Source organism: Neovison vison, chromosome 12, assembly GCF_020171115.1.
Source record: "Neovison vison isolate M4711 chromosome 12, ASM_NN_V1, whole genome shotgun sequence".
Lineage (NCBI taxonomy): Eukaryota > Metazoa > Chordata > Mammalia > Carnivora > Mustelidae > Neogale > Neogale vison.
Genome location: NC_058102.1, coordinates 76,658,156 through 77,233,004, shown reverse-complemented (window position 1 = coordinate 77,233,004; position 574,849 = coordinate 76,658,156). Strand labels below are relative to the sequence as shown.

General features: G+C 37.6%; 4 protein-coding genes and 1 pseudogene across 4 annotated transcripts; 2 read left to right on the top strand and 3 right to left on the bottom strand.

Annotated features, from left to right (window-relative positions):
- Window positions 1-32,774: 32,774 nt before the first annotated feature.
- Window positions 32,775-33,958, bottom strand: LOC122890937 (glucose-6-phosphate isomerase-like). Its single transcript, XM_044226369.1, has one exon. The coding sequence runs from the start codon at window positions 33,956-33,958 to the stop codon at window positions 33,056-33,058; it is 903 nt and encodes a 300-aa protein (XP_044082304.1). The 3' UTR covers window positions 32,775-33,055.
- A 74,971-nt stretch (window positions 33,959-108,929) lies between these two features.
- Window positions 108,930-485,743, top strand: SLC2A13 (solute carrier family 2 member 13). The gene is made up of 10 exons (XM_044229028.1): window positions 108,930-109,690; window positions 168,854-169,013; window positions 199,743-199,951; window positions 280,447-280,555; window positions 368,332-368,495; window positions 373,918-374,038; window positions 409,898-410,023; window positions 477,387-477,508; window positions 477,625-477,777; window positions 483,055-485,743. Exons 1-10 carry the CDS (start codon window positions 109,135-109,137, stop codon window positions 483,279-483,281), a joined length of 1,947 nt encoding a protein of 648 aa, XP_044084963.1. The 5' UTR covers window positions 108,930-109,134; the 3' UTR covers window positions 483,282-485,743.
- Window positions 369,491-369,695, bottom strand: LOC122892471 (acyl-CoA-binding protein-like). The gene has a single exon (XM_044229030.1). It carries the CDS (start codon window positions 369,688-369,690, stop codon window positions 369,499-369,501), a length of 192 nt encoding a protein of 63 aa, XP_044084965.1. The 5' UTR covers window positions 369,691-369,695; the 3' UTR covers window positions 369,491-369,498.
- Window positions 485,744-518,024: 32,281 nt separating the features above from the next.
- Window positions 518,025-518,119, top strand: LOC122892825 (annotated as a pseudogene).
- Window positions 518,120-518,569: 450 nt separating this feature from the next.
- Window positions 518,570-569,239, bottom strand: C12H12orf40 (chromosome 12 C12orf40 homolog). The gene is given in 11 exon segments (XM_044227307.1): window positions 518,570-519,034; window positions 523,893-523,975; window positions 533,216-533,279; window positions 547,876-547,936; window positions 549,206-549,275; window positions 549,498-550,027; window positions 561,233-561,348; window positions 564,157-564,345; window positions 565,677-565,710; window positions 566,170-566,302; window positions 569,119-569,239. Coding segments are annotated over 11 exon segments (1,851 nt in total). The 5' UTR covers window positions 569,225-569,239.
- Between the last annotated feature and the right edge of the window lie 5,610 nt (window positions 569,240-574,849).

Here is a 574,849-nt window from a genome sequence, read left to right as displayed (position 1 = left end):
CTGCATGGCAAAATTTGAGGATTGAAGAAACCACTGTGCATGCCAGGAGAAGAGAGGGAACCCTGGAACGTGAAGAGTGAAAGAGAAAAGAAGTGCCCCAGGAGGTACAGTGAGGGTGTGAGAGGGAAAACAGGGGGAAGAGTGGAGGAAAGTATGTAGAAGGGGAAGTGTTTACAAGTAAGGATAAGAGCTAGAAAGACTTCAAGGTACCCTTTGGATTGGGTAACACCGGAGAGCAATTCTGCACAGTGGTGAGTGCTAAAGCCCATGGCAGTATGTACAGCGAGCTGGGCATAGGAATGCTAAGTGTTTTATGAATGGCTTAGACTTCAGTTATTGTTTCAATATTAATGAGGCATTAATTTTCACATTACAGTGTCTGTAACACAACTCAGAATCTTAACTCTTAGCTCTGATTATTTCTACATTCCAGTGTTACCTTTTCCCCTAAATGAGTGTTTCTTTCCATTTACAAGTAAAAATCTGCCTAAGAAAACATAATAAATTGCTACCAACAGTTGGAAAATAGATTTGTTTTATTGAAAACCAGAAAAAGAACCAAGACAGAAAAATGTTGATACAGTCCCTTCCACCACAAAGATATGTTGTTACTGGCAGCCGGAACATGGGAAATACAAAGGGGAGCTCCCAACTCCCACAAGAACTTGGGAAAAAACCGAAGCATGAAATCAACAAAAGCAGATGAGACCTAACATTGAAATCATTCCAAAGAGACACAAATGCACTCAGATTAGCAACACTATCCTTACCTAATTAAATATATTAACATACCTCAAGAACAAATATATTTCTCTGAAAGGGATTGGTGGTCAACCAGGAAAACTCAGATAAAGAACATAATAAGCAAACTTAAAAAAAAAAACCTTCAAGAAAAAATAGGCAAATTTGAGTGCTCATCCAGGAGAAGTCATTATTAGATAAATTTTGATAGAAAGTGAAGCAAAAGCAGACTGCACTGCTGGAGAGCATGTCTTGACCATTGGATTTTGGATCCTACAAATGAATGAATGAATGAATGAATGAATAATTGATTGAATGAATGAATTCAACAGTTGTTTAATGAGTATCCATTATATAGGCACTAGGATATAAAAGCATAGAGTTTACGATCTAGGGGTGTCATTAGTGTTGGGTAGTAAGTACTATAATGAGGGATATATAGGTTACTATAAGAATACATTAAAAAGAGAAACTTTTTAGAATAGAAAAGTAAGGTGAGAGAAGGCCATACCTGTCAAGAGTTCTGAAGTTGAAATAATCCTCAGGATGGTTCTGAGTTGAGATGATGGGAGCAGGTCTTTATTACTCCATGTGGACCAGTCATTGGATAGAAGCAATTTGGGAATGGAGAGTGCTGAACTTGTGTGAGAGAATTCTCTTCAGCTAAGATAATTCTGAGGAGGGAAGACAGCCAAGGGCTGTCTACTAACAATAGTCCCAGTAGCTGGCAAAATAAGCCTTCCAGTCCTCAAGGCAAATCTAATAGCTGAATTATAGAATAATCGCAAAAGAGGTAGAAGATAAATCTGGGAAGGTGAGCCAAGGCTGCATCATGAAGGACCTTGTAAGTCAGGGACTTTGGATTTTACCCAAGAACAACAGAGTAGGTACCACAGAGTTTTGCTTAAAATGGTGATGTACAAAGACTTGTGCTTTCAAGTGATTACTATGCCAGGGATACTCTTAGGGTGCAAAAGAGACCTAAAGATCAAACCTGGAGGAAAAAATTTTGGAGAGGTATGAAGGAATCAAGGAAAGAGATGATGATAGCCTAAGTGAGGCCATGCAGTAAGAATGAATTTGATGGAAGAATGGATTTGATGGATTTGAAAAAAAATTTTGGTCACAGAATAGACGGAATTCAGCAATTAATTTCATGTGAAGGTACAAAGGAGGAAATATGAAACTCACCAATTAAGTGAGGGTATTGCCATTTATCATGCCAACAACCACCAGCAATGGAGCAAGGCCCAATGGAAAGAAGAAAAGAGGCAAAGACAAGTTCAATTTTAGAATAGCAGATGTTACATGTCTGCAAAAACATATGAATAGAGCTAAGGAAAGAGCTAAGAGGAAAACGTGAGCTACAGATAGGTTTCCTTCCAATTTAAAAATAATAAATGACCCAGAGCAAAAAATGAAATCTTTCAGGAAAAAAAAAAAAAAAAAGCTTTAGGGAAGCAAAAGAACACTTGGAATAAGAAAGAAGGTATCCAAAAAAGAGGATAAAGAGTAGCCAAAGAGTTAGGAGGAACACCCATGGACAACATTCCAAAGAGACACAAATGCACAAATGAACAACGAGTGAGAAACCAGGGAGACAATGGACAAGTGTGCCACCATGTGTCTGGATTCATGGCAGGGTCTTTGGTGGTTCTCATGCCAAGAGCTATTTCAGGAAAATGGCGTGGGCTGAAGCCAGACCACAGGGTCGGGAGACAGTGAGTTCAATTCAAAATTCAAATCTGGCCAAGAGATGATGTAGGGGTGGCATGAAGAGTACTGTACTTTGTATTGCCTTTTAATATAGAAAGAGCAAAAGGCTGAGGAGATAATCTATTGAATGAACTCCAAGTAGAGGCCCCATCAACGTGTGATCATAACCTAAAGGAAGGAAGAAGGGGCACCGATGGAGACAGATAAGTTTGTAGGTGGAGTAACAGGAAATCAGAGTTCCTACTGTAAAAGTAGGAGGTCAGTGAGATCATTTGTGACTGTGAAGGATCAGGGAAATATTGGAACTGGTCATTGGAACTGGCAATTGGAAGAAAGAAAGTTTAGAATTTGTGTTGAAGGGGAAAACACCTTAACTAGGTAGTCTATTATTTCTAAACATTTAAATCCCCTAGTCACTTCTCTGATTTCATGCTCATGGAGCAGCTAGTATTGACTTCCTTCTAGTTCTGTCAAAACATTGAGTTATTATTATGGCGTTTATTATTATTACAGGAGAGAAAAGCACTATGCAGGATGATATGTGTATTCTGGTCCATACAACAGTTATATTTCTTATTCTAAATTGATACATTAACATTTTTGTTTTAAACTACCTGGAGGGGTGGTGAGTTTGATTTATGTGAATGTCCTTGAACCAGTTCAGTGGGAATGTGTTACTATAGGGGGCGAGTATCTGGGCCGCCAAGTCCACAGTCACACAGGACTGTGCCAGGTTTGCTCTGCGCTCTGGGAGAAGGCCTCTTGGAAGACAGCCAACTAGACTATCCCTGTCTTCATTGTTCTTCTGTCTCGAATTTCATGTATTATTTTAAGCTTTCATTATCAATTATGGGACAAACCCAAACTAGAACCAAACTAGGGTAAACAGACCTGGAAGTATCACAAGAAGATATAGAAAACAGTTTAGGTCAATTCCAGAAGGAAAGAATCAGAAATGGAAAATTTTGATAGAAAATAGAGTAAAACTTCTGATGTAATCACAGTCAAGGCAACCATCTTCTTTAAAAGGCACATCAGTTCTCATTCAGTAAATACTATTGAACACTTACTGGCAAGATGGTATAAGCAGCTAAGATTAGCTCCATTTCTTGCAGTATCTGTTACAAATACTGTCCAGATGAAAAGTCTGCAGAGTGAATAAGATTTGAACAGAATAGAGAGGATATTCAACTGTGTCAGTCTCTTACTGGCAAATTTCTGTGACTCAATCCAATTACTGAACAATTGATAGAGACTAGCCAAAAAAATCTTGTGCTATATTCACCATAGAAAACAATATTTAAGGTACTAAAGAATCATTTAAAAAGGAGATTGCATTGCTTAAAAGAAAGTTGGATAAGGCATCAAGGAATTATGGCCTTTACTTTTCTTATTCGAAGAATAAACAGAAGAGAATGATAGAGGACATTTATACACAGTGTTGCAACTGAAAGAGAAATCTCAATAAAAATAAAAACTATATAATAATAAATTAATATAAACATCTGGAGTGTGATTTTATCATCAAAATGTATTGCATCTTTTGAGGATATCATAACAAGTTCTCTAGATACCAGGCTAAAAAAAAGGAATACTAAAAAAGCAAGTAACAAGGGATATAATAGGGGCACCTGGGTGGCTCAGTGGGTTAAGCTGCTGCCTTCGGCTTGGGTCATGATCTCAGGGTCCTGGGATCGAGCCCCACATCAGGCTCTCTGCTCAGCAGGGAGCCTGCTTCCCTCTCTCTCTCTCTGCCTGCCTCTCAGTCTACTTGTGATTTCTCTCTGTCAAATAAATAAATAAAATCTTTAAAAAAAAAAAAAACAAGGGATATAATACAAAAGTACACATTTCACCATATTCCAAGGAGATGTCTGGCAAGAATAAGAAGTAGAGATGAAAGAGAAGAAGCATTTCTGTTGGTTACAAAAGCTAAGTCAGGGGTTTTTTTATTCCTAGGTGCTCTGCACACACACACACACACACACACACACACACACACACTTTCTGTCTATAAGTGACCCTAAAGAGGAGTAAAAAATTTTTAAAAGGCTAACATCTTAGTGCCCAAAGCACTCGCTGTAGCAGAAACAAGAAAGAGAAGAGAAACCATACTTTGCAAATGTGGAATTATGTGAGAGAGTGACCCTGATTTTCTAGTATGTGATATTTCTTCATACTTCTGGCTCAAGAACATTGTGGAAACAACAAGGGTAAAACTTAAAGCCATTTTCTTCAGTTCTCAGCAATGATTGTGTAGGGCTAGAAGGATTTCTTTCTATAGTTTAAACAGTTACATAGGAAATAAAAGTGGGGATGGGCAGTTGGAAATGAGGGGAAACAAAATTTACTGAGCACCTATGAATCCTGCTTTAGTCAAGATATTTTACACATATGACCTGTTTAAGTTCAACACCAGTAACAGGTAAATATTACTCCTATTTTTTAAGAAATCATGTTAGAGAAGTTATACATCGTCTAAGGAAGAGGGGAAGTTGGTATTCAAACACATAACTGTGTAACTTGGAGATAGTTCTCACCTAAAAGGACTCTGTAGGGACAGAAAAGAGGTACCCAACAATATGGAAGGCTTGGGGTCCAGATCGTAATTGCAGTTGTTAAAATTTGCTTTGGCTAAGAATATGTCAAAACCTCAAATAAGAGTCTCTTTGACTTTAACTCATGACTTAAGACAACAAAATGAGACCTGTTCTAAAAATTGAGATCAGGGACGCCTGGGTGGCGCAGTTGGTTGGACGACTGCCTCCGGCTCAGGGCGTGATCCTGGAGTCCCGGGATCGAGTCCCACATCAGGCTCCCAGCTCCATGGGGAGTCTGCTTCGCTCTCTGACCTTCTCCTCGCTCATTCTCTCTCTCACTGTCTCTCTCTCTCAAATAAATAAAAAATAAAATCTTTAAAAAAAAATAAAAATAAAAAAAATAAAAATAAAAATTGAGATCAAAATTTGGATTCCTACATGGTTAATTTACACATTGTAAGCTATAACCCACTTCTGTTGGTTGGCCATAACAGACTAGGAATCCACAGAGACTCACAGCAGGCAAATAGCAGGATTTGGGAACTCTTACTTATATTTTTCCAAATATGCCTGAGGTCCCTAAGTTATTTATCTCCTGTGTCCATCAGTGTATTACTTGGCCTACCAAGAAGGATTTAACTGTATTTTTTTCTGCTTTTCATTGATTGGACTATAAACTCCATGACGCTCCTTAAGTTTTTCCTCACTCCTGAATCCCCAGAGTTTAGCCAAGTTCCTAAATTCATGAAGACAGTCAATAAATATTAAGTCAAAGGGGAATTGCCCCTGCTTCTGATACAGCAAAAGCAAGATGACTAATGCTGACCACATAACTGAGAATACTGTGGGCCACTCTGCCTGAGCCAAGGAAACCATTTCCCGTCCCTCCGAAACAGCAAGCATGTCCTTCTGTTGTGGCCAAATTCTCTTGATACCAAACCTGCCGATGCCCTTGGGATACAGTGAATACTGCACAAAAGACATTAATGATATAGTGACTTTAGTTTTTATTTACCCGATTTCTGTAATCCTCTTGTCTTATGCTTCAGTCTAAAGACCAATCCACATGACAGATTCTTCACTGTTCTCTAAAATATCTCACCCCTCAAAATTTTGTCCCACTACCTTTGGAATAACCCTTTTTCCATAGTTCCTTTTTCCTCCTAGAATAACTATTCTTAAGCTTATTATAAAGGTACTTGTTTACTATATGTAAGCTTTTAAATACATGCATATATATGTATATATTCATATAGCTATACAATATGTAATAACATAGTACATGTTGCATGTTTATTATATGGCCTATAATTATATTTTGATATGTGGTATGTGTTATATATCACATAATACACATGATATAAATAATTTATAATTATATGTAATTTATTATATATGCCTATGTATGATACATATATATATACATATATATATATACATGCGTATCATATATATAAGAAAGGGAAAGGAGAGGAAAAAACTTTAAATACAGCACAGTGTGTTTGGGGTTTTAATTTCCAGACATTCCTTTCCAGAAATTGGTGCCCAGCTTAGCTAGTACCTGTGGGAAATAGTTCTGACCTTCTTTGCCCCTTTGCATTATTTATGAATCTTGTATCTAAACAGGATTATTGACATCTTGGGTCACCTAGCCCAAATCATCACTTAGGTGAGTCAAGACGTAACAAGATGTTGTAATTGTCATCATTATTGGAAATTATGTTGGATTTTTGCTCTCAGTGTTTTTTCTTGTATTAGATATGAAATAGGAATGGGAAGCATTTCTTACTCGTAATTTATGCTGTTTTGTGTTTCTTGCCCAAGATTTATGGGGTCAGAGAGAAGATTCCTTCCCAGCTTTTGTTATTCTACGGACTGTCCTTTTTAAGAGATTAGGTTAAATGCCAATGAAAGTGAGGTGTTATTTGTTGGGGGGTGGGGGCAAGAGAGTGGGCTAGGTAAGATTTCCCTAAGATTAAAAAAAATTTTTTAGAAGTCAAAAGTGAGATGTGGGAGAGCCAGAGCCGGGGTTGCCGGGTAAGAAAGCAGTGATCAGGCTCCAAAACAAATTCCTTCCAGGAGTGACTAGGAAAGCTGGGCTGTAGTCAGGAGCTCAGATTCCCAAACCCTTTGGAGTCCAAGGACAGGAATCAGTAGGATTTTTTGCAGTCTTGGACTGGGAGCAGCACCATAAGGACCCCAGAGGTCTTTCTGCCAATTCCTGGATCACAAAGAAACCTCTCTGAGTCTGTGCAACCACAAGGAAGGATCCAGCCCCTAAATCACAGAGATGGAATTGTCTACCGTCTGGCAGAACTACAGTTTAAAGTCTGACTTTAATTGATTGAAAGAAAATAAAGACAGCCATAATGTTTGCACACTTGAGTGTGCTAACCAAGATTGCATCCTGCTATTATTTTTAAAATTTTAATTGCAAAAATTCCTTAATGCATCTGCAATGAACTCATTCATTCAATAAATATTTACTGAAGGACTTCTAAGTGCCAGGCGTTTGGGATAGAATGGGGAACAGGACACATAGGCCAGAGCCTGTAGCCTAGCAGCAGGGTAAAGTAGTAAATGGAATTAAATACAGAGTGCTAAGAATAATGATAGAGTAAGATAAGTTAGAGGAGAGATAAGAGACTAAGTCAGACTTAGGGAGCAGACATGGTGTTAAGAGAGTACACTGAGCCCAAGGTGGTGCTCAGAAAGCCAGACGGCGGAGTTCCAGGTGGGGAGTGGTGAGAAAGGAGTCCAGCAGGTTTCTAAGGAGGTTTTCTTTCTTCCATTGCATTTTGCACACTTAAGTGGTTAAGGCTACTGATACAGCCAGAAGAGCCTCTCTGATTTGCAAATTTGCTGGTTTCTATCTCCATTTCTTTCTAAGCTATGCTGTGCAGTAAACAGCAAAGGACTTTTATGAGTCACAGACAGTTTTCACCAGAAAAGGGCAGTTTGTAATTCTGTTATTATGAAAATGGCCCCTCCTTGCACAGGATTCCTTCATCTCTGTTTTGCTTCCTTTGTTGCAATATTGAACATCCCCAAGATTGCGGCAGCTCAGGTCTGCTTCTGTGTAATATAAGGAAGGGAGAAACTGCTTCTACTTTCAATTTAGGTTTAAGTCATCACCTTTTAATATTTCGGTTCTTAAAATAGGCTTCCATTAAAAAACTAACCAGATTAACTGACGTACTAACCAGGCCTTACCACCCACCCAGAACTACATAGACCCAGGCAACATGGGACTCACCGCTGGTGAGTGCTTTGTTGTAGAGCAACAAAACGTAAGCCCTCCTACAGTAAAAATCCGACATGGTCCTATTTGTTTAAATCTTTCTTCAGCTGTGTCACCAGCACTTGAAAAGTTGAAGACAGCTTAAACATTAACTTTCAAGTCACTGGTTAAAATGCAAGGAGTGTCACCTTTCCCATCACTAAAAATTTCCATTTTCCAAGGGCTGGAAAGCTTCCAATGAATGCTCTACCTGTTCAAGGCAGTTGGATGAACAAGTCTTCATTATGCAGCTGAGTTTATATTCAGTGTGCAACAGAGTTGTCGCTTGAAATTTAAAGGAAGTCTCAAACATTTGAGAGCAGACAATGGATGCAAAAAGAGATCTCAAGCCTTTTTTTGTACTCCTGAGTGGCAAGAGGCAAACTGGAGAGGAAAGAAAAAAAGGTCAACCTACACAATAGTATCCTAGCCAGCTAGAGAGTAAAATTAACTTATAAGGTGATGTGTTTTTGCGTTCATTTAGCTTGATAATTTATCTAATATTTTGTTACATTTGAACTTTACCAGCTTGGATGAATCCTATCTGGGATCCATGATGTGAACTGCTAAAAACTTTGTGTAAATACCATATTTTCTCTGCTCTGTAATGTCCAGCAATGCCATACATCAGGTCTTCACGACATAAGCTTATACTATGCAATTGTGCCTAATATCTACTAACACATGGTCTAATATTCTAGGAGGAGACAAGGCAGCCTGTATAAGCAGCCTGGGTGGCCAAAGATGTTTTATATGTTTCAATCTTTGAAAGCAGTAAGTTTACAGTTTTTAAGGGGTTACTGACGTAACATAGCTACTCTTTGGTTTCAGCTGTATCACTGAGGGAGAGCCATCACACACTCTGGCCATCTTCCAGGGTAGGAGACAAAATTGAATGTTAAATGACGGAGCATTGCTGTGTGATCCAAAAGTGCAGCTTCCAGCCACAATTACTTGAGACTTCACTGTGACTCTCTAAATGTGAGACCTATTTAAAGCCAGAGTTTGAGGGAAGTGGTGGTCACTGTGATCTCTTACATTAATACACACTGGGAAAAAAGAAGGTAGGAATCTTTCATTCCAACAAGTTATAAGCTTTAGAGCCCCTGGGCAAAACCTGGAAGCCAGGGGTTTATAGAAAAGTAAGTAAAGAAATTGCTAAGATAGACTTACATTAAAAGATGAATGCTGCGTAGAAATAAATAATTATATTAGAATATCATTAATATCCGAGTTTTATTAAAAAAGAGCATTCTATGAAGCTGAATTAAAATACAGAGCTCTTGATAAAACCAAAACCAAGAAATTTCTTGAGACTGAGGATGTGAAGAAAGATCACAAAATAATATACTAGTCATAATGCTTATCTCTACTGTGTCTGTCTAAAATACATAGGTTTGGAGATTATCATTTACCTGGAAGTTTTGAAGACAATTTTATGAAAATGGATCTACTGGTGACATTTAAAAAATACTTAAAAACTTCAAAATGTATTTGTCCACAGTCCTTTGGTGAAATTAACAGTAACAAAAAATGCCATGGGTAAAACTTCCAGATTAATATCTAAAATATGTTTAAAATGGTTGTGGTCATTGTTTATTTATATAAGCCTGGCATAGTTCTAAGAAAAACTAAAGTTTATATTCCTATGTCATTTGGCAAAGACATACAATTCTTTACATCCGTATTAATTTGGTAACATTATTAAAGACTGAAAACATCATAAAGAAAACACACTTACTGGGTGTGGTGAAAAAATAATGAATACTGTTTTTCTGAAAATAAATAAATTGAAAAAAAAAAGAAAACACACTTACATAAATAGGCACTTAGTAGATTTCTTTTTATTGGCATAACTCCTGCAGTAAAGTGTTCTGGGGCTTTTTAAAGATTTATTTACTTTGATCTAAAGAGAGGGGGAGCACGGTGGGTGGGTGCAGAGGGAGAAGGCAAGAATCTCGGACAGACATGGAGCCCATCGCGGGGCTCAATCTTGTGACCTAAGTTGAAATCTGGAGTTGGACGCTTAACTGCCTGAGCCACCCAGGTGCCACAACTATAAAGTTTATGCTAATAAAGAACATGCACATTATCTATATTTTAGTAAATAATCCTCTAGAAACATATAACTAAGAATATTGGCAATTCCTACTCTTATAATTAGAAAGCACTTTACTAAACATCACTTAAAAAAACAAACTCATACATTTGGGTATAGAAAGATGGATCCTCAATGTGGATCATAATGAATAGGGAGACTTTAGAGACATTCCTATTTACTTATTTATTTTAAGTTTATATTTAAATTCCAGTTAGTTAACATACAGTGTAATATCATTTCGGTGAATAACTTAATATTGTGATCAACACTTCCATACAACACCCAGTGCTCCTGACGGCAGGTGCCCTCCTTACTCCCCATCGCCTGTTTCCCCCATTCCCCACCCACCTCCCCTCTAGTAACCATCAGTTTGTTCTCTATAGTTAAGGGCCTGTCTCTTGGTTGGCCCCTCTCTCTCTCTTTTTTTTTTTTTCCTTTTGCTTGTTTGTTTTGTTTTAAATTCCACATAGGTGTGAAATCATGTGGTATTTGTCTTTCTTTGACTTATTTTGCTGAGCATTATACTCTCTAGATCCATCCATTGTCATTGCAAAGGACAAAGATTTCTTTGTTTTTTGGGGGGCTGAGTAATATTCCATTGTGTGTATATACCAACTCTTCTTTATCCATTCATCAGTTGATGGACACTTGGGCTGTTTCACCAAAATAAAAAGCTTCTGCCAAGCAAAGGAAACAGTCAACAAAACTAAAAAGCAACCTATGGGATAAGAGAAGATATCTGCAAATGACATACCTATTAAAAGGTCATTATTTAAAATATATAAAGTACTGACACGACTCAACACCCAAATAACAACTAATCCAATTAAAAATGGGCAGAACACATGAATAGACATTTTTCCAAAGAAACATTCAGATGGCCAACAGACACATGAAAAGATACTCATGATCACCGATCATCAGGGAAATGCAAATCAAAACTGCAATGATACATCAACTCACACTTGTCAAAATGGCTGAAATTGACAACACATAAAACAACAGCTGTTGGCAAAGATGTGGAGAAAGAGGAACCCTCTTACACTGTTGTTGGGAATGCAAACTGGTGAAGTCACTTTGAAAAAACAATATAGAGGTTCCTCAAAAAGTTGAAAGCAGAACTACCTTATGATCTAGCAATTTCACTGCCAGGTATTTACACAAAGGCATTTCCATTTATTTAAACAAATTTGTTGATGAAACTTTTTTATAGTGCACCTCCCTTATTCTAGGTAATGTAATGGGTGCTCAAGATTCAAAAAGGGAAAAAGGAGAGCAGACCCCAAAGAACTCAAAATCCCTTATTATTTGCTATCAGAAGCATATTTTAATATCTAATGATGAACACAGCTAGATTATTTAACATTCTTTTGTAAATTTGGGATAGATTGTAAGATAAACAGAAGCAACAAAAGAGTAACTCCTTGAGTTTCACTATTTGCAAGTAATACGAGTCTAGGAACCAAAGTGAGTGATCACCAATTTCTTAGAATTAGTAAGAGTTTATTAAAAAGATGAAATTAAAGGTTTATGTTAAAAATTAGCTTATAGTATAATAACAGTAAAGACTTTATAAACATAATGGGAAAAATGTTCATATAAATAACAATGAAACTATAAATAGAAAAAATTTTAAAAATTAAAAAAAAAAACCAGATTGTTCTAACAAGAAATGTGTACAGGGTCTTTTAAATACACAAATACATACACACACACACACACACACACACACAGAAAAGACACTTAAATTACTAAAATATATGATGAGATTGGAGTAAATGTTTTTGTTTCTGGATAAATTAAGTAATAAAGATCTGGGAAGATATTAATTAATCCTAAATGAATTTACAAATATAACATAATCTCAATCAAAATGTCATTGGTTTTGGGGCACCTGGGTGGCTCAGTGGGTTAAGCCGCTGCCTTCGGCTCAGGTCATGATCTCAGGGTCCTGGGATCAAGTCCCGCATCGGGCTCTCTGCTCAGCAAGGAGCCTGCTTCCCTCTCTTTATCTCTCTCTCTGCCTGCCTCTCCATCTACTGTCAAATAAATAAATAAAATCTTTAAAAAAAAATGTCATTGGTTTTATTCCATCAGTGGAATTAAACATGATGTGTCTAAAAGCACCAGAAAAACAAGTTTGTGGGAAAAACTAAGAAAAATTTTAAAAAGGAAATTATGAGAGATTTGTTCTATTAGACATTAAAGTATATTATAGGCAAAAATATTATAGAGTAGAAAATCATTGGAAATATTGTTAGGCAATGAAACAATTGATCCAAGAGAGCTTAGTGGGGCACCTGGGTGACAGTCTATTAAACGACCCATTCTTAATTTCAGCTGAGGTTATGATCTCAGGGTCATGTAATCGAGCCCCACAACAGGTTCTTTGCTGGGCAATGTAGCGTGCTTAAGATTCTCTCTCTCCCTCTTGCTCTGTCCCTCTCCACTCATGCTCTCTCTCGACCTCAAATAAATAATAAAAATAAAGGAGAGCTTGGTGTATATGAGAGTTTAGAAGTAATCAGGGAGACATTGTGAATCAATAGGGAAGAAATGAATTATTAAATAGTTCTGAAGAAATACAAATTATTGAAGGAGGGTATCAGGTTTATTTCTTACAATGTATATCACAGTAAGTTCCAAATGTATTATGGGGCTATAATGTAAAAACTAAAAATGCAGAAGTACTTTCTGTATGTGTATGTGTATACACACACACACATAATATACACACACACACATATATATTTTAATCTACCATAAAAAGGAATATTACATTTAAATGAATTTTTAATTTTTTAAAATCTTATACACAAAAATACACTAGAATTTTATTAGGAAAAGGACAGAGATAATATATTTATAAAATACATGGTGGTTTAGAGGTTAATGTCCTTTCTTCTTTTCTTTCCTCCTTTCTCTCCTCCAACAATGTATTTGAGCCAACAATGTGTAGAAATTGTAAATGCAATGACAATGGAGATTAGTCTCTCCATGGCTGCTGCTGCCACCAGGTACCTCAGTGGAAACTGGAGGGAAAAGGTGCCCCCTGTTGGAAAATTATGGAATTAAGAAGGGCTGGATTTCAGGGTCCTCTGGTTCTCCTCAGCTGCTGCCCCTGGGCGAAATATAGGTACAGCCCCACGTGGGGACTCTCCAGTCACCCTGTTAAACAAGCAAAAAGGTAAACTGAACAATTCTTATATGAAGATGCAAGGCAGAACTGAGTAGGGAGTCCTTAACTTGAACTGAGATGTCTAGGGAGGCTAGATGAGAGAAGTGGCAATTATACTGAGAACAGAAGAATGATCAGAACAGCATATTTGCAGGAGCGCCTGGCATCTCAGTGATTAAGCGACTGCCTTCGGCTGGGGTCCTGGAATTGAGATCCGTGCAGGGCTTCCTGCTGAGCAGGGAAACTACTTCTCCCTTTGTGCCTGTCCCTGCCCTGCATGTGTTCTCTCTCTCTCTCTCATAAAGGAAGAAAGAAAGAAAGAAACAAACAAACAAAGAAACAAATTCTTTTAAAAAAGAGCAACATACATGAGAGGGCAAGATCCTCCTTTTGTAAAGAATTCTTGCAAGCAATTTAAAATAAGGCATCACAAGATAAAATGGGGCAAAATACACTAAAATTCATAGAATTTTAATCAGAGAACATGAACACTTGCTTGTCCTCCTAAATAATCAAAGAAATGCAAATTGAACCATCAGTTGTGATATCAACTTTTTTTTTAAGATTTTATTTATTTGAAAGACAGAGATCAGAAGTAGGCAGAGAGGCAGGCAGAGAGAGAGGAAGAAGCGGGCTCCCCGCTGAGCAGAGAGCCCGATATGGGGCTCCATCTCAGGACCCTGAGATCATGACCTGAGCCAAAGGCAGCGGCTTAACCCACTGACCCACCCAGGCACCCCATGTGATATCAACTTTTAAATACTCTACAGTTTGTATTAAAAAACCCTGAAAGAGGTACGCCTGGGTGGCTCAGTGGTTAAGCTGCTGCCTTCACCTAAGGTCATGATCCTAGAGTGCGGGGATCGAGTCCCACATTGGGCTCCTTGCTTGGCAGGGAGCCTGCTTCTCTCTCCACCTCTGCTTGTGCGCTTGCATGTGCACTCTCTCTCTCTCTCTGACAAACAAACAAATAAATAAAATCTTTTTAAAAATTTTTTAAATAAATCAATAAAAAATAAAAACCCTGAAAGAACTCATACCCTTTATTCAACCAATTTTACTTTTAAAATTCTAATATCTAATAATACGAATAATGCAAAGATTTAAGTGTAAGATTATTCATTTTCAAACATTATGTATACCATCAACTGACAAATGAGTAAACAAAAAGTGGTATATCCAATGGAGTCAAGTTCTAATACATGCTACACCAAGGATGATCCTTGAAATTATTACAGTAAGTGAAAGAAGCCAGTCACAAAAGACCAGGTAGAGTAATGGTTATTGCTTAGGATTGGGGGGGGCAGAGAGGCAATGAGATGGGTGAAGTTTCTCTTTTGATGAAAATGTTCTAAAAATTACTGTGTTGATGGTTGCACATACTTTTAAATATTCTAAAAACCACTGTATTACACACTTTAATTGGATGAACTATACAGTATGTGAGATATATCTCAATAAATTAAAAACCATAATATGTCTGATAGCAAATAAGAGAGAAAAAAAACACACCAATATCCAGGAAGTTTTTAAATAGTTAGACAATATCATGGTACAAGTATAAGTTGGAATAGTATATGTGAAACACTGCACAATATGATGTTAGGGTATAAAAAAAATATTAAAATCCACTTATATCTGGGGTGCCTGGGTGGCTCAATCAGTTAAGCGTCAGACTCTTGGCTTCATCTCAGGTCATGATTTCAGGGTGGTGGCATCGAGGCCCATATCAAGCTCCACACTCAGCGCAGAGGGTGCTTGAGCTTCTCTCTCCCTCTCCCTCTGCCCTTCCTCCTGCTCACGTGTGCATCAGCTCTCTTTCACTCTCTTGCTCTCTAAATTAAATAAATAAATCTTTAAAAAAATGTCTACTTACATCTCTTATATAGCACCAACATCTAGCTACTTTTTAATATTGGCATTCTTGGGTGATTTTATTTCTTCTGTTTATTGTTGTTCATTACAACTATTCTGTAGCATAGGCATCTCATTATTTTAACGATGAAAGGAAATGAAACATTTAGGAAAAAACATTAAAACAGATTTGTAAAATTCAAGAAAATGCCCAGAACTGAACTTCTAGAAGAAAAATATAGGACCTGGAAGTTAGAATATTTAAAGTTAGAAGCTCATTGTGTTTCTTTTCTGTTGTTCCTTTTTTTTTGAAAATGTGTGTAATATTTTACACAATTAACTTTATGCCCTACACTTCCTGTGGTGAACCAGGAGCTATTTAAAACTTCCTTTCTCTCATATTAGTCATTTAGAAGAAAAGGAAGCTGTTTACAAGTGGTATGCAGCTCTCAAAATCCTATGTTCTTCTTACAATTTCAACATAAAAAAAGGATGGGGGTGTTTGATGAGTACACAAAAATAAGATTTCTAAGCCATTGATTCACTTAGAAATGAGGAAGAAATGTAAAAAAACTACGAAAAATTTCTTAAAACCATGATACAACTTTTAGAAATATTTAAGCTGAACTTCCTCCCAAAGTGTGGAGTTTAAGCAGCTCAGAAGCAATCTTTTCTAAAATCAGGTTCACCTTTTCAAAATGCAAAGAACATACTGTGGTTATGTACAGCAATATTTATAATTTGATATGTAGGACTAAAATAATAAAATGTCCATTATTTGCTTTGAAATACTTAAGCAACAGGAAAGAAAAGGAAAAAAATGGATGGATAAAGCATAGGTGGCAAAACTTTGAAAATTATGATGTTATTGATATATTTAGGCTTCCTTTACATTTTGAAAATATTTTTCCTTTTTTTAAAAATTTCTTTTTAGCGTTTCAGAATTCATTGTTTATGCACTACACCCAGTGCTCCATGCAATACATGTTTATAATGAAATATTTTTTGAGTAGAACATTTTAAATTTCTTAAAAATTTCTTAAAAAAGATCAATAGATTACACAAAGTAAAGAGGAAGCTTACAAATCTTGGTTAATATAAATGTGCCAAAGACTCTTAAATTCATCTTGTGACTTCAGACATCTGTAAAGGCATCCGAAGGGGAAAAAAAAAACAAAACACCTCAACTCCATATTCAGTCGTAGATTAAAAGTAGAAGACTTTCTTTATATTATCCTAGTAGATAAAGCCCTGACTAATGGGTATAAACTCAAGGAAGACAAATATTCCAGAGATGGAATTGGTTGCTTTGGGAAATTGTAATTTACTCACCCCTGGAAACATCAGTTAGAGGCAGATAAGTTGTGAGGCTGGACTAAATAAAAGTCCATTAGGCTAACTTTGGTATTTAACCAAAGACTGAGGCATAATAAGGACCCCATTGCTCTGGAGCCAGTCATGCTCAACCTCTAGGTGCCTATGAAACCATAGTTATCTCTCAGGGTTGTCGTGAGGTTTCAGTGATAAAATATACATAAAGCACTAGAACAGTGCCTGGCATACAGTAGGCACTCAGTTTAAAGTTCATTGTTATGATGATAAACATCATAAGCTTTGGAGTCAAACAACTGCTCTGTAGCCTCAGCTCCACCATTTACTATACTTTTTTTTTTTTAATATCTGACAGTTTTTGTTTCCTTAAGTCCTTTTACACTAAACACTGAGTAGCAAGTGCTAAAATTCACTGAGTAATGTGCACATGATACGAGATCCATTTACTTAAATTACATTTATCTTATTAATGACATTAATTAATGTAGTAATGACATTATTTCCTCCATATCAAGATTTATATGATTCCAAGAAAAAAAATACTGAATGGTAATTAATTATTTTAAAATTTCATTTCCGGGCGCCTGGGTGGCTCAGTGGGTTAAGCGGCTGCCTTCAGCTCAGGTCATGATCTCAGGGTCCTGGGATCGAGTCCCACATCAGGCTCTCTGCTCAGCAGGGACCCTGCTTCCTCCTCTCTCTCTCTGCCTGCCTCTCTGCCTACTTGTGATCTCTCTCTGTCAAATAAATAAATAAAATATTTAAAAAATAAAATAAAATAAAATTTCCAACAATGTTTCTTTTGAACTTACTATATATTGTGTGTGGAATTTACTTTGAGAATATAAAACTTACTAAGGACAGCATTTGCTGAGAGTCCCATTGGCCATTAGCAGAGCTGAAGAACCCCTTGATTTTTGCTGGCTGAAACGTCTGCCAGGGCCTGTCCCCTGACCAGCCACCAAGGTCATAACAGATGCTTATTTTTTCCAGAGCATCACATCCAGAGCATGTCTTGGTGACAACTTGTCACCAAGAGGTTCTTTCAAAAGTAAAATCTTTGTGGTGTTTATGACTTATTTTAAGGTTTTTGGAAGAAAAATTGTAAAATATGAGTATTGCAGCACTTTTAAATAGGCTGTTACAAACTCTTCAGCATCTAAGGGAAAAAAAAACTATATTTATCATTCTGTCTCCTGATTACTGTTCAACACAGTTTAAGTTTCTGCTTTGTTGTCAAAGAAATATTTTCAAATGTCTGTGTATTTCTCTCATATCTCTGTAACTAAAGCAAGGAATTCAAAACTGAGGGCACTTTGAATCAGTTTTAAATATGAAACATGAAATTTGGCATCAGCCTTTAGCATGACGTTCTTCTTAAAGTAAGTGCTCAAAAAACATATGTAGATAATATCCGGAAAAGATTATCCAAAATAAATGATCTTTGCAATTTAGCAGTGTTAAAGATGTATTAGGAAAACATAAGATATAAGAAGAAGGTGTAAGCCCCTTATTAAGTAGCTATTTCTAAGTCTGGCAAAAAAAAATTAAAATGTATATAGATCTTAAATGTCTTAACCATTATTATGTCTGTGCATTTTAACTCAGTACTTAAACTGTAATAGCCACCATGGTGGCCTACTTTATTGGATTTTTTCCTTAGGACAAACCATTTTAATTTGAGATGAGTATTTTCTCTAACAGGTTTTCTGAATATAAATATTCTGGATAAAATTAGAGATCAAAATTTCTGGGAAATTTTCTTAAAATAGAAAGCCCATGTTGAGAGATTAAAATTAGTTTTTTGATGGGCACAACTCAACTTGAACATTATGATTTTACAATATTATTTAAAATATATTTGTTTATTTCAGAGAGAGAGATAGGGGAAAAGGGCAGAGGGAGAGCATCATAAGCAGGCTCCCCACTGAGCATGGAACCTTAGGCAGGGCTCTATCTCACAACCCTGAGATCATGACCTGAGCTGAAATCAAGAGACCAGTGCTCAACCAAATGAACCACCCAGGCACACCAATTTTTTAATATTTATATTGTTTTGTTTTATTTATTTATTTTAAGATTTATCTATCTATTTTAGGGAGAGAACATGCATGCAAGTGGTTGAATGTGAGGTGCAGGGAGGGGCAGACGGAGAGGGAGAGAGAAACTTCAGCAGACTCTGCATTGAGCACAGAGCCTGATGTAGGGCTCAATCTCAGGACCCAAGAGTCAGGTGCTTAACCACAGCATCACCCAGGTGCCCCATAGCACCTGATTTTACTTTGCTCTGTTGCATGCTGCTCACTTGTCCTCTCCTGCCGTGTCTTGACTGACAGTGGGCACACAGGAATGAACAGCCAGGGGCTTGGATGTCAGCTTTTTCACGACACTCTCCCAACATGGGTGAATGCTGCTGGGCCCCGTATTTCCCATCATGGTTTGAACTTAACTTTCTTGGCACAGGAAAAAAAAACTGGGACAATTATAGGCTTTTCATGTAGGGTATGATAAGGGGCACTTACACTTCATAACAGCAAATGTATAAACACTTGTAGCCTTGCAAGGGTGTGTGTGTTTGTGTCTGTGTCTGTGCTTGCAGGTGCATATGCACAAAAGCCGAGGGCAGAGAGTGAAAGAAAGAATTATTTCCAAGCAATAAGTTATGAACACTGACCTTTAAAATACATTAACATGGCCAGTAAAGAAACTTGGACCAGTGAGTTTCTGAGAAGTCTGCAATTCTCCCAGTTTTCATCCTCTGCCAAGAAAGTTAAGATCAAACCTTGATGGGAGGTAGGAACCTAGCAGCATTCACCCATGGCAAGAGAGTACCATGAAAAAGCTGACCTTCAATCCCTCGGCTCTTCATTCCTACGTGCCCACTGTATCCATCAAGACACTGCAGGAGAGGACAGGTGAGCTGCACTCAGCAGAGCAAAAAGAAAATGTTACATTGTGTTTCTTTCATTAAGAGAATGCAACTTCCTTCTTAGGAGTTCTTTAGGTAACGGAAGACCATAGAACACTAAAACTCTGAGCTTTACATCACTATTGAGCAGAATTCACATTTGGCCATAAGAGCTACATAATGCAGGGTTTTTCAGATATGGCCCACAACTCACTAGTGTGTCAAGAAATCAATTTAACAGATTATCACCAGGAGTTTTAAAAAGAAAAATAAAATAGAATGGAAAATTGCAGAGTGCCTTGGGGTTTGGGGGAGGGAAAGTGATAAAAAAAAAAAATCTCAGTGTGGTTAATAGCCTTAGCCTTACACAATTTACAAGTAGGAGAGTAAGGACTTCAGTTCAGATCATCTGAATCCATACCATACATGCTTTTGGCAGTATGATGCATTGCAATTTTGCTGATTTCTGATAACTTACCTCCCAAATTCCTCAGCCAACTTTTTTCTTAAATGTGACCAAGGTGATTAAATGCATAGATCTTAGAGTTCAAATCTTAAGCAAGTTACTTTACTTCTTGGAGTCTGTGGAAATAGTCACTGGACCTACGTCACAGGATTTATTATAGGCTGAATAGTTTTCTGCTGCCAAATTCATATGTTAAGGTCCTAACCATCAGTATCAGAGAATGTAACTACATTTGGAGATAGGATCTTTAAAGAGGTAATCATATTAAAATGAGAAAATTAAATATCTGTTGTTGAAACCACGGAGGCTGTGGCATTTTGCTATGACAACCCTAACAAAATAATGTGGGATTGTTATGAAGATTAAAACTTAATATACACATGGGCATCTGGGTGGCTCAGTCAGCTATGTGACCAACTCTTGATTTTGGCCCAGGTCATGGTCTCAGGGTTGTGAGATCTAGTCCCAGACAGGCACTACCCTGGGTATGAAGACTGCTTAAGATTCTCTCTCTTTCTCTCTCTCTTGATCCCTCTCTTAAAAAAAAAATCAATATATATAAAATTATTGGTAATATGAGTTTTCTACTGTTGTTGTTTGCCTCAATTTCTCTAGATCTTCAATTCTTTTTTTAAAATAGTACTCTTATTTTTTAAAAGATTTTATTTATTTATTTCACACAGAGAGATATCACAAGTAGGCAGAGAGGCAGGCAGAGAGAGGGGAAAGCAGGCTCTCCACTGAGCAGAGAACCCAATGCAGGGCTTGATCCCAGGACCCAGAGACCATGACCTGAGCCAAAGGCAGAGGCTTAACCCATGAGCCACTCAGGTGCCCCTATATCTTCAATTCTTAAAATTTGCTTCCTTTTTATATATAATTATATTTACTTATTTAACATTTGCCCTTTGGGCTGATTTGTAAGCCTCCAAAAGAGGAGTTACTATGTTGGCTTTTGCAAATAGGTAATTGTTTAGAATCTATTATGGACTCACTAAATATTTACTAAACTGATGAAGGCCTCATCAGCAATATAGGTGATCTGCTGAGTTATTTTGCTAAAAATGGGCCAATTGATTTGAGAGTTTCTTCTACCTACCTCTGGATTCTTGTCCTATACTTTTTAAAAAACACAATAAGGATATAAGGTAGATTGCAAGTCTAAATCTTATCTTTCTACTAACCTTACAAAAAGATGTTGAAAGAAGAATAGAGGAAACAGTGACAAAGAGTATGATGACAATGATTCAGTAACCATAGGAACCCCATCAGGGTGGTATTAAGACTGACCTCACAGAGGGGAAATCACATCTGCTATAGATATCCTTCCCCCTCTGGTGTAGATAAGTTTTACCTCTGTGACAGGAGAGCATTTAGGATAGGGAGAGGAGTCATCTATGATTCATGCATTTGACATAGCAGTGCCAAAGCCATCAATATAAAATCCCCCGTCCAGTTCCAGAAATGCAGACACCATTCAGTAATCTTGCATACATCAATGCTTAAGCCCTAGAGCTTACACTAGGCGATATAATCTTATTAATGGCTGAGGCTCTCTAGAGACTGCTGAAATTTATGCTCCTGAACATGAAGTAGGAAGAAAAATGAAAAAGTACCAGTTAGTTTGAGGAAGGAGTTCTGTTCCTCTTGTTTCCTACTTGAGAATATGGCAGTGCCTAAGAGATTATAAGGACAGTATCTATGGATTGTGCATTACAGCCAGGCATTAAAGTATCAGATAAGATTCAGTAGGGACAAAAGCAACATAACCTATTGAGGTAAAAATAAACCAGCCATATTCTATTAATAGGACAATGACTATGACTCATCTCTCTTAGTAAAGACAGGAACATCATTGGGCCTTGAAAATATCAGTCTAAGGTGCTATTTGGTCGAAAGAATCAACATAATGCCAGTCATTTTTAGGAAGGAAACAAATTGTGAAACAAGAAGTTTGCTTTTAGTTTCTTTGCTATGCATCTTATCTCTAAGGCTGTGAAAGGAAGTTTTGGGTCAAGAAATTTTAAAGACGACTTAAATTTTGAGACGGTGAGAGAACTACATAACTAGCATACTATGAGAGGTAAAGTAGCTTCTATATGTGAAAATACCTATGACTGGTTAGTCTGAAAAGATGAAAAAAGACAAAATCAAAGTTCATAATATAACAGGTTTATACAGGACACATGCAAACTGCTTTACCAGATCACTAAGTGTTAGAATGGGAGAGGATGGAACAGCAGGACTATGCAGAAACTTAGAAGTCATCCTAATCCAATATCCTTATTAAAAATCAGGGAGCTGGTGAGGCACCTGGGTAGCTCAGTCAGTGAACTGTCTGGCCTTGGTTTTGGCTCAGGTCATGACCTCAGCGTCATGAAATCAATCTCCGTGTCAGGTTTCATGCTTGAGTCAGCTTGAGATTCCCTCACCCTCTGCCCCTCCTCCTGCTTGTTCTTACTCTCTCTCTAAAATAAAATAAATAAATAAAATCTTAAAAGAAAATAAGGAATTGATACCCAGAGGAGTAAGGTGACTTTCCCAAGGACACCTTGCTGATAATAGCTAAGCTGAGGCCTAGTCTACTGGTCCACTAGTCTGCTACTCTCCTGACTCCATTCTAAGGCCTCAGAGAACTCTGGCTGGGAAATGCTGCTTTACCATGGATTCTTTTGGGGGCCTATTCAATTCATTCTCCTTTTTGCAGTTCTGAATCAGACAACAGCTGAAATAATTTATTCTAAGGTAAAAAGAACAGTAACTATGTCCTGTCTCCTCCATGGAATTCTACTGAGCACCCTCAAAGAGAAAGTCCTAAACCAAAGAGTCAAATGACTACCCCACCAGTCTGTGATATCGGAGATAATGAGAGCCAGGGCCATTCTCTTGGACTTTCTAATATTGTAGAACCTAGGGTACCTGGGTGGCTCAGTCTGTTAAGCATCTGCCTTTGGCTCAGGTCATGATCTTTGGTCCTGGAATTGAACCCCATGTTGGGCTCCCTGCTCCATGGAAAGCCTGCTTCTCCCTCTGATTCTACCCCTCCCCCTACTGACGCACTCCTTCTCTCTCTCTCAAATATATAAATAAAATCTTTTTTAAAAAATAACATTCTACAACCTAGATACCCACTAGGTCTTGTTAAAAATAAGAAAATATCCTCAAAATGGAGTCATTTATGCTAGAGCCTGTGCCATCAACTGAGACTTAATTACAGTTTTGATTCTCCCAGAAATAGAATTTTAAACTAATTGATCAGGAATCACCTAATCAGTATTAGTTAGGAAACTGGCCTAACAGATCCTTGCCATCCACTACCAGGAAAATAACCTTTCAAAAACTAATTTGCTTTTTTACCTCTAGTACTACATCCTTGTTCCTCCTTCCTTCTGCTATAAACTCTTGCCTTGTATAGCTCTTCAGACCTCCCTTCTATCTGCTAGACTGCTGCTGCCTGATTCATGAGTTACTTAATAAAGTCGATAAGGTCTTTAAAATTACCACTGAATTTTATTTTTTTTAACTATTTTGATGCTAGAAGCGGGATTCAAAGTTTCAGAGATAATGAGGAACAGAGAGATCAATACTCACTGAACCCTCTGCATTCTCTCTTTCTCACCATATCGGAGAGTCATAGGTAAGTTCCTCTTGGATCTGAGCCCCTTATTTTTCTTTTGCATGTGAACTCTCTATTTTTATTGGATTTCCAGCCCAAGGTTAACAGGTCAATCTATACCACTGGGAGGCTTAATAGACCACCAGTCCTTAGCACTGCAGGGCTTAGCAAGTCAGCTTAAACTGGCAGACAGTTCCACTTGGAACTCCAGTCCCTAGCACTTGGCAAGTACCATTTCTTTGGTTACTGCTGGTGTCCACAATACCATTTCCTTGTTTACTGCTGCATTATGTTATGTGCACATTAGGTAAAGGAATGATTGATTTATCATTAATAAGAATCCCAGTAACCAAATGGCAAAATTTGTAAGCATGGTTCAAGAACTTTGAAACTGTTAGAACATCATCACATAAATCTACGATCCCCGTCATAGGATAAGTTGGTCATACAACATGTTAGATTAACATTAAGTCACAGGCAAAGCTTGAGAAAATTTCCATGCAATAAGTTTATGCTATAAAACACCACAAAAATCTCCAACCCACAGCCCTCCTAAATATTAATTTAATAGGAGAGAAACAAGATTTAACTAAAGAAATAGGATCCTCAAGTTCCAAAGGATTTAGTCAATGCCCTAAAGAAGTGCACTTGAAAGCAAGGGCTCTCTAACAAAGAGAACAGGATGCCTATTTCAACTGGCACACAGAAGCATCCAAAAGGCTTCAAGATTCTAAAATATCTTATTGAAAGATTCATTGAAAAAAGCTAATGAAAAATTAAAGATGCAAGGGGTACCCAAAACTAAAGACTGTAAGACTGTTGTGAATCCTACTGTTCCCCTTTATCCTTCTTTATCTGAGTACTACTAGTGCTCTGTTTGAATTACCTTTCCACTCTGAAGAGACTATCAAATCATTCTCTTTTAAAATAAGATCACCCAAGGCTGCAGGTGATCGCTTCAGGTATTTCACTTTCTTGGTCAAAAACTAAACTAAGGGCCATAATTACCTCAACCCAAGGAGGATTCCTAAAAGTTTTCTGAACAACTTAGAGTCTTCACTGTGGCCTATGACCCTGGGCTGGCAGATCTTAAAGCCCAAAAATAGATGTAGAAGGCAGCATGGCATCATTCCAACAGTAATATTTGAGATCTTCAATCTCTAACTTGGTTCCTCTCAGGAAACAGAAAAAGGTCACAAAAAAGGAACTGATCTTAAAAAGCTATTCCCAGAGTCTTTCTGGTGAATAACATTAATAGTTCCACACCAGATCATGTCATCGAGGGGGACAAGATGGCAGGGAAATAGGAAGAGGCACCGTTTCAACTTGTACCCTAAAGTGAGCTGATTACCTACCAAAGGACTCTGATCACCTATGAAACCAGCCTGAGATTAGAATTATAGTCTTCTGGATCTTCACCGGGGTGCCAGTGGGCAGGTAAAGCGGAGTGGGAACAACGGACTGATATCAGAAGATAAACAAAAGGGAGAGGGAACCACCAGAAGTGACCGATTGGAAAGTAATACCCCAATATGAGAGTGCCCTGTGACTGGGGACCAGCATTAACTTGGAGTCTGGTTGAAAGCACTCAAAAGAGCAAAGGATCACAGGGGGAAATTATGAGAATCGGGGCAGTTAGGGACAGGGTCTTAAGTCCCCAGAGCCAGGACAGCCACCCCTGGTGCTGAGCCAGAGAGTGCGGCAAAGAAGCCAGGTCTGGGTCCCTGAGCCTCCAGTGGGCCTGAGAGCGTCTGAGTGGCAGCTCTCAGGAGGGGCTGGGAGCCTCGCCAGCCAGCAGTACCGCAGCCTTTTGCACTCTCCACGCGTGCGCCACGCCGTGCTACCAGAGTCTGAGTCGTACCCTGCCCACTCCCCAGAGGTGCGTGCAGGCACCAGCCGGGGCTCTCTCGGACCAGGAGAGTCTGAGCACTCCCAGCCCGGGCCAGTGGGAAAATCTCAGTGCACTATTGCTGCTTGGGACCTCTCTGGCAGTCTGGAGCTGCCCAGACAGCTGTGGCTATCATGGTTTTGGATACAAACGGGAGTTCCTGTGATCCCAGGGACCACGACTGGGAACATGCTCTGCCAGCGGCCGAGGGGGAATTTATGTGCTCTGGAGCACCCAGAGGGGAACAGACAGAGGCTGCTTTCTGAGAAGGAGGTCTGGGGGCAGTTTGCTTTCCTCTAAACCTCCAAAACCATCAAAAGCGGCCGAGGCAAGAGAAAATAAATGAACAAACAAATTAAAAAACCTCCAGAGTACAAAAGCCTGAAAAACCGGTTTCCTCAGAGCCCACCCCCTTGATGGGGGCAGGAGGACTTAACTCAAGGAACAATTCCTGAAAACCCACGCAGCAGTCCCCTCCCCCAGAAAACCAACCAACCAAAAAAAAAAAAAAAAAAAGACCAGAGAACCACCACCACTACTTCATAGATACAACTTTTTAATTTGTTCCCACTATTCTGGTCCTTTTTTTATAGATAATTTTTTAACCTATTTACCATCACAGTGAGATGTCCAGTACATCAAATTTCATAATAACATTTTAACCTGAACTTTTTGATACATATACCTGTGTTTTTCTTTTGCTTTTCTATTTTTAAATTTTTTAAATTTTATTTTAGTTTAGTTTAGTTTATTCTTTTTTTTAATATTCATATAGAATCAAACTTCAAGATAATCTCCTTTCCCCAATAAATGTTACCCCTATAGGTAAACCAGTTTTTAATCCCCCTTTATCTTAGGAAAGTTGAGTTCTTTAACAAAGATACCAAGATACATCCAGGAAGAATCAAAATAACCTTCCTCACTCACACTGAGAATTTATAACCACTCTCCCATCTTTTTCTTCTGCCAGTGTTTCTGTGTATTTGTTTTTCTCCTGGTAGTATATAAATCTTATATGTGGGGTTCATTTTGATGAGGTTCTTTTTTCGTTTTGTTTTGTTCCTATATATTTATTTTTTTCTCTTGTCATCTACTTTTTTTTTTTTTTTAAGATTTATTTATTTATTTATTTGGCAGACAGAGATCACAAGCAGGCAGAAAGGCAGAGAGAGAGAGAGGAGAAAGCAGGCTCCCTGCGGAGCAGAGAGCCCGGTGCAGGGCTCAATCCCAGAACCCTGGGATCATGACCCAAGCCAAAGGCAGAGGCCCTAACCCACTGAGCCACCCAGATGCCCTCTTGTCATCTACTTTTATCAGTCTTTTTGTTTGACTGCTTTTGTTTGTATACTTCATAAATCTTACCTTGTGGTCCATTTGGGCTGGGTCTTCTCTTTTATCTTTTCTTTTTATTTCCTGTCTCTCTATCTCTCTCCCCTTTTCTTTATTTTTTCTTTCCTTTAGGTGGGGACTCTTGATTGCTCAGAAGAGTTCCAGGGTGCACCTTGCCTGCACTACAGTAGATACATTCAGCTACATCCATTCAGCCATCTCTCACCAAAATGACTAGGAGGAGGAATGCCCAACAGAAGAAAAATTCAGAGGCTGGGCCTTCTGCAACAGAGCTAATGGCTATGGACATAGACAATATGTCAGAAAGGGAATTCAGGCTAACAATTGTCCAGGCAATAGCTAGGTTGGATAAAGCCATGGATGACAAAATGGAATTGATTAGGGCAGAAGTGAAAGCCACCAGGGATGAAGTTCTCAATGTACTCAATGAATTCCAATCTAATCTAAATTCTCTAAAAGCTAGGGTAACTGAGACTGAAGATAGGATTAGTGATTCTGAGGACAAACAGATAGAGGAAAAGGATCAGGAAGAAGCCTGGAACAAACGGCTTAGAGTCATGAAAACAGACTTAGGGAAATAAATGAAGCCATGAAACGTTCCAATGTCTGAATTTTTGGAATCCCTGAGGGGGAGGAGAAGGAAAGAAGGCTAGAAGATATAGTTGAATAAATTCTCCATGAAAATTTTCCCAATCTTGCAAATGGAACCAGCGTTCATGTACTAGAGGCCGAATGGTCTCCCCCCAAGATTATAGAATCTAGATAGACCTCAAGACACCTGATAGTGAGAATGACGAATCATAATTGTAGACAGGAGCTCTTGAAAGCAACTAAGACAAAAAAAATTCCCTATGTACAGAGGAAAGCCCATCAGGATAATGTCAGACCTGTCTGCAGAAACCTGGCAAGCTAGAAAGGGCTGGCAAGACATATTCAGAGCACTAAATGAGAAGAACATGTAGCCAAGAATACTTTATCCAGCAAGACTGACATTAAAAATTGATGGAGAGATAAAGAGCTTCCAACACCAGCAAGGCTTAAAAGAATATGTGATCACCAAGCCGATATCACAGGAAATATTAAGGGGGGTTCTATAAAAGAGGAATAATCCTAAGAATATCTTTGAACAGAAATATATGGAGACAATCTATAGAAACAAAGACTTCACAGATAACACAATCTCAATAAAAACGTATCTCTCAATAATCATTCTCAGTGTGAAAGGCTGGAATGTGCCCACAAAATGACACAGGGTTGCAGATTGGATAAAACAACAGGACCCATCCATACGTTGTCTAAAAGAGACCCATTTTGAACCTAAAGATACACCCAGACTGAAAGTGAAGGGATGGAGAAGCATCTTTCATGTCAATGGGCCTCAAAAGAAGGCGGGGGTAGCGATTCTCATATCAGATAAATTAGATTTTAAACTAAAGACTGTGGTCAGAGATAAAGATGGACACTACATAATTCTTAAAGGGACTATCCACCAAGAAGATCTAACAATTTTAAATATTTATGGCTCCAATATGGGGGCAGCCAATTACATAAGAAAACTGTTAATCAAGATAAAGAGTCATATTGATACAAATACATTAGTAGTAGGAGATCTTAACATGCCTCTCTCAGTAATAGATCATCCAAGCAGAAAAACCAATAAAGAAATAAGAGCATTGGATGACACATTGGGCCAGATGGCCCTCATAGATATATACAGACCATTCCACCCTAAAACAACAGAATACTCATTCTTCTCAGGTGCACATGGAACCTTCTCCAGAATAGACCACATACTGGGTCACAAATCAGGGCTCAACTGATACCAAAAGACTGAGATTTTCCCCTGCATATGCTCAGATCACAGTGCTTTGAAACTGGAGCTCAATCACAAGGAAAAGTTTGGAAGGAACTCAAACACCTGCAAACTAAAGACTGCCTTGCTTAAGAATGCTTGGATCAACCAGGAGATCAAAGAAGAACTTAAACAATTCATGGAAACCAATGAGAATGAAGACACTTCAGTCCAAAACCTATGGGATACAGCAAAGGCGGTCCTAAGGGGGAAATACATAGCCAACCAAGCCTCCCTCAAAAAAACTGAAAAATCCAAATACACCAGGTGTCTCTACACCTTAAAGAACTGGAGAATCAACAACAAATTAAGCCAACTCCACACACAAGAAGGGAAATAATCAAGATTAGAACAGAGATCAATGAGATAGAAACTAGAGATACAGTAGAACACATCAATGAAATTAGAAACTGGTTTTTTGAAAGAATCAACAAGATCAATAAACCATTGACCAAACTAATCCAAAAGAAAAGAGAGAAGGCCCAATTTAATAAAATTATGAATGAAAAGGGAGAGATCACAACTAACACCAAGGAAATAGAAACAATCATCAGAGGTTATTATCAACAGTTATATGCCAATAAGTTAAGCAACCTAGATGAAATGGATGCATTTCTGGAAATGCATTACTTCCAAAATTGAGCCAGGAAGAAATTGACAACCTGAATAGACCAATATCTAGTAATGAGATTGAAGCAGTGGTCAAAACCTCCCAAAAAACAAGAGCCCAAGACCTGACGGATTCCCAGGGAATTCTACCAAATTTCAAAGAAGAAATAACACCTATTTTCCTGAAGCTGTTTCAAAAAATTGAAGCAGAAAGAAAACTTCCAGACTCTTTTTACGAAGCCAGCATTACCCTGATCCCCACAACAGGCGAAGACCCCACCAAAAAGGAGAATTACAGATCAATATCCTTGATGAATATGGACGCTAAGATTCTCAACAAGATCCTAGCAAACAGGATCCAACAGCACATTAAAAAGGTTATCCACCATGAACAGGGGGGATTCATCCTTGGGTGGCAAGGATGGTTCAACATTCACAAATCAATCAATGTGATAGAGCAAATCAATAAGAGAAGAGAGAAGAGCCACATGGTCCTCTCAATTGATGAAGAAAAAGCATTTGACAAAATCCAGCATCCGTTCCAATATTCTTGGTTCCAGGGTTTTTTCTTCCAGCACTTTGAATATATCATGCCACTCCTTTTTGGCCTATAATTCTGCTGAAAAATCAGTTGATAGCCTTCTGGATTTTTCCCTTGTATGCAACTGTTTTCTTTTCTCTTGTTACTTTAAAAATTCTGTCTTTATCACTACTTTTTGCCATTTTAATGATTATGTATCTTGCTGTGGACCTCCTTGATTTTTTGTTGGGAGTGATCTGTGTATCCTGCATCTGGATTTCTGTTTCCTTTCTCAGCTTTGGGAAGATTTCAGCTATTATTTATTCAAATAAATTTTCTGCCCCTTTTTCATCTCTTCTTCGGAGATTCTTCTTTTTTTTCTTTTTTTTTTTTAATGATTTTGTTTATTTGAGAGACAGAAAGAGAAAAAAACACGGGTAGGAGGAGGGACAGAGGGAGAGGCAAGACCCTGGGATCATGACTTGAGCAAAAGGCAGACATTTAATTGACAGAGCCACCCAAGCACTCCTTCTTCTGAGATTCTTATAATGCTAATGTTATTATGCTTGATGATGTTACTGAGTTCCCTTAACCCAATTTCCTTTTTTATTATTATTTTGTTCTTTTTGCTATTAAGCTGGGTTGATTTCTGTTAATTCTGTCTTGGTCCCTGATCCATTCTTCTGTTTCCTCTAATCTGCTATTGATTTCCTCTAGTGTATTTTTACTTTCAGTTATTGAGTTCTTCATCTCTGATTGGTACTTTTTTTTAATGTTTTCCATCTCTTTGTTGAAGATGTCACTGAAATCTTCCACTCTTCTCAAGTCCAGTAAGTATCTTTATGATCATTACTTTGAATCCTTTATTAGGTATATTTCTTATCTCCATTTCATTTAGCTCTTTTGCTATGGTCTTGTCCTGTTCTTTCATTTAGGTATATTCCTCATTTTATCTAACACTCTGTGTTTGTTTCTATGTATTAAGAAAGTCAGCTATCTCTCTTGATCTTGAAAGTAGTGGCTGATGAGGAAGAGGTCCTGTGGTCCCCTGTAGTAGAATATCCTCTGTTCTCCAGACACTACAGGGGTGTCTGCTATGTGCACTGCATATACTGAATGAGCTTGTGAATGAGCTGTGTATGTCTTCAGTCTAGTCAGCTTCAAAGGCCCATTTTGCCTGTTGTTGGTGCCCTGGGCAGGGCACCTATGGTGACACATTTGGTCTCTATGCTGTTAATTGGTCAGTATGTAGGTGCCTTGGATTTGTAGTTGGTTGTGAGCCAATTAATTTTATGAAACTGCAGACAGAGGCTCTGAAATCTGAGTAGAAGTTACATTCTTATCAGAGACACTTATATTTATAAAGGAAATCTCCATTTGTAGAGGTTGTACCAGGAAGAGGGGAATGACACAATCTCAAATTTGTCAATGACGAAGGAACAACTTAAATTTGTATATCAATCTTACTCTTGTTCACTGTGTTTTCCTGGTAACTTCCCATAACTGGCTTCCCAACCCCAACATCTTCCTTGTCTTTAGCTGAAGATGGTATTTAAGGTAGTGTCTTTGTCCATTTTAAGGAATTATTCAGTTTTCCTGGGTATCTCCCTATATACAGAATATATACATGTTATTAAAATTCTGTTTGTTTTTCTCCATTAATCTGCCTTAAATCAATTCATTTATAGACTATCTAGAAGAACCTAAAAGGGAAGAAAGGAAAACTTTCCCATCTCTACAGAGGGAAGAAAGGAGGATGATTCATTACTTCTACAGCAGAATTTTTCAATTCAAGCCCTAAAGGGGAAAACTACATAAAGATATGCAAACATAAATTGAAGTATATTTAGTTATTGAGTCTGTATGTCTAAAGAGATAAAAATCTACAGGGAAATGAGCTCACCAATCCCTGGGGCTATTGTTAAAGAGAATCTTGGCAGCGTTTCATTTCATTAAGTAGAATGTGGGGAAATTATTCATTATAGACAAGCTTCTTTACTTTAAAAATAGTCTTGTACCCAGGCTTTATTACAAGATTTCAAGCAAATACCCTTTTTCTCTAAGAACCTAAAAAGTAAGCAATGATCTCTATACTCACCATTAGTCACCGAAGCACACATGTTGGAGGTGATTTCAAGGACTCATCTCATCTGTCCTCTCACATTGAAATCTTCCCAAAGACAACAAGATCCCTTATTTTGAAATATTCTGGGGGCTCTATCAAGAACTTTTAGTGTGAATTTTTTTGAATTGTGCACATAAACATTCCTATTTGTTTAGTTTATAGTTTATAATTAGACTGTTATATTAAAAGTTGTCCACTAAATAAGTGTCCTTTAAGAGTTTTGCTAATGCCAGAAAAATTCAAGATAATGAGAAAAAAAATGTGAAATGTTACTATTTTTAACAGAAGCAAAATGTAGTTAAGATTACAATAGGATTGTCAGTAAAATGCATACCTGGTATGCTAAGAACTTATGAAGTGCTTAAAAAATATTTGTTGAGTGAATGGCTGATGTTTGGCCTTATGGGAAGAAGTGTCACTTAATGTTAAGAATATAATGTTTCAAAGTAGAAAATTTCAGGAACTTGAAAATGCCAATAAGTTATGAAATAATATTATCAAACATGCAATTGGTAGGTTGACTTTGCTTATGATAAGCCAATTAAATAAAGCAATGAACCTGCACTAAGTTTTTAGAGAAGCATTTGTATTTTGATAGCTTTGTTTGCATAACTTTGAGATACAGATAAAAGCAGCAGAATTACTTTATTCTGCTTTTTTTTTGCAGGAGTATCCGTTTTGATAGGTTTTAATTGACATTTTTTTTTTCCTTTCTGGCATCTTTATTTTTCTATCTGGTACATGAACAAAGTGAACGTGGTCAGAAAAGTCTGCTGCACTGAAACACTTGAGCCGATGGTAAAACGGAGGGCGCGTGGACATGGAAGGGCGGGGTGGCAATTCCAGACCAGCTTCCCCCAGAGGGCTTGTGCGCCAAGCCCGCGACCAGAGGCTGCTCCGGGCAGGACCGTGCAGTGCATCTCTGGTGAGGAGGGACAAGAAGGACCAGTCACAACAGGGACTGCAGCCGGGCATGAGTTTATTGGCTTCTGGCCTCACGCTCCTGCTTGATGAAGTTGATTAGCCCATTGGTGGAAGAGTCATGAGAGGTCACTGGGCTACTGCCGTCAAGCTCGGGCTCGATTTTCTTGGCCAGCTGCTTTCCTAGCTCCACCCCCCACTGGTCAAAGCTGTTGATGTCCCAGATGATACCCTGAACGAAGATCTTATGCTCATACATGGCAATCAAGGCTTCCAGAATGAATGGCGTGAGCTTGGTGAATACAATGGAGTTGGTTGGGCCATTTCCTTCAAAGACCTTGTGTGGCAACAGCTTCTCCAAGGCCTCTGGACTCTTCCCTGCAGCCTGCAGCTCCTTCCGGGCCTCCTCTGTCGACTTCCCCTTCATCAGGGCCTCCGTCTGGGCCAAAAAGTTGGCCAGGAGGATCTTGTGGTGCAAACCCTTCCTTATCGGGTGCTGGGTCTGGACCGGGATGAGGAAGTCACAAGGTATCATCTTGGTGCCTTGGTGGATGAGTTGGTAGAAGGCATGCTGGCCATTGGTCCCTGGCTCCCCCCACAAAATGGGGCCCGTTTGGTGGTCCACACGAGTGCCAGACTTGGTGATGTACTTCCCGTTGGACTCCATGTCGCCCTGCTGGAAATAGGCCGCAAAGCGGTGCAGATACTGGTCGTAGGGCAGCATGGTCTGCGTCTCGCACCCAAAGCAGTTGATGTACCAGATACCCAGCATGGCCAGGATGACAGGCGCGTTCTTCTCCAGGGGCGTCGTACAGAAGTGCTGGTCCATCCAGTGAGCCCCTGAGAGCAGCTGCTCGAAGTTGTCAAATCCCACACGCAGTGCGATGGAGAGTCCAATGGCTGACCACAGCGAGTAGCTGAGAAGAAGAGGTGAAACTGAAAAAGAAACAAAGGCCTTCATTGGGAGGGGTTCTCAGAACTGCAATTTGGGGAGCACAGATTCTGGCAATAATCAGAAATGTTTCCTGCCTGTGAGGAAAAGCAAGGGGTTTTATAAGAGAGAGAGGAAGGAGGGGAGCAAGCACTTGACTTAGAAAAGGAGGAAAAGGAAATAAAAAACTGTCAACTGGTACCAACACGATGAGCCACTTTTGTTTTTACACTTTGATCAACGACTTTATTGGTGTTATAAAACAAAACTATCCCTGGTATGTTTTCATTAACCACTCTGTCTTCAGAAAGTCCCCACTGACAGTTTTATGGTCTGGATCCCAGTGGTCCTGTGGATTTTACAAGCAAGTGCTTGCAAAACAGTTAGTATCTCTGAACCAATTCAAGAGGTCTTTTCACCCAGTGCAAGAATTCTTTAGTTAGAAAGGAAAATGAAACTTCAAAATGGAGTCTCTCTTGTCCAGAAATTTTATATCATTCTCATAGCATAAAGGGGTCTCCTCCAAAGGAGGCTGTGGCTCACCCCATCTAAACTGAATCTCTTTGCATGAGAAACAAGCGATATGAATTAAAAAAATTAATAAAGTACAGAGTTTGGATTCTGATGCACTAGCACAAATCAAAGCTCCAACATTTACAGTTGCATGGGCAAAAAACTTAATGTGTTTGTTCCTCTCTTCTCTTATTTGAGAAATGGAAACAATAGCATTTACCTTCCAAAATTGCTGTGAACATTAATGATAATAAATGATAATAAAAATTCTTAACATATAAATGTTAACTTTAAAATGATTATCAAAATTATAAAGAATATGCCAAAATGAGAAAATGTTAAAAAAATAAGACAAATTATAGAAAAATTATTCACTTAAAAATAATAACATTCAAGACTATGATTCTGGTTGGATAGCATAAGCCAGAATCTGAACTATTTTCTTTAAAAAAATTTTTTTTTATTTGAATATAGTTGACACACAATGTTACATTAGTTTCAGGTGTACAGCATAATGATTCAATGGAGCCAAAAGTATTTTCTACTCAATATGCTGGGTTTTTTTTAATAGATTTTATTAATTTGTCAGAGAAGGAGAGAGAGAGCACACAAGTAGGCAGAGGCGGAGAGAGAAGCAGACTCCCCGCCGAGCAAGAGCCCGATGCGGGGCTCGATCCCAGAACCCTGGGATCATGACCTGAGCCGAAGGCAGCGGCTTAATGGACTGAGCCCCCCAGGTGCCCCAATATGCTGTTTTTTTATTTTTCTATCTGTATAAAAACATTAAAACTTACATTAAAGTTGAAGACTTTGAGTACAATGAGTGTCTATATGCCCTTCACCTAGAGCCAATAATCGGACATTCAACATTTTGCCACATTTTCTCTTAGTCTATTCACACACATGCATACACTCTGGGTGAAGAGTGCTGGGTTAAGATTGTCACATAATAGTCATCCACGCCAGAGAGCTCTTTCAGAAAGGGATTTTCATGATATTATTTTTTCTTCCTCATCTTTTCCCCTCAGCTCTATTCAATCTTTTTTATCTTTTGAGAATAAGTGAATGACAGTTCATTCCTAGATATCTCTGCATGCTTTTCCTGAGAAAACGGACATTCAACAAGCTAATTTATTTTAATGCATCCATCCGAAAAGTAGGTGTAAACAAACTGAATTAAGACCAGAGACTTTTTCTTGAGTTGGAAATCTCTGCACTTTTCTAGGTCCCAATTTACATTGGTAGCTTTTTTATTACGAAATTAGAATTCTATCAACAGTAACAGTATTCATGAAAATGTGCTCTTTTTCTGAATGGCTACAAAAACTTCACCAAATTATTTAAAAGCTTGGCATTTACGTACTTGCCTGTAGACATAAAATAGTTACAGAAGACCTTCAAGTCACTCGGGCGCAAATATTGTACACACACGAGCCTCACAGAACATGTGTTTTAATATAGCAATATAGCTGAGGAAACATAAATGACTGTTTATAAACATCATAAATGACTATGTAGACACATCCAAAGATCTGAAGAGCAGTTTTCCAAATTTTACTATGCCTTACTGAGTTTTCTTTGCTCTACAACTTCTCTGGACAATAACTCAGTTGTCCCAGGTTAAGATTGTCACACAGTATCCATCCACCCCAGAGAGCTCTTACATAAAGAGACTTTCACAATAATATTCCTTCCGCTCAGCTTTTCCCTTCAGCCCTATTCAGTCTTTTCCTCTGTCTTTATTTATGCACAGTTCAGACAGTTCTACCTGAGGCAACTTTTCAATAAGCAAATTCACCCTCATTAGCAAATTCCTCTTTCTTGTATTTCCTCTTTCAGAGGTATTTCTCAATTAGCACATCTCACTCCCTCTCTAGATCTTAGCCTTTCTCTTTTCCTTCTCTTTTTAAATTATGGACTAGCAAAATAATCCAATTACTATCAAGTAGCTAGTTAACCTAGGGCAAATTACCAGAGCCTTCCAGGACCTCAGTTTTTCCTCCTGGCAGCAAAGGTTGAGTGAGCTGTATTTGCAAGGCAGAATTGAAGGTCTGGTCTGCTGGAGTGAGATTAAGAGGTGAATTCTGACTTGAACCTGCCTGAGTTGAAATCTCTGCCTCTCAACTACTAGTTTGATGGCTGTGAGTGTGTTACTTAACTTATCATACCTCGGTTTCCTATTTGTGAGGCAGGCATGTTAATAAGACTAGCTGCTGCCTCTTAATCAGGGAACAGACAGAATGATGAAGCTGGTGTCAAAGAGAGAAGGAGAGACCAGTATATACAGTAAGTGGAAAAAAGAATGGTGAAAAAATGTTGCTAAGTTAGATTTTATAATACTGATTGCTATGATCTGAATGTTTGTGTCCCTCCAAAATTTGTATGTTGAAATCCGAACCTTTGGGAGGTGCTTAAGTCATGAGGAGGATTCCTCGTGTATAGCATTAGTGTTTGGGGGTTTTTTTGTTTGTCTGGTTTTTTTATTCATTTGAGAGAGACAAGCAAGAGCAGGAGCAGGGAGGACCAAAGGGAGAGAGAGAGAGAGCGCGAGCGAAGCAGACTCCCCGCTGAGCAGCAAGCCTGACGTGGGACCTGATCTGAGGGCCCTGGGATCATGACCTGAGTCAAAGGCATTTATGTAACCTATTGAGCCACTCCAGCACCCCAGGAGTAGTGTTTGATGAAAAAGGCTCCAGAAAATTCCTTAATCTCTTCTGCCATGTAACCTGGAGAGGAGCCCTCACCCCCCTATGCTTTCACCCTGAGTTCTCTCTGTCAGCTATTAAACTGTGAGAAATAAATTGTCATTTATAAACTATCAAGTCTATGATATTCTGTTATAGTAGCCCAAACAGACCAAGACACTGATTAATTTCCTTCAGGGCAAAAAACCATAACCTTTGGGGTTATCTTTCTTACTAGAAAAACATTGTTTGCTTCTCTACCAGAGATAAATAATTCGCAATTTAATAATCTTTATCAAAGTAACATCTACCTTTGCATAGCCTGGACCCAATTAACACTAAGTTATTGACTGAATCCAACAAAAATTGCAATCTCTAAATGACTTTAGGCAGGCTGATTGATTAGACAGTGCTTTGGTATGACAGTGAAAGCACCCTCAGTGACATTTTTGCATTATCTTTATGTGTTGGATAAGTTTCTTAATGGTTTCATTTTACAAGGAAACAGTTCCAACACTATAAATTGTAAGCCAGTTGTAAGCCATCTATAAATTGAGTGTTTTCTATACAAAAGAAGTAGGCAAGTATGGCCCATGACTTTGGGTTTCATATTTGATGGGGAAACTTACTTAATTAGGGAAGACAGTCTATACATGCAGAAATGACTCAAGGATACTTACAAAGATGTTTTAAAAGTTTAACTCAGGGCACCTGGGTGGCTCAGTCGGTTGAGCGTCTGACTCTTGGTTTCTGCTCAGGTCCTGACCTCAGGGTTCTGGGATCTAATCTCTGCCTCAATGCCTCAATGCACTCAGTGCAGAGCCTGCTTCAGACCCTTTCTTTCCCTTGCTCTACCCCTGCTCCTCCCCACTCACTTACTCTCTCTCTCTCTAATAAATAAAATCTCTAAAAAAATTTTGAGGCCCCTGGGTTTCTCAGTTGGCTAAGCATCTGCCTTTAGTTCATGTCATGATCTCAGGGTCCTGGGATCAAGCCTCATGTCAGGCTCTCTGCTCAGTGGGGAGCCTGATTCTCCTTCTCCCTCTGCCCCTCCCCCCTTTTGTGCTTGCACTCTCTCTCTCTCTCTCTCAAATAAATAAAATATTTTTCAAGAAAAAGCTCAACTCAACAAATGAATAAGGACTTGGAATCAGTTATACCTTAATACAGGTACACAGAAAACTATAAACCTAATCTTTACACTTAAAACAGTGTATCAGCTGTTTAAAGAAAGTACATAGCTTCAACATCTACACCATGTACTGTGCACTTAAAAATGTGTAGTTTAGGGCGCCCGGGTGGCTCAGTTGTTTAAGTGACTGCCTTCGGCTAAGGTCATGATCCCGGAGTCCCAAGATCGAGTTCTGCATCAGGCTCCCAGCTCCGCAAGGAGTCTGATTCTCCCTCTGACCTTCTCCCCTCTCATGCTCTCTCTCACTCTCTCTCTCAAATAAATAAATAAAATCTTTTTTTTTAAGTGTAGTTTATTAACTTCATAATTTATTCAAAAAATCCTATTAGTTTAAATTCAGTCCTTATGCAAGCCCATAATTTTGAAGCCCCTCTTCTCCTCTGACTCCTCTGTATATACATAGAATGGAAACACCAGAAAAGCTTGGCTTTTTTTATGAAAAATCAGATTTGTCTGCAAAAACACTGTGTGGAAAGAATACATATTCCACAGTAATACCTTTTGTTCGTTGGTTTTTGTTTTCTTCCACTGAAAGCAATGCCTTTGCAATCACACATTCAATATTGTAATAACATGCAGGTAAAATAAGTAATTCTGGTTTTGGAGAAATTTGCTTTAAAATTCCTTTTCAAAATACCCATGTCTTTTCTTTTGAAACTCCATGCTTAAAATATAGAACAGAATGTCTGAAAGTTTGCAAGAGACTATATCTATTGTACTTTACTACATTGTAGAAAATGTAACCTTGAGATAAAACAGTTCTTATTAAAAAAAAAAAAAAAAACACTCACAGGGGCGCCTGGGTGGCTCAGTGGGTTAAAGCCTCTGCCTTCGGCTCAGGTCATGATCCCAGTGTCCTGGGATCGAGCCCCACATCGGGCTGTCTGCTCTACAGAGAGCCTGCTTCCTCCTCTCTCTCTCTCTGCCTGCCTCTCTGCCTACTTGTGATCTCTGTCTGTCAAATAGATAAATAAAATCTTAAAAAAAAAAAAACTCACAAATCAATAAGAAAATGCAAAGACACCAATCGATAAGAAGGCTAAATGTATGAAAAGAAAACCAAAAGGAGGAACAGCACTCTGCAGACTTATGGGAATATGTTCTAAGCACTCAAAGAAAGTGAATTAAAGCAAAATACCAATATTCACCTTAACTACTGTATTAGTTTCCTAAGACTGCCTTCACAAATTACGACAAACTGGGTGGCTTAAAATGAGCAAAATGTATTCTCTCTCAGTTCTGGAGGCTAGAAATATGAAATGAAGGTGTTGTCAGGGACACGCATTCTCTGAAGGCTCTTGGGAAGAATGTTTCCTTGCCTCTCCCTAACTTTGGGTGGTAGCCAGCAATCCTTGCTGTTTCTTTACTTACAGTCACATCTCTCCAACCCTAGCCTCCATCTCCACCTGGCATTCTTGCCCCTGCTTGTGCATCTCTGTGTACAGACTCCCTCTTCTGTAAAGGCACCGGTCATAGTACTTGGGCTCATCCTAATCCAGCATAACCTCATCGTATTTTGATTACATTTACAAAGACCCTATTTCCAAAGAAGGTCACATTCTGAGGCTCCCCATAGACATGAAGGCGAGGGGGCAAGGTGGAGGGGGAACACTATTCAATCCAGCATAATGAGCTGAGATTTCTACTCAATGGTATGTCCAGTATTTGGAGTCAACCAAGACTGTCTGTCTGTTAACCACATCTGATCATCAGCAAGATTGTGGTTTCTCTCTGTTTAAAACATCCTCTGAGGGGCACCTGGTGACTCAGTGAGTTAAGCGGCTGCCTTTGACTCGGGTCATGATGTCAAGATCCTGGGATAGAGCCCTGCACTGGGTTCCCTACTCAGCAGAGAACCTGGTTCTCTTTCTCTCTCTCTGCTTACCACTCCCCCTACTCGTGCACTCTCTTTCTGCCAAATAAATAAAATAAAATAAAATTTAATTTCAAAAAAACCCTCTGAATCTGACTTCTCACCATCATCTCTCTCCATCTGGACTAGTGCAGTCACCACCTACTTGGTTTCCCACTCTGCCCTTACCCATCCCCAGGTATACCTGGTATATCCATACCCAGGGTGAGTCTTCAAAACCCCAATCACAGAATGTCACCTCGTTGTTCGAAATCTGCCAGGAACTTCCCACCACGTTTAGAATGGAGTAAGGACCCCGTCAGGTTTTAAGAGGCCTTATGTGCTCCAGACCCTGGGCCCCTCTCTGCTCTCATCTTTTTTTTTTTAATATTTCATTCATTTATTTGACAGACAGAGATCACAAGTAAGCAGAGAGGCAGGCAGAGAGAGAGAGAGGGAGGCAGGCTCCCTGCTGAGCAAAGAACCTGATGTGGGGCTCGATCCCAGGACCCTGGGATCATGACCTGAGCCGAAGGCAGAGGCTTTAACCCACTGAGCCACCCAGGTGCCCCTCTGGTCTCATTTTTAACACTCTTCTCCTTGTTCATAACCTCAGATCACTCAGACCTTCATATAGGGCATCTATGTTCCCACCTGCAAACATTTGCACTTGTAATTCTCTCTGTCTGCAATGGTCTTCCTCAAGATCTTACCATGGCTGGCTAATTCACTATATTCGGTTCTCTATTCAAAAGTCACTTTCTCCACCAGTCCTTCCTTGATCACTTTTTCTGAATAGTACTTCTTAAGCACTTTGTGCTTAAGAACCTTTCTCTGCTTTATTGTTCTTCATAACATTTATCACTACCTGATATTACCTAGTCATGTATATATAACTATATATATGTACATAACATACATACATGTATATGTATATGTGTACATAAAATGTACATGCAATGTGCATATTAAATATATTAGACCTACATAATATACATTATATCTAATTAATTATATATGTGCATGTGTTTGATATTGTTTTCCTTACTCAATTGAGCTCTCTGCTCACCCAGGATACAAGCTTAACTTTTTTCTATCCACTTTAGAAATTTTAAATCCATGTAGGTAGGGCTGAGCAAATATACCATGAAATAGACTTTTGGGTGGTCATCCTGTTATTTTAAAGTTTTGAGGGAAGAGATACTACAGAAATAAGATAGAAACCAGTGAGAAATCAGTGAGTTACACATACCGAGTTCTGGAACATACACAGAATCACAACCTACATGGGGAATGAAGCACAATGTGTTTAAACTAGACAAGCATGCTTTTATCTCTAAAATGGGTGCTTTGGGTAAACTGTATTAGAGAGTGTCATTCAGATTTGAAGGTAAGGGAAAGTTTCCTAGTCTTTTCCCTCCGTGTTAAAGGCAGCTGATTCTATGGCATATGCCCAGCTTGAATTGTTCACCCAGCTGTAGGAAAAGTCGTCAGAGAACAGAGAACAGTGATCCTCTCTCACTGTGGTAGGGAGACCTAGTGGGTATAAATACCCCTCAGCCAAAAGAAGCGCAGTAAAGCCACTTGTGCCTGGATGAAGAAGGTAGATGCGCATGGTATATCTTCAAGTCCTAATCTTAGGACAAAAAGAACCTGCCCAATATTAAATGTGCACAAACGAATGCCAAGTTCTAAGTAATCAGAATTACCATCTCCTAATTTAGGCAGGGATGTGGTTGAAATGCATCTCCTCAAGACACCTCCAAGGCCTAGCCCCCAGTTCCCTTGAATGTGATCTTATTTAGCAAAAAGGTCCTTGCAGATGTAATGCATTTAAGATGCATTTAAGATGTGTTGAATTAGGCTGGGCCTTAATGCAATGACTAGGATCCTTATAAGATGAGGGAAACCAATTGCAGAGATGATCACCAAAGGGCAGAATGTCATGTAAGATGGAGGCAGAGATGGGAGCTGTGCAGACACAAACCAAGAAGGAAGGCCAAGGTGTGCTGGTGGCCACCAGAAGCTGGAAGGAGGCAAGGAAGGATTCTTCCCTGAAGCCTTCAGAGGAGAGCATGGTCCTACCATCACCTTGATTCAGAATCCTAGTCTCCAGAACTGTGGGAAAACAACTTTCTGTTGTTTTAAGCTGCTCAGTTTAGATACTTTGTTACAGCAGCCCTAAAAAACAAATACAGGCAGGAAAAAGAAATAAATTGGAGAGAAAGTCTGGAAGTGTTTTTTCCCTTCCAACTCTCCTTCAGATGGAAGAAAGAGGCTTTTCCCTGTTGGAATAAGAGAGGATAAATATTGGAAAGTGAGAACTTTTCTGTTTCTCTCATGCATTTCTGCTTCTACTATTTGATAAAAATCTACAAAAGACTTTGTTCTGTTTTTCACTCCACCGATGAACTGGACATTCAGCAATGAGAGCCAGTGATCTCTGAAACTGGTCAGAAGGAGGTATTAATTACTCAACTCTGCAGACATGGTATGTCCTAGGCCAAAAATGTATTTTCTTTTCTATTTCCTACTTCAAAATATGCTCAACCACTACTCTTCACGTAGTCACCAGAGACTGGTTATAAACTGGAATAGTATCTTCAGCTTTGGTTTTGAAAATAAAGCTCCTACTCCCATTATTAATTTCTCAGAAGGAAATTAAAGTGCTTCATTTCACAAACTTAAGTTAAAAAATTAAAGTTCAATGTTTTTTCTTTTCGAATTCCATTTTGTCCTCAGTCTCAACATGGGGTCTCTCTGGTGCTCTTGCCTGGGTGAACTTTCTTTGCAATATTTAGCTCCTTCAATCCTCAAGAGTTGATTTAATCCAACTATAAATCTTTCATGTGTCCTACTGTGAGAAGACAATTCTCAATAGGTTTTAGATCTGGGTATTTTCCTTCAGAGTAGTCATTCTACTTTGTTACCTGAGATCTTGGCTCCTATCTTATTATTAGTAGTATTAATAGTAATAATAATAATATAATAATAGTTCATAGGTACTATGTTGAGTGAGAGAGATAGATAAATAGATATCTCAATTAACTGTCTCAAAAATCCTAGGAGATCACATTCTTGTTATTCTTGTTTTCTAGATCAGGAAACTAAAGTGCAGAGACTTAAAAAATAACAGCTGAGGTTCAAACCCTAGCAATGTGGCTAGCGAGGCCACGGTCCGCACCATTACATAATATTGCCTTTACAAACCTTGTTTGGTTTTTGTGGGGACCCAGTCATACTTCCCCATCTAGGCACAAGTAAATTTGGCCTCTTTCTCGAAGTACCATCCTTTAAAACAATTGCACATGAATATATCTCATTATTTTTTTCCTTTCGTCTAGTCTGATGTCTAAACTCTCAACATTTCTCCTAAGAAATGCTTGTGCTTCTTTAAGTTCTATTAACAAAGTTTGCTTCACTTTTGCTTCAGGTTGCTGTTTTAAAATGACTACTAGTCTTTCATACCTGGCTTGTCTAATACTGTAATATTTTTTCCACAAGATAGTCATATATTTATGTATATATATGTATATATATGCATCACACCATTATTTAACTAAAGAAGTAATAACTGAATTAAAACATTGCAACTGCTTCATTTTTTAAAATATAGGTATTTCAACTAGTTAATCTTTATATTTTACACTCTTCTTTTTTAAAAAGTGTTTATTTCTTTGTTTTAAAGAAAGAGAGAGCATGGTGGAGAAGGGCAGAAGGAGAGGGAAAGACATAAATCTCAAGCATAAATCCTGCTGAGCACAGAGCCTCCTCATTGGGCAGCTCATGACCCTGAGATCATGACCCGAGCCCAAATCAAGAGTAGAATGCTTTACAAACTGAGCCCACAAGCTGTGCCTATTTCATACTCTTCTTAAAATGACTTTAAAAATGTCCCAGGTAAAAATCTTTAAAAAATATTTAAAAAAAAAAAAATGTCCCAGGTGACGCCTGGATGGCTCAGTCAGTTTAAGCATCTGCCTTGGGCTCAGGTCATGATTCTGGGGTCCTGGGATTGAGCCCCTCATTGGGCTTCCTGTTTAGTGGGGAGCTTGCTTCTCTCTCCCCTGCTACCCCTGCTTGTGTTCTCTATCTCTCTCTCTGTGTCAAAGAAAGAAAAAAAATACTTCATAAATAAATAAATAAATAAATATAAGATGTGCACAAAACCTCTTTAAAGGAATCATCTATATTTTGGGGGGATAAGAGAGTATATTTGCCCCATAAGTCTATTAAAAATACAACAAATAACAACTTATGTAGGTACGTACCATATCTAAGATCAAAGAAATTCTTTAAAACACTCTCCTATAAAATGTCCCTTTAGGGGGCACCTGGATGGCTTAGAGGGTTAAAGCCTCTGCCTTAGGCTCAGGTCATTACCCCAGGGTCCTGGGATCAAGCCCTGCATCAGGCTCTCGGCTCAGCGGGGAGCCTGCTTCCTCCTCTCTCTCTGCCTGCCTCTCTGCCTACTTGTGATCTCTGTCTGTCAAATAAATAAATAAAATCTTAAAAAAAAAAAAAAAGGTCCCTTTAGAAAGAACAAGCCATGTGCTTTATTTCAAAACTAAATGTGGTCATTGCCCAAGTCCTTTAGAAAATCACCAAATTTTGGCAATTGTCCATATTCAGATATTCCTTTATGCATCCAACTACATATGCTAGACAGTTTTCTTAGTTTAGAACAGGTGGTTAAGAGGATCCTAACTCTGAAGTCAAATTTCTACCAAAACCTCTACTGTTATTTGTAAGAAAACATATATAAATCCAAAGCATGAAAACAATTATATTTCATAGTAGGTATATTGTGCAAGTGGCAAGCAATTCTATTCATTTCACAATAAGTCAAAAATCTTATGGCAGTTGTCTTCTGAAATACTTTTTAGTTAACATTTCAATAATCCCATAAAAGGATAGCATAAACTAAGAAAACATTTGTGGAAAGATGCTCAGAAAAGATCATACAATCTAGTTTTATCTAGAACCTATAATAAAGTTGTGCTATCCTTTTTAATATTTTTAAAGATTTTATTTATTCATTTGTGAGAGAGAGAGCTCATAGGTGGGGGAAGGGAAGAGGAGCACCCCAAAAGGTCACTCCCAGGACCCCAAGATTATGACCTGAGCTGAAGGCAGGCACTTAACAGAGTGAGCCACCCAAGCACCCCTGTACCTTCCTGTTTAAATGAAAATTATATTTCTCTCTCATTAACAGTTGAGTTGGGTTTTTCCATATCCAATTTTTGCCCAGAAAAAAATGAGGAAGCAATTATATTATGATATAAAAATAAAAATAACTAGTATCATAAACTTTTAGAATTTGCTGTCTGGATTCTAGAATTTGATTTTTTTTCTCTTCTTCAATTCCTGATTTAATAAACCTCAATTTGTATAGAACTATTTATTGCAACATAACAAATCAACCCAAAACATAGTCACTGAACACAATAAATGTTTATTATCTTCACAGTGTCTGTGGCTCAAGAACTGTAGGAACAGACTAGCTGAGTTTGGGCTTGAGGTCTCTAATGAGGTTGCAGTCTGAGCTGACAGGGGAACTGACATCTGAAGGCTTGACTAGGCTGGAGGTTCAATTTCCAAGGTGGCTCAGTCACATGGCTGCCAACTGCCAGCTTCTGGCAAGAGGCTTTAAGTTCCTTCCCATGTGACTCCATCCACAGCCTTCTTGAGTGTCCTCATGACAGAACCAGTGGCTGGCTTCCCCAGAGTAAATAACTGAAGAAGAAGAAAAGTCATATCCACAATGTCTTTTTTGACCTGGACTCAGAAGTCTTAACTGTCCCTTCCACCACATACTAGTTATAAGAAAACAGTCGCTAAGTCTGATGCACTCCAGGGGAGGGAAATTCGGCTGCACCTTTTAAAGGGAACGATGTCAAAAATGTGAGGACATTGGGGAGGGTATGTGCTTTTGGGTAAATTGGAAGGGGAGGTGAACCATGAGAGACTATGGACTCTGAAAAACAATCTGAGGGGTTTGAAGTGGCGGGGGGGTGGGAGGTTGGGGTACCAGGTGGTGGGTATTATAGAGGGCATGGCTTGCATGGAGCACTGGGTGTGGTGAAAAAAATAATGAACACTGTTTTTCTGAAAATAAATAAATTGGAAAAAAAATGTGAGGACATGTTTTTAATCCACTACGGTGTTATTTACTTTATCTCTTTTTTGTTTTGTTTTGTTTTGTTTTTTACTTTATCTTTTGTTTTGTTTTGTTTTGTTATTTACTTTATCTCTTTTTTGTTTTGTTTTGTTTTTTAATTTTTATTTTTTATAAACATATATTTTTATCCCCAGGGGTACAGGTTTTGTGAATTGCCAGGTTTACACACTTCACAGCACTCACCTTAGCACATACCCTTCCCAATGTCTGTAACGCCCCCCCTTCTCCCAACCCCTTCCCCCCCAGCAACCCTCAGTGTTTTGTGAGATTACGAGTCTCTTATGGTTTGTCTCCTTCCCAATCCCATCTTGTTCCATTTATTCTTCTCCTACCCCCTAAACCCCCCATGCTGCATCTCTACTTCCTCATATCAGGGAGATCATATAATAGTTGTCTTTCTCCGATTGACTTATTTATTATAAAGAAAATTTAACATAAGCTTAATATTCTAGTAATAATTTACCTATTCTCAATATTCTCAAATATTTCCCCAAGTTTACTTAACAACCCTATACATCCTTAAAAAATCTCTCTCAAAGTTTTATCCCTATCCTTTCTACTGGTTTTAGATTTTGTTTGTTCTTCTTTTTCTAGCTCCTTTAAGCATACATGTAGGTTGTTTATTTGAAATTTCTCTTGCTTCTTGAAGTAGGCCCATATTGCTATAAACTTCCTTCTTAGAACCACTCTGGCCACATCTAAAGGGTTTTGAACTGTTGTGTTTTCATTTTCATTTGTCTCCATGTAGCTTTTCATTTCCTCTTTGACTTCTTGGTTGACCATTTCATTGTTTAGTAGCATGGTATTTAACCTTTACCTATTTGTGTTCTTTCCAGATTTTTTTCTTTTCATTGATCTCATAACATTTCATAGCATTGTGTCTGAAAAAAACCATTGTGTGACTTCAATCATTTTTAGTTTGTTGAGACTTATTTTTTAGCCTAACATGTTACCTAATCTGGGGAATGTCCCATGTCCATCTGAAAAGAATGTATATTCTGCTGTTTTGGGGAGGAATTTTGTGAATATATCTGTTTGATCCATCTCATCTAATGTGTCATTCAAAGCCATTGTTTCCTTTTGATTTTCTGTCTGGATGCTCTACCCTTTGATGTAAGTGGAATGTTATATCCCCTATTGTTACTATCAATTTCTTGATATTACTATCAATTTCTTCCTTTATGTTTATTAATAGCTATTTTACATATTTAGATACTCCCATATTGGGCACATCAATTTATACAATTGTTTTATTGGCTTATTTGATCATTCCCTTTATCACTATGTAATGCCTTCTTTGTCCTTTGTTACACTCTTTGTTTTAAAGTCTGTATGTCTAATTAAAAATTTGAAACAATAAAGTCAATATTGTCTGATATAAGTATTGCTACCCTGTTTTCTTTTCACTTCCATTTGCATGATTACTATTGTTCCATCCCTTCACTTTCAACCTGCATGTGTCTTTATGTCTAAAGCAAGACTCTCATGGCAGCATATGGAGGTGTCTTGTTGTCCATTCAGTCACCCCATGTCTCTTCATTAGAGTAATTCCTCCATTTATGGTCAAAGTAATTATTGATAGGTTGTACTTATTGCCATTTTGTGATTGTTTCATGGTTGTTTTGGTAGTTCTTCTCTGTCCTTTCTTTTCTTGGTCTCTTCCCTTGTGCTTTGATGACCTTTTTTTAGTGGTATGACTAGATTCCTTTCTCTTTATTGTTTGCATATCTATTACAGCTTTTTAAATTTGTGGCTGCCATTAGGCTTATATATAACATCCTATGCATATAGGAGTCTATATTAAGTCACCTAATTGTCATCTAACTTTGAATCCTTTCTAAAAGCACTAAATTTTTACTCCCCCATGTTTAATGTATATGATGTCATATTCTACATTCTTTTATTTGGGATTCCCTTGACTGCTTTTTTTTTCCCCCCAAAGATTTTATTTATTTATTCATTTATTTGACAGAGAGAGAGAGCTCACAAGCAGGGGGAGTGGCAGGCAGAGAGAGAAGGAGAAGCAGGCTCCCCACAGAGCAGAGGGAGCCCAATGTGGGACTCGAACCCAGAACCCCGGGATCATGACCCAAGCTAAAGGCAGTTGCCTAACCAACTGAACCACCCAGGCACTCACCTGGACTGCTTTTTATACATATAATTGATTTCAGCTGCTTTTGTGCCTTAACCTCCATACTGGTTTTATCAGTGATTAATCTACTAATCTCATTATGTTTCCATAAAATTTTGTCCTTTCCTATGGTCTTCCTCTTACTTATGGCCTTTTCTTCCCACTCAAAGAATCCCCTTTAGTGTTCCTTTTAAGTATTGTTTAGTGATGATGAACTTCTTTAACTTTTGTTTACCTGGGAAACTCTCCCTCCCTCCTTCTATTCTGAAGGAGAATAACCTTTGCTGGATTGATTATTCTTCATTAAAGACCTTTTTCTTTCAGCACTTTAAATGTATCATGTCATTCCTTTCTGGCCTTCAAAGATTGTGCTGAAAAATCAGCTGACAGCCTTCTGGGGTTTCCTTCATATACACCTCTTTTATCTTGCTGCTTTAAAAATTCTGTCTTTAAGACTGGGTGGCTCAGTGGGTTAAGCCTCTGCCTTCAGCTCAGGTCCTGCTCTCAGGATCCTGGGATCAAGCCCCACACTGGGCTCCCTGCTTAGCAGGGAGTCTGCTTCTCTCTCTGCCCCTCCCTGCCATTCAGGCTTGCTCACTTACTCTCTCTCTCAAATAAATAAATAAAATCTTTTATAAATAAATACATAAATAGAAATTCTATCTTTACCACTACTTTTTACTTTTTTTTTAAAGATTTTATTTATTTATTTGACAGAGAGAGCTCACAAGTAGGCAGAGTCAGGCAGAGAGAAAGGGGGAATGGCTCCCTGCTGAGTAGACAGCCTGATGCAGGGCTCCATCCCAGGACCCTGAGATCATGACCTGAGCCGAAGGTAGAGGCTTTAATCCACTGAGCCACCCAGGCACCTCATTTTTTACCATTTAAATGATCATGTGTCTTGGTGTGAACCTCCTTGGGTTGATTTTGCTGGAGGTACTCTGTGTATTCTTCATCTGGATTTCTGTTTCCTTCCCCAGATCTGGGAAGTTTTCAGCTATTATTTCTCGAAATAATATTTCTGCCCCTTCTCTCTTTCTTCTCATTCTGGAATCCCTATAATGTGCATGTTATTATACTTAATGATGTTTACTGAGTTCCTTTAACTTATTTTCATTGTTTAATGTTCTTTTTTTCTTTTTGCTGCTCAGCTTAGTTTCTTTATATTACTCTGTATTCCAGCTTACTGATCTGTTTTTCTGTCTCCTCTAATCTTTTATGATTCACTTAATGTATTTGTACTTTCAGAGATTGAGTTCTTCATCTCTGATCGATTTATTTTTATATTTTCTTCATCTTGGTTGAAGATCTCACTGAGGTCTTTCAATCTTTTCTCTAGTCCTTTGAGTATCTTTATGATGATTACTTTGGATTCTTTATCAGGCATATTGCTCATCCCCAATTCATTTAGATCTTCTGCTGTGTTTTTTCCTGCTCTTTCATTTCAGCCATATTCTTCTGTGTCTTCATTTTCTCTAATTCTCTGTCTTTTTTTTTATGTATTAGGAAAGTAAGTTACATCTCCTAATCTTGAAAGTAGTGGCCTCATGAAGAAGAGGTTCTATAGTGCCCTATAGTGCCATGTCACCTGTTCACTAGAAACTGTTACTTCAGGGGTATCTGCTAGGTATGCTGTGTTCACTCTACTCTTTTGATTGTGCCACATTTGTATAGTCCAGTCATCTACAATGTCCCCTTTTGCCTTGTGGCCAGGGTTTGCTCCCCCTGCTGTTAAGGGGCTAGTTGAGATGTCTTGGGCTTGAGTTGGGTCAGTTGTCTGAACTGTGGTAGCTCCATACTGCAAGGCACTCTGCCTGTGTTGTCACCTGAGGGGCTTTTTTAAGTGGGCAGGACCTGCGGTCAGGCGAAATGTCTGCCCCCAGTCAATTTGTCTGAGTTGTAATAACCCCAAACTACCGGGTTCCTTCTTTGTGCTGCCCCTTGTGATGTTTTTGTTGGTGAGTGAGGTCAACAGTGAGGTCAGATGTATGCTTCCAGCCTACTGCTAGGGCTGCAATGGGAACCAGTATGTGTGGTTATCTTCTCCTGTTCCCAAGAATCACTTTGGAGTGGTACTGGGCACTTGGAACTGCTTTTGGATGGACTCCTGCCAAGTTGGGCAGGTTGAAGGGGGTTTCTGCAGGAGAACAGGGGGTGGGGGGCAAGGCACATGGTGTTAGCAAAGAATGCACTTGTCTGTTTGCAGGATAGAACTGGTGCCACCTTGGAGGGACTTTTCCTAGTGTGATAAATTGGATGGGACAATCCATAGAAGAGCACAGGGGCTGGACACACAGTGTTAGCAAGCTCAGTTGAAAGTGTTCTTACTGGTTTCTGTAGGTGTTCCTGTATCCATGCTGGAAGGGGGGGCAGGCACAGGAGAAATATGGTGTCCACCAGCTCTTTTGTTTTAGAAGAAGTCTCCTAAAGATTCCTGACCTTTCAGCACACATTATGAACTTAATAAATAAATCTCCTTCTTATATACCCTTTTCAAAATGGTATTTCTATGATGTAACTCGGGCTGCTTGTTGTTCTATCTCTTCAAGGGCAGGAGTTGTTTCCTATTGTCCTTCGGCTTTCCCAGAGTTGAACTTACTGATCTTTTAAAATTTCTGGTGTTATGTCCTACTAATTGCAAAAACTTGCAAAGTTAAGTACCTCTGGTTTCCAAATCCAAATGTTATGGAGACTTATATTCCCAGTGCTTGTTCCCTGTGTCCCCTGGCATGGGGTCCATTCCTCTCTCTACTCTACAATTGTGATGCCCCTCCCTTTTGTGGTTAGTCTCGCAGGTTAGTTTGGGTTTTGACTGCATCCCTGCCCTTCCTACCATTTTCAATATGGCCTCTTCTCTATGATTAACTGTGGAGAGTCTGTCTTGTGAAGTTTCCACATCATTTTCTGTGGAAGTTATTCTGATGTGGGTGTTACCTACATGTGCCCATGGGGTGAAGTAAGCTTACAATCTTCCTACTCTGCCATCTTCCTTAAGAAGTTGACTTTCTCATGAAAATCCTAATTTCTCTGTCTCTCATGACCAGCATTTTTCAGTTTTTTAAAGAAAGGCTTGACTATACCCTGGATGAACACAAAGTAAAGTAAAACCACTTGAATTACTGGTTAGAAATATGAATTAAGCAATAACTCGAAGGAAGCCTCAGTTTCTCTTAACTTTCCAATGACAGCACAGAAAAACAGATGAAATTCACAATATTACTCTCAAATTATGTAGACTACCATGCACTGGAATTGTAAGCAAAGTTTGCTAATGATAAGGCTAGTACAAAAGGATTGGTAGAAAATGATTTAAGTTTTGCCTCACAGATAGGCATTATTTTATTTAAGACTGAGAAAGAGAATTTGGGGAAGACTAGAGGAGACTAGGAACTGCTTTGTACCTGCACCTCAGTGTGTAAGATCAGTGGCCAAACTCTATTTCAATGCTGTTCTATAACCCCACAGAGAAGAGGCAACCCATCACCTTCCCTATTTGTTTCTTATAAGTAAACAAAGGCAGAAACTCCCAGCATATAGGGGCAGCAGGGGGTAACTCTTTGATTTAAAGACATGAGGGAAATATTCTGGTGATAATGATCCTTCAAATATCCCCATTAGTTAAAAGTATGTTCATAGCAGCAATGGTCATAGTCACCAAACTGTGGAAAGAATCAAGATGCCCTTCAACGGATGAATGGATAAGGAAGATGTGGTCCATATACACTATGGAGTATTATGCCTCCATCAGAAATGATGAATACCCAACTTTTTGTAGCAACATGGACGGGACTGGGAGAGATTATGCTGAGTGAAATAACTCAAGCAGAGAGAGTCGATTATCATATGGTTTCACTTATTTGTGGAGCATAAGGAATAATCCGGAGGACACAGGGAGCTGGAGAGGAGAAGGGAGTTGGGGGAAATTGGAGGGGGAGACGAACCATGGGAGACTGTGGACTCTGTAAAACAATCTGAGGGTTTTGGAGGGGAGTGGTGTGGGAGGTTGGGGGAGCCTGGTGGTGGGTATCATGGAGGGTACGTATTGCATGGAGCACTGGGTATGGTGCATAAAAAATGAATTCTGGAACACTGAAAAGAAATTCAAAAAAATAAATAAATAGTTTTTTTTAAACTATCAACTAACCAGTAGGTTTAGCTTTGAAAACTGCTTCAGAAATCAACAAAAACTTTTAGTGAAAGCCAGCAAGAACCTGGAAATGAGATAAATCTAAGTATACCATTCTGCATTTCAGCTAGAGCTTTGGAAAGTTTGCCAAGAGTGGAACCTTAGCCATTTATCCTCTGGTCTATGGACAAACACTGACTTAGGACTGAATCTTTTTGGGTGGGAATTAGTAAAACACACACAAAAAAATATTGAACCTCTGGAAGAAAAGGGAATGAATTTTGCGGTGGAAATAAAAGTGATAAAGAAATCCTGTCATTTGCGACAACATGAATAAACCTTGAGGGTATTATGTTAAGTGGAATAAGTCAAACAGAGAAAGACAAATACCATAGCTCCCTCTTATATGTGGAATCTTAAAACAATAACAACAACAACAGCCAAAAAAAGAAAGAAAAAAAAAACTCTCATAGATACAGAAAACATACTGGTTGTTACCAGAGGCAAGGGTGAGGGGTAGAAAAATGGTTAAAAGTGTACACCCGTGGTGAGTGCTGTGGGGTGTGTGGACCTGGCGATTCATGGACCTGTACCCTGGGGATAAAAATATATGTTTATAAAAAATAAAAAATTTTTTAAAAAGTGTACACCCGAAGTATATAATGTTGCGTGTCAATTACACTCAATAAAAAAGTAAAATGTGACAACTAAAATATTTAAAGGAAACAAATTCTAAAAATATAAGATTCTAGAGAAAATTTCAATAAGCTGTTATTATCAACAAAGGAGCCACAGCTTCTATTAAAAGAGAATCAGAAAAAAATAATAGAGAAACCAAAAAACAACACTATGAAGTGAAAAAGAATAGAATGAGAAGAAAGAGGAAGATGAACACAATGAGATAAAAAAGGAAAATGCCGAGTTGTGGACTACATATTTGTAACCTCCCCAAAATCATATGTTGGAGCCATAACCTCCAGTGTGGCTTTTTGTGGCAATAGGGTCTCTAAGGAAATCATTAAGATTAATGGAGGTCATTAGCATGGGACCCTGGTTGATAGAATCGATGTCCTCATAAGAAGAAACCTCAGAGAACTTGTTCCCACTGTGTGTGTGTGTGTGTGTGTGTGTGTGTGTGTGTGTGTACAAAAGAAAAGCCATGTGGGGACAGTGAGAAGGAGGCTACCAGCCAAAAGAGAGAGGCTTCCTCATCAGAAACCGACTTTATTGGGACATGACCTTGGACTTCTAGCCTCCGGAACTGGAGAAAATAAATTTCTGTTGTTTATTCTACCCAGTCTGTGGTATTTGTTATGGAAGCTCAAGCAGACGAACATGCGGAGATTAGAATGTTTTTGCAAGGAAGCCCAAAATACAATGATGAAATTAAAACCGGCACTGACAGTTGGAAACAGCACAATGTATACTGAAGAAAATATACTCAATGTAGACTGTGTTTCTCACATTTCAGGGAACATGGGTTCTGACCCAGTGGGTCTGGGGTCTAAGATTGTGCGTCTCTAACAAGCTCTACGGTGGCAGTTCTGGTGCGACGTGGCTAGGGAACACTTGACAAGCACAGAACATGCTAGACATGGCTGACAGTGAACACACAGAAGCTCTTGTTTCTAAAAGAAAGATCAGTACAAATGAAACAGCAGAATAATTAAATGTGCAATTGAAGGAAATTTTACTGAGGTTCAAAGGGAACTGAGATTTCAGGGAGAAGACATTACGATTTTATGTGCAAAATTCAGTGAAACACTCTGGTAACTCTTCCCCAAACTGAAGAAAAACAAAACAGAACAAAACAAAACAAGAACCACCCCCCCCAAAAAAAATTACAACTAATATAACCAAAAGAAGAAGGAAAAGAAGAAGAAGAAGAAGATTATATATATTTGTCAAATTTGTTCACAATAGGGGAAAATGCAAATAATCTAAATATCCAATAATAAATTGTTTTAAAATTGTGGTCTAAATACAATTGTGGTATATTCATAGAGTAGAAACTAAGCCACAGTTGAAGTTATGTAGCAGAAAAACATAAAATGGTATTAAAAATATTCACGATATATCGTAAAGTGAAAAAAGAAAGCTGCAAAATGGCATATGATTCCACTCTTATAAACATGTATATCAGTGAATATGTGAATATAGTCATTGAAAAAACCAAAAGGATATACACCTGCTCCCTAATGTGGGATTCCAGGTGGTACTTATTTTCTTCTTTCTTGCTGGTATTTTCCAAATTCTCCATGGATGATAAAATGGGTCCATGAAAAAGGTCTAGTAAATAGAAATCACCAGGGATGCTATCACTGGGCATTTTATGTCCAATGTCATATTTCATATTTAACTATAAAGACTTAAATGGTTTTAAAAGTTAAATAGACATTAATGGTGTTCAGGGAACATTAATTACTACTTATCTTCAGGAAAATTAGCAAGGCAATTAGGGACAGCATGGCTATAACTTGACTTCTCTTGTTTGAGAAAATACTTTTCTTGTCCTATTTCCAATTTTTTATCTTACAAAAATTTCAAGCATTCAAAAGAGAGTAAGCAAGGTATATTGGAGGTGGTTTTATTTTATGTCTTCTTAAAATTATTTTCAAATAAAAATTCACTTCAGTAAAACTAAGAGTAGATAATATCCTCTATGCTACCATAAATGTCAAGACTATTATAATATCCACTTTCTTGAGCAACAGATTTTTAAAGCAAAAATGAGGAAAAATGGGCACTGTAACAGATGTATTTTTATACACAAGTGACGACAGGAAACTTTGTTTTTTAGTTAAGAGGAAAAAAAGAGGGCCACATAGTATTTTGGAAATAGATATTTTTTAAATGTTTTTCCCTAAATGTACTTCAGTTTTACTTTCTACGGGCATTTCCTAAATTTAACGAGATATTCTGAATCACGAATTACAAAGATTTTCTCACATATATCTAATCTGCAAGTTCAACTCTCTATTAAACAAGTTAATAAGCTGAACGTAATATAATTTATATTAATTTCTACATCCAATTCTCAGCTCATCTTTTAAAAATAACAATAGCAGGGGTGCCTGGGTGGCTCAGTGGGTTAAGCCGCTGCCTTCAGCTCAGGTCATGATCTCGGGGTCCTGGGATCGAGTCCCACATCAGGCTCTCTGCTCAGCAGGGAGCCTGCTTCCCTCTCTCTCTCTCTCTCTGCCTGCCTCTCCGTCTACTTGTGATCTCTCTCTGTCAAGTAAATAAATTAAAAAAAAAATAACAATAGCAAAGGAAAAGATAAAAAAGGAAAAGAAAACCACGTCTTTTCCTATTATTTTGCATATTAAAAATAAACATATTGCATTCAAGTTACTTTTTAAGTTCAAAAAAATCACTTCAGGCATTTTCTAAAATTGCAACAGGACATTCAAATTCACTTATGTCATTTCAGATAACATACAGATAATTACTTCTGGCAATGAAAAACCTCAAGTTCTTCAGGTGGTAACTGACTTAACTATAATTCTCAGTTTTTCTCACAATGTGGTAGATTTTTCAAAATGACGGAAATGTGGTCCTCTCATTGCTTTCAACTACTTTATGAGTTCGTCTTATATCCATGTCTTTCTGTGCTCTGATGCTGGACTTGGCCCATGACTGGCTTTGGGCAATGGGAGATTAGATGAGGTGACACAAGGAGATCTTCTTTTTAATCATTTTAAAACTTTTTACTTATTTATTTACTTATTTATTTGTTATTCTTTGAGTATAGTTGACTCACTATATTAGTTTCACACGAACGGCACAGTGATTTGACAAGTTTATCATTACGCTATGTTTACCATGAGTGTAACTACCTTTTATCCCGATACATCCCTATTACAACATCATTGACTGTTTTCCTTATGCTGATCTTGGAAAGCACCAGCACTCGCCTGCTCTTCCCCTCTTTCACCGCCACGAGATCATGTGCCAGCTAGCCTGCGAGAAGACAAGAGACCTGTAAAGCACAGGCGAGCTTCCCCAGTTGTCACAGCAGGGTTCTACCAGACACAAGGAGTTAGAAAAATACTAGATTTGAGCCACGAGTTGTGTGCTCATATCCCAGATTGACTCCCAACTACACTGTAATCTTGAGCAGGTTTTGCACACCTCTGGAGTATCCATTTTCTCACTTATACAATGATGTCAGTACCACCTACATTACAAAATTGCGGTAAAGCTTAAATTTGGCAAGGCTTATTAAATAAGAGTAAAGCATATCATACGCTTAGTTTCCTTTTTTATTTTTTCATCTTCCCTGAAATTCAGTTAAAGCAATCTTGTTTCAAAGGCCCAATGTTGGGGCGCCTGGGTGGCTCAGTCAGTTAAGCATCTGATTTTGGCTCAGGTCATGATCTCGGGGTCTTGGGATAGAGCCCCATGTCAGGCTCCCTGCCCAGCAGGGAGTGTGCTTATCTCCCTCTCCTGATTCTCTCCCCCTGTTCCTTCCCCTGCTCATGCCCACGTGCGTGCTCTCTCTCTCATATAAATAAATAAAATCTTAAGAAAAAAAAAAAAAACACCACCACCAAAGGCCCAATGTGTGTGTCTCCCTTCCTTGAAGCCAAGACCATTTCTGGTAAGAGCACGCCCACCCACTGTGTAATATAAGTCTCATATTCTTGCTATCAATGGAGACCTAATTTATGTCATTTCTTTCTCTTTCTTTTTTTTTTTTTTAAGATTTTATATGTTTGTCATAGAGCGAGCACAAGCAGGCAGAGTGGCAGGCAGAGGCAGAGAGAGAAGCAGGCTCCCTCCCGGACAAGGAGCCCAATGCGGGACTCAATCCCAGGACCCTGGGATCATGACCTGAGCCGAAGGCAGCGGCCCAACCGACTGAGCCACCCAGGCATCCGTATGTCATTTCTTTCTTACCCATATATTCCTCAACCTCAGATCTCAGACTGTGGCTCTGTCACATGGCAGATTTCTTCCCTGTGCTCACCGCACGAGCGCTCTTTATTACTCCCTTCATGTCACCTCCTAAGGTAGGAACCTATAGAATGGTAAGGTGTGCCTGGTGACCACATCTCAAGTATCTTCTTCATTCCACTTTGATCTTAAAGCTCCTAACAACTAGTGGAACATTTTTCAGTTAACAAACAGTCTTCAACCAGAAAGAGAGGAAATAAACTTCCAGGTTGCTGATTCTGTTAGTTTCTAAATTATTTACCTCTATTTTTATATTCTCCAGGCTTGTGTGTGGAATGAGAACCGAAGTGCTCATGGATGAGGCAGCGATTAGCATCAAAACAGACCACATGCCAAGCGAGCGTTGTTGTTGCAGCTCCCCAAAGGTATCTAGGTTATCGCTGACAAATCGCTTCCCCCAGTACATGCGAAATCCACAGCCACCTGCTCTTTCTTGGCTGGTGGAGTGAAACAGACTTCATGGTCTACTGGCTCCGCTAAACTGTGAATTATAGGTGAGCCAAAGCCCCTCTGCCAGCCACTGAAAGAAAAATGACCTCGGTCAGCAGGAGGACACTCCCTTGCCAACAGAAAAGAAAAAGACTTGAGAAATCATTTAATCCAAGACCTCCATTGCACAGGTCAGAATTCAGGTCAAGTGCTTTGCCAAAGTCGGAAAACAGTTATTTAATTGCAAAAATAGTAGAAGCGAAAACCTTCCTGCTTAAATTAAAGATTCTTAGAACCAGGGAGGCAGCATGACGTGTGCTATGTTATCGAGTGAGACTGCCTCGGCTTGTGTTTTCATTCTCCAATTCTATATAAGCTGCTGAGTTAACCTTTAGCAACTTCAGGTTCTTCAGTGCTATCTCACAGGGTCATTTTGAAGAGCGCATGAGATAAGCCACATAATATTTGTGTAATTGCCCCTTACAGAAATTAAGTACATGCTAGCAATTAATATTATTCAGTGGTCCAGAAAATGTAAACTGTCAGATCCCAAAATAACTTACTGAGATCTTCAAAAGAAGGGAACACACGTTCAATGAAACTGTAAAGTCAAATAAACTCCCCAAACTTAAAGCTATATCTAGATTTCCCATTATTCAGTCCTTTTAAAATTCTCTCTTTGCTATCTTTGGAACAACTGTCCTAAGCTTTCAGCAAATGCAACTGGCCCAGAACAGTAATCACGTATAATATAGAGCTTAACAAATAAAGGTTTTTAATTTCCATCAAAACTCTCATTTGAGCCTTTAAACCAGATTCTAGCTCTTTTGTAGAAGAGGAAAAGAAACAAAACAAAACTTTATGAAGTATGAGGAGCCCTGTCTGATTTGAGCCTTGAGCCATGGTTTAAACATTCTCTTAAAGAAAAGCCTCAGTGATTAATTATCACTAATTATATTTTTTTCTCTTGGAGATCAACGATGAACTAGATAACATTTGGGAGAGTTTATTTTTGGTTAGCCTATTAATCTTAGCCAGAATAATCCAGGTTGGGGATATGAAAAAGATTTCAGAAACTATTCTATCAAAGATCCAGATTTTCAAAAGGAACAAGACATGTTTTCTCCTCTCCTCAAAAATAACAAACAAGCAAAACAAACAGAAAATGGAAGAGTGAGGTGGGGGGCTGCCTATACAGCTCCCTCCTTTAAGTAGATTCTTTGGGGGAAAAAATAATTTTGAATATTACTCTTAGTTCTCTCCATGCCTATTGATATGATTATGAATTTTGAACACCTTCTTCTTCTACAGTTGTCTTTTCTTTGAGGAGACCCATTCCTTCTCTAACTTCAAAGATCAGTTAAAATGAGCATACAATTTCAAGAGATCACAAACTCCTTCAGCTTGCCTCTCTGGAACCAGGGATGTTTCCTCAAACAATTCCCAAGTGTCATTTTATCACATACATAAAAGCAGAAGCCATTGGGATTAGCTTGTTGCTTTGCAACCATGGAAGTTCCCCAGAGAAAATCTGAAACTGGCCCTCACACACAGAGGACAGAAAGACCGATGAAAGAGGCAGGCCACTCCAGATTGGTAGGTGGCCGTTTTAATAAGCAAGGAAACTTACACATGAGGATGGTCTTCTTGGCTTCAGAACAAGCAGATTTCCGCACCCGCCCACCAAACCCATGAAAGTTTATATAGGCCTTAAGGGCTCAGTCTGGAGGGTCTCAGCAACACTTTCTCACAGCTGTGTTCTTCACGTGGCTCCTATCTCGAGAACAGTGGGCAGAGCATACACCTCAAGGACAAGGGAAGGGGTAAGTAGCCTCTGATTGCTGGAGTTCAGCTCAGAGGTCAATCAGCCATCATGTCCTCTGATGATCTCCTCTAGCAGGGCAGGATCAAGCAACTGGGGCATCTACTGAGAGCTTTCAGATCTTTCATATTTCTAGAGTAATTTCTCTGACTCCTATAAGGAGACTGCCATGGTATTTTCATGCTAGCTTCATTACAATATTATAATCTGCTCTTCCAAAAATACTTCTTTCATTTTCTTTCTTTTTGCCATTCTATATAACTGTTTTATTTATTTATTTATTTATAAATTTTTAATAATTTTTTATTTTTTATAAACATATATTTTTATCCCCAGGGGTACAGGTCTTTGAATCGCCAGGTTTACACACTTCACAGCACTCACCAAAGCACATACCCTCCCCAATGTCCATAACCCCACCCCCCTTCTCCTAATCCTCCTCCCCCCAGCAACCCTCAGTTTGTTTTGTGAGATTAAAAGTCACTTATGGTTTGTCTCCCTCCCAATCCCATCTTGTTTCATTTATTCTTCTCCTACCCCCTTAAGCCCCCATGTTGCATCACCACTTCCTCATATCAGGGAGATCATATGGTAGTTGTCTTTCTCCGCTTGACTTACTTCACTAAGCATGATACACTCTAGTTCCATCCACATTGTCGCAAATGGCAAGATTTCATTTCTTTTGATGGCTGCATAGTATTCCATTGTGTATATATACCACATCTTCTTTATCCATTCATCTGTTGATGGACATCTAGATTCTTTCCATAGTTTGGCTATTTTGGACATTGCTGCTATAAACATTCGGGTGCACGTGCCTCTTTGGATCACTACGTTTGTATCTTTAGGGTAAATACCCAGTAGTGCAATTGCTGGGTCATAGGGCAGTTCTATTTTCAACATTTTAAGGAAGCTCCATGTTGTTTTCCGGAGAGGTTGCACCAGCTTGCATTCCCACCAACAGTGTAGGAGGGTTCCCCTTTCTCTGCATCCTCATCAGCATCTGTCATTTCCTGACTTGTTAATTTTAGCCATTCTGACTAGTGTGAGGTGATATCTCATTGTGGTTTTGATTTGTATTTCCCTGATGCCGAGTGATATGGAGCACTTTTTCATGTGTCTGTGTTGGATGAAGGACCTCAATGTGAGAAAGGAATCCATCAAAATCCTTGAGGAGAACACAGGCAGCAACCTCTTTGACCTCAGCTGCAGCAACATCTTCCTAGGAACATCGCCAAAGGCAAGGGAAGCAAGGGCAAAAATGAACTATTGGGATTTTATCAAGATCAAAAGCTTTTGCACAGCAAAGGAAACAGTTAACAAAACCAAAAGACAACTGACAGAATGGGAGAAGATATTTGCAAATGACCTATCAGATAAAGGGCTAGTGTCCAAAATTTATAAAGAATTTAGCAAACTCAACACCCAAAGAACAAATAATCCAATCAAGAATTGGGCAGAGGACATGAACAGACATTTCTGCAAAGAAGACATCGAGATGGCCAACAGACACATGAAAAAGTGCTCTTTCGTTTTCTTAATGGTACATTGGACCCCAAAAGACATCGTGGGTCTTTCTGTTTGATTATTTATGTGTACGGTTTTTTTGGAAACATCAATGCAGAAGGGGAAAATGACAATAATGAAGATCATCTCATCTCAGAGTTCATTAAGCCTGTTAAAATTTTCCCAGTTGACACTTTCTTCTCTTGCCTGTGTGACAAAACTGACATTTTGGGGGTACCTGTGTGGCAGTTGGTTAAGCCACAGCCTTCGACTCAGGTCATGATCTTGATGTCCTGGGATCCAGCCCCATGTTGAACCCCAGGTCGGGCCCTGCACTCAGTGGGAAGTCTCCTCCTTCTCCCTCTGCCCCCACCCACTCATGCTCTCGCTCTCTCAAATAAATTAACAAAATCTTAAAAAAAAAAAAAAAAGAAGAAGATATTGACATTTTTATTGTTACTGTTTAAAAGGATATATAGTATCAGGTGAGATAAGTCTCAAAGTAAATATAATTGGGACAGTGCCACCACCCTTTTCCCCCACCTGTCTTCATAGTACTGGATCAGGAAGCATTTTATAGGCAGTTGTGTTTGCCTTTTGGTGCCGTCACTTTTGTTTTGTTTTGTTTGTTTTTGGGGGGGAGGGGTAGAGGGTGAGGGAAAGAGAAAATCTTAAGCAGGCTCCATGCTAGGCATGGAGCCCTATGCAGGACTCAATCTCATGACCCTGAGATCATGACCTGAGCAGAAATCAAAACCAGACACTTAACCAACTAAGCCACCCACGTGCCTCTATTGCTCACTTTGTGTAAAAGTTGCCATTATGTTCAACTGCAAATGTGGAATGATAAATCCTTTAAATGAGAATTGAACCTCACAGTAAGGCATCATTTTCTGTGGTGAACTTGGTAAACATAATGGTTGTGAATTTGACTCACCAAATAATGGTGAGTTAGGAAGTTGAGGGATGTGGACAGATGGAGAAAAAAATGGATAACAGATCAACACAGTTCTAGCACAAATATAGACGTGCCAATAATTTGAGCCTCATTTAACTTAATTTTTTTCTAAAGTTTTGGGTACTTAGTGGAGTTAGAGAAAAATCATCTTAGGAATCATCTAGAACAACATGAGTGAACTCTGAAGAATTATGCCAAATGAAATAAATGAGTCACAAAGAGACAAATACTGTATTATTCTACTTGAATGAGGTACCTGAGTAATCAAATTCATAGAGGCAAAAGGCCTGGTGGTTGCCAGAGACTGTTGCAAAGGGGATATGGAGTTGTTTAATGGGTACAGAGCTTCAGTTGGGAAAGATGAAAAAGTTTTGGAGTTGGATGATGATGGTGGTTGTAAAATAATGTGAATAGACTTAATGCTGCAGAACTGTACACTTCATTTTTTGGAGAACTGTATACTTTAAAATGACAAATCTTATGTCTACTTTACCACAGTAAAAAAAAAGTCACCTGCAGAAAGATGGCAGAGGAAGAGATTGATTAGGATAATAAAATTGAAATAAATGTGAAAAATGAAGTGTGTGTGTGTGTGTGTGTGTGTGGGTGTTACCAAATTTCCTTATCATAAAATCTTTAGTCTTAAAATGTGTAGAAAAATCTCAGCAAAAGAGTGCCCCCATGTGGACCTCTGTGAGGTGGCAAAATGTATAATGAATAAGCCTGATGTCCCTCCTAAACTCTTTTGAATTATACATTCTATTTTTTTTTTAAGATTTTATTTATTTATTTGACAGATAGAGATCACAAGTAGGCAGAGAGAGAGGAGGAAACAGGTTCCCCACTGAGCAGAGAACCCGACTCAGGGCTTGATCCCAGGACCCTGGGATCATGACCTGAGCCAAAGGCAGAGGCTTTAACCCACTGAGCCACCCAGGTGCCCCTGAATTGGTTCTTGTGTGTAACCCCACACTTAAATTCCTTGAGAACAGAAGAACTCAAACACCTCCTCAGAGTTTCTTCAAAAATCAAAGACCAAAATAAGGATGTTAATATATTTTGGAGAGATTCTTTCACTCAATGTCTTTCTTGATAGGCAATTGACAATTAAATTTCTTGAAAGTTTTAACGGTTGAAGCTCAATGGTTCTTATGCTAATTGCAACTTAAGGTATTTAAATTCATACTGGGTTTCTGGAAGAAGTTCTTTAAAAGAAAAAAATATTTTGAATGTCTTTTGGGGGGGTATGCTTTTGAAGATTAACTTTATTTCATTCATTACAGCATTGGGGTCTGTTTTTCAGCAGGAATGACTTTGTTGTTGTTACTGACATTTAATTTTGTTTATAATAGTAGGAAACTGGAGGAAATAAATATCCCTTTCATTATCACAAAATGGTAAAATGTCCTTCCTCGGTAGATAATTTTATTTAACACTTTAAGTTTTGTTTTGTTTTTTATGATGGCATTTTTTTTAACCTAGAAAATTTTATCAATCTCATTTGGTGGCCAAAGAACATGTTAAATAAGTTTCTCAAGGTCATTGAAAGAATGAGCAGGAAAGCAAGATTAAAATTCTGAGTACCGATGTCCTACACTAATCTTAGCTGATTACCAATGCTGTTGCTCTAAAAATGTATATTCTGAAGTAGAGGCAATTTTTTTCATTGAGATTTTTCAAGATGATTCTATGATTTTGTGTGCGGGGGAATAACTTACAGGATTTGATTTTAAAAAATTGTAAACAGAGGTTCCTAACAACAAATACCTTAATTTGAAGAAGACAATAGAATGATTAATTGCACCTACTGGCCCCTTTCACTTGACCTATTAAAGGTTAGAGTTTTTCAGAAATCTCACTGGAAACACTTTCTATACTTAGACTTCTGTTTCCTTAGAATCTAGAGCCTAAACCGGTCTAGTACTCATGAAGTAACTATAAGCAACTTAAGCAATTTGTAGTTATCCATCCGAAGATTTGGAGACCATTTGTTATAAATTCATGTTGTCATTATAAATCTCTTTAATAGTCTAGTATCATTTTCAATTTTAACTATGTGGGGATTTTTAAAACTTCTTCTTTTGCAATGATTTTTAGATTTACAGAAAATCCCAAAGGTAATATAGAGATTCTCCATATACCTTTCACCCAGTTTCCCCTTATGTTGCCATCTTACACTAACATGTTACATGTGTCAATATTTAGAAACTAATATTGATACATTTATTAACTAAACTCCAAAATGTATTCCATCTTCTAACTAATGTTTTTCCTACCCCAGATTCCCTTCCAGGAAATCACATTCCATTTAGTCACCATGTCTCTTTAGTCTCCTCTGATCTGTGACACTTTCCCAGACTTCCCCATTTCTCATGACCCTAACAGTTTCGAGGAATATGAATTTTGTAAGTTGTGCCCATATGTGGTTTTGTCTGATATTTTTCTGATGACTAGAGTGGAGGTTTTGTATAGATAACTATCCTTTTCATCACATCATATCAGAGGTGTATAATATGACTACTAATGTGACCTCAGTCACTAGGTTAAAATAGTGCTTGCCATGTTTTCCACATGAAGTTGCTGTTTTTTCTATTTTTTGTTTTCACTCTTCCTTGGAAGGGGATCACTAAGTCCAGCCCATACTGAAGGTGGAAGAGGATTAGAAAATTAAGCCCCACCTTCTGGAGGGGGAGAGGAAGTATCTGCACATGTTATTTGGAATTTTACATAATGAAGATATATCTCTTCTCCCCCCATCTGTTTGTTTATTCAGTGATTTCTTTGTATCAGTATGGACCTGTGTATATTTTATACTTTGTATTATAATCCAATACTACTTTATTTTGCAGCCCAAGCCATTCCAGATTTGGCCACTGACATCTCTTTTTTGTTCCTGTGACCTTTTCACGTGCCCCCATTCTTTTGTTTTCTTAAGCACTTCCTTACTTTTTGGTATTGTAAGATGCTCCAGGTTCCTCTAATATTTACCCTGACCCAGCCCTAAAATCAACCATTTTCCCAAAAAGCTCCTAATGCTGTTATTAGCAAATGGTATTTAGAGACCACGATCTCCACCCTTGGTGTGCTATAGCTACTGTTTTTAAGTCCTCTTAACATGTATGTATATTGACCTATGTATACACATATATCTATAATTATTTCTGTATCTCTCTAGCTATAGATAGATGCTTCATGGATGGATGGATGGATGGATAAGTAGGTAGGTAGACAGTTAGATAGGAATTCATACTGAAGTCTCTGACACCAATCCAGTACAAAAGGATTTATTCTAGCCCTCTGTGTGATTTTTTTAAATCTTGAACTTTACCTCCTCTTATTAGCTGATTATTTTTGTAACTTATAGTAATTTATATTACTAAATAAAGTTCCCTACTAAGCCACTGCCAGTGTCCTTTGGTGGCATAATCATGTTGCTATATCATTCTCTATAAGTCAAGTAAAAGCTTTTGACCTATGTAGCAGACACTGCTTATTGTCTACCTAATATTTATTCATCTTGTCTTTGTTCCTTAAATTGTAGAGGCAGCACCAATTAAAAAATTCTCCTTCCCAGATGGTCATTAAGCTAGAGTTGCTCCCATGTAATTTAGAATTATGATACACAAAAGCAGCTCCTAGGTAGAACATGCAAGAAAGCTATTGTTTTCCCAATAAAATACATTTTTGTTCTTCATTCTATTCTCTTCCTCCCGAGACATGCACATGACATCTGGAGGTGGAACAGCCACCTTGTGGTCAATAGGATAAAAGCCATACAGTAAAGATTGAAGAGCTGGGAGATAGGAGATGGTCTGATGAGTTATTTTGCAACTGTACCAACTCTAGAGTGACTACCTCCAGAATTCTTGTTACATGGGGGAAGTGAGCTCATACTAGGTAAGCTACTGCAATCTGCTATGTAAAGTTGAACATAGTCTTTTTTTTTTTTAATTTATTTGATAGACAGAGATCAGAAGTTGGCGAGAGGCAGGCAGAGAGAGAGAGGAGGAAGCAGGCTTCCCACAGAGCAGAGAGCCCGATGCGGGGCTCGATTCCAGGACCCTGGGATCATGACCCGAGCTGAAGGCAGCGGCTTAATCCACTGAGCCACCCAGGCGCCCCGAACATAGTCTTAATTGATACAACCCATTTGGAAAAATAGAACAGTAATTTCTTTTCTTCATAAGTGGAATGGTCTGATATTGTGATTATATGTGCTATGAAATACCAGCCAGTGCTGGTTTGTTATATCATATTTGGGTGTTGAAATGCATATTCCAGTTTCAAGGGTTAGTATACAAAGACTTTAAAGGCATTCATATTATCAGTTCACAGTCATCAAGTTTCAGGATTAAACAAAGCCCCATCTATACATAACATGTAAAGGAATAAGTTTTAGAAAAACAATTTTCAGATCATCATATCATAAAAGATTGATTTTTCAGGATGTGATTTAAGACAGAGCCCAAAGATTTTGTGGTGGGAGGAAGAGATACAGAGTAAGGATTAGGGGAACTCCAGGAGTGTCAAATGGAAAAATAGGCAGTTTGCAAAAATCATATCTGAACTGTGATGACTTTTTTTTTTAAAAGATTTTATTTATTTATTTATTTTATTTATTTTTTCCAATTTATTTATTTTCAGAAAAACATTATTCATTATTTTTTTCACCACACCCAGTGCTCCATGCAAGCCGTGCCCTCTATAATACCCACCACCTGGTACCCCAACCTCCCACCCCCCCCCCCCACCACTTCAAACCCCTCAGATTGTTTTTCAGAGTCCATAGTCTTTCATGGTTTGATCAATATATTCAATTTTCTTTAAAAGTTAATACTGATGATGGTAATAATGGATATTTTCCATATTCCAGGCAAAATGCTAATCACTATAAAAGTATTATAACATTTATTTACCACAATAATACTTTGCAGTAGCTACTCAGTATCTGCATTTTAAAAATGAGGAAACTCAAATATGCAAGTACAAGCTCACAAATCTAATTGGTGCTTAGTGTTCAAAAACAAGTGTGTCTGATTCCAGGTTCTATATCCCTACCCACCTCATTGAACTGTTTCCTTGCTAAATAACATTAAAGGAAATTATAGTGTCCCTATTTTATCAAATAACACTTTACAAAAGGTGTTTTTTAAAAGTTAAGTACTACTTGTGATCTCTCTCTGTCTGTCAAATAAATAAATAAAAAAAAAGTTAAGTACTACTGTTATACTCTTAGTGAAAAATGGAAAGATGTTTTTCTACCTACTGATCGGCATATAACAAATTGCTAAATCACATAAATTTCTAGATAAATATAACAACTGAAACTTTTTAAAATTTGATTTGATTTGATTTGCATGAGTTTATGACCTTAGGTCATTGCAGTATCACTAAAAAATCTTTTCTCAAGCAAAACATTAAAAATGAAGTATACATGAAACAAGATGGGATTGGGAGGGAGACAAACCATAAGTGACTCTTAATCTCACAAAACAAACTGAGGGTTGCTGGGGGGAGAGGGGTGGGGAGAAAGGGGGTGGGGTTATGGACATTGGGGAGGGTATGTGCTTTGGTGAGTGCTGTGAAGTGTGTAAACCTGGCGATTCACAGACTTGTACCCCTGGGGATTAAAATATATGTGTATAAAAAATAAAAAATTTTTAAAAAATGAAGTATATTTGTTTCACATAAATTATTTGCAAGAGGAGCATGTATAGCTGTCCTGCACTACTCATATCTGAGCTATTTTGAATCATGCTAAAAATGACAGGCAGCGTCACTGTCACTTTGATTTAGGAAATGTCAGATATCTGGGAGCTTCATTGACATGCATGAAGTGTAACTTAAGAAAGGTTTTAGAAAGACTTTTGTCGGTTTCTTTCCTATACATGATAAGTGCATATGAGTGTAATCTTAGAAATGATTGTTTGTTTAATAAATTAGAAAGTAGAAATACCTACCAGAACAAGAAGAAATAACTTCTAACTTTTACAGTATTATCTTTTTAGTAGACATAGTGCTTTTTTTGCTCTATTTAAAATAGTCACACTACCTATAAAAAATTAGCATGGACATCTCCGACTACTCCCTTTATGAAATTAAAGATTCTTGTGAACAGTTTATGGCATCCCTAATACAGCTGCCCAGAACTGAATAAATGGTCTCAAATGGCAGTTCCCAAATATCAACAGTCATAGCAACAAAACTTCATATCTGGAAGAAGCATCTGTAATTCAATTCTAACATCAATAAATAGTCTCAGAAACCCTTATTGATTAAAGAAGTAAGTGTATCTTTTTTTAATAAAAGACTTCTGTATTTATTTACTTACTTATTTATTTAAAGTGACTTCTAAAAATCAGTATCATTGCAGTAGTAGCCCCTGTTGATGACCATTGCTGGACAATATAGGTGTTTTATATATAGCCCAGGTGACCTGTGGGATCTCCAGTCCCCCTAATGTCTAAATCAAATTTCCTCCATCATTCCATTCCATGCCTGGGTCAGTATAAAACTTTTCTCCAATTTTCTGGAAATTACCTAGGTCTAACATTTTCTTGGTCCTTCTGACTTTTAACGTTTTGCTCTTTGAGTTAGCTTAGCTGATGAATAACCTTTCCACCTGATAATACCATTTCTGTTATAGGTCATGTTAACCCAGATATGAAATACAGTCATTTATTATAGTGCCACAAAATAAGAAAAAATAATAATATATATATATATGTGATATAGCTTACTAAATATGGGAAAGTGAGAGGGGTAGGAGGGACTTTAAAGGAAGATCATCTTATATCTAATAATAAACATCCTAGTTATTAAAGATATATCAGGCATCCTATCCACTGCTGGGGATTTTTCACTGCTACTTCATTGCAAAAAAAAAAAAAAAATTTTAAAAACCTGGCTTCATGTGATCCATTTGGCTCCTTTCTCATCTTCTCACTTCTGTCTCATCTCTTCCCTGCCCTCCCCTTCCTGAATTGCTACTGGATCTTCCAAATTCAGCAAGAAATAATTAATTTTATCTTTCCCTGAGTACCCTGAAAGAACAGAGCATGTATAAAGCTGTGTTGTTTTTTTTGTTTTTTTTTTTTTTTTAAGCTGTGTTGTTTTTATCAAGAAGTCAAAATCCAGGGAAGCAAGAAGGAGGTAACAAGAAAAATGAAGCAGGGAGGGAAGAAAGGAAAACATAAAGGGGTTCATTACTGACCTGGTTGTAGTCTTAGTAGGATACACAACTGAAGTATCACAGGACATGTAGATTTCCTATGTCTCCAAATAGCCAGGGGATGGCAGGGGCAAATATATCCGCAGAATCCTTTCCATTGCCTGTCTCTCATTGATCAGTTTCCTTCTGATGGGGCATTATGTTCTGGGCACTTGTGGTGTTAAACCTCAATATTCTTCATCAGATACATGTGTAACAATATTACTCATCTCATGAGATGACTTTACCACCTTCCTCGGAAGGAAATGGAAGCTTTTACAAATTCCTTCACCCAATTTTCAAGTCTATCTGCATCTCTTGTAATCAACAACAGGGTCTGGAAGAAGTAGGTAAACAATAAATATTTTTAAAATAAATACACACCACTTTTACCTCACCCGTCATGTAAAATGAAGAAATGGAAGGGGCCACCTCTCTCTTTATATCACCAATCTTCCCCTCCTTAATGACGGGCATTCAAATCTGATCTAGTGTCTAGTGTCTCTCTGCTTTGTTTTTTTTTTAAACTCCCTTCAGCTTTACACCCACCCTCCCCCAGCTGTATAGTAGTATAAATATCCTATAATTTATTTATACATTCTACTATTGGTCATTTGAACTGTTTCCAGTTCTTTGCTATTAGTGATTCTACAAATATACTTGTGCATGTTTTTTAATGTGTGTGTGTGTGTATATATGCACATATGATTTTTTTTCAGAAGAGGAATTATTGTCAACTCTACTACATAATGCTAAATTGTGGTCCAAATTGGTTCTACCCTTTACGCATCTGCCAGCCATGTGTAAGGGTTACCATAGCTCCACATCATCATGAGTTGATATTCCCAGATTTTTTAGTTTTTGCAAATCAAATGGATGTGCAATCCAAATTGACTGCATCATACTTTGGCTATAATTATCCTTATCTTGATTATTAATGAAGTTGACCATTTTTCATGTTTATAGGGCATTCTTTGTTCTGTGAGGAACTTGCTCAAATATTTTGTTCATTTTTCTCTTGAGTTCTTTATCTTTTTAGTATTGGTTTGCAGTTCTTTATATATTCTAAATATTAACATGTTTTAATTGAATTTGCTGCAATATCTTCTAATTGTGATTGGTTTTCACTTTCTGTATACTGTCCTTTGATACATAGAAGCCTTATTTCTAACGTAATTGAATTAATCAATCTTGTCCTTTATAATTGGAGCATTTTGCTTCTTGTTTAAGAAACCTGTGCCTTGAGATCATAAGGATATTTTCATAGATTGTTTATAAAAGTATTACAGAATTCTCTAACCCATCTATAATTTATTTTGTGCATGTGGTAAGCAGTTTCCGGGACCATTTCCCCAAATCTCTGCCTGTTTTCATACCCTTGTGTGTTATCTCCCAACATTGAATAAGGCTAACCTGGATAATAAATAGGATGCACAGAAATGATGGTATTTGCAGGCACCTGGGTGGCTCAATCCATTAAGCATCTCCCTTCGGCTCAGGTCATGATCCCGGGGTCCTGGGATTGAGCCCCACGTCCTGCTCCCTGCTCAGCAGGGAGTCTGCTAATCCCTCCTCCTCTGCTCCTACCCCCTGCTCTCTCTCTCTATCAAATGAATAGTATTTTTTAAAAGAAATGATCGTATTTTATTTCTGTGCCTAGATAATAAAAGTAATTGCTGTATCCATTTTTCTCTCTCCCTCTTGTATCACTAACTATGGGAGTAACCAGGTGCCATCTCGTGAGAACACTCGAACAGCCCTATAAATAAAATAGTCCATGTAGTTAGAAACTGACCTCCCTGTCCAAGAGCCAGTGAGAAACTCATTGATAATAGCCATGCAGACAATCGACCTAGAAGCAGATTCTCCTGTCTCAGCCATGTTTTCACAAAACTTTAACATAAGACTAACATTTGGACTGGAACCTCATGAGAGACTCTGCGGCAGAATTACCAAATAAGCTGCTCCTGAATTTCTGACCTATACAAACTGTGTGAAATCAATACTTATTATGGTTTGGAGCCCTACATTGGGGGTTTCTTTGTAACACAGTAATAGACAATTAGTACATTATTTATGTAAGGTAGCATTTCGTTTTCAATATTTTTCATTTGCATAATCAGTTATTCCAACAATTCCCTTTGAAAGGTCTTTCTATCTATAGTTATCTGCAAGAGTAACTCTGTCATAAATAAAGTTTCAATTTACATGGATCTGACTCCCTATTCTATTTCATTGGTCAATTTGTTTATCCTTGAGTTAATTTTTCATTAATTACCAGAAATAAATGGATGAACATCCACTATTTATTTTTGAAGGAACAACTATGCCTGCCTATAACATATATTTCAGATATCATTCTACTTAGCTATTCAATGCACCCTTAGGGATTTTTCCTCCACAATAAGAAACACTGATATTTCTGATTATTACCTCAGTAGGCCGGTGATGGAGGAATATAAGATCTAAAGGAAGAGCTTCAAAGTGGTGGAACACACTATCTTATATCAACATGTCTTTTCTTTTTCTTCTTTATAACATTTGCCCTGTGTAAGTGAGCTGTCTTGCTACGTATATTCAGCTCAACTTACTGTACATCATTGAGGCCTTCACAAAACTTTTCATGCATAAGGATAATACAGTTATATCTTTTTCTAAAGTTGTTTTATTGATGTTTTTGTTGTTGTTTTCTCTTGTTTGCTATAAAGATTAACCTCTTGTTCAATGGAAAATAGAGCAAAGAAAGAATCTCTCCAAAATATATTAACATCCTTATTTTGGTCTCTGATTTCGAATTAACTCTGGGAAGGTGTGTGAGTTCTTTCTCCTTGTGCATGGAATTTATAAATATCTTCAAATGCTCAACCCTAGACCTCTCTTTGCATTGATGTTTTAAGTCTCTTAAGTACCACATCAATTTAATAACTTTTTTTGTTCTTTTTTCAAAATCTTAGGAAGAAACTACATGTTGGAACTAAACTGACAATATGTTTCTCTCTGAGGATCAGCACAATTTCATAAAAACTAAAATGATTCAAGCAGATGTTCATCATGGAACTGCCAGCAAAAGGCTGAGAATCACAAAGATAAATTCTAGTCCAGTGTTTGGAAATCTCCCTATCATACTCAAGCATCTTTTGAAGTAGGTATCAGATTGTTTTTAAGTAGTTTAGAGCTTTTAAAATTTCATTTAAAAAACACTTTTGAAATCTGCACCACTATTCCTGGAAATATATCTTAGATGGACTTGAATGGAGCCAGAGAGTAGATACGAATCTTTATTCTGTCTTTTAGTGGCTCACTTATAGGGAAACATATAGGGCTTCCCCTGTTCTTGCCATAGCTTATGTATTTTTTTAAGATTTTCTTTATTTATTTGAGAGACAGAGAGAGAACACAAGCAGAGGGAGTGGCAGACAGAGGGAGCAGCACACTCCCCATTGAGCAGGGAGCCCAACATAGGGCTTGATCCCAAGACCCCGAGATCATGAGCTGAGCCAAAGTCGGAGCCTTAACCAACTAGCCCACCAAAGCCCCCAACCATAGCTTTTACCTTACCACCTATCTTTAAATCCTCTTCCCATCATGTGCAACTTAACAGCATACCCTAAAATATGTCTTGCTATTTCATACCTTTGTGACTTTGCTTAAATTGTCTTCTCTCCCTAGAATGCTCTCCTCAACCCCCACTGCCAAAATCTACCAGGCAAATACATACGTTTTCAGATTGAGCCCATCACCTCCTAGATAACCTCCTCTGACTGCCATTCATCTCCCACAGGCAGAATAACTTACTATCCTTGGTACTCCGTCTTTCTACTCTACACTTTACTACATGCTTCCAAACCACTCCATTGGCTCATTTGAATTTGTGATTCTCACTCAGCAATCATAAATTGTTTGGAGGCAATTTGTATTGCTTATCTTTGAATTATGAGTACCTAGCTGTACCTAACTCAAAGTATGGTCTCGGTGAATTTATTATAAAGAAATGAATCCATGAATGGATGAATGAGTGAATGAATGGATGGATGATTGCCTGTATCTGCCTCAGGGATTTAATATTTGATTAGTAAAGGTTTTAAATTTTATCCTCCTATATTTTGAGATTTAGAATTGTGTTAAATGAATTCAGTTACACATATTAGATATTACTTTGTCCTTTTCATTTGTCCCTAGTAAATATCAGGTAAATAATCTCTATAAAGTTTAAGGAAACATATTGTAATATCTTGTACATAGAAAACATATCTAAATCATCATAGTACAGACACTTTGTTTCCAATGTTTGACTTAATGCTGGAGAAAAACTTAAAGAATCTTGAAAAGAAGGAATATTTAAATAATGACACTATTATAATGTACCATTTATATACTTATAATTATACTGTGTTCTTTAAATATTTTACCACCTCTTATTTAATATTCACAATAAGCCTATAAGATTTGTTGATATTTTCTTCATGTGCAGATAAGGAAATTGAATCCCAAAGAGATTAAATTAATTTCCCGAAGTCACAAGTGACTTTGACTCTGGTCTTTTGTTTTTTTCTTTTCCTTTTCTTTTTTCTTTTTTTACTATGGTAAGTATACTTAACACAAGATCTTTTAAAAAATTTAAAAAAAAATTTTTTTTTAATTTTAAGTGTACAGTATAATATGGTTAACTATAGGCACAAAGTTATAGAGTAGATTTATAGAACTTAATCACCTTTCACACATGGAACTTTATAGCATTTGAGTAGCAACTACCCATTTCCCCCTGTTCCTAGACTCTATGAATGAATGAAATAAATTTTCTATATTTAGAATACCATTCTGTTCTTCACATTGATTATTTCAGATACTTCATGTAAGTGGAATCATGCAGTATTTGTCCTACTGAAAGCCTATGCTATAATTTACTACTCTTTGAAAAATAACAATGATAAATAAGTAACATTTATAACAATAACTATATTTCCAAAAAAAATCAGTTAAAAAGAGTGGCATAGTTTTACTTATCACCACAATCTCATTAAAATGTTTGAACTATTGGGAACCATCAAGTTCTTGCTGCTAGACAGCCATTTTCCTAAATTTAGTGCTTCCTTCAAAATCAAAGCTAACCATTGCCAGCGAATATTTTAGCTGTTTTCTCTGAAGTAGCAAACTTACTTTGTTCATTTTCAAGAAAATATTTGCCAAGTCTGAATATAGTTTGCCTATCAGTGTTCTTTGAATGATGTTCTGTTCAGTAAAAAAAGGTGGCAAGTTTAACTAGCAACTTGCACAAATGTTTTTCTTCTAGACAACCATCATACTTTCATAAACAGCAAAAGAGCTTTAAGTGCACTTCCCATTTCATAATAAAGAATTATTAACAAAAGTGTTCTCTAGAGGGATGCCTAGTTGGCTCAGTTGGTTAAGCATCTGCCTTCAGCTAAGGTCATGATCCCAGGGTCCTAGGATCAAACCCCATGTTGGGCTCCCTGCTCAGTAGAGAGCTTGTTTCTCCCTTTCCTCCCCACTCATGTTCTCTCTCTCTCTCACTATTTCTCTCTCTCTCTCAAATAAATAAATAAAATTTTTTTAAAATGTACTCTAGGTTTGATATTTAATAAGAGTAATGTCTACTACTTCATCAAGGATATACTTAAGTGAAGGAGCCTATTTATTTGTTTTATATTAATATTTATTTATTTATTTATTTGACAGAGAGAGACAGTGAGAGAGAGAGAGAGCACAAGCAGGGCAAGCCAGAGAGGGAGAGGGAGAAGCAGGCTCTCCATTGAGCAGGAGGCCTGATGCGGGCTCGATCTCAGGACCCTGGTATCATGACCTGAGTTGAAGGCAGATGCTTAATGACTGAGCCACCTGGGTGCCCCTTTACTTTTTTTTTTTTTTTTTTAAATGTGAGTCTGTGGTTGTGGAGCATACAGTGGCTACTCGTAGAGTCCGGTGCCACTGTTCTGATTCATGCAAAGGGGCCAGTATGTTCCTTCTTACTGCCTTTGCACCATCAGTACAGAAGTCAATACAGTAAAAAACACAAACAATATCTTATTTTCCATTAAAATAATTTTGACTTCAGGGACCCCTGAAAGGTTCTTAGACCTTTAACCTTAACGGGGTTCCTTAGAACACGTACTGAGATCTACACTAGACCACTGTCACAGTCTTCTACCCGCCGTTCTTTTATCTGTTCTCCACCTAACCCTCTAAATCACATCACGTTACCCTTCTGTACACACCTTGCATGGATCTCATCCCACGCAGCGTCATGTGGAATGTCCTCACCTCTCTATCTCATTTGCTATCATTTTCTTAGTGGCTCACCCTCCTCAAATCCACTGACCTTGTTCTTGAAAGCTTTAAGTGTCCTCTTCCTCCATAGATCTTTGCACTCTCTAATCTTTCTGCACCAGACATTTTTTCTCAGCATTTTCATGACTCATTTTCTTTCTTCCTTTAGGTTTCTGCGTAAATATCCCCTTACAGAAAGGCCTTCCCTGACCGCAGTCTGTAACTGCCCCTGGCATCCTTTAAACCCTTAGCCTGCTTTACATTCCTTCTTGCCATTTACTTGTTCATTGTCTGACTCCCCGCCCCCCACACACTCAAATATCAGCTACCTTAAACCAGGGAATTTAATTTGGCTCACTATTTTGTTTGTTTTTTTGTTTTTGTTTTTGTTTTTTCGTTGCAAACAGTGAGAAATGTTTGGATGAATCAATAAACTGCTTTTCTAATAGATGCACCTAGGTGATTTATTAAAGCAAGAATATATTTGCCTCACAGAATCCTAACTTAACATAGTGTTTCCTAAATAAAAACTCACAGATAGACTGCATCAAATTAACTCAGTGTATTTTTAAAGCACAGAATCCAGTCTCCATTCCCAAAGATTCTGATTCAGTCAGTCTAGAATGAAAAGAGAGATAACGGATATTTTTAAATTCCCCAGGTATTTCTGAAGAGCTGTCAGTTTTGGGGAGGCCCTTTCCTAAACCAACATGCCAGTGTCTGATATAAGGCATTAGTAGGTGCAAGATTTATATGAAAGGCAGCTAAGTAACCTGCTAAATCATCATTCAGATCATTCAGATTTCTAAGAATCATGATTATGAAGGTGGTCATAAAAACACACAACTGTATAAAAAGCCACATAAAAGAGAATGAAATAATTTTTCTATATTTACTTAAGTACAATGTCAGCATACAAAACTCAACTGTATTTCTATGCATTAGCAATGTTCTATCTGAAAATGGAATTAAGAAAGCAATTCCATTTTACAATAGCATCAAAAAGAATAAAATCCTTAAGAATAAATTTAGTAAGAGGAATGTAGGACTTGTATATACTGAAAACTACAAAATATAAATAAATGGAATGACATCCTGTGCTCATAGTTGGGAAGACTTAATATTGTTATGATGGCAGGGGGTACTCACACTGGCATATAGGTTCAATCCAATTCTTCTTCAAAACATCATCTGGCTTTTCTGCAGAAATTGATAAGCTAATCCTAAAATTCATGTAGAAATTTAAGAGACTCAGAAGAGCCAAAATAATTTTGTAAAAGAAGAGCAATGTTTTGAAAGAATAGCCTTTTCACAAATGATACTAGGATAGCAGGATATCCACACACAAAAGAATGAAGTTGATGTTTCCCTCACCATACACACACAAGACAATCCAAAATGGATTGTAGCCTACATTTATGTGTTAAAAGTATAAAACTCTTAGAAGAAAATAGAGGAGTCAATCTTCATGGCCTTGGGTTAGTCAAAGTCTTCTTAGGTACGACACCACAGCACAAATGACAAAAGAGAAAACTGACACATCAAATGGAATTCATCAAAATTAAATGGTTTTTTGCCTTAAAGAATAACAACAAAAAGGTGAAAAAACAACCCACAGAATGGGGGGGGATATTTGCAAATCATATACGGACAAAGAACTAGTCTATTTATGAACAACTATTAAAATTCAATAACATAAATAATCCAATTTAAAACTCAACAAATGATAGCATTTCTCCAAAGAAAATAGGCAAATGCCCCGTAAACATATTAAAAGATGCTCAAAATCATTAGCCATCAAATGTATATGAATCAAAATCATGTGGAGATGAATGATGATAATGACTAAAATAAAAAGACAGTAACAAGTGTCAGCAAAAATGCAGAGGAATTAGAATACCCTCATATTTTTGGTAGGAATTTAAAATGGTGCAGCCACTGGGGTGCCTGGGTGGCTCAGTTGGTTAAAGCCTTGGCCTTCAGCTCAGGTCATGATCCCAGAGTCCTGGGATCAAGCCCTGCATCGGGCTCTCTGCTCAGCAGGGAGCCTGCTTCCTCCTCTCTCTGCCTGCCTCTCTGCCTACTTGTGATCTCTGTCTGCGAAATAAATAGATAAAATATTTTTTAAAATAAATAAATAAAATGGTGCAGCCACTTTAGAAAACAATCTGGCATTCCACAAAAGGTTAAACATAAAATTATCAGCAATTCCACTTCTAGGAAAAATGCCTCCCCCAACGAAAACATATATCCATGCAAAAACATGTACATTAATACTCACAGCAGCATTATTCACAATACCCAAAGAGTAGAAACAACCCAAATGTCCATTATCAGATTAATGGATAAATAAAATGTGATGTATCCACAAATGGGACATTATTTGGCAACAAAAAGAAACAATGTACTGATACATGCTATAATGTAGATGAAACTTGAAAACATTATGCTATGTGAAAGAAGCCAATCAGGCCATGTGTTATATGATCTCATTTGTATGAAATACCCATGATAAAGCTATAAAAATTGAAAGTAAATCAAGGATTGCCTATGGTAAGTGGGGGACTAGGGGAATGGAAAGTAATTGCTGATGAGTCTGTCCTTACCCAAATTTCTTTTGGGTCTGTTATGGCAACCTAAATGGACTAAAACAAATATTTGGTTTCTAAATCCTAAATGTGTCAAATGTGTACTCTTGCCAACCATGTTACCTTCCAAGATAACAAGGAGAGGAAGCTTCCAAGGAGAGGGATCAGCTTTTTGGTGAATGCCTGTGTTTCCTTTCATATTTTCCTTGATTAATTTATGAAAAATTACATTCTTCTTAAGTCATAGTCCTCATTAGCTATGGGGCTTTGTGGGCAGAATTTTAAAAATATATTTTCTTAAAGCACACCAACAGAGGGTAATAGAGGTGGGTAGGGACATTCATTCTTATCTGACCTTTCTCTGATGTGCTTGCCTACTATTTAACACTCAACTGCCCTTTCATTGCAACATCCAAGTTTCTAATATACTATCCATATTTTATTTTTACAATAAAGAAATTGTCCAACTTACATAATATTAAATTATATAGCAAATGACGTTTTTATTGTGGTAAAATATACATAACATAAATTGATCATTTTAACCATTTTTAAATGTACAGTTCAATGCCATTAAATGCATTCACATCATGAGGCAATCATCATAGCAGATGACTTTTATATAAATAATTCAATGGAAAATTCAAACATATAATCAAATCTACAAAGTACCTTTTATTATTAAAGTAAAAATTCAAACATATAATCAAATCTACAAAATACCTTCTATTATTAAAGTAAAATCATACCTCCAATAAAGGACGCTATCATAAGGCTTCAGATGAACTAGTAACTGTTAATAAATTCATGGCACTTATTTGTGGAACTATATTTAAAATATATTTATACTTGTAATTTCCTTTTACAACCCAAAGATTTTCATCCAGATTTCCTATTGAAAATAAATTCATTGATGCATCATGAGACAGACTGCATATTAAGTATATTAAATGTCAGGCTTGTTATTCTAGTTTCATTTGGAAAACAAACTCTTCCATAAGGCGTGGACAGATGTTGATAAGCTGTAGCAGAGATGTTCTCAGCTGTAGCAGAGAATACATTTTCATTAAGTAAGAATGACAGTGTTTTTTTTTAATGGGTAAGATTATTAATAGCTCTTTGGAAGTATTAGACAGAAGTTGTTACAAGATATTTTAAGATAATCAATAACCCATCCACTATGTTTTCTTATTAATCAATAACCCATCCACTATGTTTTCTTATTGTGGTGCCAGCTGCTGCTGTTTCTTCTTTCTTGACAAGACATCAAACTCCAACATCATGTCTACCTGACCATAGCAGACAGGCCAAACATAGCCATGCACTTGACTAAGAGAATTACCCAGTTAAGCTCAAATTTCTTCAGTTTGTCCTCTCCCTTCATGTCCTTCCTTCTTTAAGCCTGGTCTTTTGTCCATCCTTTGGGACTTGCTATCAATCATTTTCTCTTCAGCGGCTTTATCTTCAAATTTTGTAGGTTCTCTCCCCCCGATATTTTCACGCTGTGAAAATATAAAAATCAAAACTCAAAACTCCTAGGTCCACCCTGCTGATATTTAAGATCTCTACTACACTTCACAGCCTGACTTCTTTACAGGGGACTGACATCCCATCTTCACTTTCTTTCATCTAGTAGAATGTGGTTTCTACTGAAATTGCCCATGCTGAGGCAATGAAAGCCAATGGATTCATCTTGTTTTCTTACTTGACGTCTCTCTGCTTGTGAGGATTTTATGGATTTTTACTCTTGAATCTTTCCTGCAGGGGCCTATGTGACACTCTGCTCTCTCAGTTCTCCGTGTTTCTCAGTCCCCTTCACTTTCTCTCATGGACTTTTCTTTCCCTGTCCTCTTCTCAATTGTTGATGTTTCCTGTTCCAACTCCTTACTAAACATCTATAAGTGGATAGCACATCTCAAACTCAGTTCAAAATTCAGTTCTGTATTTTCTCTCCAATCCTCCACTCCTTAGATGTTTTCTTATCTCAGTGAAAGTCACCACCATTCACCCAGTTGTTCAAGTCTGAGCACCACCCTTGACTTCTCTTCCTTCCCCTCCAACACAGCATCAGCTACCGGTTCCATCAAGTTCTCTCCCTACACTGTTTATGACGAGCCTCCCTCATCATGCTGTGCCTTATGTTCAGAGCTGGTTTACTGCAATAGCTTCCAACCAGTTGCCCAGTCACTCACTTGGAATCTCCATACTGCTCCAGAGTCATCTCTTTAGTTTTAAAATCTGATCATGTCACATCTTCACTCAAAAAATCCATCAGTTCCTCTCAGGGAACCTGGGTGGTTTACATGTTGGATATCTGCCTTCAGAGCAGTTCAGTGATCTCAAGGTCCTGGGATTGAGCCCTATGTCAGACCCCCAGCTCAGCAAGGAGTCTGCTTCTCTCTCTCCCTCTGCCTTTCCACCTGCTTGTGCTCCCTCTTTTTCTCTCGAATAAACAAAATATTTAAAAAATAATTTCATCAGGGGCGCCTGGGTGGCTCAGTGGGTTAAAGCCTCTGCCTTCAGCTCAGGTCATGATCCCAGCGTCCTGGGATCGAGCCCCACGTCGGCCTCTCTGCTCAGCAGGGAACCTGCTTCCTCCTCTCTCTGCCTGCCTCTCTGCCTACTTGTAATCTCTGTCTGTCAAATAAATAAATAAAATCTTAAAAAAAAATAATAATTTCATCATAATAAAAATTTTTAAAAATCCATCAATGCCTCTCAAAATAGAGTTTAAACTTGCCTCAAGATTCTCATACTGTTTCCCACTTTCCACTATATCCTCCACTCCAGTCATTCCAAATAATCACCTTTCACTCCAGCCAAATGGAATTAATTAGATTTCCTTCAATATATAATGCAGTTTTCCTTTTCTTAGAATACTCACTTTTCCTTTATCCATTAAAAATAAGCTAGGGTACCACTATCCACAAGAAGGGTTCTTTGTTCTTACCCCCACTTCCCCAGGCATAACCTCAGGCCAACTTTTATACTCCTATTTGCTCACATAAACCTGCCTTTACATACCTCTTTCTAACTCAGTTTATATCAGAGTAAATTGTAATCCCAGATTTATTTCTATTTCCTATATTAAACTGTCAAATATTGAGGGAAAGGAATATGCTTCACTTTCCTCTGTGATTCTAGAACTAAGCATAGTATTTGGATATAGTAGTGAGCAAGAAAAATTTGTTGAATTAATGAATAAAGAAGTGAACTGAATCAACTAAACTTGTTTTGCCTTAAATATATGTCCATTATTATAACATAATAATAATTATTAATAATATTAATAATTATTCACTACTGTATGCCAGGACTTATAACCATGTCCTGCCCATAGAAGGAGTCAAAAACTGGTTGTTGACCAACTACTTAACTATTTATGCCCAATCACATAGTCTCTATATGTGACTGGCTGAGGATATAATATGAACATAAATTTTATTATATATGCATTCTTGGTTTAGTTTTTCTGGGACTATGAAGACATCGAGAGTAGACAGCATGTAAGAATACATTCAGTGGGCTTCAAAGGTTTAGGTTCAATTATTATTTAGGTTTATTATTCAATTCAATTATTATTAGGTTTAATTATTATTAATAATAATAGTTTTTATTATAACATAAAAACTCAGAGTTACTGTCCTCCTACTTGAAATGCTCCTTCATAAATCAAACATACTAAATACTGGGCTTTGACTTTGGTTAATTCTTAGGCAGGAAGGCTTGGTGTACTACAAAAGTCATTTCATTATATTTTAGACAGTTTCATTTTCTCCATTTTTGCAATCTTTCATGTATGTATTCTCTGAGGAAAAAAAATATTTGAGCTTGACTTAACATTCAGTTGGTTAAATATTTGTATGGACTTGAGTATAAAAACCACTGGCCACCATAATACCCTGATTGAAGTAATGGAACAAAGGGACAAGAGACTTTCAGAAAAGTTGATTACACTATCATGACATGGGGTTCCTGTCAGCAGCTCTCAGGCAAAAACCAAATGCTATGGTTGGTTTATTTGTTTGCTCCTTTTTTCCTTGCCTCCAGTGCCTGACAATGCTAAGAGTAAGAGCTGATTATTTTATTTTATATTTATGTAGCAATTTACATTTTAAAGGACTCATTTGTTGATATGTCAATTTTATTTAAACTTCCTGAAACTTCAATGGTTCTAATAAACAAAAGTGTAGATTCGTTTTGCTCTAAAAATTAAAATTCTATTTTGTCTAAATTTTTTTGTCTGAATATTTTTAAAGAAAATTTCATGGTGTTTCAGGTTTTTTTCTTTAAATTTTAGAAAATGGCCTATCTCTTGTTTTATAATGCCTTTAAATGAGCTTTAAATTATTTACTTTCTATTTAAAGTTGAGTCTTCATTCAGGCAAATATACAGTTCCAGTCTTAAGTATTCCCATGTCTCCTATGACCTTCAGCTGCAAATTACTTCTATGACCATAATCTGAAGACTGTTGTTCTTTGTTTATCACAGAATGTGTTTTTCCCAGTTACTAAAGTAAAATGTCAAGTCACCATTTCATTTTGAAGTTGCTCTTTATTCTTGCAGTGTTATTATAAATATAATATATAGCAATATATTTATATGTGTAAATCTAATTTTTTCTTTAATGGAAGGAAAACAGTAATTGTTATTTCCAGGATTTAGAAATAGCTTTCTCCCTGTCCTTCACTTGAACCTAAACCTTTGAAACCCACTGAACATAATTTTACATGCTGTCTACTCTCGATGTCTTCATATTCCCAGAAAGACTAAACCAAGAATGCGTATGTAATAAAATTTATGTTCATATTATATCCTCAGCCAGTCACATATAGAGACTATGTGATTGGGCATAAATAGTTAAGTAGTTGGTCAACAACAAGTTTTTGACTCCTTCTATGGGCAGGATATGGTTATAAGTCCGGGCATACAGTAGTGAAAAAACAAGGGTACCATTGATATGTTATGATCATAGAGAATGACCAATAGTGTTTTACATGAAGCATCTTGGTGCCCATCATTCTGTTTAGTGACACCTTGAGTTTTATACTTATTTTTCCTACCTTAGTGTTCCTTTTGCCTTTAATTCTGTATATGTTATTTTAAATTTCTTGATTTGTATTTATGTTTGTATGACACCTCAAATAATTATGCAATGAGGTGTGATATAAATAACTAAATACAACTCGGTGCAGAAGTACATCTTCAGCACAGATACAAGAAGTCACTTTTTCCTCCAAGTGAGCAGGAAATCAGCTTTCCTTTGCCTCAGCTCATTAGAGAATGCAAAGCACTCCTAAGTCGGAAATCAGAAATTCAGCACCAAGGAAGCAGAGATGGAAACTATTCCCAGAGTAATCAGTAACACACATTTTGCAGAGCAAACTTTCTAGGAATGATACTTACATTTTTAAAAAAGGATTTGTGTTTAAAGTGAACTTTGAAGAAACAATCATTCAAACCTAGAATGTGGAAAATTCTACAGTGCAAATGATCTGATTTCTTTGATTAGTAAATGGAAAGAAAGAAAAAGAGAGAAAGAGAAGGAAGAAAGGAAAGAAGGAAAGAAGGAATTGTTAAAGATTAAGAGAGACCGAATATAATGTGTAATATTGTTACAATTCTGACTCCAGTAAACTAAGTGTAAAAACACACTTATGAGACAATTAGGGAAAACTAAACATATATTAGGCATTAGATAATATTAAGAAAATATTATTAACTGTAAGAATGTGGTAATGAGATTATTATTTCAGTTTTCCCCAAGCCTTATATATTAGAGATATATATTAATATGTTTATAGATGAAATGAGATGTCAGATATCTGCTTTAAAATATTCCAGATTTATTTAATTCATTTGTGAAATAAGTAAGTTTATCTGTTTAAAAACAAGTGAGAAAAATAAAGCATACCTTGAATCACAGTTAATTTCTAACAGAGTTTCAATGAACACATATTATATTCTTATCTCACTCCAGCTTTTTCCAAAAGTAGCAACTGAGAAAAAACTGTATTTGAGAGCAATTTATTTGGGAATGTGATCCCAGGCAATAGCAATCAAGAGTCAGAGAGAGTAAAAATGGGGAAGAAGAGAAAACTAGTAGAGGAATGCTCACTGACTTGGCTAACCACTTTCGGATGATGGGAACCTCAGTCCTTCAAAGAACATCTGAAAGCCTCATGAAATGCATCTCAGAATCATCCACTAGGGAAAGAAAAGAGAAAGCATTTATCAGTCATCTCCCTTCTCCATTGGTCAAGGGCTAGGCCACAGGGCATTAACACCTTTGAACTTCTTAGTTACAGGAGCATGAATGCTGGGAGAGTTCTTTCATATCTAATGACTAGGCATAATAGAAGCCCTCCAGCAGGAAGAAGGAGGTGCTCAGTGTCAGCCCGAGGCAATGTACTCACAGATTGCACCTGATTGCATCTGGTTGAGGACTTCATGGGAGCTAGTCTCCACAACTAAAATGAGAATAAGAGAATTAGAAGAGGCACCCAGGAGCCCATTCTCTGTGTCTGCCGCTCATGTCTCCTTTTCCCTTCCATTAAGTCCAATCAGTTACAGAATTCCCTTTAATATGGTGGCGAGCTGGAATTGTAAAGATCAAACGTAAGAAAGTTAGTGAAATAAATGGAAGTCCCCCCAATGCTGCATCTGATTCCAAGGCCATAGTAGATATGATTTATCCCCTTTCTCCACTGCCAATTTGTGAATTCTCTTACCCTGGCCCTTGATTTCCTTGTGCTTGTCAGGCTGTGGTCGCTGCAATTTTTCATCCACAATTGTCACCAGGCATGATGGCACCAAGAGACACCTAGTGAGCCTCCCCTAGACACTGCATGTCTCCCTGTCTTCATTTTGTAGCAGGAAACCTAGTTTCTCATCATAAAAATAGGTAGTAATTACCACCACCAGCACAAAGTGACTTTCTTTGCCTCTTGTTAGATTTCACGACTCTTAAGTGCTGGAACATAACAATGTACAGATTGCCAATGAGATACTTTAGAATATAACATTAAATATAGTAACAGAGTACTGATCGAAGTCACAAATAGTCTAATTACCATTACCACATGACATGTTTTACTGTTATAAACTTGACCCCAAATCATCAATCAACTTAAAACACAAAAAACAAAACAGAAACAGGGGGTTGAACATATCTGAAAATACAAGACTAGGTTATATGAAATTTTCTTCCCAGGAACCAATTCAGAAAACTCTAATTCCTGTCTTCCTTTCTCTCCTTTCTCTTTAAAATATTATACTTTCTCTCATTCAATAATAACTTGAAGGGGATGCATTGGATTATCATTTTTAGCAAGTGTGGACCGAAGTCTGAGAGATTTTATTTAATAGAAAAGTAGTTTTTTGTGGGTTTTTTTTTTTAAGATTTTATTTATTTATTTGACAGAGAGCACAAATAGGCAGAGGGGCAGGCAAAGAGAGAAGGGGAAGCAGGCTCCCTGCTGAGCAGAGAGCCTGATTCGGGGCTCAATCCCAGGACCCTGATCATGACCCAGGCCAAAGGCAAAGGCTTAACCCACCGAGCCACCCAGGCGCTCCAATAGAAAAGTAGTTTTATCTGCTTCATTGGCTATGCCTATTCTAGATGCATTCGCTTCTTCAGTAATAATACAAATGCCTTCATGTATCTTGTGCATCTGTGGTGATAGGTTCTTGTATGAATGTGCTGCAATCCCCACAGTATGCAGGAAAGTGAGGGGTTATAGGAAGTAATTTATCCAAAATCAAACATCTAGGCCACAATTCTAATCCCAAACCTGTTGCTTGAGACCATTGACTAATCTGGAATCGTAAAAAGAATCATTCAGTTTCCAGGTGTGAATATAGTGGAAAAAACATTTAGATTTGGAGTCCTTGGATTGTCGTTTTGTGATTCCAAATGAAGAACAGAGGTGCAATGAGGAACAGAGAGGTCATTCGCAGCCTGCTGCTTTCTAACAGCTGGTATTGTGTTACTCCATCAGAGGCGAAAGCACGAGTCCGAGTATAGTTCTTGAGTTGTAAATCAAGGTGCCCTTGTCTCCCACAGTCAAGGAGTTGTCACTTCACTTAAATCCAGTCACATTTTCTCTCCTGACATTTTGATATGTGAGTGAAGTGACACAACATGGAAAAACACAGAAGGAGTATACTTATTCCTGGGCAACAACACAAACAAGGCGCTCAAGCGTCTCCGCCTTTGAATTATGTCATTTCCCGGGGCAGCTCTTCAGTCTTCCTCTAGATTTTGTAAGGATACCATGATCTCCTTCCAAAAAACTTTTCTTTTTCTTCCTTTATAGTCAGTTCCTGTTCACTAGCAACCAAAGAACTCCAAATTATATACAATTACAAGCAAGAGTGACCATTTATTTCTCCAAATACCTGTTGTATTGTCAGTCCACACCACACAATTCAGCATCAGTATTCTCTAATTCCACTTCAGTATGAACTACTTGGGCATTTCTATCAGTATTTTGGTGTTCCTTTATATGACATAGCATAGGGCTATGTACTAAATCGATGGATAGATTTAAAAAACAATAGCAATGGATACAATGGCCACAGTGGTAAAGTGTGAGGTACTGGGAAAGTCAGGGATAGGAAATGGACATAAAGCTCAGGGGGTGCCAAAGCAGTTCTTAAATCCTGCTTCAACCTACTCGTGACGATTGCAAAAGCATCATTCTCCACGGGACAGCAATTCGGGCAATAAGTACACAAAAAAACAATCATGTTGTGCAGGTCAGCTTGTGTTTACTCAAACCTAGTCTCTCCCACGAGGGGAAGAGTTAGAATGATTGGGTGCCCATAGAACAATGAGTCATGAACACATATATAAAAAGTTACATAGAATGGAATCCTCATCTTTCACCAGCAGTAATGATTGTTGAAAATATTAAGGAAATTGCCAGAATGAAAATATAATCTTATTAGATACTGTAAATGTAGTATTTTGAAGAGTATTAAAATGTAGTAGAATGGCTTATTTTCCTTAGCTTGCAGAATATAAACAATTTATTTCAGAAAAACCTCAATAAGAAAGGGTGATTTACTTTTAGTGTATTGAATTGTTGAAGGAGTGTTTATTCTATGGCTAAAGTCATTCTGAGATATGAATTTGGAGCAGTTTTTGATTGTTCATAAGGCATGGCTGTTCTTAACCTGAATACTGAGAATACAAAAAAGGAAGAAAAACCCTTTAGGAAAAATGTTTAGATTTTTAGAAAATTGTAACTCTTTTGGTTGAATAGTGTAATGTCTACTCTTTCCTCTTTGCTTTTACCCATATAAATGCATGCCTTTTAGCAATTACAAAGGGTGACTCCATTTCAGAATGGTCTTATTTACTTTAAGATGAATTAAACATTACCTCACTATGCCTACCACGCTTCCCTTCATTCCTATAATTTACTTTGAAACTTATCTTAAAGACATGCTATTATGCTAAAATCCATAAAGGACAACTAAATTAAACATGTCTTTGAAATTTTTGCATAAAGAACACTTTCTGAAACTAGCAATTGTCTGTGAAGTCATTCAATTTTGAAGGGCATTCATAAACTCTACCTCTTACAAAATGGCATAAAAAATTACTTGAAGGGTTAATCCAGGGAAGTATAAAAGAAATACAAAAAAAGGAAAGCAAAGATTCAAGAAATAGGGCCAGTAAACTCTTACCCAGGAAAAGTTTTAAAAAGGAATTCTAGAGAGGGGTGCCTGGGTGGCTCAGTGGGTTAAGCCTCTGCCTTTGGCCCAGGTCATGATCTCAGGGTCCTGGGATCGAGCCCCAAATCAGGCTCTCTGCTCAGCAGGGAGTCTGCTTCCCCCTCTCTCCCTGCCTGCCTCTCTGCCTACTTGTGATATCTCACTGTCAAATAAATAAATAAAATCTTTTTTAAAAAATTCTAGAGAGAAATTAAGAATATCGTAAGTATAAGATGCTTGGAAGATTTCCCTTAAAGTAGGAAAATTTAATGATACAAGATTACATATACTTCTTTAGCCATTCAACCACATTATTTGATTCAATAGAAAATATAATTTATATAGTAATATTGCCTTTGCCATTTATGAGGCTTTGGAAAGAATCTACAAAGAATAAAAAACATAATTTGGGAGACTGTCATAAACCTTGATTATCGATGTGATAACATGACAGCACGACTAACACTAGAAGGTAAATGGGAAAAAGAGACATTTGTTTGTAGGTAGAGTAGGCATGCTTCTGAGTCGCAATCAATAGACACTGTCTAATGTTGTTGGTAAATGTATAAATGGCAACCCAGAGTGAACTGACCCTAAAACAAGTAAAGTTTAAGCTTTGGGAATCTTGATTTGCAAAGACTCCTTCCAGGGAGGAGCACTAGCAATTTTCTAACTGTGTGTTTCTTTTTCTTAAAGGTGTATCCTACCTAATGTATAAATTTGAGGCCCCTTATAACTTGGATCCACGATGGCACCACTCCCAGGGGTTTGGCAGAGACCTATGCACCTGAAGGACCCTATTGCTGATGTTCCTCCAGCCACAAGGTAACAAGCTTGAAGATAACCACCCAAATAACTAAAAGAAATATCATGGGTCCTTCTTACTCCTTGCGGATGGTGCCGGTAGAACTGGGATGGGTGGGGAAGAAGGGAAGAGGGCTGTTTCTATTTTTCATTTTAGAGCCACTAGTGTGGTTTTCTCTATTTTTAAACCTATAGATGTATTGTTTTTATTTTTTTTAAGATTTAATTTATTTATTTGACAGACAGAGATCACAAGTAGGCAGAGAGGCAGGCAGAGAGAGAGAGGAGGAAGCAGATGCGGGGCTCGATCCCAGGACCCTGAGATCATGACCTGAGCTGAAGGCAGAGGCTTAACCCACTGAGCCACCCAGACACCCCTAGATGTATTGTTTTTAAATAGCAACAATCAATTTACAATTTATTAGTCAATATGCACTTTCCTCTTGCTGTATCCTAATGCTCAAGATTGAAGGTGAAAGATAGGGTTGCAATGTACATGTGTATATTTAATACATTTTCCCACGTCTGTGGTAACTCTCCTTATTTTCTCTTTACATACCTATTTATTCTGGGTTCAGTGCCACCTTTCAAGTTAATAGAAATTCCACATGTGAAAGCAGCAGTGTGTGAGATAAGAGGAAATGAAAACATCTGGCATTATATTCTTGTCCTTAGGAAGGGCAGATGCAGAGAGGATCAGTAATGGCCTTTTCTTATCGGATAGACAGTATTGTTACTGATAGAACACTTAAAAATATAGGAACATTTTCTTCTTATGAAGAGTTTCTCACGAATGGAATCTTGTTCTTTGCCAAGAGACTTAAAAAAAAAAATTGTGGTTTTCATCATAAAATCTCTGCAGCTTTTTAATAACAGGATTCTGCTCTTGTAAATAGTAATATTGTTTAAGGCAGATATATTTAGAGCCTGCAGTAGACTAAGAAAACAACTGATTTATGGAGATATTTCAAAGTCTAATGAACTACCTTGCCAAGATGAAGTGCTGCGTTTTGCAGATAATTAGACTGTTCTTTACCTGCCATTGAAGGAATGTAACTGTAAACAGACACAAACGCCATGGCAACGTGCAGATCAGCATTTTTCTGTCAATACCTGAAAACATCATTTCTCTGAAATTCTGCTAAGGCATTTCTTCTCAGGAACAGATTAGACAACTAGAGACCAAGGAAACGTTTAAACATGTTTAAACTGCAAAGTGTTATTGGGTCAGCCAACTAGTTAAGCAAGAAAGGACAGCCTTGGCAAATGAAGGAGAATGAGAGAGAAAGACATGTGCAGACCTCCTCCCAGCCTTGAGAGGACAGCAGATTGGCTGGAGGACTCCAGCTGGGAACTGGGGAAGCCTGACTGCTCTCCTTACTCCTCTCCTGGACAGCTCTACAAAGAAGGGCTGAGTATCACAATAGGACCTAATTTAATTACCTGTCTTTTGACTTATTTGTCCCATTGCTTACTTCCAATCAAACGGTTAATATCAGCAATAACATTTTTATTACTTTATGGATATGAATGTAAATTTGGTATAAAAGACGGGCAACAGATAAATCTGTTTACCTGGGAGTTTAGGGATGAGTAATCCTCAGTGTGTGTGTGCATATGTGTTTTAAACATTCTATTTTCAAATTTTGCTAAGAGAGCCTACATTGACGTTTCTAATATCAGTCGTAAAGAATCGTGAAAAATTAGGCCATGTTGAATGAAAAGAAATTCAAATATGAGATTGTTAAACACTGCATAATGAATAATAAAGGGAGCTTATTGGTAAAATGAAGTTGGAAGACTGAAGAACCTCCAAGGTCCACTCAAGTCTATGTTTCTTTGAGCAACAAAACAAGAAAAGATTAATGAGGAAATTCATCCACAAAAACAAAATAAAGACAACTTAAAGAAAATTCTAAAGTACTCTTGAAAAATATTTCACTATAATGACATAGAAGGCTATAGTTTTGCTTGAGAGGTAAATGGCGAAGATGGTGATCTGTTCGTAAGGAAACAAAAGATACATGCCTTAAGGAAGTTGTGGAACCAAAGAGAAAATGTAAGACTACCTAGGCAAAAATACATATGGTGGAACATCGTTACAGGGATTATGTTAGAAGCAGGCATTTAAAAGCCCCAGAGGGGCGCCTGGGTGGCTCAGTGCATTAAAGCCTCTGCCTTCAGCTCAGGTCATGATCCCAGGGTCCTGGGATCGAGCTCCACATTGGGCTCTCTGCTTAACAGGGAGCCTGCTTTTTCCTCTCTCTCTGCCTGCCTCTCTGCCTACTTGTGATCTCTGTCTGCCAAATAAATAAAGAAAATCCTTAAAAAAATAAAAAATAAAAAAATAAAAGCCCCAGAGACACTGATGATAGGAGAATTAACAGTAAAAATAAAAATCAGGGGTTCCGGGTGGCTCAGTGGGTTCGTTAAGTGTCTGCCTTCAGCTCAGGTCATGATCCCAGAGTCCTGGGATCAAACCCTGTGTTGGGCACCCTTCTCAGTGAGGAGTCTGCTTCTCCCTCTCCATTTACCCCTCCCCCTGTTCCTGCTCTCTCTCTCACTCTCTCTCTCTTTCATGAATAAGATGTTAAAATTTTAAATCTTAAAAAAAAAATTTAAAAAATTATTTTGAACTACAAAAAAAATGAATAAATTTTAATTGCTATACAATCACAAAGTGCTAACGAGCAGAACACCTTGCAAGAATATTAAAAAGTAAATGAATGATTTGGCATCTTATTCTAGAGTTCCAAAGATCAAGGGAAGAGAAGAAAACATCGAGGAGGATCAAAAAAATTTACTAAAAGTTGATCAGTGGAAGACATTACTTCTAGAAGATTTCATAGATCCCTCCCTTCTATTTCTCTAAAATCATCTCATTCTCTGTTAATCACCCCCTCCCCCGCCACTGCCACCGCACTGCCCGTGTTCTGGTCACATGATCTGCTTTTACTTTGAACATGACAAACTCCGCCCAACCTCATGTGCCTTGATAACACTGTTTCCTTTGCCACCAACAATCTTCCATCTCCTCTGCTTGCCTAGCTTTTTCCATTTTTAGTTTTAGTTTAAAATATTATCCTGGCCATTTATGTTTCCCATTAAAGGAAACGTGAAGCATCCCATTGCTACCCCATGGTTACTGACTGACATTCTTTTTTAACTCAGCTATCCTTATATTGGCTCTTTGCAGAACACATACCAAAATTTGCAATTATTTTATTTTTAAGACTAGAAATTAATTTCAAAGCTAGAAGTTAAGCTCCATAAGGGAAGGGACGGTATCTCTCCTTGTCACTGTTGTGAATCTATGACCCCGTAGGGGAATTGGCATATGGTAGGCACAAGATAAACAATGGTTGATTAATGATTCTGTCCTAAGGTTACCTTTTACAAACATAGCATGTTTCCCCAACTCTACGTGAAATTCTGGCTTAATTTTCACCATAAACCCACTGGGTAGCTGCCAGAGATTATGGAGAACAAATATCCAGCTTTTTTGTTTACTGTAGAGACCTTTACCAAGACTGGCAGACTAGCAAATATTCCAAACATCAGAGGGGGAGTCAGATACTAAGCTGCCGGGACGCCTGGGTGGCTCAGTTGGTTGGACGACTGCCTTCGGCTCAGGGCGTGATCCTGGAGTCCCGGGATCGAGTCCCACATCAGGCTCCCAGCTCCATGGGGAGTCTGCTTCGCTCTCTGACCTTCTCCTCGCTCATGCTCTCTCTCACTGTCTCTCTCTCTCAAATAAATAAATAAAATCTTTAAAAAAAAAAAAAAAAAAGATACTAAGCTGCCAAAGGCCTCCAGAGGTATGTTTACAAGAGCCAAGGGTCTTCATACCAGGATTAATTGCATACAAGATCTAGGGAAGAGCTCTAGTTAGGAAAAATAAGCGAATTTGTTTATCAGTGATTCCTGAGCTCCTGCTGAGCACCTATCAAGAAACTACTTTGTGCCAACCTTGCTGCCAAGTGCATAAAAGACAAGAATAAAAAGCAATCTCCACTTTCATGAAACTCAGAGTCTAATAGAAGAAACACATACGTATACATATATAGTTCTCTGCAACCTTGAGAATTACATACTTTGAAAATGCTCTGAAAGGATAACTTGTAGGCTAAAAAATGTAAGAATTTAAGAGACAATAGGAATGTTGGACAAATTTCATAATGAAAACAGGAAAGTCTCATTAAATGTGAGAATTTTATGCCCTTAAGAACAGTGTGTCTGGGGTGCCTGGATGGCTCGGTTGCGTAAGTGTTCACCTCCGGCCATGATCCCAGGGCAGAAATTGAGCCCTGATTCGGGCTCCCTGCTCACTGGAAAGTCTGCTTCTCCCTCTCCCTCTGCCCCTACCACCGCTATGCTCCCACTCTTTCTCTCAAATAAATAATCTTTTTAAAAAAAAAGAACACTCAGTGTAAAAGAGGATTTCCTTTGACTTTAAAATCTGAAATAATTTATCAAGACTCTTCTTTAAAGTCTCAAGTTGAACATACGTAACTATTCTATTTGAAGTTCAGTAAATCTTGGGGGCACAGGGGTGGTTCAGTTGGTTGAGCGTCAGACTCTAAGTTTTAGCTCAGGTTGTGATTGCAGAGTCATGAGATCAAGTTTAGTGTAGGGCTCCAAGCTCAGTGCAGTCTGCTTGAGACTCTATCTCCTTCTCCCTCTGCCCCTCCTTCCCCACCATTCTTTCTAAAATAAAGAAATAAATCTTTTAAGAAAAATAAATTTCAGGCACCTGGGTGGCTCAGTGGGTTAAAGCCTCTGACTTCAGCTCTGGTCATGATCCCAGGGTCCTGGGATGGAGCCCTGCATCGGGCTTTCTGCTCAGCAAGGAGCCTGCTTTCCCCTCTCTCTCTCTCTCTCTCTCTCTGCCTGCTTCTCTGCCTACTTGTGATCTCCATCTGTCAAATAAATAAATAAATAAATCTTTAAAAACATTAAATTTCAGTAAATTTTAGTAGTTTCTGAAATATGTTTGATAGTCCCATTTAATATGTTTAAATATTTTGAAAATATATTTGTAAATATAAAATATTCAATTTCCTTCTTAAGACCTCTGATTATAGGACTTAAAATTTTTTCAAGTATAAAATGAGTTCTTATAAAGATAGTAATCTTCTAAATAATGTGATCTTTAAGTTATCTCAACTACTTCAATATATATACTTAAAAAGGGCTTAATTTAAAACCAAATTTCAAATCAATCACTGAATGATTTAATTAGAACTAGAACTAAAAAAGAAAATACAAGGACATTTCAAATATGCTCAGATTTTGTAATATGCGAATGTTAATATGATGAATTCTGATTCTCTTCAGTGTTGCTGTACACTTGACTCTTGAACGGTGCAGGGCTCAGGAGCACCAAACGGACATGCAGGTGAAAACCCAAGTATGACATTGACTCCCCAAAACCACTCTAATAGCAAGAACAGGGAAAGGAGATCTTTTATTGTGATAGAGACACTTACTGATCACTTGGAGATGATTAACATCACAGGGCATTTTAAGCAATTGCTCACAAAGCTTGAGCTCCCTGCATGAGCAACAGGAGGTGTTTACAAAATTACTACAGCAACACAAAAATAAACTCAAAATGGATAAAAGACCTCAATGTGAGACAGGAATCCATCAGAATCCTAGAGGAGAACATAGACAGTAGCCTCTTTGATATCAGCCACTTCAAAGGCAAAGGAAACAAAAGCAAAAATGAACTTTTGGGACTTCATCAAAATCAAAAGCTTCTGCACAGCAAAGGAAACAGTCAACAAACCCACGGAATGGGAGAAGATATTTGCAAATGACACTATAGACAAAAGGTTGATATCCAGGATCTATAAAGAACTCCTCAAACTCAACACACACAAAACAGACAATCATATCAAAAAATGGGCAGAAGATATGAACAGACACTTCTCCAATGAAGACATACAAATGGCTATCAGACACATGGAAAAATGTTCACCATCACTAGCCATCAGGGAGATTCAAATTAAAACTACATTGAGATATCACCTTACACCAGTTAGAATGGCCAAAATTAGCAAGACAGGAAACAACATATGTTGGAGGGGATGTGGAGAAAGGGAAACCCTCTTCCACTGTTGGTGGGAATGCAAGTTGGTGCAGCCTCTTTGGAGAACAGTGTGGAGATTCCTCAAGAAATTAAAAATAGAGCTTCCCTATGACCCTGCAATTGCACTACTGGGTATTTACCCCAAAGATACAGATGTGAAAAGAAGGATCATCTGCACCCCAATGTTTATAGCAGCAATGGCCACGGTCGCCAAACTGTGGAAAGAACCAAGATGCCCTTGAACGGACGAATGGATAAGGAAGATATGGTCCATATACACTATGGAGTATTATGCCTCCATCAGAAAGGATGAATACCCACCTTTTGTAGCAACATGGACAGGACTGGAAGAGATCATGCTGAGTGAAATAAGTCAAGCAGAGAGAGTCAATTATCATGTGGTTTCACTTATTTGTGGAGCATAACAAATAGCATGGAGGACAAGGGGAGTAAGAGAGGAGAAGGGAGTTGAGGGAAATTGGAAGGAGAGGTGAACCATGAGAGACTATGGACTCTGAAAAACAACCTGAGGGTTTTGAAGGGGTGAGGGGTGGGAGGTTGGGGGATCCAGGTGGTGGGTATTGGAGAGGGCACGGATTGCATGGAGCACTGGGTGTGGTGCAAAAACAATGAGTACTGTTACGCTGAAAATAAATTTAAAAAATTAAAAATAAAATTACTACGGCAGTCCAGCATGTCCTGCAATTGATTTTATGCGGTCATAATTTTAGTACTGCATCTTTATCTTCGTTTCTATTCCTCTGGGCTGCCAATGGCATCATGCAACATCTGTGTGTGCATAAGTTTTTCCATGTATATTGTATGGTAAGTAAATAATAAAATAGACTGATATCTACATATAGCTTATATATATATATATATATTTTAAATATTTTTATTTAGTTATTTGTCAGAGAGAGAGCATGCACACAAGCAGGCAGAGGCAGAGAGAGAAGCAGGTTCCCTGTTGAGCAAGGAGCCCGAAGTGGGACTTGATCCCAGGACCCTGGGATCACAACCTGAGCCAAAAGCAGTGGCTTAACCAATTGAGCCAGGGAGCCAGGCCTCCCTAGCTTATATATTCTTGACATACCTAATTTTTCTCAAATATTTTTAGGGTTTTTTTTTTTAAGATTTATTTTATTTATTTATTTATTTTGAGGGAGCAAGTGAACAAGAAAGTACAAGCCAGGGGGAGAGGCAGAGGGAGAAGCAGGCTCTCTGGTGAGCAGGGAGCCCAGTGCAGGGCTTGATTCCAGGACTCTGGGTAAATGATCGACTGAGCCACCCAGAAGCCCCTCAAATTTTTTTGGTATTTCTAGTCTACGTAGTTCATCTGAGAGTTTTTTCAAAACTCCAAAAAGTTTTCCAATATATTTATTGAAAAAGAATGAAAAGGGGCACCTGGTGGCTCAGTCGTTGAGCTGTTGCCTTCAGCTCAGGTCATGATCCCAGGGTCCTGGGATCAAGCCCCTCATCTGGCTCCCTGCTCTGCCAGATGTCTGCTTCTCCCTCTCTCCCTGCTTGTGTTCCCTCTTTCATTGTGTCTCTCTCTGTCAAATAAACAAATAAAATCTTATAAAAAATCTTAAAAAAAAAGAAAAAAATGCATAAAAGTAGACCCATGAGATTCAAACCTGTATTGTCCAAGGGTCAACTGTACTTAGTTCTAATAGTTTAATATTTGAAAGATGCTTACTTGGTGAGGAAATCATTGTCATCCCAATTAAATTTCAGCATAACTGTCATTGATTGGTTTCACAACCAGAACTTCTGGTTTTGACGGTGACTGGCTTCTTGTTAGCCACTGATGGAATAGGTTTAGCACTGCTTGTATTCACACATGAGTGCGATTTACAGCTTATGTAAATCAAATCACCGGGTTCAATTTATGAATATCTGATTCTTCTGCCTACTCATGGAAGTCTCATAAGCCCACTCGTAAGCAGGATATGCTTATATCACATGATTCATAGTTTGTGAAACTATATATATATGTGTGTATGTCACATATATATGTGTGAATTTTTATATATATGTCACACACACACACACGTATGTATATATGTCTTTTATGGCTACTTTTGATCTAGAAGAAATTCTACATTAAAATATGTACTTCTTATTTCTTAGGGCACCTAACTTTTATGGGAATTATAATAATAAACAATTCCATTTTTAACGTTTTAATGTCTTAGTATTACTATTCAGATATCACTTCTGAATCTGTCAAGATTTTGGTTGAACTGCTTGAAACCAAAAAAAATTTTTTTTCAAATTCAAAGATCAGTGGTTTTTACAAAATTGGTGCTTTCCATTTTTCTAATGTCTGAGGAATGCAGGACTGGGCAGAAAATAGCTGATACGGCAGCTTCATGATGCTCTGCAGAAACCTGCTCTTTCTCTCTGGCCCGCAGCCTTCCCATCCTAGTGGACAAGATATAAAATTTGCAAATATTTTCCACCACTCCCTAATTGTTTTTTATTCCAACCTTGCTCAGAATATTTTTCTTTATTCAGAAATGGATGTTGTATTTTTCCAAATTTTTTTCTGCAGCTGTTGAGATGACCATATGGCTTTTTAAAGTAAGTTTTTAATATAGTGAATTATATTGATTGATTTTTGAGTGGAACTTTGCATTGCTAGGACTACCCACTTGTGCTGATGTATTATTCTTTCAATATATTGTTGGATTTAATTAACTAAGCTTTATGTAGGAATTTTGCATCTGTGTACGTGAAGGTTTTGTAGTTTTCTTGTAATGACTGTGGTTTTAGAATTAGGATAATGCTAATGTATTCCCTCTTCTTCAATTTTCTAAAAGAGTTAGTGTGAAATCGTATTATCTTCCCTTTAAATGTTTTGTAACCTTCACCAGTGAAGCCAATTGTACTGGGAATTTTCCTCATGGAAAAGTTTTAAATTACACGTGAGTGGTTTCTTAGCGACCTAACCCTATTCAGATTATCTTTTTCTTTTTGTGTAGTTCATCTCTTTTAAGGAATATGTCCATTTCACAAAATTTTTGGCATGAGATTTTTATAATATTCCCTTATTACTCTATTAGTATTTGTGGAATGTGCAATGATGTCACCTCTCTCATTCTTTACACTGGTAATGTGTGTCTTCTATTTTTTTTTCATTGATCAGTCCAGTAAGAAAATTATCACTTCTGTGAATCTTCTTAAAGAACCAGCTTTAGTTTCATTGATTATTACTGTTTTTCATTTAACAGATTTTCACTCTGATTTTTATTATATCCTTCCTTCTACTTCATTGATTTCCACTCTGACCCTTATTTCCTTTCTCCTACTTAGTTTCCTTTGCTTTTTCTTTTCGTTTCTGACGTTTGAAGCTGAGATCATTGATTGCAGATCTATTTCTGTTTCAGTTATGAGTGTTTAGTGGTCTGAATTTCCCCTGAGTTGTTTCAGTGGGATCTCAAAAAAATTTAATTGGTTGTGTTAACATTTTCATTCAGTTCAAAATACTCTCTAATCTCCCTCGTTATTCCATTTTTGAACTCTGGTTTATTTAGAAGTGTGCTATTTATTCAAAAATATTTAGGGACTCTCTAGTATTGATTCCAATGTAATTCCGTGTGGTCAGAGAATATACTTTGGATGTCGTGAGTCATTGTGAATGGATTAACACTAATTTTGAAGCCCCAGATTTGATTTAACTTGGTTGATTGGATTATTATATACTTGAAAGGAATGTATATTCTGCTATTTGTTGAAAATGTTCTTCAAGTATCAATTAGGTTAATGTTGTTGATAGTGTTATTCACATCTTTAATATGCTTATGATATACTATTTTCTGTATATGAGAGCTATCCATTATCGACAGAGGGATATTAAATCTCTGACTGTAGTTGTGGATTTGGCTGTTTCTCTTGCATGTCTATCATGCATTTTCAAGCTCTGCTTTTAGATGCCGAAAATTTTAGGATTATGTAATCTTCATAGACTCTTATCATTATGAAATGAACTGTTATATTCTTTGCCCTAAAATTTTGTCTGTATTAATATAGCCACTATAGCTTTCTTTTTTTTTTTTCTAAGATTTTATTTATTTATTTATTTGACAGATCACAAGTAGGCAGAGAGGCAGGCAGAGAGAGAGGAGGAAGCAGGCTCCCCGCTGAGCAGAGAGCTCGATGTGGGGGCTCAATCCCAGGACCCTGGAATCACATCCTGAGCCTAAGGCAGAGGCTTTAACCCACTGAGCCACCCACACACCCCTCCAGCTTTCTTTTGACTGTGTTAGCATGCTCTATCTTTGTCCATCCTTTTATATTTAATATACAAAAAATAATTATAACCTTTCACATATCATTTACATTTAACATTGGCTTCTTATAGGCAGAAAATAGTTCTTTGTTCTATACTCAAACTGATCATTTTTGTCTTTTAATGGGTGCCCTTAGACTATTTACCTCCATTATGATTATTGACATGACTGGGTTTTTGGATTGAGTTTTTATTCCACTTTATCCACTTTTTTGGCTTAATTCCTATAATGAATTTTTGTATTATTGTATTTTTTGTATTATTTTGGTGATTGAAGTTTTATGTTGTATATCTAGAATATATAATATTATGTCATTTCACATCTAGAATGAGAACATTACAAGTACATACTTAAATTTTTTATTCAAATATAGTTGACACACAATGTTACATTGATTTCAAATGTACAACATAGTGATTCAATACCTATATACCATATGCTATGCTCACCACAAGTATAGACACCATCCGTACACATACTATGCTATTACAACATCATTGACTATATTCCCCATGCTGTATCTTTTATCCCCATGATTATTCATTTCAAAACTGGAAATCTGCATCTCCCATTCTCTTTCACTCATTTTGCCCAATGCTCCAGATCTACAAGTGTATACTTTCATTTCTCTTCTCCTAGCATTTGTGTATGGCCATCATATATTATATATGTATGTGATCACAGAATTTTGCAAGAACCATAGACGCGTACACAGAGGCTATGCTTCCAACTATATCCAGACTACTACAGACCCTCCTGCTGCTGCTGCTGCTGAGTGAAAATACCACAGCTCCTGCTGCCAAGTTTGGACATGGCACACCCCCACCATGCCCGCTGCTGTATGTACGCCCTCTCCCCACCTCACCCATTGCTATATGTATGCCCTCTACCAGTCTCTGCCATCCTTGCTAGGCTAGACATCCCTGTTCGTATTACTCTCTTCCAATTCAAGTCTTGTGCAGTCGTGTTTGATTGGCTGAACCTGAGTCACGTACCTGCTCCTAACTCCAAGCATTGCCAGGGAAAGTGAGCTTCTTCTGAGACTCATAATACAAGCAGTTTTCCAAACAGAGTGTGCCCCAGTGTGTGAAGAGATCACAAAGTATGATAAATGTCTGCTATAAGTTGAGAGTTTTCTAAAAAATGCAGGTGTTGTTAGAACATAAATTTAAAAAAAGAAAAAATTCTAATACAGCACAGGTTTTAAAAATAAAAGACACAAAGCAATTTTGCTACATACCTACAGTATAGTGGAAACTTGAAGCATTATTTTTTAATGTCAGTAGGGGCTTTAAAATTATGAGTATATGTAGTTGACTGCTTTTCTCCCTATCATTCACACTGTGAGTCTCTCATCCATCAGTATGATAATTGAAAGCCGAGTCTACACTTAGCCTGTAGGTCTGTGAGAAATAGCTGTGATTACTCCAGGGCTCCTGCATGGAAATTTCATGGCAATTTTACAAAACAAAGATCATACAGAGGAAATCAACTTTGCTTTTCTAGTCAGTGCACTGTTACATTCTTATTTTCTTACCAAATCACTCCCTGATGAATATCTGTCATCATTAGCCAGTGGCAATAACCTGTTTACTGAATTTTTCAGTATTCCTTCAAATAACTCTTATAACAATTCAATGACTCAGAGAAAATAATGAAATTATCTTAGCTCTTCATCTCAGAAACACATTTGTTTCTGTACCGTGATTTAAAGAATGCTTTTTCACACTTGGAAGTTTTCTTTTCTCTTTCTTTCTTTCTTTTGGATTAGGAAGAGCTGCCAAGTATTCAATGCCTTTCTTGTTCTCACAGAGTTCAAAGCAATTTTTCAAGATGACAGACCATTGATTGATAAGTAGATTGACTTAGCACTGAGCTTTAAAATTGTCAAGTTTTTCTTTTCAAAGATTTTCAAATTATGTATCCTATTCCATGTTTGGGGATTTATGCAATTTTTCCTTTATTAGACTTTTTTTTTAGAATAATATGCAAAACTAGAGAATGACAAGCGTGGTGATCCTGTGTCTGGTTAATAGCTGGTTAAGATGTTTAATACAGTGGAGGTAGCTCACAGAAGCTGTTCTTTTCTATTTGTAGCCTAGGGTTTCCCCAAATTAATGAGGAAATGGTGATCACTAATTGGCCAGATGAATGTAAAAAGTAAGTAGATTATAAAATCCAAGCAAACAAAAATTATTTACTCTAATTTGATCAGTTGACATTTCATCAACAGTTTTGGTAGGGATTAGGAATAAGAATAATTCTATTGTAATAATTTTGTTTTTTATATTATTGCTTTGAGCTGGAGAAAATACATACCATTTCATTTTATTTTTAAAATATTATGTTTCAGTCCATTGATCTCTCTTCTCCTCTCCACTGAAGTTAATCATGATTTTGTCTCTTTTAATAGTTTCATACATAATGGTTCATATGATCAGCTTTTTTATATATGGGCAGTAGGAAAATACTAGGATTAAGGACAATGGGGGACAGTGCAAAAAAAAGTATTTTTCATAAAGTAAATATGTACCCCTGGGGCAAATAATACATTATATGTTAATAAAAATAATTAACTAAATAAGAAATGGCATACTTATTTCTATTAAAAGCTATAGTCTCTGCTACAGATTTTTTAAGAAAAAACACGTTTTGTTAAAATCTGACACTGCTTGAGTTACAGATAGAGTTGGGGTCAGGTGATATGTTACACAAATGCTTTGTATTATCTCAAATTTTTATTTATTCTATTATGTATAGATGTAGAAAAGCGATGACTTATGGACCCAAGCCAAAGTGATCCCACACAGGCTGGTACCACTCATGCATACACTCATTCATTCATGGACTCATTCAATAAATATTTATTGATCCCTTATATGTGCCAGCAATGTGCTAGACTCAGGAGGTATGGTGGTAAACAGGGCAAGCACAAGCCCTGCTCTCATTTGCTAAAGATGCCCTTTTTAAATTGTGAGCTGATTTATAGATAAAACTTCTCTAACTGCACTTAGGAAGACACAAGAGTCCCCAGTTTAAGAAAATCAAAGGAAGAGATTAGTGAATGCGCCTACTTTTACCGTGAAGGTTTTCTGTCCCACACTTATTGATTCTGCATGAAAATCAGATGAAAGTAATTTCAGCATGACTCAAATGTCATTTAGTATATTTGAAGTATAAAAAACATCCCATGATATACAGTGTAGAAATTGTGAAAGTGTGTGTGGAAGGAAATTACCACAGTGTTCTTTCGAAAACATTGAGGTTGGCCACTCTTACTGAAATATATTTTTTAAAGATTTTATTTATTTATTTGACACAGAGATCAGAAGTAGGCAGAGCACCAGGCAGAGAGAGGGGTGAAGCAGGCTCCCTCCTGAGCAGAGATTCCAATGCAATGCGGGGCTTGATCCCAGGACCCTGAGATCATGACCTGAGCTGAAGGCAGAGGTTTAACTCACTTAGCCACCCAGGTGCCCCTGAAATATTTTTTGCCTGAAGTTAGTTTAATGATCATATTTTACATGTTCAAGTATGATAAGGACAATAAGTTACAAAACTTGTATCACCCAATTAGAAGTTTTCAGTTCTTCTGAGTTGAGAAAATAAAATAGGAAACTAGAATTTATTAATTTAACCAAGTAATGGCATAGACCAACTATAAAATATAAGTTCGTTGTTTCAGATGCACATTTTGCTTAGTTGTAACATGGTTAATACACTTAATGTGGCATAGCAGGTTATAATATTACCACGCTTACATCTTCAGACAGAGTCAGTATGACAATTGATTTTACAGTTTGGATTCCAAATGCAAAACAAAACCTATTGAATGTTTAAGACAAAGTGATTAGTGAGGAGCTCCTCATGTCACAAGATAACATTTGAAAAGAATTTTCCACTGCTAGCCAAAAGATTGAAATTTGCTGAAGAACCAGCATCACACCAAATTAATCACTTCCCAATTTAAGAAGAGTTGTTAATTTCATTAGTGATTCTATTTTGAAACAAGTATTTCCCACTTCTCTCATTTGAGATTACTGGATCCTGTTTAATTAAAGGGTTTCTTGAAATGAAAGCCAAGTTGTTTTCTTTTAATTGTTACCACTTGTAGCTACACATCTGGGTCCATAAGAAATACTTTGACACCCTGCAAATAAAGTTGAGTGCTATTGGAATTTTTGTCTCTAGCAAAAATGTGTTACACTATGATTTGTATTGTTAGCTATTTTTATATATGGTCTTGCTGGCCTTTTTACCTGGAATATATTACATTTGAGGATAGGAACCAGGCACTACATTTTTCTGTATACTTTGAAAAAATATCATCCCTGGAAATGCTGGTGTTCTCTTACCACTTTGAGGGGAAGCCAGTGGAGTGCCAACCGAATATGTACCCTAAGAATAGTAGAGGGGAGAAAAGGATAGAATTTGGAACTTCAATACCATTTTTCAAAGGATGTTTATAACATTCCTCATGCTGCCCCCCTTAACATTCAAATTCATGCAATAATACATTTCTGTAATGTATAATAACATATTTTGAGTATGGATTTTCTGCTATTCAGAATTGAAACTATGTAAATACTGATACAATGTTATTATCTCCCTTTTAAAGAAGAGAAAATTAAAAACTTTGAGAAATAAATAAGTTGCTCAAGTCACATAGTCACATAATTAACAGAGTAAAGATAGGAACTTGGGTCTTTCTGCTACAGTATCTAGGTTTACTCCATCCCCCTTTCCCTGCCCTATCATTCATTTAATAGAACTATTTCCTCATTCTTATTATTAATGCCATGTTCTTCTTTCCTACTATCCTTTTTTGCTTGCCTTTTTCTCAGAGGAAGAAGTGTTCCCTCACCCCATGGCTAAATTAGCTTCTCCCCTGATGAACTTGCTCTTACCCTGTGTCTTCTTTGGGACTTTGCTCTATCAATCATTTAGGCTCTTGAATTGTGAATTTCTTCTTTTCACTTTAGCATATGAGTAAACTCAAGTCATGTCTGAACCCCCATCCTTACCCTTGATCCTGATAAGCCTTTAAGCTCTCCCCTCCTTTATTACATCTACTAAGAGACTTCTAGAAAACGCCGCTACATTTGCTATTTTTCTCTTAATTGAAATTACTCTCTTTAAAGTCTCTGAGTGTGTATGTGTTGGGGGTGGAGGTGCATGGCAGTGGCACCTGGGTGGCTCAGCCAATTAAACATCTGCCTTTGGCTCAGGTCATGATCTCAGGGTCCTGGGATGGAGCCCTGTTCAGTGGAGAGTCTGCTTCTCCCTCTCCCTCTGCCCTTTCCCCCAATCCTTCTCTCTCTCACTCGCACACACTCTCTCAAATGAATAAAATCTTTTTTTTTTTTTTTTTTAAGTCTCCAACTGGGAAGAGTTATTGCAACCTTTTCCACCCAAAAGAGGAGAAGATATTACATTGTGTTACAGGTTCTATTCCTGGTTGGGTCGTGGTTATTAGAGGACAAGATCAATGTGTGTTAAAATATCATCCGTGACTCATGCTTTCTTTTGTGTTTCCTATTCCCTGTCTCCCTGTAGTAAGCAGATCTAGACAGGGCATTCGTCTAGTGGGGCATGCTGATTGTCTTTTTTTCTTACCCTGCATTCTTTCCCTCCCTCATCCCATCTTTCCTACTCCTTAAAGCAAGTTGAAGAAAGGCAAGATTTTGGGGGGACTGCCTAAGCACCCATTGTTACATTTCATAAATATGCCAAGAGACCCACACTTTATCTTTGTGCTTATTAGCAATATAGTATGTTTATTCTGGTGCTGCTATTGTCTCTTACTTGTGCAGAAAGAAGGAATTGTCATAGGGCAGGATTCTGGCATTACAGAGTTTCTGAACTTAAGACCATCAAAACAATATTTTGATTCTCAGCAATCACCTTTCGCCCCTCCCAGCTTTACTGTGGCGTGATTGATAAATAAAAATTGCATATATTAAGGTGTTGATATGCATATACATTGTGAAATAATGACCACAGTGAAGCTAATTAGCATATAGTATATTCACCACCTAACAGGATTTTTTGTGTGTGTGAAAACACTTAAGATACACTCTATTAGCAAATTTAAAGTATACAGGATATAATTATTAACAATTAACTATAGTCATGGTGGTATACATTAATCTTCACCATTGACTTTTTCATAGGAATAGTTAATGATTTCATGTGAATTTTTATTTTCTTTGATGTATATGCAATATATTTGACTTGCTTAGCTTGTCTCTCATCCTTGAAATGCTTTACTTAGTTTTTATGCCATGTCATTGTACTAGCTACTTATAGTAACTCAAATCTGTTGGTTTTATGGTCCAGTATTTCTTTACTTGTCTTCTGGCAAAATTCTACCCAGATTTCACAACCTCAGCCATATGATTTACCTCCATTCATAGCTCAAGATGTGGACAATGGTAGGCCCTAACTGGTTAGCAAGCAATCTCTCAGCTACAGTAAGTGGGTCAAGGATAGACATATAATTGACAGATCTAACTGGATACGGTACAATAAGTTTTTGAGGATTTCAGAGAAAGAAACCCTTTTTTGACCCTTAGACATGATTGGATATAGAGTTTGGAGCTTGCTGTAGCCATGTGATCACCATGTGGAATTTGAAAGTGGAGTTTGAAAATGGAATTGGAAAGTGGAGAGATGGAGCAAAGTCTCTTCTTGGGGACATGCTGGAGTTTGAGTCCTACATCCAGCTTCTTTGAAAACAGCCTATTACAGACATTTCAGAGACAGGAACCAACAAAGTCTCTCTCTTCCTTATGATTTTGGTTTAAACCTGTTTGATTGGGGTTGTTTTCTCTTTTGCAATCTAAATAATGCAAAAACAAAACAACCTTTGCATTTTATTGTGTACCCATAAATGCATAATACATAGAAATTCATAGGGAAGTTTCTAGAAAGATACATATCAAAGTGGTAGGAGTGGTTATCTCTGAGGAAGGGGGGCTCTTATGGCAGGAGAGATGATTAGGAAGAGATTTATGTGTTTTTTTTAGACTGTTTTACAGCAAGGATCAATTACTCATAAAATTAAAAATAAAGATCCAATAAACACAAGGACAACACTGCTACCACCCCCACTACAGACAACAACAACAACTTCTACAGAGTTAGTAACCCTGATACTCAGGATCAGGTCTGATACTCAGGATCTAGATACCGATCCTGAGTCTGATACTCAGGATCTAGAGCAGTGTAACTAAAACCTCTTCTACCCCTCTTCCTTTTTTTTTCTTTTTTTTTTTTTAAGGATTTATTACTTTTTTGACAGAGAGAGAGAGAGAGAGAAAGCAAGCACAAGCCGGGGGAGGGGCAGAGAAAGAGGAGCAGCACACTCCCTACTGAGCAGGGAGCCCAAGAGGAAGCCTGAGTCCAGGACCCTGGGTTCATGACCTAAGCGGAAGGCAGTCGTTTAACCCACTGAGCCACCCAGTTGCCCCTTTTCCCCCTCTTCTATGGCAAATCCTTAGTGTTCCTGGAGGTTTGTAAAGCAAATGTACTTAAAACAGGGGCTTTTGAACTTTCCTTGCAAACTAATCATGATGTTTATAATTATTATTTACTCTGTAATGGCAACTACTTGTATTTCAAAATGTGTTTTTTCCATGCTCACTCTAGCCAATGAGTTCCAAAGTGGAACATTTATCTACTCTGCAAATAAGAAAACAAGGTACAAAGTAACCTAGAGCTTTGTTCCAAGTTGAACAGTAAAACAGCAATAGTGATAGGACTAACGTCTTGATTCTCCGCTGATGAGCTTTCCATTTCACCATGGTCTGCAGCTGGAGCAGGATTCAGGGAACTCCATTTAGGAATCCGCTCTGGTGTAAAATAAACTTGGCTCCTTCCAACGCGGAGGAGAACTCTGCTTAACTCTCTGATAACTTTTTTTTTTTTTCATGTCGTATTTCTTTTGAGATATAATCTGACCTTACATTTATAAATGTCCTGATGATACAGAACAATTTTAAGTGGTTTAGTGTTCAGTGACACCAAATATGAATTTCTACCTAAGAATACTCAGGAGCACTTACTACACCTGCTTGGAATAAAAAGCAGTTTGTTGTAGCTCAACAAGAGTAACTATTAACAGTATCAGCAGATTCTCACGTACGGAGTCCGTCTCTTTAAAAATGGTGAGCCGATTCACCACCAGGGGGCGCAGGTTTTCTACAGTAAACGCGGAAAAAGACGCGCTCTCACCTGAATCTTTCCTGAAGTCTGAATATTAAAGAGTTCCTTGCTCCGGAGCTAAGAGCTCCTTGTTTAATTGATCCTTGGGAATCAGGATAGAGCCTTTCTTTAAAGCCACACAATCAGTTTAAACAGTTAAACCCTCTCAGCTCATTCATTCATTTTTCCTGGTTGCTGGAAAAGAAAGCTATATTACGGAGATAATCATGACAATCCAAATGAAAGCAATTTTGGCAAATTCTAATAAAACTTTTTGTTGAAATAGGGATGACAAAATCTTTTTCTCTAAGAGGAAAAAACTGCATGAAAAATAGGCCTCAGGCTAAGAAACTTTTGCTCAAATAAAGGAAATAAGGGCCCTGGAATTGTAAGAAATAGAATCATATGTTGCTTTAACTCATGCCCTCAGCCTAAAGAAAGAAAGCAAATTAGAGAGAAACCTTTCTCTTTTGAAGTGGAACTGTATAAAATGATTTACAAATGACTTAAAGTGGAGGGGACTCAACAACAGGCAATTAATTTAACAGCTTAAAAAAAATCACTTACAAAAAAAAAAATCACTTACAAATAATGCCATCTTTGTTTTGTTTCAAGCAAATAAGGCACCTCTTTTATTTGGTGCGCCTGTTAGGGGAGGGAGGTGGAGGCTGCCTATTAAATCAGAGATCGGATTCTACGGGTTTAATTTCTGCCAGTGGGAAGTATCTGGTTATACACCAGTGGAATGCATTCATGTAAATTTTCTTTTACACATCAGGAATTCATGGAGAATTTTGGGATTCATCGGCAGGAGGGGTGCGTTACCTCTGTCCTTAAAGAATTAAGATGTACCATATCTTTACAATAAGCATAAATTGAGGAGAGACTGGCAATGAGGGGAGACTGCTTGTAGAGATGGGAGAACACAGCTGTGAATGCTCCAGAGCTGGCTCATTTACGTCACACTATTATAGGAGAAAGAAGGCTTGCTATGTACCATAGCAGGATATATCTTCCTAGGCCTTTTCCAGCTTTGGCCATCCCTCGGTTGCTAGAAGGCAGATCAGGCTGTTTTAAGGGTTTCTCTCCCTAGCTTCCCACACTGTGCAAGCATTGCAGCTCTTTTCTCTCGTCTGAAGCCTATTAACTTGGCATTCCCACACTGGCCAGCTCCCAGATGCAGCCCCTAGGCCTGGGTTATTTCCTAAGGACGCCAGTACCCTAAATTAAGGAGCCTGGGTCAGAGGTCACCCCAGACCGGGAGGGTGGGGTTTAGAGGTCTCGGGCTGCCCGAGCCTGGCTCCACCCAGGGAGGGGGCGGAGCGTCTGCGCGGCCCTGCCCCGCTGGCCCGGGGTGCACGTGACCCGCGGCCCCGCCTCCCGCCCGCTCCGCAGCGCCAGCTCGGCAGGCGCGGGGCGTGAGTCTCGAGTGAGACCCGCCAGGCTCCAACTCCGCAGCGCCGGAGCTCCGCGGGCAGCAACTTTCTCCCCGGAGCAGCCGCGGCGGCGGCTGCTGCCGTGGCAGCCGGAGCGGGAGGCGGGAGGAGGAAGGCGGCGGCGTAGGTCCTGCCCTTTTGGGCTGTCCAGCCCTCGGAGACCGCCGGCCCGCGGAGCCTCGCCCCCCCGGGAAGTCCCGGGCCCCTGCCCTATGTCCCGCAAGGCGAGCGAGAATGTGGAGTACACGCTGCGGAGCCTGAGCAGCCTCATGGGCGAGCGGCGCAGGAAGCAGCAGGAGCCGGACGCGGCGAGCGCGGCCGGGGAGCGCAGCCTCCTGGCGGCCGCCGAGTCGAGCGCCAGCCTGCAGAGCGCGGGCGCGGGCGGCGGCGGCGTCGGGGACCTGGAGCGCGCGGCGCGGCGGCAGTTCCAGCAGGACGAGACCCCCGCCTTCGTGTACGTGGTGGCCGTCTTCTCCGCGCTGGGCGGCTTCCTGTTCGGCTATGACACCGGCGTGGTGTCGGGGGCCATGCTGCTGCTCAAGCGGCAGCTCAGCCTGGACGCGCTGTGGCAGGAGCTGCTCGTGTCCAGCACCGTGGGGGCGGCCGCCGTCTCGGCGCTGGCCGGCGGGGCCCTCAACGGCGTCTTCGGCCGCCGCGCCGCCATCCTGCTGGCCAGTGCCCTCTTCACGGCCGGGTCCGCGGTGCTGGCCGCGGCCAACAACAAGGAGACGCTGCTCGCCGGCCGCCTGGTCGTGGGGCTCGGCATCGGTGAGTTGGTTCTCTGCGAAGGGCGCCCTTGACCCTGGTCCCTGCATTCCTTTTGCCCCGCCGGGGTCCCCGTCGGGGCTTAGTGGCCCCCAGAACACTCCACATGTCTGGTTCCGAGAGCCCATCTGTTTGTTACTCTGGGCTCTACGTGTCCGGCGGAGTGTGTGTGGGGTGGTGGTGTTCGTTGTGGCCTCTCAGAAGCCCACGTGGAATCTTCGATCTCCCATGGAAAGTGAGTTCGCGCGATTGTTACATCTCCTAGCACTTCTGTGAACCCCAGTCATCACCTTGATCCAGCCCTACCTGATGTCCCTCTAGAGCTTCTGAGGGGAGGGTCTCTTTACTGTATTGTCTCACTTTTTCTACTGCTAGCCCCTTTTCTTTTCTAGGATTCCAAACTCCGAGTCCCATCAGTCTTAAATTCCCAGTAAGATAATTTTTAAAGTTAAGTGATTCTGGACTCTATTCTTTGCTACCCATATACTCGTTCCTTCTCTAGTGATTTCTTTGGAGTATTATTATTATTTTTTTTTTTCCTTTTGCCATCACTGTTTTGTTGCCTCTTGCTTTCATTTATTTTCCCAAATGAATTCCTTCTCTGTGTTTTTCTAACTTTTTTCTTTAAATCCATATCCACCCATTCTTTTTTGCTTTGCCTCTCTTTCCATTGGGAACCAAATTATCTATTAAAGGTCATGTTCACTTATTAAATTCATTTAGGAGCCACTCCCCCTGTGGATAAATGCCCAGCAAGATAGATGTTTGCAATTACTTCAAAAATGAAAGGATTAAGGTTCCCTTGGCATTGGTTTTTCACCCTGGTTGCTGAGCAGGGGAGGTACAATTGGCAAGTTCTTGGCAGACAGAAGCTATTTGGAATGTGCTCGGTATTATTAGAAAGCACTTTTGAGGGAAAGTAGGGGGTTGAGACATAAATCTCCTAGTAATTTTTCTAAGACATGCTGCTGATGCTTTTCAAGTGTTTCTCATTTTATAAGTCAGTTTGTTTCCTTTAGAGTGCTGTTGAAGTTGTTTTTTTCCCCCCTATGGCTGGCGCTTGATGAAAACTCTTTAAACCTGGGACTCCTAATGATTTGTCCATTCACCGCTTGACATACTATGTTTTTCACCCCCTTCCTTATAGTCTTTAAGGGCAAGTGAGCCCCATTTATACAATTCCCTGTTTAGGAACCATGAGACCAAACTCTAGCTCACTGCACTTTATATCCCAAATCTGTCATTACTGACTTTTGTTTATTGTACTGTTAATTAGTGAAGCAGGGCCAGTCTCTCAGTAAAATATTAAGTTGGCACATTAAAGTCCAAAATGACCAAAAAGTACAGCTGAAATGAAACCGCTTTGTAGAGGAACTACTTGTGCCTTCAGGACTCTTCGATAAATAACTTGCGGTTAAAGTCAAATGATCAGGTTTCTTTTCTCCCTATTTTCTGCTTGGGACGCATGAACCATGTTTATTGTTCCTTCTGACCTAGAAATAACAATTTTAGGTGGCAAGATTTGTTCAGTAAGAGAGAATCTTGTGATTTTGAAACTGGATAATGTTTTGCAGAGATCTTTGAATGAAGCTTCCTAGAGTTTAGGTGTGACAAGTATTGGGTATTTGGATACTCTGTTTACTCTTTATCTGCAGGGAAAATTGAGCCCCTGTTGTGGGTAGCAGAATGGTGAGGAGGATTTAACTCCAGTAAGAGTAGCAGGGTAGGAATAATTCAGATAGAACTTGCGAGGCTCCCTGAGAAGATCTGTCAGGGAGAGAGGGCTGATGCATTCAAAAAGGGTGCAGTTATCCTAAGAGAAAGAAGCCGGAAGCTCTTCCTTGGAGAAGTGGTATGTTGACACATGAATAGTGTTTTAACAGAGATGCATAAAGGACCTTCTAAGCTTGGGGTCCAAGGTGGTTGCAACAAAGAGTATGAAGAGGAGGTAAGATTGGAAAGGTTGATGTGCTGGAACTGTAGACACGTGTGTATCTCACGTCCTTGTTCTTTGGCACCTGGGTGGCTTGCCTGACTCTGCATCCCAGTTGAGACATGGTCCTGATGAGACCCATCTGTCAGAAAGACACTCTTAGAATAGAAGCCCTGATACAAAGTAACATAGGCCTTCTTTACTTATAAAATGAGGAATGCTAAAGTCATGAATAAGCTTTGAAATAGACCACATTTTGAATTAGGATTATACAAAGCATGTAATTGTACATGTAAAATCCTTAAAACTCACGAGGATTACTCACCTCCCAAAGGAGAAGTCACAATTATTTTTAGTTACAAGAAAATGTGTCCTTAACATGAGCTTTTTTTGGGGGGGGGGTGTGCTAGGGAGACACTAAATCAGTTTTGTTTGCTTAAGTACACTAAATCTGGTTGAATTTCATGCTTTTTTTTTTTGAGTAATTAAATTTTATGGGAAGTGGGAAGTTTGGTGTTTTTTGTTTTGTTTTTGTTTTTGTTTGGTCCTTTTGATACTTAGTAATGTTGATGAATAACAAAATGTGGCTTTTGCAGTTTTTTTCAGACAAATTTGCTGTTATAATCTCTTCCACAGATTTACCCGTAGTAAGTATAAGCCCATAGGGACAGGGCTTTTGTTCATTTTGTTCACTGATGTGTATTCCTAGCCTATAGGAGGCACTTACTGTTTGGAATAGTGAGCAGAAACATTAAAAAAAAAATCCATTTCTGTTAGGGTACCATTTTAACATAGGGCTGCTCTTTAAAGAAGTGTTACTATCAAAATATTTGAAAGGCCATCTAAGGGTTTTAGTTTCTCATACTTTAATGCTATCATTCATCTATTCAACAAATGCTAATTAAGCTTACATTTTTGATTCTGTCAGATTTGGAGTAGGCAGTAACTAGATAAAAATTCCACCCTGGAGGTGTTCATTCTCTAATAGAATGGGAAGACCATCAACAAACAATTAAAATACAATAGAAGTTTCTCTAAGAGCCAGAAGAATAGGCTGTTGATTCTTTTGGGGGTGGGGAATAAATAGAACACATAGGAGGTTTTACAAACATGTATTTAAAATGGGGTTTAAAGGGTAGGTAGGAGTTGAGATGTAGAGGTAGCTGGGAAAAGGAACGAATATTTAGTGCTTTAGTTTCTACTAGGCATCCTGCATTACTTTACCTATGTTATTTCATTTATTCTAACTCTGAAGTAGATGAGAAACAGGTCCACTTTTGCTGGATGTAGTAGAAACAGTTTATATCAGTTAAATGACAAGGTCACTGGTACAAAGGATTAAAAAACCACTCAGTCTTTTGCTTGTATTACTCTACTGGGCATTTACAGTAGCATTAACAGCAAGTGTTAAGGCATAAAAAAACAGTTGTAGAAGCACAAAGTGAATGAAGGGTGGTGATGGGCCCTCATGAAACTAGAATGATGTTTCGGGGGTGGGGGCGGTTTATGCTGAATAGGGATTCTTTGACAGTGTCTATATAGGGACAGTCATGGGAGGTTTTAAGCTATAAATGATGTGATCAGATTAAACATCCTTTGTATCTGGTCTTTTTTCTCCCCACCCTTTTGTTTTTAAACTCTAATTTCTTCCGCAAACCTTCTTACCTCTTTGAATTTGTAGTATTAGAAATTTTTTGCTGAGATGGTTACTGCAGGGTGGGTCAAGCATAGCAAGTGGCCATGAGTTACTGGAGTAGGAAGAGTGCGGGGGTGGGGAGGCTTCAACAGAAACCTTTGAAAAAGGTTAAAGATAACTAAACAGTAGAGTATAGTTGTTCGTCTGTATTAAATGAGTTGTATGGTGAAAGAAACCTCAGAAATTGGGTATCAGTGTTTGATTTTGTTTTCTTTTTACAACAAAATCAGCTGACCAAGTGCCTGGTTGAATAGGGCATTTCTTTAGACTTTTGTTTTCACCAGAGGTACCCTTGGTTCCTCTGGTTTATTTTGTTCTTGTCGTGAGTTGAGTTCTGGGACCAGACTGTCTCATTTAGTCCTTTCTCCACGGTGTTGGCATTTACTCTACTGCTCCTTATAAGCAGTAACTTAGTGCCTGTGTAGCAAATACCAAGAAGTGTCTAAATTCAGATATTCACCAATATTTAAAACCTTTACTGAGAAGTGACATTAATTATACAGTATTGGGTTTGTTGAATTAATCTTAGATCCACATCAGTTTTTCCCGTCCCAATACTCCCTCTACTGGTACACAGTTTGTGGCTGCGTATTGTTCCTTATAATCAGTCTGTTATAAGAGTAATATTTCTAAAAATAAAACTTTTTTTTTTTTTTCAGATAGCACTTTGAAATCTTTTTCTTTTTTCTTTTTTTTTTTTTTAAAGATTTTATTTATTTATTTGAGAGAGAGAGACAGTGAGAGAGAGCATGAGCGAGGAGAAGGTCAGAGAGCGAAGCAGACTCCCCATGGAGCTGGGAGCCCGATGTGGGACTCGATCCCGGGACTCCAGGATCACGCCCTGAGCCGAAGGCAGTCGTCCAACCAACTGCGCCACCCAGGCGTCCCGAAATCTTTTTCTTTGATGCAAAGCAAATGTAAAGTCTTGTTTGATCAAAAACTCACAGGCGGGGGGGCACCTGGGTGGCTAAGTGGGTTAAGCTTCTGCCTTCAACTCACATCATGATCTCAGGGTCCTGGGATTGAGCCCCACATCAGGCTCTCTGCTCAGCAGGGAGCCTGCTTCTCTCTCTCTCTCTCTCTGCCTGCCTCTCTGCCTACTTGTGACTTCTCTCTCTGTCAAATAAATAAATAAAATCTTAAAAAAAAAACAACAAAACTCAGTACTGAGATTAAAGTCAATAAAGAATTTAGGTAAACAGAATTAGTTAGAATCAACCAGCTTTTTAAAACATCAGCTGATGTAATTTTATTTTTGTTGTTTGCCATCAAGTTTATTTTTCCTACTCCCTGCCACCCTCCACCTCCTGCCTTTTCTTTCAGTTTCATCCTTTAAAGCAGGATTTCTTTTTTGGATTTACCAGCATGAAACTGACATGTAAAGTAAAGCTTTGTTTTACTTCCTCTGTTTGTTTCAGACACATTGTATGTGCCCCGCCCACTCTACTTTTCTGTCTGGTGGCAGAGTTACAGGGAGGATTATGACCTAATTATGTTTGCCTAGTAGTGTGGCAACACCCTCTTCTAGTGAGTTGTCAGTAGGATGACAGAGAAGCCTGTTAACATGTGTTCTATGAAGTTGTTCATGTGACTTCAGTATAAGACACTGCTTTTTCATCCATCCATATTTCTGTCTGTATTTAAGCTCAAAGTCAGAACACAGTCTAAGTTGACTGCCTTGACGTTGATGCCTTTGACTTTAACACATCTGATGATATAGAAACCGCTGGTAGATCTCAAAGAGCAAGCAGTCTTTGCTTTCTTACTGAAAAGCCCAGGAGGCTATTTTCCTTTTCTTTTTCTGATCATACTTGGTTCCTTTATCCATCCTTCCTGTCTACAACTCTTTTCATTCCTCTTAACTTTCTTTTCCTTTTGACCTTCAGAGTAAGTTGTAGCAACACTTCTGTGGAGAAAACTTCTGTTGTTGTGGAAAATCTGTACTCTCCAGAAACCCCAAAATGGTTTTTTTCCACAATTAAAATTTAATTTCCCTGGATGTAGGAAAAAAAGAGTTAAGTTTTATAGATACTTCTAAACTTTAGCTGGGAGTACTGCATGTTTTATACTTGGGCCTTAGCACCACTGTTTGGAGCGGTGTGGTTTGCAGCATGTGTCAGAAGCCACATGGCAGGAATTTTATTTCACAGCACTACAGCAGTGGGGGGGGGGGCAGGAGGGCGCGCACCATCGTGTGCCGGCACCAGTGTTCTTCTGTCCCTGATTTCATCATATCTGGCCTGCACTGGGTGGGGAGGGGAGTATCAGCAGCCACTCTGCAGGGCCCGATGTGAATGGGCGATCGATTAATACCTAACTCTTGTTCCATGTTTATTCTGTGGCAGGCACTCTGCTCAACGCTTTGCATATGTTCGCGTAATCCTTATAATAGTCCGGTGGGACCATATTTTTTTTTTTTTCACGATGAAGATGTTTTAGGCAGAAAGAGAGGAAGTAGTTGTCCCATGGTCATAAAGCTCCTGAGTGGTGGGGCCTCAGTTGGCTCCCAAGAGGTCTGGATTTGGAGTCCGTCCATGCTCAACTGCTCTGTGGTACTGTCCCTTCTCTCTGAAACTAGCATAATTATTTTATATTATAATAATATAATATTATTATATAACTAGAATAATTATTTTCCATGATATTAGATGGATGTTAACTTTTAAAATATAAACTCTTAAAATGAGTTCTTCAAGAGTACAGCCACAGCGTATCAAGGAGTGGCAAGGAGAAAAGCAGAGCTGCTTAGGACATTTCTTTCCCATGCCAAGAACGTGTGACCAGGGATGCCTGTAATCAGGCCTGTTGTGTTGTACAATCCAGCAGCTCCATAATCCCCGTAAAGGGGCTGCGTTCACATGGAATGCAGTGAAAATGGGGCCCCGGGACTTGGTCTGCACAGGGATACTGCCTGTGGTACAGCAACTAAGATTTTAAAAATTCCTTTTCTGCTTTTCTCTTTAAGCTTACGATCTCTTTTTGGAATGGGCTTTTCCATAACATTCTCTCTACCCTCTTCACATAGCCATTTTCTGAGTGATGACTTGAGTGCTAGAGAGACTAAGATAAAAATAGTCCCTTTTAAAAGACCTAAGTCTGCTGGGAAAGAAAAACATGAGAACACAGTGATGTGTTGTTAATCCTATGATAGAAGTATCTGTAGGATGTTGGGGTGCCTCGGTGTCTCAGTGGGTTTGTGTCTGTCTTCAGCTCAGGTCATGATTCCAGGGACATGGGATCAAGCCCTGAATTAGGCTCCCTGCTCCATGGAGAGCTTGCTTCTCCCTCTCTCTCTCTGCTGCTCCCTCTGCTTGTGCATGTGTGCTCTCTCTCTCCCTGTCAAATAAATTAAAAAAAAAAAAAAAAAAAAAGGTATCTTAGGATGTTTACCCTTCCTTCCAGGTCCAGCTTTATCATGAAAACTTTCTTGGTTGGCCTTTGCTAAACATTAATACTTTCTTTGAGCCATTTTTATGGCGTTTAACTGCATCATTCTTTGTCCTATGGTTTTTGGCCATGGCTCTTCTCTACTGATAGACCAGAAACTCCTGGTATTAACTAATATGGTGTTAATAGTATTTAAGTCCTCTCACCGCACTTAGTACCATAATTTTTATATATTAAGCTCTTAAATGTGTATACTAAAGAATGTAGATAAAGAATATATGTAGGAGCACCTGGGTGGCTCAGTCAGTTAAGCTTCCAACTCTGTTTGGAAGAGTCATCATCTCATGGGTTGTGGATCAAGCACCCCGTGGGGCTCTGCTAATAGCAGGGAGTCTACCTGCGGATTCTCTCCCTCCGCCACTCTCCCACTGACTCCCTCCTGCTCTCTCAAATAAATAATGTTAAAAGAAATATGTGGACCAAATATGTAAAACTAAAGAACACATAAATATAATTCTCAACAGGATGTTGCTGTAGTTGAACACTTAGAAACCTCAGATCCACATTTGATTGCTGCACTATTAATTCAGAAAGCGGAGTAGCCTGGTGAAGCCTAAGGCATCTGGTCCGCACTGCCTGGGCTCAGACCCTGGCTGGCCACTTAACGACCCGGGGGGTCATGGTATCATGGTAAGTCTTGTGCTTCAGTATCCTCATTGGAAGAATGGGGATGATACTTGCCTCTTAGGGTAGTTTTGAGGATTAAATGAGTTTATCTTCTAAGTTGCTTTCACAGTACCTGGCAAAGGAAAGCATTACTGTTTGTTAAATAGTCACACGTGACCTGTGTAACCCTTGGCACATTACCACTGTGTGCCTCAGTTTCCACATCTCTAGAGTGAGTGTTATGATAGCATTTAGAAAACAGGGTTGTTATAGAAAGTACATGAGCTCATGCATGTACAAGTACCTGGGTATCAGGAAAACAGTAGCTGGGTTATCAGGTGTAGCCATCTCTGTCATCACCCTACCAACATTTTGCAGTTAGGGGAAATAAAATTATTATTAGATTTTAATGTTTATCATAACTATTAACAGATGAGTAAAAATTCCGTAGCATGCATTGAACAAATTTGAAAGAATGAGTAATTTGAAAGCAGAACAGTACTGTCTTTCAAGTGTTTATCTGAAATTATGTACAGTCTAGCAAGACTGGAGAAGTTTTGAACTGGGTCTTGGAGGAGGTTATAAACATAGGTCATCTGAGAGGATAGTTTTCTGGTGGGGGAAGGAAGAAGGGGGTAAATACAAAGCATTGAGGAGAGCAAGCAGTTTTCCCTCCTGAGGTGTAGGACTTGGATAAGAAAGTAGTCCAACTGGGAACCTATTTGTTAGGGTATAATATTGGCTAGTGGTAAGAGACCAGCTGGAGCTGTGCTATTAGATATGTCTATAATGTAATATTTTATGTTCCTGTTTGTAGACAAAATAGTTCAGTTCCCAATGGAAAAGATATATCTGCTTCTTAAGAGACAAAGAATGAATAGTTTTAATAAAAACTTGAAAGTAATAGCCTTGGAGTAAAAAGAATTTTAGTAATGGAGGCTTTCATATAAAACTCCATTATTATATTTTGGGGCTTAGTTTATGACTCTATGTCATGCGCTTATTCCCTACAACAGAGAAAATTGGAAACCAAAATTGCATGCATCATATTCGAGGACTAAACACTGACCATTTAGTTTTCATTTAGCAACAGCTTGTAGTTCTGAAAGAAAAGTATGATGACTGAAAACGAGTTGCAGGCACACCTGACAGCAGACTTCACAGATTCTGGAAATGCAGGCATCATTATAAATTAACACCATCTGAAGAAGTTACTGCCAAGCACCTAATCCTAATATTTACTATAAAATCATAAAGAAAATGGCTTCTGATCCTTCTCCTTCCACTGTTTTTGGACTAGTGAACTCACTGTAACCCCACCGCCTGTGATTTTGTAGGTAAGTGGCACGTGTGTCTCAGAGGTCATGCAGGGCTCACAGGCCGTCTTGCCCGCCCAGCAGTGAAGTTGGTGCAGCAGGTGAAATTTCTGATGCAGAAAACACAGAACCCAAAACTGTTCCTGTCCTTTCCTGTGCCTGTTGAACGAAAGCTTTTTGGGAATTCTTACAGAATCTTTCATTTTATTCACTCCTATGTGAGGAAAATATGTAGAATTTTAGAAGTTTACTATTATTTCTTGTACTTGACTCTTTTAAATGATTCCAGTGTTAAAATTCATCCAAAAACCTAGGATTCTAACAGTGTGTCATTTTTTCTTGAATAATCTCTTTCTGAAAATCCCTAATCTTCATTTCCTAGGGTGTAATGCTTACTTAAAGGCAGCTTATTAGAAGTATTTTAAAAAGTCAAAGGACGGTAGAGAGATCCTGAAGCAAAGCTCTTCCTTTATGCCTGTGTGTGCTTGTGTTTTATGTGTATTCACTCATTAACCAAGAAGGTTCATATTTTCCATACTTAAAGTGAATTTAAGGAAGTGTGGAGAAGTTTGATACATTATCGGTATTCATGACAGTGCTGAAATTCAAATCTGGGTTTCTGATCAAGGACCTGTGTGTGCCCTACCTCTCCATTAGATGAAAAATCCAGTTCTTGATTGTGGAAGTTTGAATAGTCATAGTGATATTTCCTAGGTAAGTAGATGGATTTAATGTATTTCATGTAATTTAATTACATGTATGTAATTAAAATCCTTGTAAGATGCTTTGTAGGATTCTAAAACTGATTGTCAAAGGAATGGTGATGAGGTTGGGGGAGCGGTAATGAAAGACTAGGTAGAAATTACTCCAAATATATAATACTTTACTATATGGCAATAATATGTTATTAAAGTCAGAAAAGAGATGAGTAGCATAGAATGACAATTTCAGCAATAGGTCCAGCTATTTGGATTTAGTATTCAACAAATCAGATAAGACAACAGGTAAAAGAATTATTAAATAATTGATAAAAGGAAATAATATGAATAAAAATGTAAATGAAATTTAGTCTCAATATTGTAAGGTATTATGATATTCAAGTTTAAAAAATAGGAATGGAGTGATTTTATCAGTGATATGGTTCAATATAATTTTTAAAACCTCTAGAGGTTTTTTTTGAGGTTTTTTTTTTTTTTTTTAAGATTCTGTTTGTTTATTTGTCAGAGAGAAAGGTAGCATAAGCAGGGAGATGGCAGACAGAGAGAGAAGCAGGCTTCTTGCTGAGCAAGGAGCCTGATACGGGACTGGATCCTCAGATCCTGGGATCATGACCCCAGGCCAAGGCAGATGCTTAACCGACTGAGCCGCTCAGGCATCCCTAAAACCTCTAGGGGTTTTAAAAGCAAGATGACAGATCGAAAAAATATTGTGGTACGTTTGTTTAACAGAAAAAATATGCTCATACCATATTAAATAGACTGTTTAACAGCAAAGTAAATGCAATTAGTGAATAAACTCTTAGAAAAGTGTTAAACCTTGTTAATAATTTGAAGTTATAATTAAGGTTACATCATACTTACTAAATTAGCAAATTAGAAACAACTTGGCTAGTTGTACCCTAGGAAGAGCTTTTCTGGTTGGAAAATGGAATAATTTTTTAAAATTTTTAAAATTTTTATTAAAGATTTTATTTGTCAGTTAGAGACCGCTTGCATGTGGGAGAGCACAAGCAGGGGGGCGGGGCAGAGAGAGAGGGGGAAACAGGCTTCCTGATCCCAGGAGCCTGGGATCATGACTGAGCTGAAGACAGACACTTATCCAACTGAGCCACCCAGGTGCTCCTGCAATAATTTTTTGTAGAGAATAGTCTACATAGTATCCTGACATGTTTAACATGTTTCATTCATTTGCTCTTTTGTTCACTAATTCAACAAACCTATTTTGAATTACTGATATATATTAGTACCAAATTAAACACTGCAGTACAGAAGTCAATAATGCAAGGTCTGTGTTTTTGAAGTTCATTTGTAAACTGCTGATACTTTTTGATCTGGAAATTTCACTTGAGGGATTATAGTATAAGGAAATAAACTCTGTTTGCATGAGGATATTTATAGATGTACAATATGTAATTTAAAACAACTGCGGGGGTGGGTGGCCCTGGGTGGCTCAGAGGGTTAAAGCCTCTGCCTTCGGCTCAGGTCATAATCCCAGGGTCCTGGGATTGAGCCCCACATCGGGCTCTCTCCTTGGTGGGGAGCCTGCTTCCTCCTCTCTCTCTCTACCTACTTGTGATCTCTCTCTGTCGAAAAAATAAATAAAATATTAAAAAAAAAACAAAAAACAAAAAACAACCAACAACTGGGGGAGGGCCACCCGGGTGACTCATTTGGTTGAGCGGCCGTTCTTGATTTCAGCTCAAGTCATGATGGTGGAGTCCTGGGATCAAACCCTGCTTGGGACCCTGCTTGTGGAGTCTGCTTGAGGATTCTCTCTCTCCCTCAGACTCCCTCCCTCCACCACCCCACTTGCCCATGCCCTCTTAAAAAAAGAGAGAGAGACAAACCATAAGAGACTCTTAATCTCAGGAAACAAACTGAGGGTTGCTTGGGGGTGGGATGGGAGTGATGGTTATGGACACTAGGGAGGGTGTGTGCTATGGTGAGTGCTGTGAACTGTGGAAGACTGATGATTCACAGACCTGCACCCCGAAACAAATAATACATTATAAGATAATAATAATAAAAAATGGAGAAAACCTCGGAGTGCCTAGTGAATAGGAAATAATTATGTTGTAGAACATTACGTTGCCATTAATATGAAACCATGAAACCATGTGCATCTGGGATACATACAAATCCACAAAGAAACAACCTAAAGAATAGAATCTGATTAACAACTACATAAAAAATCATGAATGGACTTGGAGTTTGTATATTGTACAACTACATTGTATATGTAGTTAACATGTGACAAAATGTTTTTTAAATTTTGTTACAATTGCCTTTATATATTTATTATTATAGCTTTACCTGGAATTCGGATTTTTGTTTCAAAATACACAGACCCATATATAACAAAAGACCCTGGTGACAATTTTTTTTTTTTTCAAATGAGATTTTACCTCTATATTCTATGGAATGAAGTTTTTAAGAAACGACCAAAACGTTATAAAGAATCTAATCATCTTAAAGTTGCTTAAATGTATTTTCCCCCTAACTTTTACCTCCTTTTATGAATTAATGAGACTCCATGATATGGGATGTACATTTCTAGGATCTTATCCTTTTATGTACCCCAGGAAAGGATGTTGCTTATTTTATCACTGAGAAAAACAGAAACAGAACGAGAACATCCCCGAACTCCCCGTCTCCCCTGCATCCTCTGATGTTTCTGCCTGCTCCCAGCCAAACGCTCTACTTTCTTTCCGTTCCTCCGCATGTCCTGTCCGTGCTTCTGTCAGTGCACCCGGCACTCAGGTCTGAGAGCTCCTCTCTCTCTCCCGTTCAACTGTCATTCCAGCTATTTCCCTCTTTTATTGTGTACATTTTCCCTTTCTACTGGATCATTCCCATAAGCATGCACAAGGTTGCAACAAAGGTTGGCTTTGCCACCTTTAAAGAAATCCTTTCTACCTTACTTCATCTTTCAGTTCCTGTCTTGTTTATCTCCTGTTCTTGACTTGACACAGCTGCATATATTCCTTCTCTTCAGTTCCTCCCTTCTCTTTCTTTTAGGACCCCTTTCCCGACAGGTTTTGCCCTTACCACTTCACCAGTGTTGCTCTCGTTAAGATGGCCATGCCCCGTGTTGCTTGTCCCAGAGACCATTTTTGGACCTGCTCCTACCTGACCTGTCGTAGGCACTGACACACTATGTCATGCCTTCCCCAGGTACTTTCTTTGGTTTCAAGGATGCCACGCTCTACCTCTTTTTCCTTAGGTCTGTTCCTTCTTAGTCTCCTTTGAAATTCTCTTTCATCTTTCATAACACTTATTGGCAGGCCCTTCTCTTGGAGTGGGGGGCTTATTCTTGGAGCTCTCCTCTCCTCTGTTCATAGTCACTCCTTTGTTGCTCTTAACCTGACTCATGGCTTTTGGAATGCCTTGTGTTTGCTGACAACTATCTAGAATCTCACCCAGACCTCTTTCTTGATCTACAGACTCTTGAGCCCATCTTCTCATCCAGCTTCCTACTTTGCCTCCCATCTTCCACATACCAGGGGAGGGCATTTGTACTGTTTGAGTCCAAAGCCTTGGAGTCCTCCTTGACTTTTACCTATGTCCCACATCCAATCTGCCTAAAAATCTTTTTTCTGTTTTAAGATTTTATTTATTTATTAGAGATCACAAGTAGGCAGAGAGACAGAGGGGGGTGGGGGGTGGGGAGCACGCTCTGTGTGAGCAGAGAGCCCGATGCGGGGCTCCATCCCAGGCCTGAGACCATGACCTGACCCAAAGGCAGAGGCTTAACCCACTGAGCCCCCAGGTGCCCCTGCCTGAAAATCTTTGAATCTGTCTTCTAATTATGGGTAGAATCTATTTTTCATCACTTCTGCTTTTAACATCCTGATCTAAAATGACATCTCTCACTTGGAGCATTGCAAGTCTCCTAACTGTTCACCCTGCCTCTTCCTTGACACCTCTGTCATCTTTTCTGCACTTGACAGCTGGAGTGATTCTTACAAGATATAAATGAGATCATGCCACCTCAGTGCTAGTCAGAGTGCTGCCCTCCGTCACTCCCCAGCTGTCTCAGGACATGCCAGTGGCCTGCAGCACTGCACTGTTCTGGACCTTCTTCTCTACTACTTTTCTTTACTCCTGCTCCGAGCTACCCTGGCCTCCAGGAACATAAAAATTATCATTCCAGACCTTTGCTTAGTCTAATTCCTCTTCTGGGAAAACACTGCCTGCATATCATCATTCCCTCATCTGTGCACTTCCATGGTTGTCTTAAGTTACAGCCTCCCACTGCTGCTACTTCCTAACCCTACTTTTATTCCCATTTTTGATTATTTTTTTACTTTTTATTTTTTCTCCTTGCTTTGTTATTCTGTCATGTTTTTCTCTGATACTTACGTTCCTTGTTTGCCTGCCATAAAATGTAACCTCCATGGAAGCAGGCTTTGTTTACGCCGTTCTAACCAGTGCCTAGAATAGTGCCTAGCACACTGCGGTCATTCAGCAAATGTTTCCTGTGTAGGTAAAAACAGAGTAACTTTGGTGAGTAGTTCTGAGCTGAGAGTGGATTAACATACACATCAGAGATGTCATGTTGTAGGAAATTTGTGCCATGGATGGGGTTAATGAAATGTTCTCTAGGGTTACTTCTGATTCACATCTGTGGTTTCAAATGTTGTAGAGTAGTTGGGGGAAAAATAGGTATTTTTAAGTCCACTTAAGACATCTAAGCCTGGCCGTGTTCTCAGTACCTGGGACAAAGGCAAATCCTTCATCAGCCTTGCAAATCCAAAAAAAATGGAAGTTGACTCATTTGAAAAATAATCAGGGACTTTCATGGATGCACTTAGAGTAACCACGTTGACCCATGATGCTGAAGTGGCTGGAGTGCAAACTTCTGTTGTGGTCTGTGCTCTTCTCTGATGCCATTGATGCTCTCGTATCTGCTCTTTCCTGGCAGGGAGGCTTGGGAAGAGGGATTCTTGTCATTTAGTAGTTGCATCTTTGTCGTTGAACTTGGAATTAAAGCAAGATGGCAGGGGCCTGGAGAGCCCTACTTCACCCCTACTGGAAAGAGGCCTGATGAATTTTTCCTGAACTTGAAGTCCTCCCTGATTCCAGTTTTCAAAATTCAGTAAATCTTTTTCCTGGATAAAACTTGTGTTTGGAATTTGAAATCTCATCTTGCTCTCTTCTTAGTATTCAATCCACATTTCATGTTCTGTAACAGTTAAGTCCTGGTAGTTTAGGATTTTTTAAAAAAAATCCATATGGATCTGGTTGTAAATTTAAGGGAGAAAACTTTATACAAATGTATTATATGATAAGTTTTAAAAGATGGTCTTAAATATATGGAATTTTAAAAATAGTTATGATCTTAAGGTTGCTCTGATTTTTAAATGTTATTTTGACATAATTCTGGATATGAAAAGTGGGGCTATGATTCAAGCAAAGCCAGCTTGTGACTTCGTAACAATGAAGTGGCATGATCACTAGTCCAAATTGTGGTAACAAACAAAATAATCAAAATAATCAAATTGTGTCTGGCTTCAGCCAGATTTTCCTGTTTACCGTTCCATGAGATTTTTAATCTTGTACATCCCTTTAACGCTTACTACCTGTGAAACCATTCTCGTTATCCCAGACATACTTTCTTACGCGTTTCTCTATACTGCTTCTGTGCACATGTATGGTCTTAATGTATCATTGAGCGAGGTGCACCAGTAGTACAGGTGCCACCGGTACAGGTAAAGTCTGCCTGGAGCTAGCAAGTCAGGCTTCACGAAGAACTTCAGAGTGTTGTTAGATGGGTCAGTTGTTAAGTGCTTTCTCTTAAAAGCTTAGCGTACTCTCTGATAGGAGGAATTTGAGAGGCAGGGTGGGGGGTTGTAGTGGGTAGGGAGGGAAAAAATGAAACAAGATGGGACCAGGGAGGGAGAAAAACCGTAAGGGACTTTTTATCTCAGGAAACAAACTGAGAGGTGCTGGAGTGGAAGGGAGGGGAGAGATGGGGTGGCTGGGTGCTGGACATTGGGGAGGGTATGTGCTATGGTGAGTGCTGTGAATTGTGTAAGACTGATGATTCACAGACCTGTACCCCTGAAGTAAATAATACATTATATGTTAAAAAAAAAAAAAAAGCTTAATGTAGTTCCTAATACTTGGTAAGGGCTCAATATATATTAGCTATTAATGTTCTTGTTGTAATTGTGTTTTCATATGGTTGTGTTCTCTACCATACTGTTAAGTTTTAAAGGCACAGAGATGGTGTCTTTTGCCCACCCCCTTTTTTAAAAAAAAGATTTATTTATTTGATAGAGATCACAAATAGGCAGAGAGGCAGGCAGAGAGAGAGGGAGGAAGCAGGCTCCCTGCCGAGCAGAGAGCCCTATGCGGGGCTCGATCTCAGGACCCTGGGATCATGACCTGAGCCGAAGGCAGAGGCTTAACCCACTGAGCCACCCAGGTGCCCCCCCCCCACTCTATTTTAAAATCCCTGTAGTCTACCAGATCGATTGCTGGTACCTGCGTTTGATTAAGTTAATTTTTACGCCCATTTTCTCTCTATTGTAGATAGACATCAACATCTTGAGTTGGTGAGCTACTCAGACTCTACTGAATAGGTTTTCCTGGCACGTTAGCAAGGAAAACCTTCTGTAGAGTTATAATTTGCCTGATAGTATGAGAGCAGATGGATGAGTTACCTAGATTCCCATCCCTGGATCCCGGCTAAACTGAGAGAGAAAATAAGAAATTTTCATAGTGTGATTTGAATCTTGAAATGTAGGACTGGACAGAAAGCAGTGGAAGTTACTCCATTAAATTTTTGATGTGCTACTACTCTTGGTTGCCAGTAGTTGGCCAATTTGAACTTTAATTGCAGTTCAGTCTTTCATTATGGTATACAAAACTCAAGATTCTAACAATACGTTTTTATTTTTGGATCTATTTCCACCTACTCCTGTGAAATAAATAGGAACAAATGAGTGATACTTTAATAATGTCAACATGAGTGAACTCCAAAGGATCTAATGATATTCTTATGAATGAATATGTCTTGTCAATATTTAACTTACTGCACAAAGTCTGATACATGAAGTGGAATTAAGGGGCCTTATCTGATATAATACCAAAGTTTCTACATGTATACATCTCTAACAAGAATGTCTTAGTAAAGACTGTGTGGCAGTGATTTCATTTGCTTTTTCTAAGGTATTATAAACTAGTTACAAATGTAAAGGTCATTATTTATCATGAAAGAACAGGTGCTGAAATTGAGGAAGAGCTCATTTTTTAAAAATGAACTCCTTAACCTTAATTAAGAAAAACATGAATGTTGGTAAAGAAACACATAATTTTGTGATATTCACTTGATAATTACACAGTCATTTACTTAATCTTCATCTGTGTAAGAGATCATTATGTTCTGGAGCATTTTCAAAATTATATTTTTCTAAATATAACACCCATTTTCAAATATTTAGATGTATTAAGCATTCAGAATAATCGTTATTAATAAGCATTAAGCTCTGCATATAGATAACTACTGCTTTGGTTAATAGTTAAATTTATTTGCTTAATTGAATAACTAGAAGACTTAATCCAGCTTGGATTAAAGGAATTTGTAGATGTGAACTCAAAGCCACAGTCAGTAATTTTTTTCTCTTTTATTCCTAAGAGGTCATAAAGATGAGGTATCCAGAGATCAGGCATATAGGCAAACTGCCTTAATTGTTCCAAAGGGAATGAACTCTTGGAGTTATAGATTAACATACATTAATTTCTAGCAAAATTATAAAATGCTAAAGTGAAGATTTGGAAAGATTTAGAAAAGAGTCTGATGTTTACTAGGAGCTTTATTGGGGGGGGGGGTTTCACTAAGAATGTCTTACCAAACCTCATTTTTTTATTTGAAAGCATTGCTGAAATGCTGTAGGGAAATTCTGCAGGTAAGGAATTTGACATACTCTTCTTTCATTTAGCATATTTAATAGAGTATTTACTTTGTACTATAGGTGGTAAATAAACTGTGTTAATCCCATGGAGGATAATGACAAGCAATCTCTGAAATCTGGCAGAGAAAAAAATGACATAACTTAGTTGGATGCTCTGGCAGGATTAAAGAAGAGGCCCAGAGGGAGGTCTCCAGAAGGGTACAACTACAGCTCAGTCCTGAATGCTCCATGCTTATCAAATCTGGGGAACCCAGAGCAAGCTAAGTGGCTGTTAGGCTTGATAACAGACAGAGTTAGTATTCAAAGTATTTTCAAAGTACTAGAATGCTCTTGAAAATTAAGAAAAATTAAAAATACCAGATAGTATGTGTCTGTGTACATCTTTTTTTTTTTTTTTTTAAAGATTTTATTTATTTATTTGACAGAGATCACAAGTAGGCAGAGAGGCAGGCAGAAAGAGAGGAGGAAGCAGGCTCCCTGCTAAGCAGAGAGCCTGATGCAGGGCTTGATCCCAGGACTCTGGAATTATGACCTGAGCCGAAGGCAGAGGCTTTAACTCACTGAGCCACCCAGGCGCCCCTCTGTGTTTATCTTTTATATTTTAAATATGTTTGCATTATTTCTTTTAACCCACACTTTAGACCTAGCCAACAGTGAGACAGACTCCTCCAGTGAATGTCCAGTCTCTCTGAGCAGGCAGTCTGCATACAGACAGAGACCCCTGTCCAGGGGTTAGAAGGAGAAATCTTCAGTGGGGCAGTGTCCTTTTAAACCTTCCATTACTGTTTAGTAAACGTTGGTTTGACTCACAACACCTGAGTCATTTCATTTTATTATTTTGGGGTTCCTTTTAAATTATTAAATTTACTTTTCTTGAATATAGTTTGAATCTCTCTTTATGAAATCAAGGACATTATTTTATGTTCTGGTAATTTGTAAAATATGAGCACGGCAGCTCTGGAAGCCAGCCCCATGGCTCTGGGACCTTCTCTAGTGCCTCAGTTCTCTCTTGACTCGTTCAGTGATTCATTCTGCTACTTGCATGAATCCTCTCACGAAAAACAATTATTTAATGTTTTTGAGGTGATTGACTTGCAAATAGTCTTATGCTCGTAGGCACCTTTTTGGTAGATTCACCAATTTCTACAAACTAGAAATTATTTCATAGTTACCCCAATTGTAGTTGAGTTATTTAGATCAGATATTCAGAGATTAAGAGACTCTCAAAACCAGTAGGTACAGGCACTGTACTACACATTTTATAAAGCTAGGATAATAAACATTCATCTTCACTCTTGTCATTGTTAAAAAAAAGTATTTCACCAAAGGAATTCTTGTGAAAACAAGTCACTTGGGTCACCTGCCTTTCCTGGAGTTTAGGTTCCCACCCCTCTCCCTATCCCCTCATCTTCGTCTTCCTTCCCAGTCCTCAGCACACTTTGGTGTTTTTACTTTATTTTTTTTTTTAAAGATTTTATGTATTTATTTGACAGAGAGAAATCACAAGTAGATGGAGAGGCAGGCAGAGAGAGAGAGGGAAGCAGGCTCCCCGCCGAGCAGAGAGCCCGATGTAGGACTTGATCCCAGGACCCTGAGATCATGACCCGAGCCGAAGGCAGCGGCTTAACCCACTGAGCCACCCAGGTGCCCCGTGTTTTTACTTTTTAATAAAGCTTGATGTTTCACAATCTTAATGTAAAGTGGGAGTAAGAGCATTTTTAGGATTTCTTTAGTATAATATACTTGGGTCTGTCAACACTACTTCAGGACAAGAGCCCTAGCTCTTCTCCAGACAAATTAATACCCTCAAGGCCCACCCATATAGAACTTCTGGAGCTGTGATAGCTGTTTAACTAATACTTTCTTTGGGGTGGCTTCGTGGGTTAAGCCTCTACCTTCAGCTCAGGCCATGATCTCAGGGTCCCGGAATAGAGCACCACATTGGGCTCTCTGCACAGCAGTGAGCCTGCTTCTTTCTCTCTCTCTGCCTGACTCTCTGCCTACTTGTGATCTCTGTCTGTTAAATAAATAAAAATCTTAAAAAAAAAAAAAAGACTTTCTTTAATAAAAGGCAACCGTTATTGATTATTGGTTTCAAAAAGGTATTTTGAAGAATCTGATTTTTCTCCTTGAACAGGTGAATGACTAGTCAGGTGCAGTGACTTCTACTTTGTAAATCCTTTCATTGTGTGATGTCAAGGTCAGTCAGAAAAGAGAACGGTTTTAAAATAAAGTGGTTTAGTAAAGACAGTGTTTAAATGCCACCTTTTCCAGTTTTGGTATTTTAAGGCCCATGAAGCAGGGTGTGTGTGTGTATGTGTGTTTTGAGTAAGAACTGCCTACATGTTGGGACTTAGTATCTTTCACTGTTACGCTTTTGTGCTTCATGCCCCCTGATTTTTTTTTTTACTTAATATTTTTAACATAATTTCAGGCCATTGAAAAAAACAAGGAGCTTTTTCCCTCCTTCCCTTTCTTCCTTCATTCATAGAAAAATTTAGCAAAGTATAGTGCAAGGAAACACTTAGAAGAGATTATAATATTCTTTCTGCCTTATTTATTTACATATTTTTTAGACTTTATTGTTGTGGTCAAAGCCCCTAACATGAGATCTGTTCTCTTAAATTTTTAAGTGCACGGGACAATATTGGTAACTAAATGTACAATATTGTACAGCAGATCCCTAGAACTTACTCAATGTGAGTAACTAAAACTTGATGCCCAGTGAGTAGCAACAACCCATTTCCCATTCCCTTCCCCCACCCTCTCCCGTCATACCCCGAGCAACCACCATTCTTCTCTCTACTTCTGTGTATTTGACTGTTCTAGATACCTCATGTAAGTGAAATCATGTAGTCTGATTCATCCAACTTGAGCCCTTTCCTCTTCCTGAAGTATGTCTTCCCCTGGACATTGCATTTTAATGTATTAACTCATTTAATGTTCATATCACCGAGTAATGTTATGTTTCATTTTGAAAATGGGATTTTAGACACTGGGAGATTGAATAACTCCCAGTTATTCATATATCTAGTAAGTTGTGGAGGTAGGATTTGAACCCGGTTGTTTAAACCTCAGTCTGGCCCTTTAACCTTTGCACCATGCTGGTACAAGATGGTGACAAGAATAACGGTCTCATGGAGTTGGCTTGAAAAATAAGAGGCAAATTGTAAAGCTTTTGTCACGGGGCCTTGCAGATAGTAAATGTTATTACCTTTATTGCATTTTAATATTAATGTATCTACCATGCCTCAGCCTCAGGATATTAATACTGATAGTAATGTGAATTGTTTTTGTGAACTAATACAGATTACTGACTCCTCTGAGTCCTAGGTCTCTCAGCTTTAATTATGGGGAAAATATTGCCCCCTTCCTACTGGGTTTATGAATATTAAATTAATAAGTACAATGTAGAGGTAACTATATAGTTATATATATTATTTATACATATATATATATATACACACACACACATACTAGAGGTATATATAAATATCTAGTAGTGTTAGTTTACCCTGCTCACTCACGAGATAGGAGTTCCTTAAGCACAAGGTCAATGTTTTATTATTTTTGTCTCCATCTCATATGCCATCCAGGTCCTGGCACATAGTAGACATTTAGTAAATGGTTGTAGAATAAATGAATGAGAGCATGAGAAGGATGAAGAACAAATGTATGGAAAATTTTTCCTTGAGCTAACTTTCTTTTGGGGTGAAAAAGGTTATTTTAAGGCCATGCAGGTCTAAAAAGATACATATTTAAGTGTTAAACTGTTCTGATATTCTTTTTTAAAAAATTTAATTTTTCAGTTTTGCAAGATTCCTTGTTTTTGCACCACATCCAGCGCTCCATGAAATACGTGCCCTCCATAATACCCACCCCCAGGCTCAACCAACCCCTCACCCCCCTCTCCTCCAAACCTTCAGTTTGTTTCTCAGAGTCCACAGTCTCTCATGGTTGGTCTCCCACTCTGATTTCCCCCAACTCACTTCTCTCCTTTTCCCATTGTCCTCCATGTTATTCCTTATGCTCTACAAATAAGTGAAACCATATGATAATTGACTCTTTCTGCTTGACTTATTTCACTCAGCATAATCTCCTCCAGCCCTGTCCATGTTGATAGAAAAGTTGGGTATTCATCCTTTCTGATGAAGGCATAATATTCCACTATATGTATGGACCATATCTTCTTTATCCATTTGTCTCTTGAAGGGCATTTTGGGTCTTCCACAGTTTGGCGATTGTTGCCGTTGCTGCTGTGAACATTGAAGTACATAATGCCCTTCTTTTCATTACATCTGTATCTTTGGGGTAAATACTCAGTAGTGCAGTTGCAGGGTCATAGGCTAGCTCTACTTTTAATTTCTTAAGGAATCTCCACACTGTTTTCCAAAGTAGCTGCATCAACTTGTGTAAGAGGGTTCCCCTTTCTCCACATCCTCTCCAACACATTTTGTTTACTGTCTTGTTAATTTTGGTTACACTGGTGTAAGGCGGTATCTCAATGTGGTTTTTATTTGAATCTCACTTATGGCTAATGACGATGAACACTTTTTTTTCATGTATCTGTTAGCCATTTGTATGTCTTCTTTGGAGATGTGTCTGTTCATGTCTTCTGCACATTTTTTTGACGTGATTATCTGTTTTTTGAGTGTTGAATTTGAGGAGTTCTTTATAGATCTTGGATATCAGCCCTTTGTAGTGTCATTTGTGAATATCTTCTCTCATTCCGTGGGTTGCATCTTTGTTTTGTTGGCTGTTTCTTTGCTGTGCAGAAGCTTCTGATCTTGATGAAGTCCCAAAAGTTCATTTTCACTTTTGTTTGCCTTTGGAGACCTGTCATGAAAGAAGTTGCTGTGGCCAGTATCAAAGAGGTTATTGCCTTTGTTCTCCTCTATGATTCTGATGGATTCCTGCCTCACATTGAGGTCTTTTATCCATTTCGAGTTTATCTTTGTGTACGGTGTAAGAAAATGGTCAAGTTTCATTCTGTACATAGCTGTCCAGTTTTCCCAGCACCATTCATTGAAGAGACTGTCTTTTTTCCACTGGATATTTTTTCCTGCTTTATTGAAGATTATTTGACCATAAAGTTGAGGGTCCATATCTGGGCTTCTACTCTGTTCCACTGGTCTTTGTGTCTGTTTTTGTACCAGTACCATGCTGTCTTGGTGTTCACAGCTTTTTAGTAAAGCTTGATATCAGGCAACGTGATGCCCCCAGTTCTGTTTTCCTTTTTCAACATTTCCTTAGCAATTCGGGGTCTTTTCTGGTTCCATACAAATTTTAGGATTGTTTGTTCCAGCACTTTGAAAAATGCCCATGGAATTTTGATCGGGATGGCATTGAAAATATAGATTGCTCTAGGCAGTATAGACATTTTAACAATGTTTATTCTTCTGATCCATGAGCATAGAATGCTTTTCCATCTTTTTGTATCTTCTTCAATTTCTTTCATGAGTGTTCTGTAGTCCCTCAAGTGCAGATCCTTTACCTCTTTGGTTAGGTTTATTCCTAGGTATCTTATGGTTCTTGGTGCTATAGTAAATGGAAGCGGTTTTCTAATTTCCCTTTCTGTATTTTCATTGTTAGTGCATAAGCAAGCAACTGATTTCTCTTCATTGATTTTGTATCCTGCCACATTACTGAATTGCTGTATGAGTTCTAGTAGTTTGGGGGTGCAATCTTTTGGGTTTTCCATATGAAATATCATCTGCAAAGAGAGAGAGTTGACTTCTTCTTTGCCAATTTGAATACCTTTTATTTCTTTTTGTTGTCTGATTGCTGTTTTAGGACTTCTAGTACTATGTTGAACAACAGTGGTAAGAGTGGGCATCCTTGTTGTGTTCCTGTTCTCAAAGGGAAGGCTGTGAGCTTTTTCCCATTGAGGATGATATTTGCTGTGGGTTTTTCATAGGTAGATTTTGTGAAGTTGAGGCATGTTCCCTCTATCTCTATACTTTGAAGCATTTTAATCAGGAACAGATGCTGTATCTTGTCAAATGCTTTTTCTGCATCAATTGAGAGGACCACGTGGTTCTTCTCTCTTCTCTTATTGATTTGTTCTATCACATTGATTGATTTGCGAATGTTGAACCACCCTTGCATCCCAGGAATAAATCCTACCTGGTCATGGTGGATAATCTTTTTAATGTACCGTTGTATTTTATTAGCTAGGATCTTGTTGCAAATCTTGGCATCCATATTCATCAGGGATATTGGTCTGAAATTCTCCATTTTGATGGGGTCTTTGCCTGGTTTGGGGATCAAGATAATGCTGGCTTCATAGAAAGAGTCTGGAAGTTTCCCTTCTGTTTCTATTTTTTGAAACAGCTTTAGGAGAATATTTCTTCTTTGAATGTTTGGTAGAATTCCCCAGGGAATCCATCAGGTCCTGGGCTCTTGTTTTTTGGGAGGTTTTTGATCACTGCTTCAATGTCATTACTAGATATTGGTCTATTCAGGTTGTCAGTTTCTTCCTGATTCAGTCTTGGAAGTTTATAAATGTCCAGGAATGCATCCATTTCTTCTAAGTTGCTTAACTTATTGGCATATAACTTACTGGCATATAACTTCTGATGATTGTTTCTATTTCCTTGGTGTTAGTCGTGATCTCTCCCCTTTCACTCATAATTTTATTTATTTGGGTCCTCTCTCTTTTCTTTTGGATTAGTTTGGCCAGTAGTTTATCGATCTTATTGATTCTTTCAAAGAATCAGCTTGTAGTTTCGTTGTCTGTTCTGATATTCTAAAGTATTACGCAAGTAATGTGACCGTTTGAGTTCTGAAGAATGGAAGAGAAGGAAGGAAAGGGTAAGAGATTTAGTAAACACTATAGACCTGTTACACTTGAGTAAAACTCAAGTTATATTCTTGAGCAGTGGTTCCAGAGCCTTAGTGAGGGAAGCCATTCTGAATGGAACCACAGCCAGAGGGGTAGTGCGGGTGTGTGGAAGGTGCAGGAGGGTGTGTGGTTGCACCACCAGTAACTAGAGCAAACAGCTGGTGTCTGGTGAAACCAGTCTGAGGCTTGGATCTGTATTCTCCACCTCCACTGTCCAAGGTCAGGCTGCAGTGGGAGGTGCTGCATTTCTAGAATTGGTTGTAATGTTCCATCTCAAGGCCTCATTACGCCTCTTGGGATAAGATGGTGAAACTTAAGTCCCAGGACTGGCCTTTGGTTACTGCATGAGAGAAGTCTAGCCTGACAGGTCATTCCCTCAATTTGGAGATGTCTCCTTAAACTTACTGCAGCATTAGGTCTAGGGCATCAACCTGGATTCGTCCTTGGCTCGGAATGCACTGCCCCTCACACTGCCGCCCAGCAGTTGGGTTCTGGCCCTTAAGAATGCCCCGTTCTTGTCACAGGTCTTTCTGTTTGTGGACAAAAGCCAACACAGTGTCTTTCGTTCCTTCCTCTTAGCTTCTAACAATTTAGCTTTTAAGACTGAATTGTTTGGGGCACCTGGGTGGCTCAGTGGGTTAAGCCGCTGCCTTCGGCTCATGTCATGATCCCAGGGTCCTGGGATTGAGTCCCGCATCGGGCTCTCCACTGAGCGGAGAGCCTGCTTTCCCCCCTCTCTCTCTCTCTCTCTCTCTGCCTGCCTCTCTGCCTACTTGTGATCTCTCTCTGTCAAATAAATAAATAAATAAAATCTTTAAAAAAAAAAAAAAAAGACTGAATTGTTTGTCTACCTTCTATAGTTGATGCAGTAAGGAAAAAGCCTGTGGTGTTTTTAACCAGTGGGGAAAAAGAAAGTCTTTCTTACCTGTAGGGAGGAAACCTGAGACTGACATGTAACTTCTTGTTCAAGGGCCTTTCCTGTTGCTCTGTTCACCTTTAATTTTGCATGGTTACTGGTGACTGCCAGGTAGGAAAACAAGTGGCCCTGGAGCAAAGGAGCTCATGTTATTTTATCGTGGCAGCATGAGTTTAGATTTATTTATTTTTATAAATGGATTCAAATGAAGCTGTTTTTCAGAAAGGTGATGGGAGGTGGAAACAGTGAGATTAAATAAAAATCCCCCTCCTAGGCCACTTGCTTTTTATTCACCAGTGCCTCTGTGGTGGTGTTTGGACCACCACCTCTCCGGTGCTGTCTCTGCGGGGGTCCCCAGCTTTTGGCCTTGGCCTGGGAGGCAACCTGGACTCATATAAGGAATTGGGGATTGAAAAGTAGAGACTCTGTGTTAGGGTCTTTCTTTTGTGTTTTACTTCAATCCATGATTTTTAGACAAGTCCCCTGACCCCTTTGGACTTGTTTTCCCTTCTGTAAAGCAAGAGAGTTTTAATCAATTTTGGGCAGTTTTTCTTTAACACAGATGCCTAATTGACCAGGTGAGAGGGAACCAAAAGGATTAGTGAGATGATCTCCCACCTACTCAGGCCTCTGCCTCAGTATGAAGTTGACATAAATGCCGAGTGTCAGGCCTGAAGACGAGACAGACCTCAGTCTTCGTGTTGTAAAATTACAAGCTGCTAAATAGAAGTTGATTCTAAATATGGTTGGAAGTCCATCGCTATCCTGTAGTGTGTCTTTTGATATTCACCCTAACACATTTTAACTTTTCGTAGACTGCTCTTTCCCTCCGTTGAGAATTGGTGCGCAGTTCTGGATAGCTCTTCAATCAAATGACCTGCCTTGGCTTCAGTTGTGTTATTTGAGGCAGCCCTGTGCTCAGGCTTGCCTTGCTGGCTTTTTGTGTTTTTCTTGTTATTTAAGGCATCTTGTTGAAGCTGAAGAGTACACTCTTTGAATGCTTTTTTTTTTTAAATGGAAAACTGTTGCATTGAAAAGTGGCTTTGTGTTTTGATAGACCACACCATTCTGAGCCAACTGACACAGTTTCAAAGTAGTTATTGCTGAGTAGAACACACTGGTCAGTACTTGAGAGCCTGGTGCTAGTAGTTTGAAGTATTTGTAAGTATACATTGTGGAGAAGAAAACACGAACCAGGTCTGGAGTTTCCTGTTGGTTATTTTTACAGTTTCTTAGAATAGATCAGTGCTGTGCTGTTACCTTGACAGATGTTCACTTCAACTTTAATTAGAAACATTTAAGTACATCCATTAAAGAGCATCTGGTACCAATAGCCAAAGTTCTATACGTTTAATTGTTGTTGATATTATTGAAATGCCTTTTACTGCTTCTTAGTCAATTTTTATATCTTTACTATATGCTGTAAAAGAAAACAATTCGATCAAAAAATGGGATGAGTGTTGTCTCGTGCTGGTTAAAATGGAGTAGTAACTCCTCTGGATTCTGTTTCTTTATTGATTGCAGGTAAAAATTCTGGAAATAGTGCAAAATATAGCTGAATATTTTGAAAAGTAAATAATGGCAGGCAGGTTTGGGGAGAAAGTCAAAATTTGAAGACTAACTGATATGGCAGTGGTTAACTGTTTGTTTTTTTACCTCAGTCTTCTGGTTTTGAACTTGTGGAGGACTGAGGCTCAGTGAACACCAAGAGCAAAGAAACTCCAGGAGAAATTTTTTCTTTCTAGCCAGAGGACTGAGAAAAAGGACTTGCTGTGAGCTATAGGTATGGAAGGACACCCTTTCCCTCTCTTGGCCCTACCTTCAGGCCAGCCCCAGTTGCAAAGCTGCACAGCTGCAGTGGTAGTGGCAGTGGTGCTCCGAGAACACTGAGCTAGAACCCACTCTTTCTCTCTAGAGGAACCAGGAAAGGGGTCCCTGGGGTCTAAAGAGTGTAGGATTTTTCTTTTTTTTTTTCTCTTGTTTCTTTTGCCACTTTGCCCCAGGGGCAGTTCCAAATATGTGGAACTGCATGACAGTGTAGAATATTAAAGTTCTGAAAGAAATCCTGAACTTCTGGACAACAGATTGGGAAAAGGGGACTCTCAGAGCCAGAGAGTGTCAGGGAAGTCTTAGGACCAAGGGTGGTCCCCTAATATGTGTCTAAATTGATACACATGTCAAGCTCACCACTGAAACTGCCCATCACAAATAAAACATAAAGTGGCGTAGCAAGGTTTTAAAAATTGAACCCATAGTATGAGCTACCATTCAAGTTCCAGGCTGTCCCATAAAGAACCCAAATAACATAGGCCATGGAAACTTAATTGGCGATTAAATTATCTCCTACAGAAGGCAGGGCAGAATTTGTGTCCTGAGTCTGAGATTGCTTAAACAGTTACAGGTGTTTGATAAAGGATCTTAACAGGACCTAGAGACTTAGAGCATGGTATTCAACATTTCCAGCATATCACCCCAAATTACTTGACATGCAAAGAGCCAGAAAAATCTGACCAGTTCTCAAAGGAATGTTAATAGGTGCTCAATGTGAAATGACCCAGATGATGGCTTTATCCCACAAAGTATTTGAAGTAAGTTTGTAATCATGATCCAAGAGGTAAAGGTGAACAACTTTTGACGTGAACAAAAAAAAAGTTCTCAGCAGAATAATAGAAACTCTAAAAAGGAATCAAATGGGCATTTCTAGAACTGAAAATACAATATCTGAAATTAAAAATTGTGGGATGAGCTTAAGAAGAGAAATAACAGAAGAGTGAGTAAGTTTGAGATCAATAGAAATTATCCAAAAGAAAAGGGAAAAATTAAATAGGAACTTATGGTACAGTGTTAAAGGGTCTAAAATTTGTGACCTCAGAATCCCAGGAGAGGAGAAAGAGTTGGCTACGAAAGAAAATAATTGAAGAGATAATGGTTGAAAACTTAAATTTAATGAAAGCCATAAATTCAGAGATTTAAGGAACTCCATGAATTTCAAGAAGTATCAATTTAAAGGAAACTATGCTTAGATGCATTACAATCAAACTGTTGAAAATCCAAGATTGGGGAAAAAAAAAACTTGAAAGCAGTGAGAAAACAAGAAAACCTAGTATACAGAGGGGACCAGTGACTCAAGTAGTTGCGAATTTTTCATCAGAAGTCATGGAGACCAGAAGACAGTAGGAGAAAACCTTTAAAGTGCTGAAGAAAAAAAAATGATCCAGAATTTGATATCTAATGAAAATACCTCTTTCAGTAATGAAGGCAAGGAAAGGCTTTCTCAGTAAAGGAAAACTATGAGTATTCATTGCTAGCAGCTTCGCTTTAAAACACTGAAGGAACTTTTTTTCAGACTGAAGGGAAATGGTAGCAAAAGGAAGCCTAGAACATCAGGAATGTAGGAAGAGCAACAGAAATAGTTGCATTGAAATAAGTATGTAAATGTGGTAGTTTTTCCTCCTCTAAAGTTCTTTATGTATAATGTTGAAAGCAAAATCTATGACAGTGCCTGATGGTTTTTCAATATATGTAGTTGTAATACATATGACATCTGTAACAAGCGGGGAGGTAAAAGGATCTTTACTATTGTGAACAGAATATATTTTACTGAAAGTGGTAAAATATTCTAAGTAGACTGAAAGTTGGGGATGTCTGTTGTAATCTCTAGAGCGAGCACTAGAAAGTTAATATGCAATGACTGTCAAATGACCTAATCATCAAATTAAATGGAATATTGAAAAAAAAATTTAAAATTAAAAAAAAAATTTAAAAAATATTAAAAAAAATTTAGAACAGGATACTAAAAAGGAACAGAAGAACAAAAGCAAAGAAACAATGCACCAATTAAATAATTATATTAACTGTAAATGGTCTAAACATAGCAATTAAAAGACACAGATGGGTAGGTTTTTAAATCAATCTAACAGTGTACTTTTTACCAGAAGATGACTTTAAATATTAATGGTAAAGACAGATTAGAAGCTAAAAGGATGAGAAAATATATCATGCTAACACTAAAAAAAAAATTGAGTGTCTATATTAAGAAGAAAAAAGGGAGGAAAATTTCCAGAGATGTCCTTCAGTAAGGGAAAGGATGAACTGATACATCCATACAATCCAAACATATTATTCAGTGTTAAAAAGAAATGAGCTGTCAAGCTACAAAACAAAACAAAAACAAACAAACAAAAACTAAAAACCTTTAGAAAACCATGGGGAAACCTTAAATGTGTATTACTGAGTGAAAGAAACCAATCTGAGAAGGCTACATACTGTGTGATTCCAACTATGTAACATTGTAGAAAAGGCAAAGCTTTGGGTATGGTAAAAGGATTAGTGGTTGCCAGGATTTGGGGGGGATAAAGGGAAGAATGAATAGAGGGAGTACAAATGATTTTTAGGGCTGTGTAGTTTTATTTTTTATTTTTATTTTTTAAAGATTATTTATTTATTTATTTGACAGACTGAGATCACAAGTAGGCAGAGAGGCAGGCAGACAGAGAGGGGGAAGCAGGCTCAGACAGCCCGATGCGGGGCTTGATCCCAGGACCCTGGGATCATTATCTGAGTGAAGGCAAAGGCATTAACCCACTGGGCCACCCAGGCGCCCCGTGGACTGTGTGGTTTTAGTAATAGTGAACACATGTCATGGTACAGTTGTTAAAACTCCATGTCCAACACAAAAAGTGAACTCTAATGTAAACTGCGGACATTAGTCAGTAATAGCAAATGAATATTGGCACATCGATTGTGACAATTGTACCACACTAATCTGCCAATAATAGGTGGGTGGAGGTAGGGGAGTAGGAGATGAAAGTAGGGGCCGTATGGGAACTCTGTACATTCTGCCCAGTTTTTCAGTAAACCTAAAACTGCCCTAGAAATAGTTAACTTAAAAAGATAATATCATTATTAGAAAGCTAAAATTAAACCCACACTGGATACCACTATATACCTATTAGAACAGCTAACATCAGAACTGTGACGATACGTAGTTCAAGTGAGTGTGGGGTGCAGCAGAGACTCACACATTGCTGTTGTGTATGTAACACGGTATAGCCACATTGGAAAGCAGCTTGGTAGTTCATTCTGATTTAAACATACACTTACTTTACAAGCTATTGTATTACTAGATATTAGATATTTAGTAATTAGATTAGATACTAGATATTGATACAAAAGGAATGAAAAAATGTTCACATAAAAATCGTTATGTAGATGTCTATGGCACCTTTATTCATGATCACCAAAAACTGGTAAAAATTGAAGTGTCTTCAAATGGCAAATGGAAAAGTGAAGTGTGGTACATCTGGAATAGAATACTATTCTTCCACAAGAAAAAATGCATTACTGATACATGCACCAACAGATATGAATCTCAAATGTGGAAAGTGAATAAATCAGCCTCAAAGATTATGTACTATATGATTATATTATATGCCACAGAGAAGGTAAAAGTGCAGGGATGGTGAACTCCCAAGTCCCTGGTTGTAGGGTTGAGGTTTGACTCAAATGGATAGCATGTGGGAAGACTCCATGGTAATGGAAGTGTTCTAAATCTTGATTGTGGTTGTGGTTCCATGACTGCATTTGTCAAAATCTACAGAACTGTGCACCAAAAGGAGCAAATCCTAGAGTGCCTATATGTAAGAACTAAGTTTATTCCCTTTTATATAAATGAGGGAACTGAAATGTAGAGATATTAAATAAATTTTCTGAGCTAGTCCATGGCAGGGACAAGCTTCATTTCACTCCTCCTAACTCAGGGTTTCTCAACCCTGGTCGTATTGCTCTATTAGGCTGGATAATTCTTTGTTGTAGTGAACTGTCTTGTGCATTATGGGATAATTAGCATCATTGACCTGTGGCCAGTGGTACATCTGTCCCCCAGTGTGCCAAACAGAATTTCTTCAGTTGGTTTCAGATTTCTCCACTGTTGTTAAGGATGGGAGGAACTGTCCCCAGTTGAGAACTAGTCTAACCCATATGTCGAATCTTGGCATGTAACCTGTTGGGTCATTTCCCTTATATCAAAACAGGCTGATCACTGGTCCTTCCTGTTTCAGAAGATGGTCGTAGGCATCGAGTGAGATGATAATGTGGAAGTGTTTAGCCAATTGCAAAACTCCACATAAATTCTATTATTTTAGGTTGTTAGGAATACAAAAAATGGAGGGATATTAAAAAAAGATGTCGAGAGGAGTTAACTGCTATGATTATAACTAAAAAATTTGTTTTAAAGATTTTATTTATTTGACAGAGAGAGAGTGTGCACAAGTAGGGTAGTGACAGAGAGAGAGGGAAAAGCAGACTCCCCACTGAACAGGGAGCCCACTGTGGGGCTCCATCCCAGGACCTTGAGATCATGACTGGAGCTAAAGGCAGCTGCTTAGCCAACTGAGCCACCCAGGTTCCCCAAGGAAAAAATATTTTTGAATAGAGATTGAGAAGATTGACATTGAAGGTGTAGAATGGCTGTTCAAACAGGTCCTCTTTGGATGTTGTGATTTTAGTGGGGTCTTGAAAGTCTAGATGCTGGCTTTCAATTTTCAAGTCTTTATCTCCAGTTTTTACTGAGTTGATTACATTTAGGAGTGCTGATTTCCAGTAACTCAGCCAAGAGCAGATGGAGGAAGAACCAGAATGCCTTTTGTAAAGGAGTAGGGTTAAGCGCCAAATGAATGGAATTGCTCAATTTAGTTGGTCAGTGTTCTGGGGCTTTTAAATTCTATGTCTCCTTTAACCCACTCACCCTTGTTTCTCAGAGTCCATAGTTTCTCATGGTCTCCCCCTCCAATTTCCCCCAATTTACTTTTCCTTCTTCTAATGTCCTCCATATTATTCCTTATGTTCCACAAGTAAGTGAAACAATATGATAATTCACTTTCTTTGCTTGACTTAATTCACTCAGCCTAATCTCCAGTCCCGTCTATGCTGGTGCAAAAGTTGAGTATTCATCCTTTCTGATGGCTGAGTAACATTCCATTGTGTATATGGACCACATCTTCTTTATTCACTCATCTGTTGAAGGGCATCTCGGCTCTTTCCACAGTTTGACTATTGTGGACATCGCTTCTATGAACATTGGGGTACATATGGCCCTTCTTTTCACTACATCTGTATCTTTGGGGTAAATACCCAGTAGTGCAATTGCTGGGTCATAGTAAATCCCCTCTGAGAGAAGAGAACTATCATAATAGTAGCTTTCTATGATGATTACAAATAACTCTTAAACTGATTATATTTAAGAAATAATGAGTAGTATAAAATTAGGGGTTCACAGAGATGATTCAGCGTGAAACCTATTGATGAAATCCAAAATTCAAAAAGTCGGGCAGGTGCTAATGTTTTGTCTGGAAAACAAAAAGTTGGCAAATAACTGGAGATTTAAAACCATGAGGTGTTTGTTCAATGGATAAGCAAACTATTGAAAGAAACTACTTCCTGGAGAAGGTAGACATTGTTCTCTCTTCTTTTCATCCCAGCCCTAATTAATTTGTGTATTCTGCATTTCCATGGTAGCAAGAAAGCATCTCTGGATGCTTCTAATTTAGTAGTTGCTAATGGTTTGAAGTGAAATGTACTAATACAGGAATGTCAGCAATTGGACACCACAGTCCAGGAGACTTTTTTCCCCTCTGACTTCATTTCTTCATAATGCTTGACACATACATAATCCACATCATTTACAGAATTAATATTTTGTCTTATTGAATGGATACAATAGGTAAATAACTTTATTTTTTAATACCATCAAAAGGAGTGTTTAGAAACATTTTTTTTCAGCATTTTTTTTCCAATTTATTTATTTTCAGAAAAACAGTATTCATTATTTTTTCACCACACCCAGTGCTCCATGCAAGCCGTGCCCTCTATAATACCCACCACCTGGTACCCCAAGCTCCCACCGCCCCCCCCGCCACTTCAAACCCCTCAGATTGTTTTTCAGAGTCCATAGTCTCTCATGGTTCACCTCCCCTTCCAATTTGTTTAGAAACATTTAATGAGTAAGTACATTATGCAGCTTTTCTCATTAAGATACACATGCTTTTTTGAATACAGTATTTCTGCTAGCAGATACCATAAAGGCTTTGAGATCTTAGTTGAGTTCTGTTTTTTCTTCCTTTATTCCTTCCCTCTTCCCTTTAGCAGACATTAAGTAACTAATATTTGCAAACTTATGTTAAGTCCTCCTTATATTTTTGATGACTATTGTATGACTGTGAAGTATGTAGTTAGCTTATCCATTAAACATACATCAGAAACATCCATGAATAAAAAGACCATGTTCTTCTACCCATTTTATGTCTTGATATCCCTCAGTATGGCTGGTAATGAGTTGTTTGTTCACCGGGCCCCCCATTCCTTGTTAGTGGGCACTGTGGTCAATCTTGCAGATTCAGGCACTTCTTAGCCTTTCCTTAGCCCTTTCTTCCTACTCTTGTCTTTGTACCATTTCACATTTGGACAAGAATAAAAAAACCCCAAAACAAAGAAAATGCAGATTTAATCTGACATTTTCTCATTATTGCTCTACATTTTGGAGTACTTCATAATTATTTTAAAATTTATGTACAGTACCTGCATTTCAGAAGGTTAAACTTTCTGTGAAATAAAATACTTGTTCATTCAAAGGACAATTTTCACTAGAAGCAGCCAGTGTATGAGCCTAAGTGCTGAAGAAGGCGAAAGAAGAGTGAAAGTAAATGAAAAAATTTGGTATTTTTGATAGTATTCTTGGGCAGGTAATATAAAAGTTGAGGAATGAAGAGAACATATTTGCTTTAATATTAGTGATTCTTCAGTTGTACATATCACCAGCAATGTACTGGTGACCTGAATAGACATGTAAGAGATTAGTAAATACTTAATTAGTGTTAGAAAAAGTAAGAAAAGAGAACAGAAAATTATATTTAAGAAAGGTGGTAGGATGATACTAGGAATCACCACCAATTCCATAGAATTAGTACTTCTGTGTAAGTAAAAGAAAAAAAATAGCTGGCTAAAGAATTTTGAAAATACTAACCGTGTTTATTATATTTAAATAACAGACCCAATTCATTATTAAAGGTTAAAGTCTTTCAAAGAAAGATACAAAAAGCTTATTTAATTTAGACTAAGAATTCGATTTTGAAGAATTTAGATAATAAAACTAGCACCTGTTGTTCCCCCCCATATATCATCTAATTGAATCATAAAGCTTCTTGAGTCACTATTATCACCCACATTTTCTAGATGAATAAACAGAATAGGTTAAATAATTTGCCCATGGTCACATACAAAGTATAAGGGGCCAACCTGCAAATTAACTCTTGTCTGTTACTGAAATCCACATACTTTGTTCTCTTCATGCCATATAGAATATGTGATGTGCTTTTGTAGTTTAAATTAATTTCCCAGGAATATTAAAACTTGAGTCTTTAAGATTTTTAAATCTCCTAACTCTAGAAAAAAAAGCTTTTTGTTTTTTTAGCTTTTGAATTTAACTTTCGACAGTTACATGGCTGTGAAAACTATTAATGAAGGTGTGATAATTTCTGTTTCATTAACGTACCTCCTTTTTACTTGCAAGCCTAGTTCTTCCATGAAACTGCCTGATAAACCCAAAGTGACCCTCCCCTCCTATGAATTCAGGAGCCCTTCTTACATGGATTACCATTTAACGAGTTATTTCACATTAATGTTTCTATGTATTATTAATCGACTGTATTTTTTGTGCCTCCAGCTGTCTTACGGGTTGCCTGTGTTTATATATCTTTATGTGTAGGTATAGTATCTTATTATGGTTTATGTTAAATATTTTATGAATGATCAATTATTATTGCTCACTCGTATCTTAGTTCTACCTCCAGAACATGAGGCGTCTCATAGTGAATTTTCATTATGTGTAGTTTGAAGGATTTGGAAGCCTTTGCTACTCTCATTTCGTAAAAAAGACTCTCATGTTATTTCTTTGAGCAGACACTCATGTAATACCCAGTTTTCCTTTACGGAAGTTATATTGAGTTAAGCAGGATTAGAAGAAGCGTCTGTGTGTTTGTTTTATTGCAGGCTTTGAAGCTACTAACTGTTATGCCCAGGATGGTTGTATATAACACTCACTGATTTATTTATCATTAGGTCCAGGCCTAAAACTTCCTGGCTGCACCTTTTTACTTGAAGACTCTTGTTCTAGGGATTTACATTACTTTAAGAAATATTTAACCTCAGATGTCTACATTTAGTTACCTCTGGTAGACAGCTGCATTTAATTTTGTATGCGTGTATATCTGAGGCTTTCTTAAATTGTTTTTTTTTTTTTTTTTAAGATTTTATTTATTTATTTGTCAGAGAGATAGGGTACAGGCAGGCAGAGTGGCAGACAGAGGCAGAGGGAGAATCAGGCTGCTTGCGGAATAAGGAGCCCAATGTGGGACTCGATCCCAGGATGCTGGGATCATGACCTGGGCGGAAAGCAGCTGCTTAACCGACTGAGCCACCCAGGCATCCCTTATATTGTTTTTAACATGTAAGTTTCCTAAAACCTTTTTTGAAAAGTGGGCCAATACCAAGACTTTCAGAGAGACAGTTTGGCTAAAAAATCATGAATATTCAGGTCAGGTGGTCTTTCCACTTACTAGCTGTGTGACCGTGGGTATTTTGTTTAACTCATTTAAGCTTCTGATTCTTTTTTTTTTTTTTTCTTTAAAGATTTCATCTATTTATTTGACAGAGAGAAATCACAAGCAGACGGAGAGGCAGGCAGAGAGAGAGAGAGAGGGAAGCAGGCTCCCCACCGAGCAGAGAGCCCGATGCGGGACTCGATCTCAGGACCCCGAGATCATGACCTGAGCCGAAGGCAGCGGTCTAATTCACTGAGCCACCCAGGCGCCCCTAAGCTTCTGATTCTTTAGCCTGTTGTAAATGGAGCTCACAATACTTAATTGCAAAGTGTGGTTGTGAGAATGAAAAAGAAAGCATGTGTGTAAAATGTTGCTCTCCATAGGTGTAAAGAGATTATTATCCATCTCTCTCTCTCTTTTTTTTTTTTTTTTTTTTAGATTTTATTTATTTATTTGACAGAAAGGCAGTAAGAGAGCATGAGAGAGGAGAAGGTCAGAGGAAGAAGCAGACTCCCCAGGGAGCAGGGAGCCCGATGTGGGACTCAATCCCAGGACTCTGGGATCATGACCTGAGCTGAAGGCAGTCTCCTAACCAACTGAGCCACCCAGGCACCCTATTATCCATCTCTTGATTTACTGTCTCCATTGTGGTTAATTTTTGTAATAGAGTGTCAGAATCAAATATTCCTACCCTCTGAAAATAATTTGACTCTTTGGGTCACTTCAGGTCGCCATGGAGAAATTATAAGGTGCCTGTACCTTGTAGAACTCTTACAGAATCCCAGTAGATAGATGATAGTTTTGAGGGGTAGCAGAGAGATCTGAGTATGTGAATAAAACAGCCAGAAAAATCTCTAATTGTTGTATAATCTCAGCAATTTACTTTCATGTTGGTAATTCTATTTATGTAGCCTACTGTGGACTAGAGTTGCCTTTGTTTTTTTCCTCTCTCTCATTTAAATATTAGTGCTCCACTTAGTCATTTTTTAGTAGAGTTTTGTTTTCAACATTGACTATTAAAAACTCCCTGGTATTATCAGTATATATCATACATGATATTTGTTGAATGAGTTATAAATAAAAAATAGGGGTTTTGTTGTGTTGTTCAACCATAATGATAACACTGTTTAGTTTTTAATTAGTATTTGGTTTTTGAAATAATTTTTGAAATTTAATAAGTTTGGGTTTAACTAACCATCAAAGTGCAGGTTTTTGTTTTATTTTAGCTTTTTTTTTTTTTCCTAAGATTTATTTATTTGAGAGAGAGGGAACACAGAGAGTGAGAGGGGAGAAGCAGATTTCCTGCTGAGCGGAGAGCCTGATGCAGGGCTTGATCCTAGGGCCTTGGAATCGCCTGATGCAGGGCTTGATCCTAGGGCCTTGAAATCAAGTCCTGAGCTGAAGGCAGACACTTAACTGAGTCACCCAGGTGCCCCAACGTGCAGGTTTTTTAAAGGACTTCTAGAAATATTACAAATGCTGCAACATGATTTTTCCCGTTGTTTCTTAGTACTAACACTTCTGTATTTTACAGTAGCCTCAAATACCATCCTTGGAATTGATAGCCTTGATTAAATATTTTGCTGTATTGATTGTGATGAAATTTAATATATGGAGACATTACTATCAGTTATTACTGGCTTGTAGTGGGTTCCAATTTTGGTAATTTTAATAAGGCAGAAAGCTGTAGGACATTTAGAGTGGGAGTCTCTTGATCATGAAAAGAAATTTTTTGCACTGTGGGAGTCCATTAGTCTTTTAGTAACATTGTCATTTTTATTCTTTCCTTCCTTCTTTCATCAATAAATAATTACTCCACACTGGGTATTTTTATTTAGGTTGGAATACATCAGAATAACATTTATTGTTGTTTAAATTTATATGTTCAATTTAAGTCCATTCAGTTGTAAGAAATGGACCTGACATTTTAAAATACATTTATAATTGATACTGGAGATTATTCCACAGCTATTCCACTGGAGAAAAATAACCCAATGTTTGATATGTGTTGTGTAAACACTGATGCTCGGTTTTAACAAAATAGAAAAAAAAGAGATCATGAAATTATATAGTCATTATTTTTCTGAAGTAAGCTGAATGAAACAAACTGAAGTTGAGCCTTTTACATTTTTGGAGTTAAACACCTTAATTAGTCTATCCTCTATGACTTTCTTGTCAGAGTCATTGTTCCAATTATAAATAGCCCAGGCTTAGAAGTCCAAATGATCGTGTGTGACTATTGTCGTTTCATTGCTATGGCAATTCTACAATTAGTTTGGAAATTACTGGCAAGCTCCTGGGTGAAGTTTTTGATGTACTGACTTGGAAGTGGAAGAATAAAACCCTTTTCACAGCTGCTGTGTGATTCTGAATAGAGACACAGCAGCTGCTTTTTTTTCCATTTTATACTAATTTAGATGTAGACATTATGCTTCAATGAATTGTTGGCAGAAATATCTCCTTATTCTCCTGTCTATCAAAGGGAAAACAAATTTAGGATTCAAGTAAATATTGGGGCAACTTGTTTGTGAAAATTCCAGAAAGGAGCACTAGAATTGAGTTTTCTATCTTCTGGCTTTAAAATTGAAGTGTCACAAATGGTGAACAATCATTAGCCTGCAGAAGTTCATTAGTTTTTGTTTTTGTTTTGTTTTGTTATTGCAATGTATAGATTTATCCAATTTCTTAGGATTAAAAGAAATTCATAGGGATTATTGAGTATATAAAAGAACTAATAAATAGATACTAGAAAAATGAAAGTTATATATGCCTGTAGCTAGTCGGCCATTAACTTTTTGGTAAGTGTCATTTTAAAAATGAGATAAAATGAAAAAGTGTTAGAGTACAGCATTCATTCATGATAAAAACTCTCAACAAGGTAGGGTTAGCGGGAACATATCTCAACATAATAAAGGCCATATATGAAAAGTCCTAATATTATCCTCAATGGGGAAAAACTGAGGGCCTTTCTCCTAAGGCCAGGAACAGAACGAGGATGTCCACTCTCACCACTGTTATTCAGGATAGTACTGGAAGTTCTAGCCATAGCAATCAGACAACAAAAAAAGTAACAGGTATCCAAATTGGTAAGGAAGAGGTAAAACTATAACTATTTGGAAATGACATGATACTATATATAGAAAACCTAAAGAACTCCACCAAAAAACTACTAGACTTGATAAATGCATTCAGTAAAGTTGTAGTTTGATTTTGTAATCAAAATCAATTTTTGATTGATTTTGATTACAAAATCAATTTACAGAAATCTGTTCCAGTTCTTTATACAATAATGAAGCAGCAGAAAGAGAAATTAAGGAATCAGTGTTATTTACGATTACACCATGAAATAATAAAATACCTAGGAATAAACCTAACTAAAGAGATAAAAGACCTGTCTCTAAAAGCTACAAAACAGTGATGAAAGAAACTGAAGACAACACAGAGAAATGGAAAGACATTATATGCTTATGGGTTGGAAGAACAAATACTGTTAAAATGTCTGTCTTACCCAAAACAGTCTACACATGTAAATCAATTCCTATCAAAATACCAACAGCATTTTTCACAGAACTAGACCAGACAATCCTAAAATTTTTAGGGAACCACAGAAGACACTGAATAACAAAACAATCTTGAAAAGCAAAGTTGAAGACGTTACAATTCCAGACTTCAAATTGTATTACAAAGCTGTGGTGATCACAACAGTATGGTACTGGCATAAAAATAGATATATAGCTCATTGGAACAAAATAGAAAATCCAGAAAAAAAGCCCATACTATATGGTCAACTAATCTCTAAAAAGCAGGGCAGAATATACCATGGGAAAAAGATGGTCTCTTCAACAAGTGGTGTTGGGAAAACTGGACTGCTTTCTTATGCCATACGTAAAAATAAATTCAAAATGGATTAAAAACCAAAATGTGAGACCTGAAACCATAAAAATCTTGTAAGAGAGCACAAGCAGTAATTTCTCTGACATTGGCCATAGCAACCTTTTTCTAGGTAGGCCCCTTGAGGCAAGGGGAATGAATGTAAACTATAAGGACTACATCAAAATAAAAGAACTTCTCCACAGTGAAGGAAATAATCAGCAAAACTAAAAGGCATCCTACAGAATGGTAGAAGATATTTGCAAATGATATATATGATAGACAGTTAGTATCCAAAATATGTAAAGAACCCAACTCAACACCCCAAAAACAAATAATTTAAAAATGGCAGAAGACCTCCAGATGGCCAGCAGACCCATCAAAAGCTGTTCATCTTTGCTTCTCAGGGGAATGCAAATCAAAACTACAATAAAGTATTATGTCACACCTGTCAGAATGGCTAAAATCAACACAAAAAACAACAGGTGTTGATGAAGTTGTGGAGAAAAAGGAATCCTCCTTCACTTGGTGGAAATACAAACTGGTACAACCACTGTAGAAAAGAGAATGGGGTTTCCTCTGAAAGTTAAACTTAACTACATTAAGTTCCAGCATTTGCACTACAGGGTATTTACCCAAAGAATACAAAACACTTATTCAAAGGGACGCACGCATCCCTTATATTTATAGAAGCATTATATACAATAGCCAAATTATAGAAGCAGACAGTTGTCCATTCGTAGATGAATGGATAAAGAAGAGGTGGTGGTGGTGGTGGTGGTGTGTGTGTGTGTGTATACACACACTGAATATTATTCAGCCTTAAAATTCAGCCATTTGCAACAACATGAATGGATCTAGAAAATGTAATGTTAAGTGAAATAAGTCAGAGAAAGACAATTACCATATGGTTTACTCATATACAAAATTTAAGAAATGAAATAAATGAGCAAGGGGTGGGGCGGTGCGGGGGTAGAGCTCTACAGCCAAGAAACAGACTTAATATAGGAACAAACCGATAGTTGCCAGAGGGAGGTGGGTGGGCGAATGGGTGAAATAGGTGATGGGGATTAAGGAGTGTACTTGTCATGATCAGCACAGGGTGACTTAAAGAAAAAAAAAAAAAAAGCTATAATGACTTCTTACTCTTGCATCACCAAATTCTCTTTAGGTAAAGCAGGAAGAATAATTGAAGCTTTAAAAAGGGAGAATTTTCTCTAAATTTATAGTATAATTGTTAGCATTACCCTCAAAAATTTTAGGAAAATTTTTCTTAAGATGAATTTGAACACTTAAATTTTTTTTTTCAATAGCTTAGTACTTTTTTAATACATGGAAACTCGTAGTTTTTTTTTAGGAATATGAAAGATTATGGAGTGAAATTTAGTTTAGCCCCTGGTTTCTGTTCTGAAAGTACCCCTAAGATATTTTAGAGTTGACTTTCTAATTTTATTTTTAATTGCAAATGTCTTTTCATTTGTTTCTGAAAATCCTCAGATAAATGAAATCAGATGTCCTTTCTTTTCCTCTGTTGTTTATGTTGTCTGGTCATGGCATTACCCTCTACTGTCAGTTAGAGTAGGTTAAGTTGAAGATTTGTAGATTTTCTCATTATAAAACCATAGCCTCTGAAGACTACCTCTCTTGTCTTCTAAAAACTTCATAAGTTTACTTTTATTATGTATCTCTTTGTATGCTTTATCTTTAGCTCGGCTTGAATTGATTTTTGTGTGTAGTGAGAGGTATGATTCAAGTTCATTTTATAACATCTTGATACCCAGTTGTCTCACCATGATTTACTAAAAGGTTCATCTTTTCCTCTTGATACCTCCTCTACTGTATGTCAAGCATTGATATATAGGTGTGACTTATTGTGGGTGTTCTCTTTTGTGCTCTTGTACTGTATGGTTGTAATAGCATTATATTAAGTCTTGACACATGGGAGGACAAATCCTCCTTTATTTTTTCTCAGGAGAGTAATAATTATTCTTGGTTCCTTGGTTTTTTGGTTCCCATCAAGGAGTCAGCTTATAAATTTCCATTTTATTTTCAGCTTTGAAATTATAGAAAAAAAAAACAGTCTTGTTGAGATTTTGATTTAGGTTGTGCAGAATCTAGGTATCAATTTGGAAGGAACTAGCATTTTTATAATACTGAGTTTTCTAATCCACAAACATGGGTTTTCCACCAATATTGATATATTCTTTAATGTTATAAGTATAAAGTCTTATAATTTCCTCCTTAAAATAGCTTTTTCTAATACTTGATACTAGAAACTTATTTTTGGTGCTCTTGATAATGGTGTAATTTAAAATTTTATTTTCAAGCTATTAGTATGTGAATCTATATTAGATTTTTATGTACTTAAAAAAAAATCCAGTGTTGTTGTTAAACTCCTTTATTATTACAGTGTATCTGAAATACACGGTATTTTAGAAAAATACACAATTATATTTGTGAATAATGCTTTTTTAACCTTCTAAATCTTATACGTATTTTCTTATCTTACTGCATTGGCTAGAACCTCTAGTGTTGAATAGAAGTCTTCCCAACTTCAGATAAAATGCTTTAATCACTTTCTTGTTAAGTATGATATTTGCTATGGATTTTTTTCTTTACTCTTTATCAAGTTAGTATAGTCCTTATTTATTTTTTAGTTTTCTTTTCCTTTTTTGTTTTTAATTATTAATGGATGTTGAATTTTATCTGACACATTTTCATATTTAAAAAATTATATTTTCTTTTTTGCTTCTTTAATAAAGTAAATACATTAATTGATATTGCATTTGGAGGATAATCTTGTGTTTCTGGGTTATCATGATGCATTTTTATACAGTGGTGGATTGCTCAGTTCTGTTATATATTTTTAGGATTTTTTTCCTTCTCATTTGTGATATATGACTTCTGCTGACCTTTTCAAGTTCAAGCATGTCAGGAACTGTGAAGGTATTTTATCTTGTAAGATGAAAGTTAATCTTTCAGAATTTCGGGGGTTCTGGTAGAAGACACAAGGTTCCTGGGTCAGAGATGAAGGAGAGGGTTTTATGCCTGACAGCACCCAAAAAATCACCATTTGTGCACCTGTTCCTTGAGCCCCAGTTCCTACATGGTCAACTGAAGATTAGGTAACATTTCACATACAGTGGATTATGATGTGGAAGAGGTTCCCTGAGCTTAAGGAATCCAAACTTGGTAATGGGCAGTAAGTGTGCTGCTTTTTGCTCTGGTGGGAGATAATTATTTTCAAGACTGTCTCCAAAACTACCCTTTTTTGTAGAGAGATACACTATTTCTTTTACTGTAGTTGGCTGTACCAAATATCTTGAGAAGATAGTATGGAACAAAGATCAGTTAGTACCTACTTCTAAGACATGCAAAAGCACAAGATATCTGTGAGTTGTCTCTTGCTACAGCAAATGTTATTTGAGTCCATCAAATTAGTTACAAAAATACTGCCTTTTTTGTTTGTTTCATACTGCCTTTTTCTAATATTATAGAATAGTTTATATAAGAATGTAGCTATTAGTTTCTTGAAAGTTTGTGGAAGCTAACCAAAGCCATCTAGGTTTGAGTTTTTGTTATGGGAATAATTTTTTGACCATCTTTCCCAATGTCGTTAGTGGTTATAGGACTGTTCAGGTTTTCCAGTATTACTGGACAACTTCCTTTTCTAGGAATGTGTTTATTTCATCTAAGTTTTCAAATTCATAGGAATAATGTTCATAGTGGCTCTCATTATGTTTCAAGTTTCTGTAGTTATGTTTTCATTCTCAATGTTGGCTATTTGAGCTTTCCTTTTCTTGACAAGTTTTTCCAGATATTTGTGAAAAATAATATTTTAAAAGAACCAGCTTTTGGCTTTTGAATTCCCTCTTTACTATTTCATTAGTTTTTGTTATTTAGTATTTCTTAATGCTTTTTAAGTTAATTTTTCCCTAAATTCTTTGGATAGACATAGATAATTTATTTTTAGGACTTATTTAAATACCTGTTTTGGTGAATCATACAACTATTTATATGTAGTGTTTATTATTTCTACTCACTTCCAAAAAAAATTTCCAGTATGATTTCTTTGACCTGTGGATTATTTGAAAGTATATTTTTAATTCTGAAACATATGGCTGATTTGCTTTGGTTAATTTACATTTTCTTTTCTTTTTTTTTTTTTTAATTTGTTTCTTATGCATTTGCTTCAAGGTTGTAAATCATGGTCCATATCATTTTGGCCTTTTGATATTTGGCCAGGGCTGTTGTATGGAACAAATAGTGGTCAGTTTTTATAGATGCTCCTTTTGCATTTGTAACAATAATAGATGACATATCACTGTGATTTGTGGATTTGTCTATTTTTTTTTATTTCTGTCATCTTTTGTTCTCTGTATTTTAAACCATGTTATAGAGTCATATGTCATTGTTTTCTCTTGATTGTGAATTGAATCCTTCATTAGTACTGAATGACTGTTTTTGTCTTTAGTTAATAACCTTTTGCCTTACTATTTTAACTGAATGAATATGGCTGCTCAGTTTTTTTTTTTAATTTTTTCAGCTTTCTTTATTTAGACTTTTCCTTGTTTATCTTTTTTATTCTTTTGTTTTTAGTCTTGTTCATATTCTTTTAACACATGTTTTTTGTTTTTTGGGTTTTTTTGAATAAAAATGAAGTGTAAATTTTGAATCTATAGAGATTGCTTGAAATCTAGGTGGATCGCTCTTCTTTTTACTTGCTGCATTTGATTCTTTCACATGTATAATAATTATTGAAATAATTGAATTTAAAGCTGCCTTCTTACCCCCAATTTATTGGTGCTTCGTTTTTTTCTTCTTTTTGAACTGCCCTGTATACATAAATTTTTCTCATATAACTTTCTTTCAACTAGTTTGGAAGTTAGATTTTGTTTGCGTATTTTTTTGGTAGTTGCCATTGAAATTTTACTCATACTTAACGCAATGAAGCCTGAAGTTACAAAGTGCCCTTACCTTCCTTCTAAATAATACAAGCAAATAACAGCATATGAGCTTCTTTTTACCTCCTCCCAACTTTGATTCTGTTGTCATGTATTTTGATTTTCTTCTTGAGTTTGCATTTATATGTCCCAAAGTGTTGCTGATGGGTTTTTGATTAGTTTTAGTTTTTAGGTATCCTATGTGTTTATCACTTTCTCTGTTCTTCATTCCTTCTTGTGTCTTTATTTTATTGCATCATCCATTTGGGATCACTTTTTATCTGAAATACTGTGATATTGTGGTTTTAGGAAATATGTTTGGTCTTAGTCCACAGTTCCTGGCTCACAGTTCTTAAAACCTTGGAATTTCCCCAGTGCAGAGAGTGAGTGATAAATGTGACTTTTGTGAAGCACCTCAGGATGGGGGCTGGTTGCCAGAAGAGTCCATCATGCGATTAGAAGGTTGGAACTTTCAGTCCCACCCCCTGCCCTCAGGGGAAGGAAGAGGGGCTGGAGGTTGAAGGTCAATGAAACCCCCATTAAAACTCAAAAGGGTTGGGGTTTTGGAAAGCTTCCTGGCTGGGGAGCCTGTGAAGATTCTGGAAGAGTGGCATGCGGGAGAGGGGATGGAAGCTCTGTGCCCATTCCCACACACCTTCCCTGTGCATCTCCTCCATCTGGCTGTTCCTGAGTTTTATCTGTTTACAGCAAACCAGTGAGCTAGTTAGTTGACCCTTCAGCAACATGGGCTTAAGCTGTGTGGTTCTACTTACATCGTGATTTTTTTTTTTTTCAATAAATACAGTGCAGTAGTGTAGCAGAGGTGCAGGGTGTGAGAGCATCTGGCTTCAGGGGTCCCAAACAGACACGTTCAACCACTTCCTGCTGACAGAATCCAAAGGTGGAGAAATGAGTGGTGGTAAAACGAGAAAGGAATTTATTTCCATGAGGCCAACACTGGGAAGACACTGGGCGAGTGTCTCAAAGACTGTCTTCAGAGTGCCAAAAATACTTCCAGGTTTATATAAGAAAAATATAGGACAAAGGTCGGTTGGTTCTGTGGAAGTGGCGGAGAAGGTCAGATGGATCATTGTCGTGGGGTCTGTCAGGTTGGGTCTTGCTGGCTTAGGGCAGTCCTTAGGACTTGAGAGGGTGGTTCCTGTTCCCTTCAGGAAGCACTTTGCCCCCAAGATCTTTCCTGTGTTAAGAGAAAAGCTGGAAAGAAGAACTTAATTATAAGGTTTGAGATCAAAATAGAGGCAGTAGAGTGTTCTTTCAGTGCTATAAATGTATTTTATCTCCTTTATGATTTTCTTAATAACTTTCTTTAGCTCTTTTATTAAAAGAATGATGTATATAATATATGAAACTGCACTAAAACGATAGTAGGTGACTAATGTCAACCTTTTGTGACCTTCTCAAGTGACCTCAAGGAGAGCTCAAAAACAGGAAGAACTGGAAAATGAGTTAAGTGGAGGCATGCAAGCATTGGTTTGATCAGTCAGATATGATAGAAATGGTGCATTAAGATTACCTCAGGGTCTTTCATGTATCTGTTTGGAAATCACTAAACCTTAATTTTTTACAACTGAAAAATAATACTTCGTGATGTACAAGTATTTGGAGAACTGCTTGTAAATCATATACCCCTTTTTGTATTTAATACCCTGTAAGCTAACAAGCAATCTGAAATACTGTCTCCTGGGCTATAGTCCTTAGTAAGAACCAGTGAAGCATTTACAAACCACTTAGAGGCTGACTTTTTTTCCAGTTAACCTAATATACAAATATGTGTTAATTGACTGCTTATGTTATGCTAAGGCCTCTGGTTAACAGAGGGCTTAACCTCCTATTAACTATTAGTAATTACGTTTTGGGGGAATCAAAAGATACTCTTGGATTTTCAAATATGTACGTAGGGTGGCACTCTCACCCCCATTCTCAAGGATCAACTGTTAAAATGTTGGTGAATTCTGTGAGCTTCTCAAGCAGATTAATCGAATCTGAGGAGGAGGTTGTGGGAATCTCTGATTTGTAGCCAGTTGGTCAGAAGTACAGGTAACAACTTGAAGTTGGGGAGTGTCTTCTGAGCTGTAGGGGTCCTTGGAATCCTTAGTTTGTAGCCAGTGGATCAGAAGCACAGGTAGCAACCTGGGCTTGTGACTGGGATCTGAAATGCAGGTGGTGGAGCCATTTTGCAGGATTGAGCTCTCAACCTTTGGAATATGATGCTCTCTGAGAGGCAGATACTATCAGAAGTGAGCTGAATTCTTGAACACCCCGTTGATGTCCCAGAACTGTTTTTTTTTTTTTTGTTGTTGTTGTTTTTGTTTTTGTTTTTAATATCAGGGATCCCCTTCTCACCAACCAATACATGACAGTTGGGTCCAGAAACCTAAAATAGACATTTAGAATTTACTTATTTAAGAATTTTGTTCTTGTTCTTGAGACATTTTTTTGTTGGATTGGAAACCTAGATTGGTAGCTACTTTCTCTCAGCCCAAAGTACCATTTGATTGTCTTCTGAGTTCCATTGTTGCTGGCGAGAAGTCACCTATCCTTCAACAGAGAAATTCTAACAGCAGTGAGAAGATGGGAGATGGCTAGAATACAGGGGTTATGTCTTCCTTCTTTTGTGCTTTCAAAGAAACTACTTGTTTCTTTTTCTCTTTCTTCTTTTGTTTGTGGCCTCCCATTAAATAAGATAAACACAAGCTTAAAGGCGGGATATACTTGAAGAAAGGAAACGTCAGGATTTGGGGGATCCTTTCCAGCTTGACAGAGACCTACCAAGAGAAGGACGTTTTTAATTTTTTTGTATCTAAAGCTACTCATTTTGAGTGCTCATCAGGTTGAAATTAGCCCTTTGAAAACGAACATAAATGATTATTAACTGTATCTCTGCCATCTATTATTTGTCACCTGTTCTCTTCTTCCCACATATGTCCGTCATCTGCCTTTCTGCTGTCTCCTCCTGAATAGGAAATTAACTTCATATAAAAAAAAGCCTGTTCAAATATGCCATTGGCATACTTGTAGATGGAGATTTTGCAAAATACTATTCAAAAGGGTAAGACAATGAGCTACGTATTTTTACAATTGAATTATTAAGGTAAAATGGAAGTAGCAGCAGTGATAAAAGTCACTTTACCTCCTCATCTGTTAAAGAATTTGGAAATCACTACTTTTATTCTGGCTGTGTCAGTGTGTCAAAGCTGCTGGAGCAGAAATAAGAGATAATGCCAGCTAGTATGTGCCAAAGCTAGGCTTCCTGGACTGAGTCAGAGCTGCCACTAGAGCCACAAGTAGAGTGTATGTTTATAAGCCACAGAGAGCAGTACAGGGGTTCATTTTAATCATCTCTTTCTAAAGCCAGCTTAAGAGAGATGATAGTGCCTTTTTCATAAGCATCCATAGCATTCATTATTTGTCATATCACTTGGAGTCTATTTCTTTTTGTCTTTGTTTTTTTTTTTTTTGGAGTCTATTTCTAAGAGTGTTACTAAGCCACAGTTATGGCATCTTGGTTATTACCTTTCATAAATGTTAAAGATCGCTATATTCTTTTTAGACCCTACAAGTAAAACGAAACAGAAGCCTGCACTGTTGATCAATGTTTCGCTGTGATTGGTACCTACCAATTCAAAGACTCAGCGAAATGGTCTCTAAGTTATGTATCCATTGTTGGTATACTAAAGAACAAAATAGAAAGTCAGTTATGTCTATTAATATAATTTTAACTCTGAGCTAGGGAGGACCTTAAGATCATTTGTCACTCACTCTGTTCACTTTTATCATTAGTGAGATTTAGGTTTCTTAAAGCCAGATGATACAGAACTAGGGCTCCTAAGAGCAGACAGACTTTTCCATTTTCTATTTCAAAAGTATCTTGGATGATAAGTACAAAAAGTGTACATGAAGAACATAATTCCCCATTTTGTAGTAATAAAATAAGAGGCAGTGGAAGCCAACTTGGCTCTGTTCTTCATCAAACAGCTAAAAATTTATTGCAGGTAGATTTCCGTGATTACTGAGTCTTGTTAGTGAAGAATCTGTGAAACCAGGTTGTGTATCAGGTTGTAGATCTTTTTCCTCTGCTTTTTCACTTTAAGATTGTTTTACTTACCTTGGCTTTTTTTTTTTTTTTTTTAAAGGTTTTATTTATTTATTTGACAGGGAGAGAGATCACAAGTAGGCAGAGAGGCAAGCAGAGAGAGGGGGGAGCACGTTCCCTGCCGAGCAGAGAGCTGGATGCAGGGCTCAATTCCAGGACCCCGAGACCATGACCCCTGCCAAAGGGAGAGGATTAACCCACTGAGCCACTAGGCTCCCCTTATCTTGGCTTTTAAAACTATATGCAGCATAGGAATATTCATGTAGATATAAAGGTAATATTAGAAGAGACTGGGAGAAAAAATATCTATTAATGGGTGACTTACATAATTTTTACCACTTTAAAAAACTCACAGGCTAAAGTCATTCACTGTACTTTTTAGAAACACAGGAAGTCTTTAATAGAGATTTTTAAATAATGAAGATGGACATTATCTTCTATGAATCTTTGCCTTTTGGGACATTAAGTAGAAATTATTATTCAATAATTATTCAGGCATAATGTTCTAACCAAGTAAAATGTTTAGTTGTTGCTACCAAGTGCTGGAAAAGAGAAAGACCAGTTAATGCTTTGAAGTGGTTGTTAGACAAGCCAAGAAATTCTATCTGTGCAGCTCAAGAAGTGTTACTTAGAACTGGGAAAAGAGAGGAGCCGTAATAAGAAGGGTTGAGTGAATACTCAGTTGTCTACCTGTTCAGCTATTCCAGCCACCACCACCCACCCCCCAAGTGAGGGGCAGATCCTCTGAGCTGTTTATTCTGAAACTTCCCTATCCTTCAGGGTTTTGTTGTTAATCTTGGGGTTGGTTTAGAGGTTGTTTCAAATATAGTAAATGGATGGTTTATCTTAGGTGTTTCCTACTTGAGAATGTCTGTCACATTCTCACGCCTGAAAGACAACTTGGCAAGATATAAAATACTTGGATTACAACATTTCCACCTTAGATATGTACAGTTGCTGCTCTGTGGTGTTTTTTATTGCCTGGTTTTTAAAACTTGGTGGGTAAGCTGGTTTTTTGTGTTTGTTTGTTTGTTTTTTCTCTCTGCTCTACCTGTAAAAAAATTTGGTCAATTTTTTTAACTTCACAAGTCAGAAAATTTCTCAGGATGTGTTTTGCTGTTGCTACCTATCCCTGGGCCCATTTATTTCTTTTATAATGGCTTGTCTTTCAACATATCTTTTATCATTTTAATTTCCTTTGCTTTTCATTCTTGGAGAGCATTTCAAATTGATGTTCCACACTGATTGAAATTTCACACAGCTTCATTTCTGTTATTTCCTGCCTCCAATATGGGGTTTACTTCTGCAATTATTTACATATTCTGTTAATTTTTTAGTGTTCTTGGCAATCCTTCACCCTACCCATTTCCCAGTTATTTCATTCTGTTGTCTTTATTTAAGCTGATTTCCTCCTCATGGCTCTCGGTTCTGCATTTTAGGCAAAAGCCAAACCTTTTGTGAAGAACAGATTAAAAATTTGGTTGGGGTGGGAGGGTGTTCATTTATTACTTTGCTACTTTAATATTTCCTATAATAATTCTTTGTCTTACTTTCTAGCCCTTTGCATCTGTTGCATGAATATTTCCACAACCAGATTATAGCCCTGGGCTTATCTTCCTCTGTACACATTTCTTGTGTATTTTGTCTATGCCTATTCAATTACAATCTACATTCAGGTGATTCACAGCCGCTAGCTGCTTTTTAGGTCCACATTGTTTGTTGCGCTGGAACATTTACTTCTAGATGTCACATAGAGCCAAATATGACAAAGCACCACTTAAGTTTCTGTTTGCTAAATTCACTGCCTCGAGGAAAGGTATTGATTTTTTATTAACCTTTGGGTATTCCATTTGTCTGGTGTAAAAGCATACTGCTTCCACTTTTGTTAGCATTTCATACAGTTATCTTTCTCTTATAACCTTTACTTATTTAGGGAATTTCTTAGCAAAAATTTTTTTTTTCTTAACATATCTATTGATTTCTTTATTTGCCATCTCTCCCTATCAAGAAATTCTTTCCTTCTCTGTTTTTTTTTTTTTTTCTGCCCTCTTTGATCTGTGTGTTCTAGGAACATGTCTTTCTTCTTCTCTTTATCTGAATACTGGAATATTACACTGTTACTTAAAATGATCTTGAGCTATAAGGGTGACAAATCAGTATCTAGATTGTTGTATAGGGCTACACAGGGATGTGTTTTCTTTGGCCTCCAGAGTATGTTGTACCTTCTATGTCTCACTCATTTGACTTCTATATTTATCATACCTACTTCTTAAAGAAGCTAGAGACCCTTTTTTGAGAAAAGAATAGTTAAAGAGAAGGTAAATGTTTGTAATGTAATGAGTTAATGCTAAAGAATTATGGGAAAAATACTACAAGTTATAACCAAATTTTTTAATAGCAGTTATGTATGGGTGGTATGACTAGAGGTGATTTTTATTTACCTACCTTTTTACATGTGACTTCTAAATTTTCCCTAATGAATAACATGTATAGTGTAAAACTTGTCCATTAACAATAATTTAAAAGGGTATGGTTTTGTAAAAAACAAACAAACAAACAAAAAAACTATGGTTTTGTATATGCATTCCAAGTAACAAATAAACTGTTAAGCTAAGGTCTGTGCTTAACAGGTAGGCAAGTTAGAGTACAGAAGACAATGTGAGTTATGATCATCACATTAAAGGGGATGTAGTTGGCTTTGGAGAATCATTGTGATACAGACCTTACTGAGATGTTACCAGTAAAAAGGAATATGATGAGATCAGTATTATATACTCAAGTAATACTGAAGGAGAAGTCATTTAGGCTGTTAAAGACTTCATGGAGTTTAAATGATGGTAACATGTTTATAATGCCTTGTGAAGAGGTTTTTAACACTATATAGAACAATAATTGGGCTTGTCATGCCAGTAGATAAAATCTCACCCATAACCTGGCTCCTCTGTTATATGCATTTTGTGTTGTGTATATATTCTCATTCCTTTGGGACTTATTGCTCTTTGAAGTTGCCCAGCGGTGTTTGTGAAAGTCTTAAGTTTTGTTAAAGAAGAATAAAAATTGAATTCTCCCTGTGTTAACAATCTGGTAACTGTAGATTCTTGACTCTTCAGAAAAATGTGGACTAAGCAGTCCTGGGCAGGACAGCCAAATGGAAAGAAACAGCTACAATAAGGGAAACTTTTATAGACAGATTCTCTTTATTAAAATTATTCCTTTAGAGATCATAGAGCAATGATTTGCAAAATGTAATTAGGACATCATCGTCTTTTTTTTTTTTTTTTTTAAATCATAGTCCTTCTTGTTCAAGAATCATTATTATCAAAAGGTACCTTCCCGTGCTTCTAAGAAGCTAATTAGTTGCTGCCTGGCTTGTGCTAAGAGGCTGCTGTGGTTCATGGGTATTTACCTATCGCAACAGGATTTTCTGATGCTATTTGTTTATGAAATTATTTATACTTCTGACTCAGGACTTTAAAAGGGCTTCCAGTGGTTTTTGAAAGCCAGATTCAGCACTCAAGCATTTGAGCTATTGATGACAGGTCAGCTTGGCAACATGAGAGAGTGTGGGAATCGGTCGTACTGTGGTGTCTGAGGTGCAGTTCTCCATGAAACTCCTTAAGGACTGGCATGATAATGAGTTTCCATTGATGCAGACGTCTTTATTTATTTTGTAAGAAATCGGACTGTCTAACAATATACAGAAACAGTACCAACATAGATTTTTGTGGTTGCGTTTACACTAATGAACTGCTGACAAGAATTTGCACCATCTCATTCCTTATGTTCATTTGGCTTCATTGGTTTCGGGTGCACTAATAAGGATTTGCTGTTTATCAGACATTTTTTTTTTTTTTTTTTTTTGAGCAAAGGCAGAATCTTTTTTTATTTTTCCCAATTTATTTATTTTCAGAAAAACAGTATTCATTATTTTTTCACCACACCCAGTGCTCCATGCAAGCTGTGCCCTCTATAATACCCACCACCTGGTACCCCAACCTTCCACCCCCCCCCGCCACTTCAAACCCCTCAGATTGTTTTTCAGAGTCCATAGTCTCTCATGGTTCACCTCCCCTTCCAATTTACCCAAATTCCCTACTCCTCTCTAACGCCCCTTGTCCTCCATGCTATTGGTTATGCTCCACAAATGAGTGAAACCATATGATAATTGACTCTCTCTGCTTGACTTATTTCACTCAGCATAATCTCTTCCAGTCCCGTCCATGTTGCTACAAAAGTTGGATATTCGTCCTTTCTGATGGAGGCACAATACTCCATAGTGTATATGGACCACATCTTCCTTATCCATTCATCCGTTGAAGGGCATCTTGGTTCTTTCCATAGTTTGGCGACTGTGGCCATTGCTGCTATAAACATTGGGGTACAGATGGCCCTTCTTTTCACGACATCTGTATCTTTGGGGTAAATACCCAGGAGTGCAATTGCAGGGTCGTAGGGAAGCTCTATTTTTAATTTCTTGAGGAATCTCCACACTGTTCTCCAAAGAGGCTGCACCAACTTGCATTCCCACCAACAGTGTAAGAGGGTTCCCCTTTCTCCACATCCTCTCCAACACATGTTGTTTCCTGTTTTGTTAATTTTGGCCATTCTAACTGGTGTAAGGTGATATCTCAATGTGGTTTTAATTTGAATCTCCCTGAGGGCTAATGATGATGAGCATTTTTTCATGTGTCAGACATTTATTTTGATCAGTGTTTGGCATCGGGAATAAGTCAGAAGTTTTTCGTAGATTTTTCCTAAACTTTAAATATCATTAATTGCATCCATTTATGAAGTACTTAGTTCTTAATTTGGGGGATCTTATACAGTATTACTTAACTGCCCTTTATTGGAACAGTGAGCTTTGTCTAGGGACAGAATTCCGTTTTTTTCCCCAGAGTAGTGAAGAGGTTTTGGGGTGGCAGAGCCTTAATAGCCAAGGTTTATAAAAAATGGGCCCATGTTTAGAAATCCATAAATTATAGTTTGCATGTATATCTTATTGATATATATCTCAAGGTGAGATAGCTATAGTGAACATGGAGCCCTCTGCTCTCCCTGAACATAACATTCTTTTATAGTTCCCCATTTTCATAGAGCAGTTTTATGGGTTTACACTTGTCTACTTGACATTATGCAGCAAATCGCATACAATTGACTAATGAGACTGAACTCTTTAACATGACATCTGGTGGCAGTAAGTCACGTAGCAGGTCGTAGGGGGCAGGAGAGAGATCAGACTGTCCTGCCCCTAGAAGTTCATATGTGCTAAGGTAGTAGGTCCAAAAAGAAAACGTGTCTGAGACATTTCTAAAGGGTCACATTCAAATCAGAGGCATGGCCCTTGGTTCTCCAGTGGCACATAACAGAGATTAGGGGACCTGAATCTGTGAGACTCACTTTGACGTTAACCTGCTTATGTGACTTCCTGAAAATCTCTTCTTGTCTGTCTTTGATGCTGGGTTTCTTTACCTTTTCCTGGGGGAATGAATGACACCTGTCATCTACCAGGTGCTAGGGTAACCTTACATGTTAATATAAAATGGTAACATAGAAAAGACTTTAGAAAATAACATGGTATTCAAGTGTAAGGTGGATGCTTACTGGTTGTTCCTTCTTACTTTCTTTTACAGTTCCATAAATACGGGAATGTTTCAGGACGGAGTTCTAGGCATTCTTCTCCTCTTCCATTTCTGGGTGATCTTTTCTATTCCTTTGGTTTCTGTTTTGTGCACCAACCACATAGAACTATCTTCTGAGCTTCAGATATTTGTGTAACTTCCAAACCCTCCTGGACTCAGTTTTCCTTTGAAGTTGCTTTTAAATATATACAGTTTAGGAACATAAAGTAATTCAATAGTAATAGTTCTCTATTTGTGTCTTGATGAATATAATAACATGTATGTTATAGCTCTGCAATATTTCTTAAAATCTCTGTTGTCTACTCTGCCTTCCCTCCCAAGTTAGGCCTCAGTCCCTTTGTTAAAGGCTCCCATTTTTTCCATATGAACCCTGAACCTCTCCATTCACAGCTCTCTCCATCTTTTTTCATTTGAACTTCTACCTGCAAACCAGATCTTTGTTCCATACTTTCTTCTCCATCTTTTTTGCCTTGGATCATAATAGCTCAAGAATTAGGGTGACAAAGACCAGGTTCTCCCTAGGAGATGAGAGAGGAAGGAAAGGTTGGTTTTTCTGGCAGAGTTATAGGGTGGGAGCAGTGAGGTAAATTGGGAATACTCACATGAAGATATTCTGTATTCCTGGCACACTTGGGGAGTGTTCTACTTGCTCTCTACTTGTGTGTTTCACAGAGCACCTCTGATTCAACCTGGTTAAAACTTGACCTTATTATCTTCTTCCCACACTTGCTTCTCTTCCAGTCTCCTTTATCTTTGTACCAAGTACCTGTCATGCTCCTATTTGCTTATTCTGGACATCTGAACATCATCCTCGTGTTCTTGTTCTCATCCTTCATGTTCCATCTCAATACTTAACTTCTGGAATACTTCTGAAATCTCTCCGTTTTACTCCATCTCCTTCACTGTCACTGTACGTTGCTTCCCTGCAGTCAGTTTTCCAAACTCCAGAAAGTGACTCTTTGAAAATGTGAATCTGGTAGCACGTTTTCTTCCTTTATACTATTTAAAGGCTTCTGGGTACCAAGTCCTTGTATAGTCAGATATAGTCAGGTTTGGTCTCGGTCTTGTCTCTAGAGATAGTCCCCCTTCTTCAACAGGTTGGATCTCTTTTTGCCTCAAGGTCTTTGCTAAGCTGGACTGATTGTCTAAAGTGTGTGTCACCAACCCCCTCTATCTTTGGGCTCTAGCTTACTCATTCACATGATCGCTGCTTAAATAGGACCTTCTCATCCAAGAACTGTCTGACTCGTCAAGCTGGGCCAGTCCCTTTGCTATGAGCTCTTGTTCTTCACACTTCCCCTTCGGTAAGACCCATCACATTTGACATCTTATTACTTCTTCAAATACATTTTGACCGACAGACACTAAACTCCATGGGGCCAGAGGACGTGTCTCTCCTGCAATACTATTTCTCCAGTGCTTAGCACAATGCCCAGCTCAGATCAAGCTGATCAGATCTCCTCTCTACACATATGTTGCTTCACACTTATTTTTTAACTCTGAGAAAATCCTTATCATTTCATATTTCCTTAAAACCATGCTCTTCTCTGTAGAATTGTCTGCCCGCTGTCCTGAACTAGCATCTAATCATTATTAGCATGCAGCAGTTGTCCACAATACAAGATAGAACCTAGTGTGTAGCTATACTGTGACTCTTACCATGGTATTTTGAAATTATTTATTTGATTTCCTGTTATGTGAGTGGGGCTTGTATATAGCTTCTCTTATAACAGAGACCCTGTTTGGTTCACTTATATTCATCCTGGTAATGCCATTGCCTAATACAAGTCAAACTGAATCAAAAACAGTTAGAATGCCTAATAACTAGAGGTATAGTAAGAAGTAATTGCTAACATTATTGACTACTTTCTGTATGCTAAGCACAAAGTTAAGTGCTTTCAAGTGGGGTGTGTGTGTGTGTGTGTGTGTGTATTTATTTATTTATTTATTTATGGAGACCCAGAAAGGTTAATTTGTCCAGACTTAACTAGCTGGAGAGTGGCAAGGCTGGAATTTAAACCCACTGTTTCCAGAACCTACCCTCATCTGTGCTGGCCAGTCAGTAGAATCTAGAACTTTCAAAATTGGGTTCTGGAATCTCTCTGGTTCAAATTTTGGTTCTTCTACTTATTGTCATCTGACCTGGGGTAAGGTCCTTTTTTGCAAAATGTGGATAATTATATGTCCATTATAGGGATGTTGTGAGGATTTAATAAAATAATCACTCCCTGTGAAATATCAAATGCAGGTGATTTTAACACTGTTAAGTCAATATGAGCACTCATTAGACAGCTCTTTGGGGGGTTCTTTCCAATTCTAAATCTAGTGAGTCTTTTTTTAGTTCCTCATTCTTTTCTCTTTGCCCTTTCCTGTTACTTTTCAAGATCCTCATGTTTATTTTTAATAATTAACCTTTATAAGGCTTGAGGTTATCTCTACATTTCTATCAGGTAAAATCTATGGACTTTGTGACAAGCCACGAGCTGCCTAAAACCACAGCCCTCATTTCCCATACTAAATCTCTGGGCTGTGTGCCTGAGTCAAGATGTCTGGCTAAGGAGAGCAACTGAATTCTCATTACAGCCAGACCAAAGCAGGAAAAGAAACCCAGATGATTACTGCTGTCTGCTTTCTGGAAGCTTATTGAGATGTTCTAATTGTAAAAGAACTAAAAAGAATATACAATTAATTTGTCAACATTTGCATCAAATGTTTCCTCTTTCCAAGTTAGATGAAAGCCAATTTAGTATGATGTGTTCTCTTAAATTGATTAGCAGTCAGATGGAAACTTCCAGCTGCTTAGGTGATGCTTTAATTGTAAGGACTATTCATACTTTGTCTGCTAACATGTGCTTATTTTATGAAACTCATAAAAGCTGAATTCTTTTCATGCATATTTATATATATTGATAGGCACCACAGGAGCAGACAATACTGGTGGAACTACAGAGTGTATAGTTTTGAGATTTAATGGGCTGACTTGTGTGCAGTTATTACTAGTAGTTATTCAGAAGTACAGAAGCAGATATATATTAACTTAAATAAATCTTGTCCATGTATTTGCTTGGTTCAAAGATGGAACAAAGTAAATAAAAATATGGCAAAACGTATGTCTAAAATAGGTGGAATTCGGGACAGTTGAGACATCAGGAGGGAATCTAGCTCACAGAATAAATACTGTGAAGTCCAAAACACTTAGTAGAAGTGGGTATCTCTGACTGCCTAATAAAGAGTGAAATTAAAGACTGCTGTGTGATTGATAGTGCCCGTAAACACAGAGAGGGAAGCACAACTGTTGTGGTTACTGAGACTATAGACAAATGTCTCCTGTTATCTGGAATGTGGTAAATAGCACCATCGGCCCCCTGTACAGAAATACAACAGCAGCTGTCTTGGTGCTGCTCCCTTCAGTATAGACTAGTTTTTGGCATTATATAGATTAATTCAGTTCTTCCTGGGTATCTTATGTAACCCATTGATGTTCTGGCTTAGTCTAGAGATCAATTTATAGTATCTACAGGTAGAAAAAGATTACATTTTCTTAGATAACCCTGCTGGACTTTTTTTTTTTTTTTTTTTTCACTTAGCTTTTGGCAACTATTGATTAGATAGTAGTTTTAGATTACATAATGAGGCATACTGAGAAATTAGAAGTGCCACTGAGCAGTGAGCTCCATATGGCCAAGAGGATCAAGATTTTCCTTTAAGAAGTAATTTTGGATTAGCCTAAAGTTGTGGATTATGGAACTGTAGTTTTTCAAATACATGGTGAGCATCAGAAGTGCTTGGGTGATTTTTAAAAGACAGACCCATTTCCCATCTCTTGTTTTCTATTTAGTACTGAGGTGGGTAGGGTGAGAGCTTCTTTATTTAAAAAAAAAAAAAAAGGGCTACATAAGTGATTTAGTGATCAGTGAAGTTCTGGAAATACTACCATAGACTGTGCTGCATTAATTTCAGATAGAAACAGATTTTAAGCAGGTATAACCAAATATACCTTACCCATAAAACCATCTGTTTTATGGTTAAGATCATATGTTCTTAAGGATTCTAAATTACCAAAGTGTTGTCCATTGTAAGCTACTTCAGAAATCTATAGCTAGCCAGTCAAATAGGGTGACTTAACTGTATGGATTTTTTATATAGTAAGCTGTTTGGTTTTGGTGTATCTGCTGGAAGTGATGACTTTGAGTAGTTAATATGATTCTAGGATAATAATTTTTATTCTCGACGTTGTCTGATTACATTTCCATATAGACTAAAAATGTTTTGATAATTATATCCTATCTAGAGAGGATTTTCTTATTTTTAGTCCACAAAACTTACAAAGCATGCTTTACATACATTCTAAAGCTATCTGAGAGCTCTAGAGGTAGTTTCCTTTTTAGGTTTTCAAGTGGTAGTATGAAAGTGGGTCTCTCCGCAATATGTCTTTATTTATCTTCAGTAGTCACTAGTTATAAACAAAATCTTTAAGTATCTGATAAACCTTGTTTAAAGTAGAAAACCAAGGGTGTGTCTCTGTGTCTTTGTCTAACATCAGTACTTATAACAAGGACAGAAATCTTGAGGAAGTGTCTTCTGTTGACTTCTCCTTGTTTCTTCACAGGCATTGCTTCCATGACAGTGCCCGTGTACATCGCCGAGGTCTCCCCGCCCAATTTAAGAGGTCGCTTAGTCACCATCAATACCCTTTTCATCACCGGAGGCCAGTTCTTTGCAAGTGTTGTTGATGGAGCCTTCAGTTATCTCCAGAAGGATGGATGGAGGTCTGTAAATTGTTCTTACATTTAATTTTCAAATCATGACTTTAGGGGATGGAAGAAACATTGAGAAGTGATAGGAAAAATGTGACTGGGTATTTTGAATCATTATAATTAATTTATAAGTGGATGGCATTCAGTAAAATTGAAAGTGGACAAGAAGCTGATATTTATTTTAATGATAGACAAGGAACCTACCATTATGAATTGATATTTACGGGCTTTTTACCGTTTAGGTGACATTTCTCACACTCTGTGTAATCTTTTGCAATATTTGTTTAAAAATGAATGCAGCAATAAATATGTATGGAGTTCTTGAATTGTATCATTGATTGACAAGGTGTTTATGAACTGCAAATGACACCGTTTTTGGATTTAAGAGGCTACATTCTGACCTGGATGAAAGAAAACCTACTCTTCAAAGGTTTAGATTTAGCTATATAAAAAGATATTATCTATATAAATTTAAAATGCACAAATTATTCCTTGATCACTATTTGCCTTATTTTGAATCAAAAGAGATGAGAAAATTGCTTTTAAACTGCTTTGAAATATTTTTGAACCAAATACTATAGAAACAAACTAATCTTTTGTTAAAGCTTAAGACTATAATAGGTTCTATATTTTGATATCATACTTTATATTAATTAAAAAACAGATTCATGTAACTGTCCAGGAACTTTTATCAAAAGGTGCAGCAGGTCACACAGTGTTCTCTAACTTACTCTCTTGCCACCATGTATTACAACAGATGTTCACTGAACATCTACTCTGTATGGGTGTTTGGAGAAACAATATCGAACAAGACAGACTCTAGTACTTATATGCATGGTACTTACAGTGTTGAAGTGAATTCTTAACAGCTGAAGAAAAAAGGGGTTTATTGTGATATGGAGGTAGGGAGTTAAAGCTTCTATGTGAATAGCACCATAAATCATGTACCTTGATGAGCCATTAAAGACTGAGACTGATGAAATTTTATTAAAAGTTATGTGAGAAAACTTAACGATGCCAATTAGGGCCTACCTGTGTCAGGACCATTAGAAAGAGGACACAGTTGTTTTTTTATTTTTAAACCTATAATATATTATTTGTTTCAGGGGTACAGATGTATGATTCATAAGAGGATGTTATATATATATATAAAATCTATTTTTAAGACTGCTTGGGTGACTCAATCAGTTAAAGATCTGACCCTTGATTTCAGCTCAGAGTTGTGAGATTGAGCCCCGAGTTGGGGCTTATGATTCTCTATGCCTCTGCCCCACCCACTGCCCACACGGGTGCGTGCTTTCTCTCTCTCTTAAAAATAAAAAAAAAAGCTTTTAAATGAAAACATATAAAGTGCTTAAGCCATGTTTTTTACTTAAGTATAGAGATTTAGATATATTTTCTCAGCACTGGTTAGAAAAGAGAGATCATATAGCACTGAAAATAATTTTATGAATGTGTTGTCCTTGTATAGAATGGAGGTCTTGGGCAGGCATTAGAACACTTTTCAGAGGCAGGGTGACACAGTTATAGACAGGCCTGGATTCAGATCTATTTTCTACCTCTCATTAGCTACAAACCTTGAACAAGTTACTCAGGTCCCTGAACTTCATTCTTGTAATTGTAAAAAATGGGACCAAAAGTACTTTTAAGATTATTGCAGCATCTCTATATAAAGTCTTCAGCCCACTGTTTGGCATGTGGCAGATGATCAATAAGCAATGAGTCACACTATTATTTACTATTCTGATGAATGATTAAAGGATGGATACTATGATAGTTAAATTATAAGTGAGGTTGAAGGGAAACACATTCTATGACTTCTGTTTTCTTTATTTGTACAGATGAGGCTTGGAGGTGATAGGGAAGAGGCCTAGAGAAAATACATGTTAAATGCTTATAGCTGCCATAGAAAGTATAAGAAAGAAAAGACTAGATACAAAAATGACTTTCCAAATAACCATGGGATCCCAGCTGAGGTTGGAGACGTAAGTTTGCAGTAAAGCGGAATAGCATGCTGTGTGCTTTTTCCCACAATACTAGACTGAAGGGTGAAAAAATAAAATATAAGAGGATGCGAAAACTAACTTAGGCTGGTAGTCAGCCGAATGCATTAACATACCAGATCTCTTGGAACTCACTTTTTGTTTGCATGAATATGCATTCTGTCCACATGCAGATAAATTTCCTTTTTTTTTTTTTTAACTGGTGAATTCTCTGTGTATTATTCTCTTCCAGTATTTAGCATCCTTTGCAGTCCATTTAACTTCTCTGATTCTTGGGCTAATGGGAGTGTGGTTACAAGCAAATAAAGGTAGAAGTGCTACCTTAACATCAGCTTTAGAACGGTCAGCCATTATAACTTATTTAAAATTATAACAACAAATAATTCATTCTTGTGGCAGTATATTTCAGAAATTCTAATTAAAATGTGGGTGTAGATGTCATATATAGAACTTTTTCATACTCGTAGCTTTGCATGTTATAAAGTAAGATGTCCCCTATCTTACAAGAGTTTTTACATTTTAACATTGTTTATTTCTCTTTTTGACTTTTATTGCCTCTGAAACTCTCATGTTACCCAACATTTGGTGTTACTGTATAACCAGTGTTCCAGATTTTACTAGTTTACATTGTAGTGATGAACAGTTCTAGAGTCTGTTAGCGAGAATGATTTGATCCTAACCAAAACTTTGAGAGAACTGGTGGAACTGATAGGATTTTTAGGTTAACAAAAAAATGCTAAGAGAAGTTAAAGAATTGGTTGAGGCCACCTGGCTGTTACATAGAAGAGTTTAGGGCCAGTTCTTCTTACTTGAAATCTAACTACTTTCTTCCTCATTCTGCTTCCAGTATTTTATAATTTAAAATGTAGTTACTGAAAATTTTTACAGTAGTGATCAGATGAAGGTTTATAGAAGATGATACTGATTAATCAGACCTAAAAACTTTTTAGCCTTTGATGTTCTTGAAAAACTAACTTGTCTTTTGTGCCAGGTGGGCCAAAGCTATTCTCTTATTTGGAGATCACAGAAATAAATTGTCTTCTGCTGCACAACTACTAGATTAGTTTTTCTGGAAAAGAGAATTGCCAGTGGAAAATTGAACCTTGATATTTGTCTAGCACACTTGTGTTATTATACATTGTTTGCTGGGAAAAATGTCATCCAGCTTCATGAAGAAAGAGGAATAAGGATTTTGAAGCAATCATTAATGATTAGAATTTCGTAAAAACAACTTTATTGAGATATAATTCACACACCATTTACTTTATGTGTTTACAATACAATTCAGTGGCTTTTAGTATATTCACAGAGCTGTGTGGCTGGCCATCATTGCAGTCAAATTTAGAATATTTTCATTACCCCCAAAAGAAACTTTGTACCCCAACCTACCAGCTTCTGCCAGCTCTAGGTGATCATTAATTTACTTTTTGTCTCAAAAGATTTGCCTGTTCTGAATATTTCATGTAACAATATGTGGTCCCTTGTTGACTGACTTCTTTCACTGACCATTTTTATTCAAGGTTCATTCATAGTGTAGTATGTGTAAGTATTTTATTTCTTTTTATTGGCAAATAATATGAATATAACACATTCCATTTATCCACTTCTCAGTTGATGGACATTTCCAGTTTTAGGCTATTATAAACAGCTACTGGCTATTTATATTTATTTGGCTATGAACACTTCTGTACAACTTTCAAGGTGGACATGTTTTCAAGTCTCTTGGGTATACGTACTCCCAGGAGTGGAATTACTAGGCGATGTGGTAACTAAGTTTACCCTTTCAAGGAACTGGCAGACTGGTCTCCAAAGTACTGCACTATTTTATATCCCTACTTAGCAGTGTATGAGAATTCCAGTTTTTTTGTATCCTAGTAAATGTTTTTTATCTGTCTTTTTGATTATCGTCATCTTAGGTGAGTGTGAAGTGGTATCTCATTGTGGTTTTGATTTGCATTTCCCTGATGACTCATGCTGAAATGAAATGAAAATTCATTTCATGAAATGAAAAAAAATTTCATTTTTCCCTAATACATTACAGTGCTTATAAAGATGGCAGAGATAGTTTAATAGGATTAATGATAGAAAGTTTTATCACTGCCTTTTCTGTGCTGATATTTTTAGTCTTGCTTTTTGGACATAGATTCACTCACTACACCTCAAGCAAATGAAGGTTTTGTTTTGTTTTGTATTGTTTTTTTAATTGCTGAGTTAAAGCCTGGCCTGTTGAAGGCCTCCAATAAATATATAATAGAGTAAATTTAACAGCTGCCACTGCAATTGTATAAAACACTTGGCATGCTACTGCTTCAGTGTTTCACAGCCTCTCCATTTCCCACAGGAAATAAAAAATCAAGCTCTTATCATGGTTTGTGGTATCCAATCTGTGCCCTGCTTTTCTAGATTTTTATAACTTATCATTGCCTGCCTCTCTCTTCCTTTATAGAACAGCCATGGCTGTATCCCTGATATGCCAAAGGCATCTTGCTTTCTCATGTTTTTAGGTTTTTTCTGTCTGCTTACTTTACCTATAGTGCTTTCCTACCCTATCCTGCTTTACTGGTCTACCTGTGGCTCCTCCTTTAAATCTCTGTTTTGGTGTATCATGTGAAGCTGTTTCTGTCCCTTTGTCCTTTCATAAGACTTTATATGTAGCTTCACTGTTTTATACACCTCTTACTTTGAACTGTTAACTTTTTTGTCTGTCTCCTAATTCACTTTGGAACTTCTAAATGTCATTGACTTTGTACTCATTTTTAGATCTAGGAAAGAGCCTGGAACATAGAAAATGCTCAATTAATGTTTATTGAACTGAGCTGAATTGATTCAGCTCTAGGGAAGGAACTCTTAACTAAAGTGAAAAGGTATTGATTTTTAAACCAAAATACCAATTCATTAATGTATTTTGAGGAATACATTTTACTTTATAGATAGCTGGAGAACTAAATGATTAATTATTAGTGTTTCCTATTAAGAATAAAAATCAGAGAATGAAAATTAGTTTCTGAGCCCATTCCTTTGCTCGAAATAATATGCCTCCCTGGTTTCAGAACACTTTTTGTCCTTCTTTTTTGGGCATAGTTGGTTTTCAAATAAGTATTCCTCTATTTATGATTACACAAACCATCATGTGACTTATAGTAATAAGAGGGGTTAAATTATTCTCCTTTATGTTGATTTTTATGCATTTTATTCTCAGATTTAAGTTTTTAAAATTAGAGTTATCTCACTAGCCCATACATAAGCATTTGGTGTCTAAATGTGCTAGGTATTTTCACATTTTTTATCATTTACATCATGCTTTTTGTGTGTGCTGAGGAAGTAGAAATTGAGAAAATGTTTAGTGTTGAATGAGAAGCACAAAGTATTAGTTAGCAACATCTGTATGAGAGATTTTTCTGGAATATCTTCAGGCTAGTTCATGGAGAGTGTGAGATCTGTACTGAGGTCTTTGAAGAATTGACAGACACAGGTGGAAATGCGGGCAGAATATAGGCTAGGTGAGGGCAGAATGAAGAGGCTTGAAATGGAGGTAATGAAGTGAATGAGAGATAGGAACCAGATTCTAGAGGTCTGTGAATTCGAGGCTTAGAGGTTCTGAACTTCTATCTACAGGAAAAGGGAAACTATTTTAGAGCAGAGCATGCTATAATGTTAAGTCAAAGATTAATAGAGTGATGCCCAGAATTTATTAGAACTCTTGCCCCCTGGGTGGTTGCAAGGAACATATTTATGAGGCTGTGACCAGAATACAGGTGTGAGGTAGTGAGGTGTGTTACTCTTGGAGACATCAGTTAGTATAAGAATCATTCAGTCATTCAAGAAAAACTTGTTGTGGGGGGGGCACCTTCTGTATGCTATATTGTGCATGCTACTAGAGACAGACACGTAAGAAACGTACCTGTTCTCAGGTACGTCACAGACTAACAAAGAAACTTTTTCATTAACTTGTTAATTAAATGTTAGTTAGTGTTATGAGAGCTCTTAGGGTATGTGAATTCATTAGCTTTATGCTGGAAAGATATTTGAGCTGAGTTTTTATGAATAAGAGAGTTCCAGGCATAGTGAGGAGAAGGAAATTCTAGGTGGAATATAATTTCCAGAAGCCCAGTAAGTAGTGTGAAAGGGCCAGTCATATGTGGGCAATAGTGAGAAGTTTTAAAGCAGCTAGGTGGGGAGCTATGATGACTAGCTGGGAGCTTGAAGGGGACATAGAAAGGTGGTCATGGTATGAGTAGAACTTTAAATCCCTTGCACTCTCTTTAGTAATACTTTGAATCAAGTTTATTGAAAGTATGGAAAATAACTTTTACTTTAGGATGAAAAATTAGTGATCCTCTCTCCCCTCTAATATTTTACAATTTAAAAAATCATGTCAATAAGATGCTTTTAAGAATGATGTCTCAAAAAGGTGATATTTCTAAACAAATTCATGCTGGGGAAGGTGTTTTTATAATTTAGTTCTCAGAGATCAGTGGTGTTTGGCTCCATACAAAATACGGAGTATAAATCTGTCTTTAAAAAAAACTAAGCATGCAGTGGCTGTCTTAAGAAAGATGGATTTGGCTAACAGCATGATTACAAGTTAACACCTTCATGTTGAAGATACTTGTAGTTTCGTCATTGACAAAATTAGGATATAAGACTCTATCATAAAGATATCAATAGTGTTGTGGGAGGAATAGGTTTAAGACTTGTTTTCACAGCACATAAATTAATTTATCTGAGCTCGGATATCTTTATGTAGCCAGTGCTTCTGCAGTTCTACAGTGTTATTAGGATCAGGTAAGTTAATAGCTGTGAACATATGAACATATGTACAAACCCTTAAATGCTGATAGATACTGTTTGCTAGAAAGCTTTGGGTTGATTTTCTATCTTGCATCTAAATCGGGCAATAAAAATTTCCCTCACTTTCAACCATCTGATTTTTTTTCCCAGGTAAACAGTAAGTATAGTTTACGAATGAGAGTGTTTTTATAAGACAAATCTCTCCTAAAGATGACTATTATAAACCACAGACAAACTTTAAAAACTACAAAAAAACTCCAGCTCTAAGAATAGGTTGGAACTGAAGGGGATTTGATTCTTTTTTTTTTTTTTTTAGATTTTATTTATTTATTAGAGAGGTGGAGAGAGAGAGAGAGAAGCAGATGCCTTGTTGAGCAGAGAGCCCAAAGTCAGGCTGGATCCCAGGACCCATAGATCGTGACCTGAGCCTAAGGCATAGGCTTTACTGACTTGGCCACCCAGGAGCCCCAGGGGATCTGATTCTTGAGTGGCTCATAGCGAGTCTACAGTTATGTCTTTACTTTAGGGCAGCCCTCAATCCATAATGGGCAATTAGAACTTAGACAGTTTTTTATTGACTTACAGTCTCAGTGGCTAGAGTTTGGGGTGGTCAGAGTGGGGTGGAATTTGAGGGTGTAAGTCCAGAAAAAGAATGATCCATAGAGGAGGAAGCCCCCCAGATCTGAATATTAATTTGCCTCAGATGTTTTACTGACCTCAGAACTCTGAATATATAACAGAGATTCTATGGAGCCTGTGGGCAACAACAGTTACAAGATGATAAAAGCTGGGAGAGATTTTATTTTCTGCCTCTATGGGGAGTGACATATTTGGGGTTTGAAACTTGAAGTTACAGCTCAGGCTTTTCATTAGAGCAATAGAAGGACTGGGCCTTAGAAGTAAAGACTTTGTTGCGTGATTAAGGATTTGCCCTAAGACCAAAACTTAATCAGATTCACAGTAACCAAGTATAAAACCCAGCCTCTGAAAACTCAAGGGGGCTGAGAGGAAAAATTATACATCATTCAGAAGAAAGGAATAAAATCTAGAGTCTCTACAGTTTACCATTAATGATACTTAGAACACAAAAAATTATTAGATATGTGAATAAACAGAATTTTCGACACATAAAGAAAAATTGGACAATATAGAGAGACCTCAAGGTAACTCAGATGTTGAAATTAGCAAAAAAAGGACTTTAAAGCAGTTCCTTTTAATGTGTTGAAGGACTTAGCAAACCAGATAGTCATACTGAGTGACCAAATGGTGAATCTCTGCAAAGAAGTGCAAACTATAAAAAATAATACCAAATAGAAATTCTAAGTGTTTAAGTACACTCCCTAAAATTACAAATTAGCATGTAAAAAATTCACTGGATGGACTTAACAGCAAATTGAAGATAATAGAAGATAGGACCTGAAAACTTGAAGTCCGATCCATTGAGATCACCTAATCTGAAAAAGAGAAAATAATGAAGTTGAAAAAGAGGCCTCTGTGACCAAAGGCACAATGTTGAATATTCTTACATACTTCTTTTTTTTTTTTTTAAAGATTTTATTTATTTATTTGACAGAGAGAGATCACAAGCAGGCAGAGAGGCAGGCAGAGAGAGAGAGGAGGAAGCAGGCTCCCCGCTGAGCAGAGAGCCGGATGCGGGACTCGATCCCAGGATTCTGAGATCATGACCTGAGCCGAAGGCAGCGGCTTAACCCACTGAGCCACCCAGGCGCCCTTCTTACATACTTCTAATTAATACTGAGTGGTCTAACATATATGTAATTGAAATCCAAGAAGGAATGAGGGGAAACTATGTTAAAATAAATACAGTAATGGCTGCAAACTTCCAAAATGTGGTGAAAACACTAAGTACTGATTCTAGAATGTAGTGAATCCCAGGTAGGATAAATATAAAGATGAGCATATGCAGGCATATCATAATCAAATGGCTGAAAACAGAATATACATATACAGAGAGTTAGGATCCAAGGGAAAAAAGACAAATTACATGAAGAGGAACAGCAATAGGAATGATAGCTGACTTTACACCAGGAGCAGTGGGAGGTCTGGAGACAATGGCATGCCGTCTTTAAGCTGCAGTTGACCCATGAAAAACATGGGGTTGAACTGCATGGGTCCACTTGACAGATTTTTTCAACAAATACAGTACAGTACTGTAAAAGTATTTTCTCTTATGATTTTCTAAGTGACATTTTCTTTTCCCTAGCTTTTAAAGAATGCAGTCCTTAATACATATTACATACAGAATTTGTGTTAATCAACTGTTCATCGAATGTTATTGGTAAGGCTTCCAGTCAGCAGTAGGCTGTTAAGAGTTAAGTTTTGAAGGGAGTCAGAAGTTTGAGTGCTCAGGGTGGGCGCCCCTCACTTCCATGTTGCTCAAGGGTCAACTGTACTGAAAGAAAAATGCCAATCGAGTGAGAGAATGTCCTTCAAAAATATAGGTAAGATGAAAATACTTTCAGATAAAGTAAAATTAAGAGAAACTCACCACCAGACCTCCTGCATTGTAAGAAATGCTAAGGGAAATTCTTCAGACTGAAGGAAATGACCCCATCTAACGTAAAGAAGAAGAGCACCAGCTATCGTAAATAGGAGGCTAAATATAAAGGACTATTCTCTCAATTTTTTCAAAAGATATATTACTTTACATTTAAATGTAGTTAGCTATAGAATATATGATGACAATAATAAAAATGTTAGAAGAAGTAAATGGAAATTATATGTTTCTGAAGAGTTATAATGTTATCTCTGAATAGTAAAGATGTATATTTTTGTCCCCAGAACAACTACTAGACTGGATTATAAAAAGATATAGCTAAGAAGCCATTATAAGAATTAAAATGGAGGGGCATCTGAGTGGTTAGTCAGTTGAGGATCCAAGTCTTGTATTCGACCCAGGTTATGATCTTGGGGTCATAGGATCAAGCCCCATGTTGGGTTCCTCATTCAGTAGGGAGTCTGCTTCTCTCCCTCTTCCTTTCCCCCTCCCCTGTTTTCTCCCTCTCTCTCTCAAATAAATATTAAAAAAAAAAAAAAGAATTAAAATGGCGTGGTGCTTGGGTAGCTCAGTCACTTAAGTGTCTGACTCTTGATTTTGGCTCAGGTCATGAACTAGGTCATAAGATCAAGTCCCATGTCCATCTCCACTCATGGCATGGAGTCTGGTTAAGATTCTCTCTCTTCCTCACCTTTTCCCTTTGCCCCTCACCCACTCCCAGCTCACATTCTCTCTCTTTAAAAAAAAAATAATAATAATTAAAATGGATATTTAAAATATTTGGGTAAGCTGAACAAAGGCAAGAAAGGAAGAACCCAGGAATAAACAGATGGAATAAATGGAAGGCAAATAGCAAATGGTAGACTTAAAACCCAATCATTGCAATAATTGTAAAGTGTAAAAAATGTTCATTGTGCACAAAAATATGACAAAGTCTATAATGTCTAAAAGCGACACAGTTTAAGTATAGTGCCACTGATAGGTTAAAATAAAAGAGTGGGAAGAGATAGACAAATGCCAAGTATATTGATGTGGCTTTGTTAATAATCACACAAAGTAAAATTTTAAGACAAGCAGTATTTCCAGAGATAAAAAGGGACATTTCATAATAATAATAGAACCCACTAATCAGAAATAATAATAAATAATAAAGACTAGAAGTCAATGTAGTAGAAACAATAGAAAAATAGAAAAATAGAAGCAATAGAAAAATAATGTTGATTCTTTGTAAAGATTAATAAAATTGATAAATTGATAGGGCTGATTAAACTGATTAAGGAAAAAAGCTAAAGCACAAATTATCAGTAGCAGGAGTAAAATAATATCATTGCTATGGACATTATTAGGATAATGAGGGAATACTTTGAACAACTTTGTGATAATAAATTCAACAACTTAGGGGCGCCTGGGTGGCTCAGTGGGTTAAAGCCTCTGCTTTCGGCTCTGGTCATGATCTCACGGTCCTGGGATCGAACCCCACATGGGGCTCTCTACTCAGCAGGGAGCCTGCTTCCCCTTCTCTCTCTCTGCCTGCCTCTCTGCCTACTTGTGATCTCTGTGTGTCAAATACATAAAATCTTAAAAAAAAATGCAGCAACTTAGGTGAAATGGAAATATTGCTTGAAGATCACAGTCCTACTAAGAACTGACACAAGGTGAAATGGAGAATCTGAATATCCTGGTATTTGTTAAATAAATTGAACCATTTTTAGTAGCCTACCTGCAAAAGCAAAGTGGAGGCCCAGATGGTCTCAGTGCTAAATTTTGTAAAATAGTTACAGAAGAAGTAGCTCCAAACTTAAACAAAAGCTTTAAGAAAATAATGATGCAGGGCGCCTGGGTGGCTCAGTGGGTTAATAAAGCTTCCGCCTTCAGCTCAGGTCATGGTCTCAGGGTCCTGTGATTGGGCCCTACATCGGGCTCTCTGCTCAGTGGGGAGCATGCTTCCCCTTCTCTCTCTGCCTGCCTCTCTGCCTACTTGTGATCTCTGTCTGTCAAATCAATTAATAAAATTTTAAAAAGAAAATAGTGATGGAAGGAATACTTTCCAGCTGGGATTTTGAGGACAGCATAATTCGAATATGGCCCAAGATATTGTTATAAGAACAGAAAACTCTAGGTGCTGATTGTAAGTATCCTTACAAAATAGTAACAAATCAAAATTAGCAATAAATAGAAGCATAATAAATTGTGGCACAGTTTTCTGAGGAAAATCAGGTTATTTAGTATTTGAAAATTATTAATTCATGAAGGTCACCATGTTCCAAATTATTGAAAAGAGGAGAACCTATATAATTAACTCAATATATGCAGAGAAAACATTTGAAAGAATAACATTCATGTATGCGCAAACCTTCCAGCAAACTAGAAGAGCACTTCCTGAACTCAATAAAGGACATGTCTGAAAAAACCTGCAGCCAACTTCATACCCAGGGGTAAAAGCTGCAGTGCTTTTCCTGACTTATCAGTTGCAAGGCAGAGATGTCCACTATCACCATTTACAATCTTTCAAATTCATTCAAACGGACAAGGTGATCCTAAAACTTTTTATAGAAAAGTAAAGGACCTAGAATTGCCAAAACCATCTTGAAGCATGAAATTGGAGAGCTTCTTCTGGTTTCAAGACTTAGTATAAAGCTAAAGTAATCAAAATAGACCAGTAAGGATAGATAAATAAACCATGAAATAGAACAGCGATGTGTATGTCTCTCAAAAAACAGGAGTGAAAGAAGTTAAACACAGAACAGTACAGTCTCCCATGATTCCATACAATGTTCGTTAGCATGTAAAACAAACTGTGGGGACAAATTAAATTGTTGGTTTTCTGTGGCAGTGGGGATTGACTAGAAAGAGAGAGATATAAGGAACTTTCTGGAATGATGGAAATGTTACGATTTTTTTACTGGGGTGGTCATTATAAAAGTATATGTATTTTTCAAAACTCTTAGGATGGTATACCTTAGATCTCTTTATTTTATTATATGCAAATTGTACCTACAAACTGACCTGCACCTTCTGTTAGTTCCCTCGATTATATCCCTTTTCTGCATTGGCCAGTGACAAACTTAAATGTTTCTGCCACGACTCTTTTCCTAACAGCCTCCATTGAAATAACTTTTGTTTTTGTTTTGTTTTTTTTTTTTCAATTTATTTATTTTCAGAAAAACATTATTCATCATTTTTTCACCACACCCAGTGCTCCATGCAAGCCGTGCCCTCTATAATACCCACCACCTGGTACCCCAACCTCCCACCCCCCCCCCCCCGCCACTTCAAACCCCTCAGATTGTTTTTCAGAGTCCATAGTCTCTCATGGTTCACCATTGAAATAACTTTTGTCCTTGTTCCTACCCTGTGCCAAAACCTCAGTCATAGCAATTAAACGTAATCCTGTTTTGCTTGATGATTATTAGTGTATGAGCTCTGTGAAGCAAAGGATGTCTGCTAATCATTTTATCTCCCAAAGCCCTAGCCCAGATCTTTGGAAATAGAAGATTTTCAGAGTGACCCCCCCCCCGCCCCCAAAGGGATATGTGTAGGTATGGTTGTGTGTGCATTCTTCCTAGCAATAGTACTGTGGATTTTGTGCAAGTCATTGTATTTTGCCATGTAGTTGAAAACTACATAATAGCTGCGCAAAACACATTCATTTTATATTATCACATCTTACTCTGCCAGAGCAAGCATATCATACTGCCTCTCCTGTAATCACAACACTGTAAATAAACTTGGCCAAACTACCTACCTGATATACCAATATCAAATCACTTTGAGGTATTTCCCCTACCTACACAGAGTTAATTTTTTATGTTTACATATTTGGCAAGATTTTTCATTAATAGTTTACACAGAATCATTCACCAGGAAACACAAAAGTTGGTCGTTTGCTGATCGTATATCACCTGCTTTTTACTTGAAGACTCCATTGGGAAATATTGGATTTTTTGGGTTTTTTTTTTTTGTTTTTTTCTCTTATGTACTTTTCAGCCTTGGTCTCATGTTTACTCTCTAGATGCCAACAGATTATCAGATATGTCAGTCATCAATGTTGATGTTCTATGTGGCCCTTGAAGGCAGAGGGAAATTAATTTACCAGTCTGGGATCTCAGTTTATTATTTTAATTTCTTAAAATGGAGTTATGAGTCATGCACTAAAATTGAAAAATATGTTAACAGGTGAGTTGTAATTTTAGCAGGTGGCTAAACTCAGTGTCATCCTTTTTCATCTAAAGCTTGCATTAAGTAGAAACATACTACCTAAATTATAATTTTTTTTAAAAGATTTCATTTATTTGTCAAAGAGAGCATGCACACATACAAGCAGGGGGAGTGGCAGGCAGAGGGAGAAGCAGGCTCCCTGCTGAGCAAGGAGCCTGCTGCGGGGCTTGATGCAAGGACCCTGGGATCATGACTGGAGCAAAAGCAGACGCCCAACTGACTGAGTCACCCAGGCCTCCCCATAATTTATATTTGGTGATTATCATGTAAATGTCTTATGATTGATAAATGATGGTGAGCATTTCTTTTGTGAATCCTAGAATAGAGATCTTTTAGTAAATGCATAACTCATATGATTATTAAGCATATGAGAAATACATGAAAAACAAAATCCACAGAAACCGTGAACAGCAAAGTCAAGTAGCTCAAGATGTAGGTCTGAAGAAACAGTGTTCTTGAATGTGGTTTGAAGGGGTTGGATTTGCCTTTCTACGGGGAAAACGTTTCATTACCCTAAACAAGGTAGATGATATGTATTGGAAGGTTCCACTTTGGGGGATGTTTCAAGATTTACACAGTGCTAATACTATCTCTGGTTTAAGTGCATTCATGATGCTTAATGATTGGCCTAGACTTTGGGACTTAATGTGCATTAAGGTGATGTTTGCTGGGTAAACAGCTCAGATGGATCATAGGAATTCAGCCTTACCCTTCCAAACAATACAGTAAATCTTCATTAGGTATCACTTAACGAAGAATTTACGGATTCGAACTGCAGACCCTTTTTATTTTCAACGAACTTTTTTGGTTCGTTCGAGAAATGGTTTAGAGTTTACTTCACAGTTCTATCTAAAAGGATGCCAGTTGGAAACTATAGAGTTTTAAAGAGTAAGGCTTAGTATCTTAATATTTATGATATTCCTCTAACTTTTCTGTGTTATTCAGAAAGGGCTAACATGAACATGATTTATAAATCAGTAGGAAATAGATTAAATGGAATGCAAGCTAGAAGACAAAGGATGGAAATAAAACTATCAGAATTATAAATACAGGTTTGTCACTTGATTTTTTTTTCAGCGTCTTTTAAGACAGTGTTGGATATTAGAGAATATTGCTAAAAATCTTTACAAAGGACAAACTTCAAAGATTGTCACTGAACTAATCCGAGTGCTTTGAAAAATAACAAGATTCTCTGTGACTAAGAATATAAGAGAGCGATTTGGTTGAAAAATACATTTAGCAATGTGAGGTAGGTAGACAAATAAGGACGTGATTATTGAACTGCACCTTAATGCTCTCAGGGCCCTATTCAGATAATTGGCTACCTGACTGCAGTGTCCGAAAAACCCTTCTCACTCTGTACACTTCTCACATCGAAGTGCCTTCCCTTAGTAGAACACAAGAGCTGTAAAAACAGTTGCATACAATTTGCTTTAAATATAATATATTGTAATACAGTTCTCTTAGTTATGATAGTTTTTCTAGGATAGCTTGACTTATAATTAAAACCATAAATCATACAGCTCTTGTGTTGTCAGGCACTGGGAACTTAAAGCCCAGAGAGAAGAGGAGGAATAAATAGCATGTGGATACAAGGTACTCTTCCTCACTTTTGCACAATTCCTTTTGGAAGGGGAGAGGCTTGGAGAGGCCTTTGGGAGGCAGAGATTGAAAACCAAAATGTAGTGGAAAGCAATGTTAGCTCTATCATGTCCCTCATGTAAAATAGTTTTAAAGGATCAAATCAATTTTTTTTTAATTTTTTTTTTCCTCGCAGTCATCTTTTAAACTATCTCCTGCCATGTTACCTATATTTTCCCTACATGAAAAATGTACGTGTGTGTTAGAAATGAAATTCAAATTCAGTTTGGCATAGTGTTCAAAGTAAGCAGTACAAGGTTGCCCATACAAATGAGATATTTTCTTTTAATTCATAGCTGATTACTTTCATAGTAAAACTCCAGTGTCGGGAATAATAATACATTCCATTTGTCACTGGCAGGTCTGTGCTTTCCCTTCCCATGGGTGCCTTTATGTCAGGTACTGTGCTCCGTATGACTGGGTCTGACTGCTCTCAGGAAGCCCCTTTGCCATATCGTTGTGCAGTGCTTTGATACATTTAGCAGAGGTGAATGAGCAATGAAACTTACAAAGTTATCCTTGAAAGTCTTGAAACATGAGGTTAAGATAAATTCTCTTATGATTTCTGCAGAATTAAGTTAACAAATCATTAAACATTTATTGTAGCATGTCTTACAATAAACATTACTGGGAGCCAGATTGCCTAGATTTTCTTTTATTTTTATTGTATTTTTAAATTTTTTAAAAAATTTATTTATTTTAGAGAAAGAGCGGGGTGGGGAGGGGCAGAGGGAGAGGGAGAGAGAATCTCAAGCAGACTCCCTGTTGAGTGTGGAGCATGACACGGGGCTTGACTCCAGTACCCTGAGATCATGACCTGAGCCGAAATCAAGAGCTAGATACTTAACTGACTGAGCCACCCAGGTGCCCCAAGAGTGCCCTGATTGATATATATATATCAATTTGTCTCCTTTATATATATATGATGAAGTTCTAGAACCTAGGTGAGGTTCGGTGGGCTGAGGTCCGGAGCCGATGACCAAGAAAGAATTCTTGAGACATCTTTGGTGCAAAATGGTGGTTTATTAAAGCACGGGGACAGGACCCATGGGCAGGCGGAGATGCGGCTGCCCCGAGTTGTGAGGGTAGGCGTGTTATATACCTTGCGGTTGTGGGGAGGTGGTGAAGGGATGGTAGATTTCGACAGAGCTCTCACGTGCTAAGGTGGGCCTACAAGGTGCCGGGGGGAGTCCTTGCCCTTATGGCTTGATCAATGTCGTTTTTAGGTCAGGCATTAACATTATTAAGATAGTTGGGAGATTCTTAGTGGGGGGGCATTATGACCCTGCTGTCATTCACATTCCCTTCTACCTCAGTCTCCTCCAGTTTATGGTGGGGAAGGGGACATCAGGGCTTCAGGACATGGGAGTTATTTGCCTCTGGAAATTTGTGCTATTGATAAGGTAACCTCCCTGTTTAGATCTCTAGGATACCTGTAGAGCAAGGGAGATTCCTGTTCTGCAGGATTGCGATCCCTGCAAGTTAACTATTTATCGTTTTATGGCAGTCAGGGGTGCCTGAGGAAAGCTACACATATGGAGGGGAGCGGGTGAAGAGAGGGTGCAAGGTGCCAGCTTCTACTCTGTCCTCAGCCAGCCTCCTGCTCCCTCATCATATATATGGTAATATATAATGTATTATTTGCCCCAGGAGTACAAGTCTGTGAATCATCAAGCTTACACATTTCACAGCACTCGCCATAGCACATTCCCTCCTCAATGTCCATAACCCTCTTCCTACCTGCCACCCCCCAGCAACCCTGTTTGTTTTGTGAGATTAAGAGTCTCTTGTGGTTTGTCTCCCTTCTGATCCCATCTTGTTTCATTTTTACCTTCCCTATCCCTGAACTACCGCCTCCCCCCACCCTCTCCTAGTTGCAGTTTGTACTAGTTCTTTATCTTGTTTATACCTGATTTATTTGTCTTTAAAATGGGGACATTAATGATACCCACTTCATAGGGTCCTTGTGAAGACTAATTAGCATTTCTTAAGCCCTTCAAACAGTGCTTGGCACAGAGTAACTGGTGCTAAGTCTTAGCTATTACTCTTGCTGCTCCTAAGTGATTACATGTCTAAGCTGCATTCAAGTAGATTTTTAAAAAAATGTGTTTGGAATATAATCATCACTGTGGAACTACTAGAGAATAAGTAATGTGTTCATCATGTTATCGGTAGACCATGTTATCAGGTAACCATTTTGTTATCAGAGAAGTGGGGCAGTTATGAACTACACACAGGACATTGGTGTCCTGAATGGCCACCAATAGAGGATACTTTCCTACAAAACCTAAAGGTTTGTAGGTGAGAGCAGTATGATTCCTATAAAACAAGAATGGCAGCAAATATGGATTCAATGCAGGACCTATTTGGTTTTATGTGAGGTACCATCAGGGGAAGGGCTGTCACCTGGGAAAGGAGGCTCTCTGACAGAGCTTCAGTTCTTGGCACTGGGAAGGCGGCTTAATCTGAGGTAAAATAGTTAGGTTTGTCTCCTTTGGTGATAGCTGTCCCAGCCACACCATTTAAAAGCATTGCTCACCAAATGAGGGCCCATCCTTAGTTTACTGTTAGGCAGGTGCTGATAATAGCTACTTGGACCGAAAATAGCTCATTTGTTAACTTCAGTTGAGAAAGTTTAAAAGGATACCTCTATGAGTGGTCAGGATGCCACAGAAGATTCTAAAGAATTCTAGAGTTCCTGAAAGCTTGGAATTTTTGTTCCGAACCTGCTTTTCCCTTTCTGTCAGCTTGGTGTGCTTCCAGAAGATAAATAACTTTTGCCTTATAATATGGACCTTGGGTGCTCAATGTTCACTTTTGCCCCCTGGGTCTTTAAAAACACTTAGATCAGTGGTTCTCAGCTCTGACTGCACATTAGCACCACCTGGGGAGCTTTTAATAAAACAGAATTTCCTGGGCCTAAAGCCAAGACCAATTAATCAAAATCCTGGGTGGGTAGGGCCTGGACACTGGAATATTTTAAAAGTCTCCTTTCCCCCATTCTAATGTGAAGCCACGGTTTAGAACCTTTGATTTAACTTATAATGATGGGATCTTCCATATCAATAAGTAACACTTCTTTTTTTTTTTTTAAGATTTTATTTATTTATTTGACTGACAGAGATCACAAGTAGGCAGAGAGAGAGGAGGAAGCAGGGACCCCGAGGTGGGGCTCAATTCCAGGATGCTGGGATCATGACCTTAGCTGAAGGCAGAGGCCTTAACCCACTGAGCCACCCGGGCTCCCCAATAAGTAACACTTCTTTGCGGGGATTGGCTGCCCTGGTTTGTCAATAGACTGTTTATCTTATTAGTATGTTTTTTTCATTCATGTGGTTCCTGATTTCCTTGGATTTCGAAGAATCAAGGGGAGTCCCAAATACATACTGCCCTAACTAAGCCTGTGGAGTTCTTGTTCTTTTAGTCTCATGATAAAATTTTCATCAGTAAGACAGCCAGGCATTCTCTTTATTTTTCTCCTCTTCTCCAATCTGTGCATTATCAGAGCAACAGTTTTTCCTCAAGAAAGAAATTGGTTAGTTGTACCTACTGACTTTTGGATGGATGATACAGCTGAGATAGAGAAGTTGCACTGAACTGATAAGTGAAGGCATCGGGTGGTAAAAACATTTTTTGCTGAGTGCCTTCTCCATTCTAGGTACCAACTGTATGGTTTCACTTAATTCTGTCAGCAGTCCTATGAAATAGATGTTGTCAGCTGTGCATTAAAATATTAAATAAGTTGACCAGGCTTTTGTGGTTGATATGCCCAGGGCTGAATAAAACCCAGGTCTGTTTCTATGTTCTTTCCATCATAAACCATGGCTACGCTCCATCTTATGTAGTTGGTCTCTATAAAGCCTTGGAAATTTATTATTATCAAAATACTTTTGTCATTTGTTTGGAAGGAAAAATTTTTCTCTACCCTTCAGAGTTCCTCTGCGTAGTCTAAGAATTAAATTGACATGAGATCACTTAGCAAGAGACCAACAAATAAAAGTTTAATGACATTAGTATTTTCTTTATAAATGGGAGAGACCCACATAAAACTAAGTAACTCCCTAAAGTGGCCAAAGCCTTCACCACGTTCATCTTAGGAGAAAAGAAGATTTTGGGGATGGGGAGGCAGTTAAGACAGATTACCAGGAAAAGCACAGTAAACAAGGGTAAGGTTGTGATACAGATTTAAGTTTTACCTTCTTTGGTAAGAGTTCTGAAGATTGAGTTATCCTTCTCTTCTGGTAGAGGGAGACACCCTTATAAATGGAGGTTTCCCTTGTAAATGTAAATGCCTCTTACAAAAGGGTAACTTCTATTTGGTTTTCAGAGCTTTTCCATGTTTGCAGTTTCTTAAAGATAATCGGCCTAAAATAATCCTTATGCCAAAGAGACTCATTCTGGTGTGGCAAATTCTGTACATCCTGAAAGGTAATCAAAATCTAGTAAAATAAGCTTTGTTTTACTTCTAGAAGAGAAACATTAGGAGCATTAGGATGTAAATGTATAAAGTATGTTTTATTTTGCCTAGTCTCTGGGACCAGGCCTCAGTATCCTTAAAGGTTGGCAGCTGGGTGCCATTCATCTTAGTGTGAGGACACTGAATTGTGTATTTCAGACCTAAACTCCTGGGTTTTAAAGGACTAGAGAGCTGAAGTAGTCTGTTTTCTATAATTGCTAGAAATATAAGCTGATATGTATATTTTCAGTTTTCTTTTTGTCTTTCGCTTTTCTTTCCTTCTCCTTTTAATTTTAGTTTTTAGAAATACGGTGTCCTAGGGTTAAATAATGAGTAGTAAAGTGCATAGTATTATGTGGGCATTTTTGGGCCTGAAAATGGTTCAGTTTCTATATTCATTTCAAGTGCTGCTTTGAAGTACTCTGTGCAGCCCTTTAATCTTAGTTCATCACTAAGGAGGTTTGGAGAACAGAAGGAAAGATCATGAAAGATGTAGAGAAATGTCACATAGGCTTCCATTTTTTAGGATTTTTAAAATTTGTTTCCTAATCCAACATATTTGGTATTTGCCATTTATTGCTTTTCTTTTACACAATTGGCAGTAGTTGGCAATACAATTGTGTATAACCTTTTCTTTAAGAAAACACAAATGAATAAAAATGTCATTCATTTATAGCAATAAAATATACGTTAAAGTAATACATTTGGTTGTACAACTTAACATCTTAAGAGGAAGCTGCTACAAGCATGCATTTGTGTGAGCCAATCTCCGCTCTCATCTGGTTTTCAGATGAGACATCTTCTTCAGAAAAGGTCTGATTATATCTGGAATAACAGACAGTTTAATTGGAAGGAATTACCTTGCAGCCAAGTTTGCAGAGCTAAATGATCCAGAAGAATTGCTGCATGAACCAGTGCTTTACCAATGTGAAGTATACTTAACTTTCTGTCTAGCTAATACAGAAAGTTTAGATATATAGGTGCTTTTGTATCATTTCTTAAGGCATTTACTAAGTGCCTACTGGGTGCAAGATATTTTATTAGGTGCTTTGTCAAATACAAAGTTAAATACACCACTAGGTGAGACAGGTTTATAATATAATACGAGATATAGTGACATAAATGGAGGTTAAAACACTGTTCCTGTAGGTTAGCAGAGGAAGGAATGATTAAGTATTGGTATAAGTATCACAGCTCATGGATTCAAGTAGAAAACACTTTTAATAAGATTTTGTTTAATACTGTAAGCCAAATAATTCATTTAGTCATAAAAACCTTGTTTACTTTTAAAAGTCTTAATTTTTCAGTTTCCATGTGTATTTTAAACTACTGTTTGGAGTGAGAGATACTCTTTGTTTTGGCTCAAGTTTTTATTTAAATTCTAATTAGTTAACATGTAGCAGAATATTAGTTTCAGGAGTAAAATTCAGGGATTACATATAACACTCAGTGCTCATCACAACAGGCACTTTCCTAAATACCCATCACCCATTTAGCCCATCCCTCCCCACCTTCCCCACTATCTCCCTCCCTTCTAGCAACCCTCAGTTTGTTCTCTATAGTTAAGAGTTTGTTTCATGGTTTGCCTCTCTTCTTTTACACCTATGTTCATCTGTTTCATTTCTTAAATTCCACATAAGAGTGAAATCATATGATGATGTTTGTCTTTCTCTGACTTACTTCATTTTGCTTAGCATAATATACTCTAACTCCATCCATGTTGTTGCAAATGGCAGGATTACATTCTTCTTTATGAATAATATTCCATCGTATATATTATCCACAGCTTTTTTATCCATTCATCAGTCAGTGGGACATTTCAGCTCTTTGCATCATTTAACTGTTATTGATAGAGCTGCTATAAACATCAGGGTGCACATGTTCCTTCAAATCAGTACTTTTTTCCCTTGGGTAAATGCCTGGTAGTGCATTTGCTGGGTCGTGGTGTAGTTCCTTTTTTCACTTTTTGAGGACCGTCCATACTGTTTTCCAAGTGGCTACACCAGTTTGCATTCTTACCAGGAGTACAAGAGAGTTCCCCTTTCTCCAAATCCTCACCAACATCTCTTGTGTCCTTTGTTAATTTTAGCCATTCCGACAGGTGTTAGGTGATACCTCATTGTGGTTTTGATTTATATTTCTCTGCTGAGGGGTGATGTTGAGCATCTTTTCATATGTCTGTTAGCCATCTATATGTCTTTTTTTGGAAAAAATGTCTATTAATGTCTTCTGCCCATTTCTTAACTGGATTATTTGTTTTTTAGGTGTTGAGTTTGATAAGTTCTTTATAGGTTTTAGATACCAAACCTTTATCAGATATGTTGTTTGCAAGTATCGTGGAGTGAGAAGAAGTTTTAACACCCGTATGACAATTGTATTTTTTTTTCTGCTGTTTTTGGAATTAAAATAAATTTATTAAGAAGTAATGGACTTCTGTCACAAATTGTATATCTGGAGGCTTCAAGGCTGCTCACTCTATTTTGGGCTTAACATAGCTTAAAAGTTGGAATAGTTTTAAAAAGGCGTATTGAGTCAAGTGACTTTTAATTGATTTAAGAATATCAGTGAGTATGGTTGTTATGTAATCAGAGTTGGCTTTCTGGGCTCTGCTATCATAAATCTGCCATGGAACATATCCAGAGAATTTGGATCAACAGAAAACATGCGAATGTCGTAGATCCATAGAAGTTTCCATTTGAAAGCGACCTCGCAGTTTATCTAATCTAACCCCTCAATTAAAAAGGATGGAGGCGAGGGGGGAGGGGGACAAGATGGCGGGGGAGTAGGAGGAGGCACCTTTTCAGCCGGTACACCAAAGTGAGCTGATTACCTACCAAAGAACTCCGATCACCCATGAAATCAGCCTGAGATCAGAATTATACACGTCTGGATCTCTACAGGGGCAGAAGACGCCAGTGGGCAGGTAAAGCGGAGTGGGAAGGCGGACTGATATTGGAAGACAAACAAAAGGGGGAGGAAGCCACCAGAGGTGACCGGTGGGAAAGTAATACCCCAATATGAGCGAGAGTGCCCTGCGTCTGGGGACCAGCATTAACTTGGAGACTGGTTGAAAGCACTCCAAAAGAGCAAAGGATCGCGGGGAGAAATTGTGGGAATCGGGGCGGTTAGGGACAGGGGCTTAAGTCCCTGGTCCCAGACAGCCTCCCCGGCGCTGAGGCAGAGAGAGTGCGGCGGAGAAACCAGCTCCTGGTCCCTAAGCCACCAGCGCGCCCGAGATGCCTGGGTTCTGGATCCTGTGAGGGGATGGGAGCTGTGCCGGTCTGCAGAACGCGCAGTAGCCCTACAACAAAGCTTCAGATACGCGCGCACCTCCCTCAAGCTCCCCTGAGTTACAGAGGCCCGGCTGGCGCTCTTTGACCCGCACCATTGTTTCAAAGCCTAAACCGCGCGCCCGAAACTCTTCCCCTGACAGAGGCGCGCAAAAGCCCAGCCTGGGGCTTACGGACCAGCGCCCCGTTCTCAGTGCCCGAGACGCGCGCCCGACCCACAGCCGCCTCTGAAAAGAGGTGCGCGCAAGCCGGGCACTCCCAGCCCCGGCCGGCGGCAAAATCTCTGTGTGCGACTGCTGCTTGGAACCTCTCTGGCGGTCGGGAGCTCCCAGACAGCCGCCACTGCCTTGGCTTTGGGTACGAGCAAAAGATCCTGTGCCCCCAGGGTCTGCAACTTAGAACCTGCTCTGCCTGCGGCCAAGGGGGAACTTATTCAGATTCTGCACCCAGACTGAGGCTTCTCTCTGAGAGGGAAATCAGGGTACGGTTTGATTTCCTCTAATACTAAAAAACCATCAAAGGCGGTCAAGGTGAAAGAAAAAAAAGTGAACAAGCATAAAAACCGCCAGAGAACAAAAGCCTGAAAAAAAACCAGTTTCCTCAGAGCCCACCCCCTTGAGGGGGGCAGGGGGACTCAACTCAGGAAACATCATTGACTGACAACCCACATGGCAGGCCCCTCCCCCGGAAAACAAACCAAGAAAGGAAAAATAAAAAAAGGACTACAAGAGAACAACCACTACTTCATAGGAAAACTTGTATTGTTCACTCGTTCCCACTATTCCGGTTCATATTTTTTTTTTTTTACACATAGGTAATTTTTTAATCCTATTTACCATCACAGCGAGTTGTACAGTACATCAAATTCCATAATACCTTTCTAACCTGAACTTTTTGATACAGACACCTATGTTTTTCTTTTGCATTTTTATTTTTTGAATTCCTTTTTTAAAATTTTAGTTTAGTTTAGTCTAGTTTATTCCTTTTTATTTTTATCCTCTAATATTCATATAGAGTTAAACTTCAAAGTAATCCCCTTTCCCCAATCAATACTACCCCTATAGGTAAACCAATTTTTAATCCCCTTTATCTTAGGAAAGTTGAGTCCTTTAACAAAGATATCAAGATACATCCAGGAAGAATCAAAACAACCTTCCTTGCACACACTGAGAATTTATAAGAACGCTCCCATCTTCTTCCACCAGTGTTTCTGTGTTTTTTGTGGTTGTCCTGATAGCATATAAATTTTACTCTTGTGGTTCTTTTTGACGAGGTTCTTTCTTTATTTGCATATATATATATTTTTTTTTTTCTCTTGTCATATACTTGTATTAGTCTTTTTATCTCTTTTTGTTTGTCTACTTCATAAATCTTACCTTGGGGCCCATCTGGGCAGAACCTTCTTTTTCATCTTCTCATTCTTTCCTGTCTCTCTCTCTTTATTTTTCTTTTCTTTTTTTTTCTCTTTCTTTTTCTTTTCTTTTGTCTCTTGTTTGGGTGGGGAATCCTGATTGCTCAGAAGTGTTGCAGGGTGCACCTTGACTGCACCAGAGTTGATACATCCAGCTACATCTGTTCAGTCATCTCCCACCAAAATGACTAGGAGGAGGAATGCCCAACAGAAGAAAAATACAGAGGATGGACCTTCTGCAACAGAGCTAACGGCTATCAACATAGACAATATGTCGGAAAGAGAATTCAGGCTAACAATTATCCAGGCAATAGCTAGGTTGGAGAAAGCCATGGATGACCAAACAGAATTGATTAGGGCCGAACTGAAAGCGACCAGACAGGATGTTCACAATGTTAGGGCGGAGCTTCAAGCTACCAGGGAGGAGGTCCACAATGCTCTCAATGAGTTCCAATCTAATCTAAACTCTCTCAAAGCTCGGGTAACTGAGACAGAAGATAGAATTAGTGATCTGGAAGACAAACAGATAGAGAGAAAGGTTCAGGAGGAAGCCTGGAACAAACAGCTTAGAAACCACGAAAGCAGAATCAGGGAAATAAATGATGCCATGAACTGTTCCAACGTCAGAATTATTGGAATCCCTGAAGGGGAGGAGAAAGAAAGAAGTCTAGAAGATAGAGTGGAACCAGTCCTTCATGAAAATTTTCCCAATCTCGTGAATGGAACCAGCATTCATGTACTAGAGGCTGAACGGTCTCCACCCAAGATTATACATTCCAAAAAAACATCACGACACCTGATACTCAAATTGAGGAATTATAATTGTAGGTATAATCTCTTGAAAGCCGCCAGGGCAAAGAGGCTTCCTACTTACAGAGGGAAGCCCATCAAAATAAAGTCAGACCTGTCCACAGAGACCTGGCAAGCCAGAAGAGGCTGGCAAGATATATTCAGGGCACTAAATGAGAAGAACATGCAGCCAAGAATAATTTATCCAGCAAGACTGACATTCAAAATGGATGGAGAGATAAAGAGTTTTCAAGACTGGCAAGGCTTAAAAGACTATGCAACCACCAAGCCGACACTGCAGGAAATATTAAGGGGGGGTTCTATAAAAGAGGAAAAATCCCAAGAATAGCATTGAACAGAAATATAGAGCCAGTCTACAGAAAGAAAGACTTCAAGGGTAACTCGATATCAATAAAAACGTATCTATCAATAATCACCCTCAATGTGAATGGCCTAAATGCACCCATAAAACGGCACAGGGTTGCAGATTGGATAAAACGACAGGACCCATCCATATGTTGTCTACAAGAGACCCATTTTGAACCTAAAGATACACCCAGACTGAAAGTGAAGGGATGGAGAAGCATCTTTCATGCCAATGGGACTCAAAAGAAGGCTGGGGTAGCGATTCTCATATCAGATAAATTAGACTTCAAACTAAAGACTGTAGTCAGAGATACAGAAGGACACTACATAATCCTTAAAGGGACTATCCACCAAGATGATCTAACAATTGTAAATATCTATGCTTCCAATATGGGAGCAGCCAATTACTTAAGAAAACTGTTAATCAAGATAAAGAGTCATATTGATATGAATACACTAATCGTAGGAGATCTTAACACGCCTCTTTCAGAGTTAGACAGATCATCGAAGCAGAAAATCAATAAAGAAACAAGAGCATTGAATGACACATTGGACCAGATGGACCTCATAGATATATACAGAACATTCCACCCTAAAACAACAGAATACTCATTCTTCTCAGGTGCACACGGAACCTTCTCCAGAATAGACCACATGCTGGGTCACAAATCAGGACTCAACCGATACCAAAAGACTGAGATTATTCCCTGCATATTCTCAGATCACAATGCTTTGAAATTGGAGCTCAATCACAAGGAAAAGTTCAGAAGGAACTCAAATACCTGGAAGCTAAAGACCACCTTGCTTAAGAATGCTTGGATCAACCAGGAGATCTGAAACAATTCATGGAAACCAATGAGAATGAAGACACTTCGGTCCAAAACCTATGGGATACGGCAAAGGCGGTCCTAAGGGGGAAATACATAGCCATCCAAGCCTCCCTCAAAAAAATTGAAAAATCTAGAACAAAACAGCTGTGTCTACACCTTAAAGAACTGGAAAATCAACAACAAATCAAACCAACTCCACACATAAGAAGGGAAATCATCAAGATTAGAGCTGAGATCAATGAGGTAGAAACCAGAGATACAGTAGAACGTATCAATGAAACTAGAAGCTGGTTTTTTGAAAGAATCAATAAGATCGGATAAACCATTGGCCACACTAATCCAAAAGAAAAGAGAGAAAGCCCAAATTCATAAAATTATGAATGAAAAGGGAGAGATCACAACTAACACCAAGGAAGTAGAAACAATCATCAGAAGTTATTATCAACAGTTATATGCCAATGAGCTTAGCAACCTAGATGAAATGGATGCATTGCTGGAAAAATATAAACTACCAACATTGAACCAGGAAGAAATCGACAACCTGAATAGACCGATATCTAATAACGAGATTGAAGCAGTGATCAAAAACCTCCCAAAAAACAAGAGCCCAGGACCTGACGGATTCCCTGGGGAATTCTACCAAACCTTCAAAGAAGAAATAACACCTATTCTCCTGAAGCTGTTTCAAAAAATTGAAGCAGAAGGAAAACTTCCAGACTCTTTCTATGAAGCCAGCATTACCCTGATCCCCAAACCAGGCAAAGACCCTACCAAATAGGAGAATTTTAGACCAATATCACTGATGAATATGGATGCTAAGATTCTCAACAAGATTCTAGCCAACAGGATCCAACAGCACATTAAAAAGATTATCCACCATGATCAGATGGGATTCATCCCTGGGCTACAAGGATAGTTCAACATTCGCAAATCAATCAATGTGATACAACAAATTAATATGAGAAGAGAGAAGAACCACATGGTCCTCTCAATTGATGCAGAAAAAGCATTTGACAAAATCCAGCATCCGTTCCTGATTAAAACGCTTCAAAGTATAGGGATAGAGGGAACATTCCTGAACCTCATCAAATCTATCTATGAAAGACCCACAGCAAATATCATCCTCAATGGGAAAAAGCTTGCAGCCTTCCCGTTGAGATCAGGAACAAAAGGATGCCCACTTTCACCACTCTTGTTCAACATAGTATTAGAAGTCCTAGCAACAGCAATCAGACAACAAAGAGAAATAAAAGGTATCCAAATTGGTAATGAAGTCAAACTCTCTCTCTTTGCAGATGACATGATTCTTTATATGGAAAACCCCAAAGACTCCACCCCCAAACTACTAGAACTCATACAGCAATTCAGCAATGTGGCAGGATACAAAGTCAATGTGCAGAAATCAGTGGCTTTCTTATACACTAACTATGAAAATACAGAAAGGGAAATTAGAGAATCGATTCCATTTACTATAGCACCAAGAACCATAAGATACCTGGGAATAAACCTAACCATAGAGGTAAAGGATCTGTACTTGAGGAACTACAGGACACTCATGAAAGAAATTAAAGAAGACACAAATGCTTCTTCATTTGTGAAGAAGACCATTCCATGCTCTTGGATCGGAAGAATAAACATTGTTAAAATGTCTATACTGCCTAGAGCAATCTATACTTTTAATGCCATTCCGATCAAAATTCCACCAGTATTCTTCAAAGAGCTGGAGCAAATAATCCTGAAATTTGTATGGAATCAGAAGAGACCCCGAATCGCTAAGGAAATATTGAAAAACAAAAATAAAGCTGGCGGCATCACGTTACCTGATTTCAAGCTTTATTATAAAGCTGTGATCACCAAGACAGCATGGTACTGGCATAAAAACAGACGCATAGACCAGTGGAACAGAGTAGAGAGCCCAGATATGGACCCTCAACTCTATGGTCAATAGTAATCTTCGACAAAACAGGAAAAAATATACAGTGGAAAAAAGACAGTCTCTTCAATAAATGGTGCTGGGAGAACTGGGCCTGGTGCTGGGGAAAACATTCTTCTATGTGTAGAAGAATGAAACTCGACCATTCTCATACACCGTACACAAAGATAAACTCAAAATGGATAAAAGACCTCAACGTGAGACAGGAATCCATCAGAATCCTAGAGGAGAACATCGGCAGTAATCTCTTCGATATCAGCCACAGCAACTTCTTTCAAGATTCGTGTCCAAAGGCAAAGGAAACAAAAGCGAAAATAAACTTTTGGGACTTCATCAAAATCAAAAGCTTCTGCACAGCAAAGGAAACAGTCAAAAAAACTGTTTTTTCCCATTCCCACGGAATGGGAGAAGATATTTACAAGTGACAGTACAGACAAAAGGTTGATATCCAGGATCTATAATGAACTCCTCAAACTCAACACACACAAAACAGGCAAACACATCAAAAAATGGGCAGAAGATATGAACAGACACTTCTCCAATCAAGACATACAAATGGCTATCAGACACATGAAAAAATGCTCATCATCATTATCCCTCAGGGAGATTCAAATTAAAACCACATTGAGATATCACCTTACACCAGTTAGAATGGCCAAAATTAACAAAACAGGAAACAGCATGTGTTGGAGAGGATGTGGAGAAAGGGGAACCCTCTTACACTGTTGGTGGGAGTGCAAGTTGGTGCAGCCTCTTTGAAGAACTGTGTGGAGATTCCTCAAGAAATTAAAAACAGAGCTTCCCTATGACCCTGCAATTGCACTCCTGGGTATTTACCCCAAAGATACAGATGTCGTGAAAAGAAGGGCCATCTGTACCCCAATGTTTATAGCAGCAATGGCCACGATCACCAAACTATGGAAAGAACCAAGATGCCCTTCAACGGACGAATGGATAAGGAAGATGTGGTCCATATACACTATGGAGTATTATGCCTCCATCAGAAAGGATGAATACCCAACTTTTGTAGCAACATGGACGGGACTGGAAGAGATTATGCTGAGTGAAATAAGTCAAGCAGAGAGAGTCAATTATCATATGGTTTCACTTATTTGTGGAGCATAACGAATAGCATGGAAGACAAGGGGTGTTAGAGAGGAGAAGGGAGTTGGGGTAAATTGGATGGGGATGTGAATCACGAGAGACTATGAACTCTGAAAAACAGTGTGAGGGGTTTGAAGTGGGGGGGGAGGGAGGTTGGGGGATCCAGGTGGTGGGTATTGGAGAGGGCACGGATTGCATGGAGCCCTGGGTGTGGTGAAAAAATAATGAATACTGTTTTTCTGAAAATAAATAAATAAATTAAAAAAAAAAAAGCAGTTCCAATATCATATAAGATCTGTAGGATGAAAAAAAAAGAAAATAAAAAAGGACTTCTTACTTAGTTTTTTTTTTCATTACCATCTTTTAGAACAAGATTTGGCAGACTATGGCCAGGAGACAGATTCTTTTATAAATAAACTTCTTTGGGGGAAAAAAAAAAAATGATGGAGGCCTGGGGTGCCTGGCTGGCTCATTGGGTTAAAGCCTCTGCCTTCAGCTCAGGTCATGATCCCAGGGTCCTGGTATCGAGCCCTGCGTCAGGCTCTCCGCTCATCGGGGAGCCTGTTCCTCCCTCTCCCTCTACGTGCCTTTCTGCCTACTTGTGATCTGTCAAATAAATAAATAAAATCTTAAAAAAAAAAAAATGAAAGAAAAGAAAAACTTCCCAAAAAAAAGATGGAGGCCTAAAAGCAGAGAGGTGTTAGAAGATCGTTCCAGTGGTCAGAATAATTTTGGAGAAATCTTTGATACTGATGTACTCCCATTACTGTATTTGTTATTTCTCTGATGGATTTAAAATTATATACTTATTTACTGTATCTCTATCATTTTGATAATGATTATTTTCTTCTGACTATCTTTTTCATATCTGGGCTTCTCCATGGTTAATGAGGGTGAACATGATGCTTGATGGCAAAATGATGTCATTACTGATCATTCACGGAGCAAAAAAATAAATAGTTTGGGGGCATTTATTTTAATGATGAATGTTTTTTTAAACAGATTATCAGAGTTTTGTCTCAGCCTCATTTTCTATGGTAAAATACAGAATTTTATGTATTAGTATTAGAAAGGGATGGTGATTATGGTGTTTTGCATGGTGTGTGTGGTTCAGAATGTATACACATAATTATTGTGACTTTTGCCCCTTTTTATTGTAATTTGTGTAAGAGAGAAGAATTAGATTTTTCTCATTTTTCAGTTTCTCACTACTGCATAAAAATATTGTTTTTTCTGGTGTCTCTCTCCCTCTCACACACAGATGCACACATGGAAAGGCATTCTAATTTAATGTTAGATACTATTCCCCATATGATGAACACAAACCTTTTATTCATAGTCAGTGCTAATAAGTCCAAATTTTATAATAATACATGGATTTCTTATTGCAGGTACATGTTGGGACTTGCAGCAATTCCAGCAGTTATACAGTTTTTTGGCTTTCTGTTTTTACCTGAAAGCCCTCGATGGCTGATTCAGAAAGGACAGACTCAGAAAGCCCGTAGAATTTTGTCTCAGATGCGTGGTAACCAGACCATTGATGAGGAATATGATAGCATCAAAAACAACATTGAAGAAGAGGAAAAAGAGGTTGGCTCAGGTATGTACATTTTGTATTTATATGAATTTTAAAACTGCATAGAAGTTTTATTTAGGAACCAAATAAAATGAGGAACTATATTCCTTTGCTATAATTTAATATCTCTAAATGATATAGCGATTTTATGTATATAACCAAGTCAAAATAAATATATTTTAATTCAGTTTTTAAAGTAATATAATGTTATAAATGAAGGAAAAACTATCCCCATTGTATCACTATCTTCACATAATTACTATTTTTATTTTTGTATAGTCTCCTTTATTCTTTAAGAATTGGATATACTTGACATGGTTTTCATCATTTTTTGTATAGGGGTAATTTTTGATATGTATATGTTTTTAAGATATATATAGTTATGTATGCATATTAACCAAAAAGTCATAGTGTGAACTGTTGTTAAAATAAACCACCTTGGGCACCTGGGTGGCTCAGTGGGTTAAGCCGCTGCCTTCGGCTCAGGTCATGATCTCAGGGTCCTGGGATTGAGTCCCGCATAGTGCTCTCTGCTCAGCAGGTAGCCTGCTTCTCACTCTCTCTCTCTCTCTCTCTCTCTCTCTCTCTGCCTGCCTCTCCATCTACTTGTGATCTCTGTCAAAAAAAAAAAAATCACCTTAATAAAACTAAATACCTTGCTTACATGTGTTACGCTAATCTCCCTATCAGTTTTTATAATGAATAAGAATATCTTGAGATCCTAGTATTGGAATAATTTTGTGTTTCCCTGTTTTCATTAAAGTGTTTAATTGTGTAATCAACATTTCACCATATCAGAAAACCAAGAAAAAAAGCTTCTAGTCTTATTTATGTTGATGAATTTCTTTTCAGAAATAAACCTTATCCTGCTAGATTCACAGTTCCCAAAATTGTCTCATTTTCTCCCAACCTTCCTTTTGCTCCAACATTAATTGGTGACCCAAAGAGACGTGCTGACTTGTGTTAGATTATTTTTCATACTTGAGGCAAACACCCACCCTTATATATTGATATATGTCACACAGGTCTCGGAAGGTGTGTTCCCTCACCTTCTCGTGCTATTATTTTTGGTGGAGCTGAAGGCTGTGCTTTCCTGAAACAATAGAATAAACGCTGTGCAGAAGCTGGTGACCGTGTTAGCCACACCTGATTTACTCATGATTATATACATGCAATACAGTAGTGTGGTGTTATTTTCTTGCTGAGGTCAAAGCCCCAGTGATATATTCCCAAAAAAAAAAAAAGCCCCAGTGAACTGTGAGCCGAATCTAGGGCAAGTCATTTTTTAAAAATTATTTTAAAATATTTTATTTATTTATTTGACTGAGAGAGGTCACAAGGAGACAGAAAGGCAGGCAGAGAGAGGGGAGGGGGGAAGCAGGCTCCCTGCTGAGCAGACAGCCGGATACTGGGCTAGATCCCAGGAGGTGTGTGTCTGTGTATCTGTGTGTGTCTGTGTGTGTGTCTGTCTGTCAGAGAGAGAGACCTGGGCTAGATCCCAGAACCCTGAGACCATGACCTGAGCCAAGGGCAGAGGCTTAACCCACTGAGCCACTCCAGTTCCCCAAGATCATTTTTAATAAAGTTAGTGGGCATATACCATGTATCTGGCACTGTCCGCATTTCGAGAGTAACATGTTAGTGCAAGTGTTAGAGAATTTTGCTCTGAACAAAATAATCCACTTTTACTGAGTTGAACATTGTGTTAATTTAAAAATACTATTTTAAATGTTCATTTAAATTACAAATACCTTCATTTATCGGCTGTCTGAATTTCTCTTGGCTGTGGTTTGCATGAAATATGAGCTTGTTTTTGTAGTAAATCGGTGTGCTTGAAGCTCAGGTGCTGATAATGTGTGAGCGGAAAAACTTTTCAGGTTGTTAGGTTATGTTAAATACTATTGAGAACATAAGTTTTTATTATGTAAAGGGTAAGATGACAACTTAATAAAAAAGCCTTCCTGTTTAGCAGTAGGGATACTACTGATTTGACGATCAAGCGTTGACCATGTGGCTCCATTTGGACCTACTGAAGAATGTCAGACTGCTGTAGGCATGCAGCTGCTGACAGCGCGTACTGAGCTTCTGAGGATTTGGAATGTATGACCAAGTTTCTTAAGAAACTTGAGGTACTTAGGACTATAATTATCCGCATCTGCGTTAGTTTTTACGAGAGGTCTTTTGGAGTTAAATAGGGCCCTTTTTATTGGGTAAAGATAAAATATTATACACATTTGACACAGTTTTTTAAAAATTATTTTTATTAACATATAATATATTATTTGCCCCAGGGGTAGAGGTCTATGAATCATCAGTCTTACACATTTCACAGCACTCTCCATAGCACATACTCCCCAACATCTATGTTTTTAAAAAAATACTGTGTTACCCATTGAATCTTTTTTTTTTTTTAATTTATTTATTTTACAGAGAGAGAGAGATCACAAGTAGGCAGAGAGGCAGGCAGAGAGGGGGGGGGGAAGCAGGCTCCCTGCTGAGCAGAGAGCCCCATGCGGGGCTCGATCCCAGGACCCTGAGACCACGACCCGAGCCAAAGGCAGAGGCTTAACCCACTGAGCCACCCAGGCGCCCCACCCATTGAATCTTAATAACATTTGTCCCATGCTTGGGTAAATACCTTACACTTTGCAACTAATAGGATTTACAATTTACCCATTTCTTGATTTGTATTTTTTGTGTCCTATCATTTTGCTTAATTTTAAAGTTAATCTCACGTTCTTTTTCAAAAGTGCAGAATTGTTAGCATTTATGGCATGAATTCACGAGACAGATTTGCCAGGGTTAAATAGCAAGTAATTTGGGGGCCTCACTTTTATGATTGAGGAACTTGATCAGAGTAAAACCTGTTCTGCACACGTGTGAATTTTATTTCCGCATTGTGACATTCAGGAGCGAGACTCTGTGTCAGTTTAGTTGGAAAATAGAGACGAGTGCTAGGCCTTGTCTTAATACCCCGACAGGGTCCTGGCCCACAGTCACTCTACTTTCGGACATGGTAGGCTGGGTGGACAAATACACAGGAAAAAACAGCTAATTTCAAAATAATAAAAATGTCCTCGTCCAGGGAAGACAAGTCAGCCGTTGTGTTGCAGGGTTAGAGAGTAGCCTGGGTTCATTTGACAAAGTGAAGTTTGAGCCCCATTTTAAGCCTGGGAACTCTGGGCAGTGGAGTGCAGCTGCCTGGAAGGGGGAACTTTGGCCTCCACTGCAGAAAGCTCCAGATATTGCAGGAGGTTGGAAAGAAGTTGTGCATGACCCCTGTTTCTTCTAGGGGAGAAATATTTTATCATCAGACATGGTGGCTTTTTATCTGCTACCTCCCTGTGAGCTTAATAAATAGGTCTGATTCCACATCAGTCCCCATGTCCTTCTCTGGGAGTTTCCAGTGGAGTTGTAACTCGTGACACATAAGGTACTTACTTATGTGGCCCTTCTCTTTTTATGGGATTTTTTATTTTAGTCCCTGGAGTTTAAATTTGATTTCTTTGAGGAAAATAGGTACTATTTTCCTACTGAAGTATGTATTAATTAAATTATTTTTTGAATGTGTGAGAGATCAGTGCATATGGATTGACTTCTCCTAGCTTCAGACACGCTTTATGATTTTCTGTAGCGAATATGGTGGCTCTCTGGCCACGTCAGCCACACAGCCACAGCCCATGCTGTGGAACAGCATTGGATTATCACTGTGTGCCATCTCTTCTGCACGTGGCACAAAGGTCAGCCTCCTCAGCATGTGATTTCTCCACGAGAGTGGACAAAAAAGGGAAGAAGGACAGTTGATGGGAAAAGAAGCAAACGGCTGGTTTTCACCTGTATTCAACACTGTTCGTATATCCTGCAGAACTAATGAAGTGAGAGTGGAGGTAACAGCAGCTTGGTTTGGAAAAGTTCCCTGGCGTGGGAGACCAGGGAAATGGAAGATGTGTCCAAGCTCCACCCCTAGTTTGTAATCCTAAAAAGATTTTCTAGGAGTTGCCAAACCTCAGTTTCTTTTTTAGGTTTGTAAGAAAAGAGGGCCAGATTATAATACTTCCACAGTCTGATATTTTCTAGAGTTTAAAAAAATCTGTGAGAAGTGTCTGGTTTTTAATTTCTAAATATGATGCAGCAGCCTTTCATTCCAAAATATTTATTGAGTGACACTCAAGAGAGTTGAGGGTGTGGCAGTAAATGAGACAAGGTTCTGGTCCATTCTGCAGGGAGGAAGCACACAGATGATGAAGAGGAAAGAATTCCTGGGTAACTACAAATTGTAGTAATGACTTGAAAGGAAACAAACAGGAGGACAACATTTATAGAGGGCCTGCAGGGGGATGCTTAGGAAAGGCTTCTCTGAAGAGGTGAGCGTCAAGGCTGAGAAAGAACCAGCAGAGCGGAGAACTGAAGGCATGAGTGTTCCAAGCCGAAGGAATAGCAGGTCCAAAATTATATGTGTCACTAAGTGGACCAGATTAATTTTTCTTGCAAGTTTTGATAATCGTTATGAAGTGCACATGTGCCAGATTCTTCAGGCCTGGCAGTAGGAGCTGTTCATCTTTATTTATGCCAGGTTGCCAAGCCTAAGCTTTGAATTAGTAGGGACACAATGACTACTTCTAGGACTAAAACCAAATTTGAGTACAAAATAATACACATGATCACATCCATTGTTTTGTTGCTTATTTCTTACACATTGTCACTTTAGTGTACTGTGTACTAGCGTCATGAATTCATGTACAGCAGAGGTAGAAATCGGAGCGAGACCTAGGTAACTACTTAAGGCAGTGATTCTCTAACTTTTCCACAGAGCTTCAACGGTGAGTCAAGAGAGGCCTTTTGGGGCCTGGATTCTGTAGCAGAAGGCAACTGCAGTAAGCCCAACATTGATTTGAATTTTTATGTTTTATCCTAGGAATGAATAAAAGTTTGTGTTCTGTTTTATAATATGCTTGTTTACTTCAGAAGCATATTTCTTAGGTAACTAGTGTTTATTCATTGACTTTCAAAGTGTCCCATGACTCTCGTGTACAGTCCCTAGGATGTGCACCCCACAGTTTGACAGACTGAACTCAGAGTCTTTGAGGTGCCTCTCTGGGGCAAATCTGTGAGGCGGGGTAGGAAGAGTTGGAGCTGCCTCTGTTACAGAAGCAGGTGGTCATCTCTTGATGTACCAGGCACAGAGAAGAGCAGAGAGGCTGTGTCAAGAGCTTGAATTTGTAGCAGTAATTGTCTCACCTCAAGTAAAATCAGTCAACAAGAGACAGGACTCCTTTGAAGGCCGTCTTAGGAAAGAATCTTGAAATGAAATTTGTGCATTCAAATGCTTTATACCACCTCCTTGGAAAGTACTCCCTAATGACTTCTAAAAGTTTTCTTTTCTTAATGGATACATAGTGGACACACAACATTACATGAGTTTGAGGTGTGTGACATAGTGGTTTGGCATGTGTGTAACTGTAGAGTGAAAACAGCAGTAAGTCTCATTAACATGCGTCACCACACATAGTTACATTTTTTTTTTTTTTCCTTGAGGTCTTCAATTTCTTATCCTGCACCAAAGAGCAAGAAGTAGATTCCTGGGGTGAGGTGAAAAGGACTACCAAAGCTCGTGCCTCAGGCCCACACAGAAGCCCCGTAGGCAGGGCTTAGGGAGAGTCTCCCATGTTTGGCACCATTCCAGCTGCTGCCTTCTCTGCTCTGTCCTGGGGTGTTAAGGCAGGATCATTGGGAGGAAAAGGTAAACCAGGCTTTCTCTCCCCAGAGTGACATGCAGATATTGTTGTACAACCAATACAAAACACCAGAGAAGAAAAAGCCCTTTTGGGAGAATGGAGTTGTTTGCCCAGCTTTGTTGCAACAGTAGATAAAGTGAAAGTGGCAAAGCAAGGGGGAAACTGAGGGCACATCTCAGGGCAGGGGAGAGCAGTCTTCTGCAAATCCGTTTATAGCATGGGGTCAGCCCAGGGAACTTGAAAATGTATATGGCCTTTTCTTTTTTAAATAATTTTTTATTTTTGGACAGAGAACGAGAGCACACAAGTCGGTAGAGTAGTAGGCAGAGGGAGAGGGAAAAGCAGGATCTCTGCTGAGCAAGGAGCCCATGCAGAACTCATCCCAGGACCCAGGGTCCATGACCTGAGCTGAAGGCAGCCGCTGCATTAACTGGGCCACCCAAGCACCCTGGCCTTTTCTTTTTTAAAGGAAAATAGCATTTTTGTGCATCTTGTCTTTTAAGAATTATATATAATTTTTTTAGAGTTAATTATTACATAGGTCACTGAGGTCATAGATATTTCCAAAACAGATTTATTGAGCAGAAGAATATCAGTGAGAATGTTGGCCTTGCCCTTTGGTGAGGCAAATCTTAATCCGCGTAAGTGAGAAGTAGCACCCAGAGGCAGTATCAAATCCTTCCGACAAACTAGATTCAAGCCCACTGGTTGCTGTCGTCAGAAGGCTTCAGGTGACTGATGCACAGTGTACAATCTTGCAGAAACATTCACGCCAGCAAGATTTGCATTGTTTAATTTTATCAGCGAATCAACTCAGTAACCGGGCAGATGTGGCTCCCTGTTTTGCCTTTGTCAGGTAGTTCAGTCTCCCAACTGAAAAGGAAGAACATTGTAGGGAGGGGAATTTATTCAAGACCCTCATGTGAATTCTGTTTAAAACCTGTTTTGATTTACATCCAGCTCTTGGAGGTCACGTCTGTCGTGTATGGGAAGGGACGGCTGCATTCTCGCTTTATTCCTGCAGTGATGTTGCCATCAGGTCATCAAGACTTATCTCCTCATAAGTCATTTCTTTTCTTGTGAGTTGATATTGCCTGTGGCCATTTCAACAAATCATATTCTGCAGAGAGGTCACAGAAGGCAGATATTTATCATGTCTTGATAGAAATCCTTAAAAAAGTTTCTTTAGAAATCTGATTCCTGCAAAATCACATTGCAGTAGAATGCAGTTGACATCTGCTGCACTTTGAGGAAAGTAGTCATTTTCCCCAGTATTTCTGGTAGTTTTGCTTATATTTTCTTCATGTGGTGGTATGCCCCAAGTAATGCCAGCGTATTATTTACTGGATGAACATGAAATAGTTACTGACCAATTGTTTCTCTGCAGGATGACCCCCCAGTTTTATGGATATAGGCAGAGAAAACATTTCTGTATCTAATATTCTCAACGTGGTTGTAAAATTGCTAAAATCATCCAAAGCTATTCCACATATCTCCTATGGTAAACAGATTAAAACAAAAGATCAGGTAAAAAGCTGCTTTAATTCTCTGTCCTTGAGTTAAAAAGCTGTAAGCTGGATTACTAAAACACAATATACATCTATTCATTTTCTAGTAACACTTATTTTTTTAAGTATGATGACTTATTTAAAAGAAACCCTATTTAATTCAACATGGTTTTAAATAAAAGTTGCCTTTGATTTTTCTAAACCCCAGAGGACTTTTAAAATCTTAGGCAGAATTGGAATAGTTCTTAGATTGTACATTAAAATGCCATTGACTCACCTTTTACATGGGATAAAGAATAGCACAAAGATTTTTCCACTTAACCTACTTATGGAAGAAGGAAACGTTTTTTGGATTATGTATAGGCTTTCAAGCCATTTTCCTTGATTTATATTAAAAATCATAAGTTGGTAGGTAATTCTTGAAGGCTCATCTTTTCTGCTTTCTTATTAAGATGTACTTAAATCCATATTTCATTTAAAAAGAATCCATGCTGAAGGAATTTTGACTGCCTCAGAGTTTTCTTTCTCCCCCAACACATTGTGAAGTTCATCATGTTTTTTAATGCTCTGTATTTAATACAGTCAAGCAGGAGTAAAAGACCCAACTAGGTAGATATTTCAAAAAGAATGTAGTTCCTTTGTTGCTGCTTCCAGGCAGTTCATTTCCAACTAAACAGTGACTCCATCATTTAGCAGAGGTTGTAGTCTGCTTTGTAAATAAAACCATAGTTTGGACTTTTTTTTTTTTTTTCTTGAAATAAGACAGATAGCTGTGCCCTTTAACAGTTATCTCGTCTTTGGAGAAGGTGAGAGGAAGATCCTGAAGAAAGCCCAGTTTTTCCATCTTAAAGTGGAGGGCATATGAGCTCTCTTTAAAAATGTTGGGACTTTTTAGTGATGACAGGACAGTTCCATTGATGGGCTCTAGAATCAGAATATTAATAGCCATGTCATGTGCTAAAAAAAAAAAACTGCCTGTTTACATATGTTAGGAGAGGTCTTCTAGTATGTTTCTCAAAAACTAAAGGAAGGGGTGCCCGGGTGTTGCAGTGGGTTAAGCATCCATCCAACTCTTGGTGGTTTCAGCCTTGGCCCTGATCTCAGGATTGTGAGTTCAAGCCCCAAGTCAGGCCCCTTGCTCACTGGGAAATCTGCTTGAGATTCTCTCTTCTCCCTCGGCACCTCCCCCTGCTCCAGCTCTCTCTCTCTCTCTCTATCAAATAAACCAATCTTAAACCAAAGGGATCACTCTTATCTTTTTAAAATATTTTAAACTCACCTTCTGTTTGGGAGATAAAGTGGTCAACATTATTTCTCTCCTTCCCTTACCACTCTACCTTAGGCCCTCTGACTCCTCTGATCTACCCACTGAGCAGTGTTTTTAATCAGTACCTTACCAAACACTGAATGTAGATGTAAGTTTTAGTTAACTTTGCAGCGTTTGTGTTGCTTGAAGTGTAGTAACCTTCAGTAAGGAGATGTATACTTGGCAAGATAGATTGAGGAGAAAATTGCTAGGTTTATGAAGCTAGAACCACAGGAAAGTGCTGTTTAAGTGTCTCACATTTCAGTATACTTTTTTCCCTCCCTGAACTTTTTAAGATATTTTCTTGAAAATAACTCCTGTTGCACATCTTTTAGAAAAAAATAAAGCTTAAAATTCATTATTTATTTATTTTATTTTTTTTTAAGAGAACTGAATCCAGTAATTGCACTTGCCTAAAGGGTGGGGTGGACAGAGACTTTCCAAACCAACTTTCTATAAAAGCAAAGACCTTTTTTAGGTTGTCTGAAAGTTGATTATTCGTAGTTGAATAATACTAGTGCGAAAATACTAGTAACAATTCCTCTTTACTGAATGTCTGTTTTTGTAAATGGATGCCTCTGTGCAAACGTATATTGTCTCTTAGTCTTAAAACCAAAATTACACATTATGATCCATTTTGTGTTGAGAAAATGGACTGCTAGCAAGACTGAACAGCTAGGCAGTGAGAGAAGCAGGATCTGAGCCCCCCTCTGCAGACTCTCCCCTGTCCTCCCTCCAGCCGGCCAGCTCTGCATCTCACGCTGCCTCTCCCTGCACTTTAGATGTAGAAACTGAAAAAAGACATAGGGAAGCATGGTCTGTGTTCATAGGGAGCTGAGGACCTATCAGATTTCCTTAAGAAATTTCCTTTTTAAAAGGAAAGAAAACAAAACCGCTGTAAAATAGAAATAACAAGAAGGCACACCTTCAAAGTCAATTGACTAATTTAGTTCAGTTGCTTCTGCCTTGGGAAGAGTGTAGTTTCTCTTCCCCACTCTCACCGTCATTGCCTGGGTTAGCTCTGTGGTGGTCACCTCTTGGCCTGGGTAATGGTGCCTTCCACACTGCCCAGGTTTTGGTATCTTCCCTCTCATCTCCATAGCCTCTGGCTTCCAAAGTTATCACCCCAACATACAGGATCAATCCCTCTCCTTCTCAGAAAGAAGTTCCTTAACTTGTCATAAAGTTCCTTGGCAATCTGGTTTAAGGTGATCTTTCCAGTTCATTTTACTAGAGCCAAAACTCCATCATCCTGGGGGAGCAAAGCACCCCAAGTGACCATGCGTCCTGACCCCCCAGGCGGGGAGATTACATGGGTTGGAGCTGATGGGGCAGTGGATTCAGCAGTTCCTGAGCTTGGCTATTTAATCCAACCAGTGAACTCTGCAAAGAAAAATGTAAAAATTGCCTCATAAAGAGAATGTATTAAATTTGAGAACCAGTAGCATAATCGAGATTTTCTATGTGCTATGAAGGCCTTTTTTTTTTTTTTAAGATTTTATTTATTTGATAGAGAGAGATCACAAGTGGGCAGAGAGGCAAGCAGAGAGAGAGAGAGAGAGGAGGAAGCAGGCTCCCCGTAGAGCAGGGAGCCTGATGCGGGACTCGATCCCAGGACCCTAAGATTATGACCTGAGCTGAAGGCAGAGGCTTAACCCACTGAGCCACCCAGGTGCCCCCTATGAAGGCCTTTTGATACGATTCTCCATTAGCAAATTTAACACAGTTCATTGTTTACCTTTAAGCGCCCCCCCATTAAAAAAAAAAAAAAAAAAAAAAAGACCGAAATAGAAACGTTTAACTGTTTCTTCCTGCTACGTCCAGTAGATGCTGGTATTGTATTGTGTTGCACAAGAGGACGGTGTCTACAGAGTGCGGTAAAGTGTTGTTTCATCTGGAAGAACAAATGAGAAGGTAGTTATAGGGATATTCTGATTTTGCTTTTTAGCAGAATAGGTTTGGGGCTTTTCTCTTTTGAGTAGAAAGAGTCCAGGAGTTGGCAAACGTTTTCTGGAAAGGGCGGCATAGTGAGCGCATGGCTTCGGGGCTTGCAGCTCCATAGCTCGGCCCTTATGGCATGAAAGCAGTGACAGTATATCAAGGAATGAATGCGGCTTTGTGCCAGTAAAACCCAAAAGCTTATTTTTTCATGCCTGTTAGGTTTTATTATTTACAAAAATAGGAGGCCCATTAAATGTGGCCTATAGACTGCATTTCTCTGACCCCTTCTTTAACCATTGTTCTGTTTTATCAGTTGCTTCTGTTTTTCTCTTAGGACCAATTTGGGACACTATTAATAAATATCTTTTAAATCTGCATGGAAGCCTCTTCAACCTGGTGTTCACTCGTGGGTGTGTCCTCTTTGATTTCTGCGCGGATAGTGCATTGTGTAAATGTGTCTGGCAGGTGTGTAAGTGTGCACGTGGTGTGTTGTCATAGAAGGAAACTTTTGGGGGTGTTGCAGGGAAGCCTTCGGGTGACCGAAGCAGGAGCTTTCGTGAGACCACTGCTCAGAGCATACGGCTTTCTTAAAGCCTGGGCCACAGCCTCACAGGTCCACCACGACGTGGGGAATCACCTTTGCTCTGATGGGGCAGTAGAAGCTGGGTTCAGTGGTGAGAGCCAGGTCTCACCTCACACTGTGGCTGGCTGCCCTGTCAAAGTGGTTGGACCTGCCCCCCAAGACATGTGTTTGTTTACATGTGAACCAAGGGAGATTGTTGCCCCCTTTCCTTGGACAACAGGCAAAGCAAGATGATACCTTTCGGGTAAGACAAAATGCACTGAACAAGTAGGGAGATGATTTTATTCGGTTTGTTGCAGTAGGTAGCAGGTTCACAAAGGAGAAGCTGCTCAAAGAAGAGGGAATAAATGTGGCCTTTCACAGAGCAGGCAAACAAGACCCGCCCTCCAGCCTTCCTCAGAACTCTCTTATCTCTGAGGCCACAGAGCCGGGTTCCTTCCTGCTCCGTGCTCCCGCACCTGGGCAGTGCAGCTTTGCATCTCTCTCCTTTGGATTTTCACACTCCTGTCCCATGAATGGCAGTGCTACGTATCTTTGCATTCCCACCCCCGGATACAGTCCCTGCCTAACAGCCACTAGGTCCATCCGTGTCTGGCTGCCTTTCTACTCCTGTGGAAGGAGGGGATGTTGATGTCTGACCTTTGAACCCTGAGATTGGGAGGAGGAGATGGAGTGCCAACCGCAGGAGAAGGCTTCTTTGTGTGGGATTCAGTCATCCTGAAGCCAGGGGACCCCACCAAGTGGTTGATGAGGAGGAGATGTAATTCAGTGCATAATGATTACCGCTGAATGACCCACTTTCCAAGGGCAGATGGGTATATTTATAGTCTTTGTGGATTTTATCGAGACTATTTGGAATTTATTTGTGTGTCGGCAGTTACTATTTTCTTTTGGTCTCTAACATGTTGGACCCAATTTAAAAACTTAATTTTGGGGGCACGTGGGTGGCTCAGTCAAACACCTGACTCTTGATTTCGGCTCAGGTCCTGGGATCAAGCCCTGCATCAGGCTCCCAGCTCAGCACAGAGTCTGCATCTTCCTCTTCCGCTGCTCCCGCCCCTATGTACCCACTCTCTCTCTGTCAAATAAATAATGAAATCTCTAAAAAATAAAAATAAAAAATAATAGCTTAATTTTGAGGTACAGCATTTACGAGTACAATGGAATTTCCAGTATAAAAGCTATAAAATACATGATTCATTTTCAAGCAAACCCTCACTAATGTCTAACTTGGAAATACCACTTAAGAATGAGTAGGTTTTTATTGATAATTATGGGGAATAGATTATAATTCAGAGTGCGCCCATATCGCAGGTGTGCACACCTCAAATGTAGTAAAATCTTCCATTAAGAAAGATGAGCCTTATGATATCCAAACGTGTGTCACGGGCTGTGGCTACAGGGGCTTTGGTAGTCTTAAAACAAATGGCAGCCTCGACCGTAGAGTTGTAGTTGGAACCTTAGATGTGAAGATTGGTGTTTTGTTTTGTTTGTGGTGTTCTCATTAGCTGCTGTATATTTAGATGTATCTGCCTCAGAAAGTCATTAGAAATTCATATTTTTCCAAAAATGTTCTGTGAAAAATGTTTTACTTTTGCTTTTTGAAATAGCTTACTAACAGTCTTTCTAGTCTTTTCGTAAGAATTACTGAAATACCCTCGGCATCATTTATGTAATAATTCTGTAGATTTTTCTATTTCTTGCTTAATAGTCCTGTTAAACGTTTGTTCAACTCTGTAGTGGTCTTTTGAAAAGTATGTTTTAAAATATGAGTCCAGTTACCTATGCAGATGACATTTCTGGCAGCAAAGGGAGAACAATGTCACGTAACTTCTTACTGCTTTTGAAGAGGAGGCTTGAAAAGCAAACATTTAAAAAAATTTTTTAATTTATCTGTCAGCAGTTTATTTGAAATCAATAAAAAAGAACGATCATTTCAGGAGCATTTACATTTACTTTGTGCATAGATTTTTACATGGTATTATTATATCTCTCAATCCTACAACAATCCTCTGAAGTAGTTACTATTGTTACTAGTACACTGTTTGGGAGATAAGAAAAATGAGGCGGAGAAAACATGGTCTCCCTGCCTGGTAAGTGGCAACAAGTCAGAGCTCAAACCTGTTTCGATTTAGGTGCATATTTTTAATCATTCATTACCCTGTATTTCAATGGATTTTAAGATTTCTGCATAAGAAAAATATTGTTTCCATGCCTCAAGATTTTCTTTAAAATGTATTTTATTAGGAAATGGCCTGTATTATTATTATTTCTTTGGTCTATATTATTTAAATCATATGATTTAAATCATTATTCACCTTATCATACCCAAGGCCCTTATCATACTTCAGGCCTAAGTAAAGTGCCTGAAGCTCACTAGTTATTTGAATGAGTAATTTAATTTTAGGAGATTATGCATTAATCAGGACACTTTTGGATTATATTTTGGAAACACAGCTCAATGTAGCTTGAAGTTAAAAATGAGGGACAGAGTAGCTTATGTAAGTTACATAAGCTTCCTTCTGGTCTGTGTGCATGAATATGTAGGCTTTATTCTCAGCTTGGCTCTCCCTGTATGTTACCAAGGCTATTAGATGTCTAGTTTTGCCTTAAATTTTACTACTCAGGAACACTAATGGCACTGCAGTACTTCATTCCTGATACCTCCCAACAGAGTTTCAGAGAAGGCTATTATGAGCCTGTCTGCTTTATGTGCCTACCCCTGAACCAGAATGTGTGATAAGTATGGCGCTGTATTAGTCATACCCATTCTAAACAACATGGGCAGAGGATTGGGGAATGGTAATTCTCCAAACAGGTGCTGACAGGTAAAATTCTGTGCCAGTAGTAGTAGAAGAAATACAATCCTAGGTAATATGGAACTCAGAACTCTGGTTTCCTTTTATTTTATTCTAAGGGCAAATTGGTACCTAGCAGCTCTGCCTGCAAACCTTTGAAACAGGAAGCTGCCCAGGGACACTGGCCAGAAACCGCATTATTGAGAAGATCTTGATGTTCATGACTTGCTCTTATGAGAGACACCATGAGATAGAAGGATTGGGGGGTATTTACAACAAAACTAGGAGCAACTTTTAGAAAGGTAGTATTTTCCACATCAGAATGACCTCTTATTGACAAGAAAGAAAGGCAAAGAGGACACATGAGGACAGGCTTTCTGATTTCTCTCCTGTTTTTCATTGTTTTTCTAGCAGCTTAGCACTATACTTGAAAATATTATATTAATATCTACTAAATGATAAAAATCTGTGATAAATAGCAACTAGGGAACTGAGCCAGAGGATAACACTCACATTGTGTTAAGGTGTCCTCTTTCTTTTAAGTCTCAATGCGAATTTTTGTTCAGCTCATGCACTAATTAACTATGTTACTTTATTTAAATGACATAGTGATTTGGGGCTTTGGTTTCTCCAATCATAAAAGACAGTAAGTGTTAATGGCACAGTGTTGGGGTCTTTTTTTTTTTTTATGTCTGTCCTTTCATCTGTCACATGTACACACACATGTATACCTTCTCTATAAATCTGCCAGGATGGGCACAGTGTTCTATGTTCCTTTCCTAGTGCTGGCTTCTCAGTGCCTGTTTACAGAAATGTTAAACAGAAGTTTTCCAACTCTGAAAATCTTAGGACTCTTCATATATGTGTTTTACTTATCACAAAGGATAGTTTATAGATTATTCTTTAAATAAAAAATTTGGTTTTATTGACATTCTAAATGAAGGCTTATGTATTACCCCCTCAAGTGTCAGATCATAATGATAGAGCGATCAGATCATAATGATAATTAAGGCTTGTATGTTGAAAACAAAATATTGTTGAAAGAAATTAAAGTATACCTAAATAAATGGAAAAATACCCCTATGTTCATGGATTGGAAGACCTAATCATTAAGATGCCATCATTACAATGGCGATACTTCTCAGTTGGTCTACAGATTCAGTGCAGTCCTCATGAAAATTACAGGTTCCTTTTTTTCAGAAAATAACAAGCTGACCCTGAATGTCATGTTGAAGTGCAAGGAACTCAGAGTAGCCAAAACAGTGTTAAACAGGAAGAACAAAGGGGAGGACTTAAAACTTCCTGACCTGAAAAGTTATTGCAAAGCTATAATAATTAAAAACACTTGGTACTGGCATTAAGCCACACTTGTAGATCGGTGTAATGGAAATTAGAGTCCAGAAATAAAGCCGTAAATCTATGGTCAGTTGATTTTTAACAGGGGTGTCAGGATCATTCAAGGGGGAAGAATAGTCTTTTCAAGAAATGGTGCTGGGACAGCAGATAATCTACATACCAAAGAATGAAATTGGACCTTTACTTTATACTATATTCAAAAATTAGTTTGATAAAAGGATTAGCTAAAACTATAAAACTTCTAGAAGAAAATATAGGGGGAAGATCTTATAGACATTAGATTTGAGAGCGATTTCTTAGAAATGATACCAAAAGCACAGATACAAAAGAAAAAGATAAATTGGGCTTCATCAAAATCATCATCAAAATTTAAAACTGTTAGGCATGAAAGGATACTATCACCAAAATATAATGGCAGCCTACAGAATGGGAGAAAATATTTGTAAATCATATACCTGATAAGGGTCTAATATCCAGAATGCTTACAGAATGCTTATGGCTAGATCATAAAAAGATAATAAACTTAAAAAATGGGTAGAAGATTTAAATAGACATTTATCAAATAAGACATACAAATGACCAATGAGCACAGGACAAGATGTTCAGTATCATCAGTCATTAGAGAAATGTAGATCAGAACCACAGTGAGATAACCATTTCTCTAACAGGTTGGCTAGAATTAAAAGCTAACAAACAAAAAACCCCAGAAGATAGTGATGGTGAGGATGTGGAGAAATTGGAACCCTCACAGCCTGCTGGAGGCAGTGTAAAATGGTTCACTTGTAATGGAAAGCAGTTGGGCAGTTCCTCAGAAAGTAAAACATCAAGTTACCATAGGCTTAGCATAGACACTCCCAGTACATACCCAAGGGAATTAAAAACAGATACTCATACAAACTTGCATCCAACTGTTCATAGCATTATTATTTATAGTACAAAAAAAAAGGAAATAACCCAAACATTCATCACCTGGTGAGTGGATAAATTAAATGTATCATATCAGGGGCACCTGGGTGGCTCAGTGGGTTAAAAGCCTCTGCCTTCGGCTCAGGTCATGATCCCGGGGTCCTGGGATCAAGCCCCGCATCATCAGGCTCTCTGCTCAGCAGGGAGCCTGCTTCCCTTCCTCTCTCTCTGCCTGCCTCTCTGCCTACTTGTGATCTCTGTCAAATAAATAAGTAAAATCTTTTAAAAAAAAATTAAATGTAGCATATCAATACAATAGACTATTTTTCAGTTTTCAAAAGGAATGAAATACTAAAGGGTTCAACATGTATGAACCATGAAAAGATTATGCTAGATGGAAAGAAACCAGGCACAAAAGGGCTTCATGTTGTAGGATGCCATTTAGAGTGAATGTCCAGAATAGGCTAGTAAGTAGAGGCAGGCAGTGGATCTGAGGTTGGCTGGGGCTTCAATGGGAAGTGATAACTAAGTGGTCTGGGATTTCTATTTTGGGCAATGAAAAATGTGGAGTCTTTTTGTGGAATTCTTAGATTTTTTTTTTTCCCCTCAACTTGATGTTTTGGTGTATTAGTTTACTGAGTTGTAGAATCTTACCCTTTTACAGAAGAGATAAACAGTTTCCCTACTTAGGTAAATTTGTAAGAGCTAGAGATCTCTGCAGAGGTTAGCAGTTTGTACTTTACACTTAATTAGCATATTATATACTCCCCACATATTCTGTAGTAGTGGTGATTTTGCACAACCTTGTCAGTATACTAAAACCACTGAATTGTGTACTTTCAAATGGTTTAGTTTTATGGCCTATGAATTATATCTCAGTAATTTAAAAAAAGTATGCTGATCTACTTGGGTGGTACCACGTTAGGGGCTAAGAGAAAACAGTCAGAGGCTTATTTTATTTAGCCTAATTGTTTTACTGAAGATAAGCTTCTCAGCTTTTTAAAGAGTCTAGTTTAATTATCCGATGTCAGGTATATAAAAGTACTGAGTAAGATAAAGGTTGTTCCTGGTGGTAAGGAACCTAATATTTCACTAGTGAACAGAAATATTAATATGTGCACTATTTATAGTCATATGATTTATCTTTGATTTTACATGAACTGTAGACATCATTATGTGTTTTTAATCATTATGTGTTTTATGAATAAAAGCACATGAGATTTTTATTTTACTGAATTCATAATTTTATTAAAAAAATGAGATTCTAAAGTTGTGAATGAACAGGTTGGGTTAACCATTTAATACCAGGATTAGCTTTTTTTTTTTTTTTTTTTTTTAAAGACACTTAATATATGAGTTGTGTTGGAAACTGTTTCTTGTCTTGAGTGGGACAAGTATAGTTTTTGTTCTAATATTCTGAAGTACCCAGATAAGAAGAAATTATAGGTATTAAGTAGACTTATAAATAATGTGAGAAATATCCCTTTTAAAAATTCTCTTGTATGCTTCATTACTTGTTAATTTATACCACCAGCAATACAGACATATTTCCCTATAAGATGTTTACTTAGAGTTTTGGAGTTTTGCTTTGTTCGCTTTTTTTAAAGATTATTTATTTATTTATTTGACAGCGATCACAAGTAGGCAGAGAGGCAGGCAGAGGGGCCAGGGAGGGCGGGGTGGGGGGGAGGTGGTTGGGGGGGAAAGCAGGCTCCCCGCTGAGCAGAGAGCCTGACCCAGGGCTCTCTCCAAGGACCCTGAGATCATGACCCCAGCCAAAGGCAGAGGCTCAACCCACTGAGCCACCCAGGCGCCCCTGGAGTTTTTATCAACTTCTTAATTCAGTTATCTTAGAAAACAGTCTTCCCAAAACAGTCATTTGCATCAGGTTTTTTATTATTATAATCTCTGAAAAAGAGATTGTCTGGATCTAGTATAGTTTTATGCTAATGGTTTTATATAGGAAGGCTGTAATTCAGGAAATATCTTTTGTAAACTAGGATGAGTCTAATACTTGATTTTTAAATTATTCAGATGGAGTCTTTTTATGGAATTCTTAGATTTTTTTTTTCCTTCAACTTGATGTTTTGGTGTATTTGTTTACTGAGTTGTAGAATCTTACCCTTTTACAGAAGAGATAAACAGTTTCCCTACTTAGGTAAATTTGTAAGAGCTAGAGATCTCCGCAGAGGTTAGCAGTTTGTACTTTACACTTAATTAGCATATTATATACTCACCACATAAGTTCTATGATGAATTTTGCTTATCTCTGGGTCAGACCTGCATCGTCATCCACTATTTGACACATGTTTATCAGAAGTTTACTACTTGCATATTACCGTAGTAAGGGCCATGTAGTATATATAAAGTTTTTTGTTTTTGTTTTTAAGATTTATTTATTTGAGAGACAGAGAGCATGAGCAGGGGGCAGAGGGAGAAGGAGAAACAGACTCCCTGCTGGGCAAGGGGCCCAATGTGGGTCTCCATCCCAGGACCCTGAGATCATTGCCTGAGCGGAAGTCAGATGCTTGACTGACTGAGCCACCCAGGCGCCCCGTATATGAAGTTTTTAAAAACAAAGGTTCCTGTTGTCTTCAGGAGCTTGTATCATCTAGACAGATACAATCAAACACCTAATAAGGAAGCAGGAAATTGGTGTTATACAATGTTTGAGTGTAGATATGTTCTGTAGATAGGTAGATATGCTTCTCTCTCAGTAGACTGCATTTTCTCTTGACATTATTTGTTTCTGTATAAATACAAGCCTGATTAATTGCTGTTTGTGTAACTATGAGCAAGTTGTTTAATTTTCTTCCTAAGCTTTAAGTCTCTGGCTGTAAAGTCAGGAGCTGAAGTCTGCCCCACACCATTGTGGTGAGGCGTGAATGGGACAGAGTATGTGCATTGTGCGGAGCTGCAGACTTCAAGAGCGCATTAAAAGTGAATTCCTCATCCTTTGTTTCATACAGGAGTGAAGTAAGCCCCAAAGAACATACCCATAGTCCAATGATATTTTCATTTAAAAAATTTTTCATTATGTAATTATATGTATCTGTATGTATGAATAAAATGTATGAGTGGCTTACTGTTATAGGTTTTACGTAATACAGTGCCATCAGCTTTGCAAAAAGACAGACTTGAGTGGGTTCAAAGCCAGGCTGTGATGCTGTGTGCCTGTGGGTAAGTCACTTAACACAGCTGACCTCAATCTTATCTCTAAGATGGAGACAGTGCTGTCTCGGAAGGCAGTTGTAAGATGTAAAGATTCCTGGTAACCTTTTGTAATTATTCGTTGTTGAATTACCATCTCTATCTGTGATAACCTCCTAGTCCGTTCTTCAGATTATACTTCACAGTTGCACAAATTGACAGGGTTCTGATGTAGGCATTGGCTATACGTATAGTTCAGTGATTGTGTCTAGAGAGCTACCTACTTTAATTTCTGTGGGAATTGATGGTGGCTTTAAGGACATAGGTAGCAATAATGAAAAGAGAAATTTTGGTAGACACACCTACCATTGTGGCTATTTCAGGAAGACTCTCATGGTTTTCTTAATTCTATAAGGATTAAACATAAAAAATGAAGCTATTTCCTTTAAACATCTTATTTCCATATAATATTCTGTTTTGTCAGGCACTCTGAATGTGTCAGCAGTTCCCCAGAGACCAGGTGAGCTGAGAGGGAGGAGGGACCAACCATCTCAGTTGAGGAACTTCTGAAGTACCACAGGGTGCTGGAGTTAAGGCAACATGTGTTTATAGCAGCCACTTTCAAAGAAGCAGCAGCAGTTCGAAACGACCCCTGTGAATTAGGGCTGAGGATACAATGCACACATTTTTGCTGTAATTACTTTTAGAAGAGTTTGGGAAAGACTGCTGGAAAGATGTGAAAAGAAGCAAAAGGAGTCACAGACAGTAATAACAAAACAAAAAGATATTTAGCCCTTCACCTGTACTGAAAAAAACAAACCAGTCATCTTGTTTTGCTCTGAGTTGGCCGAAGGACAGCCTTATACTGTATTGGCAGCATACAAAAGTTTAATTTTTCCCTAGATTTGTGAAATTATGACATGCTCGTTATGAGTAAGAACAGGAAGGCGATGCTTTTTGCCAGTTTTTAATCCTGTTGTTTTCTTTATGTGTGTGGTATAATAAGAGCCTAAGACCGTGGGCTCTAGAAACAGACTGCCTGGGTTTTAGTCACAGCTCTGCAACTTTAGGCAACTTAGTTGACCTTTTGCGTTTCACTCTCCTCTCCTGTAACATGCAGATGCTTACAATGTCTGTCTCAGGGAATTATTTGATAGAATGATTGAATGGGTAAAGCTATTAGAACTGTGTGTGGCACATTATAAGGTCTGTAAAAGTATTAATTATTATCATGGCTAGTCTACCAACAGAGTAACCAGTGGGTGTGCTAAAAGTAATTAATTTGCATACTTTCTGAATTTTTAAAAGCAGGTTTCATATAAGGAATGAGAAGTCAGATTCTAATCCACTCCACTATGTCTCAATTTATTCTATATTTCTTAAAAAGCATCTTCTTTTCCTTCACATTATTTGAGGTGTTAACTGATTTTATTCACTCAATGATTATTTCTTGATTCCCTGTCACATTCTAAGCATGGGGAAGAGGTTGGGAAGTGGGATTCTCTGCTCCAAAAAGCGTCAGTCCATCTCTTCCACTCTCTTGTAAAGTTTAGACCTTGCTCAGCCTAACAGGTAGCAGTTCATTTTACTCACTTTTGTTTCCCCATTATTTAGTAAAAACCCTTGATGATTTGGGCTACCCTCTTTGCAAACAGTTTCTTAGTCGCTATCCTTTGTATATTTCTTTTGATTATGTGTTAAAAACTTTTTTTTTTTTAATCTATAGCTGCCATTCCATATTTTCTTAGTGTCCCCTTATGTCTGAAGGATCACAGAAATCTCTTTAGAAGGAATTTTTCTTACTAACACCTTTGAGGTTAGAAACTGGAAAGCACAGAATTAGAAGCGATACCTGTCAGACATTACCTAGCACGTCCTCCTAATAGCATTGTCATTCAGCCTGTGCTTCGGAGGTGCAAGTCTTCCACTACTGAAGAGTGACGTCCTGGGACACTCCCTGTTCTGGGATCGTAAAATTGGATTCCAAACCCTTGTTGGGAAGCTTGTGATCTGTTTCTGGGAACATTACCAAACCAAAGTACTAACCAGCTACTTGTGTTTGGAAGAAATCTTCTGTCACATTATCTTCCTTGTTTACATTTGGAAGAATGTTATAAAAGGCAAAGGAAAAGAAATAAAAGATAGAGGAAGTACGTCATAGTGATCTTGAGCAGGTAAGACCAAACTGATGATAGCTGAGCCAGATTTGAGGTTCATGGTGGTCACACACCTGTGGTAGAAAAATATAAACACCCCTTCTTTAAGCCACACACATTCTGACATTTTATACTAAGTGGTTATATTTCCCTTGATCATACTATAAACACAATGCTAATTTCCACACCTGGAGTCAAAAAAACCTGCCAAATGTCAAGGATACTTTAAAGAATCCATTGCCAAAAGTAATTTTTGAGGAAAGACTGTCTGTCTGTTCCCAAATGGCAAAAGAACATCATTAATATCTTCTTTAGCATTCAAGACAGGAGACAGATGCTGCTAATAAAACATAATAAACTCCTCATGGTTTTGTTTTTAATAAAGCACAAATGATTTCATGGTCCTATAATTTGAACTGTCAATCTAATTTAGCAGGTTTCTGTTGAAAATCTGATTTTTTAAAAAATTGAGGTGAAAGGTTAATTCACTATTATGTGTTATATTTTTTTCTGTGTATAGGGGCTATTAGTGAAAAAATGTGGTAAGGAATAGTTAGAGACCTGAAATATTAAAACCTCTTGACTCATTGAGATCTAATAGGTATTAAAGGGACTCTAAATTTAGTAGAAAGAGCCCCTGAATTTCAGGTTATTGGAACTGGTACTCCTCCCCTGCCTGTGACTAGTTACCATTGGCACAGTGGCTTTATGGATGTGTTCCTTCTACAGTAGCTCAGGGCCACATGCTTGGCTTAATAATGCTCTGCTGTTAACAGTCTTGAAATTCCTAGTGATTTTTGAATAAGGGGCCCACATTTTCATTATGTCCTTCATTATAGCCTGATGAATCATGCAGCCAGTTCTGGCCATTAGCAGGTTGCTTCTCTGAATTTCAGACAAGACAACAAAGATCTTGATGGATCTGGAGTCCCAACAAAGTTTACTAGACGCTAAAAAGCTCCTGCTCCATCCTAATTCAGTGGTTCTCAATCAGGAACAATTTTGCCCCCTAGTGGACGTTTATCAATGTCCGAAGACACTGTTCGTTGTCCCAGCGCAGGCAAAGCGCTACTGGCATCTAGAGGGTAATAGGATGCTTAATCCCACAAATGCACAGGATAGCCCCCACAACAAAGAATTTGGCGGCCCTAAATTTCAACACTGGTGTTGTTGAGAAATTCTGCATAACCCATTATTTGTGTCTCCAACACTTGGTACTGGCCCAGAGAAATTGCTCAGGGTTAGTTGAACCCATGGGTGCAGCCCGATCTTAGGTGGTTGTATTCCTTACCATATGCAGACTGAAGAACAGATCTGGTGATTACTAAGTGTAATCTAACATTGCACGAGGTGCAATGCAGACATGCTTTCCTCAGGCACTCCCTCTTCTCACACTTAAATGCCCCCTTACCCTCTTAAAACCTTCTCTAAAGCAGACCAGACTCACAGGTGATGGGTGACTTTCCATGATGCCCTTGTACATCGGACACCTGTTGTGCTGTCAGTTTACCTAGTCATTTTGGGTTTTTTCCAAATCTGTTGATGCCCATTGTACTGGTTGCTGTAATTATGCAGTATAATCAACTACTACAGAACTTTAGGAAAAGAAAGTACTAAAAAGGGGAGAGATTTCAGTGACAATCTAAGTTGCATGCTTTGGAAAGATTCAGTAAAGGTGTCATTAAAGAAAGTTGCTCTTGAATTAACTGTAAGCAAGATGAATCTAAAGGATTTGGGGAAAATCATTAAATTTAGATTCTGCATTGAATTTGCATAACTCTTAAGTTTTCACTGTACTTTATAGAGATTATAGACAATTACATCTGTGGTTTTTGCAAGAAAGACAATACTTTAGCTAGCTGATTCATGCTCCGAGAAAAGGTTGTGTCCTACATTACAGTATTGCCGAATGGATGCTCTTCATATATTTTGAGATGATACAAATTGTTGGATTCAGGAATGTAACTTTAGAAGACTTTCCCAGTAATCAGTGCCTCAGACAGCAGGGCTTCTACTGTATTTTCCTTATGAGAAACTAAAAAGAACATAATTAGGTATTCTGATTTTGTCACTTGTGGAGCCAAACAGCTCTCAGCTCGGTGAAGTCTGAATAATTTTCCTTGCTTAACACCACCTTATATCTTAAGAAGATACTCCTTTAGTTCTCGATTCCACAAACACCAGCATAAGGTCTGTCTCTTGCCACATTCAGTACTGAAGTGTTGAAGAGTAATTTGCTTCCTTTTTAGTTCATGTATTTTCTCCTTTGAATTTTCCATGTAGCTAGATAGATTAGAGGTAATGTGTCCTAGTCTTTCAGAATTAAATAAGTATAAATAGAAAATATCAGAAACGTAGCTAAATCACTTAATTTCATAATTCTGTTAGAGCTGAAGTGAGAGATATTTGTCAGTCTGAGTGATTTGAGGATAGGTTTTGGAGCATGATATTATCTTGCCTGAGTCAGATCTGAGAGCTGACTTCTGGAGCTTTAAATCCTGACCTTGTTAAGGCAGGGGTGGAGGAGTAAATACCCTTTTAATATAAATAAACCCTTGCCATTTTTTGTTAACATTCATAAATACTTTTTGATGGTTTATTTTCCATTTTCTGACACATTTTTGCAGATAGTATCCCAACAATTTATAGTTGTAGATACCTTATTTGGCTAGTAAAAGAAAGGATTCAGCATTTATGATGGAAGACTTCATGCTCTCTTCTTCCTTTTTAAAGTGCTCAACATGTAATATATAAGTACTGCCTCCCATTAAAAGGTGAGAACATTCCAGATAAAACTAAATTCCTGTTTGTCCATGTCCTTTGGACTTGGAACCTACCCTTCCAGAGATAGACACACACACACACACACACACACACACGGGCAGATTTTCTATAGTTGTGGTACCATACTGCATGTACTCTTTAGTTACTTGTTTGCTTTTCTGTAGTCAAATTATACAAGATTTAAATCTTGTGTAAATCTAGTTCATTTTTAGTTGCTCTATGATATTCCAGGTACAGATATATCCCATTATATTTATCTGTTTCTCTGTTGGTGGACATTGTTTTTGCTCTCCATGTGAATGACTCTTGTACATATGTTTTTTCCTTAAAGCCCTAGAAGTAGAACTGCAGATATCCATATCGTAGCACTGCAGGCAGGTCTTTGTTCATTTGTTTACATGGTAGGATCTTTCTAAACATAGTATATAGGACAAAAGTCATAGAATCAAACCTTTTTGACACTGAAGGTATCTTAGATGTCACCATATGATGTGAAGGATTAATTATTTTCTCTATACTCTTAATATTAAGTATTTTTCCCCTGGAGCTTCCTCTGCAACCTCCCCTGCTACTTTAGTAAAAGCATTTTGGTTTCTCTATTGCTTCTACTTTTGTAACAAAGTTTCAAAGAACAAAAGTGTGTTATCTTTATAAGGAATTACTTTAGCAGGTATGTTAGTAAATTTATTCTAAAATTTTAAAAAAGATTATTAATATACTTTCTTAAATGTTTTGCATGACTACTTCTTTTGAATTATATTTGGTATAACGCTTTAGAACTTTGGATACTATTTAATTCCTGACAAGTGGAAAAGGCTTAGATTTAAACTCTAAAGTTTTCCTGTAAATTCCATTGTGTGTTGTAAGTGTAAAGTAGGTATTGCTCACTTGTATAGTAGAAAGCATTAGGGCTGATCCCCTCCCTCCTGTCTAACTTACTTGGACAATGTTTCTTCACTTCAGTAGTTATACTATCCTTGTTTAATGGCTTTTGTCTGTGAGGAGTTGTACCCATATTTTTTCCCTTTAATTTTTTTTTTAAGATTTTATTCATTTGACAGGGAGACAGCGAGATAGGGAATACAAGTAGAGGGAGTGGGAGAGGAAGAAGCAGGCCTCCCACTGAGCAGGGAGCCCGATGTGGGGCTCGATCCCAGGACCCGGGGATCATGAGCTGAGCTGAAGGCAGACGCTTAACAACTGAGCCACCCAGGCGACTGAGCCACCCAGGCGCCCCAGTTTGTTTTTGTTTTTGTTTTTAAGTAAGCTCCCCACCCAGCTTGGAGCTCAACACTGGGCTTGAACTCACGACACTGAGATTATGGTTGTAAAAATTGATAGAGAAGTTAAGTAACATCCCCCCACTACCTTGTTAGAATATAGTGGAGCTAAGAATTCAAAACACAGCTTACCTCTTTAAAACCATATATACTTTTCATCATGCTGTGTTAAGGTGATCTCTTTTTCACCAACCATCATTTAAAAATCATGTCAGTCTCCTTTCTGGAGGCATGCTCAATTTTTTTAAACAATATTTATTTATTTATTTATTTATTTATTTATTTTTTAGGATTTTTTATTTTATTTATTTGATAGAGAGTGACACAGTGAGAGAGGGAATACCAGTAGGGGGAATGGAAGAGGGGAAAGCAGGCTCTCCGCTGAGCAGGGAGCCCGATTCGGGGCTTGATCCCAGGATGCAAGGATCATGACCTGAGCCGAAGGCAGATGCTTAATACTGAGCCACCCAAGTGCCCTGGCATGCTTAATTTAATAATGCTTTAAGAAAAGCTTTCAGGCATAATTATAAATAAAATAGTTTTGGCAATCACAGTTAATTTTTATGTTTTTATTTTTTTGAGTAGTCTAAAGAACTTAGCAAGCTTCAGAACATTTATTCTTTTATTTTCATTTCTTCATGAACTGTTGACTTTTTGTTATCAAGTAAGACCTATTCTTAAAATTTTCAAATTTTGAAAGTAATACATGTTTATTATAGAAAGTTTGAAGAATAACTTAAATTATTAAGGAAGTAAAAATTACCAGTAATTCTATCAGCTGTTTCTTTCTTTCCTTCTTCTTTTTTTTTTTTTTTTAATTAACACATAATGTATTATTTCCTCCAGGGGTACAGGTATGTGAATCATCAGCCTTACACAATTCACAGCACTCACCATAGCACATACCCTCCTCAATGTCCATTACCCAGCCACCCTATCCCTCCTCTCCACAGGAACCCCCAGTCTGTTATGATTTTTCTCCCTCCCTTGTCCCATCTTGTTTCATTTTTTTTTCTCCTACCCCCCTACAACCCCATGCCTTGCCTCTCAAATTCCTCATATCAGAGAGATCATATGATAATTGTCTTTCTCTGATTGACTTATTTTGCTTAGCGTAATACCCTCTAGTTCCATCCACATCATTGCAAATGACAGGATTTCGGGGGGGTTTTTGATGGCTGCATAATATTCCATTGTATGTATGTATGTATGTATGTATATGTGTGTGTGTGCACACACACACCCCACATCTTTATCCATTCATCTGTTGATGGACATCTAGGCTCTTTCCATAGTTTGGCTATCATGGACATTGCTGCTGTAAACATTCAGGTGCACGTGCCCCTTCAGATCACTAAATTAGTATTTTAGGGGTAAATACCCAGTAGTGCCATTGCTGAGTCATGGGGTAGCTCTATTTTCAACTTTTTGAGGAAGCTCCATGCTGTTTTCCAGAGTGGTTGCACCAACTTGCATTCCCACCAACAGTGTAGGAGGGTTCCCCTTTCTCCACATCCTTGCCAACATCTGTCATTTCCTGACTTGTTAACTTTAGCCATTCTGACTGGTGTGAGGTGGTATCTCACTGTGGTTTTGATTTGCATTTCCTTGATGCCGAGTGACATGGAGCACTTTTTCATGTGTCTATTGGCCATTTGGGTATCTTCTTTGAAGAAATGGCTGTACGTGTCTCCTGCTCATTTCTTGAGTGGATTGTTTGTTCTTTGGGTGTTTAGTTTGGTAAGTTCTTTATAGATTTGGGATACTAGCCCCTTGTCCTATCAGCTGTTTCTAATAGCACACGAACGAATGACTTCCCTCTGCCCCCCTCCTCCACTCCTGCCCCAGTATGTGCTTGTGAATGTGCACACTGGCCACTTCTCAGCCACATGGCAGTGGATGGAAATGGGTTCAGTAGTTTCAAGAAATTCTTATATTGAGGAAGGTTTAGCAAAAAAGAAAGTGAATGACTAATGGGATACACATATGCATTTGCTCATTAGAAGATTTGGCTCATCTTCCTTAGGAATAAGAAAACTGATTAATGACCTGCTGCTGCAGACTTGAAAAATCAAAAGTACATGTGCATCTGCTCTAACATTATAGATACTCAGGTGGGAATTTATTTTCATTATTGGCAATTACCTTAATGAAGAAATGAATAATATGATCTTGGTATCTAAGAGAATAAGAGTCTGTTATCCACATTCGAATACTGTCTAGCAGACAAGGTAGGCATGAGCTAAAACTCTTGTGAAGTACTTCCCTGGAGAGAGACTGAGTGAACATCTGACTGCTTTCATGGACAGGGAAAGGGGGGTTAATATAGTGTCTGTACCTAACTGTATTTGCTACACATAAGCTGTGGAGAACTTTCCCCCTACATTCACAGTATTGCTATTGTCTTAATACTTTTTTTTCTTAGCTTAGAATATCAGAAAGAAAACAAGGTGGGATCAGGAGGGGTGGGGGAGGGGGGAGGGAGAAGGTAGTTGGGTTATGGACTTTGGGGAGGGTATGTGCTATGGTGAGTGCTGTGAAGTGTGTAAGCCTGATGTTTCACAGACCTGTACCCCTGCAGCTAATAATACATTATATGTTAATAAAAATGTTTTTAAAATTTAAAAAAAAAGAGTATCAGAAAGACATTTTACCAGACTCTGAGAATATATTCATTGTTCTATTACTATATTCTCATTTTAATATGATTTTCTTCTTAGCAAGAAGTCTATACTTACTTGAGCATAAGCTGTGTGCCAATTACTGTGCTAAGTTACATGCTTTGTTTAGTCCTTCCATCTCGTTGATGTGGGTTCATAATATTGACTGTTGTACAAAGGAGAAGTGAAGGCTTAGGAAAGAAAAAGGAACTAGCCAAAATGTTAGTGCTGATAAATGACAGAGTCAAAAGCTCTCACACAGTTGCACCTGAGTTGCAAAGTCCATTTCTTTCAACTCTATGTTATAACTTCTGTATTTCAAAATTTCTTTATGGAAAAAATAAATTTTTATCTTGTTTCTTCCAGTGAACTTGTCTAACCCTTGTAGTTTTAGCATAGTCCTCTGTTACTGATTTCAACTTTAAATTTCCCCTAAGTATTAGCTAATTCTAATGTTTGTTTTAGTTATTAATGTATGTTTATTGGGCAGGAAGGTGAGTATTTTTAGAGTTAAAACATTCATACACTGTTTTTCTTTCCTAAAATTTTAACCCTGTTTGGGATTATAAAATCATTTAAAGATATAACATTGACTTAAGATTGGAATACTAGGAATCTAAACTGACAAATAAGCAAAATCTGTTAAATAAGACTGTGAGAGGGTGCCTGGGTGGCTTGGTCGGGTAAGCATCTGCTTTGAGCTGAGGTCATGATCTCAGGGTCCTGGGATCAAGCCCCACATCGGGCTCTCTGCTCAGCAGAGAGCCTGCTTCCCCCTCTCTCTACCTACTTGTGAGCTGTCTCTCTCTGTCAAATAAATAAAATCTTATAAAAAAAAAATTTTTTTTTAAAGTGACATGCTGGGAGAGCTTGTTAAAGCAGACTGCTGGGCCCTGTGCCCTGAGTCTGAGGTGGATCCAGGCATTTGTATATCTAACGAGTTTTCCATGTTGCTGACCCTGCTTTCAGGCTGTCCTTTGAGAACCACTTATGGTCTAGGATTGCGCTTTGAGAATCTCTAATTTAGGGTCCCCCTTTCTGAGTTGTTTTTTTTAGAGGTGATGATCCCCACAGCCACCTACCTTTCCAGCTACATACCCACATGGACTGTGCAAACTCTCATTCAGGATTACTGGGAGACCTCAGATGCCTGTTACCAGTGTTAAGTACAGTCATATCTCCAGATGAAAAATTTGTTGTTGTCCACGTGGAAAAACCTCAAATGAATTTGATCCCTCCCTTCATCTATTCTTTAAACTATAAAGCAATCAGGTAGTTCTATTTAGAGATCTCTTCGTACCAGAGCCGTAGACTTTTTTTCTGTTAGTCCTTTAGTGATTTTAAAAAAAATCTCAAAAGGTAAATATACTTTCCTCTATTATCTGATTTGTTTCTAGCAAAAGGGTGATTTCAGCCATGTTAAGTTAACTATAGGTAAATTAGGGTTAACCAGTATTTACTAAAGGATCACTTAACTTGGAAAGTTGGAATTAAATTTTTTTTTCAATTATGGTAAAATAGACAGCATGAAATACATTTTAAATGTTACAGTTCAGTAGTACTAAGTATATTTATAATATTATGCTGTCATCACCACCATCTCCCCAGAACTTTTTTCATTTTGCATAACTGAAACTCTGTACCCATTAAATAATAACTTCCCATTCATTCCCCCGACCCCACCTCCAGCCCCTGGCAACCACCATTCACTTTCTGTCTCTTTGTGTTTGACTACTCTAGATACTGCATCTACGTGGAATCATCCAGTATTTGTCTTTTGTGGGTGGTTTATTTCAGTTAGCATAATGCTCTTGCGGTTCATACACATAGCATATGTCAGAATTTGCTTCTTAAGGCTGAATAATACTCTGTTTTACATACGTGTGTGTATTATGTACTATTACATTTTGCTTATCCATTCATCTTTCAATCAGCACTTGGGTTGCTTCCACATTTTGGCTATTGTGAATAATGCTACTGTGAAAATGGGTGTAGAAATATCTGTCTGAGTCCCTAGTTTTAGTTCTTTTGGGTATATTCCCAGAAGTGACATTTCTGGGTCATGTGGTAATTCTGTTTAATTTTTGATGAACTGTAAATGGAAGAGAAGAGAACAGAGAAAACCTTATTCAACTTCTAAGCTGTCAGTAATAAATCTCTGTATCAACTACAGATTACTTGTATAAGCAAGACAGATTTGGGCAGAGACGGTTGCCATTTTTAAATTGAAATTAACAATTCCAAGTTCAATCTGTTGTTTAATAAAATTAGCTACAAGATTTTCTTTGAGAGAAGATAATTTGATGCATACTGTGTCAACTATACACATTTCTAGAATAGTTGACGTAAGTCCTATAAGATAATGTCAGAAATCTCAAATTCATTTCTTTATGGGTAAATTTCCATACCGATAACTTTAGCAGTTTACCAGTTAATGAGTGGTTGTCTTTATATTGACATTTAATTGGGGGAAAAAAAAGGTGGAAGGCAGAAGAGTTAAGAGTAACTGATTCCTTTTCAGCAAGAAGTTCTTCAAATAAAAGATATATCAGCACTTAGTTATAACAATATCTACAGTTTATTAACTGTTTCCTGTAGCACAGTGATACTATTTTATCTGCTCAGCCACACGAAAAAGTTTAGCATAAAGCAAGCACATGAACTCTGAGCTGATGCAGAATGGTTTCTAATTCTGCTTCTGGTACTTAATAGCAAATTATTTAATCTTGCTGTAGGTCATCAATCAATTTGCTCAGTTCTTTTTTTCTTTTTAAAAATCTTATCTTTAAAAATTAGGAGAGCAGCAGATGCCCCAACTTGTTTTTGTTTTTGTTTTTTTAAATCAAGTAGTCTAAAAAGCTTATTATATAAAAAGTACAGTGTCTAAGCTATCTTACCTACTGTTATCTTGTTCCATAGAGCAAACAGTTTACTCTCTTTGGAGATTTTTACCTTCAAATATAAAGTAGTATGTTTATATTGTTATTTCTTACTAATTTTGGATAATATGTGTTATAGCTATGGAAAGTGAGAATTTAGCCGATAAATATGGATTTATCTTATGCTTTCTGTAAGTTTCATATAACTACTTCTACCACCACTACAATATAAGTCTATTACTTATGAATTTTATAATCATTATTTACATTATTGTGCCTATAACTTTGGTTTACTACAGAAATGTAAGTAGCATACTGTAACTACATTTCTGATAAATCCTCTCTTACCAGTTGTCTTTAAAAAATTAAGCTATTGTTTAGAATACTTACAGATTTATAAAAAAAAATTGCAAAGATAGTATAGAGAATTCTCTATGCCCCACACCCAGTTTTCCCTGTCTTTTGTTAGTATGATGCTTTGGCTGAATTAATGAACTGATATTATACATTATTTTTAACCAAACCTCATACTTTCTCCAAATTTCATTAGCTCTTCCTAATGACCTTTTTGCTCTTCCAGGATCCTATTTAAGATATTATATTACATTTAATCATCATGTTCCCTAGACTCCTCCAGACCATGACAGTTTCTCAGACCTTCCTTGATTCTGATGACTGTCATAGATGTAAAGAATCCTGGTCAGATATTTTGTGGAAAGTTCTTCAATTGGGATTTATCTCATATTTTTCTCATGAACTGGGGTTATGACTTTTTGGGAGGAAGACCCCAAGGACCATTTTCATTACATATGTCAAAGGCACCTACTGTCCACATGACTTAATCACTGCTCATGTTGACTCTGATCCTCAGTGTATGGTTTCTCTGTGATCAAGTCACTCTTCCATCACACCTGTTCTGTGTTGTAGTGTTTGGAAATGAATCTCAACCCTTACTTAAGGTGTGGAAGTAAAGCCCCACCTCTTTGAGGACAAATATCTACATAAATAATTTATAATTCTACCTGAGAGATTTGTCTGTTTTCTTCCATTTATTTATTCTGTCACATATTTGCATCTCTTCAACTCATGGATATTTACTTTATACCTTGGGCTGTAATCCAGTATACTTTATTTTGTTGCATAAATTGTTCAGGCTTGGACACTAGAAGCTCTTTTAGTTGACCCTTATGTCTTTTTGACATACTTCCATCATTATGCCTTTTTTTTTTCTTTTAGCATTTCTTTACTTTCTGGCACTGCAAAATGCTCTAAAGTTATCTTCCATATTTGCTTCCCCAAGTCTAGAATTATCCATTTTTCCAAGTTCCTTTTATTTTATGTATTCATTGCATTTTGGGTGTTATTGCTTCTGTGCCCTTTGAACTGAGAGCAAGGAAATTTGTGTGTATACAATTTTGTGTTGATACACATGTCTGTAAATGTTTCCATCTGTAACCATTTGTACCTATGTTAAGCTAAATATGATTTTATTCTGATATCTCTGGATAGTGCTGGTGATATACATGCAGTAAGGACAGGAGAGAGGAGACAGGACAGCTGAGGAAGAAGAGAGGGGGGGGATGGTTAGTACAAATTACAGGATTTAAGGATTTAAGCTAATTTCTGTTTTTCTCTATCTCTAAAATGGTTTTGAGAATTTATTCATTTAGGAAGACTTTAAAAATATACATAATTTAATCAAAAGATAATAAAAGAAAGAATGCCAGTATTGGTGATGAATTGTTCTGAAGATGGTATATCAAGATTAACAAAAGTGTTTTTGCTTTTCTAAAATACTTTTTTCTTTTTTTTAATGGGACTATATTTGAAATCCAGGGAGAGACATATAGGCAGTGAAGTGAAAAGGAGAAGAGATGACAGAAATATAAGTGAATCAATTAATGAAGTAATATTGTCACCTCATACAGAGCCTTTCAGGATTTCTACTAAAGTACTTCACATATGAATGAGGATAAGGCATTTTGGGAGGCAGACCAAGTTTTGAATAAGAGTTCTGTGCCTTATTACCTGGGTCACCTTGCGCAAATTTCTTAACTTCTCTAAATCTTAATGTTTTGATTGAAAAAATGAGAATAGTAATACCTGCCTTGCTGAGTTGTGAGGATTGAATGAGACGTTTATAGAGCACCAAGCACAGTGATGGGCAGGAAGTAGAGAATTGCCTGATTTGTGTGCTGAATGTCACTGAAAGTTCTAGGGGTTTTCACCATTTTCCTGGTATGTATATGGGAAGCTGGATTAATTCTAAGACTTCTCAGAGTCAAGCCAGCATCGGTACTTCAAGCTTACTGACCACCCAATTGATAATAGTTAGAAATTTGATTCAGTGTTTAGTTTCACGTCATTGTAAGTTTTATGTATGTGAAACTGAATTTATAGACATTTCGACAGTAGAGCTGTTTTAATAATGAGTTCCCAGGGGCGCCTGGGTGGCTCAGTGGGTTAAGCCGCTGCCTTCGGCTCAGGTCATGATCTCAGGGTCCTGGGATCGAGTCCCGCATCGGGCTCTCTGCTCAGCAGGGAGCCTGCTTCCTCCTCTCTCTCTGCCTGCCTCTCTGCCTACTTATGATCTCTCTCTGTCAAATAAATAAATAAAATCTTTAAAAAAAAACTGGCAAAGATTAAAAAAAATAATGAGTTCCCATTACACACTTAAAATTATTTGATTTGCTTTGCAATCATACTTACAAACCCAGTCACATTATTAAAAGAAAAAAGTTTTTTGTAAGTAAGGTTTTCTATTTGTCCCCATTAAAAGTCCAAGTTTTAAGTAGATTCTTGACCAGCGTCTCATATCCTTTAGCTCATTCAACTTTAACACCTGTCCTATCCCCAGTAGCTTTTCCAGAACTATTATCTTCACTGGAAAGCTATCTGAGTTTTCCCAGGGCAAACAGGGCTTCTTTAGCACTTTTACTTTCACGATGACAGCATAGTGGAGAAGATAAATTGACAAGCCTTATCTCTGTCTTTCCCAGTGCCATCTGGACTCAAGTCATTTGTCTGCATCTCTCAGGTCATGATTTCCATCTTCTGGATTTGAGCATAAAAGGTCTTCTGAATCTGATTGTGGTGTTTTTTTTAAGTAAAACCAACCCCGCTTTAAACAAGTAACCATCTGTAGTCTTGACGTTGATGTGAGCTTTATTCATGATCTACCATTTTTTTTGACCTTTTGGTCAAAAGGAGCACCTTTTGTCATGATCCGTGCCATGAAAGTTAGGTAGCTTTTGACTTGAACTTCATCAGTAATTTTCTAAATTCATCTTTTACAGATTAGCAAGGCTAGTTCAGAAACCCTTAAGGCCATCACATCAGTTTTAGCTCCTTGAGATCTTGTGACTAGTAAAAATACTAAATATATATAAGATATTGCTTTGGAATTAGACTGTCAGAAATTTTGGAAAAATCCAAAATTTTTTATATTACCAAAGCTTGTGCTTTCACATCATACCATTCTTTCTTAGAAAGTACTTCTGACACTTCCCATAAGGTCTTTTTTTTTTTTTTCTCCTTCCCCAACTGCCATGGTGCTACTTAGCAAAAAAGGCACATTGTTTGAATTTGTTCTTTAGGTCGAGTCACTTAAACACTTACTTGCCTGTGTATCACCACTTTGAGAATTATTCCTAATCTCCACCTCACCATGTTAATTGAATTTCCAGAAAATTTGAGGCAATACTCAACTGCTGTGAAAACTGGCAGCACATTGGCCCACTACTGTGGTGAAACTCATTACCAGTGGGGTGGACTTTCTGGTTCCTGTCCAGGTTGCAAAGGTGGTTTGACCTGGCTACCGGTATCTGTTAGTTTCCTATGGCTGCTGTAACAACGTACAACAAAATCGCAATGGCTCAGTTCGTTAGGTCAGGAGTTTAGATTGTCTTGGCTGATTTCTTTGCTTATGTCTCAAAAGGGCAACAAGATCAAGGTGTTTGCCAGCCTGGGCTCTTTTCTGGAGCCTCTGGGGGAAATATACTTCCAGGTTCATTCAGGTTGTTGGCAGAATTCATTTCCATGTAGTTTTAGATTGAGGTCCTTCTTCCCTTGCTACAGTTCATCCTCTTCTTGCATGGTCTAGAGGTCACCCGCATTCCATGGTTCGGGTTCCCCTACTTCAGAGGCAGCAAGAACAGGCTGAGTCCTTCCCACCGTTCTAGTCTATCTGGCCCTCCCTTCTGCCTTATCTCTAGACACTTCTGCCTTCCCCTACTTTTAAGGGGGCTCAGATGATTAGATTGAGTCCACCCAGCTAATGTAAGATAATCTCCCTATTTTAAGATCCAAAACCTTAATCACATCTGGAAGTCTCTTTGGCCATGCGATATAACAGAAAAGATAATAAATGATAATAAGATCAAGAAGGCCATATGTGTGAAGGTTCCAGAGATCAGGGAGTAGAAATTAGGGGTTTTTTGGAGGTGGAGGTGGGAGGCACCTGCTTTTGCCTACAGATTACAACACTTTTTTGGTTCTTAAACCTAGACTCTGCTATGGGTCCCTAAAACACAATAGCTGGTTCAGAGGCGCACCCTGCTGTATTTACATGTTTTGCTGGGTTGAGCTCTCTTTCTCCATAAGCCCTTAAATCCTGGTGTGGGTACAGGTCTCCAGCCTAGGTTTTTTTCTTCCTCAATGTATTCGCTTTTATTTCAGAGATCTTATTTTACATTCCTGCTGCTAAGCTGTTGTCAGGAGGTCTGGTCTTCTGTGGAAACGTCCCTGAACACATTACGCTGACTTCATTATTGAGGGAGCGGAGGAAGGGGTCTTGGTTTGCTGCCCCTCTTGCCTTCTTACGCACTTTTATTTCCTTCCTCTGTAGGAATTAACTGTGTAGGACACAGATGGAAACTCCAATAGAGAGTTAATCAGTGGATTAAATGAACCAGTATTCGTGAAGCAGAATGGTGAGGTGGTTATGAGGATAAGCTGAGAAGTCAGAGTACCTGGCTCCTGGCCTTCGTTTCCTCATCTGTGAACTTCCTTGGTATTTGTGAGAATTAAATTAGTATATCTAAATGCAGTAAAACAGAGCTAGGAACACAATCACTAAAAATGTTTATTATTATAATTATCATTTGCATAAGTACAAGGAGCAGATTAAGTGATAGTTAAGGATATTGGTTTGGAATTAGACTGTCTGAACTTAAATCCCACATATACCAGTTATTAGCTTCGTGTCTTTGGATATCTAGAAAGCTATTTAAACTTCTTAGATCTCAGTTTCCTCATCTTTAAAATGGGAATGATTGTTACCATTTTGTAGTGTTTTTGTTTGTGGTATTACATGAGATAATGAAAAAATTGCAAGTGCTCAATAAATTGTAGGTTTAGTGTATGTATTAAAGTTAAAAAACAATATTTACTGAGAGTTTCTTCTATTTGGAGAGTATTTGCTTTTTTTATATCAGGGATTAAGGCGTATTAGGGATTTGGGATGTTGTTAGCCCCTTAGATAATGTACCTCAATAAGAGTCTCAGAATTTACTACCCCACTGTGCCACATGCACAAGGCTTATACCTAAAGATTCAAGAACCCTTATAGGTATTTGCATACAGGGTAACTCTTACTTAAAACATTTTTTTTTTTCCTGTCAGCTCCCATTTATTTGGATAAGTATTGTTTTTATCCCTCTTCTTCATTGATCATTGGAGATACCCACTGCTTTCTTAAAAAGCTAGCACCACATTAAAAAATCATATGCATTGAAATTTATCTAAGAATATAGTTAGTAGGGCAATTTGAAGTTCTGCTTGAAGCAGGAGTTGAGGTTAGCATAATTTATAACTTCTTCTCAATAGGTATTGCTTTTTTTAGAAGTCATTTTTATTCCTTATTATGTAACTTAATTTACAAATTTTATTTGATGAAGTTTCCATTTCTAGATGGTTCTGAAACATGTCTTCCTGTCCTACCCCTATTATGATCTCACCATTCTTCACTGAGGGGAGAAATAGAGCAGGCTCATGAGACTGTGGCTGATAAACCTATTGAGTGTTTCTTTCTCACAAATCACAGATTTAAATGATTTATTTGTAGTTTTTGTTATAAATTATTAATCATACCCTGCAAATCAGAATCTCATATGGTGTATTTTTTTGCTCTGCTCAAATCTGGTATAGGGGAATGGTGTCTTTTTCTGTTAAATCATTGTGTGGATTTAAAAACATTCAAACACAGTGTATCACCACAGTTCTACTTGATCCAATGTAAGGATCAAGGCATGCAGTTTTGGGAAAATAATTATTTTCTCGAAGTACTTTTAATTTTTTTTCTTCATGATTATAACCTCCTGAGACCAGGAATTAGACAAATACTGATATGAGAAGTTACAAAATGAACAAACTGTAGCTTGTATCAAGTCAGGTGGCCATCTTTGAAGAACAGTTTCAGAGAAAGAACAGTATATGAGCCACACGAGACAGAACTATCTCTAACCTGCTATAGAAAGCCTTCTCCATTCAGCTACTTTATGTTTTTTGGGTTGCAGAATTTAGTCCATTTATATTTAAGGTAATTATCGATAGGTATATACTTATTGCCATTTTGTTAATTGTTTATTGCCTGTTTTTATAGTTCTTCTGTTCCTTTTTTCTTCTCTTGCCCTATTCCATTGTGGTTTGATGACTTCCTTTAGTGTGATATATTTATGTTCTTTTCTCTTTATTGGTTGTGTGTTTGTTACAGATTTTTGCTTTATGATTACCATGAGGCTTATATATAACAGATTGTATCACAAACAGTCCATCAGTTACTAATTGCTTAAGATCGATCCTATTCTAAAACTCAGTATTTTTACTCTCCTGCCTTCCATATTTTATATTTTTGATGTCACATTTTGCTTGTGTATCCCAAGTAATTAATCCACTACATTTACTGTGTATTTGCTTTTGTGGCGAGATCTATTCTTTAGTATGTTTTCTTTTTTCCAAAAAGTGCCCTTTTCAACCAAAGATGTCCCTTTCACATTTCTTGTAAAGGCTGTTTAGTGGTAGTAAACTCCTTTAGCTTTTACTTTCTGGAAGTCTCTCTTATTCGGTTCTGAATGAGAACTTTGCTGGGTAGAGTATTTTTGATTGGGATTTTTTTCTTTCATCACTTTGAATATATCATGCCATTTCTTTCTGGTCTGCAAAGTTTCTGCTGAAAAATCTACTGGTATTCTTATGGGAATTCCTTGTGCATAATAAGTTCTTTTCCCTTACTGCTTCAATAGTCTTTTTTCTTTAAATTTTGATATTTTAATTATAATGTATCTTGATATGAGTCTCTTTGGGTTCATCTTGTTTGGAACTTCTGGGCTTCCTGTAAGTGGATGTTGGTTTCTTACCCCAGATTAGAGAAATTTTCAACCATTTTTTTCAAACAAGATTTCTGCACCTTTTCCTATCTCTTCTTCTGGAACCTCTATAATGCAAGTGTTAGTCCATGTAATGTTGTCTTACAAATCCCTAAGCTGTCTTCACATTTTTCTTTTTACCATCGTGATTGAATGAGTTCCACTGCCTCATCTTTCAATTGATTCTTCTGCTTTATTTATTCTGCTGCTCAACCCCTCTAGTGTGCTTTTCACTTCTATATTCTTTAGCTCTGTGACTTCTGTTTGGTACTTTCTTACATTTTTCCATCTCTTTGTTGAAGTTTTCACTATGTTCATTTGAGCATAGTTTCCCAGTTTGGAACTATGTTTCCCAGTTTGATGAGCTCCTTTATAACAATTACTTTGAACTCTTCAAGCAAAAATTGTCTGTTTCATTTAGGCTTTTTCTAAAGTTTTATCTTGGTCTTTCATTTAGAACGTACTCCTCCGCTTTTTTAGTTTGCTTGACTCTCTGTTGGTTTCAATACAGTAGGTAAAACAAGCACCACTGCTCAGTCTTGAAGAAGCAGCCTTGTGTAGGGGATAAACCTTGTCTTTCAGCCCTGCCCCCAATTTTTGTCTGTTCTCAAAGCAACCTGTTACATTTTAATAGCTCCCAGTAGTTGAGGATATGCCAAGACCTGTCACTGTGCCTAAGGGGAATTTTTTTTTTTTAAGACTATTTATTTATTTATTTGACAGATAGAGATCACAAGCCCGCAGAGAGACAGGCAGAGAGAGAGGAGGAAGCAGGCTCCCCACCGAGCAGAGAGCCTGATGTGGGGCTCGATCCCAGGACCGGGATCATGACCTGAGCCGAAGGCAGGGGCTTAACCCACTGAGCCACCCAGGCGCCCCCTAAGGGGAATTTTTTAGCACCTAGATTCACTGACTAGAAGCCAGATCTTCAGGTAGCAGTTTTTAAAGTAGGTGGATACACATATAGTTCTGTGAGACTTCAAACATAAACCTGGTTAGCCAGGTGATCTGGCAGTGTTCCCTGGCTGACAGTTGCAGAAATTGAGGTTCTAGACATGTGTATAAGCGCTTTTATGGAAGATACTGGAGAGCTGTAGGAAGACAGGGAGAGCATCAAAATGGCATCCCTAGCCTGCGTTCCTTAGGAGGATCTCTGTAGTCTACACCAGGTGTATGCCAAACCTGAAGCCTATCCCTCAGGCCAAAGCTCCAGAACAAACTGAGGCCTCCTTTACAGAAAGACAGGGGGTGTGCCTTTGATCTGCTGTCTTTGCAGTGTCCTGGGGTAGCAGCCTGCCAACAGCCATTTTCTAATTGCTATAATCCCATAGCACCCAGAAATGCAAGCCTCCCTGGCCACTAGAGCCTGGCAGTCAAGGGGTCTTCCCTGGGAAGTGGCTACAAAATCTATGGCACCAGACATAAAAACCAGGACACCAGCCCTGTGTATAACTCCCCGCCGCCCCCCCCACCCCCGCCACCAGGAGACACTGGTACTCCGGAGCACAGCAGACCTCGATTACAAAGATAGCTCCTGCCCTCCAGAAAAGGATTAGAGTCAGCACTTGGGTGCTGTATGTTTAATTAGAAGGCTGCACCTTAAGCCACAGCCATAACATTTACCTAATAGGCCTTATTTACAGAAAGACCAAGCTCATGGGTCTATTGCCACCTGCTGTCCCCTGGGAAAGGTAACTGATTAAGAATTCTTTCTCTTTTGGTTTAAGTCCTGTGGGACTTATAGTCATAAGCCCATGTATATATGCTGCCCACAGCAGACTCACCTTAGATGTAAGGACACACACAGATTGAAAAAAACTGTAGGCATCATCTCCCTGATTTCAGACTATATGACAAAGTTACAGTACTGTATACTCTGTGTTATTGGCATAAAAACAGACACATAGAAAGAAGGAATCGAATAGGGAGCCCAGAAACTCACAAATATATGGTCAATTAATTTATAACAAAGGAGCCAAGAATATACAATGTGGAAAGGACAGTGTCTTCAGTAAATGGTGTTAGAAAAATTGGACAGCCACATGCAAAAGAATGAAACTCGACCACTATTGTACAGCATACTAAAAAATTAAAACAGATTAAAGACTTAAATGTAAGACCTGAAACCATAAATCTCTTAGAAGACAACATAGGGTATAAGCTCCTTGACACAGGTCTTGGCAGTGATTTTTTTTTTTTAATCTGACACCAAGAGCAAAAGCAACAAAAAGAAAATTAAGTGGGACTATATAATACTTAAAAGCTTCTGCACATCCACATCACTCGGCATCAGGGAGATACAAATCAAAACCACAATGAGATATCACCTCACATCAGTCAGAATGGCTAAAATTAACAAGTCAGGAAATGACAGATGCTGGCAAGGATGCAGAGAAAGGGGAACTCTCCTACACTGTTGGTGGGAATGCAAGCTGGTGCAACCACTCTGGAAAACAGCATGGAGGTTCCTCAAAAAGTTGAAAATAGAGCTACCCTACAGCCCAGCAATTGCACTACTGGGTATTTACCCTAAAGGTACAAATGTAGTGATCCGAAGGGGCACGTGCACAGAATGTTTACAGCAGCAATGTCCACAATAGCCAAACTATGGAGAGAACCTAGATGTTCATCAATAGATGAATGGATAAAGAAGAGGTGGTATGTATATATATATATATATGTATGTATATACATATATATAGATAGATAGAGAGATATGGAATACTATGCAGCCATCAAAAGAAATGAAATCTTGCCATTTGCAATGATGTGGATGGAACTAGAGGGTATTATGCTTAGCGAAATAAGTCAACCGGAGAAAGACAACTGTCATATGATCTCCCTGATATGAGAAAGTGGAGATGCCATGTTGGGGGCTTGGGGGTAAGAAGAGAGGGAGACAAACCATGAGAGACTCTTAATCTCACAAAACAAACTGAGGGTTGCGGGGGGATGAGGGGAGGGTGAGGGTGGTGGGGTTATGGACATTGGGGAGGGTATGTGCTATGTTGAGTGCTGTGAAGTGTGTAAACCTGGCGATTCACAGACCTGTACCCCTGGGGCTAATAATACATTACGTGTTTATTTAAAAAAAAAAAAAAACTGCACAGCAAAGGAAACCAAGAAAATGAAAAGTTATCCTAATGAATGGGAGAAAATATTTGCAAATCAAATATCTGATAAAAGACTAATATCCAACATATATAAAGACCTCAAAAAATTCAGTAGTGTAAAACCAAACAATCTGATTTCAAAATGGGGGAGAGAATCTGAATAGACATTTTTTCAGAGACTGGACAACGGGTACTTGAAAAGATGCTCGACATACTAGTCATCAGAAAGTGCAAATGAAAACCACAATGAGATACCGACCTTATCCCTGTTACAATGACTACTAAAATGACATGAAGTAACAAGTGTTAGTAGAGATGTGGAGAAGAATGAATCCTCATGCACTACTGGTCAGAATATAAATTGATGTTTCCACTGTGGAAACCAGTATAGAGTTTCTTCAAAAGCTTAAAAGTAGGCCTACCATATAACCCAGCAATTACATTTTTGGATATTTATCCAAAGATGACCAAAACACTACCTCAAAAACATGTTTATGCCTCCATGTTCATTGAAATATTATTTACAGTAGCCAAGTCATTGAAAAACCTAAGTGTCCATCAGTGAATGTAGGGATAAGGAAATTGTTTATACACACACACACACACACACACAGAGGAATATTTTCACCCATAAAAGAATGAACCGTTGCCATTTATAAAAACATGTATGGACTTTCAGGGCATTATGCTATGTGAAATAGGTCAGACAGAGAAAAACAAGTGTCATATGATCTCTCTCATTCAAAACAAAACAAACAAAAAAACCTCATAGATAGAGAACAGATTGGTGGTTGCCAGAGGGGAAGTGGATAAATGGATAAAGAAATGGATAAAGAAGGTATACATTTATTTTAAAATAAAATAAAAAATAATATAAAAATATAAAAATAAAAAACACCTTTTCATATATTGTATATTGGTCTGTATTTATAACCCAAAATTGTTCGTTGTAAAGCTCAGTCTTCTGAGGTGATTTTTAGGTATGATTAATTGTGTTTTTGCCACCAGAAGAGTCTAAATAGTTCCTTCTGAGAATTGTAATCCTTTGATAATGCTTCATTTTATGTTTCTAATGGGTTACTATTGATAAATAACATTTTAATAAAGTCTGATTAGAATTCTACGTAGGTTGGTAATGGATTAATAGCTGTCAGAATTTAGAGTTCTTTGAACTAGTGTTAGAGAGTCCCTCATTTTAAAAGCAAATTTACTGGGTTTTAAATGCCCAATTTCCTTTGCCCAACTTCTGGATAAAATGCTCTCCTATATAAAGTGATAGAATAAACAAATATTTAATTTAATTTCCAAGTCAGAAACATGTTAACTGCTTTCATTTTTTTTAGTAAATGTAGAGATAATAACAAAAAGAAACTAATATTTGTCGCTACAAATAAAAAATTTCTAACATTCTTTGCTTAGTAGCCTCTAGACATTTTACTCTTGAAATTATAAGAACAAGTTTACTTTTCAGAGATGTCACTTTACAGTAAGAATCATTATGATTTGTAAGATTGACTACCTCATAAAAGTGTCAATTCTTTATTTATATTTGACAGAGATTTCAAGTATTCGAAGACTCAAAAGCAATTTAATAGGGGCAACTCAACCTACATTCTTGGGGTTTATTTAGTGTGAAATGGATATTTCTGAGTGTTAGTTAATAAAATGAAGGCAAATAAATATTATCCCTATACATTGTTTCATGTTGAAAACATTTCAGTGTTTAGATTGCTTAAAATAATTTTTCCCCTGAAAATAACTTATTTTGATGAAAGAGCGTGAACTGAAGATAGGTAAGTAGATGTAAACAAGATGATTTTAAACTAGGTAATTTCAATTTTCTATGAAAATTTTGATTTTTCTTCTTTTCCTTTGGTTTTTATTTTAAAATATCAATTAAAAATATAGCAGTGTAATACATAAACCTTGGAAATATTGTATTTCTTTTTATGTATTACAGTATATACAGAATTTAAATCTTATATAAAGATATGAATCTGCAGCTAGTGCCTCAGTAGACAGAAAAATGCAAAAATATTGAGCATCACTAAAAAATACATATGTTGTGCTCCTCTTCTCAATAATAGTACTTGTTCAGGAAAATGTAATAATAGAATTTTATCTTAATAAAACCATTTTAGTGAACTGCAGACACTGAAACATTCCTTTGGGTTAGATCAGTTCTCCATATAACATTTCATTTTGCCCCAGAATGTACATTCATTAAAAAAAAAAAAATAAAAGTATGATAGGTGTCAGTCCTGAACTTTCTCACCTTCCCAGAACTGAACCCTGGCTGGGCCCAACAGCCTCTTCAAATGAGATTAGCAACATCAAGGAGCATGTCCTCAATGGTTGTATTATAGACAGTTTCCATGTCCCAAGAGGTCCTCCTATCTTCTGTCACTGTGTTGATACCCATACCCTTAGGGCTAAAATATCTGCCATGACTAATTTCTTGGTTATAATTTTCCTTGTTTGTGGGGAAGTCATGTTTGATGGCTGTAGCAGTCTGCTGTACATCAGTGTCTGGTCCATCTCAAGAAAGATGACAATTTCAGAATGAGGATGGGGAGACAGAAGGACTTAAGCATATATGTAGGCAGTCATAGGTCAAAAGGAAATATCACTCTACCCCCATGGACCTTGGGTATACCAGATGTTATCCAGTTGCTCTGTGTCTGGGTGTTGGCGGTCACTAGTTGGCCCCTTGTAGAGGGGCTTGCTTTGGAAGAATATGCTGTGTAACATCTATGAATAATCAAATGTGTATTTTGTGTAAAAGGAGAGTAATGTCCTTTCATGGGCATGATCAGATGATCACTAACATTCTATTATGATCTTACCTGCAAGTATATGTAGTTCTTTTATAAGCTTTTACCAGTTTCATTGTTTCTTTTATGTGTATCACTAACCTGCTGAGTCACCTAGGCATGAGACTTGAAGAACGAGGGTTTCTAACTCATGTTTCATCACTTACTATTTTGGGGGGATTATTTGTATTTGCTTTACATATTTCTAAAAGCCTCTTTCAGTTCTTGTATATATGTGTGTAATGGCGTTGATATAAATGAATTAAAATGTCACTTTATAAAAAATGCTAAATAGCCAGGGAAAAGGGGGCAGCATGATCACTTACTACCTTTATTATGCTCGTTTGATAAAAATTCATCGGTTGTTTGCAGGAAGTGGGGCTTTTCCTGCTATTGAAAGATGAGATCCAGTTTGCTCCATTGGTCCTTATAGGATAGACATTGTGATGTAGTAGGTCCATTCATTAACAGATTCTGTAAAGTAGTATAACTTGATTTCTTTCTTTCATATTATGATTAAGGTCAGTTTCAAAAAGATGTTTTGAGTAAAATTTTGAAGGATATGCAATTCATTCTTCTTTAAAATTTTTTGAGATATTATTCACCATAAAATTCACTTTTTATTTATTTATTTATTTATTCAATGTATCTCTCTCTCTTAAAGATTTTATTTATTTATTTATTTATTTGTCAGAGAGAGAGAGAGACAGACAGACAGACAGACAGCATGAGCGCACAAGTAGGCAGAGTAGCAGGCAGAGGCGAAGAGAGAAGCAGGCTCCCTGCCAAGCAAGTATCCCGATGTGGGACTCGATCTCAGGACCCTGGGATCGTGACCTGAGCCGAAGGCAGCGATTTAACTGAGTCACCCAGGCATCCAGATATTCACTTTTTATTTAGATAGTATAAATTTTATCCTTAGGTCAAGGCTGGCTCTCAAAACATTACTTATTCCATATAGCTTTGGCCCATCAGCAGTTTGCTTTTTCTCAACTAACAGAATGTTATTATGTCACTGGCTTGCAAGGAGAGTGAAAAACAGCTTTATGAAACCCCTCCCTAAGGTAGTTATATAATCCTAGTCTATGCCATACCCATTACTAATGCCTTCTAAAATCTCTCCTGTATGTTTATCTTTCTTGGAAAGCTTTGAACTCTTCAAGGCAGGGGACTGTGTTGTTATGATACTCTGTTGTCTTTGAGGATCTAGGAGAGTGCCCAATTTGTGGCACGTGCTCAACAATTTCGTTGTATAAAAGAATAAATTAATGAAGAGAATTCTTTTTTTAAAGACTTTTAAAGGAAATTTCCCTCATTTTATGTTTTATAGTGCATGCTACTTGGAAATTGTACTTATTTTTATTACTCTCTAGGCCTGTTTCTTCACCTGTTTTCAGTTGTGATAAGCAATATGTCATTCTTTATGGTTGGGATCAATGCAGTACAGTGATAGGCAGTTCAAGCTTTGGAGTCAGAGCCGGGTGTGAATTGTAGTTCTGGTGCATTTTAAATATGGGTTATTGGATATATTAACCTCACTTTATTTCTTCACTTGTAAAATGGGTATGAAGTAAGAACCCACTTCACAGAGTGGTTTGTGAGGATTGGGACAATGTGTATCAAATATTTAGCCTGGCGTATAGTAAGCACTTGATAAAACATGTTTTGTCGTAGTTGATATTCAGATAGTTGACTTACCCTTCATGATAAATAAGCCTAGTTTCTTGGGACGCCAGAGTAGCTCATCCAGTTAAGCACCCGACTCTTAATTTTAGCTCAGGTCATGATCTCAGGGTTGTGGTCCCATGAGAATGTGTCCCCCATGAGGTCCCACATTCAGCAGATACTCGGCTTGAGATTATCTCCTCTCCCTCCGTCCTGCCCCCTGCTTGAGCACTCATGCAGGCACTTGCTGTCTAAAATAAATAAATCTTTTAAAAACAAGCCTAGTTTCTTTAACCTGGTTAATTGAAGTCTAGTTACTTAGTAGTTCTCCTTCATTTCAGTGAGCTGAAGAAATATTTGTAGCTTAGGGAGAATACATGTGGTAGATTAAACATTACCTAGTTAACAATGTCATCTAGCTACTGGGTTAAATTTTGCCTTGTGTTATTAATTATGGGGATCTTTTTTCTTGTGCTGAACTTCTGTTGTATTACCTAGTTATTTGGCCTTAACAAAAACCTTGCTTCTAAAATTTAAGATGATTGATATCTTAAAAATGTTACATTTGTTGAAGAAACTGCAATCATTTTTATTTATGACTAAATTCATTTTGTGATTACATGCAGAATTTCAGCAAATCTAGCTTTATTTATAGACCTTTATGTCCCAGGGGTGCTAAAATAAAGTGATTTTTGTAAGATTATAGTTTCAATAACCCTGAACATCGTTAAGTCCCAAGAATAGAGTGCTGACTTAGATGTCAGAAGACTTTTCTTTCTTATTTTGATTCCCTTGGTTATTAATTTGTGACCTTGGGCAAGTCCTTTAACTTCACTCTTTTATCATTTTCCTCATCTTTTTCTGCCTTCTCTACTTCACAGAATCATTGAGAGTGAAATGAGAAAATATTTGGGGATAGTAAAAACTGTAGAAATCTAAGATATCTTGTGTGTTAATGGCAGTGTTCTGTGAAGTTAATTTTTTGGACAAGATCATAGCATAGGCTGAGGCCATGAAAATGTGTCTGTTCACCTGACTTTTTACTCCAGATCAATGTCAGAATTACTCAGGAACTGCTCTTAATGATTTATTTTTATTTTTTATTTTTTTTAGTTCCCTTTGAAAGAAAATCTGCAGAATCATCACATAATAGCTTCTTATCCGTTCCCCTCTCCAATATTTGCGGCCACTTTAGCATTGCGGTTCTTTTAGTTGAAGCCCAGATTAAGTAAGTGCCAAAGTCAGCAGATAGAGTTGTGGAAACTTTCTGAAAATAGCTGAACCTACCAGTGTTTGTCCTTTGAGTTCGTGAGTCCAAGACATTTCTGTTTCTTCGATCATGTTGATATTTATATGCATGTTAACATAGTTTCTCATAAACGTCCATACCCTCCCGCATTGTTTCCTTTCTTGATAAGGACCTGGAGCTTTTGAACCTTGAGGGAAAATGCGTTTCAGCCTGCATATGGAGCTTGTCCCCCTTTTAGCAATTCTTAGTTTTTAGTGTTCTACGAAGACTGAGTGGAAAAGTGGAAGGTAAGGGGCTAAATTGTATCCCTCCAAAATTCATACGTTGAAGGCTTAACCTCCACTACCTGAGAATATGATTACATTTGGAGGTAGGGCAGAAGTAACTAAGGATAAAAGAGGTCATGTACGGGACGCATGTGTGACTCAGTCGGTTAAGTGTCCAGCTCTTGATTTCAGCTCAAGTCATGATGTCCACTTTGTGGGGTCGAGCCCTGCTTCGGGCTGTGTGCTCAGTGCAGAGTCTGCTTGTCCCTCTCCCTCTGCTCTCCACCTCTGCATGTTCTCTCTCTCTCTCTCTCTCTCTCAAATAAATAAAACCTTCACAAAAAAAGAGGTCATGTGGGTGGGCCCTACTCTATTCTGACTGGTGTCCTGATAAGAAGAGGAAGAGACCCAGAGGTGAGTGTTCATAGATGGATGACCTTGTGAGGACCAGAAGAGAGACCAGGGTGTCCTTGCAGAGGAAGACTGTGTGGAGACACATAGAAGACAAACCAAGGAGTGACTTCCAGAGACGCTAAGTCTTCGGACACCATGATCAGGACTGTGAGAAAATAAATTTCTGTTGTTTCAGGCTCCCAGTCTGTAGGATTCTGTCGTGGCAGCCCGGGCAAACAAATACCAAGTCTCCCAGATCCTGGTGCTGGGCATTTTCTGTGTGTTCGCCATTGGGACTGTAAAAAACCCCTTAAAAAGACTTGGTAATCCACAAGTAATACAGTTTCAATTTAAATTTAGTAGAGGTTCAATTTGAATTTAGTAGAAGTTCACAGATTTTATGGGTTGTAAATTCAGTTTTTTGGAAGGTGGATGTAGCGGTAAACCTACTTTTAGGCATTGAAAAGACAGAGAAGACTATTTGAGATAGTTTATTTAATAAAAGCTTACGTTACATCTTTTGTAGTTTGATAAACTTTTTTGCCTTAAGATTATGGAGGAATTAATGCAAATGGCTTAAAATGTCTTCAATAGATATACACAAAGTAAGTGATCTTGGTTGTTTTTTGTGTATTTTAAACCCTTGAATTCCCCTATTACTTACTCACACCAAGTGTTTTGATGTTAATATAAATGAAGCAGTCTAATTTATGTATGAAATTTTGGTGGGAGGGATTCTCCACTTCATCCATTAATGATTTTTACTTGGCTTAATTTTGATTTTTAAATATTGAATCCTGTTTATAGGACTATTCATGGAAATGGCCATTTTTTAAGTAAGGTAATGATAGTGTCTTTTCACACACAGTGCAATTTTAAAATGCACATGGATAATCTCAACCCATTCTTCAAAAACCTTTTGGGGTTAACATTGCTCTCTTAATTTTCTAGGAAATGATTCCCAGAGAGGTAGGACACTTTCTCAGTGTCAAACAGGGGATTCATGGATCCCACGTTTTCTCAGTCCCCATCCAGAACCCTTTTTCTATTTCTTAGACTCAGGGACACCAAGCCCCAAGGACTGAGAGATGCACTGATGTGTGTGTACACATTTGCTCTGTGTGTGTGTATTTTCCCTTGTTTTTAATTCTTCCCTTTTCTGGTAACTTTGTGGCAAGTGTTTTCCTATGGTAGTAGTGATGTGCATATTTTCTTTTCTTTTGGGTTCTTTGTGTGCACTTGCACATGTGTATGTATGTGCAGTGATATCAAAATACAGCTTGAAGCAGTGAAAAGATTAGTCTCATCTTCTATAAGCTTGGATAGCAGGATGGGTGCAACTTCTGGCTGAAAATAAAATTTTAAGATGTGCCTAGCTGTTGCTTCTTATTTCAGTGGATAGCAAAATCCGTTTGTAATAGTTAAAGGGTAGGTCTTTAAAGGAAATTTGTTTCTCTGGAAACACATCACCTGTAATCTTCAGCTCATAAGGTAGACAACCTCTGTGAGGGTTAGGTGTTAGTATTCAGATAATTATGAAGCTAGCTCATTGTTCCCAGACCTAATACTAAACCCCTGTCTTTCACGTATCCTAGCAACTGACTTACACAGGGAGGATGCAGAAGGAAAGCCATCAGGGACTTGCTCTGCATTTCTCAAACAGCAGCTGAGAAATAGTACCCAGACTACATTGTTTCTTTTCACCGGTTCTACTAAAAGCTTGCATTTTATGTTTATTAGCTTCTAAAAGAGGATAGTCATAGAGGATAAACATGAAAAATTGAGTAGTGGTGATAGAATATCTAAATGAAATTATTGGAAAATTTCCTCAGTAGTAATATTTTATGTAGTCATTGCTATTTATGTGTATCTTAAAATCACGGTTCCTGGGATAAGGAGAGGAAATCAGTTTTGTTTTGTGTTTGAGAATTAAGATATTTATTATTATAAGGTAATTCCTCTTAGATGCTTAATAAGTACTTGGTCATAATTGTAAAATAGGATAGATTTTCAGTGTTTCATTTTCTTAAAGGGAGGACATGTACTATAAAGACATGACACATGTATGTGTGTGTAACTCTTTGTACACACATCTGTGAATTTTAAACCTTTAGACCGACAAATTGAGAAATGCTTTGTGAGGCAAAGGATAAACTTCATTTTGTTTAAGCAAAGAAAAATAACAACCCATTTCCAATTCCTCTTTATGAGGAATAGATAGTAATTTGATGTTGTCAGTTTTAGCACATGATGAAAACAGAAACTGTGATTTTATACTTTGATATATTTCTAATGTCATTTAATCTTACCTCTTCATTATGGTGGTCTGAAATGTAAAATATAATGACATTTACCTGTTATTAATACTATGACACAGCTGTTAGGAAAAAGTGCCTTTTGGATGACAAGAATCCAAAGTGATGTCTCTTCCCTTCTCCACGATCATTATACTGTTTGCCATAATTGACTTTAGGGGTTTGGAAAGAAAACTGGTGGAGAAAGGGGGAAAAGAAAGCAAGGGGGAAATGGAAGTAAAGATGAAGCATGAGTAAAACAAACAAAATCACAGTTATGGCTAGTGAAATGTGGGGCCGTGGAATCGAGGGGCGCTCCTACATGTTTCTTCGTACTGCCCCTGCGAAAGTGATGTTCTGTTGTTCTTTTGACAGCACTGAATTTGCTAACTAGCTCGCACCTGCCAGGGTGTGCTGGTGCTGTCAATGCAATATCCGGTGTGAAAAAAAAGAATAAAAGTAGAAAACATAATAATGTGGATCCTTCAGTGTGAGCTGAAGCTGAGCACCCTTTTTTGTGTGTGTGTATGAAATGAAGACTTGGACTAGATCAGGTCTTTTCCAAAAACGCTCTGGGGGCCTGTGCTGATCCATAGAGTCTGTCAGTCTTTCCCTTCCCTCCTTCCTCCTTCCCTCCACTTCCCTCGCCCTTTCCTTCCTTCCTTCTGCTTTTACTTATTTATTTGAGAGAGAGACCGAGCATGAGAACCAGACTCCCTACTGATCAGGGAGTTTGATATGGGGTTCTATCCCAGAACCCTATGACCACGACCTGAGCCATCCATGCATCCCCATAGAGTTTTCTTTGGTTTTTAGCCAACTTCGAGAACTAAGTATTTTATAACTGGTTCATTATATAGTCTTAACTTCATGGGGTTCAAACTTTTTTTTTTTTTAATTTTTTTTTCTACTCACTGAGTCCACCTGTCCTTTGTAGAACAATTCTTTCTCATAGGAAAACAGAATTCTCAAATTCTGTTCCCCATTTTTTTCTAAGTCCATTTGATTTAAAACTTCGTTTTCCTCTATGAGTTAAGGCTTTGTCCTTCATCTCTGATGAGCTCAAAGTGGCATTTTGCCCTGCTGAATGACTGTTGTTCAGGCCATTTGGTTGCCGTGCCCTACCCTCACCCTCTCCCATTTCCTACCTGCCAATCCTGTTGCTGAATGTGCTCCATTTCTCCCTACTTCCTGCTTAAATAGACATGAGAGCAGGTTAGTAAGGTTACCTCATAAATCCATGCCTGACCAGACCATGAGGTTTTGGTGTTTCCCATTCACGCAGGCACCTCCTGTCTTGATGGGTGATTTTCTTGGTCCCTATCTGTTGGCTTGGAATGTGAGGAGTACCCCTCTCTTTCCACATGTGCCTCTCTAGAATACATGGTACTTAATTGCCCCCTTGGTCCACCATTGCTTTGGATCTGACTCAACGTTCATGCAGATGCACATGCGCGCGTGCGCGCGCGCACACACACACACACACACACACAATGTCCTCACTATGCTGTTATTTTTCACACGTGAAAAAATTAGTCTGTCTAATGTTCTTTCTTTGGACGGACTGCTTCTTATCCTAAAATCATATTCTTACTACTTTGTAAATTCTTTTTTTAATGAAATTTTGACAGTAGATGGTAGCTGGTTTATTTTTGTTTCTAATGGAAAAAACTGAAAGCTGCCAGCACCTTATAGTTCACAGTCCTCATTGGTAAGTCCACACTTTCTTCAGGCATCCATTTTCCTCTTCTTTGATTTTAATCATGCTAAGATCTGAGTAAGGTGCATCCATTGTTACCTTAAGGGTGATTTTAAAAGGAGAGGGAATCAGCAGTTGTAGCAGGGATTACAGCTTTATGCCAAACACTGACCCTCACTGAGGCTTCTTCCCTGGATGTCTCAGTGGTAGCCTCTGGGACCTTGTTCAAGGCTGGCCGGTACAGGGGGTGGAGCTGAGGGAGGGAGCCGGGACTTCATGTGGGCGGGAAAGGCAGTGGCAGCCTCCCTTCACAAAGCCAGTAAGGGAGCTGCCACTGCCTGAGGGGACCTGAACCTCAGGAGAGAAGGTTCCCCTGGACAGCTACCTGTAGGGATTAGCAGGGAATCGGCACAGGTTGTGTTTCCTTCCTTAGCCCGTGAGGCTATTTTGCAATGGTTCCAACACAGAAAAAGTGTTTTTGAATGATACTAATGGCTGTTTATGAAATGTATAAACAAATGCACAAATGAAAGAATGAGTGAATTTTGAGGGTGGGCAATAGGACTGTAGAAGAAGGAGGGAGGGATGGACAGATGTTGCAATGATGAAAAAAGAGAGAAGACATGGGCCTCGATGCCTAGGTTTATAAATTTAATACATTTGAGACTAATCTGTGTGGGGGGGTTTGTGTGTGTGTATGAGGGGTCTGGATGTTTAAGAAACATCCAAACAGAATTGGGCTTTTAATAAACCTTTTATTATAAAGACAGTTGACACTGCTTAAGGTCTCTGTACTGTGATCAGACAATGCGTCCACTAAGTGTGGATGGTAGGGTATTGAAGTGTTCCTAGCACAGCTGCCAGCAGGGACTACATTAAGCCCCAGTGTCACTTCTGTGAGGTGGGGACATCTAGTTATGGCCCTGGAAGGAATTGCAGGAATCTCTTTGCCTTCTTTTGCAGTGTTCTCCTAGCACTATAACATCACAGCCCCCATTTCCCAAACTTCATGTTTCTCTGGCAGGTGCTGAGATACTATTCCTAGAACTTGGTAAAACCAGACATGTGAGTATGGACACAATTCATCTCATACTTTTGATCATGTTAAAAACTCAGGGAGAATGCCCTGCTAAAACAGGAGCTGGAAGTTAAAGTCTTAGCCCTCTATGAAAAAACTCATTTCTTTATTATTTGAATTTTATTTATACATTCATTGAGCATTTATTTATTGGGTGCTCTGTGTGCTTGGGCACCTGTCAAACCCTACGGATATTGTGGAGAAGAGAGGTAAGTCCCTGCTCTGGTAGAAAGAATTCACTTTCTAATGGGAAGAGGAGAAACCTACAAGAAAATAAATATGTGTAAGAGAGTTTTGTATGGTGAGAGATAATATTTGAGAAATACGATTCCAGAATGGCTATAGATGTCAAGGATAGATGTGTGGCAGAGGAACTCTGAGGTCCTTGATGGTGAAAACTATTTTTTTCTCTTTGGTTTTCTTTTTAAAATCAGAATTCTAGTCCCATCTTATAGGGAAAACTAGGAGAATGAAATTGAACATTGTGCCCCCCCCAAAAAAAATTGACAACAATAAACATTATTGAGAGCAAGTTTATATTATTTAAAGCTTAATATATTTTACAGTAATCTTTTATCTATAAAATTTTATTAGGACTGTGGCAATTTATAAAACAAAACAAAACTGTAATTTTCTTATTGTTAATTTATACCCTGATCCTTTTCTGGATCATGGGGATCACTTTCTTTTTTTGGGAATTCTCTCAGCTAGGAAGTTAATAGTCTTTCCTATAATGCATTTTTGTGCTTCAGGATTTTATGGGAAATGTGCATATGGCAATGATATTTTTAGCCCTTTTCATATCAGACAATCTTGAAGCTTCTTTCAGGACCTAGTTTCGGTTTCATCTGTTTTGTGTAAATTCGTCCTGCACAGCCCCAGTAACCACCTAGACAGGACGTGCATTTTGGATCGTTCACTCATTCAGAAAATATTTGTGGTTGCCTGTTACTTACCGTCACTGTTCTGGATCCTGAAGATTTAGCAGTATTCCAAAGGAAGCCCTCTTCAAGTTTTCTTTCTGATGAGGAGAGGTGACCAATGAACATGAAAACTTAGTGAACGACAGGTGGTAATAAAAGTTAACGAGGAACAGGGACAAAGTGATACAAGATAAAAGACAGTAGACACCAATGGGGCAAAGGGGTTACACTTCTTTGTAGGTTGGTCCAGGAAAGTCAGAAAGGTGGCAGGTATTCAAAAGGCAAAAATGGGGGAGGCGAATAAGTCATGCAGCATGGCTGAAGCAGAACTGCTTGGAGGGCTTCAGGAGTTAAGGTCAGAAGAGCAGGTTATGTAGGGACTATAAGGATTTGGGCTTTTATTCTAAAGAGAAGGGGAAGAACGCTGGAGGGTTATGAGCAGAGGACAGACCTGGCAGACATGGGTTTATAAAGACCCATCTGGCTCCTGTGTTCACAATGGACTGGAGTGAGACTGTGGTAGACTCAGGTCCCTTAACTGGTGGCTATTGGAATAATTCAGCAACAAGAGGCCTATGTCTACATGATCGCTACAAGGAGAGTGAGAAGTGGTAGAGTGTAGAGTTGACGTATTTACTTATGCATTGGAAATGAGGTATATGAGAAGTTAGAGGAATTAAAGATGACCTGAAGTTTTTACCTGGAACACCATGAAGACGGGTAGCCGTTAATGGAGAGAGATCATAGGAGAGGGAGGTAATGCTTTGGGGAAAGGGGATTAGGAGTTTGCTTTGGACTTAGCTTGAGATAACTTTGGACACACAGGTGAAAAAATTGCAGAGAGTTGGGTGAGCAAATTTTTGATTCAGGAGACAGGGTGAATTTAGAGATGTGAATCTGGGGATCATTGATGTATAGATGGTGTCTGCCACCATGATTTTTACGCATGTTTCAATTACAGCACTTACTGCACTGCTTTATCATTGTTGATAGATCCGCCTGTCTAGCAAGGACAGAGACCGCCTTCAGGACAGAGACCGAATTTTACTAGGCATTTAAATATTTTGTTCATGACAGCCTGGCCATGTTGTGAAGCTGTGGGTTTCTTTGAGCAACTGGGTTTACTTATAGCTTCATGCAGGGAAGGCCGTTTCTCTTAAAACTGAAGGTGCAGTTTAAAAGCTACCAGAGGGGGCAGTTGGGTTGTTGAATGTACAATTAGTGGCCAGAACTTAATATTTTATCATCTCTAAGTATTTAAATCTTTCTCCCAATTGTTGTTACCCTTGTGCTTCTAAGAAATACATTCCTTTGGGTAGCCCAACTCAGTGCAGTCATCATCTTGGTATAAGTGACAACTTTAATCCAGACTAATGCTCATGTAAACCCTGTAACCTGTTGGCTAGGTGTGCCTAAGATTTATGCTCTTTGAAATTGGTTGGCTTGGTGAGTGTGGTGAGTGTGACCTGACCATGGTAGTGTCTGTCTGTAAATACTACCCCCACTCCTTTTTTTTTTTGGCTCTGCTCTGAGTTAAATCAAGAAATTGAGAGTATTTAGAAATCAGTATAGTGATGAACAGTATAATTTTATGTCTTTTGAATCTAATAAAACAAGTGCTTGTATTTTGCGTGTCTTTTTTTAATTTCATTTTTCTAGTAATTCGTTTTTATTGTATTTAACAAAGTATCAGTCTGCAACAGATTGGAAAATTTTCAAAAATTGGCCCATCAGATAGTTTGAGAAATAGCATACTGGTTCATTATATCAGAAAGCACTTCACTAATAAAGGACTCAGCTAAATCAGTAACTCTCATAGCGGGTGGAGTGGATCAAATGTAGCCAGCAGGCATGGTCAGTATTTCCAGAAAATGTGTGCGCTTTGAAAAAAATTCTTCACTCTGTTTTTCATGTCAGGATTTATTGATGGGGATGTGATATGGCAGCATGAAAAGAGGTAAAGAACCACCCTAGTGCAAGGAATATAAAAGAATTAGGGATTTGTTTAATATTTTGTTGATCTCAAGTCTGACGTTTTGGTGGGTAGATTATAAGATAAATGACAACTGCTAGGTTTTGTAAATATTCCCTTCCAGCATCCAGACTTTAGGTGTGTCTTCCGATGTCAATGTGTTGTTTGATGGTTTCCTAAAAGCAGTCTGATCTGCAGCCCATCTAGGCACCAAATACTTAACCTAGTTTCTTAGTTTCTGGAACATTTTTACTCCTTTCATTTATCTTTTTGACGCTTCAAAAGGAAGTTATTAGGAGACACACTGTGAATTAATAATCATTTTGCTCTGTTCCTTAATACTTTTCTTAATCATTATTACCTCCCATGAATAATTTTATTTCATTTTTATTAAATAAGCGATGGTCATGAGCTTGAGCCTGGCGGGCATCACAGAATGCTGTCAATGGTTAACATGGTGATTTCAGAAACAGAAAATGAACGGATGTAAGGAATAGAAGTAAAGGGAGCTATGGGAATTGTAGCAAACCGTATGACACTAAGACACAGCAGGATGGACATATACACAGACACAGTAAAGCACTGGAAAGACCACAGTGGAGAGACCACTGGAAACTGCGGTAGTGGTGTCCTCTAGGCTGTGAAGTTTGAGGTGGTCTCCCTTTGTTATTTATTATCTTGGAACTTCTTAGAAAACCAACCTTACCGGCATGTTAATACTGCTCCTCTGATAGGAATTTTTTTTTTTTTTTTTTTTTAACCAATCACCTTACCCTAAACATGTAAATAACCTAACTATAGGTTAGAGAAGTAAATTGGTAGATTTGATATTCTAATTAGGATGTTCTTGCTTATGAAGAGTTTAAAAATGACTGTCAAACTCTTTCTTCTTGGTGATTTCCCCAGTGACTGCCTGTAGACTCCTTCTTTGGTCTTTGTAAAGCTATATGACAGCTATATCTGTTAATGAGCACGTGAATAGCTATTGTCTAAGGACTGTTTGTTTTGCTGCTCACAAAGCTGTAAAGATGTTGACAAAAATCTCTCGATCTTTGTAAAATGCTCTCAATTTTAGTCAACAAGGGCATTAGCCACCTAAAAAATTAAGTGAGAGAAACTATTGCCTACTATTTATGAAACATTACCAAAAAAACAAGTGGTTTTGATTAAAAAATAATCACCCTAAATAAGAATGACTGGAATAAATTCACTGGATGTTAATAACCCAGAATTTTTGCATTAAACCTTCATAATTACTGGTGGTAATGATTTCCTAGTAATTTCCTTTCTGTATATATAATATAGCAGATTGTATACTAGTTTCAGTACCAGAAATTTACATTTTTGAGGCGCCGGGGTGGCTCAGTGGGTTAAAGCCTCTGCCTTCAGCTCAGATCATGATCTCAAGGTTCTGGGATCAAGCCCCGCATTGGGCTCTCTGCTTGGCAGGGAGCCTGCTTCCCCCGTTCTCTCTCTGCCTGCTTCTCTGCCTACTCATCATCTCTGTCTGTCAAATAAATAAATAAAAAATCCTTTTAAAAAACAAAAAAAGAAATTTACATTTGAAGTCTGTACAAACAAAAGGTAAATCAAAAAATTTAATTCTGTGTACTTTTTCTTCATTAAACCCCTTGTTTATAAAAAGATTACATTTATTATTGCTGTTACCCTATTTTGTAAAGAGTTTATTAAACATGGAGTGTGACTCTACAAGTATGCATTTCTTAACCAAGAAGAATTTACCTTTGGAGATGCAGCCATTTATTCCTCAGAATACTTCTAATTTTATTAGAATTGCCTCAAGAGCCAGTTCTTGAGTCACAAGACAATATGTTCCATTCACTCACTCAACAAATATTTATTGAATGCTTACTTGTAGAGTTCTCTGTAGATGCCAGAAACACTATGACAAAAACACATGTTTACTGAGCTCATAGTGCTTACGTGGAGTAGGAGAGACAACGGTAATGAAAACACACATTAAATATTCTTACTAGTAGTACTGAGACCTCTCATGAAAGGAAACATGCTTATGAAAGATAATGATTTAGAAAGGAAGGAAGTGGAAGTTTAAGGAAGGCAAAGGATGAGCAATAGGTTGGCATAGCTCATTAAGTTATAGATACTGCTTTTCATCTCGGATGCTTTTATTCAACTAAAAAATCCTTTATCAGTAAAGCTCACCTCTGAATGACTCCACTCCTTAAGGCCAGGTGTGTGTGTGTGTGTGTGTCTGCGCGCGCACGCGCGCGCAACGGATGAAGATTTGTGATTACTGAGTGCATTCCAAGTATGCCGCTGGTTCTGAAGATGGTTCTAAAAGATTTCCAGAAATATTTTAACCTGTAATATCATCAGTGAAATAATTCCATAACCTTCTTCCCAAGGTGACTTTGAAAGAAACAGGTTTATAAGTTTTGATATGTTTCTTCAAAAATCAGCCATATTTGGGGCACCTGGGTGGCTCAGTCAGTTAAGCGTCTGACTCTTGGTTTTGGCTCAGGTCAAGATCTTCAGGGTCATGAGATTGAGCCTGGCGGGCATTGACATCTTCATTGGTATTGGGCTCTGCCCTCAGTGAGGAGTCTGCTCCAGAATCTCTTTCTGTCTCTCTCTCTCTCTCTCCCCTTCTCTCCCTCTGGCCCTCCCCCCACAGGCGCACACACATGCTCTCTAAAATAAATAAACCTTAAAAAAAAAATCAGCTGCATTACTTCATAATCATTCTTAATGTAATGAGAATAGAAAAAGCCCGTACCTCTTTTTAGTAAAGCCCACTCCACTGCTTTTTTTTTTCTAGAGAAAGTGAAGGAGGCTGGCACAAAATAATCTCTAATCATGAATGAAATCCTGTTTGGCTTAGTTACTTGCTCAATGTCGAAAAAAAAAATAGAGAAGGTTTGATATGTGGAAAGATTAGGGTCTCTTTTGGACTTTGAAGTCAGATAAACATTGACCTTAGCATGTACTAACTCTTCAATCTTTGAAAAGTTACTTTGCCTTTCTGAGCCTTTGTTTTCTAATCTGCCAAGTGAGATTAATACTATCAATTTCTTTTTTTTAAAGATTTTATTTATTTATTTGACAGAGAGAAATCACAAGTAGATGGAGAGGCAGGCAGAGAGAGAGAGGGAAGCAGGCTCCCTGCTGAGCAGAGAGCCCGATGCAGGACTCGATCCCAGGACCCTGAGATCATGACCTGAGCCGAAGGCAGCGGCTTAACCCACTGAGCCACCCAGGCGCCCCAATACTATCAATTTCTTGGGTAATAGTGCAGATTAATTTATACAGAGCTTGAATCTAGTGGATGTCAAATATTACTAGCTCATGCCAACTTCCTCTCTCCAGTTCCTTCAAACCCACCTTCACCACAGATGTCAAACCTAATGAAATCCAGTCACAAGCTTAAAATACACATGTTGTTTTCATGCTTTCCTTTCTGGTTTTTAAAATTTTAATTTTGGGTCAGAAAACATGATAGTGTATTACATGAGATGACAGTGGAAGAATTATGGGAAGAGTAAGACAATATATTTAAGGTTTTCTAGAAGGAGATTTTATTCTGTACGTAATGATAAGGCCAGAAAGCTTCAAGAGATCTAAGTATCTAGAAGGTGGGTGTTTTGGTATTGGTAGTTGGAAACTATTCAGCGAAAAAGTTTTATATAAAATATTTCACAAGGTAAGTCTGGTTTTTCTCATTCAAATTACTTATTTCTCATCAAAAATTGAAACATTGGGGCTAGGGGCGCCTGGGTGGCTCAGTGGGTTAGGCCGCTGCCTTCGGCTCGGGTCGTGGTCTCGGGGTCCTGGGATCAGGTCCCGCATCGGGCTCTCTGCTCAGCGGGGGGCCTGCTTCCCTTCCTCTCTCTCTGCCTGCCTTTCTGCCTACTTGTGATCTCTCTCTGTCGAATAAATAAATAAAATCTTAAAAAAAAAAAAAAAAGAAACATTGGGGCTAATAATACATTATATGTTAATAAAAAATTTAAAATTTTTAAAAAGTTAAAACATTATGTTAAGTAGAAACACCAGAAATAACATTTATGAATTAAGCATTGTAATTTGGAATGAATCATGGAACTAATAAATCATGTTTAAATATATTCTACTTCAGTTAGATTATCTCTTTCCTGTTCTCTGCTCTCGGGTTATTTATTGACACTTCGTGGTTCTTATCAGTGCCTACTATGATAAGTGCCATCTACGATGTAAGCGTCTTGAAGGCAAGGGCCATGTCTCATTTATCTTTGTACCTGCCATTTAGTACAGGGTTCTGGTGATGATGATAAATTGCATTTGATGGTAACTAGAAAGAACCTTCTTTAGGGTTGTCATAATAGGTATCTAATATGATTATCTAAGGGAGCAGCTATCTTAAGGTCTGATATTAGACTTATTAGAGGACAAGAAGGTGAAGTCCTGAACAAGGCTGATAGGCCATGACTGCAATTCTTTTCTATGAGTCACATCTCTGAATGGTGGTGTCATTGTTGCAGTGTATGAGTTGTTATATTTGGGCACTTAGCTTACAAGGGAGTACTACCAGTCTGTTGTTAGTGTACCTAATTATTTAGAGTGTTCAAATATAAGAATATGGTTTGACGTTTATTTATGACTTCGGACTAATAAATATGTATTATTGAACATTTACATATTTTGACTCTTTAGAGTTGCTCTATCAATTTGTGATGCATGTTAACAGAAAGTGAAGTAAAATCAGTTGCGCTTAAAGAGCTACATCTGTTCTGTGCATGGGTTGTTTGAAGTTTGGAAAGCTATTCTGATCAAATGAATAAATCTTCATCTAGACAGGTGGCTTAGTTGAATACTTATAACTTATTTTCAGATGCCCCCTGGGAAATCTTATATTTGGCTGCAATCTCTAAACTGTTTTATCTGCCAAGGATAGACTGGGAATGGGAAACTTCAATTAAAATTAATGGGACTTGTCATGGAGATTTAAAGAATTTTCACTACTCTTCAGTGGCACTATAGTAATAATGTAGACATTGTCCAAGTAGTCACATGAATAAAGCTATTGTATGGACCTATTTTTGTATGGGAATTCAGAATGCAAATAGATTATCTTTAAAAGAATGTATGTAGTTAAAATTACTGTGTTGGTTTAATATTAGGGAGTACAGAATTTTCTCAGTTGCCTCCCTTGGCATTGTTTTCTTCCTATCCATAGCAGAGTAACAAAAGGTAAGCAGGCAGAGGAAGGTGATTTTTTCTCCCCCTCGATTTTCTGAAATCATTATTTAACAAAGAGTATACAGTTTGCCTAAGTGAAATTTGCTCTCCATATCCATCTGTTAAATAGTTGTCTCTCTAAACCAGACGCATTAGTTAAAAAGGATTGCTATATTGAGTAACAGTTTAGCCCTTTCCAGGCATAACAAAGGATTTTGGCCATGTGACACAACAGATAAATATTGGAGAGAAAGAATGCATGCTTTTGAATACTAGTATGAGTTTTAAGATTTATGAATTGTAAAATTGGGCTTTAATTCAGTTATAACACATAAAAGTGCCTGAATGTAAAACGTTTGATTAATTCAACATTTAGGATATGTTGACAAAAGAAATGAATTTTGCCTCTTAAGTGTTCTGTGAAAAATTATGTAAAACTTTACGAAGAAAATTATGGGGAGTAGGAATTATTTATTGAAACACATAATGTAAAGCTTCTCAGTTTATAGGCAGTGATATTCAGTGATAGTCATTGTTCCATGCCAATTTTCTAAAATTGTAATCAAATTGCTATATAATGATATCTTAATAAATTTGAACATGTCTTGGAAAAAATTCTGTAGTATCTATATTTGGAATTTCAATGAAGAAGTGCTTCAAAAACACTGGAAGGGAAAAAAAAAACCACTGGCAGGTGATACAGAGACTAAAGAAAACTTTTGGAAGCAATGTGAAGCTTTTTAAAATGCGGTCACATGCATGTGAGTGTCAGAACTCAGGACAGGGAGCTAGAGGCTGTTGAGTACACACATCATCTCACTTTGTGCCGTCATCACCCTGCTTTAGAGATCAGCATAGTTAGGAAGAACGTGAGTTGAGGTCAGATCTGGCCTTGTGTCCTCTTTGTTCATAGCTCTGTGGGAGACCTTGGACTTATTATGGAACTGGGGCTGCAGGAGAATACATTGGCTAAGAGACAGGCTTTGGAACCAGGTCCTCAGCTAAGTCCTAGCTCTACCAGTTAGCGATTCTGTGATCCATGAAACAGGAATGATAACACTTACCCCATATATTTGCTGTTAGAATTCAATGATGTGTATATAATGACGTTGATGTCGTTTGTGGAATATATTAAGTGCTAAATAAGTGATGTCAATGATGAGGAAAACGCTGCTGGCAGGTTGGGAGTAGGACAGCAGAGCTCATAAGAAACCCAGGCACGTCTAATTCCAGAGCGCATGCTTTTTCCTCTGATTCTGAAAGAGATCAGAAAGAATGGTATGGAAATGTGCCTTGAATCAAAAGCACTTGTAGTTTTTGAAGCAGAAGAATCCTTTTAACACATATGCAGGGCACAGACTGTCCTGGGAATAGGCATTAGAGTCTAGGACCCCAGCCAAATAGAAGTTAGTCTAGTGAGGGAGATAAATAGTAGACAAGAAAACAAATACATAACCGACTTCTGCTAGTTTTAAGTGCTATAAAGAAAAGGCAGCCTAAGTGAATAGATTTAACAGAGAAAGAGGACTCTGGTTGCTTAAGCAGCAGGGTAAATGGAGGTTTTATTTTGTCCAAAGTGAATTGCTGGGGAGTCAAGAGTACTGTTTTGGCTAGCACAATTTGAGATGGAGATTAGATATTGAAGTGCAGATGTGAAGTAAGAAGTTGGGTTTGTGAGTCTGGCACTCAGAGGTGAGGTTGGCATGGCAATGTCATGGGAGTCATGGGGTTGGAGGACATCAGTGGCGAATGTATTTATGGAGAGAAAAGGAGAGATCTGGTCCCCAAGGCATTTCAAAGTTGGGAGATCCCATAGAGGAGCATAAAGGATCCTGTGATGTTGGAGTAAAACCAGAAGAAAATGGTTTCCAGAAGGTAGCAATCGAAGTGTTTGAAGAAAGGGTGGAAGGAAGTTTACCATTGAATTTGCCAATTGGAGATACTTAGAAACCTTTACAAGAGCAATTTCAATAGGTTGATAGAGGTGAAAGCCTAATTATAATGGGACTGAGGAGAGAAAAGGAGGTAAGAAAGTGGAGATAAAAGATATAGAGGATTCTTGAGATTTTCTGTAGACGAGAACAGAAAAATTAGATATGAAGTGGAAGGTGATTTTTTTTTTAAGTTGATTTTTCAGTTTTATTTTACTGTATCAAGGTTGTATGCTAATGGGGAGGATCCAGTAGATAGGGGAACTGACATCGGGACAGAGGGAGGGATAATAACAGGAGCATGTTCTCCTCCAGAGGCTCAAAGGGATAGGATTCAGATCAAAAGTAGAGAGGTTAGCCTTGTACCAGGGGGTATGGCAGAGCATATGGGTCAAGATAAAGGGAGACTGCTGTTCTGGTGAGAAGATGAATTAGTTCTCTTCTAATTGCTTCTGTTTTCTCAGTGAAAGAAGAACTGAGGTCATTAACAAGTGCAATATAATGGATGAGTCATGTTAATTAACCTTAATTTGCATAAACTGCATACTTGGGCAGCAGGCTCTTGGAAGATACGTTTCCCAGCAGAAGGTCTTTGGGTTTTGTGGGCTATGTTCCCTGCTCTACTTGAGCCATAAATGCTATTCCTGTGTTTTTACCATGTGATTCTTACAGATTTCTCTTGAGCAGTAAAGTGTGAATGAAAGAGATCCAATGAAGAGCCTACTTTATACCTTAAGTTTTTCACTATATTTTATCAGTTAGTTTCCTAAGAAGTAGGGCATCACAGTCAGTCTTTATGCATACTGTGTTTTCATTTTTCATTGTAGGCATGTATTTTGCTCCAAACTCCAATATAAATTATCATGATTTATAACTATAAATAGTATTTTTAGTTAGTCAGAAGGTCATGAGAGGAATCACCTATTAGTTTATTTACTGTCATAAAGAAAGCATGGCATAGGGATTTTCGTACACCTAGGGATTGCTGGTACTACAACCTTAGCCAGTTCTGAAATGATGGAAATAAGTATGGTTAATAAACTTTTTGTACCATGTGACAAAGATGGTAACATTTCAAGTTATTTGTTAATATAAGATCTTAAAAGAAATAAACGTTATTAGATGGAAAACATTGAAAGGATATATTTTGTATAAACCAAATTATCTTTTATTCAGTTCAGTAATTAGTGAGCACTTACTGTAGGTTAAACACTTCGTGGTAGATAAAGAAATGTATAAAAATGGTCATTGTACAAATCAAAATAAAGTGATGTAAGAGGAGTTTGAAAAATAGAGCAAGCTAATAATTTTGACATTTGAGTCAGATTACGGAAGACCCATGGATTTAAGATGTTATTTGAGCTGGACCTCAAGGGGTAGGTAGGATTTTGGAGATTTGGGACTGGTTTAAATATAACAGGAACATGACAGGCTTGAACTAGGACATAGAGGTATGGCAGTATATATGTTCTCTGAGTAGTGATAAGTTCACTATGACTATGCTATTGTGGGAGTTAGATTTGAAACTCAATGCCATGCAACTTTGAGCACCATAAGTCTTTAAGTATTGGGGAAACTTCGAAGTTATGTCATGAAGAAAGGGGTGAAATGATTATGGCTGCATATTCATTTGATAAAGCTGAGCATGGGATGGAACTTGGGGATAATCTGAGGACATTTGACAAGCGTATTTGTTGATCAACCCAAAGTAGGATATAAACTTCCTTCCACCCTTTCTCACAAAAAATGAGCTTGTATTTCTAGAAGGAATTTTTCTATACCTTTTCCAAAAAAGAGCAGGGCTAACATTTATTTTTGTATGTATAACTGTGATTTAATGATTTGATTTTGAATTTGCTAAGTTCTTACAGTTGTTCTGCGTTGCTTGGTTGGTTATATCTTGACTCATTTCCTAAGTTATTTTAGGAAGCTTACAAAAATACGTTCAAGAAAGTGGAACTAAAATAAAAAAAAAAGAAACATAATGCTGTGGGAAATTAAGAATTAGAAGAGGAAATCAACACCAGGGGAGAACTGATATGTAGCTGTATCTTATTAACCATAGAGGTGTACCCACTTAATGATAAATGGTGATATATTTGATTCTGCGCCCCCTCTCTGCCATAACTGCAAAGATAGTGCCGTCAGTTACATGATTCTCACTGTCCATGAGGGGAGAAGAAGAAATAATACTACTTTTGCTGGCATTTGCATTTCTTACATGAGACTTCCTAGAGGGGACACCCGGTGTGGGAAGTGAAAAATATCCTCTGTGATAACAGATGCAGTGATATGATTTATAAAGTTAGTTGCTGAAGCATCAGGACATCACTTTGATGATCAAGAAGGGAGGACAGGATTATAAGTGAAAACTGTGTGTTATAAGAAAAAGCCATGGGTGCATGGTTTTTGTTGTTGCGTTTTTTAAAATGAAAACATAGAACTTTGGAAGTATAAGAGACTGTCTACAAAAGAATTTAAGGGGTAAAATCTTAAATAATGTTACATTAAGGATGACTGAAGAAAAAGACCAGCAATGGTCATTGAAATGGAATAAAATTTTAGAGGAGAAACAAAATTCTGTAATATAAGTGAAGGCAGGGGATGAGAGAGATTTACAAAAGAGTTGGTTATAGCATGAAATGTGAGGAGATAAAGAGAATGACTACCTCACTTTTGGTATTAGCAATTAGAATTTCATCAATGACATTCTGAGAGAGTAGTTTCATTTGAGTGGTGGAGGATGGGGTGGGGGTGCTTACATCATAAAAATGCCAGAAATCAAGAAAATGGAGGTGGATCTATTCTTCCAGAAATGTAGAGATGATGAAATTGCAGTTTTGTATAATTGGAGTGGAGGTACTGCTTGAAAGATCCCAGGGGTGGAAGGAGACAGTAAGACAGGGTATAGAAATGGGAGCTCAGAGACGAAAGGATTACCTTCATTGAGCTAGAAGAGGTAAGTTATATCAGAGGTATATCAGAAGTAACTTACATCAGATGGCTTCTGAACTGGGTTAAGGTTTGAGGTAATTTGCAGAGTGAGATGAAGGTATGTGTGGTTAGGGACTCTAGTTAGGTCAAAACTTGTTAGGTCAAAATGCCATTTTGGAACAGACATTTTTGAGGTTATTTAAATGCCATTTTCTGGTTTTAAAAATGCTAGTTCTTTGTCTTATTAGAAATAATTTAGCTTGCCTTGGCCCTTTACAACCATTCGACTCCCACACAGATGTATTTCTTTTTCATTAAAAGACCAAATGGATATATAACAACAAAGTGAAAGAGCTTTATACCAACTGCCTAAATAGAATATTTATGAATAGTACTTTTTATAAAAGTGCTGGAAAAATGGCTTTCACTATTTTCCTAAAACATTTATAGTAACTTGATGAATAATGAATGGGAATAATTTATAAAAGCTATATACCTCACTCAAATAGAACATTTGTTTATACTCCTACATAACAGTTACATCATGGCTATTTTTCACACAAAGAGCCATATATTTTTAACATAAATGTTGCTAAATTGGTTTCATTCAACGGAGTCATAGAATCTTGATGCTTTGAGGGACCTCAGAGGACAGGATGTTCTAGGACATCCCTGAGGAGCATTCAGCTGCACTTTGCTTCACTTCTACTTAAATTGTGGCTTCAAAAGATTATGAACCATACTAGAAGATAGTCTAAGCCATGAACAAGTTGAATAGCAGGATTAGAACCATTTCCACATCTCAGTGTGCTTGTTTTATATATATATATATAGAGGAGAAACAAAATTCTCAAAATATATATATATATATATATATTTATTTATTTATATAACCAAAAATAGGTAGAAAGAAATTTTATTTTGTATTTGAATTTTGCAGTACAGAGGGCAGATTGCATTCTTGAAAGACTAAGCTTCAGCATTCAGTAAAAGTAGATGCATGAAAGCATTTCTAAGTAGAAAATCAAGTTTCAGTCAGTATTTTAAATAGACACATCCTGACTCCCTTCACAGATTGCCACTGACCATATGGTAGCTGCAGACATGCCTCAAAATAAAACAGCCATATGTAGATTTTCAAAAACTGACCTCATCCCTAGAGAGCCATATTTATCTAGAAGAGCATCTCAAACTATATCAAGTAAAATTATGGTTTGTGTCATGTTAGAAGATTAGAAAAATCTGCCTAATGAAAAACAATCACAAATTAAACACAAAGCTGCCAAGGAAATAAGGTTAGATACCCACAAACATCTAAAAGCTAAGGCATCTGGAGAACTGTCTTTCGAATTCTCTTTGCCCAGTCGTTATAGGCAGTAGGATAACACATTACGAGCAGCACTAAGAGCTCTCTTGTCTCTGGTTGTGAACATGGATTGAGTGAAATCACACAGGGGATGATTAGTTGGGAGGGCTGTTCTCAGGCTTGCAGACACTGAATGCAAATATCGGTCTGCTGCATGTGCTAATTGAATACCAGTCTTTTTCTGGTTCCTACCATACAATTTCTAGAGTGGGGCATGTGGAACTCACTTCTCCATTTCCTCTGCCAACTGTTCTCTGTTGAAATTCTGCCATAGTTTTTCAGAACTTTTAGAGTTGTAGGCATGTGCCTATGCATTATATGGAAACATAGAAGTAGGAACAGAATATTTGTAGCAATTTGAAATAAATGTACTTATATCTTCAGTGATGCCCTGTTTTCATCAAGCATGGGGAAGAGGTCAGAAAGGGGATCAGGAAGTAAAGGTCTGCAAGTGATAGAAGATTTCTGTAATGGTGATCATTGTAACTAAAAACCTCTATTTCTCTGTGTGTGTATCTCTACATACACATCTGTACACATATATTTTTGTAGAGAAATGCATAAGTGCGTACGCATAAGAGAAAACAGAAGGTGTTCTCACCCTCATAATGTACGGGAAAGCCCAGTTTCCCATAGGCATTGTGTTATACTAGCAGATCTTGCCTGTTCAAATTTTATTTAAATCTGGGGGCTCAGGGTTATGCTATGTGCATAAGGTTAATAAAATAATATTAATTACTCCTAAATATTAATTGAGAACTTTATTTCCTTTGCTTTCTTTTTGATGTAGTGGTATTTTATAGGATTTTATTGAGTGATGAATTGTGTTTCAGGTGTAGTGCTATATATCAGGTTTGTCTTAAATTAAAATTGTGATCTTGAAGGAAATTACCGTCATAGGCCAAGAACTCTGAAAATTACACTTTGCCATAAAAAAGTCACTGGCATTACTGAACTGATTTTTATAATACATGAGTAAACCTAAACCACGTCCTTTAGAAAGCTGAGTCCCTCACATATATACATATAAGGAAATAATTGTGAAAATTTATTTCTTAGTCATATTTTATTTCTGGTAAGTTTGATGATTACTTTATTACTTTATCCTAAGCCAAATTTAGAACTAGTTTTTGAAAGTTATTTGAATTTACGTAGATTTATCAGTCTTTCCTACCTTTGCAAGTTATCTCATTTTGTTCTTTCTTTTCATTTGGTATAAGTAACAAGATGAGCCTTTGAAAGTAAAGCTTTAAACTTATCTTCAGTAAAAATGATCAATTTCTTATGGGAATCCAATAGCTTTTTTAAAAAAAATTAAAACTAAAGTACCAGCTGTTAATGCATATGAATTTCCTTGTTAGATTTTATTTTAGTTATTGATCTCATGAGCTTGGAGTATTCAGTTAACCACTTTAGGCCATAAAATATTTTGGAGAAGAGAAAACGAAGGGTTTATTGTGGTATTGTATTGTTCCTAGCACATCTTTTTGGAAAAATGATACTGGGTTCATGCCAGTTAACTAAGACTAGTCAAGTCAATTAAGTTATATTTGATTTGGGAAATACAGTGATTATATTTTGTCATTTGTGTTTTACATGTTATGGGTGATTGGTGGATATATTATTCTTAATTTTGTAGATTAAGACAAGAAGTCTAAATGATCTCTCTAATGAAGTTTTTTGTTTGTTTGTTTGTTCCTTCCTTTTGAAACCCATGTTTTTATTCATACTTGCTATGTAGATCGCCTTTCCAGTGAGGTCTACAGAAGTATCTGGTGTTTTTTAATAACTCAAAGCAAACTCAGCCCCCACACAGAACTTTGGTGGGAAGACCTTAATTGGCAAGAGAGCCAGCGTATGGAGCAGCACTAAGAGAGATGTTATTTATATGCTGATGTAGGATACTTTCAGTTTGCCGCTGTGAGTAAAATAGACTGTAGAATCCATCATCCACCCTGAAGCCTCCAGAATCAGGTACACCAACTCCCTTGGATTTAGCAAGCAAACATTTATGGAGCTCCCTTGCAAGCTTTGTCTGTTGTATTCATGGCATAGTATGACATTTTTAAATCTCACACATCTTAGCATACCTGAACCAATGGAAGATGCAGTTACTGCCCTGTTCATGTTTCAGTAGCATTTATATTCTGCCCTAAATGTCACTTATTTTTGGAGTGAAACCTTGATAAGTGAAAGATGAAAATGCTGGAAAATCCGTATTTTGAATCGACTCTTCATTTCCATGAACCCAATCTTCCATCTATATCCTACCCTGTTTTGGAAAACTTAGTACTAAGTTATTTTTATAGCACATCTTTATTTCTTATTCTATAATTAATGACTGACATTGATAGTTCGTAACATGTAGGAGACCAAGATTCCCTCCACCCCTTTTTGTGGTGGTTGTGGTGGTGAGGGTAATTGGAGACTAAGCAAAGAGAGGAGTGTGAGGCAGGAGAACTACTTTAGAATTAGTGAATATATTTATAGCCTCATATATTTGGTTCATTTTTATGTCTAGTTCTTGACTATTTGGGGGTAATTATGATTTTCTGAAAATCACGCTAACAGAAAACAGTTTCTTTTCTTTAAGATGTTATATTTCAAGGTACCACATATGCTTGTAGCAATCATGGTTCCGGAATGTGGCAGGACAATCGTGATTTTTAGATATTCTGCCCTCATGAAATCATGAGCTGTTTAATTCAGCCTGATTCTTATCTTTTTGTTATCTTTATTCATGGTAACTATCATGTATAAAACCAAACATAAAAAGAACAGTAGAGAATGTATGAATCCAGGTTAGATTTTTCATCTTTATTTTCCGTGGTATTTATTATTAAATGCCTGAATCTAATAAAGGAACATGCCAATAGAATGTTATTCAAATAGTCATGTCAAATTTAAATATCTATATGAGTACACACTTTTTAAACCAAGAATTATATTTTACATATCTTAAAATATTCTGATATGATAGAGATAGAAGAATATTTAAATTCTTGGGAGTTTACATATGGTCTAAAATGAAGGCAGAGAGTCTCCTGGGTGGCTCAGTCTGTTAAGCGTCTGCCTCTGGCTTAGATCCTGATCACCAGGTCCCGGGATCGATCCTCACATTGCATCAGGGAGCCTGTTTCTCCTTCTCCCTCTGCCGCACCCCCACCCCCACCCCGCCGCTTGTGCTCTCTCTCTCTGTGTCAAATAAATAAATTAAATAAATAAATAAAATGAAGGCAGAGAATGGGATAATTCTGATTTAACTGTGGTTGTATGAATAGTTTGATAGCCTATATCATTAAATTTGATAGAACTGCCATTTATTACAGGTGCCTGTGGCATAGATCGTATTGATCTGTTACCTAGTGTTTTACTAGTAATCTGTGTAGAAATGTTAATTATAAAAGAAATAGAAATTATAAGTATAGAATCAGTTATTTTTATGTTAATGGAACTCTTTGAATTATTTTGTGGAATCTTGAAAGTAAAGACTGTTTAGCTAAAAGGAAAGCCTGTGTGATTTATTGACAGCTTTCAGCTTAAAACTTTCTAGTTCATCTATGGAGAAATTCTGCCTGAGAGCTGATGGATGAAATCATAGCTTCATTATCTGAGTTTTATTGCAATACTTCACATGTATTACCACCTTAAGTCATCACAGTATACCCAAGAGGTACATGTGCTCACATAAGGAGGCATATGAAACCCAGAGAGGGTAAGGAACCTGCTGCCCAAGTTCGCACAGCTTCTGCATAGCTGAGCTAGATTCAGATCTAGCTGATTTGATTCCCTAAGGTGGAGACTCGGTCTCTGCACTATTCAGCATAGCTTGTGGTTGTAATAGCCTTTAGCATATGCAGGTCATACATAGTCTTGTATCTTACTGGGGAATATCTACTGATAAACTGGGTAGGTGAGAGACTTTTTGTATCACTAAGTATAATAACTTGTTATGGGAATACTGCAGAAGACCATTAGATTGAGTTTTATATTCTTTCACTTAAAAATTGCTTTGTCCAAAGACTTAATACTCTTAAGAATATAGTTGTTTAAAAAGACTATCCATTTACTTTAAAAAAGGATAAGGATTGTCTAAAGTAGTAATTTTTCCTGTTTTGTTTTTTCCTCAGCATCACACCACATTCCCATAGCTGTCAGCAAGTTCAGAGATTTCTTTTGAGAATTGCTGGGCTAGATTTAGGATTGCCATTATTTATGTAGATACCTCTAATGAAAGAAATATTTTAGAATTAAGATAATAACAAAACAAGGTTTTGGGGGGGGGAAAACATCCAGCATTTTAGCAACATAAAACATTCTCGGGCGCCTGGGTGGCTCAGTGGGTTAAGCCGCTGCCTTCGGCTCAGGTCATGATCTCAGGGTCCTGGGATCGAGTCCCACATCGGGCTCTCTGCTCGGCAGGGAGCCTGCTTCCCTCTCTCTCTCTCTCTGCCTGCCTCTCCATCTACTTGTGATCTCTCTCTGTCAAATAAACAAATAAAAAATCTTTAAAAAAAAAAAACAACAAAAAAAAACACATTCTCAGCATCTCCCATTATAAGTAGAAAAAAGCCTTTGCTTTAGCAACCTGGAATAATAATGACTGGATTAACACAGCCATTGCATAAGGGCCTTAATGTACCATCATCAGCTCACAGGCACGCATCTGTAGACAAACAGCTCAGCACAACATCTTGGCACATTGATTGCCTTAGAAGGATTTCAGAATGTATTGGCATAAATGCCAGACTGTGAAGGAATGATTGAGCCACATGAATTTATCAGTAGCAGCAGTCCATTCTTCCAAACAGAACACGTGCCAAGCACCAGCTTGTAATCACAAACATCATCTGCCACATATTGAAGAGGAAAACAGCAGAGATACACTCAGGATCTGAGTGGTCGTTTATAATTAATCACAACATTGTTTAGCAACTTGCGGTGTATTCAGATTGCTTTATTCTGGAGCTCTCTGTAACCCTCATGTGCTCTGGTATTCCTTTCTCCTTCCTGCCCTCCTTTTCCCTCATATTCATTTAACAAATATTTATTGAATTTCTTTTATTGGCATGACCCTAGGCTACGTACAATGGGAAGGAAATGATAAAGCAAATGAAACCTGCGCCATTCACCCCACGTAATTCAGTATGGAAGAGGCATCAGCCACCTCACCTGCAAAACAAATTAGCCAGCAGTGAGAGCATAAGGGAGGTATAAAACTGACAGCGTGATTCAGGTGACGGAATATCCTCTTTTGGGAACATGGGTGACCTCATAGAACAGGAACACTGTAAGAGGTAGAGACGTAAAAATATGAAGCTTTTTTGTGTAAAAACAGGTTACCCAAAGATTGCCGAAGCATAGCATATTAGAGGAGAAGAATTGTGAGAGAAATCTAGAAAGATAGGCTGGGGCAGCTGTGTGCCCTTCATCAGACAGGCTCTGGTGGGTCAGTTCCAGAAGGGTTTGAGCAGGTAAATGAACTAAGTGATTGGTGGCTGCTTTAGCAGGCAGGGTGGCCGCAGTGTGGCGAGGCTGGATTGATCGGGAGGAGACCATATAACAAGGCTTTGTCACTGAATACAGGATCTACTCGTCCTGGGGGTCTCCACAAAGCAGCCAGTAGGAGAGGGGTATGTATGTATAAGAGAGGGAGGCCTGGAGGGAGATCAGTTTATTATGAGGAATGGGCTTACGTGGTTGTGGGCGCCGAGAAGATAGCCTAGTCTGCCCTCTACAAGCTACACACCCAGCAGAGTGATGGTGGACGTCCCAGTCTGAGCGCAGGGAAAGACCAGTGTCTCAAGTCAAGCAGGTGGGCCGAGACAACAAACTCTTCATCCTCCTTTTGTTCTGTTCAGACCCTCAGTGGGTGGGATGACGCCCTCCTGCATCGGGGAGGGCAGTCTGCTTCACTCTGTCTGCCAATTCAGGTGTTCATCTTACTCAGAAACACCCTCCTAGGCACACCCAGAAATGACGTTTACTAAATATCTGGTGACCCTGTGACCCAGGCACATTGGAGGAACCATCATACCTGCTGTATATCAGGAAGTTTGTTCCCTCTGATCCTCCTAATGGCAAGTGCTGCTACTGCACCCACCTAGCGGGAGAGAAGATACAGGCTAATGGGCTGGATGCTCTGGAAACTCTCCCAGGGGCCAAGATGGAGCTGGAGTTTCAGCCCAGGTCTGCGCGGCCCCCTGCAGTGTCGCTCACAGCTGCTGGGGGTCCAGTGGGGCAGCAGAGAGCGGGGGAGCCACAGAGGGTGCAGATGCAGAAATAAAAGTTTCTGATGTTTGTGGAAAGAAGACAGGCATACGTACATTAATTTTCATTGCAATTCAGCAACTCGCTGGGTATGGAAAGGAGGAAGAGGCAGTGAATAGCCAAGGGCCACATTTCTGATCCTGATTCACTGCAAAAAATCAGGTAACGCAGGGTCAAGAGCATCTTTGAAGTGAAAAATGATGACTTCTGTTTACTATGTACCTGAGTGGGCATGCCTTTTCTGGGTGCTCCCTAGGCCTGAATCTCATATGTATGAGATTACCTCTCATAACAGTACCTCTGTTAGAGTGCTTGAACTGCCATGTGGTAGCTTATTTTATTTCTGTACGTGACTCCCAATATCAGGAGCTCCTCCCAGTTAGGGCGTCCTGTTTTTTCTGTTCTCGCACAGAGAAGGCTCCCAGTACGGGCCTCAGGCATGATTCGTGGGCTACAGAAGACTTGGTCAGACAGGCAGGAGGGAATGGCGGAAGTCCAAGGAAGAGGACTGTTTGAAATGGGTGTCATGAGACTGTAGGAGCCAGCTGGAGATGAACGAAGGCCCCCCCAGCTGTAGGAAAGACCTGCTCCCAGACACACTGAATATGTCATGAAATAAGTGTGGTCCGTTTTCCTAGTTATTTGTAAACGATACTCAGCTCCCTGGAGATGGGTGTGGTGAACTTTCAGAGTAGAGTGAAGTGAATGTTCTCAAACCAGGAACTCTGGAATTAGGGCTAGGGACTGTGGCAAGTGAGGCCCTAAAAAAAGAGAACAAAAGGAGTCTGAGGGATTAGAGTCATGCGCACAGGGCACGTTTATTACTGTAGCTTGAAAGTGCATGTTTTAGTGGTTTGTTATATTGTTCACAGTTCTTATTTTTTTTTATGCAAAGAAGAATCCACTTAAGTCGCATATACAATGTCTTGGCTTTATGGCATCAATAAGTGGGTAGCTTGAGTTCTACTACAGGCTTATTAGTGTGTGACCTTGGGAAAGTCATCTGATTCCTCTGTGTTTCATTTACTCATTAACACCTAAGGCTCTAGACTACTTAGGACTTTTCTGATGGTGAAAATCGGTTCCTAAGGCATGAAGAGCTATTGAAATATTCGAAAACCCATTGAGATTGGAGCAGATGCCTTAAAATCCTCATCGATCTGTTGGTGTCTCTGTGGCTGACATGCCTCTCCTTCCCGAAGGCCTGTGGAGCAGAACTGAGTCCTCCAGTGGGGTCAGGACAGGCTGGAGGACTGTGCTATTGGGTCCTTGCTCAGCTTCATTGTAGCCCATTTTTCGGCCCCAAATTGGGGAGCAGGAAGGGTAATATTTGAAGCTGAGCTGTGATTGTCCTGCTCACAGTGAGGGCCCTGCTTTTCTCCACAGAGCATCTTTTCTTATAATAAAGAATTTAGTCTGTGAAGACTGCCAGCAGTGGGGAAGCCGCCTACAGTTTGCATCTTGTAATTCATTAGTCATAATATGTTCTACTTCTTCTTAAGTTTTCTTCAGTAGATGGTAAAATCCTTACCATTCAGTTGATGGTAAAATAAAACAAAAAAAAAGGGAAGCATAAGTGCAAGGAAAACCACAGAGATTCCAAGGACCCTGCATGCCTGCCTGTCCTCACTTGGTAATCTTGTCCCTGACTTCAGCAGCCCAGTTTCATCAGATATTATTGTTGCTTCTAATTAGTAACTCCTTTGTGCCCTTCCCTTAAGTAAAGGTTATGATCTTTGAATATTTGGATTTTTCTCCTGACCAGCCATTTCACCATGTCAGCCCTATTGACATCTAGAATTTATTTGCAAACGGGGTGAGTGTGTGTGTTTGTGTGTGTGTTTTAGCAGCTCTAGTGAAGCACAGTTTACGTACAATAAATGCACATAGTTAAGGTTTAGAGTTTGGTACATTTTGACAGTTGTGTATGCTGTGAAACCCTTACCCCAGTCAAGATAGTGAACTTCTATATCTGTACCCTTCAAAAACTTTCTGTTGTGCCCCCTTCCTAAATCCCTCTATAGGCAACTGCTGCTCTGCTTTCTGTCAAGCCATTGAGACTTGGGAGAAAGTTTTTAACTACAAACTCAATATTTTTAATAGGTCATGGTATGTTCAGGCTATTTTTTTGAGTTAGGTTTGGAAGATTCTGTCTTTTAGAGAATTTGCCTATTGTGTCTAAGATGTTGAATTTAATGCCATAAAGTTGTTTGTAATACTCCTTTATTATTTTTTAAATTATCTGTAGAATCTATATAAGTTTCATTTTTCTTATTCATGATATTCGTAACTTTTTTTTTCTTTTTTTTTTTTCCCCCTGATCAGTCTGTGTATTGGTTTCCTATGGCTGCTGTAAAAAATCCTACAAATTTAGTAGCTTGAAAAACTGTTTATTCTCAGAGTCTGGTTGCCACACGTTTGAAAATTCCTTTCACTGGGGTGAAGTCAAGGTATTGGCAGAGTCATGCTCCCTCCAGAGGCTCTCAGGGGAGAGTATGTTTTTTGCTTTTCCCAGCTTCTTGTAGGCACTGGCATTTCTCAGTTTATGGCTACATTGATCAAGTCTTTGCCGTTCATGGTCACGTTGTTTTCTGTTCTATCCTGAATCTCCCTTTGCATCCTCATAGGAATATATATGATTGCATTTAGGGCCAAACCCAAATAATCCGTGATAATCTTTCAATGTCAGAATACTTAATTTAATTATATCTGCAAGGTCCTTTTATGCCATGTAAGGTAACATTAACAAGTTTCAAGGATTAGTACATGTGCATATCTGTTGAGGGGCCATTATTCAGGCTACTGCAGTGTGACTCAAAGTTTATTGATATTTTCAAAGAACTGGCTTTTGGTTTCATTGATTTTTTTTTTCCCCCCTCTCTCAACTGTCTTTTTTATCTATGTCATGGATTTCCGTTCTGCTCTTTATTGTTCCTTTTATGTTGTTTATTTGGGGTTTCATTTGTCCCACTTTTTCTGGTTTTGTAAAGTGGAATCCAAGGTCATTGCTATAAATTTTCCTCTGTTTTGCTTTAGCTCCATTCCACAAATTTTGTATGCTGTGTTTTCATGTTTATCAGTTCAAATACTTTCTAGTTTCCCATTATTTCTTTGACCCATAAAAGTATAGTATTTAGTTTCCTTCGGAGGGAATTTTCCAGTTATCTTCAGGTGTTGATTTCTATATTAGTTACATAATGGTTGGAGAACATTCTTTGTATGACTTAAATCCTTTTAAATTAATTGAGACTGGTTTTAGAACTGAGAATATAATCTGTCTTGGTAAATAATTTCAAGACATTTACCATTCATTTACTGTTGGAAAGAATTCTGTACTCTGCTCTTGGTCAGTAGAGTGATATTTAAATGTCAGGTCAAGTCTGTTGATTGTGTTGTTGGAAGTCTTCTCTGTCTTTGCTGATTGTCAGCCTACATATAACTATGAGTTATGGAGAAGGAGCTGATGAATTATGGGTTTTTCTATTTCCCCTTGCAGTAGTAACAATTTTTGTTTCATGTATTTTGAAGTTCTTATTAGGTGCGTAGATATTTAGGATTGCTATGTCCTCTGGATGAATTAATCCCTTTACTGTGACGAGTTGTATTTTCCTGCCTTATTGCATTCCTGATAATTTTTTATTGTGTACTAGACATTTTAAATTTTATCTTACTGCTGAATTTCATTCTGGGATGCTATTCAGTTACCTGGAAGCAATGGAGGTCTTGATTTTTAAGCTGTTTCAGATGTACCCAGGGAGTGTTGAATCTAGGACTAAATTTATACCATTGCTGAGGTAAAACTCTTTTGATTATTCCTCCTTATGCTCCAGGTTTTTCCCTCTGGTTGGTACAAACAGGTCCTGAAATTGATTGCTTTAATCTCTTTCTATGGCTCTTTCTCCTGCCTTGACTAGTTTCCTCACACATTCCACTCAGTGGAATACCCAAGAGGGACTCCAGATCTCTCTGTCCTCTCTCTCTCCACCCTGGCACTCTTTCCCAACTCTAGCCAACTTAGTGTACCTGAATTCTAAGCTGCATCTTTTCAATTCAAAGAACCACCAGAGTCTGCCTAGCTTCCCCTCCCTGTATTGCAGGGAGGCATTAAACTTGGACAGTTGTTGTAGGGTTCACCTCTTTTGTTTCCTGAATCTCCGGATTCTCTGTCCTTCGTTGCCTGTTATCCATTGTCATGGGAACTGTTGTTAACTACATTTTTCATGGCTTTATAGTTGGTTTCATGTTGGAGATGAATCTGGTAACTATTACTCGATCTTGGCTGGAAGTGGAAATCGAGAGCTGGGATTTTATATAAGGTGTGTTCTAGTGCATTTTTAATTGTACCTGGAGAAATGTCTCTAGGCTTGGCTCACAGACAGCTATTAACAGGAATGGCTGAAGTTTGTACGACTGTCCTTTGCATCCTTACCACTAAAGTACCTGCCACACTTGGACAACCATTTTGAAAGTTATGTAGTATGAGGTGTTTAGAATGAAGGCAAAAATGAACACATTTTTGGTTCTTGCATCATTGTTTTAGTACATGTTTTATTTTGAGCCCTGTGTTTTTTATCTACTTTAGTTGTATAAAGGTTTTATGTTTTATTTTGTGGGAATTTGTGTCTCAAAGACATAAATATTTTTTAAAAAATTGTGTCCAGTGTTTATATACACTAAATGTTTTTAATTACAAAAATCAAAAGAAATATAATAAGTAGAGCATGACTTTTAAATTTTCACTTATGATCATTCGACCTTTTAATATATCTGATATTTTTCTTCTGCCTCATAGCTTCTGTGATTATAAAAATTAATGATAGTTTGCATTTGTTAAGTCAGTTTTACTGCCTAATAAAGCTAAGTTTATGATTTTAATGAAAGAAAATTCTTTCATTTTATTTATGCATAATCAGATGTGCAGCTACTGTGACCAAAATTTATCTCTATATTTTTTTAAAAAGCCAGTCCAATAACAGAACTGCTATTGTTTATTTTTAATAGGAGATCAAAACCAAAAGAAAGTTAAAAACTCTGAATTTTAAAAATTGGCAGTATATATTTGATGTTTATATAATATTATATCTCTTGGTATTTTGGCAAATCAAACTTTAATTTGTCTTCATTTTCTCTTTACTTTTCTGCCCTCCAAAATCATTATTAGGTAGTCTGTCCATCAAATCTTGGAACAGTTTAATAGTGAAAATAGATGCAGCTTCCCACAGACTATAATAGATTCTTTGGAGAAGGCCAATTTCTTATCTGTGGAGGTTACTGAAAACTGAAGAAGATGTTTTATTTTTGTTTTGTTGTCACTGTTGTTTTAAAATTTCCATGGTACACAAAATAAATGATAATCTTCATTTAGATTTTTTGATTTTTGGAAATCGGTAGATCTTTTTATGATGCTGTGTGTGTTTTTTATGTTGTGGCTCACTCACAGATAGCTGAATTTGCAGGCAAACCTGCTCACCTTTGAGACAACTGATCCAGATATATTTCAATATTGTCACAGTAAAGCTTTCAAAATCTGCCTGTTTCAGACAGCCTTTCTGATGTACTGGATTTTAATACTGCTTTACTTGAATCTAAAACAGTTGACATTTATAGTACTCTCTCCCTGCTTTCTAAATGGGCTGTCACTGCATTAAGCTTTGAATGACCAGAAATGCTTCTCTATCCTTGTCCTTGTCTTAACATTGCGGGACACAATCGTTTGCAGTAAATCAAGTCTTCATATGCTTTTAACCACACCCATGTAGAGGTGAATATTCTCATTCCTGTAATGTTCAGTTCTAATACCCTGGCTGGACATCCCATGTTAACTTTTATTGCCGAGACAACAGCATATTTTATTCCATTTTGTGAACTAGAATATTAGATTTCCAAAAGGTTCCTGAAATGGTGAAACGTCCTTGGATTTTAAATTTGACTTGGTTTAGGGTTCACTGATGAAACTTAGCCTCCAGGAAGAATGCCTCTAATTAATCAGTTAACATCTCCGTCTCTTCTGACAGCAGGAATGCTTTAGTCCAGGGGAGTCGGCTCTGGCACCATCGAGGACGCTGCATAGAATGCCTCTGAAAGCTAAAGTGAAGGTGTAATTGAAGCACTTTTGGGAACTTAAGGGGCACTTTACTTAAGGCCTCAGTGTTTCATATCTACGGCTTTCCAGACTTGATCTAGAGTTCTGATATAGAGACTGAGGCATCTGTGCCATTTTGAAAGCGCATTTATATTTTGAAATGATCATCGAATGCCACTTAGGGAACTGTTTGAAATCTAGAAAATAATGCGTGTGTGTATGAGTAGTGTGTATCTGTGCCTGTGTGTATGTACCCCCCCTATTAAACAGACATTTTTTTCTTTTATTTTCTTTTTTGGATAACATTTATTAATAATATAAACCACAACCAAGTCCTATATCATGCCCAAATTCCTTAACTTTAATTGAATAGATTGGAGTGAATTTTGTTACGTAAGTCAAATAAATTGGAATGAATTCTTTTCCTTGTTTAATTGTTTTAATGAATGCCATTCTTTGGGTTGATTAAAGCAATTTGCTGGTGACTTTGTAAGTAGTTTCACATTAAATGGATTTTAAATAATAATTAATTTCCAAGGAAGTGGAAAAAGAGTAGTTAATGCAGTTTGTAGGGATTTAAGGAAGAATAATTTCTGACAGTTCCAATTATGTAGGTCTTCCTAGTACTGTAAATTGTTTTAACTTGAATTGCTTCTTGTTGCTTTTACAGTTTGAACTCAAATATATAGTAATCTGTTTTAGGAAATAAATTGTGCCCAGATTTCTGTCAACGTTTATATGTTCCATTTTACAATGCCTGGTCATGTTGATTTCACAGAGATTTGGGGAAATTGATCCTAATGGGAATAATTACTGTGGGAGCTGAAAATAATAGATGTGTCCTTCTTTTTCTTTCTTTTTTAAAAAAGCTGGACCTGTGATCTGCAGAATGCTGAGTTATCCCCCAACTCGCCGAGCTTTAATTGTGGGTTGTGGTCTACAAATGTTCCAACAGCTCTCAGGCATTAACACCATCATGTATGTATTTCTTTCTGGCTTTTTACTGAAAAGACTGTGAAGGAATAGTTTTACATAGAAAAAAAAGAGTAGGACTTTTGTTGATTTGTTTTATTAACTGTGTAGGATCCTCCCTTTTGGAAGATACTTTACAGCTTTTAACCTATCAATGTGTGACTTAAAAGGAGATGATTTATTTTGTTATACTTTATTGGCTTTACTTGATTTCATAAAATTTTTTCTTGTATGCCATCCAGTACTTCTTTATGTTCTGAGTTAATGACTGTATCATTTTCATAAGCTATTTCTTGATGATGGTCAAAAAATGAAACAAGGGCATCACCTGGAATTGTCAGAGATAAATGGGCACACAGATAACTAGTTCATTTCCTTTTGGGGCAGTCACATACAATGCATTGTGATAAGAACATTAATAGAAAGTGTTTATTACCACCGGAGTACAGTAGGCCAGAGACAGTGGGAACAGAGAAGTGGGGAAGACACATAAGTTACCTGCTTTCTAGTTGTCAGACTAAACCCCAAAGTTATATGGGGATTGGGGGTGGAGAAGGAAGAATATTAAGGGTTGTACCGTGTTTCATTATGCAACATTAAGCCCATTTTTGATGGGCTATTTTATATGAGACACACAGAAGTGAATAAAGTAGATATGCTTCTTGACCTCACAGCATATATAGGCTGGTGGGAGAAACACATTAAATAAACTCACAGTTTAATGTGGAATTTCAAATTGTGCTAAGGGCTCTGCAGGATTATTCCAGTCTTCACAGAATAGACTTTTAAGTTCCTAGGTAATAGATTATGGATTGTTAGAGGAAAGTCATGACTTTTGCTGATAAACTAGCTGTTAGTTGAAAACCTGCTAAATTTTAGAAGTTTTTCTCCACTATTGGTTAAAATTATTTATCAAAAATATAAATTATGTAAAATTCAATTTTACTTGGTAAAGCACTTGTATTTAGGACTCTTGATATTTCCCTTTGAAGTTACTTGGGATATGATAACATCATTAATAAGCATTTGAGAAGAGTGAACTGGTTAAAATAATTATTTAAAAGATAGTGACTAGGGTCCATTAGTGACCCATTAGATTAAATCAGGATTTGTTAAGAAATACCACTTTAAATATTTATTTATTTATTTAATTTATGAGAGAGAGAGCATGTGAGTACGCATGTGCCCGCAGGGGGAAGGGTAGAGGGAGAGACAGCATCTCCAGCAGACTCCTCACTGAGTGTGGAGCCCAGTTACAGGTCTTGGTCTCACAACCCTGAGTTGATGACCTGAGCTGAAATCAGCTCAGACACTTACTGACTGAGCCACTCAGGGACCCCTGTGAATTTGATTTTAATCATAATCCTTGATAGAATATAACTTCCTGGATTCCATTTTTAATTTTTGGTCCTTTCCTCCTTCCCTCTAGTATACTTTCATTTTCATCACCTTTATCAGCTCTATAAAGGCCTGTCAGTAGAGTACCCAGCGTGTTTGTTTGCTTTCTATTTGTGGTACAGCATGACTGTTCTGTGTCCACCATCCTAAGTGTGGTGTTAGAACAGAATTGTAATAAGGCTAACACCATGTTTTCAAATAATGCAATGCAGCACTACCCTATGTGAATATCTGTTTTTTCAACCCAATTTAAAATATGTTCTCTGTTTTTGAAAATCTCTTTTTGTTTGTTTGTTCTGCCCTTTTCTAGGCATTTAAATTTGACAAAATAAAATTTTCTTATACTTTTTTGTATTCCTATAAAATATCACAAACAGAATCAACTGTCATTGATTGGTAGTGGCTTAGGTGAATGTGTCCTAGTTGAAATCACTGTCATAGTCCATTCATAGGTATCTAGTGTAAACAGTGCTGATGAAGGTTGCCAAATTTTAAGGCGCTCATTTCTCCCAATACTCGGTCTACGCAAAGTGAGAGCAAGTGGTATGGGCGTTAAGAATTCTGATATTTCGTAAGATTTATGATAGTCATTTTGTGCTTTGGTTATCACAAACTGTACATAACATAGGTAGTGTTGTCATACAGCTTTTGCTTGCAATTGAGTATTAATCCTGGAAAGTAGGAAGAATAAGCTAAGGTAAATGATGGCTCGATTTTGATTGCTTCTACATGATGCAAAACATCTGACCAACTCCCTAAAGAAATTAATATGACATTTAATGTCTGGAGGTTAGAGGGTTAGACACTTAGGTGATTCAATATCTATGACAAATAACTAGTGGTGATTCATAATACACAATTTCAGACATTCATATTTTAAGCCCATGAAACTTAGTGTAAGTCTTTCATTGTAACAGATGGCACTACTGTCATCATCTGCATGGAGGATGACTAATTTGGGACTCGTATAGAACATATTTTCTTCTACTCTCTCAGTCTGTAAAATTGGTGTGGCGTGTAATTTTTTTTCCATTCTTAAGATTCAGTAAATTACCATAAATTTTCTAATTTAAAATCATCTCTTAATTAGAGTCTAATAGTTTAGTCTTGGTTGGTTTTGGTAGGAAATATTAATTGCATTTTTCTCTTATTTCAAAAATGTCATTTCAGGGGTGCTTGGGTGGCTCAGTGGGTTAAGCCTCTGCCTTCAGCTCAGGTCATGGTCTCAGGGTCTTGGAATTGAGCCCCTGCATTGGACTATCTGCTCAGCAGGGAGCCTGCTCTCCCCTCCCCACCCCCGCCCTGCCTGCCTCTCTGCCTGATTGTAATCTTTCTCTCTCTGTCAAATAAATAAATTAAATCTTTAAAAAAAAGTCATTTTGTTAATTTGGAGTTCTGTTTTTATGGGTATTCCATTATGTGTATCTCTTTACTCTTACTCTTTCTTTCCATTTTCTTCCCGGCTAAGTGAGAAATAAAGTAGACAATATTCTTCTGTATTCATAGCCCAAACCCAATAATCTGTAGAAGTTGAAATCCTTTTGTTAAACCCATCTTTCACCCCAAAGTTTGTATGAACCTGGATCATGCGGTATTTTGAATTCTATTTCTCACCAAGAAAAGTTGATAGAAAAATCATATGAAAAAATATTGAAAGATAAATCATCCTTATAATTGCATTATATGATCTTACCATGTTTAGGTTTCTCTCTTTTCCCTCAGAGGATTTTTGTTTCTATTTCCTTGACCTATTTAGTATCCTATCTCAGTCAATGAAATACATTTTATTCTTGGAATATTTAATTTTCACATCCTTTACAATGAAAAAAATACTGTGTGTGCATATATATGTATTTTTATTTGTGTGATAATGAAGATTTATCTCCTAATCTATACCTTATCCTCTATCCTATTGAACAGAGGACTTCTAAATTCTAAAAAGTATAACTTACTTTAGACACTACATTTAACTCTTAGAAGAAGTAATTTTCTAATGACTTTATTTAATAATTTCAGACATGCTGAATAGATTATTCTCTTTTCACAGGAGAGAAAGAACAGAGCAAATGGAGTACTAGCTTTCCTGATATAAAAGTGTTGTTATTATGGCACTGTATGTCTTAGACCAATAAAATATTTCCCTATGTGATTAAAGAGAGGGGGGTGATAAATGAGGTTGATGATATAGTGAAGGAAACTCTCTTAAGAAATTCTTATTGTCGGGACGCCTGGGTGGCGCAGTTGGTTAAACGACTGCCTCCGGCTCAGGGCGTGATCCTGGAGTCACAGGATCGAGTCCCACATCGGGCTCCCAGCTCCATGGGGAGTTTGCTTCTCCCTCTGACCTTCTCCTCGCTCATGCTCTCTCTCACTGTCTCTCTCTCTCAAATAAATAAAATAAAATCTTAAAAAAAAAAAAAAAAAAAGAAATTCTTATTGTGATCTGTTCTTTCCCCATTACCATTATTATCACAGCCAAAATGTGTTTATATGTGAGCAGGAGGGAGGGAGAGAAGAAAAAGTAAGAAAAGTAAGATAAATGCTTGTTTCTGTGGAGGTCTGAGAGCATCTTGCTTCTTTTGAGGAACTTAAAATAAGCTGTATCTTTTTTTTTTCCAATTTATTTATTTTCAGAAAAACATTATTCATTATTTTTTCACCACACCCAGTGCTCCATGCAAGCCATGCCCTCTATAATACCCACCACCTGGTACCCCAACCTCCCACCCCCCCGCCACTTCAAACCCCTCAGATTGTTTTACAGAGTCCATAGTCTCTCATGGTTCACCTCCCCTTCCAATTTACCCAAATTCCCTACTCCTTGCTAACGCCCCTTGTCCTCCATGCTATTTGTTATGCTCCAGAAATAAGTGAAACCATATGATAATTGACTCTCTCTGCTTGACTTATTTCACTCAGCATAATCTCTTCCAGTCCCGTCCATGTTGCTACAAAAGTTGGGTATTCATCCTTTCTGATGGAGGCATAATACTCCATAGTGTATATGGACCACATCTTCCTTATCCATTCATCCGTTAAAGGGCATCTTGGATCTTTCCATAGTTTGGCGACCGTGGCCATTGCTGCTATAAACATTGGGGTACAGATGGCCCTTCTTTTCACGACATCTGTGTCTTTGGGGTAAATACCCAGGAGTGCAATTGCAGTGTCATAGGGAAGCTCTATTTTTAATTTCTTGAGGAATCTCCACACTGTTCTCCAAAGAGGCTGCACCAACTTGCATTCCCACCAACAGTGTAAGAGGGTTCCCCTTTCTCCACATCCTCTCCAACACATGTTGTTTCCTGTTCTGTTAATTTTGGCCATTCTAACTGGTGTAAGGTGATCTCTCAATGTGGTTTTAATTTGAATCTCCCTGAGGGCTAATGATGATGAACATTTTTTCATGTGTCTGCTAGCCATTTGTATGTCTTGATTGGAGAAGTGTCTGTTCATATCTTCTGCCCATTTTTTGATGTGTTTGCCTGTTTCGTGTGTGTTGAGTTTGAGGAGTTCATCATAGATCCTGGATATCAACCTTTTGTCTGTACTGTCACTTGCAAATATCTTCTCCCATTCCGTGGGTTGCCTCTTTGTTTTTTTAACTGTTTCCTTTGCTGTGCAGAAGCTTTTGATTTTGATGAAGACCCACAGCAAATATCATCCTCAATGGGAAAAAGCTTGCAGCCTTCCCATTGAGATCAGGAACAAGACAAGGATGCCCACTTTCACCACTCTTGTTCAACACTCTTGTTCAGAAGTCTTAGCAACAGCAATCAGACAACAGAGAGAAATAAAAGGTATCCAAATTGGTAATGAAGAAGTCAAACTCTCTCTCTTCGCAGATGACATGATTCTTTATATGGAAAACCCCAAAGACTCCACCCCCAAACTACTAGAACTCATATATTAATTCAGCAACGTGGCAGGATACAAAGTCAATGTGCAGAAATCAGTGGCTTCCTTATACACTAACAATGAAAATACAGAAAAGGAAATTAGAAAATCGATTCCATTTACTATAGCACCAAGAACCATAAGATATCTGGGAATAAACCTAACCAAAGAGGTAAAGGATCTGTACTTGAGGAACTACAGAACACTCATGAAAGAAATTGAAGAAGGCACAAATAGTTGGAAGACCATTCCATGCTCTTGGATCGGAAGAATAAACATTGTTAAAATGTCTAGAGCAATCTATACTTTTAATGCCATTCCGATCAAAATTCCACCGGCATTCTTCAAAGAGCTGGAGCAAATAATCCTAAAATTTGTATGGAATCAGAAGAGACCCTGAATCGCTAAGGAAATGTTGAAAAACAAAAATAAAGCTGGCGGCATCACCTTACCTGATTTCAAGCTTTATTACAAAGCTGTGATCACCAAGACAGCATGGTACTGGCATAAAAACAGACACATAGACCAGTGGAACAGAGTAGAGAGCCCAGATATGGACCCTCAACTCTATGGTCAATTAATTTTTGAAAAAACAGGAAAAAATATACAGTGGAAAAAAGACAGTCTCTTCAATAAATGGTGCTGGGAAAACTGGACAGCTATATGTAAAAGAATGAAACTCGACTATTCTCTTACACTGTACACAAATATAAACTCAAAATGGATAAAAGACCTCAACGTGAGACAGGAATCCATCAGAATCCTAGAGGAGAACATAGGCAGTAATCTCTTTGATATCAGCCACAGCAACTTCTTTCAAGATATGTCTCCAAAGGCAAAGGAAACAAAAATAAGCTGTATCTTGATAACATTCTGATGAACATATATCACTCCATCTTGGACAGATGAAAGTTATAAGATTTTTACCTGAGAGGACCAAGTGGTGAAATGGCTCACTTGAAGATCAGTAGTAAAGAGGAGAAGGACATTCAGAAATGTAAGCTTCTGAATCTTCAAGTAAAAAGGATTGTGAGGGAATAAATTTCTTAGGATACCTGTGCCAGTCTTCTACTTTTCATTCTTCTCTTAGTAATTAGAGTCCCCAGATTTATCTCTTCCCACTCTTCCCTTCTCTATTAACTTAAAGTAGGGGTAGAAAATAGGTGTTTGATTTTTTTTAATTTTTTAAAATTTATTATTTTTTTCTCACCATAGCACATACCCTCCCCAGTGCCCATCACCCAGCCACCCCATCCCTCCTATCCCCCTCTCCTCCAGCAACCCTCAGTTTGTTTCCTGAGATTAAGAGTCTCTTACGGTTTGTCTCCCTCTCTGGTTTCATCTTGTTTCATTTTTCCCTCTCTTCCCCTATGATCCTGTCTTGTTTCTCAAATTCCTCATTTCAATGAGATCACATGATAGTTGTCTTTCTCTGACTGACTTATTTCACTTAGCACAGTACCCTCTAGTTCCATCCACATCATTGAAAATGGCAAGAGGAAGTAGGCATTTATGTTGGATGGGCAGACACTCTTATTTCCATAACTGTATGGCCTTAATTTTCAGGTGATCTCTTCTTCTGTCCTGTTCACAAGAGATAATAAAGACCTTTGGAAAAATATGTCTTTATAATTATAATGTTAATGGTTATCATTTAGTGAACATTAAATACCATATACTACTCTGATATATATTAACTCACTTAGATATTAACAGAAAAGGAAAAAAATGGGACAAGATTATTAGCCTCTCTAATGGTGTAACTATGTTAACAAACATTTTTACTGCTTTACATATGTAACACTCTAAAGTATTTTTATGGACATGATCTTTCTTGATCTTCTTTAAAATCCTAACAAGTAGGCATGGCAGTTCTTCTGCTTATTCTCTAGCGAAGGAAGCTAAGGCTTAGTAAGTGGAGTGACTTGTCCACTATCGTTTCATAAATTTTAGCATTGAGAGTGGAACCCTGATTTATGACTCCATGTCCCATGAGCTACTCTAGTTGTAGAACACCTGAAATACCCAAAGTTGACTGTTTAAAGCTTGTTTGGGTGTGTTATAAGAAATCTGAGTTAGTGGAATTCAATACCATTCAAAGATTTAAAAAAAAAAAGAAATGTAGAATGATGGTGAGCTAATCATTGGTATCCATCTTAAGAATCATAAAGCTCATCAGATTCCTTAATCTGCTGGTACCCAGTTAAGGCCTTTGGCTAGAGTTCTTGGACAAGCCAGCCTGATGGTTGGGTGAGTCATTTATATTTATTATTCATATTTAATTAATTTAATTTCATAAGGGCAATATTTCTGAATGTGTTCCATTCTCCTATGTTAGTCTCAGCAAGCTCTCCTAGGTTAAAAAATTATCAGGCAGTGAGGAAACATACACAACAAGCAGGCATGGCCAGATGGTGGTAAATGTAGAGAAAAATAAATGTGACAGGAAATAAGAAGAAAACAATAAGGATTGATGCTTTCTCCTGCTATAAACCTGAACCAGAGGTGAGGGTTTGCTCTCTGCAAACTTCAGCAGGCAGGATGAATGAACCAAAGCATTTGCTCCCTAAAGTGAGCCTTCTCCTTCCCTCTGCCTCCTCAGTAGAACTCTGAACATAATCCAGAAAAGCTGTTGAATGATAGCATGCTTACCTCATTGGAATGTCTCAGGATATGTGTTTTTGTAGTCATTTGTGTTCATTGGATGACTCCTTTGAAAGATGAGTTTAATGTGTTGGGAAAAATATTGGCCCGGAATCAAGAAAGAATTGGTTTTAAGATCTGTCTCCATGGTGGGATTTTAGGCATGCCAGTTACTTGCCTTCATTCTAAATTATGTATCAAGTGAAGTAGATGAAAGTGAACTTTAATACACAGTTGAATGAGAAAAAATGGAGTTTCAAGTAAAGTAGAAGCTAAGACATTTGTGTTTGAAATGTTTTAAACCTTTCTTGGATGAAAAGTAATCAAACTATAGGAGATCGGTTTTAGTATAAAAAGAAAAATGTATTTTGTTGACATAATTTTTGGAAGATTGGTTAATGCTTACCACATGCCAGTCATTGTCCTGGATGCTTAGCTTCTTCTATGTTAAGACCACATTTTTATTTCCAAAGTATATCATTTTTGGAAGGACAGTCTTGGTTATGGTTGATAGTACTTCTTTGCCCCAAGATTGTGTAGCAAAGCTGTAACCTGATGTGAGAGAACTTTCCAGGGCTTTCCTAATGTTGTAAGGGTAGGCTCAAGCCCAGTGAACTTCACTGATCTCTCAAATCCTGCACAAGGGAAAGGATGCAAGGCTGACCTCTGGAGTCTGAGGCCATTTTTAGTGACAGATCACTATCTTACCGTGTAGAGCAAAGCATTCTCATCAGATGAAGCTCTAAACTGAATGGCTTTCTAGTGTTCCTAATTGCTTCACATTTCCCTGTGTATATGTTGCACACCTCTCTTGGTTTGAGTTCCTCCAAACAGGCCCCAAGACAAAGAATTGGGTCTGGGGTCGGGGGTGAATGAAACCAAGAAGCATGAGTGAGAGAGCAGAGAATGTGTGATAGGGTCAGGGATACCGTGAAGGCTGTGCTGATAAGCAGCTGATCTCAGTCAACAGTTAGAGCTCAGTCCTGCTGAGGAATAGTATAGTATGTGCTTCAGAATTATTCCACAAGTATTTTTTCACCATTTTCAGTCCCTCTCTATGAGTCATTCTGGGGGTTCCCTGAGCCCCTCTCTCCTGGGGCCAGAGCTCTTGGGACTGAAGTAAAAAGCCTGGGAATTTAATTAGAAACTTGGATTCTACAGTGAGTTTCCATGATAACTACAGGGGAATTCAGAGAGGAGCCGAGAGCATAAAGGACAGGGCATGAGGAGCATCTGTTTAAAATCTTGCTGTGTCTTTAAATACATGTAAAAATATGTTTACACAGTAGGAATATGGATTTTTATAGTATCTTTCTGTGGTTATACCAAATTAATGTTTAGTGAAGAAAGGTCACTAACTATACAGAAAGTAAGTAGTAAAATGAGAGCTTCATAAGAAGCAATGAGAATATATTTCCTTGGATATTATTATCTTTCAGAGATATTTTTGGTATAATTCACAAATAATTTTGTTCTGTCACAAGAATCTTAAAACTACATCTGCCAAAGTACTCATTTATTCCTTCAGCCAACATTTACTATATTGTTGGTAGAGCTTCAAATATTTGGAAACTATAATTTCTTGTCATTATGAAGTCTGTATTCTACTGAACAGTTAGACATAAATACTTACAATGCAGCATAAAAGCCAAATTTATATGTTGTAGGAACACAGAAAACAGATTAGCTGGAACATGAAGAGAGCATATATAAGTGATTTTTTTGTCATATATATATTTTTAAAGATTTTGTTTATTTATTTGAGAGAGAAAGAGAGCATGAGAATGGGGAGGGTCAAAGAGAGAAGCAGACTCCCTGCTGAACAGGGAGCCCGATACGCAGACTCCAGGATCATGACCTGAGCTGAAGGCCGTCGCTTAACCAACTGAGCCACCCAGGTGCCCTTTTTGTTATATTTTTGAAATTTCTGTATATGGAGTTGTTTTCTGGCCAGAAATGTGATATACCAAGCGTTAATACAACATTTGATATTAGATCCGAATTTGAATCCAAACCTAGCACACTTGCTGTGTAGACTGTACATGCTTCTTTAACTTCTGGGTCTCAGTGATCTGGAAATCCGGAAAATACCTCCTATATACAGTTCTTACAGTGGTTAGAAGAGAACAGTATTTATGGTTCAGGCCCTTGGGAGGAATGGAGTCCATGCTAGCTCACTGTGTGTTGCAGTTTGTGAATTCGAGGGAATCTGTGGAAAGCAGAGATATTCCACAGTCAATGCATACTCTTTGGCCCATACCCATTAATCCAGTATTTGAGGCATCCTCTGTAGATAACAGAATTGTTATAATATCCTTCTTTCATGCATGTCTCTATTTTCAGGATACAGAAAGGAATCATAATAGTGTTTTTCTTTTAACTCATAGTTGTGTTAGGAGTGTTGTCCACTTCAGTATTATATGTGTTCTTTTATCTTAAGTCAAGGAGAAAAGACCTCAATGACCTTTGAATGATCAGAGCTAATAATGCCTCCATAGGAGGTGGGAGAATCTGTGGCTAAGTATACCCCATGTGGCATGACTTGTGGTTTACATCAAAGGATTGTCATATCCTTTTGTATCCTTTCTGAGTCAGTTGGGAATTTAAGGTTCTGTGGCAATTAATGGAGATTTATCTCTGTGGTTTGTTAAACTATCAGCAGCTAAGATTCTGGGTTTCCCCAGGACATCTTTGGTAATATAAAAACATGAGTTCCTTGCCTGCCCTTTCTCTGACTCATGTTTTGCTGAAAGGTAAGTAGAGGAAATAGAGATGCTGTGAGTGAGTTGAAACAGCAGCATGAAATTCAGGGCTGTGCCCTAGGACATAGGCTTGCTATATCCATAAAGGGGTGGGGGGGACATCCCTGTCCCCCAAGTCATACATGAATTTGAGAGGAACCAGTCTGGTTAGGTCCATGTAGACCATTTTAAAATTGTTGAAATGTTCACTTCTTTATTCGTTCTTTAAACAAATCAGTGGAAGGAAGGCTCTCTGCCAGGGACTAGAGGACTAGAGGTATACAATACGACTTTTAGCCTATCCCCAGGGAACTTTGGTGTTTCCCCTTCATCTTTTTTTTTTTTTTAAATATTTTATTTATTTATTTGACAGACAGAGATCACAAGTAGGCAGAGAGATAGAGAGAGAGAGAGAGAGAGAGAGAGGAGGAAGCAGGCTCCCTGCTGAACAGAGAGGCTGATGCGGAACTGAATCCCAGGACCCTGAGATCATGTCCTGAGCCAAAGGCAGCGGCTTAACCCACTGAGCCACCCAGGCGCCCCTCCCCCTCATCTTTAAGAAGATATGCTGCCACCCATCTTGAAAAGTTGCTTTGGAAATGAAATGAGGCACCAAAATGCCTATCTTACGTGAGGTAGTCAGATGATATTATGGGCTTCTGTTCTCCTTTCCACACTCAACTTTTGTCATCCTCTCAGCAAGATAAGCGTCTAGGCTCTCGTCTCATGGGCATGGTTCCCTTAAAAATTTTTCCTTTCTTGGCACATCACAGCATTTCATCTCGAGTGTCCTTCATGACTTTGCCTACTTGTTTTGCACCTTAATGTCAGTGCTCCTCAGGCCTTAGCTTGCAGCTCTGCTGGAGATTTCCTCTACTCATGGTTTTGTTGACCATCCACATATGAGAGATGACCTCACCTACATTTCCAGATATGAACAACTCTGAGATACACAATTCTGTCCTTCTGCTGGACATTTCTACTTGGATATCTTACTCTCATCAGTCTCTTCAGGTACAAAATGAATACGTACCATTTCCCTCCAGTTTGGCCTCCTGTCATCCCCATTGCAGTGCAGAGTATGGCCAGTGGGTGCCCAAGACTGTGTATGGGAGCCAACCCTTCCAAATCCAGCATCGCAATTTCCTTCCACTTTACTTGCTTAATATCTTTTACATCCTTTCTATTCTGTTTAAAAAAAAAAAAAAAAAGATTTTATGTATTTATTTGGCAGAGAGGAAGGGAGGGAGGGAGAGGGCATAAGCCAGGAGGAAGGGCAGAGGGAGAAGCAGGCTCCCCACTGAGCAGGGAGCCTGACATGGGGCTCAGTCCAGAAACCCTGTGATCATGACCTGAGCTGAAGGCACACACTTAACCAACTGAGCCACCCAGGTGCTTTGTTTTCATTATATGTTTGTGTTCAGTCCCGGCTTCAGACAGGATTCAGTGTGTTTACAAGGGACAGAATCCCCTTCAAATGTTGCTGAAGGAAAATAAAGGGGTTTGTAGTAAGGGCATAGAGACTAAGGGCAGGAAATAGAGCTGGGCGTAGCGAGGGGCTGAAACCAGGAACTGGAGAGTCACTTGCTCAGCCTCTGTATCCACGTTGTATCTTATCCTTGCTGCTCTGGCTGCAAGCACCCTCTTCTTCTTTCTCTTTGAGATCTTCCACTGGTGTTTTGTTGTCGTTCAAACCTGGCCATACCCTGCCACATAACCTTAAATGTCCCTCTGAGTTTCAGCATCCACAGTCAGTTGAATGGAGTTGTCTCAAGTCTTAATTCCTAAGAGGGAGCATCAAGGTGGACCAGGTCTGTGAGGCCAGGGGCTGGGCAACACTGTGGGAAGAGACTCAGGATTTTTCTGCCTTAAATCTCACCTCCCTCAGGCTATTCTTATCTCTGCCTGTGACCTTTCTGAAACAAAGTCAGTTCCTATCCCTTCTTGACTTAAAGCCATTATTGGTTCCTGCAGCTCTCAGCAGAGCTCAACATCTAGGTCCCCTCATGTCCTGACTTTGGTCCATTTGCACTGCCCTATGTCCAGCCACTTCCCACACGCTCTGCCTCATGCTATTTGGAACATCCTGTACTTCTGCCAATGATTAAAGCTAATCCAGGCCTCAGTGCCTTCAAATACACCATTCTCCCAAGACAAAATATCCACCTTACCCTAAAAGACCTCCAAACTCAGGTCACATGCCATCACCCTGCATCCCCGGGCTAATTTATGTGATTGTCTATAGCCCTCTGAGTAGATATTTGTCATAAGTTATTGTGCTTTATTCTAACTGAAGATTTATCCCCCACCCCACCCCAGGAGCATTGCATGGAGCATAGTAAAATTGCTTTCCTTGAAGTAGTTCCCAGGAAGAGCCAGCTAGATTTTTCATATTACTGTTTTGTTTTGCTTTCATTTTGATTATAGTCCAGGTCATACATAGCCTTGCTGTTCTTATTGGAACTGTCTTGGTCTGACTATGTGAGTGTCATCTTAACTATTTTGCAGTCACAGCCTTAGGAAAACACAAGCCACAGCATTAAGATTTGAGAACAGGATCTTTCAAAACTACTCTCAAATAAGTCCTGACCTATAGAATTAGTGACAAACTATAACAGCCTTTCTAATAATTTATAATACTGGACAGAAGCTCTTTGAGGGTTTAGTTTGAGTTTCAACACTGAAGATCCATGCTATTTCTGCTAGTCCGATCTCTTGGTTCCTTCTTCCTCAGGGCAACTGAAGAGCTAAGTTAGTGACTTCTATCCAAGTTTGTGATTATGCTTCCTGTGACTGATAGAATTGCAGGATTTCAAATGCTATTAAGCTGCTCAGTGCAGAGACAAATAGTCTAATGACATGTCATTCATGGCAGGGAGAAAAATGAACAGTGTCTCTTGCTGGAACATCTTCATTTATTTTGATAAGATTATTTTGAACTTGGAAGATTAAAATGTACAGAACTAAATATAAGGTGCACCTATTTCCACTTCCAGAAAAACACATAGTCCCAGAAAATACAAAATGTATAAAGTAGATTGAACTGGGCAGTTTTAACTTCAGTTTCCTGCACAGAATTAAGAGCCTCCTCCTGGATTCTTCTAATAATCTTCTTCAACTTCCTTAAGGCCCTCTCCTTAGCCACTTATCACTAATATGTTTGAGAAATTTAATCATGTATCTAAGACTATTTGCAAGGACTAAATTTAGCCCCTAGGCATGTTTTCTTCAGAAAGTGAAGAATCTTCGCATTTGTTCCGTTTTTACATTATAGTCCAGATTTCAAGGGGACCGTATTGCCTCTTGGAGTGTATGTGTCCCCTCTTGTTCCCCACATTCCCTGCTCCTCCCTGCAGCTGAGCTCCATCAGGGCTTTTGAAGTTGTCCAGCCTGCCCTAAGAAATATTCTACTTAGAACTCTCCCCATATATATCCTGTTCAGGGCTGGGTCAAGATGAGGGCAGACAATTAGATTGGTCTGGCTTTGGAAATGGAAGTATAGTGCAGTCATTACAACAGTAGTTGTGGACATTTGTAAAATGTTGTTTCATTTTTTTTCTACCTCTAAGACCTTTATTTCATATATATATATATATATATATATATATATATATATATATATATATATTTCTTTTTTGAGGCTAAATGGATGACACTGCCATTTTTCAACACCTTACTATCACTTTTATCAGCTAAGAGGAGAATGTGTGGCAGTTGACTTTGGAATCAGACCTATTGAGTAATGTGGTTAGGATTAAACCACATTTAAGGTACTCTGATGTGACTAACTCATATTATTTATTACATTATTACTATACATGGCATCAGACAGGCCTGGTGTCAGATTGTGTTGCTTCCTGACCAGTTGTGCTGCCTTCAGTGACTTGTAGCCACTCTGAATCTCAGCTTCCTTATTTGCCAGTGGGGTATGACCTGCCTCTTGGGGTGGTTGTGGTTTCCGGCATTCTTACCATCTCGTGAGTGGAACTGCCACCTGTCCAGCTTGTTCCAAAGTATAGGAATCATCTTTGGGTGATTTTCTTTATTCTTACTCCCCACGTCCCATTCTCTAGTAAGTAAGCTCCAAAACCATGATTCCCAAACTATAACAGGTACGAGACACTTCTCACAGGTAGAGATATGAGCTATGTTAAATTTGTAAGGGAAACCCTGATATGCTCAGACTACTACTATTAGGTAGTCTGTACCTTAAGAAGCTGAACCATTAGGTATTTCTTTTGGCTTAGGGGTGAAAAAAAAATTACTGGGACACAAAGGGCTTCATGAGGCAAGAAAGTCTGAGAACTTCCGCTCTGTCCTATTTCCTTCTCCTTATCTTTATCTTCCCTACTACCAGCCATCCTAGCTATCACCGCCTCCTGCTCAGTTATTGCAGTAGCCAGTCTCCTCACTCGTCTTCCTGTTGCCATGTTTACCCTCCATGAGCCAGTTTCCACAGAGCGCTCAGAATGGCATTTGAAAAACATAAAGATCTTAACTCTCCATTACCGAAAACCTTCTAGTAGCTTTCCACCACCCTTCAAGTCAACCTGGCTCTTTGCCATGGTCCATAGACTCTGCCCATCTGGCCCCTCTTTGGTCCACCATCCTCTTCTCCTGCCCCCTCTCCCCACCACTCAGTAGGTCTTAGCCACACCAGGATTGTTTTTGTTTTTGTTTTTCTCTTTTCTTTCATCTGTTTCTCAGAATCTCCAACTTTGTGGTTGCTTTTATTTCTGGCTGGAAAGATATTCCTTTAGATCTTCCCTGTGACTGGTTCCTTGTTGCTTGTGTCTAAATGTCACCACCTCAGATAGGACTTGATCCTATTTTAAAAGAGCCACATCCTTTCATTCATATCACTGCATTTCTTTTCTTCATAGTATTTATGGCTGCCTAAAATTATCCTGTTTTACTTGTTCATTAAGCTCTATGAGAGGAGAGCCCTCATCTGCCTTGTTCCTTCTGAAGTGTGCCCAGCACACAGTGGGTGCTCACAAAATACTGGTTGTATTGGAAATGCAGACAAATGCTAGTTCTAGTTTCCCTACTTCAGAACCAGATGATGTCATTGATGATTATTTGCACATTGCTGGTTTTTTATCATAAGGCTTTGCTGAAATTTTGCAAGATGGGAAATTCAGTATTTGTAGGGTTATTTTAAGCACTGGATCATTTGTTCATCTTCAATAGTCAGGAAAAGAAATGTAGTCATATTGGGCTTTACCTTTATCTGAAGTGCCTGACTTTTCCAAATCCTTAGTAAACTGATTAAAAAAATGGAGAAAGAAAAAAAAAATCCCTTTTCTTTTCTCTTAGCCTGAGTCTCTGTAGATTGGCAAGCATCACAGTTGGAGAAGTATTGGAGTAATATACAATAAAATCAGAATCACCCTTGTATGCCATTCATTTCATTAAATCTCAGAACTGAAACCAGCATGGAAGAAAGAAGTTGATATAGCCTTTGGGTTTATCCTGTCACCTGTTCTAGGAAATGCATGAACTCGATTGCCAAATTATATCGTGCAGGGTCTGTTTGTAGTTCAGTGAGATGAAGCTTTTTCGGTAAAGAAGGGAATAGCTACATGAGTAATAAAATGAGGACTTTACTAATTAACCTCAGTGAAATGGCAGTATCATAATAAGATAGTGTTATATACAACAGACTGAAACTAGTAATATTTTCCTAATTAGGACAAAATGCAAACAAGGAAATTTGGACAAGCATTTATAATTGTAGGTGTTCCTATTCTGGCTGTTTGTTTTGTGGGAGAGTATTTCTTTCACTGGTCTTTATAGAGTTCACTTCTAGCTTACTAATTGTTTGTTAAGAATTTAAAGTTCAGTTGAAAATTGTGAAACGTTTCCTGATAGAAACTGTATGTTAAGGTGATACACTGATTTCTTTATTGTGTTTGAAAATATTGAAACAATCTTATCATTGCTGTACAGGAAAACATCCAAGCTATAACTCGAGATTCCAAGTGTGTTTTTCCCTCAACCCCAGAATTCCCAGGTGGGAGTAGAATCAAAAAGCACAGATGCTCAGGGGACTCAGGGTTCTCAAGGTGCAGGTGTGAGTGTAGGTAGGTGCCAGACCCTACTGGTAGGCGAGGGGGCTCAGGAGAGATGGAGTGGCCACAGCAAAAGCACCCGCAAGTCAGCTGTAGTGATGAGAACTCTCGTCATAGTAGGACGTTCTTTTTGCCCCGGGTTGGGGAAGAAGGAAGTTTAGATGTTGCTTGTGTGCTTGTGACAACAACTTCGAGATGAAGCGGGCAAAAGATCATTCCTATATATCAGTTGTTTGTAAGTTGTATTTGCATAATTATTCCTCATGTGGATATATTGATCGATAACTCAGATGATTTCTAAAATCAGAAAAGCTCAAATGACTAGGGCTTCTCAGCATGAATCATATAGTAAGGCAGTTTTTGTTTCCACATGTTCCTTAGAAAGCCAACTTGTGTACTAATTTGATTATTCAGATTATATTGTTAACTTACGTTGCATGTGTATAATGTTTCAGCAGCTGGAAAAAATGTCAGTTAGCTCGTTATTTTAATGGTAGAGTATGAATCACAGGCCTTGCCAGATGAAGATTGATCTCATAAAGCACAGGAAAGCACTTTTTCCCATTTTGCTGGTTTTTTTTTTTCCTTTAGTAAATGATAGACTCTATTCTTGAAGTTGAGTCAGTCATGCAGTAGATTAAAAAAGTCACAGACTTATTTTAAGGTTATTGATATTTTTCATTTTAATTTTTATCACAGTATTATGTATATAGAAATCAAAGTAGTATAAAGTTTATCACAAAAAGCAGTTGTCCCTGACCTGCTCTTCCTCTTACCTGAGTTTTACTCTCCAAGGCAATTGCTTTTCCTTCTTTTTAGGTATTTCCTTCTGTAATTGAGTCTGTATTCCTAAATAAATAATATTTATATAATTTTCATTGACTCTGATTTTTTGAAATTCTGCACTGACTTTGCATTATGGAGATGAGAAACTTCTTCCCACCACTAGCCCCCTGTTCACAACCCCCCTTATGATTGTATCTCAAGTTTGTGGATTAACTGATATTTATGGTTTTCATCATAATGGCTACAGGAGTACTGTTTCCAGTGCACCAGCTTTGCGTGCTGTGATGACGTGTCCTTGTGCTGCCCGTCATCTCCTTGCTGCTCCAGCGACAGGCTCCGTGCTTCTCCACCTTACCCTGGGCCCTGGAACCTGACCTGTGGGCTAATACATTTGTACCAACACTTTTTTCTCCTCTGCAGAAAATAATTGCCTCCTCCTTTAATTTGCTCAGTCTTCAGCGTACCCCTCACTAATCTTTCCCACACACTCTTCAGTGGAACTGTATAACCTTGTCTTGATAGTTAAGCTTAATGAGAAGCAACGGGAAATCCGTCCTTGTCATTCTGCGTCCCCTCCCCTCCCCTTTCTGCACACCTTCCTCCTGGAGCCTCCGTTATCCTGCCCCCCTCTGATCTGGATGCTCTCTACTTCTCTTCTGCTTAACTTCCCTGCGTCTCAGGTCCCACGTCCTCTTTTTTAGCCTAACTCCTTCTTTTTGGTGGTTCTTATTCTGCACTCGTTGCCTGTGAAAAGCTCAGTAGGAAGTAAAACAATTTGAGACCACGAAGCCTTTTTTTTTCTGTCCTCAGACTTGACTGTTGTTCTCCCTCAGAAGGTTTAAGGCCAGACACTTTGATTTTCAGACCATGCTTTCCATCTGGCCTTCATTGTGCATGCTGTCCTCAAACCTGCCAGCTTGCTTATCACTGTCTCTGGACAGTAAACCTCCTCTCCTCTCCAGGTGTGGGTCGGGTAAGAGCACTGGGAGGGAGACAAGGGTTCTTACTGATTATTGCAGAGGTTTTCAACCAGTCTCCTTATTTTTAGTCCCTGTCTGAAATAGCTGGTACCTCCAATTCCTGAACCTTCCAGAGTTTTGCCATCTCAGTCATCCTGCTTCTTGCCAGCTTCGTCCATATGTTCTGCTGTTTTAAGCAAGTCACCTTTGTCTCTCCTCTTTGCATTGTTCAAAACTTCTAGTCTAGGGTTCTTTATCCTTGCATACTTTAAAAAAACATCATTTGGGGTGCCTGGGTGGCCCAGTGGGTTAAGCCTCTGCCTTCAGCTCGGGTCATGATCCCAGGGTCCTGGGATCGAACCCTGCATCCCGCTCTCTGCTCATCTCTCTCTCTCTCTCTCTCTGCCTGCCTCTCTGCCTACTTGTGATCTCTGTCTGTCAAATAAATAAATAAAATAAAATAAAGCACCAATTGTTTTCACTCCTTTGGTAGAGAGGGTAGAAAATTAAAGCTGCTGAGTTTAGGGGCGCTTGGGTGGCTCAGTGGGTTAAAGCCTCTGCCTTCGGCTCAGGTCATGATCCCAGGGTTCTGGGATTGAGCCCCACGTCGGGCTCTCTGCTCCGCAGGGAACCTGCTTTCTCCCCTCTCTCTCTGCCTGCCTCTCTGCCTACTTGTGATTTCTCTCTGTCAAATAAATAAAATCTTTAAAAAAAAAAAAGCTGCTGAGTTTAACTGGGCATCTTTCGTGAGTTATTTAAAAATATTAAGGGGGCAAAATGTAGTCAAATTCATAATTGAAGTGTTTCTCTGAAATAGCTTTTTAAAGAAATTAATTCTACACTTAGTATGTTCACCTTTTTTTTTATTTTAATTTTTTAAATTGCATCCATACAAAAGAAAACCTAGCATTTTAGCTGTTTTATGTATCCCCCACTGATTAGAAGAAGCACTCTTGGTCCCACCATTCACACAGAATAATGCAAGCAGAGCCTGAATGGAGGACTGACAGACTCTCAAATTAAGCCACTAAATTTGTATGTTAGAAGTAACATGGATTTACTGTATAGACTCCTCTAGTAGGAATAAGATTATTTGTCCAATCTAGCAAGCCCAAATTGGGTCAAAGCATGCCAAATATTAATGCTTTGAAATTAAAAATTTTTTCTGATAGATGAAATATCTAGCATTTTTTTATTTTTGTAAGAGAAAAAATATTTGGGTATCTTTTTTGCCTTTTAGAGATATATTTAGAGATATGGAAAGAAGCCAAATGAAGGGACATTAATAACAAATATCTATCATACCAGGCTCTTGTTACTTGAAATTTAATTCATTTTCAACAACACATGCATTTGATACTAAGCCTACAATTACACATATGATTTAATTTCTACTTTTATGTAATGTTTGTGTGCCCACTCAAAGGTGATTCATTTAACTATTTGTGTTTCAGGAACTTCAAGGGTATGTGCTGCTTATCTCTGTATTCTACACTTCCATAGAAGCTCAATATATGTTGAAATAAAGCAATCACATTTTATGTATCTAGGATAGTGCTTTGAACATAGTGAAGCTTAGTAAATTTTTTAAATTAATCAAAAAATATCCTTAGCTTTTCTAATTGTCCCTTAAAATCTTTGAATATGCACTAGTCCAGATTTAGCCAAGTTACTGTAGCACTGCATAAACACTTTTTGATTTTGAAAAACAGTTTTTAGGGTAATGATAGCAAATGAAATGTTTCTTTGTTTGGTATTTTATTGTATTAAAAAAGAGAAATTCTAGCTAAATGTAGGCTACCCATAATGAATATGCTATTTGAAGTATTAAACGTTTTATTAACTTCAATAAAGCGTGAAATTCTGAACTAACTTGTACTGATATATATATATAGGTTTATATTTTAAATGACATAAGGGGAAGCCAGGGGTATGCTTTGATTAATATGTTTATACTCTTTTCAGGAAACATTTTTATTCATATGACTCAGTAATTTCCTATTAGTTTACTTTGCATTTGATTATTCTCCTATAGCTACATGAAAACCTGAAACTCTTCAAGTGTTTTGGGATTAGGGATCAAATGTAGCAGTAAACTTGTGAAATTCAGGATTTTAAAATTTATATAAAATGCAGAAAATGTAGTGGATTATTTTATAAAGACAGTGGGAGGGAAACATTATTATAGCACTCACCAGGCTGTTATATTGTGATACATGAACTAAAGGCTTTGGCCAAGAAGACTCTTACCTGTTTAAAATGCTTAACGCAGAGTCTATTACTGTTCCATTTATGTGTGAACAAACTAAAAGCTTTGGTTCTGTAGGTGCTATTAATTATGTAATGACACCTAGATCGCTGTGTCAGCCAAGCAGCTTTTCTCCATTAGATAACATTAGGAAGAGATTTTTCTCTATACATAAAACCTCTAGAAAATCTTCACATTTCCAGTTAGAGCTATATTCAGTTTATAAGACTGTATAGGTAGTTTTATTATCTATTGAAGTAATGACCTGACTGTTAAAAAACCACTGAGCGATATGCCAAAATACTGAAAGCAGTTTCTAGAACAGCGTTACATGTCTTATTCATGATAGGGTGCTGACTGTGCAGTTCATGTTTCTGCTCCTGTTTCTGTAAACGTCAGAACCTTGTGGACATGTTTGGATTTTCAGAATACCTCAGAGCGCTGGTTAGAACATACGCCTGTGAATCTCGAGCCTTTAACCTGAGTCTTATATGGAGGATGTTCTTAAAAATTGACTAAAGGAATATTAATCAGAGTAGTTATCAGTTACTCTTTCATAAGATATAAAATTTAAAATTATGAAATGTTAAATACTAAAAGGAAGTATTTGAGTAGAAAGGATTCCTGTTATTTACATATTTTAATAATAGAGGAAATATTTATCATGCTTTAAGGGACATTTTCTTTCTTGCTGTTTCAATATTCTGAACATTATTTGCATTCTCTTTGATAAATTCCAGACAGCCTACACTTCAGTATTGTAAGTATTTAATCAAGCGAATAAAGAAGTTCACCAAATCTATGCCCAGATGAAACAGTAGGCTTCATATTTATTTTGGAATCTGTCCTTTTCATGAAGGACTATACAGGATATCCCAACAGTTGGGTGAGAGCCACTAAAGAAATTAATCTGGGTAACTTAAATAAAAGAGGGAAGTTATTTTATACTAAACTTTGTACTACTAGGAAAGATTGGTAAATATTGATATGACTTAAATGTGACCTGTTTATTTTGTTGTTGTTGCTGAGTTTTAAGAGTACTCTGTATATTCTGAATATTAATCTCTTACCAGATGTATGATTTGCAAATATTTTCTTGCACTCCGTGGGTTTTTTTCCTTTGTTAATATAGTTTTGATACAAAAAATTTTTTAATTTTCATGGAGTCCAGTTTATTTACTTTCTCTTTTGTTGCTTGTGCCTTTGGTGTCATATCTAAGAAATTATTGCCAGATCCAGTGTCATGAAGCTTTTACCCTCTTTTCTTCTAAGCATTTTATAGTTTTAGGTCTTACATTTAGGCCTTTGATCCTTTTTGAATTAATGCTTTCATATGGTATTAAGAATTCAGTTTCATTCTTTTACCAGTTTTTCCAGCAGCATTTGTTGAAAAAACTCTTGAAAAGACTGTCAGAGTTTTATATGAATTTTAGGGTGAGTTTCTATTTCTCAAAATACTTCATTGGGATTTGATAAGGATTTCACTGAATCTGTAGATCACTTTGGGTAGTACTGACATCTTAACAATATTAAGCCTTCCAATCCATGAACTTGGGATGTGTTTCCAAGCATTTATGTCTTCTTTAATTTCTTTCAGAAAAAAATGTAGTTTCCCTGTACAAGTCTTTGGGTAAGTTAATTCCTAGGTATTTTATTCTTTTTGATGTTGTTGTACATGGAATTATTATTGTAATTTCCCTTTTATATTGTTTGTTGTCAGAGTGGAGAAATGCACACTGTGTTTTTATGTGTTTATTAGCTTTATATTCTGCTTAGCTGAATTCATTTGTTCTAAAATAATTTTGGGGAAATTTGTCGGGTTTTCTACATAAAAGACCATGTCATCTCTGAAGAGATATCATTTTACCTCTTCTTTTCCAATTTGGATGCCTTTTCTTTCTTGTCTAGTTGCTCTGACTAGAATATTGAAGAGAAGCAGAAAGGCAGGCATCCTTGCCTTGTTCCTTATATTATAGGAAAAACTTTTGGTTTTTTCTCTGGAGTATGACGTTCACTTTAGGTTTTTCTTATATGGCTTTTATTATCTTAAGATAATGTCCTTCTAATTTTTTGAGTATTTTTATCATGAAAGAGTGGCAGATTTTCTCAAATGCTTTTTCTTTGTAAATTGAGATGATCATGTTTTTTTTTTTCTTTTCATTTTGTTCTTATGTCATATTACATTGATTTTCATATATTGAGCCATTCTTACCTTTCAATAATAAATCTTGTTTGTGGGATATAATCCATATACTATGCTGCTGGTTTGGGTTTGCTAGTGTTTTTTTGAGGATTTTTACATCTGTGTTCATGAAGAATATTAGTCTCTTACAGTTTTTGTCTGGCATTAGTATATGTAATGGTGGTCTAAGGATGAGTTAGAAAATAGTTTTTCCTTTTCGATTTATTGTGAACTTGGAGATGGATTGATAATGGTTCTTAAATTTTGGTAAAATTCACAATGAAGCCATTGGGTCTAGGGCTTGTCTTTGTCAAGAGGTTTGTTTGTTTGTTTGTTTGTTTTTTAATTACTGATTCAATCATCTTGCTAGTTACAAGTCTATTCATATATTCTGTTTCTTCGTTATTTAGTCTTGATAGGTTTTGTGTTTCTGCAAACTTACTTATTTTATCTGAGTTATCCAGTTTGTTGGCATAGAACTGTTCATAGGACTCTTAAAATCCTTTTTACTTCTGTGATGTTGTTAGTAATGTCCCCACTTTTGTTTCTGATTTTAGTTCATTTGAGTCTTGTCTTCTCTTTTTCTTAGTCCACCTAGCTAAAGGTTTGGCAATTTTGGTGATCATTTCAAAGAACTAACTTTTCATTTCATTGGTTTTTCTCTTCTCCGCTTTGTTTCTTTCTGTTCTAATCTTATTTCACTCCCTCTGCTAGCTTTGGATTTAGTTCTTTCTCTAGTTCCTTAAGTTGTAAATTTAGACTGTTGACTTTGAATCTTGTTTCTTACTGAAAGTATTTATAGCTATTAATTTCCTTCTTAACACTGCTTTCACTGTGTCCCGTAAGTTTTGGTATATATATTTAATCTTCTTTTTTGTCTTTAAGTATTTTCTAATTTCCCCTGTGGTTTCTTCATTGATCTCTTGGTTGTTTAAGAGTGCATTGTTTCATTTCTACAGATTTGTGAATTTTCCAATTTTATTTCTGTTACTGATTTTTAACTTCATCCTGTTGAGGTCAAAGATGTTACCCTGTATGATGCCTATTTTTAAATCTATTGAGACTTAATCTGTTGAGACTTAATCTATAGCCTATCATATGGTCTGTCCTGGAAAACGTCCTGTGTTGCACATGAAAAGAATGTGTATTCTGTGTTGGATAAGTTGTTTTGTATATGTCTTTTGGGTGTAGTTGGTTTATTGTGTTAAGTTATCTGCTTTTTAAAGGAAAACACTGAAGTCTCCAGATTAAGTAAAACAATGTCCATGAAGGGTCAGTCTTGAGAAAGATTAAAGTAATGAAATTCTTGATGAGTGAAGGTTATGCTTTTAGATGACTGACAAAGAATTTGAGGCTGAATTAGTAACAGGAACATAGGAAAGTAAGTGAACAAAAAAACAAAAGGCAATCATTCTCCTGTGGGTGGGGTGAATATGCAGGAAGGGGATGGTAATCATCATCATGCAATATAAGGCTCAGCTGCCAACAGCTTTGACATGTTTGAAGTATTGGAAACATTGACTAGTGGTGTAACTGAAATTACAAGTACAACAGTCTTGGGAGGACTAGCAGGGTGCTTGTGTGGGTGGTGGGAAGGGACAGTGAACTAAATCCCTATCTTTAAAGGGTGGTAATTAATAGGAATAGCTGAAAGCTTTTTATCAAAAAGCATCAACATATAGACAAAGAGAAATAAGCACCAAATGAAAGTAAAGTGGCAATGACCATAGAACTGGGTGAGAAGTGACATAGAAGACTACTTTTATTAGATATTTATATGGCTTTTGAAATAGCTAAAACCACAATAATTTGTATAAAAGTGATTAAGCCATAAAAAATTACCAATTTCTGACCCATGATTCTTATATTTAATATCTTTAAAGATAATCAGATGAAAAAGTATGAATATATTGTCATTATATATATATATATTCAGTGGCTATAATTTACCGCAGTCATTGAGGTATCTTACTATGGCTACTTTTTTGGTGTGATAAAAGAATGACATTCAGTGATAAAAGATAAGTGACAGAGATTAAGAGATTTAATTAAAATACATTCTTTCAGTTCCACTTACTACTTTCTGACTTATTTTAGGTCAACATTAAAAATGCATTATAACTGACCCATATGTAGAGCGCCTGGGTGACTCAGTGGGTTAAAGCCTCTGCCTTCAGTTCAGGTTGTGTTCCCAGGGTCCTGGGATCGAGCCCCACATTGGGCTCTCTGCTCAGTGGGGAATCTGCTTCCTTCTCTCTCTCTGCCTGCCTCTCTGCCTACTTGTGATCTCTTTCTGCCAAATAAATAAATAAAATCTTTAAAAAAAAATAACTTATCCATATGTATATAAGACAGCTGACCTGTTCATTCATATGTCATATATCATGTTCCCTAATATGTATGGTGATAATAAATACTGAAGAGTAGGGTTTTTTTTTTTTCTTCCTTTTATTTATTTATTTTATTTTTTAAAGATTTTTATTTATTTATTTGAGAGAGAGCATGAGCGAGGAGAAGGTCAGAGGAAGAAGCAGACTCCCCATGGAGCTGGGAGCCCGATGTGGGACTCGATCCGGGGACTCCGGGATCATGACCTGGGCCGAAGGCAGTCGTCCAACCATCTGAGCCACCCAGGTGTCCCTTTTCTTCCTTTTAAAAAAAAGTTTTTTGGGGGGCTGCCTGAGTGGCTCAGTGGGTTAAAGCCTCTGCCTTCAGCTTGGGTCAATCCTAGGGTCCCGGGATCAAGCCCCACATCGGGCTCTCTGCTCAGGGGGGAGCCTGCTTCCCCCTCTCTCTCAGCCTGCCTCTCTGCCTGCCTGTGCGCTCTCTCTCTGTGTCAAATAAATAAAACCTTTAAAAATATGTTTTGGGTTGTTTTGTTTTTTTTTTTTTTGAGCTTGTCAAAGAGTACATTTTTAAAAAAAAATTTTTTTAAATTCAATTCAGTTAACCTATAGTGTATTAATAGTTTCAGGGGTAGAATTTAGTGATAGATCAGTTGCGTATAATATCCAGGGCTCATTATGTCAAGTGCCTTTCTTAATGTCCATCACACAATTAGTCCATTCCTCCACCTCCCTTCCCCTCCAGTAGCCCTCAGCTTGTTTCCCATATAAGAGTCTCTTATGGTTTGTTTCGCTCTCTGTTTTTATCTTGTTTTAGTTTTCCTTCCCTCCCTTCGTGTTCATCTTGTTTTGTTTCTTAAATTCCACATATGAATGAAATCATATATTTGTCTTTCTCTGACTGACTTATTTTGCTTACCATATTACTGTCTAGGTCTATCCATATCATTGCCAATGCTAGATTTCACTCTTTTTGATGACTAATATTCCATTGTGTCTGTATACATACACACACATATATATATATATACAGACTTCATCTTTATCCTTTGATCTGTTTATGGACATCTGGGCTTGTTCCATATTTTGACCATTGTGAACAATGCTGCCTTAAACAATGGGGCGCATGTGCCCTTTCAAATCACTGTTTTTGTATCCTTTAGATAAATGCCTAGTAATGCAATTGCCGAGTCATAAGGTAGTTCTATTAACTTTTTGAGGAATCTCCATACTGTCTTCTAGAGTGGTTGCACCAGTTTGCTTTCTCACCACCACTGTAAGAGTGTTCCCCTATCTCCATATCCTCACCAACATCTGTTGTTTCCTGAGTTGTTAATTTTAGCCATTCTGAGCAGTGTGTGGTGGTATCTCATTGTGGTTTTGATTTGTATTTCCCTGATGCTGAGTGATGTTGAGCATTTTTTCATGTGTCTTTTGGCCATTTGTATGTCTTCTTTGCTGTTCATGTCTTCTGCCCATTTCTTGACTGGATTTTTTGGTTTTGGGTGTTAAGTTTGAGAAGTCTTTATAGATTTTGGATAGTAGCCCTTTATCAGATATGTCTTTTGCTAATATCTTCTCCCATTCTGTAGGTTGTCTTTTAGTTTTGTTGACTACTTAGCTGTGCAAAAGCTTTTTATCCTGATGAAGTCCCAGCAGTTCACTTTTGCTTTTGTTTGCCTTTCCTCTGGAGACAAGTCTAACAAGAACTTGCTGCGGGTGAGGGCAAAGAGGTTGCTGCATGTGTTCTTGAATTTTGATGGATTCATGTCTCACATTTAGATTATTTTTTCCAATTTGAATTTATTTTTTGGTATGGTATAAAAAAAGTCCAGTTTCATTTTGAAGAATGGTTTTAGAGTAACAGTCCTTAGATTTCCTACAACATCTTAACATAGTCAAAAAAACCTTGTTTTTCATAATTAGCATCTATGTAGAATCCGGAAAAAGGTGAAGGCCTTTTAACTTGCTAAATGAGTAATCTAGCTTCCCATATATTTTCCTGACAATTAATAAATGAGTGAAAGTAAATAATTAATAAATAGATCTCTTAAATTTGCATTTGGTAAAGGTATTCCTTTTAGTGAGTTTAGTAATTTTCTCTTCAAGAATGTTTTAGGTTTTCTGACATTCAAATTGTAGGATATTTTGTACAAACATCATTTATATTTGTGTAAGAGTGTACATTATTAGTGTGATAAGAAGAAAAATGAAAGTTATTTAACAATATTTGTTCATTTTCTTTTGTTTTTGCTATTTACTTGATAACCTATATTTAATACAAGTAGTCTTAGAACTTAAAAGAATTCAAGAAAAATAGAATTATTGTAACTTTAGTGGAGAAATGAAAAGCAATAACACAGTTTGGTTTTATTTGTTCTTCCACATATGTAAAATAGTTTATATGTCTTACGTTTTTATAAAAAGGATGTGGATGTTCATATTTTAACTCCTAACAGTGCTTTGGGCTTTTTTGGTAAAGCAGAATAGATGATGGTTTGCTAAGAAACTTGTAAAGTTTTGGTTTATAGTTTTTCTACTTTTTCTTCTTTTATTACCTTTTTTAATTGGAAAATACATGTCACAAAATTTGCATTTTTATAGTTTTAAATGTACAGTTCAGTGGCATTAATTATGCTTACAGTATCATACAACTATTACCACCATCTATTTCCAGAACTTTTCTTCACCCCAAAAAGAAATTCTGTACCCATAAAGCAATGACTCCCCATCACTCCTTCCTGTCAGCCCCTGAGATGTCTCATTTATTTTCTCTTTTTATGAATTTACATATTCTAGCTATACATATAATTGGAATCATACAGTATTTGTCCTTCTATCTGGCTGATTTGACTTAATATTAGATTTTCAAGGTTCATCCTTATTGTAGCGAGTGTCAAAACTTCATTGCCTTTTATTTCTTTTTTTTTTTTTTAAGTGAGCTCTACTCCCAACATGAGGCCTTAATTCATGACCCCAAGATCAAGAGTCACATGCTGTACTGACTGAGCCAGCCCAGTGCCCTTAGAACATCATTCCTTTTTTTATGGCTGAATAATATTTTTTTTTAAAGATTTTATTTATTTATTTGACAGAGAAAGATCACAAGTAGGCAGAGAGGCAGGCAGAGAGAGAGGAAGGGAAGCAGGCTCCCTGCTGAGCAGAGAGCCCGATGCGGGACTCGATCCCAGGACCCTGAGATCATGACCTGAGCCGAAGGCAGCGGCTTAACACACTGAGCCACCCAGGCGCCCCGAATAATATTCTTTTGATTATTGTGAATAATGTTGTGATCAACCTCAGTGTACAAAATATCTGTTTGATTTTCTATTCTCAATTCTTCCTTTTAATTTTTTTTTTTAATTTTTGAGGACAATGACAAGACTTACTAATGTAGAATAGAGGGAACTATTTGGAGGAAAATACTGGAGAAAAATGACTGGCAGTATAAGATGCAATAGCCTTGGCTATTTCATGTGACAGAAAGCTAACCCAAGGAAAAACAAAAATAATTTTTTTTCCTGTATTTAAGTGAACAGACCTTTACTATCTTGATTCTCTAGAACTCTTATTTTTCCATTTGTAGGTTGTCCTTTCTTTACATAATCTCAGGAAGAATACCTGAAGAGGACAGCTACTCTTCCCCCAATAGTTAGAGCAACAAATCTTAATCCTAAAACTAGTACTGATCTGACTAGGGGCACTGGCCAATACCAGATTCCCATCCCTTTTTTGGGGAGAGATGTGGTACTCCTGATTGATGTGTCTTGGGCCATATCCCTACCCTGGGAGGCAGGATTGGGGGAGGTCAGCCCTAGTGGAACTACAAAAGAGTGACAAACAGTAGAGACTCTGTCAATAAAGATTGCACTACACCATAAAAAATTTTCCTGTCAAAATCAAGAGAGTGAAAAGATTCTGTTAAATATGGCTATCTGGAATTCTGCTTTTCATTTTCAGTTCAGCTAATAGAGAGAATAATAGGGTTTTTAAAATATTTGTAGACCTTAACAGTCTCTGCCTTACAGACATTAAGACGTTCCTGATCTTGAAAGTTCTCATCACAAGAAAAAAAAAAAAAAGTGGGGCGCCTGGGTGGCTCAGTGGGTTAAGCCGCTGCCTTCGGCTCAGGTCATGATCTCAGGGTCCTAGGATCGAGTCCCACATCAGGCTCCCTGCCGAGCAGAGAGCCTGCTTCCCTCTCTCCCTTTCTCTCTGCCTGCCTCTCCGTCTACTTGTGATCTCTCTCTGTCAAATAAAGAAATAAAATCTTTAAAAAAAAAAAAAAAAAGTAACTGTATGTGATGATGGATGTTAATTGGACTTATTGTGGTGATCACCTCACAGTAATTAGAAATATCAAATTATTATGTTGTACATCTAAAACTTAATGTAATGCTATGTCAGTTATACCTCAATTAAAAAAAAAGTTTTCGAATTACTCTTAACAAGAAAAAAAAATTGCACAGCTGCTAATGAGCAAAACTAAGATTCAGTCCCAGATCTCTAGGACTCCAAACTATGTATTTGTAACTACTATCATCTAATTTACTCTGAAATAAATAATAAACTCTGTACGTCTTTGCTAGAACAATCAGAAAAGTGACTAATTTCATACCCATTTCTGGAAAGGGCTCTTGGGTAACTTGCCCAGCAAATTCCTGGCCTGGGCTGCATCCAGACTGCAGTCAGTCCTTATAGCTGCCACAGGTAACCTCACAGCAAATGAAGAAGCTGATACTTCAAGGGTATCTCTGTGTCTTTGAAATCTCAGTAAAGAACATTATGTGGGAAAAAGAAAAAAAAAAAGACATGTTCCTATGATAAACTTTCAGGAGACATGAAAAATTTGAGAAGTATCTGTTATCCTTGCAAATGTCAATCAGGATAGCATTAGAGCTCAAGCCATAGCTGACCCTTCAACAACACGGGTTTGAAATGCATGGGTCCACTTACTTGTATATGGATTTTCTTTTTTAATAAATACAACACTATAGATGTATTTTCTCTTCCTTATGATTTTCTTAATAACAGTGTGTTTTCTCTAGCTTCCTTTAGTATGAGAATACAGTATGTAATATGTGTAAAGTAGATTATGTTAATTGACTTGTTTTTGTTTTCAGTGAGGCTTCTGATCATCAATAGGCTATTAGTGGGGCGCCTGGGTGGCTCAGTCTTAAGTGTCTGCTTTCAGCCCAGGTCATGATCCCAGGGTCCTTGGTTCAAGCCCCACATCAGGCTCCTTGCTTAATGGGGAGACTGCTTCTCCCTCTCCCTCTGTGTGCTATTTCCTCTGCTTTGTGGGAGTTCTCTCTCCCTCTCTCTCTCAAATAAACAAGTAAAATCTTTAAAAAAGACCACCTCCAAAACCCAGTAGACTATTAGTAATTGAGCTTTTGGGGGTATCAAAGGTTGTACACAGATATTTCAAGTGGGTGGGGGTCAGTGCCCCTAAATTTTGTGCTATTCAAGGGTCTGTATACCTTGATACTTCTGATGTGATCTTTTTGTTAGCAATTTTGTTTGATTTATATGTAGTGCTTATTGTGATTTAAGTGGCTTTACCCTATTGAAATGTTGATTTCATCACTCTTTTAACTGTTACTTGAATTATCCTTATTGGTATATCAACTTGATAAAATAATTCAACTTGAATTATGTAGTAATTTAACTTTAATTTTCCTTTTTCCTTATCTAGACTGTTTTGAAACCCACATGCAAAGATTACTAACATACTCAGTATGCCCAATGAAGGTCACTTCAGTGCAGGTGTTTGACTCTTCAGTGTTGCCTCCTGGCTAAATCAGAATTGGGAATTGCCAAATTAAAATATAAGAATATGGTAATATTTACACCCTGCACTGACACCCTTTGGAGAATGTTTTGTAGTTCATCAGTCATGGACTGTGTAAACAGTAGTTTCTATCACGTGAAAACTGTTTACTCATACACAGGCAATTAGAAGTGTCAGAAGCGACAATGGCTCTCCGTGCAGGCGTGGCTGGGACCCGTTTCCTGCAGAGGTCAGCAGACTGAGGGCTTCTCAAGGGGTGAAAATAGGACAGTCAAGGCAGGAGAGAGCTCCCTTTCTCTGTTAGTGGCTTCTTTGAACTAAGAGGAATTTCTGGCTTCAGAAAGATTCTCCAAACTATTACTGATCACTGAAGATCATCATTTTTTAGGAACAGAAAGAGGGAAATTCATGCACCTGAAAACAAGCTTGTCTCTCAAGACAAATACCAGAAATCATGCACACTAGTCAATTCTTACCCTCAAAAATAACCCCCTTTGCAGCTCCCTATAGGGCAATCCCAGGTCCCAGGGCTAGATATCCCAATTAGAAACTCTCTGCGTAAACCCAAAATTGATTAGTTTTGTTTTAAATTTTGTTTTACATTTCAGAATCACCTTTGCTATTCTCTCAGGCTTGTGATTTTCTGTAGTTGGACTATTCTTTGTCTGTTTGCAAAAAATTTAATTCAAAGCACTGAAGTACTTCACGCTAATGTTTTTTAGGCCTGTTTATCAGTTACACCATCTAATGAGAGCAGGGACCAGGTTTCCTTTAATTATTTGTCACTAGCTTTTGGCATGGGGCCTGGCATTTAGTAGGCATTCTGTCTAATGATAGCTAAGGTCTACTTAGTTGGGTTTTTGTGCCAGAGTGTTATGCACAGATGACTTTATTTAATCCTCACAGTATCTTTATGTGATTGATTTGATTCCTGTGTTGATTTTAGAGATAAGGAAGCTGAGCTTAGTGAAGTTGTTTTTGTTTTGTTTTGTTTTGTTTTAAGATTTTATTTATTTGACAGAGATCACAAGTATGCAGAGAGGCAGGCAGAGAGAGAGCCGGGGGTTGGTGGGGGAAGCAGGCTCCCTGCAGAGCAGAGAACCCGATGAGAGGCCCGATCTCAGGACCCTGGGATCATGACCTGAGCCGAAGGCAGAGGCTTTAACCCACTGAACCACCCAGGCACCCCATTAGTGAAGTATTTTGCCAGAGGTCCTAGAGCAGTGATCAATATAGTTGGGGTTTAGACCTGGACCTCACCTCGGAGCTCTTCATTACACACTGCCCCGTATTGATAAATGGTTCAGTATGGGAAGGAGACATGATTTATTCTGCTGTGCTGCTTGGCTCAGATTTCAGCCTTGTTCTCCATTTTCATTAGGATGGAGGTTAAGAAGTCCAGTGCTGCTTTCAGTACAGTTCTCTCTACTGCTAGCTAACCCCTCTGTCCTAACTTGCCTCTTTCCATGATAGAAGCCATTCCCATCATATAAGCCAGTCAGAGAAATTCAGTTGGATTCAACATTTGGTTAAGCACGTACACTGTGCAGAACAATGTGGATCTTCAGGGAGATGATTGATATGTGGAAATTCTCAGTCTCAATACATGTAAGGTGTGGCTGATTCTAGTTAAATAGAGACAGAAAGTAAAAAGTGTAAATATGCTCTGTTGGAAGAGTTTAAGTTTGTGGGGGTGGGAGCTTCTCAGACTGTGCCTTGGATGATAAGGAAGGTGTGCTTAGTGAGCACAGGCCAGACAGGACTGTCTACCAGGGACTAATTTGTGAATATTTCACAGCTGTACTCCTCAGTAGCAGTGCTCATTAAAATAATAATATTCAAAGTTAAATCTATCAAGGTGCCAAGTTTGGTTTAGGAAAAATCATTTAAAATTTAACATAGTAGCTTTGGGGAGTGTGAAAGAGGACTGAGGGGAGCAGTGCAGACCTTTTCACATATAATCATCATCACAAAATATACACTTGTGAAGGATTCTCCTTAAATAAGTAAAATCTTACTAATGTAGTGATGACCTTCTTGAATATATGACCCTCAGAAAAAGTAAAATTTGCTATTTTTTTAGTGATTTTCTTGAAGTGTTTGGTACTTGTAGATTTTCCTAGTGATATGTTATATGAATGTGTGCTCCCTTTTTTAAGCCTTTCTGCTGTAGTCTAAAACATCTTTATTCATATTACATAGTTTTCTCAGAACATGCTAAGGTAACTATACTTTAAAACCTATGGGTTGAGAGATTTAAGCTACATTTATGTTAAGTTTTTGTTAATTATATACCACAAGAGAAATTTTAGACTCATGTGAGTAAACACTGCTGAAAAATAAAGGGGGAAAAAAAGGAAAAATAAAAAAAAAATTTAAAGGTGTAATATATTATTAAAAGTATCAGTTTATCTTGATTATTCCCACTTTACAGGTTACCTTTCTTCTGTACCTTAGCATAAAGCAAGTTAGAAGACTTCAGAATTATTTTGCCATCTGTAATGTAGTTATCCATGATCACAATGATCTTTTTAATGTTGACATTAAATTAAAATTAATATTTTATATGTAATAACATAATAAATTAATGTTAATATTAAAAATATTTTAATAGTGGCATTTCATTTACACATTAGCTACAATGAATACTTACCATATATACAACTTAAATTCTTTGTTAAAATATTCATAATCTCCAAACATCTAGAAACTTCAAGTGTAGTTGTAACTAAAATGTTGTTCTTTAACTCTTTTTTTAAAAATTTATTTATTTTCAGAAAAACAGTATTCATTATTTTTTCACCACACCCAATGCTCCATGCAGGCCGTGCCCTCTATAATACCCACCACCTGATACCCCAACCTCCCACCCCCCCCCCGCCACTTCAAACCCCTCAGATTGTTTTTCAGAGTCCATAGTCTCTCATGGTTCACCTCCCCTTCCAATTTACCCAAATTCCCTACTCCTCTCTAACGCCCCTTGTCCTCCATGCTATTTGTTATGCTCCACAAATAAGTGAAACCATATGATAATTGACTCTCTATGCTTGACTTATTTCACTCAGCATGTTCTTTAACTCTTACTGAAACTGTGCATATGAGCAAGAACTCAGCATTCATCCGATATAGGAGATACATATAAAATATGGTAAAAAAATATAATTGGCTATTTCTTTCTGACCAATAATGATTGGAGCACCTTGGAGTCTGCTTTCAGATATTTGCAGTCATAGCTCATTTTGAAGAAGGTGTCAGAGGTTGAAAGGGGTCTTCTCTGAACTTATTTAGAACTGACTATAAAATGTGCAGGGATGGGGGATTAATGTCTGATACAAAATTACTTTATTAGAATTTTGAGCTCTTTGTTTTAGAGGTTAAAATGTGAAACTAAAAATTTCACTAATTAGGAAAGGGTTCTAATTAGGTAATTTTTATGTAGGGAAGCCGGGGGAAAGCAATGGTAACTATGTAAAATGATACATTAATTAGCTTGTGGGGATGATTAATTCACAATGTACACATATGTCAAAATATTAAGCTTTATACCTTAAATAAATACAAATTTTATTGGTCAATTATAGCTCCATAAAGCTGTTTTTAAAAAGAAAAAAAAAAGAAAGGATGAATGAATGAATGAATGGAAAGTTCAGAGTACAGCGTCTAAGGTAAACTATGTGAGTTAAATACTATTAAAATAATTTTCATCCAGTGTTTTCATTTTAGTGACTAACTCATTTCTACTCAAGTGTAATTAACCTAGTGCACGCAGGATACATAGCATCCCTAGAAATACACCACAATACAGTAGATGAGATCTTTCTAATTTAAGTGCATCATATATTTTTGAGCACCAACAATGTGTTAGGTAGTGTTCCAGGCACTGGAGATTTCTTGGAAGCAAAACAAAAACTTTGTTTTCATGGAATTTAAATTCTAGCAGAAGACAGATAATAAGCGTATAAAGAAATAATATATTTTAAAAGGAATAAATTCTGTAGAGAAAAATAAAGCAAGGTAGGGTTTATAGAGGGTTTGGAGTGGGGAGTGGGTTGAATTTTAATGTTCGGGGAGGCCTTGCTATGAAGATGACATTTGAAAATAAGTCTTGAAAGAATTTAGAGATTAGGCCATGAGTATGTCTGGGGAAAGAGCATTCCAAGTGGACAAGCAAAAACATGTCAGGGTTCTTAAGAAGTGCCTGGTGTGTTCACGGCAAGGAGTCCAGTTAAGACTGGCAGTGAGTGAGGAAAGACAGGAAGTCAGAGAGGTAAAGCAGATTGGGGCATAAGAGCTGAAAGCTGGAAGACTCTGGATGGAGTTGGATTGGAGAAGAGAGTTCAGTTTTGCTTACATTAAGTTTGAGTAGCCTATATATTAGTGTATAAATGGGGAGAGGAGTTTAGGGAAGCTATGCAGCCTGGGAATATGAACCTAGAGGTCAACATTGAGTAGATGATGGTATTTAAAACCGTGGACTGAGTGGAATCAGCAAGGAAGTTGAGAGAAGAAAAGAGATCCAAGGAGGTCCGTGAGGCATGTGGCATGAGATGGATCCAGCCAAGGAGAAGCAGCAGCCTAGAACGTGCCCTATCATGCAAGCCAAGTGGGAAAAGAGCTGATTTCAGGAAGGAGGGAGTGATTCGCTGTATCAGATGTTGCTGATATCCCAAGTGATAGGAAGGGCTAAGACCTGTCCCTTACATTTAACAATGTGGAGGACATCAGTGACCTTGAGAGATAGTGGTGCAGTCAAAAACCTAATTAGAAGAAGAAGAGAAACAGTGAGTACAGCCAAGTCTTTTGAGTTGCCCTTTTTTTTTTGTCTTTAAAGGGAAATGGGTGGAGAAAGTTGTGTGTGTTTTAAATTTTTGTTAGTTGATAAGAATGTCCCAGTGGAAAGGAAACGAATGATGCAGGGAAAGAAGGAAGATTGGTGAAGTGGTGCCCTTGAGAAGGTGAAGTGTTTTCATCTGAGCAGAAGAGCATGAGTGAAGCTTCAGACAGAAACACGTTTTGTTCAAGAGAGAGTGATGAACTTGGGTTCATTTGAGAATCTAGCAGCTCAAATAGGTTGTGGAGTGTCTGGAGTAGGATACAAAAGGGAACTGAACTTTATTTTGTACGTAGTGGGAATGCTGTTACAGGGTTCTGAGTAAGAGACTGACCAAATACTTATTTGAGACAATTGGTCTGGCACAAGTGGACAAGATAAGTAGGGAGTGGAGAGACTGTATAAGGAGACAGAGTAGATGGGCGCTACAGTTACGAAGTCTGGGTGAGGAGAAAGTAGTGAAAATGCTGAGGGCCTTGAGGGGTATAAAGACTGTATCCACCCCCCCCCCAAAAAAAGTCTGGAAATACTTGGACTCTTGGGGTAAAAACGAACCAGAGGTGCCTGAGTTTTCTCCTGGTTGACAAATGTGTATTGGTCTCAGGTAACGAATGTTTACAATAAAAAATAACAACTGAAGATTTCTTAATGTTTTTTTTGGGGGGGGGTGTATATTCTAGTTATCAAGGCTGATTAAGGATATAAAATATTAATTACCCATTATGTCAGTAAACACTTAAGGCCCACTTAACTAAGATCTGTCCCAGACTCCTTTGACCCCTCTTGATTATCATTTTTAATACATCATTATTCTTTAACCAATTGTAATTTGGCTCATGGTCTCACTCTACTGTATTTCTTTATATCTTTTACTCTTAACTAGGAGCAGTGTTGGCTTCTTATCTTTACATATGAACAAGGTAGACAGTAAATGTTAAAAGAATGATAAATGGCTTTTTTAAGTTTCTTTAAACAATTAGCTTTTGAGACAATTCAGGATACTTGAGTGTATACAGTATATTGGATTATATTATGACATTATTATTTTTCCCTTTGGCATGATAAAGATGGTTGGAGTATATATGTGTATGTTTATGTTTTGGATTGAATTATGTCCTCAAAAATATCGAAGCCCCAACATTCAGTGTGACTGTACTTAGAAAAAGGACTGTAGGAGGTACTTAGGGTAAATGAGTTCATAAAGGTAGGACCTAATCTGATAGCACTCATGTTCTTATAAGAAAAGGAAGAGACTCCACAGGGCTTTCTCTACAGAGGAAGGGTTATGTGAGGACACAGTGAGAAGTTGGCCACCTGCAAACCAGGAGGAGTGATCTCACCAGACACCAACCCTGCTGGTGACTTGGCTTTGGATTTCCAGCCTCCAGAACTGTGAGAAAATAAATGCTGTTTAAGCCACTTAGCCTGTGATATTTTGTTACAGCAGCTCAAGCAGACTAGTGGGGTGGTGGGGGAGGGCTGCTTATTTCTTTATGTTGTGTTATTTTTTTTTAAGTGGTGACTCTAGGTGAAGAGTTGGCCAGCTTTTTCTATGGGAGCCAGAGAGTAAATATTTTAGGTTTTGCAGACCTTATGATCTCTGTCACGGCTACTCAACTTGGCCATTTTAACATCAAAATACCCACAGGTGTATAAACAAATGGGCATGGTTGTGTTCCAGTAACCCTTATTAATGGACATTGCAATTAGAATTTCATACAATTTTTACATGTCAAGAAATTTTCTTCTTCTTTTTTTTTTTTATTGATTTTAACATTTGAAAAATGTAAAAGTCATCTGGGCTAAACAAAAACATGCAACAAACCAGATCAGCCCTGGGCCATCATTTGTAACCCCTTACTTAGGTTGAAGAGTGAACACACACATTCATTGTGCTATCATTTTAGGCTTTTCTGTGAAATTATTTCTATTCTTTCACAATAGAAAGGTAGAGAGGAAGTGAATAATCTTAAGGAAAAAAAGTAAAACCCAAAGGTCAGTGTCAAATTTGTTAATTTGTTTTCACCACTGGAATAAAGGATAGTAAATTTCTCAAGAGAATACATTCCTTTAATAAACTTGGCTTTAGTGAGGAGAGAGCAATGGTTATGTAATGGATAGGAGGTATAACCATAATTTATCATCCAATTGGGAATATTTTTGAGAATGGAAAGGGGCCTCAGTGGTAATTTGGCCAGGACATAAGGTACAAGTCAAAATGTGTGGTTACCCTAGATGGTCTCGGTTGACTCATTTTCTAGGGCTGCCAAAACAGAGTACCCCATAGAAAGTAACTTAAAATAATAGAAATTTATTCTTTCACTGTTCTGGAGTCTAGAAGCCTGAAACCAAGATGTCTCCTGGGTCTTACTCCCTCTGAAAGAGTCCTTCCTTGCCTCTTCCATCTTCTGCTGGTTGCCAGCCATCCTTGGCATTTCTAGGCTTCTAGACACTCCACTTCCTCTCTGTGTTGTCATGTGCCCTCTTTTCCTATGTGTTTCTCTGTGTCTAAATCTCCCTTTAATTTTTTTTTAAAAGCCGCCTGTTACTGGATTTAGAGCTCACCCATAGTCCAGTATGACCTTAACTTAACTAAGTACATCTATTTCCAGAGAGAGATCTATTTCCAAATAAGGTTACATTCTGAGGTTCAGTGAGAGCACTGTTCAACCCAGAGTTTCATTTGGTTGGTGGTTTAGCTAGTTTTGTTGTAAAAGAGAATAGCCCTTAGCATGCTTAAGGAGTGAGGGGGAGGAGCTAATATCCTGAAGGAGAGACAGATGTGTTTTCCAGGCACGTCTCTGATTTGTATTGAACAAGAACTCACTTAAAGTAGGTCAAGTAAAAAGAAAGTCATCAAAAGGCTACAACAAAATTTTAAAGCATCCATACACTGGGATTGATGTGTGTCTTGACCAGAGGGGAGGGTTCTTGGGGGAGGATGGTGGTCCTAGAACTTAAAATCAGAACTGAGATACTTGGCTGTCTTTTAAGCTGCCTGTGTTATCTTCTCCCTTCCACACCTTTATTTTCTGGCTTCTCTGCAGAGAGAGGAGGGAGGGACTGGTGTGTAAATGTTGATAGTAATGGGAAAGTGGAAAGAGTGCAGGCCTCAGTCAAGAGGAACCGAGATTATTTACTCAGACAGAATGGATTGGACAGAATAGTTTTACCTCACTGGTATTTATTGTGTTTTCAACATGCTGCATGTTTTATTGTCCTCCCCATATGTCAAGAAGATCCTTCCATGCTTTTCCACAGAAGATCATGCCCCTCTAGAGTCGTGAATGTCCTGGGGATCTGGCCTGAAGTAGTTCTCCATGTATATCCCACAGACAGAAAAAAACTGAAATCTTACATATTCTATGCTGCTACATATGCATCTTTAATTTTTTCCCTTCCCCCAAAAACATGAGCTACATTAAGGCTCAAGTAAGATGTGCCCCATATTAACTGTTGGAGTTTTATAGTGCCTAGGGCAGGGTTGCTATCCTGGGGAGGTGAGCATCCTTAAACCCTGGATATGTGCTTGTCATAATGTGGGAAGCATGGCTGTGATCTGTGTCGTATTACTTACCTGCTCAAGGTCAGGGACAGTGATGTTTCTCAGTCCTAAGGGCTTTGCGTGGTAGGTATTCAGTGAGTGTTTAAGTTGATTTTTTTATGCACATTTCCTCATTGACACTTAGGTAAGACTTTTTTTTTTTTTTAACTTGACTATTTTTTTAACCTTTGGAATAATGGAAAAATGGGAAATTGAAATTAGGGAAGAAGGAAATTGAGATAAACTGAGTAATTGAGAAATTGGAGAGGAAGATGAGAAGGCTGCTTTGCTTTTGTCATGGTTCTAAGCACATGCTTCTTCCTACCACTGACCTTTGCACGTGCCAGGTCTTCTGAATAAATATCCTTCCTTTCTCTTTCTTTTTGAGCAGACTCTTAAAAACTCTATTTAATCATTCTTTCATCAGGAAGGACTCCTCTAACTATCCAGATTAGGCCATATTCTCAAAAGCTCCATATGTTTCTGTGGTTTCTTCCTTACATTCTAATTTTAGATTTATTTGTACATATTTGATTGATGTGTGAATTTTGCCCTACAACAGAACATCTGAGAAAAGAGAGACCATGCTTGGTCTTACTACCAGCATAGTGGGTGACCCACAGCAGGTGCTTTGTAGCTATTTGTTAAATGAATATGTGATGTGTGACACACTTCACTGGTATAATTAGAGGGGAGAATTCTTGTAACCTCATGAGATCACCCAAGGTGGAGAAGGAATAAAGCTATATTTTTCTGTGCTGTATATTAAGGAGGGTGATGGAATTGTTAGTACCTCTGCATACCCCAGTGAGAACAACACACAGTCTTCTGTTTCCACCTTTATTATCTAAATTATGTTTTCCCCAGGACCATGACTGCTGAATTGGGAAGCAAGAGGTACTAAGTTCATTAATTACTTAAACACAAGAATTTACATTTTGCATAGAGGTCAGGTTATTGCGGTACTCTTGATAAGTGTTTTTTAATATAAAATGGTGGTTTAGGTTAAAGCTGACCAACCGCCTGATGAGGTATGGTCCATGTTTCAAGGAAACATTGATGGAAAACATTACTAGTTTTAAAAGTGTTTTGCTCCTCACATGAAAAAAGAAAATAATTAACCTTTATTGTTAATACCACTTAGTGCTAGAATGCCAGTGTGTGTGAAATTGGGATGCATGTCTCTATATTAAACTAGTAGCTGAGGTTTCCATTCTCAGAATTAAGATCTTAGCATTAGCAGAAAGAAATTGAGTTTTGACTCTCACTTTCACTTTCCTTAGCAATGAACAGGGAGATCTGTGTTTTTTATCATTAAAAAGGAAAGCACTGGTTGTCTTAATTTCTCAGAAAATTTCCTCCCGACAACCAAAAGCAAAGAAAAAATTCAATAACGTTTGGTGCCTCATTACGCTCAGTTATAGTCTTTATTATGTACTGTCCTACATCAGGTGCGTCTGTGTCGTAACAGAACTTAAAAATCATACATAATTTACACATCTTCTGTGAACATTACCTCTTCATAGTAGTCACTTTAGGAATCTAGGCACATTCTGAAGGTGGTGGTTTTTAAAATTCTCCTTTTTAATTTGCTTTTCGGTTCCCAAGGCAAGTTCTTTTGAATATTCTTCATTGTAGTAGATCTGTGTCCTTTGAGGATGATGAGATTCATGGGAAAAGGCAGGAATAAAAGGCATTTAGGAGGCATTCTGTGTCTTTTGAATTAAGGTGCATGATCAAGCTTTCTTGATTACTTTCTTTTTTTAACTTTTTCATAGAAAATATGCTGTGAATCAGAGATTTGTCATGATGCAGTCAATCACTGAGCTCTTTATGTTACATATACTATTAAATTTCAAACTTTTTTATGACAACTCTGATTAATGTTTGTACTCGTGAAATTTGGCAGGCTACAGTTATTTTTAAGTCAGCAGTGTCCTCAGTTGTCATTTTGATGAACCAACCCAGTCTCGATATTTTTAACCCTAGAATTTTGTTTTCTTTCTATGTAATACTCAAAAATCCTGTTTCATCACTGGCTATTTTTAAGTTCTCTGAAAGATGACAATAAATGTCATGTCCTTTACTCACTGAAAATTGATGGGCTAGTTTTTTTTTTTTTTTTTTAACTTTATGTTCAAGTTTGCTTCTAGAGGAGGTCTGTATATTTCTAACTCCTACGTCAAGCTTTCTTTCTGAAACTGAACCAAATATCTGACCTTGCCCTGTGAATATTTTACTTCCTCTTCAGGGTATATGTGTGACTGTCTTATGCATCATCATTATTGTCTGCTCAGTGAAGACCTTGCTCTTGACTTTGCTTCACTGTTTTCCTGTTAGTGTTACTTTGTCAATTTTAACTTTACTGAAAATTTTATATTAGCTCTTACTCTGTTCATAAAAATTATTATAAAAATTTATAAAAATACATATATAAATTACATTTTTATGCCAATATGAAACATACTAAGGTCCTGTCCTACTTATTCTATATTTTCATTGCCATCCCATACATGACTCTTCTTGCCTCCAGTCCTCCCTCCTCCAAAGGACTTCAATGCATTTAGTATTCTATGTCTTTAAGGTATATTCTCCCAATATATTAACATTTAAATAACACATTTAATGTATTCATTTTCTTACCAATGGTGAAACTAGGTGCCACCAACTCTTAGCTTTTGTAGACAATTGTACAATGAACATCTTCTTGCATATTACCATATAAACCTCTGTGAGGATATTTCTGGGGTATGTACCCAGGGATGGGATTTCAGGGTTCTAGGATATTATTTAATATTTTAATATTTGACCAGGTCTTTTCAGATTATTCTCAGAAATGGTTTTATCCATTTTCATTCTAAGCAATTTAAGCATTTCATTCTAACCCTTGTATACTACAAGGGTTTCCATTTCCAACTCCCCCTGGCCCCAACCCCAACCCTTTCTATTATACAACTTTATACAGTTTGGTTGGTGTGTATTGTTATCCAGTATTTTAGATTTACATTACTCTGATTATTAAACATATTAGTTGTTGAGAATTGTGTTTCCATGTACGAGCATCTATATGCTTTGTCCATTTCTCTCTTGGTTTTCCTGGCTTTTTATGGCTGATTTGAGGATGTATCTCATGTATTACATATATCAATTCCTCAGTCTTCACCTCTGAAAGTATCTAACCCATGTCTGTCACCAACCTCCTGTTACCTCTTTGTTGATGTAGTCGACAGTTTTTCCCTTCATAATTTGTGTGTTTTAAATGTCTTAAACAGATGTTCTGTTTTAGACTGAAGTCACAAAGATGTATTCTCATGTTTCTGTTAGCTTATAGTTACATCTTACACATTTAAGGTTTACATTATTTTGGATTTTTTTGTGATGTAAAGTAGGGAATCCATTTCCCTTATATTGAGTTGGTTTTTCATTCACCAATTAAAATGTAGTCTTCATTTTCCACTGGTTTGTTATGTTGTCTGTACCATATGACAAGTACATATATATCCACGGATATGCTTATAACATGGAAATTCATTCTTAACCTTTAATAGAGTTTTTAAACTTTCTGCCTAAAAGTCCAGTGCATTCACTGTTCATTGTTCATACGTTCATTGTTAGGTGTTGTTCTTAATGTTAATCTCGTTCTCTATCACATGTTCAACTTGTTTATTTGGGGTATAGAAAAAATGCTAATAAAATTTATAGACTGATTTGATTAACAAGGACTGTGATACTGCTGAACATTAATAGAAGCAGGGATCCTTGGCCCCAGTTTAAAACAGTAATGTCTAAAATTGCTTCACTAAATATGTTTGCTATAGCATTTGCTGTTTACTCTTTACTGAACCATCAGAGTTCTTTTTGATATCTAGTTGTCAGAATCTTTTTTTTATACTTAGTTTTTGGTAATACACGTTTACAGAGTAGTCCTGAAAATGGTCTAGTCATTAAACAGTTATTGACTGGGGGGAGATAGAGAGATGATGGTGGTATAAGGTTTTAGATGCTATTTCTAATTACTTTGCTGATCATATTTTCCATTTCACATTGTTACATTTTTTTCCAGAATGGATCTATTCCATCAAGGCATTCAAGCCATTGGCTAATAGTTGTTCATTCATCTGTTTTGTGCTTAATCAGAGGGATAGTTCATGATAGAGGTTACCCACATTTCACTCAGTGTTAATTTATATTTCCTCTATCTTCCTTTTTGATTGTTCTTGCCAGAGGTTTATCTGAATGTATTAGAAATCTTTTTAGGGGCACCTGGGTGGCTCAGTCGTTAATGTCTGCCTTCCTCTCAGGTCATGGTCCCAGACTTGTGGGATCGAGCCCTGAGTCTGGCTCCTTGCTCCGTGGAAAGCCTGCTTCTCCCTCTCCCACTCCCCCTGCTTGTGTTCCCTCTCTTGCTGTGTCTCTCTCTGTCAAATAAATAATCTTAAAGAAGCAGAAGCAGAGCAGAAGAAGAAGAAGAAATCTTTTTAAAGAGTCAGTTTTTGTTTTTGTTAATCATTCTGTTCGGAAGGGGGTATTCGGCTCTAGTGAGGTATGGTTTGTATGAATAAAATTCTGTACTTTTTTTTTCTTAGTTTTAAGTTCTAGTTAGTTAACAAACAGTGCAGTATTGATTTCGGAAGTAGAATTTAGTGATTCATCACTTACATGTAACACCCAATGCTCATCACAAGTGCCCTTCTTAATCCCCGTCACCTATCTAGCCCATTCCCCACCCACCTCTCTCCATCAATCCTTGGTTTCCTTTTTATTTTTAAGAGTTTCTTATAGTTTGTTCCTCTTTTTTCTGCCTCCCATGCATCTGTTTTCTTTCTTAAATTCCACATATGAGGGAAATCATATGGTATTTATCTTTCTCTGACGGACTTACTTTGCTTTGCATAATAGATTCTAGCTCCCATCATGTCATTGCAGTTGGTAAGATTTCATTCTTTTTGATGGCTGAATAATATTTCTTCATCCATTTATCATGGACATTTGGGCTTTTTCCATAGTTTGGCTAGTGTCAATAAAATGCTGCTATAACACTGGAATGTGTATACCCCTTCAAATCTGTATATTTGTAACCTTTTAGCAAATACCTAGTAATGCAGTTGCTGGATTGTAAGATAGTTCTTTTTTTAACTTTTTGAAGAATCTCCAGAGTGGCTGTGCCAGTTTGCATTCCCACCAACAGTGCAGGGGGGTTCCCCTTTTTCCACATCTTCTTCAACACCTATGGTTTCTTATGTGATTGATTTTTGCCATTCTGACAGGTGTTGTTTTGATTTATACTTCCCTAATGGTGAGTGATGTTGAGTCTTTCTTGGAAAAGTGTCTATTCATGTCTTTTGCCCATTTCTTAACTGGATTGTTTATTTTTTTGGGTGTTGATTTTGATAAGTTCTTTATAGATTTTGGATAATAAATCTTTGTCAGATATTTCATTTGCAAATATCTTCTTCATGATATTCACCACTTTCAAGTGAAAAGCATGAGTTTTGAGTTTTGACAAATGTATAAACAGTCATATTAGAGCATAGCTTTCTCATGATGACAGCTTTCTTGTGACAGTTTATAGTCAATATATTCCTCCCACTCCTGGCCCCTGTCAACTACTCAGCTGCTTTTATAGCCAGAGATTTGCCTTCTCCAGAATTTCATATGAACGGACTCATAGAGTATGGAATCTTTTGTGTCTGGTTCTATTAACTAGTATAATACTTTTGAGACACACCTGTGTTGTGTATATTTCAGTCATTCTTTCCTGTCTTTTGCTAAGTAATGTATGTCATAGATATTAATTCTTCCAGTCCATGAGCACAGAATATCTTTTCATTTGTTTGTGTCATCTTCAGTTTTTACATCAGTGTTTTACAGTTTGAATGTATAGATTTTTCACCTCCTCCTTGGTTAAATTTATTGCTAAGTATTATTTTTGTTGCTGTTTTATATGGTATTGTTTTCTTAATTTTTTTCTCCAATAGTTAATTATTTGTATATAGATACACAACTGATTTTTGCATACTGACTTTGTATCCTGCAACTTGCCTAAATTATTTTAGCATTGTTTTTAAGTAGGGTCCAATGGTTTTCTGTATATACTGTGTCAACTGCAAATGGAACAGTTTGCTTCCATTCCAATTGGGTTGCCTTTTATTTCTTTACTTTGCCTAATTCTCTGGCTAGAGTTTCCAGTGCTATTTTAAATAAAAGTGGTTGAGAGTGGTCATTTTTTTTCTTGTTCCTGATCTTAGAGGAAAAACTTTCACCTTTTCACTGTTTAATATGATGTTAGCTGTGAGATTGTCATATATGATCTTTATTATGTTGAGGTACATTCCTTCTATACCCAATTTGTTGAAAGTTTTTATCATGAAAGGATGTAGAATCTCATCAAGTGCTTTTTTCTGCATCTTTTGAGATGAACATGGATTTTTATCCTTCCTTTTGTGTAGTATGTGATCTATCACATTGATTTTGCATGCATATCCGTCCTTGCATCCCTGAAATAAATATCACTTAATTAATTTTGTGCGAGTTTTACAATGTACTCTTGAATTAGGTTTGCTCATATTTCACTGAGAATTTTTACATTCTGTATTTATCAGGAATATTGGCCTGTATTTTTCCTCTAGTGTCCTTGTGTGTATTTGGTATCAGGGTAATGCTAGCCTTATAAAAGGAATTTGGAAGCATTCCCTCCTTTTTTTTTTGGAAGAGTTTGGGGAAGATGGGCATTAATTCTTTAAATATTTGGTACAAATATTTCTCCACTCAAGCCTTCTTGTCGTGGACTTGCCTTTGTTGAGAGATTTTTGATTACTGATTCAATTTCCTTACTAGTGATTGGTCTGTTCATATTTTTGGTTTCTTCATGATTCAGTCTCAGCAGGTTTTATGTTGCTAGGAATTTGTCTATGTCTCCCATGTCATCCTAATCATTGGTATTTAATTATTCATTGTAGTCCATTGTGATCTTTATTATTTTTATGTTGCCAGTTATAATGCCTCCTCTTCCATTTCTGACTTTGAGTCTCTTTTCCTCTTAGTCTAGCAATTTTAGGTATCTTTAAAAAAAAAAAACAGCTTTCAGTTTCATTGATCTTTTTGATTACTTCCTAGTTTCTAGTTCATTTATTGTTGTTCAGATCTTTGTCATTTCCTTCCTTCTACCAACTTTGGTTTTAGTTTGTTCTTTTTGTAGTCCGTGACGTGTAAAGTTAGGTTGTCCATTTGAGATTATTTTTCCTTCATATAGGCATTTATTACTATAAACTTTACTCTTAGAACTGGTTTTGATAAATCCTGTAAGTTTTGGTATGATGTGTTTCTACTTCCATTTGTCTCAAGCTACTCATGTCTTCTGGTTTTCTTCTTTGAGCCACTGGTTGTTTAGGAACATGTTTAATCATCCTGTATGGGCACCTGTGTGGCTCAGTCAATTAAGTGTCCAACTCTTGGTTTTGGCTCAGGTCATGATCTCATGGGTTGCAGGACTGATCCCACGTCGGACTCCATGCTTAGCACAGTGAGATTTATACTTTTATAAGTTATCCTGTTACTAATTAGTATCCTTTCATTTCTGCCTGAAGAATTACTTTTAACATTTCTTATAAGATTGGTCTAATGACAGTGAACTCTTTGAGCTTTTATTTGTCTAGAAAACTCCTTATTTCTCTTTCATTTATGAAGGACAACTTTGCCACATGAAGTATTTGTGGTTGGCAGTTTTTTCTTTCAATACTTTAAGTGTATCATTCCCATTTCTTCTGACTGAAAATGTCTGTTTAAAAATCCACAGATGGTCTTATGGGGATCCCCTTTTGTAACGAGTTTTCTTTCTCCTGTTGCTTTTAAAATTCTGTCCTTATCCTTAACTTTTGACAGTTTATTTATTCTCTCTCTCTCTCTCTCTCTCTCTGTGCAGCTCTTTAAATTTATTTAGATCTCTTTAGGCTTCCTGGAGCTTTATATCTGTTTCTTTTCTCAGTTCAGGGATGTTTTCAACCATTATTTATTTGAATATTCTTTTCACCCCTTTACTCAGACCCCTATGATACATGTATTGACACACTTAATGGTGTACTATATATAAGTCCCTTAAGCTGTCTTCATTCTTTTTACTTTTTTTCTTTTTGTTCCTAATTTCATTGTTCTATCTTTGAGTTCTGTGATCTTTTCTTCCACTTAATCTAGTTTTAACATTAATCTAGTTTTAACATTTGAATTTTTCAGTTGACTGTGTTCTTCAGCTGTCTTATTTCTGTTTGGGGCTTATTTATGTTTTCTGTATCTTGTTGACATTCTCACTTTGTTCATACATTGCTTTCCTGACCTCAGTGAACCTCTTTATGACCATTATTTTGAAATCTCTGTTGGGAAATCACTTTTCTCCATTTCATTAATATCAGTTTCTGGAGACATATCTTGTTCTTTTGTTTGGAATATATTTCTGTTTCTTCGTTTTCCTTGACACTCTGTATTGGTTTTGCACATTAGATAAAATAGTCATACCTTCTAGTCTTGGCATCTTCTATCTTATATAAGAGACAAAACTCACTAATCACCCAACATGAGCTCCTTGTTTCCTCTTGAATCTTTATGACTGTCCAAACCACCATCTTTGTTCTTAGTGTCTCCCAGGAGTTGAAGGTATGCCAAGACCTGTCAGTATCTCATAAAGAGGATGGCAGTAAGCACCTAGGTGCAGGCTGATTAGAAGCTAGGCCCTCATGCAGCAACTAATAAGATATGTAGTTAAATTCCTTACAGGGAAAGACTGGGAGTGAGCATTTTGGCCTGTTCCTTTTGTGCTAAGTATTATTATACTGTATTATTATACAATATTATTGCCAAGGTGAATACTCATACATCCATTAACAACTGATTCTTTGTTTGCTGTAGTCATGTGGGACTCATGAATGCAATCCCATTGGCTTTCAGAGCTAGGTCTTTTGGAGGTCTATCCCTTGGGTGGCAGCCTTAAAATTTGGGGCACTAGATGTGTGGCCCAAAACCTTGGCTTCTCAGGGAGAAGCTGGAATTTGAGGGTTCCTTCTTATTGTATGTTTATTGTGTCAAGGCTGGGGTTTATGGCAAGGGTGTTTCTCAGCCTTTCCTACCCATTTTGATGTTGCTATTTTCTCAGTCACCTGAAGTGTAGTAGACACTCAACTTGTTTCTGGATTTTTCTCAGAGGAAATTGCTCTATTTGTAGCTATACAGTTGGTGTGTGCATGGGAGGAAGGCAATTCACAAGCCTTCTGTGTCTTGGTCTGGACTTCTGTACTGTGACATCCTTGCCCTAGAGTGTTGGTTCTGCTATGCATATATCACTTTGGTGAAAACTTGTCTGAGTGTTATACCCTTATTTTATTGCATTGTATGAGTTATTTTAATTTAGTTGTAAGAATTTTTATATATTCTTTACCAGTGATAGGCCATTTTTCAAGGTGGTGTTTGCAGCACACAATCTTGAGAGATAGGTAACACTTTTCCCACAGAGAAAAAGCAAGCTTGTTCCCATTTGCTGTAAAAGTTGTATTACCTTCTATAATGTACCCCACTGCATGTATAGACATCCATACAGACATATGTGTTACCCGTGACATACTTAGAGATCAAGAGAGCCATTGCCAACCTATATGATATTCATGCTACTTGCTCTTCCTTCAGTAAAGTCGCCTATCTCTGACCCAGGAGTCTGTGGCATCTGTGAAGCAGTAACAGGCAAATTTTTAGCATACAGGTGGGGTAAAATCTTAAACCCTTCACAGATCCTGACAGGACATAATTCAGTTACTTGGAGTTACTATGGTGTTGTCCAGACTTGCTTTTAAGCTTTGTCATGGCAGTTCTGGAATTCATTTTAATCTTGTTCCATGACTAAGGCGATACCTTGCTAAGGATTGTCCTCAGTGCCCTATGTGTCCACCCTTTTGGGAGAGCACACAGACTATTCTTGGCTCCCTTTGAGCCTTGGGAGTCCACTTGCTCATTTGGTGGTTCTTTCTCTCACCTCGGTAGTTTCTTCACACACATCCACTGAGCATTACTCACCAAAGACTCCAGGAGAACAGATGCAGACCTCTGGAGTACTCTCCTTCTGTGCCACTCTCGTCTTCAGTACTCTTGAGTTCCCTCATGCTGTGCTACAGTCTGAGAACTAGCTGTGGCACTTGGGCATCTTACCTCATTTTCTCCCCTTCTCTGAGTTCTCCCACCTGTGTTGCGTATTATTCAAAGTCTGAGAAACTCTGTTTCTTATATTTCACCTGATTTTCTGATTGCTTTAAGATAGTCAACTAGATTTGGTACCTGTTGTAAACAGACATTCCATTTCTTAATTTCTCATGTAGACTGCTTAGTTTGTTTCTTTTGGTCTTTCATTTAATGTGAAAAATCTAGAACTCTGCGTTTCACCCTACTGCTTCAAGTGCATCTCACGCAGCCTTTGATGTGTAGAACTTTCACTGTTGTTCAGCTCTTAGTGTTCTTTAATTTGTCTTACTACTTCCACTTCATTTAAGTGTGAATTCATTTGGGTGGTGGACAACAAGTCCATATGTGATGTAATGAGCACTGGGTATTATGTAAGACTCGAATCACAGACCTCTACCTCTGAAACCAATAATACATTATATGTTAATTGAATTTAAATTTAAAAAAATTTTTTTAAAAAACCCTATGAATTCATTTAACTGTTCAGTTTCCTGACCTTTTGTTTTTATTACCAATGTGAAGTTTTATTACATTTTATGAAGAGATTATGGTGTATAGGTTGATTTTTTGGAATTTGTTGAGGTGTCTTTTGTAGTCTAATACATAAAAACATTCGTATATTCTTGAAAAAAATGAGCATTACCTGTTGGGTAAAGTTTATACAATATATATTTAGATTGTGGTTGATAATGGTGTAATTCACATTTAGTGCATATTTGTTTATTTTTCTGCTCCATTTCTAAAAGAGTTTTGCTGAAATTTCCAGTGAAAAATTATACCTTTTTCTTATCATGGTTTAATTAGTAGTTATATATTAGGTGCACATATATTTATGAGCATTATATCTCATTGATACATATTATTATATGTCACCTATATTGATATATTGCCTTTTTGAGCAAATTATGTATCTTTTTAAATTGCTGTAATATTAAATATTTAGGTTAACACTTATCTATTTTTTTTCCATCTCCTCCATCAGTCTCCTTTGTCTTTTGAGGACAATTTAATGCTAGATATTTTGTAAATCTGATATGAGTCAGTCCTTGATCACTAAATTTTTTAAATGTATCCCTATCATATTTATATGAAGGCTTTATTTCTGCCATTTTTAAAAATTGAAGTATAGCTGATACGCAAAGTTACGTTAGTTTCAGGTGCAAAACATAGTGATTGACAACTCTGCATTCTGCTGTGCCCAGCACAAGTGTAGCTCCCATCTGTTACCACACAGCACTTTTACAGTACCAGTGACTGTATTCCCCTTGCTGTTCTTTTTTTTTTTTTTTTTAAGATTTTATTTATTTATTTTAGAGGCAGAGACCACAAGTAGGCAGAGAGGAGGAAGCAGGCTCCCTGCAGAGCAGAGAGCCCGATGTGGGGCTCGATGTCAGGACCCTGGGATCATGACCTGAGCCGAAAGCAGAGGCTTTAACCCACTGAGCCACCCAGGCGCCCCCCACTGGCTGTTCTTTTTGTCCTCATGGCTTAGTCATCATTTGTTTCCGCCATCTTGTTTCACGTTGTTATTCACCATGGGTTTTTTTTGTTTTGTTTTGTTTTGTTTTTCCCTCTCCTTTCCTACTTTCTGTTGTTTACAACTCAGGCTTTATTCTTTTTGTTTGAAATTTAGAAATTGTTTTTTTTTTTCTCTTCTGACCAATATCTTTAACTTATTAAACTGATTTTTCCCCCTTCTAATGTGTAAAACTTACTATCTCTTCCTCCTCAATAAGAATCTTATCAGTCTTTGAACTTCCCAACCTACTGTGACATCTCTTCTTTTCATGTTGGCATCATATGGAGTTTTTGCTCTATATATGTTCTTGTTTTTAAGTAGGCTCCATGCTAACATGGAGCCCAGTGCAGGGCTTAAATTCACAATGCTGAGATCAAGACCTAAGCTGAGATCAAGAGTCAGATGTTTAACTGAAGGAGCCACCCAGCCTACCTTCTTCTATATTTCTTATTTTTATTCATGTAATAATTAATTTGCTGTGTTGTTACTTGCCATTAATTCCCTTGTTGCTTGATGTGGAATTCATTTCTCTTCTTGATGAAACACATCCTGCAAGATATTTTTCAAAGAGGATCTGTCATGTGCAGTACATCTTGTGAGACCTCTTCCTAAGCCAGGCATCTGTGGACACCACCAAAATCACTTTCATTTTGTTTCATTCTTTCATTCATTGGCTGTTTAGTGGTTACCTATTATGTACCAGCTATTACCCTCAGTCTGAGGAAGGAAAACCAGCAAAAATCTCTGCCCTCTGGAGTTTACACAAGTGCAGAAAGGAAGGGTAGAGAACACTTGGGCCTGCAACCTTTGGTAGAGGCTCCCCACTCTAGCAGATCTCCAGAGCTGCCATGATGTTACCTTGTTATTTCTGAATGATACTTGGAGGGGCTGCCTTTTTTGTGACATTATGATAACTAGGCAAGTGATATTTTAATCAGGGAACTCTGAGAAAGGGCCAGATTGAGCCCATCCCAGTCCATCTCCATTCTATGGCTATTGACTCTGCCTCTTTAGAGTTTATCTTTGTCATCCATATTAGGAGAGCTTCTTCCTGCTCCCCTGGGTTTTGTGGGGTTTTTTTAAATGTTTTATTTATTCATTTGAGAGAGAACACTGTGGAGTAGGGGTGGGAGGGAGGTGTTGGGGGGAGGGGAGGGGCAGAGGGAGAGAGAAGGAAGCAGACTCTTTGCTGAGCAGGGAGCCCAGTGCAGTGCTCCAACCCAGGACCTGGGATCATGACCTGAGCTGAAGGCAGATGCTTAACCCACTGAGCCACCCAGGTGCCCCTCTCCTGGGGTTTCTTGTCTGTTGGTATTTTTGTTGTTATTGTTGTTGTTTTCTTTGCTAAATAAAGTTCTGAAAACCACGAAGATTCAGTATTATCTGTAGTATCTTTGGGATTCATCTGCAAAAGGAGTCTAGAAGCTTGTGGTTCTTCATCTTGTCCAAAATTGGTAGTCCTAGTAGAACTAATTGTTATAATTATTAATTACTATTATTATAGGATGAAGATGCAAATGAGAATCAAGGCTAAGAGAGTTTTCATAGATGATTATCAAATGCATCCTTAATTTGAGAGGGAAAGGTATACAACTTAATTATGTATGTTGTCCCTAAGCCCAGAAATTACCAGAATTAGGGAAATTTTTTCTGCTCAACACCTAAGGGAATTAATCACTAGGGGGAGAAGCTGAGGCTCACTGAGAGCCCTTGTCCACATGGTTCCCAGAGACTGGGCCAGTTCCTACTTTCAGCTCATCACAAGAGTCAGGACTGAGTGAGCATCCTCTGGTCACAGTGTCAGAAGCAGCCCTGAATTTCTGCAGAAGCAGAGGCAGGAAGCTCCCATAAAGAGCAGCTGCATGTGCCTAAACCGCATTGTCCATCTGCCAGCAGCCTGACAGCGGGTCTTCCACACCTTTGATCCTAAACCGTGGATGACTCCTGTCTGTGCAGTCCTAATTTTTGGACACACCCTTACTGCCCTGACTCTTTTGTTTTTTAACTTTTAGGTAAAAGACTTCATTTTGGATTTCATCTTAGTTTATTGCTCAGTAATTTCCTTGATAGCCAGAAACTTCTCAAACCTGTTTCTGGGAAGGATGCCAACCCTGCAGAAGGCAGTGCAAGTGGACGTTTGTCTAGATGTAACCAGAAAAAGAGAAAAAAAAAAAAACAGTGTAAATTTTGCGTAGTGGTTATACATTGAAAAATAATATAAGCTGGAGGGTGGAGCAAATGCCAAGAAAGGGCGGAGGCTCTCTTTTTATAATTCCTCTTGTAGTTTTTCTGTGGCTCCCTAATTTGTATAAAATTAGTTATAACCAAGGACAACAGGATGAAGTCACAGTGTCATAAAACAACAAAACAGGTTGTATACCTAAAACAGTCTTCATATTTAGTGACCAGACAAAATCATTGACCTTAGAATAATGTCAGGAAGTGGAAAAAGCATTAGGACAATGGTGATGTTCTAATGGAAGTAAAAAGTGGGTATTAATAAAAGACACAGTTTTATTGTTATTTTAAGCGGAATTTAGTCAAAATAAGGATATGTTTGCCGGGGTGAGATTTTGAACATAATCACTGTGCCCCACACTCTGGGGGTATAGTAGGAGCTCATGGTAGAATACAGTGTTGCCTTAAGCTCATGAAAGAGCAGTGAAATACCAGTCGTGATAAAAATTAAAAAATTGCGGGCATGTTCTTCTTCCTTTAGCTAAGCTAATTAAACCACACACATAACACAAACACACACTCACACTCAAGCTCACACACACTAACACATCGGCCCACCAGGTTGTAGTAGAGGATGTTTTTCCTGTCAGAGAGTCTTAGTGAATCACAATTTGTTGAACTGAGAATCTGAGTCTGCAGCTGTCAGACGTGTTCTGTGGGTTCCCAAGGTTGTTGATTTCCTCTGCTGTAACAGATGGAGTGCAAGAGAACAGAAGAGAATATCCATATAACAGGAGGCGGGCGTATTAGTATTCCAAATGTATTCATGTATTAAAGCCAGGCAATGGTTAGCTCTGAAAAAAGTACCTTAGAGTTATCAAAATATCACCTAAACCACATTGGTAGCTCGACGGTGGTTATATCCTTAAAAAAAAAAAAAAAAAAAAAAATCACTGAGGGGATGCCTGGGTGGCTCAGTGCCAAAGCCTCTGCCTTTGGCTCTGGTCATGATCTCAGGGTCCTGGGATTGAGCCCCGCATCGTGCTCTCTGCACAGCAGGGAGCCTGCTTCCACCTCTCTCTCTCTGCCTGCCTCTCTGCCTGCTTGTGATATCTTTTCCTCTGTCAAATAAATTAATAAAAAATCTTTAAGGGAAAAAAAAAACACTGAGCTTTACTCTAGGATTAACTGTACTATAGAAGGTAGAGCATAAATCCATCGTTCACCATCCTTGAATAGGCTAAAAGACATTTACTTCAAAGAAATGATTAAATTATAAAAATAGAGATATATTTATTATGGTATAGTAATTATTAAGAATTGGCATATTCTTGTAATAATATCATTTTCTAGGATTGCTAATGTTTGAATTTTAGTTACTCAAGAAGGAAATATATTTGCATATGACACAGTAGACAGTACTACACGAGGAGGCAGGTAACCAGGTCCAGGTCCTTCTAAGGGCCCCAGAGCACCCTTCTTAAAAAGGGGACAACAGAGTACCTTAACTACTCCAGATGGAAGAGTAGGCCAGAATTCCTTCCTTCCCTTTCCCCCATATTTTTTTTATTGTGGTAAAATGGCAGAGCTCATTTTAACTTGCCTTTTATTTCAAACACCTGTTATTTATTACTGAAACCTGGGGAATGGTTCATTCATCTGCCTTCAGCTCAAGTCGTGATCTCAAGGTCCTAGGATGGAGCCCCACATCCAGCTCCCTACTCAGTAGACAGTCTGCTTCTCCATCTCCATCTGTCTGTCTCCCAGCTCATACTCTCTCATCCCCTCTCTCTCAAATAAAGGAAATCTTTAAAAGGGGGGGGATGAATTTAAAATTAAGCCCCCTAGCATCTTGACTTAACGGCTGAAGAATTTCAAATTCGCCTTCTAACTAGTCATTTCTGTATCTTCAAAACTTTATTTGTACACAAAGACTTGCATTTACTCATGGAGTCAATACTGTGTTTTGATCTGTTTTTTTTGCTTTGGGTTTTTTTTTTTTTTTTTTTTTTGGCCACTTTGGATATGTTTATAAGTAGCATGTCATGAGCACTCAGCAGTATCTCTAAGTATGTCATGAGTATTCAGCAATATCATGGCAATAAATTAAAGATTAATACTCTCTTTTGAAATATTCACGGTAGGCAGAACAGAGTATGGAATCCAAAAAATTGAATGATTTTTTTTTTTTGCCACTTTATTGACAGATACAAACTGTTCATATTTTGTTATTGGGTAAATTTGTTAGTCATATTGTAAATGCCCTCCTTCTCATCTTGTAAAACTAATTTTAGGAAAGAAAAGCATATTTAAATTAGAATTTAGTAATTAGAAGTGACTTGTCAAGGAATTATTATCAAGGAATTGATTGGAAAATTTATATATTTAGATCTCACAGCAGTGTATGATAGATTTTAGTACAATCTTTTTATTTGAAAAGGAATGAATATAAAAAATTAATTTTCTTCTGTTATCCTCTATCCTCGAGGTTTCTAAACATGGAAAATATATGTATGCCGAAGATGCCTTGTGAGCACTACTAATTTCTATCCCTGTTGATTATACCCATTTTTAAAGACAATAAAATTAAATTTTTTTAAGTTTTTAGAAAGTTGGTTGGAAATGTAGTCTCTCAGGCTCCATTCTCTTTCTAGTACCCCAGGAAGGAGAGAGCACCTGGGCTGAAGTAGATGCAGAATCAATGGAGAAGGAAGCAGGTAGGCCAGTTCCAATAGCATGTAAAAGAGAAATTACTCCAAGGAAAAGTATCCAGCCTACATACTTCTCAGACATTTAGAGATTTCTGTTTCATAGGCCAGAGGGCTTTCTGCAGAAAGGAGATCAGTGAGATGGGTCTGATTGTATTTCCAAGATATGTGTGGGGAATACATAACCATGGTACTCAACACTGATCATTTCAGACACTTTCCATTAAAATATCACTCCACATTGTGGATAGGTTCTATGTCCTATTAATAGTTTATAATTTACCAGGTAAATTTACCAAGTAAATTATGGATTTAATAGAGTTTTGTGAGAGCCCTGAGCCTCTAGCTTCTTTTTTTCTATGAGTAAACTCATACCAAGCACCACAATTAAATTTGTGGAATGTTGTAAACTGGAGATCAGCTTATGTAAAGTCAGTGAACATACATTTCATTTCTCAGTTGAAAAAATTAAATAAGGAAATCAGCATAAACAATTTAAATTTTCCCACTAGGTCTATAAATAATGTACATATGTTCTCTTTCATCATTTTTTATATCGATGAATTTTTATGAATATATAGGTATTTGAAAGACTAAATACATACCTTTACTTATATAAAAGCCAATAAAATAGAATGGCTTTCCTACTTACAAGGTTTATATATTCTTTTAATTACCAAAAAAATTGTAAAGGATTGCAAAAATGCATTAATTAAGCATTAATAGTATAGCATATAAGTACAGTAGACCTCTGTTCATTACCTTGATTTATGTGTTAATTTCTCAGTTTCTCCCTTGTAAGTAGCTCATTATACAAAATGAAAGAAGTCTAAACGAGAGGCAAAAATCAAGTCAATTGACGATTTGTAAAAAGATCAAGTATTCATTTTTATTCCCTAATAGACATTGTAAAACAAATTTATCTACCCTATCTTCCCTCATAATCATTTCACCTACTTTCATACTTCAGGGGAAGTGGGGGGAAAACGTAACTGCCATCATCTCCACATTATCAACTTTTAATTTAAAATAATCACAGACCACATAGGAACTCCCTACATTTTAGCAGTGCTCACTTCAGTAAGAATTTTAGTAAGTGATTTAATATTTCCTTGGCCTGAATAATGCCGCTGAAATTCTCTGCCAGCTTCCCCATCCTCATCCTCTTGGTTGCTCGGCAACACAGAACAAAGCAGAGACCCAGTGGAACAAAAAAACAGGTTTAACTATCACAGAAATGAAACTATTTCTTTCAGATTAGATGAAACACCAGGGAAAGTTATCTTTTGATTTATACATCTAATATGTGTGAGTATGCATGTATGTACATAAAAATTTAATTCCCATAGGCAGTAGGGACAGTTACCTCTGAAATTTAGTTAACAAGCTTGCTTAGTTATTCAAATAGAGATTCAGTAGTAATTAAGGTGGTAATTTGCCCACAGCCTGGGTTTCTTTCCTTAAGATAGGAATGAGAACTGGAGTTACTGCCTTCAGGGATTGAGGACTGGAAGGGTATAAAAGCCAATAGAAAGCCTGTGCCTTGTAAAGTAATTGCAGTTGAAAACAGCTGTTCTTTATATGCAAGAATTAGATCCTATCTAATGTAGGTGAATTTAATCCCAAACAAGTTTGTCTATACAGATAAAGTTAAAGTGTTTTCAGAATTTAGGATCCCTTTCATATTATAAGAATCCTTTTCAGCAGGTGTTTGATTTCTCTTGACAAGTGAAATTTTAAGTACACGACTTATGCCAGATATAATTTAACTTAACAAAAATTATTTCTCACCACAACCAAAGAGATATTGATTAAAAACTCCAAAGATATCTCATCTATGAGAGGCAGTAGAATGAGTTACAAATGGAAGTATAAAAAAAGTTTTTTCTAGGCATTTTAATAAAAGCCTCGGGCCATATTAGCATCTGCTTGGATTTGTAGCAGAACTTTTTTCTTTAGGTAAAAAGGACGTGCCTGATCGCTCCTTGAGATTTCTCTTGGTGTGTGATTCTGCAGAGTGCTTTAGTAAGAATTTTAGTAAGTGATTTAATATTTCGTTGGCCTGAATAAGTGGCTCAGTGGGGTAAGCCTCTGCCTTTGGCTCAGGTCATAATCTCAGGGTCCTGGGATCGAGCCCCAAATCGGGCTCTCTGCTCAGCAGGGAGCTTACTTCTTCCTCCCCCTCTGCCTGCCTCTCTGCCTACTTGTGATCTCTCTCTGTCAAGTAAATAAATAAATCTTTTTTTTTTAAGGGGCAAAAAAAGAATATTGATATTTATAGTTATTAGATGTCTTAAAGAGTAGCACTCTATTAAAAATCAACATTTTTAAGACTTAAATGGAGGAAGCTTTACTCATATACATCTACTGTACTTTTACTCAAAATGGCTTATTTACTAAATTTACTTAGTTAACCCTTGAACATAAGCATTAGAGGCACCAACCCCCGGCACAGTTGAAAAGTCTGTGTATAACTTTTGACTCCCCAAAAGCTTAACTACTAATAGACTACTGGTGACCAGAAGCTTTACCAGTAACATGAACAGTTAATAAACACATAGTTTGTATGTTATATGCATAATATACTGTATTTTTACAATAAAATCAGAGAAGAAAACCCCATAAGACAAAATACATTTGCCGTACTGTATTTATTGGAGAAAAAACCCTTTGTGGTTCAAACCTGTGTTGTTCAAGGGCCCCTGTATTTGTAAATGGGGGGGGGGTGTGTGCTACAAACGAAGCAGCTCTTCCAGGCACTTAAACTATGGTGATATCCCCAGCCTGGAGTGTAATTTTATTTTCAGCTAGTCATCTGCAGCCATGCTTCCCACAGAAGAAGGTTTCCATACTCAGAGTACACTGTGCAACTCGGATAAACAGTATTACAGGCTCCTTATGAGCACATTACATCTGGGATCTGTGGAGAACAGCTAGAGCAGCAAGACAAAGTGCTGATTACATACTCTTCTCTGTGGAGGCCTCCTAGCTGCCTGATGCTCATCACTTTGCTTCAGCACAGTATTTGTAATATTTTTTAAAAAATTATATATATATATATATGTATATACATACACACACACATATATATATATAATTATATGTATATTATACTTGATTCTTGATTCTTTTTTTGATAAGTCCAGCAACTGATTTTCTGATTTTATAGTTATTTATATGAACACTAGTTCTATTCTATAGACATATTTGTGTTCTTCAAGTTAATTTAGTAATGTGTAGCCGAAGCAGTAAACTGAAGTAGCCTTTGCAATGCTGAGACTTGATTAGTTTGCCACTTGTGTCAGAAGGTGGTGCCTTTTGTGTGTACATAAGTATCTATTCCTATATTCAAAGGAGCAAGGGTACAACTAAAAAGCAGTGCTGACAATCTGTTGGTATAGGAACATGGCACGTTTACATCTTAGAATGTAAACATCTATCCAGTGGATACATATTAAGATGCACTAAGAACTCCGGATACAAAAATAAATAGAACATTGCCTTGTTCTCCAGTTTACTTGGCTGCAGCAGAGCACATATAGATGGACTGAGCTTAAAATGAGGTCCATCCTTCTATCAGAAGAGGGCAGATAGCAGGACACTGAATTCACCTGCAGTATTTGTGGTGTCCAGTCTGACAAACTAGAACGCTGTTCACAGGATGTGGTGCACGGCAATTAGAAGAGAAGACTGCCCTAACTCGAAGTCCTGAAGTATCCCAAAGAAAGAAGGGGAGTGTGCAAGGAAGAATTAGCATGCCAGGCCTGAGATTGATATCCTTAGAAAGGCTGGCTTGTAAGGTTGGCCTTTGGCTGGGGTTTAGGAACTCAGATGATAAACAGTTGCCTGCAGGGATTTCAAACTTTCTATATATGGCAGGAGTGGCCTCAGTGTACCATGTCTGAACTGTTTTTACAAACAATGTGGTTTATACTGAACATTTATTTTCCCTCCAGGAGACTGAATTTTTATATCTTGTAGGCAGAGGATGCGTATGTGATTAGCCCCCAGTAAAAACACTAGGCACTGATTCCTTAATGAACTTCGCAGGTAGACAACATTTCACAGGTGTTATCACAACTCTGTGCTGAAGAAATTAAGCACATGCTGTGGGACTCCACTGGTAGACTCTTGGAAGCATATAGATGGTTTCCTACAGATGTCACGTTAAGAGCCTTTTCTCTCACTGATTCTACTCTGAGTCCTTTTGCTATAATATGTAACAGTCATAAATAAAACAACTTCTGGGTCCTGTCAGACCCTCTAGAGAATCACGGAGCCTGAGGGTGGTCATGGGCACTCCCAACAAAGGCAGAATCTGAATTTCAGTCTGTTATATAGCAGCCGGGAGTCCGAAGGAGAGCAGTAGCTCATCTGTTGTTGAATCCACCTATGAGACCCGAAGAGATTTTGATCCAGTATGAAATGTCTCGCATGGGTGGTTAGTGGTAGAATTGTCACCTGCCAGTATGAAATGTCTCTTCTTGACATCTCCTGACAGTTACAAGAGAAAGTTAAGCGAAACGAGAATTTATTGATTCCTCTAGTTGAACCGTCTTGAGATAGAGGCTGCTTCAGTTGGATGCTCACCTTGAATGATACATCTGTGTCTGGGTTCTGCTGCTGCTCTGCTGATCACTTTCTCCAGCAAGGTCTTTCCTTACTGTCCCAAGAAGGCTGCTGCAGCACCAGCATCGTATTCTTTCTTACAACAAGGAAAAGCCGAAGCTGAATGAAAATTAGAGCTCTTAAGTTCAGTTTTTGCTGTGTGCCCACATAAACACACTGAGCACTACCCCCTACTTACCCACCAAAGGAATTGGCATGAGTTTCCCCTACCCCTAAAAAACAAATCAGGGCTAAGAATATTTTCCAGGGGCACCTCTGTGGCTCAGTCATTTTTAGCATTTGTCTTCGGCTTAGGTCATGATCCCAGCCTCCTGGGATAGAGTCCCATATCAAGCTTCCTGCTCGGTGGGGAGCCTGCTTCTCCCTCTACAGCTCCTCTATGCTTATATTCCCTCTCTCACTATCTCTCTCTGTCATAAATAAAGCCTTAAAATAAATAAATTAAATATATAAATAAATGTGTGTGTGTGTGTGTGCACGCACGTGATGCACCCCCCCCCACATTTTCCAGAGGTGAAGTATGGTGAGAAGCCCTATCGCAGCTAGTGTTACTACCCTCACCATCCCCATCACTTAAGGATCACTCATCATCTCAGTAGATGCAGAAAAAGCATTTGATAAAATCCAGTATTTATTCATGATGAAAACTAGCAACGAGAGGGTGTAGAAGGAATGTATTCAATGTAATAAAGGCTATGTATGACAAGCCTGTAGCTGATATAATCAGTGGTGAAAAGTTGAAAGCTTTTCCTCTAAAATCAGGAAGAAAAATACTTGCTCTCACCACTCATATTCAATATGATACTGGAAGTCCTAGCCAGAGCAGTCAGGCAAAAAAAGAAAGAGAAAGCATCCAGATCGGAAATAAGAAGTAAAACTGTCTCTGTTTGCAGATGGCATACTGTTACATATAAAAAATCCTAAAGACTCTACTAAAAAACTGTTAGAAGTAGTAAGTGAATTCAGTAAAATTGTGGAAAACAAAATGAACATACAAAAATCAGTTTCATTTCTATGCAATGACAATGAATTATCTGAAAAAGAAAGAAAATAGTTTCATTTATATTAGCATCAGAAAGAAGAAAATACTTAGAAATAAACTTAACCAAAGAAGTGAAAAATCTGTATACTAAAAACTTTTTAAGACAATGTTGAAGAAGTTAAAAAAGGCACAAATAAATGGAAAGATACATCATGTTCATGGATTAAAAGAAACAGTATTATTAAAATAGTTATACTACCCAAATCTATCTACAGATTCATTCCCTATCAAGATTCCAGTGGTATTTTTTTTTAAAGATTTTATTTATTTATTTGAGAGAGAGAGACAGTGAGAGAGAGCATGAGCGAGGAGAAGGTCAGAGAGCGAAGCAGACTCCCCATGGAGCTGGGAGCCCGATGTGGGACTCGATCCCGGGACTCCAGGATCACGCCCTGAGCCGAAGGCAGTCGTCCAACCAACTGAGCCACCCAGGCGTCCCTCCAGTGGTATTTTTTACAGAAAAAAGAAAACCCTAAAATTCATATGGAACAAAAAAACTGAATAGCCAAAGCAATCTGGAGGTGACACACCTCCTGATTTCAAAATATATTATAAAACTATAATAAAATAATATGTTACTGGCATTAAAAACACACATAGATAAATGACACAGAATCAGGAGCCCAAAATAAACCCATACATGTATGGTCAACAACTGTTTGACAAGGGAGCCTGGAATATTGAATGGAGAAAAGATAGTCTCTTCAATGAGTGCTTCTGGAAAACTGGATATTCATATGCAAAATAATGAAAGTGGACCCCTATCTTGCAGCACTCAGCAAAATCATTTCATGAGACATTAAAGGTTGCTTAAGTGTAAGACCTGAGGCCATAAAACTCCTAGAAGAAAACCCAGGAAAAAGCTCTTTAGCATTGGTCTTGGAATGATTTTGAGTATGACACCAGAATCACAGCAATAAAAGCAAAAAGAAACAAGTGGGACTACATCAAAATGAAAAGCTCCAGTGAAGCAAAAGAAACAATCAGCAAAATGAAAAGGCAGCCTACAGAATGGGAAAAAAGTACTTGCAAACTATATGTCTGATAAGGCAATATCTAAAATATAGAAAGAACCCCTACAACTCAGGAGCAAAGAAAACAAATAACGTGACTTAAAAATTGGTAGAGGACTCGAATAGACGTTTTTCCCAAGGGGATATACAAATCGCCAGTAGGAGCATGGAAATGAGCTCCATCACTCCTCATCATCGAAATGCAAAATAAAACCACAATGTGGGATCACTCACACTTAATAGAATGGCTACTGTCAAAAAGACGAAAGGTAAGTGCTGGTGAGGATATAGAGAAAAGGGAGTCCTTCCTTTTCTCTTCTCAGTGGGACTGCAGACGGGTGCAACCACTACGGAAGCAGTAGGGAGGTTCCTCAAAAAATCGGTAATAGAACTACAGTACACTCTAACAATCCACTGTACAATCTAACTAGACTAACTAGTAGATCTACAATCTACTGTACAATCTAACAATTCCATTATGCATTATGCTAAGTGAAATAACTCAGACAAACACTGTATGATCTCACTTATATGTAGAATCAAAAAAACAAACCAATTCATAGAAACAAAGCAGTTTGTTGGTTGCCAAGGGTGACGGAAACCGGTAAAGGTGGTCAAAGGGGTACACACTTCAGTTATATCTAATGTACAACGTGAGAACCATGGTTAGTACTGTGTTGTATATTTGAAATTTGCTGAGAGTAGGTCTAAAAAGTTCTCACACCACACTCACACACATACACAGTTACAACTATGTGAGGTGATAGATATGCTAACAGTATCTCGCAATATATACATTTATCAAATTTTTTTTTAAAGATTTTATTTATTTATTTGACAGAGAGAAATCACAAGTAGACGGAGAGGCAGGCAGAGAGAGAGAGAGAGAGGGAAGCAGGCTCCCTGCTGAGCAGAGAGCCCAATGCGGGACTCGATCCCAGGACCCTGAGATCATGACCTGAGCCGAAGGCAGCGGCTTAACCCACTGAGCCACCCAGGCGCCCACATTTATCAAATTTTTTAAATCACTGGCCTACCTGGTGAATTTTATAGCTCTCTTTTTTAGTATTTTTGTGCCCTTTGGAGAAATTCTGTCCAAAGTAACTAATCTACGGCATCTGGGTCTCAATCAGTTAAGTGTTTGCCTTTCGCTCAGGTCATGATCTGAGGGTCCTGGGATTGAGCCCCGCATTGGGCTCCCTGCTCAGTGGGGTCTGCTTCTCCCTCTTCCCTTCCTTGTGTTCTCTCCCTCTCTCTATCTCTCTCTCTCTCTGACTCAAATAAAATCTTTAAAAAAAAAAAAAGAAAAGAAAAATAATATCCTATACAGTATTTTGATTAAAGGACTGATCACACAGTTTAGTGCCTACTTCTGGAATCTTTTTGTATTTCAAGTAAGTCCCATACCTTAATGAGATAAATTTCACATTCAGGCTCAGAATATTATTCAGACTTTGTCTTTCTGTAAGGAATTGAGCCTATGCCTATCAGATCAATTTAGATTTTCACCTTATTTTTGCATCTAGATAGGCTAATTGGACTCTAAATTATTATGTATTCCTGTGGCCTTTTAATTCTGTCTCTTCCCCTTATTACTTGTCTCATAAGCACAGTAATTTAACTTTCCATTGCCTTGAAGAAAGGAAATGAGCTTTTTATGAACAAATGTTTCCTGGAATGTGGTCGACCTTTTATATGCAACACAATATGGAAGAAGATGCAGAATAAGACATTGAATTCTCAAGAGAATGTGTTTCCCAGTTTCTTATTTATTTTGAGTTTGGACCTAAAACTGCTGGGCCATTTACCTCATTCATAGTAGCTAACTAAAATGATACAAATTATGTAAATATTTAAATTCCATATATATCCCATTATATTTAAATCCCATTATATATTTTTCTATTAGCCTATAGGGTAAATGAAGATGACTCAAAAAGGATACAGGGGTTCCAAGGCAATGCAAGGAAATGCCAACCTCTGCCTCTAAAATGCTGAGCTTTCCTTAGACATAACTTTTCCTAGGTTTCACTTGGGTAAAGAAAAGGAATATTCCTTCTCATTTGTGATTTTTAAGTATACCTGGCAGAGCTTGAAAACAGCCTGAGATCTTCCGTCTTGTGTTCTGGGGAAGAACCACTGTTTATTACAAGCACTATGAACAGAGCATTGAAATGATACTGCACATGGGTAGGGGGAGAAGAGGACACGTTTCAGGTTTAAAAATAATTCTCTCATGTGCGTACACACATTTTTTTTCACTCTTCATTTCTTTTCCTTCTTCTTTCCCATCTTTCATTTTATACACAAAAATATAGAATGTGTTAAATATCCTATAAAGTCACACCATTGGCACATTTAATTTGTTTATGCTGAAAGAATAATCCAGAGAGATATAAATAGTGTGGGTGACTATGGTTCCATTCCATGAACATATGCCCTAGATTGAGCAGTAAAGTGGGAAATTGCTATCTGCTGTTTTCTCAAGAGGTCTCAGTTCCCTTTATGTCTCATAATGTGAATATAATGCTGACTTGAGTGTGATTCCTTAATTTCAAGATGAGTATGTTCTATATAAAATAGCCCTAAGACAAACCAGCTACTTTGCCTGGTGTTTAACTGGAGAATAGTAATCTGTTGAGTGGTGGAGGGAAAGCACGTGCTCCCAAGGAGGTCTTCAGTGGCAAATGTAGCATGTCAGTCTCCAAAAGGACACAGGAATACCATTCATGTAATTTCAGGATCAACCAAAGGATTTACTTTTCTTTCTTTCTTTTTTTTTTTTTTTTAAGATTTTTATTTATTTATTTGACAGAGATCACAAGTAGGCAGAGAGACAGGCAGAGAGAGAGGGAAGCAGGCTCCCCGCTGAGCAGAGAGCCTGATGTGGGGCTGGATTCCAGGACTCTGAGATCATGACCTGAGCCCACACAGGGGCCCCAATCGAAGGATTTTCATAAGGTCTTTGTGAGATCTTTGTAAACTAATCATCTGCACGATTAAATCATTATCACCATCCTCTCCTTTTCCTAATGATACGGGTGAAGGGTTTGGTTAGCTTTGTATTTTCAAAAGAGCTTTGCCTTTTCATTGGTTCTTTTCTGTGTAGTGATTTGGTAATAGTTCTCCATAGTCTGAAAAAGAGACATTTGACCCATCAAATCCAATCCTACAAATGTATTCTAAAAGAATATTCCTCCAAATAGAACAAAGAGAAAGGCAAATATGTCCACTGCAGGGCCTTTTATAAGAACAAAAAATAGGAACAAAAACCTAAATTTCCAACAGTGACACACTGTTTCATAATGCCACCTTAGTATAGTGTTATACTATGTGGTTATTCATGATAATGGCTGATATCTATCAAGGGTTTTATTGTATTAATGTAGTTTTTTGGTTTTTGTTTGTTTGTTTATTTTTTAACAGAGAGAGCCCAGGGAGAGAGGGAACACAAGCAGGGGGAGCGGGAGAGGGAGAAATGGCTTTTCTCTGAGCCGAAGGCAGATGCTTAACGACTGAGCCACCCAGGCACCCCAATGTAGAATAATTCTTAACAGCCGTAGGATTTTGTAGATCTACTTTAAAAATGTTTAGAGTGTATTTGTATGTGTTTGGTTTAATGCACGTATATATACATGTTTAAATTCATGAATATACTCAGCATATAGGGAAAACAATCTAGATGAATGTAACAAATGTAAATAATATAAATAGTGATAACCAAAGGAGGAGAAAGTGATTTTTTTAAAAAATACCTTGGGATGAAGATAATGCTTCATTTGGGCCATTAGTTATAGATTCTCTAACTGTGCTATGAGTGGAATAACCACTGACCATGTGATTTTTAATGAAAATTAATTGAGATTAAATGTAACTTAAAATTCACTTTCTTTGGGCACGTGGGTGGCTCAGTCGGTTAAGTGTCTGCCTTTGGCTCAGGTCAGGATCCCAGGGTCCTGGAATGGAGCCCCACATTGGGGTCCCATTCTGGAGGAAGCCTGCTTCTCTCTTTCCCACTTGTCCTGCTTGTGTTCCCTCTCTCGCTGTCTCTCTGTCAAATAAATAAAATATTTTATAAATAAATAAATAATAAAATTCTTTTTCTCAGTAGGACTTGCCACCTTTCAGCTTTCATATGGACAGAGCAGATACCAAATATTTTTGCCATCGCATGAAGTTCTGTTGGTCAAGGCTGCCTGCTTTGAATTAAAGGTTGTGGTCCTGCAGCAGTTCCTTATAGATACACTAAAACATCTCCAGCCTACTAGATAGAGCGGTGTAATTGCTACATCTCTCCCTACATACTTGCAGTAGGCTGCTGGGAATTGTTACAGCCCCTGTCTGTTAAGCAAAGGTGGTGAGGCTGAAACTGGGAACTGCATTTGGGTTTACCTTCAGCACCCTGTGTTCTTTCAAAGATGGCTTGATTCTATGCTAACATCTGCTATTCATATGCATATCAACTGTCAGCATTCTCTTTGGTAATGGATGGAAAGATTGAGTCTCAGAAAGATTGGCCAAAAAGCATAATCTGTCTCCTATTCCAGAGAATTCAGAGGAATACTGATGAGGAAATAATCAAGATCAATTGCTTGCCCTCAGGAGAATAAACTTGAACTAAGGGTTACAATTTTCTGACTCTTCTACAGAGTGTGGGTGGGTTGGGGAGGTTGGGGGAGGTCTTTCTTTGTTTTTTAAGACTCCTCAATCTCTGTAGTAAAAATTAGAAAAGTGATACCTATTCATTACATTTCCACTCCACCATCTCACACATTGAAATTCCAATCAACGAGAAAAGAACATTTTTTCCGATGCATGTAACTTGATTGCTTTAACTATAAAAACTGTTAATATTTTTAGCTCACTATTGACAAAATAATCTTTTTCTCAGTATAAGTATATATAATTTTATAAGCTTTGGTTATGTGAAAAACTGCAACAAATAGGAAGGCAAGAGGTTTTACCAGGATATACTGTAAGATAGTTGAAGTCTTTTTTTTTTTAGGTTTTAATTTTAATTCCCGTTATCTTGGTGTCTTAATTTATAAGAAAACTATAATATATTTAAACCCCATTGAGCATTGTTTCTTCCTTCTAGAAATTCTAGTTTTCTTTGAAAAATAACTTCTGCCTTCCAGTCACATCCTGAGGGTACATCCAGGAGTGGCAGACTTGAACTGCCTATTACCTAGGGCTCTGTTGCTGCTGGTTGTAGTTCCTTCTCCTTCCTGCAGAGTTTAGGTAAATCCTATAGTAGTTTTTGTTGTTGTTGTTGTTGTTTTAAGATGTTATTTATTAATTTTGAGAAAGAGAAAAGGAGAGGGCATGCCAGGTGCAGGGACAGAAGGGGGGAGAGAGAGAATCTGAAGCAAACTCCATGCTGAGTGTGTAGCGCTAGACGCAGGGCTTGATCTCAGGACCTCGACATAATGACCTGAGCGAAATCAAGTGTCAGATGCTTAACCGATTGAGCCACCCAGGAGCTCCTCCTAGGGTACGTCCTAAGTGCTGGCATAGTCAGGGCTGCTCATCAGCTTTCCCTGTGGTATAGTTAGAACAGTTCTTGTTAGTACTCTGGTTTCATCTCCATTTCTTTTCTTTTCTCTCGTTTCCTCTCTCCCTTTTGCTTCCTTTCCTTTCGGTATCTTTGTTGCATTATTTTGTAATCTCTACATCTGCTTTACTCATACTTTTTATTTCCACCCAAGGCCAGCATTCTCCCGTGAACCTCGCTAGCCTTTAGATTCACCTTGAACATAATGATTGTTAATGTCTGTTTTAGTTGTTTGCCCTTACTTTAAAAGGTATACATTTGAGGTCGCCTGAAAAAAAAAAAATCAGTTTATTTCCCCTGTTAATCACTTCAGTATGAGACTTTTTAATCTGCCTCAAATATGGTCTGAGTTTAGCCTCTCCAATATCCAAGCTAAATCATGTCCATAGGACAGATTATTTCTGTAGACTTGAAGGTTAATTTTATCCTTTCTTGACATTCTTTTCTTATATCAAGTAAATCTTTCCTTTAAAGGTTTAGTAGCATGTCTGTGTATTGATTATGGATCAGAGAAAAAATTCAACCAAAAATGTTACTACTGTGATCTACTTATATTCATCATGTTTATGAATGTTCTATTAGATTCAACATGTGGATAACCAGTATTTGGTGAATTAGAGTTAAACAAAGTAAAGCAAAATAAAAATTAACTCAGAAGCTCAGATGGCCATATTTCTTACTGATAACAACTGAAGACACTTTCAGGCTTTCAGAGTCCTTCAGTTTCAGCTTAGTTAATAGAGGTGCTGCTGTGTGTAGAGCCCTAGGACAGGACTGTAGGTAGCATGATGCTGGTAGGACTGTGTTTACTTAATGTTTCCAAAAACATTTATTGAGAGGTACTAAATAGTTACTCAAATGTACTAACTGCCTATCAAACATACTAAAACTTTTTAAAATAGATTGTTTTTTGAAATACTGTACATTTCATGATTTTTTTCAACATTTATGTTACTCCCTACTAACACATTAATTAGTTGTGAAAATTAATTTGTTTAACAAAAATAATGGATTTATTTTTTTGATTCCATGTTGATTGTGAGTTTAAAAATTGAAACTTTAAGTTATTAATGAATCTGAAGGTATGATTTTGTGGGCTTAAATTACAGAAAATTTCTTTCTTTTCAGCTTAGTTAATAAATAACTTGAAAATGAATACTTTAAAATCAAATCTGGGATTCTTTCCACAAACACACCCTACCCCCCAAAAAACACGTATTAGTTTATTGCACAAAAGTTCAGTTTTTCTAATTGAAATCTGACTTTTTTTTTTTTCTTGAGAGAGAGAGCATGAGCTGGGGGAGTGGTGGCAGCTGGGGGGAGCGGGCTGGCAAAGAGAGAATTTTTTTTTTTTTTTTAAGATTTTATTTTATTTATTTGACAGAGAGAGATCACAAGCAGGCAGAGAGGCAGGCAGAGAGAGAGGAGGAAGCAGGCTCCCCGCTGAGCAGAGAGCCCGATGCGGGCCTCGATCCCAGGACCCCGAGATCATGACCCGAGCCGAAGGCAGCAGCCCAACCCACTGAGCCACCCAGGCGCCCCAAAGAGAAAATCTTAAGCAGGCTTCAAGCTCAGTGCAAAGCCTGACATGAGGCTCAGTCCTACAACCTTGAGATCATGACCTGAACCAAAATCAGGAGTCAGACACTCAACTGACTAACCTGCCCAAGGGTCCCTGACTTCTTACCTTTAAATCAACCCGGATTTTTCTTTTTCTTAGGAAAGAGTGGAAAATTTTCAAATATATGTTTTATTTTCTATAAAATAGACATAGATAAATTATTGGGAAAAAGCTATCCGCTTCAAACTGCACTAAACATTTTTCTAGAAAATTGACCAACCTAACTTAAATGACTGATTAAGGTTTTGCCTTCTTATTCTTGATAACTGTGATTGGTTTCTCCCATGTAATGTTTGTGGACTGTCTTTCTCAGTACAAGACATGCAAACACTACATTATCATGGTTTTCATCTCAATAATATGGACATATCTTAATTGAATTTAGAGTAACTTGAATCAGATCATAGTATCACAATTAGAATCTTAATTAAAATTTTTGATTTTATATTTTGATTTTAAGGTTTGTTAATTATAAGTGTAAGTGTCAGGGTTTGCATTCTTTTTTCTTTGCTGACGTGACAGTGTTGCTCTATGACTTTGGATGATTTTACCTCTCTCCTTTTCATCTTACGTCTGTAGCCTCATTTTGGAGAGAAATTTTTATCCCCTCCACTGCTGCAGAGAGCTTTTCTGTCATGAGTTTAGAACCAATGACATTGCTTGTTTGTTTTAAGAGAAAATTAGGTCTGTACTAATTGGCCAGGCTGCTATTTATATTTATTAATTGCTGTCTTCTGTGGTAGAGATGAAAGGCAGATTCATGGGAAGTAGGTTTATTGTTTAATGCACCCAGTTTATCAGTAAAAAAACAAGAAAGCAATGAAAATTAAAATTAGGATAGCAGTAGTTAAAAAAATAATAATAATAGCCATCTTTCTCTTTACAGAAGTTTAAGTCTGAGCAGCTCTACAGATCAAGTCAGAGTGATAAAGTCATAGGCCATTGAGGGCTCATCTAGTGAAATCTGTTATAACAGGATGCAGTAGTAGGTCATGAGGCAGCGTGCAGCTGTTCCATAGGTCTCCTTGGGAAGAAGTAAAGACCTGCATGAACCAGCATATCTGTCCCCATGACTCAAACACATGAAAGGATGAGTATTGGTGGCCTGGCCAACCTGCTGCAAAACATGCAGATTAATGAAAAAGACACCGTCAGAGACAGCATTATTAATTACAAAAGGGTGACCATGGCTTTCTGTCAGTTCAGGCCCTTTTTATTGCTTATAGTGTAAGTTGGTACTATGTGGAGCACGAGTGGAAATGTAAACTGCAACAGAGTACATGGTCTTTGGTGATTTGCCAACTTTTAGTCACATCTCCCTCTGACTCTGTTCTGCCTCCCTAGTTCACTTTTGTCAGACTCTTTGGAATGTGTTGGGCCCCCCTGAGTAGCCCATGCTAATCTCCCTGTCTCAGAGTCAACTGATTGGCAACCTTAATTCCAAATCTACAATGTCAGTTTTCCTTTGCTGTGTAAAATAGTCACAGAGTCTGGGGATTAGGACGTGGACGTCTTTGGGAAGCCATTACCTTGCCAGCCACAGTGTGGTTTTATTTTTTTTTTCAGCTTTACAAATATAAATTGCATACTAATGATGCTCTAGTGAACTTTCTACTAAAATGAATTTTTAGTTACATCTCTGTTTTTTTAAAGGTTAAATAGATGGCCACCTTTTTCCTGTAAGTTGAATAATCTGCTTTTTTTATTACACAGAACTCCAGAGTATCATATATATATATATATATATGTGTGTGTGTGTGTGTATTACACACACACTGATAATTATATAGAGTAACTTGTTAGTGAGTAAGACTGTACGTACTTGTAGTACATTGCTATTTCTCATTTTTCTCATTCGATGCAAAAACACAGGAATCTGCAAATACATAAATGCTGAGAGAAATACATCATACCCTGAGAGAATGAAGTAATCATTTAGAAATACATAATAAAAAATTTAGCAACAAATATGAAATTGCTAATTCAGATGTGGACTTTGAATTGGTGATATATAAATGATCTGCTGAAAGACAGGCTAGGCCCAACATACTTTAGAATGAATTGGTTTGCTTTTAGCAAGAAAAGGAACATTCCCTTCCTCTGGTTTATGTTTGTAAATATTTCGAAAACCACAGTATCACAGCCAAGTAATTTCGTTCAGTAGGGAGAGTTTTCATTTTAATTAATCCTTATTTGTGTTTTGAGAAGTAAACACTTCATTTAGGGAAAAAACTAAGTCAGTATTTGTGGCTATTTGAAGTCCTGGAATCATTTTAATTTTTTTTTCATATATAAACAGATCATAGCCATAGAGTTAGGATGTAAAGTTAAGTCCCATCAGTTATTAGTATCATAAAATTTTTATTCTAGGAATTCTAAATAGAAGACAAAATACTTGTATTTTCAAAAGGATCTCTATGGTGACTGACTACTGTGCTGGGGTGTTCTGTGAATATATTTATGATGTATGAGCAACGAATGATCCCCCAGTTAGTTAAGTGCTCCGCTGTCTAGTAGAGGGTGAATATTCAAAAGCATTAAGTTTTGCATGTTGTCCTGAATTGTAAGTACCTTAGTAAGTTGTATGTTTGAAGTAACAAACCTAGAATGGTTAAATATGTAAGCATTTTCTCTCATGAATTAGGCAAGCAGCAGATCTTGGGCATTTGAGGCAGCCTGGCTGGATGGCATCACCACTTCCCCAGGAGCACATGGGGCCACCATGGGTTTCCGCTCTGCCAGCCCCAGCAGTTTAGCATGGGGGACCCCCCAGATCAGACCAAAAGAGTATCTAAGCATTCTACCACAAGACAGAGTGGGGCACAAGATAGAAAGGGAGTACAAAGAGGAGTAAACTAATTTGGGAAGGTTCCTGAAATTTGAAGGAATAGAGTTGTTGATCACCGATTTATTCACACCACTCCTTTCCAGCTTCTGCCTTATTTCATGGGTAAGAGGACGGAGCACAGAAGAAGGGCCTCAGGAACAAGAACAAAAACTATTTCCTGGCTCCAAATTTATGCTCTTTCCTCTCTGAACCAGTGTGACTTCTTCTAAACATCTTCTTGACAAGTAGAAAGAACTTATAGAAATTTTAAGAAAAAAAAAAAAAAGAAGAAGGAAAAGATTGAGCTTAAAATGTAAGAACTTTAGGAATTTGAACAGCTCGTGCACACTGTAACATGTTGCCTGGAGGAGGCAGCCCTGTCAGGAATGAGACGGACTAGGGATGGGGTACGCCTGACCAGCACCCCACTCCAACCCCTTCTAGTGTCAGAAATGGTCATCAAGAGGACACAGCCAGACCCTGGCAATTGGAGGCTCCCCACTTCCTCTCCAGGGCCTGGAATGTGCATTCCACTTGCCTTCCCCACTCCCAGGAGCTGCTTCAAGGATGCACCCTTGAGATAGAAATGTGGTGTTGAGGCTGTGTGGACGGGGTACATGACTGAACCCATTTAAGTCAGGTGTGGAGAGGCCTCATAAGTTCCCCCATTCATTAAAACTGCCACTTAACAATCTGGAATGGTCTGCCTCTTTCTTCTGACTCTCCTGCCCTCCACAGATGGGGTCCAGTTTCACACTACACCCAGGAAGCCCTGAGGAGGTTACAAACGAACAATTTCTAAAGGTTCTCCTTTTGGTATTCGTATTCCCCTGGGAGTCTGCTCTTTAAATTTATTTTAATCCATTCTAGAGTTCTCAGTCTAGAGTTGAGTTGGCTTTGAGCCTCTGAGACGGGCTAGTGCTCTGTGTCCCCTTTAGGGAACAGCACACTTCTGAGGTATCTCTTTGAACAGGCTGGCTGCCTTTCCCTCAGCCCATCTCTGGAGGTTTCTTTCCAACTAAATGCTGTTTTATGATTTTTACATTTTGTGAATTTCACTATCCATGACAACTTACTTAGCAGCAAAAGTGCTACACTAAACAAAAGACTTTAGCTATGGAGAATGAAAACACTTTTCATGCAGAGAAAAAAAATGTCCTGTGGTAAATGCGTGTTAGGGTTTGTGTTTTGCCCTGTATGCAGAATGAATACACAGAGAAAGAATTTCCCTAATGGCTTATTTTGAGTATGTGTGAGAATGGAATATAGAGCTTTTATGTGAGTTAATTATACTCTAAAAATGCTTAGCATTGACTTTTATCAGATTTGCATTTTCATAAGGTGTTTTTGAGGATTAACACAAGCAAAACCTATCTGGACCACTGCTTAGCGCAGAGTAATTACTCCATAGATGGTATTTCTGCCATTCCTCTTTTATCAGGAGATGAGAGTTCTGCTATCAATTCCAACTTTCAAATTGAGTTTCACAGACTCTGAAATGCCCAATAAATGTTAGCCATTACTCCTGTTGTTTTTCCGTTCTCCATCTTCTTATAAAGCAACCTTGGGTTTTCATCATAAGATAGAAGAAATGAAAGGGGCATTTTAGGAATATAATTCTACACGCATAAAGGAAAATAGGGAATTAAGACAGGGCAGTCAATTCCAACAAAAATGTTTAACTCAAAATACTTTCCTAATTAGGATTTTTCAGAATTAGCAAGATGAATCAGTTCTTCTCTGTAGCATCTGAGAGTTAACATGAATGTCCTTCATGTAGTATTCCCTCAATAAATATATGCTGACTCATCGTAATTGCTATCCTTCTTTGGGTCCTATTTCATGCATAGACATAGGCAGAATTTTTCTTGGTCGAGTGTGAAAGATCCTGCAGTTACCCTCAGAATGGAGCGCGTATGTCCTGGTGCTGCATCCATGCGCTGGAAACAAGTGTAGTTCTCGGGCTTTCCATGCGAACATCGAAGTACATGGTGCTGTCACTGTGCCTGCATCAAGTCAACAGCCTCGTCTGCTATTTAATTATACGTTGGTGTGGCAGGCCTCTCTTCGCAGTCTTTTTTGCTCAAGGCTGTTACAGCTCAACTAGTTCCTCTGCTGTTAAAACATTGATTAGCTTTCTTTCCCCAATATTTAGAAAAGGAAAAATAAAATTTATTCACACTATTTTGAAAGACTTTATTCACTTCAGTCCTTCCTTCCCGCAGAAACAGTCTGAGGACTTCATTAAACATATTGAGAGACAATAGATACAATAAACTTTAAAGTTAATTATTTAGGCAATACAGCAAAACAGGAAAAGATGATTCCTGTGCAAGGAACCTGCTCTATAGTAGTGTCTGTGTGAACTAGGTCACAAAGCCTGTCTTGTTCAAAGTGGTCTTGGAACCACCCCCAACACACACACATTAGTATCTCTGGAAATGACTCAGAATCCTGACCTGGGGGTGGCTGATGGGACTGATTGGGTGGGGATGAGCGAGAGCATGGACAAGGGGGATTCTTGCATTTGTTACCATCTCCTGATGATTCTTACAGTAAAATTAGAGAATCCTGTTGCTCTTAAAGTTTTAGCAGTATCCCCCCCCCCCACCAAAAAAAGCAGACATGTCTTATTACATGGTTCAGTGCCCCTAAAATAGAAACCAATCAGTTGCCTTAGGGAAGCTCAAGAATTTTCTCTTCTGGGTGCTTTGGTGGTAATATTATAGCCATTCATATCAGTCTACTGTTTCAAAGAAAGTTTGTTGTAATCATCTAAACTCATAGATACTGGTTTTGCTATTTCCAGCAGTTAAGTCATGCCATATAATTGCTTCATCCACCATATAGCAGGGGAGAGAGGGAAATAGGAATTATCTTTATACTTCTTAGCTGTTAGATGATGCAATCAGGTAGAATCCTACCTGACTTTGACACCTGGCTCACAGTATTGCGTTCTACTTCCCCGCTTATTCTCGTTCTGCAAGGAGATGAGATCATCGTTTAGAGAGTCGAAGAATGAGCCTATGAGGGAATGTCACTGATCATTCTGCGTGTTGTCCTTCCTCTTTGAGACGAGAGCGGTTCTCTTCACAGCATCCTCTTCCTCCAGTGTGCCTGTTGCCCACCCACTTTTTTGTCCTCCTGTACGCCGGGGGATGGCACTCCTTTCCCACCTACCGTAGATCCCCTGCATGAAAGGCTTACCTAAATGTAGTCACAAATCATTGCCTTCTTCTTTGAAATCAAGATGGGAATTTCCTTCCTGGCTGTAACATCCTTCTCTGCCATTACATTTTTTTCTAGTCAGTGAACCAAACAGGTATTTGTCATCCTAATTATGACTTCAGTCCCTCAAGTCCTTTCCATTTCTTTTTGTGCCCGATCCTCGAGCTGGTTTTGAATGCTTTCCCTGACAAACCCCTATCTATGGTAGCTAGCTAGCATCGGAAAGTCCTTGCCCCTTTGTAATTTTTCCATCCTGGAATATGGGAAGTAATAATATGGTTCATTGGGATCATTCATTAATTATTTAGACTGGTAAGGGGAGTTAATCCCTAGTGTTATGTTCCATTAGCCCTTTACTCTTTTTTTTTTTTTAAGATTTTTTTTCCAATTTATTTATTTTCAGAAAAACAGTATTCATTATTTTTTCACCACACCCAGTGCTCCATGCAAGCTGTGCCCTCTATAATACCCACCACCTGGTACCCCAGACTCCCACCCCCTCGCCACTTCAAACCCCTCAGATTGTTTTTCAGAGTCCATAGTCTCTCATGGTTCACCTCCCCTTCCAATTAGCCCTTGACTCTTACTCCTCTCTATTAACTTGGCCTATCGAGGGGATGGTGGTCTCCTCCTATGGAAGTAGAGACACTGCCCTCCCCAGGCAGTCCCAGGTACTACTGGTATTTTTATCTCCTACTATGTCTGGTGCATCAGAGGCCCTGCATAAACGTATTTTAACTGCTTATAATTGAGACATTTGGCCATTACATACTTATTTTCCATTAAAACGTCTGCTACTATTATCATGTTTAAATATTTTTTGAATTGCGAGAGTAAGCAAAGTACTTATGTAGTGGTGTATTATTTATACTGTTTTGGGTACCAAGAGATAAAAAAACACGGATTATTTCATTTAAAACAATATTAAGTTTGGCAAAGAAAAAAAGTAAGTGTCTTCCTTTGAAGATAAACACATATATTAGTTGCTTATCATTATTATTTCATGTTTGTTTTACTTAAAATAATACTGAATTTAGTTTATAGAGTTGGAGGCTTATGGTGCCTGAATACTGTGTATGACATGTTCAGTATACCAAAATTTAACACCTTAAACAGAACTTTTAAATCACATGTGCATACTATAGAAAATTGGAAACTCATAAAGAAGAAGCAGCACCTGAAATCTCACCACTTAGGTATAGTGTGTCTTAACATTTTGGTGTATCCATTTGTCTTATTTTTCTGTGATTAATTTTAATAATTGAGTTCTACCCCCTAAATAATTTTGCATTTTGATTTTTCACTTCATCTTGTATGCTCTTGATCTATTTTTCTAGTCTGATTCCACAGTTTCAGAATGACAGCTAGTGTGCTTAAGACTACATATCTTTACATAATCCAAGTTTTGTGTGACCATGCTCTAAAATGTTGCTGTTACATAGATTAAAGGTTTTTGAAAATTTTTGCTTACAAACAAACCTTGGACTCCATTGCTTAAGATGACGTACTCCTTTATTCTTTTTTGATAGTGCCAAGAGCAGTATTTTTCATAAAGTAAATGCTGTGACCTGCCCTTTTTTCACACTCAGGCTCTTAAGCCTCCTGAGAGGAATTTTAAATAGACTATTTTCTTTTCTCCTCCTATTGCTTTAATGAGGTGTTAGATGAACACAATTTGGAACAAGAGAGATAAATGATAGAAAAAAAGACTAACTTGTATCATTGTTTGACTGAAAAAGATCACAGGTCATATACCATCAGTTTTGAATGTTCTCTTCCCCAGCCATGAGGATACATGAGAACTCAGGACTGGCCTATAAGGTAGAAAGGATTGTAGCTGAATCCAGAAAGCATGAGGAATATGTTAAAACTAAACCCTTCAAGACACAACCTTCTACCCTTTCCTCTCCCCTCACCCCAAGGGCTTTATTTCTTTAAACCCTCTAGATTTTTAAAATCGCCTGGATGGCTCAGTGGGTTAAAGCCTCTGCCTTCGGCTCAGGTTGTGATCTCAGGGTCCTGGGATCGAACCCCTCATCGGGCTCTCTGCTCAGCAGGGAGCCTGCTTCCTCCTCTCTTTCTCTGCCTGCCTCTCTGCCTACTTGTGATCTCTACCTGCCAAATAAATAAAAATCTTTTTAAAAAAAATACCATAGTATGAACATTGATTATAATTCAGAGATTAAAATTTAGTTGTAAATATACTAAAAACTGCATTATACTTTTTTTAAGGTTGCATTTTTTGGTATGTCAATTATATCTCAATATGAATTTTAAATTAAAACCACATTGAGATACCACCTTACACCAATTAAAATGACAAAAATTAGCAAGGCAGGAAACAAGTGTTGGCAAGGATATAGAGAAAGGGGAACCCTCCTACACTGTTGGTGTGAATGCAAGCTGGTACAGCCACTCTGGAAGACAGTATAGAGTTTCCTCAAGATGTTAAAAATAGAGCTACCCTATGATCCAGCAATTGCACTACAGGTATTTACCCCAAAGGTACAGAAGAAGTGAAAAGAAGGGGTACCTGCACCCCAGTGTTCATAGACAGCAGCAATGTCCACGGTAGCCAAACAGTGGAAGGAGCTGAGATGCCCTTCAACAGACGAATGGTTAAAGAAGATGTGGTTCATATATATGATGGAATATTACTCAGCTATTAGAAAGGATGAACACCCACCATTTGTGTCAACATGGAACATGGATAGGACTGGAGGGGATTGTGCTAAGTGAAATGAGTCAAGCAGAGAAGGGCAATTATATGGTTTCACCGTTATTTGGAACATAAGGAATAGCGCAGAGGACCACAAGAGAAGGGAGGGAAAACTGAATTCGAAGAAATCAGAGAGGGAGACAAACCATGAGAGACTCTGGACTCTGGGAACCAAACTGAGGGATACAGAAGGGAGGAGGGTGGGAGGAGTGGAGTAACCAGGTGATAGGTATTAAGGAGGGCAGGTATGGTGATGAACACTGGGTGTTATGCGCAACTAATGAATCGTTGAACTCTACATCAGAAACTAATAATGTACTATATGTTGGCTAGCTGAACATAATAAAACAAAATAGAAAAAATAAAATAAGGCAAAAGAAAAAAAAAAAAGGCCACTCCGTTCATTTAAATAAGCACTTACTAAGTGTCAAAAGAAATAGTCATTAGCTGGGTTTGTCAGTTACAAAAGTAAATTACATGCAGATTGTTTTTTGGGCAGCTTATGGCCTAATAGAGGAAATAAAATGTATATTGAAGTAAGGCTAATAGCAGAAGGAAAGTTGTGTGTGCTGGAAGAGAAGTGCCAGCAAATTGCTGAGGAAGAGCAGAAGATTGATAATTCCAATAGCAATGTCAAAGAAGGAATCTAGAAAAGAAATGTTTGAGTGCTAATCAATTTTTCATGGATTAATGTGGAATTGATCAGGTAGGTTGGTAGATATGATGGTGGTGAAATAAGAGAAGGAGCTCTCTGATGGCTCACACTCTCTCAGTGAATATTAGGCAAGATTTCACCTAAAACTGGGTAGATTAGGACAGTAGAAGGAAAGGAGGTTGGGGAGCCTGGGTGGCTCAGTTGGTTAAGTGTCTGACTTCTTTCAGCTCAGGTCATGGTCCCAGCATGCTAGGATCAAGCCCTGCTTTACACTGCCTCCTCAACGGGGAGTTTTCTTCTCCCTCCCCATGCTCTTGTGTGTGCTCTCCCTCTCTCCCTCTCTTCTTCCCTCTCTCCCCTCCACCCTCTCAAAAAAAAAAGGTCTTAAGAAAGGAGGTGTCATGGAGTCATCATTTGCAGAGCTGTAGCGTGTGTATCTTAGGGAATTCCCAAGTTCACAGACTGAGTTCAATCTGTGTGTTTGTCTAGAGCCTTTCAGCGGCTAGGTATAAATGCCAAGTAAAAGAGTAACCGCGGGGTGGGGGGAGGTGGCTGGGTGGCTCAGTGGGTTAAAGCCTCTGCCTTTAGCTCAGGTCATGATCTCAGGGTCCTGGGATCAAGACCCACATCGGGCTCTCTGCTCAGCGGGAGCCTGCTTCCCTTCCTCTCTCTCTGCCTGCCTCTCTGCCTACTTGTGATCTCTCTTTCTGTGTCAATTAGATAAATAAAAATCTTTAAAAAAAAAAAAAGAAGAAGAAGAAGAGTAACTGGGTATAAGTAAGCACAGTTGGTGTGTGGGCACGAATGTGACAAAGGGGGAACCGACCAGGGAATTAGAGAACAGTGAAAAGAACATGATGGTCATGATGGTTTGGGAACTGTATTTTCAAGGCAGTGTCAGCATGGCTTGGAAACTTGGTGGAAATGCACATTCTTGGTCCTACACGGACTGAATCAGAAAATCAGGGTGGGGTCCAGCCCTGTTTTAACAGGCCCTCCAGGTGATTCCATAGTGCATCTGATGCGTATATACCTTCAACATTTTGTTTTTAGTTGTACGGTATTTACTTCTATCCACTGCTTGAACTTCAGACTTTTTGTTTCTCTTGCATAAGTCACACTTAATATTTTTACTGTGGAATTCAGCTTTAGGTCCTCTCACATAAAGCAAGAACTGAGAGATACTTGAGAAGAAACCTAAGGGAAAATCTTCTAGTCGTTTACGTTTTATCCCCAACTGTTTACAATTGCATTGCCTACACAGTCGGGTTTTGTTGTTGTTGTTGTTGTTGTTGTTTTTGTTGTTGTTTTAATAGCTCACCTTTATTCACTTTTTCCAAAGCATACAGTTTTGTTTTTAATACCTCTTTTTAAGCATCTTATGTTCTATTGCTTTTTGTATTATTTGATTACCTAATTATGATAGGCATAAACAGGATTGGGGAAAAAACACACCTGATTTGATTTACATACAGTTCAACAGATGGGAGACGCATGCCTGCATGAAGTCCCATATGTTCATTTTCCTGTAGGCATATGTTTTATAGAGAGAATAGGTTAATCTAGCAAATTGGTGAATTGCAAGTCAGAATAGAGAGTTTCTGTCATTATTCTTGGTGTTGCTTAAAGCAAGGTCAATGATCTAACTCAGCTGGGTGGGTGAGACATGAAGATATCTCTTCTGAGGTGTCCAGAGATTTGAAGCCAGGGTGAAGGAACTGGTGGTATCTGAGATGGAGAATAAGTTGACAGTGGGAACACTGAGGCTTTGTAGAATCCCTTTTATTTTATCTTTTTTAATATTTACTTATTTGACAGAGAGAGCATGAGCAGGGGGAGCAGCAGAGGGAAAGAGAGAAGCAGGCTCCCTGCTGAGCAAGGAGCCCTTTGTGGGACTCCTTCCCAGGACCCTGGGATCCTGACCTGAGCCAAAGGCAGATGCTTAACCTGAGCCACTCAAGAATCCCTATAGAATCCTTTTTTTTTTTTTTAAAGATTTTTATTTATTTATTTGATAGAGAGAGATCACAAGTAGGCAGAGAGGCAGGCAGAGAGAGAGGGGGAAGCAGGCTCCCCCCTGAGCAGAGAGCCCGATGTGGGGCTCGATCCCAGGACCCTGAGATCATGACCCGAGCTGAAGGCAGAGGCTTAAACCACTGAGCCACCCAGGCGCCCCCCTATAGAATCCTTTTTAACTTCCTTTGACACATTTGTACTTTGTTCTTCTCCGACATTACTGACATAATTTAAATTATGAAAAGTGTTTTGTAAAATATTAAATGTGATTAATAATTGCACATTCTGAGGATCATTATGATTTTTGGATTATTGTATGATTTAAGCATAGTATGGGATAGTTAATGTGTTAGCTCAAAATATCTGCATGATATCCTAATTTCTACTTTTCTAACTTTTTTTGCTTTATGGCTTACACCTAGTAATATAGAAAGCTAATTTTTTTTACTGTACCAAGTACATAAAAGAGTTTTGAAAATCTTAATCATTTTTTAAATTGTTTTTAAGATGTTTTAAGTGAAGCATTTTTTTCTTAAAGCTATTGATGTATTTTCCATAGTGATCTATGTTTTTGACTGTACAAATACCATCCCAGTAGGAAAATAAAATTTTTTCAGTTCAAAGAATATCTTTTATTAGAATGACATTTTAAATTCTGTAGTCAGTGTACTTCGCCATATGATACAAATAAATATAATCCTAGAAACTAAAAGAGCTAAACAATACAACTTAGATAATGGGAATCTTTCAGGGCTTAGCGTCAATCAGCTATGCTCCAGAAGTTCCCATCTTCTTATTTAGCTTGCTGTTTATCCCAAGTATGAAAGTAACCCACAGTGTGTTGAGCAAGACAAGGTTCATAGATAACCGAATTTGTAGGGGGTCTGCAGCACTGCTAGGACACGCTGGAAAGAGTATATTCCATATCTGTTTTATTCAGGGAGTTAAAGTCTTTATAGTTTTATACCAGAAAAAGTTTGACTTTATTATGAACGCATACATTTTGTTTTGTCAGACAGTTAAAACTATTTTTTACTATTCTGCTTTGGCTGCCGGGAACCTTAGGGGCTAGCTTGTCATTACTACGTGGCCATAGTTTTTATATAATCGTCTTCATCTTCTACTCTCTTACCACTCGTTTTGTTTCAGAGATTCTATCGTGTGTTTTAATATATTACTAATATATTAATTATATATAATTATATAAAATAAATATGTAATATTAATATGTGATATAATAAACATTATTAATTCTTTTTTGAAAGTTGGTGGTAGATAAAAGCAATAAACTCAACAACTATTGAATACTTACTTCTTACATTAAGTTAAATCTCTTAACCGGGCTGTAGTGAAACAGACAGGTATGACTTCAAGGAATTGGAGGAAAAAAAAAACTTTCTCAGAAATCCCTAGGAAATGCTTTGTTCAAATATAGAATAAAGGAAAATAATATATGTATTTTGCTAAAACATGTACAGTGCACATTTGTTCTTTTATTGCTCAAGTCCTCATTAAGATAGATTGCCATTATCAAAGCCTAGATGTTTTCCAGAGCTGTTTTGTTTTCTTCAGATTTAAAATCCAGGGCTAGAAGCTGGGTCTCAGTTAATCTTTGCGATAAGAGTGTACATCCAGTCCAGCTGTTTCTGTTCTTAGATGTCTACAGGGAAGCTATGAAGATGGTCTTCTGTGAGAACACATGGCTCTTGGGCCTTTCAACTTCACTCAGGGGACTAGCTGGCATGTGTGAGATGACCAAAGGTTGCCCAGGGAGCCTTTAAAAAGATGATGGTTTGTCTGATAGGTACTATAAAGTGATTTTGAAAAGAGAAGGCATCCCTGCTTTAGTCTAAAAGGAAAGAAAGCCTTTTTCAGTTGTTCATATTGTTCTTTTATGAAGAACACTCTTATTCTTTGTGCAGCTTTTAAACAAACACTGAGTCCCTTGAACGTTCAAACTACTACATAAAGGCTTAGAAGGTTGTAAAAACAGCGGTAGTCCATTCGGTAAGTGGTGAGCTGATAGCATCCTTTATGAAAACATTGGAATTCACACATTTTAAAATGTAAATTCAATGTATCTTTTCCCATGACCTGACTAAAAGACTAGGTTCGTGAATTATTCTGCCCTAGATATGTCATCCCCTGCCCTATGAGAGAGAATACAGTTATTGCCTGAATTTTTCTGGGACCGATTACCCTTTAACTAACTGAATGTCCTTGTCTTTCCCTTCTGACTGATGGCCTTTTGCTTATCTTACTGCTTATTAGCAGTTTTATTGTGAGTGATACACAGAATAATACCCTCCCCCACCACAGCAAAGATGGACGCATCCTAATCCCCACAACTTATGAATATGTTACATTACGTGGCAAAAGGAAATTGGGTTGCAGAGTGAATTAAATCTGTTAATCATTTTACCTTGAAATGGGAAGATTATCTCAGTTGCCTCAGTGTATTCACAAAGGTCCTTAAATATAGAAGAGTGATGTGACAGGACAGACACTTGACCACTTTCCCTGGCTTTGAGGTAGAGGAGGGCCCCCACCACCAGCCTGAGCCTGGGAATGGGGATCCTGGAAACGAGGAAACTTCTAAAGCCTGGGAAAGCCAAAGAAACCTGTTTTCCCTTGCGCTTCCAGAAAGGAATGTCCTCCTGACAACTTTTATTTTTGACACCCAGTGAAATTCATGTCAGATTTCTGGCTTACAGAAGAACTGTTAGACAGTATATTTTGGTTGATTTAAGCCACTAACCCAGTGGTCATTTGTTATGGCCACAATAAAAATGAGCACATTTACCATTATTCCAAGAAAGGAAGAATGAAGATCAAACTCAAGGTACTCCATCTAGGAGAAGATCTGGCATACGTTGAAGTTGTAGTGCTTCAACAAAGAGATAAAAGGCTGTCAGTGAATTTTAGCACCCTGCCCGCATGGCTTCCCATTAATGCAGAAAATTCACGGGAGCCTGTTGCCAGTGTATTGACCTGAAATACACTTTAGAACAATACACCTTTGTTTCTGTCAGCCTCCAGGCTGCCTGTTTGGCTCTCAGTCGAGTGAGCTTTTCATGGAACAGATTTAATTATGTTCTTTCTCTTTAAAGTCCATTTTATGATTTTTCATTGTCTAGAGAAAAAAGCCCACACACACAGCTTGGCAGTCAAGGTCCCTCGACAACAGAAGCTTTTGCTACAGCCTGTGTAATACTTCTCTCTCTCACACACTTGTGTTAACCAAGGTAAAATACTTACGTTCTGTGAATCTGGCTTAGTGTTTTGTACTTTTATTCTTTCTACATTTCATTTTCTCTACCAGCAGTGTCCTCCCAGATCTTCACACCTGCTGGCAATCCCCTATGAATTCTTTGAGATGCAAATGGAACATTAAATTCCCTGGGAAGTCAAGGAACATACCACATCAAATAAAACTTTTTTATAATTTTATTTTATTTTTTCAGTGTTCCAAGATTCATTGTTTATGCACCACACCCAGTGCTTCATGCAATTCGTGCCCTCCATAATACCCACCACCAGGCTCACCCAACCCCCCACTCCCTCCCCTCCAAAACCCACAGTTTGTTTCTCAGAGTCCACAGTCTCTCATGTTCATCTCCCCCTCCAATTTCCCCCAACTCACTTCTCCTCGCCATCTCCCCATGTCCTCCGTATTATTACTTACGCTCCACACGTAAGTGAAACCATATGATAATTGACTCTCTCTGCTTGACTTATTTCACTCAACATAATCTGCTTCAGTCCCATCTATGGGATGTTGAGGCAGCCACCTTTCTGGTGGCTGAGTAATACTCCACATCAAGTAAAATTGTTTGGTCTATCCTTTATGCAACTGTATACTTTGTGATTTTAAAATTATTTCCATTTCATTCTGTTTCATTCTGTGAGTTTCTTGAACATAGCAAGTAGGTCTAATAATATATTTGTGGGATCTTAGTAACTCACATAGCTTATACAGTAGGTACTCAGTAGATAAATATGAAGTGGAAAAATGATTATGTTACCTGACCTGGCCAGCCTACCACAGAGATATCATTAGAACTCAAATTTCAGATTCCCAGGCCAGTCTTCCATTATATTCTGCCACTTAAACCTAGAGTACTACCAAAAAAAAATTTTTTTTAATACCTAAGGAACATTTTCATTCTAAGTAAAATTTTGACACTGACCAATTTATTTTGTTTGATACCATTTCCCCTTTTTTTAATCCCTTAATTTAACACTTGGAATTTCATGATTTTGTTGTATCAACATGAAAATAGCTTCTCTGTCTTGTTTAGTTTTTTCCCATGGGTCTGTTTGCAAGAATTATTTTGTGTGGTGGGGCACCTGGGTGGCTCAGTCAGTTAAGCATCTGTCTATGGCTTAGGTCATGATCTCAGGGTCCTGGGTTTAAGCCCCGCATTGGGTTTCATGCTCAGCATAGTCTGCTTCTCCCTTTCCTTCCCCCTCGTACTTGCTCTCTCAAATAAATAAATAAAATATTTCTTGAAAGAAAAAAAAAAATGATTTTGTGTGATGAATCTGTATTATTTATTTATTCATTTATTTAAATATTATGAAAATATTGAGAACACTGAAATGTAATCAAATAGCATGGCAAGTACCAAATTCCTTTGATTTTAAATACTTGAATTTTTCTCTAAGCACTTCTGTTTTTTGCCTTTTTAAATTTGTTGCTGGTGTTTATTTCTCAGTGGTTACATGTAGGTCTGACCTTGCTGCACAAGTCTTTATGAAATTGAAAGTCTGTGTGATAGAACTTGGAAACTGTAAACGCTATTTATTTATTTTTTTTTAATAAAAGATTTTATTTATTTATTTGACAGATAGAGATCACAGTAGGCAGAGAGGCAGGCAGAGAGAGAGGAGGAAGCAGGCTCCCTGCTAGAGCAGAAAGCCTGATGTGGGACTCGATCCCAGGACTCTGGGATCATGACCTGAGCTGAAGGCAGAGGCTTTAACCCACTGAGCCACCCAGGCACCCTGTAAACACTATTTAGATGGAATGAATTATTTTCGTAACTTTTATTATCACTTTACACTGTGACTGCAAAATGTCCACAATTTTCATGATGATGGGAGTAAGTCCACTGGGAATTTCTCTTTTTTACAACTGCTGTCAGAATTCAGAATCTTAAAATGGTTGGCGTAATTTTTAGTGTGATCAGTAAAACTCATCCTTCATGTCACATAATAATTTATAAGTTTGGTTTACTACTTTTAAAAAGGAAAACACTATTTATTAAGATGAATGAGTACATTGGTGTTATTGCTTTACATATAAGATCATTAATTTAGTAAATAGAGGCCATTGATAAATCATTGAAATGTAAATGTATTTAAAACATTTTTTTTAAATACCATGAAAATGTTGGTAAATATTTAGAAACTGTAGATCATAACTCTAGACATATCCAGCTTGATTGAACATTGCTTGGATGCCCCCTATTGGATTTGGGTTGGATAGGTAATGTGTTTTAGAATGGCTTAGAAGGTAGGCAGACCCATGGTTCCGAATGTGTCTTCACGATTTGAATTCTGTCACATTTCATGGGTGACTCACCAGGAGTATTTTTCTTTCTTTGTTAAGAACAGCTTCAAAGTAATCTTCTGATTTAGCTACTGATATTTTCATCAGAAAAGAAATGTTCTGTAGGAAACCTGTCTTCTTTAAATGTATCAAGAGGTATCTCCTATTGTGCATCAATAAATTGGCATTATGGTTTTTTAGAGCTAGTCTCAGTGAATCCATTTAGAACAAAAATGAGTCTATAGAGCCTAATCGTGTAGATTGTGCTAAAGACTTAACCTCTCCAAAGACTATGCTTTTCCAGAAAACACAAAACCATTCTCATGCACATCAGGCCAGTTTTTTCATCTCCTTACAGAATGCCAGATGACACATTCTTACTTCTTTCTACTGGATTTCTGCCATTAAATCACACTTTCCCTATTATATCCAAGAATCTGTTTATTCTTTTAAGTATATAAATTTGCCATGTATGGAGACTTCTAATTCGTTCCATGGACTTGGAGCTTATCCTTGATTAGTATAGTGGTCTTAGTGAAACAACCAGCTGCCACTATCCCTAGCTGTGGAGTACCTTTCCCTTCTAAAGCCTTCAGCCTTCTATCCCCTTGCTTGAGGATCTTTTCTTGATTATACAAAATTCAAAACAAATTTACCTGAACGGAATCCCTGTATGGTGATCCTCTGAACACTTTGCATGAATTCCCATGCTCACTTGATGCCATTACTATAGCTACTCACGGTTGTTTTAGGTTTACCGTATCTTTCTTCATGAACCGTAGAAAGATTTAGAAAAACTCACCGTATCTTTCTTTTTCTTTGAATAACTGTCAGCAACAATTGTTTGATTCTTTGCTCACAGGTACTACAGTGCCACCATTCTGCAGATGTCCGGTGTTGAAGATGACAGACTCGCGATATGGCTAGCTTCGGTGACAGCCTTCACAAATTTCATATTCACGCTCGTGGGGGTCTGGCTTGTCGAGAAAGTTGGCCGCAGGAAGCTTACCTTGGGCAGCTTAGCAGGTAGGTGACTGGATGAAGAAGTCCATTTTAAACTCTTCTCTAATGATGACAAGTTCACCTTCTAAAATACAATACTGGTACCACTTATGATCTTGTTCTCTTAGCTAAATAATAGGGTTCTTCTAGACAAAATGTTTTTTATAAAAAGAACTCTGTGTTATGATATATAACTAGAATGTGACTAGAAACTGGAGTTGTAAGAACAATTTGAATCTACCAAGGGTAACATTCTGTGCTCTTATTTTTGAGTTCTGCTCAAAGGTACAAAAGTGAAAAGAATAATTGGTTTTTGTTCCTCTTTGAAAAATTTGATATTCATAAACTCACTTTTTAACGTGTTTTATTTTTAGGTTTGGTATAATATGGAAGTAAATTTGGAGCATTTTTTTTCAAAGCTCCTTGAACAGTAGAATATTGACAGTATATAATTTCTCTACAGAGCAGCGAGAAATTCTTTTTGTGTTTGAACCAGGCTCAAGTTTAAGGTAAATTTAGGTTGGTTAAGTATGTTGTAAATAAGACAAAACTTTTCTCACTTTCAGGTATCTTTTGTCTCTGGATTCTGACCTTTCATTATTTTTCCTTTGTTTCACTTGACAGACTGAGACCCACATTTGCCATTGTCTTCACATGTTGCACCATATAATTTTGTCTTTTTCATATATACAGATTTGTAATTATCAATTAACTGTCTTCTAATAGCTCCTTTATAAGCTTAATTAGAATAAGAATACATTTTTCCATTAAAATGTAAAGTTTCCAGACTTTTTTTTTTTTTTTAAAGTAACAAATGCACTTTTAATAGGTCTATGGATTAAAAACTACTCAGCGCATTTCAGGAACCCAGGGCAGCCCCTACTTCTGTTGGAGCCATGCCCTGCATGGTCTTTGGGTCTGAGGTTAACAGGCTATTTGCATTATTTCATGTGATCCACAGTATTAGTAAAACAAGGCATTAGATCAGTTTTGATGAAATGCACTGCTGGCAGCTGAATCCGGTCCATTATATTCTGTATTTTTTCTTTAGTTTTTCTACTTCGTTGATGTAAGCTTTCATGGCGTCTTCCTTGGAAGTCCCTTTCAGCTGATTCCAGGCATCCCACTTGGCCTTGCCTTTGAGATCCAACAGCCCAGGCCGTTCTGTGTTTATGTCACCCACAGTTACTTGTTTGTAATGGCCATAGATGAACAACATTCTAAACTAAATTCTATTTTGACCAAATTATACCTTAAAACCCTCATCTAATAGCAGTGCTTCCGGCACTTGTCCCAGATTTTAATGAGAAAATACATTCTGAGATCTAAACACAGTTATTTGGAGCACATAGTCTCTCCCACCCCTCCCTCCAGAAGGAAGAGTGGAATGTTCCATGCTGAAGTCTCTTTTTTCTTTTTTTTTTTTTTTTAAGATTTTATTTATTTATTTGACAGAGAGATCACAAGTAGGCAGAGAGGCAGGCAGGGGGGTGGGGGGGGAAGCAGGCTCCCTGCTGAGCAGAGGCCGATGTGGGACTCGATCTCAGGACCCTGAGATCGTGACCTGATCCGAAGGCAGACACTTTAACCCACTGAGCCACCCAGGCACCCCCCACCCTGAATTCTTGCCTAAGCAGTGGAAGGACTTGAGTCTGATCATGTGAGCTGAACTGAGGGGAAGGTGAGCAGAGATTGTCTGATTAAGAGGCAGAGGTAATTGCAATACCCGACATACACAGAGAAGCAGAAGGGTAAATGACGAAAGGTGAGGGACAAGGAGGCTAAAAACCATTTGTTCATAAACTTGCTGAAACCAAAAGTGTTTAGTCTGGAAAGAAAAAAGACTAAAGCATTACCCAGTAGATACCTTATTCTAGCAGATGGTAGATGTTACGAGGGCATAATTTTTACTCAATATGGAAAATATAGTTTTAATAATCAGAACTATCCAACAATAAATTGGGCTGCCTTATTAGGGTGGTAAACTCTGAACAAAAGGATAGTTGACCATCAGGTAGTGATGTACCAAAAATAAATTCCTGTATTTGGCTAGAAATTATATTTGCAGAGCCCTGAGGTTCGGATCAACCCTAAGAAGAGGTAGCAGCTGCTTCAAACTTTTTAAATGGGTACCTACTCTTCCTTTTGAATGGAGCCTCTGGATATGGCTCCCTCAAGAGGTCTTATTTTTTAAATAGAATTTCAGGTCTTCTTAAATTTGGGATTTGGCTTTTGAGATCTGAGGAAAACTTTTTTTTCCTAGCGGCCTAGTCCCTTTATTTGTGGTATTCCAAGAGACACTTTCTCATCAGTTCTGAAGGTTTTTAAGGCACTGCACTCTAGAGCCTTCCTGCTTGGGTTTGAATTTTCTGTCTGCAAGTTTCCATTTTCTCATTAGTAAAAAGCATTCTAGTCTGCACTCCATAGGGTCATAAAGAGGATCAAACACATTTATACACACAGAGCATTTAAAGCTTTTCCTGACAAGGATCCTAAGGTGCCTAGCACATCTTCCCTCCCACAGCATTCTTACTGACGGACTGGTTCTTTGTTGTTTTAACCCTAGTGTAAAATCAGCTGGCATCCCCGGAATCCAGGAATGTGCCTAAACTCTTCCAGCCAGTGTCGTGCTTCACCTCGCACTGTAGGGACTCTGCTGCAGGGGTTTCCAGAGCCCATCCCTGGCTATTAAGAGAAAGTATTAACACAATGACCTGGGAGGACAGTACCCAGAGAGTTCAGGGGCTGCTTTTTTTTTAAGGATTTTATTTATTTATTTGACAGACAGAGATCACAAGTAGGCAGAGAGGCAAGCAGGGGGGTGAGCATGGTCAGTTCACCATACTTTGAGGTAAGTGGGACCTTTTTAGAGATGGATACAAGAGATACTTTGTATGTACTGCAGAACCCTCAGCTAGAATATGTACGGTATTTACCCTGTGACCTCAGCTGTCTAGTTTTAAGATTTTGTTTTTTTAAAAAAATACTCAAAATTAGAAAAATCTGTGGCACTGTGGCCCATTCATTAATGCAAGCAGTACTTCTAGGGATCTGCTGTACAGCAGGCATTAGAACTGGACGTCCGTGAGTGTGTACTAGGCATGCCATCTTAGAGTTTTTATTTTATCATGGAGACAGATTATTTAATAAGCATTATTAAAGAAACATATCGTGCTTCCTTCTTCATATCTTAAAGTATCAGAATTTACAGATTGAAAAACATCTTCCTGCCCCACAACAATGTGCCATGGAAGTAATCTGGGGAAAAAAAACTTAAGGACCCAGGTTCTTTGATAGACGGATTCACAGTAAAATCCAAGGTTTGTTTTGTTTGAAGAGAGAGGGATGATTTTCATAAGAGACCTAATATATCTCCTCTCTTTCTAAAAGAACTTTTTTCAGTTTCCCGCTTCAGGGCTCTGATAATCTTTCAGAACAGAAATGCCTCACACTATTCCTAGTTTGAGTTGAAAGCCAGTAAGCTGTAATTTTAGGTTCATGGCTTTTTTGACCCATTATGGCAAAAATAGACTTCTTATCTCCCCTCAGACCTCCCCTTCTTTCGACCTTTTTCTACAATTTTGGGAAGTATGCTGCTGCTTCTTATGACCATGATAGTACAATAGCATTTCATAGCATTACCAAAATCCTTCAAATACATGAGGATATTTAAAATTCAAGGGCACCTGAGTGGCTCAATCATTAAGCGTCTGCCTTCGGTCACGATCCCGGGGTTCGGGGATCAAGCCCCACATGGCATCAGGCTTCCTGCTCATCAGGGAGCCTGCTTCCCTTTCTCTCCCTCTGCTGCTTCCCCCATTTGTTCTCTCTCACTCTCTCTCTGTCAAATAAATAAATAAAATCTTTTAAAAAAATAAAAAATTCGCTGCAGTTCTACAGGGTGAATATTTTCACTAAGTCCCATTTCATGGAAGACAAAATTGAACTTTGGGAAGGTCCCGTGCTTTTTATCCAAGATCACAGAAGTCAAGAAATGGCAGAATTGGAACTTAACCACAGCGTTTAACTGGGCACATCCCCTGTATCTTAAACACATACACCTCAGCCATTATATAATCCCACTGCACTTCCACAGTGCTTCCCAAAGTTCTTCTTTTACCCATTCATTTAATAATATTTTTAGTCATATCTTAAATTTACCTCTCAGTTTAATAAGTAAAAACTTTGCTACTGTGTAAATGCCCTCCCTAAATTCCCTATTTTATTTTTTTTTTTAAGAAAAGATTTTATTTATTTGTCAGAGAGAGCGAGCACAAGCAGGGGGAGGGGCAGGCAGAGGGGGAAGCAGACTCCCCACTGAGCAGGGAGCCCAATGCAGGACTCTATCCCAGGACCCTGAGATCATGACCTGAGCCAAAGGCAGGTGCTTAACCTACTGAGCCACCCCTAAATTCCCTATTTTAAACACATTGCCCCATTCAAATTAATTGTATAAATTACTACAATCCTATTTTCTTTTTCTTTCCTCCTGTGACTCTTTTTGTGTATCCTCAATGGCTGGAACAATAGTCAGAAACTGGAAAACTTCTTTTTTACTGTCAGGATGTCTCTCAGGGACTCAAAAGTGAGCCTTTTAAATGATGCACTTAATCACTGTTCCTGTAATTGAAAGATTCTACTTCCAGACACCAGCAGGAAGTGAATACATGTGCTAGATCCTTTCTGGCACCTCCAAGTCATGAGGAAAGTGCTACTCCCCTTTAATAAGAAATGTTCTGTCAGCTGCTTTTGAAATGTTCAGTTTGTTTTCAGTTTACTGATTTGCTGCATTAAACAATGCCTTTAGAACAATTTTCTTGGCAACGTGAGCAACACTGGTGTGAGTCTGTCGCCTTTCATACTTCTGACATCTTGGGCTGTCAGTCATGCTAGTTGCATGAGTTGATTGTGAGACTGTCAGCAAGCCAAGATTTTTTGTTTTTTTGTTTTGTTTTGTTTTTTTGTTTAAGATTTTATTTATTTGTCAGAGAGAGAGCAAGCACAAGCAGGGGGAGTGCCAGGCAGAGGGAGAAGCAGGCTTCCTGAGCTCATGACCTGAGCTGAAGACAAATGCTTAACCTACTGAGCCACCCAGGTGTCTCTATTTTTTTGCGGGGTGGGTTTTTTTTGTTTTTTGGTTTTTTTGTATTTTGTTTATTTGTTTTTTTGAAAATCATTACCAGTCTCCTGTTTGGCTAGCAAATATATTTGTTTTGAATTTCATTCTTGTTGTGTTCAGCAGTGAATGTGCTAGTGAAGTTTTTCCAATAATCTGTACATATATATATATATATATATATATGGAACACTTTTTTTTTTAATAATTCGATGAAGATAATGGTATTTTTTTCAGAGCTATGTCTTGCCAGACCCAGTCTGCTTTGAAAGAATGTTGCCATCTCTTCTCTGATGTAAAACTTCTTTTTAATTCTATTTATTTTTTTAGGTACCACTGTCGCGCTCCTTGTTCTTGCTCTGGGATTTCTCCTGTCTGCGCAGGTTTCCCCACGCATCACTTTTAAACCAGTTGTTCCATCTGGACAGAACAGCACTTGCACAAGATACAGGTGAGATTTTGTAATGGTCCCCTGCCTTCACCAAACTCTGGTGACTTTTTTGTTTGCTTTTAACTTTTATAAAATTTGAGAGATGAGTAGGAGCTTGTTTATGAAGGAAGATAAGATGATGGGAAAGGTGGTGGAAGGAACCACCAAGAGGAGGAACAGCATGTGCAAAGACACGAGGATAAAAGTGCTTAAGGAAAAGTATTAGACACAAAATTGACATGTTTCTGGAAATTCAAAGTTGGGATCAATATGGAATTGAAGCAGGAGTACTGTGAAACTATTTTAGATCATATGTGTATGACTCAGTGGCATCTACATTCCAGGTAAAATAAGTAACTTCAATCAGTAATTAAACCTTTCCATGATAATACATGTTTGACAGAGGAGATTATCATCTTCATATTCTAACAGTCTTCCCAGAGTTCTGCAAGTATCCTTTCATTCATGAAAGCCGAAAAGGAAGTTTTCTTTCACTGCTGGGGTTCTTCTAGAGCATTAAAGAGTGGAAATAGATGGTGGAGGAGAGTGAAATACATTCTGATGCCAGTTACAGGTGTAGGAACTCAAGTCTGATGGTGTACACACTGTGTGATTAGATGGTTGGAGAAGTGGATAGATGGACAGTCAGATGGACTAAAGAATGCACAAATGAATTACTTAGAGATTGAATGAACAGACCAATTAATGTATCTGGCAGCAGAGTTTCAAAGGTTATAACTTCATTTTAGTGGTTTAAAAGGCTACCAGCCCCTTTAAAATACATGGATAAAACAAACCTAGCTTGCTTGCTTGCTTGCTTGCTTTAGAATGAGGGGTCACTCTCACGTGCAGGGGTCGGGAAAGGGCAGAGGGAGAGAGAGAATCTTAAGCAGGCTCCAAACACCCAGTGTGGAGCCCATCACAAGGGCTTAATCTCATGACCCTGAGATCATGAACTGAGTTGAAATCAAAAGTCAGACACTTATCTAACTAAGCCACCCAGGTGCCCCAAGACTTGGTATTAAAAACAAAAAATGATAATCCTTCAGCCTCAACTAGATGGACACAAGTCTCAAGTAAATTGGTAAATGATTTATTAATATATCAACTTTTAGTCATATACTCCTATATGAAATTAAAACAACACATTGATACGCTAGATTCCACTTGGAACTTCATATTGAGTGGTTATTGTATTTATGGTGGTTTCTCATTTATAGCAATGAAAGGATATATATTATTATGCCTTTCGGGTCCCAAATTCTGATATCCACTTTCCTTTAGAAGTAAATGGTTATACTCCTCCTTTCTCTTACTAATAAATTTACTTATATATTGGTCTACTGGTTTTTTAAGTCTTTATCTTGTTCTGAAGAAGACTTAAATATGTCTTGATGAAAGAAGTTAGCTTTAGAATAGACTGTTCCTAGATACAGTCGCGTTTACTTTCTATGAATATCCCACATCAGCTGCTAGGTGATAGAGCCATTACCAGAATTCTCCATGCTCTCCTTTTGGTTTTTCTTCATAGATATTTTAAGTAAAATGTTTTTAACATAGTTACTCCTGACAGATTACTTAAAATGTTACTGTTGTTGGGGCACCAGGGTGGCTCAGTCGGTCAAGTGTCTGCCTTCAGCTCAGGTCATGATCCCAGGGTCCTGGGATCTCCCTCTGCCTGCTCTGCCTGCCACTCCCCCTGCTTGTGCTCGTTCTCTCTGTATCTGACAAATAAATAAATAAATAAATAAAATATTTTTTAAAAAATTAAAGTTGTTTGAGCAACTCTAATACGTGATGCCTGGTTTAGATGGAGTAATTTAGATTCAGAATAAGATGGATACACACATGGTCAGAGCACCTAAAAGCAGAAAGTTAGCCAGAGTATGAAAGAAGTTTTATGAACTTCTGATACAGTCAAAGAATGACAAACTTTTGAATGATTGGCATAATGAAGTAGTTTTCTTGACATCAACTTTTAAAATTTAAATAAAAATATTTATTGCCCTAGTAGAGTTTACATAGCAATTTGTGATTATCAACGTATTAATCCTTCTGATCCTTTGAGGTTGTCATCTACCTAATATTTCAGTACTAGAGTATAGTGGAGGAGGAGAATTGGTACAGCAGAATTTTATTCTCATCACAAAAATGGGCAGCAGCTTTTGAATCAGAACCAAATTTTACATGTCCTTTGGGAGTCAGTGAATATGAAAACCACTTCTACATTTTGTGCCTTCTTTAAGAGTAATGCGTTAGGCCTTGTGGGAATTTGGTAGTATGTACATATATTCTGAGTGATTTTATAAAAGGCCTGCATTCCCCATACTGATTTTGTTCTAGTCTCTGATTGTTTTCTTGTTTTTGTCAAAATTATGTATATACTTTCCCCTTTCTCTAAGATAAACATGAAAGTCATGTTTGCAATACACCATAGGATGAGTAATGTTTAGGCTGTAAATGTAGATACTGTGCTTTCCTCATGGAATGATCTATATAGGAAAATTGAGCAAACAAAACAGATTTAAAAGGGAAATTGACTTAATATCTATCTTAAAAATGTTGTATACTGTTGATGAGATTGTAAATTTCTCTCCATTTTGGAAGGAGTACATTTCTGCCTAGTAAGAGTTAAATGCCTGTGCCCACTGACTCAGCACTTCCATTTGTAGAAATCTATAGACTGTAGTGATGCATATGGATTCATTCCAATTATAGTCAAGTATTCTTTGTCCGATTAAATGTGGTTTCTTATGAGAGCTTTCAAAGCTTTGAAGATTCGTACCTTTCCTAAGTAACACTTCCCTCAGATTTTTGGCATATTATTATTTTTGAATGTGATCTGAGTATATGCAAATCACTATCATAAAACCCTTCAAAGTAGGCAGATACTTCCTAAAATATATGTGAAATTTCAGGGTTTTAATCTCATCTCATTCCTTCATTCATGTGTTCATGCATGTAGTTGAAAATATTTATGGGACACCTACTTATAGGATTATAGTTAAGGATAAATTAATATAAGAAAACAGTGCCTCGCACATAATAAGCATTCAGTAAATATTGCAGCTATTGTTATACTTAAGAAGGCTTATAATAGGGGGTGCCTGGGTGGCTCAGTTGGTTAAGCGACTGCCTTCGGCTCAGGTTATGATCCTGGAGTCCTGGGATGGAGTCCCACATCCGACTGCCTGCTCAGCAGGGAGTTTGCTTCTCCCACTGACCTCTCTCCTCTCATGCTGTCCCTCTCATTTTCTCTCTCTCTCTCAAATAAATAAATCTTAAAAAAAAAAAATACAAAAAAAGGTTATAATAGGAGATGAGCTTGGGATGATGGGTAGTCTGTCAGAGAAGATTACCCTGAGCACTGGATATTTGAACGGAACTCTGAAAGGAAGAGAGGAGTATGCCAGGCAGAAGAAACAGCAGATATGAAGGCCTTGCAAGGCACAGGGAACTTGGCAAGTGCAAGGAACTGAAAGGATGCTAGTGCAATTAAAGAAGCCTAAGAAAACACTGGTAAGGTAGGCGGAGCCAGATTCATGCAGGACCTCAGAGGTCACGTGAAAAATTCTGATCTTCAGTCTACAACATGAACCCATTGAGAAGTTCCAAGTAGGTTAGTGGCTCGACCAGATTTTCTCGTCAAAAGGTTCTCTCTGGGCGTGGGATGCACAGAGGGCAGATGCTAATGTAAGCAGACTGGTTATTAGACTTCTCCTTGAGAGAGATAATTGCCTGGACTGTGGTGGTAAAATCGAAAGTAAACAAGTAGACACATTCTAAATATATTCAGGAGAGAAAAATCAATGGGGATTAAAAATAAGTAACTGATTAATTATGAGCAACCAGGCAGAAGAGATCATGAAAATGAAATGCCATTATTGGGTGAGGCAATTACTATATTTTAGTAGGAATTGACAAAAGGGACTGTGTCTCTAATTCATTTTAATTTTTCCTGTTAAAATTTCTCCATTGAGAGTCTTACTTAGAGTCATCTAAGGAAGCGTTTAAAGCCACCCCATCCTTCATTCCCATGAATCTGCCTTAGCAGAACAGTGGAGGGTACGTTCGAAATACTCCCTCGGGTAGTTCCAGTACAGCTTCTATTAAGAACCACATACCATAATGCTTCCTTTTTTTTTTAACTGCCAGCTTCCTTTCATTCCTTCTTTTTTCCCTGGAATGTTGTTAAAGCAAGAATACAAAAATAATCAGTGTGGTTCTTTATCTGTTGAGTAATATTTTCGTGTTTTCCTCTCCAGATGAAGTTTACAAACATTGAAATGTCCAAACCGTTGCTTCATTATAGACCTCCCTATGGTGATAACACAAGTTTTGAGAAACTGTAGATGTCTAACTAATTAGCTCCTCAAAGTTTAGTTACAGTAAAAGTATTTTTGCAGTCACTGTACTTTCCGTGTCCTTTTGCCACCCTTGCGTGATTTAGCACACGTTGTTGGCATGACACTATAAAACTGTTAGATTCAGTTATAAAACTTAGAAACTCTGTTAGGCCCTAATTTTTTTTTTTCTAGTATTTGGCATCCTGGTGATGACGTGTTTTGTATCCAGTAATTCTTAGCAACTTGATGGTGAGTATAGTATTATACTATGAACTACAACTTTCCATTTCTGTCAAATTTAGTCTTCTGTCTAGTTATTTCCATTAAAATTAACTTATTTTAATTTTTTTGACCTGGTTGTATAGGCTAATATGCTTTGAGTTTACAGAGGAAAATGTGTTACATATCTGTAACATATGTAGGAGGTTTTCTGTAAATTTGTAAATATGCATGAGGTTACAGAGGAAAATAGACCTACTTCAGGTGAAGATAAATGTATACAAAGGGAAAATGAGAGTTGAAACAAAAAGCCCGTCTGACGTCCTCATGTACCCTTATCTCCAAATAGTTATGCATGTCTTTTGCTAGCATTTAAATACCCAGCCCTGAGTTTGAGGCCTGGATGAGAGAATTGTAGAAGAGATTCTTTGAGGAAGTTGGCCATTTATGGGACATTTTCGGTTCTTTTCTTTCATGACCTTTTTATCTTCATGCGTTGGCATTCGGCCAAGGACCTGCAAAGACCCCTACAAGAGCAGGATCCCCTATTTAAAGATTTTTATTTATTTATTTGACAGAGATCACAAGTAGGCAGAGAGAGAGAAAGGGAAACAGGCTCCCCACTGAGCAGAGAGCCTGATATGGGGCTCAATCCCAGGACCCTTGGATCATGACCTGAGCTGAAGGCAGAGGCTTAACCCACTGAGCCACCCACGTGCCCCAGGATTCCCTATTTATTTATCTATTTATTTATTTATTTATTTTTAAAGATTATTTATTTATTTATTTGTCATAGAGAGAGAAGTGAGAGCAAGCACAGGCAGACAGAGTGGCAGGCAGAGGCAGAGGGAGAAGCAGGCTCCCCGCCGAGCAAGGAGCCCGATGTGGGACTCGATCCCAGGACGCTGGGATCATGACCTGAGCCGAAGGCAGCCGCTTAACCAACTGAGCCACCCAGGTGTCCCAGGATTCCCTATTTAAACTTGTGTTTTCCATTGTCAAGAAGTGCTTCTTGGGAAGCCAGAAAGGCAAAAAGGATGACTCTAGTTTAGCTGTGCAGAGTAGGGAAAGAATATCCCAGGTGTAAGACACATCCTATAGACAGGCCCTACACAGACAGGGAGTCTGGCTTCTTCAAGGAGTGTGCGAGTGAGGCTGGGTCATAGTGGGCAAGCAGGAGAATGCCACAGAGATCAACTGGGTGACAGACCATGCCAGGACCTCATGATCATCATCTTTTAGATTACTGAGGAGCCTTTGAAGGGTGATGAGATGAAATAACATCATCAGATTTGTGTTCTTAAAAGATGACTCTGAAAAAAAGATACAATTTAAAAATATAAAATATCACTCTGGCTGCAGAACAGAGAAGTGATAGAGGGACAACAAAGGGTGCTGGAGGGAGATAAGGTAAGAGAACTCAGGAGCCTAGGCAGGAAGTAATGCAACATGGACATTGGCTGTGGAGACACAGAGACTCAATAGTTTAGAGGGGTGTGACAGGGCTGGGTGGTCGAGTGGATGACATATGGGGACAGATGCTTTCGGCAGGGTTAGAATCGTACTCAGGTGGGGGCGCCTGGGTGGCTCAGTGTGATAAGCCTCTGCCTTTGGGTCAGGTCATGATCCCAGGATCCTGGGATCGAGCCCCACATCGGGCTCTCTGCTCAGCAGGCAGCCTGCTTTCCCCACCCCCTCTCTGCCTAGCTCTCTGCCTACTTGTGATCTCTCTCTCTCTCTCTGTCAAATAAATAAATAAATCTAAAAAAAAAAAAAAAAAAAAAAGAATCGTACTCAGGTGAGAGGAGCCCTGGGGTCGGAAACTTCACTGTCTTCTACTTCTTGGAAACACTCTTCCAGGGTTCTAAGCCTGCAGACCCTTTCTCTGGCTTTCCAATTAAAGATAGGAGTCACATAGGAGTCACATAGTAAGAAGAGTACTTAGTATTTGCTGTCATTTATGTTCTTATTTGAGATATCAGTTTCATTACTTTTGGACCTCAGAAGACTTTGAGAAAAACTCTTAGGAATTTGTTTACTTAGCTTTGAAGTAACACAAAACGGCAAAGGGAAAAACACATCTCTGTCATAATCCATAAGGACCTTTTGTCTCTTTCAAGAGCTCTGGTCATTGTAATGAATAAATAAAATCAACCTGGAGGAGTTCTTTTCACATTTCAAGCCAACCCACTTTAGAATATCATCCCTGCTTTGTTCCAATAAACAAAAAGAATTCACTGTCCAGTACTGTGTCAGCAATCAAGTGCAGTCTTAACCACTGGGCTGTTTCCTTACAATAAAGGCCAAAGAAACTACAAATAAAATGAGTACTAAATGGAATTTTTTTTTTTTAAGACTTCATTTATTCATCTGAGAGAGAGAGAGAGAGAGCAGGAGCAGTGGGGAAGAACAGAGGGAGAGGGAGAAGCCGACTCTGCTGAGGAGGGTCCCCGACATGGGACTTGATCCCAGGACTCTGGGATCATGACCTGAGCCTAAAGCAGACACTTAGCCAATGGAGCCACTCAGGCACCCCTAAAGGGAATTTCTAAACAACTTAACTATTCTCTAAGTTTAAATAAATAAGATCACCTTCTCATAAATTACGATTTCAAACAAGTGATGAAAACAGTTCAGGTATTAACACTTAAATATATTCTGGTTTTTTAAATTGAAGCATTTACATCACAATGTAAAAGTACATTACACAGCCCCTACTATGTTTGCCCTACCTATTGGTGTGGACCGTCCTTTTAAAAAAAAAAATTATTATTATTTTTTTAATACAAAACATAGCAATGTAGTTAAAAGACTCTCTTTAGTAAATGTGGTTGGGTAGCTGGTTGGTTGAGGTGGGCAGGCTAGCTAGAATTGAGAGAAGGCAGGTGATGTGCTGATGGAAGAGAAGATTTTAGTATAATTTCGTAGTCCTGGAAGTTAGGTATATTTGCTAAAAAATTTGGTGACACTTTGTTGCTGTAAATAGTTGTCAATGTAGGAAGCTTCCAAGCCTTGGTTTCTTCAAAGTGCTTGGCCTTCACCTCTAGTCCTGTCTCCAGCATACCGAGTGATTCATTTTGTAGGCCTGCTAACGGGCTCGGCAGTTTAGGTGGTTGAGGTGGGAAGGTCTCTGGGCACGCAGCAAGTCACACGCTATGCACGAAATGCTTCGGTGACTTTTTCAGGTTGCTGCTTGGTAGTACAAGAGAATGTTTTCCTTGTATTAATAAGCAAATAGCAAAACAAGATGCTATGACCCATGCCTTTTGGACTGTAACATCCAGGTTATGTGGTGAATAAATTAGAAGACTGGAAAAATGAAATCACGTATCTGGAACAGCCTGGCTTTAGAAGCAGATATCCAGCAATTGGTTGTTGTATGATTCTACACTCTTTAGCACATCAAAGAATACAGCACTTTAGGAAAAATATTTATGTGCTTTTGTTGTTCAGTAAACATTTTTGAGAGTGACAGTAGGTCAGCGGATACTGAGATTAAAGGGAAAAGAGGAAGCCGTACTCCACATTCACAGATAGGAGGGAGGAAGATGCAAATAAATGACTACAAAGTAGTGTGATCAAGGCTGACAGATATCTCCGAGAAGGCCCTGGCATAACTCACTTCTGCGGCCATCCCAGAAGGCCTCACACAGGAGGGTTCGCAACCTTAACATTATTCTAGATGCCTTCTGAGAGGCGTGTCTTCAGCTGCATAAAATAAATTCTGTGAATACAAGGGGAATCAATAATATTGCAATATGGCTGCCAAGTATTTGTTAAATAAACCTGTTCTATCATAATGTGTATAGAGTTGGTCACTAACACTGAGTAATAGATCTAGCTGCATGGATAAGCAGTTTCAAAACCACAGTGAAGGTAAATGGTTTTGGAGATTTCTGCAACTACCATCATGGGTTATGAACACATCTGTGATTTCTGTTGTAAGTAGTTTGTTGCTTACCTTCATAACTGAAGGAAATGCTAAGTTTTAGTAAAAGCCTAGTGAATTAGAGGTGTAACTTTTTTCTCATCTGAGTGAATAGGCCCTGTATTTAAGTCCTCACATAGGAGTGAGCTTGATCTAATTCTTCCAGGGTAAGAGTTTCTCAGACCAGTGAAAGTGGAGACAGCCCCTGGGCGGTGTGTCAAACCGATAAGCTCTCCAAGGAATTCTAAAGTTTGATAATGTTGGAGAAAGGGACACCAGTCATGAGATGAAGTGGAAGGAAGGTCAGGGCTTTATATAAGTCAAAATGTATAGTAGATGAAAAGCATTCAACAGCATAGGGCATGGAAATGACACGATCAAATTTGAGCTTTAGAAAGAGTTTTCTGCTTGAATTTTAGGGGACTTACTGAGAGGAAAGGGCAGAGACCTCCAGAAAGAAAGAACAGGAGTCTGAAGTTAATTGCATGATGGTGAGTTTAAGGTCAAAGGTATCTTTGGAGATATGATTGGGAGTAGATAGGTTAGAGGGAAAGAAACTATGTTTAGGTCATTCAAATCTGTGGATATTCAGTTCGGGCTAAGTGAACCCAGGTGATATGCCTAGGAAGATAGATGAACCAGAATTGCAGACGTGCTTTTTATTTTAAAATAATAATAGTTTCTTTTAATTCTTACTATGTGCAGGTGTCATTCTTTTTTAATATAATCGTGTATCACCCTTACGTTTCCCTAAGGGCAGTTGCTATCATTATTTAATTTTATGGGTAAGAAAGTCAGGATCAGAGAATTTACTTAGCTTGCTGAAGTGATGGAACTGGTAAATTACAGAGCCACCTTGTTCTCTCCATCACCCTTTTTAGTCAAACTAATGGCCTCTTGAATATGGGTCAGTACTAACCAAATTTATGAGTATTCTAAAGACACTCATAGGTACCTATTATCTGAGAAGTAAAGGGAGGGGTTTTAAGTTCTGCACTTTTAGTGCCAGGGGGCAACTTACTTAAATAGTAAGTTTTCCCTGTAAATGAACATCAAGTGATGAGAATTGTCAAAACCAGGGACAACCTAATTAAATTTTGTCCTCACTGAGGGTACCATTTAATTGAACTAGCATCAAAACTCTTTAATATCACTGCCAATCACTTCACCTTTTCAGCAGCCCTGATCCTAGCAAATAAGAGGCACCTTAATAAATACTGAGATCTCATGGCCCCAGTGAAGCCCTTACTGACTTATGGGAGAATCCTTTATGGGAAGAAAATGATGCCCAGCTTAGAAGTGTTAAGGAATAGGTTTGTTTATAAATCCCTGCCTTAGGACCTTATCACAATTAGAAAGGACTCCATTCTCCTAAACTTGCTTCTGATTCTTTTGAAAAAGAAAGAGGTTAGAAATTTTGGGACCCTGACCAAGAAACCAGTCATAGGGACCATATACCATAAACACTGTTCTTTCCAAAAGAATGCCAGACAGCATTTAGATATCCCCCATACTTGTTCAGCCTTTTTTTGGTGAAGGGAGATTTTATTTTCCCAAAAGTATGTCTAGTTCTGGAGACATAGAGGCAGTTGCCTTTAATTCAGCTCAATTATTTGTGCATCCATCTAGCATTTGCTTCCGGTGGGTGTGATAGTCTGATGCTTTTTATTACCTCCTACTAGAAAGTGATTGACAGTGGTCGTGGTCAGCCATAGGTCTCTTATCTTCTTTGAGGGTCATTCCATGACCCCTTTTTCAATCCCCATATTTCTCTAAAGCAACACTGAAACATAGAGCAGGATAATAACTTCTTGACACAAATTTCTCACAGGAATTGTATAGCATTTTAAGTTCTTTTTGTTGCACTGTAGGAAGTACATGTGAATTTTGTCTTACTCTGGAGCAATTGATTATAATCAATGTACTGCCATGTTAGCAAGGCTTTCGGCCCATAAAGGGAAATTTGACCAGAATATTCCAGAACAGTTCCAGAAACTGATTTATGATTATTTCTTCCCAAGGGAATATTATTTCTCCTGAAATAAACTAACCCATGTAAATGAATATCTGATGAAGTCACTATGACTTACCAAACTACTTATTTTATACAAAAAAAAAAAAATTATTTATTTATTTGACACAGAGAAACAGAGCAAGAGAGGGAACACAGGCAGGGGAGGGGCAGAGGGAGAAGCAGGCTTCCTGCTGAGCTAGGAGCCTGATGTGGCACTTGATCCCAGGACCCTGGGGATCATGACTTGAGCAAAGGTAGACTCTTAACGACTGAGCCACCCAGGTACCCCTATTTTATACAAAATTTGTAACAAGTAGTATTAGAATCATTAATAACAACCTTATACATCTTAACACACCCAAAACCACACACCTGTGTTGTAGTCCTTTATAAACCATATCATCCCTTATAATTGAAAACAGATTCCGTAACATCTTCAATACTCTGTTGTTTTGAGATGACAGAGGCAAAGGATATATTGACACATTGTTCCTACCCTCATGGAAATCTGGGGTTTGTAGAAGAGAAAGGTACTTTTACACAATTGCCTATAATCTATATTTTAACACAAGAGTAAAGAATATATATTCTTTTTGATTCTCAGCCTAGTGAAATAGATAATTCCATCACTTTTAGAAGGTAGGCCCTGAAAATTTACCATCAACTGTGTGGGAGTATTTAATTTGCAGTGATAAACTCAAAGCTCAGCGTGACTTGAATATTCTGTATTATTAAGTAGCTGATGATACAGATCTGTTCATTCCCCTGCTTTTTGCTTGATATATCTAGAGTAGCTGTATTTCTCTTTATGCATCTATATTGCATAGTTACCATTTTTGTAGAAACCTGCTACTCTTTGGCCTTAGTATTGGTGATTATGTCAGTTCTGTGGTAATTTCATCTTAAAACAAATTTTTTTGAAATGATCTTATACATTAGGACCAGCTTGTTGGTAGATTAATAAAGTCTCTAAAAATCCACTGCTCATTTTTTGATCATTAAAAACATGGATTTATTATAAATGAAATCAATTTTGTGAAGCAATATAAAAAAGACTGTAAGGGGCACCTGGGTGGCTCAGTGAATTAAAGCCTCTGCCTTCGGCTGGGGTCGTAATCCCAGGGTCCTGAGATCGAGCCCCACATTGGGCTCTCTGCTCAGCAGGGAGCCTGCTTCCTCCCTCTGCCTGCCTCTCTGCCTACTTGTGATCTCTGTCTATCAAATAAATAAAATCTTTAAAAAAAAAAAAAGACGGTAAAATTAGTATGTTTAAAGAAAGGAAGACTACAGATCAATGTCTACAATGTTATCTGCCACCATATACAAAAATCATTAAGACAATGTGGAAGAACAGTAAAATATAGGAATTTGTCCTATCACATATTAACATTATTTCTTTATTGCTCTTTTTTTAAATTGTGTTATATTACTCACCATACATCATTAGTTTTGATGTAGTGTTCCAAGATTCATTGTTTACATATAATGTCCAATGTTCCATGTAATACATGCCCTCCTTAATACCTCCACCAGGCTCACCCATCCCCCCCAACCCCCTCCCCTCTAAAACCCTCAGTTTGTTTCTCAGAGTCCACAGTCTCTCATGGTTCATCTCCCCCTCCAATTTCCCCCAATTCAATTTTCCTTTCCTTCTCCTGATGTCCTCCATGTTATTCCTTATGTTTCACAAGTAAGTGAAAGTCTGTGATACTTGACTTTCTCTGCTTGACTTATTTCACTCAGCATCATCTCCTCCAGTCCTATCCATGTTGATGCAAAAGTTGGGTATTCATCGTTTCTGATGGCTGAGTAGTATTCCATTGTATATATGGATCACATCTTCTTTATCCATTTGTCTGCTGAAGGGCATCTTGGCTCTTTCCACAGTTTGGCGACCGTGGCCATTGCTGCTATGAATATAGGGATACATATGGCCCTTCTTTTCACTGCATCTGTGTCTTTGGGGTAAATACCCAGTAGTACAATTGCAGGTTATAGGGTAGATGTATTTTTTTATTTCCTGAGGAATCTCCACACTGTTTTCCAAAGTGGCTGCACCAACTTGCATTCCCACCAACAGTGTAAAAGGGTTCCCCTTTCTCCACATCCTTTCTAACATTTTTGTTCCTTGGCTTGTTAATTTTTGCCATTCTGACTGCTATACGGTGGTATCCCAGTGTGGTTTTGATTTGAATTTCCCTGATGACTAATGATGATGAACATTTTTTCATGTCTGTTAAGCATTTGTATATCTTCATTGGAGAAGTGTCTGTTCATATCTTCTCATTTTTTGACTTCATTATCTGGTTTTTGGGTGTTGAGTTTGAAAAGTTCTTTATAAATCTTGGATATCAGCCTTCTATCTGTAGTGTAATTTGTTAGTATCTTCTCCCATTCTGTGGGTCACCTCTTTGTTTTGTTGACTCCTTTGCTGTGCATAAGCTTTTTATCTTGACAAAATCCCAAAAGTTCATTTTCGCTTTTGTTTCCCTTCCCTTTGGAGACTTGTCTTGAAAGAAGTTTCTGTGACCGAGGTCGAAGAGATTACTACTTATGTTCTTCTCTAGGATTTTGATGGATTCCTGTCTCACATTGAGGTCTTTCATCCATTTTGAGTTTATCTTTGTGTGTGGTATAAGAGAATGGTCAAGTTTTATTCTTCTGTACATAGCTGTCCAGTTTTCCCAATACCATTTATTGAAAAGACTGTCTTTTTTCCACTGGATGTTTTTTCTTGCTTTGTCGAAGATTATTTGACCATAGAGTTGAGGGTCCATATCTGGGCTCTCTGCTCCGTTCCACTGGTCTATGTGTCTCTTTTTGTGCCAGTACCATGCCGACTTGATGATCACAGCTTTGTAATAAAGCTTGAAATCAGGCAATGTGATGCAGCTTTGCTTTTTCCTTTTCAACATTTCCTTGGCAATTCAGGGTCTTTCCTGGTTCCATACAAATTTTAGGATTGTTTGTTCCAGCACTTTGAAAAATGCTGATGATATTTTGATCGGGATGGTGTTGAAAGTATAGGTTGCTCTGGGCAGCACAGACATTTTAACAGTGTTTATCCTTCTGATCCATTAACATGGAATATTTTCCCATCTTTTTGTTCCTTTCATGAGTGTTTTGTAGTTCCTTGAATATAGATCCTTCATTGGACTCTAAACAAAAGTAAGAGGTGGTGGGAAATATACCTGACAAGCCTCTTGGGAACTTAAATTATAAGAAGTCATATGTACCAGAAGTAAAGATTTTGAACTCCCACATTAAAAAAAAAAAAAAAAAAAAACTACTTGCGGGGCTCTTGGGAGACACAGCCAGCTTAGCATCTGACTTTTGGTTTCAACTCAGGCTGTGATCTCATGGGTCATGGAATTGAGCCCCATGTTGGGCTCCAGGCTCAGCATGGAGTCTGCTGGAGACTCTCTCCCCGTCTGCCCCTCCCGCTTGCTCTCTCTAAAATAAATAAATAAAAATCTTTTTTTAAAAAAATAAAAATACATAAAGCTACATTAATAAGAATGTTATTATCAGACTTGTATTTTACAAAGATTTTCCTGGCAGCAAAGTAGAAATGGGAAAAGAACAAATCTTTGAGAGTCTAAATTAAGATCTAAAATGAAGGGATGAGAGATGTCAGGTCTTGGTGACTGGAATGTTACTTGTTAAATAGTGAAATTGCCCAGTTTTTATGACTTGCATTCCCAACTAGAAATTTGTAACTTGAAAGCAGAAATTGTTTCTTCTCTTTTTTCTCTCACACTTTGCTTCCTTTCTTAAAAATAATCTTGCACTGGGGCTCTGGGGTGGCTCAGTCAGTTAACCATCTGCCTTCAGCTCAGGTCATATTCCCAGGGTCCTGGGATCAAGCCCCATGTCAAGCCGGGAGCCTGGTTCTCCCTTTCCTCTCCAGCTTGTGCTCTCTGTTGCTATCTCTCTTTCTCTCTTAAATAAATAAACTAAATATTTTTTTTAAAATACCATGCAACTGTTTACTGATCTGAATAGTGAGACCTGATGTGTGCATGACTGTACTGTTTTCCTTTGAAACTACACTAAGTACATAAACTGATCTGGAAATACAGTAAGAGGTTTTTCTGTCAATCTTATGCCTATCTCAGCAAATTGAAGGTTCTGAAACGAATTCTTTGTAGTACCCTACAACTGTTCTTCAAGCCTGGATATATACTGATAACATCCTTCCTTTCCATTTGATTAGATGCCTGCCTTTGGCTTTCAGCACTCATCTGTTTTGTTCTGATAAACTCAGTTTGAACTGAGTTATCAAGGAAGTTATGGAAAGACACAGGTATTTAAAGATTTTAAACTGCAAGAGTAAAGTAAAATCATATATGCTAATAATAAAAAGAGAAGAAAAAAATACTCCTCTGAGAGACTGTTTTCTCCCAAAAATCAACAGAGACTTGAAATCTATCCAGGAAGACAAAAAGAAGGGAATGGCGATATAATTCCAAAAGTAGTTTAAAATCTACAAGATCTTTGAAGATTAAAGTCTTAAAAGACAGAAAGCAACAAATTGAACGTATATGAGAAAAAGCTAAGAAATTTACCCATAAATGAAACTCAAATAAACATGACTCTGAAACTCCAAGAGAGACAAACTTAGTAATTATCTTGTCAGAGAGAAATTGGAGCAACAGAAATTGAAGCGCTAAAAAAAGAAGCTCAACTGCTCGTTTACCCTGTAAGGAAGAGTCACAAAGGAACAATTTGCCACCTCAATCAGAGAAGTGCTGAAGTAAGACAGATAGTCACGAACACCTCAAAAAAAACAGAATCACAAAGAAAAATAACCTTGACAAGCTAGAGCCCTCACCATCATCGTCATTACCAAGTTCAAACCTCACATGTAAGTGCCGTGCCCAGCCATGGCACCTCAGCCATTCTTAGGTAGGTGAGATTAACGGAGTGAGGCATCAACTCTGAGACTGTTTAGGTCACCCTTTGTAACGTTTGAGTAGCTTGGAAAGAATCAGCTTCCTTCCTAAATGCCCTACTCAGCACTAGACATTAATTGAGGTGGCGGGGGAAATCAGCATTACCAATTTGCAGTCATATGCACACATGCACATTCTTCCCCACACTTTGCTTTCATTTGGCCTACATTACTGAACACTAACCATTTACCAGTTATTAAGCCAGCTCTTAAGGATACAAAGCCCCTTGTCAGGAGTTGGCAATATCTTAGGTTGGCTTTCATTTACACTTTGAACCCATACTCAGTTTTCACGTGTTTAAGAGATGTTGGTACTTGAGCAGAAGCTGATGTTTCAGAATATATTTAGAAGTGAGTAAAAATTTACATTTAAGCACTGAAAAAATACTCTTGTAACATTGGGAATTGTATTTGGCTATATATAAAAACAGAAGAACCTGAAATAACTGGCTTAAACAAGAGAGAAGTTTCTTTCACTCTTGTGTAAAATATATTCAAATGTAGGGAGTTTGGAGAAAATGTACTAGATCTAGTATCATCAGGGATCCAGATTCCTGTCTTTTCGCTTTACCTATAAAAGTATTCTTCACAAGTTCACAAGGATGGTCTAGGATGGCTGCAGAGCTCCACCATCATGTCTGAAGTAGGCCAGAAGGAGAAAATGTAGATGGAATAATGCTTTCCAGCTGAATCAGCTCCCTTTGAAATCTTCATGAAAGTCCTACATAGTATTTCTCACAGGCCAGAATTAGTCCCTGGCCATCTCTATTTGTAATGGAGGCTGGGAAATGTATTCTTTTATTCACTAGTTGGAAGAGGAAGGGTGACCCCAGAAATCAGATTCTTGGGGCACCTGGGTGGCTCAGTCGTTAAGTGTCTGCCTTCGGCTCAGGTCATGATTCCAGTGTCCCAGGATCGAGCCTGCTTCTCCCTCTGCCATTGCCCCTGCTTGTGTTCCTACTCTTATTTCTCTCTCGCTTTCAAATAAATAAATAAAATCTTTTTTAAAAATCAGATTCTCTTACAAAGGAGGAAACAAAGAGTGGATATAGGGATAGACTACTAGCAGTTTTTGATATAGCAGTAGAGAGAGACATCATATGTATGAATGGTTCTGTTTGACAGCAGAAAGGGTGAGTTAATTAACCAAATAGGACTCTATCCATTTTCATGGTTTAGTTCTCTTTATAATGATAGAAATCTTAAGGTCAACTTTGCAGGTGTCAAGAAATATGGCCCTCTTCAGTAATTTAACTCCACCTTTGCAAGAGAGAAAGTAAATTAAAATCTCTCATTTGTTTTATTTCTTTGGCCTCATAAGCCAGTGAAATAGCCAGTGAAATGTTTGTTCAAAGTGAGTGATTAGAGGGGCGCCTGGGTGGCTCAGTGGGTTAAAGCCTCTGCCACGGCTCAGGTCATGATCCCAGGGTCTTGGGATCGAGTCCCGCATCAGGCTCTCTGCTCATCAGGGAGCCTGTTTCCTCCTCTCTCTCTCTGCCTGCCTCTCTGCGTACTTATGATCTCTGTCAAATAAATAAAATATTGAAAAAATATCCAAAAGCAATAGTCATGGCAGCTTCTGTTTACTATGTAGTTGTCATTGTGCTGACCACTGTGCTAAGAGCTTTACATGGAATCTCTTTTCTATCTTTTAGCAAAATGGAGGCAGATGCTATTATTATTTGTCATTTCTCAATGACACTGAGGCTTAAAGATTTCAGTGAATGTTAGAAGATCATATGGCTTAATGTCTACTAGAACTGGGCTTTAAGAACACAGCTCTTCACCATTACTTTCTTCAATCTGAAATTTACCAATTAAGCAGTGTAATGTTTCTGCCCAGAGAGGGTGTCTGGAAAGTTCACTTTGGAAAGTGAATAATTTTTTATGGTCAAAATAATTTACCACTTTGGGTTCCCTTAGAGCAGAAGAATAATCTGAACTACCAAGTTTTAAATATCTCCGAACCAAGTTAAATTGTAGTTTTTATTTTGTCTGTTTGGTGTTTCATTGTTTTTAAGCTCCTGTTATACAAATATATGAATATGGAAAAAGTAATTGAGAAGGAAATATAGATGAGATACACTTACAAAGAAATACCCTTTAGCAAATTAGACTAATTAGACTATCTGTACACTCAGATAAGAAAATGAAGACCCTGAAAGCTGTTCTTTTCCTTGTTTCTTAATCTAGTTATGGAGATGAATTACACAAGAGAACCTGAATATTTTTCTTAATAAGAATCATTGTGTGCTGATATTAGTATTTTTACCCCTTACCCCCAACATCACTTTACTGACAATTGTTGGTCAAATCACACTTCCATTCTTTATAATTTTGTGAAATTCTGTCAGTGTGACAGGCTCTACCCTAAATGGAGTTGCAGACATCAGAAGACATGATGATATCCAGGGAGATGACTTCCGGGCTATCTCATTTCATCTCTGTCACACAGCACAGCTTTCAAATCAGACATCATTCTAGGGCTCCGGGAGCTGATTGTTTGCAAAACTCATATTGTCCTTGACATTCAAACATATCATTTCCTATAAAATAAAAAGGTGCTCCCAAATAACCACGGAAGAACTGATAAGCAAATCCATATAAGCCAAAATATATTTGTCCTTTTGATTTTGTTGTCCCTGTATGAAGCACTGACAGTATGATAAGCATAGTGCCAGGTGTTGCAATAGTTGATGAAAAATATAAAACAAACTTAGTTACCATGTTTGTATCTTGGTGTACAAAGAAGATAAGTCAGGCAGTATTTAAACGTTGAACCATCAATTATCAAAGCAAACAAATGAACAAAAATGTGTCCCCAAAAGAGAGAAAGTTTTAAAAAGTATTTCCACAGATAGATTAAAACAACAACAACAACAAAAAAAAACTAAGTGCTCAGTATAAAACAACCTATTTTTCTGTGTTTGTAAAAAAAATTAAAGTCAGTTTTATCATGCATTCACAAAGAATTCAGATACTATATACTTCAATTTCATTTTGTGATACTTAATAAAAGTTCATTCAGAATAAAAATTGATTTCCTTTTCTAAACATGTAATCTAGAAATGATTTGTAGCTATTTGTCAGGTATGTTGGTTTAATTTTTCTTTTTGATTTTAAAAGCCCTGAATTTTTTTAATTGTATATGAAAAACCATGGGGTGCCTGGGTGGCTCAGTGGGTTAAGCCTCTGCCTTCAGCTCAGGTCATGATCTCAGGGTCCTGAGATAGAGCCCCACAGTGGGCTCTGTGCTTGGGAGGGAGCCTGTTTCCCTCTCTCTCTCTGCCTGCCTCTCTGCTTACTTGTGATCTCTCTCTCTGGCAATTATATAAATAAAATCTTTAAAAAAAAAGAGAAACCAGCATTGTTGGAAGTCAGTCCAAGATGGTAGGATAGGAAGACCTTGAACTCACCTCCTCTAAGGACACACCAAATCTACAACTACATGTAGAACAATTCCTTCTGAAGAACTCAGGGCTGATTGAACAGCTTCTGCACAAAAAAATGGTAGAGGGACCATATGAAGAAATTAAGGAGAGATGAAGACACAGTAACAACAGGAACTCTACCCCAACACTACAAACTGTAACAGGGAGGACTATTACTAAATGGCCCATGTGCACGCTTAACCTGCCTTGGAGCACAGCAAAAAACAAATATGAAAAATAATGGTTTAAAGGTGCTTAGACTATAATTGAAGAAAATCTATGTAGTAACCATAAGGCATTCACCACATGGATGGGGAAGTGCTGGGACTTTCTCCTGGGTTGCAAGTGCTGGTGAGAGCTGTTTTTTATATTTCCCTTCTACCTTGAAGAGCTTGCAAGAGAAGGGTCCAGAGCCCCATACCAGCTCATCATCCCGCCAAGGCAGTCATTTTATGGTATACTTTGGCATGCCCCCTGGCCTTCACTTGATCCAGCCATCCCACCAAAGTGGCCCCAGCTGGCATACTTCAGGACCCACCCTACCTACTGCAGTCCCAGCTATCCAACCAAGGCATCTCTGGTGCAGTGTATCCCAGGATACCCTACCCCCCTCCGGTTCCCCTTGTCATCAAGGCAGTCCCAGCATGACATCTCCCAGGATACCCAGCTCTTGCTCATTTGAGCTCCTGCCAGCCTGCCAAAGCTGCTAGACTACATATAGTCTACACAGAGGACACTACTACACCAGACATTTTCCAAGACTGGAAGAGGAACTGTTCTGCCTCATAGAAACACAGAAAGTCAAAGAAAATGAGGAAACAGAGGAATGTGTTCCAAACAAAAGAACAAGGTAAAACCCCAGGGGAGGGGGAAAAACTGTAATGAAATGGAAATAAGTATTATACCTGACAAAGAGTTCAAAGTACTAGTCACAAAGATGCTTATCAAACTTTGGAAAAGCAAAGTGACAATTTCAATAAAGTATTAGAAAATATAAGAACCAATCAAAGCTGAAGAATAAAATAAATGAAAAATACACTAGAGGGAATCAATAGCAGTTAAGATGATATAGATGAATGGACCAGGGATCTGGAAGACAGAACAATGGAAATTACCCATTCAAAACACCACAAAAAAAAAATTTTTTTTTAAAAGTAGGATAGATTAAAGGACTTCTGGGACGACATCAAGCACAGTAGCATTCATATTATAGGGGTCCCTGAAGGAGAAGAGAAAGGGGCAGAAAATTTAAATGAAGAAATAATGGCTGAACCTAACCTGAGAAGGAAACAGACATCCAGGTTCAGGAATTCCAGAGAGTCCCAAATAAGGTGAACCCAAAGAGATTTACACCAAAAACATTATAATTAAAATGGCAAAAGTTAGAGAATATTAATGGGTAAAAACGAAAAATAGTCACATACAGGGTAAATGCTATAAGCTATCAGCTGAGATTTCAGCAGGAACTTTGTAGGCCAGAGGAAGTAGCAGGATATATTTAAAGTACTGAAAGGAAAAAACTCAAAACCAAGAATATTCTACCAACAAGGTTATCATTCAGAATTGAAGGAGAGAGTTTTTCAGACAAGTAAAATCTAAAGGAGTTTATCACCACTAAACCAGCCTTACAGGAAATGTTAAAGCATTTTCTTTAAGTGGAAGAGAAAGGGACGTAACTAGAAATAAGAAAATGTATGAAAGAGGTATCTCACTGATAAAGGCCAATATATAGTGAAAGCAGTAGATTAGTCACTTAAAAAGCTAGAATTAAGATTAAAAGACAAGGGACGCCTGGGTGGCTCAGTTGGTTGGACGACTGCCTTCGGCTCAGGTCGTGATCCTGGAGTCCCGGGATCGAGTCCCACATCGGGCTCCCAGCTCCATGGGGAGTCTGCTTTGCTCTCTGACCTTCTCCTTGCTGATGCTCTCTCTCACTGTCTCTCTCTCTCAAATAAATAAATAAAATCTTTTTAAAAAAAAAAAGATTAAAAGACAAAAATAATAAAATCAGCTGTAACTCCAATAAATAATTGATACACAAAATAAAAGATCTAAAATATGACATCAAAAACATAAAATGTGGTGGGGGAGGGTAGAAGTGTAGTGCTTTTATTTTACTTTTTTAAAGTAGACTCCGCGCCCATTGTGGGTCTTGAACTTACGACCCTGAGATCAATAGTTAGTGCTTTTAGAGCGCATTTGAAGTTGCACAACTATCCGCTTAAAATAGATTGGTGTGTGTGTGTTTGTGTGTGTGTGTATTAATCTCATGGTAACAACAAAGATAAACCTACACTAGATATATAAAAAGTGAAGAGCGAGGAGTCCAAACATAACAATTAAAAACAACAACAACAACAAAACCCACAGAGATAGAGAGCAAGGAACAAGGAAAGGAACAAAGAAGAACGACAGAAAACAACAAGATGGCAGTAAGTACATACCTGCCAACAATTTATTTTAAATGTAAATTGGACTAAATGCTCCAGTCAAAAGACATAGAGTGGCTGGATGGATTTAAAAAACAAAACAAAAGAAAGAACAACCCCAAAACAACATACATTTATATGTCGCCTGTGAGAGACTCAGTTCAGATCTTAAGACACAGACTGAAAGTGAAGGGCTGAAAAAAGAATATCCCATGCATGTGGAAATGGAAAGAAAGCTGAAGTATCAATACTCGTATTAGACAAAACAGACTTTAAAACAAGGACTATAAGAAAAATGAAGGGCAGTACATAGTAAAAAAAGGATTAATCTAAGAAGATATAATATTTGTCATTATGCACCTAACATAGGAGCACCTAAATATATAACACAAATAACTAGCAGACATAAAGGGAGAAATTGATAATAATACACTAATGTTAGGGGACTTTAATATCCCACTTACATCAATGGATAGATTATCCAGACAGAAAATTAATAAGGAAACACTGACTTTAAACAACAGGTTAGACCAGACTGACTTAATAGATAGATAGAGAACATTTCATCTAAAATCTACAGAATATACACTCTTTTCTTTTTAAAATTAATTTTATTTTTTTTAATTCCAGTATTGTTAATATACAGTGTTATATTAGTTTCACGTGTACAGTGTAGTGATACAACAATTCTGTACATTATTCAGTGCTCATCACAGTAAATGTACTCTTAATCCCCATCACCTTTTTCAATCCCCCCACCCCGCCTCCCCTATGATAACCATGAGTTCTCTGTAGTTAAGAGTTTGTTTCTTGGTTTCTCTTTCTCTCTCTTGTTTTCTCCTGCTCGTTTGTTTTGTTTCTTAAATTCCACATATGAGGGGACGCCTGGGTGGCTCAGTTGGTTGGACGACTGCCTTCGGCTCAGTGCGTGATCCTGGAGTCCCGGGATCGAGTCCCGCATCAGGCTCCCAGCTCCATGGGGAGTCTGCTTCGCTCTCTGACCTTCTCCTCGCTCGTGCTCTCTCTCACTGTCTCTCTCTCTCAAATAAATAAATAAAATCTTAAAAAAAAAAAAAGATACATTGTAGCATCTTAAAAAAAAAAATTCCACATATGAGGAAATCATATGGTATTTGTCTTTCTCTGAGTGACTTATTTCACGTAGCATAATACCCTCTGGCTCCATCCACATTGTTTCAAATGGCAAGATTTTGTTCTTTTTGATAGCTGAGTAATATTCCATTATATATATTGTGTGTGTCACACACATATACCACATCTTCTTTATGCATTCCTCAGTCAGTGGACATTTGGGCCGTCTCTGTAGTTTAACTATTGTTGATAATGCTGCTATAAACGGTGCATACCCCCCTTAGAATCTGTATTTTTGTATCCAGTGCAATTGCTGGATTGTGGGATAGTCCTATTTTTAACTTTCTGAGGAACCTCCATACTGTGTTCCAATGTGGCTGCACAAGTTTGCATTCTCACCAACAGTTCAAGAGGATTCCCCTTTCTCCACATCCTCACCAACATCTGTCATTTCCTGTGTTGTTAATTTTAGCCATTCTGACAGGTGTGAGGTGGTATCTATGGTGGTTTTAATTTGTATTTCTCTGATGATGAGTGATGTTGAGCATCATTTCATGTGTCTGTTAACTATCTGGATGTCTTCTTCAGAAAAGTGTCTGTTCATGTGTTTTGCCCATTTCTTAATTGGATTATTGGGTTTTTGGGTGTTGAGTTTGATAAAGTCTTTATAGATTTTAGAAACTAACCCTTTATCAGATATGTTATTAGCAAATAGCTTCTCCCATTCCAGTGGTTGCCTTTGAGTTTTGTTGATTGCTTCCTTTGCTGTGCAGAATATTTTTATCTTAACAAAGTCCCAGCAGTTCATTTTTACTTTTTTTCCCTTGCCTCTGGAGACTTATCTGTTAAGAAGTTGGTAAGGCCAGTGTTGGAGAGGTTGCTACTTGTGTTCTTTTCTAGGATTTTGATGGTTTACTGTCTCATATTTAGGTCCCTCATCCATTTTGGAATTTATTTTTATATGTAGTGTAAGAAAGTGGTCCAGTTTTGTTCTTTTGCATGTTGCTGTCCAGTTTTCCCAGCACTGTTACTGAAGAGACTATCTTTTTTACACTGATATTCTTTCCTACATCATCAAAAATTAGTTGACCATATACTTGAGGGTCCATTTCTGGGTTTTTTATTTTATTCCATTGATCTCTGTGTCTGTTTTTGTGCCAGTACCATACTGTCTTGGTGATGACAGCTGTGTAATAGAGCTTGACGTCTGGAATAGTAATGCTTCCAGCTTTCCTTTACCTTTTTAAGATTGCTTGGCTATTTGGGGTCTTTTGTGGTTCCATACAAATTTAAGGATTTTTTGTTCTAGGTATGTGAAAAATGCTGGTGGTATTTTCATAGGGCTTGCTTTGAATATGTAGATTGCTTTGAGTAGCAGGATACAAATCAGTGTAGAAAAATCTGTTGCATTTCTATACACCTGTAATGAAGTGGCAGAAAGACAAATCAAAGAATGTCATGTCTTCTGAAAGGGATAACCTGACTTGCTTTTAAACTTTTATTTTCTAATTTCAAAAAGTTTCAGAAGAGGCAATATTTATGATTATGGTTTCTGTGAATGGAAAGATATTTATGAGGTGCTCACTATTAAGAATTTACCATTATATTTAAAAACAGTACAATGCTAATCAAAGAAAGTATCCTTCGGTGTAATGTTCTTACAGTTGTCACTGTGATCCAATTTTGACATTCATGAGGATCTCTCTACCCACCCTACCTTGAAATATCAGCAAGTTCTCAATAAATGAAAGAGGTAGTGCTAGGAGCACTGTGCAGACATCAGCAGCTCCTATCACGTAGGTGTGCCTAGGGAAATGCATCACAGGAGTGTGTGTTATAGAACTTTTTAGGGACACATCAGTATTTATACAAATACAGCCACAAAGACATAAAATAGGCTCATATAAAAGTGTTTTCAAATGGCAAAGATGTTAAAGTAACAGATAAAACTGTGTACTTACTCTCAATTTATTACCTGAAAAAATTGCATATAAATGGATATGTTTGTTTATGTAATACACACATTTATTTACCTAAATACCCACATGTACATATACAAACATATGCACATATGTTCCATTTTGTATTTGCAGAGTTGAAGTTGAGATTTGTGTCTTTAAGTATGTTAACCAAAGGTTCATGTAGTATAATAGGAAATACTTAGCCCTGTTGAAAGAGACAGGCTTGACAGAGCTCTCTTTACCTCCCCTTTAGAGAGTTTATTGTGAAATTTTCTGAGATAGAACGGGAGAACTAGTCCAAGAATACATAACAAATTAGACAGCTACAAGAAATTAGAACCTAAAGTACCAGTAAATGTTAAAAAGCAACAGAAGGAATGGAAGGAAAGAGACCTGCTCTGAGAAATGAGTTAAATTCACCCCCCCTTAATAGTATACCAAAGACCAAGAGCTCATGATTGGTTTTAGTCTGCCAGCCTTACTGCTGTGAATCTTGCATCCAGTTCAGGAATCCATTGTATTCTTAGCCTCACTTTCTAAGGGGAAGAGATGAGAAATTGGACTACATTCCAGGTATCTGGAGATAAAACTATGGTCCATAATCCATTTGTGTATTGATTTGATCAAAGAGCCATGAATTAATTGTAAGGAAAAGTTCACAGCTTGTTTCAAGCCTCGATCCTGTGATCTCATGGACCAACATAGAGGGAGCAAGGTGTAACCTGTGTAACAGAGCTGCAGAGAGAACTAGTAAATCTGTTGTCAGTGTAAGTGACATTCATTCTTCACTTTACTTACTCAGCAGATATCTCTTAAATACTTGTCTGTCAGGTAAAATGTAAATCACTAGGAATAAAAGATGTGCAAGACAAATCTCTCTCCCTTGAGAAGGTCACAGTGCAGGAAGAGAGGGCGAACATATCATAAACTCTTAGAGATATAACATGATGGACAGTGATAGTAGACTTTTTTGAGCCTCTGACAACATAGTGACATATCTAATTTTGCTAGGGCCCAGAAGTTTTACAGAGGAGGTGATGCCAAATGTGAGTCTTGAAGGAAAAGTGTGGGAAAATAAAGGTGGAAAGTAATAGTCCAGACAGAGAAAACAATAGGGAAAAGCCTAAGAGCATGTCCTCCCCCCGACTCCTACAGTTCATATGGATGGGCTGGAGCCAAAGGCACCTGGGGAGAAATAGCAAGAAAAGATTGCCACAATAAGAGGGGTGGATTGTGCCATAGTAAGGAATTTGATCTTCATCACACAGGCAGTGGGACACTACTGCAGGGTATAAATAGGAGAGAGATCGGATCAGGTGAGATTTAAGGCAGTAGAGAAGATGGAGGGGACCTTGTCTGGGGGCCGAAGGACATGTTAGAAGACAGTTGGAAGCACAGAGATGAGAGGTGGTAAGGAAGGGGCACAGAGGAACTACACACACTTTGTGGACAGACTTGAGGGACTTATGGCTATTTAAGTGTGGGCGTTCTGGATCACACTCAGGGTTTTAAGTTGTGAAACACAAAAGAAAAGTAGGTTTGACAGGAAACCCAGTGACTGAGGTCTATGGGTGTTGAGTTTGAGGTACTTATGAAACACCCAGAAAATTGGGCAGTTGGAAGTACAGGCCTGGCACTTAGGGAAGGGAAGCAAACTGGAGAAACAGGTCATGGAGTCTCAGCATGTCGGTGATAGTAAAGGTCACATAAGGGTGATGCTTGCCAGCAAAATATACAGAGTGAAGGAGCACTGCCAAGAACAGAAGCAAAGCAGAAATGATCAAGAGGAGAAGAAGAAGACTAGGAAGCAGCAGTCTGAGGAAAGGAAGAAACATAAAGGGAGTAGTGTTAAGGGGTAGGGAAGTGCCAGGAACAAGGGAAACATTGTAGGAAAGTGTATGACAGAACAATACATTGAGATTAGAAAAGTGCCCAGAGTTAACAATGAGACCACCCCTGGCAACCTCAAGAGCAGCTTCCCTGGAGTGGTGAGGCACCCTCCCGGCCGCCTTCATGAAGTCAGTGCCAGTAGCTCTCCAAATTTTTAAAATAATTTCCAAGCAATTACTTAAACCGTCCCAGAATTTTGTTTTTTTAAATTCTCACAAGTTCCAGGCACCTGGGTGGCTCAGTCATTAAGCGTCTGCCATCGGCTCAGGTCATGATCCCGGGGTCCTGGGACAGAGCCCCGCATTGGGCTCCCTGCTCCACAGGAAGACTGTTTCTGCCTCTCCCACTCCCCCTGCTTGTGTTCCCATTCTCGCTGTGTCTTTCTCTGTCAAATAAATAAGTAAAATCTTTTTTTTAAAAATTCTCACAAGTTCCCTACTTACACAGTCCAGATAAGGGAGAGGGGTCGCCTGACATCCACACGCTGGCCAAGAAAAAAGGCAGGTGTCCCTGAGTTCTGTTTGTAGTACTCACCGAGAGACCCAGTGCTGCAGAGGGCTACACAATGCCGGCTGTTATCCTCACAAACCACCCACTCCCAGCCCCCGAGGGATGGGCTCTGGCTGATTTGGTTCCAAGTCACCTGCTGAAAGCAGCAGGACAGTTAGTGAGGAGGGGGTGGTGGGGGAAGTTTAGAGTAGCTATCACAGGACATGGAGTGACATTATTGCACAAAGTGGGGTGCGAAATTCATGCGTGAGGAACGGGCCCGTGAACATGGTTCCTCGCAGAGGATGGAAGTGGGCCTGAGCCGGCGGCTCACCCTCCCGGCCCCCTTTGCCACCGCGGATTGTCTGCCAGCTGGGCCCTGCCAGAGAGAGGCATTTTCAGACCAAACACTGTTCCTAATGCTCCATCTCATTGGGTTTAATGACACATACTTAAAAACAAATGGACGATTTTCTAGAGGGCTGAGTTCACACTCCACTTCACAGAACAGAAACTAAAAATGTTCTAAATTAACCCAAATCAATTTTTTAAAGATCTGCTGAGGAGAGAAGAGGGCACCTTCGGTTAAGTCCCTGGCACCATGTGAAGCATGTAAACAATTGATTAAATGAAAATAGACTGTCCCTTCTCCCCCTTAGACACGAAGCTGCCTCTTATTCTGCTCTTTTTTACTTTAATTGGAAACATTTTCAAGTTTCAGGACCAGTTTTCTAAATACGTGAACACTCTTTTTCTCCCTTTCCAGAAAGGTCAGAGATTGGAAACTTAAATCCTCCTTCCCTTCAACTAGCAAGAAATGAGCCTTTTGGTTCTAATTGTAATGATTACTTAGGCTATATATTTTCCCCTCTGTTAGAGTGTCTAGTATGCTCTGCATTCAGTTTCCCTAGCAATTTCTAGAAGAGCAACATCATCCCCAAGTGAAAATATCCACAGTCGTAAACAATAGCATGAATTCTAGGTACACGTATTTACCACAAATTCTCTCTAAATATCATAATGTCCTGTTGCTAAGAGATTTCACAGGATGAGATTTAAAAGAGGGCCCTCTCTTACTGTGGGTTTCTTTTCTTCAGGCTTCAAGGAACGTAGCCCTTCTAGCTGGTGTTTCTGAAAGTGAGCTATCAAAATTATTAACCAGTTTTATTTGGGTTGTGGACTGAGTGTGTGCAAATTGTCCATGGTAGCCTCTCACAATTTAAAAACTGAGCTCAGATTAAAGAACCCTCTGGCAGTCAGACTGACCTTTCTGTTGCATTCAAAAAATGACTCAGATATTCAATTCAACACACATACCCACCAAAATTATTTTCTGTAAATGGGCAGAACAGGCTAATGAACCTACAGTAATACCTTGGTTTATGGAGCTGCCATGCTTTGATTCATTCCATAAACATATTTTAAGGAACCAGCCTGTAATGGGGTGTCGCAGATAACAGTTAATAAACATGGTCTTCTTTCTTGGGATAGGCTTCCCAGGCAGTTTGGCAAACCAGTCAATAAAGAACAGTGGAGTTACGTACACACACAGGAGGAGGGCCATCTCCATCAACTGTACTACATACTGATTTGTCTGAAATTTAAAATATTTTTTATCAATAGGGAGGTATCCTCATTTTGTTTCATTCAGCAATCCTTTTGTAAAGACCTTCTTAATCCATTTCTTTTATAAATTTAGTTTCTTAAAGTAGAACACACTTATAATTTCTGCCCTTGAAATCAGCATGCAAGAGTAAATATTTGTGAGATGTCACAGCATTGTAATATGTTTTAAACTGTTAAAGCTTGTGAGAATTAAGAGTTAGCATATATGTATTTCTTTTTCTTTCTTCCTTCCCCCCCCCCCTTCATGTAGAACCTTGCACCTGGGTAGTTTCTTAGAGATCATGTGCTCTTGAAATGGAAAACTTGAAGTCCGGAATTTGAACTCACCTCAGGTCACAGTGTGAGAGAAGATAAATGGGGCCTAATTTGGCAGTTTGCTTTCACACAAAAATGTTTTCATCTGTGCTTAGAATATCCTTAGGAGCATTGATCTAGTGCCACTATATTTAAGTTCTCAACCTTTATATGTATAAAACGTGACATAAATTCATCAGGTCATGTTCAAGAAAGTCTTAACAGTAAATCATGAATAAAGAATAGCCATTTCTAGATGTTACTCATTTTCATGCCATTTGTTAGAGCCACAGCTATGATACATGCTCTCTGTAAAAGGTCAATTAGCAGATTCCCCAGGATATTTAAAGTTTTGTGTTACCTTCTAAATGTCAAGTTGAAGTTAGAAATATTGTTACATTTGGGAGAGTTTTGCCATAAGATAGTCTATATGATGAAAAGAATTTCAGGCCAAGAATGGGGTAGGAGGGGCGCCTGGGTGGCTCAGTGTAGGTTAGGCCTCTGCCTTCAGCTTGGGTCATGATCTCAGGGTCCTGGGATTGAGCCCCGCATTGAGCTCTCTGCTCAGCGAGGCACCTGCTTCCCTCTCTCTCTCTGCCTGCCTCTCTGCCTACTTGTAATCTCTGTCTATCAAATAAATAAATAAAAATCTTTTTTAAAATGTGGTAGGAAATTTTATCTAGCTTCTGGAAGCCTGAGTGACTGTTAGTCCAAATGACTCTCTGTGGTGGCAAAGAAATGAAATACTGTTTTCTACTTGGCCTCTTTTTACTGAGTGACCCACATGAACCAGTATGGAGGACAAGTATGGAGTAGCAGGAGGACAGCTTATCAAGTTTTTTCAATAAGGGAAAGGCTTGAGCCTACACATTTTCTATGGTATATTCTAGGAGAGGTTGGAAAGTGTAGAAGAAATAATCAATGGGATAAGGTGTTGGTGCAGGTAAAGACCAGAGGGGTTGAGATTAAAAGCCCTGGTGAAGGGAAGACCTTTTGCAAAGCCTGGAAGAAAAGAGCTGATGATAGACCTGGCTACTGAGATCTTTGTTCGTGTCTGAGTTTAAAGCTGAGAATGTTCCTACCTAGTCCCTTCAGTTTTCACCACAAGCAAGACAATGCCATCTTCCATGTGCAGGAGGGGGAGATAGGATTGGGTTAGAGAAAAGTTGTATGTGTTTGGGATATCAGGTATGGGTTGGGTAAAGGCACTGACCAGGGACAAGTAAACGTGCCCTGATTAGCAGTGAGAATCCAGCTGCGGTTGAATACTGTGAATGTGTACTTTTATCAGTATGCCTGGTTGTGTTAATTCTCCACCAGTACAGAGCAACCTAGATGTAGAAAGAAAAGAAGAAAGTGTTGAAAATAAAAGGTTGTAGGTGACCTATAGAAGTACCAAAATACAAAGATTTGGAGGGTCTTATGAGAGTTGTTAAGGAGATTTCCCCATGAAAATTTGACAGAGAAGGATGAAAGACCATGGAGTGCCTGAAAGATCAAGAAGAAAGGATGTGAAAGATCTCTGAGGTAGAAAAGCAGTTGTCCTAGTGAGTAAGGAACTGAGCTGGAAGGGAAGGAATGAGAAGTTTGCATATGGGATCATGTATGTGTTCTAGATCAGGGATCAACAAACTTCCTGTAAAGGATTCGATAGTAAGTATTTGTGGCTTTGCAGGACATATGGATCCTGTTAAAACTTCTTGGCTCTGTTATTGAAGCTTGAGAGCCATCATAGACAGTAAGTAAACAAATGGGCATGGCTGTGTTCCAGTAAAACTTTATTTGCAAAAGCAGATGGTGGTTGGATTTGTCTCAAGGGCTGTAGTTTGCTGACCCCTGTCCTAGATTATGACAGTTTCCAGGATGTGACAAAGTTAAGCGGAACTGCACAGATTATTAGAAAACAGGGGGCTAGGATGCTTTAAGATTAGTGTATTAGTGTAACTATATGGTCAACTAATCTTTGACAAAGGGGGAAAGAATATCTAATGGAAAAAAGATAAGTCTCTTCAACAAATGGTGTTGGGAAAACTGGACAGCAGCATGTAGAAGAATGAAACTGAACCTCTTTCTTACACCACACACAAAAATAAATTCAAAATGGATGAAAGTCCTAAATGTGAGACAGTGAAACCATCAGAATCCTAGAGGAAAACAGAGGCAATAACTTCTTTAACCTCAGCCATAGCATCTTCTTACTAGACACATTACCACAGGCCAGGGAAACAAAAGCAAAACTGAACTCTTGGGACTAAATCAAGATAAAAAGCTTCTGCACAAAGAAGAAAACAATCAAACAAAACTAAAAGGCAGCCTATGGAATGGAAGAACATATTTGCAAACAACATGTCAAATAAAGGATTAGTTTCCAAAATCTATAAAGAACTTATCAAACTCAACGCCCAAAAAAACAAATAAATCAATTAAGAAATGGGCAAAACACATGAATAGACACTTTTCCAAAGAAGACATCCAGATGGCTAACAGACACGTGAAATGATGCTCAACATCACTCATCATCAGGGAAATATAAATCAAAACCATGATGAGGGACCAGCTTCCACCTGTCAGAATGGCTAAAATTAACAATACAGGAAACAGATATTGGTGAGGGTTAGGAGAAAGGGGAACCCTCTTACACTGTTGGGAAGAATGCAAATTTGTATAGCCACTGTGGAAAACAGTATGGAGGTTCCCCAAAAAGTTAAAAATAGAACTACCTTTTGATCCAGTAATTTCACTACTAGGAATTTACCCAAAGAATACAAAAATATGGATTCAAAGGGGTACATGCACCACAATGTTTTATTATCAACAATAGCCAAACTGTGGAGAGAGCCCTAATGTGCATCTACTGATGAATGGATAAACATGTGGAGATGTTGTGTATGTGTGTGTGTATTTGTAGATACACAGACACACATATATACACACACACACACACATAAGTGTATATATACACATACATATACATATATACATACACATACATACATATATATGTAATGGAATATTACTCAGCCATCAGGAAGAATGAAATCTTACCATTCACAATGATGTGGATGGAGTTAGAATGTATTATGCTAAGTGAAATAAATCAGAGAAAGACAACCATATGACCTCACTCATGTGGAATTTAAGAAATAAAATAGATGGGGTGCGGTATGTTAAGCATCCGATTCTTGGTTTCGGCTCAGGTCATGATCTCATGGGTCCTGGGATCGAGCCCTGCTCCATGATCAGTGCGATATCTTCTTGAGATTCTCTTTCTCCCTCTGCCCTTCCTGTTTGTGCTAAGTAAGTAAGTAAATAAATAAATTATTTTTTTAAAAAAAGAAAGAAAATTGATGAACATATGGGGGGGGAGAGGAGGGAAACAAACCATAAGAGACTATCACAAATAGGGAACAAACTAAGGGTTGATGGAGGGAGGTGGGTGAAGGATAGGCTAGGTGAGTGATGGGTATTAAGGAGGCACTTGTGATAAGTATTCGGTGTTGTATGTAGAGATGAATTACCGAATTCTACTCCTGAAAACAATATTGCATAGTATGTAAACTAAAATTTAAATTTAAAAAAAAGGAGGAGAATCTAAAACACCCCCCCAAATTAGTGTAGTGACTACAAACCATCCAGATCTAACAGACATTTCAAGAATACTCCACTACCAATAGAATATACACTCCTTCAGTGTGCAAGGAGCATCCTCCAGGATAGATAATATGCCAGGTCACAGGACAAGCCTCAATAAATTTTAAATGGTCTGAAATCATACTAAGAATGTGTTTTCCACTAAGAATGGAGTGAAATTGGAAATCACTAACAGAAAAAATTTTGAGAAACTCATGAATATATGAAAATTAAATAATACTTCTTAATCCCGCGGGGTCAAAGGAGTCACAAGGAAAATTATAAAATCCTTTGAGATGAATGAAAATGAAGTCCAAACCTTCCAAATACGGGATGGAAGTATAGCAGTGTTCAGAGGGAAATTCATAGCTATAACTTCCTACATCAAAAAGGAAGAAAGATATCAAATCAAAAAGCTAATCTTCAAAAAAAAAAAAAGCTATTCTTCCACCTTAACACAGTAGACATGTAAGAGAAAGAAGGAACAGTAATCAAAAGGGTCTGAAATGGGCTAAGGAGATGGAATGGAATGAAAGCCCAGATAGAGAACACCAACGATTTTTCGTAACTGGCGCAGAGGAAAGTGTGATTGTTTCTGTGTTTGCAATAAGAGTATAAGAAGAGTATATATACCACTTCCATCTGTTTTCTATGTGAAGGTGGACTTGAGGTGAAGTTGGATATGAAGTGACTAAAAAGACAAGGCATTGGAGATTTGAAGAACTGTCCCTGTATAATGTGGTTGGAAAAGTCCGTGTATGGAGTTGACTAGAGAAAATTATTAGTAATGTCAGCCCATTGAGAATCCTTTGGAGGCTGGTAGGAGTGTATTAGAGAGAACTACTGAGCTGCCCTGTTGTGTGATTTCCCTCAGCTGTGTTTGGGTCTGTGGGGGAGGCATAGAAAAGGCAAGTGTTTACGCTCACATATGGCTAGGATTTTTGCAAATCGGGTGAGATGAAATATAAATGGGCAAGGAAACTTAGGTTGTTGAAATGGTAGTCCGTGGTCCATAAACTAGATAAGGATGGAACTAAAGAAAGTAAAAAGCTCATGAATAGGGAGCAAGTAGAGGAGTCAAGGAACCAGAGTCACCGGGAGATCTAACAGATAGCTCCGTGAGGGCGGGGAGTTTGTTCTGTTTACTGATGTGGCCCAACCTCAGAATAGTGCCTAGCACACAGTAAGTGGAAAATACTTGAACTGAACGAATCACCAGGAACGATCTAGAGGTGGGATCATTTATAATCAAGCCAGAAGAACACGGAAGGATGTGGTCAGAGTCAAATGAATGAGTGAGTGATGGAGGAGGGAACTATTATCACCATTATCAAAGACACCTCATGATGTTTGATGTGCACGTGTGGTAGGTTCTTGGTAACTGTTGGCCTTCATCATTACCTTTTCTTGGCCTGTTATAGGAATTACTTATTTTTAAAGAAATAGAATCATTTCTCTACAGTTGGATGAGTTGACCTTTTCCAAATAAGTATCTTTTAAGGCCACCGGAAACATCAGGACTGTTAGATTCTGTCTCACGTGGGTGGAAGAAACCAACAGAGTACTTGTAGGAATTCCCTTCTCTTCCAAGTTAGCCCTGTCTAGTTGTGAAAGCCAGAAGCCCACAGTACTTCCAACGCTTCCTGTCCTGTTATTTTGCTTATCACAGGTGTGGACCTTTTTATGTTTACAATGCTGTATCACCTCTCTGAAGTATGTGGACCTTTCAGTAGGAGGTCAGAGGCCTCTCTTTTGCCTTCAGTATAGGCATACCTCATTTCGCTGTGATTCACTTTACTGCATTTCACAGAATATTGTGTTTTTACGAATTGGAGTTTGGCAGCAGCGGCACATCAAGCAAGGCTGTCAGCACTATTTTTCCAATAGCATTTGCTCACTTTGTATCTGTCATGTTTTAGTAAATCTCTCAAGATTTCAAACTTTTCATTATTGTTTGTTAGGGTGATCTGTGATCAGTGATTATGACTTGGTGAGCGTTCAGGTGATGGTAGCTTTTTTTAGCAATCAAGTATTTTTAAATTAAGATAGGTACATTGGGATTTTTTTTAATATAATGCTGTTGCACCTGCAGTAGACTACAATATAGAGTAAACATGACTTTTATATGCATCAGGAAACCAAAAAAGTCATTTATTGTGATACTTGCTTCATTGCAGCGGTCTGGAACTGAATACGCAGTATCTCCAAGCTATGCCTCAAGGGGTCTGAAGTCTCATTTAAAATTAAGGATGGCTGTTTGCAGAGAGAAAGTTTACAGAAGGAGGCTGAAATGATCGTCTTGCTTTTGAACAATGCCAGTGTTTTCCCATTTAGCTAAATTAATCAAAGAAGTATTCTGATTTTGAGGATTCACCTCTTTTTTGGATGCCTGGCCATAGTACTTACCCTGTTTCTCACCCACACCCCGTTGTGTAATTACTTGTACACAGTCAGTAATAGGTCAGTGCTGACTGAATACTTTTTGAATACACAGTCCTCTGAAATGCCCTGCCCTCTACCTCTTTGCCTGGTAAATTTCTTTTACAATTTGTGTCAAATATCTCCTCCCAAACCATCCCCAGCTCTTATAGGCAAATGAACAGGCCTCTGTCCTTAGAGTAGTTCACACTAATTTCTATTACACTGCCATTATTTATTTGTATATCTGTTTCTGTCCTTGCCTTTTATCTACCCAAGAGCAGGGAATTTTTCTGTTCATCTTAGTGTCTGCAGTGCCCTGTGTGTGTCCCTGCCGTGTTTGAGGTACTCCAGAATTGTCCAGCAAATGAGTTTGACAGCAAGAAAACACATTTCCAAGTACTTTGTGGACTTCAGTTGGAAAACCCTGCCCTTTAAAGGATTTTGCCTCTTTAGTGTTTTCAGCAGTTAGGAAACTGCTGTTATCTGAGCAATGATTAATTGATTATGACTCTATGATCCAGCCAGTAGATATAATTAACTTAGAGAAAAGTTAGCCTTTTTTCCTATGCCAACTTATTTAAACTAAACATAGCATATAGTTGATACTCAGTGTAGATTTAATAATACAGATGTCCTACCAAGATGTTAACAGTGACCATTATTGGAGTGGTGGTGTTTTTGTTTTTAACTTTTTTATTCAGGTGTAATATTTTTCTTTGAAATTTTCTATTTCAGAATATGTGTTGTATATTTTCCAGTTTTTAAAGCTACAGTGCATAATGAAGACAGTTAAGAAAAATAAATGCTGTGATACAATTTGGAACCACTCTGCTTGGTCACAGTGGGCCAGTCCATGCTTTGATAACAAAGCTCAGTGGCTTAGAAAAGCAAATGTTGATTTGCTGAGGGGCAGCTTGGGGTCTTTTACACCCAGTGTCTTAGATCCAAGCCGCCCTCCATCTCAGAGCAGCTTCTGCTGTTGCTGTAGCCAGGGGAGGGACGGGTAGGGGAGACTTGCCAGCTCCCAGCAGGCTCAGCATAGCCTTCGCTGTGGCTAATATGAGTGCCATGGCCCCAAGCTTCCTGCAAAGCACTGTGGAAAATGTGGAAGAATACCAGTTGTCTCTAACACGATGTAACTCTTCTTATTTTACAGTTACTGTAATGAATGTATGTTGGATCCAGACTGTGGTTTCTGCTACAAGATGAACAAATCAACTGTCATTGACTCCTCCTGTGTTCCAGTTAATAAGGCATCTACAAATGAGGCAGCCTGGGGCAGGTATGTCACCCCTTATACACCATAAGAACACAAAATAGAATTTCAGAACGAGATCTTGTTTTATTATTGATTATATTCCCTATGCTATACATTTCATCTGTGTGATTTATTTTATAACTGAAGTTTATACCTTTTCATCCTATTCACATATTTCCTTCAGCCATCAACCAACCTCCCCTCAGGCAACCACCAGTTTGTTCTCTGTATTTAAGAATCGGTTTTTTGTTAGTTTGTTCATTTGTTGGTTTTTAGATTCTGCATTTGTGAAATCATATGGTATTTGTCTTTCTCTGACTGAGATCACGTAGTGTAATACCAATGTGGTCCGTCCATGTTGTCACAAATGGCAGGATCTCATCTTTTTTATGTCTGAGGAGTATTCCACTGTCGTGTGTATGCCCTGTCTTCATCCAGTCAACTATTTTGGACGCTCAGGCTGCTTCCATATCTTGACTACTGTAAATAATGCTGCTGTAAACATATGGGTACATATATCTATCTTTTCAAATTAGTGTTTTTGTTTTCTTTGGGTGCTTATCTTGTAGAGGAATAACTGGATCAACTATTTTAGTTTTTTGGGAAACTCCATGTTTTTCATAGTGGGCTACACCAACTTCCGTTCCTGCAAACAGGGCACGATGGTTCCCTTTTCTCCACGTTTTCATCAGTACTTGCTGTATCTTGTTTTTTTCATACTAGCCATCTCACAGGTGTGAGGTACTATCTCATTGTGGGTTTGATTAGCATTTCCCTGAAGATTATTGATATTGAGCATCTTTTCATGTGTCTGTCGGCCATCTGGATGTCTTCTTGGAAAAAATGTCTGTGTAGGTGCTTGTCCCATTTTTGTTTTTAACTTCAGATTGGTTTTTGGTGTTGAGTTGTGTAAGTTCTTTATGTGTCATGGATGTTAACCCTTTATCAGGTGTATCATTTGCAGATGTCTGCCCCCTTTCACTAGACTGCCTTTTTGCTTCGTTGATGGTTTCCTTTGCTATGGAAAAGCTTTTATCCCAAGGACACAAGCATAGTTCAATGCTCTAAACCATTCATTGTGATAAATCACATTAACTAGAGGAAGGATAGAAACCATATGATTATTTCAATAGATGCAGGAAAAAAATTGACAAAGTGCATTTGTTCATGATAAAAACTTTAGACAAAGTGGGTTTAAAGGGAACATACCTCAAACTAAATAAAGTCTACATATGAAAAACCCAGAGATAACATCATACTCCGTGTTGAAAACTGAAAGCTTTTCCTCTGAGATCAGGAGCAAGCCAAGGATGTTCACTCTCACTACTTTATTCAACACCGAACTAGAAATCCTAATTGCAGCAGTCAGACAAGAAAAAGAAATAAAAGACATCCAAATTGGTGAGGAAGAAAACTGCCGTCATTTGTAGGTGTCATGATACTATATATAGAAACCCTAAACTCTCCACCAAAAAAACTACTAAAACTGATGAATGAATTCAGTGAAGTTGCATCATACAAAATTAATATACTGAAATCTCTTACATTTTTATACACTAATAACAAAGTAGCAGAAAGAAAGGAAAACAGTTCTATTTACAGTTGCCTCAAAAAAATTAAAAACCTTAAAATAAATGTTAAACAAGGAGATGAAAGACCTGTCCTCTGAAAACTGAGACAATGATGAAATAAATCAAAGATGATATAGACCAAAAGGAAGTTATGTTATGCTTACAGATCAAAAGAATTAATGCCTTTAAACAGTCCATACTATCCAAAGCAATCTACAGATTCATTGCAATCTCTATTAAAATACCAGTTGCATTTCTCACAGAACTAGACAAATAATCCTAAAATTTATGTGGAATCACAAAAGACTTCTAAGAGTCAAAGCAATCTTGAGAAAAACGAGCATAGCTGGAGTTATCACAATCCCAGGTTGGGAGGTATATTACAAAGCTGTAGTAATCAAAACAGTGTGGCACAAAAATAGACACATAGATCAGTGGAACATAATAAAGTCCAGAAATAGCCCCATGTTTTTATGGTCGATTAATGTATGACAATGGAGGCAAGAATGTACAGTGGGGAAAGGAGTCTCTTCAATGAGTGGTGTTGGGAAAACTGGACAGCTACATGGAAAAGAATGTAACTGGACCACTTTCATATGCCACACACAAAAAATAAACTCCAAATGGATTAAAGACCTAAATATGAGACCTGAAGCCATAAAATAACTAGAAGAAACCATAGGCCATAATCTGACATCAGCCTTAGCAATATTTATGGGTATGTCTCCTCAAGCAAGGGGAACAAAAGCAAAAACAAACTATTGGGACCTACACCAAAATAATAAGCTTTTGCAAAGCAAAAGAGTATAAGTTTTATTTTTAAACTTACAGAGTGAGTGCATTTATAATCAATGGCTGCAATTCTTTTAAACTGGTCTTTGAAATTGCTTTTCACAGCTATATTAATTTGCAGCATGACCTGATAAAGGCGGCACAAAACATTGCAATTGTATGTTTCACAAACTTAAGGAAGAAAGCATTCAAGCCTAGTCTTTAGGAAATTCAGATCCAGACCCAATCCTGTCCTAGAGTATAGAAGGTTAGCTCTTGAGAAAGAGGTTCCTACATATTTCCAAAGCAGTTCTCCCATTGCCTATTAACTGGTAATTTTCAAACTCAGAAACTTAAGTAAAAGAAAATTTTCAAGTCAAAATAAATTAATACCACTTTAAAATTCTTTCATGCAACTATTGTTTTCTTTGAGTACATTCCGGGAGTTTAGTACAATTAAGCAAAGTAATGATTAAATTTGGTGATCATTGAGATGTAACCAGTCTAGGAAGCAATCAACTTTTCTCTTTCTGACAGATTACATTGGTTTGTAGTAGACACATAAATGAAATACTGTATAGAATAAATATTCCCCACATTTATGAACTCCTACTCATATCCATGGACACAGGAAATATGTAAATATTATTTGATATGCCCTTAAACTCTTATGTATTCTAAATTCCCATGAAAGGAATAATATTCTCTCATTCTGTCTGCCTCATAGAACTGATGAAGGCAATGAATTCTGTTAATTACTTGTATCTCCTAGAAGCTGTAAAGTATAATGTAACATTATTAATCATTATGCTTTTGTCACTAATCATTTTATTAGGGAATTACTGCAAAGAACTAGAAATAAATTATGGGGTCTTTGACCGAAAATCCAAACAACATTTTAAATATACAATTACTGGGGCACCTGGGTAGCTCAGTGCCTTTGGCTCAGGTCATGATCCTGGTGTCCTGGGATCGAGCCCTACATCGGGCTCTCTGCTTGGCAGGGAGTCTGGTTCCTCCAATCTCTCTCTGCCTGCCTCTCTGCCTACTTGTGATCTCTGTCTGTCAAATAAATAAAATAAAATCTTAAAAATAAATAAATAAATAGACAATTACAAAGAAATACATAAAAAGTGCAGTTACTACTTAAAATGAAAATTTGAAAGAGCTTCTTTTATAAACAACCAGTGTATAATTTTCATCAGCAAAGCTTCATTAGTGAGTTAATTGATTAAATATTTCTGAATGTAATGCTTTACAGTTTTAATGCTTATGGTTCTTTTTTTCAGTAGATAAAAACTGAAAGTTTACTTGTCTAGAATTATGAATATGTCATGGAGTCTGTACATGTAGTTTTTTTTTTTTTAAAGATTTTATTTATTTATTTGACAGAGAGAAATCACAAGTAGATGGAGAGGCAGGCAGAGAGAGAGAGAGGGAAGCAGGCTCCCTGCTGAGCAGAGAGTCTGATGCGGGACTCGATCCCAGGACCCTGAGATCATGACCTGAGCCGAAGGCAGCGGCTTAACCCACTGAGCCACCCAGGCGCCCTGTACATGTAGTTTTATGTACTTCACAGAATTAACTTAAAAACATATTAGAAATGTATACTAGAGGGGGTGCTCTGGTGGCTCAGTGGGTTAAGTCTCTGCCTTCAGCTCCGGTTGTGATCTCAGGGTCCTGGGATGGAGCCCCGCATAGGGCTTCTGCTCAGCAGGGAGCCTGCTTTGCTCTCTCTGCCTGCTTCTCTGTCTACTTATGATCTCTCTCTCTGTCAAATTTTAAAAAAAAAAAGAAAAAAAGAAAAAGAAAGAAAGGTATACTAATGATAAGGGGACAGTAAAATTAGACATTTTGTTCTTACTGTTTGTAAATAACAGATAGTACAACTTTTTAATAGAAATGTATATTACTTTTTTATGTTAACTTATTCTTACATTTTATTTATATTTTTAAACCATTTTCCTTGAGTGTGTAGTCACTGCTAGAGAAAAGTGAGGCATACTTAGGGAAAAGCACAAAGAACTAAACAAAATACACAGAGAACTTTTATGTTTGTAGAATATTCTTAGGATAATTTCAAACTCTTTACCACTCCCCTTCAAAAAGACAATTTTGGGGCACCTGGGTGGCTCAGCGGGTTGAAGCCTCTGCCTTCGGCCCAGGTCATGATCCCAGGGTCCTAGGATCGAGCCCCGCATCGGGCTCTCTGCTCAGTGCAGAGCCTGCTTCTCTCTCTCTCTCTCTCTCTCTGCCTGCCTCTCTGCCTACTTGTGTTCTCTGTCAAATAAATAAATAAATAAAATCTTCAAAAAAAAAAAAAAGACAATTTTTCTCACTCTTCTCTGCTGAGTAACAGGCCTCCTCCAGCTTAGCCACTGTGGTTGAGAGCTTCAATCTGTGTTAGAAAGAAGTGAGAAAAAAAAAAAAAAGGCAGAATGTGTTTGCCATAAAAAATGCCCTACAACAGATTTTCCATTTATAGGTAAACTAGCATTCACTGTATTTTTGTTGGTTGATAGGTTTTATACAGTTACTTGGAGTAGAATTCTCAGGGCAAAATCTACCATTACTTTGGACTCACATATGAGATATACTGTTAATAGATATTTCAGGGTCAAGTTTTGGCGAAATTCAGAGCCATATATCCTGATTTCTCACTATAGCTGTTTCCTGAAAAGACACCAGGTGGAATGGTAATACCAGTCATGATGGAGATAAAATGTTGACTTTGTCTCAACATAATGAAAACTATTTGCCTACATAACCAACTGTAATAAATTGGAAAAAAAAAACATTAAGTCAATTGGCATGCTATTCTAGTATCTATTTTGTTAAATTTCAGTGGAAAGTTTTTTTCTAAAAATCAGTTCTCTAAAGAAGATGCACAGTTGGCCAACAAGCATACAAGCACGTGAAAAACTGCATTTCACTAATCGTTAGGGAACTGCAAATCAAAATTAGAATGAGACAACATCTCATACCCATTAAGGTGGTCACTATTATCAATATATTTATAACAGTTATTGTGGAGAAATTGGATACTGTGTGCACTGTTGATGGAAATGTAAGGTGGTGCAGCCACTATGGGAGAGAGTGTGGTGGTTTCACAGAATTTTACAACAGAATTACATATCCTCAAACAATTTCATTTCTGAGTATATATCCTAAAGACTTGATGTCTAGGTCCTGAAGAAGTATTTGAATGCCTTTGGTCATGGCAGCATTATTCCTAATACCCAAAAGATGGAAGCAACCCAAGTGTGAATTGACAGAAGTGAGGATAAAGAAAGTGTGGTATAGACATATAGATATATAGATATAGATAAAGATATCTATAGATATAGATAGATATATCTATATATAGATATAGATATGTTATTCAGACTTAAAGAAATTCTGGACATAGTACAACATGGATGAATCTTGTTTGAAGACATGATGATAAGTGAAATGAGCCAGTCACAAAAAAACAAATAACACATGCCTCCACAAACATGAGGTACGTAGAATAGTCAAATTTATAAAGACAGAAGAGTCATCACTGGCACAGGTTGGGGGAAGTGGGGAATAGAGAGTTGTTTAATAGGTATGGAGTTTCAGCTGCAAAATGAAAGGGGTTTTGGAGATGGCGTCTTCTATCAGTGTGAATATACGTAACACCACTAAACTTTCCAATTTAAAATGGTGAATTAAGATGCTAAATTTTATGTTATATGTACTTCACCAAATTTAAATATAAAAAAGGAAACCCCATTAAAACATTATTTAGGGGGCACCTGGGTAGCTCAATGGGTTAAAGCCTCTGCCTTCAGCTCGGGTCATGATCCCAGGGTCCTGGGATCGAGCCCTGCATCGGGCTCTCTGCTCAGCAGGAAGCCTGCTTCCCTCTCTCTCTGCCTGCCTCTCTGCCTGCTTGTGATCTCTGTCAAATAAATAAAATCTTTAAAAAAATCATTTAGCATACTTCTAGAAAATGTACTACACTGCGTTGATGGAAAACTTGCTCCCCTGCCTGTCAGCCCTTATATACTCCATACGCATGCTCTACGCATGCAAATAAAAGTTTAATGCACAGCTGAGTTTGAGGAGAATTCCCAAGTGCCACATATGAGAGCATGAACAGCGAGCCAAGGGACTCCTACAGAGCCTGGATGACTCAGTGGGCTAAGCCTCTGCCTTTGGCTCAGGTCATGATCTCAGGGTCCTGGGATCGAGCCCTGCATCAGGCTCTCTGCTCGGCAGGGAACCTGCTTCCCCCTCTCTCTCTGCCTGCCTGTCTGCCTACTTGTGATCTCTCTCTCTCTCTCTAATGAATAAATAAAAATCTTAAAAAAAAAAAAAATACGAACAGTGAGCTACATGGAAATCCAGGAGCCCAGGGAGTATCAGAAGTAAATCAGGCCTTAAGAGTGAGAAGCTAGTGCTTTTTGTTTTTGTTTTGTTTTATTATGTTAGTCACCATAGAGCACATCATCAGCTTTTGAGATAGTGTTCCATGATTCATTGTTTGCATATAACACCCAGTGCTCCATGCAATACATGCCCTCCTTAATATGGATCACCTGCTTACCCCATCCTCTTACCCACCTCCCCTCTAAAACCCTCAGTTTGTTTCCCAGAGTCCATAGTCTCTCATGGTTCATCTCCCCTCCAGTTTTCACCCCCTTTATTGACCTAGCATTGTACTACTGGGTATTTACCCCAAAGATAAAGATGTGGTAAAAAAAATGGGGGGCATATGCACCCCAATGTTCATAGCAGCAATGTCCACAATACCAAACTGTGGAAAGATCTGGGATGCCCTTCAACAGATGAATGGATAAGGAAGATATGGTCCATACATACAATGGGGTATTTTGGCTCCATTAGAAAGGATGAATACCCAACTTTTGTATTAACATGTACAGAACTGGAGGAGATTATGCTAATGAAATAAGTCAAGCAGAGGAAGTTAATTAACATACGGTTTCACTTATATGTGCAGCATAAGGAATAGCATGGAGGACATTAGGAGAAGGAAGGGAGAAGCTAGTGTTTTAAGTGCTAAGGGAGATAGAGCTCCATGCTTTCTCTCTGGAGCTGTGCAGTGCTCTATAGGCTCTGAATAGTGGCAAGAAAGACTGCCAGGCTGGTCTGAGAAAGCTGTAAATGTCTCTGTTATGCACTTAGGACCTATAATAGAAATAGTGTCACACATAGGAAAGGAAAGCCAGAAGCCATTACTATGGCTAAGTACGGGTTCTAATGTCACAGTGCCTTAGTGACATGGAAACCATAAATTGAGAAATGTGAACACTAAAAAAAAGTGTGTCCCAAACTGGAGATAATCCATAAAGCCACTTCGGAAATAAACATGTATTTGTCAGGACTTGGGACACATGAGACTTCCACGGAAGACAACTCTGTAAATGTGAGAGGACGGTCCGAAATTGTCTTAACGTAATGAAAGCTATTAACATTAGTAATGAGGGAGGGAAGCCACAAGTATGACAGAGTGAGGAATGAATTATCTACACAAACTTCCATTGCAAAAAATATATGAAAGAGACTTTAAAATGTGTTTGAAACAAGTAAAGGAAATAGTATAATTTTGTCAATTATACTGGAAGTTGTACACTTATGGTTTGTGTAGTACGTGTGTATATGTGCATGTATCTGTGTATGTACACGCATGTATAACAAATGTTATACTTAAGCAAATTTTGCTAAACATAAAAATAGACCTTCAAAAGCTAAAATTCTTGATAAATAACATAGAAGGGAAAGGGTATGAGAATTTTTAGACAAAAGCATACATCCTTTGTTTGTTTCCAGAAGGAAATGGGAGGTTATAATTAGTTTTTCAACTTGGTAATTATAGGGGTTAAAAATGTGAGTGTAGGTTACCTGGGTGGCTCAGTCAGTTAAGCTTCTGACTCGGCTTTGGTTCAGGTCACGATCTCAGAGTAGTGGGATCAAGCCCCCCATTGGGCTTCACACTCGGGGTATCTGCTTGAAGATTCTCTCCCTCTTCCCCTCCCCCCACTCACAGGCACGTATGCCCTCCGCCCCGCAAATAAATAAATCTGTTTTTAAAATGTCAATGTAATCCCTTAAAAATACGTACTGGTGGAGGGAAAAAAAAGAGAAACTAGTAAGGCAGGAAAAGGGGAATACTATGGAAGAAACTATGGTTAAGAGAAATCAATAAAAAAATCAAAATTGAATTTTAAATGCAATTATTACAGTACCAATAAACCTATTAAACATACCTACTAAAGACAAATATCTTGATACTGGATTTCTTTTATATGCAGTTGTAATGTTGTTTACAAGAGATAATCATAGAAAGGTTGGAAATACAGTGAAAAAAATTAGGTAAGTGCAAGGCAAGAAGACAAAAAGTAGAGATCAGAGAATTTGGAAAACTTATCTAATAAACTTGATGTAAGTGAAATTCTGAACCTTACTTATAGAGAATTTTATTATTTCCAAGCAGACATTGAATACTTATGAAGATTTATCATATTCAAGCACAAAAAGTAAAGTCAATGAATATGTATAAATGTATATATATTCTAATAAATTCTAAGTAAATCCAGATAATTGATATTATGCAAAATATCTTTTCTAAACAAAATACAGTAATACTGCAACACAATAGAAAAATATTTATTACCTCTTCTACTTTAGTTCGAAAACTTTAAATATATTACCTTAAAATTAATGGATTAAGAAGAAATCATAACAATTTCTTCATAATGGAAAATAGGACATTAAAAGTAATAAATGAAAAAAATCTGCAAGGAGTTAGAACTAGAGCAGAGAATTAGCCTGTAGAGTAGGCAGAGGATGGAAAGAAAAATAATGGAAAACAAAAAAATAGTAGGAAAGTCCAGAAATCAAAAGTTGGTTCTTAGAGAAGACCAATATAATGGAGAAATCTCTGGCATTGTTGGTTGAGGAGAGAGAAGGCACAGATAGTAGAATGAATAAAAAGGGCATATAACAACAGACAGTAAAACATTTAAAAATTATGAGAACACTAGGAATAATATCCAAAGCATTAGAAAACTGATAAAATGGACAGCTTTCTAGAATTTTAAAAAAAAAAAAAAAAAAACTTTCCAAAACCACCTCAACATCTCTGTGAAGCGTAATTTTCATTCCCATTATACAGAGGAAGACAGTGATGCATAAGAGGGTCTCAGTGACACTCTCCATTGAAAGATCCCCCCAGGGCTCCAAGCACCCCGGAATGGACCCCTTCTCAGGAGGAGACCCCCGGACCCAAAAACCAAGCCGAGTCCACTGATCAGATGCAAACAGCACGAGGTTTATTGAGTTGACACAGGTACCTGCGGGCGATCAAGTCTTAGGAAGACTCGCGCGCCAGCCCTTTGTTCAGGGCCTTTTTATGGGGTTTGGGGAAGCGAAAGTATACGCACAGAAGCAGAAGCATGGTTACAAAGTTTTCATTGGCTGGTTTGAATGTAAAGGCATACTTGGTACGCGGGAATACCCCTGATTGGTTCGCTCAGCATCCTTCATTTACATAGTGGGAAGTTACTTTCATTGGTCGTTAACAAAAGGGAAACAGACAGTATTGGCTAGATTTCAATCCTTCATTAGCATGTAGACTGACCATCGGCATTGGCCAGACCACAATCCCTTATTAGCATGTAGACTGACCATCGGCATTGGTCAGACTGCAATCCCTTATTTGCATGTAGACTGACCTTTCAACATTCCTTGTAGTATCTTATCACTTTTTACAACATGGGAGGAATGTTTAAGGGAGTGAGAGAAGGGGGTGTTGGCTAAGCAAAGAGAAGGGGGAAGGAGGGGGAAAGGGAGGGAGAAAACCCTTTTCACCATGTCAAAGGCCGGTAAGTCCACCCCTTTTAGGGGGCAACAGTTGTTGTAGGAAGATACACAGGATACACAGATACAAGATACAAATCTTAGAGTCAGGTAGATTCAAATTTCAGCCTTGATTATCATTTACCTTGTTTGGAAATGGCACTTGGCCCATCTGGGTCTCCCTGAGCCCCATTTCTCTTCTATATGATGGGAATAATACACTTGTTGTATTGAGCAATATGGTTTTTACGAAGATTGTATAAGACTGTATCCGAAGACACTTTTTTTTTTCCAAAGATTTTATTTATTTATTTAATAGAGAGAAATCACAAGTAGACGGAGAGGCAAGCAGAGAGAGAGAGAGGGAAGCAGGCTCTCCGCTGAGCAGAGAGCCTGATGCAGGACTCGATCCCAGGACCCTGAGATCATGACCTGAGCCGAAGGCAGCGGCTCAACCCGCTGAGCCACCCAGGCGCCCCCCGAAGACAATTTTAAATGTAATACCTTGTATAAATATTAGTGGTAAATATCCTGTACTTTTTTTTTTTTCTTAGATTGGTCAGTAACACATTTCTAGATAAAAATAAGCACTTCCTAACAGGTGAGCACATGAAAATCCTTTCTATTTAGTTATGTGCCTCCTCATCCACCTCGCTGACTCCTGGCTCTCTACACCACAAAGCCATAAATAATCTATTCCGGAGCTTTAAACATCCTGACTCTTTAAAAGTATTGCTAATGAGGCAAACTTTCTTAATGTGCTGATTCAGTATTTGTTTCCTATAATAACAACATTTTCTCTCTGTAATTAGCACACTAAAATAGCTAGATAGAGGCCCTATTTGGCAGTTCATTGTTCTAACTCATGCTGAATGCCAGGTTTGTTGTATTCATTCAGCAGAGAGATTTTTCTCAAAGCTGCACTATCTTCTCTGCGTCCCACTCCTCTCCCACGCACGAGTCCTGTCAGCCTAAACCCCTTGCTATTACCCTGAGACCATTGTAATTTCCCACCTCTGTGCCTTTCCCCTTGCTATGCTTTCTGCATAGAATTTACCCTTCTTCTCCCTCTTCTTCCTGACTTTTAACCATTAGTTTCTGCCCAGAGAAAATGTCACTTTTTCCTTGCAGTCTCTCTGATTAGCCCCAGGCAACAATCCTTGTTCTATGCCTTGCTTGCTTCTTAGCACTTCCATGCTGCCTTGTATGATAAGTCTCCTATCACAGTCTCCTTTGACAGTGATTTGGGTTTGGATGTATCTTTGCTTCTAGATTATAAATTCCAATGTCTGTATCATGCACTGTGTTTAAAGGTATTTATTTATTTATTTGAGAGAGAGCACGAGCACAAGTGGAGGTAGGGAGAGTAAAGGGAAAGGGAGAAGCAGATTCCCCAATGAGCAGGGAGCCTGAGATCATGACATGAGCTAAAGACAGATGCTTAAGGGTCTAAACCACCTAGGCACCCTCATGCAGGTTTTTTGTTTGTTTGTTTTTTCTTTTTTCTTTTTTGTTTTTTTACCATTTCCTTGCTTTTTTATTAACATATAATGTATTATTTGCCCCAGGGGTACAGGGCTATGACTCATCAGGCTTAAACAATTCACAGCACTCACCATAGCACATACCCTCCTCAATATTCATAACCCAGCTACCCTCTCCCTACCCCCCGACCTCCCAGCAACCCTGTTTGTTTTGTGAGATTGAGTCTCTTATGGTTTGTCTCCCTCCCAATCCCATCTTGTTTCATTTTTTACTTCCCTGCCGCCGACAGCCCCCACCTTGCCTCTCAAATTCCTCATATCAGAGCAATCATATGATAATTGTCTTTCTCTGATTGACCTATTATGCTCAGCATAAATACCCTCTAGTTCCATCCACATTGTTTCAAATGGCAAGGTATCATTTCTTTTGATGGCTGCATAGTATTCCATTGTATATGTATATGTGTGTATATATATGTTTATACACACACACACACACACACACACACACAAACCACCTCTTCTTTATCCATTCATCTGTTGATGGACATCTAGGTTCTTTCCGTAGTTTGGCTATTGTGGACACTGCTGCTATGAACATTGGGGTGCACATGCCCCTTCGGATCTCTACATTTGTATCTTTAGGATAAATACTCAATAGTGCAATTTGCTGGGTCATAGGGTAGCTCTATTTTCAACTTTTTGAGGAACCTGCATGCTGTTTTCCAGAGTGGCTGCACCAGCTTGCATACCCCAACAGTGTAGGAGGGTTCCCCTTTCTCCGCATCCTTGCCAGCACCTTTTGTTTCCTGACTTAATAATTTTAGCCTTTCTGACTGGTGTGACGTGGTATCTCACTGTGGCTTTGATTTGTATTTCCGTGATGCTGAGTGATGTGGAGCACTTTTTCATGTGTCTGTTGGCCATCTGGGTATTCTATTTGCAGGAATGTCTCTGTTCATGTCTTCTACCCATTTCTTGATTGGATTGTTTGTTCTTTGGGTGTTGAGTTTAGTAAGTTCTTCATAGATTTTTGGATACTAGTCCTTTATCTACTATGTCATTTCCTCATGCAGTTTTTAATTCCTTGGTGCCTTGTACATTCAGACATTGAACAGTAACTGTTAAATGACAAAGTGGAAAGGCTGCCATCACTGGAAAGTAAGGATTTGAAAGTACTGCATTTCCATTTGAGAGGTGTTCCAACTTCAGTGAAATCTTCTACATTCATACTTATTTCCAAGAAAGATTCTCTAAAAGAAAAATGAGAGTGATGCAGTTTTAATTAACAATGATATATATACCTGGTACTAATTAACACACTAAATAAGTTTGAAAAATAAAACTTAACCATGTCTTTCAAGTATATGCATACTATGTATTGCATGTAGTCATGATATACGAAAAATACTTTTAAAAATTATTGGAAGAAATATTCACACATCCTCAGAATATCCACTGATATGCAAGGGAAGCAAGGTATTTATGGTGACTGTATAAGATTAAGTGTATTATGAAACCGGGCCAACTGGCTAAAAGTAGGATTTTCCCTTTATTACCTTTATTTTAAGATATATGTCCATTTCATATTTAGAAAAAGAAATTTATTTTATAATTAACAAACTATATCAATATCTTAATATATTCACATATAGGGTTGAAATTTTATTGTTATTCATTTTTTTAAATTTTTATTTTTTTCAGTGTTCCAAAATTCATTGTTATGCATCACACCCAGTGCTCCATGCAATACGTGCCCTCCTTAATACCCACCACCAGGCTCAACCAACCCTTCCCTCCCCTCCAAAACCCTCAGTGTGTTTCTCAGAGTCTGCAGTCTCTCAGGGTTCGTCTCCCTGTCTGATTTCCCCCAACTCACTTCTCCTCTCCTTCACCCAATGTCCTCTGTGTTATTCCTTGTGCTCCACAAGTAAGTGAAACCATATGATAATTGACTGTCTCTCTGCTTGACTTATTTCACTGTTATTCATATTAAGAATTTAAAATCCTCAAGCTATGCTTGTAAATTAATAATAATATAGTTCAAAATTAATTTTTCCTAGCATACATTTTAGACAGGGAAGTAGAGAATCTAATATAAAATATTTTAATTCATTTTGCTTTTTAAATTATAATTTCCTTCATGTCTTTATTTGAATAGAAGTCATTATGCAGATACTCTCTGTAAGATCTATAGCTCTACGTATGTATTTGTAAGTTTCATCTATCCATAAGTAATGCACATGCCTCTGGATTTTTTTTTTCCATGCCCAGAAACAGCCTCTCTTGGCTTTAATGACTTTATTATGGAATGATGCTGTTTATGTTACAAAGTATATAAATCAGAAAAGCAAAACATTTCTGAATAATTTATCTTCCTCCTCCACATTAATTTGACCAATTTCTTAGTTAACATTTAATTGTAATAATAAACACGTTTCCACAGTATTATCCAAGTAGTAAGACTCCTACTGTGTTTGACTACACTTCATCTTGGTCCCAACTGTACATTTCTACTCCCGTCCCTATTCCTTTTATGTTTTTAAAATTATTCTTCAGTTCCTATTTCATTCGAAAAGGAGTCTGTCAGTTATTTCTCACTAAAAAAGACTAAGGAAGACTGTGAGACTGTAGGATAAGGGCAGGGCCCAGCCTTGAATTGCATGTGCTTGGTAAACATAACAGGGCCAGTCTCAGTTCATCAAATAATGGTGCATTTAAGCAGAAGATGTGCTTCTGCATAGATGGAGCCTGGGGAGGTTGGGATTTATCAGAAGGGGGTCGAGGGAACAGTGGGAACAAGAGGAAGGAAAATGCATGACTGGAGTTGATACTGGAAATGTGAGTATGAATCCAACTGTCAGCCTTATTTAAGAATTTTAATTTGATATTTGCAGGTATGTTTTATAGGTGTGGAAAGCATACTGGCAATGATTTTAGGTGAATTTTATGTGATACCTTTTTGTGGACAAGACATGGTATCACAGAATGAGATACAGTTCTATTCCTAATATTCCTAATATATTGAGAAAATCAAAGCAAATTATGTTGAGTGAGCAAATTACATTGAATGAAATAAGCCCAGTCTCTAAAGGTTAAAAAAATAAGAAGGAAGGAAGGAAAGGGAAAGGAAAAAAGGAAGAAAAGAGAAAAGAAAAAAAGAAAAAAGAAACGGTTGGCACTAATGTAATTTTAACACTTGGCAGGAAACATTATCTAACTAGGAATTAATAGCATTGTGTTTTCTTTACATAACTATCTTCTGTTCCTGGCAAGTGTGGTTTATTGTATTATTGTTCAAAATATCTGCTGCTGTAGCTAGGGAGAGACTGGGTTTTTCTGGCCCATTCAGTCTTATCCACATGACTTGCTCTGGCCAAAGAAATGAGAGTGGAACCAAACCCATGCCACTTGTAATCTGAAGCTTTAAAGGAAAGGATTTGTTAGGTCCTCTTTTTCTTCTGGAGTGAACTTGGCAATGTCCCAGAATAGAAGGTGTCCCCTTAGCTTTGGTCACAGAGTAAAGCAACTGTGAAGTCGATCTCTAACTGACCTCATATGGACCTGTCTGCAGCATATGACATTGTAGCCGCATCGTGGCACGGGATTTGGGGCTCTTTTGTTAACTCTGCTTAACCTCTTCTCTTCTGACTGAAAAAAATAAGATAAGCCATATTCCATTGTGGAAGAGGCACAGAATTTCTTTATATCAGTTTTAAAAGGAAGCTCATTTTCAGAAAGTATTATATAACAATACAGGAAAACAAAAATATATGGTAAACAGTCACAAATGGGGCTATTCAATGCCTTAGTTTGGGAACTCCTACTGTAGGGGTAGAAGGCTGTTAAGATTTTTAAGTAGGGACTAATGGGAATGGCTTTGGGTTTAAAAGATAAAATCCTGATCAAAAAAGAAAGGAAGAAATCTGAGGGGTTTGAAGTGGCGGGGGGGTGGGAGGTTGGGGTACCAGGTGGTGGGTATTATGGAGGGCACGGCTTGCATGGAGCACTGGGTGTGGTGAAAAAATAATGAATACTGTTTTTCTGAAAATAAATAAATTAATTTATTAAAAAAAAAAGAATTTTTAAAAGAAGAGGTGGAAGGAGGGTAAGGCAAGGCATTTGGAAATGTATTAATATAAGGGATGTGGATGGGTGGTATCTGCATTTTAACATTGTTACACGGGCACCTGTGGGTATGGTCGGTTAGGCATCTGACTCTTGATTTTGGCTCAGGTCATGATCCCATGGGTCCGGCTCTGTGCTTAGAGGGGAGTCTGCTGGAGATTCTCTCTTCCTCTCTGTCTGCCTCTCTTCCCTGCACATGCGCTCACTCTCCACTCTCTCTCTTTCAGTCTCTTTCTCTCAAATAAATAAAAAATAAAATAAAATAAGATGTTCTTATATATTTCAATAAAGACATTTAAAAGAAAGATTATGCATGCTGCTGTGGATATAGAAAGAACAGTATTCGAAATCCAAATACTCTCAGAAAGTATTTGTTAAACTCTCTGTTCTCTGTTATACCTGCTAGAGAGTATGTGTGAACCTAAACTCTCGTTATTTCAGTCAAAGACCTGATGCCTCAGTTCCCATCATTTAGGTCCTTCTCATGGTTTCAGTGATAGCTTAAAAAAAAAAAAAATCAACAAAATAATTTAACCCCTTAAATCTGGGTTTATAACGTGTACAGTTTGTACAGTAACAACCAGGTTGTTATCATTTGGAGTTTGCTTGGACCTTCATGAAGCAGTACCCATTGGAATTCTTTTGTTTGCAAACAGCGCCAGAGTGGCAGCTTGAAAACTGTTGAAACTTAGTTGCTCTATCCTGGGATTTCTAGGAAAAGCTCACTCTAACACCCTTGACTGTATTCTCACTTGTCCTCTTATGATGAGTGCTGTCTTATTTTATCTAAGAATGTTATTTTAAAAATAGAGTCCCAAGTGTTAGCCAGCTCTCTTTCCATTTCAGAGGTGCATGTGCCCTGAAACCCTGTGGAAAATACAACCAAAAAGTGTATTTTAACTTTTTGTTGTTTATTTGATATGTGAGTTTTGGATGTAGAACCTGTTCTATATGAACAAAACCATAAATATTAATATTCTTTTGCTTAATTATTGGTATGTTGAATTTTTTAACAGAATTTAAATTCAGGTCACATTGGTATGAAATCTATAGCTAGGAGTACAGAGGCTTTAAATACAGAGGCTTTTTGTGTGGTCATTTTAGAACATTAATATTTGATATTCTGCTATGTGCTATTAGAAATATATTGAAAATAGGCACAGACATTACCTCAAGATTTATAATCTAGGACAGATAGATAGCAACGTTCATATAAGTATACTTTAAAGTTACTGTAAAGAAATTAAACTTCCTATTACAAATACATTTAAAAAAATTTGCCAAATATACTGCCTAGGGTCAAAGACATTTAGAAGAAAAGGTCATGAAAATAAGTTTTAGAAACTGCAGCATTTAAAAAATCAGCGCTAGCTTTTAGGAATCTCAGTTAATGGAAGGCTTGAGGAATAAAAGTTTGTGACAAACTGTAGAATAGAATATTTCAGATGTAAAATATGGACTGTAGATATTTGCAAAATTATGTATTCTACCTTAGAAAACATTTTTAAATAGTATTGAATTCCTTCTATCACAAAGGCTTACTTGAACTGCCTATGACACAACTGAGGGAAAAAAGTGTCCAAATTATAAAGTCACTTATAAATCATTTATTTTATAAGATTTTAAAACTTATGAAAATTTATTAACTTTTTCAGCTTTCTTGAGGTATGAGTGAATGCCAAAATTATATTGAGAGCATACAACCTGATTTTTTTAGACATACAACATGATGACTTAATACATGGAGGCACTGTAAAATGCTTACCACAATCAAGTTAACATGTCTGGCACCTCTCTTAGTTACTGTATGTGTGGTAGAAACATAGAAGATTTGCTCTCAGCAAATTTCAAGTGTTTTAGTACAGTATTATTAACTGTAATTACCATGCTGTACATGACATCCCAGAATTTGTTCATGTCGTTTGATCAGCCTCTCATTTCCCCACCTCCCAGCTGCCGGCAGCTACCATTCTCCTCTCTGGTTCTGTGAGCTTGACTGGTTTAGAGTCCACAAGTAAGGGGGATCACACAGCCTTTCTGCATCTGATTTATTTCACTTAACATAATGACCTGCTGGTTCATCCAGGTTGTCACAGAGGGTAGGATTTCCTTCTTTTTATGGCCAAATACTATTCCATCGTGTATGCATGTGTTGTGTGCATGCACATGCACACACACAATATTGTCTTATCCATCTACCTGTGGACACTTTGGTTGTCTCCGTATCTTGGTTCTTGTGAATAATGTCTCAAGGAACATTTTTTCTGGACAAAAATTTCATTAGAAGCTTAAAAATGAGATTGATGTGTGATACATGGATACCCATTTATTAAGTCACTCAACATATCAAAACTTCTGAAGCATCAAGGATGCAAAACTGTTGTTCATGTAATTATACTGTTGTGTTGCTGTCTTTTTCCCTGTAGGTATAGGCTGGTTGGCTGATTGGTAATGGAAAATCAACTTATTTGTTTTAACATTGAACTTTTAGGAAATTCTTGGTTATTTTTTAATTATTTGGTTAAGTAATGGTTTATTTTTTAATTATTTGATTTAAGAAACAGGTGATCAGAATTCTGCTCAGGAGAATCAAGGAATGAGAGAAATGGACAGAGCAAAGTCAACATTTTATATGTTAATAACATCTGAAACTTTTCTATGTCTTTGTGTTCAAACTATAGTTATCATCTGAGGGAAAACATGTATGAAACTTAGTATCTACATTTATCTCCCTATTTCATTATTCACCAAACATTGACTGAACTCTTTATTACCTAAAATAGGATTGCAAAGCTTGATATTCCTAAAAACTTGGAGGTGATCAACCAAGACAGTAAGACACATGCAAAAAAGAATTTCAGAGGTGTTGACAAAGCAAAAAAAATGCCCTTGCCCTGGGCCGTATCACAGAGCTACTTAGAGTAACACCAGAGTTAGTAAAACAAAGGATATATTTTCCCAGAACATCTTCTTCCCTGTAATCGAGCTATTATTGTCAGTTCTTCATTGATTCTTAAGATATCTAATACTTGGGAGCAGTGAACATTTTAGCAAATTATTCTTGGTCTGTGATTACAGCTCTGTTCTTTTAAATAGAGATTCAGAAGGTTCATGGAAATATTTCATGTCTTTTGCAGTTAAACCAGGAAACGTGTTAGTACTGCTGTTCAATTAAGTCTGAACTGTTTTTGTTTTTGTTTTTAGTTTCAGAGGTAGAGTTTAGTGATTCATCAGTTGCATAGAACACCCAGTGCTCATTACATCAAGTGCCCTCCTTAATACCTGTCACCCAGTGACCCCCATCTCCCCACCCACTACCCCTCCAGCAACCCTCAGTTCGTTTCCTATGATTAAGAGTCTCTTATGGTTTGCCTCCCTCTCAGTTTTCATCTTATTTTATTTTTCCTTCCCTTCCCCTATATTCATCTGTTTTGCTTCTTAAATTCCACATATGAGTGAAATCATACATTATTTGCTTTCTTGGACTCTTAAGTCTGAGGACTTGTATGTGATTATTTCTGTCTGCCCTGAACCAGAAAGGAGTCAAGTTCTGGGATACCACATTAGTGTAAAGGAAGAATTTTTTTCTCTACTCATGTTGGGTTCTGGGCTCTTAATAAGAGAAGAGAAAACAAGCAGGTAAACCAGAAGTACTCCAGTTTCCTTCATCTGGCATACCAGGGAAAGGAGAGGGGTATCACACACCCAGGCATGTCACTTAGCTCAGAGAAGTGACCCAAGGAAGCTTTCCAGGAAGGCAGGAGTGCACAATTAGGAAGGGTGAGTGGTTGATAAGGAGCCAGAAAATGTTATCACAAAGGTATCCACATTGGAAAGATAGGAGAAACTAGAGAAAAGTAGAGGAAAATACAATGAAGATTAAAATGAGATGAGCCTAGAGAAGTTCTAGGAATATGAATGTTTTTTTTTTTAAAGATTTATTTATATATTTATTTGACAGAGATCACAAGTAGGCAGAGAGAGAGTGGAAGCAGGCTCCCCGCTGAGCAGAGAGCCCGATATGGGGCTCCATGCAGGGCTCCATCCCAGGACCCTGGGATCATGACCTGAGCCGAAAGAGAGGCTTTAACCCACTGAGCCACCCAGGCACCCTTAGGAAAGTGAATCTTGAAGCCAACTCAGCAAACATTCTGAGACCATAGTGAGCCTTTTTTGGAGTGTCCTCAGTAGCCAGTCTCTCTGGGGCAGGCAAGGAACTGCATTTGAAGTAAACAGAATTGCTCCAGGGATATAGACAAAGTCCTCTGATCAGAATGACAGCTTTGAGTTTTCCTTATAGATTTAGTATTTGGTGTCTTCATACCCTGGATATAGATATTTTTAAGTTATCTATTTAAGATATATAAAAAGCTGAAGATTAAATAGTGTATATAGCATTAAATGTTATTATCTACTGTGTAGAGAGAACACCTTTATGAATGTGCACTCGGAGTGCTGTTACCTTTGTTTGATTAAACCCCTGAGCCATCATCAGTTACTCTTCTCAACTGGCTTCTGTAAATCTTTCATGTCCTATAGTGCAGGAATTTTATTTCAGGCAAGGCATTGTTTTCTGCATTAAGTGAGGAGCTAATAGAATGTAAATTATTGGGCATTATATATTTGGAGCGGGCGATCTGCAATCAAAAGCTGGCAGAGCCCCTCCTCAACAGGAAGAGGGATGGAGCCCACCATCCCGGGGCTCTGCCTATGACTTATTGCCGTGGCGTGGCCCCAACGGGCAACCTCCTCCTCCTGCCCCAACATGCACAGACACTCCGCCCCCAATATAAGCAACACACAACTTGCTGGTTGTGAGTTGGTATGATTCTTTAAAAAGAGACTTTCTATCCCTTCTGAATTTGTTGAGTACTCCTGAGATGTTCAAAGAAGTTTGTGCGGGAACTCTTATCTTAGAGATTAGAGATGGAATGAGATATTCTGTGTTTTAAAACAGGAAGGATAAAGTCACTCACTGCCTACCTACTCTTTTATTCTGGAGTGTTTTTTTTTCCCCCCTCAGGGTGTTTGTGAGTCTTGGTATTCGGAAATTGGAAATGCTCCAAACCATATTGGACTAGGACTGTGCTTGCCCCAGAGAAAATAATCAGGCATAAACAACAACCTAGTGTATTAGATACAAAACAAATTCAAAGCATGTGATCCTCTAAGCAGTTTTATTAATGCCTTTCAAATTCTTAAACATGGTAATGTTCAGAATTCTTTGAACTCAGTAGAGTGTTACTTTTCACCAACTTATCCCCCAGAGCTAAGTAGAATAAAGGCAAATAGGTAGACGTTGTGGCAGTTTAGCCTAGAGAGACCCATGAAAGGGCAGGATTTGTTTGGTTTTTATTGTAGTATTTTTAAAATTTATATGAATTTTTCTTTGTATTCTAAAATATAACCTAGGGGAAATTGAAGGGGGAGACAAACCATGAAAGACTGTGGACTCTGAGAAACAAACTGAGGGTTTGGGAGGGGCAGGGGGTGGGGGGTTGGGTGAGCCTGGTGGTGGGTATTAAGGAGGACAGGTATTGTATGGAACACTGGATGTGATGCATAAACAATGAATCTTGCAATACTTCAGTAGAAGTATAAAATAAAATGAAAAAAATAAATAAAATACAATAAATAAAATACATGGTCAGTTTAATATTATAATTGTTTTTATTATCATGGATTTTTTTCTTTCCTGGGCAGCCCTGGTACCATTATCTCTCATCTCATCCTTCATATTCTAAGTGAGAAAAGGAAAAGTTTTTAATTGAGGTAGAATTAATGTACAGTTAAATTATTTTCAGGTGTACAACATACTGATCTGACAGTCTGTACATTACTCCTTCCTCACCAGTTAGTGTAATCACCGTCTGTTACCACACAGTGTTACTCCAGTGTTTTGGACTATATTTCCTATGCTGTACTCGTCACCTCCGTGACTTACTTTATTCCAACTGGAAGTTTGTACTCTTAATCGCCTTCATCTGTTTCACCCACCCATCTCACCCACCTCCCCTTTGGCAACCAGCAGTTTGTTCTCTATTTAAATGTCTGGAGTTTGGGGTTGTACCTGCATTAGTTTGTTTTGTTTCTTTAGATTCCACATATTAACGAAATTATATGGTATTTGTCTTTCTGTCTAACTTACTTCACTTAGCATTATGCCTTCTAAGTCCATCCGTATTGTCACAGATGGCAAAACTCATGTTTTCTTATGGCTGAGTAATATTTCTTGGCAGACACACATACACACAGAGCACAACTTCTTTCTCCATTCTTCTATCAGTGGACACTTGGGTTGTTTCCATATATCGGCTGTTGTACATAATGCTGCAATAAACATAGGGGTGCTTATTTTTTATTTAATGTTTTTGATTTCTTTGGGTAAATACCTGGTAGTAGAATTACTGTTTTACATGGTATTTCCTTTTTTTGATTCTTATTACATTGTATTTCTGCTTTTAATTTTTTGAGGAACTTCGATACTGTTTTCCACAGTGGCTACACCAATTTACATTCCCACCAGTAGTGTGTGAGTGTTCCCTTTTCTCCACATCCTCGCCAATACTGATTTCTTGTCCTTTTCATTCTAGCCCTTCTACCTGGTGTGAAGTGATATTTCATTGTGGTTTTGACTTGCATTTCCCTGATGTTTAGTAACACTGAGCATCTTTTCATGTGTCCATTGGCCATCTCTAGGTCGTCTTTGGAAAAATGTCTATTCAGTCCTCTGCCCATTTTTTAATCACACAGTTTGGGGCTTTTTTGGTTTTGAGTTGTATATCTTCTTTTGTAGATTTGGGATATTAACTCCTTATCAGACATATCATTTGTAAATATTTTCTCCCATTTGCTAGGTTGCCTTTCTAAAGGTTTTGTTGGATGTTTCCTTTGCTGTGGAAAAGTTTTTCTTTTAATTTTGGCATATGCTCAGTAATTTATTTTTGCTTATGTTTCCCTTATACAAGGAGACATATCCATTAATTGGTTGCTAAAGACTAATCTCCAAGAGATTACTGCCTGTGCTGTCTTCTAGGATTTTTGATTTCAGGTTTCACATATAGGTCTTTAATACCTTTTGAGGTATTCGTTTTGTTGTTTTATATGGTGTGAGAAAGTGACCCAGTTTCATTGTTTTGCATATAGCTGTCCAGTTTTCTCAACATAATTTATTGAAAAGAATAGCTTTGCCCCGTTATATATTCTTGACTCCATTATAGCAGATTAATTGATCAAATAGGTGTGGGTCTATTTTGGGGCTCTCTTATTCTGTACTATTGATTCTTGTGTCTATTTTTGTGCCAGTACCATGCTGCTCTGATTACTGTAGCTTTGTAGTATACCTTGAAATCTGTTTGTGATATCGCCAGTGATCGGCTTTTTTTCTCAAGATTACTGTGGCTGTTTGAGGTCTTCTGTGATTTCATACAAATCTGGGGTTTATTTGTTTAGTTCTGTGAAAAATGCTACTGGTATTTTGATAGGGATTGCGTTGAATCTGTAGATTGCTTTGGTAATACAAATATTTTAATGAGACTCTTCCAACACATGAGAGAGGAGTATTTTCCCATTTGTTTGTGTCATCTGTTATTTCTTTCATTAGTATCTTATTTTCAGAATATAGGCCTTTCACCTCCGTAGTTAAATTTATTTTTAGGTATTTTATTGTTTTTTGTGTAATTGTAAATGGGACTGTTTTCTTAATTTCTCTTTTTGCTACTTTTTTATTAGTGTATAGGAAATCAACAGATTTTAGTATATTAGTTTTGTATCCTGCAACTTTTCTGCATTTATTTATCAATTCTTAGAGTTTTTTGGTGGAGTCTCTAGGGTTTTCTATATATATTATCATGTCATCTGCAAAAACAGCAGTTTTACTTCTCTCTAATTTGGATGCCTTTTCTTTTTTTCTTCTCTGACTACTTCAGCTAGCACTTCTAGTATTATATTGAATAAAAGTGGTGAGTGTGGACATCAGTTTTTCACCATTAAGTATGAACTTAGCTGTGAGTTTTTCATAAATGTCTTTTATAATCTGTTACCTCTAAATCCGCATTATCAAAAGTTTTTACCATTAATGAATGTTGTGTTTTGTCAGATGCTTTTTCTGACAGCCATCTGTTGAGATGATCATATGGTTTTTATCCTTCCTCTTACTAATGTGATATATCACATTGATTTATTTGCGAATATTGAACCATCCTTGCATCTTCAGAATATGGTTATGGTGAATAAATCTTTTAATGTATTGTTCAGTTCTATTTGCTAATATTTTGTTGGGGATTTTTGCATCAATGTTGATCAGAGATATTGGCCTGTGGTTTTCATTGTTTGTAGTGTCTTTGCTCAGAGATTTTGGAAGTTTTCCTTCTGCTTCTATTTTGGGGAATAGTTTGAGAATAGGTATTAACCATTCTTTAAATGTTTGGGTAGGATATGTCTGTGAAGTCATCTGGTTCTGGACTTTTGTTTGTTGGGAATTTTTTGATTACTGATTTGGTTTCATTACTAGTAATCATCAGTCTGTTCAGATAATCTGTTTCTTCCTTTCTTCACTTTTGGAAGATTGTTTTCTAGGAATTTATCTATTTTTTTTCTAGTTGACCCACTTTGTTGGTATATAATTTCTCATATAATAGTCTCTTAAAATCCTTTGTATTTCTGTAATGCCTGTTATTTCTCCTTCTCTTCAATTTCTAATTGTATTTATTTACATCTTCTCTCTTTATTTCTCAGTTGATTAGCCAAAGTTTTACCAGCTTTGTTTATCTTTTCAAAAACCAGCTCTTGTTTTCATGGACCTTTTCTATTGTTCTTTTAGTCTCTATTTTGTCTGTTTCTGTTCCAATCTTTTATTATTTCCTTCCTTCACCTAGCTTTGGGATTTGTTCTTTATCCAGCTCCTTTAGGTGTAAAGTTAGGCAATTTTTGTGAGATTTTTCTCATTTTTTTTAGGTAGCACTGTATCACTATAAACCTCCCTCATAAAATTGCTATTGTTTTGCCCCAAGGACTTTGGACTATTGTGTTTTCATTTTCATTTGTCTCCATGAATTTTTTTATTTCCTCTTTGATTCTTTTGACACATTCATTGATTTGTAGCATGTTGTTTATTTTGCCTTCATGTTTTTATGGTTTTTCCACATTTTTTGTTAATTCATTTCTAGATTAATACAATTGTCATCAGAAAAGAAGCTTCATATGATTTCAGTCTTCTTTAATGTATTGACACTTGTTGAGGCCTAAAATGTGGACTATTCTGTAGAATGTTCCATGTGTACTTTAAAAAAGGTGTATCTTGCTACTCTTATATGGAATGTTCTGTATGTATCTGTTAGGTCCATCTCATCTAATGTGTTATTTAAAGTTACTGTTTTCTTGTTGGTTTTCTGTCTGGTTGATCTATCCATTGGTATAAGTGAGGTGTTAAAATTCCCTACTATTATTATTTTACTGTCGATTTCTCCCTTTTTGTCTGTCAATATTTGCTTTATGTGTTTAGGTACCCCAGTCTTGGTTGCATAGGTATTTACAGTTGTTATATCCTCTTACGGGATTGATCCCTTTATCATTATGTGGTACCCTTCTTTGTCCTTTGCTACTGTGTTTGATTTAAAGTCTGTTTTGTCTGATATAAGTGTTGTTACCCTGTCTTCTTTTTTTTACTTCCAGTTACATTGTATATGTTTTTCCATCCCTTCACTTTCAGTCTGTGTCTCTTTAGGTCTGAAATGAGTCTTGTGTAGGCAGCATATAGATGGGTCTTGTTTTTTATCCATTCAGTCATCCTCTGTCTTTTGATTGGATCATTTATTCCACTTATATATAATTATTGATCTTTTAGCTTTTGTTTGGGGAGTTTTTTAGCTCTCCTTCTGTACTGAATGATAACCCTGCCAGATAGAATATTCTTGGTTAGAGTTTGTCTCTCTCCATCCTCTTAGAGCACTTTAAATAAATCATGTACCACTTTTTTCTTGCCTGAAAAATTTCTGCTGAAAAATTAGCTGATAGGCTCTATGGGGTTCTCTTGTATGTAACTATTGTCTTTTTTCTTGTTGCTTAAAAATTCTCTTTGCCATTACTCTCTGTCATTTTAATTATTATGTGTCTTGGTGTGGACTGGCATAGATTCACCTTGTTAGATGTTCTCTGTACCTCCTGTATCTGGATGTCTGTTTCCTTACTGAGATTAGGGAAGTTTCCTGCTGTTATTTCTTCAAATAAGTTTTTTGTCCCATCAACCCTTTGTTCTGGGATCCCTGTAATGTGAGTGTTACTGTATTTAATGATGTCACTGAATTCAGTTTTTTGTATTCTTTTTTCCTTTTTGATGTCCAATTTTGTTGCTTTCCATTATCCTGTTTTCCAGATTGTTGATTTGTTCTTTTACATTCTATAACCTGCCATTGTTTCTCTCTAGTGTATTTTTTTCATTTCAGTTATTGAATTATTCAGGTCTGGCTGTTTCTTTTGTTATATTTTCCATCTCTTTATTGAAGTTCTCACTGAGATCATCCACTCTTTTCTCAAGTCCAGCAAGTATCTTTATGACTATTACTTTGAATTCTTTATCATGCATATTGCTTATTTCTGTTCATTTAGCTCTTTTACTATAATATTTTCTTATTTTTTAATTTGGAACATATTCTATCTCCTCATTTTGTATTTTTGGGGTTTTTTTTTATTAGAAAGGTCAGCTACCTCTCTTGCTCTTAAAAGTATTGGCCTTGTGTCAGGGAGGTCCTGTGGTGCCCTGTAGCATAATCCCCCTAGTTACCAGAATTCCAGTTGCTCCAGAGGTACCCTGCATGGGCTTTGTGGGCTCTCCTCTTTTGGCTGAGCTGTGATTGCTTTCAGCCTAGCTGGCTGCAATGACCTGCAAGCACACTGGGCAAGTTTGGTCTCTGCATTGTTGGGAGGTTTGTCTGACTGAGGCTACCAGGGGCTCACCGATGGGCAGGGATATACTGTAGGGTAGGACTTGCTCCCTGGGCAGCCAGGTAGGTGGCTAGGCTTCTGGAAATGGCAGTTCAGTGGTGTGTGAGGCTATATCCCCCATGCCTAGGGTAGGAGTTGCTTTGGGTGGTGCCAGTCCCTGCCAGGGCTTCCTGCAGTCTGTGGTGGGGCAGGAGTCATTTTGGAGTGATGCCTGCCAAAGTGGGTGGGTTGAACGTGGCCCTTTTGCAGGGGTATGTGCAATTGGAGCCCATGGTTTAGCAAGGTAGATGGAGAATGTTATCACTGCCTACTGCAGGTGTCCGGCTATTTAGGCTGGAGCAGGGGGAGAGAAATGGCACCCACCAACACTTTTGTTTCCAGACAAATCTGAAAATTCCTGCTTCTCCAGTGTATTTTCTAAGATTAGTGAATAAATCTCCTTTGTATGTATCCCAGCAACTTTCTGAATTGCTACTTCTATGCTCCATCGAGGCCAAGTTACCTATTATGCTGCCTCTTTAAGGGTAGAGATTCAGTTTCCTTTCACTCTCCCAGAGTTAAGCCCTACTGATTTTAAAGCTCCTGAAGGTAAGCCCTTTTAGTTTTCATAGCCAGGTATTATGGGGACTTGTTTTTATCAGTACGGGTCCCCAGTGTCAAGCGTGCCTGATGTGGGGTCTTATTCTCTGGGCTTGTGGTGTTCCTCCCTTTGTGGTTAGTCCTACTGAGGGTTTGGTTCTTAACCATGTCTCTGCTGAGTTTCCCTCTACAATTAACTATGGAAGGGGTTTTCTAGCAGTCTGTAGGTCATTTTCAGAGTTGGATGCATAGATGTAGCTGTTATGTTGGTGTGTCCGTGGGACAAGGTTAGCTTAGAATCCTCTTCCTCCACCATCTCACCCCATCCTCCCAGGAAAACTCATGTTCCTAGAAAATAAGCTATCCTAATATGTAGCATGTCAGTACGCATTCTAATTTGAGAAGCATGAGAATAAAGCATAGACCCAGAAACAAACACCTAGTTCACAAAAATTAAAAAGAAGTAGAGAAATTGTAGTGAAACTATTTCAGACCTCAGTTCAGTTATCAGTCTAAGCTACATCATACGCCTTTTGGATTTAAATGTTACAGTTAGGGTTTTACAAACACTGTGGGGGTCTATCATATAGCTAATTGAATAAGACATGAACATCAAATTTAATTTCTTGTACAAAAAATAAGCTCAGAACTGAAGGGAGAATACTTCAGAAATCTGTGTCTTCATAATATCACTAAGTGATTCTAAAACATAAACGTTAACAGAGTATTTTCCTTCTGCAGTCTTAATGCTACAATTATTTGACTTTGGCTGTCTTTTATAGAATGGTGGGCTGTGATATAACTTAGATAAAATAATGGTTAGTTATTTTTCCCAGACTAGAAATATAAGAAGTTATTTCATTGTAGCTAGCATATGTTAAGATACTTTTTGATTATTATTCCGAAATACTTTATCTTCATATACTTAAGCATAAGTACTTTTTATACTTTGTATATAAGCTATAATTATTTTCTTTTGTTAATTATGGTTATACCTGTTTGCTTCTCACTGTCCCCAACTGGAATCTTCTCATTGGCAAAGTTGGGATAGTATTGTTCTCTCTGTTAGGCATTATGCATGGCATTACAGAATCCCTCAGTATGTGTGAATATTATAGAAAGAACAGTAAAAAGGAAGAGGAGAGTGCTGTAACCTCCAGTCCTCTAGTTGTTCTAACAAAGAATCTCTCAGTTTTATTCTTCTAAATAATTCTGTGTCATTGAAGAAGCTCAGAAATTTTTTAAAAACTTGTAATGGAAATAGCAGTAGTTAACAACAAAGGCCGTACCGTCACCATATCCAGCACAGCTCACAGTTTTCTCTGCCTTATTCTCTTCCCTCTTTTTATATTTCTGACTTGACAGTTAGGTTTATGGTTTTCAGGAAGTTTCTTTCAGAAAGTCTAAAAATCAACATGCAGCTTAGCTCTTTTGTATAACAAAGAGTCAGAAGACTTTGATATGTGTCTGGACTTACTAAATGATCAGAGTATCACTTTGCATCATGTAGTTTACCTCTTTGAACCTCAGTTTGCTAATTTTTCAAACACAAGTAATAGCACTGGCTTGCCATCCATGATCATTAAGGAAGTGAAATGAAAATGTATATGGAAAGGCTATTGTACCTTGACTAAATAGAAAATCCATCTGATTATAAATCTTTTTTCTGTAATCTGTTACATCTTCCTGACTTAACTGTATAAATTGATTAGAATTACATATCTAGTTGGCAAAGGTAAAATTAAAAATTGCTGTCTTAATCATGCTAGTATTTAAGGATAAAAGAAGAGTTTATTTTCCTACAAAGGCATTGTGAAGTTTATAAAAACTTTCATCAATACATTATCATTAAATTTTATATATTTATAATAAGCCTTAATACTCTCAGAATTTTGATTAAATTTCTTTACTGAGTCAGTATGTTTTCTGACATAATAAAATCAGCTCAAGCATTTTTGTGTTTTTCTTAAAGTAATAATAGATGTTTCTACTTTTTCCTCCATTTGTAAAATAGACTAGTTTAAAAAAAACTGCAATGAAGAAATTATGAATTATTCACTATGAATTACTAAATGTCTTTGATAAGCTTATTCCTTTTAAGCTATCAATTGCTGTTTACATCTGTAGCCCTTTTCCTTGGGAGATAAAATAATGACATTAATATTACAATAGTACTACCTGCTTCAAAATGGTGATTCATTTTTTTAAAGTCTCATCCCTGGTCTTCACATTTGAAATTAATCTAACTCTTGTCAGGATGAATAACACAATGCAAATAGAATTTTAAGAAAATGTTCATGTATCTTTTCCTCCTCTTGAAAGATGTGACTTTAAAGAATTTGGCAATATAATATTGATGAAGCAATAGGAAACTACTGTTGTTGGAAATTGTCCAAATTGAAGCTTTCAGAATATGGAGATGTAGCAGTATATGTTTTAGAGAATTTCCAAGAGTAGCATTCTTCAGTTTAAAATGTGGAAACTCCATGGGGTGCCTGGGTGGTTTTTGGTTAAGTATCCCACCCTTGATCTCAGTTCAGGTCTTGATCTCAGGTAATGAGTTCAAGCCCCTGCTTTTAAAAAAAAAAAAAAGAAGAAGAACAACTCCAGTTTAAAAACGTATGTAATATAGAAGCTCTGTTTAACTAATATGGCAAATTAAATTTGGTTTAGAAATGGCAGTGGCAGCCGCAGTGTTTTTAAGTTTCCCTTTCAACCCCACTCCCCCAACACATTTAAAAAACAAAAAAATTTATAAGGCATGATTTTACTTGAATATTAATTCAAACAAACTGAAAAAATCTTTAAAAAATACAACCAGGAAAATCTGAGCAGTGATTCACTATTTAATGTTCTGAATAAAGCAGAGCATTGTTAGTTAATTTCTATTATTAATTTCTTAGATGAAATAATTATATTGTTTTTATATTTTTAAAAAGTTCTTGCAGGGATACTGAAATAGTTACAGATGACATAATATATTTGGAATTTGCATCAAAACAATTTAGGAGAGGTGGGTGTTAGAGTTTAGATGGAACAGTATTGGCCATGTTTTTATAGTTGTTTAAAGTTTGTTAAGAATATGAGTTGTCTTTTTAAGATTTTATTTATTTATTTTTTTGTCAGAGAGAGAGAGTGAGAGAGAGAGAGAGCAAGAGCGAGCACACAGGCAGACAGAGTGGTAGAGGGAGAAGCAGGCTCCCTACGGAACAAGGAGCCCGATGTGGGACTTGATCCCAGGACGCTAGGATCATGACCCGAGCCGAAGGCAGCCGCTCAACCAACTGAGTTGTCTTTTTAATATGCTTGAACATATTTGTAATAAATGAAAGTTTTATTGTTATATCAAAATAAATACTGGTGTACATCTATGACTAAAAATTAAAACAAAAAGTGATAGCTAAGAAACAAATAGAAGAGATAAAATGGAATGTGAAAATATATGCAGTTAAGGCGACAGAAATCTTAAAAAAAAATTAACATGTCAGATGGGATAAATGTAGAAGAACAGATGGTAGATTTAAACCACTCTACTGATAAATTACATTAAATGTAAATCAACTAGAAACTCCAAATAAAAAGCAGAAATTGTCCAAGTGAATTTTTAAAAAAGCAAAAGTTATTTGCTGTTGGGGGTTGGGAGGAAGTAATTTAAATATAAACACATGTATGGGTTAGAAGTAAAAAGATGGAAACAGACATACCATGCAAACATGAATCATATGAAAGCTAGAGTGGTTTTGTTAATATTAGGTAAAGAAGACTGCAGAATAAGGAATATTATCAGAGATAGAAAAGGATACATCATAATACTGGAGGGGCCAATTCATCAAGAAAACATGAAATCTTAAATGCATATTTCTCTAATAGCAGAGCTTCAAAATAATAAAGCAAAAACTAAATCCACAATTACCATTGAGGAGAGTTTTTCATTACTCTCTCAGTGACAGACAGAACACACAAAAATGTAAAGACACAGAAGACTTGAATAGTACTGTCAGCCAAGTGCAAAATACATATCTTTTTTATTTTTTTTTAAGATTTAATTTGTTAATTTGACAGAGAAACAGCGAGAAAGGGAACACAAGCAGGGAGAGTGGAAGAGGGATTAGTAGGCATCCTGCTGAGCACGGAGCCCTGTGCGGGGCTTAGTCCCAGAATCCCAGGATCATGACCTGAGCCAAAGGCAGAGGCTTAATGAATGAGCCACCAGCCACCCTGAAATACATACTCTTTTAAAATGAACATTGAACATTACTAAGATCTACAGTATGCTGCACTATAAAACAAGTCTCAGGAAATGTTAAATAATTGAATAAATGAAAAGTACATTGTCCGACCACAGTAAAATTAACTTGGAAAACAGTTTTTTAAAACTTGCCCAAAAATTCCAAAAAATTTAGAAATTAAATAGCACACTTCCAAGTAACCAGTGGTGTCAAGAAATCACAAGGTGAATTAGGAAGTATTTTTAACCCAGTAGAAATGAAAATATATCTAAAATATTGGAACTCAGCTGAAAGTAAAAGTAATGCTCAGTGCAAATGTATAGTTTAAGGTAAGTATATTAGAAAATAAGAAATATCTAAAATCAGTGATCTGAACTCCATTTGTGAATCTAGAATGAAGAGCAAATAAAACCCAGAATAAGGAGAAAAGAAATATTCAGAGTAGAAAGCAGTAAAATAGAAATTGAAATGCAAAAGCTTTTTTTTTTTTTAAAGATCAATAAAGTTGATTAAGTTATACCTAGGCTCATTGAGGGGGAAAAAAGAAAGAGAAGACATAGTTTACCATTATTAGAATTAAAAGAGAGGACTTAGATACAATGAAAAAAATATTTGAAGACACAAATTTTCTAAAACTGACACACAAAAAATAGAAAGCCTAAATCATCCTGTATTTTTAAAACCAAAATTTAAATTAAAACTTGCCCACAGAGAAAACCTCAGACCCAGGTGGCTTCATTGGTGAATGACACCACATATTTAAGAAAGAAGTAATGCCAATCCTATATAAACCCTTTCAGAAAATAGCAGGGAGGGGAACATCCCAGTTCATAAGATTAGTACCATCTTGGTACCAAAACCATACAAAAACTACAAGAAAGAAAAATTATAAACTGACATCCCACTGTCTTTCATATATACAGACAAATTCTCAAATCCAGCAATATAAAGAATGCAAGGTTGATTTAACACTTGAAATCAACTGATTTAACTCATTATATTAACAGAAAAAAAAACTGTATGACCATTTCAGTAGATGCAGAAACCATTTTTGACAAAATTCAACATGCATTTAATATAAAAACTCTTAAGGCTAGCACAGGAAGGAAACTTATTCAACCTAATAAGGGACTTTTGTGGAGAAGCCTATAGCTAACATGAAATACTTAAGGGTGAAATAAATATTTTCCCTCTAAGACTGAACAAAGTAAGAATGCTCAGTCTTTCACCTTAATGCAATATTTTACTGGAGAAGCTAGCCAGTATAACAAGACAAGAAAAGGCCAACAGGCTGGAAAGAAAGATGTACTATATTTTCAGATAATGTTAAGTACAGTTAGCAAGGTCTCAAAAAAGATCAATAAACAAAAATAATTTTATTTCTATTATTTAACAACTGGCAAATGACAAAGCTACTAATAATATCAATACTTATAAATTCTTAAAGATAAATTTAACAAGAAATATCAAGATCACTAAACACTGTAAAATATTCCTGTGAATGAAATTGAAGATATAACTAAATAGAGAGGTATACAAAATTAATGAATTAGAATACTCAATACTGTTAAAATGTCTGTTTAGATTTGAATACATAGATTGATCTATGTATTCATAGATCAATCTATGTATTCAAATAATCCCAGTCAAAATCCTATTAAGTTATTCTGTTAAAAAAAAAAAAAAAAGGTAAGCTCGTTCTAAGATTTATAGGGAAATGCATGGGGCACCTGGGTGGCTCAGTTGGTTAAGCAGCTGACTCCTGATTTCAACTCAGATCATGATCTCAGGGGTCATGAGATCTAGCCCTGCTTTGGGCTCCAAGCTCACTGGGGAGTCTGCTTGAGATTCTCCCTATACCCCTCCTCCTATGTTTGCTCATGCTCTCTGTCTCTCAAATAAATAAATCTTTTTAGGAAAAAGATTTATATGGAATGTGAAAGAGCTGGAGTGGCCAAAACATTTTTTAAAAAGAAAAACAGGTGGAGTGCCTGGGTGGCTCAGTGGGTTAAAGCCTCAGCCTTTGGCTCAGGTCATGATCTCAGGGTCCTGGGATCGAGCCCCGCATCGGGTTCTCTGCTCAGCGGGGAGCCTGCTTCATCCCCGCCTCTCTCTCTGCCTGCCTCTCTGTCTACTTGTGATCTCTGTCAAATAAATAAATAAAATCTTAAAAAACAAAAAAAAAAAAAAGAAAAAAAACAGGAAGATTTGACTTAAACAATTTCTATGAAGTTAGAGTAATCAGTACAATGTGGTACTGGTAGAATGGATATATACCTAATGAGACAGAACAGAGCCCACAAATAGATTCATACAGATAGAGTGCTTAAAAATCCAATTGATTTTTAACAAAAATGCAGTTAACACAATGAGGAAAGGATATTCTTTTCCACGAACGGTGCTAGAACAATTGGCTGTCTACATGAGGGGGAAATGGACCACAATCCTTATCTCACTCCATAAACAAAAGATAACTTGAACTGCGCAAAGCTGGATCATAGTCCTAAGTGTAAAAGCTAAAATCATATATGACAACATAGAAGGAAATCTTTGTGACTTCAGGGTAGGGCAAATAAGTTTTAGGGAGGAATCTAAAAGCACAGACAATAAAAGAAAAAATGCTTATATTGGAGTTCATCAGAATTAAAATCTACTCTTTGAAAAACACTGTAACAGAATGAAAAGCCTTCAGAGTAGAAGTAAATATGTGCAGACCAGAAGATATATATATTTGCAGTACATATATCTAACAAAGTGTCTTAATGAGTAAAGAATTTTTACTACTGAACAATAAATGAGGCAACAGCTTATTCCCTACCCCTACCCCCCAAAAGAGAAACAGGCCAAAAGATTTGAATAGACACTTAATAAAACATAATGCAGAGATGGCAAATTAGCACATAAAAAGATGTTCAGCATCATTTGTCATCAGAGAGATGCAAATAAAAATCACAGTGACGTGCCACAGCATTCGCACTGGACTAGCTAAAATGGAAAACACTGACAAATGCTGTGTTAGTGAGGTTGTGAAGCATGATGTTGGGAATGCAAATTGGTACAATTTAGAAACCAGTTTTGAAGTTTCTTATAAAACTTCTTGTACATTCTCTGTACAGCCCAGCAAATTAGTACAAATTTGCTCGGGAGAAATAAAACAGGCATCTAACAAAGAATTATATGCTTTTGTGTCCGAAAGACAAAACTGAAAACTCCATATGGTACTTCAGTAGATAAACAAATTAACAAACAGTTAAATACCACCCAAAAATGAACCAAATAAATGACTGAGATGTCCACTAACATGATACAATTTCAGAAACCTGCTGAGCAGAAGAATCTAGAAACACCACCACATACACTGTAAAGTTGTCTTTATGTGAAATTCTAGAAAAGCATTAACTAATTGCTAGTGACCGAAAGGAGATAGGTATTGATGAGAGCCATACATTAAGGAATTTTTGGAGTTATGGAAATATGTAATACTTTATTTGTAGTGGTGGTGATTACATGGACCTATGCATTCCCAAACTCATTGATTTACATATTCTAAATGTTTTTATTATGTATATTATTCATCAATAGATATTTGAATTTCTAGATTGTTTGACTTCTAAGATTACTCCTAACATATAAAATTATATTTTTCTAGCTATTTTTTTTAATTTTATTTATTTATTTGACAGAGAGAGAGATCACAAGTAGGCAGACAGGCAGGCAGAGAGAGAGAGGAGAAAGCAGGCTCCCTGCTGAGCAGAGAGCCTGATGCGGGGCTCGATCCCAGGACCCTGAGATCATGACCTGAGCTGAAGGCAGAGCCTTAACCCACTGAGCCACCCAGGCGCCCCTCTAGCTATTTTTTTTAAAGATTTTTTTTTTTTTTGGGGGGACAGATCACAAGTAGGCAGAGAGAGAGAGGAGGAGGAGGCAGGCTCCCTGCTGAGCAGAGCCCGATGCGGGACTCGATCCCAGGACCCTCAGATCATGACCCGAGCCGAAGGCAGAGGCTTTAACCACTGAGCCACCCAGGCGCCCCTTTCTAGCTATTTTCAAAGGGCAAAATAATTGTTTTTTGCAGGCAGCCTTTGGTGACACCATTAGCTACCACAAGGTTCTCTTGTACTGGTATTAAAAGTCAAACTCTAAAGTTTCATCAGTTCATATTTGAAAGTGAACAAGGAACCAAGTTGATACACTTATCAAGTCTTCTAGCACCCTTTACTTTTCTTAATTTTTTTGTTTTTAAATTATTCTAGATTTATATGCAGTTTTAAGAAATAGTAGAGATCCCGTGTACTCTTTGCTCAGTTTCGATAAGAACATCTTGCATCACCATACTACAGTATCACATTACATGTCCACCAGCACAGTCTGGACACACTTCTGTGACCCCAAGGATTCCTGATGTTGCTGGGTTACAACCACAGCCTCCTTCTCCCATCCCCCTTTCCCCAAACCACTCCACCCTTTTCCTTAACCCCTGACAGCCACTAAGATGTTTTCTGTTTCAGTATTTTCATCATTTCAGAAATGCTTAATATATGGAATTCTACAGTAGGTAACCTTTGGAGATTGGGTTTTTTCTCTGCATAATTCTGGAGATTCATGTTGATGTATCAATAGTTGGTTCCCTTTTTTTTTTTTTTTTTTTTTTTTTTTAAGATTCTATTTATTTATTTGTCAGAGAGAGGGAGCACAGGCAGACAGAGTGGCAGCAGAGGCAGAGGGAGAAGCAGGCTTCCTGCTAAGCAAGGATCCCAGGACACTGGGATCATGACCTGAGCCAAAGGCAGCCACTTAACCAACTGAGCTACCCAGATGTCCCAGTTTGTTCCTTTTTATTGCTGACTAGTATTGCATAGTATTGGATGTCCCACTGTTTAACCATTGAAGGACATCTGGATTGTCTCCAGTTTTAACTTCTAAAAGATATTTCCAAACATCTTGATTTTATTACTGCATGATAAAACTTATAACAGTTAAATTATGTTTCCTATGTATAATTTAAGCACTTTGGAGAATTCTCAAGTATTAAAATACTAACTTCTCGTACAGTGTCTAGAGAAGTTTATTTTTTTTCCCCTGAGTCCGTTTAAGGAAGTTTGCTTGAAGAAGTTACATCTTGTCATTGGAGTTTCATTTACTTAGCACCTAGGTCTATATTGGATTATATTTTACCACAACTGAGAACGTGACTTTTTGTGGACCTCTTTTAATTTTCAGGTAATGATAAATGCAGTCAGCATCCTGGGTGGCTTCTGATGAGAGCCTGGGGAAAATGTGTCCAGCAGCTTAGGAGAAAGGGACAGAATACTATTTTCTCCTGGGAAAGCGTCATTCATCAGGCCCCCGGAGTCACTTAGATAAACCCTGTAACAGGACCTTATAGTTCGTTGGGCAAAGGTGTAGTTCTGACTTGTCCTTCATTCCCTTTTCGAGTGGATTGAAAGCTTTTGGTCTGATTTTTCAGCTTCAGAGGTTTCAGGCAAGATCAAGGATCAACTCTGAAATGTGAACTTACCAGCAATGTTTTTCTTAATTTTTAATCTGTGAAATCATTCTCAAGAGCCCTTGTGAATCTGCCACACATTTATACATGAATTGGTTTGTGATTCTGAAAAGTCAGTTCTGCTGTAGCTAAGACTTTGTCTGACTAAGCTTTCTGAGACCGCAGTCAATATCAGAAAGACGGTTGTAAACATTGGGAGGGGGCTGGTGGTGAACAAAGTATTTAATGAAGACACCAGCCGTTAATTGTCTCTTGCTGGTTCACCCAATTCCCTTGAAACCGGGCAAATCGTTCGCATAGCTTTCTGCTCTCTGCCCCTGTTTTGAAAATAGCCGTCCTTCCTTTCCTGTTTTGAAAATAGCCGTCCTTCCTTTCTCCATTCAGCAAACAAGAATGGAGAAAGGCCCGTGAACCCTCTTTCTCTGTCATTTGTCTAAGACCTTGACCGGAGCCAGTTTCCTTGGTGCCTGAGTTACTGAGGAGATGCTGCTCCTCCCTTCAACCCCACCACTTCCTTTTGTCTCTTAGGTGAACAGTTTATTTATGCAGAATGTTGTGTTGTTGTTTTTTTAAAGAGAGCTCTCAGCAGTATTTACAACTTCAGAGCTATTTTTTAAGTACATTGCAATAGATCAGTTTTTAAATATAGTTGTTTCAGATCGATAGCCTGTGGGAGTTAAGGACTCTTTGAAAAGAAAGACAAACCAGAGGCATTAGGAACCCTCAAGAAAGGGTAGAACGGGTGGCAGCTGCTGCCTGTAAAGACTCATCATTTATCCTGTGGGCCCTCTTCACCGTAGACAGAATCCCACCTCTTCACACACCCCTCTCTGCGCAGCATCCCTGCCTTGGTTTCTCTCCCTGGATGACAACAGAGGCATCCGAACTTGTCCCCCTGCTTCAGCCCAGGCCCCTGGGCCCTCCCCTACAGTGACCCTTTAAATCTAGAAGCCAGATCACACGGAGCCTCTGTTCAGGACTCTGTGAGGACTCCCCACATCACATCACTTAGAATGAAACCATGCCCTACAAAGTCCTTCTCACCTCCAACCTGGCCTTCCAGGGCTGCCTCCTTGCTGGGTCCAGGCAGCTTCTGTTCTCCCCGCCGCTCAGCAGGCTTCCATCCCGGGTACTGGCAGATGTCTGGAAAGCTCTCGTTCTGACACCTGCAGGGAGTGCTCGCTTCCTTCTCCCCACTGCCCTCCCCTTAGCCTGGCACCCATACCAGAAAGCCCCCTGAACATAGCAAACTGCCCCCCCCAACTCTTTGTCCTACTCACTCGGCTTTATTTTTCTTTGTAGTATTTATATTATGTCTCTATGTAGCATGTAACGTGAACATCTTTGTATGTTTATCCGTTTCATTTGTGCCCATGTAGAGTGCAAGATCCGTGAGGGCAGAGAGCCCTTTGGTGTTGAGGACTGTGGCCCTCCAGGCTAGAGCAGAGCCCAGAGCTAGAGCCAGGGAGTCAGGGTGTAAATATTTGTGGAGGAAGCTGATTAATTCACCAATCTCTGTCCCCATGGCTTCATGCAGCATTGCCAAAAGTGAGAAAAAAAGGTAAGAGTAGAGGAATCGGGAAGTGCTAAAGCTATTTAATAAGCATAACACGAGTAGGGTAAATAAATGACTTTTGGCAGATGAGTACTGAGCAGTAGTAGTAGTAATCTAGTAGTTTCTGAGAGGGAATGTTTGATTCTACCTTTGTGATTTTGAAGGTGTTGCCTTACGTAGCACGTGGTCATGTGGCCTTGCCTAACATAGCTTGGAGTGTATTTAACCAGGTGTTCACAAGATGAGAACTGTTATATTTTTTGCAGAAGTGAACCTTTTATTATGTACATAATAACTTGATAACTGTCTGTGCCTTAAAATCCACTGTGTTCCTTACTGTGTAGTTTTGCCAGCTTTCTTGTTAATACTTGTTTCATAAATACTTTAGCCGTCTGCTCTGTCCGTTTCCAGGGCCTGGGGCTCCTCAGGGTGGCTTCTCCCACCATTCCAGCTGCTGTCTTCTCGTCAGCTCACAGCTTGTTTCTATTTCCTCACATCCACACCAGTTTTCTTGTTCATATTTCTTCTGCCTCTTCTGTGTCCTTTAGAAGTTTTTTTCTGCAAGAGGATTAGCAGTCAACTCTCCCAAGCTTTGTTTGAAAATTTGGTTGTCTTTCCCTCACTCACGATAGTCAGCTGAACAAAGAGGCCTAGACGCACAGTCCTTTTCTCTCAGTACTTTGGAAACAGGCATCCAGTGGGCTGAGCAATCCGCAGCCAGGCTAGTTACTCCTTTCTAAGTGGTGTTTGCTTTCTTTGGGTATTTAAGCCTTAGTTTTATAGTCATGAGGATGGGCCTTAATACGAATTTAACTTTCTTTACCTTGCTAAGTGATCATTGTTCTTCCTGAATTATTTTTCATTAGTTATGAAAAAATGCTTTAAATATAGTCCCCCCAAATTCTCTCCTTTCCTTCTGGAATTCTCATGAGATGCATGTTGGCCGTCCCATGCTGCCCTCTAATTTCCTTTATTTCCCGGTGCCACATCCTGGGGAATTTGCTCAGATCGCTCCTGCAGTTCTCTCATTTTCTTCACTGAGGTCTCATCTGCTGGTTAGCACATCTGTTGAAGGAGTGTGTGTGTGTGTGTGTGTGTGTGTGTGAGAGACTAATTTTTTAAAGAAGTTTGATTCTTTTTCAAATCTGAATATTTTATAGTGTTTGATCTTTTTTCATATTTTAGATAGCTCCTTGAAATCATTTAATCATGCCTGGTTTGCTTGTCTCTTTTGCTTCTAAGTGAATTTTACAGTCTAAACTTTTGGCTGCTGTAAATCTGCTGTTTGTTGTTGTCTCCTGTTACCTACCAGGGGTCAATCACAGTAAATTATTCCCTCATGTGTCTATAGAATTGTAGCATGAGTTCATTTTCAGCGTAACTTTATCTGTGGCAGTCCTGTATAACCTGAGGTAACAGCTTGTCCTTCTAGAGATATTTTTTTTTTTTTTTGCATTTTCCTCCATTAGGTACTGCAGGGCATCCCAGGCTGTAGGCTGGGCCCTTAAGAGGACACCTAAAGTGGCTGCCCTATTCCCTGTTCTTTCGATGACTGTCCATGGGTGGCTGCACCTTACTCCTTTTTTTTTTTTTTTTTTTTTTTTTTTTGAGATTGAGTCTTTTATGGTTTATCTCCCTCCCAATCCCACCTTTGCACCATACTCCTCTTTTCTGAACATTATTACAGATACATTTAGAAGTTTCTGTCCTCCTCATATCCCAGGGGCCTCATGGAAAATTCCTAGAGTGAGGTTTCTTTTCAAATGTCATTATCTTGGATGAATCCACACTTGTTGAATTGCCCTTCTAGCCCTTTATTGTCCTCAGACATATTTTTATGTTTTTTTCTCTAATTAGGAATTCATAGATTATTTACTGTACAATGAAGAATCTGAATCCGACATAATATTTGGCCTGTGAATATACATTCTCAGGATAGAGCTATAAAAACATCATTATATGTGTACCTGGTGTCTATATATGCATATGTAGTCACAAGACACACACACAGTGTATATTATTTCAACCTGAGTTTATACCAACACACACAGGTTTTCTTATGTCCCTCTGAGCTCTACTTACAAACTTAAGCAGGTTTCACTACCTTGAAAATGTCAGTGATACTGAAATTTATCATGAACATATACTCTTGCTGCTAGATTTCACCATATCCTTGATCCAAGGACAGTCAGTCCACTGTGGTCAGGGAGCTCAGTGCCAAGCCTCATAAGAGAAAATGCATTTGGATTTTCACATCAATTCCTGTGGTTTCTCCTTACTTGTATGATTTACAGTTTCATCAGAAAGTATTTTAAAGTATTTTTGATTCATGTGTAAATTCTTCTAGAGTAACATTGTCATTTCTAATTTATTTGCTTAATGAACATTTTAAACATAAGTCTTTGCTAATTCACAGCAGTTGAGAAATACATTAATGACGAGTCCACTAACAGCAGCAATGCTTCTGATTAAATATATGCCAGTTGCCAGCTCTATTTCTTACTTCTTTTTTTTTTTAAATTTAAGTTGTAAAGCCTACAGTGGTTTTACAAATGCCGGTCTAGCTGTTTAGAATTTCACAATGATGTGACAGGCAAAGTACAAGGAGTTTTAATGAAGAACTTGGTATTACACCTGTGACAGTTAATATTGCTTCAGGCCTCTGAGATGCAAAGCCATGTTCTCATCATGGTCTGGAAGTTTTAGATATGCAACTTACTACCTACCATTAAATGTACTTTATTTTTTAATTGAATGTAGGTATTGTTACTTACCCAAATTGACATCCTTAAATAATAAAGAACTATCTGCCCATTACTAGCTCTTTATGTTTCCTAAATGTGTAGTTTTGTTGAAACACCCCATCTCAGTGGGTTTTCTGGTTAGTTATGTTCAATAACAATGATAGAATGTTATAGTTGTAAGTACCCTTGAAGATGATTGAGTCCAGAGGCACCTGGGTGGCTCAGTCGGTTAAGTGACTGACTGTAGCTCAGGTTGTGATTTCTGGGTCCTGGGATCGAGCCCTGTATCAGGGCTCCCCCGCTTAGCATGGTGTCTACTTGTCCCTCTACCCCTCCCCCCGCTGTTGCGCTCTCATCTCACACTCTCCCTGTCTCTCAAATAAATAAATAAATAAATCTTTAAAAATTAAAAAAAAAAGATTGAGTCCAAGGATAGCAACTATGCACTTCTGCCAATTCTCTACCAAGACTCTCCCTGGCAGACATTATTAGTTGATTACCACTTCCTATCCTCATGGGTCTCCAAGCAGCCTGAAAACCTTCCTCAACATAGTACTGATTTTTGCACAAAGTAGGAAATCCTAGATGATGGTCCAGTCTTTCATTATACAGATGAGGCAACTGAATCCAAGACATTTAAACTGATTGGCTAACCCTCACAAAACCAAGTAATTAATAGCTGGTCTAGGACAAGAAAATAACTCCGCTGACCCCACATCAAATCTCATTTCTCTCAGCACTGGTACTTTTTTTTTTTTTTTTAATTTTTTATTTTTTATAAACATGTATTTTTATCCCCAGGGGTACAGGTCTGTGAATCGCCAGGTTTACACACTTCACAACACTCACCAACGCACATACCCTCCCCAATGTCCATAACCCCACCCCCCTTCTCCCAACCCCCCTCCCCCCAGCAACCCTCAGTTTGTTTTGTGAGATTAAGAGTCACTTATGGTTTGTCTCCCTCCCAATCCCATCTTGTTTCATTTATTCTTCTCCTACCCACTTAAGCCCCCATGTTGCATCACCACTTCCTCATATCAGGGAGATCATATGAGAGTTGTCTTTCTCCGCTTGACTTATTTCGCTAAGCATGATACGCTCTAGTTCCATCCATATTGTCGCAAATGGCAAGATTTCATTTCTTTTGATGGCTGCATAGTATTCCATTGTGTATATATACCACATCTTCTTGATCCATTCATCTGTTGATGGACATCTAGGTTCTTTCCATAGTTTGGCTATTGTGGACATTGCTGCTATAAACATTCAGGTGCACGTGCCCCTTCAGATCACTACGTTTGTATCTTTAGGGTAAATACCCAGTAGTGTAATTGCTGGGTCATAGGGCAGTTCTATTTTCAACATTTTGAGGAACCTCCATGCTGTTTTCCAGAGTGGTTGCACCAGCTTGCATTCCCACCAACAGTGTAGGAGGGTTCCCCTTTCTCTGCATCCTCGCCAGCATCTGTCATTTCCTGACTTGTTGATTTTAGCCATTCTGACTGGTGTGAGGTGATATCTCATTGTGGTTTTGATTTGTATTTCCCTGATGCTGAGTGATATGGAGCACTTTTTCATGTGTCTGTTGGCCATCTGGATGTCTAGCACTGGTACTTTTGATGAGTTTTCCTGCTTTAGTATTCTTTTTATGCAATTACCTGACTTTTTAAACCATCTTAAAATGGAATATTACCATATTTGAATTTCACATTTTTGCCAAGGGAAGTTAATTGAGGCAACACGTCAGCCCTGTCAGGCGGATTGCCATCACCTGTGGAGGGAGGGCCATTGTTTATGGCCCCATTACCCTCCACAGCCTCAGTTCTTGCAAGCCCTCTCTTGGAAATAGCCCTGCCAAATCTCACTCAGCCTAAGTTGCACTCCTATTTTTAGCATTCGCAGAAGAGATTTAAGCCACAGATGTTTCTTGTGCTTAGTTTTCATTCAAAGTACCGATTACCTTTCTGCAGAAATCCCAAGAATCTGAAGATGGCTGGCTGGTTTGGGAAGCTCAGTGGCCGTTTTAGAGTGACCCAGATTTTCCCATGAGCTAAGATTGGACTAGGACCAATGAAATAATGCGACACGAATTATATATGAGCTTTTTCAGCTGAGATTGGTTTTCCATGGAACTGCAAAGAAAGCTGGGCATCAGTCTTCATTATGTGTTTTGTATGTTATCAGCTGCTCCGGTGCGGATCAGCAGCAAATTCTTATTTGAAGGATTCTGACAGGTTATAAATTATGCTGTTATGAATCTGATTGTCTCTCAACCAATGAGCTGAAAGTTCTACCAAGTTTCTTTCTGAGTCCATATGAACTCATGATCTAACCAACCCTCCACAATTGTCAGACTTGAGTAGTGGGAAGATTTTATTCTTCTTTCTCTCTGATCATGTTTTTGTATAAGAGCCCTTACTTTAAAAAAACACTTAGTTGCTGCATTTTGATGACATGCATTCTTCTCCTTTTAAATTGCTCCTAGTTGAACAGACCAATCTGTAACCTTGATTTTTCCAATCTTTTTGAGCTAGTTGCTAGCTAACTTTAGATTTTTTTTAATGCTTTTATTTCATTAACTGACTTATTTGAGGAAACGTTCATAAAGTGTTTTGAGCTTTATTTAGTACTAACAGGAGTGCGAGAGATCTTTACGATTCTAGAGAGGTCGTGGGAAGTGTCCTGAAAGCTTAGGAAAGCCTGGAATGGAGGTAGTATGTCCCATGAGTCTCTCCTTTACCCCAGCACTAGCAAGGAGCAGTCCTGGGAGGTGTCCTTACGTACCTTGGTAGAAGGCTGGAACAGGATCCTGGAAGGCCTCTTTAGGAAACCACCACTGGCTTTACAGTTAGAAAAAGTTAAAGGGCTCTTTTTATATGTAAAAGGTGTGTTATACGATGAAAGTTACTTGGAATATAGATTTTTTTAACATAGAGTATATTTTTGTTTTTGTGGCACAGGTGTGTGATTCTTCAGTCTTATATATTATCCAGTGCTCATTATGATACATAGCCTCCCCAATGTCCATCACCCAGTTAATTTACTATTAAGGTGTCTTCTTTTGCTTTCAGTTTCTTATTCAAGTTAATTGATTTTCATTGAATATTCAGAACCCCCATATTAGTATCCTATTGCTACAAAACAACCTCAAAACTTAGCCACTCCAAACAATAAATAATTAACATGCTATGCAGTTTCTGGGGCTCAGAAACTTAGAAGTGGCTTAGCTGAGAGGTTGTCTCAGTGTCACGGTCATCTGAAGGCTTGGCCAGAGCAGAGGATCTGCTTCCAAGGTGGTTCCCTCATGTACCTGGTGAGCTGATACTGGTTGTTGTCAGTCAGGCTCCAGTTCTTCTTAATGTAGAGCTCTGTCGGGATGCTTGTCTTTGTAATAATGGTAGCTGGCTGTCCCCAGCATGAGTGGCTCAAGAGAGAAGCAGCCAGAAGTCATAATAGCTTACATTAACTAGCTTTCGGAAGTCATACTTCATCATTCCACTATAATAGTTACATAGGTTAACCCTATGCAGTGGGAGCTACACAAGGTCATAATACTAGGAGGGGGGATCGAGGGAGGGGACATCTTGCAAACTGACTCCCACAGCCCTGAAGAAAAATCATGTTTGAAAAAGATTTAATCAAAACACCAGTTTTTATATTCTAATGGATGGAGTATGTGGGTTGAGTCATGGCGGGTTTTCATTATGTGTCTGTGTATGTCTGTGTTTACCATAACTGACACATGTAGCTTTTTTGTTTTAAAGTACGCTTTTGTCTTGGACCATGATTAGATTATCCAATGTATATTTATTACTTTCACAGAGTAAAAGCTACCAATAGGAGACAACAAAAATTAGGGATTCAGATGTCCTCATCATTTAGGTGAAACCAATTGAAATATTAAGCTGCTTTAGAAGAGATGGGACATTGGGTTAGCTCCTCATTTTGTATTAAATCTCCACTTACATATTTTTCACATAATTGCTGATGTTTGTGAAATCAGAAAACCATTTTCTGTGACAGAACCACAACATAAATGAGAAAATATTGAGCTGAAATGGGAAAAATAACATTATAATTATAGCTCAGGAAATGCAAGTCAGAAATCCAAAATAAATTAAACATATGCTGAAAATGTAAGCATTTTTAAATTTACTTAAAGATAATTATATTGTAAACCTAATATAATTTTTACCATTGTTTCCCAGTTGATGGGGAGAGGAATGTTTGTATGCTTACATTAAGTCCCTCAAAGAGATATGTGTTGTTTTCTTAGCATCAGAACTTTGTACAAACAATAAAATGAGGTTTCACTATCGATTACTTACTACTTATTTGCCTTGAATTAGAAAATGAACACCTAGGTTCATTTAATTTATCTTTTAAGTTTTTGAAACTGGGCAAAATGCACTCTTCTGCACTGGTGTCAAGAGTAAAACATTTTTCTAAATGGAAATTTGCCAGTTTGTATCAAGAGGCTTCATAATATCCACACCCTATAATTAGCAACCACACTTCTAAAAACGTGTTATATGGAAATAATTGGAGAAGATGCCAAAAATAGATAGGTTTGTGACAACACTATTACTATTAAATATTGAAATAAAATCCAGTAGGCAAATGATAAGATAAATGATGCTATAGTCTAATTATGTTAGCATCCAGGCTAAACTGCTATCAAAAGACCTGTCTAAACAAAGAAGTTTATTTCAGTAAATATCAGTCTTCCAGAGATACCAGCCCTTGTGGCCATGTACCACCAAATGGGCAGGGATCAAGGTCTTTACTTTCTTGCTCTGTTCATTTGAAGAATCATACTTTCTACAGAGTTTTAGCCAACTCACCATCACCCAGACCTTGAGCCAGACCATCCAGATGGGAACAAGAAGAAAGTGGGCAAGCAACTTCTGTTTTAGTTGACCTAAAGGCCTATACCTTATTTCTGCTTACGTGCCAGTGGCCCCACTCAGGTCAAATTAAAAAGGGCTACACCCTGCATTGTGAGAGTCAATGTAATATGAAAGTTGCCATGAATAACCTTGAAAACATTCATATGTTAAGTGAAAGAAACCATTTATACAAGGCCACATACTATATGAGTCCATTTATATGGAATGTCCAGAATAGGGAAATCCATAGAGACGGAAAGTAGATTAGTGGTTGTCAGGGGCTGGGAGGAGGAAAGGTGAGGGAGTGATTGCTAGTGGGGATGGGGTTTCTTTTGAGGGTGATGGAAATGTTCTAAAATTAGTGATGATGGTTGCATAACACTGTCAGCATACTAAAAAATCAATGAATTATATATAGTCTAAAATGATGACTTATATGGCATGTGAGCGATACCTCAACAAAGCTATTATAAAAGAAAGAAAAATGTTCCAGTGCAGAAAAAGACAGTGGGAAATTCTCTTTTCTCAGGCCTCACATGGATAGAGGGGAAACTGCCCTATCCGCAAAATTTAAAACCAGAAGTGAGCCCTCTTGGGGTTTCAGCCTGAATTCTCAGCCTCTGTGTCAGTAAAACACCGGCTTCAGGCCTTAATCCAGAGTGGTCCCCATTCCAGAGCATTCTCTTGGGTCTAGCAGAAGCCAGTGTAAATCCTCTCTGGAAACACCAGCCTCAGTTAAAGCCTCACATCATTCCATAGTTAAAATCGGAAGGTAAATGAGTAGTTCATAAAATAGACAAGCCACAAAATAGACAAGAGTACCAGGCACCCTGAATGAGAATCAGTGAGACACAAGACAGCAGCAATGGCTCCATGGAGATTTCGGGTATTGGATTTGTTAAATAGACATAAAAATAAGCATGATTAATATGTTTTAAAAATAAAAGAAAATCTTGAAAATATGACCAAAGAATAGGCAACTTTGAAAAATAAGAATTTTAGAAAAAAGGATATATGATAAATTAAGTTTAAAATCTGGCTACATAGATTTACCAGCAGATTTGACTTAGTAGAATCAATGAACCGGGAGACAGATGTGAACTGTTATCCTGAACGAAGTCTTAAAGAAACAAAAATACAAAAAATAGAGGAGAAAAAGATCTGGATATAAGAGGGAGTTAGGATAAGAAGTGTGATGGATGTACTTCACATCAGACATCGAGAAAGGAGGAAATAGAGGGCATGGGGGAAGAGGTAGTATTAAAGATGCGGTAACTGGGAATATTCCACAATCTTAAGAAGCCCAAAGTATCTCAGGCAATGTAAGACCATCTCCACACTAAACATATTAGTGTGAAATTGCTGAACAACAAAGAAAGGGAGAAAATCTTAAAAGCAGCTAAAGAGGGTGGGAAAAGAAATCATCTTAAAGGCAAGAGCAGTTAGATTGACAGCTTATTTCTCAACAGAATCCAGAAGAGAACTGAATTTTATCTTCAATATGCTGAGAGAAAATACACATCAACTTATAATTTAAAGCTCAGTGAAAATCTTCTGCAAGAATGAAAGAGTAAAAGGCTCTCAGTTTCTCAAAAATTCTCTAAGCTTCAAAAAAAAGGGGGGGGGGACAGAAAGAAGTACTTTATTGAAGCAGTTGCAATAAGGAGAACAGCCACAGGAAGTGTCACTCTGAAAATGAAGGGGATTTTGTAGGGGAGGGAGACAGGCTGAGCGCCCCTGCAAGGCTGGTGCGTTGGTCAGGCGCGTGTCGCCCATCTTGAAGACAATTGCTGTTTTCCTGGCAGTTTGGCTATTGCAGGCCATTACATCCTATTCTAGAAGTTGTCAGCTCAGAAGAGGAATTTAGAGAGAGTGGGTTAGTTTCTCAGTACCAGAGAACAGGGGAGTTGGCGTTAAGTTCAGAACAGAAAACGTTTACAGCTCTCCACAGCACCTTCTCTTGAGTAAGCAGGCAGAACCCAGGGCCTACCAACCATTCTTAAAGGATCTGTTGCGATAAAAGGAAAATCCCGAAAATGGAGGTCAATGTTAAAGGCTAAATTTTCCTTTTGCTTCTGTTCTGAGATAGTGTTCTGGAACATTTGTTCTAAAGCATGTCCCATGCTTAAAGCATGAATGACACTAGAAACTATACATTTTTTTTTTTTAAGATTTTATTTATTTGACAGAGATCACAAGTAGGCAGAGAGGCAGGCAGAGAGAGAGAGAGGAAGAAACAGGCTCCCTACCTAGCAGAGAGCCCAATATGGGGCTCGATCCCAGGACCCTGGGAACACAACCTGAGCTGAAGGCAAAGGCTTAACCCACTGAGCCACCCAGACACCCTGAAACTATACATTTAATAAGAGGGATTCCTACCAAGAGGAAGAGCAAGTGAATGAACAACCTTTGGAGGAATGTTCAGAGTCAAGACTGTATTTCTGTATCCAAAAGAAAATGGAGGATATTTTGGTTGGCTTCATATTAGAAGAGTTCTGAGGGATGTCATGCAGCAGTCTTCTGAACCAGAAGACCCACTACTCCCACCCCGAAGGCTAAAGGATGGAGGCTAAGTTGGCTTTGCTCTTCAGCTCCCTTGTGACTGCATATGAATTTTAGAATCTGCTTGTCACTCTCCCCCCCACAAAAAAAGCCTGCCAGGATCCTGATTGTGTTGACTTTATGGATCAATCTTGGGGAAAAAAATTTTTTTTAAAGATTTTATTTATTTATTTGACAGACAGAGATCACAAGTAGGCAGAGAGGCAAGCAGACAGAGGGGGAAGCAGGCTCCCCGTTGAGCACAGAGACCGATGCGGGGCTCAATCCCAGGACCCTGGATCATGACCTGAGCCGAAGGCAGAGGCTTTAACCCACTGAGCCACCCAGGCACCCCAGGGAAAAATATTTTTAACAATAAACCCATAAAATGGATATATATGCATTTATTTAGTTTTATTGTTTTCCTGGAGTATTTTGTAGTTTTGAGGTTACAGATCTTGCACATATTCTGTCACATTTATTCCTAAGTATTTCATATTTCTCACGCTGCTGTAAATGGGATTTTTTATAATTTCTGATGGTTTACTTTAGCATGTAAAAATACAGTCAGTTTTTATATATTGATCTTGAAAAAAGCAATCCTGCTAAATTCACTTGTTCCAGTAACTGTTGTTACTGGAAAATCATGGGATTTTCTACATTTATGACCATGTTATTTGCAAACTATAAAGCTTTTAACACAGAGAATAGCTGTATATCTTTATGACTCAGGGAACGTGAAGGATTTTTTTTTTTTTTAAATCAGTCACAGAAAATGAAGACCATACAGGAAATTCTGGCTGTATCTGACTACTTAAATTTCAGAATTTTGATTTTGTGAAAAGCTACCTACCTTAAAGAAATTGAAAAAAGATCCCCACAATGACGGGAGATATTTAAAATAAATATGCCTGGCAAATGCTTAGTAGCTAGAATTATGCTGCCCACTGATGTAGCCACAAGTCACTGTGGCTTTTGAGCACTTGAAAGTGGCTCATCTCAACTGAAATGTGCTATAAGTGTACAACACACACTTCGGAGACTTAGTACAAAAAATGTACAATATTTTCTTAGTAATTTTTATATTAGACACATGTTGAAATAATATTTTAGATATAGTGAGTTAAAGAAAATATATTACTAAAATTTATTTCATTTATTTCACTTTTTGAATGTGGCTACTAGAAAATTTTTACTCATATACGTGGCTCACTTTATATTTATATTGAACAGCCCTAATGTACGGTATGTCCTATGAGCCAATGAGAAAAAGAAACAATCCACTTGGAAAAATGCAAAAGAGCAAAGCACTTTATAAATGCAGATATCCAATGGCCAGTACACATATAAAAAAGAGCCTCAAGCACTTGGTTAATCAAGAAAATGCAAATTAGAACTACAAAAGAGTACCATTTTCATCTACCAAATTAGCAGAGATTAAAGAAAGAAATAAAGCTGGCAAGGTTGCTGTGAGTTACCTCTTATCTACTGAGGGTGGGAATCCAAATGGACCCAATTCCTTAGGACAGTTTGTGCTGTCAATAAAGTTAACCATGCACATAACTTGTGATCCAACTTGCATTTCTCTATACTTAACAGAGAAACTCTTACACACATACACCAGGAGACATGTTAAAAATATGTTCATAGCAGCACTATATAGAAGTTTTAAAAACTGTAAACAACAAAAGAATAAAGAGGTATGTTCAAACAAGTATATAGCACAGCACGCTGAAAATGAAGTAGAGCTAAAGGCTAGCCACATGACTAACTCTCAGAAGCATAATTACCAGGAATGAAGCAAGTCCTGAAAGAAAGCATACAGTACTCCATTACGTCAGATTCACTCTCAGGCATAATCAAGCTATCCATTTTTCAGACTGCATATATAAATAGCATCACAATAGGGAAAGACAGGGATATAATTAACACAATTAATGATGGTGATTATCTGTGGGACCAAGAGAGGCATGCAGTCAGGAAGTGGCCTGTAGACAACTTCTGAAGTCCAAAAATAATGTAGTTTTTAAACTGGTCAGTGAATAATATGGGTGGTTATCTTTGTAGTTTAGAGCATACATATTTTATAAATTCTTTCTGTGTATGACAAATTTTAACAAAACAGGCTCTAAAACAACTCTGACATGAACCTAGTTTTATGTGGACACACACACACAAAAGAGGTTTTTAAATATGTATGTGGAAGAAACTCTAAAAAAGAATACTAAAATAATGTATTTCATGATGATAGGATACATACAGATGAGGAGTCAGAGTTTGGAAACTTCGGTCGTGGGGTAGTGTTGATGGTCAGCTCTTTATATCCGCATTGTGCTTGTCCAAAAGAGAAGCAGCATATGTCATTGTCATAACTTGAAAAGTAAAAGTGATCGCCAAAAACTGGCTTTATTTGGGAATAACAGAGAATTGCAATTTGGGACATACAGGCTATGGCAAAACCACAGGCAAACCTAACAGGAGAGAGCAAAGTTAAAGAGGAGGAGGAATTTGGGATGGGTTGTTTGAATGCAAGTCCACTGGACTTGGACAAAAGCAAGAGTTCAGGGTGACTGATAACAGTTTCTCACTGGCTGACTTATAGTGGTTGATTTCTTGTGGATTTGATGTGCATGTTTTCCTGTGGAGGCCAATAATTGATGCTGAATGGTCTGGCTCCCCCTTCGAACCCCTTGACTTCACTTTCGTGAAATGTCCCTTTATTAAACAGGCAAGTTGGAGTGTTTTTAGGAAAGTTTCAGATGGTTCCTAATTCTTTTGCACATATAGAAAGTCATAATCCGTCTTTTGAATGTACGTAAGTCTCCTAGGAGTAGAATATTTTTGTATAGGTACTCCAACAAATATGTGTAATCGAATATTATTTTTATTATTATGTAGCCGTTCTTCAGATAGATTCTCATACTTGTTCCAGATTTCTATGATAGAATTTAGAGTATCCTATGTGTTATCTTAGTACCAGTAAAATTTGTAATGTGCCTTTAGTAAGTGCTCATTCCCTTCCTTTTGATGGATTCATGACTAACAGACAGCAATTTATCATCCACAAACTTGGTGTATTTGCCCTATTTGATTTTTAGAGAGTAAGGAAATCTAAGCTAAGTCTCCCAACTATTTCCATTCACCTTGCATCATTATTTATTCATTTATTCACAGGCCACCTTCTCTTGTCTCTTACGCTTGCTGTTTATTCATTTTCATCCTAAAATTTATGATGTTCTAAAAGATAGTGCTATACATTACTATATAAAAACAAACTTATTCATGACTGAATGAAGAAAAAAATTTTTAGTAAAGACTAAAGAGGAAGGAAGTATACCAAAGTATAGTAGTATATCAAAATGCTATAAAGAGATTAACAAAAAGACTGTGACTGGGATAAATAAATGAGCTGGGAAAGAAAAAAAAAAATAGCCTAGGAATCCAGATGATGTTATTTCCTTCTTCTTTAGGAAACACATCATATCCACAAGGGAACATTATAATGTATTGAACTTACTAAAAAAAAAAAAATTCCTGCCTCTAGTGCCCATGCCTGCAGAATACATGTGTTTTACTAAGAGCAACAACAGTTACTGTTGTTTTCATAATAGCTTTATTACATGCTAAGCATTTTTTAACATCTTAATTTTATTTTTTTCATGTTCCAAGATTCACTGTTTATGCACCACACTCAGTGCTCCATGCATTATGTGCCCTGCTTAATACCCACCACCAGGCTCACCCATCTCCCCAACTCCCTCCTCTCCATAACTCTGTTTGTTTCTCAGAATCCAGTCTCTCATCTTTCATCTCCCCCCTCCAATTTACCCCAATTCACCTTTCCTTTCCTTCTCCTAATGTCCTCCATGTTATTCTTTATGTTCCACAAGTAAGTGAAACCATATGATAATTGACTTTCTCTGCTTGACTTATTTCACTCAGCATCATCTCCTCCAGTCCTGTCCATCTTGATACAAAAGTTGGGTATTCATCCTTTCTGATGGCTGAATAATATTCCATTGTATATATGTACCATATCTTCTTTATCCATTTGTCTGTTGAAGGGCCTATCTCAGCTCTTTCCACACTTTGCCGATTGTGGACACTGCTGCTGTGAACATTGGGGTGCAGATGGCCCTTCTTTTCACTACATCTGTAACTTTGGTGGGAATACCCAGTAGTGGAATTGCAGGGTCATAGGGTCATGCTAAGCATTTTTAAATGAAGATGCTAAACCTCAGCTTAAATCACTTACTTACAGTCCTTGGTAGAAGCTAGTGGTTTACCAGAATTCAAACCTAGGTTTGAAACCTGCAAATCGTGTGCTGTTAACCTCTATACAAACCTGGCCTTTTACACCATCCAACTCCTTTCCTTCTGAAACTTTTAACCAGATTGAGTAGCTCCTGATATCCAAATCAGAGGCTCACCTTAACATCACTGTTTCACTACATTACAATTTTATCTTTTTTAAAAAAGAAAACATTTACAGAAAATTTACTTGTGGCTACGATTTGATTCATATAAAAATATTCTAGCTGTTATAGGCACCATGCCAAGGCAAAGGCAAATGGGACCCAAAAAAGCTCAAATAGGCCATTTACTGAAATCTCAAATTTGATCAGCACTTTCTTCCAGGGAAAATACTCTTTGTATGTATTACCAGAGAGAGAGGATTTAGATAACGTGTTTAACCTTTGGAGCCATCCCCTCACTGCACATAGGGTAAAGACAGTGCAAAGAATTATCACACACCAAGGTCGAGTCCAGATTTAATACTCTGCCAGCTCCTAAAATTTCCCAGCTCCTAAATTTTTCTCAGCTCCTAAAATTTCACGACTCTGGGTTTTCTCTGTTGTGATTAGGGCAGCCAGACAGATGTAACTTTCCCCAAGGAGTGGTCACCTCTGAATTTTGTGTTTTCTCTGTATATGCTAGTATCTGCCTCCAATGTGCATTTCACATACTTCAGGACCCCCTTTCCTCTTTAATGGGTAGAACTTTGAGGCATATTACCAACTTCAGGGACCCTCTGGGAAAACTTACACCCAAGGTGAACACAAGGTTTTGTCAATGTACTTTATAATAAAAGCATAGCAGGCCTTCTTCAGAGTATGTGCTTTTCCCTTAAGATTTCATTTCCTAAGACCTTGACCTTATTTGAGGCATAGTTCCAGGACCATGGTTATCTTTACTCCACAGAGTACAAGTTCATCTAGGATCCAAGATAGAGCCCATACATTGAGACACCCATAATCTGAGATTGCCCATTGTTCACTCACATGCTCAGAATAATCATGACTAGGTTTTAAAGCTGATCTCCTGGACACCTAAACCACAGGCAGATGTGCTAAGTTCCCTCCCTCGGGATATGTCAGGGTCTAACAGAAGCCTACCCACCGATGTTGTTCATTGCTACCATTCCTTTTCTCTCTGTATGAAGGAAAATACCACAGATCTCCACTAATCTCCTCTTCTGTGGGTGTGGGTGTTTGTGTGTGTATTAGGAAATATGAAAACTTCTCACCTACTAATTTGTTTTTGGCTGTCCATCTAATAATTTAATTGACACTGAGTTTGTAGTAAGTTACTGTTAAGTGATGGAATGAATGAAGATTTTAATTCATCTAATCTGATGCTTAGTCTCGTGCCTAGAATACAACAAGCATTTATTTGTTGAGATAATAATTTAATTAAAGGAATGATTACTTGGGAGTTAAAAATCATGTAACTTTTTTTTAAGATTTTATTTATTTATTTGAGAAACAGAGATCACAAGTAGGTAGAGCAGTAGGCAGAGAGAGAGGAAGAAGCAGGCTCCCTGCTGAGCAGGGGGCCCGATGTGGGGCTTGATCCCAGGATCCTGAGATCATGACCTGAGCCAAAGGCAGAGGCTTAACCCCCTGAGCCACCCAGGTGCCCCAAAATCATGTAACTTTAAATACCTGCTATAAACTAACAAAATCACAAAAGGTCATCTGAAGAAGAAAGAATACGTTACACTAATTCATTCTCTCCTTACATAAAATTGCTTTGGAAATGAAGGAATTTCAGAATCACAGGGCAGCATTTTCTTGTTACAGTGTCAAATGGTGAAAATAATTGATGCATATAACAAAAGTTTACTGAGCACCAACTGTGTGCCTGTCACTGTGCTGGCCTGGGAGAGCCGGGGTGATGGTAGGTGGGGCAGAGGATGGGCTAGGTAAGGCAGGAGCAGGGGGCGGACCTTGCAGGGCCCCTCCTGGTGTGGAGCCAGGGCTGGTTTAGGGTGAGGAACCTGAAGGTGGGTGCCACACAATTTGCTTTGCTCCAGCACCAGAAACGCAGTATAAGGAAGGACAGGGTGGACAGTAAAGGCTCTGTTAAGCTATTCCTTCACCCAAATGGCAGAAAACCCAGCTTTGATATAGAATGATCGAGACACATTTCCATTTTATAGGTTTGCTTCATTCCTGGTAATCAGTAAAGTGTTTCAGAAGTCTCTCTACAAATCAGAAAGTGAGAAAAAAAGGCAGTTGCCATTAAAAGCTTTATTTATGAAATGATTACATTTTCATTTTAGCAGTAATTTGAGATAAAATAATGTGAAACTGCCTTACAGTTTATGGTTTTATAATAATGACTCCATCTCCTCATTATTTAGAAAATTCTTATGTCAATAACTGATGGCACAGTTTCTTTTCTAAGTCATCTCTGAGATATTCAATGCACATTTTCATCCTCTAAGCAACTTTCTGGGGAATTATTTTTTTTACTTCCTTACCGACGACTCTATCAGAGAAAGTCATTATGTAGTTCTGGGTTTTAGAGCATGTATTATTTAAAGACTGCTTGACACTGCCATCTTGTTGTATTAGAATGGTTGTTCTCCTTGTAATACGTTTGTGGTGTTGACATCACTGCCCTCAAATGAGTTATCTGGTTATTGAAATTATTTTATGGTATTTCAACTCCTAGCTCATGTCTGCATCCTTTCTGTTCTGATTACTGTTTTGTGCTTTGGGGCAAAATGGATACCAAGTCAGAAGAGAATGTACAAAACACAGAGGCTCAAATTTGCCAAGGTGCTACTCATTGTAATTCCTCATGGTCTTTGGGAAGCATTTTATTCTACTCATTTTGAGTAGATTGAGTGACTTCACAACTGACATTAAGGAAGGACACTGACTTAGGGGAGATTTCAAGCAGAGTTTTCATCTTTTCTTTTTCCATTTATGTTCCATAAAAAAATAAGGCACCTCAAAAAAGAGGTTTTCATATATACATGAACTGGTAGGATGATTATATTGAAGGAGAAAGAAACAGAGAAGACTGGGTTTCAAATGCTACCCCTTCTGTGTAATATTGGGAAAGTCACTACAGTTTGTCACATACCCAAAATGAAACCATCGATGCTGTTGCTTTGGATTATTATGGGGATTAAATGAGTTAATGTAGATTAGGGTGTTTTGTGTACGGTAAAACTCCATACAAATATTAGTCAACATCCTCGAGTGAAGATTTACTGCTACTCAAGGACATTTCTGCTGGGAGCATGGCTTTCAGAAAGAAGCCATAGAACTCACACTTGATGGAAGGCAGCTGTAGAATGGATTGAAAAGAATCCAAGAAACAAATTATACCATTGTTTGCATGGTTTGATAACCAACCATGATAAATCAGCTGCATTCATTCCCATGCACCTGCAAATAAAAACGCATGCGGGGATACTGTGCAGGAACTCTCGCAGTGGAAAGAAAATAAGCCAAGAGCACTGTTGTGAAGTTCTCACAGCTTGGGATGACACACAGAGATTTCATGATGCTTATGTAAGGAAGTATGTCTGTCTGATCTCACCACAGGCAGTAACTTTTTAAATTCAGATGAGATAAATTCTTAAAATTTAAAAATTACAAGGGGCAAATATATGCCTTCTTTAATACAGTATTGTGGAGAGATTGGTATCAGATGACCAAAGATCAGCTTAAAATTAATAAAATTATTTTTGTTTTGCTTAAAAAGCATGGAGCATTATTTATGTGTAAAATGTACTAAATATACTGGCCTATGAAGCCCAAGGGCAAGAAGGGGAAAGAGAGAGAGGTACTGTGTCCTTACTGGAGAAAGGTCCCCAAGATATGCAGGAGAGTAAAAGAAGACAGGGAGGACAGCAAATCCTGAGGGGTGGGAAAACCTCGGGTCTCTGACTTCAATTTGAACTTGAGAGGGATGGTCTGATTCACCATCATGAGATCCTTATCGTAACATCATCACACAAGAGCCAATCCTAGCCTTGCCTCAGGATAAACTGTATTATTAATTTCATTTACTAAAGTATTATCTTTGAAAAAATGTTTTTAATTATTAAATGGTTCTTAAATGATACTAATTTAGGAAATCAGTAGCAATCAGCTAAATTGACTCTATTGAATTAAGTGTTTCATTTATTTACTCATTTAACAAATAAGTATATACATTGTGTCAGGTATTAGACCTCATTTAAGAGCTTACAAGTGGCTTTCAACTTAAGTACCACTGATGGGAGTGGTGTGCCTGCAGCACCCCGCATGGAAGAGCATCCCACGTTTCTCAGGGCTCTGGAGCCCATGACAAACAGAACTTATGATGCTGAGCTTGTTACTATTACTTTGATGTTTTCCCACCTCCATCCCATTTGGTTCAGTCTCTCCTTTCCTCATATGATTGGCTCATAATGGCAAGAAGAAAAAGAAAGAGAGACCAAAGTAGAAAATGGAAAAAAAAAAAATGTTGGTTTTCTTGAGTGACAAAGAAGCAGATTCTAAATATGATTCCAAAGGAATTCCAGGAAATATGTGAGCAACAGAGTATGGCATAGTGGAATAAGGGTAACATCTCCCACAGTGACTATATGGGGAAAAGTTATCTTAGTATTTTATACCATATTTTCAATATTTGAAAAAATCTTGTTGGAAGAGTGGAGCTGTATGGTCATTGTGATCCATTTGTTTGAGGACCTCTGGGATTTTTATAGATTCGGAATCAGGATCATTACTCTTAGAACATTCTTCTGTTGGGACTTCTCATGTTGAGAGGGACAGACCCACCAGACTTCCTGGTTAGTGGAAGTTTTATAGAGAAAAGTAAGGAAACAAAATTAGAGGATCTGGAATACTGTGCAACAGACTGGTTGCGGTCTGCCCTTCGCCTCTCTCTCCTGCACTCCCCCATCACTATCAACTGTATGACCCTTCTAATGGCCTCTGTTTACCCTCTTCTCTGATAGGTCATATTCTGACTTCCATAGAGATGGAATATCAACCATTTGTCAAGTCATTCTCTGGTATAAAGCTCTACTGTATGTCAAGGCTGTTGCTGTCAAACAGAGAGAGGCAGGCAAGCCATTCATGGGGCAGAACGTGACTTCTTGTGGGGGGCGGGGGGACTCCCCAGCAGTGAACAGAGGCAGGCACGGTCACACTCCTGAGAAGAGAGGCGGTGTAGGGACGGCCCTGGAGTTTTGAGGCCCTTGGGGCAATATGAAGGAACAGTGTGATGGAGAAGTCTTATAATTCAAAGGCAAGATTTCCCTTCCTTTCAGGGCCAGTGAAAGCAAGAGAGTGGCTAATAAGTTTCACACTAATAGTTTGCCTTTACTATAGGAAAAAACCTAGAGTTGAAACAAAACAATGGAAAAAGAGACCCAGATTAGTTGTCTTTGAGTTGTTAAAGATGCTACCATCTTGTCGAAGTGATGTTACACAACTATAAATTCAAAAGTGAAACAATCATAATAGATTTCCTTCTTCCCCCAGTTTTCCATATTTCCATTTATTCTCCTATAACCTGATGTCATAGATAATATTTTGTAATTGATGTTCCCTGCACTGTCAAGTTCATGGTATTTTTCCATGTTTCCAGTGGACTGTGGCCAGGCTTGCTGTTGGTGTAATGATGCAGTAGGAAAAAGAATGATGAAGTGTTTTCTTATGAAGTAATAAAGTAAGAAATTTTTCTTAGAAATGGGTTTGAACTTTGAATGCTAACATGGACCCTCCCTAAGGCAGAGTTCAGGGCTCTTCTGGCAGATTCTTTACATTGATCTCAGAACTTCAGGGGACAGGTCTAGGAGGAGCCAGAGAGGGAACAGGGAACCACATCCACTTCCACTGACTATACAGACATTCATTGTACTGTTTGTTTGATACCAAAATGAAAGTAACCTAAGTTAGATCTAAGACTTAAACTTCAAATCTTTGTGATTTTGCCCATCTTACTTTTAGTAATTATTTTAATGGCTGTTTATTTCCTATGGTTGTTGTACCTTAATTCACTTAACTCCACTGCAGATATCTGTATTGTTTTGTTTCTGATTTTCATCTGTGTTAACTTGTGATAAATAAAAGTATAGTGAAATATCTTTCAGCATATAATGTTTCCATTCAGATAATTTCCTAAGAATAAATTTTAGAAATGAGATGTTAGGTCATGAATATTTGGATATAAATATTCTTATGTCCAAATTGCCAGATTTCATTCCAGAAGGAATTTATACCAATTTAAATTCTTAAGCAGAATTAAGAGACCATACCAGTATCATTATATATGTATGGCTTTAAATATTTAATATTTAATAATTAATTAATATTTAAGTATTATTTTCATCTGGTTGCCCACTTATATTCTATTTCCCATTCTCAGAATCTATAAGCTAGCCAACATCCTGGTCGGTTTAGATACCATGATTTATATATAAATCAACTTATTTAAAAAGAGGCTTTTGGCTCCAGATAGCTAATGTGAGATTTACCCATGTCTGTGATTTGTCTCAGTAATTCTAAAGATTTTCTTTTTTACCAGAAAAATAATAATAAAAAAATAATCAATGATTTTTTTTCAACTTGCCTTTACGTCACAGTCCTCTGTAGGAAAATTATGAAATAACAACAACAACAAAATCCAGGAAAAATAAAAGACTAGACAATAGAAAATCATCTTAGGCCAAGATCTTCAACCTGGTCTGGTTGCTGCAAGCTAGGGAGCCATACATTCCTAAAATGATTCATCTGTGCAAGTTAGAATTTAAATGCTATACTGGAGTACTTGGGTGGTTCAGTATGTTGAGCGTCCAACTCTTGGTTTTGGCTCAGGTTATTATCTCAGGGTCATGAGGTCTAGCCCCGTGTTGGGCTTCACGCTCAGTGTAGAATATGCTTGAGATTCTTTCCCTCTGCCTCCCCCCCCCCCCCCGCTTGCTTGCTCACTCTCTCCCACTCTCTCTAAATCTTTTTTTTTTTTTTAGGAATTTAATTACTATGTTGCCACCCTTGACCCAAGTTTATTTCATGTTAGATTATCATGTAGTAACTATGCTAGTGAAAAGAAATTAAAGTGAGGAGGAGTCAAGTTTCTAACAGTAACTTTTCCTGTTGCTTTGATGGGAGTGTTCAAAAGTTGAAATTTCTCCATCCTCCTGGCCCCCTGAGTGATTGGCATTCTGTTTATTTCTCTTCAGACAAGAGTGGAGGTGTCCTTCCCTGGGGAGATACTCTATCCTTATGTACCTCTCTATCACCATGCTCAGACTATCACTGTGTGATCGGATCATGAATTCCTCTAGAAAAAGAACTATTAAAGTTCACTTTTAGGGGTGTCCGTTTTGCTTTGAGGTGATAGATTAATGACGTTCTTCAGAGAAATTGCAGACCTTTGTCAGGAACTAGAGATGAAATCATGCTTCACTCCCACTTCCCAGTAATGAACTAGCAAGTAAAGCGGGTGCAGGAAACTCAGGAGAAGACTGGCACGTGTGGCAGGCAAACTGTAGTAAGCTTTCCCTTACCTTCTCCAAAACTCTACATCTTTTATAAACTCTGGGATGGAGGCAGAGTTCTCTTGGTTTCTCAAGGATTAGGACTGGCTAAATAAAATTTTGAAGTTTTGCATGTTAAATACAGGTTGTATTTTCTCGCATTCCCCAGTTATGCTCATGAATAAAGGAGCAATACAAAAAGCATGTGCTGTATAGGAAGCACAGAACCAAGTGCTTATGGTTAACTAGGGCAAGGGCAGTCGCAGCACTTAGTTCTGTTGGTTATTTCTCTGGATAGCTGATGGGGAGAGAGGTAACAGACGCGCGCGCGTGCACACACGCACACACGATAGAAATAGCTCTACATCTGAAATGGTTTTAGAGTGGGTGTCGAGTAGGCAAGGGAGAACTGTTCTGCCTTCAAAGAGAGCTGTTAATTTCCAGAAGCATTATTAGAGGCAGCACTGTGGGTTCCGTGACTGGAACAACGAACCGATCATTTATGGTGTACATGGCAGGTATTTGTCCACGCTCTCTCTGGAGTAGCCCTCAGTATCTGGTGAAGGGAGACTGTGGCTGGCTTGCACAGTTCCACTGCTTTGTCCGCTGCAACAGCCTCTCTGCGCAGCTCCTGTGATCTTCACGTGCTTTCTGGTTTTGCTCTAGAGTGTGCTGTGTCCCATCAAAGAGCATGGCTTTTTCTATTCCCACACACTGATGTCCAAGTGTTTTTTGTTCTTTCTCTAGAGCGTGATGTTCTTCCTCCCCTCCCCCACCCCCACAGTCACATAGCCAGGAATACATGAGGGTATTTTGCAGTAACATTTGGAATATACATTTTTATCTTTTCGTTGGGATTTCTACTGTGTATATACTAAAGGTCAGGTGATGTCACAGTCTTAGTCATTAGCCATCCGTGTATCGCTGAGTGTGTAACTTGCCAAGTCAGAGCCTGCAGCACTTTCCTAAACTCAGCATGAGGATGACGAGGAGTTGCTCGCCCTTTTACGCACACAGACATGCCTAGGCAAACAGTGAAAACCTACATCACACCAAGCACAGAGCTCACCCTAAAATATGCTGCTTTCCACTGTTCCAGCAAAAGAGATCCTGCAAGTGACTTTGGTAATAATGAAAATGGTGAATAGAATTTTTCAGCAGATTTTAGTGATTTGAGTATTTGTAAATATTTCCCTCTCAAGGAACCTGCCTGCCTTTTTCACTCCTCTGTCCCCTTTCTTATTTTCTCATTTTATGATCTTTATAACGCAAAAGAGTCTTTGATTAGTGGGAAATGAAGATGGAAGATTATTGATCAGGGCATTTCTAATGCTGTTTTTTACTCACAGTTCAGTGCAAAGGCCTCATTTATGCCCATAGAGAATACTAGTATGAACTAGAGGTGGAGATCTAAGAAAACTCTGGTGGGGAACACAAAACTTGCTGTTCTTTTGGCAAACACTTAAATCACTTTCTTTGTGCCATACAATTATAACTGTATATAATCTTTGTAACAAGTTTATTAGGGACTTTTATAGATTAGAAAACCAAGGTACAAAGAGGTTGACTAATTTGCCCAAAGTTACACAGCTGGTAAGTAATAGAACCAAGATACAAAGCCGTGCGGCTCAGCTCTAGACCTTAACTTAACCTTTGTGCTGTGCTGCCTCAGATAAGAGTCCAGGACAGTAAAAGGGGGAGGATATACAGATAAGACAGTACAGAGCACTTATGTGATAATGATGTAGGTAAGGAAAATGAAAATCCATTGAGAGGAGAGAGTATTTCAGGTGAGTGGTGACATCTGCACTCACCTTTAAGGCTGAGCTTGATTGTGACAGTGGAGCTCAAGAGTGAGAGTCTGCTTTCAGTTAGATGAAATGTCACGAGTAGAACATACATACATACATACAGGTCTGGAAAGCTGGCTCAAAAAATTAGTAGTATAATTTTGTCAGAGAAAAGGATTGTATATAGGAATATAAGATAAGGTAGGCTCCAGCCAAATTTTGCAGGCCCCATTATATGGGCAGTTGGGATAAGGGGGTTGAAGGTTTTTGAGCAATAAGGTGGTCAGAGCAATGTTTTCAAGAGCTCAACTTGGTGGGGCAGTGGTTTGAAGAAAGGAATGCTAAGCGCAGGGCAAATCAATAGGAGACTATATTCATTTTCTATTGGTGCTATAATAATATTGCACATACTTACTTAAAACAGCACAGATTAATTATACCCCGGTTTCTGTGGGCCAGTAGTCCAAGCACGCTTAGCTAGGTCCCCCTACCTAGGGTCTCACAAGAGTACAGAGCGTTGACTTGGGCCATGGTTTTATCTGAGGCTCAACTAGGGAAGATTTTGTTAGCAGAATTCAGTAACTTTTGTACCAAGGACTTCAGTTTCTTGCTGTCAATCAAAGGCTATCTACAGCCTCTAAAGACATCCCTCCATTCCTTCCATGAGCATCCCAACATTGTCATCCCACAACATGACAGCAAGAGTGTGAGAGACTTAAGCAGAGAAGCCACTATCATCTTACATAATCACATATGTCCTGTCACTTCTGCCTCATTCTGTTAGAAACAAGTCATGGGTCACTCCCACACTCAAAGAGCAAGGACTAGAGAAGAGTATGCATATTAGGAAATGGACCATGGAGAGACTGCTCTAGAATCTGCTATAGAGACAAATGCAGTTGATGAGATAAACGGAGTCTGAATTGGGGTGGTCTTAACACACACTAAAAAGAATAATCAGATTCAAGAAACTATATCTAGGCAATATAATTATGAATTCTTACCCACCTTATGTTAAATTTTTCTGCACATATCATCTCATGTAAGCCTCTAAATAATTGTTTGAGGTAAGTGCCAGGAAAATCCTTATTTTTTGGCTTTGAAAAGTTAACTACCTAAGTTACAAATATCCCAGCTTCAAATCTGGGTGTCCCAACCTAGATTTGAACATAGGATGTCAGTCCCAGAGCTCATTGTCCTAGCCACTCTTCTTTAATTGGTCTTCAAAGTATGGGGGATTTAAAGAAAGATGGGTAAGAAAATATTGAAGATAAACTTCAAGTGTTTAACGCATTTCAACTCAGGGAATGGTGATGTTATCAAAAAAGAAATGTCATGAGAGGCACTATTACACTCATACTATGCATACACTACGTGCCAAGCACTGTGCTAAGCACTCAGTATGCATGACACAGTTAATGTTCCAACAGCCTCTGATAATAGTGGATATTGAGCAGATACTTAAATTCCATCAATGGAGCATGAGAAAAAAGTCAGTGCTAGAGTAAACTATCAGGGAGCATCCATGTGGAGATTATCATCTTTAAAATTAGATGAGATGGGTGCAGGGGTAATCTAGCAGTGATACGTCACCCCACTGATCGCCAGCGTTGATTTGGCTGATCTGGCTACTAGACAGGTGTCCCCTTCCCCCCCCCCTTCCATGTGCATCCCTCCTGTGCTGTACATTCAAAAAGGATGACCTTCCCAGATACTGTTCTTCCATCCATGATATAGGAGAAGCTGCGCACCTCTTAGAACCTCCAAAAGAGCTTTTGAGTTCAATTTGTAGAAGAATGTAGGGTCATCAAGATTCCAGAACTCCAGACACATCCAATGAAGCACTGCATGTGGCAGTCTGCCTTTTAAAAAATTAAAATTAGATGGGCTGTTTAAGAGACAAAGGACAGACCTCATAACAGAACCTTAGAACACACCTATATTTAGAGGTTGAGGGAAGGAAGAGACACTTCAAAAAGCAATGAAGACATATATATCAGAAAAGATGGAGATATAACTGGAAAATGCAAAGGGAAAAGAGGAAAAAGGGGTTGTCAGCACTATCAACCACCAGAAAGTAATCAAAAAACCTCAGAATCAAGGTTAGGAGGTCTAACTTTTGGGTAAGTGGATCCAGGAAAACAGCCTGACTGTGTGAGAGTCAGCTGGCCCATGGGTGGATGGGGGAACTGGGCTAAGAAGGAAAGAGTGGGGTGAAAGGATGAAGAGTTCACCAGTATAAATTTCTCCATAATTGCAGATGAACTAATGTCATATGAGAGGGGTTGAATAATTAGGTAGCAGCAATCGTGTGTGTCATAAAATAGAAAGTGAAGGCTCATGTCAGAAAAAAAAATGAAAATTGCGGAAAGAGATAGACTACTGATTGAAAGTGACCCCAGCAGAGACAGAACAAGGAAGAGGTGCTGGTCCTTAGAAAAGGCAAGAGACATGTTACTAATGGAGGTGGAAGAGAAGAGCCCTGAAAGAAAATGCAGGAAAACAAGAAGTTCAAGAGAGTAAAACTTAGGATGTTCAAATTGAACATCCTCCATTTTCTTCTTAAAGAAGTACCCAAGTTCACAGTAGTGAGAAAAAGGGAAAGACCTCAGTACTGGAGATAACAACAAATATTTTAATTAACTGATGCAACAGATGACCAAAGTTTAGCCCAGTGGTAATTGAAGGCAGTTAGATGGTACTGCACAGGGTTGGAAACTGACATTGTGTGGATGGCAGATAAGCATGGAGGAAGGAAAAATGGATTCTAGGCCAGTGAAGTGTATTGGCATGGTCTACACTGAATGATGAGGTTAGGTGGATACTGACGGGAGTTCAGAATCTGAAGATTATTATTTGGGTGTGGAGGAAGTTATCAAAAATAAGGAAATAAAATGCTTTTTATCAGAAAAGGGATGCAGAGACCTTGAAGTAAAATAATTCCAAATCAAGCAAACTATAAAGTGCCCTCTTGCAGTTTCAGAGGCTAAATAAAGAATGATGAGGCCAAAGTATTATATGGGCCAGAAGTAAAAATAAACTGTGGCAGAGGATGTGAGGGGGGATGGAGGCTATGACTGACCGGGCATCCAACTCAGGAAGACAAGGTGGGTTGTTATGATGGAGGTCATAAACAGACTAGCAAGGACAGGGCTTAGATGTTAAGGTTCAAACCTAGAGGTCATCAGAGGCAGAGCACTAGTCTAAAAATGACAACAAGAGCAAGAATGATTTTGAGGCTTGTTGTGTCTTCATGGACAATTTTTCAATTAAGGTAAAGAATTGGAAGTTCAACTTGAAAGTCAATCTAAGACCAGAGGAGACTTTGCTTCACAAAAGAACTAGGAGGCAGAGTCACCAGAGAGTGACTGAGACTGAAGCAAGGGCATGCTGCAGGAAGGGAAAGTGTTAGCTGGGATCAGATATGAGCATTTTTCCTTTCTCACATCTACGCAGTCACCTCTTTACAAGTGACCCTTCTAATCTTTAAAATTACCTGTAAGGCATTATCCCCATTTTACAGATGATGAAAAAAAAATCTGGTTTGGGAATTTGAATCTTGTCCTCACTGCAAATTCTGAGTTCTTTCTACCACAACAGACAGACTCTCAGTAGTCTTAAAATGTTTACTATAGCTTTCAAGGACTAACTGGAAATCATGCCTGACTTATACAAAGTGGGTATAAAACAGAATGTGTTTTTTTATTGAGGTATATAATTAACCTGTAACATCATTTTTAGTTTCAGGTAGACCACATGATTTGGCATTAAACATCCATCATCATAAATTATTTACAAATGTTTCTTGTCATGAGACCTTTAAGACGTACTCTCTTAGCAACTTTCAGACATGCAATGCAGTATTATTAACTGTAGTTGCCATGCAGTTCATTACCTTCCATGACATTTTTTAACTGGAAGTTTGTACCTTTTGACCCATTTCAATTCTCCAAACTCTGTGCCCTAGCAACCACAAATCTGTTCTCTGTATCTATGACATGGCTCAGTATTTTTGTTTAGATTGCATATACAAGATCATATGGTATTAATTCAGGTAGCATAATGCCCTCAAGGTCCATCCATATTATTACAGATGGCAAAAATTCCTTAAGGCTGACTAATGGTGTGTATGTGTGTGTTTGTGTATACGTACACACACATTTTCTTTATCCATTCATCCATCAGGTTGCTTTCATATCCTATTGTAAATAATGCTGCAGTGAACATGCAGGTGGATATATCTTTCGAGTTAGTGCTTTCATTTTCTTCAGATAAATACCCAGAAGTTGTTTTGCCGAATCATATGGTAGTTTTAATTTTTTGAGGAACCTCCATCCTGTTTTCCATAGTGACTGCACCAATATACATTCTCATCAGTTTGTGCACAAGGGTTCCTCATTCTCCACATCCCCACCAACACTTGTTATTCATCTTTGATGGTAGCCATTCTAGCAGGTGGGAAGTGATGTTTCATTATTTTGGTTTTGATTTGTAGTCCCCTGATGATTAATGATGTTGGACACTTTTTCCTGTACCTGTCATCTATATGCCTCCTTTATGAAAATGTCCACTTAGATCCTCTGACCATTTTTTTAAAAGATTAATTTATTTAAAGAGAGAGTGGGGAAGGAGGGGGGAGAGAATCTCCATTGAGCACGGAGCCTGACTCGCATGGCTCAGTCTCAGGACCCTGAGAGCTGAGCCAACGCTGAGGATCATGACCTGAATCGAAACCAAGAATCAGATGCTCAATCAGGTGCACACCACTGACCATGTTTTAAATTGGATTGTCTTTTGTTTTTTGCTGTGAGTTGTACACACAGTGTATTTTTCTCTTGAGTTATATTCAGATCTAAAGTGTTCTATGTGAGGTTTATAGCTAATACTGTATATTTAAATCTTAATTTTTTTTTCAAGAAAAACATCTTGGACCATTTTCCTTAATGATATTAAGGAACTTTCAGATATATCCAAGATATACACATTGAATTTCTGTAACTATACCCTAAAACATTATTTTTATTGCTATATTTTTCAGGTGTGAGAATGAAACCAAATTTAAAACAGAAGATGTATTTTGGGCTTACAATTTCTGCCCTACACCATACTCCTGGACTGCACTTCTGGGCCTTATTTTATATCTTGTTTTCTTCGCACCTGGTAAACAAAGGCTTTGTGTTGTATTAATTAAAGTGTCTCTTTTTAGAGGGGACAAACTACTTTTTTTCAGATTCTAAACTACTTTACTGAAATTTTTAGTTTCATATTTTTCTCAGGAATGGGACCAATGCCTTGGACTGTGAATTCTGAAATATATCCCCTTTGGGCAAGAAGTACAGGAAATGCATGTTCATCTGGAATAAATTGGATTTTCAACGTTCTGGTTTCACTGACATTTTTACACACAGCAGAATATCTTACATATTATGGTAAGAGAATCTTTTTCTCATCTTTTATTTTTCATTTTTATTTTTCCTCCTCTTTTTATACATGCTATCATTTGTGTTTGAAAGTGTAGATGGTTATATTTTTGCTATTATAAGTAATCTCTATGTGGTTCCTTCCTTCCCCAAAGGCCTTGAAAATGTACGTGGAAAACATAAAAGGAATTCTCCTTTCCTAAGCAGCACTCCTTCTTGTCCCTCAGTGCTTTAGAGCCTTAACCCACCTTCCAACCCAAACATCTCCCAGCTCTCTCCCCAGTTGGAAATCTTCACAGCAGTGCTTTTAGTTTAATGAAGAAACCTAATCAACAGAGCATGGTAGAAAGGAGGCAGGTGGGGAATCTAAGGGCTAATGCTTGAAGATGTCTCGTGACGGAGATGGAGTCATGTCCAAGTAGCTCCCCCAAAGGTCATGCTGTGATTTCTACCTTCCACTGTATCATCCATGCTGTTCAGGTTACAGCATGTTAATTTCAGCATCCACTAAGAGCAGCACTTGCCACTGCCTGAAGCATAAACCTACCAGAGGTGTTTATGTGCAAATGTGTGGACCATAACTCAAAACAGTATTAGGAAGTGGCTGAGACAGGAAAAAACTCCAGGAAGCTACTTCAAGTCCATTTCTATTAAAACGAAAAGACTTTCTCTTTAGCAACAGAATTTCTTCATTATATGTGAGTTTACAGTTTGTAATTGGATTCTAAAAGATGAAATGTGAGGTTTTTATTCTAATCTCCCCATAAGTCTCTGTATGTATAGGGATTGTCTCTTGCTTATACCAGTTCTCTGATCCCTTACCCATTACTCACCCCACCTCTTCCCATGCTCCGGGCACTTAAATTCCTTTTTGCAAGAACCCACACACACCCCTCACAGTTGAACCATAAATGTTTGGAACTCAGGCCAGGACTTACACCTTGTTCACCATTATATTAGTCCCAGTGCCTTCCTGGGCATTCCTGTTCACTGGGCATTCACAGGTGTCTGTCAAATGAATAAATATGTAGAAGAAATTTAATATGAAGAAACATTATATGAATCTGTTCCTTCTCATTCTCAACATCTGTATTGGTATTTATTATCTTTATAAAACTCTTGTTTCCCCCAGTGAACATTTAGAAATTTAGAAACATTAAAAAAGGATATACACTGGCATTTGAAACTGGATATATATTTCATATATTCAGTTTTAACCCATTGGCAATTAGAACTTTTTACATAAACTCAAAAACCTATCTTTCTGAGACCATAAATATTTAAACAATAAATATTTACCCATATTTGCTAGTTCTTGAGAATGCTTAAATTTTTTTTTGTTTTGGAGAATTCTTAAATATTTAAAGACCTAAATATAGGGTAACATCTTAAGTCATAGACCAAAAGTCTACAAGGCAAGGCATTTGTTACCAGAGTGCCTTTCTCTCAAATTTATGCTGCCTGAACAACATGAGGCAACAGAAATAAAATTTAAATAGCTCATAGCCAGGCTTCTTTTAGAAATATCCAGTTAGAACAAACTGGTGGTTGCCAGAGAGGTAGGGACTGGAGGGGATGGGCAAAATGATTGGTAGGAGGTACAGGCTTCCAGTAATGGAATGAAAAAGTCCCGGAGATGGAAAGTACAACATAGGGCATATGATCAGTGGTACAGTAATAGCACTGTGTGACAGTGTGGTGACAGATGGTAGCTATACTTGTGAGCACAGCATAAGATAGAGTTGTGGAATCACTATGTTGCACACTGGATACTAGTGTCAACTGCACTTTCTTTTAATATATTTATATATATATAATAAAGAACTATATCCGGGTAGAAGCAGATTTTGCTTTGCCTTAAGCCAAGCTTCAATTATGTCGGCACACTGGTCCATTAGGTCTACTGCTTGCTAGAAGCAGAACAACATTTAAGTTTAGATAAAGTTTTTTCCCTGTTTTTGGATCTGAATTTTAATCTACATGTTATTGGTTTATGTAAGGTGCATGTTTCTATTCCTCATTTACCAAACATATGCCATAATGAAGCATTTCTCTTGAAATATGCAGGTCTTTTATTTTCTCCTTTCTTCATAAAACTTCAGATTTTGTTTCCTTTCTAAACTGTACTGCTTAGATAATCTGTCTGCCTTGGACCCCATGCACTAGTGTTTATTACTATAAACTGTCACCAGTATACCATTTTATGTATAGCACTGTGAATACTAAATAGTAAATCTACCAATTAGATCCCTTGGAAAGGATTGTATCAAAGTTCCTATACTGAAATACTGAAATTCAGTCACACATGATCTTGATTCCTCATTGTGGATAATTCAATTAAACATCTGCTTAAATCCAAAACTTGCTATAGGACTCTAATAAGATTTACTTCCTTCAGAACAAAGCTAAGGAATATGTGCATTTAACAATCCTGACAGACTCATTACAGACAATTTTTTTTTTTCATTTTCATTCCAAAAAGAAATGCTAAGTAAGTTTACATAATTGACTTCGCCATTATTTGGAGCGGGTCGCAACCCCTCACCTCCAGTTGGCCCTTGCCCCTGGGGCTTACCCATACGTCTCACCAGTGGAGCACACTTAGGAAGTTTTGGTATTTGCCTGCTTTACTTTCTTCAGATTCTATAAAAGTTCTTATATTTTAATAGCATTTCCTGGATGTTGTTTGGCTTGGGAATCTGGGTCACAACCATGAAGCCCTATGGCCTTTTAAGAATTTTCCCAATCCGGGGCGCCTGGGTGGCTCAGTGGGTTAAAGACTCTGCCTTCAGCTCAGGTCATGGTCCCAGAGTCCTAGGATTGAGTCCTGCATCGGGCTCTCTGCTCAGCGGGGAGCCTGCTTCCTCCTCTCTCTCTCTCTGCCTCCTCTCTGCCTGCTTGTAAAGTCTTAATTAAAAAAAAAAAAAGAATTTTCTTAATCCATCTAATTGTTTTTAACTATAGGGTTGAGCACTGAAAGATTTGTTATTTTTCTTTATGCCTGTTCCTAAATTGTGAAACATAGTAAGTGTTTCCTCAATATTATAGTTTATAAAGCCAAACCTAGTTTTCTCTGTTAGAGATTTTGGAGTTTAGCAGCCTGATTTAGTCTAAAATGTTTCACCATCTGCACTTATTTTTCCTGTGTTATCATCATGATTACCATCCTTTCTTTATCCCTCCCTGCTAAAGATTCCATTTCTCTTCCCACAAGTTTCACTTCTCTGTGATCAAACACAGGACTGTATCTCCTTTCATTTTTCCCCCTAAATCCCCACATTATCCAAGATCTAGCTTGTCAGTATCACCTTTTTCATGAAAACTTCCCCAGTTTTTAAGTCCTACTAATATCATTCTATGCTAATAGTAACCCTTCTTCCCTAGTCATTTAGTGGAATTAGATAATGCTATCCCCTTTTTAGGAATTCTGATAGGCATGTAACATCATACATTAATTATTTCTGTTGTTTGCAGTTGTGCAGGGCAGGGCAGCAATTATTTTCTCCATTAGATGAGGAAACCAAGGTCAAGAGAATTTAAGAAACTATCCTAGGAGTCTGCCTGTGTCACTTTGTGACTTTCCCATCCACACTCTCTACAGATCCTTCCTCTCACTGTAATTCAGTCATGCATCCCAGGTGACCTAGTACTATTTTCTGATTATTTACCAAGTATAAGACATGTCTGTTTAACATGAACCAAAACAAATGAAATAAAGGATCCCATATGTGTAAATGGAGTTTTTAACCAAGAATGTGATTTAATCCAGCATTTTAAGAGTCTTATAGCTTCTGATGATTTAATCTAACAAACTGTCATAATTTAGTCAACCCTTTCATGTTTTTTCAAAATCTCATAATTTACCTCTTTTTTGCTTCTTTTCTCATAACTCCTCATTTCAGAGCAGATTCTTTCAGGTGGTCAGTTCAGCATTTTTCCTCCATGGTTTCCTTTTCCTGAAATGGTGCTTATAGGCATGTCTTTAAGAAAGTAGTCTTGGGGCACCTGGATACTCAGTTGGTTGAGCGTCCAACTCGGCATCCAACTCTTGGTTTTAGCTCAGGTCATGATCTCAGGGTCATGGAATCGAGCCTCGAGTTGGGCTCCACACTCAGCAGGGAGTCTGTCTGAGATTCTCTCCCTCACTGCCTGCCCCTCCCCACCCACACGTGTGCCTGTTCTCTTAAAAAAAAAAAAAGTAGCCTTGGGCGCTTGGATGGCTCAGTGGGTTAATCCGCTGCCTTCAGCTCAGGTCATGATCCCAGGTTCCTGGGATTGAGTCCCGCATTGGACTCTCTGCTTTGGTGGGAAGCCTGCTTCCCTCTCTCTCTCTCTGCCTGCCTCTCTGCGTACTAGTGCTGTCTGTCAAATTTAAAAAAAAAAAAAAGGATCCTTAATAATGTCTTTCCCAGGGGCACCTGGGTGGCTCAGTGGGTTAAAGCCTCTGCTTTCAGTTCAGGTCATGGTCCCAGGGTCCTGGGATAGAGCCCACATCAGGCTCTCTGCTCAGCAGGGAGCCTGATCCTCCTCTCTCTCTGCCTGCCTCTCTGCCTACTTGTGATCTCTGTCAAATAAATAAATAAAATCTTTAAAAAAAAGTCTTAAAAACAAAATGTCTTTCCCATTCTGTAATGATTCAACAGAATGAGAAATATTATTCAGTTTTTTAACTGCTCTGTTTTGCTTAAAGCTTGATTTTTGAAATAATGTCTTTATATTTTCTAGTTTAGCCCTTCATTTCAGATCTATGTACCCAGTGTATTCCATCTGGCAGTGAACAAGAGCACATTTATTTCTAGACCCTCCAATGTGTCAGGTACCATTCTAGGCACTGGGGACCCAAACACAAACAAGCCATACAGCCCTCGAGATCAGTTTTGACACTGAAGCAGAAGAACACATCTCCCTCAAAGTGCCTGCAGTTTAGCAGACAAGACAAACACAAATTCATGCAGACAATTATAATACTTTTTGATAACGATGATAGGGGCCTCAGAAAAGTGCTTTAAAAATACATAGGAGAGAACAATGATCTCTACCCAGGGAAGTAGAAGTTATATCTGAACCCAGTTTATCATTCCTCTTGAGTTAGTTAGACATTACAAGACTAATAATACATTATATTATGTTCCTAGAGCTCGAACAGTAACAGTAAAGCAGGCTGGTAGTTATTTCTTGATCCATGTCAGACCAGTTAGGCACAATTGACCAGAAAGAAAAGTCAAAATCAAGTACTCTTTCCAACATAGGACTGTACCTACAAATACGTATTATTTTCCATTGCAGGAGCCTTCTTCCTTTATGCTGGATTCGCTGGTGTGGGACTCCTTTTCATCTATGGCTGTCTTCCTGAGACCAAAGGGAAAAAATTAGAAGAAATTGAATCACTCTTTGACAACAGGTTATGTACATGTGGCGCTTCAGATTCTGATGAAGGGAGATATATTGAATATATTCGGGTGAAGGGAAGTAACTATCATCTTTCTGACAACGATGCTTCTGATGTAGAATAATTTTCAGATGCTGATTTATTTAGGTATTTAAACAAACCTGGGGGACAAAAGCAGCAATTGGTGACCTCAATGCCCTGCTTTTAATCTGGTTCTTTCCACAGTCTAGTTTTGAATGACCTCATAATCTAGAATATTTGATTAGGAGGAAGATACAACCATGATGACATTTTTTTTTTCACAAGCAGAAATGTAAAACAATATTTAGAGATTTTAAACTAATAATTACTGAACAAATGTATGTAATTCCTTCCTGAGGTAGTCTAAAATGAATATTGTATCCAGTGACTTCAGTGGTATCCTTTTTTCCTAAAACCATATATAATTATTAGTGGCAGTAGAATCAGTGCTATTCTAGCTTAATTGTATGATATACTTATGAAGGAGGATTCTGGGATAAGATCCGAGGGTGTTTTCTGTCAAAACATGGCCTGTTGGCCCTAAATTTTCCTAAGGACAAGAAGCCTATCTGTGATCAGCTATTAGAAGGATTCTGTTTAAGCTTTCAACAAATTCACAAGTACCTCATACAGAGGCACAATTGTCCTTATCTCCTGTGGATTCCACATTTTGGTCTCTCTCTCCAAATCAGATCTTGAGAGTTCTTCAGAAACTGACTCTGCACAGGACCTTTTGAACATTATGAAAAGCAGGTCTTTTAGGGTTTATTTTCATACATATTTTTTGCATTGGTGATAAGTATACATTTGCACAGATAAGCTAGCAAGTTTTGATAAGTATATTTTATTGCTAGAAAGTAAGAAAGAAAACATTTTTATGGATCCCTGATATGAGTTAGTCACTTAGGTATGCAACTATAAACACAAAATAGCACCAGATCTTTGACTGTGTTTCAGGGTTTCTGTTCATGCCAAAATCACCTGATGCTTACCATGCCTTCACTCATCGCCTCTGGAGTCCTACTATTTGTGCCTTCATTTTTGTTAATATAAATAGCTGCTAGCAGACTATTTTTCCCCTTCTTTTAATCGAGTAATTCCTAAAGAAAGAAAGAAAATCAGTGACAGATAATCCAGCTGTTACTAATGTTTTGTTTAATTAAATAGTGGGACTTATTTTTTCCTTAGTTTTTTTATTAACTCTTAAGGGAACTGTGACATTACTTAATAATACTATAGTCTTTTTTTTTTTTTACTTTAAGAACATAAACTTATTTTTATTTTGCACACCCTTTTCTCATTTTCCCTGACAGTTTATCAAAAAAAGACATAGCTATGTCTGTGGGTGTTTCCTTTTTCTCATACTTGCTTGGACTTTTTTCCTTCTTGTCTAAAAATTGGGATTTTATATTGGAACAGATTAATGGTTCTAATATAGTATACATTGCTACAATGTCTTCTCAAAATGTTTATTGGTTTTTATGCCTGTTCATCAATGAACTCTAATTTTTGCTCTTGAGAGCTATTCAGAATATACAAAATTACTTGCTAGTTCCAGTGAAAATATGAATGAATTGTCTGGGGCCAGATAGGAATATGTAAGTTTGATGGACTTTAATATGGCTCTAAACTTCTAATAAGGTACTCTTTGGAGTGAAAAGATGGCTATCTCTAAATTCAGTGTGTTTCTGCCAGTCTCCAAGATGTTTTGTTCTTCGCTTCAAGTCTGGCTTATTCCTAGCACTATTATCAAAACTGAGGATGTAGCCAAGGAGGTTTGTTCTCATAGCCACCAGGAGTATGGTAACCGCTTGAACTGTCATTTTACTGGTCTAAATATCCTTCAGCCAAAAAAAAAAAGTTTTCTTCCTTTGATCATTTCATATATTAAAAAAATTTTAGAGAGTTGTTTTCCCCTGAATTAGGTGCTTTGACAGTTGATTTCTAAGGGGATATTAATATTGATCTTTTCCCCCAGAAAAGGAGATGTGATTTAATAGAGAAAATCATTGATATTTCTTATCCCATAAGAAATATCTTATCTGTGTAATATTTCACACAGATAAAGTGGAAAATGGGCTATTGTGTGGTAAAATCAGAATATGATGGGAAGAAAAAATATTTAGACCAATAAAGTGCTCTCTAAAAATGTATTTTTCTGATTTATCCAAATTGCCTCAATTATACTCTTTATTACATGCATAGCCTTAACTAAATGCTTATGTACTCAGCTGTGCTGAATGCACAGTAACTTTATTAAAGGAGCAACTGGACTTTTATTATTTCTTAAAGCAGAACATGGCCTGTTCTCCCTGACATAAGCAAATCGTATATTCAACTTTATATCCATAACTGCATATAGTAGCAGGGAAGATTAGCCACATTCTCCTTTATTCTCCTCAACCTCTCCTTTAAAGGACTATTTGTTATTTATATAGTGATAAAGACAATATTCCATATCTTTGAAGTACAAGACAGTTGGCACAGTATAAAGATTATTTATAATTTTTTTAAAAACAACTACTTAAAAAGAAACCTTATACAATTAGAGTATTATTTTTAGATTTGGTGAACCTTTATAGTATATTAAAAATTAAGTATTTGAATTTTGCAGGTTTTTTTATATTATGTACCTTTTAAGTTATCAGCATCTTTGGCTACCACCACCAACTTGAAAACATTCCATTTGAAATACCATCAAATGTATATTTTGTAGGACAATTTATATATGGTATGATTTGACCTACCATATTATAACAGATTAAGCATCATGCTTTTAACCAAAATTAAGGTTTCCTTCTAAGCATGCTGCAAATTCAATAGAGACTTATTGTGTTTTAGGAACACGTAGTAAAGAAAGTCGTAACCCCTATTTGAGGCTTAGCTTGGTGGCTGATGAGATCTACCATAGACTAAAGAGAATATAACCCTTCACCTGCATTTGAACACATAGGGCTGAATGTGCTGTCAGATAAATTTTAAAGATTTGGTATTAATATTTTTCTTCAACACAAGCATTCCTAATAATTTTGACTGTTGCACCTTAGTAATTAATTACCCAAAACATTATTTTTAATGTATTTGTAAAAGATCTAAATCAAAACTAAATTTAAAAGGTAGTATTTCCGTTTGTAATTTTGTTCCCAGCCATATGCAATAATTAGCCCCCTGATGGAAAATGCTATGACAGTAATGTTGTCAAGTGCTTTTTCATAATTCATATTTACCACTGAGCTAGATTTTAGTGTATGGAGTCTAAATATTATTTTTTAAGTTACTCTAAAATGAGAATTCAATTAAAGCAAAAAATTTAGAAGTTGCTTACTATCATTTCAAAATCCATTGTCTAGAGGAAGAATGAAGAGGAAAAGTGTAAAATGACAACTTACCCTTTGGCTTTTATATTGGAAAGTAAAATTGAAATGTAATTATAGATTCTAGGGGGAGGATATTCCAAAAAATACTATCTATATCTTATCTAAGAAAGTCTCACAGCTTAATGACACTAATATGGCTTAAAATACCATAATATAGTGAAGAGGGAGTGGAAGGATTTTTATCACATTGGCACAGTAATTAAGAACAATTAATGAGATTTTTGTTATAATCAGTTCTATTTTTTTAACTGTTTTCCTGATTAGAAAATCTCAAATTATACTTAGCACCTAACAACTTACATTTATACAGCTGTTGCAACAAGTTTTCAGTTTTTATCTTTTTACTAACTGCAAATAAAAAAATGACCTAGCAGGCCCATGACAGAGAATTCATAACATGTGCTTTATAGCAGAATCTATTAAACAGTGGATAAAATATATAGCTGCTGCCTATGAAAAGACTTAGAATTCTTCTCTGGATTGATTTAAATGTCCTGTTTTCTTTTTTATCAGTTTTCTTAGCCTCATGTACAAAAATGTCAAGCTAGTTTGATGAAGTGATCAGTTGGTAACAACAGATCAATTATCAGTACTTTCAGTTCTTCTGGGTGAGAAATATTGCTGTTTTCTGGAAATAGCAATCATTTTAAAATGCCAAATAGCTAACTGCTACCAGCTCTCTTTTACATTGTCTTTTAGAGGGGGAAATATTTGTGTGCCAGTAATCATCAAAGAGATATTTTGTAAGAGTGTTAATGATGTTCAGAAATACATGAGAGAATTTTATCCTCTTAATTTGCCTGTGAGTGTAGAATGGTGTAATTCCTATAAATCTTTATATGTATAAAGCAGTCTTGCACTTGAGTAATTTGTCTATGGAATGTTCAATAACTACTTTCTTTAGCAGTAATATTCACATATTTATTTCACACAGTTAAGTTCATGTGTTTGATTTTTGTCATATCAGTATGAGAAAAAGGAATGCAGCTTACAAGTACTTATAAACTGATATTTTGTGAAGTTTTATGATTTTAGTAAATTTAACATCATTCCATCTCATTTGAAGGTTAAAAAAAAAAATGAGACTTAACTCTAGCCAAAGTAGAACTTTATATTCTACATGTCCAAACTGGTTCCTAGAGCCTTTGGACTATATATCACATTTGACGTTATAGTATCTTTATTTGTAATAAATGTTCAAATTTCTATTTAGAAGCTCTAATGTACATCTAGATTAAATCAAGAGTTTTATGCTTTTAAAATATGTATTTCAAAATGTATATTTTAAGTTGAGTGCATGTTATATAGTATTTAATACTTCACATGTCTTGGAAAATTCAATATAAATATTTATTCTTACATGTGACATATGGGGTATCTCTTAAAAATTATGACTATGTATCATTCCCTTCAAAGTCATTCTAGCCTATAGCTGTATCAAAAGTATTGTATATTTTATGGAAATTTAGTGATGTATATGTAAATTTTTTAAGTTATTTTATTGAAGTTCAATCTTTACATAAAATTAAAATCTTTTTTTAAAAAAAGTGTCCGTGCCAGAACTGTAAATGAAAATAATCAAATAAAAGTTATGACAATTCATTAGTCATTTATCTCCTTTGCGCTTTTCTATTTCCTGATTCTCTTCCTTTGATTTTAGGATCTAAGTTACACAGGAAAGGCATCTACAAAATTTTGTTATCTCTATATATTTATGCAATTCTTACTCATTTTAATTATGTTTACTCTTTTTAACATGGATAAACTCAACTATCTTTAAAAATAAATATAATACCTAAAAATTATTCTAAGGAATTATTCTAATAAATATAAAACTTTGAAATGAAATGCTTTAGGAACCCTTGAGATATTACTTCTGGTTGTTGTCAAAACCAGATGTGACATAAGCCATTATGTTGGGTTGACAAAAACCATTTGCTTTGTAAAATAAAAACAAAATACCTGCTGGATGACCATCTGACAGTTCCTTTTGGAACTCTAGTGGTCTCCATTGCCATTTTGCCCTAACTGTAGCTTTTATTAGCAAGAATTTTCTATAGTATTATCTGGGCAGCTATTAAGACTTACCTCCATAGTTATGGTGTGCCATCCTAAGCCCACCTGTCAAAACAGCATGAGATCATCCCTTAAAGATACTAGATCACTTGTCCACAGGTTTACAGTAGAGATGGGATCTCATGTTCAGGTGGCTTCTCCATGCACACAAAATTAAATTTTATTTTCTTCTGAAAAAAAAAAAAAAAAAAGTGGAGGGGTACCTGGGTGGCTCAGTGGGTTATGCCTCTGCCTTCTGCTCAGGTCATGATCCAGGGTCCTGGGATTGAGCCCTGCATTGGGCTTTGTGCTTGACGGGGAGCCTGCTTCCCCTTCTCTCTGCCTATTTGTGATCTCCCTCTCTCTGTCAAATAAATAAATAAATATTTTTTTAAAAACTTAAAAAAAAAAAGTGGAGTTGCATTTAATCAAGAATTCTGATGCCAGCAGATAAAGCAAAAATCCTACAGGAATGACCCAAGAAAATCCCATAAATTATGCATAAAGGGTCTACTCACCAGGACACCTAAATATTGCAGTACATATTTGCATCAGTGGTCAAAGTCTTCATTTAACTATCCAGTCTTGTGAGGTAAACATTGTAGTGCTTTTCTGGGTACTAAACTTAAGTTCAGAACACTTTGATGACTTGCCCAAGATCACACATTAGGAAGTAGTACAGAACTTCTCTATGTGTGGACTACACCAATAATCTTCCTCTCTCTGTCATCATTTGGGATGTCTTCTGGTCAGACCCAGGCAGAAAGATTACAAAATAGACATTGTGGAATTAATTCCTGTGTTATAACTCTTAAAAGGTATGCAGAGAAAGAATCAGATACCTCATTTTAACCTGGTCTATAGACACAAACTCTGAAAACCTTTGGAGATTTTTCTCCAAATATGAAGCACTGACTTACTCTTTGCCTCAATTCCTGTCTATAAAGTAGAAATGTTACTCTCTACCTCATGTATTTGTTACGGGGGTCATATTAGTTAATCATCTAAAGCACTTAGAGCAATAGCACATAGTAAGTGCTGGATAACCTTTGGTTGTTCTTAGTGTCATCCTTCACGTTATCCCTGATGCTGCTCAAGTCTCACTGTCCAAAGCACAAGCAAGGTATTTATAAATTCCTCTCCTGGCAACAATTACAAGGAGCAGGAGCGCATGGGCTTGACATTATGTCATATAGGCTGTATGACTGCAGCAGCCAAGCTCCTGCTGACCAGAATGGATGGAGCTGATATGGCCAACGACCCTGAGGTTCCTCTTCTCTTCTCCACCTCCTTCCCATGAGCATCCTCCTGAATGGCACAGTTAATGAAAAACACAACCTTCTCACAGTCTCCAGATTTAACAGGATTTAATACACAACTTCTCTGTGTGTGATCTCTGAATCAAGAAACAAAAATAAGTTCAGAATATCTCTTAGTAACCTATCATTTAAATTCCTTCCAGCATTTAAAAAATAGTTTAAATTCTCTCCAAATGCTTTAAAAGGGGGGAGTAGTAGTACCTGGGTGGCTCAGTCAGTTGAGTGTACAGCTCTTGGTTTTGGCTCAGGTCTAGAGCTCACGAATCGTAAGATGGAGCCCACATCATGCTCTGCACTCAGCCGGGAGTCTGCTTGAAGATTCTCTCCCTCTGCCCCTTCCCCTACTCGTGCGCCCATGTGCTCTCGCTCTCAAATAAATCTTTTTTTTTTTTTTTAAAGATTTTATTTATTTATTTGACAGAGAGAAATCACAAGTAGACGGAGAGGCAGGCAGAGAGAGAGAGAGGGAAGCAGGCTCCCTGCCGAGCAGAGAGCCCGATGCGGGACTCGATCCCAGGACCCTGAGATGATGACCTGAGCCGAAGGCAGCGGCTTAACCCACTGAGCCACCCAGGCGCCCCTCAAATAAATCTTTAAAAAAAATTCTCTCCAAATGAAAAACGACATTAATCCTTTATTAAGTGGCTATACTGAAATTAAGCTATTATAAATGCTATGAGTTCAACATGAAACACTGATACTATTTTTTACCTTTAATATTTCATCTGCTTTTCCACTACACTCACAAAAAAACTGCACGATAAGCAACATGCAGAGCAAGTTAATTTTTTACAGGAAAGAAAATACTGACATGTTTTACTTCTAGCAAATGGATACTAAACCCAAAATAGATTTGTTAAAACAGTGGTTCTGAAAGCATGGTCCTCAAACTAGAAGCACTGGAATCATCTGTGAGTTTGTTACAAATGAGAATCTGTGAGCCTCACCTGAGCTGAATCAGAATATCTGGGGAAATAGTCCAGGAAACTATATATTTTTAATTGAAATATAAATGATATATACACTGTATAAGGTATACAATGCATTGATTTGATAAACATATTGCAAAATGTTTACCACCATAGTGTTAGCTAATAGGTCTACCACATCACATAATTATCATTTCTTTTTGTGGTAATTAATCCAGTCTCTTACCAACTCTGAAGTTTATTAATACAATACTATTGTCTATAATCACTGTTCTGTGCATTAGCCCTCCAGGACCTATCTACTAGTTCCAAGTCTGTACTCCTAAACAACCTTCCCAATCCTCACACCCCACCCCCTAGCCTCTGGTAACCACCATTCTACTCTGTTTTCCCAAGTTCAGCTTTTTCTGGATCAGGGAACGGATCTTAACAAACTCTCCAGATAATTCCTAAGCACACAATAGTGGAACCACTTCATTCGATTTTTTAAATCAACACATTAAAAAGGAATCAGCTGCATTTTCTTTCAAATGGTTAGCTCATCTAGTGAATAATAAACTCAGTGGATTTCTATGCAAGTTACTTAGGAATTCATAAAGCTAAGTCATTTCCACCTCAGGGGCTTTGCATGTGGTGTTACATCTGCCTAGCATGCTTGTTACCCTATTCTTTGTGTCCCGTTTCTTCTTATCACTCAGGTTTCAGCTCAAAATCATCTCCTCTGAGAGCCTGTCTTGACTATATAATTTAATCACTCCCTCCTCCCCAATACATCATGTAAACTTGTTTTTTTTTCCTAGTGTTTATCACTATTTGAAAATTATTTTTTAGTTCTTATCTGTTTCTCCCATGAGAATATACACTGCATGAAAGCAGGGAATTTGCATTATTCACTACTGACTCTCCACTCATACAGTGCCTAGCATATAGTATGTGCTCAGTAAAAATTTAAGGGACAAAAGGATGTGTGCATCCCAGGTGCTCCTGTGGCCTACAAAGGAGCAGGGGGAAGTTTTAATGGGCTGGGAAAAATTATTAAAATGATACCATGGGGGTCGCAGGGTTATGGACATTGGGTATGTGATTTGAAGTGTGTAAACCTGGCGATTCACAGACCTGTACCCCTAGGGCTAATAATACATTATATGTTAATAAAAAAATTAAAAATTTTTAAAAAATGATACCATGGTACAGGCCAATATTAGAGAGCATGTTTCATAAATCAGTCTCTGTATAGCAAAGCTGTTTTAATCAAACAGCAAATTCTATATGGCATATGAAGGCATGTATATTCACATAAACACATTCGGATGACAAATTTGGTTTCTTTCTCCTATTAGAGGAGGAGAAAATCTAATTAGGATAGCAAGGAAGGTTGGGGTGAAATTTGTATCTTTTATACTATTCTATTTCTACATTCCTTTTATGGAATAAAAACACATATTCTATATACTTTATATACATTATTTTATCTTCTCTTCACAAAACCCTGTATAAAAAGTAGCATGATTATCCTTATTGTATGGATCAGGAAATAACCTCAGTCATAGAAAGTAACTTACTTAAATAGAACAGACAGGTCAATTTGTGCCAGTCATTTTGAACAAGTATTATTTATTTTCTTTTTTACAATGAACTTTATCATGGAAAATTTTATAATTGCCTCTACCTGAAAATTTTTATACTTTCCTTTTTCCTACAAGGTCACTGGTTATGGACTTAGAAACTAAAACATAACTACTGGATTAAACTGACAATAACATTTAGAGGTAAATATGAAAGAACTGGAATTTAAAGTCCAAAATGATCAGCAATTTCTAAAATATGCCCAAATTAACATTTATAAATTAACCCACAGAATCCTAATAAGCTTCCTTACTCTGAGGTCTGCTGTCTGAAGTTAAAGTAACTATTCCAACTTTCTTTTCATTAATGTTAGCAAGGTATATCTTTCTCCATCCCTTTACTTTTAATCTGCATGTGTCTTTATAATTAAAGTGGTTTCTTAAAGACAACATGCAGCTGGGTCTTATTTTTTATCAACTGACAATCTGCTCTTTATTGGTGTATTTAGACCATTAACAGGGTGATGAAATATCTACCATATTTGTTACTGTTTTCTATTTGTTGCTTTTGTTCTCTATTCCTATTTTTGTTTTCTACTTTTTCCATTTTTTGTGGTTATTATTGAGCATATTATATTATTCCATTCCTCTTTTAGCATATCAACTATACTTTCATTTTAGTGGTTTCCCTAGAGTCTGCAATGTACATATGCAACTAATTCCACTTTCAAATAATATTACACTCTTTCACAGATTAGAAGAGTCAAATATTCCTAATTCCCCATCCCTTATGTCACTGGTGTCATTCATTTCACTTGTACATAAGCTACACATTGCACATACTGTTGCTTTTGCTATTATTCCAAACAAACTTATCTGTTCAATCAACTAAGAATAGGAGAAATAAAAGCTTTTCCTATACATTCATTCCTTCTCTAATGTCTTCTTTTCTTTATGCAGGTCCAAGTTTCTGATCTGTATCACTTTATCTCTGGAGAACTTTTCTTATTTTAACATTGTTTACAAGGCAGGTCTACCTGGCAACACATTCCCTCAATTTCTGTCTGAGAAAAAGTCTTTATCATTTTAGAAGGATACTTTTGCAGGATCTAGAATTCAAGGGTGGTGGGGTTTTTCCTCTCATTTCAAATATTTCACTCTACTCTCTGTTTGTATCCTTGGGCTTCTGGGAAGTCAGATGTAATATTCATCGCTGCTCTTTAAATAAGGTGTTTATGTCCTCTAGCTTTTGGAGAAAAGCTTTTATTGGAGAAAGAGTTTTCATCTTCATTTTCCACAGTTTGAATATGACATGCCTGGGTGTAGTTGGGTTTTTTGTTGTTTTTTGTGGGGGTTTTTAGCATTTATATGAGCTTCCTAGATCCTTGGTTTGTTATAGGACATAAATTTGTCCATCGTAAGTCCTTATAACCTGCAGTATTTCTTCTATTCCTTTCTCCTTCTTATTATTCTAGTATTCTCCTTGTATGTATAACTTTTGTACTTATCCCACAGTTCTTGGATAGTCTGTGCAATTATTAAAAATCTTTTTTTCTCTTTGCTTTTTAGTTTTAAGAGTTTCTACTAACATATCATCAAGTTTGGAGATTATTTCCTGAGCTATGTCTGGCCTATTAATGAATCCAACAAAGGCATGTTTTACTACAGTTACAATGTTTATCTCTAGCATGTTTTATTCTTTCTAGAATTTCCATCTCTCTGCTTAAATTAACCAACTGTTCTTTCATGTTGTCTAATTTTTACATTAGAATCTTTTTTTAAAAAAAAAATATTTATCTGACAGAGACCACAAGCAGGGGGAGTGGCAGGCAGAGGTGGAGAGAAAAGCAGGCTCCCTGCTGCAGGGCTCAGGCCCTGGAATCATGACCTAAGCTAAAGGCAGTTAACTGACTGAGCCACTCAGATGCCTCACATTAGAGTCTTTAATATCTTAGTCATAGTTATTTAAAGTCTCAATCTGATAATTTCAATATCCTTACTATATCTGAATCTGGTTCTGATGTTTGCTGTCTCCTCAAACTGGTTTTTTTTTTTTTTCCTTTTAGTGTACTTTGTAATTTTTTGTTGAAACATGGACATGATGTAAAAGATAAAAGGTAAAAGATAAATAGGCCTGTAAATAGGCCTTTAGTGATATAGTGGTAAGGTGTAGGAGGAGAGGAACTGTTCTATAATCCTACGAGAAGGTCTCAGTCTTAATGAGCCTGTGCCCCTGAGATATAAACTTCACAAAAAAATTTTCAGTTTTTTCTTTCCCTTTGGCGGGAAAGGACGGCTAGAAAGAGCCGGAGTTGGGTAGTTTCTTTTCCCTTGGTCAATTAGACTCTGATAAAGCCCAATCAAGTTAGGCTCTGGTAACATATTTTCTCTTGAGGGCAGGCCTTGTTAAGAAGAATGGCTTGGGGCGCCTGGGTGGCTCAGTGGGTTAAGCCTCTGCCTTCGGTTCAGGTCATGATCTCAGGGTCCTGGGATCGAGTCCTGCATCAGGCTCTCAGCTCCGTGGGGAGCCTGCTTCCTCCTCTCTCTCTTCTGCCTCTCTGCCTACTTGTGATCTCTATCAAATAAATAAATAAAATTTAAAAAAAAAAAAGAAGAAGAAGAAGAATGGCTTGCTTGGGCACCTGGGGGGCTCAGTTGGTTGGGCAACAGCCTTCAGCTCAGATCATGATCCTGGAGTCCCGGGGTCGAGTCCCACATCGGGCCCCCAGCTCCATGGGGAGTCTGCTTCTCCCTCTGACCTTCTCCTCTCATGCAGTCTCTCTCTCTCTCTCTCAAATAAATAAAAGAAAAGAAAAGAAAAAGAAAAAAAGAAGAATGGCTTGCTGTGGTCTATTTAAAATTAATTCCTTTTCCCCTCCTCCCGCCAGGCACCTCAGAGAATCTTTCTCCAGCCTTCACTGTTAGAACATGGTAGAGCTCTTAGAAATAAAATTCAAAAAATGTAAGAAGCCTCACTATGACTACACCCTTCTGGAATGTTTCACTTTCAGACTTGGCACACTGAGCCTCCAGCAATCCATCAGTTAATTTAGGTTTCCTACCTTGGCATTGGTTCCCATGAATGTTTCTGCTCTAACTTTATGCTTAGGTGAATTGTGATTCTCTGTCTTTCTCTCTGTCCCCAATTGTGTGTGCAGTGATTTGCCCCATAACATCACTTTTCCATGTGGAAGTGTTGTTTATATTCAATTTGTTCGCCTTTTAATTGTTGTCAGGATGGGGTATGACCTTCCAAGCCCTTTATATACCAGACTGGAAACCTAATAAGCTTCCTCAACTTTGTAAAATACAATTTTAAAAACTCCAGGTGGGGTAGACATGATACCTTTTTGTGTGCTTTAAGAAGTCTTTTTCCCAGCAGAAGGAATAACTGGGCAAGTGACCGGAAGACACTGAAGTCTTGTCAAAAGCATTCACCACAAGCATGGATGTTTCAGAGCTCCAAGGCAGGGGTACCTTTAGATACCAAAAATAAACAAATTACATTTATTTCTAAGGTTTAATCAGAAGTCTCAGGGAACCTGCAAGTGCCAACAGGAAAGCCCTCAAGTGCTAGACAGTAGAGTTCATTTATCAAACACACGTAATAAACATAATTGGTATAACTGGTTAGTTACATGACCTCTTCCTCCCTCCATAAATAGCGGGGGTGGGGGGGCGGTGTTCAACTGTAGAGAGGAACCTGACTAACTAGCCTTTCTAAAAAAGCCATCCAGACTTCTGGATAAGATGGTAGAGTAGGAGGATCTTAAGCTCACTTCATCCCACAGATATAACCAGGTAACACTCACATGAGTATAAAAAAACGCAGAAAAGAACCTGAAGACTGAGAGAACTCCCCACAGCTAAATGTAGAGAAGAGGCCACATCAAAGAAGGTAGTGAGGACAGAGATACAGTCCAGAGCCAAAGGGAACCGTCACACTGTCCACTGGAGGGAGGAACACCACAGGTGCAGAAACGGGACTGAAACAGATTCACACCACGGATCCCACAGGGGAAAGAAGACTCCCCATAACATTTGGCTTTGAAAACCAGAGGGGCTGAAGAGTCCTTACAACCATTAGGACTTAAAACCTAGAACTTTAAAAATCAGTGGGTTCAGCTCAGGGAGAGCTGGGGGGTGGGGGGCAAGAGGAAATGTAGTCCCTGTTCTTAGAGAGACAGCAAAACAAACAGCCCCACAAAGATACAGTATAGAAGGAGCAGCTTGAAAATCCCTTGGGGTATACAGGAGGGAGATCTGTTTACTAATTCAGAGCATGTGCTGTAGATGCAGGGATCCTTAGGAGACTGGGAGTGTGGGGCACAAATAAGCCACTTCCCTCCCACACCTCCCAAGCTACCAAAACTAGGGAACTAACTTGCTAAAAATGAGCCCCACCCTGCATTCTCTGGCAGACAGGCCCCCTCCAGACAGGCCTCCACCTCAGGTCTCCTCCCACAGCAGACCAGCATAAACCTTGCTGACCCACCCCCTCTAATACACTCTTGGCCTGATGCACCTAAAGCAATGCCACAAGTCTGACAGTGTGCAAGCAGCCCCAACAGGGGCCAGTAGCATTCCAGACTGACTTCTCCAGAGAGAGGGAAAGATGACCACATACACCAGTCAGACTGTGGCTCCAGCAAAGAGCTCGGGGCAGAGAGCTGGTCTGACTGCAAGCTCAACCCACCAACAATAGCTTCTCAGGGGACAAAACAGAAAGAGCAGTGCAGCTCAGTGCTACTGCATCCATGACAAACACCTGGCCTGACCTAACTCAAGCTGAAGGGGGACCAGACTGGCCCACTATGAGCACAGGAACCAAACACCGCCCACAATAAGCAAAGAGAGCCACTACAGATAACTAAACTGAAGGCAACATGAGCTCAGCCACAACAGCAGGGCAAACACAATGCACATGGGAGACACCCCTGAAATGCCAGGTTCTGGTGAACAGGAGACACTGCAAGGCAGGGCACTACAGGACTTCTTCATAAGATCTTCAAGAGTAGGAGACATAGCTGACTTCTGTAAAACACAGAAACAGACAAGGATACTCAAATAAAATGAGACAGAGGAATCTGTCCCAAATGAATGACAAAACAAGACAAAACCACAGGAAGAAACCTAAGCAAAATACAGGTAAATAATATAGAAAATTTAAAATAATAATCATAACGATATTCCCCTGGACTTGAGACAAGTGGAGAACCTCAGTGAGACTCTTCACAAGACAGAAAACAAAAAAAGAAACAATGGAGATGAAGAAATCAATAACTGAAATTTAAAATACACTAAAGAGAATAGAAGAAGCAGAAAAACAGATCAGGGATTTGGAGGCAGACTAATGAAAGCAATCAAACTAAAAAGATGAGAGGGGGAAAAATGATACAAAATAAAAACAGAACTAGGGAACTCAGAAACATGACCAAGTGTCAGGCTTCTTGTAATAACATTCTCATTACAGGGACCTCAGAAGGAGAAAAGAGAGCAAAGAGGCAGAAAATATATTTGAAGAAATAGCTGAAAACTTCCCAAATCTGGGGAAGGAAACAGAAATCCAGATCCAGGAGGCACAGAGTTCCCAACAAAATCAACCCAAGGAGGTCCACACTAAGACACACAGTACTTAAAATGGTAAAAAGTTGTGATAAAGAATTTTAAAAGCAGCAAGAGAAAATCATTGCTTGCAAGGGAAATCCCATAAGGTTATCAGCTAATACTTCAGCAGAAACTTCACAGGCAGTAGCATGATATATTCAACGTGCTAAAAGAAAAAAAACACTCCAATCAAAAGACATGGGGTGACAATGGATAAAAAAGCAAGACCCCTATCTATGCTGCCTACAATAGGCTCATTTAAGACCTATAGACACATGCAGATTTAAAGTGAAGAAAGAGATGGAGAAGCATTTAAATGCAAACAGATGTGGGAAAAGGCCCAAGTAGCAATACTTATATCAGGCAAAGACTTTAAACCATAGACTATAACAAGACAGAAAGAAGGGCAAGACACAAAGAAGACACAAAGATACAACAATTGTAAATATTTATGCATCAAACATCGGAACACCCAAATACATGAAAAAATAACAAACACAAAGGAAGTAACCTATAGTAATACAATAATAGGTGGAGACTTTAACACCCCACTTACATCACTGGAAAGATCATCCAGACGGAATGAAACAGTGGAAGGAAACAATGGCTTTGAATGACACACTGGAACAGATGTATCTAACATATATTCAGAACATTGTATCCTAAAACAGAATATATATTCTGTTCAAGTGCACATGGAATATTCTCCTTAAGAGATCCCATGTTAAGCCACAAATAAAATCTCAACAAATTCAAAGAGATCGAAGTCAGGCCTTTCATCTTATCTAACCACAGCACTAGAAAAAAATATCAACCACAACAAAAAATCATGGAGGTTAAATAACATTTTACTAAACAATGAATGGGTTAACCAAAAAATCAAAGAGGAAATAAAAAATATATGGTGACAAATGAAAATGAAAAAACAATAGTCCCAAATCCTTGGGATGGAGCAAAAGCTATTCTATGAAGGAAGTTTATAGCAATACAGGCCTACTTCAGAAACAAAAACCTCCAAGAATCTAACCATATACTTAAAGAAGTTAGAAAACAAAGAACAAATAAAGCCCAAAACTGTAGACCGAAGGCAATAATAAAGATTAGAGCAGAAATAAAATACTTAAAAAACAATAAAACAGATCAATGAAACCAGGAGCTGCTTCTTTGAAAAGATCAATAACATTGACAAACCTGTAGCCAGACTCATCAAAAAAAAGAGAAAAACAAGCTGCAAGTAAATTCAGAAATGAAAGAGGACAAATAACAACCAACACCACAGAAATACAAAGGATTGTAAGAAAATATTTTGAAAAATTGTATGCCAACAAACTGAATAACCTAGAAGAAATGGATAAATTCTTTAGGAACATATAACCTCCCCAAATTAAATCAGGAATAAAGAGAAATTTTGAACAGACCAATTACCAGCAATAAAACTGAATCAGTAATCAAAAAACTCCCAACAAACCAAAGTTCAGGACCAGATAGCTTCACAGGTCAACTCTCCCAAATAATTTAAAGAAAAGTTAGTATCTGTTCTTCTCAAACAATTCCAAAAAAACAGAAGAGGAAGGAAAGCTTCCAAATTCATTCTATGTGGCCAGCATTACCTATATATCAAAACCAGATAAAAAAATATATATATATATACTGAAAACAACCCTACAGACAGTAGGGTTATGTTCAGTATCTCTGAACATAAATGCAAAAATCAGCAAAATGTTAGCAAACTGACTCCAACAATATGTTAAAAAAAATTCACAATCAAGTGGGATTTATTCCTGGGATGCAAGGTGGTTTAATATTTATAAATTAATCAACATGATAAATCACAACAAGTGAAAGAATAAAAACCATATGATCATTTTAAGATGCAGAAAAAGCATTTGATTAAGTACTGCATTCATTCAGGATAAAAACCTGCAATGAAGGAGGTTTAGAGGGAACTATATCTCAACATAATAAAGGCCTTATATGAAAAACCCTCAACTAACATCACCCCCAATGCTGAAAAAGAGAGCTTTTCCCCCCTAGGTCAGGAAGAAGATAAGACCGTCCACTCTTACCGCTTTTATTCAACATAATACTGGAAGTCCTAGCCACAGCAATCCGACAAAGAAAGGGAATAAAAGGCATCCAAACTGGTAAGGCAGAAATAAAATTTCACTATTTGCAGATGTGATATTATATATAAAAACCTAAAAACTCCCCCCAAAACTACTAGAAGTTATTCAGTAAGGTTACAGGATACAAAATCAATATACAGGTATCTGCTGCATTTCTTTTTTTCTTTTTTTTGTCAAAATTTTATTTAGAGATGCCTGGGTGGCTCAGTCAGTTAAGTGTCTGCTTTTGGCTTAGGTCAAGGTCATGATCCCAGGATCCTGGGATCAAGTCCCACATCTGGCTCCTTGCTCAGTGGGGAGGAGCCTGCTTCCCCCTCTGTCTCCTGCTCCCCCTGCTTATGCACGTGCCCAAATAATACAATTAAAATGGGGCAGAAGACAAAAACAGGCATTTCTCCAAAGAAGACACAGAGATGGCCAATAGATATGAAAAGATGCTCAACATCACTCATCATTAGGGAAATGCAAATCAAAATCACAATAAGGTATCACCTCACACCTGTCAGAATGGCTAAAATAAAAAACACAAGAAAGAACAAATGTTGGCAAGGATGTGGAGAAAAGAATCCTCATGCCCAACTCAACACCCAAAGAACAAATAATCCAATCAAGAAATGGGTAAAGGACATGAACAGACATTTCTGCAAAGATGACATCCAGATGGCCAATAGACACATGAAAAAGTGCCCAACATCACTCAGCATCAGGGAAATACAAATCAAAACCACAGTGAGATATCACCTCATAACAGTCAGAATGGCTAACATTAACAAGTAAGGAAATGACAGATGCTGCCGAAGATGCATTCCCACCTACACTTGTTGGTGGGAATACAAGCTGGTGCAACCACTCTGGAAAACGGCATGAAGGTTCCTCGAAAAGTTGAAAACAGAGCTACCCTACAACCCAGCAACCACACTACTGGGTATTTACCCTAAAGATACAAATGTAGTGATCTGAAGGGGCATGTGCACCTGAATGTGTATAGCAGCAATGTCCACAACAGCCAAACTATGGAAAGAACCTAGATGTCCATCAACAGATGAATGGATAAAGATGATGTGGTATACACACACACACACACACACACACACAGGAATACTATGCAGCCATCAAAAGAAATGAAATCTTGCCATTTGCGACGACAAGGATGGAACTAGAGGATATTATGCTTAGCAAAATAAGTCAATCAGAGAAAGACAATTATCATATGATCTCCCTGATATGAGGAAGTTGAGAGGCATCATGGGGGGGGGTTGAGGGGTAGGAAAGGAATAAATTAAACAAGGTGGGATCAGGAGGGAGACGAACAATAAGAGACTCTTAATCTCACAAAACAAACTGAGAGTTGCCAGGGGGAGGGGGCGGAGGAAGAGGGTGGTGGAGTTATGGACATTGGGGAAGGTATGTGCTATGGTGAGTGCTGTGAAGTGTGTAAACCTGGCGATTCACAGACCTGTACCCCTGGGGCAAATAATACATTATATGTTAATAAAAAAACAAAAAATTATTTAAAAAAAAAAAGAATTCTTATGCCCTATGGGTAGGAATGCGAACTGGTGTGGCCATTGTGGAAAACAGTATGGAAGTTCCTCAAAAAAAACAAAAATAGAATTGTCATATGATCTAGTTATTGCACTACTAGGTACTTACCCAAAAAATACAAAATATTAATTCAAAAAGATATATACAACCCTATATTCATTGCATTATTTATAATAGCCAAATTATGGAAGCAGCCCAAGTGTCCCAAGTATTCATAGATGAATGAAGAAGTGGTAAATACATATAATGGAATATTATTCAGCCATTAAAAAAGAATGAAATCTTGCCATTTGCAACAACTTGGATGGACTTAAAGGGTATGATACCAAGTGCAGTAAGTTAGTTGAAAAAAGACAAATACTATATGATTCTCTCATACATGGAATTTAAGAAATAAACAACATCAAAACAAACCAAAAAAAAAAAACAAAAAAACAGTCTTAACTATAGAAAACAAACTGATAAGTTACCAGAAGGGAGATGGGGGATGGGGGGACGGTGACATAGGCAAAGGGAATTAAGTGTATGTTTACCTTGATGAGCATAGAGTAATGTAAAGAATTACTGAATTACCTATATTTTATTCCTGAAACTAGTTAACACTGTATGTTAACTATACTGGAACAAAAATTTTTTGAAGTAGGGTTGCCTAGGTGGCTCAGTGGGTTAAAACCTCTGCCTTTGGCTCAGGTCATGATCTCAGGGTCCTGAGATCGAGCCCTACATCGGGCTCTCTGCTTGGCAGGGAACCTGCTTCGCCTTCTCTCTCTGCCAGCCTCTCTGCCTACTTGTGATCTCTCTCTGTCAAATAAATAAAATCTTTAAAAAAATTTTTTTGAAGTAAAATTTTAAAAAGCAATATGGCATGTCTCAAAAATAGTTCATGGTAATATAACCTTGTTATCATCAATAAGCAATTATAGAATATGCACTGTATATAAATAAATTAACTTAATTTAATTAACAAATTATTTTATTGCCCTTTAAAAAAAAGCCATCAAGCTAGCTCAAATCAGAGAACATTAGGGGCAGCTGGGTGGTTCAGGTGGTTGTCCGACTCCTGATTTCAGCTTAGGCCATGCCCTCAGGGTTATGGGATCGAGCCCCACCTCAGGCTATGCTCAGTGCAGAGTCTGCTTGTCCTTCTCCCTCTGCTTCCTCCTGCCCACATTCTAATAATTAAAATCTTAAGAAAAGAAAAAGAAGACACTATAACCTATAATCACTGTACTGTATCCCAAGCCCTGTTAAAATAATCATGTAATAAAATTCTAGTCTCAGTAATACTGTTCTCCTCATATTCCCTGGTAAGATGATGACCAGCCTACCTGAAGTCTACCTATATGCTTGGCTGTCCCCCGGATTATGGTAGGTCCTATGTAAGCTAATTTTAAAAAGGGAAGGACATCAACCCATGGGAAGTTCAAAATCCATTTAGAATGCAGTATAATATTAAATTTAATAAAAATTCTAAAGGCATAAGAAAATATTTTTTCCAGAGATAAATACAGAAATCTTAAGAAAACCTGAAATCCCTTCTTTAAGAATTTAAAGGGATACTTTTGTTCATGAAATGACTAGTCAAACTCAGGATCACTAGATTTAAAAACAGTTTATTCAGAAAACACAAATTGGACCTCCTTCATGTAACTTTCATTTCATTATAAAAAAAATAGCTGAATTTTTAAACACTATCAGTTTTGGGGAAGCAAGAAAAAAGTTGAGAAAATATAATCTTCTAAAAATTACATTTTCTGATATATTGCTTGGACTCCAAATCTCACATTCTTTCTACCTCACTATACTATTAAATATAGGAAAGCAAGGGCCTCACTGATTTCCTCTGGTGATTCATATTTCTGATCACAAATTACCCTATAAGTGATACCAAAATATAAACTGAAGAAAACCTTAATATCACTTTTACTTAGCATAAGTGGACCCCCAAAATCAAAACATACAAAGACATTTAAAAATTACAACATGCTGTTTTAGTGAAAATGGATACCTATTTCCTATTAATGTGATACAAACTTTTTGGAAAGCAACATAATCCATGCATATTTTAAATCCAAACTCCATGTGTGCCAAAAGAAATCTGCCATAGGAATCCACCACAAGAAATAAAACTGGCCAGGGCGCCTGGGTAGCTCAGTGGGTTAAGCCGCTGCCTTCGGCTCAGGTCATGATCTCAGGGTCCTGGGATCGAGTCCCGCATCGGGCTCTCTGCTCGGTGGGGAGCCTGCTTCCTCCTCTCTCTCTGCCTGCCTCTCTGCCTACTTGTGATCTCTGTCAAATAAATAAATAAAATCTTTAAAAAAAAAAAAAGGAATAAAACTGGCTTGCTAAAAAAGTTTCCAAAAGTATGTATACTATACAAATGGTATTGAGAGCTTGGTAATTAAAACATTCTTCCCTACATGCACTTATACTTATTAACTATGCTACAGCAGCTAATTGTTGCTATGTTTAAAAAAAAAATTGCAGGGGCTTCAAATTCACAAATATTTATTTAGCTCACAATTTGGTGGGCTGACAATTCAGACTGTGCCCAGATGGGTAGTTCCTGTGTTACTGCTGAGCTCACTAATGCGTAAGGTCAGCTACTGGGTGGGTGGGGTGATAGCTGTCCAAGAGGGCCTCAGCTAGGATGGCTCAACTCTCTTCTATGTGGTCTTTCATCCTTCAGCTGGCTTGCCCAGAATTTTCCAACACAGCTGAGCATCTTTTTAAGAAAGCATCAATATGCAACCCCTCTTGAGGTCTAGGCTCAGATCTGACACAAAGTCACATCTGCTAGATTTTATAGGCAAAATAAACTTCTGACACCAACCCAAATTTCAGGGACAGAGAAATAGATTCCTCTTAACTGAAGAACATGCAATATCATAATGTACCAGTTGTGAATATAGAAAGGGGTATAAAATCATGACCATTTTTGCCATCTTCAGTATTACATTTGGTTTCTACCCCTCCTATATCCATTCTGCTCAAAAATGAAGACTTAGAATTTTACGCTGACTTAAAATATTTGTAAGTATACCTTCCAGAAAGCCTTACCTGAGCATCCTAGCCAAAAGTGACATATTTTAACTCTATTTCTATAAATAATTCAATCATGATATCTAGATTCTCTTTATGATAGCTCCTACTAAACCATGAGTTTTATGTAACTAGGGATCAATCTATCTTGTTTTCTTCTAATACATGGATATTGCTTTCACAGTGCCTACACTAAGTACACATGAATGAATAAAGGAATTAATCCTTTATTAAATTAAAAACTCACTGAGAAAGGGCCTATCTCAATTAATTTGTATCTCCTATAACCTCTAGGTTTTTGCACATATTTAGTTTCTCTAAAAATAATTCTTAACTACCTTTTTATAGAAAGAGTAAAGGAGGACTTAAAGATTAAGAATTCTGGAACATATATATACACTTCCTTTACCCTGCAGGATTTTCTAATGTGTTAAGGTTGCATGTTCAAAAGTATGTGTAGCCATCCCAATGACATTTGAAACTTAACTAGCTGTCTAGAAATGTTGTATGGAACAGGCTGTAAACACTGGCCTCAACACACTGCAAAGGAGAAAAAAAGATAAATATGACCTTATAGCTATAAATACAACTTGTTATAGTGATTCTGCCATAGCACCCCTACCCCAACTCCACAGTTAGTTGTAAAGAGCTCTGCCACTCTGGGTCTCAGTTCAACATCATTATTTCATCAGCCATTTCATTTATAATAGTCATCTTTTAATTTAATGTTATAAAAACATAAAGGTTAATATCTTTAAAGAACATTTAATAATAGATCTGTTACAGTTTAATAGAATGTTAGCTTTAAATAAACAAATCTAGATTCTTTCTGCTACTTATGGGTTCTAATACAACAGAATTTGGAGAACTTAGTATTTTCTCTCTTAGACTACAAATGCTCACTTCATTCAGTAATATTTCAGGGTGATTAGCCCAAGATGATATATGCTGTGTAGAATATATATTGGTTATTGCTATTAATTGTAATAAGCTGAGAAGGAAGAAGGCTTGGTGTGATAGCAAAGGAACTTTTGTATATATGAGGCCCTGAATGTTAGATGGCTTATGAAACTCTACAGAGCCTAACTCCTGTTCAAGCCAGATGAAATGGTAAATAAAAACAAGTCTTGAATATCTTAAAAATATCCCCATTTCTGCATTCCAGTGACTGCAGAGAGACCAAATCTACTCAAAAAAAGTCTCATCCCTTCAACAAAAATTCAATAAGTACCTATTGTAAGATACACTTTATTCTACGCATCGTATACAATATAACAAAAACGTCTACATACTACAGTGAAATTCAGAAAAGATTTCTAGATTAAGAAATAAACTGAAATATGTTACCTTTATGGGTATTGAACAAAGCAGTCATTACTTACAGCTATTATGAAGTAATCTGGAAAATGCCACATAGCAATTAGAGGGGGGTCATATCATATAAAGTCAGTTAAGTTATTTCCAAGTAAAAAGAGATGTGGGAAAATCATGATTCTTGGATCTGATCTTATGTAAAATGAAGGACTGCCCCATTATCAACTATTAAAGACAGATTAGAATTAACTAATATCAAACATAATTAAGTGTCAGTATGCAGTTGACTATTGAACAACGTAGATTTGAACTGCAGGGGTTCACTATACTTGGATTTTCTATAGTACTATTAATGTATTTTCCTCTTCCTTATGATGTTTTTAATAACATTTTTTTCTTTAGGTTACTTAAGAATACAGTATATAATTCTTATGACATAAAAAATGTGTAAATTGGCTATTCATGTAATCCCTAAGGCTACCAAAGGTAGGCTATTAGCAATTAAGTTTTTAGGGGAGTCAAAAGTTATATGTGGCTTTTTGACTACATGAGGATTGGTACCACTAAACACCTGTGTCGTTCAAGAGTCAACTGCAATTAACTTACGATAGGAAAAAGATATCTTTGTACTCCATTGTACTTTGATTTTTCAAATGTTGCTAAATGCTCTTTTGGTCTACCTTGTTAATCACTCTCAATTTTTATTTTTCACCTTTTCTCTAACTCATAAATAACATTAAAATAAAAATCCTTAAGACGGCAAATGAGAGGAAAATATGGTTCATATATAACATGTTCAATGACACCAAAAGTATTATTAAGAACAAAATAATTTGGCTGAAAACCCAATGACCAATAGCAGCCAAAAGAGCAAACTATTATGCCAATATGCAACAGAAAAATAGACTTTGTAATGTGAGCAAATGATTTCACCTTAACAAAAAAATACTGGTATATGAGCAAGGCTTAAAATGTCTAAATCTAAAACTAAACTCTAACATCAGAAAGAACTGCTATTAGTCTTACCCATCCATTCTTACAGGTCTTATTTTTTCAAGCATGGAAATAGTTCGATAGCACCAGTGAATATTGGGTTTTACATATTTTCCTATTAAAAAAAAAGTTATTCTCCATATTACTGAACTGGGTCTTGGTTCTGATTTTTTGGTGCATGCATAATTTTTAAGTGGTAGATTCTTTCCATGCACCTCCAAACATGCACAATAGGACAGAACGTAGCAACATACAAATCAGAGGCAAATAGGACATCAATACTGGAGAAGGCTAGGCTAAATTGCAAACCAAATAAGGGGCAAAGTTGATGGTCAACAACTAGAAACCTATGTTAACATCAAAACGAGGTAAAGCACAGTTATTAAAGCATGGGTATGGGCTTTAGAGTTAGATCTTTGATTTGAATCTTGTCTCTACTACAGACTGGATGACCTGGGAAAGTCACTTCACCAGTTTAAAGTTCAATCTCCTTATCTATAAAATGGGGATAATCTTCATAATATTGTTGTGAGGATTAACTGAGGTAGTGTACATAAGTTACTTCAGTGTCTTTCACATAGACAAGAAGGTAAGATCAATCAACAAATGATTACTAATTTTTTATATAAATGTACTAGGCACTATTTCCAGGGATTCAGTGGCTCTTGAGCTATAAAATTTACATACAGGTCAATATATTTTAGTAGTTATAATCACTATCAGGTCATGAGGCCAAAGTTAGGTTAAGGAGTCAAAATCAAGATGAAGTGAGAGAGATATAAAAGTTGTGAACTAGAGGGGTGCCTGGGTGGCTCAGTGGGTTAAGCCTCTGCCTTTGACTCAGGTCATAATCTCAGGGTCCTGGGATCAAGCCCCGCATCGGGCTCTCTGCTCAGCGGGGAGCCTGCTTCCCCCACCACCACCACCCCGCCTGCTGCTCTACTTGTGATCTCTCTCTGTTTAAAAAAAAAATTGTGAACTGGAGCCAAAGTCAGACAGTAACTAAGGTAAGCAAAGCAACAAGAACAAAGGTTTAAAGGAGAAATGTGAAGTGATAACAGCTATAATGCTAGTTCATTCTAATGAAGCTGCCTTAAAAGAGCTAGCTACATGTAGTCTGGTTGTGCTTCAATCCATTTTACAGAACCAACTGGCTTTACTGAGTGTCCACTGTATGAAAAGCACTATTTTAGGCCATATACATTTAAAAAAATATATCGCAAAACGGGGTTCTAGCTCTCATCAGTAAATGTAGCAGTGAGGAGATTAAGACCTGTAAACATGAACTGTCTCAGTTATCTAATACTATGTAACAGATCACCTCAAAATTTTTAGTAGCTTAAAACAACGTACTTTGATCACAAATGTGCAACATAAACATGGCTAGCAGGGACAGCTTATTTCTCTACACTCTTGGCTGAGGCTGCTTAAAAGCAGTTCATTTGCTCACACATCTAGTGTCCAGACTGAGAAGACCCAAAGACTGGAACTCCTCAGGCATCTTACCCTATTTGGTCTTTCCACATGGTCTCTCCAGCATGGAGGTTTAGTAGCAGCAAGGCTTCTTAAATGGCAGCTCAGGGCAGCAAAAGTATGTGTCCTGAAAGCGGGGTAAAAAGAGAGCATCACCTGGAAACTGTATCACTTTTTGTATCTTGGAAAACAGGCAGCATCACTTCTACCTCATTCTGTTTGTTATAAGTAAGTAATCAAGGCTCACACATGTCAAGAGGAGAACAATTAGAGCCCATTGTTTGTGGAAGGGGAGTCAGAGTGCAAACATATCCTCTGGCCTTGAATTACTTATATTCCTTCTGCTGCAAATTATAGTCTCCACCTCCTAAGACACCCCCACCCCCTGCAAAGGCCTCACTGATTATGGCACCAAACATAGGTTCAAAGTCCAGAGTCTCATCCACGTGTGTATGAAGCTCTCCAGATGCTATTTATCAAGCACAGTTCCTCAAGTATAACTATTCTCAATCTGAGGATCTAGGATCTAACCTACAGACATAGGCTATATATCCTCTGCACACCATAATGCAATGGTATGAGAGGCAGAAGGCAATTATTACAGAATTTTCTACTGAAAATAGATGAAATAGAGGTAAACAAGAGTTACCAGTCAATAACAATTCTGAAATCCAGTCAGGCATATACTGAAGTTCCTTGATGCAGGCCTTCTGCCGAGGAATGCAGCACAGCATGTCTATATATCTTTACTCTACCTCTGAGTTGATGGTTCAACCCCCTTCATCATTCTTTTCCATAAAAAACTGTTTACATTTGCAGCTAAGTAGTTTTTATCAGCCTGCTTCCTCTAAATAGTACTTTGGAAGTCCAAAGCCTCTTTTTATGTTGAACTGTCTCGGTCCCTTTTAGTCCAAGCAGGCAGGTGTTCTGAAAGTACACTCCTCTTAAAATTTTGGTGGTCTCTTACGGGTGTTTAGGTGACAGAGTCATTCAGTTAAGCATCTAACTCTTGGTTTCAGCTCAGGTCATGATCTTAGGATCCTGAAATCAAGCCCTGCATCAGGCTCAGTGCTCAGAGGGGAGTCTGCTTCTCTCTCTCTCTCAAATAAATAAATTTTAAACCAAAAACAAACAAATAAAAAACACAAAACTTTGTAGTCTCTTATGAATAGCACTGGGGTTCACCCCATTAGACACAAACTAAACCCCAAAAATTCATCAAAATAAGGCATTATCAGGGCACTAGGTTGGCACAGTTGGTTGAGCATCCAACTCTTGATTTTGGCTCAAATTCTCTCCCTCCCTCTCCCTGTACCCTTCTCCACTGCATGCTCTCTCTCAAATAAATAAATAAATCTTTTTAAAAAATGGTAAGTCATTATCTTTGGCTATTCTTTTATAAGTAACAGTATTCATAAACTTTAAAAACTCTTTTCCTGTGTACCTATATTAATTCCAAGAATATCACAGGTCTCTTTTCATTTGTTTGCATTCCATTCAGCATGTATAATGAACAAGTGGCAAATTTCTACAAGTCTCTCTGATAGTTGGCCATATTAACAGGCACAACCATTTCATTAAGACTTTCTAAGTCTGTATGTAGAGATCATAGTGTTATAGTGATTATTTTCAACATGTTTTATTCTTAATCATGTGCTCTTTATGTACCAAAATAAGGGTGTCAGACATTTATAAATTTTAAGTCTTTACATCTCATCTCCTCACTGTGACAGGACAAGTGAAAGGCCAGGCTAAACTTAAGCGGGAATGACAGGAGGATGTTCAGCCAGGCAGAGCATGCTACACAGAGGCATGTGTAGGTGTAGGTCAGAAAGCAGCTGGCAGTTGAGGCAAGTGGCTTACATCACTGGCAGAGGACAGCCATTTCCTACAAGGAGCAGTGCAGTGGGAATCTAGATGCAAAAAAACATTAGAGGGATGCCTGGGTGGCTCAGTTGGTTAAGCAGCTGCCTTCAGCTCAGGTCATGATCCCAGCGTCCTGGGATCGAGTCCCACATCGGGCTCCTTGCTTGGCAGGGAGCCTGCTTCTCCCTCTGCCTCTACCTGCCACTCTGTCTGCCTGTGCTCACTCTCGCTCCTCTCTCTCTGACAAATAAATAAATAAAATCTTTAAAAAAAAAAATTAGAGATCCAAACAGGCCCACACATAATTATGGGTAGGTCAGTTTACAAACTGGTACTGAGGCTGGGGTACAGGAGTAAGGTTTTAATGTGTGGAGTGAAAGACTTGTTAGAATGAGGATGTAGGTATGAGGAAAATAAAATAGAAATTTGGTTGCTAGAATTGTGTACAAGCAAAATTTAAAGCTAGTTACTAGAACTGGGGAAAAGGTCTTTGTGAGATTTGACTTGATATTGAGCCCCTTAAGTACAGACTAACTAAAACCATTTAAATCCTTTTCCTACCCTTCATTCCCACCCTTCATTCCACCCTGCTCGCAAAGGTCGGATTTGGTCCCAGCATCTGAGACTATGTTCCAGCCTTCAGAAAATTCAAAGGAAGAATTCAAGATGATAGAAAACCAAAGAGGTAGGGGCACCTTGGTATCTCAGTGGGTTAAGCCTCTACCGTTGACTTAGGTCATGATCATAGGGTCCTAGGATCGAGCCCTGCATTGGGCCAGGGAGCCTACTTCCCTCTCCCCCTCTATCTGCCTCTCTCCCTACTTGTAATCTCTCTCTCTGTTGAATAAATAAATTTAGAAAAAAATCTAAAAAAAAAAAAAAGAAAAAAAGAAAGAAAGCCAGAGAGGTAATTCCAGTTGGAAATATATGCCGTTTAAGTAAGAAACTAAGAATGTCAAGGTACTTCTTTCATTTTTTATACTGGCAATATTCAGTTAAAACAAAGATAATTTTAATTTGCTTTGAATTCCAAATTAAGTGAGAAAAAGGATGTTGAAAAAAATCACTTGTTATTAAACTAAACATAATTCAGCCTAATTTCTACTCAAGCGTCTCAATTTTATAAATAAATAAATAAAATCTCTCTTAAAAAAAAAAAAAGAAAAAGAAAACCAGATGAGAACAGAGTAATTTGGAAACTATTTCTTATTTTTTAATTTTCATTTTCTAAGATTGTTTTCCCCCTTAAGAAAATTTTAATACTTTTCCATACAAACACATGTAAAATTGAGACCAAATGTTATATGGAAATACATATAAAGTCTGAGTAATTATTTTTAAAAACAGGTAGCAACAACAGATTTCAAAACCTGCTATAAAGCTACATTAGTCAAGATAATGTGTTCTTCACATAAGAGATACGGAGATATATCTATAATAAATAAATTTTAGAACATAAATCGTAATAAATAGGTAAAATAATAAAAGCAATAGAACATAATAAAGAGTTCAAACCTACACATCATGGTCAAGTGATTTTGACAAAGGCATAAAGTTCATTCATTGGGTGCAAGAATTGTCTTTTCAACAAATGCTGCTGGAGCATTTACCTATGTTAAAAAACAAACAAACAAACTTTTGACCTTATGTGGCACAAAATAAATAAAAGCTAGAAATAAATCATAGACCTAAACGTAAAAATTAAAAATACAAAACTTCTAGGAGGGGGGAAAAAAAAATAGAAGGAGGGGGTCTGGGTGGCTCAGTGGGTTAAATCTTCTACCTTCAGCTCAGGTCAGAATCCCAGGGTCCTGGGATCAAACCCCGCATCAGGCTCTCTGCTCAGCAGGGAGCCTGCTCCCCCCCCCCTCTGCCTCTCTGCTTACTTGTGATCTCTGTCAAATAAATAAATTAAATATTTTATTTTAAAAAAAAAACTTCTAGAAGGAAACACAGAAGAAGCTGTGACCATGTCAATTTTTCTGAAAAGATAAATTAGGTTTGATCAAATTAGAATCTTTCCTCTTCGAAGACACCATTAAAAAATTGAGAGGACACTATGGTCTGAGAAAGAAATGGTCAAGTTTTGCTATAACAACTGTTATGAAAAGGCAAATTTGTTCCCATATTATATATTAGGGAACAATTTAAGAATGATATAAATTTCACAGATTGATAAACAATTGCATCCACAAGAAACCCTAGGTGAATGCACAAAACTGTACCCATTTGAACTGAGCCACTCAGGTATACACAGAATGCACACACACATATTGAAAAATATGCCAGTTACTTTGATTCACCATATTAGTTTTTTCAGTGTTCCAAAATTCATTGTTTATGCACCACACCCAGTGCTCCATGCAATACGTGCCCTCCATAATACCCACCACCAGGCTCACCCCAAAACCTTCCAGTTTGTTTCTCAGAGTCCACAGTCTCTCATGGTTTGTCTCCCCTTCTGATTTCCCCCAACTCACTTCTTCTCTCCATCTCCCAAATGTCTTCACTGTATTATTTTTAATGTTTTGCTATTCGTTTACATTTGTGGAAATTATATATATAAGAAATATATGCATATGTGTGTGTGTATGTTTACACACACACACACACACACACACACACACACACACATATATATATATATATATATATATATATATATATACACACTCAACATCCCAAACAAGTCTGAGTGTCCTGATTCCAAAAAAAAAAAGGCAGTGTTGGGTGCCTGGGTGGCTCAGTCGTCTTGATTTCAACTCAGGTCTTGATCTCAGGGTCGTAAGTTCAAGGCCTGCATTAGGCCCCATGCACATGCCAAGCACTACATATTAAAAGGAAGCCTTAAGGGGCGCCTGGGTGGCTCAGTGGGTTAGGCCGCTGCCTTCGGCTCAGGTCATGATCTCAGGGTCCTGGGATCGAGTCCCGCATCAGGCTCTCTGCTCAGCAGGGAGCCTGCTTCCCTCTCTCTCTGCCTGCCTCTCTACTTGTGATCTCTGTCAAATAAATAAATAAATATTTTTTTAAAAAAATAAAAATAAAAAAATAAAAAAATAAAAGGAAGCCTTAAGTATTAAAGAAGTCTGAAATAATGAAGCATTCTAAAAGAAATGAGAGTGCAGCAACAGGCATAAAGGAATATATACTGCTGACCATCAGAGAGAACACTGAAAAGACAAAAGAAATTCCTATGGCTTGAACAACTTCAAGTGCTTACAAAGTCAATAAGAAGGCAGCCTAAAGAAATGGAAACAATAGAAAAATTACTTAAAATATAGGTTGAAGACTAAACAGTGAAAAAAATCAGGAACTTTTCCTACAAAGAGAAACCGCTATCTATATATACAAAAGCCTTTAATATAAATCACCAAATCCTGCAGAAATAGTGTCTTAGGATAGCACTGGCTAGTTTGGTAGTTTCAAACAGTGCTGGAGCTATAGGGAAAGAAACAGAAGTCTTGAATGACAGCTTTTTTCTGTCAGGATTTAAAAGGTATAATTATACTGAATTTTGTCTTCCATTAATGCTATTAAAAATTCATCTAACAATGTAGCTGTCCTTGTAGGAAGGTAGTCTTTTTCCTCTATAGCTGCTTTCAAGATATTGAGGCTCTGCTATTTTATTATACTGGGTCTATACATGAATTTCATATTATTTTTCCTACTTGGAAATTGTTGGACTTCTTGAATTTGTGAATTAACATGACTGATTATGAAGAATTCTCAGGCATTATCACTTTAAATTATTCCTCTATTCCATTCTCTCTCTCCTCTACTGTTGAATACTTCAGTTAAGTACATGTTGGAACTTCTTATTCTATCCTTATTGTTTCATTCATACTTCCTATTTCTTTCTCTTGTGCATTCTGGACAACTTATTATAATGTATACTTCACTTCATTTCAAAAATTCTCTCTGCACTTGTGTCTAATATGTGGCTAGATGCACTGAGTTTTCAGCATGTGGCAGAAATGGATGGAAAACTTAACCTAGAGAACTGTCAAATTAGGAAAAGTAGAAATGTCAGAATCTGAATCAAAAAAAGAGAATTCATGCATCAATTTGTCATGGTCCCTGTCAATATGGATTCTCCCAGAAGCAAACTATAAGACAAAACTGAATGCAACATTTAAGTGCATTTCGTTTTTGGGGGGTGTGATTTCAAGAAAGACTTAGTAAGGAAGAAGGGAAGTGAGACAAAAGGAAGGAAGCTAATAAATGGTTTATTATCAAGCAAGTTACTATGGTAAGCAACTTAACCCTTTCAAGGAACTCCAGAAGAATAGTGTTTCTCCAACTTTAAAGGGCATAAATATCACCCATTTAAGCATATGTTCTTGGTCCCCACTCCCAGAGATTCTGATTCACTAGTTTTGGGGTAGGTTCTAAGAATCTGCCCCTCTAATCAATTCCCATGCAATGGTAACATTAATGTTACAGGTCTGTGGATCACACCTTGAGTACATAATGGCACAGAAAATGCTTTGAGGAAGTTACTGTGCACAAGAGGCAAAAGAGGGCGTCTGGGTGGCTCAGTGGGTTAAACCTCTGCCTTCGGCTCAGGTTGTGATCCCAGAGTCCTGGGATCTCATCCCGCATCAGGCTCTCTGTTCAGCAGGGAGCCTGCTTCCCTCTCTCTCTGCCTGCCTCTCTGCCTACTTGTGATCTCTCTCTGTCAAAAAAATAAAATCTTAAAAAAAAAAAAACAAGAGGCAAGGGAACTGGAGTATTTACCCACCAGCTCCCATCAGTCATTGTTGTTGGCTTTTTAACAGATTTTATTTGTCAGAGAGAGAGCACACAAGCAGGGGAGCAGCAGGCAGAGGTAGAGGAAGAAGCAGGCTCCCACTGAGCAAGGAGCCCAATGTGGGACTCCATCCCAGGACCCTGGAATTATGACTGGAGCCAAAGGCAGCCGCTTAACCGACTGAGCCACTCAGGCATTCTCCCATCAGTCATTGTTTTAAAAGACTTCTCTCAAACAGCATTAATTCCCTGGTACTTCCTGCCTGCCTGCACATAGAGCACATGTCTGCAGCCAAGAGAAACCTCTCAGGAAGTAAGTCACAAATGCTGTCAGTTGGAAATCAGGTTGGCATGTATTGAAATGGAAAGTGCCAGGGAAATGTGAGCAGAGCAAGAACAGCATCTACCTCACTGCTATATCTGGTGTCATGGGGAAAATAAACATTTACTAAGAAATTCACAAATAAATTACAACTATGGCTAAGTACTATAAAAGAAAATCACATGAGACTATCTCTAAAGATAATTTCCTGCTATTACAAATGGCAACTTATTAGAGTAATTAATTCTAACCAAAATAAAGCACTGTTTCACAAATCCGTTAAATATCAAATCCAGATCAGTTATCATATGCATTGGCCATTACTGACTGTACATTATCTTATTTGCAGGCACTGTGATTGGTAGTTTACATTACAAATGTGTGCATAATCATTTAAGCTTCCAATTTTGTTTCATTTGAATAAACCTCAGCTAGAATTTACTTTGTTTTATACATCTTAAATTGTGAATATGGAAAGAAAGGTGTTTAACTTCAGGGTTTTTTTTCATTAAATGTTTTCACCAAAGGAAAACCTAAACAATATTGTATTTTGAGAAGTATGCTCCAATCTATTCTACTATGTAAGAGATGTCTTTTTGGTTTTATAAATTTGTACTCTTTCCTTTCCAATATTTTTAGCTTCTTAAAACACCTAAATAGTTAGCAACTGCAAAGTTAGGGAACAGTCCACAAAACTACACTTATATCAGGGGTTTCAGGAGTACCCTCAAATTTAGTAATTTGCTTTATAAGGACTCAGAACTCATTGAAAGCTGTTATACTCACAGTTACAGTTTATTACAGGACAAGAATACAGATTAAAATCAGCCTAGGGAAGAAATACACTCTAGGAAAGTGATAAATGCAGACCATCCAGTAGTCCTCTTCTATGTAGTCACAGACCTTCCTGGTATTAACGTGTGACAACACAAAGACTACTGTCAACCAGGGAGGCTCACCCAAACCTTAGTGTCTAGAGTCTTTCCTGGGACTCCGTCACAGGGACACAGCTGACTTTCCACATACTCACCTCAGTTTCTAAAAGCCTTAAGAAGTTGAGCAGATACAGCCTGACCCCAAGTCTCATTCTAAATCACACTGTTACTATTTAGCTTGGCTCAAAGTCCGCAGGCTAACAAAGATTTCTATCAGGCATGAAGGACACCCCAAGCACTTAGAGATTATATCCCAAAAGCCAAGGGCACAGGGCAGATCTCTTTTGGCAGATCTCATTCTTTACTACACTGCACTTTATCCTATGTGGTCACTGTTCTAGAAAGTCCTCACATTCCTTTAACCTAACTGAGCTTAATTTCTACATTATGATATTGATAAAAATATAACTACATTTAGATTTCTGTAATGAATGTGCTTTCAGTACTAGTAGAGTTTGATCTATTTATTTGATATTTGATATATTTATTTGATATTTGAAACCAACCTAAAATTCACAGCTTGATCTTATTCTAGTATCACCAGTAAAGGGTCTTCTTTTTCTATGTATTGATCTTCATTGCTATGTAATACTTTGCACAATAATGCTCAAGATAATCAACCCATGGCAGAATACTTTTTGTTTAATATCACAATGAAAACTGGGCCTTTTGAAAAACTATCGATGTACACTGGATAATTTATTCCCCTTTCATGAGATGATTACTATACTTTGAGAAAATACTTAGGAGGTCTTTGAGCTTTCTAAGTCTGCAAAAGTAACTTCCTAAAACTAGCTTAAAAACTTAAGATTGGTACCATTTAAGTATCAGCTGTTGGTGTTTCTAAATCATTATGCTTCAGATCACCCCTGCAGCACAAACTACTGAATAAGATATGTGTGCATGTGACAATGCAATATCTCATCATCCTTTTCTTTAAAGGCACAGAAACTCCTACCAACTCTATTTTTGGTTCAATTATGTATCAGAATGCCTTCTGCTGTGTAGTTTGTAATATTCCATACAAATGGTCAATTCCAGAGTATGAACATTTAAAATCCTGAAACAAAAAAAAATGTTATGTAGGATAATGAAGCCTGTATTTTATAAATGAGCAAATCTAATATTTTTGAAAAGAATCTTAGCAAGATTAAAATTAGTGAATATAAATCATTTTCCCAATATTGAACATTTCTCTTACAAAAGCATTGAAATATTTTTGTATCTTGAAGACAAAAACATTTTCCTTTGAATATAAGCTCCAACAAAAAACATTATCCAAACACAATAGAAAATATATTTTAATTAAAAATGCCAGAATTTTTTTTTCAATTTATTTATTTTCAGAAAAACATTATTCATTATTTTTTCACCACACCCAGTGCTCCATGCAAGCCGTGCCCTCTATAATACCCACCACCTTGTACCCCAACCTCCCACCCCCCCGCCACTTCAAACCCCTCAGATTGTTTTTCAGAGTCCATAGTCTCTCATGGTTCACCTCCCCTTCCAATTTACCCAAATTCCCTACTCCTCTCTAATGCCCCTTGTCCTCCATGCTATTTGTTATGCTCCACAAATAAGCATTTTTTAAATGAGGGTATAATATTTAATATAGTGGCTAATAGTGCTAACTTTGGAAGCATATTAAAACTGGAACAATACAAAGATTAGCATGGCCCCTGCAACAAGAAGACATAATATAAGTAGCTAACAGAATTCTTATGAGATTATAAAACATGTTTGCTATTATTTAACATTATTTTCTGTCTTAAAATCTTGGAGAAAATTTTTGGTTAATGGACGTAGCTGCACTAAATTTGAAAATAAAGAAAAAACTGAAGGAAGCAATTAAACTTACTTTTATCCATAAACAGCATATCATAATATAATAATCACCATGAGAATTATAAACAGTAAATTTACATATATATTATTTTCTAAAAACTTGAAGATATACTATGCATATCTTGAAGATATATCTATGTAGATGTTAAAAAATCTATATAAAATTAAATGTATACATTAATATTTAAGTATTTTAAAATAAGCCATAAATATATCCTTCAAATACTTTCACCTTGTGCTTATCTACATATTCTCATTCCTTGTTATGTTCATGAAATTCTGAACATTAAATGAAATGCTAAATTTTAAGCTGACATTTTAGAATATTAGTTGTTCTTAAGGATTTCCTGCCCTCCAGTGGTATCTGCCTTAATACTTTCACTGCACTTTTCAATATTACAAGAAGACACATTATTTCTACATTTACATTTTGAAATTATATCACACTGTATGGCAGCATCTAATTTTTCTTCTATTACAGGTTCACTGTCTGTTTGTACCCATGCATCACACCTTGCAACATGTAGAATGCAGTTACTAGTAGTTTTGTTTTGTAATGTGTGTGCTGAATTACACTGAGACAGTAGAAACTGATCTGTATTATTTTTCATTGAGAACTGGTGAAGATTTTCATTTTGTTTATGAATTTTGGCACTGTTGTTAATAATCCTACCACATGGAAGTTTTGGCATCCTTTCTAGATAAAAATTATTTGTTGTTTCTTTGATTCTGATGGATCTCCTATTTGACTCTTCCATTTCTTGCAATATTTGATCTTCATCTTCAGATGGCTAAAAGAAATTTAGTAATTTTGCTGTAAATTTTTGCTTAAGTTTACAAAAATCATTCAATCACTTCATGGCATTCTCAAAATTCATACTATAGAACATGTCAAAATACAGAAGATACTTGGCAGGTTGCAATTCAAAAGTGTTATACCAGCAACCAGTCAGTCTTCAAACAGTAATCCGCCTCTGGAGATGCCTCGAAAAATGTTAAAAATAGAACTACCATATGATCCAGTAGTTCCACTACTGGGCATTTAACCAAAGAATACAAAAAACACTAATTCAAAAAGTTATGTGCACCCCTATGTTTACTGCAGCATTATTTACAATAGCGAAATTATGGAAGCAGTCCAAGTCTCCATGGACAGATGAATGGATAAAGATGATTTGATACATACATATACATATACATATATACATAATGAAATATTAGCCATAAAGAAGAATCAAGGGGCGCCTGCGTGGCTCAGTGGGTTAAGGACTCTGCCTTCGTTTGGCTCGGGTCATGATCCCAGGGTCCTGGGATTGAGCCCTGCAGTGGGCTCTCTGCTCAGCAGGGAGCTTGCTTCCTCCTTTCTCTCTGCTTGTCTCTCTGCCTACTTGTGATCTCTCTGTCAAAAAAATAATAAAATCTTTTTTTAAAAAAAAAAAGAAGAATCAAACCTTGCCATTTACAACATGGATGGATCTAGAGACTATAATGCTAAGTGAAAGAAATCAGTCAGAAAAAGACAAATACCATATGATTTCACTCATATGTGGAATTTAAGAAACAAAACAAATGAACAAAGAAACAAACCAAAAACCAGACTCTTAACTATACAAGGGAGGTGGGTTGAGGAAATGGATGAAACTCGTGAAAGGGATTAAGAGTACAATTATCATGATGAGCACTGAAAATGTATAGAATTGTTGAATCACTATATTGTAGACCTGAAACTAATAAAACTATGTTAGTTACACTGGAATTAAAATTCTAAAAAATAATAATAATCTATCACTCCCCAGGAGGTTTATGGACTTTTAAAGTAGCAAGAACAATAATAATAATTCTTGTATTAAAAATGCTAAAGAGAGGGGTGCCTGGGTTGCTCAGTGGGTTAAGCCACTGCCTTCGGCTCAGGTCATGATCTCAGGGTCCTGGGATTGAGTCCTGCATCGGGCTCTCTGCTCAGCGGGGAGCCTGCTTCCCTCTCTCTCTCTCTCTGCCTGCCTCTCTGTCTACTTGTGATCTCTCTCTGTCAAATAAATAAATAAAATCTTTTTAAAAAATGCTAAAGAGGGGTGCCCAGATGATATAGGCTATTAAGTTTCTGTCTTCAGCTCAGATCATGATCCCAGCCCAACATAGGACTCCCTGCTCAGTCGGGAGCCTGCTTTTCCCTCTTCCTCTACAGCTCTCCCTGCTTGTGCACTCCTGCACATGCGCTCGTTCTCTGTCAAATTAAAAAAAAAAATCTTAAAAATGCAGAAGAACTAAAAAAGAAAAATTTTTGTCTCTTATCAGTCCCTCATAAATTTTTTTGAAGATTTTTATTTATTTATTTATTTGACAGAGAGAGAGAGATCACAAGTAGGCTGAGAGGCAGGCAGAGAGAGAGAGGGAAGCAGGCTCCCGCTGAGCAGAAAGCCCGATGCGGAGCTCAATCCCAGGACCCTGAGATCATGACCTGAGCCGAAGGCAGTGGCTTAATCCACTGAGCCACCCAGGTGCCCCAGTCCCTCATAAATTTTTGTCTCTTATCAGTCCCTATTTTGTCTCTACATCATCCCCCTTCCCTTTTACAAAGGAATTTAAAAAACACATTATTCACTCATTGACTTATTAGGTCAAAAAACATCTAAACTGTATCCTTTATGGGCCCAGTCTCATGAAAGGTATAATTAAAGAAGAGTATAAGCTAACAGGAAATCAAGCAGACAAGAAAAGTTAAATAAGAACAAATAGCTCAGGGTGCCTGGGTGGCCCAGTCTGTTAAGCATCGGACTCAATCTCAACTCAGGTCTTGATCTCAAGGTTGTGACTTCAAGCCCTGTGCTGGACCTACTCCAAAAAAAAAAAAAGAAGAAGAAAGAAAGAAAAATTTAAAAAAAAAGAATAAATATCTCAATTGTTATCTAAAAAGTCAGTTTTAAAATTTTAATAGGTGTAGATTTCAGTTTGCTAGCTTGAATATTTCAACTTCATGAAAAATTTACCTTTTAATTACTGAAATAACCAAAATATTTTAACAAAAATTTTATCTAAAGTACTGATTATTCCAGCTTTTTATAAAAAAGAGTTAACATAAATACCCTAAAATGAGATATAGCCTCAGTGGACTGGCACTAAAATAGAAAAAGTAAGCCCAAGAAATAGCCTTGAGACTGGCTGGGCAAACATTGAAAAAGAAAGATCACACTCAATACATTTATTCAAGAAAATATTCCTTTAGCATCTGCAACTTGAGTGAAGCAGACATGGTTGCTGCCCCATTAAAGCACACAGTCTCATAGGTGGAAATGATAGTAACCGAATAATCATATACATGTATATATAATTACAAATTGAGGAAAGAATTATAAAGAACAAGTATGAGGCACTTTGAAAGTATATCTAAGGAACCTATTTTTTTCTTAATTTATTTGAGACAGAGAGACAGACAGCAGCAGGGTAAGAGGCAGAGGAGTGGACTCCATGCTGACCAGGGAGCCCAATGTGGGACTCAATCCCAGGACTCAGAGATCATGACCTGAGCTGAAGGCAGATGCTTAACCAACTGAACCACCCAGGCGCCCCATAAAGGACCTAAATTAGGAGGAACCAATTTTTTAGAAGTCACATTTTTGAACTGAGACTTAAAGGATGAGTAAGAGTAAGGTAGAGGAAACAATATATAAAGGCCTGAAACAGCAAAGAGACCAGTAAGCTAAGCAAAGTGAAAAGTCAGTATACATGGACTGTGCTGTTAAAGGGAGACTAGCAAGGGCACCTGGCTGGCTCAGTGGTTAAGCCTCTGCCTTTGGCTCAGGTCATGATCTCAGAGTCCTGGGATCAAGCCTCACATCGGGCTCCCTGCTCAGCAGGGGAGCCTGCTTCCCTGCCTCTCTCTCTGCCTGCCTCTCTGCTTACCTGTGATCCCTCTCCTTCTCTGTCAAGTAAATAAATAAATAAATAAATAAATCTTTAAAAAAAAAAAAAGGGGAGACTAGCAGAAGTTGGAGATGTAGCCAGAGGCCAGATTACACATGGCTTTAGCCACGTAAGTAGTTAAGATTCCAAGGTAAAATATCAATCTACTGAATAGTTGAACACAGAAATAACATGATTCAGTTTAGGTTTTCAAAAGATCATGTTGACTGCTAACAAAAAAAAGTGGAGCAAAAGTCGAAGTAGAGATATCTCCCAGGAGATAACGACAATAGTGCAAGAACAATACATCAGTACTTTAGTGTGCTTACAGCAAAAGCTGAGAGAAGCAGATGAATATGCAATTTACTCTGGAAGTAAAACTGATTGGATGAAAAGACAGAATGAATGTGGTTAAGAAAACTGATAAGCCAGGAAGAAATGGCAAAGTTAACTAAATTTCTGGCACGAGCAACTGAGTGGATGAAAAGGTATCTACTCATACAGGAATTACCAGAAACACTGATCTGGGGCAAAGACCAGGGAGTTTAATATATGAAGAAAAGGAGATTTTTGTGAAATATCCAAGAAGATCTATCAAATGAGACATATCAATAAGGATCCGGGCTAAAGTGATAAAGTTCAAAACAGTCTTGAGTCAAAATAGCATATGTCAATGGGATATAGGACATCACCTAGAAGGACACCTGTGTGGCTCAGTTGTTCAGCATTTGCCTTCGGCTCATATCAAGATCACAGGGTCCTGGGATCAAGCCCCACACTGAGCTCCCTGCTCAGCGGGAAGCCTGCTTCTCCCTCTCTCACCCTCCTCCTCGTGTTCTCTCTCTTGCTAGCGTTCTCTCTCTGTCAAATAAACAAACAAAAACTTTTTAAAAAATCACCTAGAGTTTAGAGTGTAATCTAAGAGAAGAAAGAGTCCTATAGCAAACCCTAAACATTATAACATTTATATAGGGGGAAGGGTAGAAGAGAGTCAGCAAAGGCATAAAGCTGAATTCAAAGAGGTATGAAGAAAACCAAGATACAGTGCTATCACAAAAGCAAAAAGAAGAAAATATTTCAAAAAAAAAGAAAATAAATCACTTTTTACAGTATTATTAGTTCTCATAAAAACTATAGAGTGACCAATGAATTTGGCAACATAGAGGTCACAGGTGTTTTTTCCTTAGCAAGAGCAGTTTGGATGGTGAGCCAGAGACAAAAAAAAAAAAAGAAAGAAAGAAAGAAAAAGAAAAAAGATGGAATATTCAATGAAGAAGAATTCCACTGAAACATGTGGTTTATGAGAAATGCAGCTCTCCTACTCAGGATATAACATGTCACTCCAATTGTTCAGATTACATTACTCAACTTTTTATAGTTTTCTTCATATAAGACTTCAGACTTTTTCTAAATATTCTTAGCTGCTTCAGGTTTTCAGTTACTGTGACTGGAAATTTTAAAAAGCATACAACTTCAACATATACACATACACATCTTGATAAGGGTAGCTTTTCTAAGTAACAATGAACACATCATTTTAATAAATGTTAATGAATGATACTAACATTTCAATTACATATTTCTGTTATAAGTTTCTTACATTTTAAATGTTTTTAAATTTTTTCTTTACATTTATTTTCACCACTTACTGACAATTATTTTTCTCAAAATATAAAGGAAAACTGAGAAATACAAGTAATTCCAAATAAGCAGAGCATAAATTAATAAGCAAAAAGAAAAGTAACTTACCATCTCTGAACTAGAACTGAAGCAACTATCTGTTGGCCTTGGAGAGTAACTGGCAGACTGACTACTCTGTGAAGAATCATGATCTGAAAATAAAGGTTTAATTGATGAAGAATTTTATTTGTTAATGCTCTACAAAAAATGCTCTACATGTATACAACTTTAAAAGTTTTTGTGAATCTGGTATATAATATTAATACTGAAATATCAGAAAAACTGCACACACACATACCTACACACATACTCTAAAGATAAATCTCACATCACCAATGTAAAAATCTTATATAAACACTTAAATTTCATATTTCAAATTAAAACAGGATATAGTAAAATAGAATAGCAAACAAAAGTATAATACATCATAAATTGGTAGGATGTATTATAAAAATGCTAGGATAGTCCATATCACAAAATCCATTAGTTAAATTCACTATTTTAAAAGATCTCTAACACTGTGAGATATCACACCTCACACCCATTGGAATGGCCAACCTACAAAAATTTAAAAACCCAGAAAATAATAAGTGTCGTCAAGGATGTAGAGAAAATAAAACCCTTGTACACTATTAGTGGAACTGTAAAATGATGCAGCTGCTCTGGAAAACAGTACAAAAGTTCCTCAGAAAGTTAAAAACCAGAAGTAACATATGATCCAGCAATCCCATTTCTGGGTATATATCCAAAAGAATTAAAAACAGGATCTTTAAGAGATATTTGTACACTCATGTTCACTGCAGTTGTTATTCACAAAAGCCAAAAGGTGGAAGCAACCTAGATGTCTCCATACAAATGGATACAGAAAAGTGGTATATACTTACAGGGGAATATGATTCAGCCTTAAAAGAGAAGGAAGGCCTATCCTATACTGTTACATGAATGAACTTTGAAGATATTATGCTAAGTGAAATAAGCCAGTCACAAAAAGACAAATATTGCATAATTCGACTTATGCATCTAAAATATTCAAACTCATAACAACAAAGTTAAATGGTGGTTGTCACGGCTATGGGGAAAGGGGAGCAGAGCTGTACTATATACTTGAAAACTGCTGAGAAGGTGAATTTTATGTTATGTGGTTTTTTGCTAAAATAAAAAAAAATCTATGAAGAAAAATTAATAATCATTTTTACAGATGCCAAAAATTAGTCTTCCCCAAATTACTCATTCTCCTCAAAGTCATTTCCTTAAAAAATTCTCAATAAAATAATCAACATACAAGTGCCCTAAGCTCAAAATCTAGAATCTTAATTAAGTAAAAACATGGAATACATATTCACACTAAAGCAGCAACAAAACAACAAAAGTACCTATAGATAAATCTAACAAGACACGTGCAGAATATAAAGAAAAACTTTAAAGTGCTGAAACATGGTTTAAACAAGTATTACAAATATAAAATTGGGCTGAATTAATTGAAGAACCATCCCTTGTTCTTAGATAGGCTAATTTATATCATTAGACAGACAGCACATACTACATTAATAAATACATTCCTAATAAAAATTAAAACATTTCTCTGGAGTTATACAAGTTGATTTTAAAACACATATGAAAAAATAATTTTAAAATAGCAAGAAAAAATTTTTAAAAAAATGTAAAGGGAAGTGTGACTCTTCTAGAAATTAAACATACTATAAAATTCTCACAATAAAAATAGTATGATATTAGCACATGAAGATTAGGAAAGAGAAATGAAAAGTATAGAAAGTCCCCAAACAGATCTAAGTATATATAGAAAGTCACTATATAAAAAAGGTGGTATCAGAAGTACTTAGGGAAAAGATACATTTAAAAAACCTGAATAGATACTCATAAGATTAGCACTGAGGTTTCTTGGTTCCCAATTTAAAAAAAATAAAAAATAAAAACCTGAATAGATATATATCTCACACATTAATTCAAGATAAACTCCAAATGGATTAAAGACCTAAGTGTAAAAATATAAAATTATGCTAATACTAAAAGAAAATATAAGTGAATTCATTTATAATCTGGGATTGTAGAGTCTTTCTAATTAAATCCAAAAGTATAAAGGAAGAGATTGATAAAATTAACTACGTAACAAAATGTTAAGCCTTTTGAAAAGCAGAAAACACCATAAGCAAAGTAAAAACGCAAAAAATAATAATAAACTAGGAGAAAATATTTGTGATAGATCACAAAAGCCTAAATCTCTTTAATATATAAAGAGCTCTTCTTAACTTTAAGAAAAATGCCCTAATGCTCAAAACATAGATAGGGTCCCTGGGTGGCACAGTTGGTTGGGTGTCTGACTTGGTTTTGGCTTGGGTTGTGATTTCAGGGTCATGGGATTGAGCCCCACACTGGCCTCTGTACAGTGCAGAATCTGCTTGGGTGTCTTCCTCCCTCTTTCTTTGCCCACCCCCTGCCTCAAATACATAAAGGAATCTTATAACAAAAAATCCTCAAAGACATGGAGAGAGAGTTCATGGAAAAAGAAATGCAAATATAGCCACTGAACATTTTTTTAAAGAAGCTCAATTTAACTCATAGAAAGAGCAGTAAAAACTCAAACATCCATCTATCATTGCAAGATTCACAAAAAAAAATTCTAACTTAGACCACAACTCCTGTTGGTGAGTCTGTAGAATAAGAGGAGGATTTCTGATAGGATTGCCAAATGGTAGGACAGGGAATTTGGCAATACCTATTAAAAAAAAAAAAAATGTATATTGAGTGCCTGGGTGGCTCAGTCGGTTGAGCACCTGACTCTTGATCTCAGCTCAGGTCTTGATTTTGTGTTCAGGGCCGTGTAGGGCTTTACACTGGGCACGGAGCCTTTAAAAAAAGAAGCTAAGAAAAAAGAAGACAATGTATCTCCCCTCATACTCAGCAATCCTACTCCTAGAAATTACCATAAAAATGCACTTCCACAATTAAGCAACATTATTTGTAAGAACAGAATACTGGAAACAACCCAAATGTCCATCAACAGGGCACTGACTGAATGAACTATAATCCATCCACATAATGGATTACTACACAGTCATAAATAAAAGATGACAGAATGTCTAACATTAACATGGCAAACACTACAGGATGTTCTATTAATCTGTTTAATTAATTTATAAAATATCCTATATTAAGTAAAATATCCAATATTACATTTGGAGTGAGAAAGGTAAGAACTAAGATTCATACACTATGTGAACTTATATATTTTTAGCCTTTATTTTGGGGCAGAAATAAAAAGCTGGAATGATAAAACTAAACCAACAAAAAAACAGCTATTCATAAGATGCAGAAGGAAACAGAGAGCAAAGATAGGGACAGAAATCAAACTAATATGTTACATATTCAAAAAATTAAACTAATTCTAAAAGAAAAAAGATCCATAAAAATTTCTAGGTTTCCTACTGGATTAGATATCCAGAAGGATCATTTTATGTAAAAATGGTCAGAAATCTTTGTCTATAAGACAGCATAGAATAAAAAGAACACTCAAATATTGAGTATTTGCTACACGTAGGCCTACAACCAATTAATACTTAGGATCTATAAAAGATATATATAGGATAGACATATAGAGATATATATATAAAAGACACATCCCATAAGAAAAGCCAAACTTCTTAAAAGAAATATGGGCAACAGATGTGAAAGGCATTTCACAGATGAAACATGGATGGTCAATCTACCAAATTAATAATTAGGGAAATATAAATTAAAATCATAGTGAAGTTTCAGTTTGCCAACATTGATAAAAGCTGACCTGGAGTTAGAATATATAACAACTAAAACTCCTACCTCTTGATAGTGAAAATTTTTAAAATGGCACGACTTTGGAAAGTAATTTTGCATTACCTGGAAGAAGTAAAAATATTCAAATCGTATGAACTAGTCAATTCTGCTCCTAGAACTACATCATAGAGCAAATTTTTATGTGTGTGTGCCAAGAGAAATACCAAGAACTGCCAAACAAGCACTGTTTATCATATCAAAATATCCAAACAACCTAAATAATCACCACCAGAGGATGTATAAATAAGATGTGGTACTACAGGCTATCTCAAGCAACTGGCAGAGGAGTAGCAGACTGAAACAGCATTAGGTCCCAGGAGTTCAGCTAGATAGTTATCAAATCATTCCAAACACCTACAAAGTCAACAGGAGATAGAAGAGAAGAGGAGCAGCAATTCTAGGAACAGAAAATTAACCACTTTCTGCAAGGTAGGACATGCAGAGAAGTGAATCCGAACCAATGGGAAGACAGACCGTGTGGGGAGGGGCCAGCTCCTGGCAAGTGGTGGAGCAATGGAGTACAAAATCAGAACTTTTAGTTAGAAGTCTGCGTGGTCTCATGACCCACAGGGTCACAGAAATATTGGGGATGTTTGAGTATGGCACAGCAGGTATCAGAGCAAGGAAGCCAGCTACAGAGACGGAGCCAAGGACTGAGCTCTCAGCTCAGGGTTACCTTAAGCCATGATCCAAGGCACAGTCGGGCCAATGCGCTTTAAGCAGGGATCCCACAAGTGGCAGATCCAGGGAGACTCACCTTCCTCCTCAGGGAGGAGCAGCACAGGAATGCTGCAGGAACCTGCTGCATTTGGAGACTCCAAACAGGGACATGCACCAGAGATAGAAATGCTCAGTCACAGGCCAGGTGAGCACAGAGTGCAGCCAGAGACCAGGGAGATAGGAGTGACTGACTGCTTTTCTCTGAAGCCACACTGAGGAGTAAAGCCCTGACCTCTCAGCTCCTCTCAGCAGGAGACTGGGAGGCCGCCACTTTCACTGCCATTCTCCAAAGCTCAACGAAAAGTGTTCAGGGAACCTGAGCACAAACCCGAACATATTACTTAGCCTGGCAAGGGTGGTACAATTCTGCCTCAGGCAAAGACATTTGAGAATCTCTGCAACAGGCCCCTCCCCCAGAAGATCAACAAGAACATCCAGCCAAGACCAAGTTCACCGATCAATAAGAACTACAGAACTCCAGAGCTAGGGGAAAGCAATGCATAGAATTCATGGCATCTTATCCATGATCCTCTAGTCTTACAAAGTTAAAATTTTTTTAATTTTTTTATGCTATTTTTAAAATTTTCCTCTTTCCTCTCTTAATGTTTAACTATTTCATCTTAATACCTTTAAAAAAAACCTTTTAAAATTTTCATTGTTATAGTCATATTTTATCCCTTCATTGTATTTAACCTTGTATTTTGTATACACATCGGTTTTTTTCCTTTAAATTGTGGGACACAATTTCTTCTAAGAGATCAAAATATACCCTAAATCTAGTCTCCAGTCTAATCACATTCTCTCTTTTTTTCCTCCTTTTTCCAACCAACTTATCAATTCCTTTTTTAGAATCTTTTTAAAATGTTCATCTTTACATTCATATTCCATCCCTTCATTGTGTTTATCCTTGTTTTTGTTTATATATAAATTTTCCTTTCTTTAAAATTTTGGGAGGTAGCTTCTTCTAAGAGACCAGAATACACCCAAAATCAAGTGGGTGGCTCTGTTCTATTCACCAGTCTAATATATATGTATATGCGTATATGTATGTGTGTGTGTATAAAAAATACACTAACCAAATATACATACACACACACACACACACACACACACATACATATATATATTTTTCCCCCTTTCTTCTCCCCTGGTTTTGGGGTCTCTTCTGATTTGGTTAGTGTATATTTTTCTGGGGTCTTTGCCACCCTTTCAATATTTTATTCACTCCTACATATATCTGTACCTGAATAAAATGACAAGGCAGAATAACTCACCACAAAAAAAAAAAAAAGAACAAGAGACAGTACGGACAGCTAGGGACCTACCCAATACGGACATTAGCAATAGGTCAGAAGTAGAGTTCAGAATGGCAATTATCAAGGTGCTGGCTGGGCTCAAAAAAGGCATGGACGATATTAGAGAATCCCTTTCTGGAGAAATAAAATCCCTTTCTGGATAAATAAAAGAACTAAAATCTAAACAATTTGAAACAAAAAAGCTATTAATGAGGTGCAAATAAAAATGGAGGCTCTTACTGCTAAGATAAATGAGGCAGAAGAGAGAATTAGTGATATAGAACATCAAATGAAAGAGAATAAAGAAGATGAGGAAAAAGAAACAACTACTGGACCACAAGGGGAGAATTCGAGAGGTAAGTGATACCATAAGATGAAACAGTATTAGAATAATTGGGATCCCAGAAGAGGAAGAGAGAGAGAGAGGAGCAGAAGGTATATTGGAGCAAATTATAGTAGATAATTTCCCTAATATGGCAAAGGGAACAAGCATCAAAATCCAGGAGGCACAGAGAACTCCCCTCAGAATCAATAAAAATAGGACCACACCCCATCATCTAATAGTAAAACATACAAGTGTTAATAACAAAGAGAAAATCCTGAAAGCAGCATGGGACAAGAAGACTGTAACATACAATGGTAGAAATAATAGATTAGCAGCAGACTTATCCACAGACACCCGGCAGGCCAAAAAGAACTGGCATGATATATTCAGAGCACTAAACAAGAAAAATATGCAGCAAAGACTATATCCTGCTAGGCTGGCACTGAAAATGAGAGAGATAAAAAGCTTCCAGGACAAACAAAAATTAAAAGAATTTGAAAACACCAAACCAGCCCTACAGAAAATATTGAAAGGGATCCTCTAAGCAAAGAGAGAGCCTAAAAGTAGTAGACCAAAAAGGAACAGAGACAATTTACCATCCCAGTCACCTTACAGGTAATACAATGGCACTAAATTCATATCTTTCAATAGTTACCCTGAATGTAAATGGGCTAAATGCCCCAATCTAAAGATAGAGGGTATCAGAAAGGATAAAAAAAACAAGACCCATCAATATTCTGTCTCCAAGACACAAAAGACACCTCCAGATTTAAAGTGAGGTGGTGGAAAACAATTTATCAAGCTACTGGACATCAAAAGAAAGCTGGGGCGGCAATCCTTATATCAGATAAATTAGATTTATCCCAACAAACAAGAACCCAGGGCCAGATGGCTTCCCAGGGGATTCTACCAAGCATTTAAAGGAGGATACATATTCTCCTGAAACTGTTCCAAAAAACAGAAATGTCTATGCTACCTAAAGCAATCTACACATTTAATGCAATCCCTATCAAAATCCCATCCATTTTTTCAAAGAAATGGAACAAATAATCCTAAAATTTATATGGAATCAGAAAAGACCCTGAATAGCCAGAGGAATGTTAAAAAAGAAAACCAAAATTGGTGGTATCACAATTCCAGACAAAGCTGTCATCATCAAGACAGTAAGGTACTGGCACAAAAACAGACACATAGATCAATGGAACAGAATAGAGAGCCCAGAAATAGACCCTCACGGTCAAGTAATCTTTAACAAAGCAAGAAGGAATGTCCAATAGAAAGAAGACAGTCTCTTCAACAAATGGTGTTGGGAAAATTGGACCCACATGCAGAAGAATGAAACTGGACCATTACCTTATACCACACACAAAAATAGACTCAAAATGAATGAAAGACCTTAATGTGAGATAGGAATCCATCAAAATCCTTGAGGAGAACACGGGCAGCAACCTCTTCGACCTCAACCACAGCAACTTCTTCCTAGAAACATCACCAAAGGCAAGGGAAGCAAGGGCAAAAATGAACTATTGGGACTTCATCAAGATCAAAAGCTTTTGCACAGCAAAGGAAACAGTCAACAAAACCAAAAGACAACTGACAGAATGGGAGAAGATATTTGCAAATGACATATCAGATAAAGGACTAGTATCCAAAATCTATAGAGAGCTTATCAAACTCAACACCCAAAGAACAAATAATCCAATCAAAAAATGGGCAGAAGACATGAACAGACCTTTTTGCAAAGAAGACATCCAGGTGGCCAACAGACACACAAAAAAGTGCTCAACATCACTTGGCATCAGGGATATACAAATCAAAACCACAATGAGATACCAACTCACACCAGTCAGAATGGCTAAAATTAACAAGTCAGGAAACAATAAATGTGGAGGAAACGAGGATGTGGAGAAAGAGGAACACTCCTATACTGTTGGTGGGAATGCAAGCTGGTGCAGCCACTCTGGAAAACAGCATGGAGGTTCTTCAAAAAGCTGAAAATTGAGCTACCCTATGACCCAACAATCACACTACTGGGTATTTACCCTAAAAATACAAATTTTGTGACCTGAAGGGGCACATGCACACAAATGTTTACAGCAGCAATGTCCACAATAGCCGAACTATGGAAAGAACTATAGATGTGCATCAACAGATGAATGGAAGATGTGAGACAGATATATATATGTATCTATCTCACATGTGGTATGTACACAGATGTGGTATATATATATACAATGGAATAGTATGCAGCCTCAAAAGAAATGAAATCTTGCCATTTGCAATGATGTGGATGGAACTAGAGGATATTATGCTGAGTGAAATAAACCACAGAAAGATAATTATCATATGATCTCTCCAATCTGAAGAATTTGAGAGGCAGGGTAGAGGTTTTGGAGGGTAGGGAAAGAAAAAATGAAACAAGATAGGCTCAAGATGGGGACAAACCATAAGAGACTCTTAATTTCACAAAACAAACTGAGGGTTTGTAGGAAGAGGGTCGTTGGGTTATAGACACTGGGGAGGGTATGTGCTATGGTAAGTGCTATGAAATGTGTAAGCCTGATGATTCACAGACCTATACCCCGAGGCAAACAATACATTATATATTAATAAAAATAATCAAAAAAAGAAAAAGAAAAACAAACAAAAAAAGATGTGGTACTACATTTCACAAAATAGAAGGCTTAAAGTAGTAAACAAATGATGATATGAACTAGAATCACAACTATCAAAGTAAACAAATCTCAAAATACATTACTGAGTAAACAACAACAAAGAAAAAGCAAATTGCAGAAAAATATGTGGAGTTTGCCTCAATTTGTAGAAAGTTCAAAACCAAGCAATGGAAAAGACTGGGAGATCACAAAAATAAATTCAGGATAACAGTTACCTCTAGGTGGCAGGATAGGAAATGCAATTGAGAAGAGCTTCAAAAGTACTAAGTATACATTATTTCTTAAGCTACAAAGTATATCCAAGGGTATCAGTTTTATTATTCACTAAACTGTATATATACATTACATATATTTATGTATAATGTATTTTATAAAAGGTAAGAGCAATTTTAAAAGAATCAGTTGCATTGCCAGTATATTCTTAAATATCTATGAAATATTTGCTGGCAAAAATCTGAAAAAAAATCAAAATTTAACTGATTCTCATTTAAATGTTAGTTGTTGGTGGTTTCTTTTTAAGAATAAAAAATTCATTTTAGTTACACTGACAGATTTTCTTAGCAGATGTTGATCTGTCTTCTAAAGAACAGGTTCCTCTTCCTTCCATCAGAATCTAGAAGAAAAACAAAATTTTAACTCCCAAGTATAAATAGTTAATACCTACTCATATCTCCCTTTTAATCTCACCAATTAATTTTACAATACTTTTCCTTTATATTACTTTAGTTCAACAAAGATGATCTTAAAACTACAAAGAAAATTTGCCTGATGAACAATAAAATAAAATTTTAAATGTGTTTTGAAAGAGCAAGCAACAGAATAGACACTTGCTAAGAAAACTGATGGAAAGAAAAGGCCTGTGGTAATTACAATAAATGAAATTCAAAGAGAAATATAAAAGCAATCTGGAGATTTATTCTGTTAAATTGGATAACTTAAGTTGGATATCAGTTCATGTATCTTCAAGTTTCTTAAATAATAAAAGCCCACAAGGCATAAATTTTCTGTAGAACAAAGCACTGGTTTTCATTTTTATCAATTTCTATGTATTTCCTTTTTTTTTCCTCTTTTTAAAACCCAGAGTGTTTAATTTCCAAGAAGGTAAGGGAGGTGAAGCATCTTCTGTTGTTGATTTCCAACTTAATGAATTATTAGAGAATGTGACTATAAATCTCTCCTTAGACACATCTCAAAATTTATGACTTATTTATTGTATTTGCAAATGTATCGTGGACTTAGAAAAAACATATATTCTCTGTTGTTAAGACAGAGTGTTTTAATAAAGACAAGCAGGATAAAGGAGAAACTGTCCAGCTGTTCACCAAACTATTTCCCTTTCCTCTTATGCATACAGCTAGACCACATTTCCTAGCCTCCCTTGGAGTTGGTTTGGACATGTGATTTAAATTCTGGTCATGGGCAAAAATGGTGTACACCACTACTACTCCTGGCTATAAAAGTTTTCTCCACAATCCTCTACTTCTGTTTCTCTTCTGCTATCTGATATCAACATACACTATAAATGTGGAAACCACCAGTTAAAGACAGCAAAGCCCCCATCAACTTGGGGTTCTGAATAACTTTATGGAGCAGAGCCTCTTCTCTAACCTCACTATTCACTCATTTAAAAAGTATTCTATATTCAACTCTTTTTTTTTTTTTAAAGATTTTATTTATTTATTTATTTGACAGACAGAGATCACAAGTAGGCAGAGAGGCAGGCAGAGAGAGAGAGAGGAGGAAGCAGGCTCCCTGCTGAGCAGAGAGCCCAATGTGGGACTCGATCCCAGGACCCTGAGATCATGACCTGAGCCGAAGGCAGCGGCTTAACCCACTGAGCCACCCAGGCGCCCTCTATATTCAACTCTTAAAACACTCAAGCCCCAAACTCACACCACAACACAAAAGTTGAGACAGCTAGTTCATAAGTACATAAACCAATACCTATCTCAGATCTGTTTATAGAGGATAAATGATAGAAAAGATCATCCCAAAGAGAAGAAATTAAATTATTCAAAGAACTTCTCCCATACCCCAGGAGAACAAGCCTTTTCACAATGCCTGCCAAGCTGGGTTTCTTAATTGGTATGGATCAGTAACTCCGTATTTCCACTTTTCCTGTTTTCTGAATCAGTTTTCTATTGCATTTACACTGTTTTTGCTCTGCTACTACATATTTTATGTGATAGGCTTCTAATTTAACACACATCTAAAGGCTTACTAAAATACTCTCCAAAGACTGTAGAGCCCAACATGCACCATCCTCACACTCTCCTTCTGCTTTGTTCCAGGTCGTGGGTACTGCCTGGAAACACTCCCAGTGCACACATCGAGAACCCCTACCACCCATGGGATGTCCCTTGATCATCAGCTCTGATAGCCAATGGGGCTTTATGTATGCAAGTCCAACAGGACTTTAACAAACAGAAAAAGAGTTCTTAGCCAGCTACATATCCAGGGAGCAGTGATGAGGCAGCTGATTGAAATATCCATTTTTCTCTGAAAGAGGCCTATATTAGCTTAACTTCATACCTTGGCCAGAGGGGCAAGCTTCTAATTAAACACACATCTAGTGGCCACCTGAAATCCTCTCTAGATCTTGTGGAGGCCAGCATGTACCATCCTCATAATCTCTCTGCCTTACCCCAGACTGCTGGTGTCTCCAAGAAAGGAGCTTATACAAACACCCAGCATCCTAGCTTTTGTGACTGCTGCCCTGAGGACACTGTCTTTGATAGCCTGGTTCTGATGGCTAGCAGGGGTTGGGTTCACAAATTCAACAGGATGATAGCAAACAAAGAAACACTTCTTAACTGGCTATCATACCAGAGCTTAGTGCAAAAGGAACAGACAGATGCCCATCTCAGAGTCTGCCATGAAAGAGGTACATCTGCATACTTTGAAAGTTTCCACCTAAGGGTGCAGCTTCCAATCAAACATAATCTGAGTCCTGACTGAGATCCTTCCCATGGGGACACAGGCAGGTTTTGGCATACCCTCAACTACCAGGAACTACTAAAAATAAAGTAGGCTACTTGGAAAATCACAAAGGTTTGCGACATAACAAGAGATAGGGCAGGGTTGAAACACAGGTTTTATTTCCCACTTAAGGCCCCAACTTCTGGACTAAGAGAGGAGTCTTTTTTTTTAAGATTTTATTTATTTATTTGACAGACAGAGATTACAAGTAGGTGGAGAGACAGGCAGAGAGAGAGGAGGAAGCAGGCCCCCTGCAGAACAGAGAGCCCGATGTGGGACTCGATCCCAGGACCCTGAGATCATGACCTGAGCCGAAGGCAGAGGCTTTAAACCACTGAGCCACCCAGGCGCCCCTGAGGCATCTTTTTTATCCAACACACAGAAACTAACAGAGAATCCAAGCAAATGAAGACACAGAACAATATGTTACAAACAAGAGAACAAGATAAAGTCTTAGAAAAAGACCTCCGTGAAATGAAGATAAGTGATAAGTGATTTTCCAATGAGAGTTCAGAATAACAGTCATAAAAAATGCTCTCACTGAGGTCAGGAGAATAATGCAAGAACCAAGTGAGAATTTCAACAAAGAAACAGAAAATACAAGAAAGTACCAAACAGAAATCAAAGAGCTGAGGAATATAGTAATTGAACTAAGAAATATAATAAAAGGATTAACAGAAAACTTGATGAAGCCAAAGGAAGGATCAGGAACACAAAGAAAGGGCAGTGGAATTTCAAATCAGAGGAGCAACAACAAAGGGAATTTTTAAAAAGTGACAAGAGCATAAGGGACTTACGGAACAGTATCAAATAAATCAGTATTCATATTATCAGAACCCCCAAAGGAAAAGGAGCAGAGACAGAAAACTTACTTGAAATTATGACCAAAAACTTCCCTAACCTGGGGAAGGAAACAGAGTTCCAAATAAGCTGAACCCAAAGAAACCACATCAAGATACATAATTATGTTTTTATAATTAAATTATAAGAAGATCTTTTTTAAAGTAAAAGAAAAACAACTCATTATATACAGGTAAACCCCACAAAACTATCATCAGATTTTTCAACAGAAACTTCCAGGCCAGAAGAAAGTGGCATGACATATTCAAAATGTTGAAAGGAAAAACTACTAACGAAGAGTATTCTACCCAGCAAAGCTGTCCTTCCAAATAGGAGAGATAAAGAGTTTCCCAGATAAGTAAAAAGCTAAAGAATTTATCACTAGACTTGGCTTTACAATAAATGTTAAAGGCATTTATTAAAGCTGAAATAAAAGGTCTCAATTAGTAACAGGAAAACATATGAAAGTATAAACTTACTGGTCAAGGTAAATATATACTAAAAATTCAAAATAATGCTGTAAAGGGGGTAGGTTAATCACTTACAGAGCTAGTTTGAATGTTAAAGACAAAAGTAATAAAAACAACTACAATAATTTGTTAATAAATACTAAGACCAAAAGAAGCAGTGACATCAAAACCATAACATGTTGAGGGGTAGTAAAACTACAGAGCTTTAGAATGCATTTGACTTTAAGTTTTATATCAAGTTGAAATGTACTGTTATCAATAGAAGTTGTTTTATATAAGCCTCATGGTAACCTCAAAGCAAAACCTACAACAAATAAACAAGATGTAAAAAGAAATGAATCTAACACTACAGAAAATCATCAAATCACAAAGGAACAGAGCAAGAGAAGAAACAACAAAGGAATTACACAACAGCCAAGACATGATGGGCAAAATATAAATTAGCCCAAGTCTATTAATAACTTTTTTTTTAAAGATTTTATTTATTTATTTGACAGAGACAGATCACAAGCAGGCATAGAGGCAGGCAGAGAGAGAGAGAGGAGGAAGCAGGCTCCCTGCTGAGCAGAGAGCCCGATGCGGGACTCGATCCCAGGACCCTGAGATCATGACCTGAGCCGAAGGCAGCGGCTTAACCCACTGAGCCACCCAGGCGCCCCCTATTAATAACTTTTTAAAACAAAGATGGACTAAATCAATTTCTGCCATCAGAAAATACAGAGTGGCCAAAGGGATTTTTTTTTTTTTAAATCCATTTATATGCTCTGTTCTAAAGACTCATTTCACACATAAGGACACATACAGACTAAAAGTGAAAGGATGGAAAAAGGGATTTCATGAAAATAGATACCAGAAGACAAGTGGAGTGGGTACAAATAGACAAAACGGATTTTAAAACAAGACTGTAATTAAGAGACAGAGTCATTATCTAATGAAATAGAGATGAATCCCAGAAGAAGATGCAACATTTGAAAATATGTAAGACTCCAACATAAGAGTATCTAAATACATAAAGCAAAGATGAACAGACCTAAAGAGAGAAACAGCAATATAATAACAGTTGGGAACTTGAATACCCCCCACTTTCATCAGTGGATAAATCCCCAAGACATAAAATTAATAAGGAAACACTGGCCTTCAATAACACTTTAAACCAGATGTACTAAACAGATATATACAGAGCATTTCATTCAAAAGCAATAGCATATACATTCTTCTCAAGCACATATTAAATATTTTCCATGATATATTGTATTTTAGGCCAAAAAGAAGTCAATAAATTTAAGAAGACTGAAATCACATAAGCCATGTTTTGAAACCATAATGATATGAAAATAAAAATTATAAGAGGGAAACTGGAAAATTGATAAGCATATGGAAATTATACAACATGTTCTTAAACAACCAAGGGCTGAAAAAAATAATCAAAAAATATTTTTAAGTACCTTGACACAAATAAAAAATGGAAATACAGAGACACCTTGGTGGCTCAGTGGGTTAAGGCCTCTGCCTTCGGCTTGGGTCATGGCCCCAGGGTGCTGGGATTGAGCCCCGCATTGGGCTCTCTGCTCGGTGGGGAACCTGCTTCCTCCTCTCTCTCTCTGCCTGCCTCTCTGCCTACTTGTAATCTCTGACAATCAAAGAAATAAATAAAATATTTAAAAAAAAAAAAAGAAACAAGAAAGATCTCAAACAACCTAACTTTATACCTCAAGAAACTAATGAACTGAACCTATAGTTAGAAGAAAGTAAATAACAAAGATCAGAGTGGAAATAAACGAGACTGAAACTAAAAAGATAATAGAAAAGATTAATGAAACTAAGAGCTGGTTGTCTGAAAAGATTAAAAAAAATTTACAAACTATTAGCTATACTCAAAGGGTAAAAAGAGGACTCAAAATCAGAAATGAAAGAGATCTTATAACTGATAACAGAAAAACAGATAAGAAACTACTAAGAACAACGATAAACCAACAAACTGAATGACCTAGAAGAAATCAGTAAATCAAACTACCAAGACTGATTCATTAAGAAATTGAAAATATGAATATACCAATTACTACTAAAGACATTGAATTAGTAATCAAAAACTTCCCCATAAGCAAAAGCATGGAACTAATGGCTTCCTGGTGAATTCTATCAAACTACCAAACATTTTAAAAAGAATTACCATCAATCCTTCTCTAAAACTCTTCCAGAAAATAGAGGAGAAAGGAACACTTCCAAACTCATTTTATGAAGCCAGCATTATCTTGATACAAAAACCAGAAAAGGACACTAAAAGAAAACATAGATTAAAAAATCTTGAAAATACTAGCAAATCATATTTAACAATACATTAAAAGGATTATACACCATGATCAAGTGGGATTTATTCTAGGATTGTAAAGACAGTTCAACACTGAAGGATAAGAATCATATGATCATCTCAAAAAATGCAGAAAAGGCATTTGACAAAATTCAACATCCATTCATGATTAAAACTTGCAACAAAAGAGATAGAGGGAATATCCCGTGACAGAATAAAAGACATATATGTTCGGCCTATAGCTAATATCACACTACAGTGTAAAACTCTCAAAGTTTTTCCTCTAAGATCAGGAATAACACAAAGATGTCTACTCTGGCCACTTTCATGCAACATGATCCTAGAAGTCCTAGTTAGAGTAATCAGGCAAGGAAAAAAAAAAGCTTCCAAAACAGAAAGGAACAATTAAAATTACCTTTATTTGCAGATATCATGATACTATATGTAGAACACCCTAAACATTCCACCAAAAGACTGTTAGATATAATAAATAAATTCAGTAAAGTTGCAGGTTACATAATCAATACACAAAATCAGCGGCATATCTATACACTAATAATGAGCTATAGAGAAATTGAGGAAACAATCCCATTTACAATTGCATCAAAAAGGATAAGATACCTAGGAAAAAATCTAACCAAAGTGGTAAAAGATCTGTAAACAGAAAACTATAAGACACTGATGAAAGACACTGAAGACACAAATAACTGGGAAGATAATCTGTGCTCATGAATTGAAAGAATTTATCTTGTTAAAATGTCCACATTACCCAGAGCAGTTTCAAGACAACCCTTATCAAAATTCCAATGATATTTTTCACAGAAATAGAAGAAGTAATCTTAAAGCTTGTACGGAACCATAAAAGACCCTGCATAGCCAAGGTAATGTTGAAAAATAACAAAGCAAGAAGCGTCACAATCCTTAATTTCAAACAACATTAGAAAGCTACAATAATCGGGGGCACCTGGGTAGCTCAGCAGGTTAAGCATCTGCCTTCGGGTCAGGTCATGATCTCAGGGTCCTAGGATCGAGCCTTGCACTAAGTTTCCTGCTCAGCAAGAGAGTTTGCTTCTCCCTTTATCTCTCCCCCGTTTGTGCTTGCTCTCTCTCTCAAATAAAAAATCTTGAAAAAGGGGCGCCTGGGTGGCTCAGTGGGTTAAGCCGTTGCCTTCGGCTCAGGTCATGATCTCAGGGTCCTGGGTTCGAGTCCCGCATCAGGCTGTCTGCTCTGTGGAGAGCCTGCTTCCTCCTCTCTCTCTCTCTGCCTGCCTCTCTGCCTACTTGTGATTTCTGTCTGTCAAATAAGTAAATAAAATCTTAAAAAAAAAAAAACTTGAAAAAAAAAAAGCTACAGTAATCAAAACAGTATGGTACTAGCATAAAAACAGGCAAAGACCAATGAAACATAATAGAAAGCCAAGAAGAAAATACACACATAATGGCCAATTAATTTACAACAAAGGAGCCAAAATTGTACAATTAGGAAGGATAGTCTCTTCAATAAATGGTGCTAGGAAAACTGATTAGCTACATGCAAAATAATGAAAGTGGACCCCCTCCTACACATACACAAAAATTAACTTAAAATGGAATAAAGACTTGAACATAAGACCTGAAACCATAAAGCTGCTAGAAGAAAATATAAGGGTTAAAACACCTTGACATTGATCTAGAATGATTTTCTGGATTTGACACCAAAAACAAATGCAACTGAAGTAAAACTAAACAAGTGAGATTACATTAAACTAAAAAACCTCTGCGCAGCAAAGGAAACAATCAACACAATGAAAAGGCAACTACAGAACGGGAGTAAATATTTGTAAACCATTTATCTGATAATGGTTTAATATCCAAAATCTGTAAAGAATTCCTACAATTCAAAGTAAAATACCAGCAATCTAATTAAACACTTGGCAGAAGAATTGAACAGACTTTTACCCAAAGAAGACATACAGATGGTCAACAGGTAAACGAAAAGGTGCTCAATATCATGAATCATCAAGAAAATGCAACTCAATAAAACCCCAATGAGACAGCACCTCACACTTGTTAAAATGGCTAATACCATAAAGACAAGAAGTAACAAGTATTGGCAAGGATGTGGAGAAAAGGAAACCCTTGTGTATTGCTGGTGGGAATGCAAATTGGTCAGCCATTATAGAAAGCAGTGAAGAGTATCCTCAAAAATTAAAAACAGAACTACCATATGATCCAAAGAATCCACTTCCAGTAATTTTTCCAAAGGAAATGAAGTCAGTAACTCAAAGTGATTATCCACACTCCCTTGTTCATTGCCATCATTTACTGTAGCTAAGACATGGAAATGAACTAAGTGTCCTTAGATGGGAAAATGTATAAAGAAGATGTGGGGGGGGCCTGGGTGGCTCAGTTGGTTGGACGACTGCCTTCGGCTCAGGTCATGATCCTGGAGTCCCAGGATCGAGTCCCACATCGGGCTCCCAGCTCCATGGGGAGTCTGCTTCTCTCTCTGACCTTCTCCTCGCTCATGTTCTCTCTCACTGTCTCTCTCTCAAATAAATAAATAAAATCTTTAAAAAAAAAAAAAAGATGTGGTATACACATGCAATGGAATATTATTCAGCTATATTAAAGAAGGAAACCCTGCCATCTGCATCAACTCATATGAATGGAACTTGAGGGCATTATGCTACATGAAATTAAGTTAGACAAAGAAAAACAATTACCATCTGATCTCACTTACATGTGTAACCTAAAAAAATTAAAATTAAATACAAACTCAGAGATTCAGAGAACAGATAGGTGGTTTTCTAGAGGTGGAGTATAGGCATAAGGGATGAAGGTTGTCAAAAAATACAAACTTCTAGTTATAAAATAAGTCCTATGATGTAATGTACAGCATGGTGACTAAAATTAGTAAATCAGTATTATATATTTGAAACTTCCTAAGAGAGTAGATCTTAAAAGTTCTCATCACAAGAAAAACACATTTTTAACTGCTATATGGTAATGGATGTTAACTAGACCTATTCTGGCGATTATTTCACAATTTATACATATATCAATCATTATGTTGTACACCTGAAAACAATAAATTATTATATATAATTAAATCTTAATAAAAATAATTATGCTCCTCCAAGACCTGTTCTTTCATATTCCCTTCCACATCCAACAAAAAGATCTTGGACCACCCCTACACTTTCCATTCCCCACTATCTGCCATCGGAGATGGATTTTTGTTTTCTCTGTGAGCTTCTATTTCTTCATTAATTCTGCCTCAGTAGGAACTACCTGTTCTGATTTTACCCAGCCAGTGGGCAGGCAAACCCTACCTTTCTTCTGCTCGTACCTCTTCTTTCTTTCCAGTTCTGACTTCTGCCTTCGTAGTGCTTGCAGAATTTGGGATTTTAGCCAGTGTTCCACTATAGCACAAATTAAAAATCCTATGCCTGGTCTACGCGAAGAAATTCTCATAGCATCAGATTCCCTTCAGGCTCCACCAATGGGCTTATTTTCTTCTCTGATTTGCTCTAGCCACATTCAAGCTGTCATAATTGTACTCAAACAGAGTTTTGTTTTTTCAGTTTTCTAACCTGCTGACAATTCCTTCTTTGAGAGAATATATCTATATTATTCTTTTTGGGAAAATAGAAGTTCTAGGAGTAACAGGACAGCATCTGATATTACTGACCATATTCCCCTCCTTGAAAATCTATTTTTCTTTTCTATCATTCTTCTAGTAGAATTCATCAAACCTGTCTAACAATTCATTCTGTCTCTTTTTCTAGCTTCTCTTCTACTGAGTGTCCTCCAACTTTAAATGTTGTGGCTTCTCAGGACTCTTTGTTCTTAGCCTATACGTTTTCTCCTGGAAATCACATATGTAGACACAAATGTACTCAATTACCATCTATTTACTGAATACTAAAAGCCTCTTCTGACTTCAGGCTCTCTCTATATAAATGGCTATGATACATCTTCATCTATATCACAGATTTTTCAGAAGACTTCAATTAACCTCAACATGTCAAAACTTAACTGATATTCTCTTAGAAATCTCTCATTCTGAATTCGAGAAATGCTAGGTAACAAAAATAAATCACAAAATGTATAATGCTTAAACAATTATTTCTTTCTCGAGTAAATAATCTAAAATGAGTTTTCCTAGTCAGTAGGTAATCTTCTTCCATCTAGTGATTTAGATTCAGTCCCTCCTATCTTATGGATGCAAACATTCCTTAGGGCTTCACTACCATCTAGCCCTCACAAGAAGGATACCACAGAGAAGGAATCTCCATTTTTTGTGGTGCGTGAAAACAATGCACATCACTTCTGATAATGTTTTATTATTGAGTCATATGGCCAAATTTAGATAGATGGAAGATTTGGAAAAGTGTTCCTTTCAAAATAACAGCTCTATTCTATATATATAAAAAAAAAAGTACACAAAATTTGGTGGAGAGTTAACCTTTTCTGCAACCATCTCTCATATTTTCAATCTTGGTGAATGGCATCATCCCATCAACTACTCATTTACCTAAATCATACATACAGGTCTTTAATTTTTTCCTTCTCACTTAACTAATCATCAATTTCTTTCAAATCTAGAACTTCTAAATCTGTGATAGCTCTTCCTTGTTTCCATCCTCAATGCCACTCAACTTTTTAATACCCTGATGTTATCATATTCCTCTGCTAAAAATTTTTTTAGTGACTCTCTGATGATAGGAAACTAAACTATTATATGTCATACAAGGTCTTTTATGACCTGGTCCTTTATAACGTCCAGAATTATTTCTTGCCTTCCCTCAACCCCTTATAATTTATGCAACAGTAGTAGCAATAACAGTAAGTAGACTGAAACAAATTACTTACAGTTTCTAAAAGAAGCTATATTCCTTCACCTCTTAGTTTATATCTATATTGCTCTTTCTTCAAAGGATGATGGTAGTTTGCCCATTTGGTTAATTTACTGACAACCCGGATCAAAAGTTTTCTCCTCTATCACATCTTACTCTGAGTGCCCATGAAACTTAAAACTGTTTTTTATTATTTATTATTTAATTGACATAAAAGTTTATATTAGCTTTGGGTATACAACATACTGTTTTAATCATTCTACACATTACTCAATGCTCACTATAACTACAGTTACCATCTGTCATCATACATTATTATAATACTACTGGCAATAGTTCCTAAGCTATACTTTCCATTTCCATGACTTATTTTATTTTATATCTTATTTATTTTATAATCCTCTTCACTTATTTTGCCCATCCTCCACCAACCTTCCCTCTGGCAACCACCAGTTTGTTCTCTGTATTTAAAAGTCTTGGTTTATGGGGGAAAAAAATAAATAAAAATAAATAAAAGTCTTGGTTTATTGTTTGCTCATTCATTTTATTTTTTACATTCCACCTATAAGTGAAATCATATGGTATTTGTTTTTCTCTGATTTCTTTTATTTGCCACAATACTCTCTAGGTGCATCCATATTGTCACAAATGGCAAGATCTCACTCTTTTTTATAGCTGAGTAACACTCTACTGTGTGTGTGTGTGTGTGTGTGTGCATACTCACATATATATACATACACATACCACAATTTATAATTCATTCATCAACTGAGCATTTGGGTTCCTTCCATATCTTGGCCACTGCATATAGTGTTGCAATAAAGACTGGGATGCATATACCTTTTCAAATTAGTATTTCTGTTTTTAAGACATTTTTGTTTTTAGATTTTATTTATTTGATAGAATTAATGAGAAAGAGAGCATGAGGGGGGACATAGGCAGAGGGAGAAGCAGGCTCCCCACTGAGCAGGGAGCCCTATGTGGGGCTCGATCCCAGGACCCCAGGATCATGACCTGAGCCGAAGACAGCTGCTTAACTGACTGAGACACCCAGGTGCCCCATATTTCTTTTTTGGGGGGGTAAATACCCAGTAATGGAATTACTGGATTGTACAATATTTCTATTTTTACTTTATTAAGTTCAGTATTGATTTCCATAGTGGTTGCACCAATTTTTATTCCTCCCAATATGCTGGTGCTTAACCTTTTCACAAGCATACCAAAAAGGAGTCATTTAGAGGTCCCTGTCCTTAATTATAAACAGCAGCCTTTTTAATTTTGGCTGCATTTTGCTCAGAGCACATGACAGAATGTATAAGTAAACCAGACAGACAGCTAAATGACTATTTGGATGAATTTGATATGTATTTTATGAAACTACATTCTCTACAAAGCAGTAAAAAGTTGACCTTAGGCACCAGAAGAATCCAAGTATTGAGTAAATCAAAGAATATAAGTTTGTAATTCAAGTTAATCTTTCAATAGCTAAAACTGAAGGGCAGGATCTCTCATAGGCAACTTTTAAATTTCTGCAGTTGAGCATCAGGGCAGATAACCAGAAGTTTTGCAAATATTGTTCATGAAAAGATAGAGAATGTATTTCCAATATAACAAATTGAAATTAATCCTCCACATCCTCCTCAATACTTGTTATTTCTTGTCTTTTGTATACTGGCCATTCTGACTGGTATGAAGTAGTATCTCATTATGGTTCTGATTTGCATTTCCCTGATGATTAATGACACTGAGGATTTTTTTATGTGTTTGTTTTCATGGTTTCTTTTATTTTTTCCCATCTGTTTGTGTTCACTGGAAAAATGTCCATCCGGGTCTTCTGCTCATTTTTTAAATCAGATTATTTGCTTGCTTGGGGCTGAGTTGTATCAGTTCTTAATATACTTGGGGTATTAACTTCTTACTGGATATATATAATTTGTAAATATTTTCTCCTGCTAAATAGGTTGCCTTTTTATTTTGTTGGTGGTTTCCTTTGCTGTGCAAAAGCCTTTTATTTGGGTGTATTTTAGTTCATTTTCACTTTTGTTTCCCTTGTCTGAGGAAACACAGCCATAAACATGTTGCTAAGGCTGAGTAGAACAAAACTGAAGGTATCACAATCCCATATTTCCAGACAGACTACAAAGCTACAGTAATCAAAACACTATGGTGCTGGCACAAAACCAGACACATAGATCAATGGAACAGGATAGAGAGTCACAGAAATAAACCCACATCTACATGTCAGGCGAACGTGATAACCACTACACTACGGAAACTCCGCTCACATCTACATGTCAATACCTACAACAAAGGAGGTAAGAATACATAATGGGGAAGAGTCTTTCCAAAAAATGATATTTGGAAAACTGGACCGCTACATGTGAAAAAATAAAAACTGACCACTTTTCCTACACCATACATAAAAATGAATTCAAAATGGATTAAAGACCCAAATCTAAGAACGGAAACCATAAACTCCTAAAAGAAAACTTAGAAGTGTCTTTTACTAAGTTTTAGCTGCCTTTTGTAAAAACCCCAATTGGAGCAACTGTATCTAAATGCACTACGTTTTTTGTTTGTTTCAGTATAGCTACTAGACTGTAACTTCCAAAAGATACGTTCCGTGTCCTTTTATCTCTGTACCTTTCATCATCTCCTGCATAATAGAATCTAAGTATCAGAAGAACAAAAACTTTTGTTATTTTACCACTGTGGCCATAGTGTCTACCTAGTGTATAAAAGACACTCAATAAATTATATTAAATGCATTCATAATATGCAGTCAATGCATATTTATTGAAGACAAAAAGAGAAAACAGTGTAGTAGAAAATATAGTGTCAAATAAGACTCTGAAGCAGCGCCTGGGTGGCTCAGTCGGTTGAGCATCAGACTCTTGATTTCTGCTCAGAATCTTGGGCTCAAGCCCCGCATTGGGCTTCCTGCTCAGTGGGGAGTCTGCTTGTTCCTCTAACTCTGTACCTCCCTCTGCTCTCTTTCTCTCTCTCTAAAATAAATTATAAAATAAAATTTAAAAAAATATTAAGATTCTGAATCTTTGAGTATGTTATCTTGAACAAGTCGTTTCATCTCTCTAAATCAGTCTCTTTTGCACTGAAGATCTTACAGAATCAAGCCCTTATAGGTTAGGAATGAAGTACATAAAGCTCCTAGCACAAAACCTGGACTGTTGTAACAATCACACATCCTTATTATGAGCAGCAGTTACAACTTACATAACCAATGTTTATAGCTCTTTCAGTATTCTTAAACATACAACAATGTTGACCATAGCACACTGAAACCTAAATGCTTTCATCTTGGAAGAAATTTTATAGGATTTACAAAAAGAATTTTTAAAATATCTAGATTGACTCATAAAACAAACTGAGAGTTGCCAGGGGCAAAAGGGTACAGAGAGGGTGGTGGGGTTATGGACATTGGGGAAGGTATGTGCTATGGTGAGTACTGTGTATAAACCTGGTGATTCACAAATCTGTACCCCTGGAGGTAAATAATACATTATATGTTAATAAAAAAATTTAAAAAAATTTTTAAATCTGGATTGGTTTGTCTTAAAGCATATTATAGGTTCGCAAAGGTGTTAATTTTATTTCGAAATCCAAGCTAGAATTTCCCCAGAATAAAAAAAGTATTAATCTCAGGAAATTTTTTGATAAAAACTAGCTTTAAAACAAAGTAAACTGCCAATAATAAAATATGACATAACAACAACTGACTTAACTGGAAAGATAATGGAAGATGTACTTTACCTCACCAAATCCAAAGTCCCATGACTGCTTAGAACACAATTCTTCCAAAGACATATTACGCCTAAGGATCATAAATAAGATGCTTTTAAAGTGTGCCTTATTTCCTATTGAAAATTATTACTCTAAATTATGGTTTCCAAAGTTGGCTTCAGGTCAGAATTATAAGAGAAGTTTTTTTGAAAAACAATTCATAAGCTCCAACCTAAAGAGCTTATTTATTACGTGTGGATCAAATGTGGCATTTTTAATTTTAAAAAGTCACCCCCCTCAAGTGATGTAGACCTGCAGCCAGACTTGGGAATTATGCTCTAAATCAGTTTCATAAAGAACATTTTAAAATTCAAGGCCTACCATGCTGTTTTTCATTCACAAGTTTCTGAATATTTGGGGATTTGACAAGAAAGCAGCTAATTTATTGATTTTATTAAATACGGTGTGACTCTACATTTTAAATAATTTGTTGTGTCAATCCCATAAAAATAGCAACTATACGCTCTTTTTATAAATAGGAATTTTAAATACTTCCTTAAGAAAGTATAAAAATATATTCTAGGGGCGCCTGGGTGGCTCAGTGGGTTAAGCCGCTGCCTTCAGCTCAGGTCATGATCTCAGGGTCCTGGGATCGAGTCCCGCATCGGGCTCTCTGCTCAGCAGGGAGCCTGCTTCCTCCTCTCTCTCTCTGCCTGCTTCTCTGCCTACTTGAGATCTCTCTCTGTCAAATAAATAAATAAAATATTTAAAAAAATATATATATTCTAGTTCATGATTTTCAGTTACCAAGATGTGACTAAATCACAATTATTACCAAGAAAGTTTGGGCTATTCTGAAACCAGAAATTTTGTTTAATTCCCTATAAATAACAGTCCCATAAAATGTTAATATGCTTATGCCATTAACGTTGAATTCTATCACTCTCTTGTTCTGATTCTATACTAACCAATCAACCTTCCCAAGGAGAGCTGAACCAAAAGTTAGAAAATATGCTTACCATGCAAGTAAGCATTCCTATGTGACGTGACTCGACTCTTCCTCACTGTAAATTAATAAACTACATTCTGGTGAGTATATAAGTTTCTTGAACACATAAGTGAGTTTTCTCAAACTTAATTAATTCTAAGATTCCAGATATTTTTTCAATAGCAAATATGAGCACCATCCTCTCAAATGAGTTGATATTACCAAGATTCTGACAGCTGAGGAGCCTTCCCTGAGGCTAGTCTATCCAATCCCAGAAAGCAATATGTCTACTGACTTTTCTTCAATTCAAACATTCAACATGCACCATCCTTGATCCTGATTTGTAGTTCCCAGATTTACCTAAAAACTTACATATGATTCACTGGGTATTTCTGACTTCCCTTCTGTGGTGTCTTCTCTTGGTAATCACATTTACATTTTCCTTTAAAAATAAAAGTATGCATTGAATTCAAAACCTTAACAGAGACTACTTGTTTTTTAATTTGAAGCTTACAAACTACATAGAAGAACATTACTGATCCAAAAAGTCTTATAAAAGAATGTCATTCTATTTTTAATTTCCTATGTTTACACAAACACACACACACACACACACTGAAAACAAAAATCCCAATAGATTATGTTTTCTATGTATAACACTCACCTTTTTTTTCAGAGCTGGGTGCATAACAATTGTTTTCAAAAGATGCACTAAGAGTATTTCTTTCATTATTATGGTACTCTTCTTGATACCTCTTGTTTGGCTGACACTTTTCTGGACAACTTGTTTTATTAAAAGTAGAATTACTAACAGTCAACTCTGGATCTGAAAAAATACTTCTAATGTATCTATCAGTTGAATCATTTTTATTATAACTTGTGATTGCACAAATATCTCCCATACTATCATCACCACACTTGTCAAACGTATTCTTTATCCTCTGTTGATCTATGTTTAATAAATTGATGACATTTTCATGAGTAAAAGAGTTACAATTCTCTGATTTAAGGCTGGCTGTTGGCTGGTTCACACCTGCAAGAAAATTTGAAACCTCTCTTCTATTTTCTCCCCAATTATGTTGTACTGATTGTTTTTCAGTAAGGAATTCTGACTGTCTTCGTTCATTCATGCTTCCACATTCTTCATCCATAACCCCAACAGGTCTTCCAGTAAGGAAATTCCTATTGTCTGGACTTTGAGATAAATAAAAATATATTTAGCAAGAAAAATATATAGCATTTTCATTTCAAAACAACTAAATTCTTAGAGAACATACTGAGTAACTACTAATACTTACCTACACTATGTTTTAATTTTTTTTAATTTAAATACACAATTTGCTTTGTGTCAAAATTTGTCTAATGTACTATTCTAGTACGTTAGTGAGTATAAAATAATCTACACTTAATTCAGTATTTCAAAATGAAATTTAGCATAGGTTCAATTTACTGTTATATTAACAAAAAAAACCCCCGTAGTTTGTCTTATCATCTATAGTAAGATCTAGTGAATAACCTGAACAATTACTATGTATACTTCTGCTTCATTTAACCATATAAAGATATTTAAATACTGTGACTACCCTGCTCAGTGGGAAGTCCGCTTCTCCCTCTGCCCCTCCCAGCTTGTGCTATCTTATCATTCTCACAAATAAATTAAATCTTAAAAAAAAAAAGATAGAATAGAATCAGTGAAGGAAATGGCCCCAAATTACACAGAACTTAGTATTTCTAATTCTAGTATAATTAATATACAGTGCTACATTAATTTCAGGTATACAATATAATGATGCAATAATTCTATACATTACTCAGTGCTTAACATGGTAAGTGTACTCTTAATCCCCTTTACCTATTTTACTGACTCTCCCCACCCACTTCCCCTCTGGTAACCACCAGTTTTTTTTCTAAATTTAAGTGTCTGGTTTTTTGTCTCTTTTTTCTTTGGTCATGTGTTTTTATTTTTTATGGCTGAGTAATATTCCACTGTGTGTGTGTGTGTGTGTGTGTCCTTTATCCACTATGGATGGACACTTGGGTTGATGCCATAATTATGCCATTATAAATAATGCTGCAATAAACAAAGGAGTGCATACATTTTTGGAATTAGTGTTTTTTGTTTGTTTGTTTGTTTGTTTTTTAAGATTTTATTTATTTATTTGTCATAGAGAGAAAAGTGAGAGCAAGCACAGGCAGACAGAGTTGCAGGCAGAGGCAAAGGGAGAAGCAGGCTCCCTGCCAAGCAAGAAGCCCAATGTGGGACTCGATCCCAGGACGCTGGGATCATGACCTGAGCCAAAGGCAGCCGCTTAACCAACTGAGCCAACCAGGTGTCCCTGAATTAGTGTTTTAATTTTCTTGAACACCCAGTAGTGGAATTACTTGGTCATATCAATAGAGCTTCATTTTTTAAAAGAACAGTAAGAAACACTGAAAGGTTCTAAATACAAAAGTAAAACTGACTTGCTTTTTGCCTTGAAAAATATTAGTTTGACTGCCAGGTGAATATAAGCTTCAAACTTCCAACTGGCCAAAATGAAGCAAGAGGAACTAGACTTACCCTCCTGACTGGTGTAATTAAAAAGACTAGACAAAATATATGAGATAAAAGTTTTCATATATGGGGGCACCTGGGTGGCTCAGTGGGTTAAAGCCTCTGCCTTTGGCTCAGGTCATGATCCCAGGGTCCTGGCATCGAGCCCACATCGGGCTCTCTGCTCCGCAGGGAGCCTGCTTCCTCCCCTCTCTCTGCCTGACTCTGCCTTCTTGTGATCTCTGTCTGTCAAATAAATAAATAAAATCTTAAAAAAAAAGTTTTCATATATGGACCATTAAGTAGAAAAGGATAATGATTCTTGAGAAAGAAAGCAATTGAGGTGAACCTCATGACTGCTCCCAGCTTACTGCCTACAGAAGGTATACAAGCCATAGAATATAAACGGAAATCCCAGTCAGAGCTCACAGATTCCCTTTGTTGAGAAAACAGAGCTGGGGGTTCTAAAAGAATACAGAGGATAGAGTTCACAGGGCAGAGTATCCTTAGGAGAGTGCTTCAAGGAGAGAGCATTCTGGAGATATAGGGAGAGTTCTCAAATCTTCAGCTAAGCATTGATCAGCACATGCATATGAAGAAATAATACCCAAGGCTGGAGGCGGGGAGGAGAATAAAGTATCTAACAGGATAAGATGGATTAAGTCCAGGAACTCACATACAGATGGGAAAATTTTGTGTTTGCATCAACCTTAGTGGAAAAACCTCATAAATCAAAAGGAATCACAGAGTATTCAGAAGGGTATTGCCTCAGCAGAGGGCAAAATTAAGTATAGGCTAAAGGCATATGTGGTCCTGCCTAACAAAATGTAAAGCAAACCTCAGTAAAACCATAGTATTTCCAAATAACTAAACTGTATCCAGAACAAAGCTTAGGATAGTTTATAGGGATACAAACATCTCCGGACAGCCAAAAACATGAAATTCAGAATTTACAGAATCCAAATAAAATTACCAGCAATACAAAGAAGCAGAAAGTACAACCCATAATGAGAAGAAAAATCAATTAGAAACAGACCAAGAAATGACAAAATGCTAGTATTTGTAGACAAAGACATCAAAAAAGTTATTGTGCCTGTACTCAAGAAGATACAGGAAAGACTGAGCATGTTAAAATAAATGCATGGGAGATATAAATAAAAGTTAAATCAAGCTTACAGAGATGAAAAGTATACTGAACAGATTTATAAGTAGATGAGACATCAAAGAAGATACAACTACTGATTCTAGAGGTAAAGCAATATAATCTACATAAGGTGAAACAGAGAAAAAATACTGAAAATATATAAACAAAGCATCAATAAACTAGGACACAGCTTCAATTGGACTAAGTTAATGTAATCTGAGTCCCCAAAGAGAAAAAAGAAATCAGAAAAAATATTTTAAAAATTAATGGCTGATCTGTTTCCAAATTTGATAAAAACAGTGAGTCCACAGATTTAAGAAGCTCAGCACAGCCTAAACACAGGAAATGCAAGGAAAATGAACATTCTAATCAATGGATAAAAATCCATGGTAGAAAGTACATGACAGAGAATCCTTGATAGAAAAATCTTAAAAACAGAAAAACTATATATTGTATATACAGATATTAAGATAAAAATGACAGCAAATTTCTAGTTAGAAACAATGCAAGTCAAAAGACATCTTTCAAAAATAGTATAACACAGACAAGTATACAAAAGAGAAAAAAAATTAATCACTGGCAGACCCATACTAGAAGAAATGTTGAAGTCTTCAGAATTAAAGGAAAACATCACCAGATGAAATTCTAGATCTACACAAAATCAAGACCACCAAAAATGGTGGTGAGAAGGCAAACTGTGTAGCCAGTCTGGAAAACAGTATGGAGGTTCCTTAGGACATTAAAAATAGAGCTACCCGGGCTTTAAAAAAAAAAAGTGTTAAAAAATAGAGCTACCCTACAACTGAGCAATTGCACTACTCATTTTTCCTACAGATGTAGTAAAATAGAAGGGGCATATGCACCCCATTGTTCACAGCAGCAATGTCCACGGTGTCCACGCCAAGATGTCCTTCAACAGATGAATGGATAAAGATGTGGTTCGTTTATACAATGGAGTATTACTCAGCTATCAGAAAGGATGAATAACTACCGTTTGCATTGACATGGAAGGAACTGAGGAGATTATGCTAAGTAAAATAAGTCAGTCAGGAACTCCTGGGTGGCTCAGATGGTTGGGCATCTTTGGCTCGGGTCAGGATCCCAGGGTACTGGGATCGAGCCCCACATTGGGCTCCCTGCTCAGTGGGGAGTCTGCTTCTCTCTATCTCCCTCCCCACTGTCCTCCCTGCTTGTGCTCTCTCGCTCTCTCTGTCAAATAAATAAATAAAATCTTAAAAAAATAAAAATTATAAGTCAATCAGAGAAAAACAATTATCATATGGTTTCACTCATCTGTGGAATGTAAGGAATAGCACAGAGGACCATATGGGAAGGGAGGGAAAACTGAATGGGAAGAAATCAAAGAGGGAGACAAACCATGAGACTTTTAACTCTGGGAAACAAACTGAGGGTTGCGGAAGGGAGGGGATTGGAATGAAAGTGTAACTAGGTGACGGGCATTAAGGAGGGCATGCGATCTGATGAGCACTGGGTGTTACACACAACTAATGATCACTAAACACTACATCAAAAACTAATGATGTACTATATGTTGGCTAACTAGCTTTAAATAAATCAAAAAAAAAAAAAAAGATATTTAGCCTCAGGACAAACTCCAGGGAATCACTCATGGTTTCTTCTATTTCTTATTTTGCTCATAAATGTTGATTAAGAAAGTTAAAAAAAGGGGGTGTCTATGTGGCTCAAAAGGTTAAGTGTCTGCCTTTTGGCTCAGGTCACGATCTCCAGGTCCTGGGACCAAGCCCTGCATCTGGTTCCCAGCTCAGCAAAAAGTATACTTCTCCCTCTCCCTCTGCCTCTCTCCCCTGATCATGCTCTGTCTCTGTCTCCAATGAATACATTTAAAAAAAAAAAAAGAGGGTTTAAAAATAAAGAGAATGAAATCTTGCCATTTGTGACAAAATGGATGGAGCTTGAAGGTATTATGCTAAGTGAAACAAGACACACAGGGCAAGAAAAATACCATGTAGTTTACCTATATAGAGAATCTAAAAAATAAAACAAGCAAACAAAACAAAATTCATGAATACAAAAGATAAGCTGGTGTTTGCCAGAGGGGAGCTAAGTTGGGGTGTGGGTCAAGTGGGTCAAGAAGTTAAAAAAAAAATTCCAATTATAAAATAAGTTGTGGGAATGTACAGAATGGTGATTATAGTCAGTAATATTGCACTGTATACTTGAAAGTTACTAAGAATAAATCTTAAATATTCTCATTACAAAAAAAATTATAACTTTGTATGGTGACAAATGGTAACTAAATTTATTGTGATCATTTTACAACATATACAAAGATTTAATTATAATTTATACCTGAAACTAGTATAATGTTATAGGCCAATCAGTTTTAAATTTAAAAAAAATGACCAGGAGGGGCGCCTGGGTGGCTCAGTGGGTTAAGCCTCTGCCTTCGGCTCAGGTCATGGATCTCAGGGTCCTGGGATCGAGCCCCGAATCGGGCTCTCTGCTCAGTAGAGAGCCTGCTTCCTCCTCTCTCTCTGCCTGCCTCTCTGCCTACTTTTGATCTCTGTCAAATAAATAAACAAAATCTTTAAAAAAAAAAAAAATGACCAGGAAAAAGAAGGAAGAAGACACAACTCATATTAGTAATGAGAGAATGACATCACTATAAGCGTTAAAAATTTTAAATACATAGTAAGAGAATATTATGGATAACTTTAAGTCAAAATTCTACAACATAGATAAAATAGATGCACTCTTTGTATGACAAACTACCAAAGCTCACTAAAAATAATAATAATAATAATAATAATAATAATAATAATAATAATCTGACTACCCTGTATCTCTTTTGGAAATTATAGTAACACAAAACAAAAAAAAAAACTTCCTACCGAAAGACTCCATACCAAGTGGCTTCACTGATGAACTCTATCAGACATTTAAGAAAGAAATGGTACCAATTCTACATTAACTCTTTCAGAAAATTACACAGGAAGGAATACTCCCAACTCACTCTATGATATGGACATTAGGCTAATAGCAAACCAGATGAAGATATCAAAAGAAACATAGAAAATAATATCCCTCATAAAGATTAATGCAAAAATTCCTAACAAAATTTTAGCACATCAAACCAAGGAATTCATAACAAGGATAGCACATTGTAACCAAGTGGGGTTTATCTCCAGAATACAAGGCTCATTTAACATTTAAAAATGAATCAGTGTGGGGTGGACTTCTGGAATGACATGTGAAAGTCTGGCAAATAAATCCTGCCCCCCCCCTCAAAAAGTAATGACAGTACCAGATAACACTTGCAAAAACAATCATTTCAGAATCTGGAGAGTAACAATGGCATGCAAAAAAACTGAAAAGCAGTACTTCAAGAAAAACTACTAAACCTTATTATCAGGAACAGTGGGAGTCTGGAATTTTAGCTACCTTCCTTCCACCCCTACTCCATGGCTGGTACTACCAAGGTTCAGTAGTCTAAAAGACAAGGGAGCCCCATGCCCAGGAATTTGTCAAAAATAATCATTACCTTGGTGGCAAACCATCAGGAAAGCCCAACACTGCAACTAACTGGAGCTGTAATATTTGGAGCAAGCAAAAAAACATCCAGAAATTTCACAGAGAGATCCAGGGAACAAACAGGCATAATGACCTCGAATAAACTGCAAGAAACCTCAGTGGTCTGAAAGGCTGCCCACATGTATAAGTTCTGTATACACACTCAGGAGAGGACCTCAAGTATCTATACTCATCCCTGGCTGAATGTGAAGTCCTGCACATAGGAAGAAGCCTTATTGGCTCAAGATGTTTAAACACAACCTTCAAGTAATCACTGGCTGGCCTCTAAGCATTGGTGGAAGGAAATTTATAGTCTTAAATGCCTATACTAAACAAAAAGAAAATATCAAGTAAGTTAAAGTTACACTTTAAGAATCTACCCCCAAAAGGGGGGGGGCAACTAAACCCAAAGCAAGCAGAAAAAGGAAATTATAAACTTGAAGGCAGAAATCAATGGAATGGAAAACAGAAAAACAGAGAAAAGTGATGAAATACAAAACTTAGTTCTTTAAAAAAAAAAAAAAAAACAAAAAAAAACTTAGTTCTTTAAAAATATCAATAAAATTAGCAAATCTTTAGCTATACTGATCAAGAAAAAAAAGAGAAAGACACAGATCTAGAATTAAAGAAGGGACATCAGGGATGCCTGGGTGGCTCAGTCCTCTATCTGCCTCTGGCTCATGATCCCAGAATGTGGAGATGGAGTACTGCATCAGGCTCCCTGCTCAGCAGGGACATCAACAGTGACTTTACAGAAATTAAAAGGTTTTCAAGGAAATACCATAAACAAGTTTATACTAACAATCACACAACTTAGATGAAATGGATAAATTCCTAGAAAAACATACATTACTACAACTGACTCAAGAAGCTAGAAAATGTGGCCAGACATTATAACAATTAGTAGTTAAAAGTCTTCACAGGAAGAAAAGCTCAGATGCAAAAACACTTAAAGAAAAAATCACACCAATTCTCCACTAATTCTTCCATTAAATGGAGGAGGACACAATTGCCAGCTTATTCTATAAGGTTAGTATTACTTTGGCACCAAAGACACTAACAACAAAAATATATATATATTCACACCAATTTTCATGAATAGAGACATAAAAATCACCAAAAAAATAGTAACAAACTAAATCCTACAATATATGAAGAGGATTATATACATGACCAAGCAGCTTTTATCCCAGGAACCCAAAGTGGTTTAATATTTGAAAATAAAGTAATATACAATGTATTAATAGAATAAAGGTGGAGAAAACTACATGATAATCTCAAGAGACACATAAAGAATGTTTGACAAAATCCATGATACAAACTTTAAAAGAACTAGGAATAGGAGGGAATTTCCTAAACCTGAAAAAGGACAACTACAAAAAACCTATGGCTAACATAATAGTGAAACACTTTTTCTTTAAGACTAAGGACAATGCAAGCATGCCCATTCTTGCCTGCCTGCTTGCTATGCAACACTGTGCCAGAGGTTCTAGTTACTGCAGTAGTCAAGAAAAAGAAGTAAAAGGCATCCTGACTGAAAAAAGAGAGGTAAAAATACTTATATTTATGGACAACATAATCCAGTATGGTAAAATAAAGAAAGAAAGAAAGAAAGAAAGAAAGAATCCATAAAACCACTAGAACTCATAATGAGATCACCAAGTCACAGGAGATAAGATTAATGTAAAAAATTAATTATATTCCTGTATTTTAGCAATGAACAATCCAAAAATGAAATTAATAATAAATACCATTCACACCAGCATAAAGAGAATAAAATAAGTAGGAAAAAATTCAGCCAAAGAAGCACAAGGCTTATTTACTGAAAGCACAATAACATTACATTAAGAGAAGTTAAAGAAAATTAATTACAATGGAATATTATTCAGCCATAAAAAAAGAGGGAAATCATGCCATTTGTGAATATATGGATGAACATGGATAACATTATGCTAAGTGAACTAAGTCTGACATACAAAGATGAGTACCATATGACCTCACCTGTATGTGGACTCTAAAAGGTGACATTCCAAGAAGCAAGGTGAGAACTGCCAGGAGCTAGGGAATGGCAGAAATTTGGGGGAAATTTCCATCTTAAAATTAGTGATTCTTCCAATCCATGAGCACGAAGTATTTCTCCTATTAATTATTTTTGAATGTCACAAGAGCTTCATTCAAAATAGTCCCAAATTTGAACTATCCCAGATGTCCACTAAGAATAGAATACTATATGTACACCTGCAACTAATAAAATACTGTATGTCTACTATACATTAAAAAAATAAAATATTATATAATATACAGTGGAATAACATACAGAAACGAAAAAGAATTAAGTACTAATCCATGGAATAGCAAGCAACAGCATGGATGAATCTCCATACCAAAAGAAGATCACTATATAATTCTATTTAAATGAAGTTCCAAGACAGAATTAATTAATATATAGTGACAGGGGTCAGAATGGTGATTACTGTTGGGAGCTATAGACTTGGAGGAGTGTGAGAAAACCTTCCAGTATGTTTGAAATTATCCTCTCCACCTCTCCCCACTTCCCCACCCCCACCTCCCCTCAATCAGCTTTACTGAGATAAAACTGAAAAGAAAAAACTCCTTGCTCAGCAGAGAGCCTACTTCTCCCTCTGCCTGCCACTCCCTCTCTCACTCTCTCATTAATAAATAAAAATAAATACAAATAAATACAAATAAATTGTATATATTTAAGGTGTTCAACATGATGATTTCATATAAGTGTAATTTGTGAAGTGATTACAATCAAGCTAACTAGCATATTCATCACTTCACATAACCTTTACAAGTATATGTGGTAAGTCTACTTAAGAGATACTATATTAACAAACTTCAAGTATGTAATGTAGTATTATTAATTATAGTCACTATGTTGTATACCAGATCCCCAAAATTTATTTGTCTTATAACTGGAAGTCTGTATATTTTGAGTTGTGACTCCCCATTTCTGCAGGGAACATAATTATATGTCACTTACATAAGACTCTAGAAAATAGACTAATCAACAGTGACAGAAAGCAGATAAGCAGATGCTTGGGATAAGAATAAAAGTTGTGAAATGGCCAGAGGAAGATATTACAAAGATAACCAAAGAAACTACTGGTGATGGTGAATATTTTCATTATATCTGACACAGGTCAAAACTTATCAAAGCACACATTTTAGATAAATTCAGTTTGTTCCATGTTGATTACACATTAATAGAACTGTTTAAAAAAATATGAAAACAGAAAAGGAAAAGAGAAAACAAATTGAAATGTTACAATTCTCCAGGCAAGAGGCAGTAGTGGCTTAGACTGGGATGGAACCTATAGAGGTGAAAATGTGAGTAGGTAAATTTAAAGCTTATTAGAATACAGAATTGTCAAAACTTTGTTGGTGAAATGGATAGTGGGAGTTGAAGGAAAATAAGCAAATCAAGGACTTCTATTTTGATGCCAGTTGCTTTGTGAATAGTAGCGTCATTTACTAAAATGAGGAAGAATGCGAGTGAATAGTAGTGACATATACTGAAACAGAGGAAGACTGGGATAGGATTACACAGTCAAGGTTTCTCACCATGACTACTAGGAGTAATTCAAACTGGTTTTACAAGTTTAATGGATTTTAAAACCATGAACCAGGATTTATATACAACTAGAAAATAAAAGTGGTCACTTACCAACTACCATAAATAAGAAAAAATAATATGTTTAAATAAATGAAAAGTAGATATGTGCACTAGAAAATAATTATTTAAAACTATTTTAATTAAATACTACATTTAACTTCTAATATTTGTTTTCTAGAAGTATTACTTAAGTTTGTCTACATTTCTAAAAAATATTTGTCTAGGGGCACCTGTGTGGCTCAGATGGTAAAGCAACAGCCTTTGGCTCAGGTCATGATCTTGGAGTCCCACATATGGCTCCCTGCTCAGCTTCTTTATTTCCTTCAAAAATCTTTGCTTGGGACACCTAAGTGGCTCAGTAAGTGAAGCATCTGCCTTCAGCTCAGGTCATGATCCCGGGGTCCTCCAATGGAGACCTGCATCAAGCTCCTTGCTCCCATGGAATGGGAGAAGATATTTGCAAATGACAGTACAGAAAAAAGGCTGATATCCAGGAGCTATAAAGATCTCCTCAAACTCAACACACACAAAACAGATGATCATGTTAAAAAATGGGCAGAAGACATGAACAGACACTTCTCCAATGAAGACATACAAATGGCTATCAGACATGAAAAAATGTTCATCATCACTAGCCATCAGGGAGATTCAAATCAAAACCACAGTGAGATACCACCTTACACCAGTTAGAACGGCCAAATTTAACAAGACAGGAAACAACGTGTATTGGAGAGGATGTGGAGAAAGGGGAACCCTCTTACACTGTTGGTGGGAATGCAAGTTGGTGCAGCCACTTTGAAGAACAGTGTGGAGATTCCTTAAGAAATTAAAAATAGAGCTTCCCTATAACACTGCAATTGCACTACTGGGTATTTACCCCAAAGACACAGATGTCGTGAAAAGAAGGGCCATTTGTACCCCAATGTTCATAGCAGCAATGGCCACGGTCGCCAAACTGTGGAAAGAACCAAGGTGCCCTTCAATGGATGAATGGATAAGGAAGATGTGGTCCATATAGACTATGGAGTATTATGCCTCCATCAGAAAGGATGAATACCCAACTTTTGTATCAACATGGACGGGACTGGAAGAGATTATGCTGAGTGAAATAAGTCAAGCAGAGAGAGTCAATTATCATATTGTTTCACTTATTTGTGGAGCATAAGAAATAACATGGAGGACATGGGGAGATGGAGAGGAGAAGGGAGTTGAGGGAAATTGGAGGGGGAGATGAACCATGAGAGACTATGGACTCTGAAAAACAATCTGAGGGTTTTGAAGGGGTGGGGGGGGGAGTTGGGTGAGCCTGGTGGTGGGTATTATGGAGGGCACATATTGCATGGAACACTGGGTGTGGTGCATGAACAATAAATTTTGGCACACTGAAAAGAAATTTAAAAAATTAAAAATTTAAAAAGAAAAAGCTCCTTGCTCAGCAGAGAGCCTACTTCTCCCTCTGCCTGCCACTCCCACTCTCTCTCTCATTAATAAATAAACGAATAAAAAAAATCTTCAAAAATCTTTGCTTACCTGTTTAATCTTTTGAATAATGACCCAAATTGTGCTATTTTATGTGGTGGACTAAGAGCATCTTGATTTTCACTTAATTTGGAAACCAAGGAATTAGAATAATTAACTTTACTGAGCTGAAAAGAGAAAGAAGAACCTGTCAGAATGGTAAAGGTACACACATGTATACAATTTAAATTACTTACCATAAAATGTCATCTAAGTGGACACCTATATGCAAAAAAAAAGAATTATCTAGTTTGAAAGAAAGAAACTGTGTCCGTAATGAAAAAAAAAACATTGTGCTAACAGTGAAAGTAATACCAGTATTTAAATGATTGTCAATATAACAATTGATACGATGATGAGCTAACCATTTCCTCAGAGGTTAAAAATATAAATATTATTAATTATAATTAATATATTACAAATATAATTAAACAAAATTAAAATATTATAATTAATAAATATATTTAAATATATTGATTATAATTAATGAATATATTCTAAATATATTCTAAATTAGACATATATATGCATATATATATAGGACACCAGAATCTCAAGCAAATTTTCTGAAAGAAAATTATTTTTCCCGAAAAAACAGCTGTATTTATCTCCATTTTCTCCATTTACTGAATAATTTTAGAATGCTCCTTTAATCTTTCTAAATATCAATACCACTGAGTGCAAAATGGTGAACATATGGAGACTTGTAGAAAAGAGATGAGGTAATCCATTTGTTAATCTTTACCACATAAAGATATTATATTGACCTGACACTAATCTATCCAGCAATAATAATTTACATCTATAGCATATTATATTTATTAGCCATGAAGCACAGAAATGAGAAGTCCAAAAACAATCTTTGAGACAAAGTTGGATAAAAAGAAGACAAAAAGAGATACTGAGAGTCTTAGGAAATAAAAGGGGGAGTCCAAAGTCAGGGAGAGCTAAAAATAAAGTCTTGGTAATGCATCTCCTATCTCAACCTCAGGAACAACGACCGAGGCACAGAGCTGAAGTCATCCTATGAAGTGAGAGACATACAGACAAACCAAAAAAGGAAAGAATACTTTATGTAAGCTCAACACTATTTCTCTAGTGATCAGTGAGCCCCAGCCCACTTTTTCTTTTAACCTGTTGTTTCAACACATTTTCTTTTGTATTTTATAGTTTCATTTTAATTCTTACTTTTCTTGAAATCTCTCCAAATAAGCAATTAAACACTTTTCTAAAACTTAACAATTTGCCACTATACCTTGGACAGGAACATTAGCCTCTCTTTTTAATTTTCTCTTCTGTGTATTACGTATAACATTATTGGGACTCCTCTGTGGCTCAGTTGGTTATGTGTTTGGCTCAGGTCATGATCCCGGAGTACTGGGATCCAGTCCCGCATTGGGCTCCCTGCTTAGCAGGGAGCCTGCTTCTCCCTCAGCCTAATGCTCCCCCAGCTTGTGCTCGCTCGTGCTCTCTAACAAAATAAATATAATCTTTAAAAAATATAAATATTATTTACCCCTCTGAAGATAGTCACTAACCTGCAGCCTAAAAGTAGATTATTTAAGTAGAGATTACAGAGAGTTACATTCTCTATCCTATAAACTACCTACAATGCAAATTTTAGTCTTGTAAAATGCAAACTGAATAAATGTTTTTCATTGCATCATTCCAAAGTTAATGGGTCCTTAAATTAATAAGGCTAACATATAGCACTGGAATATAATACTTTCTCTTCTGGAAAAGAGAAAACATACTTTAATACTTCCATAAAACCAAATCATATCATTAATATCACAATATACAATGTATCACATGTAATGGTAACTAATAAAATTTTAAATTTATAAATTATAAATTCATTAATAAATGACAAATATATAAATACGGCATAAAACCAATGCATGCTAAAATGGGATAAATTCAAAACTAAATATTCCCATTAACAAGACATCAAATTTATATAATAACCATTTCCCCCACTACCATTATATATTAGCAAAATAATCATAACTTATTATTTATTTTTTAAACTCTATATAGTCTAATAAAATGACTACTTTTTATAGTTTATGGCAGATATAGTTCAGAATTTTAAAATCTGGATGTTTTTAGATTTCTAACTTTAGACAATACAGTGACTAAACAACATTTTTTTTTTAAGATTTTATTTATTTATTTGACAGACAGAGATCACAAGTAGGCAGAGAGGCAGGCAGAGAGAGAGAGGAGGAAGCAGGCTCCCCACTGAGCAGAGAGCCCAATGTGGGACTCGATCCCGGGACCCTGAGATCATGACCTGAGCCGAAGGCAGCGGCTTAACCCACTGAGCCACCCAGGCGCCCCCCTAAACAACATTTTAGCACTACACATCTCTATCTATATCAACACATTTGTATAGTTTTAATTCAAGTGCATATAACCAGTTGTCATCTGTCAAATCCTAAAAAGAACCAAACCATCACAACTCATTTTTTTAACAGACTACTACGACATCACTGAGATTATACACTGCAATTCACAGGGCCCTTTCCATATCATGACTATCTAGCCACCATGACATCACCAACTAGTTATTTACTGTGATTACAATTATCAACTATTATATAAACACACTAAAATATTTTCAATTTCACTATCAGTCATTTTATCTTATTTTATTTTTTAAATATTTTATTTATTTATTTGACAGAGATAAAAAAGATGATGATTTCAAAGATTTTTAAAGAAGATTCCAGTTTTTGGATTCATTATCTTCTACAAAGGAGACAATTAAATTTTGACCAAAGAGGAATTATTATATTTAGCTGATATCCTAATTTGGCTCTATTTACAGCAATTCACAACTAATATTTTTTAAGTCCACAAGACCAGAAAAAAAAGAGCATATCATAAAAATACAATGATATAAAATGCTAAGACTAGTGATTCAAATGTACCTGCTCATTCTGCTTTTTCCCACATGCAACTTTCTGAGGACTAGGTGCTATTCTGAGAATGAAATTTTGTTTTGTAATATTCCTATTAGAAGATAATTCTGCCAAAAAAGATGATGGAGCAAAAATACAATTTTCTATTCTGTTGAGCTGCAGTTTAAACATTCTATATGAGTTCATAACTTATGCCAACTATAGAGAAAGAAGATACAACCATTTAATCTGATAAAATATATAAAATTGAGTAAAGGAAAGTAAAAATAGGAGTGAAAAAAGGTCACAGATTGCAGAAAACGTTCCAAGGAAAAGCAAGTCATGAGTAATTCACAGGACTTATTAAGTCAAGAGAGGTTATCAACTAAACTTATACTGAAGAGCTCCTTTCCACCTGCCTTTTCATTTATGGTCCCCTCAATCTCTAACCTTCACACCATGTCTCCAAATGATGAGAAATCTGAGCTTCACTGACCCACAATTCAGCTAAAAAGATTTCCAAGAGATTTTAGTATCATTATCATTCTCTGATACAGTTTAATTTTGGCAATTCAAAGCAAAGAAAGTATAATTAATAATGTAGCACTGGACCTGAGGCACTTGGGTGGCACAGTCAGTTAAGCATCTGCCTCTTGGTTTCAGCTCAGGTCATGATCTCAGTGTTGTGAGACTGAGCCCCGTATTGGGCTCCACACTCAACAGAGAGTCTGCTTAAGTTTTCCTCTCCCTCTGTCCCACCCAACCCCCTGTGCATGCTCTCTCTCTTTCTCTCTCTAAAATAAATAAATCTTTAAATATATATATATATATAATATCATTGGATCTTAAAATTTTATGGTTTTATCACAATCTACATATTTTCTAATTTATTAAAATTTTATTTACTAAAAAGATTATCTGCAGTACACTGAAAGAAAAATAATCTTGGGATCAGTATAATTGTTGAAAATCACAATTTAGGGATGCCTGGGTGGCTCAGTTGGTTAAGCAGCTGCCTTCGGCTCAGGTCATGATCCCAGGGTCCTGGGATCGAGTCCCACATCGGGCTCCTTGCTCAGCAGGAAGCCTGCTTCTCCCTCTGCCTCTGCCGGCCTCTCTGTCTGCCTGTGCTCGCTCCCTCTCTCTCCCTCTGTCTCTGACAAATAAATTAATAAAATCTTAAAAAAAAAAAAAAGAAAATCATAATTTAATATAAAATAAACGATCACTATGCCAGAAGAGATGAATTTATCAATGATCAGATGAACCCAAAGCAGGAATCCCCAAACAAATTAACTTTTGCAGCTCATCAGTATCAAAAGTTATGTACACATAGACCTAATCTACATTACCAGAACTCCAAAGTGTTTCTCATAAGCAAACAGTTAAAATATACTTAAGGTATAAGTTCCATACATTAAAACCTTTAAAAATAAAGACTATAAAAAAAATTTTAAAGAATATTTTCCCCTGATATTCAAAAAATTTCTATCATTTAGTAGCATGCCACAATCATTAAAGTAACTTAAAAAATTTTTTTTAAGTCTCACCTGAACTGGGGCAAATTCTTTCTTGCTGTCTAGTCTTAACAGTATATAAAAATGAAAAGAAAATTATAAGGTTAAAAAAATATGGCAATAAATTTGACTATTTTTTCATGTATATATTTAAAACTCATACTGTTCTACAGAAATACACAAAAACATACAAAACTCTAAATCATTTATTTAGAGTTTTATTTAAAGTTTATTTAGAGTTTAGAGTTTCATTTAGAGTTTCATTTATTTAGAGTTGTATTTATTAAAATTGAATTATTACTAGAGAAACACAGTGAGGATAAGGAAAGCCAAACTATGCATAAAAACATTTACTATGGACATTAGCTCATCTGATAAAGGTCTTAATAGTTTAATAATACTGTTAACAGCCAAACAAAAACAAGAGCTAGAAGAAAAGTCCTTTGTACATTTTCTAATGAATAAAACAGTACTGAAGATGACCTGTTTAAATACCTAAATAATATACAATCTTGATAAAACCTACCTGTTGTTTATATCATCAATGCAGAGGTTAGATGGTATACAGTGAGGTGACATTGGAAGTTCCAAATTATGCTTTCTTAGAGGCATTTTTATGTCTCTATGCATATTCACATGTATTGGTTTTCTCACAGTTTCTATAATGAAAAAATTTACAATTAAAAATAATAAAATCTTTAAAAGCAATGTTTGATACATGTTCATTAAATAAGTGTATATCTTAGAAACTTCCTAAAACTACGTTACAGTACTAAAGTCATTACAGTACTAAAAACTATCACAAATCATTCAAATCATCTCTTTTTCATTAGCTTACATAGTCCTCATGAAAGGTGCTATACTCATTCAGTTCTATTTTTTTTCTTCCTCTAAGATTTCCTTGATCCCCAGACTATACCAGATGCTATGTTATACATGCCCACAGCACTAGGTATGTTCTCTATTACAGCACTTACCATGGTTTATTATACCTGATTAATTCTCTCTCTCTCTCTCACTAGATTTTCAAACTTTATGAAAAGAGAAGCCTTTTCTCTCCTTATACAAGATATCACTATTTGGTCTGCTCAGTACTTTTTAACTACTCTCCTTTTCTTTTGGTAATGCTTTTTCACAAATACCAACTACATAGGGGTGGGGTGTGTGTGTGTGTGTGTGTGCGTGCGCACGCTTTTTTAAAAGGTATTTATTTGAGAGAGAGCAGGAGGGAGAGGGAGAGAAAATCTGAAGCAGACTTTGAGATGACCACAGAGCCCCAGGTACAGCTTGATCCCATGATCCCAAGATCATGATCTGAGCCAAAACCAAGAGTTGGATGCTTAACCAGCCTGAGCCACCAAAGTGCTTCAACTATACGGTTCTAATAGAGAACTTCCTATCTTCTGATAAAACTGTGTCACTAGAAAAAATAATTGACTTAAGAGCAGTCATCTGGCTCAAGGTGAATCAATAATAGGATCATATCTCTGTGGTTATAAATAATTATTCCAATGCTAGGAACTGGCACCAGAAGGGCTGGGTAAAATGCTTCCAGTAAAAAGAACTCAGAACCAAAGAAACAACTTTCAGTGTTTCCCTTGTGGCAAAACAGGAGAGATAAGCAATATTAGTATTTTAAGGTCACATTTCAAGTCTGAATGAAAAATACAATCTGAGAGAATAAAGTTAATATCTAAAGTGAGAAAAAAATTTTGGTGGTATTCAAGTCCCCAATTCAAGCAGTCTCTGAGGCCCAGCTGCACCACTGCCCTTCCTTTTAGCTAAGTGTCTTAGTCCATTCAGGCTGCTCTAACACAATACCTTAGACTGCATACTTATGAACAGAAATTTATTTCTGTCTGTAAGCCAGGCAGTGTCCAAGATCAAAGTGCTCTCAGATTCAGGGTCTGGTGAGAGACTGAGTCCTGGCTTATAGAGAGCTGTCTTCTCCCTATGTCCTCACACAGTGAAAGGAGCAAAGAGAGCTCTCTGGGGTCTCTTTATAAAAGCACTAATTCTACTCATGAGGGGTCCACCATCATGACCACCTCCTATAGGTCCCACCTCCTAATACCATCTACTAATAAACTTATGCTTCTGTAGGGAAGATAAAATATCTTTTTCCTCTACCTTTCTAATTCTCAGCTAGGGACTCTATAACAAAAGGCAGATCAATTTTAAATGAAAACCTTTATAAGGAAATGGAGACGCAAAGAAGTGGTTAAACCTGAGCATTTTTATGCTAGATTCGATGGAGAATGGAAAGTAGTGAGAAAATGTGATCAAACAAAAAGGAGTGTTAAACTAAGTGTAGCCAACTGGAGGAAACAGCAAGGCATATTTGTTTAGATTCTTCTCAGTGTAACAGGTCAAACTTTAGCTCTGATAAATAAAATATGAGGATTTCAGGTAAAACGTCATGACTGTGGCTAACATTGCATTATGTAAGTGAAGAAAAAGAAGATAAATACATCAAACAGATTTACAACAAAACTTTTTTTTTTAAAGATTTTATTTATTTATTTGACAGAGAGAGATCACAAGTAGGCAGAGAGGCAGGCAGAGAGAGAGAGAGGAGGAAGCAGGCTCCCTGCTGAGCAGGGACTCAATCCCAGACCCTGAGATCATGACCTGAGCCGAAGGCAGCAGCTTAACCCACTGAGCCACCCAGGTGCCCTACAACAAAACTTATATTCTTAAAATCCTTATATAACATATTTACATCTAAACTATAACTAAATTTGCTTATGTAAAGGCCATCTGCATTAAGGAATAAAAATGGCAGAGAAAGGAAAAGAGGAGATACTAACAGTACTTATGATCAATTTCTATCCCTCCTTTCAGAACTGTCTAATTTCTTAACCTCTCACTTTAGTACTTATTTTAAAAATTAAATATCAGACACAAGTTCCCTTGAGAAAAAAAAAAAACTCTGACTAAACTTTCTATTCACTTGAAGGCTCAAAGTACAGTCAAAAATGAACTTTATTTTTGAAGTATTAGACTACTATAGTCAACATTCCAAGAATGCCTAAGAAATTATTCAAGTTGTGATACAGGAAAATAATCACTGAGGCAAAAATCATTTTCAAACAAATTCTCTAAATACTTTAAAATAGTAAAGACATTTATTCCCTGCTCTTTTACCTAAACTTTGGTTAACTATTCTGCCTACACAGAATAATGTAGTAACTAAAATGAATGCAACATAGTAACTTTGACCATACCTTATAAAATTAATTTTATATAACACACAACTTAAAAACACAAATATATTAAGCAAAAAAAAAAAAAGATTTTAAGCAAAAAGTAACAAAGGTACTTTTTAAAAAAAGTAACTGTTTAAAGAAGGCAACCAAGTTTTAAAATTATTTTATTTTCCATATCCTTTGAGTTCTAAAATTATAATTTTATTAGAAAACTGAATGTTATTATCACATTAGAGTCAAAACAAAATGCTAACGGAAAGACTTACCAGGTGTTTTCTTCTGGCAAGATATGTGATTTACCATATATAGGTTAAGGAGATCTAAACTGAGAGTGGAATTTTTGACAGGCGATGAAACCCCCAGTAATTTCATTTTTGATTTTAATCTTTTCTTTTCAAAATATTCCTAAAATAATTAAAAAAGAAGTTATTACAACAACCATATGGTTTTATGCAGAATTATAAAAAAATTAAAAAACAATAATGCTATTTAACAATTAACTTATTTGATATTTTTATATTTCTGACACCCTTTATATGCTTACTTATAAATTAAAATCAATCATAATGATATAGTTTGCCTAAAGACTCTTAATTCCACAGCCTCTTAAAATCTTTTTGGTAAATATACTGCCTTTAAAATAGAACTTTATAAAGGCATTACTAGATATCAAAAGATTAAAAATGATCTGAAATGTAAAGTGCTTTTTTTTTTTAAGATTTTATTTATTTATTTGAGAGAGAGACAGTGAGAGAGAGCATGAGTGAGGAGAAGGTCAGAGAGAGAAGCAGACTCCCCGTGGAGCTGGGAGCCTGATGCGGGACTCAATCTCGGGACTCCGGGATCATGACCTGAGCCGAAAGCAGTGGTCCAACCAACTGAGCCACCCAGGCGTCCCTGAAATGTAAAGCTTTTTAAAAGTTTGATAAATCTGACAAGGTAAAAACTTGTTTTTCTACCTGGTGTGCTATCTTACAGATATAAAAAGCCTTAAAGATATGCACAGTTGAGTATCAGTAAAAGTTAACTAAAATGAGAAGAGGACAAGAAAAAGCAGCTATGTGAAACTAATCTCTAGCCTGAGTTAATTTAATTTCCTTTACTATCCTTCCATGACTGCTACTTTGCCATTAGCAAGAGCTGTACTGTTGAGTGGACTGAGAAGTGAATGAGAGATAACAGTGAAGGGGCAGAGCAAGAAAGGGAAAGGATCCAGAGAGGGCTTTAGTTGTTTTAATAGGGGGAAACTGAATATGTCTGAATATCAGTGGAAAGCCTCCAGCTGACAGTGACTCATTGAGGATACAAGAAAGAGAAGAAATAATTGATGCAGTGAAGTCTTTAAGAATGATGGAATCCAGACTGCAAATAAAGAGACCTTCCTTTGTCTAAAGGAAACTACCTCCACAATCACAGAAGGGAAAGAGAAAATCAGTGAAGGGAAAGAGAAAATCAGTGAAGACGTAAGACAGGTTACAGAACTAGTAGTAGATATAGGAGATAATTCTCATCTGATAGCTTCTATTTCCTCTGAAATATAAGATAAGGTCATCTAATGAGTGTGAAGAGATTAAAAATAGGGTTGGGGAAGAGTGGCTTAAGGGAGACATGACACATTCAAGGGAAGGTATGACATTTTCAAAGAATAGGAAAGTGACATAACTAGAGATCAACACTTTAGGGAAGGGCCATAGCATGTCTTTCCCTTTCTTATAAATATTCACAAGAATGATCCAGAGTTAAGACTACTAAAAAAAAATCTGGGAACAGATTATAGTTTATTTATTGAATACCTGTGTTATTGCTTGACACAATTCTAGGCAAAGGAGATACAAAATTAACAAAAGTAATAAAATCCCTCTTCTGATAAATATATGTTAATGAAGGGAAACAGACAAAACAAATTTATAAGAAAATACCAGATTATGAAAAGGAAGATTAAAAAAAAATGGTCCTGGAAAGAAAGTAAGTGGAGGGTGTGGAGTTACTTAGATGCTGTGATCAGAGAAAGCCAATCTAAGAGGAGACACTTCAGTTGAAACCTAAATGCTGACAAGGCAGACATGCAAATATCTTGAGGAAGAATATTCCAGACAAAGAGAAGAAGAATGGCAGAGAGACTGCCAGTGTAGCTAAAATAAAATGAACAGAGCAAGGAGTAAGAAAGTCAGAGAAGTAGGCAAGGTGTAGATCCTTCAGGTCCTTCTAGGCTATGGTTAAGTCAGATATTATTCTAAAAGCAATAAAAAACAACTGAAACTTTTAAGCAGGGGAATGAAAATTCTGATTTGTGCTCTTAAAAGACCATGTTAACCGCTGTGTGAAGAACACACTACAAAGGAAAAAATATAAAGCAGAAAAACACTGATAAATTTGATTACATTAAAATTAAGAACATTCCCTAAAATAACATTAAGAAAATAAAAATAAAAGCTACAGAGTACAAATAAAACCCAAGAATTCTAAATATATAAATACAATTAAAAAAGACAACACAAATTAAAAATGGAAAAAATACTTGGAAAAGTACTTCACAAAAGAGGAGAAACATGGATGAAAATGTCAGATAATCTCATTAGTAATCAAGAAAATATGAGTTGAATTTATAATGAGACATCATTTCACTAAATTAATAACTATCCTACTTTTATAATAATCACTTCCTTGTTTTTCTTTAAATTTTATGAGCTTTGAACATATTTTTTTCTGTTTTAAAACTTTTTATAAATGGAATCTTACTTCTCATATAATCTGTGAGTTGCTTTATTTGTTCAATACTATATTTTTGGGATTCATCTACATTAATTACATGTGTTTGACACATTTTCACTGCTATATCATTACTTGAGTATGCCACAATTTAACCATTCTACTACTAATAGACATTTGGGTGGTCCCCTTCCCTCCCCACACCCCTGCCCCTCTTCTTCCTCTCTTGCCTTCTTTCTTTTTTGCTACTTAACAACACTGATCCAAACAAGCTTGTACATGTCTCAAAATATACATGTGGAAAAATTTCTCTTGAATATATATTGCTTGGTTGTAAGATATATGCATGTTCAACTTTGCATAATAAAATCGATGTAAGAAAAAAATTTTTTTAAGTAGAAGGTAGGTTATAAGGCCATCATGATACTCTAGGCAATAAATGAGGATTTGAATCAGGGTACTCATAGCACAGGTAGTGAGAAGTGATCAGACTTCCCTTAAAAGACTGGGATATATTTTGGAACTAGAATGACAACAAGAATCAACAATGACCTTTAAAAGTCTCTGCCTGAGAAAACGGTTGGCTAATCAAGCTATCTACAAGAACAGAGAAGACTGGATGGTCTTCCAGTTACTTAGGTGCATTTATTAGCCTTTTGAAAAACTCTTCAAAAGACCACTATTCTTATAAAGCTAATATAAATAAAAATATATTTTTTTTACCTTTTGCTTTCTCCTTTCCTGCTTGATCAGAACCCTGGTACTGAAAAAGGAAGCAAGACAAAAGATGTAAGTTTCTGCAATGACTGCCATTTTAGCTAAACTGATGACTTGAAATTAAAATCTATAAGTATAGTAAGAATTATATTATTTTCTGAAAATAAACTATGAAAATGTTATAGTATATACTGTTTCACAAAAATTTTCTTAGAAATCTAAGAAATAGTAAAAAAGACTTAAAAAAAAAGACTCTAGACCTACAAAGAATAATAAAGCACAGAATAAACTTGGATTATAATATAAAATCAACATAAGCAAAGAAAAAGCAATGCATTGGAAAAGATGTATCCCCGAAACACTCTCATCTGACAGCAATATTCTTGGTCAAACTGCTATTTTCTTGCTTTACCTTACATTTCAATATTCTACTAAAACCGAAAGAAAATAGAGAAAAAATTAAAATCTATTTGGATCTAAGGAAATTTTAAGTTTATTATTAAAGCGACTTCAGTTATATTAATGTACCAGCTATGTGTACTTGAAATCTCCTAACTTCTTTAAAAAAGTAGCTAGTTACTATGGACATGCCTTATACCTAATTTATGTTAAATGCTGCATTATATTCCAATGATAGCACAGTACTTAACAGTTATAAAATATTTGCTCTATTAGTAATTATGGAATGCTATAAAACATTCATGACTGTTTAAAAAGATCTGTACAATATAGCTTTTGGATATACATGAAACTATGGTCTCAAATTCAAGATTTGTGCAAGAATTATAAATAATAAAATCTTAGCTCTATGAGATTTATATAACAACATGAAAATAAAAACTGCTAATAACAACTATTATATACCTTACACCACCCTAAATGCTTTGGATACTTTATATGTATAAGTTCATTTAATCTTTTCAGCAACTAAATAAGATTAAGATCTACTTTTATCCAAAAGAAGATATGGTATATTCACACAATGGAATACTATGCAGCCATCAAAAGAAATGAAATCTTGCCATTTGCGACGATGTGGATGGAACTAGAGGGTATCATGCTTAGTGAAAGAAGTCAATCAGAGAAAGACAACTATCACATGATCTCCCTGATATGAGGAAGTGGAGATGCAACATGGGGGGTTAGGGGGGTTGGAGAAGAATAAATGAAACAAGATAAGATCGGGAGGGAGACAAACCATAAATGACCCTTAATCTCACAAAACAAACTGAGGGTTGCTGGGGGGAGGGGAGTTAGTGGGGTATGGACATTGGGGAGGGTATGTGCTATGGTGGGTGCTGTGAAGTGTGTAAACCTGGAAAGTCACAGACCTGTACCCCTGGGGATATAAATACATTATATGTTTATAAAAAATAATAATAATAAATTTAAAAATTTAAAAAAAATTTTTTTAAAGATCTACTTTTATCCATAAGAAACTAAGAGAGGTTAAGTAACTTGCCCACAGTCACACCACTGAGAAGTGTAAAATGGAGATTCAAATCCAAGAATTCTAATTTTAAAGTATTTAACCAATGCATTACACTGCTTTCCAAGTATGTCAACTGTGAATACACAAAGCTGTTCAATTTTCCAAATAAAATTTTTCCAAATTTTCATAAACTACATGTATAAGTTACTGAACACCCTCAGACTTGCCACTTACTGAACTTGTTCTTTAACTTATTTCCGAATAGCTATGTCCTAATTGACCATTTTGAGCTTACTGAACAAAGAACCCAATCTATTCTGTTCTATGCAACATCATAAGTGTACTGCTGGCATTCAAACTTCAGAAAAGAAAAAGGAAATAAATTACATTTCATCGATATCTTAAATTTCAAGGGTGAGAGGATCTTAGAGATTAGTTTATTCTCCAACATTTTAAAATTTACAAAAAACTTACATAAGAAGCAAAGTGACTTTTCAAAGTTCAAATGTAAGAAGTATGACAGAGCCAGTAACATTAAGCATTTCAGTTTATAAACAGATAATAAGAAGAAATATCAATTCTATGAGCAGTTCCCACATTATAAAGATCAGCAGAATTAGGGACAAGTCAAAGTCTAAATACAGTCTTTATATATGTAAATACGAGATGCTTTTATTCTAGGTTGATTTTCCATTATCAATGACACACTTATGGCTCTCACCAAATTCTTTGTATACCTAAGACCCATCACTATGTGTCTAAAAAAAGTCAGTTAAGGGGATGCCTGGGTGGCTCAGTTGGTTAAGCATCTGCTTTCAGCTCAGGTCGTGATCCCAGCGTCCTGGGATCAAGTTCCACATCAGGCTCCTTGTTCAGTGGGGGGCCTGCTTCTCCCTCTGCCTCTACCTCTCCCCTGCAACCTGCTCATGCGCGCGCACGCTCTCTTTCTCTCTCTCTGACAAATAAATAAATCTTTTAAAAACTAAATACATAATCAAAAAATTTTTAAAAGTCAATTAAGGACTCAAGGGGCATCTGGGTGGCTCAATTTAGTGTTTCCCTTCAGTTCATGATCTCAGGGTACTAGGATCAAGTCCCTCATCGAGCCTGCTTTTCCTTCTTCCTCTGTCCCTCTGCCC

Bases quoted from the DNA above. Each gene is read 5' to 3' on its own strand.
- LOC122892471 (XM_044229030.1), bottom strand. From the start codon at position 369,690: ATGTTGTTCATCTATGGCCATTACAAACAAGTAACTGTGGGTGACATA.
- SLC2A13 (XM_044229028.1), top strand. From the start codon at position 109,135: ATGTCCCGCAAGGCGAGCGAGAATGTGGAGTACACGCTGCGGAGCCTG. The intron at 109,691-168,853 runs GTGAGTTGGTTC...GTTTCTTCACAG, and splicing joins GGTCGTGGGGCTCGGCATCG to GCATTGCTTCCATGACAGTG. The intron at 169,014-199,742 runs GTCTGTAAATTG...TTCTTATTGCAG, and splicing joins CTCCAGAAGGATGGATGGAG to GTACATGTTGGGACTTGCAG.
- LOC122890937 (XM_044226369.1), bottom strand. From the start codon at position 33,958: ATGAAGGCCTTTGTTTCTTTTTCAGTTTCACCTCTTCTTCTCAGCTAC.